At 41.8% G+C, this 462,759-nt stretch overlaps 5 protein-coding genes, 2 long non-coding RNA genes and 1 pseudogene across 21 annotated transcripts; 1 reads left to right on the plus strand and 7 right to left on the minus strand.

Moving 5' to 3' along the window:
* Positions 1 to 21,583: 21,583 nt before the first annotated feature.
* LOC122485187 lies at positions 21,584 to 40,550 on the minus strand. Its single transcript, XR_006297806.1, has 3 exons — positions 40,415 to 40,550; positions 37,371 to 37,494; positions 21,584 to 22,609 (listed from the first exon to the last, which is right to left on the minus strand). It is a non-coding gene; the product is annotated as an uncharacterized LOC122485187 (long non-coding RNA).
* Positions 40,551 to 77,584: 37,034 nt separating this feature from the next.
* Positions 77,585 to 95,113, minus strand: WSB1 (WD repeat and SOCS box containing 1). 2 transcript variants are annotated; one of them, XM_043583626.1, is made up of 9 exons: positions 94,331 to 95,113; positions 87,846 to 88,014; positions 86,638 to 86,906; positions 85,365 to 85,496; positions 83,641 to 83,741; positions 81,222 to 81,394; positions 80,578 to 80,691; positions 79,233 to 79,340; positions 77,585 to 78,762 (listed from the first exon to the last, which is right to left on the minus strand). In XM_043583626.1, exons 1-9 carry the CDS (start codon positions 94,368 to 94,370, stop codon positions 78,603 to 78,605), a joined length of 1,266 nt encoding a protein of 421 aa, XP_043439561.1. In that variant the 5' UTR covers positions 94,371 to 95,113; the 3' UTR covers positions 77,585 to 78,602. The 2 variants fall into 2 exon arrangements, with proteins under 2 accessions (XP_043439561.1, XP_043439562.1); XM_043583627.1 differs by lacking the exons at positions 77,585 to 78,762; positions 79,233 to 79,340; positions 80,578 to 80,691; positions 81,222 to 81,394 and adding an exon at positions 81,679 to 82,776.
* Positions 95,114 to 204,798: 109,685 nt separating this feature from the next.
* Positions 204,799 to 452,294, plus strand: NF1 (neurofibromin 1). Of its 14 annotated transcripts, none has more exons than XM_043583628.1 (60): positions 204,863 to 205,300; positions 257,556 to 257,699; positions 259,613 to 259,696; positions 262,984 to 263,174; positions 269,229 to 269,335; positions 277,017 to 277,084; positions 277,337 to 277,412; positions 278,117 to 278,274; positions 285,292 to 285,465; positions 285,950 to 286,072; positions 286,309 to 286,383; positions 288,194 to 288,223; positions 291,697 to 291,828; positions 298,552 to 298,686; positions 302,195 to 302,308; positions 307,039 to 307,118; positions 309,125 to 309,248; positions 310,619 to 310,780; positions 312,256 to 312,505; positions 313,046 to 313,119; positions 313,383 to 313,466; positions 320,521 to 320,961; positions 321,341 to 321,480; positions 321,766 to 321,888; positions 322,394 to 322,477; positions 323,017 to 323,133; positions 323,731 to 323,912; positions 324,028 to 324,239; positions 327,113 to 327,274; positions 327,412 to 327,515; positions 331,114 to 331,249; positions 341,846 to 341,908; positions 346,521 to 346,679; positions 347,287 to 347,384; positions 348,595 to 348,741; positions 350,949 to 351,095; positions 354,642 to 354,752; positions 407,772 to 408,204; positions 408,801 to 409,141; positions 411,484 to 411,686; positions 415,374 to 415,567; positions 416,520 to 416,660; positions 416,828 to 417,107; positions 417,574 to 417,788; positions 418,026 to 418,087; positions 418,231 to 418,345; positions 418,878 to 418,979; positions 420,714 to 420,854; positions 425,238 to 425,364; positions 426,921 to 427,052; positions 428,276 to 428,411; positions 430,129 to 430,286; positions 432,761 to 432,883; positions 433,274 to 433,404; positions 433,592 to 433,692; positions 435,201 to 435,343; positions 435,721 to 435,767; positions 436,982 to 437,198; positions 438,546 to 438,644; positions 448,613 to 452,294. In XM_043583628.1, the coding sequence occupies exons 1-60, from the start codon at positions 205,241 to 205,243 to the stop codon at positions 448,753 to 448,755; spliced, it is 8,655 nt and encodes a 2,884-aa protein (XP_043439563.1). In that variant the 5' UTR covers positions 204,863 to 205,240; the 3' UTR covers positions 448,756 to 452,294. The 14 variants fall into 14 exon arrangements, with proteins under 14 accessions (XP_043439566.1, XP_043439567.1, XP_043439575.1 ...); XM_043583630.1 differs by having other exon boundaries at positions 310,622 to 310,780; XM_043583631.1 differs by lacking the exon at positions 288,194 to 288,223 and having other exon boundaries at positions 204,799 to 205,300.
* Positions 252,045 to 252,791, minus strand: LOC122485194 (annotated as a pseudogene).
* LOC122485195 lies at positions 359,456 to 366,872 on the minus strand. The gene is made up of 2 exons (XR_006297808.1): positions 361,481 to 366,872; positions 359,456 to 360,533 (listed from the first exon to the last, which is right to left on the minus strand). It is a non-coding gene; the product is annotated as an uncharacterized LOC122485195 (long non-coding RNA).
* Positions 378,876 to 381,576, minus strand: OMG (oligodendrocyte myelin glycoprotein). The gene is made up of 2 exons (XM_043583644.1): positions 381,407 to 381,576; positions 378,876 to 380,572 (listed from the first exon to the last, which is right to left on the minus strand). The coding sequence occupies exons 1-2, from the start codon at positions 381,407 to 381,409 to the stop codon at positions 379,244 to 379,246; spliced, it is 1,332 nt and encodes a 443-aa protein (XP_043439579.1). The 5' UTR covers positions 381,410 to 381,576; the 3' UTR covers positions 378,876 to 379,243.
* EVI2B (ecotropic viral integration site 2B) lies at positions 389,517 to 397,745 on the minus strand. Its single transcript, XM_043583643.1, has 2 exons — positions 397,519 to 397,745; positions 389,517 to 391,274 (listed from the first exon to the last, which is right to left on the minus strand). The coding sequence occupies exon 2, from the start codon at positions 391,259 to 391,261 to the stop codon at positions 389,903 to 389,905; it is 1,359 nt and encodes a 452-aa protein (XP_043439578.1). The 5' UTR covers positions 391,262 to 391,274; positions 397,519 to 397,745; the 3' UTR covers positions 389,517 to 389,902.
* Positions 400,142 to 404,512, minus strand: EVI2A (ecotropic viral integration site 2A). Its single transcript, XM_043583645.1, has 2 exons — positions 404,280 to 404,512; positions 400,142 to 401,504 (listed from the first exon to the last, which is right to left on the minus strand). The coding sequence occupies exon 2, from the start codon at positions 401,487 to 401,489 to the stop codon at positions 400,785 to 400,787; it is 705 nt and encodes a 234-aa protein (XP_043439580.1). The 5' UTR covers positions 401,490 to 401,504; positions 404,280 to 404,512; the 3' UTR covers positions 400,142 to 400,784.
* Positions 452,295 to 462,759: the final 10,465 nt, after the last annotated feature.

Consider the following 462,759-nt stretch of genomic DNA (forward strand, 5'->3'; position numbering starts at 1 on the left):
CTCCGGCTCAGGTCATGAGCTCGCAGTTTGTGAGTTCAAGCCCTGTATCAGGCTGTCTGCTGGCAGCTCAGAGTGTGCTTTGGGTCCCCTGTCCCCCTGTCTCTCTGCTCCTCCCCTACTCATGCTCTCTCTCTCTCTCAAAAAAAAAAAGGTGGCAGGAAATGACTAGAAATTAAAGATAATGTAATATCCTTTCTGGGGTCAAAGCATTGAAAGATCATGGTGCCCATGCCCACTAAAATGAGACAAAATAAAAATAAGACCCCAAAACATAAAATCTGCACGTATGCTAAAATGAAAATGGCTTTTTTTTCTCCTAGATATTGTTTTCTTTTCTTTTTTTTTTTTAAATTTTTTTTTAACGTTTATTTATTTATTTTTGAGACAGAGAGAGACAGAGCATGAACGGGGAAGGGTCAGCGAGAGGGAGACACAGAATCTGAAACAGGCTCCGGGCTCTGAGCTGTCAGCACAGGGGCCCGATGCGGGGCTCGAACTCACGGAGTGCGAGATCGTGACCTGAGCCGAAGTCGGCGCTCAACCGACTGAGCCACCCAGGCGCCCGTCTTTTCTTTTTAATTTAAGTGAGAGAGAGAGAATGTGAGCAGGAGACAGGGACAGAGGGGAAAAGAGAGAGAGAGAGAACCTTAAGCAGGCTCCACACTCAGTGAGGAGCTCGATCCCACGACCCTGAGATCATGACCTGAGCCGAAATCAAGCGTCTGATGCTCAACTGACTGAGCCACCCAGGCGCCCCTCCTTAGATTTTTTAATTGCGCAATTCTAGATAAATTCCATGAAGCTGAGCTCTTCATTTTCCAATGCCCTTGCTGCGTCGCCTGCCTCCAGGTAATCCAGCACAAAGCTGATGCCAGGGTCAAAGATTCCAAGGACCCGAGTGCCACGAGATATCACCCACACCCGTGATAGAATTAAGGGTAATGATAATGCACTGCCTTTCTATTGCCCCATTGTTTTTGAAGAGCCTCAGGGTCCTTTCACCTAATATTAGCTTGCTTGAAGTCCACATCTTCCAGATGGGGTTGGTAGCTTCTTGGGTTTAAACCCAGAGAAATTAAGTGACTGTCAGGGGTCGCCCCCACAGTCACAGAATAACCAAAATGTATGTAGCCTCGGCTCTTGGACCTACCAAATCACAAGCCAAATGATCTTCAAATGACTCTTCGCCTAGCGACCACCCACTCACCTTTTACTCATACAGTCCTGCTCACAACTCAGGACTCAGGACTCCGGTGTGACCTCTTACCAGAAGGCCCCCCCCCCTCCCCTCCAGGCTGGCCCTGCTCACTTCCTCCAAGCTGCCGAAGTCCTGTGCCTGGCATCATAGGGCATCCCGGCCTCAAAACACTGTTTCCGCATCTGTTTCCGCATCTGCCTCCCGCCCTGGGCCGTGAGCAACCTGAGGGAAGCCATCTTTGCTCGTGACTCGGCCCTCCAAAAGGTTTGGGGTTCCTCACTGAACCAAATGAGCCCATTTAATTAGTATAAAGATATGTGTCGAGCTGGATATCATAGCCTGGGAGGACTTGTTTCATCAGAAATTGAGGCGGCGCTAACCTAGTCCCAGGCAGAAGACGGACTTGGAAAGGGTTCCTTTGCCACCTGCACCCACCCACCCTGGTAACTGTGGTCCCTGAAATACCACAGTTTGAGAAGAATCCATTGTCTTCGACTGATATTCCCCTAGATGGGTAGCTGGGTGGATAAGGGCCTAGAGGGAAGGGGGCTGCTGAGAGGTATAGTTCCCACAGTTATTTACATACTTTCAATACTCTCCCCATTCTATGGAGGCAAGCCCACACCTGTTCCCTATGGCCTTAGCATCCTGAGGAGACTTTAAGCCTCAACAGTATAAAATGAGGTCACATTTCTATCGAATAGCACAATTACAAGCACTTGAAACACTCACCCTCCTCAGTTTCTTTTTAATGTTTACTTGTTGGGAGAAAGAGGGAGAGAGAGAATCCCACACAGGCTCCACGCGGTCAGCACAGAGCCCGACATAGGGCTCAGTCTCACAAACGGTGAGATCCTGACCTGAGTGGAAATCAAGAGTCAGATGCTTAACTGACTGAGCCACCCTGGTGCCCCTGCACTTACTCTCCCTACAGTTATTCTCACAGTCTTCAGCCAGGCCCTGTCCCTAAGGGTGTCTAGGCCTCCCCTTTGGGAACTAAGCCTGTCGACAAAGCCACTGGGTCTGTGATGTATCTCCATCAGCCCCGGGTGCCAGGAGCGCAGACGACCTAGTGGAGACAGGCTCCAGACCTCCCCCCATCAATGCTCTCACCTCCTAGCTCAGACCAGTGGGTCAGGTTTAGCAATTCTTTACAAGGTTCAGAGATAAGGTGCAGATTTTTAGCTAACCTTTACGGAGCACTTACACACACACACACACACACACACACACACACACACACCAGTATGACATGAGAAAAGAAAAAATTTGACACATTTGGCTTCTTTAAAATTCAAAAGTTTTGAGCCCCCCCCCCCCCCCCCCCGCCAAAGACAGCATTAAGAAAAGACAAGCCCTAAACTGGGAGAAAATATTTGCATTTACTTTTACTCCCTTGCCCAAATCTGCTAGAACTACAGTAAAGGGATGTTTTTTTCCCCCTCCAGTAAAGAAGACAACAGCTATAAGATCTTGGAAGCTGGGAAGCTGATAGAGCAGTGGTAAGGGATTTAGGGAAGCTGAGAAGCAACCAGACAGAAAAAAAAAATGAGGCAATAATGAACTCCAGAGAAAACAAAATGGCTCAGGAAAGGAAACATAATCGTAATTTGCTACCATTCAGCTATGATCAGCATGTCACCACAGTCATAACAGTGTAAGTACTGACAGTTAATCTAAGGAAAATTAGAATATAGTGGGACTGGGAGGATGAAAAGAGCTGTCTTCGTGGTGGACAATGAGGGAAAGATACACGGCCAAGTCCTCATTTTGCACAGTGTAAAGTCAATAAATGATCCTAAAACTGAAAAATCATGCAGCAGCCACACAAGCTTGTTGTTTTAAGCTGTAGAGGAAAAAAAAATCCAAAAAATCAATTACAAAGGTAAAATATTTGCGACAGGGGACCCGGGCAATAGTTAGGAAACCTCAGTTTTTCATATTGACTCTTGTTTATTATTTGGGCAAATATGTTTATAGTCTGGGCAAACACGACTTTTCACAATTTAAAACTCTGCAGGGGTACCTGGGTGGCTCAGTCGGTTAAAGGTCCAACTCTTGATCTGGGCTCGGGTCATGATCTCATGGTTCATGGGTTTGAGCTCCGAGTTGGGCTCTGCACCGATAGCTTGGAACCTGCTTGGGATTCTCTCTCTCTCTCTCTCTCTCTCTTTCTCTCTCTCTTTCTGCCCCTCCTCAATTTGCTCTCTTTCTTTCTCAAAATAAATAAACTTAAAAAAAAAAACAAAAGACGCTAAATCAGAAATGTCTCTGCTTCCGTTTTTTGAGGCTAAAGTGTCCCTGAAGGACTTGTATCAGAACAAACGAATAGGCCCCCCAGAGATGACTTTAAGTCCCCTTCTGCAAAACAGGGACCCCGTCTGACCCTGCAGTTAGTTGACTTCTTCAGCAAGATTTCTGAGTTCTTAGGTGAGATGTGGCCACAGTTGTGGCCTGATATGCTGTGTGTCCCTGAGATTAGAACAAGAGGACACAGGTCATGTCTCCAAGGCTGTCTGCCTTTGCCCCATTCATTCATTCATTCGGTCAACAGATTTATATTAAGTATTTAGCACGTTTCACTCTCAGCACAGGGCTGGGCCCCCTGTGTGGAAAGGGACAGATGTGGTCCCTGCCCTCCTGGAGATAACGTTCTCGTGGGAGAAGACAGACAATAAATAAGGCAACAATAGAGCACCAGACACACTTAGATAGAGAGAAGTGCTTTGGAGAAAAGAATACACAAGGATTCGGGAGATTTACGTGGGCGTGAATTCAGACAGGACCGCCCAACAGGTGGTGTTTGATCTGAGCAGTGCGTGACAAGGGGCCACCCCGTGGAAAGTATGGGGATGGGGGGGGGGTGGGTAGCACACGCACAGCCTCTGAGGCAGGAACCAGCTGGGCACGCGGGGACTTCTTGGAGTCCAGAAGCGAGGGCATTGCGGGAGACTGGATTTTCGAGTGCAGTGGGCAGTGTGGGAGGAGGGCTGTGAGCAGGGGTGGGGAGCCCTCCCACAGCTTGGTCCCCACAGAGGCCAGCGTTCTTGAAACAGGAAAACAGAGTCCTAAGAGCAAGAATAGAAGGCGGGGGCAGTTGGAAGGTGACTGAGAGAGAGGAGATGGTCACTTTGAGGCACCGGCTATTCTAACAGACACCGGCCGGGCCGTCTACAAAAACAGAGCTCTGACCTACTGCCTGCAGCGACCAGCCCAAGAAGGGAAACCACAACCCCTGCAGCAATCAGCCCCAAATGGCCGGGACTTGATCAGCAACTGCCAGCTTCCCTCATTCTCACCCCTGCTTCCGATTTAGGACCAAACACTGAAAGCCAGATAGCCACCCCTCACCCGTCACACGGGATGCCCCACGTCTATCAGCCCCCGGCCAGCTTCCCCTGCCAACAGCTTCCCTTCTGGGCTCCCCCTTCCCTCTCGAAGCCGTCCCTCCGCCCCCGCCCCACCCCACCCCTCCACCCCCCCGCCCCACCCCCCGCCCCACCCCCCCCTCCACCCCCCCACCCTCCACCCCCCCCCCGCCCCCGCGCGCCCCCCCCCCCCCCCGCCCCCCGAGGTTCTGCCGAACACGTGGGCTGGCTCCCTGTGGAAAGCTCTGAATGTGTTTGTTCTTCACTCATTTCTGAACTTCAGACAAGGGGCAGCAAGGGTCACTGGAGACAAGGTACAATCCGAGGTGGATTTTGGAGACGAAACAGGCCCACGTGGCTGAGGAACCCGAAGGGGTGGAGGGCTCCCGGGAAGGAAAGAGGGAAGTCGAGGAGACTCCCTGGGCGGCTGGGGCACCATTTACCGAGATGAAGGCTGGAGGAGGAGCTGGAGAGTGAGGTTGGCTACAAGTCGGAAGTTGGGGTTTCGATGTGTTGAGTCCGAGATGCCCATCAGACGTTGGTGCCCGGAATTCTGCATCTGCGCCCGTGGCCCGAGGGGACCCAGCAAGAGGGAAGATGTGAGAAGGGGCCCCAGGAAGATGGTTTTTATAGCCAGGAGCGTGGATGAGATCACAGAGGGAGACAGGAAGAGACCAGAAGCAGGGCTGAGCCCCGGAGACTCCCATGGTCAGAGGTGGTTGGAGGACGGGGGTCCGTGGAGACCGGGAGGAGCTACCAGCGTGAACCCCAGAGTGAACCCCGCACTGCTCGTCACGGTGCTGGCGCCCTGGGCCACCTGCCGCCGCCTTCCCCCGGGGCCTCATCTCATCCCGCCGGCCTCCTTTGGACCAATGTATTTCTCCAGGTGCGCCTTCTTGCTCCGGACCTTTGCATGTGCTAGTTCGTCTCTAGGATCTCAAAAATAAGGTAGATTCATTATCAATAACTCAAACACAGTGGCCACGTACGACGTAGAAAGTAAAAGCTGCCCATCGATCCCGCGTTAATGAACTTTTGGGCTAAATCCTTCAGGATGTGTTTTCTGTTCAATCACTAGCGTCCTCTCTCTCGTACACACATACAGGCAATATCCCCACCACCCCCGAAAATGGGAAATGCTTGTTTAAAACGTGCTTTTTCGGGGTCCATGGGTGGCTCGGTGGGTTAAGTGTCTTGACTCTTGATTTCAGCTCGGGTCACGACCTCACGGTTTGTGAGTTCAAGCCCTGCATCGGGCTCCTGTGCTAACAGTTGGGAGCCTGCTTGGGATTCTCTCTCTCTCTCTCTCTCTCTCTCTCTCTCTCTCTCTCTCCCCCCTCCCTCTCTCCCTCTCTCTGCCCCTTCTCTCTCTCCCAAAATAAAGAAATTAAATAAATACACAAAACTTGTTTTTTCCTCTTAATACATCATGACTCTTCCCACATCAGCACCTAGAGAGATGGCTCATTCCTCAAAACAGGTGTTTAGATTTCATTGTATGGATTGATCACAATTTAACCATTTCCCACTGATGAAGCCTTGCCCCCTTTCTTTTTCGAAATTACAAGGTGACAACGCTCTACTTTGTGCATGCTGTGCAAACTCGTGCCCTTGGACAAATTCCTAGAAGTGAGACTGTGAGGTCAAAAGAGGTGAACACTGTTAATTTAATAGATGTTACCAAACTGCTGTCCAAAGAGCTCATGACAATTCTTGCCAATAAATGTGAATGAAATTCCTGTTTATTCACATTCTTGCCAAGACTGGGTATTGCCAATCATTTTAACTTGGTCAAGTCTGATAGAAAGATTATATTGTATTGTTGTTTAATTTGCATTTCCTAGAATATAAATAAGGTTTCTCATAGTTTATCATATTCTTTTGCCCATTTCTCTGTGGGTTTTTTGTCCTTTTGATTTGTAAGCCTTCTTGGTATAGTCCAAGAATCAGCCTCCTGTCTTATATAGATGTTACAAATATTCTGTATTGATTTGTTTTTCTTTGTTTATCTTTATTTTTGCTTAATAGAGGTTTAAGAATTTTATGTGGGGGTGCCTGAGTGGCTCAGTCACATGGGCATCTGACTCATGGTTTCAGGTCATGATCCCAGGGTCACGGATCGAGCCTGGAGTCAGGCTCCTCGCTGAGCGTTGAGCCTGCTTGGGATTCTCTCTCTTTCTTCCTCTGCCCCTCCCCCTCCTCTAAAAAAAAAAATAAAAGGAAGAACTTTATGTGATGACGTGTAGTAACTTCTTTTTTCATATATTGTGTGTTATGCTTTTAGCGGCCCCCAACAGTCCAAAATTATTTTCTAAAACCTCTTTTTTTCTAGAGCTTTCTTGGTTTTATTTACTTGCATGCAAACATCTTTGAAACATCTGGAATTATTTTGGTGTTGAGAAGCAGGGACCTGGTTTCTCTCAGTAAATATTTATTGAATGAATGTATGAGCAGGAGGGACATCCTTCAGCCCTAAGTAAAGTTGATGGCCTCCTAAGGGTTTAGATCAGATGGTTAATAAAGTTACTTATTCAACAAATGTTTCTAAACCATGCGCCCGTGTGGTGGCATGTGTGCGACTCTCGCAGTCCATGGAGGAAAGAGACATCCGCCTGATAGCACAGATGGATGTAAAACTTACAAAGGAGACATGCGCTCTTGGAGAGCATGTGATCAAGAAGGCTGCCCTAGCCTGGGAGGTCAAGGAAGGTGTCTCCGGTTAGGGAAGCTTCTTGGGACACTCTCGGGACCGGCACCCAAGGGCGGGTGAAAACAGCGGGACCGGACAGAGGGAGAAAACTACGTTGCAGCCTCAGCAAAGGTCTCAGCTGCCCCCAGGGAGCTCTGGGGTGGAGATGCCTCTTCAGAGGCGCTCTGAATGAAGACAAAGTATCTGAGTCTTCATTCCCCATTCCTCCTTTCCTCCAATGCGCTAGGCAGTGAACGAAGGCTGCCCCCAGGCAGCTCCCGGAGAGACCCCTCCGTGAGTGTTGGCCTCCAGCCCTCCCGGAGGCTGGCAGAATGAGGGCCTGGGTCCTGAAAAGAACTTATGGGTGACACACCACACCACCTACTCCAGAAGTCCTCCCTAAGAGGTGGAGGTGACGCTTGGGTACTGACGGATGAATAGGAGTTCGCCAGGCACAGAGAATGGGGGCTTCCTCCAGGGGACGCATGCTTTCTCCAGCACGGTGCCCTGCCACCAAAGAGGGGAGACCGATTAGACGGCTAGTGGGTGAACAGGTTCGTCAAATACATTCAAATCTAGACATGCACATACAAAAAATTAGGAAGACAGACAAGGCAAGACTAACAGCGCCAGCCAGCCCTCAGAGACAACTCCTATTAAGTTTTAACGTATATCTTCTCTGTCTTGCTCCTCTGCATAGTTTATTAAAATGCTAGGATTTTACTGTAGTTGTGATTTGATTTTCTGCTTTGTTTCCTACAAAGTTTTTCCTATGCCTTTACTCTTTCTAATCACAAAAGCAGTAGCTGCCAATGACACACAACTCAGAAAGCACAACTTTTAAAAAGAAAATCAAGAATGTCCAAGGTCTCTCCTCCCCAGCTTCACCCATCTGTTGATATCATCCAGATTCTTTGTTAAGCTGTATTTGTAGCTTGCTTCTTAAAGAATGAGCCTTTAAACCATCACTTATCTGTCTCCTTTGAGATCCCTAGGCCAAGAGTCAGGAGCCCAGGGTTCAGTTCCTGGTCAGTCATTAACAGTTGTTAAATCTCTCCTCTCCCCTCCCCTTCTCCCCTGCTGAATTGTGCCTAAGGGTTAAATCTTTCCAGTCTAGACTTAACTGTAATCAGCAAGGGTGGTGGCCAGCAGGCCCCAGGACTGAAGGTTGCGGGTGGGGGTGGGGTGGGAGAGAAGGCCATGAAAAGAGGCCTGGCCACCCTGGAAAGGTTTTGCAGAGCATCCTCTAGCCTGGGGAAGGGGCAAGGCCCCAGAGCTGTTTATGTTCCCTGGAGGTTCCCATTACCTCCTTGCAATTCCCCCAGTGTCCCAGGCTGTCTTTGGCCCAACCCAGTCCTCTGCCTGGGTCTCTTCCCTTCTCCTGATCCAGCTTGGTTAACTCTTACTGATCCTCCAGAATTCAGCTCCAGGACACCTCTTCCTGGGAGCCTTCCCGGTTTGCCCAGGAGGAATTGGACTCCCCTCTGGCCTCTCAGAACCTTGCACACTTCACAGCACTTACCACAGTTTGGGCACTTGTTTGGTGACCTCCCACCTAGGCTTCCCCCTAAATGGTGGGCTCTGTGAGGGCAGGGACCCAGCCTCACTCATCGTGTATCCCAGGTGCCAGGCTGCCTTCAAAGAAGTCAGTTCACAAGGCCTCTGAGAGGGAAGTCCCTGGGTGTCCCCAAATTATTCCTCATTGGCAGAGCAACTTCTTCTAGAACGGCAGGCTCCCTCACTTTGTCCTCAGAAAAGCACCCCAACCCCTTCTGGGTCCTTCCTTTCCTCGCTTCACCTGCTTCTGTTTCCCATTTCCTGGAGCAGGGCTTCAGAGAAGCAGAGGAAGGATTAGTTTTCTCTGAGTTGGGGGATGGCCTATATCTGTAGGGTGAAAGTCAAGGCCTCTTTCAAAGGATGGAGAAGCTGCATTAGACTCTGGGCTAGGCAGCTACCTCTCCCCCTGCCGTATCTTGGAAGGACTTCGAAAAATGAGTTTAGTTGGCAATGAAGGTGAGCCAGCCACAGTAACACCCAGACAGATGGCCGGAGGGGTGCTGTCCTCTCTCTTGTAAAAGCTTTGCATCCAAGACCAGCCTACAAGTGTAGTAGGGAGTGAGCTCCCCCTGCACCACCTCCCCCTGGGAAGGGTAACAGTCACACAGAGGTTGGGTGGACCCATGTTACGAATGCCTTTATGGGATCTCCAGAAAGAACTGGACCAGATATCCTTTGACAGTCCTCTAACTCACAGAGTTGATGATTCAGGTAGGAGGAGAGTCTGAAACAGAGGGAGGTTTAAAGAACACCAATCCTAAGGCGCCCCGGTGGCTCAGTTGGATGCGCCTCTGACCGTTGGTTTTGGCTCAGATCGTGATCTCACGGTAATGGAATTGAGCCCTCTCAGCTGGGAGCCTGCTTGGGATTCTCTCTCTCTCTCTCTCTCTCTCTCTCTCTCTCTGTGTGTCTCCTCTCTCTCTCTCTGCCCCTGCCCCACTTATGCGTGCTCACTCTCTCTCTCACTCTCTGTCTCAAAATGAATAAATAAACACACCAATCCCTTGGGTTCTAGGGGGTAAAATTAGGAGAAAACAGAGCAGAGATAAGAGGGACCTGACTGGGGCCCCAGTAAAGCCATGCAGAGTTGGGAGCAGAGGGGTCCCCTTCCACAACCTCTTGGTGAGGCCCAAGGATCCGGGGGGCAGGGCAGGGGGAGGGCACAGACACCAGCAGGCCACAGCTGGCGGGGGCGGGGACGGAGGCAGGGGCTCCCAAGGTAGAGTCCAGGGAAAACAGGCAAGGGCAGCGTGCACGCTGCATCCTAACGCTCTCTGCTCAATGACTGCAAACAACGGAGAGTCAATCAAGCTGGAAATTACAAACAAAACCTTGAAGTGCCGCTTCCTGGAAAGAGCTCCCACTTCCCACCAGAGTGCAGTCCTCGAACGATTGCATTTCCGTCGCTCTTGAATTAAGACCACAAACCTTAGTGTAGCTTTCAGGCCCCGCGTGATCTGGCCCGTGGCCACTCCCCGTTCTAAAGTTGCTCGGCTGAGGGCCCGGCTTCCTCCAGACCCCAGATGTTTTTAAATGACTATGTCACGGGCGCCTGGGTGGCGCAGTCGGTTAAGCGTCCGACTTCAGCCAGGTCACGATCTCGCGGCCCGTGAGTTCGAGCCCCGCGTCGGGCTCTGGGCTGATGGCTCAGAGCCTGGAGCCTGTTTCCGATTCTGTGTCTCCCTCTCTCTCTGCCCCTCCCCCGTTCATGCTCTGTCTCTCTCTGTCCCAAAAATAAATAAACGTTGAAAAAAAAATTAAAAAAAAAAAATGACTATGTCACTTAACATCTAAGTCCCCTGCTAGACTGTAAGCTCTGTGGAGGTAGGGGATGTGTCCGTCTTGTTCAGCACCATCCCCCCCGGCATCTAACCCAGAGCCTGGCATGGAAGAAAGGAAGGAAAGAAGGAACGGAGGGAAGGAAGAAGAAAAGTCCCTGAGAAACACAGCATTCTCAGCAATTGAAAAATGATGGAACACGAAACACGATTAATTAAATCAGGCACATAAACAGAGGGCCATATGTCAAGGTTCTATTTGTTCTACGACAGCGTAAAACCTGCACATCTTTCATCAGGATGGAAATAACAAACACAAAACCACACGCGCCATCTCCTAGTGAGACCTTCTGCTTTTTCCACTGGAGTCAGTCCCTCCCTGAATTCAGTCCAGACAGGAGGAGCAGGCGGTCCCCACCTACAGCCCAACTTGGTCTGGATCCAGGAGCCGGGACCCAGACGCCAAGCTGAAGGCCTGCAACCAAAGGCAAGATCAGGTATAGCTTCATCATTTCCTCCATGCCAAGTACGGGACTTGGCGGTTGACTTGTTTAGTCCTCAAAGTCTGTGAGGTAGGAACTGTTACCCTCCCTTTACAGGTGAGAAAACTGAGCTTCCAATGGGTTGAGGAATCTGATTAATGTCACACAGTTCTGGGGGTGCCTGGCTGTCTCAGTCGGTGGAGTATGTGACTCTTGATCTTGGGGGTTGTGAGTTCAAGCCCCACACTGGGCCAGGAGCCTACTTTAAAAATAAAAAATATTGTAAAAAAAAAAAAAATATATATATATATATATATCACACAGTTCTGTCCCTGGATCCACCTGACCCCAACAGCCACGCTCTTTTCTCCCTGTAGCTTCTCTGACCAAGAGGCAGAGGCACCGGCAGCGGCTGCGGGCGCAGTAACTAAGGCTTCAGAAGTCTAAGCTTCCATGGGCCACATTTGCTGGTTCGGTCTGCATTGTAGCCTCCCCCTTTCTGGAACGCAGCCCTCTTTCCAGCAGGAAGTTCCTTCTGTGTGCCGCTGGTGAGCTGGCCCTGCCCTTTCTTCGCCCAGCTTCCAAAGGTAGACATTCCCCAGTTAGAATATTCATTCCCACCTTCAGAACTACCGGTTCTGGAACACACACGTGATCCGACAGGGCCCGTCAGAGGTCCTTCCTGAGTCTGGGGGCTGAATCTACCGGGAAAGAGCGTCTTTTTCACGGAGGTGCCAAGTAAGGAGGAAAACAGAATTGGGGCTGCCCTGGGACATCTGTCTTGCCACATGAAGAGGGTCTGCTGAGGACTCCAACCAACAGAGGGAGGGAAGCAGAAAAGAGACGTGAGACAGAGAATGCCCTGAACACCTTGTTGGAGCTCTGGATCCAGCCACGCCTGGGCTGCCCTTGGAATTCCCAGATACATTCTTTTTCTCTTGAGCAGGTGCAAACTGGAGAAGAGTAGACACGCCAGGATGGAGAAGGTAAGAGGGTGGACCAGGAACCCAGCGAGGCCCGGAACCATCCAAACAGGACGGAAGAGTCTTCCAATCGAATGTGGCTCCCCCCTTGCCACCCATGTGACAAGCCTGCCATGTGACTCTGTACCCACGCTGTCCTTCTCTGATCTCGGGCATGCCATCTGCAGAGGGATGTACCAATGAGCAGAACCACACCAGAGACTGCTTGTTCCCGGGAAAACACAGAGAAATGGGAAATTTTCCAGTGAAATCAATACAAAGAGATCTTTCCTGGTCTGGAGAGGGAGGAGGGACCGAGCTTTTACCGCGTACCACGTGGGTGTCAGGCCTTAACCTGCTTCACTGCAAGCTAGCGGGGCGCCCGGGTGGTTCAGTCGGTTGAGCGTCCGACTCTTGATTTCGGCTCGGGTCATGATCTCACGGTTCGTGAGATTGTGCCCCGCATTGGGCTCTGTGCTGACAGCACAGAGAATGCTTGGGATTGTCTCCCCTCCTCTCTCTCTGCCCCTCCCCGGCTCTCGTGCTCTTTCTTAAAATAAATAAACTTAAAAAAAAAAAATGCAAGCTATTAAACTGAAGGTAGGGATTCTATGCTTAAGACTCAGTGCACATCACTCACTCAAATAGGAAGTATTTACGAATGAATGAAATATATTTCCCAGTTAATTCTCAGAGTGGACCAGGACGGCCATAAAAGACTGCCTTGAATGTACAGAGAATGGTGTTATCTTTAGGAACCAGATCCCCCACCCTGCTTGGTATATAGACCTGGACTGGACTGCTTTGAAAATTGTTTGTTTGTTTTAAATGTTTATTTATTTTTTAGAGAGAGAGCACGCGCATGAGTGGGCGAGGGGCAGAGAGGGGAAAAGAAAGAATCCCAAGCAGGCTCCACACTGTCAGTGCAGAGCCTGATGCAGGGCTTGAACTCACAAACTGTGGGATCATGACCTGAGCCCAAGTTGGATGCTTAACCGACTGAGCCACCCAGGCGCCCTGAAAATTGTTTGTTTTGGGGGAGAAGAATCTACAGCGTATATGCGTGTGTGAGTGTGTAAGCATGTGGGCGTGGCATGCATGTGGTGCAAACAATGTGTGTTTGTGTGTGTTTACTGTCTAGGAGAGTCCCCAGGGATCAGGCCCATATCTGCAGGTAGGAGGCTGAGGCCTATCTTCATTTCCTGTTGGTGACAAAGCCTTCAGGACTGGGTGGGGAGCGCTGAGTACTCCCTAGCCTATCGTACTGGGCCTTTCTCATACCATTCCAGAAAAAGGGAGCCTTCAGGCTTTGGTCACATATGGTTACAGACACCTGGATTCCCCTACCTTATCATGGGAGGAGTAGAGCTTTGTTTCTTTTTTTCTTCTTCTTCTTCTTCTTTTAATGTTTATTCATTTTTGAGAGACAGAGCGGTAGCAGAGAAGGGACAGAGAGAAAGGGAGACACAGAATCTGAATCAGGCTCCAGGCTCTGAGCTGTCAGCACAGAGCCTGACACGGGGCTCGAACCCACGAACCGCGAGATCATGACCTGAGCCGAAGTCAGACGCTTAACCAACTGAGTCACCCAGGCGCCCCCGAGTTTCGTTTCTTCAAGCAGCCAGGCAGCCCCTCCACTTGCCATCCTAGACAAGGGCACATCTATGGGTAGATAATGTAGATCCGGGGCAGAGAGAGGTTAGAGGTTCTACGTCTCTATCTGGGGAGGAGGGAAAAGGGCAGATGCCCAAGAGGATGACAGAGGCTAACAGCAGGGCTGGGGCTGGCACTCTGGCAAGGCTCCCCCTGGAGCGGTCATTGTCAGCGTCAGGGTTTAAATATGTTTCTCCAACCTGCAGTTCCCTCCCACTCTTGACAAGCCTCAGTAATGCTGAGTTGACCAGCCTAGTGGTTGCTGTGGGACAGTAAAGGGCAACCAGTGTCCATGGTTGGAACAGACCCCCAGGGGAGCTGATGGCCTTCCCCACACTGCCTCCTTCTTGAGGCCTGTGGGACAGCACAGCACCATTTCCAGGGACGCTAGCAGCCAAGTGAGAGAAGTCCGCGTGAAGGAGAAAGTGACCGTAGGGGGCCAGGTGTCGGTGCAGTCACAGCCTCCGGCATTGATGGATGGGAACCAGGCAGAGATCACGCCCCTTTCTCCCTAATACTGCAGGCAAACAAGCCTTGAAAGCTGGAGCCTAGATCCCGTAACATAAAACCACAGATGAGTCGATCATAAGCTATTTAGCATATTGATCAGGACTCCTTCGGTTGCGGGGGACCTGATTCCCATTACCCTTAGACAAAAAAGAAACATATTGGCTCATGTCACCAAGAAATTCAAGGGATTTAGGCATGGCTAGATCTGGTGGTGTCATGGGACCCTATATGTCTCCCCTCTCACGTCACCTTGCCTCTGCTTGACTCCATGCCCCAACAGGATCTTACTCAGTAGTAGAAAAAGGGCTTCCAGTGGCTCCAGGTTTACAGGGTCTGAAAAGCTGCCATTCCAGAGAGAGACTCTGTTTCTGAGTCCATGATAAAACTTTCAAAAGGTATAAACTCATGGTGTTCAATATGGAGAGGGTGTGTGTGTGTCCCCCAACCACAATGAACACACCGAGGGCATAGAGCTTGGTTTATAAATGCACTCTGCACAAAATGGACTTAGAATTCCATAGAGAAATGGCTGGTCCCAAGGCTGAGCCTGGGAAAGTACATGAGGAACCGAAAATATCTTCTTAAACCAGAAGGCGAGGAGGCACTTAAAGAATGATGGGGGCTTGTCAAAAGACCACAGACACAGGCTAGGAGGAGCTCTCACAAGCCAAAATTGGGGAAATTTTGAGCATCAGAATAAATGGTGAGAATAAGAGATTATAACCCATTGGAGAAAATAAGAAGCAATGAGTCCATGCCGATATAAACAGATAAGTAAACAACTTGATTTAAGGCTTAGTGATTTCGTGCTTAATGAGAGGTGGGATATTTACATTGTCACAAAAATACTTGTTAGTTACAAAGAAAGAAAGTGTGACTTCCCAGTGGACAATCCTGGCCGACACCACCTTAATCGAGTGACAATGAATATCACCAGTCACAGGACAAATCAAAATTGTACCACCTGGTAGGATGCCACAAAAGGAAAACAGCTGGGGGCGCCTGACTGGCTCAGCCAGTAGAGGATGCGACTCTTGATCTCAGGGTTGTGAGTTCGAGCCCCACCCTAGGTGTAGAGATTACTTAAAAATAAATTAAAATCTGGGGCGCCTGGGTGGCGCAGTCGGTTAAGCGTCCGACTTCAGCCAGGTCACGATCTTGCGGTCCGTGAGTTCTAGCCCCGCGTCAGGCTCTGGGCTGATGGCTCAGAGCCTGGAGCCTGCTTCCGATTCTGTGTCTCCCTCTCTCTCTGCCCCTCCCCCGTTCATGCTCTGTCTCTCTCTGTCCCAAAAATAAATAGAAAACGTTGAAAAAAAAAATTAAAATCTTAAAAAAAAAAAAAAGACAACAGCTGCTCTTCTGGAATTTTCCCACCAAAGATGCCTAATCTAATCCAAACATAAAGAAACATCAGGCAAGCCCTAATTGAGGAACATTCTACAAAACAAGTGGCCAGTAATCTCAAAGGGATCAAGGTTGTGATAGTCAAGGGAAGGCTAAAGAACTCTTCCGGACTGAAGGAGACCGAATAGTCATGGCAAGTAATTCAATGCGTGATGCAGTTGAAGGGCCTGACTATGCAATGGAAAACAGAGGTGTGAACAGGGGACTAATATGCTGACTACTAAGAGATACTAGCCCAGAAGACTCTCCCTGCTCCCTTTCCCACCCTGGATACATATAACTCTCCATGAACTTTGCTGGGGAGGAGGGAGGCATGTTGACGATGTAGTGAGGGTGTAGCTAAGCTAAGGGTCCCACGCATTTGACATCTGAGCACATCACTTGTTTTCCTTTGACAGCACACATACCTTCCCAATCACATAGGAAATTACATTCACATGCAATTTCATGTCAAGGCCACGTACTCCACGTGTTTAGGGCAGTGGAATTAGATCAGAGGAAGGTGCTCATCTTTTTTTAAACGTATTTATTTATTTAAAAATATTTTCTTTCAATGTTTACTTACTTTTGGGGGGGGGGGAGGGACGAAGAGGGAGACACAGAATCCAAAGCAGGCTCCAAGCTCCGAGTTGTCAGCACAGAGGCCGACGCGGGGCTCGAACTCACAAACCGCGAGATTGTGACCTGTGCCGAAGTCAGACGCTCAACCGACTGAGCCACCCAGGCGCCCAGGAAGGTGCTCATCTGATTTAAGGCAACGCACAGAATAAATGTGTGCCATGAAGTCTAAAGTGCAAATTCCCCGGGATGGAAAATGGCAAATCACTGTGAGCGGAGTAAATGAAAGCGAGTGGACAGACCAACGCCGCTTGGCCCTTCCAATGCTGATATTGGACCCATCTCGGTGTCTGATTTAGCTGGTCTGATCCCAGCTGGCCTCTTGTTACCTCCTCTTATCACCCTCTTCATCCTGAATCACTCACCCTGACCCACCTGACCTACTCCCCAGGTTCCACCCATGACACCAATACCCTCCAGATGGAAGGCTCCATGCTTCTCTCCACCTCCACCGGACCTAGGATTGTCCTCCCAATAGTCCTATTTCAGCATGTCCAACCTGACTCGGGCTCCAGGCTTTTGCTCCCAGTGCAGATCCCGAGAAGACATCTCATATCTAATCATGGAAACCCCAAAGTGGGGGGAGGACTCTACAGTGCAATACAGGTGCAAGGTGGCCATCTTTTACTAAATCTGTAATTTTGAGCAGGAGCCATGAACCCCTCTGCGAATCTGAGAAAAGCTATGGACTCTTTGCCCAGGTAAAAGCACATTCACGTAAGAATTGGGGGGGTTCCTGCATCTCGTGGAGCCCATCCACAGGAACTAGATGAAGTACATCTGCTTTAAGTAGGAAAGCATCCTATTTTTCAGAGCCTTTGTTATAGTCCTTGAAACATTCCAATGAGCTGGTGTTTTTCAACCTTAGGCTGATTGGGGGTGTATTCCCCCTTAATTACAGAGGAGTTTGTGTTGGGAGAAGACAGATGTAGTGGTAAATAAAGCTTAGGACTTGTCTGGGAGAATAAAGATAAAAAGAATAGCTCAAGTCTCGTGTTTTGTCAGAAGGAGAAGGAACACGGCGTCCTCACGCTCAAGGCTTGTTCTAAACATAGCTGGCTCCCGTGGTTCCAAAGTTGGCAAAATGAGCCCCCACCATCCTAATAAACACGTCGCGGTGCAGTGACTCACTGAGACGACAGCCGTGTGCGGGACGAGGCTGCTTCTGGTCGGCCACGCAAGGGACCATGGTGGGCTGGGACCCCCAACGCAGCAGGGCGTCCGTCCGATGCAGGGGCGAGGATGGCCTGGGGACCAGCTGCCCTGAAGAGTCAGGCTTGCCAGTGGTAGAGCCCAACTTCTCATCCCAGAGAGAAATGAAGACCCAGGGGTTAGGGATCGAGGGGAGGACACACAGCAAGGGAGGGAGCATCATCCTGGGGGCTTCCTCTGATGGCCCTTCACGCCCAGTGAGGGCATAGAAGGAGGCAAACAAGGAGGATGGCATTCCTAGATGCCAAGGGACTTCCCTGTGACCTCAGACTTCTGGACACTAACAGAAAGTGGCTTCTAGAAGGAGAGGCAGGCAGTACTCCTCTGCTCTGCCTGGCCCTGCCGTGGTCAAGCCGACCTGATCAGGCTGTGCTGGAGGTGTGTGGTCAGCTCAAGGTGGCCGCGCTCCTGGAGAGGGTGGCCACTTTGGAAGAGACAGATGGACTTGGGCTTCACAGACGGGCACAGTCACCATCTCCAAAGACCCAGTGGGCTGTCCAGTGTGTCCGACTCCTTCCGCAGAGGCCGAACACCCAGCCCCGGGCTCAGTGGGGTGGGAAGGGGCCCCTGGGGGCCAGCTGGGTGCTGAAGGGGTTCTTGTAGAGGTCAGAAGAGGGTTCACAGAGCAGCCAGGAGAAGTTGCATCTGGGAAGCAGAGCAGCCGAAGGGGCCACTCAGCAGCAGGTCTGACAAGTGACTGGAGGCTGGGACAGATGGCCCAGGCCAGGGAGGTGAGGGGCAGGCTGGGAGGCTGGGGATCCAATGGTGCGGGATATCGGACCCGTGTCAGGCAGGGATGTGCAAGCTTGCTCTGGGTGGGGAGTGGCCTCCTGGCACCCGGGGAGGTCAGAGGGCCCAATGAGGCGGGCTCTGCAGGGCAAGGTAGCAGAGGCATTAGTCACATTCCATGATGCCCTCGGGAGAGAACGAAGGCTAGCGGAAGGAGCTGGCAGAAGTCAGTCCAATATGAGGAAGGGCTTCTGCCAGCCACAGCCAGAGCTATTGAGCAATGAAATGGGAGGCGGTGAGCCCCTTGGCACTGGGACGCTTCTAACAGGTCGGCCTGGCGGGGAGAGTAGACGGCAGATTCAAGCGTCCAAGTCCCTTGCAGCTTTAACAGTCTTCAGCCTGGATTCTTCCAGAAGTCTTGTTGGGGGAGAAGAGCAGAACTTGATTTCTCCTTTCCCAAAGTGGGAAAGCGGAAGCCCAGACAGAACGCCGCACCCAAGGTCGCACAGGAAGGCGGCAGAACTGGGAGTGAAACCCTTATCTGCTCCTTCCCAAGCCCCAGACTGTCCCATCTGCTTTCCCAACTGGTGTCCCAGCCTGTGCTATTTTGGGCTGGCTCCCCTGCCAGGACAGAGGGTGCCCATGGGACCAGCACAGCACTGACAGCTGGCTCCCAAGCAAAGCTGGTAACCGAGCACCCCAGGGCCTGTTACCTGGGGCACTGAGTCTGTCCCTGTGCCACCAGGAGGGAACATAACTGTGCAGGGCATCACTCTGACCCTGGCTCTCTGGGCAAAGAAAATCACATTGACTTCCTCAAGTGGGGAAAAGTTGAAGAATCGCAAGTGAACTTTGTCCTCCAGTCCACCAGGGGGACCCAGTGGGCCTGGCTTAGATCTTTGTTTCCCAAGTAAGTTCCTTAGAACACTAGTTTTTCAAAAAGCAACTCGAGGAAAGACTTTTGTGCTTTGTTTGTGGTAATAGCTTTACTGAGGTAACACTTCTATATCGTACCATCCACACGCGTAAAGTGCACTGTACAATTCAATGGCTTTTAGTGTGTTCAGAGAGTTGTGTAACCATCACAACTGATTCTGGAACATTTTCATCACGTCTGGAAGAAAGGCTGAGCCCTTCGGCTCTAATTCCCTACTTCTCTTAGTCCTAGGCAACCGCGATTCTACTTTCTGTCCCTATAGATTTGCCTATTCTGGGCATTTCATATACGTAGATTCGTGAAATGTGTGCTGTTTTTGTGTCTGGCTTCCTCACAGCATAGTGTTTGCAAAGTTGAGCCATGTGGATAAATGTGTCATTCCTTTTTATGGCTGAATAAGAACCCAGTGTGTGGATGTGCCACATTTTGATTGTGTATTCATCCGTTGATGGACATTTGAGTTATTTCTACCTTTTGGCTATCACGATTGAGGAAAAATTTTGTATTCAAATCAACTCGGAGAATGATGCCAGCTCTGTCTCCCTCATGGAGACTCAGAACATCCCTTAGCATATTAAAGGCTCTGAGAAGTCCTGCGATAAATTTGCATTTACCTTTCCTTGACCTAGCGCTTCCCAGCCTTCCCTCACAGTTCTCTACACGGAGAAATCCCAGGGATTTTTTGCATCAGATGTACACTTGGTGAAACAGCGACCTGACTGAGAGCATCTGCCAGCTGGGAGTCTCAACTGAAAGGAGGCCACGAAAAGTGTTCCAGCCCCTTCCTGCAGCTGCCACTGCAGGCACTGGAAATGCTATGAATCTGAGAAATCCAGCAGATTGGGAGACCTTCCCAAGCCATGGCCAGTCCATTCATTTGCTCCTTTGGTCATTAAACATACGTAGTTTGAGCACCTATGGGGCTAGAGCAGAGGCTTTCGAAATTTGTGACGACGAGAAGGAATACATTTCACTTTATGATGCCGTGTTACACACACACACACACTCATGCAAGTATGCACACATACAGCTGAAAGCGTGTGAAGCAATGCTTTGCCTTCCTGTGTGCAATGCCTTCCATAAGTGACGATTCTATTCTACTTTATTCAAAAAATATACATTAGTCCTGAACCACTAAATTGATTTCATGACTCATTGATGGATCATAATCTGCGGTTTATTTTTTTTTAATTTTTTTTCTTAACGTTTTATTTATTTTTGAGACAGGGAGAGACAGAGCATGAACAGGGGAGGGTCAGAGAGAGGGGGAGACACAGAATCTGAAACGGGCTCCAGGCTCTGAGCTGTCAGCACAGAGCCCGACGCGGGGCTCGAACTCACGGACCGCGAGATCATGACCTGAGCCGAAGTCGGCCGCTCAACCGACGGAGCCACCCAGGCGCCCCTAATCTGCGGTTTAAAAGCCACTTAAGGTGACAGACTGGAAGGAATATTTGCAAAACATATCTGACAAAGAGCTGTGGATATACAGATCTGTTAGGGCTTAAAGAAAAGAAACCAAAAAAAAAAAAAAAAAGGAAGAAGAGGAAAAGAAAGAGGTGCCAGACCAAGAATCCAATAAAAAACGGGAAAGGGGCACCTGGCTGGCTCAGTCAGTAGAGTGCATGTGACTCTTGAGCTTAGGGTTGTAGGTTCGAGCCCCACGTTAGACACAGAGATTACTTAAAAAATAAAATCTTGTTTAAAAATGGGCAAAGGAGTTTAACAGGCACTCCCAAAAGAAGAGGGATGAACAGCCAATATGCACATGAGAAGGCAGTGAACATGAGTAGTCATCAGGAGGTGATATGCCATTGCACACCCACGAGAATGGTTAATGTGTAAAAGAAGTGACAATATCAAATGTCAGAGAGGATGCGGAGGAACAGCGTTCGTGTGCTGTTGGTGGGGATGTAAAATACTCCAGCCACTTTGGAAACAATATGACAGTGCCCTATAAAATTAAACACACACGCACCATATGCCGCAACCATTTCACGTCTAGGTATTTACCCAAGAGAAATTAGCACGTATGTCTACACAAAGACTAGTACAGTGATGTTCATAGCACCATTATGCATATTAGCCAAAAATGATAATGCAGGGGCGCCTGGGTGGCTCAGTCGGTGAAGCGTCCGATTCTTGACTTCGGCTCAGGTCATGATCTCATGGTTCATGAGTTCGGGCCCCACGTCGGGCTCCGTGCTGACAGCTCAGAGCCTGGAGCCTGCTTCGGATTCTGTGTCTTCCCCTCTCTCGACTCCTCCCTCTCTCTCTCAAACATAAATAAACACTAAAAAATTCCAAGAAAATAAGAAACGAACATGGTAATGTCAATGTCCACCGACAGATGAATGGATAAACCAGTTGTAGCACATTGGCATGAAGGAATACTGCTCAGCGATAAAAAGAATGAAATATTAACACATGCAACAATATATATAAATCTGTTACACATTATGCTGAGTATAGTAAGTCAAACATGAGAGATTACAAACAGTAATTTTATTTATATAAAATTATGGAAAAGACAAAGCGATAGTGACATAAGGCAAATCAGTGGCTGCCTGGGGCTAGGAGAGTGACTGCAAAGGGACTCAGGGGACCTTTAGGGTAACAGCCATGTGCCTATAACTGTACATAATTATCCACATCCATCAAGCTCTACACCTAGGATGAGTGAGTTTTATTACCTATAAATTACACTTCAATGAAACTATTTTGAAAACCTGGAAGACAGACTAGATAGGGGAGAGTTGGAAGGGGTGGGAGACGGAGGGGCAGAGGAGGGCTCCGTCGTGAGTCCACGGGCTAAGTAAGGGATGTGCACTGCACCAGAGAGTCATGCGGAGCTGTGCAGGGTTTCGAGCAGGTGGTGTCTTGATCCAATTTGTGTTTAAAGCCGTCACTCGGGCCACTCGGTGGAGAAAGGGTCTGGTGAGAGGAAATTAGGGCCGGAACTGAGGAGGGGTGGGGCTGCTCTGGGAGAGAGCCGTGTAAGTGGTAGGAGAGGCTCCAGAGACAGGTTAGAAGGTCTTGGGAGGGAGGCTGGGAAGCCGTGGGGGGCATCTGAATGCATCGGACACTTCTGCCTTAGCAACCAGGGGGACGGGGATGCCTGGGGAGAAAGAGGATGACATCGGGCTGTGACATCTGGCGTCTGAGGAAGTGTTGGGAGGTCAGGGCTTTTATTGGTCCAGGACTCAGAAGAGTGTTCGCTGAATGCAGTCTTGGGCGTCCTGGTTAAGTCCTGGGAGAGAAAGGGCAGCTGGGGGAGGGTGGGAAGGACGGAGAGTTGAAAGCGTGGTCTGGGAGAGTGAGTGGAGGGTGTTGGAAGGGTGAGTGGGAAGGGCTGGAGAGAATATGTCAGCGAGACCAGAGGAAGACAGAGGGGGTGTTAGATAGCGGTCAGAAAGGTCAGCTGCCACAGAGCAGAGCCGTCATGGTCACACGGTCGTGGTCACGGGGGAGGAAGCCTGAGATCGGACAGAAGAGCTGGGGCAGGAGCTCGCCTGCAAGAAAGAAGGGGTAGATGGTGAGGAGACGGCAAGGGAGCAGGGGAGGAAGTGAGAGGCAGGCAGCAGAGAGGGTGAGGAGTCCCAGCTCTGGTCTCTCGGTGCGGGCTCCCCTCCCAAACCTTCACGCTGCTGGGAGCAGCAGCAGCTTCTTCTTGGCAACCGGCTCGCCCTTACTCGTGCTTGGATTAACAGCAAATTCTAGTTTCCTTGCCGACTCATTTCCCACCCTTCAGGGAGTCTGGCAGGAGGCCCTGGCTCCTTCCCTGCCCCCTCCTTCCAGGCAAGAGTGAGCTGCAGAAGGTGTGCAGCAGGCTCAGGGAGGCAGCGCCCGGGAAGCAGAGGGAGACCTGGAAGCCGTCCCCACACCACTGCACAGACCTCCGGTGGCCGACCCCCGGAAGGTTTGGGGGGGCTGCCCAGTCAGTCTTGAGGCCCCAGGGGACACCTCTGCAGCCAACAGGAACTCCCAGCCCTGCAGCTGGAAGAACCGCCTGAGAAAAGGGGGAGCTAAGAAAAATGACTCTCTGTTAGCCTTGACTGCTTGCGTGGGGAGGGGCAGGGCCCAGCCCTGGGCCTCCGCCAGGCTCCCTGGAGGGTGGGAAAGGAGTTGGCCTGGAAATTGGAATCTACCATTATCCCAGACGCCAGTAAGGGCAAAACGGTTGCCAAGAAGAGGCTGCTTCTGCTCCAAGCATCAAGAAGGTTTGGAAGGGGAGCCCGCACCGAGAGACCAGAGCCGGGACTCTTCACCCTCTCTGCTGCTGTCTGGCGCTGTGACCTTGAACAACCTGCTTACCCAGTCAGGGCTTGGAAATTCCACCCACCGACTCCGGCAGACACACGTTCACTCATGCATTCATTCGTGTTCGTTCGTTCATTCATTGGCCCAACAGGCATTTCTCCACGTCAGCTCCCTTGGACAGAGATGTGCTCTGGGAAGAGTTAAGGCTTTGGAGCGAGAGACCTGAATTCAAATCTCCACCTGCCGCTTGCTAGCCAGGTGACTTTAGGCAAGCTATTTCATTGCTGTGTGCCTCAGTTTTCTCTTCTGCAAAATGGCGGTAAGGATGCCTACCTCAAGGAATCCCACTGTTTTCCCATCTCATGACCAGCCAAGTACCATCTTCACACGTATCTCTTCAAGTTCGAGACAGGGGAGTTAACACACATACATTAGACATTAAAAAAAAAAAGGGGGGGGGTGCGCCTGGGTGGCTCCGTCGGTTAAGCATCCGACTTCAGCTCAGGTCATGATCTCGCGGTGTGTGGGTTCGAGCCCCGCGTCGGGCTCTGTGCTGACAGCTCAGAGCCTGGAGCCTGTTTCAAATTCTGTGCCTACCTCTCTCTCTGACCCTCCCCCGTTCATGCTCTGTCTCTCTCCGTCTCAAAAATAAATAAAGGTTAAAAAAAAAAAAAAGAACACCAACCTCACAAGGTAGGTACAGGGTCAGGGGTCAGGTTAAACTAGACAAATAAGTCTTTAATAAACACTGAACACAGCAGCTATAGGTACACAGCAAGTGTCAGCCTGATGATGACGACGACGACAATGATGATGGGGACCGTGACAACAATGATGATGATGATCTGTGAAGCCCAAGCCTGAGCCTGAAGCATGGAAGGCGCTCAAGAAATTATAGTGATATGGTAGTTACCGTTACCGTGTGTCATTGTGTTCTTACGTTACTGTTATTGCGTCGTTGGGTTACTGACATTAACAATCATAACACAACAATATCATCATACATAAGGTGCTTAAGGGCTTCCTGAGGTAGCAGCTACTCAAGAAGGCTTTGCTTTTAATGCGTTTATTTCAGTGATGGCATCACCATGTGCCCAGCGCCTGACATCTGGTAGGTGCTCAATGCATGTGAGTTTCCTCCCCATCGGCGGAGACCTCAGAGCATCCGGACCCTGGTGAGGGGTCCCTGGTCATCTAGGATGGACTTGGGCACCCCCGGATATCCAGACCAGGGTGTGTGTGAATCTCAGGGTCCTGTGGAGGTCTCTACCCCGGGGCAGCTCAGGATCTGGATGTCTCTCACAGCTGCTATCGCTAGAGGAGATGGATCTTTCCAGAAAACCTCAGGTCTAGTTCCAGACCAACCACTGTCCTCTTACCCCCAACTCCACGTTTCTCAGCCTGGGAGCTGGCTAGACTCTGCTCTGCCTGCCCAATATTTATATTCCCAGCTATTTATAACCCAGCCTTAGTGCAGCCATGGTGGGGCTGAATGGACAGTGAGGAATCGGGCCTCCCATCATGTGGGCAGCCCCAGAGGCCCCCGGCACCCAGCAGAACATTTCATTTCCCAAACCATCTCTGTAGCTTTCTTTCTCCTCCCCTGGCTCTGGTCCAGCATCCCTGCGGCTTGGATGACATGGTTCAGTGAGAGGACATTTCACGTGTCCCGATAACTGGTTTGGAGTCGCCTGGGCCGTGGGGTCCTGGTCTGATTGTGGCCTCAAGGTGCTGTGCTTCTCTTCCAAAGCCTCCCCAGCACCAAGGAGGAAGGCGCCCCCTGACGGCTTGCTGTGATGTGGAGGAGTCCCAGATCTGCTACTTACTAGCTGTGTGTCCTTGAACAAGTTACTTAACCTCTCTGAGTCTCCATTTCCTACCCCGTACAATACAAAGAGAGTCCCACCGCAGAGTCCCCATCAGGGCCGAGAAAGTGTTTGAGGAGCTCCTGTAGCACAGTGCCTGGCACACAATCGCTGTGTCTCTCTCTTCCTTTTACCTCTCCCCAAACGCTGAACCCTGGATCACCCCCAGCCTGGAAACTCTGAATCCGCTCACTGCTCTTCACGCTTTTCCCGGGGTCTGCCATTGAAAAGGGGATCAACGTGAGGAACAGAGCCTTGGCCTCATCTCCGGCTGTCTGGGGGCTCCCTACCTACATTGTCTGAATCGGAGCTGGTCAAGGACAGTAGCACTTCCAGCCGGAGCCTGAGTGACCGCAGAAACTCAGGCCCGAGGGGAGGAGGGATGATGGACGGGGCAGAGTGTGGCTGCGTGAGGAACTCTGGAAGCTCACAGCAGAAAATGAGTTCTAAGCGGAGAGTTGGGGCCAGGCCCCATCCGAGGACCTCCTGGCCGCTCTGCTGAGATGCGGCCTCCGAGCGGCTTTGTGGCGGCGCTGAGACCTGGCATCGTGAACGCGGATGGGTCTCCCACATGGGGCTCGAGCAGCACCCAAGAGCCTGAGGCTCAGCTGAGGAGCCCAGAAATCCCTGAGGGGCACGGTGAACACAGCACCTGCCATTACCAATGGGGCCGGAACCTGAGAAATCCTGCTCACAGGGCCCGGTCATGGCTGGGTGGCCTGGGAGAGAAGCTTGGCCCAGGCTAAGGGCTAGTGTGTGTTAGGTTTTTCATCACACTTGAACAGGTGGACGCTGTGTGTGTGGCGATACAGGCATGGGTGTGGGGGTGGGGCGGGAAAGGGGGATGGGAGCAGGGGTACGGGACTTAAAATTTACTCCAGATCACTCTGAATCTCCTTAGAGACTCCCACTAGCCTGTGAGCTTTGGAAGGAAAGGACTGTGTCTAGCCTGTTCGATGCAGTCCCCCAGGGTCCAGTATACAGCCTGGGATGCTCACGAATGAGTGAAAGGACAAAGGAATGAATAAATGATGAGAGGCGAAGAGCCGGCCAGATCTGGGCAGAGGAACAAGGCTCAGGAGCCCTTGGCCAGTTGTCCCCACTCCTCCCCACCCCTGGCCAAGCCACACCTTGGGATAGTAGAGGCAGCTGGTGCAGGGCAAGGAGCTTCCCAGCCCTGCTGCCTACAAGCTGGGTGACCCCCGGCTCGTTTACCGTCTCTGAGCTTCGTGATCCTTAAGGCTGTCTGGGCAGAGAGGTTTTTTCAGGTAAGTGAGTCAGATGGGTAAAAGGGCGTAGCATGGCCAGCGCTCGCTGCACGGGCGTTTTCCTTGGCCAGGCAGGGGTGGGTGGGCAGAGACTCACCCTCCCACCGCAACACCCTGCCCTGCTTTCTCTTCCTGTCGCAAGGCAGCCCCAGCTCCCCAGGACGGGCCGGCAGCCGCTGAGCTGCCTGCCGCCTGCTGGCCCGCAGCCAGGCCCAGAGCAGAACCGAGGGCCGACCCCGCCCCCCCCCATCCCTGTCATCCCTGCAACAGCCACTTGCTTTCTTCCTGCCTCCCCAGCCCCCACTGCCACCCTCCCTCTGTCCCTACCCTCCTTCCTTCAGTGACTTCCCCGCCTCTCTCTGCCTTCCTTCCAGACACCGTTCCAGCCCACTGGAGAAGAACAGAACAGAAACAAACCTCCTCCTCATCCCTCTTCTATTGTGGCGGTGCTCATGGCCCCCTCCTCATGGGCTCCTGGACGCCTGTCCCCACCACCCCCACCCCCTTCGCTCACAAGGCTCAGCCGGTGAGGGGAATGGGCCTTTCACCTGAGTGAAAATACCACTGATTCAGGGAGCAGAGCTCGGGGGCTGGCCTGACCTCCCGGGCCTGCTCCGCATCTCAGGTAGGAGCTAACTCCTTCCGGGATTTGGCTGCCTTTTCCCACAAACATGGACCCACTCACCCATCTCTAGGCTCTGTGCCGCTCAGGCTGAGATGACCAGAGCCCGACCAGGGAGGTCAGCAGTGGCTTCTCAGTAGTACCCTGCGCCCAGGCACCTGTGGCACTCTCTCCAGAAAATACATCACAGAGCATCCCACTGGGGCCAACCCCCCTAACTTCAAAGCCGATGCCGAAAATGTGCAGACAAATAAACATACGAAGAGACAACAAACAAAATCCTCTTCTTCATTTAGATAGAGTTTGTGCGAAGGGCGGGTCAGAGACTCTGGAAGGCCCCAGCATCGTCGCTTGAACAATAAGAAGTTCGGGGATTCTGGGCTGGTGGCTAGGGGAAGGAGGACAGATCAGAATAGTACAAAATACAGGCAGGGGCTAGAGCTGGTGAGGCCTGGGTTTGAATGCCAGTTCTTCAATTTGCTAGCTGGGTGGCCGGGAGCTGGGGATGTTGCCTCTCTACGGTCTGGAGCGTTTTCTTCCAGTAGAATAAAGTGAGATCTTCCCGAGCTGACCCTCCCACAGAAAACAACTCTAGACAACACACACACACACCCTCAAAGTACTGGAGAATGAATAAAACCAAGTCGACACTGGAAGAAGGGAATGACAGGGAGGAAGTTACCCATTTTTTATGGCTTTGATCTCGAGAGCAGGCCGCACTTAGCACAGCACAGATTGAAAACCTGTCTCTCCGGCCTAAAGAAACAGAGGACAAATTCAGATCAACCACGGCCACTGGGAAGCAGAGGGGGCAACCCCAGAAAGAAGAGGTGCAAAGGGGGAGACCCCCAGATCCTGTGTATAACCGTGGCTCAAACCTCTGGCTGATCCCCAAACCACATATGCACGGGAGCAACTTCAGCGGGGGGAAAATGTAAACAAACAAACCCCAAACTGAGCTGAGATTTGGGCTGCCATCCAAGAGCAGAGTTTGAAGGTAATGGCCTAATAAAACAAAAATTCAACACATTTTGAGAATATTACAGAACCCAGAGTCCCTTCAAAGTGACATCAACGATGTCCAGGATATAGTCTGTTCCTCTAAAGTCATGCCCTCAGGCCTCAATGGAATTAAAGTAGAAATCGATACCAGGAAGATAGCTGGAAAATTCCAAAGTATTTGGAGATGAGACAACGCACTTCTAAGTAACACATAAATCAAAGAAGAAGCCTTGGGAGACATTTTTTTAATATTTTGAACTATATGAAAATGGCAGTTTTCATTTTGGCAATTGCCAAAACTGGCAATCAGAGGTTGAATCAGCCAGTGGCCAATTGCTTCGTCAATCACGACTACGTAATGAAGCCCCCATAAACCCCAAAGGGACAGCGTGTTGGTCCTCTTCTTTCTTTTCAGAAAGCTTGGGGAACCAGGACGCTTTCACGTGCGGTAACTGGGCCCCACGCTCCACAAGGACAGAAGCTCCTTTGTTCAGGACTTTGCCCCGTGTATCTCTTTATCCAGTATTCTTTGTCACCATCCTTTAATAAACTTGTAAATGAAACTGAGTGTTTCCCTGAGTTCCGTGAGTCACTCTAGCAAATGAGTCCATAGTGCAGGTGCCTGGGGCTTGTGACAGGTGTCTGAAGGGGTGAGGGGAGCCGTCGTGGCGGACCGAGTCCTTAAGCTGTGGAATCTGATGTCACCTCTAGGTACACCTTGTCCGAATTGCTTGGTGTTGTGTGTGGGGACCCGACCCCCAGGTACACATTAAAATCAGGTCAAAGAACTCTAAAAGAACCCCCCCCCCATACCAAATGTAGTGGATGTTAATTCAGCACGTGGAAGCTGAACAGACACTGTGTGGGGAGGAGACTGTTCATTCTCAGGGTGTGATGGAGGGCCGGCGGGGCCCCACGGAGAAGGCCCGGCTGCTCTAAGCACAGGGACAGAGGCCCAGACAGGATCCTGATTTGTGCTTGGTCACCAGACTGTCTTGTGCTTTTCCTGTCTGCTCCGTCTGCCTTCCAGCCTATAGGAGGGACAGCAGTGCAGGCAGAGGAGGGAGCCCAGGAGGGAGGCCAGCAGCTTCCGGGCCTGTCCCAACCACTTGCACTGAACCCTGGGCTGGTCATGGCATTGCTCTGCAAGGCGTTCTGGACCCCAGCTGCCACCGAATTGACCTCATCTATAAAGCAGCGACTCAATCTAGGGCCGAAAATCCCAGGCAAGGGCTGGAAGGACTGGAAGGGAGAGGAATTTTACTTACAAGAACAAAGCTAGAGGAAGACTCCCGGGGCAAAAAGCACAGCGTTTCCTTTTACAGAGCCGTGACCAAAGCCCCGTCTGTGGAGAGAACAGCCTTACCGCCTTATGATTTAAAAGAAAGGCCTCCGAGTAGGCACTCTGGGCTCCTTCCCGTGTCTAAGCCTATCCCTGGGGCAGGACGCCTTTGTAGAAAGAGCTCCTTGAAACCAAGCAGACTGGGATTCGAGCCGTGGCTCTGCCAGGTACCAAGAGTGTGGCCTCGGGCGTCACCTCACCCCTCTGTGTGCCTTGTGTCTACCTCTGCTGCAGAGAGGCTGGTGAGCAATTGTTGTACATCTCTCTCTCCCTCCGGCTTCCCCACCCCCTTCTTACAGCGACACCCTTGATCTTCACTTGGAAGGTGTATCCCTCCCCGGCTCGCAAGTCTGTGAGGTCGAGGAAAGACCCATACCTCATTTAGGTGGTACCTTAGGATGGGGCCTGGAGCAGTTGGTAGGAGCCTCCACCCCTGTGACATTGCCCTCCTCTGGTGGAGTGAGAAGCTCGGGAACAGACCAGTGACCTGAGCTGATCCTAGTGTGAATGGCTGGGCTTCTGCAAGACTGTCCGGAAAAGAGGTTTCTGCTCTCCCACTGGCCTCAGAGCTCTAGAGAGTGAACCTGCAGCCATATGGAGACTGGGAGTGGAGACCCAGGGCTGCTGGGGCGGCTCCATGGTGCCAGCCTCAAGGAGGGAAGAGCCGAGAGACAGGGGGCCTGGGAGACATCACTGCCTCAGGATCCAGCCATGCCTGAACTCTACCCATCTTGGACTTTCGGTCACAGAACCAGTACATTTCCTCTATTGCTCAAGCCTATTCGAGTTGGGGCCTGTGTCACCTGGAACAAAAATGTCCTAATCAACTCAGATTAATAATACTTGTTTCAGCAGGTTACAATAGGACTCAACAGAATTCTGTCCTTAGGTTATGAGCTTTTTGAGGACCGGCACTGTTTGATCCACATGCGTGTTCTCAGTGGCTGACCCATAGCAGGTGCTCAAATGTTTGTAGAATGAGTAAATGTGTTTAAATGCCCCTAAAGCTTATAAGATTGTTGTTACTTTATTTTGTTTTTAAGTTTTAAGTTAATTTAATTATCTTGAGAGAGAGACAGAGAGAGCTTGAGCAGGGAAGGGACAGAGAGAGGAGGGAGAGAGGATCCCAAGCAGGCTCCACACTGTTAGTGCAGAGCCCGATGCGGGGAATCGAACTCATGAACCATGAGATCGTGACCTGAGCAGAAATCAAGCGTCGTCGGGTACTTAACCGACTGAGCCATTTAGATGCCCCATCTTTTTTTTTTTTTTTTTTTTTTTTAGAGAGAGAGTGAGTAGGGGAGGAACAGAGAGAGAAAGGAGACAGAATGAGAATCTCAAGCAGGCTCCACATCCAGTGTGGATGGAGCCTGACACAGGGCTCGATCTCACTATCCTGGGGTCTTGACCTGAGTCGATATCAAGAGTTAGGCACTTCACTTAGGACATTTTTGACTGAGCCACACAGGTGCCCCAAAGATTCTTAACAAATATTAGCTCATATTATGATCCCATCAAAGTTAACCTTATCTTCTCTTGTTCCACATTGCCCTTCTAAATGTGGAAAATGAGTCAACAATCCCATGCCTGGGTGCCCCAATTCATTAAATGACGAAGTTAGCAGCATCTGTTGACTGCTTGGTACATTCCAGTGCTGGGCAGAAGTCCGGTGATTAACAAGAATGACCCATAAAGCTGCTCCCATATAGTCCCAGCCACTACACGTAGTGTATGATAGGGGCACCTCGGTGGCTCTGTCAGTTAAGCATCTGACTTCAGCTCAGGTCATGATCTCACGGTTCGTGAGTTCAAGCACCGCATTGGGCAGTCTGCTGTCAGCACAGAGCCCGCTTCGGATCCTCGGTCCCCCTCCCTCTGCCCCTCCCCCGCTCTCTCTCAACCATAAATAAATATTTGAAAATAAATAACTAGGGGTGACTGGGTAGCTCAGTCGGTTAAGCCTCTGACTTTGGCTCAGGCCATGATCTCGCGGTTCATGAGTTCAAGCCCTGTGTTGGGCTCTGTGCTCTGTGTCTCCCTCTCTTGCTCTGCCCCTCCCCCATTCCCTCCCTCCCTCCGTCTCTGAATAAACATTAAAAAACCTTTTTAGGGGCACCTGGGTGGCTCAGTCGGTTAAGCATCCGACTTCGGCTCAGGTCATGATCTCGCAGTCCATGAGTTCGAGCCCCACATCAGGTTCTGTGCTGACCGCTCAGAGCCTGGAGCCTGTTTCAGATTCTGTGTCTCCCTCTCTCTCTGACCCTCCCCCGTTCATGCTCTGTCTCTCTCTGTCTCAAAAATAAATAAACGTTAAAATAAATAAATAAATAAAATAAATAAAAAACCTTTTTAAAAAATAAATGATATAAGTAAGTAAATAAATAAATACAGAGTGTATGATAGGTGACTGTGGAGATGAACAGCAGTGCTGTGGGGACACAGAGCAGGAGCAGCTCACCCTGACCTAGACGGTTAGACAAGGTTCCTCTGAGGAAGTGCTTACAGGGGCCCAAGGCTGGGGAGTGGGGGTGGGGTGGGAGAGGGGGCAGGAAAAGGAAGCAGCCAGTGCAGGAGCATGGAGAGAGAGAGAGGAGTGTGCCCTGAGGAGGCCGGGAGGATGGAGGAGGAGGCCCTCTGAAGCCATGCTGAAGACTCTGGACACAGGCTTAGAGCAGAGCGTGACACATGCTCAGACTGGCACCGCTGGCCGCTCTCCGTGGCCGAAGCGTGAAGGATGGTGCTACCCACCCAGCGTTTGCGTCCCCACCCCCAAATTCATGTGGTGAAATCCTAACCCCCCCCCCCCAGGTGATGGTATCAGGAGGCGGGGCCTTACGGAGGTGATTTGGTCCAGGGCTGTGGGATCAGCGCCCTTAGAGAAGAGACCCCAGACAGCCTTTGCCTCTTTCACCACTGAGGACGCAGTGAGGATACGGTCCTCCGTGAACCGGGACGAAGGCCTCACCAGACCCAGAATCTGCCAGCGCCCCAGAAGTGTGAGAAGTACATTTCTGTTTAGAAGCTACCCAGTCCATCGTATTTCATCACAGCAGCCGGAGCCGACCGAGACAGATGGGGGGGGGGGGGGGGGGGCGGGGGGACAGGACACCAGACACGGGGCAGTGGTCCCCAGGGAGATGCCGGGGGCCTGAGCCCAAAGGAGAGGCAAAGGGATGGAGAGAAGTGGGCTGGATCCAGGGGTGTTTCAGAGAGCAAATAGTGATGAGGACGACGTTGGGAAAGAGGGAAAGGGAGAGATCACAGGGCAGCTGGGAGGACGATGTGGCTATTCCCTGGAAAGGTCTGGACAGGGAAAGGCAAGATGGGCAGTCACATCCTCCTCCTCCTTCCACCACTTAAGGAAAGCTCAGCTCAGGCCATGTTGTTCCCGGGCTTTCGGGGCAGGCAGAACAGCCGTGACCCCAGCAGGATGTCCGAGGGCAGCGCTGAAGTTGGGAGGAGGAGACTGACAGCAGCTGTCCCCCACGCAAGAACAGGAGGACAGAGGCACAGAGACACAGCGAGAGAGAAGGAGAGACACTGGGGGAAGTGGACTTTTAAAAGTGTTGCTGCAGGGGTGCCTGGGTGGCTCAGTCCGTTAAGCTTCCGACTCTTGGTGTCGGCTCAGGTCACAATCTCACGGTTCGTGAGATTGAGCCCCACGTCGGGCTCTGTGCTGACAGTGCGGAGCCTGCTTGGGATTCTCTCTCTCCGTCTCTCTGCCCCTCCCCTGCTCTCTCTCTCTCCCTCTCAAAATAAATAAATAAACATTAAAAAAAAAAAAAGTGTTGCTGGGTTATCATTTATTCTCCGTGCTGGTTTCCTAGGGCTGTACCAAATCACCACAGACTTAATGGCTTAAGACGATCAAAATTCATTCGCTCACAGTTCCGGGGGCCAGGAAGTCTGAAATCAGGATGTTGTCTCCACATGGCCTTCTCTTCTCCCTCTCCTCTGTGTATCTCTTATAAGGACACTTGTCATTGGATTTAGGGCCCACCTGGATAATCCAAAATGATCTGCTCTTTAGATGCTTAAAATTACAACTGCAAAGACCCTTCCTCCAAATCAGGTCACATTCATGGGGTCTGGGGCTTAGGAGGTGGACATATTTTTTGAGGGGGCCGGGGCGGGGGGTACCATGTAATCGACACATTCCCTTTTAGCATTTTCTTAAGGGATGACAGTGAAAATTTCAATCACTTAAGAAAAAATTGTTTAATGTTTATTTTTGAGAGAGAGAGAGAGAGAGACAGAGCTCGAGTGGGGGAGGGGCAGAGAGAGGGAGGGAGACACAGAATTGGAAGTAGGCTCCAGGCTCTGAGCCATCAGCACAGAGCCCAACTTGGGGCTTGAACCAATGAGCTGTGAGATCATGACCTGAGCCGAAGTTGGACGCTTAACCAAACTGAGCCACCCAGGCACGCTCACTTTGTAATTATTTTCGTTATAACAGCTTTATTGGGATATAATTCACATGCCATAAAATTCAACACATTCAAGTATGCAATTCGGCGGTTTTTAGTATATTCACAGAGTTATGCGGATGTCGCCACACTTTTAGAACATTTTTATCATCCCCCAAATGGTTTTTAGTACCCATTAGCTGTCACTGTCATTCCTGCCATCTCCCACAGCCCTAGGTAACCACTGTTCTATTTTCTGTCTCTGTAAGTTAGCCAATTCTGGACGTTTCATATAAATGGAAGCACATGTGTTCTTTTGTGACTGGTTTCTTTCACTTAAGTATAACGTTTGCAAGGTGCATCCATGTGATGGCATGTTTCAGTATTTCATTCAGTATTTCATAAGGACAAATGATATCCCACTGTATGGATATACCATATTTTGCTTATCCATTCAGCAGTTGATGGACATTTGAGTTGTTTCTACCTTTTGGCTATAATGAATAATATGGCTGTTATGAACGGCCATGTACAAGTATCTGGATGGTCCTATGGTTTCATTTCTCTTGAGTGTATATACCTAGAAATGGAATTGCTGGATCAAACAGTAACCCTGTGTTTCACTTTTTGAAGAACACCCACTTTGTTTCCCAAAGTGGCTGCACCATTTTACGTTCCCACTAGAAGTAGACGAGGGCTCCAATTTCTTCACATCCTTACCAACACTTATTATCTGTCTTTTCCATTATAGCCATCCTGGTGGGTGTGAAGCAATATCTCATTGTGGTTTTGATTTGCATTCCCCTGATGGCTAATGGTCTCCAACATCTTTTGATGTGCTTCTTGGCCGTTTGTATAGCTCCTTGGAGACATGTCTATTTAGATGCTACTTCCCATTCTTAACTGAGTTATTTGTCTTTTTATTATTGAGTTCCAAGAGTTCTTTATGTATTCTAGGTACAAGCCTGTTAACTGATAAATGATTTGCAGATGTTTTCTCCCGTTTGTGGGTCATTTTTTTTTTCTCTCATGATAGTGTCCTTTGAAAAACAAGTTTTTGATCGTGATGATGTCCAGGTTATCTACTGTTTCGTTTGATTGTGCTTTCATAGTCACATCTAACCAATGAGAAGTCCAAGGTCATGAATCTTTACCCCACGTTTTCTTCTAAGAGTTTTACAATTTTAGCTCTTATATCTATTTTATAAATGTATATTTATTTATTTATGTTTTTGAGAGAAATAGAAAGGGAGCACAAGCGAGGTAGGGACAGAGAGACGGAAACACAGAATCCGAAGCAGGCTCCAGGCCCTGAGCTGTCAGCACAGAGCCCAACGCAGGGCTTGAACCCACGAACTGTGAAGTCATCACCTGAGCCAAAGTCAGATGCTTAACCGACTGAGCCACCCAGGTGCCCCTCTAATTTTTTTAAGTAAGCTTTATGCAAATGTGGGGCTTAAACTTGTGACCCCGAGATCAAGAGTCGCATGCTCTACCGACTGAGCCAGCCAGGCGCTGTTTGATTATTTTTGATCCCTACGCAATGTTTTGAGAGTGATAACGCCTGGAAAAGGTCCACAGGTGGCAGCTGAGGAAGCTGTGGTCGTGAGAAGGTCTGTGTGGCCTTTGAAGAAGACCTTCCCCATGCCTTTCCTCCCCCTTCCCATTACTGGTGGTCCACACTCAATGGGATGCTGTCATCCGAGGGTGGGATGCTCCTCATGGAAGGGAGTCCTCCAACCCAGCTGAGAGGCCCGTTACAGATCTGCAGGGGTGGACACAAGCTATAGATCAAAACTGCAGGGAGAGAGTCGAGGACCAGAGAAGCCGGTTCTCCGGAATCCTCCCCAAACTGAGGGAGCTGGAGCAGACCACCAGTGAGACGGAACATGTGGTCAAAACAAAAGAATCCGCCCACCAGATTTATCTAGATGTGGGAAGACAGATAATGCCAAGCATGGGTGAGAATGTGAAGCAACTAGAACTCTCATACCCCGCTGGTGGGGGTGGAAACTGCCACAGCCACTTTGGAAGGTGGCAAGTTGCTGCTAAAATAGAGTACATGCCTCACCTACGACTCAGCTTTTCCCACACCCAGACAGAGGTGTGCACATGCTTTCCACGATGTGGACAAGGAATGCTCGCAAAAGCACTAGCCTGAAAAAGCCAAACCTGGAAACAACCCCAAAGTCCACCAACAGCATAATAAATGAATGGATAAATGAATAAATAAACTGTGGCACGTTATATCATGAAATTTTATACAGCAGTGAGGATGAATAAGCCACAACATGAATAAATCTCCGGAATGCAGCATTAAGGAAAAGAAGTCAGGTTCAAAGGGCATGTATTACATTATCATATTTATATAAATTAAAAGGCAGGAAAATTTTTTAAAAAATCCTTAATGTTCATTTTTGAGAGAGAGAGACAAAGAGATAGGGAGACAGAACATGAGCAGGAGAGGGGCAGAGAGAGAGGGAGACAGAAACCAAAGCAGGCTGCAGGCTCTGAGCTGTCACCACAGAGCCTGACGTGGGGCTTGAACTCACGAACGGTGAGATCATGGCCTGAGCCGAAGTCAGGTGCTTCACTGACTGGGCCACCCAGGTGCCCCAAAGGCAGGAAAATTTTTTTTTTAAAAAAAGCAGGAAAACTAATGGTGATAAGAACCAGAATAATGGTCACCCTTGGGGAGAGCAGTGACTAGAAGGGGGGCTATTTACATTTTCTTTTTTTTTTAAGTTTATTTTTTTATTTTGAGAGACAGAGCAGAGGAGGGGAAGTGACAGGGGGAAAGAGAGGATCCCAAGCAGGCTCTGCACTGTCAGCACAGAGTCCTGATGTGGGACTCAATCCCATAACCATGAGATGATGACCTGAGCCGAAATCAAGAGCCGGACGCTTAACCGACTGAGCCACCCAGGCCACCCCTGCATTTTCTTTCTTTATCTGGGTGCTCCTTGTAAGTCTTGGATGTGTTCACTTTGAAAATTCACCCAAACGTACACTGATTATTAGTCTTTTTTCTGGCATATTTGTTAAATCATAAAATTTACAGAAAAAAAAAAAAACACAGAAGGAACAGAAGCTGGATGTGACACAGTGGTCAGGGGTGGGGTGGGATGATTGTCATGTACGGCTGGCCCAGGGTCACGGTTCCTCTTTGATCGTTGTTGTTGGGGTTCTTTTGTTTTTAATTTTTGCAAGTTTTTTTTTTTTTCAACGTTTATTTATTTTTGGGACAGAGAGAGACAGAGCATGAATGGGGGATGGGCAGAGAGAGAGGGAGACACAGAATCGGAAACAGGCTCCAGGCTCCGAGCCATCAGCCCAAGCCCGACGCGGGGCTCGAACTCACAGACTGCGAGATCGTGACCTGGCTGAAGTCGGACGCTTAACCGACTGTGCCACCCAGGCGCCCCAGGGGTTCTTTTGTTTTTAATTTTTGTAAGTTTTTTTTTTTTTTTTAAGTAGGCTCGACACACAACATGGGACTCAAACTCACGAGGCTGAGATCAAGAGTTGCATGCTGTACTGACTGAGCCAGCCAGGTGTTCCCCGGGGTTCCTCTTACGAGTGGTCGACACACTCTCAGCAGACGGGGGCAGGTGCTCACAAGCGGCAGAGCCCTGGCACGCGGATGTGCGGAAGGTGGAGAGCAAATTAGTTAATGAATCTCTTCCTTCCTTCCTCCACTCCCTTCCTTCCTTCCTTCCTTCCTTCCTTCCTTCCTTCCTCCCTCCCTCCCTCCCCCCCTCCCTTCCTTCCTTCCCTTATTAAAGTTTCAGGACCCATTTATTGAATATTATTGAAAATTCACATCAGCCAAGCACGAAGTACACAAAGCTAAGTAATTTACAATCCCTGTCCTCTAGGAGCTCATGGTCCAGTGGGGAGAGCAGATCTAAAAAGAAATGAGTGTAGGGTGCCTGGGTGACTCAGTCTGTTAAGTGTCCGACTTTGGCTCAGGTCGTGATCTCAGCATTTGTAAGTTCAAGCCCGTATCAGGTTCTCTGCTGCCAGTGCACAGCCCACTTTGGATCCTCTGTCTCCTCTCTGCCCCTCCCCACTAACACTCACTGTCTCTCTCTCTTTCTCAAAAACAAATAAACATTTAAAAAAAATAAATAAAAGTAAAAAGAAGTCAGTGCAATCTAGAGGGAAAGAGGCCCTGAGAGGAATCCATACCGACAGTATGGCCAGATTAGGCTGGTTGGGGATCAGGACAGGAATGGGCGACAGTCAGGGAAATATTCTCAAAGGAGGTGACACAGGACCGAGGACCTTAAGCAGGTGCCAGTGTGGCAGGCTGCAGAAGGATGTCCTGGTAGACAGAACAGCCAGCTTGGCTCCCCTCCTCTTGGAACTAGATAGGATCAGGAGGTGGGAATGAAAATGAGGGGAGGGGGGCAGGTCAAGAAGCAAGGAGGGGGGGCCTGGAGGTGACTCCACGGTGTTGGAGGATACGGACGACTGTGCTCTTGACTGCTGGCTAGAGAGGAATCCAAAACGATCCCAGTAGCAAGAGGCTGAGATGATTTTCGGAGTTGTGGAGTCTCACCTGTGAAGTGCACAGATGGCCTTCTCCTCGGCGGTCCAGGCCAGCAGAGCAAATGTGCAAATCCGGCCGGGTGTGAGGCAGTACGGAGTGGTGGGGTCTGTGGACCTTGACTCTCCTCAACCGCTCACAGCTGTTCAGATTTTGTTCTTTTCTTTTTTTGCTTTTGATGTTTATTTGTTTTTACGCGAGAGAGAGACAAATGCACCTGGGGGAGGGGCAGAGAGAGAGGGAGACACAGAATCCGAAGCAGGCTCCAGGCTCTGAGCTGTCAGCACATTTCCTGACGCAGGGCTTGAACTCACGTACCTCGAGATCACGACCTGAGCCGAAGTCAGATGCTCAACTGACTGAGCCACCCAGGCGCCCCGGGATTTTGTTGTTTTCAACATGTGGTGCAGGCCCCACAGAACAATCTGGTCGCTGAGTCCCATCCAGCACTCGGCTGCCCGTTTGCAGCCTCTGGACAAACTTATCTCCAAGGCATTTCCAGTTACAGCGAGTGATTTCTGTAATCGAGGGTGTGAATGATGAGGGCATTGCTGAACATCTGTGGTCACACAAGGTGAAGTGTCCTCCGAGTTTCTTCCTTTCCTGACAGCATCTCTCAGTGCACAGGGCTACCCTGGGAGCCCTTCGCAGCTTTCCATGTCTGTCAGGGGCAGAACTTGGAGAAGTCGGTTTTTCACTGTGGAAAAATACTGGCAACCCTAACAGGTCTGGATCCAGGTTCTGGAAAATCCCGCGGCCAAGGGCCTTGGATGCACAGATGTCCTGTGACCAGGGCAGGAAGACTTTTGGAGTCTGCAGGACGAGGCGCCTTCTTCTCTGGGAAGACCTACTATGTGCCAAGTAATGGGCTGGTCCCTAAGCTCATGGCAGCCGCATAACGGTACCTTAGGATATTTATTTTGCTTAACCCTCTTTCAGAGGGATGCTGTGTTTTAGAGAAGTTAAGTGACTTGCCCAAGGCCTCACCATGGCAAGCAACAGAGCCACTGAAGCTAGAACTCCAAGCCACTGGAGAATGGTCTACGACAACCATACCCTTGAGGATGAGCCCGTGTCTGGTCCTAGATTCAGAGAGGGGAGGTGACCCCTTTCAGGCCATATAGCTAGCGGGTAGCATATTAATTGTTATTCACCCTCCATTTATTTATTTATGTATAACATTTTATTTATTTATCTTGAGAGAGAGAGTACAAGCAGGGGAGGGGCAGAGAGAGAGGGAGAGAGAGAGAAGCCGAGCAGGCTCCGTGCTGGCAGCGCTGAGCCCCACTCGGGGCTCAATCCCACGAACCATGTGATCATGACCTGAGCTAAAATCAAGAGTCGGACGCTTGCCCGGCTGAACCCCCCAGGTGCCCCCACCCTCCATTTATTTATTCTTTCAAAAATTGTCCTTGAGGGTCTGCTCTTTATTCAGGTACTTTCTGAGCACCTGCCAGCCACTGCTCTAGGCTCTGTGGACACAGCAGTGGACAAAACAGACAACGACCCAGGCCTCACTCGGTTCATGTTCCAAAGGGGGAAAGAGGTGGTGAACAGATAAACAACTAAGCTAGGGAATCGATGGGGAAATGGGAAGTCCTGCGAGAGAAAAGAAATGGGGGAAGACAGATGGGGTGTGTAGGGGGTGTTGCTGGGTTCAAGAGGGGGGTGAGGCAAGACCCCACCGACAAGGCGACGTTTGAGATAAAACCGGAGGAAGCGAGGAAGGGAGCCCTGGCCGTTTCTGAGGAAGTGTACTAGATGAAGGGAACAGCGGAGGCGCTAAGGTGGCATGGGTCTGACGTGTGGCGGAGGCCAGTGTGGCGGGAGCAGGAGGGTGAGGGGGAGAGGGGACAGGTGAGGTCGGTGAGGGCACGAAGGTGGGGGATCTGGGGGCCACATGATGCCGGGGCCTTGCAGGCCACTGTGCAGACTGGCTTTTACTCTGAGTCAGTGGGAGCCATTGCGGGGTTCTGAGCAGAGGAGTGATATGACCTTACCTGCTTCTCCTAGGATCACTCTGGTAGCCGGGTGGGGAGACAGACTTCACGGGGCAGGAGCCGGGCCACCGGTCGGGAGGCAATCACAGTGACCCAGGCAGGAGAGAATGGGGCGCAGGCCAGGGGGCAACGGCAGAGGTGGTGAGAAGTAGGCAGACTCCAGATCTGCTTGGAAGTAGATCCGGTGTTTTCGATACAGCAAATGAGGCAAGGGGAAGAGGAATGATAATATCAGAGTTTTGGACGGAGTTACTGGAAGGATGGGGTTGCCACTTCTGTCACGAGAAAAAGCATGCGAGGAGAAGGTTTGGGGAGATTCAGAAGTTCGGCGTTGGGCATGGTAGTTGGGGATGCCTCTTGGGTTTCCAAGTGGGGATCCTGAGGCAGTACCCTGCAGGGAGTATGGGGAGAAGTCAGGACATGGGAGCCTGTCCGTGAACTTAAAGAGCCCTCTGGCTGGCTGGGAAGGGATCACTGACACTGGATAGCCTGTGGGAGTCCTTGGCACTTAGGCGCTATCCGTTAAATGGCGGTGATTATTATGATGTGGCCTTGCGGCTCCAGGCTGACCGGGGCTTGGAAGGGGAAACCCCAGCACTTTCCACAGCTTTCCAGTTCCCCTTGGTGAAATCGAGTGACTAATATCTATTCCTACCACCCCTTCCGGGCCGTTGGAAGAACAGAAATAGGAGTTTTTGCACGCAAATGTCTTAAAAGATGCTTCCACAAAGGAAGGGTCTCCAGTGATGACAGCTGGGATGGACGGTTTGAGCTGGGACCTTCTCTTTCAATATCTTCAACCTCTTTGTGAAGGAGAACCATCTTTCATAGCCCCCAAACCTTGAATTCATGGGTGTGGCCAGGGGAAGTGGGGGCCAGAACTGGGAGGGGCAGACGTTGGCCAAGAAGTTTTCAGAAGAGTGGGAGGTATAGGAAGGGAAGGGCTTGACCTAGCTGCTCTCTCTGTATCTATGATGCGTCTATCTATTGACATATGTCTGTTTTAATCTACCTATATTTCTAGTGAATTAGTAAACATTTATGTAGCACTCGCTATTCAACTCTCCCAGCAACCCTGCAAAGCCGCTGTCATTGTCCTTCTGAGGTGAGAAAACTGTGGCTCACAGACTTTTCAAGGTCACAAAGTAAGCAAATAGTGGAGGAAGGATTCTGCGTTTTGGGAGATGCCAAAGGCCACTGCCTCCCACCATACTAGAAATCCAGGTGGGGCTCAGGGGTGGAAAGACTCAACTGGTCTGGACAGCTAAGCTGACATGTGACCCTCAGCATTCGTGGTTTGCAGTGCTCTCCCACATCTAGGAAAGTCTGCAGAACATGCCAGCTGGAATTTGAGAATCCCTTTCCCACTTTCCTCATAGACCGGGGGTGCCTGGCTGGCTAAGTCAGTAGAGCATATGACTCTTAATCTCAGGCTTGTGAGTTCAAGTTCCACACTGGGTGTAAAGATTACTTAAAAATAAAATCTTTAAAAAATAATAATAAAAGGGAATAGACTGGAACCAGGGAAGTTAAGGGAGTTGCCCAAGATCCCATTTGACCCATTCAACATTCAACATTCTTTTCAAGAATGATCTCATCTCTCCACAAAGGGCAAAGCCTGGCCCCTGGGCTGAAGGAAGCCAGAGAGAATGGATGCTCTTGAAGCTCCTATGCTATGTGCTAGGCATTGTGAACACATCATCTTGCAACAACTCTGAGAAGTAAATATTTTTATCTTCATTTTATAGCTGAAGAAATCGAGGTTCAGAGAAGAAAGATGATTGGCTGAGGACGTGGTGGAGGTGGGATTTGAACCCAGATATGGCTGACTCCTGACTCTGCTAGGTTCCCTCCACTGCAGTTCACTGTCTCATCAGGCACAGCCAGGCCACTGGGTGGAAGGCAGGGTTAGGTCAAAGCTATTCTGCCCCTCAGGAGGAAGTGCAGACTAGCTAGGAATAATTCATGGCAGACTCCATTTGCCATGAGCTTCTCCTCCCAAGGCATCATGGTGGCAGAACCAGGAATAGGTGGTCTCAGAGATGCCCTGTGCTTCGTTCACTATTTCTTTCTTTTCTTTCCTTTTCTTTTTCCTTTTCTTCCTCCTTTCCTTTCCTTTCCCTGTCTTTCTTTCTTTCTTTCTTCCTTCCTTCCTTCCTTCCTTCCTTCCTTCCTTCCTTCCTTCCTTTCTTTCTTTCTTTCTTTCTTTCTTTCTTTCTTTCTTTCTTTCTTTCTTTCTTTCTTTCTTTCAAGTTCCATGCCCAACATAGGGCTTGAACTCACAGCCCTGAGATCAAGAGTCACATGCTCTACCAAATGAGCCAGCCAGGTGCCCTTCTTTTTCACTATTTCTGCTTCAGAGCAGCAACCTTGAGGTCCATCTAGCTCAAGCTCTCATCCTATGGTGGACCCCCATTATGCTATCCCCTAGAGTGGTATTTGAGCCCCTGCTTACGCACCTCCACAGACAGCAAGCCCACTCCCCACAAAGGCAGCTCTGCCATGGCTACCATTCCAAGCTGTGTTGGCCCAGGTCCTCCAAGCCCCCATCAGTCTATTGACAGAAATACAGCCCCATATAACAGTAATTGGCTTTCTCTGGCTCTGTCCCCAGCATTCCTGCAGACATTCCTAGGGATGCCCTGAAGGTGTCTCACAGGTGCTCTACCTTTGGAGCTACGCTTCCCAGAATGAAACCACCTGCATTAAAAATGCTGAGTTTTGGGGCGCCTGGGTGGCGCAGTCGGTTAAGCGTCCGACTTCAGCCAGGTCACGATCTCGCGGTCCGTGAGTTCGAGCCCCACGTCGGGCTCTGGGCTGATGCCTCAGAGCCTGGAGCCTGTTTCCGATTCTGTGTCTCCCTCTCTCTCTGCCTCTCCCCCGTTCATGCTCTGTCTCTCTCTGTCCCAAAAATAAATAAACGTTGAAAAAAAAATTAAAAATGCTGAGTTTTTATTAAAAAAATGTATAACATTTATTTATTTTTCAAGGGAAACAAATGCAAAAATGAACTATTGGGACCTCATCAAAATAAAAAGCTTCTGCACAGCGAAGGAAACCATCAACAACACTAAAAGGCAACCGGAAGAATGGGAGAAGATATTTGCAAATGACATATCAGATAAAGGGTTAGTATCCAAAATCTATAAAGAACTTATCAAACTCAACACCCAAAAAACAAATAACCAACTGAAGAAATGGCCAAAAGACATGAATAGACACTTCTCCAAAGAAGACATCCAGATGGCCAACCGACACATGAAAAAATGCCCAACATCATGCATCACCAGAGAAATCCAAATCAAAACCACAGTGAGATACTACCTCACACCTGTCAGAATGGCTCACGTTAACAACTCAGGCAACAACAGATATTGGCGAGGATGCGGAGAAAGAGGATCTCTTTTGCACTGCTGGTGGGAATGCAAACTGGTGCAGCCACTCTGGAAAACAGGATGGAGGTTCTCAAAAAATTAAAAATAGAACTATCCTACGACTCAGCAAGTGCACTACTAGGTATTTATCCAAGGGATACAGGTGTGCTGTTTCGAAGGGACACATGCACCCCCATGTTTATAGCAGCACTATCGACAATAGCCACAGTATGGAAAGAGGCCAAATGTCCATCGATGGATGAATGGATAAAGAAGATGTGGTATATATATATATATACAATGGAGTATTACTCGACAATCAAAATGAATGAAATCTTGCCATTTGCAACAACATGGATGGAACTGGAGGGTATTATGCTAAGTGAAATTAGTCAGAGAAAGACAAAAATCCTATGACTTCACTCATATGAGGACTTTAAGACACAGAACAGATGAACATAAGGGAAGGGAAGCAAAAACAATATAAAAACAGGGAGGGGGACAAAACATATTTCTCTTAAATATGGAGAACAAACAGGGTTACTGGAGGGGTTGTGGGAGGGGGGATGGGTTAAATGGATAGGGGGCATTAGGGAATCTACTCCTGAAATCATTGTTGCACTATGTGCTAACTAATTTGGATGTAAATTAAAAAAATAAAATTAAATAAATAAACAAACATTAAAAAACATTAACAATTTTTGCAACTGGTGCTGACAAGTACAAAGGAAATTCTGAAAATTTATATTATGGATATCTTGCAGTGAAATCTCAAGAAGAACATAGAGATTAATAGGATTATTCTGCAAAGTGAAAACAGTCTGCATCTGAGGCATGTTATGTATTTTAATAAAACTATGCAGTGTATGAATGTAAAAAAAAATGTTTATTTATTTTTGAGAGAGAACGAGCAGGGGAGGGGCAGAGAGAGAGGCAGAGAGAATCTGAAGCAGACTCTGCACTGACAGCAGCAAGCCCAGTGTGGGGCTCAAACCCAAAAAGCATGAGATCATGACCTGAGCTGAAATCAGACACTCAATCAAGCCACCCAGGTGCTCCCCAACTGCTGACTTTTTAAAAAACCAATCCTCAGTGTCCATAGGAGGTATGCAGCCAACTTGTCAAGAAGCCACGGCTGATAAACCGTGCTGATGCTCCTTCTGGCATCTTCACAAAACTGTCCCCTCCTTTTTGCAGTACTCCTGGGACTCAGAGGTGGACACCAAGGATCCCCTCCCTAAATCATCCTTTTCCCCTTGCCCTGTCATCAAGCCTCTTTTATCTTCTTCAACTCTCTTTCCTTAGCATGACTTTTTCCCAGGGAGCCCTCTATGGCTTGTGCAAACAGACCCTCAAGAACCTTCCGCCTCCAGTCCTCCAGGCCTGTTCTGATAGACCTAAATCCTAGATTCAAATCAACCTCGGCAAAAATAATAATAGCTAACATTCTTTCATTGGACAAGTATTTACTGGGTTCCTACTTTGTTCCCAATAGCGTTCTAGGCTATAAGTTCTTATCACGCACTGGGCAGCATTATAAGGACCTTCCACATATGAGCTCATTTAATCCTACAATAGCTCCGGTGAGGAAACGCAGGCACCAAGAGGTAGGTAAGTTGCCGAGTAATAACCACAACCACCATTTATTGAGTCTTCTCTCTAGGTCAGATACCAGACCAGGCACGATGCATTCATTCCCCGGGGCCGCACAGAAGGAAGTGGAGAGGTCTGGGGTAGGCCAGGTGCGGTGTGAGCCCCAGCTCACTGGGCGGCCCTCATTTTGCTCCTTCCGTTTGTCCTAAAGGAAAGCACCCTTCGATGGCTGAAATGCCCAGACTGCAGTGAGTTTCCCTGCCTCCCTAGAACCTGGAGGGAAAGCAGAGGGGAGAGGACCGGGTCCAGAGGTGCCTGCACTGCGTGCAGAGGGGCAACCGGTGACAAGGTCAGTCAGCGAAGGGAATGGGGAGATCCGCCCCAAACAGTGGACTCCAATTGCTTCCCAGGAGGAGCCCAAGCTGCAGGGGGCGCCCGCGAGCCGATATCCCCCGCCCAGTTCTCGGCCACCCCTGGCCGCCGGGACCCGCCGCCCAACTCTCAGACGCCGGGAGCCAGAGCCCGGCTGGAGCGGAGGGAGGGGGTCTCCTGCAGGTTCCAGGGGTGACTATGTTTCGGGGCCCACAAATAATCAGAATCGGGAATATTTCTGCCTGCTTTGTACTGGAAACAGCAGTACACGACGTGGGGTGGCGAAGAGGATAAATGTAACACCTGCGGGTCTGTGGCAAACCCACGAGCCTGGGGCGGGGCGGACAGGGCTGGCTGCGCCGCCTTGGTCAAGACACACCCCTGCCCCAGGTCTCAGTTTCCCCATCCGTGACTGTCAGCGTGTAGCTCCCTCGAGCCGGGCAGGTGGTGGGGAAGAGCAGGGTCAGAGGCATTCCCCGGTCCCCTCCCTCGGCGCTGGTTCCGGACGGACACGGGTGGCGGGGATGGAGGAAATCGGCTCGCGGGCGCGGGGGGGAAAGCGTTGCGGGCTCTGGCGCCCCCTGCAGGTCGAGAAACGCCGCGCCGCCCGGAGCCCTCCGGGGAGGGCGGGCTCGGCTGCGCGCGCGCTTGTGTCACTGCGGGGGACGGAAATGACTCACCGCTCCTCCGGGCCAAGGGGCGGCCGGGGCGAGTGCTGAGACGCGGCCACAGGAACCCGGGACAATGGCGGGAAGCGAGAGGAATGTGGGCCTGGCTGCCGAAGCGCAGCCACTGGGTGCCCCAGACCCGGGCCCTGCGGAGGGGCGGAGCGAGGCGAGGCGAGGCGGTTGGGCGGGGCGGGGCGGGGCGGGGCGGGGCGGTCGGGCGGGGCGGGGCGGGGACGGTGCGGGGCGGCCCAACCTGTAGAACCGTCCCGGGTCCTCTTTCCAGCGCGCTACCCCGACGCCGCGGTGGCTCTCCGTTGCTCTCACTACAGGGCTCAAACTTGACTGGACGACAGAAATATCCCAGGGTTTGTTAAAACCCACATCCCGGGCCCCCACCCAGAGGTAGGTCAGAGCTGGGGCGACACCAACGTGCGTGTTGAACAAACTCCTAGGAGGTGCTGCGAGGCAGGGGTCCTGGGACCACTCCTTGAAGCAGCACCACGTTAGAATGAAACTCAAGCTACTCAGCTTAGAAAAAAGTTCAGGCTCCTGTTACGGGGTTGCCCCAGCCTCACCTCTTCCCCACTTCCTGCCCCCTCCACACATGTTGTAGCACAGCACGATTTAAAAATGAGCAAAGAACTTGAACATTTCTCCAAAGAAGCTATATGAATGGCCAATGAGCCCATAGAAAATGTGCCATCACCAATCATTAAAGAAATGCAAATCAGGGGCGCCTGGGTGGCTCAGTCGGTTGAGCGGCTGACTTCGGCTCAGGTCATGATCTCGAGGTCCGTGAGTTCGAGCCCCGCGTCGGGCTCTGTGCTGACAGCTCAGAGCCTGGAGCCTGTTTCGGATTCTGTGTCTCCCTCTCTCTCTGACCCTCCCCTGTTCATGCTCTGTCTCTCTCTGTCTCAAAAATAAATAAACGTTAAAAATTAAAAAAAAAAAAATGCAAATCAAAACCACAGAAACCAGCTTACCTATTAGAATGGCTACTGTCAAAAAAACAAAAACAAAAAACAGGGGCACATGGCTGGCTCAGGAGTAGGTGACTCTTGATCTCAGGGTCATGAGTTTGAGCCTCAAATTGGGTGTAGAGGTTACTTAAATAAATAAGTACTTAAAACAAAAAACAAGTGTTGATAAGGATGTGGAGAAAGTGCAACCCTTGTGCACCATTGGTGGGAATGTAAAAGAGTGGCTTTTGTAAAAAAAAAAACAACATGGCAGTCCCTCAAAATATTAAAAATAGAATTACCATATGATCCAGCAATATACCAGAAAGAATTGAAAGCAGAAACTCAGGGGCACCGAGGTGGCTCAGTCGGTTAAGTGTCTGACTCTTGATTTTAGCTTAGGTCATGGTCTTACTGTAGTGAGGTCTCTGTGCTGACCATGTAGAGCCTGTTTGGGATTCTCTCTCTGCCCCTCCACTTCTCTTCCTCTCTCTCTCTCTCTCTCTCTGTCTCTCTCTCTCAAAATCAATAAATTTTAAAAGTGAGGGGGGGCCTAGGTGGCTCATGTGGTTCAGCATCTGACTCTTGATTTTGGCTCAGATCATGATCTCACAGTTCATGGGATCAAGCCCCACGTCAGGCTCTGTATTGAGAGCACAGAACGTGCTTGGGATTCTCTCGCTCCCTCTCCCTCTGCCCCTCCCCGGCTCAAGCATGTGCTCTGTCAAAATAAATAAATATTTTAAAATTTAAAAAAAAAGCAGAAACTCAAAAAGATACTTGTATGCCTGTGTTCATAGCACCATTATTCACATCACCAAATAATGGAAGCAAATGTCTATCAACAGACGAATGGATAACAAAATGTGGGATATACATACAATGGAACATTATTCAGCCTTAAAAAGGAAGGAAATTCAGACATAGGCTACAACACGGATGAACCTTGAAAACATTGTGCTAAGGGAAATAAATCAGTCACCAAAGGACAAATACTGTACATTTGCACTTACGTGAGGAACCTAGAGTAGTAAACTCATCAAGACAGAAGATTTGCCAGGGTTGAAATAGGGAAGGGAGGCAGGGGAGTTATTATTCAATGGGTATAGAGTTTCAGTTTATTTTATTAAAAAAATTTTTTTTAAGTTTCTTCTTGAGAGGGAGAGACAATGTAAGTAAGTGGGGGAATGGCAGAGAGAGAGAGAGGGAGACACAGAATCTGAAGCAGGCTCCAGGTTCTGAGCTGTCAGCACAGAGCCCGATGCAGGGCTTGAGCCCACAAACTGTGAGATCGTGACCTGAGCTGAAGTCAGACGCTCAACCGACTGAGCCACCCGGGCGCCCCTGTTTGTTTCTTTTAATTCACACATTTATTATGCTAATGGACAGTGGGCTCCTTGAGGGTGGGACATCACTCAATTCTGTGCCCTCTGCACAAAAACAAGTAGGGTGAGTCCCCGGAAAGGTTTGGCCCATGAATGGATGGGGGATGAGAGTCAAAGAAAGGGTGAGTGGATGTGTAGATGGGTGGATGGATGAGTTACTAGATGTGTGAGTAGATGGATGAATGTCCCCAGGGTGTAAAGGGGCCCCTGCAGTCACCTGGGCTTTTTGCCATCGAGTAGGAGCCTGTCCTAAGAGGCTGTGCCCACCGACCTGGCCCAGCATGGTGAACAGCTCGGCAGTTTTCCAAATCTGGACATGAGTTTTGGGCATGAGCCCTAGGCCAGGGGTACTGCACATACCCTTTGGCAAATGTCATGGTGAAACTGCATGAGTCTGGAGACCTGAGTTCTTTTCCCAGTTCTGCACTCCTTCTGTGACCTTGGTCAAATGGCTTGCTCTTTCTGGGCCTCTATTTCCCGCCTACAAAGTAGGGAAAGGGCAAGGTGCTAAGGTTTGCCTGGCTCTAAATCTTTGTCCATTTGTTTTTCTTTAAACGATTTTTTTGTCTATTTTGAGAGAGAGAGAGACAGAGACAGCGTGAGTGGGGGAGGGGCAGAGAGTGAGAGGGACAGAGAGGATCCCAAGCAGGCTCTGCGCTGTCAGCACAGAGCCCTATGTGGGGCTCAAATTCATGAAACCATGAGATCAGGATCTGAGCTGAAACCAAGAGTCAGACGCTTAACCGACTGAACCACCCAGGCACCCCTTCTTTAATCAATTTTAACCAAAGTTAATGATGAAATATTTTGAGTCAAAAAAGGTGCGAGAAATACTATACCTACACAGATTTAACAAATGTTAACATTGTGCCACATTTGCTCCATGTTTCTTTAAAAAATAATAATAATAATAACAATTAGGGGCACGTGGGTGGCTCGGTCGGTTGAGTGTCCGACTTCAGCTCAGGTCATGATCTCGTAGTTTGTGAATTCGAGCCCCACGTTGGGCTCAGTGCTGACAGCTCAGAGCCTGGAGCCTGCTTGGGATTCTGTGTCTCCCTCTTTCTCTGCCCCTCCCCTGCTCATGCCCTGTCCCTCTCTCTGTCAAAAATAAACATTAAAAAAATTAAAAAAAAAAACAAATAGAAAAAACTGAGAAATCTAAAGCTTTTCCCCTCCTTCCCTGTTTAGATAACCACTACTCTCAAGTTACTATATGCTTCCTGTCTGCCCATATGTGCTTTTATTCCATGGCTATGTATCAAAATGTACAATATTATATTAATACTATGTGATTACAAAAATACTACACACATGTAATATATACTAATATGTGTTTATAAATGGTATCATACTGTGTAAATTTCTTTGAAATTTGCTTTTTCACTCATATACTAATATGTGTTTATAAATGGTATCATACTGTGTAAATTCCTTTGAAATTTGCTTTTTCACTCCTGTTTCTGAGATTCATCCATGTTGATACATTCTCATCCATCCTTTTATTATTTTTTTTTAACATTTATTTATTTTTGAGACAGGGAGAGACAGAGCATGAACAGGGGAGGGTCAGAGAGAGGGAGACACAGAATCTGAAGCAGGCTCCAGGCTCTGAGCTGTCAGCACAGAGCCCGACGCGGGGCTCGAACTCACGGACCGCGAGATCGTGACCTAAGCCGAAGTCGGCCGCTTAACCGACTGAGCCACCCAGGCACCCCCTTTTATTATTTTTTTAAATGTTTATTTTATTTATTTTGTGTGTGAGAGAGAGAGTATGAGAGGGTGAGAGACCGAGAGAAATGGAAAGAGGGAACCCCAAGCAGGTTCAGCGCTGTTAGCGCAGAGCCTGACACGGGACTTGATCTAATGAACCGTGAGATCATGACCAGAGCCGAAATCAAGAGTTGGACACTTAACCAACTGAGCCACCCAGGCATCCCAATCCATTTTTAAAAAAATATTTATTTATTTTTGAGAGAGAGAGACAGAGCGTGAGCAGGGGAGGGGCAGAGAAGAGGGAGACACAATCTGAAACAGGCTCCGGGCTCTGAGCTGTCAGCACAGAGCCCGACGCGGGCCAAACCCATGAGCCACAAGGTCATGACCTGAGCCGAAGTCAGACGCTCAACTGACTGAGCCACCCAGGTGCCCCTGGATCCATTGTTTTAAAATGCTATTTGTATAGTTTTGAATTGTACGAATAATCCTCAGTTTATTGATCCATTCTCTTACTGATAGACTGGTTGCTGCTTCCCTTTCTGTTATTATGCAGAGCACTGCAATGAAGCTTTTGGTACACGTCCCTAGTGCAAACATGTGGGGAGGTTTCCATGCAAATAGTCGCATATCTTCTGCTCTCACAAATCCCTCAGAAACACTTGGGACCATAGCATTTCCAATTTTAGAATGGTTCTGATCTTAAAAATGTAATATGCTGAACGATTCTATTTCTTGAGAAGACAAAATTCAAGTGGATGGAAAACAGATCAATGGCTGCCAGGGGCAGGGGTGACTGGGGGGGAGAGTGTGATTATAAAGGGGAGAAATCAGGGTTGTTTGGGGTTGTTCTGTATCTTGATTGTGGTGGTAGTTGCACAAATCTACACGTGTTAAAATTCTTAGAACTGTACAAAAAGGGGGTTGCCTGGGTGGCTTAGTCAGTAAAGTGTGCGACTCTTGATTTTGGCTCAGGTCATGATCTCGTGGTTCATGAGTTCAAGCCCCACATCGGGCTCAGCACTGACAGTGCTTGGGATTTTGCTTGGGATTCTACCTCTCTCCCTCTCTCTTTGCCCTTCCCATGCTCTCTCTTTCTCTCTAAGTAAATAAATAGAGTTAAAAACAAGGACTGTTGGGGCGCCTGGGTGGCTCAGTCGGTTAAGCGTCCGACTTCGGCTCAGGTCATGATCTCACTGCTCATGAGTTCGAGCCCTGCATCGGGCTCTCTGCTGACAGTTCGGAGCCTGGAGCCTGCTTCCGATTCTGTGTCTCCCTCTCTATGCCCCTCCCCTGCTCATGCTCTCTCTCTCTCTCTCTCTGTCTCTCAAATATAAAATAAAACATTAAAAAATAAAGGACTGTACAAAAAAGAGAGAAAAATCTATTCTAAATTTAAAACTATTTAAAAAATAAAAATGTTTCAATGTAATGTGGTGGATATATCACATATTACCTAAAACTCCCAGTGGGGCATCCCATAACCAAACAATAATGTTTCTTCAGCAAAATTCCCCTATGGACAATCACGTTACATGGAACTATGTACATGAAGATTATTACATGAAGACTATAAATAACTCAAATTAATTCAGTGTTTTCTTTTTTTTTTTATTGTGATAAAATACACGTAACAAAATTTACCATCTTACCCATTTTTAAGTGCACAGCTGGTTCATTGGTAGGAAATACAATCACAGTGTCATGCAGCCATCATTATCCTCCATCCAGAGAATGATTTTCATCTTCTAAAACTGCAGTTCTGTACCACATCCTGTCCCCCTCCCAGCCCCCGGAGAACACCATACAATTTCCATCTTTATGATTCTGACAGCCCTAAGTACCCCCATGTAAGTGGAATTATATACAATATTTGTCTCTTTGTCATTGGCTCACTTCACTTAGTACAATACCCTCAAGATTCATCCATGTTGCAGCACGTGTCCAAATTTCCTTCTTTTTCCAGGCCGAATAATATTCCATTGTGTGTGTGTGTGTGTGTGTGCACATCACATTTTCTTATCCACTCATCTGTGGACCCTTAGGTTGCTTCCATGTTTTAGCTGTTAGGAATAATGCTGTCATGTACGTAGGGGTACAAATTTCTCTTCGAGATCCTGCTTTCAATTCTAGATCAGGTTTTGTCCTGAAGTGCACTTAAGGCAAACTTAGGGGTGAAAAAACCTTGCAGTTTTCAGAGTTTTCTTGCATTTGGGCATTGAAGATAGGGAACTGTAGGCTTGTACCGATTCATATTCCCACCAGAAATATACGACTTCTCCTTTCCCCCATCTTCATCAACATGGTGTTATCAGGCTTTTTAATTTTGGCCAATCTGATCAGCCTGAAATGAGGTCTCATTATTTTTATTTGAATTCCCATGATTACTCGTGAGGTTGAGCATTTTTTTTTCTCTCTGGGTTTCCTCTTCTGTGAATTCCATGCTTCTCCTAAATTCTCCTTTTTTTATTGATTTATAGGGATTTAAAAATATATCCTGGATATGAACAAGTAGCAATGGATTGCAAATATCTTGCCTTTTCTCTTTTATGGTTCCTTTTGTCATAACAGAATGTAAAAAGATTGTCAAATTCATCAATATTGTCCTTCATGATGTGGGTGGGCCCTTTGTGTCTTATTTAAGAAACTCTTATTTGCTTAACTCTGTTAAGAAACTCTTAAACTTCATGTTCATGAACTTATTCTCTTGTAGTTTTTTTTTTTTTTTAAGTTTTAAAGTTTGGCTTTTTATATTTAATTTTTTTTTTAATTTGAGAGAGAGGGAGGAGCGTCTGGGTGGCTCAGTCGGTTAAGCGTCTGACTTTGGCTCAGGTCACGATCTCACGGTTTGTGAGTTCCAGCCTTACGTTGGGCTCTGTGCCGACAGCTCAGAGCCTGGAGCCTCTTCGGATTCTGTGTCTCCCTCTCTCTCTGTTCCTCCCCTGCTCACGCTCTGTCTCTCTCTGTCTCTTAAAAATAACTAAACATTAAAAAAGAATAATAATAAGTGAGAGAGAGAAGAGAGAGCCTGAGCAGGGGAGGGGGCAGTGGGAAGGGGAGAATTTTAAGCAGGCTCCAGGCTCAGCGCAGAGCCCGATGCAGGGCTTGATGTGATCACCCTGAGAGTACGACCTGAGCCGAAATCAAGAGTTGACCTGCTCAGCTGACTGAGCCAGCCAGGAGCCCCACCGGATATATTTTTTAAACTAAATATGGGGCGCCTGGCTGGCTCAGTTGGTAGAGCATGTGACTCTTGATCTCTGAGTTGCGAGTTCGATCCCCACCTTGGGTGTAGAGATCACTGAAAAATAAAGTCTTGCAAAAATAAAAAGAAAATATATCTGGACTCTTTGAGCGGAGTCTGAGGAAGGGATGTAATATTATATTTTGCATTTTAGCCACTTGTTCTAACATCGTGCTCCATCAGTCTCTTCTTTACCCACTGATTTGTAGTAACCACCCCTGCGGTGGCCCGAGTTCCCATCAGCCCACGACCTGTCTTTGCGTCCTCCCTCCACTCAGTTCCATGCTGCTTGTCCACCTTTGCTAATAATAAATCTTTATACAGGCAGGACAACATGCTCCCTCCTTATTCTTCTGCAATAGTGTCTTAACGACGCTTGACCCTTTAGTCCTTCCCTTTTTTGTTACAAAAGTTCAAGGAAAAGGTGTCCATTTCTATAGAAAAAAAAAAATGGGGGCGCCTGGGTGGCTCAGTCGGTTGAGCGTCCGACTTCGGCTCAGGTCACAATCTCGCGGTCCGTGAGTTCGAGCCCCGCGTCGGGCTCTGGGCTGACAGCTCAGAGCCTGGAGCCTGCTTCCGATTCTGTGTCTCCCTCTCTCTCTGCCCCTCCCCCGTTCATGCTCTCTTTCTGTCTCAAAAATAAATTAAAAAAAAAAAAGTTAAAAAAAATTAAAAAAAAAATGTTGGATTTTGGTTAGTGTTGTCCATGGGCCACAATTTCCGTTAGTAAGGAGTGAGGAGAACATTTTCTTCCTCAGAAGAGAGAGGGCAGTTACACCTCACTCATTCCGAGGTTATTTTTCAGCAACCTCCGATGTCTAGAAAACAAGAGAAAACAAGAAGAGGGCGAAAGGTCTCTGAGAAGCTCCAGACAACCCAGAGCCTATGCACTAAATCACACCCCTTCTCACAGGAAACCTCCTCGGGCCTCCCTCAGCACCTAGTTATTCACATTTACCTTGGTCCCCACTCTAAGAAACTTGATCATCTGGTTTCCTAGCCAGATTTGGAAAAGTCCAGAAGATAAGAGGCCAGCAGAGTGCGGCCACTGACTTCTGGAACCTTGGCGGCACTGCTGGGCGCTCAGGTCGTGATCTCACGGTTCATGAGTTCGAGCCCCGTGTCCGCGCTCTGTGCTGACAGCTCAGAGCCTGGAGCCTGTTTTGGATTCTGTCTCTCCCTCTCTCTCTCTCGGCCCCTCCCCGGTTTGCACGCTCTCTCTTTCTCAAAATAAATAAACATTAAAAAAAAAAAAAAAAGGCAGATCCGTTCCACGTTGTCAGTCATTCATTCAGGAGCCACCGTCACCTGGTGGCTTCCAGCTGTGGCCATTCCAGTTGGAGGTGAGAAGGGAAAGTGAAGAAACTCGAGTTCAGCAGTTCCTCTTAGGCAAGTGAGGTGGGATATGCACTGACTCCCTGCGGTCCTGTCCCACGGGGAGAGGTTGGCCCTGTGGCCCTACCGGGCTGCATAGGGACTGGGAGACAGAATCCTGAGGAGGCAGGCCACAGAGGGCCGTTGTAGAACTTTGACTCCCATGCTGAGTGAGACAGGGAGCCATTGGTGGGTTCGAACCCGGCAACGACTTGATCTGATCTGTGAAACCTCTCTCCAGCTGCCACGTGGAGAAAGCTGAGGTGAGGAGAGCGTGGGGTCAAGGGCAAAAGCAGGGAACTCGGTTTGGATAAGCCGCCCCTCGGGCGGAGCTGACCTCTCCCTCCCTTGCTCCGTTTCCACGACATTGCTCGCACGTTCGCACGTATCCCTTGTTCATCTATCGTCTTCCGGGTCAGCGTGTCCACAGTATCTGGCTCAGAACAGGTGCTCGCCGCGTCTGTTCCAAGCATGTGAGACGCACCTGAAATAACATGTAGAACCTGGCATGTTGGCTGGCGTCCTTTGACTGCAAGCAGAACAGACCAGTTCTGGCTGTCAAAAGGGAAGGGAAGAGAAGAGAAGGGAAGGAAATTTGGGAGGAGCCCAGCACCCACAGGAAGCCTGGAGCACCAGGCTTGGAAGAAGCACCGGAAACAGAAGAGAAGGTCCTCCGCAGTCAGGTTCCCCTGTGGAGCTCAAGAAGCCACCGGATCTGGGACCCCCCCAAGTCCTGGGAGGGGCTGACTTGGAAGGACTTCGGTCACGTGGTCAGGCTTTGGTCTCACTGGAGTGGAGGAAGAACTGTGGTCGAGAAAAAACCTCCAGATACCCCTTTGGCTTCCACGAGGGGAGGGTAAGTTGCCCTGATTCATTGTCTCCGCGAGGCCTCGCTCTTGAAGGCCAGATCATGGGAAAGGAAACCAGGGAGCTGTCAGGGGAAATGAATGCTGGGTGGCCAAGAGCCAGCAAATGTCCATTATGATTTCCTAGGGCTAGCAAAGCACAGAGGCACGACCTGTGACCTGTGGACTGCAAAGGAGAAGCATCTTCCTCACCTTGGCGTCCCTGTGGGCACCACAGGACCTAGCACTCACTAGGTGCTCACCTAATGCTCATCCAGTGACTGAACGACAGACTGACTGGCCACGGACCCCCAAGGGCTATCAGTGTCTCCTGAAACATCAATTTTATGAATAAAAGAGGACGGGATGAAATGGCAGCAGCTTCAATGAAAAGATCTGCCAAAAAGAAAAAAAGAAACGTCTCGGGAGAAATTATAGCCCTGTTCTTTCCAGCCCTTCCCAAAGGCCCTGTCAATCTAGCTCTGAGCAGGATTAATGTCTATTTAAAGCAATTGGCCCCGTGCAGCCTGGCCGATCGTGTTGGATGCAGTGGAGAGATTGGGCAGCAGGGGGTGGGCTGGTCTCCAAACCCTCTCGGAAGCCGAGGATCTGGCTCTGACATGGCATCGAGGAGTGAAACCCAGCAGCCTCAAGGGGAGAGCCAAGCTGTTGTGTGATGTGAAGTCAGTGTCTTCCAGGGAAATCCACCGGACCAGGCACCAAGAAGTGTCCCCACAGGTGCTCCTGGGCCTGGGACATCGCAGAAACGCCCTGAGATGCATTGCAGGGATGAGTGTTTGTGGAGGGGGGGGGGGGGTGAGGCGGGGGGCTGCACCCTGAGCCCTCAGCCCAGGTGCCTGCAACCAGAGCGGAAACACACTTTCAGCTTTTCCACGGAAGACTCTGTTCGAGGAAAGGATTCTACCGCGTAATAACAAGTCTAGTTCACTAACCCAGTGCACACCCATTTTACAAAGCGGCTTGACTTTGTGTGTGGGAAGGACACTTGTTAGTTATGTGACGTCATTAAGCCTTAGTTTCCTCATCCATAAAATGAGGGTAACATCAGGAGACTGTGGCGAGATAAAATGGGACAGGGCATGTGACTTGATACTATTTTGGTATACTCATCGACGTTCATTTCTCGCCCTGTATTTTTCATCCCCTTTCCCTCCTTCAGTGGTTTTGAGGGTTGAGGCAGGGTGGAGAGGAAGAGGGAGGGAAGCAGGAAAACCTTAGGGCTCTTTTGCCAACTACACTTCATTCAGTAGTAAGAAAAGTTTTTTTAATGAAAAATGTTTAAAAGGGACACCTGGGTGGCTCAGTCGGTTAAGCGTCTGACTTCGGCTCAGGTCATGATCTCGTGGTTCATGAGTCTGAGCCTTGCATCAAGCTCTGTGCTGACAGCTTGGAGCCTGGAGCCTGCTTTGGATTCTGTGTCCCCTCTCTCTCTGCCCTTCCCCGACTCACGCTGTTTATGTCTCTCTCTCTCTAAACAAATAAACTTAAAAAAAAAGAGAGAGCGCCTAGCCCTCAGGAGAACTGAGATGGTTTCTGGAGGTGATAAAGGGAGAAGAGGATGCATGCAAGGGTTCAAAGCACCTTGGCCAGAAGCAGGGGGGAGAGGAGACCCCTTTCCAAAAGCAGGAGCACAGTCCCCTGGCCTGAAGAAGAATGACAAAGGGCAAGAGACCTGTGGCTCTTAGGGAGGCAGCAGGAGTGGGGGGCTAATGGTTTGAGGATGCATCTAGGCTGGGCCAGTGACCATGAACAGGGAAACATCGGACCTAGGGGGGCCCTGCGGACCACGTAAGGGCAGCCTCAGAAGTGACTTGGGGATTGTTGTATGAGGACCACAGTGCCAGCCTCCCACCACACAGCATTGCATTAAGAGCTCGGAACCACAGAAACTCCTGGAACAGGTTGTATACTAACCCCCCCCCAGCCCCCCCCCCCCCCCCCCGGTCAACGCCAGCCTGATGGAAAGAGACTGGAAGTAAAAAATGAGGCATAGTTATAGAAGACAAAGAAGATTCTATTTCTTGCCTCCCCGAGGTGCCTGGGCACTGAGAGATGGAAGGCTGGGATCCGGAGGGGACTGCACACGCACTTTGTTCCTCCTCGGCTTTCCTCCCTGTCTCTGCATGGAATGCCGTCTCCTCCCCAGACCCCAGTTGCCTCCTCCGTTAAATCCAACTTTGGCTTCCTCTGCAGGGTGGAGCCACATTTTCTGACCGCTGGAAAACACTGGGGCTGTTTACTTCATCCTGTGGGTCCGTTAGACCCTTGCAGGAGCAGGGGAGAGGGCCGTGAGGAAAGAACGGTACAAGCTGGTCTTTCAAGGCTCCCCATGCCCCCACCCACCTCCAACCCAGCCCTCGAGAGGGTCATGTGGCCTGATCCCAAGACTTGGCGAGACAGCCACAGACATCTGCAAAGTGACAAAAGGGGAGGCGGAGCCTAAGAAGAAAACAGCATTCACACGTGGAAATGCCTGGAAATGTTTTCCAGACACATCATTCTTCTCTGGGCTGATTTTCAAGGCCAACAGGTCCTGGGGCCCAAGGCTCCTGGAGGTGACTCAAGTGGCCTGAGCAATACGCAGCCACTTCCTCTCTGGAACGTGTGTGTGAGCATGTGCACATATGTAGGATGTGTCTGGACACATGTATGTGAGTGAGTGTCGGCGTGCGTGGAAGCGTGGGTGTGTGTCCTTCCCAGGACGGGGCCTCTCCCTGGACCTCTGGAGCCGGGTAGGGCATTTAGCAATCCCCTAGACCCAACCGCTTCTTTCCAGGGATGTGGGGACCAAGGCTCAAGGGACGTGGCCTTGCCTGAGGGCACACCCTTCTTCCAGAGGTAAAGGAGGAAGTGGCCTGGGACTCTGACATGGTCTCACCTGCACTTCAGCACTGGCCCCTCTTGCTTCGTGGAGGTCACAGCCACTGGGCGAAGATGGAACAGTTGATGTGCCCTGTGCTGGCCCTCCCCTCAGGCAGGCCCCATGCTTTTGTAGTTTACCTAGATGACGTCATTGCGTTTACCTCTCACGGTCAACTTCCAAAGGGGCGTTTTAACCTGTACTTCACAGAGAAGCAAACCCGGGGCCAGATGTGTTTTACCTCCCACGGCCAATGCTCATTTTGTTTTTGAAATCTAATTGACATATCTTTTTTTTTTGAATGTTTATTTATTTTGAGAGAGAGAGTGTGCGCGTGTGCGAGTAGGGGATGGGCAGAGAGAGAGACAGAGAGAGAGAGAGACAGAGAGAGAGAGAGAGGGTGCGCAGCACCCGAGGCGGGGCTCAAACTCACGACGGTGAGATCGTGACCGGGGCCGAAATCAAGAGTCAGACACTTAGCCGACTGAGCCGCCCAGGAGCCCCCTGATGGACATCTCTGGGCACATACTATGTGCCAGACAGTTGTAAACACTTCACACGTGTTAGCTCATTTTGTCCTAATGGTGGCAGGTACTATGATTAGCACGTCAGAAAGGAGGGCCCTGAGGCACAGGGTTTAAGTAATTCACAAAGATAGGGGGAAAAAAAAAAAAAAAGCAAGGGGAGGAGTCAGGGAGGAGTCAGAAAGCCGACATTCACTGAGGGAGGGGAGAAGTGAGCAGGGAAGGGAGGAACGCCACTGAGGGCTCCATTAATAAGCCAGGTTAGCACAGTGGGCAGCTGGGTTCGTCCCCACCAGGGCCAGCTGAGAGGCTGCAGAGAACCCACATCGGGATTCAGCAGGGGAGTGAGAACGGTCCTCATTGGTTGGTCTCACCTAGGGTCTTGGCAAACCCTTGGCACTTCTCAGCTGCCCCTGCGTGGGCTTCACATCCAGGGAATATCCTGGGGGTAGAGATGCATGAAGCCACCCTCATGAGGTACTGTCCCCAGGTGGCTCCAGGTGGCCCAGGGGACACAGGCATGGCAGTATCTGTTACCTGGAATGAGGCCTACCACACACGTGCTCAACAAATGCTCAGTTTTCTTCCCTACTCTCTACAGATACTTCGTCCCCCACCCCCGCCAGACATTCCTGAAAACCAATAGAATCGGTTCCATTAAATGTCTGTCAAAATGTGATGTGCCTTTACCACACCATGGAATTTTCATATGTCAAAAACTCACAGGTTAGACAACTTGCTTTATCAGATCACTACCCAAGTGCTACTTCACAAAAATCAGTCGCTGTGAATGTTCATAGCAGCAGAACTCATGATAGTCAACCGGTGGAGGCAACCCAAATGTCCATCGGTGGATGAACGGATTCAAAATTGTGGTATATCCATACAGCGGGATATTATCCAGTCATAAAAAGGACCGAAGTATTTTTTTTAACTTTTTTTTTTAACGTTTCTTTATTTTTGAGACAGAGAGAGACAGAGCATGAACGGGGGAGGGTCAGAGAGAGGGAGACACAGAATCTGAAACAGGCTCCAGGCTCCGAGCTGTCAGCACAGAGCCCGACGCGGGGCTCGAACTCACGGACCGCGAGATCGTGACCTGAGCCGAAGTCGGATGCTCAACCGACTGAGCCACCCAGGCGCCCCAAAAGGACCGAAGTATTGATACATGCTATAGCATGGATGAACCTCAAAACATATCGCTAAATGAAAGAAGCCAGACACAAAAGGTCATATAATATATAATTCCACTTATATGACGTTCCCTGAATAGTTAAATCACAGAAAGCGTATGTGTCATTGCCAGGCTGTGGGGTAGGGTGGGGAGGAGGAACGAAGAGTGATTGCTTCATGGGTATGGGCTCTCCTTTGGGGGCAATGAAAATGCTTTGGGACTAGATAGAGCTGATGGTTGCCCAACATTGTGAAGATACTAAACACCAGTGAAATATTTTGCTTTAAGTGGTTAATTGCACATTATGCGAATTTCACTTCAATTTAAAACAGTATCTCACGGTCACATTGTCCATAAGGAATAGAGAGAAGAGTCAAAGGCAGGTCTCAGGTGAGCCGCACAGGAAACAGGAAAGCGACCTCCCCTGCCCAGAAAGTCCTGCCAAAGGGATTCCCAGTGTCAACCACAAATGAAGAGAGAACAATAAAGCGGCATTTTTTGTCTTTCAAATTGGGACGTGTTTTCACAAATAATACTCCACTTTGGCATGAGTATAGCAAAAAGGCATTCTCATACACTTCTGGTGGGATAAAAATGAGTCTAGGGGGCACCTGGGTGGTTCGGTCGGTTAAGCATCTGACTTTGGCCTAGGTCATGATCTCATGGTTCATGGGCTTGAGCCCCGCATCGGGCTCTGTGCTGTCAGCAGAGCCTGCTTCAGATCCTCTGTTTTCCTCTCTCTTTGCTCTTTCCCCTTTCACACACACACTCTCTCTCCCAAATTAAATAAACATTAAAGAAAAAAAAAAAGGGGCGCCTGGGTGGCGCAGTCGGTTAAGCATCCGACTTCAGCCAGGTCACGATCTCGCGGTCCGTGGGTTCGAGCCCCGTGTCAGGCTCTGGGCTGATGGCTCAGAGCCTGGAGCCTGTTTCCGATTCTGTGTCTCCCTCTCTCTTTGCCCCTCTCCCGTTCATGCTCTGTTTCTCTCTGTCCCAAAAATAAATAAAAGTTGAAAAAAAAAATTTTTTAAAAAAAAAAGAAAAAAAAAAGAAAAAAGAAGTCTTCCTTATTTAAAAAAAAAATGAGTCTAGCCATTTTGGAGGTAGGTTTGGCATTTTGTACTATAAGGCTTTACATGGTTCAAGCCTTTAAAAAATATTTTTTTTAATGTTTATTTATTTTAAAGAGGGACAGAGTGCAAGCAGGGGAGTGTCAGAGAGAGAGGGAGACACAGGCTCCAGGCTCTGAGCTGTCAGCACGGGGCCTGACGCGGGGCTTGAACCCACGAACAGTGAGATCATGACTAGGGCGGAAGTTGGCTGCTTGACCGACTGAGCCACCCAGGCGCCCCTGGTTCAAGTCTTTTTAAATGAAACATTTCCCTTCCAGTTTTTATGTGCAGGTGTTTTACCAAAGACTGCATTTTTTAGCTGGACCTTAAAGAAGGATGTGGATATGTCCTAAGTCCATGATCAGTGGTCTGATATTTTTTTTTAGAAGAAAAAGTCCCTACCCTTTGACTCAGTGTACCCTGTTAGGGTCCTGGCCAGAAACAGGCCCAAGCATTTAGTCTATAACTGAGGTGGAATTTCAAATCAGTGAGGGAATATTCTTATAAAGGAGAAAGGCTGAATGATGGAATTTGGACAGTTGGCTATTTGGAAAAAAAAACAAGTTTAGATCTTTACCTCATACTTTATGTCCAAATAAATTCCAGACGGGTTTAAAAACTACATGAAGAAGGAGAGGAAGGAGGAGGAGGATGAAGAAGACGAGGGGGGCTAGAGAAAAGAAAAATAGAGTTCTAGGAGAAAATTAGGAAAATCTATGTCTGGTACTCAAATGGGAACAGTCCTACAAGCAAAAAGCAAAAGGAAGAATATAATAAAACAACGAAAGCTTGGAAAACATAAAAATGTAAAGTGTACATGTTAAAAATCACCCAAAACGGGGCTGCCCGGCTGGCTCAGTCAGTAGAGCAGATGACTCTGGTGTTAGGGTCTGAGTTCAAGCCCCGTGTTGACCATGGAGCCTCCTTAATTAAAAAAAAAAAAAAATCACCAAAAACAAAATCAAGAGGTCATTTCTTTTTTTTTTTTTTTAATTTTTTTAAACGTTTTATTTATTTTTGAGACAGGGAGAGACAGAGCATGAACAGGGGAGGGTCAGAGAGAGGGAGACACAGAACCTGAAACAGGTTCCAGGCTCTGAGCGGTCAGCCCAGAGCCCGACGCGGGGCTCGAACTCACCGACCGCGAGATCATGACCTGAGCCGAAGTCGGCCGCTCAACTGACTGAGCCACCCAGGTGCCCCAAGAGGTCATTTCTAAGATTACAAGAATACTTGCAACACTCATGACAGACTAGACATTTTCAAGTGCTTCTAAAATTCAACAAGAGAGGGGCGCCTGGGTGGCTCAGTCGCTTAAACTTCAACTCCAGCTCAGGTCATGATGTCCAGTTGGGTTTGTGAGTTCCAGTCCCTCACAGGGCTCTGTGCTGACAGCTGGGAGCCCGGAGCCTGCTTCCGATTCTGTGTCTCCCTCTCTCTCTCTCTCTGCCCCTCTCGTGCTCTGTCTCCGTCTCTCTCAAAAATAAACATTAAAAAATTTTTGTTTTAATCCTTAAAAAGAAATCAAGAGAAAAAAAGCTAAAAGTAGGAAAACGGACACATAGGGGAAGGGTAGATGTTGGCATCTATTTTTAAAACGCAGCAGGCACGTGGTCGGGGGACTGCGGGGAGCAGGAACAGAAGGCAGGCTTTCCGCGGAAAGGGCAGTCCCTTTTTCCAGCCAGGGACAGTGGCCCGCTGGCCCCTGTGTGCGCCAGGCCTCCAGGGAGCAGGGGGCTGGGATGCCTGAGCTCGCCCTTTCCCCGGGGCGGGAGGAACAATTCCATCCTTTGTTGAGGCTGCACCCGGGGCGGGCCCCCGGGGAGGCGGTGCGTCCTCTCCCAGTTTTCCGGGGCGGACGCCGGCCTGCGGGCGCTGGGAGTTGGGCGCGGGGCCGCCTCCCGCGCGCTCCACCCGGGCTCCCGGCCGGGGCGCCGGCCACCGGGGGGCAGTGCTGCCCAGCGGACGGCCGGCCTGGGCCCGCGCAGGGAGCCCACAGAGGCCCCGTTCTTCTCCGAGGGGAGATGAGTCACAGCCCAGGCAAGTGTCCGGAAGGGCCTCAGATCCGGTGCGGCTGCGGACCCCGGGAGGGGGGCGGCGGGGGCGAGCGCCGGAGTCAGCCGGCTCTCTCCGGCTCCCGGGTTCCTGGGGCTTGGCAGGCCGCGCCCGCCGCGAAACTGGGTCAGGCCGGTGGCCTAGTTTGTGGTTTAGCAACAGTGGCCAGTGGCAGGAGGTGAGTAGGCAGGGCATCTCGATTTCCTCTCTGGCTCGTTCATGTGACAAACATCTCAAGAGCCCCAACTAAGTGCCGGGCAGGTCAGGGGACACTCTGACGGGCAGTTTCTAGTGAACTTCTGAAGCCCGGGCCATGTGAGTTCACAATGTGTAATCTCAGGACCCTGGAGGCTGGGCTTGCCTGGGCAGGTCCCCAAGTCACTGGGCTCCCTGTCACATATCAAACTCAGCTGCTCAAATTGGAAAGCCTCATCCTGGCATTAGATTCCCTTGGGATCTAACCCCACCGTCTCTGCACTCCACCACGTGTCCTCACTCTGGGGTCCCATACACCTGCCCCTCCTTCCAGCTCATCTGGGCCTGGGGCCTGTGTTTTTATCCCAGCTGGCAATGGCCACCTGCCTCCTGCTACCTCCAGCCCGCCCTGTCGTCTCTCTGCTTCTGACCCTGCCCTGGGATGTCCCAGGACTGCATTTCTTTTTCTCTCGTTAAGAAACAAAATTCAGGGGTGCGTGGGTGGCTGAGTTGGTTAAGCGTCTGACTCTGGATTCTGGCTCAGGTCACAGTCTCTCGGTTGGTGAGATGGAGCCCCAAGTCCAGCTCCGTGCTGGCAGCGTGGAAACTGGTTGGGATTTGCTCTCTCCCTCTCTGCCCCTCCCCTGCTTGTGCTTGCTCTCTCTCTTCAAAGAAATAAACATTAAAAAAAAGTTCAGCTGAGTAAATTTGAAAATCGAATTGGCCTTGTTAAATGAGTCATGAATCAGGCAGCACCCCCTCTAGCAAACAGAGGGGACCTCGGAGCAGTTGTACAAAATGGAAGGTTTTTATAGGGTGGAGCAAGAAAGTTATTAGTCAGAAAAGAAAGAAAAAGAAAGAAAGAAAGAAAGAAAGAAAGAAAGAAAGAGGAAAGAAAGGAAGGAAGAAAAGAAAGAAAGAAAGAAAGAAAGAAAGAAAGAAAGAAAAAAGAAAAAAAAGGAATGTTCCAGGTGAGGTCTCTTTCCCTTAGGGGGAAGGGTTGGGGGTCCTATAAGCAGCTGACCTCATCTTCCTTTAGAGGATGGGGAGCCCCTGTGGCAGACTCCTTGGCCCTGGTAGGAAAATTCTTGACTGACTGGTTACGACTGCATTTCTCAGGGAGGTTGAAACTGCAGTTAGATTCCGTATTAAGCCCTTGTTTGGGGACTCAGCCGAAGTGACACCATTTGGGGCCTGTGGTTTTTATTTTTTATTTTTTTAACACTTCCCAAAATTTTCACTTATTGCAAATAAAGAGGATTCTCTTGTCACCTGATCCTAAAATGTGAGCTCCTGGACCTCAGGGAAGCTAGAAGCCACCTGTAGAGACCAGGGCTGTGAGCTGGAGGTGGCGGGGGGGGGGGGGGGGGCAGGTTGGGGAGGCAGCTGGAGACCCCGAAAGGAAGGGCCTCTCTGGCCGAGGAGGAGGAAGCATCGGGGAAGGAAGAAGCAGCGAACTTGAGCAGCATAAAGACCTTATGTACCAGGAGGAAGGTCAGCGAGAGAGTCAAATGGAGGAGGGGCTGAGTCTCGAGGAAACCGGCTGTTTCTCCCCTCTTTTTCCTTCCTCTTTCCTGCAGCCCCCAGGTCCCCACTTGAGGTCGAGTCTGACACTGAAGTGACACGGCCACTGGTGCCGCTTACACTGAGTTTTGCTGACAATGGCGGCTCACCCCGCCCCCGCCCAGCCCCCCTCCCTGCTTCCGGACAGCTTCCAGAACATCAGAGTCCGCTCTGCCTGCGTTGCAGGTGGACATACTGAGGCTCAGAAGGGCTAAATCACTTGCCAGGAAACACTGCAGAGGGGTGGGGGGGAGGAGGTGGGGGAAGAGAGGGGCAGGTAACTCCAGGCCCCAAGCTTTCCACTCTGGAGGCCGGACCAAGTGGGAAGTAGGTGCCCTGGGCCTTTGCTGAATGACTGTTCATAGCTTTGAAGGTGTCCGTTTGTCTTTAGCCTTTTTTAAATTATTTTTTTAATGTTTGCTGTAGAATGTCCAAGCCATACAGAAGTGTATAAAATAGAAGCTCCATGAAAGTCTGATTCTCTTCCAGGTCACATCTTGCTGTTAACAGTTTGGTATAAATCCTTCCAAGCCTTTCCAAACAGACGACCAAATAAATAGATTTGAGCATACCACTCTAGAACTTACTCGGTTCTCTTGCTTTGTCCCTTTCTTAGAAGGCTCCTAATATCCCACCATATGGTTAACCTCTCCCTCTCAGATGGATGACTAGGGAGTTTTCTGGTTTTATCTTTACAGGTACACATCCCTGGTGCCCTGGGGCAACATCTCCGGGGGAGTAACTTTCTAAAAGTCAACTTGTGAGACAAGGGAAATTTGTGTGTCTGCTAGTTTCTTTAAAAGCTTGTGACTGGTCTGGGGCGCCTGGGTGGCTCAGTGCGTTGAGCATCCGACTTTGGCTCAGGTCATGATCTCATGGGGATCATGAGTTCGAGCGCCACGTCTGCCTCTCAGATGTCAGTGCAGAGACCCCTTCAAATCCTGTCTTCCTTTCTCTCTGCCCCTCTGCCTGATGGCGCTATCTCAAAAATAAATATAAAAAAAAAAAGCTGCTGATTTGGGGTACCTAGGTGGTTCATTCAGTCAGTTAAGCGTCCAACTCTTTAAAAAAAATTTTTTTACATTTTATTTTTTTCATAGAGGGAGACAGAGCACAAGCGGGGGAGGGGCAGAGAGAGAGGGAGACACAGAATCAGAAGCAGGCTGCAGGCTCTGAGCTGTCAGCACAGAGCCCAACGTGGGGCTCGAACTCACAAACCGCGAGATCATGACCTGAGCCAAAGTCTGATGCTTAACCGACTGAGCCACCCAGGCGCCCCATAGGGTCCAACTCTTGATGTCGGCTGGGGTCATGATCTCAAGGTTCATGGGATCAAGCCCCACATCTGGCTCCGCGCTGAGCATGGGTCCCGCTTGGGATTCTCTCTCTCCCTCTCCCTCTCCCTCTCTGTCCCTCCCTACCCACGCCCTCTCCAAATAAATAAAACATTAAAAAGAAAACATAAAATAAAAGCTTGTGATTGCAAGGGACTGTCAGGCCCTGGCAGGGCAGGCTGCATGGAGCCACCCCGTGAAGTTCCAGGTGTTGGCTTCCAGTGATCCCTCCCTCACCACCTGCTTCCCTGCTCCCTGGCCTGGCCCTCACCCCCAGCCAGGAAGCAGCTCAGTCTAAAGCTTCTAGAAGCCCTTGTGCACGAGTCTCTGGGGTGCTTCTCTCAACCCTGACCCATCCCCCCAACACACACACAGGGCACAACCTCCTTATTTGCCATCAACTGGGCTGATGCTGCCCAGTCAGCCATGGACTCCCAGAGTCTCCCTTTTGCAGCCTAGCAGCTCTGTGCACTAGCTTTGGTAACAAATCCTCCTTTCCCCTCCTTTTAAGGCAGTGACAAAGGCAGAGAAACTGTTTCTCTCCAAAAGCAAATCAGGCCGTCTCCACTACCTCAGAGCTGGGCCTAGATCTGCTTGTAGGGTGTCTGCTTGTCTTAATGTGGGGTCTGGGGTCCATTCTGGGGGTGTCTGGTGAGTGGTGTGGGCCAGTCGAGCAGTGGAGTTTCATGGCACCTGTCTACACACACAGCTCTGAGCCAGGCACTGGGGGGTGCCCAGTCTACCTTCTTTCCTTCAAGGAAACATTTAAAAAAAAATTTTTTTTTTTAATTTTTGAGAGACAGAGACAGAGCATGAGCAGGGGAGGGGGAGAGAGAGAGAGGGAGACACAGAATCTGAAGCAGACTCCAGGCTCTGAGCTGTCAGCACAGAGCCGGACGCAGGGCTCGAACCCACAAGCCGTGAGTGAGATCATGACCTGAGCCGAAGTCGGACATTCAACCGACTGAGCCACCCGGGCACCCCTCAAGGAAACAATTTTATATTAGGCAGCAGAAAGACTGTAACCAGCCCAGTCGAAATGCTGAAACCCCGGGACTCTGGCCTGCTTCACAGGCCTGCACAAATCCTCTGTCCTTTCCATACCCTAATAAGTCATCCACTTTTCACGAGCTTTTCCTTCATTCAGGGACTAGTTTGGAGATGGGAACCCACAGCAGCAGCAACTGCCTCTTTTACAAGCTATGTGCTGATGTGGTTTGGAGTGTTGGGGTTCGGAGCCAATGGCCAAGAAAGAATTCTTGAGATGTCTTTGGAGCAGAGAGAGAGGGGGTTTTCTTAAAGCATGGGGACAGGACCCATGGGCAGAAAGAGCTGCACTGGGGGCGCCTGGGTGGCCCAGTCAGTTAAGCATGTGACTTCTGTGAGTTAAGCCCCTCCCCCACCCACACTCTCTCCAAAAATGAATAAACGTTAAAAAAAATTAAAAAAAAAAAGAGCTGCACTGACTGGGGTTGTGAAGAGTGACTGATCATATATCTTCAAGTTGGGAGGGGGTTAAGAAATAGCGGAAGTCTCTAAGGTATTTTGGAAGCAAGGTTTCCAGGACCTTGAAGGGGCTAGCTGCTGTTAGGAAAAGGTCGTTTATTACTGTTTAGTAAAAACCCGGTCATGAGACCCTTCAGAGGTACATCAGGGGCCATAAGCTTGGAGGATGATTGTCAACATATATCTTTGCGGGGGGAGAGAGAAAGGAAGTTTCCAAAGGAATTTTTATATGTTAAAATAGATTTACAGGCTCCCGGGGGGTCACGATGATGTTAAGCTAAGATTTTCTTTTGCCCCTAGCATAGTGTCATCATCGAGGCAGGAGAGTTCTTGGAGGGACGTCACTCCACGTCTCTGTGTCTCTTAAGGACTTGACAGTGAGCTGTAAGTTATAAGGAAACTTATTTTCTTTTTCCTCTGCCTTTGTTGCTCCCATCAAGTGCCAAATCGTTTTTGGTAAGATAATACCCAGTGCTGAGGAGGCTGTGGGGAACTTGTTACACCGGCATGTGTGGCTGACTGTGGTTTAGATGGACTCTACACTTCAGGAAAGCAATCAGGCCAAGTGCACAAGAGCCACAAGGTGTAACTTTTGACCCACTAACCCATCTTTGGCATTACAAAAGCTTCCTCCTTCCGGGACCTTTTTTTTTTTTTTCTTTTTTTAATGTTTTTATTTATTTATTTTGAGAGAGAGAGAGGAAGCAGGGGAGGGGCAGAGAGAGAGAGGGAGACAGAGAATCCCAAGCAGGTTCCACACTCAGTGCAGAGATCCCATGAACCGTGAGATCATGACCTGAGCCGAAATCAAGAGTTGGACGCTTAAGCGACTGAGCCACCCAGGTGCCCTTGGGGAGCTATTTTTAATAGGAGAAAAGAGGGAGCAACCTTATTTAAATGTCTAACCAGCGAGAGCTTGTTCACTAGATGGAAAGCTCCTTGGATCCAGGGCCCTTTCCTTGGGCCTATGGGCTGCCAGAGGCTGCCGCCCAGAGTAGGCTAACTGTTTGCAAACCAGGGGGCCAAGAGATGCAGGGTGGTGTGGTGGTCAGAGAGCCAGCCTGCCTGATTCAAGGCCCATCTCTGCCACTAAGCCGTGTGGCCTTAAAAGTTGTATCACCTCCCTGTGCCTCAGTTTCTTCCAGTAAAACGAGGATGCTGACTAGAGCGGGACCAAGCGCATGGGATTATTATAAGCATAAAAGGGTAAACTATGTGAAGCAGAAGTGTGTAGAAATATCAGCTGTTACTATCACCGAACAAACCAAAACCTTCTGAAATGCCATGGGGCGATTATGAATGGTACCTAAAGGCACGTGTGACTGCTGATCTCTGGGTCGTGAGTTTTAGCCCCACATTAGGTGTAGAGACTGCTTCAATAAATATTAAAAAAAAAAAAGAAAAAGAAAAAAAAAAGGTAACTAATACTATGCAGCAAAGTGGAGAAGATATGAAGGATGGAATCACTCCTCTCTGTTCTCCCTGTCTCTTACCTTGCCCTCTCTAGTATGTTCTTTCTGAGCTGTCATGTAGCCGAAAAGCAAAACTAACCCTGTTCTGCGCAACAGCACACATTCCTTCCCTGCTTGTGTCCCTTCTACTGATAGCTCCCTTCTACGGATAGCTTTCAGCCCTCCTGATTGGAACAACTTCCCCTTGCATCCTAGCTAACAGAACAAATGCACAAAGGCAGGCATGAATGAATGAATGAGTGCATGAATGACAAGTGCTGGAGTAGAGGGAGGCCCCGGATGCCAAGGAAGCCAGGGTAGGCTGGCCACTGCCTGGGCAGAGGTGGGCAGGCCTGAGAGGCTGGTTATGCGTCCTGATGGGTGCACACCCAAGGGGCAGCTAAACAGTGTCCTCTGACACAATGCCTGCACACAGCCCAGGTCAGGGAGGTGGCCCTCGTACTGGTTCCGGCAAAAACCTCTGCCCACCCTGGGCTGCAGCCTCTGTGCCTTCCCCTCCGGTGGAAGGACCCTGCGCTGCAAGGCTTGCATTTTGGGGGCAGGAAGCGGGGCTCAGTTCCATCCAGTTCTCCGCCTCCCTATTCATCCTTCCCTGATCATCTGCCTGCTCACAGGAGGCTGTGTCTGTTTTTAAGGCCTTTGGCATCTATTTCAGAAATTAAACACTGAAACAATGGCTGATACACTAAAAAGTTTTTCTCTGGTTTGCCTCAAATTTGTTTGGGGTAGGGGATAATGATAAACACCCCTGTTGCTATAGAGATGTGCTCCCCTTAGGCAGAGTACTAACAGCTCCCTACTTTAGGCTAGGCCTTATGCTAAGTGGTTCTGGGGTTTGATCTCTCATTCATTCATTCATTTTGAGATGGCATGAACAGGGGAGGGGCGGAGAGAGAGGATCCCCAAGCAGGCTCCACGCTTTCAGCGCACAACCCCACGTGGTTATCGATCCCACGGTTCGTGAGATCATGACCTGAGTCAAGATCAAGAATCAGACGCTTAACTGCTTGAGCCACCCAGGTGCCCTGGCTTCATCTCATTTAATCCTGATAACCCTAGGCCTTACATACTAGGATGATGTCTAACTTCACAGGTGAGGAAGAGGAGTTTCTGGAGGTGAAAGGGACTTGTTCAAGATCACACAGCTACAAAGCAGAGTAAATCTTTTATGTTATTTAAAGTTTCATTTATTTAAATAATCTCTACACCCAACATGGGGCTTGAACTCATGACTCTGAGATCAAAAGTCGCACACTCCACCAACTGAGCCAGCCAGGTGCCTAAGTAGAGCAAAGATTTTAAACCAAGTATTTCTCGACTCTGAAGCTAACGGCCTTACAAGTGTGTAACTGGACTCTGCCTTGGCCTTGTCTGAGGATGTGTCTTTGGCCTCTCAGTATTTATTTAGTGCCTAGAAAACAAGCTAGAGTGACCCAGAAGAGCTCCAGAGAGGCACTCTACCTCTCTCTCTTTCCCTCTTTTCCTCCCTTTCATTTGCAAAGTAAGATATCAGAGATGGGATCGCCTCTGTTGTTTCTGGGGAAGGAATAGTATGCAGTTTTTTGTACTTTTCCATATGGCTTGACTTTAAAAAGCCATGAGCATTTATCTTTAAAAACAATAAAATCATGAAGACATTACTTTAAAAATACATGTGGAGATTTATATTTATTAAGCATGTGTTTACTTTTAATTATTTCTAAGATTTTATTTATTTGATATTTATTTTTGAGAGAGAGAGAGACACAGTGCAAGTGGGCAAGGGGCAGAGAGAGGGAGACACAGAATCCGCAGCAGGCTCCAGGCTCCGAGCTGTCAGCACAGAGCCCGACACGGGGCTCAAACTCATGAACTGTGAGATCAAGACCTAAGTCGAAGTTGGACACTTAACTGACTGAGCCACCCAGGCGGCCCTAAGATTTTATTTAAGTAATCTCTACACCAACATAGGGCTCAGACTCACAACTCTGAGATCAAGAGTTGCACACTCTACCGACAGAACCAGCCGGGCGCCCCAGGCATGTATTTACTTCTAGATCCTACTTTGCTCTGCCAGCCAGGAAGCTCCAAGTCGAACTCTGGTCAACTGCAGGCTGAGCAACTGTTTTGCTGGCCTGAATCCTGACTCCATCCTTTACTATCAGGTGGCTTTTTGGCAAGTTAGTTAAGCCCTCTATGCCTCAGTTTCCTCATCTATAAAATGGGGATAACAATACTTGGTTCATAGGGTTGTTGCGAGGATTATACAGCTTAAACACTTAGGACAGGGGCGCCTGGGTGGCTCAGTCGGTTGAGCGGCCGACTTCGGCTCAGGTCACGATCTTGCAGTCCGTGAGTTCGAGCCCCGCGTCGGGCTCTGGGCTGATGGCCCAGAGCCTGGAGCCTGCTTCCGATTTTGTGTCTCCCTCTCTCTCTGCCCCTCCCCCGTTCATGCTCTGTCTTCCTCTGTCTCAAAAATAAGTAAATGTTAAAAAAAAAAAACAGGACAGTGGCTACATCACAGTGTCTGTAAATGTTAGCCATTTTTCCATTGGAATAGATTTTCATTGGCTGGATTTTTACTGTCAAACCGTTTTTCAGGAAGGGCTCACAACTGTTAGACCCTTTCACCTGTGTCCTCTTACCTTGCACCCCGTTCATCTGTCGCCAATGTCTTCTTTTTTTTTTTTTTTTAAGGTTTATTCATTTTTCAGAGACAGAGACAAAGCGTGAGTGGGGAAGGGCAGAGAGAGGGAGACAGAATCTGAAACAGGCTCCAGGCTCTGAGCTGATGACAGCACAGAGCCCGACGCGGGGCTCGAACTCACAGACCGCGAGATCGTGACCTGAGCTGAAGTCGGACGCTTAACCGACTGAGCCACCCAGGCGCCCCTAATGTCTTCTACTCTTGACGTGATCAATAACATCCCATTGAACTCTTAAACTATAGATGCCACTGCTTATAATCTGTACCATGAGCGTGTACCACTTAAAAAAAATTGAAAGTGTTGATTCTAAAGTACATGCTAATTTCAGAGTTGTTCAAATGCGGAGGGATAAGAGTGTTAGCTTTTAATCCAGGGGTATGTTAGGGATGTTCTGGTCCTTTATTTCTGACTTGGCCCCTTCCTGCCTATGAACTGCCCCTACTCCTTTGATGGCATCTGTATCGGTTGACCTGGAGAAGTCTCCAGACTCTGGAGAAGTCTCTAGAGCCACTCTTGTGGCTGTTCCTGTTGGGTCTCCAGGCAAGTGAGTCTAACCCTGGTGCTCAGCTGGTGCAAGAGGTTCAAGCTTCCTCTAGGTTTGGCACCTGGTAACCAGACCTGGTGTTATCTCCCAAGCCAGTGGCTGTCGGGTCAGCTGACCTTGTCATCTCCAGTGACTGCTCTGCTGCTTCCTGTTTCGGCCTGTGCGTTCGATTGTTCACGTGGGTAATAAAAGTGATTCGTTTGAGAGAAGTTCCTAAGGAGAGCGGTGCGGAAGAAAAAAACTTGACCAACATCCAGTGTAATTTCCCCAGGCAGCACGCAAAAGGCAGAGCTCAGCAGTCATTTCCTGGTCTGTGTATGTTTCCATCTCCAAATGAAATTTGGAGTCATTCCTTGTAAGTTCATGTCTTCTGTGATTCAGGGAAAAGCGGGGCGTGTTGGGGAAAAGTTAGGCCTGACAGCATGCTGACCCCAGGGCTTGGAGGCACAGATAGGGACTAGCATAGGTGTCTATGTTGACCGAATGCCTTGCCTAAAGAAGAGTGCTCATCCACGGCCCTGGAGACAGAGGAAATAGAATTCAAATCCTGGATGTCATTTCTGAGTTGTATGGCCTTGACCAGTAAGTCGGTCTCTCTGAAACTCCACAGCTCTGTAATAATACTTGAGTTGCTGGAAAGTACCAGGAATAGCATTGAGCACTTGGCCAATGCTCAAGGAATGGTAGTAACAAATGCTGAATGCCTACTGGGTACCTGACACTGTACAGATACAAAATAAACACTACTTGTGTAGGGGAGGCATTATTACAGCATTTATAGATAGATAGATCTCGAAGCCCCAAAAGTTACAAGCTGTTAAGTGGCAGGGTCTGCAATCAACCTTGGGACTACTGCAGCCTCAGTCAACACTTCTGCAAAGTCCTCCGGGCAACAGGACCTGGGGTGAGAAACCAGGCCAATCTGCTGTATGAACACCCTCCTGATGGGCCAGATGGGGCCAAGCCTAGAAGGCTGGGTCTTTGCCAGGTGCTGAGCAGCGTGGCCCAGACATTCTGAAGGAGGTGCTCTCTCCACATCGCACAAGCTGGGTCAGTTGGCTCTGGGCCTCTCATCCAAATTCCCCAACACAGGGGTACTTCCATGCCTGCGACCCAAGGGCTAGTCTTTCATCTCTCCATGGTTCCAAGGAGCTGTCACTGTGACCCACAGGCCAGCCAGGGGCAGAGCCCCGAGGCTACAGGACCCCCTCAGAGGGAGGCATTTGCCTTCTTAATGAGGCGGCAACACCTAAGGAGCAGTGACAGGCAACAGGGCATAGGCCAAGGAAGTGGTGTAGAAATTAAGACTGATGATTTGAGAAAGAGGAAGGGGCAAGACCACTTTGTGCTGGGGCAGCATATCTGTGACCACCAAAAAGAGGCCATCGACGTAAGGGTCAGAGACTCAAATATCTGCAAGAATTGGAATGTCATGAAATTCAGTAAAACCAGTGAAACAGGCTCATGTCCCAAAGCAGGTGATGGTAGAGACACCCTGATGTGGGGCTGCGGGCGCTTGGAGCACAGGCCCACAGGGGTGTTTTTTCTTCCTCTTCTAAGCTCAACTGGTATCATTCAAGCCTGAAACCTAGAATTTCTGCCAAATTGTCTTAGGGGCCTTAGACGTCGGGGAGACAGTTGGGGAATACAAGGAAATGGATACCTGTGTGCTCTGGCAGTTTCCATCTGTTTAAGAAGCATGAAGGAAGTGGGGGGCCTGGGTGGCTCAGTTAGTTAAGTGTCCAACTCTTGGTTTCAGCTCAGGTGATGATCTCACGGTTTGTGGGATTGAGCCCATGTCAGGCTCTGCACTTGCAGCATGGAGCCTGCTTGGGATTCTCCCTCTCTCTATCTCTGCCCCTGCTCACACCATCTCTCTCAAAATAAATAAATAAACTTAAAAAAAAGCATTTAGGAAGTATTCCTGCTGGTCCTATAGAAAGCTTTAACTGTGCTTTCTTCAAGAATAAAGCATCGAATGATGGTATAAGACAGACCCAGTGCATCACATGACTTACTGGGTGAACTTCCCATTTTGCATTTGAGCCAATTAGGCTGAGTGCAAACATGTTTGTTTTTGTTTTTTAACATTCTACATATTTTTAAGTAATCTCTACACCCATTGTGGCTCAACCTCATGACCTCGAGATCAAAAGTCACATGCTCTTCTGAACTGAGCCAGCCAGGCGCCCCAAAGCTGAGTGCAAACTTAGGTCTTTATGGTTTCCATTTTATAGTAGCCTCACTCCTTGCTGTATTTCATAGCATTATCTCTTTCTCAGCTATCTTTTAATATTCATCCTTATTTTTCTGTAAGAACATTCCATTATTAATCAATTGGAAGATCTACACAAAACAATTTACTGGAGTCACCGCTTCACCTGTCTTCAGAGGACAGTCCTTGGTCATCACTGTATTACACGTTTTCCTAGCCAAAGTCTAGGGTTTATTTTCAGAACAGAAGAACGACTTCCCATGGTAGTACAGGTAAAGAAAGTTCCTAGCTTTCGATCATCTCTAAAAGAGAAACCACAAGCGTCATCAGAGTTGTAGGCTCTAATAGGGAGAATAATGCCAGAGTTGGTAAAAGTGGAATTAAAATTGACCTTCTTTCCTCAATCCCTCAATCTTTTTCTCCGACTCAACTATTAAACCCACAAAAATGCCAAATCACAACCACACAAAGCTACCCAGCTACCTGTAATATAAATAAATCAATTTACACCCTGCTCAAGCCAGCTTTTTGCTTTTGGCTAAAAGCAAGCTTTACAGAGCCAAGCACAGGATGAAATTGGCTACAAATCTTCACTTCTAAACATCTTATCATAAACAGAAGCTACAGTTATGATGACCATTTCTCTAGGTTGCATTTTATTGCTGACAGCTCTTCCAAGGGGATTTAAAAACAAAAAAAACCAGTATACTCCAAATGGATGCTTTACCTGATTTTGAAACTGACATACAATTAACTATATTTAACTGTATCGTAGATATTACTTGTATATTATAATCTATACATTCTATAGTTAAAATGCATTGTTAGGCCAGAACCTGGTCAGAATTTTATCACCCGCAAACCTTCATTCTGATGAATCTGATGGCTGGATTCACTCTCCGGTTTTTGGCTTGAGAGGCGATATTTGGCTTCTCAGTCTTTCTCATCCCTGTGCTGGCTGGCTGAGAGCCAAGTCCTCTGTACCCATCGGCCACTGCCTCAACCCAGAAGCATGCTCCTGCCGTAATGCTGTCTTGTTGCCCTTGAGGGCAGTACAAACCAACTGAATCCAACTTTACTTTGTCACAAGTAGGCAGAGGACATCAAGCATCATAAAGTCAAGATTTGCAGACCTAAGATCAAGTTACAGGTCTTCAAGTGTCGCTTTAAATCATTTGAAATTGTGAAAAGATAGCATGGCTGCTAACTGCGAGGCACCCCTGTGGGCACCAAGATAGGAAACCACATCTGAACATAAATGATCTCTTGCCAGTTCTCCGAATGGCACGCTTCTGGCAAATGGGAGAAAGCAGCATCATTCTGATAAAATAGCATCGCTAGAGTCCGACCCAACCACATCTTCCCTACCTTCCTTGGGTCACTCAGTCTGAAGCAGTATCATCCTATTATCTCAGTCTCCACAGATAAATGGAAAATTTAAGTCTGTTTCTACTTGACTTATATTCCGCAATCTTCCATTCACCCTGGTGCTGTGATTTTCACATAAAGAGGTAGTAAGCAATCCGGCCTTCTCAGAGAATGCATCTTCCAAAAATGCGATTTTTACTTGATCACATACGTTGGTTGGAGAGCAAATCATTTAATGTTGTGAAGAATAAGTAATGGTATCTTATCATTTTCAAATTATAAAGCAGACACATTCTGAAGTAAAAAATCACAACAGGTTTAAAGATAAGATGCTTCTGTGCTACTTTTTATAAGATAGGTGATTCTCAAGAAGCAACTTGGGCACATTTTCAACTGGCTTTCAAATTTATAACTTCCACCCTTCACAGAGCCAACTGGAAGAACTTTCAAATAATTTCTCGGTGCAAACAAGTCTTCGAGAGCACACGTGGCTAATAAAAGTTTTGCTTATTTCACCTCCTCAAAAGGCCCACATCACTAGACTTTCCTTTGGCTACTTGAACGAGATAGACTTACTATGAGGCTGTTGGTTCCCCCTAAAAGACTATAGTTTTCTTTTGCTCAATAGTGATTTTCCCTTGTTCTACAGCTTTTCTATATTATTTTTTAAATTGTATGTACACACATTATGTACTCTCTACCCCCAAAGTGGGGTTTGAACTCATGACCCTGAGAGATCAAGAGTCTCCCGCTTCACTGACTGAGCCAGCTGGGCGCCCCAAGCTTTTCTGTGCTTTTAAAGAAAGCATTAATAATCACAGCAGTTCTCCCAGAACACATCAACATAAAAGCTGCTGCGTCCACGAGGCATGAACTGGCACAGGGATGGTACCTGTACTATTTATTCATCAGCCTCCTTGCTTCATTTGCTGTGGTGCCTCATCAGTCTCACGACGGAGACAGACAAAAGCACTGAACCTTCCCACACACAGAAGAAACATTTGTGAGAGTGGTTTTTTTTTACAAGTCTTTAATTTAAAAAACTCAAAAATATATAATCAAGCATTTTACATAATGCATACATTCTTAATATCTGCAGGTACGATAAATAACAGAAGGCAAAAGCAGATATACTGTATTGCTTCTCTTTGGCAAATCACCAATATCACCCCTGCAGAAACATATGATACATGTAAAAAAACGAAAAAAAAAAAAAAACCAAAAAACAAACAAAAAAGCAATACCACGGTCTTAAAATTGTCCCTTAGTATAAACAACAAAATATTTAGCAATAATACAGTAGATGGACTTTTCAAATGGACTAAAATTTATAATACTTTACACCACGGGGTTAAAGTAGCAAGCTGCTTTCCAAAGTTAAGGCCCACAACAATAGTTATGGGGGCGAGGCCACGACAGGACACACACATCGTTTTCCTAGTTATAACCCTGGCTATGTCACATTCAAATTCTACCTCTTGGATAACGTTCCTAAGGAAAACAAAATCGTTTCCCTAGGGGTTTTACTTGTAGGTCGGAGGTCTGACCTCCACCCCCCAACCAAATTTGCAGTTTTTAATGAGGAAATTCAGCTTTCTTCAGCCAATATTTACCATCTAACTCAGTGGCCCAGAATTTAAAAAAAAAAAAAAAAAAAATCCTTCCACTTTACAGCTAAGATATACATTGTGGATCTACTGAAGCAATATATACATGTTGGAACTAAAAGTTAAAAAAGCAAAGGGTCCATTCAACACATAGCAGCTTATATCTAAATATATACATGTATGTATATGTTTTCACAGTTAAACTTTAAAAAAAAATTTACATTTGATATGTTTGGAAATACTTCTCCTATAGTCTATAAATAATATTTTAATATGATCAAATGACCAAAATGCACTACAAGAATGTATCAAATTAAATAAATCTTCTAAACCTTGAAAAACAGATACTTGAAGTCAGTCAAGCTTGAGGTTTGTGTCACGTGTGCTCAGTCAGTCCCTAGCACCAGGAAGACAGAGCCCTCTAAATGCGGTAGGAGAGAAACTCCAACACTTTGGAAGGAACTGGCAGCTCCTGGACTTCTTGGGTGGGCATCACTCTCCTGATTGACATACGACATAAATGTTGCAGGCTAGGGACTTGCCTTGGAGTGGCCCAAAAATACACACTTCCATCATGTGTCCTAAACAGAAACAAAAGAAATCATTAGCTCAGTCACACATGTACGTGTATTTAAACATCCTACAACTCCAACAACTATCATTCAAAGCTGTGTATGAGAGTCATAAGCTACACATTAAAACCTAACTTAAAAAAATTTGATGTTTTTGTTAATTTTTGACGGGGGGGCGGGGGGGGGGGGAGAGAATGAATGCAAGCAGGGTAGGGGCAGAAAGAAAGGGAAACATGGAACCTGAAGCAGGCTCGAACTCATGAACCATGAGAGCCGAAGTCAGACACTTAACAGACTGAGCCACCCAGGTGCCCCCATGTTAAAACCTAATTAAGAAGACCTAACCAATGATCCTCTATGACAAAGTAACAGTAGTACAAAGAGCCCTTCTGGAAGATTTAATGACAATAAAATACTGGCTGCTTTGACCAAAAGCCACCTTAAATTGCCTCTTAAAGAGAAGAGAAAATTCTATTTACCCAGCAGCTAAAACACTGCCATCAGTAGAAAAGGCACAGCAAAGACCATTGCTCAAAGGTGCAACTTGAACTGGATAATCTTCATCAATTCTCCAGAACCTCACCATTCTAGAAAGGAAATAAATTGTACAGTGAGTAACAGGAAATTTAAAGTAAAAGCAACTTCTATAATTCAGATAAAAATGGCACTCTGTTCCAAGTCACAAAATACACACAACATGCACATATCACATCACTGCAGCAAGCAATTACTGTAACTTGTTTTATCAAATATTTTCTAGCCTATACCAATTGGTAATTTGGACCAACTGACACTTAAGAGACTATAATGCATGGCTACCTCTCCTTCCCGGTATCCAGATCGAAAATGGTCACAACCGGAATCTTTCTCTTTACACTCAATTAATATCTGATCCGTTATACTCTCTTTCCAAGGCATTAAAAAAAGCCTTTTCACATAGGTAGAGTGTGTCTACAAACAGCAGAGACCGGACATTCAAAACCTGAACAAACAGAAAAAGTGACTGCTGGCCAAAAAAAAAAACAAAAAACAACCCAAAAAACTCTCCCTGTACATTTGCTAATGTTCTGGAAAGATGATAATGAGTCACTTTCTGAATTTCTGAAACTGCTTACTGCTGCATCCTTGCACACTGCATGATAAAAGCATGAGAAAACGGAATGGCTGTATCTAGTTTCTGCTTTGTACCAATCAGCAGTGCATCTCGCTCATGTGCCATCTCATCTTGTAGCCTCAACTGCAGTGGACACAAATGACCATTTTTACCATTTATTCCACTTTGAAAACGTCCTTCTGCTTCAACCTTTACAAGGTATTACTGAAAAAAAATCTCTGTGGGCTCATTAAAAATCTCCCCAGTTTGCTTACACTGGTTAACAAACAAGGCGCACAGGGAAGGCGTGCATTACCTTTAGTGAACCTGGATACGCTTCAGGCCAATATTCTTTTTTTCTTTTTTAATGTTTTATTTATTTTGAGAGAGAGAGAGAGAGAGAGAGAGAGAGAGAGAGAGAGAGAAGGGGGGATGGAGAAAGACAGAGAGAGAGACAGAATCCCAAACAGGCTCTATGCTGCCAGCACAGAGCCTGACGTGGGGCTTGATCTCATCAACTGAGAGATCAAGACCTGAGTTCAGGCCAATGTTCTTTAAGACAGACAACATCTCCCCAAGTCTTGTTTAGAGAAAGAGACATTAAAACCCACACTGCAGAAAGGCTTTTTTTTTTCTTTTAAGCTTTGAAAATGTTTTCATTAAGTAGAAAGATAAAAGGAAATCTTTAAAAGACAATAATAAATAGGTCAAATTGTAATTCACACACTTACTTATCATCAGCAAGGCTTGCAACATGCAGTCCATCATGACTAAAAGACACAGATCGTACCCATCGGTCATTTGCTCCTCCAGCAAATATTGGAGTAGGCGGGGGAAACAGGTGCCTGAGGTCAAATACATGTATTCAGTGGAAATGAGGGTCACTTCAAGAAGCAAAACTATCCAGGTACAGAGTATATCTGTCTTTGAATGTTTAAAGTGGCCTCAACGAACACAACTGAGGAGCCTGGGGAGAGCTGATAGATTCATATTAAATGAAAGGAACCTTAAAAGAATTACTAATCTCCTTTTTACAATGCGGTTTAAATCACTAAGATTAACTCCAACTTCAGTTTCAACTATTTTCCCTGACATGAAACTCTAAATATAATTACCACTTCTACAGAGTCATATGCTGTTACATGACAATAACACGATCTGTATCAAGACAGCCAAATTTATTTTTAGAATTTGTATCTACAGCTTTGCATTATTCAAGGACTTAAATAATAGTGCAACTTAAAAAATTATGGCAAAATGCAATTTTAGGTTCAACATGCTAGTGATTCCAATCATTCACGTAAGTAACTTCTTAAAAGCTATACGGACAGCCAGAGATGAATTACAGACTACAACTGATGCATGCTGCACCCACCCAAATTCCATCAGAATGTCTCCAGTATGTGGATCCCAGATATATACTCGAGTATCATAAGATGCAGTAGCCAGCAATGCTCCATCAGGAGAAAAGTCACAAGCTACAACATCATGGTGATGTCCTTCTAGTTTCCGTATCATGGTATATTTATCCATATTCCAAAGGAAAACCTGCAATAAAAAGGCAAATGTTATAGCTTCCTTCAGACACACAGAGGACAAAATGGCACAACTTAAACTACAACTGCTACGCTTAATTAACATTACATTAAATTAAACATTATAAATTATGAATAATTAAAAGAATATGCTCAGTGTCATAGTCAGATTAAAATCAGTCTTTAAGTTAATTAAAGTAGACATGCAAATTCTATTTCAAATGTTTCTGTTAAATGTTAATTTAAAAATAAGCCTAAACGTAAAAAAGGCAATGCAATTTAACCTTAACCACAAAGTTATACTGAAATCCATTTATTCCAAAAACTAATTAACTAAAATATACAGAAGTAAATAGGGTTAAGTACTACAAACCCCCTTCTTTTTTTTTTTTCCAGAAACTACCAAATTTTTAAAAAATATACAGACAGAAAATGTAATGTTAACAAATTGTTACTCCATTGGCATCTCCCTTTGAGATAATCACTTGTTTACAATAGGCTTGGGTCACCAACGTGAGCCTAGGAAGAGAAACAGATACTGCAAGCAAAGAGAATTTTCACAGCCAAATGAAATTTCTTTGGCAAACAACAAGGATGTTAAACCACATTATGAAATGAAAAAACTAATTTATGAAAATATTACAATTAACAACATGTCTGTGAATCAAGATTTGCCAATCTTATTTTTCCCAAACCGACCACAATCATTAGACATTTAAACTATAAAATTAAATTACTTTAGTACAAGTTTACATATACTTTTCAATTGTATAAGACCAGAACTTAGACTGTGCAGAATAGTTCTGAATAGGATTCGAACGTTTACTTCAGTCTAGTTACATTAAATGCGAGCTTGGAGGTTTAGAACGATCCTAGTAAGACAATCTCTCCTCTTGGAGTAAAGCAATCCTTTTTGCTACTTTTTTTTCTGCACAGACACAATACATTACTTCCAGAGAAAAATAAATACGAATTTTAAGTTGGATCAAAGACTTAAGGTATCTCTAACATCGCAAAGAATTCCAAAAAAATAGCACAGAGAAACCATCTGAACGCCAATGACATTACATTAAATTGGTTTCACATGTCAGACTCCCAATTCCTTGAAACCGGAAGATCAATTTACTTGGAGGAGTCAGTGGGTTTCACTGCGGGGGAAATTACTTTAAAAAAGAAAAAAAGAAAGAAAGAAAAGCAGAAAGTGGACATCGACCAGCACCTGTGTACGTACAGTACACCTTGCAGCCGAATGCAAGGTTACTTCATCCTACGGTAAAGGTCGCCCCCAGCCCGGTAGCCAGAGATGCCACTCTTTCTGCCCAGCTAACACCATTGTGCGCCTGTGTGCGAGTGGTGCCAGCATAACCTCAATCACACCAATATTGCTGCCACCACCTGTGACAGGGAAAGCAAGAAGCATATGGAAAACACACAGCCTAAAATAGCAATGTCAATATCTAGCTTTGTTCTTCTTATGATTTTTAAAGAACTGAATACTTTTTTTCTAAACTTCCAACATTTGCAACTATCATTTTAACATACTTCTTTGGCTAAATAAAATGCATTTATAACCAGCCTCCCACCCCCCATTAACTCAGTGTATTGTGAATATCACATGTATTTGGACTTCAACAATTTTCATAAACATCTGAAGCTAAATAAGATCTCCTGCACTATACTAAGTCAGAGCTGGTAGACAACTAAAAGAGAGTTCATCAATAAGCATACCCCTCTCAAGTCACTTCATACTTAATCTGTCTACAGGTATGCTATGCAAGATAGACATGTCAATTCATCTATAATTCAATCTAGACATATACGAGTGCTATTTTTATTATTAGATTTTTAAGTTACTTTTTTTCAGTTAAATGTCCAGGACCAGCTGGGACTCAAAACTTTTTAAACGGCAAACTGGACAAAAAAATAGAACAACAGAGAAGAAAATAATTAGCGGGAATGTCTTAACATTTGGACTAGATCTCTTCTATATCGCATAAGCTTTCCTAGATCTTAGAAAAAAATAAATTTGACATATCCCTTACTTTAAGAATATTATCTTTAACTAAAAGCAATCCAATTTCTCACTCCACAATCAGTAACTATATTTAATTTCCCTCATGCAAATTTTCCCCATCATGAAATAAAACATTTAAGATATTCATGACACCGAGCAGACTTAATAGGTTACTTAGATTTAAAGTGATTATGCACACATTATAATCCAATTCACAATGAATGTCCAAGAACTTTGATACATACTGCTTTACTGGCTCCCACTGAACACAGCATAGACGAGTCAGGAGAGAATGCACAGCTATACACCCAGTTCTGATGGCCCCTCAATACTTTCATCATGTTTCCTGAACAAAAGGAAATACTGGTGTTAACCCCAGAGTTCACTTCCAAAGAGTAGCATTTCAAAAATGGCAGAATCACAGAATCGCAAGCTTCTACAGTGGCAGTGATTTATCTGTAACAGGGGTTGGACACTACATCAGTTGCCTGTCTTTGTCAAGTTCTAGTGGAACACAATCATGCCCATTTGTTTATGTTGTACTACAACAGCAGACGGAACTACAGCAGAGATGGCATGGTCCACAAGCCCAAGAGATTTACCATCTGGCCCTTTAGGAAAAAGTCTCCTGACCCTTCATCTACGAAGACAGAATTCTTTTAGTCTAAGCCCCTTATTCTACAAATGAAAGAACTGCAACATTTCAAGGCTGAGACTTGAGAAACACCTTCAAAATACCTTTCATCCTTCTTCCTTTTTGATAACTACATTCCGCTCCAAAGCCCCTGTGCATTATACCTAAAGCACACAACTATGTCTACGTAGATTTTAACTCTTAATTTTACAAATACCAACTGAATGCCTACTGTATGTCAGCCACTGAGGATAGAGCTGTGAATAAGACAAAGTCCCTACTCTCTTGAGCTTACGGTTAGTTTACTGAGTCTATGTTCTTAAAACATATGCACACACTGAAAATGTATTGAGAAAGCAAGCAGTATTTAATATGCAAAACAAAATAAAAATTTAATTACTGTTACAACTGTTGAGAAATCTCTTCATCTCTCAACAGCTGAGCAGTCAGCAAATGATGAAATGCAGAGGAGGTCCGTCATGGTTTGGTAACATTAGCATATGATTTTTATCAGGCAATGGTTATTACCCATTAGCCGGAATGAGTCTCCAAACCTGAGGGTTTTGTCTCCTACTACATTTAAGTTGCAACACCTCTGAGCAAGACCTTGACCTCCAGCTTGAGGTTGGTAGAGCCCTAAAACATATTATTTAAGTATAAGGTGTTAGCCAAAACTGTAATCTCTTTCATTAGCAGCTAAAAAGGGGGAAGAAATGCTCATCTCTGGTCCTCTCAAATAAGAACTCTCCAACTCTGTAAGCACTGCAACTGACAAAGTTTCAGAAAAACTTGAGTAGTTAACACTAACATACCTTTTATTATATTGGAGAGCAAGTCTTTTACTTTTGATAATTTGTTACTTAACCTATCCAACTTACTATTATGCTTATTAGCATTTAGGTATTACAGATTCCAGTGTATAAATCATATTTTAATCTATACTTGATTTGATTACTAAATTATGTATCTGTAACTTCAAAATCTACTTAAATTTTTGCTAAGCAAATGAAGGAAGTTAATAACCTTCCCTAAGATGAAAGAAATAAACCAACACAGACCAGTTCATACAAAATCCTAAAACTGACCCAGATTGTGTCCTCAAATCGTTGATACAGATCTGTGTGGTTAGTTTCTGAATAATATGTTGTTCAGAGTAACTGCTGGCTCCTATTCTGGATTACATTTATGGTTTTGCTTGATCTACACAGAGAAAGGGACCAAATGATTAGAGAAAAGGAAACTTTGATCATATGCCACTTTGAAAGTCGAATGCCCTAGATGATCACCACCTCTCAAGAAACTCATTATGTTTCACAGGCTGGAAAAAAGACATACCATCATCTTTCAGGTCCCACACTCTCAGAGTTTTGTCTCTTGAAGCTGATACAAGGATCAAGCTCCCATCTGGAGCAAAAGTTAAATCTCTGACCACTTCAGTATGATCTACCAAGTTAAGGAGGAGTTTTCCTAAATGCAATGGAAAAGGGGAAAAAGACAATGTTAGTAATTTTATCAGCTTCTGTTTTTTTAAAATAGGGCTCTTCACCATTAAAAAAAAAAAAAAATCTAAAGTAGAAATCCTTGGCACCTCCTTAGTTTATCAAGTGTAAGGTGACTTATTAGCACTTTTACTATCACCTTTAAAGAGTCTCTATTTTTGTACTGTTTTAAAATGGATTATTTCCAGGAAAGCAAAGCCTAAATTTTTTAGGGAAGTTTAAAGGGAATTCCTGAAGTGTAAACAAGTTAATTTACTATCAGGAAAGCTTAATTATCATTTTTAATCTTTGTATAGTATGATTTTAAATATAAAGTCAAAATTTCCTTTTTCTTTTCCTTGGCTTTGGATTACTAACAGAATGTCAAGCTCCCCAGAAGATAAATGTTATCAAATAACCATCTAAATTTTCAAAGACAATCAGTGAAAAAATGTACTTGAAAGAGTTTTGTTTTCTATGAAAATCTATGTGCTTTCCTTAAGTTTTTTTTTCAAGAATCCAATCAAATTTACTGACTCATTATCCTCACTCAATATTGGCATCACTTGCTGTGTTCTACCGTATCGTTTTAATGCTCATTTAAAAAAAACCTTCAAATTTTTGAGTGCATACTATCAGTCAGAAACTGTGTTAGTCAGTTAACAATACGTTCACTTTTAATTGCCCAAAGAATTTAACTTCTCAACCTATCTAGTTAAACTTCAGATAAAATGTCACTAAAACCTTCCAAAGGTTAGACAATGATTGTTGAAACCAGATTTGCCTTGAAAGCCTCCAAGCTATCACTGAAAAAGTATATAAGAAAACACCCTGCTATTTGAGTCATAAACTAAATTACTAGTTTATAAATGATAATTAACTAAATGTTCCTTAGACATGCCCTTTTCTGCTGTAATATTCTCTGAAGAGTGATCAAGCAGTGAGAACTCTATTTTCTTAAATTAAAACCACGAGCTGAAGATGATATTCAGGCCAATTATAAAGACACACTCATAGCATCAATACTTGCTTTTCAGTAAGTTAAAATCCTCAAATCACATCTTCTAGTGCCTAGAGATGCCCTGCATCAAAAAACAATCAGGTTTGCTTTTAAAACTATGGCTCTGTACCTGTATATACATCCCATATTTTGATACGCCCATTGTTTAATCCTGTGGCAAGGAGTAGCTGATCTTGTCCAAATCTGAATCGATGCCATTCTATATTGACACAACGACTCTGTTTTTCTGGAACTGAAGATCCAAAAGCAAGACTCCAGACTATGTCACCACAGTCTATAATATGTTCACGAGGCTTATTTTTCTGAGCACCATCACTGTTTTGTCTTGACAATCTCAAACTGCTTGAATTGGTGATATTCTTGGTGCCATGCAAGAGACTGAGGGGAAAAAAAGGTCAGACTGAAATCTAGTTATTATTTACTCTGAACTTCTATAGATACTAAATACTGATAAATGTTTGCTAAAATAACTTCAGCATTATTTGTCACAGTGACACTGAATAACAATAGACTCCTATAGATGAGAAGGGGGAAAGCTGCTATTAGTCACAAGGGTGTGACCAAATAAAATCAGATCAAAAGAAATTCTCAGTTGCTAAAAAAGACTAAATTCAACAATAATCAATTTATAATTTATTTGTTTCGAAATTTTCCTCAAAACCACTATGTCTATTAGGACTCCTTTAGCTAACCTAAAACGAGTATAAACAAGCAAAACACAAAACAAAAACCTGATAATTATAAAACTGACACCAGAAAATTACCTTAAAAATAACCCATAATAATCAGTCGTTTCCCATACTTTCTAGACCTAAAGCAATATGTAACTATGACACTAATGAATATAACTATGAAGGTCAAGTAGACACAAAAAGCAGGGAGAGATTAAATTTAGTATATGATACATCTTAGAAAAACTTTTAACAAAAATACTGAAACTCAAATAAATCCAAGCAGAGGAATTTTAAGTACATAAGAAGTAATTACATGATCAATTACATGTACCACTGTTATCTAATAAAATGTGAAATCTGAAAAGTGTCATATAGCAAAGGTCACCTGCCCTAGCACAACACAAGGTATACACTACCAAGGAATCATGATTCTGCTTTTTAATACACATATTCTACCCTGTATAAGGTCAGATAATTCTTCCTACAAATTTTCCAATACATATATTCAGCTTATGATTAAGACACATTTATAATAGTCTACCAAGGAAAAACTTACGTTATCAATATCTTTTTATTACTCCACACACAGATAATAGTAAATCCTACCAAGAGATACAAAATACAAAAAAGGAAAGAGTCTTACAAGTTCTTAAGGCACTGGGACCACGGAACAAGCTTTACTGTACGATGTCCTTGTGACCAAGCAAAGTATGAACCATCTGGAGCAAAAGCAACAGTCCAATTTTCACGACCACATTTCTTGTCAAAAGGAGCCGCTGGAGCTAAAAGTTCACCTATAGTACGTGATCTCACTAAAAGAAAAAAACATATATATAGGATGTCACATATAACCAACAATGGAGACTGCCTCCATATTAATTTGAGACTCTCCACTCCGTGGAGCTTCTATGCAGACAAGGTATAAGGAGCTCTGCTTTCTACCATCTGAAGGGAGACCCTTGGTGTGAAGACCCGTTAATGATAACAACTACCTTCAAGTTTTGATAAAATGATTTTCCAACGTTTCCTCACCCAAAAGCTTTTTTAGAAAGCTTCAATAGGGGCGCCTGGGTGGCGCAGTCGGTTAAGCGGCCGACTTCAGCCAGGTCACGATCTCGCGGTCCGTGAGTTCGAGCCCCGCGTCGGGCTCTGGGCTGACGGCTCAGAGCCTGGAGCCTGTTTCCGATTCTGTGTCTCCCTCTCTCTCTGCCCCTCCCCCATTCATGCTCTGTCTCTCTCTGTCCCAAAAATAAATAAACGTTGAAAAAAAAAATTAAAAAAAAAAAAATAGAAAGCTTCAATAAAAAAACTGGTTAAGTGATAATAATGTAATATATCGGAGCTAACAATTACTAAGTCCTGACTTTTGCATTGCCTTAGGTTTTCAGCAAATTGCTAACATTTAAAATACAACAGACTAGGGGTGCCTGGGTGGCTCAGTTGGTTGAGCGTCTGACTCTTGATTTCGGCTCAGGTTGTGGGATTGAGTCCCACATTGGGCTCTACACTGAGCATGGAGCCTGCTTAGGATTCTGTTCTCTGTCTCTGTCTCCCTCTGTCCCTCTCCACTGCTATTGGGCATGCTCCTTTCTAAAATAACAAATAAAAATAAAAATAAAATGCAACAGACTAAACAAACTTACCCAAAAGTTTGTAGCTTTCAAAAATCACAAACCACTATAAAATACAGTATTACATCATTACTCAAAGGAAAGCTCTATTAAATGGTCTACTTAAATGTGAATATTCTTTTTTTTCAGGACCACATCACAAAGATCACACAAAAAACCTCCAGAACTAGAAGGGACTTAAAGGTTTAGTATAACCTCCCAACTAGTGCTTTAAAATGCTTTAAATTCGTGGGGCGCCTGGGTGGCTCAGTCGGTCGGACGTACGACTTCAGCTCATGTGATGATCTCACAGTTCATCAGTTTGGGCCTCACACTGGGCTCTGCGAGGAAAGCTCAGAGCCTGGAGCCTGCTTTAGATTTTGTGCCCCTCTCTCTCCCTCCTCCCCAACTTGTGCTTGAAAGAAAGAAAGAAAGAAAGAAAGAAAGAAAGAAAGAAAGAAAGAAAGAAAGAAAATGCATTACATTTGTGATTCTCAAATAGTGGTCCTCAAGCATATTACTAGTGGTCACAAACTGACCCCAAATTGGAATTAATTCTTTTGGTTTTCAAGGACAAATTTCATATATTTTAAGTTTAGTTAAGAGTATTTCAATTTAGCATTCGTAACAAAAACTGGCATATTACCAGAGTACACAGAGAATTTTTGTTCTGCATTTAACAAGAAGCATGATCAACAAGCTCTTCCTGTTCATGTGTGCATGCAAATTTGGCCAGAATTTCCTCAATTTGAGGAAAAGAATCTTTATCAGTGTATCACCAATGCTCTCTTGGATTGGTCTTGATTTCAAATTTTGCTACTCTCCCTTTTTAGGTATAAATTACTACCAGTTTTGTTTCCCTATTTTGTGATTGGTTGTCTGGTCAACACAGTGTATTTTTATGTTTTTGGTTTAAACTTCCCAGCAACTAAACTACATACATCCTTATAAAGGGGTGCCTGGGCGGCCCAGTAAGGTGAGTGTCTAACTCTTGATTTCAGCTCAGGTCATGATCTCACAGTTTGTGGGATGGAGCAATAGCACAGAGCCTGCTTGGGATTCTCTCTCTTCCTCTCAAAATAAATACACTTAGAAAGCAAAACAAAACAAAACAAAAAACCCTACTTCCACTTATTGCTAGAGCAGACTTACACATACAACCCCCTCAAATGTATTCATTCAGGTGTCACTTCACGTCTCAATGCGTGCTCTGCCAATAGCCAGTGGAGCACCTGGTATATGACAGGTGACCAGTAAATATTCATTGAATGAATATGAAAGCATATGTAGAAGTTACCATTCTTACTGATTTCAATGTTTCCTTGCCCAAGTCTTTGATATATTTACCCACGAACTATGGTTTAAAAAGTAAAACAAAACTGAGACCAAATTTTCTAAGATATTCATAAATATGAATGCCTAAAAAGGCTTATTCTATTTTTGTGCAGCCGACATTACCAAAAATTTCCCTTTTAATAACTCAAAAACCTTCCTCTTTGCTACTCATCCACTCAGTCCTGACTGTGACCTAAGAGAGTAAGTTTAATCCTCTCTCACATGATAGTCATATATTGAAGACAGCCATGACATCAGCAACTAAATCTTTTCACCAGGCTAAACTCCACAGGCCTTTCAATCATTCCTTAGATTACATGGTTTCAAGTCCCTTTCCCACCTTCACCTTCATCACTTTTCTGGATAAACTGCAGTTAGTTATGGTCCTCATAAAAGTGGCACCCAGAACTAAACACTATACTTTAGGTGTGGTTGACTCAAAGCAGCAGAACCCCCATCTACCCCTGCCTCGATTGTATCAATACAGCATAAGGTGACATTAATTTCACAGGCAGTTATATGACTTTCTTAATACAAAATCCACAAACCAGTGACCCTCATATGCCTGCACAATGATTTTTCTTTTCTCTTTTCTTTTCTTTTCTTTCTTCTTCTTCTTCTTCTTTTTTTTTTTTTGAAACATACAAGTGATATTTGAAAGGGCTTGCTGCTGCTTATATTCCTCCAAGCCCACAGTCATACTTGGACATCTCACCACAGTAGTTCATTGTGCCTGGCCCCTGAATTTGCAACTGCTGCCTAAATCCTTTTTTATAACTTAGGTTTCTGTTTAATCATACCTATCTTTAAAAAAATCCATAAATTTTAGGAGGAAAAATGAAAGTTCACAAATAAGGGAAGAAAATTTTATTTACTTTTTTTATTTAAAAAATTTTTTTCTCTATTTTTGAGAGAGAGACAGAGTGCAAGCAGGGGAGGGGCAGAGAGAGAGAAGGAAACACAGAATCCAAAGCAGGCTCCAGGCTCTGAGCTGTCAGCACAGAACCCAATATGGGGCCAGAACGCGTGAACTGCGAGATCATGACCGACTAAGCCACACAAGTGCCCCAAGAAACAAGTTTTAAAATTCAACTGGGGAAAAAAAAATTCAACCAAAAAATCCAAACATTATCGTAAAGAGAAAAGTCCCTGGCTAAATTCGATGAGTATACTCGTGTTAACTCAAACAATAGAGGACTGGCCCTTGCATTCGACTTCAAAAACATCTGGTTAATTAGACTATACCTCACCACTCCTTTGGCAAGCATAAGCAAGACTAACTTTCCCACAAAAGACTCATTTCTTTTTGTTTATATTTTAAGATCACTCTATTTTTCTTTTACCTTGCTGACAATCACAAAACTCCTCTTGTATAAAGGCTGGAAATTAACAACTAAAAAACTGGTTCAAATAACAAAGACCATGAAGTGATAAGTGAATTTATTCTTAAATATTCAGAAATTCAAGAAATGGGGTCACTATTTTTTTTTTAAGTTTATTTATTTAGAGAGCTTGTGAATATGTGCATGTGCGCAAGCAAGAGACAGAGAGAGGGAGAACGAGGATCCCAAGCAGGCCGTGCGCTGTCTGGAGAAGCCCAATGCGGGGATTCGATCCCACCAATCCTGAGATCATGACCTGAGCCGAAATCTAGAATGAGATGCTCAACCGACTGAGCTACCCAGGCGCCCCTGGGGTCACTATTTTAAAACTGCCAAATAAATAGCTGCCATAATGTCACGAGTATTATATGAATAATTACCTTGGTGTTTCCTTGCTTGTTAACAGGCATATTAAATGATCTTTGCATCGAATGATTCAAGCACTGGTTTAAATATTATCAAGTAGCACAAGGTTGTAATGAAGTGCTTTAAAAAGTGTTTTTAGGTTAAATCTTTATTATCTGCATCTGTTTAATGTTAGTATCCTAAGAAATCCATGATTTAATGACTTTATATAAGGGAAAAGCTGCCTGTCCCGGGAATTCAGCCATAAAATACAAGACTACATTATCTGCACAGTAGTAGTAACACACTGACACTGAGTCACTGCTGAACCAAGCGAACCAGATTTAGCTCCTTCTTCACATTCCTCCCTGCAATTTCAAAACCAGAAAGGGAGGATCTGTGGTAGTGCCTTGTGAAAGAGGGCAGTAGCTCCAGGCACTCGCTCCCTGTCACATCGCACTTCTTTAATCACTCAAGGAATCTTGCCTCTTCTTTCAGTACTTGAGAAACCAAAGAGCTATAATTAATACCCAAGAAAAAAGGGGAAAAGTTAAGTCCTTACTGATGGATACAGAGCTACATAGAGATAGGAGTGTTTGTATCCAAACGGTACTTCAAAAGAAAGAAACAAAGAAACAAAGAAACAAAAACTGGGTTTTTAAAAAAAGCTTAAGAAAAGGCCAAAGTTCTTTTAGATATTTGGCACTTAGCTAGTAATATTATATTATATCCAGGAAATAACACTGGGACCTAACTAAATATGCAAAAATTTTAAGTGAAAAGGCTGCTTAGTGGATGGTTCTTCTACCTTATGCACGAATGCTCAGAAGCTCTATCCATCCCTTAGGAGAGGACTGGAAAGTTTTCAATATAGTTCATCAAGATCAAGTAAAACACAGATAAATGAAAGATAAATCTGTGATATTATGGGGGGGGGGTGCAGCCCACTGGACTAAGAATAAGAACTTCTGAGTTCTCTGTTCCACTTCAGGACCTACTTAATAGACTTAAAGCACAGTTAAAATAAAAATGGGGCATGGATTTTGTTTCCTCTGTATATCTAAAATAGTTATTAAAACCAGAGTTAAAGTCCCCTCCTAACCTGCCATTCGACCTTATCTCTAAGAGAACAAAAGTCCAGAATTCTAAGATAGCAGTCTCTAGATGTAAAAATTCAACCCACACACAGGACAGAGGGGCCTTTTGGCTATTTCAGCTTCTCCCTTTCTCTAGAAATACCTCCTCCATCTATTTTAAGGCATCCATTTAGCCGAAGAACGGAGAAATGCAAAGGCTCTCTGCTAAGTAGCCACCTCCAATTTTCATCTACTTTATTTTTTATAATTTTTTCACTTATTTTTTTTTGAGTAATCTACAGACCCAACATGGGGGCTCCAACTCATGACCCCAAGATCAAGTCACATGCTCCACCCACTGAGCCAGCCAGGCGCCCCACCAATTTTCACTTCATTAACACTGTAAGTTCAGTTCAGTTTGTTTGTTTGTTTGTTTGTTTGTTTTTTTAAATAAAAACTGGACATATTTAAGGCGTATAACGTGACCTGGTACGTTCAGTGTTTACTAGGCATATCGATCAATGCACAGCACCAACTCCCCCCGTTAGTTGTTCCATTTTACCCCGAGAGAGAATTTAAACGTGAGGTGCTTTGAACCGAGCCGCCACACAACCTTCAGTGTCTACTGCGCAGACTTCAGTGCGGCAGGGCTGGTCTCCAGCCCCGTTTTGAGACAGCCTTTGCAGGCTGCTCTTTCATCCAACAGCTTTTCCTCGCTCACTCCACCCAACCATTCAGCTCCTCCCTGCTCCTCGGTGTAGGAAAGATAATTGAGTCTCCTCCCCTGAACCCGCCGCCTTTCTTAACGCCAGGCCATTTTTTTTTTTTTTTTTTAAACACTGCTTTTTCCAGGCTGATAGCACCTCTTCGGTCGCATTTCTCCTTTAAGTGTGGTTGGTACACATGAGGACCCCTCCCCTTCCATTACAGCTCAGAACACACAAGTTTACTTTTCCCGTCGTAAATTTCGAGTCCCCGAGACTCGCCCAGCACTCGCCTATCCTATCCACTCGACGCCCCAGTCGTCCAGCCTAGAGACAGGTTGATGGCAGTGCGGAGACCTCCTTAGAGGAAACTGGGTCCCCAGGGGTGGGTGCCGCCCCCGGCCACACGGTCACTAGGGCCCTCGGCGCCCAGGTTTCCCTGGACCCTAAGTTCTGCCCACTGCCTCCCGCCGACCATCAACGCTGACCCCATTTACCCCTCGGCGACACCCACCAGCGGGGCCGCTTCCTTCCTCTTCGCTCCAGGGCTTGGCCCCGGCTCACCCGACTTCCCTCAGACTCCGAGACTGTTCCTCCTCTAGGGACTCCCAGCCTCTCCACAACCCCCGCGGGCTCACCAGCACCCCTCACCCCCCCCCCCCGTCCCATTCCTCACCGATCTCTTTCTCGTTGACCCTCGGGGGAAAGCTGGCCATCTATGGGGCACCGTCTGATTCCGGGGGCGCGATGCGGACGCAACGACAGAGAAGGGATCCGCGAACGTTGAGGGGCGTGACGCGGGATCGGTCCCTCCCGGACCGGGGGACGGAGGGGAGGGGCGGGGGCGGTGGCGGCAGCCTCTGCCGACTGCCCCGGGAAAGCTCCGGAAGGCTTCGGACCAAACTACGGAGTCAAACACAGACAATAGACCCCGCTCCCTGCCTCAAGCCTACGGACCAAGACACGTCCTCCGACGCCGCCAACTGCAAACCAGACACTGGAGACAAAATGGCGGGCGGCGCGGGAGATAGCAGGGCGGCGCGGGCGGGGTCTCGTGACGTCGCCACCCGAGGTCCCGCCCCCCGACGCTCGGGACGTGACGGCCTGGTCTCGGCGCCCCGCCCTGTTTCTGTGAGGAGCCACCAGCCAGGACAGGAAGAGGGGAGAGGCTGAGGCGGAGCAGGGGCTGCATCCCCAGCCTAGGCGAGGCTGGATTGCCGAGGAGGAATTGTGCGTCCGGCTGGGTCTCGTTCCATCCCCACCCCCAGCCCCGGGACCGGAGCATTGTCTGTGTATCTAAGTTGAAGTACCTTGGAAAAGGCAAGCGGAGAAGTTTATCATACACGTTAGCCCGCCGCTTAAAGACGGCATGGAATTGGCGCGCCTGGCTGGCTCAGACCATGTGACTGGATCTCGGGGCCGATCTCAGGGCTGTGAGTTCAAGCCCCACGTCGGGTGTGGACCCTATTTAAAAAAAAAAAAAAGTGGAATTTACACTGACTGAACCGAAAAGAACAAAAAAGACGTTTAAGGTTTTAACCCGCTTCGGCCACCTCCCGAGTCCCCACGTGTTTGATGCAAAAAAAAAAAAAAAAAAAAAAAAAAAAAAAAAAAAAAAAGACGAGAATGAACATCATCGCTGCGCCCCAGCCTTGCGGGAGCCGTCGTCCCGACGCGGGCAGAGGGTGTTTGCCCCGGCCGAGGTCCCACCCCGCCCCGGGGTCTCCCTGCGCTGCCTTTGTGTTGGCGGGTCAGGCACCCCCGCGGCTTCACCGGGCGGGTGGTCGGCGCGGTCCCGGCCTCAGCGGAGACAGACCCCGCCCTGTCAGCTCACCCCGAGGTCTGGGCCTTCTGGAGGCTGCTAGCTATTCACACAGCAGGGCTGATGAAAGTGTCGGTCTGCCAGAGCCACGTTGGTTCCCGATCACAAATGACACAATCGCATTGTGCTGGGCCCTTCTCTGGACTCTCTCAACCTTGTTCCAACGGAGGACATCTAAGCCTGGGAATTTCAAATATGTGGCAGATACTGATGGGAGAGAGGAGCTGCCTTAGTCAAACTCTTTTGAGAAATGTCAAATGACAACAAAAGGCAAGACTACTTTTTCTTTGCGTGACAATTCTTCCAACAGTGAAATGTTGAATAGCAGGTAAAAGAAAGCACCCCCGCCCACACACACACTTTTCTTTTCGGTTAACCTGCTTATGGACGGCTTACCCTGTGCCAGGCACGGGGGGGGGGGGGGGGGGGCTCGTTGTTGAGTATTTAGAGTAGGACAAAAGAAAAAAATTATTAAAAAAATTTTTTTAATGTTTAGTTCTTTTTGAGAGAGAGAGAGAGAGTGCAAGTTGGGGAAGGGCAGAGAGAGAGAGGGAGATACAGAATCCAAAGCAGGCTCCAGGTTCTGAGCTGTCAACACAGAGCCCCACTGTGGGGCTTGGACCCATGAACTGTGAGATCATGACCTGAGCTGAAGTCAGATGCTCAACCCACTGAGCGTCCCAGGTGCCCCCAATGTAATTATACCTCTTAAGGGTGTGATTTTTCTACGTACTTGCTTAGGCTGACAGGGGGGTACATGAGTATAAAAGATGGGGAGCAATAATTATTATATTCTTTTGTTCAAAGAGAATAAATATAACCATGCAGATGTAAATCATTAGAATTTAGGAGTAGATTACACTATAAAATTTTGTGTCTTGCCTTTTTTTCTTTCCTATTCTAAATTATTTTCCTATATTGATAAACACACACACACACACACACACACACACACACACACACACACACAACTTTGTACCACATCATTGTAGGTAAACATAACTTCATTTGGAGTGGACTTTTCCCCTTCCTCCCCCAGAATACATACTATTTAATAGCATGGAAAGTTAATTCTTCCGTAATTAACTTTTCATTACTCATATGGACATTGTAGGTGTCTTTCCCTCGATGTCATGAATATGTCCAGTTCACAATTGTGGACTGTTTTTAGAGAATACGTACTCATCCCAGGTTAGAGTAATTCAAATGGCTGCAGCTATGTATCTACACTGGTCTCCAAAGTTACAGACAAACTTCTTAAATCAGCTTTAAATTGCGGAGGATTCCTACAGGATCTTATTTCAGAACCTGTATCTTGGTGAGACTAGAAGTATCCCCTTCCTACAACTAAAAGGAAGCAGTATTTACTTAAAGCAACAACCAAACATGACTAAGAGTTAAAAACAAACAAAAAAAAACACCCAAAAAACAGGGGCCCCTGGGTGGCCTAGTTGGTTAAGCTTCCAACTCTTGATTTCAGCTCAGGTCACGATCTCATGGTTCATGGGTTTGAGACCTGCGGCAGGCTCTGCATTGACAGCTCAGAATCTGTCTGGGGTTCTCTCTCTCCCTCTCTCTCTCTGCCTCCCTCCCCAACTCCCAGCTCTCACGTGCCTGCTGTCTCTCTCAAAATAAATAAATAAACTTAAAAAAAAAAAAACCAAGAACTGATAAATTGTCCAACAGGGGTTTGAAGCTTACCACCACCACCAGGAAAGGAAAAAACCAAAAAACCAACATCAAAATGCCAAATATTTTATTGTTCCCTAGTGTGGTTAAATGTCAGAGATGAAAAAGATTACCATAGTTTTTTGACTCTGTAATGGTCATGACCAAAAAAAAAAAAAAAAAAAAAGTTAATAGCAGTTTGGAAAGCCTGCATTGTTGAAGCAATGGGAGAGTTGCTCATTTGCTTGTTTGTTTTTGCTTTTTGGGCCTCTCAACTATTACTCCAGGCTAGGCCTGAGAATTCATCCAAGTTTATTCAGTGCTTGGGTGCTAGGTAAGGAGTTTCAAATCATGGGATTTGTGGAGTTGAATCTGGGATTCTAGACGGAGAATGTGGAATTTGCTCCGGATTTAGCTAGACAAGCATAATTTATACACATCAACATGTGCATCAATAAGCAGAATAGTAATAGATACATCTAAAAATGTGAAGCATGCTGGGAAAATGATCGGAGCCAGAGGAAAATCCTGCAGGCAACTGCTTTTGGCCGTGGTAGTCTTGCTGGGGACAAAATGTCTAATGGCATTCCCAGTTTTACCTTATCTTAGTTTTCACTCTTCCTTCTGATTTCACAGTGTAGTATGAGCAGAATGTTAGCAGCGAGTTTTCAAAGATGTATAATTTGATCTTAGTTTACAACTGTACCCAGAATGGCTCAAAGGTGTGGGAAATGGTACAGCCATATAGATGTTTCCACACCTGTGAGCCAGAATGCTCCTGGCAGCTTATAGGAAACTATTGTATTATATCTCAAAGAGTAAGCAGGAGGCCCCTTCTCTGGTGTTCTGCAGAGTTCCCTGCTCTTGTTGCTGAGCCAGCCCAGCTCCATCTGCTACTTTCTCTTCTTACCCCCAAACTCCGGGCACTTACACGCAGGCTGTGTCCTTTAGCTCAGTCCTCGACCTTCAGGCGAAATCTGTGTAAAATGGAATATTCCATGCCATGATGGAGATTTTCCTCCTATCAATCATTTTTCTCTTCCTCTGATAGAACTTTGCATTTTTATTTTTCTTTTTTTTTTTAATTTTTTTTTTCCAACGTTTATTTATTTTTGGGACAGAGAGAGACAGAGCATGAACGGGGGAGGGGCAGAGAGAGGGAGACACAGAATCCGAAACAGGCTCCAGGCTCCGAGCTGTCAGCACAGAGCCCGACGCGGGGCTCGAACTCACGGACCGCGAGATCGTGACCTGGCTGAAGTCGGACGCTTAACTGACTGCGCCACCCAGGCACCCCACATTTTTATTTTTCTAAGTGTTTCTGCCTGTGACCATTCCAGACATTAGGAGGGGAAGAAAAGTACCCGTCACCAACTGCACAAAATGCAAGGATTTCTCTTCCTTGTCCCCCTGTCTATTCTCTTGTTTCTTGTTGGGGAAATTCTTCCTGAGTCCTCCTATTTCCAGTTGCCTGGCTTTGGGGACAGCCAGATTTTTAGTCTGCTGTTTCTCCCGTCTGGTGGAGGGCAATGACATCAGTTGGAATTTGAGACTTTTTCCATGGACCCCAGAGAGTCCTGCGGAGAGCTCCCAGGCTGTCTCCACTGCAGCCTCTGGCCCCTGTCTGACTGTCTTGCCCTTGTGTGATGGATTTGAATGCAGGATCTTCCTACGGATGCCTTGACTTGCTGGTTAACAGGTCAGGGCTTTTTTAGGTCAAGGAACTTCTGGCTGATCTTCAACACACTGCCACGTCCCTGATTTTATTCTCTTCCACGTTGTTTTACTTTCCGAATTTGTTTTTTCCTTTCTGTGAAATGAAAACTCTTGATATAATGGAAATGTTTCATTTTCTTGACTTGGATTTATAGGTTCCTTAGGGCCATGACCTCTCTATATCTTAGAAATATTTTTAGGACTTGGCACATGGTTGATATTCAGTAAATGTTTGTTAAACGGAATGAAATCGTATCTTTCATCTACCTTCCTCATAGGGTGTTGGAGATTAATTTAGAAAGCAGGTGTTCCTGTGAATGTCTTTAGAAAAATGAAGGGAAATCCAATTAGAAAGTTTGCTAGTAGGAAAGTTCAAAGGTTGAGGTAATTTTAGATGGAAACCAATAAAAAAACCTATTGTGTGAATTTGCTTATTAGTTTTACATGAGATAATAAGTGTAATGAAGAGATTGCCCCCAATATGTAGTTAGGAATCTTTAAGACTGAGCATTTATTTTTTGTTTGTTTTGTTTTTGTTTTTTTAATATTTATTTATTTATTTATTTATTTATTTATTTATTTATTTATTTTGAGAGAGAGAGAGAAAGAGTACACACACATGTGAGCAGGGGAGACGCAGAGAAAGAGGGGGAGAGAGAGTCTCAAGCAGGCTCTGTGCTGTCAGTGCAGAGCCCAAAGTGGGACTCGACCCCACAAACTGAGCAATTATGACCTCAGCTGAAATCAAGAGTCAGACGATTAACTGACCTGAGCCACCCAGCTGCCCAAAGACTAAGCATTTAAACAAATTTTCAGGGGCACAGAATCATTTTCAGACTCCCAGCTTCAAGGTGTATTGGTGATGAAACCGATGTCCAATTGTACAAATGACTCTCTCACATTCGGACAACTAGGTGGTGGGAAAATGGGGATGAGACCCAGTTCTGCCCATAAGAACCCAGCTCTTCTTCCAGGCGCCTCGGTGACTCCGTTGGTTGAGTGGAGTCCGACTCCTGATTTCAGCTCAGGTCATGATCTCAGGGTTGTGAGATCAATCCTGGAGTTGGGCTCTGCATTGAGTGTGGAACCTGCTTGGGATTCTCTCTCTCCCTCTCCCTTTGCCCCTCCCCTGCTCTCGAGCACTCTCTCTCTTTCTCTCAAAAAATAAAAATAAGTAAACTTTAAAAAATCTAAAAGAGCCCAGCACTTTTTCTCTTGCACTGTAGCTCTTTTAGCAGGGTGTAGTTATTGGTATACATTCCATCTCCCCCAAAAGTTAATGGAAGACAGAGGTCCTATCTTTTTTTCATCTTGCTCTTTTTTTTTTTCAACATTTATTTATTTTTGGGACAGAGAGAGACAGAGCATGAACGGGGGAGGGTCAGAGAGAGAGGGAGACACAGAATCGGAAACAGGCTCCAGGCTCTGAGCCATCAGCCCAGAGCCCGACACGGGGCTCGAACTCCCGGACCGCGAGATCGTGACCTGGCTGAAGTCGGGTCACCCAGGTGCCCCTCATCTTGCTCTTTATAGAAGATAAAAGGTATAACACCTGGCAAATGTGGCTCCCAAATGGTAGGTGCTCCGTGAACTCCCTTCAAATTAAATTCTTACCTGGTGAAATGTGATTCTTCTTGGCCGCATGTTCATTCTTTATGTATCTTTATTTATCGTTAAATATTTGTTTATTGTCTGGTATGTACCGAATACCATGCTAATATTTAAATGAGAGTTAAAATGAAGATCTCCATTTAGATTGGAGTCTATATTAAAATGTTACTGTGAGGTGTTAAATATCTCAGAAAGGAAAGGAAGTGAATTCTCAGCTGGTCTATTTCCTTTTTATAGGTTCATTTGCATTTCATAGAATTTTAGTGCTAAAGGGAACTTAAGATTACTTAAGATCATGTTGTCAGGAAGTGACAAAGGACTAGAATGAATGTCATCGTCTCCCTCAAAATCCAATATTTTTTCTGTGACAAAGAATTCCTTTCTTTCTTTTGCATTTTGGTGGGTTTTCTTGTTTGTTTTGTTTTGTTTTTTGAGAGACAGTGCGGGGAGGGGGAGAGGGAAAGAGAGAATCTTAAGTAGGCTCCACACCCAGCTAGGAATGCAACACAGGGCTTGAACTCACGACCTTGAGATCAAGACCTCAGCGGATATCAAGAGTCAGATGCTTAGTGCTCACTTCAGCAGCACACACACTTCTCTACAGAGAAGATAGCAAAAAAAAAAAAAAAAAAAAGAGTCAGAAGCTTAAGCATTGAGCCACCCAGGCATCTCTCTGTCTTGCATTTTTGGAATAACATAAGCATTAGTTGCACTTATGAGTGTTAATAAAACGGAGATCCACATTTCTTCTGCATTAGATGTCAAAATGCCTGAAGGAGGGGTATGGAGTGAATAGAAAAGGAACACAGAGCAATGGATTCTTAGCCAAAAGAACTCAAAATGCTGTAATTATGCCCTGCAAATTAGAGGATATTAGAGCCACAAGGATCCTTAGAACCCGCTTAAGCAAGCCCTGCTAGTTTCCAGGTGAAGATGCTGAGGCCCAGAGAGGTTAAAGAGACTTCATCGAAGTCATGCAGTAATGTGCTACCAGAGGTAGTACTAGAATCCTGATATCCTAATTCCCAATCCACAAGGCCAGTATTTCCTAAATTTCAGTCATTTGCAAACTACATTTCAACTTGTCTGAATCCACCTACCATCTGTATTAGTACTTAATATTTTTGTCAATTTATTCTTTATAATTAAAATTTTTCTTGGGGAGCCTGGGTGGCTCAGTCGTTAAGCAACTGACTTCCGCTCAGATCATGATCTTGCGGTTCATGGGTTGGAGCCCCGCATCAGGCTCTGTGCTGACAGCTCAGGGCCTGGAGCCTGCTTTGGATTCTGTGTCTCCCTTTCTCTCTGTCTGTCCATCCCCTGCTCATGCTCTGTCTCTCTCTCTCTCTCTCTCTCTCTCTCTCTCAAAAATAAATAACAAAACATTGAACAAATTTTTAAAAATTCTAATATGAACTATGTTTTCATACTCCAATTTGTTTTAAAAAGAAAATTTGTTTATTGCCTAAACTTATAGTAATCTGGATGTCAAAGATCAATCTTTTCTTGAGGTAAAATTAAATATGCCTCATGGAGTTGTTCCTATGGAAATTGGATGGCCAAAGGAAGATTTGAGGATTGAGAACCAAAAACTAATTCAAATGCTTAATTATTCTAAGTGACACTATCACAAGATCCAAATAAATATGGAAGAGGGAGGAAAAGCTTTAGTTAAATTGAAAAAAAAAAAAAAGATGAACAGACAGGTCAGAGATTTTGGATGGCTACAATGCGTCTTTCCTTCCCATGGTATGACCTCCTCCCTAGGAGGCATTGCATTTGGAATATTAATACTTGTTGGTCTGATATTCTGTCTGTATGTCATTTGTAGAAGTCATTCATATGCCAGAAAAATAAGAAAATTTTGCTAGCCCAGATGTTCCAAATACCCTCCCTTTATTTGGGACCTCTGGATCAACCTCTGAACCTGTTGTGACTGCCATACTTGTGACATCGTCCCCTTTCAGCAGGAAGCAGTAAAGATCGGTCATTGTCCCGATTCCTAATGGCAATTAGGAGTCACGTGTTCAAAGAGGGGAATATGATAAGAAAAGATGGGATTCAGTAGGCAAAGAGGGAAAGGTTAAGACCTGAGATCTCTGGGTGGAAAAACACACACACATATTTTGGAACAATGCTGGGAGCCTCTGACCACAGCAAACCCCCTTGGGCGTAGACTCCTCTTAAGAAACAAATGTCTGTGCCTTGTGCCCAAAATAACCTATAAATGAAAATGGAATCAACTTAGAAGAGGAGGGATTGTGAGAATTGAGATGATTCATTTTCAGAAACACCAAATAAAAGCTATGCTGCCTCATTAAAATAGGTTTACAACCTATTGGAAATATGTACCACCACCACCCCCCCCCCCCCCCACACACACCATGGAGTCCCAAACCCTTAGACACTTCACTTCCTGGTTCTTCTTCCCCTCTCCGTTTCGTGGGCTTATCTTTCCTAGGCTTTGCAATGAGCATGTGCCAAAGAACTGAAGTCTCTGTGTCACCTCAAGGAAGGTACATTTGTACCATTCAGACTACTTTGGGGCCTTACATGGGTGTAGGTGACTTCTGGGTAAGGCTGTAACTTCTGTAGTACTCAGCCAATGAGGAATCAGGGGAGGGACCTACACGCCAGGAGATACATTGTCTGCTGTAACTGCCCTGAGTGTGCCTATCCATCAGACACCTGCTCTTGCAAGAACATTGATTAAAGCCTCACTTCACTGGGGGGGGGGGGGGGGGGGGGGAAAGAAAGAAATTTTATTTGCCATTATCATAAATGGAAAACCAGTATTGTTTGCTATAATTAGAAGATAAACATAAATATTAAAACTTTGGAAATATTTCTAAATTCTGCTTAATAACTCCTCTTGCTGAAGGTGCAGAACCTGAGGTTTATTCTCTTTTTATTTTCATTTCATATTTTCATTTTTTTTGTTATGCTTATTTATTTTTGAGAGAGACAGAATGGAACAGGGGAGGGTCAGAGAGAGAGGGAGACACAGAATCGAAGCAGGCTCTGAGCTGTCGGCACAGAGACCGACATGGGGCTTGAACTCACGAACCACAAGATCATGACCTGAGCTGAAGTTGGATGCTGAACCGACTGAGCCACCCAGGCACCCCTTTTTTTTTCTTATTTTTTTAAAGTTTATTTATTTAGTTTGAAAGGGAGAGAGTATGGGTGGGGAAGGGGCAGGGAGAGAGGGAGAATCCCAAGCAGGCTCCGCACTATTGGTACACAGCGTGATACTTACTGGGCTCCATCCCACAAACTGAGATTATTACCTGAACTGAATCAAGGAGCCAGAAGCTTAGCCGACTGAGCCATCCAGGTACCCCTATTCTCTTTTTAAAGAGAGGAATAAGCAAGTGTTAACGACCCAAGATGAGAATTATGTCTTGATATAATCAGAGACAATTAAAAGGGAATGACTTCCTCTCTATATATTTTGTCATTTTATTCCCACCTGAAATCATTTTGTGTACCACTGGCAATTCATAGCCATATTTTAGGAAACACCGCTATATTCCATAGTAGCATCTACTGAAAAATGTGTTTTGATTCTGCGCTTTCATCCCTGGGTAACATGGTATTTTATAAATGTTAACTGGCTCTTACCTAATCTATGTCTTAAGGGCACAGACTGTTATTTCTTCATCCCACAGAAGAATGTTCTGAGTTCCAAAGAGGTTTTGAGAATTATCCCAGCATAGGGATAAGTATGGCTGAGCCAGGGGCAGATAAGTTAGGAGCTTAAATTCCTAATAGGATTTGGCCACTTTCCTCCCTGTAATGTGATCTGGGAACGTAAGGGTTGTGCAACCCAGGTTTGCTCCAGCTGTCAGACAAAGGACTAAGAAAGTGGGGAGAAGGCTAACTTTCATCAAACTCTGGCCCTTGCCAGGTTAGCTCACTTAATCCTCCTGACAAATGCATCCCCATTTCACAGAGAAACAGTTTCAAAGGTGCTAAATAACTTGGCAAATTCACATACAATAGGAGGCAGAGCTAGGATTCAAACGTCTATCTCTGACGTCATGAGATTATAAATTTGGAGACCTGGGTTCTAGGCTGATTTCACCACCAAATTGAAGCATTATACTGATCGACAGATCAAAGGATCCTGAGTCATTATCATCTCTACTTCCTTTTGTCTGGTCATGGGCTTCCTTTAGATTTCTTGTCACCTCACAGAGGCACAAGTAGATTCATGTAGTAGGCCTCTCACTCCATCTCTCTTCTTTGCACAAGTACCTGCGGAAGTACCATTTGGCTCTTACTTTGTATTGTATCGTATGGTTACATTATTTGAGCAATGGCAAAATTTGAGAAATTGGTTTAAAAACTGAAATTCCGGGGGTGCCTGGGTGGCTCAGTCCAAATCTTTTTTTATTAAAAAAATTTTTTTAATGTTTATTTATTTTTGAGAGAGAGAGAGAGTGTGCATGCTAGTGGGGGAGGGGCAGAGAGAGAGAGAGAGAGAGGAGACACAGAATCCAAAGCAGGCTCCAAGCTGTCAGCACACAGCCCGATGCAGGGCTTGAACTCACCAACCACAAGACCATGACCTGAACCGAAGTCAGATGGTTAAGCAACTGAGCTACCCAGGCGCCCCAGCCCTTGTGTATTTCTTAGGGCTTCTCATGTTCTTTCCAGCTGGGAGTGCCCTCAGCCCGGTAGAGGACACAGCCGCATTGCTCAGTTTTGCTCCCTCGGGGCAGCAGCTCCTTCAGCAGCCTGGTGCCTTAGAGAGCAGCGGCATTTTCATTTTACATTTCAGCAGGTCATTCATAGACACTGCCTTGTTCAGCCCCCATCCTGCAGTTCTCACACTGTCCAAGCTGTGGTCTGCCACCTCCATGGCCACTGGGTCATATTTTTTAACGTATAAGTTTTGTAGAGCATCTGGGGAATACTTTCTAATACTTTTGTAGAGCATCTGGGGAATACTTTCTAATACTTTCTAAGGGGCTCTGTCTTTCAATTTTATTTATTGAAACATAGCTAAAAGTTAATGGACTCATATCACATGAGGAACCAGCGAGTTGACATATCCCTCTTAGTTCTCAATGGCTTGTCTGATCCAATCATTGATTTGGTTGAGATTTCTTTTTCTTTGTTTTTGGAAAGAGAGAGAGTGAGAGCATAGGGGAGGGATAGAAGGAGAGAAGGAGAGAGAATCTCAAGCAGGCTCCATGCCCAGCATGGAACCCAACACAGGGCTTCATCTCACAACCCTGGGATCATGAACTGAGCCAGAATTAAGAATTGGATGTTCAACTGACTGAGCCACCCAGGCACCTCTCAATCATTGATTTTGGATAATTGACCTATCATTCATTTCACCCCCAACACAACCTATGTACACACACATACACACCATACACACACACCTAATCATTTTCCTTTCTTTTCTTTTTTTTTTCTTTTCTTTCCTTTTTTTTTTTTGGTCAGTAAACATAAAGATAGTGGGTAGTAAAATTGCATTTAAGATGCGGGGGCTCTCCCTCATATCGATGTCTTATAATATTTTAAAACTGGTAATTAGTCTGCCGTTGGAGAGATTCCAGTTTTATTGATATGGAATTTGAAAGCACAAAAATTATTTTCAAGTTAAAAAATATTTTAATGTTTATTTATTTTGAGAGAGAGAAAGAGAGAGAGATGACAGAGCAGGAGCAGGGGATGGGCAGAGAGAGAAAGAGACACAGAATCCAAAGCAGGCTCCAGGCTCTGAGCTGTCTGCACAGAGCCCGACGCAGGGCCGAATTCATGAGCCGGGAGATCATGACCTAAGCTGAAGTCAGACGCCCAACTGATTGAGCCACCCAGGCGCCCCCGAAAGCACAAAAATTATTTCCAAGCCACAGAGCAAGGAATAATGGAAGTCCTTGAGTCAGCAACAGAGACAACAGTCAAAGTCTCTCATTGTTTGCCAAGCTCTTGACTTGCTCTCTTGGAAAAAGTGATTCCAAACCAAAAGTGGTTTCAAACAAACATCTCTAAAAGGGAGTGAAAGCTCAAGATACTCAGCCACAGAAAGGAATGAGATCTTGCCGTCTGCAACCACATGGATGGACCTAGAAGGTGTTATGCAAAGTGAAATAAGTCAGACGGAGAAAGACAAATACTGTAGGATTTCACTTATATGTGGAACCTAAAAAATAAACAAATGTATAAACAAACAATCAAAAAGCAGAAACAGTCCCATAGACAGAGAACAAACTGATGGTTGCCAGAAGGGAGGGTGGATACAGACAAAATAGGTGAAGGGGCATGAGAGATACAGACTTCCACTTATGGAATGAATGTCAACGGGATGAAAGGTACAGCATAGGGAATACAGTCAGTGCCAACATAACAGTGTTGTATGGTGACAGGTGGTAGTTACACTTGTGGTGAGCATAGCATAACATGTAGATTTGTTGAATCACTATGTTGTATACCTGAAACTAATGTAACATTGCATGTCAGCTATACTTAAAAAAAGAAAAAAGGGGAAAAAAGCTCAAGGTAAGTGAGAAGGAATTAACAGAGTATAGATAATGGGGCAACTGGGTGACTCAGTCAGTTGGGCGCCCGACTTCAGCTCAGGTCATGATCTCACATTTCTTGGTTTCAAGTCCCGCATAGGGCTCTGGGCTGACAGCTCAGAGCCTAGAGCTTGCTTTGGATTCTGTGTCTCCCTCTCTCTCTGCCCTTCCCCTGCTCACACTCTTCTCTCTCTCTCAAAAACAAATAAACATTAAGAGAGAGAGAGAGAGAGAGAGAGAGAGCGAGCCTCCTGGGTGGCTCAGTTGGTTGAGTGTCCGACTTCGGCTCAGGTTGTGATCTCACAGTTTGTGGGTTCGAGCCCTGCATCAGGCTCTGTGCTGACAGCTCAAAGCCTGGAGCCTGCGTCAGATTCTGTGTCTCCCTCTCCCTCTGCCCCTCCACTGCTCACACTTTGTCTTTTTCAAAAATAAATATTTTTAAAAATTAAAAAAAAGAGAGAGCATATATAGTTTCATAGAGGAACTTGTCTTTAGGCCCAGACAATTTCCAACCCAGGGTTCTAAAAGAATCTACAAATGTGATCATAAAGCCAGGGTAGAGACTCCTTGAGACGTCAGGAATAACAGGTGTTAACTGAATTTGTAATTGGTTGAGGAATTGTGCCCAAAGGGATTGACAAATGGAATGAAACCAAACTAGAGGAAACACTCTATGAGAGATTCCTTGAGGAATTAGAAATCAGGAAGATGAATGAATAGTCATCAGTCAGAAGGAAGTACCATCTGGAACGTACATCATTAGGTCTGGAGAAGTGGCAGAGGTGAGGGCAAAAGATCAGAACTTGAAGTCTGGGGGCTGCCTGGGTGGCTCAGTGGGTTGAGCATCCAACTTCAGCTCAGGTCATGATCTCACGGTGCAGGAGTTCGAGCCCCGCGTCGGGCTCTCTGCTGACAGCTCAGAGCCTGGAGCCTGCTTGGAATTCTGCGTCCCCTTCTCTTTCTACTTCTTCCCCCTCATGCTCTGTCTCTTTCTCTCTCTCTCTCTCAAAAATAAACAGTAAAAAAAAAAAAAAAAGAACTTGAAGTCTAGAATTTGTCTCTCTTGCTGACAATCTGCATGACTTAGGGTACAGAGCTTTCTGTGGCGGTCTTAGAGGTGCTTTGTGAATACAAGAGAAGATGTCTGTGAAATGCATTGTGTCTCTAAAAGGCAAAACTGTGTATGAAGGTAGGGGTAGTATTATATTTCTCATTTATCTCTCAGACTTCACTGAATTCATTAGATAGTTGCGTAGCTGAAATTACCAAATGATTTAAGGAATAAACTACAAATTATGGAGCAACAGGCAGTTCTAGAGTGGGTATGAGTGAATTGGGAAGATAACACCTAACTATTTCATTGCTTTGTAATAGGACTAGCAACACTGCGGGAATATATAATTTGTTTTCCTTCTGCCAAAATAGAACCACTCCCCCAGAACTTTCCCTTAGGTCTTTCTTGTTGTTTTCCTCCAAACCTTATCTTTTTTTTCCTTTTTGAAACCTCTCATCCGTCTACTTCTTTGGGGCAGGGCATTGTTTAAGGACTAACTACCTAACACTCTCTCGCCGTAGCCTTGCTTAAGTGAGTCAAAATATTCTCAAATCATATTGCTGTATAGGAACTTGGAAGGAAAATAACAAATGCTCACAGAAAGTAGGGGATGTAGAAGAACTGGACAGATTTGAAATCCAGATAGCTGAGTCACAGAAAAGAAATGAATGAGGCTAACATACAAATCAAGCCATGTGAGGAATCAGTTTTCCTTAAGTGAAAATCATGGTTTATGGCCATTCTATACCAGTCCCAGAACCCAAGACTCCTCCAGTCTGTGAAACATAGCCCTGAAAGGAGCTGCTTCAATGTGTTCTCTTGTTTCAATAACTTCTTAGGTTTGGATTCATTCAGGATATTACATACAGATAAGAGAAGACAGATGTAAGGAGGAGAGAGAAGCCCAAGAATATGTTGCTAAGATTTTCTTTTTTGTTGCAAGTGGCCCTTACTGATGGTAGAGCTCATTTTCTTATCTCTTTAAATTGTACTGTTTCATATTCCTCCCCAAACTTGACCTTCCTTTCAACTTGCATTGGAGTCCCTCCAGAACAAAATTCTATTGTCCAACTCAAAGGATAACTTTTCCTATTTCCTTTCTTCTTGCCTGCCCTATCATACATAGGTGGTATGGGTTTTGCTTTTTATTAAAACTTTCTTGTACCTGATATTTATTTTTATCAAAACAGTCCATGCAACTAGTTTAGGGAGGCAAATAATGCTTAAAAAAAAATAAGCTTATGCCAAAAGCAACAGCTTCTAGATGCCTCAGCAGGTTAAATTGAACTCTTCTGGCTTCTGACATTTATCTCCATATGTCTAAGAAGTATGTGTATAGTATCTCTTTTCATTTTGTCACTTGGCAATTTTTATAAGTTAGGCAATTGTGAATAGCTTAGAGATGTGAACAAGCTGTTCATCTGATCAAGTTTATTGTTCTTCAGAATTCAGGTATTGAGTTTGGTTAGCCTTCAAAGCACAACGTTGACATAACCAAACTATGATACATTATCCTGAATGGTAAAGTTTTTGGAAGAACAAACCCAAAGAAGATAAGGCATTTACCCAACTATAAAATCCATGTAATACAGTCAGGATTCAATCACAGATGCAGAACCCACTAGGAGGTGTGTGTTTGTGTGTGTGTGTGTGTGTGTGTGTGTGTGTGTGTGTGTGGTGTATATCATATCCTATATATCATATCTAATATTACACAGTTGTGGGAACTGGTTAAGCTGCCTCTGTAAGGCTACTGTCTTCATACCTAATCCTGGAGCTTGAAGACTTCAGAGAAGGCAGTCTGGAAGGGAAGATATGTGTAAAGTACAGAAAAGCAGCTATAAACTGGAACCTACAGCTATGATCTAGAACTTGGGAAGATAGACTTGAAACCATGTCAATTCTCACTGCCTCTTACCTTGATGGTATAGATCCTACAGGAGAGGCTGTCCTCCTTCATCATATATCTAGCCCGGGAGTTGGAAAAGCTGGAGAAGGATTTAGGGGAAGGTGGAGCAGTGGTAGGTCCCTTGCCAGTGAAGTAAGGCAATAGATAAGCAATGATATGAGCTACAAAATGGCTGCTGGTTCCCTTCCAAGCCCCACATCTGCATAAGAATGTTGTGGCCCACCTTAGGCGGAAACATGCAGGGAGGGAATTCTGGGAAATGTAGTTCAGTGCACATTATAAAGCAACCACAGTGGGCTCCATATCAATTTGGCACATGTATATATACATTTTTTTTTCTTCTGCAAAGAAATTTCATTCTGCCCCCTTGGCAAGAGAACAATAGAAAGCACCTAATGTTTCTGGGGCCATGTGCCCTTCAGGAAGAATTATTTGTAAGAGAAAAAAAGAATAATGGCATTTAATCCCTGGAAATTACCTAGAAGTCCATCATCAAGGATATTTGGCCAGCTCCTTTTTCTACTGCCCAAATATAACTGCTGGATAAACCAAGGTTTCTGAAATTGTGTTCCCCACAAAGCAACAAAACATGGCAGAGCTAGGCTTTTAAGTCAGAGCCCTTTCGTTTCCAATCATCTTATTTTAAAGAAAACAAACAAAAAGCGTACAAATGAGTCATCTCTGTAGTCTTGGCACTTACTTGAATTTTGTTTTTACCTTTCTTTAAAGTAGGTAGGCTCAAGTTTCTCTCTCATCATCGCAGTGGAATCTAAAAATTGCTTTTTATATTGTTCAACAAGCAAGAACAATGCAGGCTGTTCAGCAGAGGGTAAATTTTTAGTACTAAGGAAAGTGCTGTCATGGAGCCAAATATTTTAAGGTTTTTACATGAGCAAACCATTTCCATTTAGTATAACTCTTTTTTCATGGAGAGTTATATAAAAGGTCAGACACTATCTAAATTTTAGCCATAAATTATAAATATAAAAAATTATAATTTTTCCCCTAAGCTATCCATAGATGAAATTGATCGTTCTTGCCACTGTAATGACATGGCATATAAGCAACCGACCTAAAACAAACAAAAGAAAACATAACACCCACAACAACTGTTTCTCCCCAGCCTTCTCCATGTGGTAGTCATAAAAAGCTCCACTAAGAGAAAACTCTTCAGAAATAAATTATGCCTTTGTAAAACAGAACTTAGCTGAAGTTGATCACATCAAACAAAGAATAAGCAAAACTGTAACCTGTATAATGTTTATTTCGTTTTTGAGAGAAAGAGGGAGACAGAGAGTGAGGGGGGAGGAGCAGAGAAGACAGGATCGGAAGCAGGCTTCAGGTTCTGAGCTGTCAGCACAGAGCCCAATGCAGGGCTTGAACTCACGAACTGTGAGACCACAACCTGAGCTGAAGTCGGCATTTAACCAACTGAGCCACCCAGGCACCACAAAGCTGTAAACTGTATAAAGGAAATCCATCTAACTTATAAAATGGTTCTCTCCCAGTCTGGTACTTCGTATGAAAACTGGATAACAAAGAATTATAGTAATTGTGTCACAAAGGCAGAGACAGATGTTTAAATTTCAGGAAGTTTTAAAAATAGATTTCCAGTGTTTATGCTGTTGACAAACAGGATCTCACCAATCCTTTCTCTGGCTCCTAAGATGTGCCCCCATTTTTCTTGCCTTCCCGGTTTGTTTGGGTTGTTTTAGTGGGGGTGGGGGTGTTCTGGCAGGGCTCAGCCACATGGCTCAGTTTCTCGGTGAGTTCATCTTCCTGTGTTAATGTATTACTCGATCATTCTATGTCAGTGAACTCTGCTTCTGCAGACCCTTATCTCTGAGTCTTTCTACTTTTTGTAATGAATACCATTAGGGATTCATCAGTCCTGGGGGGCAGGGACAGATTCCTCACACCGTTTCTCTAACTGTCCTGTATAGGTTTTCTAGCCTCAGCAATACCTTCCTCTAGAACCGGTGTCTTCAGTGATGACTGTCTGGCTCAATCAATGGAGTGCATGACTCTTGATCTCGGGATTGTGAGTTCGAGCCCCATGTGGGCGTGTGGAGATTACTTAAAGAATAAAATCTTTAGGGGTACCTGGGTGGTTCAGTCGGTTAAGTGTCTGACTTTGGCTCAGGTCATGATCTCACAGTGTATGGATTCTAGTTTGCGTCGGGCTCTGTGCTGACAGCTCAGAGCCTGGAGCCTGCTTTGGATTCTGCATCTTCCTCTCTCTCTGCCCCTCCCCTGCTCATGCTCTGTCCCTCTCTTTCTCTCAAAAATAAATAAACATTAAAAAAAATTTTTTTTAAACAAAATAAAATCTTAAAACAAAAAAAGGAACCAGTGTCTTCGATTATCCATGTACTGTTCACCTTATGGAGCATGAGGAACGTTAACTGCATACCGATACTGGACTCCTAGATTTAAAGAGCTCACCCTTCTGGGGCACCTGGGGGGTTCAGTCGGTTAAGTGTCTGACTCTTGATTTCGGCTCAGGTCATGATCTCAGGGTTGTGGTATCGAGACCCACATCCAGCTTTGTGCTGAGTGTAGATTCTCTTAAGATTCTCTCTCTCTGTCTCTCTCTTTCTCTTTCTGCACCCCCCCCCACTCTCTCTCTCATTCTCTCTCTCTCTCTCTCCCTCCCTTTGCCCCTCCACCACTCTCTCATTCTCTCTCTCTCTCAAAAAAAAAAAAAAAGTAGTCCCATTTATTTGGGGATGGGAAGAGAAAAGAACAGCAGCAGGCGCTTATGGAAAACCTCCAAATTCTATGATAGCCAGAATTTCCATTCATCCCTACTTGGGGTGGGGGGGGGGGGGGGGGCGGGGAGAGGGGAGGCAAAAGAGTAGCAAAGACTTTTATGCATACGTTCCTGAGTTGTTTCATTGTACTCGCTAAAACCAACTCTGTTTAAAATTCTTATCCAGAATGCCATGAACCAGCACATTGTTTTCTTTTTAATATGTGGTACCTGCTTGCTTTCACATACACGGTGCGTTGTATGCCTGCTGTGTTTCATGATGACACAGGGACATGTTTCTCTTTAGACTTTCTAAGCTGACCTGTCTTTTCTTTTTTTTTTTTTAATTTTTTCTTTTAATGTTTATTTATTTTTGAGAGACAGAGCATTAGTGGGGGAGGAGCAGAGAGAGAGACACACACACAGAATCTGAAGCAGGCTCCAGGCTCTGAGCCGTCAGCACAGAGCCCGACGCGGGGCTCGAACTCACGAACCGTGAGATCATGACCTGAGCTGAAGTCGGACGCTTAACCGACTGAGCCACCCAGGCGCCCCTGACCTGTCTTCAAATGCAAGACGTGCTTCTTTAGAAGAGCATGCTGTGTAATTGCGTTTAAATATTTACACTGGCACCCTTAAAATGTGATACTGTCTTTAGGGGCTTTGTTAACAGAGGCTTAGAAAAACAAGGCAAGATGATAATAGTTCTCACTCCCTAGCGTTGCTCACTCCCTTGCTCTGATGAATGAAAGTTTCAATGTATGCAGCAAGGAGTAGTCACCAAGGTGAGCAAGACTGGGTGTCGATTTTCGTAAATTATTTGGCTTTAGACAGTTGGAGGAGGAGGCCACTTTTCCCAACTCCATTACTGCTTTACTCACCAACCAGCTGAGTCCCCAAGCCAAGAAACTGCTGGCTAGAGACTGCCTCTATTTGCTACAGTCTTCCCAGTGGACACTGTTAGCAGCTAGGAATGAAGGTTTTTTTTTTTTTAATTTGTATTAAAAAATTGTTTCTTCAATGTTTATTTATTTTAGAGAGGGGGGGGGCGCAGAGCACGAGTGGGGGTGGGGCAGAGAGAGAGGGAGACACAGAGTCTGAAGCAGGCTCCAGGCTCTCTGAGCTGTCAGAGTCAGATGCGGGGCTCAAATTCCCAAATCCTGAGATCATGACCTGAGCTGAAGTCAGACATTTAACCAACTGAGGCAAAAAGTATCCCTGAGGTTATCCTTATCCTTACCAACTGCCTCAAGTAGTGGCTAAAGGATAAGGCTAAAGAAATTAAAAAAAGGATGAAGCCACTAATTCGACACCCTCTCCTGAAAATTTAACAGCCCAGCTTCCTCAGCTGACAGCAGTTTAACCAGCAAGAGGATATTACTTTACAAAGTTGTTTGTGTTAGACCAGTGGGAATAGAAGTATCAGGTGATGCCTCTGTAGTTCTTTCTGAATGAGGAAATTAGTATTTTTCTTTTTGTTTCTTTCATGGCTCTGGTGAATCCTCAACATGTAATCCCAAGAGGTAAAGCCAGATAGGGCTGAAAGAAATGCTTCTGGGGTGCTTGGGTGGCTCAGTTAGTTAGGCATCTGACTCTTGGTCTCAGCTCAGGTCTTGATCTCAGGGTGGTGAGTTCAAGCCCTGTGCTGGTTTCTACTTAAGAAAACAAAAGAAAAGTTGGCTAACATTAACAACTCAGGCAACAACAGATGTTGGCAAGGATGCGGAGAAAGATCTCTTTTGCACTGCTGGTGGGAATGCAAGCTGTTGCAGCCACTCTGGAAAACAGTATGGAGGTTCCTCAAAAAACTAAAAATAGAACTACCCTACGACCCAGCAATTGCACTACTAGGCATTTATCCAAGGGATACAGGTGTGCTGTTTTGAAGGGACACATGCCCACCCCCCCATGTTTATAGCAGCACTATCAACAATAGCCAAAGTATGGAAAGAGCCCAAATGTCCATCGATGGATGAATGGATAAAGAAGATGTGGTGTGTATATATATATACACACAATGGAGTATTACTCAGCAATCAAAAAGAATGAAATCTTGCCATTTCCAACAATGTGGATGGAACTGGAGGGTATTATGCTAAGTGAAATTAGTCAGAGAAAGATAAAAATCATATGACTTCACTCATATGAGGACTTTAAGAGACAAAACAGATGAACATAAGGGAAGGGAAATAAAAATAATATAAAAACAGGGAGGGGGACAAAACAGAAGAGATTCATAAATATGGAGAACAAACTGAGGGTTACGGGAGGGGTTGTGGGAGGGGGGATGGGCTAAATGGGTAAGGGGCACTAAGGAATCTACTCCTGAAATCATTGTTGCACCATATGCTAACTAATTTGGATGTAAATTAAAAAAAATAAAAAATAAAACAAGTTTAAAAAAAAAAGGAGAAAAAAAAAAGATAGCTTCTCCGTGATCTCAATCAGAGTATCAGGAATCTTCCTAGTCCAGTGGGATCTCTTCTGGGTGTTCAGTTGGCCCTTTCTCTGCTTTGTGGTTTCAGTTTCAGCAGAATTCAAAATGGCTAATGGTAAAGCGGAGGAGAACCCTAGAAGGGCCAACGCAAAGGTGGATGCCTGTTGTGGAAGGTTGGCTAGCAGTTTCCAGGCCATGATGTTCACCGGTATCTGAAATTCCCTGATGACCAGCCTTGGGTGTGCAGAAACAGCTTCTGTCAAGCCAACCAGGAGTGGCTCAGCACAGAGACTCTTGAAGGGGCTGGAAACACATATCAAAACACTTCAGCTGAAAAAATGTGCTGTGCACAGAGAGTCAGGATTCTCATCAAGGCCATAACTGCCCATGGTGGTGTAATTTGACACAGATCTCTAACTGGGAAGAACAACAGGAAAACTGTCCAAAATATGCTTTGATTTCTTGTTACCTCATGATCAAGATGGTTCTTTTACTTACGTGTCTGGTACCCAGCTGGGATGGCTGGAACAGCTCGGGGCTGGGCAGTAGCACCATCTCCTTTGGGGGCCTAGCTTGGGCTTCCTCACCACATGGCTGTCTCAGGGGAGTTAAGTTGCTTACAGGGTGGCTGACTTTCCCTGGAGGGTGCCTTGCAAGAGAGCCAGGTGGAAATGCAAAGCTTCTTATACCTGTCCTTGAAAGTTTCAGAATTTCACTTCTGCCAAATTCTATTGTTCAAGAAGTCAGGAAGGCCAGCCCAGATTTAAGGGGAGGGGGAATTCGACAATACCTCTTGAAGGGGGAGGTCATGCCATCTTTGAAAAACCCAATCTGCCATACCTCAGAACTCTAAAATTTTCTAAGAACTTTTTTCTTTTCTTTTCTTTTCTTTTCTTTTCTCTTGTCTTTTCTTTTCTTTTCTCTCCTCTTATTCTCTTCTCTTCCTCTTCCCTTCCCTTCCTTTCTTTTCTCTTAAAAAAATTTTTTTTTAATGTTTATTTATTTCTGAGACAGAGAAAGACAGAGCATGAGTAGGGGAGGGGCAGAGAGAGAGGGAGACACAGAATCCAAAACAGGCTCCAGGCTCAGAGCTGTCAGCACAGAGCCCAACGCGGGGCTTGAACTCACAAACCATGAGATCGTGACCTGAGCTGAAGTCAGTCGCTCAACCAACTGAGCCACCCAGGCGCCCTTCCTTTCTCTTCTCTTAAGTGGAGCCCCAACTCAGGGCTTGAACTCAACAATAAGATCAAGAACTGAGTTGTGATCAAGAGTCAGATGCTTAACTGACTGAGCCACCTGTAACAACTTTCTAGTATTGGTAATTCTAGTGTGCTGTATTTTCGTAGGAAAAAAACCTAAATTTTGCTCTTGGTAAGTTTATTTGGCAAGTTGGAAATTTATTACTTTGCAAAGAACAAAATGTCTATATTTGAGTTTTAGCCATATTTAAGTGTTACAGTGATTTTGAAGAAGCTAGTGACTCCAAAGTAGTAGACTTTGATTAAGTTGACTTTTATTTTATTTGAAAGAGAGAGAGAGGGAGGGTGCAAGTGATCAAAGGACAGAGAGATTGGGAGAGAGAGAGAGAGAATCCCATGAGGGCAGAGAAGTGGGAGGGAGAGAGAGAAGCGGGGCTTGTGCTCGCCTGATGTAGGACTAGAACTCACGACTGTGCTATCATAACCTGAGCTGAAGTCAGATACTTAACCAACTGAGCCACGTAGGTGCCCTGATTGAGTTGATTTTTAAAACAAAACAAACACCTTTTGGATTTTCAATGTGACATAGACATTATAGTAATAAATGCTTTTCTACAGATTATTTTTATTCAAGAGGATAAATTCAATGAATGTAATAGTCAACATTTTATAAAGAGATGAAAACAGGATAAGTACAGATAAAACAATACCCAGAAAATCCCCTTCTTCTTTTCCTTCCTCTTCCTCTTCTTCTTTCTCCTCCTCCCCCCCTTCCTCCTCGTCCTCCTCCACCTTCTTCTTGCTCTTTTTCTTCTTCTTCCTCTTCTTCTTCCTCGTCTCCTTCTTCCAGAAAATCCTAATCTAAGACTAATTAGACACAACTGCAAGGTCTCAATGATAAGACCCAATGAATTCAACCTCCATTGTTGAACTTGGAGGAATCAGCCCAAGAGAAACCTAAGTCATTACAGCCAACCTCCTTCACATCATCTTTTGGGATCCAGTCAGCAGAATGGGACTTGCATCTAGAAATAAACCCAGTCACCAGCACAGAAAAAGTCCATGAGTAGGGGTGGACCAGTGGGAAAGAGGGGAAGACCTGCATAAGAGCACAGATAAAGAAGGTTTAGTCTGGAGGATAGTCATCATATTAGCAGAATCTCCGAGGAAGCAGGCAATGCAAGACAGTAGGACTCCTGGGTGGGACGTAATAGGGGAGGCATCAAGGAGTCTCCAGATAGCACAGACACCATGAAGGCCCAAGATTCAGGGGTAATGCTCAGATTGCCAAGAGAGACTAGACTTGCAAAAGCAAAGGACGTCTAGTTACTTGAAACAAAACAAGATTAATGCCAGTTACATATCAGTCATGTTCTCTCCTGTCTAAGGTTATGACCAGTCGTGGGAGCAGAGGTGGAGCTGAAGTGGAAATCAGCTGATCAGATGTGAGGGTCCCAGGAGGCCTGTCCAGGACAGGAACTAAGCATGTTTGGCCAGAAACAACACAGTGACTCCCAGGTGAGTGTGTCCCAGAATCACCTAACCGGGTTGTTTCAAAGTCATATTGTGGGCTCTACCCCTAGTGCCCCGGGGTCAGCATAGTGGGGTGTGCACCTCAGGATTCTGCATCTTTACAACCCTCCCAAGTGACTCCTTCAGGCCACATTTTCAGAACGACAGGAAGCACAATCCTTTCCACTTAGTTGCAGGCTCAGAGATGACGAGGGCAACTGCTTGAAGGTTTTAGCTCACAGATGGAACTTCTAGAATTTGAGAGGACTTCAGAGGCCCTTCGACATAATGGGGCTTCGTGAATAATTCGTCAGAAATGACCTGAGCTGAAGTCAGATAACCTGGGCCCCTGGGTGGCTCAGTCAGTTGGGCCTCCGACTTTGGCTCAAGTCATGATCTCGAAGTTTGTGAATTCAAGCCCCATGTCGGGCTCTGTGCTGACAGCTCAGAGCTGGGAGCCTGCTTCATATTCTGTGTCTCCTTCTCTGTCTGCCCCTCCCCCGCTCACACTGTCTCTCTCTCTCTCTCTCTCTCTCTCTATCTCTCTCTCTGAAAAATAAATAGCCATTTAAAAAAAGAAAAAAAACCGACCTTATCTCACAAATTTTGCATTTCCACATCTGCAGCAGGGCTATAACTGCCACATCAGAGGTTTGAAATGTAACTGGGAACATTTTGCATCATTTAAAAATGTGAAGCATTTGAGAAGTTTCCCAGCCTGATTTCAAAAGCCACACATTTGAAAATAAAAATGCTTTTTCCCCCTTAAACTAACTCTTGTTGATGGTAGAAAGTTAAAAATTTAGATAAGCAAAAATAATATTTTTAAACATCCATAGTCCCACTACCCAGAGATAACCACAATTAACCTCCTAGTGTATATATTTCCAGCCTTTGCCTAGACAAATATACTCGTAGATGGGCTTGTTTTTCTCCCCTTTGTTTTTTTTTTTTTAATTTTTTTTTAACGTTTATTTCTTTTTGAGACAGAGAGAGACAGAGCATGAACGGGGGAGGGTCAGAGAGAGAGGGAGACACAGAATCTGAAACAGGCTCCAGGCTCTGAGCTGTCAGCACAGAGCCCGATGTGGGGCTCAAACTCACGGACCGCGAGATCATGACCTGAGCCGAAGTCGGCCGCTCAACCAACTGAGCCACCCGGGCGCCCCTAATTTTTTAAATGTTTATTTAGTTTTGAGCGAGCGAGCGAGAGAGAGAGAGAGAGAGAGAGAGAGCATGCACATGAGCGAGTGGGGGAGGGGCAGACAGATGGAGACACAGAATCGGAAGCAGGCTCCAGGTTCTGAGCTGTCAGCACAGAGCCCGACGAGGGGCTCGAACTCACAAACCGTGAGATCATGACCTGAACCGAAGTCAGATTCTCAGGATGCTCAGGATGCTCAACCAACTGAGCCACCCAGGTGCCCCTCCCATAAATGGGATGATACTGTACACGCCTCAGTAGTGGTGGTTGTTTTTAAAGACTTTGTTTTAGGACCAGGCTCTGATGTCATTCTCTGTGCCTCCTAGACCCTCTGGTATTCCATTTCTACTTCCCTCAGCATTTCGGCTTTGTTCTTTTTTTTTTTTAAGCTTATTTATTGGGGTGCCTAGGTGGCTCAGTTGGTTAAATATCTGAGTCTTGATTTTGACTCAGGTCATGATCTCAGGGTTTGTGGCATTGAGTCTAGGGTTGGGCTCTGTGCTGACAACATGGGGCCTGCTTAGGATCCTCTCTCTCTCTTTCTCTCTCTCTCCCCCTCTGTTCCTCTCCTGCTCATGTTTATGCTCTCTCCCTCTCTCAAAATAAATAAATAAACTTAAAATGTAAGCTTCTTCTTAAAAAAAAAAAAAAAAAAAAAAAAAAGAATTGCCAGAAGGAAGTGTAAGTGAAGAGGGAAACTCCACAGCCCGAGGAGCAAAAATGCAGACACGCAGGCTTAGCATCCAGTGGGAAATAGACATAAGAGGGAGTTCACTGATTTGTGCTTTCAGTGCATATTTATTGACCACCTCTTGTGGCCCTGAAACTTATTCTAGGTACTGGCAATACAGCAGCAAATCTCTGCTGTCATGAAGTTTTCATTGTACTGGACAGAGATAGGAAATAAACGCGTGAGAAAGAGACACACGGAGATTCTAGATGGTGACACATTTAATGAAAAAATAAAACACGGTGAGGTGATAGAAAGTGGCTTCAGCAAGTGGCGGAGCAGGCCGCTTTAGACAGGTCACAAGAGGCTTAACGATAGAAGTAGGATTTGAGTCGATATAAGGAGGAGTCTAGGCAGCTGGACTAGCTTCCACAAAGGCTCTGGGGCAGGAGGGAGCTCAGGGTATTTGAGGAAGAGAAGGAAAGCCCATTGTGGATGGAGTGAAGCCAGCAAGGAGAGCTAAAGCAGGTGATATGGGAGAGCTCGGCAGGGGCCTGACCACACGGGGCTTATGGACCAGGGTGAGGGCTTCAGTTCCTGCTAGGGATGACAGGAAGACAGGAAGACATTGGAATATTAAGGGGAGGTTTCCATTGTTATTTTTACTTTTATTTTTTTTATTTGAGAGAGAGAGAGGGCGTGAGTGGGGGAGAGGGAAGGAGGGAGGGAGAGAGAGAGAGAGGGGGAGAGAGAGAGAGAATCTTAAGCAGGCTCCATGCTCAGTGTAGATCCCGCAACCCTGGGATCGTGAACTGAGCCGAATTCGAGAGTCAGATGCTCAACTGCCTGAGCCACCCAGGCACCCTGGGAGGTTTCCATTTTTAAAAGTTCCTGCTGGTTATTATTGTGAACATGGAGCGTAGGAGGGCATGAACGGCAGCAGGGAGGCTGATAGGAGATCACAGCAGTAAGTAGAGAAGTAACATTTTGGGATATGTGTGACAGTAGGAGCTGAAAAAAATAAAGAACAAGTTGGACAAGCATTTAGATGTGTAGACTGTGGACAAAGCGAGGTCACGTGACACAGAGGCTCGTGAACCAGCTTAAAACAACCCCGGGCAGCCCACGAGGCTTGAGGTACCCAAGGGATCCTGTTGCCCTCAGTGCCCAGAGGCCCACATGCTGTAGTGGGGGAACCCCTGCACAATTTTCTGTCTCCATTCATGTCACCTGAGCATCCAAACAATGGGCCTATGCCCTGATGTTTCAGACTTCTTAGGGGCAACAGCTCTTTCAGTATCTTCTAGAAGTCCCTCTCTCCCCAGCGCTCAGATCAACACTGCACTAAGCGGGTGGCTCAGTCAGTTAAGCATCCGACTCTTGATTTCTGCTCAGGTCATGATTTCACGGTTCGTGGGTTCGAGCCCCACATCAGGCTCTGCACTGCCTGAGGAGCCTGCTTGGGATCCTCTCTCTCGCTTGCTCTCTACTCCTCCCCTCCCCTGCTCACTCTCTCTCTCTCTCAAAATAAATAAACTGGAAAAAAAATAATAAACTCTCCGCTTCCAATACCCTGTCCTCTGGTAGGGGAGATGTTTGTGCAACAACTTTTATACTAATGGAGTTCCAGGGACAGACTCCTCTAGGTCCCCTACTCGAGCCTCCTCGCACTCCATGGCCAAACTTGTCTAACTAGCCCAGTGCTGCACACAGGTTCCAGCCAAGACGGCTTCAGCAGTGTTATTTTAAACCTCCCTAATTAATCTTCTCTAACATGTTAAAATATTAAGATCCTATTAGCAAAATTGATTTTGATAATCTAAACTTGAAATAAATACTTGGCTAGCAATACCTCTAATCTGAGTTTGCTGGATTTTTGAACGTTTTCCTCCGATTAAAAAAAAAAAAAAAACAGGGAAACAAACCAAAGAGTTAGAAATAAGGCACGCTATTATAATTTCTAGACTAAATTTGAGTGCTAAACCGAGTGTCCAAATACCAGATGTCAGTCGTCGGAAATATTCTCTTTTCCCACCGAAATTCAGTCTTCCCAATGTCTGAGCCAGTACTAATAGAAGATAGAAGAACTGTGCATCAATAGTGTCAGATTATTCAGGATTAGATTATGAGGAATTAATGTACCTGCTTGTCCAGTCAAGGGTCCATGGGTCCCTAGAATCAAAGGCTTATCCCTGGAGAAAACCTGAGCGTTGGTTTGAAGAAGAGCAGAGACTGAGGCTGCTCCCCTCAGCTTTTTCTCTTTCTCAGCCCCACCGCTATGTGCGGGTGGTTCGTGTGGGGTGTGTGTGTGTGTGTGTGTATGGGTGTGTGTGGTGTGTGTGTATGTGGTATGTGGGGTGTGTGTGTGGTGTGGGTGTGTGTGGTATGTATCTTCAAAGAGGAATCTGATGGCCCAGCTCAGATTTTCAAGCCATATTTTCAAGCCACAAGTCATAGGTCACTGACCAGGCCAGGAATTAGTTGCCTTTGGACCTGAGGTCTATCTCTGACCGTGTGGGTTATGGCTAGGGAACTCAGGGTCATACGGTATACCACGTGATCATTCAGAAGCGGCTAGATCTGGGAGCAGGAGTCCCCCAGAAGAGGATAGATGGGCAGACATGCTAAAATACCCTTTAGTATATCCTCCCCATCTGGGACTCAGGGATCCACTCATGACTGCTAGGTTAATGTGTTGCTACCCAAGTCTCCTTGGTAGCAATAAGACCCAGGACCCAGTCCCTTGGGGGCATCTAGCTGATCCTGAGTCGCCATTGTCCCACCACCAACTGAGCCAGCCAGGCGCCCCTGAATAGAGCTTATCAAAAAAATAAACTAAATATAAAATCAAAATAATTACTTTTCATATGTTTTCAAAATAATTTTACTTCTAAAATACTTAACACCGCCTATCACAATTAAAAGGCAATATAAATATATTTTTTAAAGACTTTATTTTTAAGTAACCTCTATACCCAACATGGGGCTTGAACTTACAACCCTGAGATCCAGAGTCACATGCTCTACTCACTGAGCCAGCCAGGCACCCTGGCAATGTAAATCTAGTAAATGAATATCAAACGTTAAATGGAAATTACTTAAGTAAAGCCAAAATGTTTGTTTTTGAAAATTCAACGTAATTTTGTTAACTATTTTTATTTTTTAAAAAATCTATGCATTTCTAGAATAACACCACGTAGTGCCTTTGAAAAGAAGCGATATTACACTTCATTCATATTCCATATACAGGTGTAGTTGAAGAGTTGAATTGTTTAGTATTGCAAAATCCTTCCCAGTCAGCATGCACAACTGTTTTGAGTGCTGTGCTATTTTGTTAATTTGTGGGTACCTCCAAGACCACAAATTAAAATGCAAAGAAGATGTAAGAAAATGGAATTCAGGGGCACCTGGGTGGCTCAGCTGGTTAAGCGTCTGACTTCGGCTCAGGTCATGATCTCATGGTTTGTGAGTTTGAGCCCCACGTCGGGTTCTGTGCTGACCGCTCAGAGCCTGGAGCCTGCTTCAGGTTCAGTGTCTCCCTCTCTCACTGTTCTTCCCCTGCCTGTGCTCTGTCTCTCAAAAATAAATAAACATTTAAAAAGTTAAAAAAAAAAAAAAAAAGGAAAATGGAGTTCAGCACTCCTGAGAAATGATAGCTCAATAGGCAGAAATCTTTTATATTCACACTGAGTCGTAGGAGGGAGGATTTGACAAATTAACAAGCTTCGTATCTCTCTTACCTAAATATTCTCCCTGCCCACCAGGATGCATCGTCTTTAATGCCAGCCCCTGCCCAGCTCACAGGCTGCAAGGCATTGTTCTCAGCCACCTTTTGTATTGAGAACAAAGGACGAACGCACAGGGGCTTAACCGGCATTGGTGGATGTTGAGAATTACAGATTGCTCTCTGCCATGCTGAGCACCAGATCCTGGGTGATCCAGGCACTGGTTATGTTCTTCAGGTGACTCATATTATCAGGGAAGTCTGGGGGGGGGGGGGGGGGGGATAAGGAAGGGCAACAATATCGTAGATATTGTTAGAATTGTTGGAATTCCTACAACGCAGTAGCTCAAACGACTGAAATTTGCAAAACTTATGGATGATTTTGCTAAAGAAATCATGCTTCAGGCTATTGTAAGATCACTTAATTGTTGTATGGACAGAACTGGTTTCACGTATATTTTCAAGTTTCAGTGTTAGCTTTAGATTTTAAAAATATGCTTATTTAGTAACATATTGGTATTATCAAGCATGATGACATTTACTTATTAATGTTCTAGAGTATGGCAAAACAAAATATTCTTGTTTATGCATTGGGATGGGGGAAACATAAAGATCTTACAGAGACCCACGTAGACCAGCTATGCTGCTCATCCCAGGGTGACACATTTCTTTTAAAAAAATTTTTTTAAACATTTTTAAAATTTATTTTTTTAAAGGTTTTATTTCAATTCCAGTTATTTATTTACTGAGTGAGAGAGAGAGAGAGAGAGAGAGAGAGAGAATGTGGGAGGGGCAGAGAGAGAGGGTGAGAGAGAGAAATCCCAAGCAGGGTCCGTGCTCTCAGCGCAGAGCCCGATACGGGGCTCAAACTCACGAAGCATGAGATCATGACCTGAGCTGAAATCAAGAGTCGGATGTTCAACCAACTGAGCCACCCAGGCGCCCTGACATTTCTCTTCTGATGGTCTTTTTGCTAGAGGTAGTTGGATTTTTTGTTATCTGATATACATACACAGACACAGACACACACATGCACACACTCCCTCTCTCCCTTCCTCCCTCCCTCTACCCTCAGTTTTCCAAATTATGCAATAACAGGAAGCAGAAATGACCAGAACTCACAATTCCAACTTTTGCTTAGCAAATTTACAGAAGGAAGTAAGAAAACAGGTGGGACCAGTCAAGGAACTGAGGCACACGAAGGTTAAGTGACTGTATTGGAAAGGACCATCAAGGGAAATACGAAGAAAGCTTTTCTAGATTAACCCCCAAACCACTGTGATGCCTGTGGCAGCATGGAATTCTGGAACTCTTCTTATGACTTAGTCCATATGTGTAACCACATGTGCCACTCCATTGCGGACTCTGCCTGATGTGTGGTTCTTGGCTTACCAACGGAAACCTCATCTCATCTAGATCTCTCTAGCAACGCCACTTCATTTGCATTTACTGGGAGCAGTCGATTATTCCCCCTGGATTTTGGTTACGAAACAGATGGAACTTTTCAAAGCTCAGAACAGCCACTCGGCACAGGGCTGACCCAAGGTCAGTGTTCTGGTTGCTGTGCATCCTCTCTGAAAGGTGTCTGCTATTTCTTCCACTCCTTAGATTATTTTGCTTATTAGAGTCTGGCGTTCCCAGGGGGATCTGAGGGCGAGTGAGAACAAAAGCAAACAAGATGGCCTGAAAAACATTCCCTGTGCTTTTGACCTTCGAGGGACCTGCTAGGAAATGGAAAGCCTTTTGCTCTGCTTCCTGAGACAACTGTAGCAAAAGGAATTTTCAGCTGGGTATTATTTTTGGGAAGCGTTCAGATTTCTCTGAGCTGATTTTTTTCCCCCCTAACAGAACAGGAGTAAAGAAATCCAAAGATTATCTTAACAAAAATAGAGGCAATGTTACTCTGTCTGTCTCCCTGTGTGCTGAAGCAATTAGGTTAGGATAGTGTACTTATGTGAGTAGGCCCTTTCTCTAGACATGTTCAGAACTCACAATGTTATGAAGATCTTTAATGCTATGATTTAAACCTAAAGACCTTTTCTGTAAGTTAGGAAAGAAAAAGAAGTAAGAAATGATTAGTACTTTTGGATAAGATAGCAACTCCGAATGCTAACATCGAATTCCACCCCACCTTGTGCCCCCAGTTCCTGAAAGAAGGGAATAAAACACAGTAATGAGCATCAATGCCACATTTCAGAAATGTTGAGGGGTGCCTGGGTGGCTCTGTCAGTTAAGGGGCCAACTTCAGCTCAGGTCATGATCTCACGGTTCGTGGGTTCAAGCCTCACATCAGGCTCTGTGCCGACAGTGTGGAGCCTGCTTGGGATTCTCTCTGTCTCTCTCCCCTCACCTCTCTCTTTTTTATAAATAAATAAATAAATAAATAAATAAATAAATAAATAAAGGAATGTTGAAGAATTTTTACTGGACTATAGCAAGTAGTCCATCTTGAAGGAAGAGGTCCAGGATATCCTGACGTGCCTTCTCCCCAGGAAGCAGAGTTCTAGAAGAATTATAGGAGATCCTGGATCCCACTAATATGTTCTTTTTTTTTTTAATGTTTATTTATTTTGAGAGGGATGGAGAGAGAGAGCGTGAGCAAGAAGGGGCAGAGAGAGAGGGGAGAGAGGGAGTCCCAAGCAGGCTCTGCACTGCCAGCACAGAACCCAACATAGGACTCAATCCCATGGAGTGTGAGATCGTGACCTGAGCCAAAACCAAGAGTCAGACGCTTAACCAACTGAGCCACCCAGGCGCCGCCCCACCCCCACCCCTACCCTCCACTCACTTAGGAAGAACATAAATGAAAGGTGAAAATAGACCTGGGTAATCACTACATTTGGAATCTCTTTTACCTTTAAAAAACAGTTGTACAGGAGGCCCATAGTTACAAGTGAGTCCCCTATGGGGAAGGGGAACCCTTTCTGAGAATAGGTACAGCAATAAAGGAGGCTATCCCAGGGACTTGGGGCCCCCCAGGCTAGTCTCATGGGCCTCAGAGAAAGCTGGCCCAGGTGCATCATCAAACACTTGGGGTCACAGTGTCTGCTCATGAGCTGATAACCCTGAGCCCTTCCTTTTTCCCTGAGGTTAAGGGTCAAAGAGGCCTTGAAATTAAGATAGGAGAAGAGCATCTTAGCATCTGGTAGACAGGAGGAGATGGTGACAGGATCCCAAGAGAGTCATCATTTACCTTGTTTCAGGGCCTAATAAGATGCTTGTCTCTCAATTTTCAAAGGTGGAAAGGCAGAAAAAAACCAACAACACAGGAAGCATTAAAATATTCTGTGACATGAAGAGAAGGGAACATAGCTCCCGAGGAAAACCTCTCTGTGGAATAAGAGTTGGGGAGGAAAAGAGGCCCCTGGGTGTCTCAGTCGGTTAAGCGTCCGATTTCGGCTCAGGTCATGATCTCACAGTTCATGAATTCGAGCCCCGTGTCAGGCTCTGTGACAGCTCAGAGCCTGGAACCTGCTTCACATTCTGGGTCTCCCTCTCTCTCTGCCCCTCCCCTGCTCACACTATGTCTCTCTCTCTCTCAAAAATAAATAAACATTGAAAACAAAGTAAAAAAAATAAATAAAACAAAACAAACAACAACACACACACAAAACCCTATTATATTAAGAACTAGAAGACTGCTTTTTTTAACTATCCCAAACTAGTATCTTCAAAAATGCTTAGAGTATTCCCACTAATATTAGGTCAAAACTATCACCATTACTACTTAACATTGGTCCTCAAATTCCAGTTATTGCAAAGCAAGAAAAAGAAGTAAAGCGGGACTATTAGAAAGGTGTTGAATTTATCATTTGCACATCATATGATCATTTACATAAAAAACAAGTAAAGAGGTCAGTTATAAGTATATAAAAATCAATAGCTTTGAAGGGCACTGGGGTGGCTCCGTCGGTTAAGTGTCCCAATCTTAATTTCACCTCAGGTCATGATCTCATGGTTTGTGGGCCCATATCAGGCTCCAGAGCCTGCTTGGGATTCTCTTTCTCCCTCTGTCTCTGCCCCTCCCCTCTTCTCAAGCACACGCATACTCTCTCTCAAAATAAATACACTTAAAAAAATTAACAGCTTCAAAATGTTAGTTTAAAAAACCCAGATTACGTAAAATGGGTGTTATATAAATGTATTATATTAATAATAGCAACAAAAACATAAACAGAAAATGTCAAACCTTTAATGAAAGAGTATGCTTTGGGGGGAGGACTGGATATTGTCAAGAGGCTGTTCGCCTTGAATACATTTATAAATTTAATATAATTCCAATCAGAGTGACAAGGGGATTTTTATTTCGGAACTTGACAAGATCTCTGGAAAAATAACCAAATAAAACACATTGACAGTCACCAAGAGCTGGGCTTGCGTGGCAGATCTTAAAATGTGTCCTAAAGCCTCAGTGACCCAGGCAGACTTGCCCGGGCAGCTCTGAAAGGTCAGACAGATTCTTGTGTGTGACACTCAACACACAAGTGCACACTAAGAAATCAACATGAGAAGGTGAAGGTGCTCATTTTTTTTTTTTCAACGTTTTTAATTTATTTTTGGGACAGAGAGAGACAGAGCATGGATGGGGGAGGGGCAGAGAGAGAGGGAGACACAGAATCGGAAACAGGCTCCAGGCTCCGAGCCATCAGCCCAGAGCCTGACGCGGGGCTCGAACTCATGGACCGCAAGATCGTGACCTGGCTGAAGTCGGACGCTTAACCGACTGCGCCACCCAGGCGCCCCAAAGGTGCTCATTTTTTAAATGAGCAGTTCACAGAAGAAAGATTGCAACTGGCCAATAAACAAATAGTTTTTGATGCAAAATAAAGCAGGATGTCTTTGTTACCTACCTAACTGGAAAACAGGAAAGACTGTTGGTGAGGATGACTGTTGGGGAGATGAACCTTCCTGGACACTGCTGGGGAAGTGACCATGCCTGCCTGGCATCCCTGCCTCGTCTTCCTTTTTTTAAGTGTATTTTATTTATTTTGAGAAAGAGAGAAAGAGAGAGAGCCCTTGAGTGAGTGGGGGGAGGGACAGAGAAGGGGAGAGAGAGAGAGAGAGAGATAGAGAGAGAATCCCAAGCAGGCTCTGCACTGTCAGCAGAGGACCCAATTCAGGGCTCCATCTCATGACCCGTGACACCATGACCTGAGTCGAAATAAAGAGTCTGATGCTTAGCTGACGGAACCACCCAGGCGCCCCCCTCTTCTTTTGATAAGGGTACTCTGATATTTCCATAAGGAACCACCAACTTTCTCCCATAGTCCACATGCTTTAGGTGGGGCTGATCTCACTCACCCCACCTCCACCCCAGGGATAAGCAAAAGACTCAGGTCAGTAAAGGACATAACTTTTGCTTTAAACATCAAGAAAGAAAGCTTCCTTTCCACTGTGGTTGCTAAGGTGGTGGATTGTAGTTCAAGTTTACCTGGAGACAGTACTGCTCAGAGACAGAGCAAGACAATGTCCAGGCAGCATAGTTTGAGCCCCTGGATCCAGTCATTCCTGAAACAAGATGTGCCTTCCTCACCCCCAAGGTCCTAGCCATGTGGGCCAATGCCTTCCTTTTGCTGTTGTTACTCAGTTAGGTTCCACTTAGCTTTTTGTCCTTGTAACACTCTAATACACCTATCGATCCCGCAATTCCCTTTCTAGGAAATGGGCTAGGGAAATAATCAGATGTATGTTCAAAGTTTAATGTCTAACAGTATTTTATCACAGAGTTACTTATAAAAGCAAAAAAGTAGAAACAACAGGACATTGATCAAATAAATTACAGTATATCTACAAGATAAAAGACACAACAATTAAAAATAATGATTTAGGAAGTTAGTTAAGGAAGTATTTTTAGGATATGTGCAGTCAGTAATTCTTTTCTTTGTGCTTATATGTTCATCTCCATTTTTTCTTAATGAGCAAATATTTCTATAATTAGGAGGGTAGAAACAAAAGTATGTATTTTTTTTATTTTATTTTTAATTTTTTAAAATTTACATCCAAGTTAGTTAGCATATAGTGCAACAATGATTTCAGGAGTAGATTCCTTAGTGCCCCTTACCCATTTAGCCCATCCCCTCTCCCACAACCCTTCCAGTAACCCTCAGTTTGTTCTCCATATTTATGAGTCTCTTATGTTTTGTCCCCCTCCCTGTTTTTATATTATTTTTGTTTCCCTTCCCTTAGGTTCATCTGTTTTTTCTCTTAAAGTCCTCATGTGAGTGAAGTCATAGGATGTCTTTCTCTGACTGACTAATTTCACTTAGCATAATACCCTCCAGTTCCATCCACGTAGTTGCAAGTGGCAAGATTTCATTCTTTTTGATTGCTGAGTAATACTCCATTGTATATATACACCACATCTTCTTTATCCATTCATCCATCAATGGACATTTGGGCTCTTTCCATACTTTGGCTATTGTTGATGGTGCTGCTATAAACATGGGGGTGCATGTGTCCCTTCGAAACAGCACACCTGTATCCCTTGGATAAATGCCTAGTAGTGCAATTGCTGGGTTGTAGGGTAGTTCTATTTTTAGTTTTTTGAGGAACCTCCATACTGTTTTCCATTGTGGCTGCACCAGCTTGCTTTCCCAAAAGTATGTATGTTTTTAAAAATCCATGATTAGAGAAAATTATACATACCACTGATTTATCCATCTTTTTTTTTCCCCGTCATCATATCTTTTACTTCTACTCAATCTCCCCTGGTGATTTTATGTTTTTAATTCTAAAATTTATTTATTTTTTTAAATGTTTATTTATTTATTTTTTAAATATTTTTTTCAACGTTTATTTATTTTTGGGACAGAGAGAGACAGAGCATGAACAGGGGGGGGGGGCAGAGAGAGAGGGAGACACAGAATTGGAAACAGGCTCCAGGCTCTGAGCCATCAGCCCAGAGCCTGACACGGGGCTCGAACTCACAGACCGCGAGATCGTGACCTGGCTGAAGTCGGACGCTTAACTGACTGCACCACCCAGGCGCCCCTAAATGTTTATTTTTGAGAGAGAGAGAGAGAGAGAGAGAGAGAGAGGGAGAGAGGAAGAGGCAGAGATAAGGAGACAGAGGATCTGAAGCAGGCTCCCCACTGTCAGCCCAGAGCTGAATGCGGGGTTCGAACTCACAAACCGTGAGATCATGACCTGAGCTGAAGTGAGACGCTTAACCAAAGGAACCACCCAGGCGCCCCTCCCTGGTGATTTTTTAACCCACCTTACCAGGTAATATCGTTCTGAAGAATGGGGACTGTTATTTCTATGTTCAATGCAGTTGCTAGCCCATTGTGGACATTTAACAAAATAACATGTAATTGTACCTGGCAAGTACTCCCTTCAGCAATTTTGTTGTGATATTAGCGTCAAAGTGGTGAAGCAAAACCCATCCAAGACATCCAAGAAAGCTCAGGCCTTCCACCTCCCTTACCTCTCTTACCGAACTTCCCCTTCCCAGTGAAGTGTTTATCTCGACCCAACACACCTGATTTTGTTTGTGTATATTCAGCCCCAGAGATTGGGTGGATGTGGACTGATAATGAGGGCAAGGTGTCCTCTACTCTTATCATTTTATTTATTTTTATCTCTATGAAAATCGGATGCTATACAATCCTGTTTTTTTTATCAGCAGCAACCTCAGTTGTGTCCAGAGGTTGTCGTCATGAGCATCCATGCCCAGTAAAGCCTGGGGGTCTCTCTTAGCAAAAGAACACTCTGAACTAGTTTCCTACAACCGTGCTATCCTCTATGGTAGCCACAAGCCACATATGGTACTTAAATTTAAATTAAGTAGGGGGTGCCTGGTTAGCGCGGTCAGTTAAGCAGTGGGCTTGATTTCAGCTCAGGTCATGATCCCAGGATCGAACCCCGCTTCAGGTTCTGTACTGGGCATGAAGCCTGCTTAAGATTCTCTCTCTTTCTTTCTCTCTGCCCCTCTCCCCTGCTTGCACTCTCTCTTTCTCTTTTAAACAAATAAATGAATAAATAAATTTAAATTAAGTAAAATAAAATAAAAATAAAAATTCAATCCCTCAGTCACACTAGCCACACTACCAGGGCTCCATAGCCACACCTAGCTGGGGATTCCATATGAGATGACTTAGACACAAAACATTTTAAGCATCCCAGGAAAATCCTGTGACAGTGTTGGTCTAGAAAATCCCTTATGCTCTCCCACCTAATGGAATTTAAAACAAAGGAAACTAGTGCTTAGGATACCATGTTAGCCATGAGCAGAGATTGTAAATATCCCTCTTCCGGGCAGGACAAGAGGGAAATTCCTTTGTGTTAAACTTTCTGTACTCAACTGACTTTGGAGGCTTAGGGATCTTTATCAGAATTTGTTTTAGAAGGAAGACAAGAATTAAAAAAAAATCTTCTAAGTCAGAGAGGATTTTTTTTTTTTTTTGCTAAGATTCTTTGCTCTTTTCCATTTTAATCCAGTCTATTTGGGGATCCCAAAAGTTGATTTGATGGATTAGCTTTCTGGAACAACAAGGGTCACACTATTTTCTCAGGCCCTCTGCCTACTGGTTACTTCTCCAGAGTGTCAACAAGCTCTTTTCTTGTTTATTGGATATTGTTTTTAACCACTGACAAAGATCAACAATTTAATAGGACTGCTGATGAAAGTTGTAAACCTCTATGGAGAGCAATTTGGTCTCTCTATATAAGTTACAAATGCACATGGCCTTTGACCCAGGAATTCCCCTTCATGAATTTATCCCACAGACATACTCATGCAGCAAAAATGACATCTGTGCCAGGTTATTCACTGCTGCACTATTTAGAAACTTTGGAACAACCTACATGCCCATGAATAGGGATCTGCTTAAATATGCTATGTCATTCATATAACAGAATACTGTGAACATACATACCATACAAAAGGGTGGAAAAGCTCTTTATGTGCTAGCTGGGAACCATTTCAAAGATCTATTGTTAGGTGAAGAATAACACGCCATTATTTGTGTTTTTGAAAAGGTATAGAGTAGAGGAAGGATGTACAGAATATTTACGTGTGTGGAGAAGAGTGCCAAAAGCACTTTGCCAAACCTGATAACTTTGACTGACTTCATGGTCTAGCAAGGCCCTGGGGCCTGAAGAATGACAGGATTTTAATGGGACATCCCCTCACAAATATGAGGTTCTGAAGGTCCACCCCTCTCCGAGAGAGGAGGGAAATGGGGAGCTGTAGGGGGTGAGGGGTGAGAAGGAAACTTTAAGGACATGTACTGAGGTACCATTTCAGTGTTGTATCATGTGGATCAATTGTCGATTAGAAAATATATTTAAAGGGGCGCGTGGGTGGCTCAGTTGGTTAAGCATCCAACTCTTGATTTTGACTCAGGTCATGATCTCATGATTGGTGAGATCGAGCCCTGAGTCAGGCTCTGTGCTGACAGCGTAGAGCCTGCTTGAGAATCTCTGTCTCTCTTTCTCTCTGCCCCTCCCCTGCATGCACGTGCTCTCTCTCTCTCTCTCTTCCAAAAAATAAGTGAACTTAAAAAATTAGGAAATATAATTTAAAATAGAAAAACATTGAGTTTTCCAAAAGACTCCCTCACCTTAAACCTTTCTTTCACAGTGTTTGTTAACTGATAAATTGGGAGTTAGAGGAATGGCTTTCACGTCTGGTAACATGACAGACTGGGTAACCCTACTGAGTCTCCCTCTGAGCACGGCTAATTATGACAGATGAGATATGAGACGTGTCTTCTTGAATGTATCTGTGATCTGGGAAGAAAGTAAACAATCCCTGGACAAGGACCAGAGAAGAGTGCCAAAGGCACTTTGCCAGACCTGATAACTTTGACTGACTTCATGGCCTAGCAAGGCCCTGGGGCCTGCAGAATGTCAAGATTTTAATGGGACATCCCCTCACAAATACGAGGTTCTGAAGGCCCACCCCTCAGGCAAGAGATAAATTTAAAATACCACTCCCCCCCACACACACACACAACAAATAAAATACAACAAAACAAAATAAAATAGGGGCGCCTGGGTGGCTCAGTCGGTTGAGTGTCCGACTTCGGCTCAGGTCATGATCTCACAGTCTGTGAGTTCGAGCCCTGCATCGGGCTCTGTGCTGATGGCTCAGAGCCTGGAGCCTGCTTCCGATTCTGTGTCTCCCTCTCTCTCTGCCCCTTCCCTGCTCATGCTCTGTCTCTCTCTGTCTCAAAAATAAATAAAAACATTAAGAAAAAAAAAATTTAAAAACAAAATAAAATAAAATACCACCCTCACCTCCAGCAGTCTACAAAGAAAGTAGCCTTTTTCTTTTTTAATGTTTATTTATTTGAGAGAGAGAGAGAGATACAATGCAGGTGAGGAGCAGAGAGAGGGGGGGAGACACAGTATCCAAAATGGGCTCTGCACTGACAGCAGCGAGCCCAACCTGGGGCTCCAACTCATGAACCATGAAATCATAACCTGAGCCGAAGTTGGATGCTCAACGGGCTGAGCCACCCAGGTGCCCCAAAAGTAGCCTATCTTAAATCTTGGCACGGAGAATGGGGGGAACTCCTTCTCTACCTCCATCCACAAGAAATCTTAAACCCAAGCTGGTTCCACACAGGCTGCAGCCTGAACTTCAGAACCTCAAGGTGAGGATGTACAGTGGTCCCTGGAAGATAATGTTCTCTAGTGCCTGACAGAATCAAGCACAGACCCTTTCTGGAAGAACCCACTTTTATCTTTGGACTCAAAGAATTTCTACAGAAAAGGGAGATGAAGGGGCTCCTGGGTGGCTCAGTTGGTTAAGCGTCTGACTTCGGCTCAGATCATGAGCTCGCAGTTTGTGAGTCTGAGCCCTGAGTTGGGCTCTGTGTTGATGGCTCAGAACCTGGAGCCTGCTTCAGATTCTGTGTCTCCCTCTCTGTCTGCCCCTCCCCTGCTGGCACTCTGTCTCTCTCTCTCTCTCTCTCTCTCAAAAATAAATAAACATTAAAAAAAATTTTTTTAACAAAAGGGAGATGAAAATTGAGAAGATTAGTAAACACTCAAGGAAACAAGGCATCACAAACAGGAGCTCACAGAACCCAAATGTAGAATCCGACTTGCAAAATCACCGGATATTGAAATGATCAGAGCTGGAACATTCGAGAATAAAAGAGAGACTTCAAATCTGAGTAAAGAGCGAAGGGTTTTAAAAAAGAACCAGGGTTGGGGTGCCTGGGTAGCTCAGTTGGTTGAGCATCAGACTTCGGCTCAGGTCATGATCTCGCGGTTGTGAGTTCAAGCCCCCATCAGGCTCTGTGCTGACAGCTCAGAGCCTAGAGCCTGCTTCAGATTCTGTGTCTCCCTCTCTTTCTCTCTGCTCCTCCCCAGCTCGCGTTCACACACACACTCTCTCTCTCTCTAAAAAACAAAACAAAACAAAAAACAAAAACAAAAAAACATGTAAAAAAGAATCAGGGAAGCCTGGGTGGCTCAGTTGGTTAAGTCTCCAACTTCGGCTCCGGTCATGTCATGGCTGGTGGGTTCGAGTTCCTGGTTGGGCTCTCTATTGTCAGCGCGGACCCAGTTCAGCTCTTTGATCCTTTGTCTCCCTCTCTCTGCCCTTCCCCCCTTGTGTGCTCTGTCTCTCTCTCTCTCTCTCTAAGCATTAAAAAAATTTTTTTTTCAGAGAGAACCAAAGAGAGCTCATAAAAGTAAAATATATTTACTTTATGTATGCGTGAATTCCAATGGAAGTTTGTTCTCACACAGCCAATGAAGCATGTGCTTGCCCACCAGAGCTCTGTGTGTGGCAAACACTATAAGCTGCCCACCCAACAGAACCCAGCTTTACCTGGGCATCAGCGGATCTTAGCTTCCTTCCGGGGAGCCACGCCTCCTCTCCAGCCCCAGGGCCTGAATCTTGATTGGTCAAACTCTAAACCAATCCCGGTTGTCTGTTCTTTTTGCCGGTGATTGATGGGCAAAGGGTTGTGAAGCCATTCTAGGCGTTAAGATACGAGGGGGAGTCGGCTGGGGGCTTTGGGAAAAGAAAGTAGCCTTCTCTGCCTCTGTAAAGAGATAAATGGAGAAACACAGCGCTTTTCTAACTCTAGCCATTGCTGTCTGCAGTGTGAAGCACGGAGCTACAGCAGCCATCTTAGGACCGTGTGGGGAGCTGGCCTAGGACAAACCAGTACTCTGAAGGTAAGGTGGCAAGAACCTGAGCCCTTAGTGACTCAATTTTGTTGGTCAATTAACTAACTGGAATCATCTGACCTCCAGAATTCTTGCTATACGAGATGATTCCTTTCACAGTTGTGTACTCCGCCGTTTTGAGTTGGGCTTTCAGTGATTTGCATCAGGAGGCTTCTCGAGGGACAGCCCACACTCTCACACTGCGACACACACCTGGGGCAGCAGATCAAACCCAAACAAGAGGAGCAGGGACTAAATTCACAACCAGTTGGCCGCTCCCCTGGATCTTCTAGAAAAACTGTGGTTGGCCTCTCCCCAACTTCCAGAGGACAAGGGTCCAGGGGCAGTGGGATGTGGTCTGGCACTTAGGAACTGAAGAAGAGTATCTGCTTTGCACCGAGAGTTCAGCTTTTGACGTCATTCGTGTAGTTACTCATTACAAGTGTGTAGACACTAGGTAGGATGTAAGGACAAACAGTGCTGTAGAACAAACAGGGTGCATCTTCTGGGGCCCCTCCCTTCCACGCTCACCAATCCCCTTGTTGGTGCCAACCCCACCCCTCTCCACAGGTACCGGTCCCTCTTGCAGACTCTTTGACAGGAGGTAGAATTCTGTACCATCTGAGAGTTTGTGTGTGGGCTGGATCAGGCCCAGCGTGGACCTTGCGCACTAAAAAATCAGAGTGAGCTCTTAAACAGCACCCTCCTGCTTTGGGGTGAACTCTATTCCCTAGCCTATTCCACACCCACTCGGAACCTAAAGAAGGGCTGGAGTCAGACTGTCCTACAGAAATCCATTGATTCATTCCAAGAGGAGCTCACCATGCCCTATTTAAACCTCTGTGGTTTTTTTAAAGTTTTTATTTAAATACCAGTTAGTAAACCTACAGTGTAATATTCGTTTCAGACGTACAATATAGTGATTCAACACTTCTATACATTACTCAGTGCTCGTCACAACAAGTGCACTCCTTAATCCCGCCACCAATTTCACCCATCCCCCCATCCACTTCCCTTCTGGTAACCATCAGTTTATAGTTAAGAGTTTGTTTCTTGGTTTGCCTCTCTCTCTGTCCCCCTCTCTTTTTTCCCCCTTCTTCATTTTAAACCTCTATGATGTTGCACATTCTATTTACTCTCCTTGCTCACCTGCCGAGCTCATACTCACTCTTCAAGGCCAGCTGAAATATCATTTCCTCCATGAAGCCACCATAATTCCCAGTCTCTCTTCACACCATTATCCGTCCTTGACAAAAGAGATCACCTCTTTCTCCACACTCCCAGCATGCTTTGGACACATCTTTGTTCACTTGGTATTGAAAATCATTTGCTTGTGTGTGTGTATTTCTCTCTCACACATTGCTACTCTAATATGAGTATACATATGACTGAGAAAACCGTAATTTCAAAAAGATTAAAATAAGCCCTTTATGGGGCGCCTGGGTGGCGCAGTTGGTTAAGCGTCCGACTTCAGCCAGGTCACGATCTCGCGGTCCGTGAGTTCGAGCCCCGCGTCAGGCTCTGGGCTGATGGCTTGGAGCCTGGAGCCTGTTTCCGATTCTGTGTCTCCCTCTCTCTCTGTCCCTCCCCCGTTCATGCTCTGTCTCTCTCTGTCCCAAAAATAAATAAAAAACGTTGAAAAAAAATAAAAAAAAAATAAGCCCTTTATGAGGATATATAACAAACTTCTACAATCAACAATAAAAATAACAAATACCCAATTAAAAATGTGCAAAGGACCTAAATCAACATTTCTCCAAAGGAGATATAAAAATGGCCAATTGCACATGAAAATATGCTCAATTATCATTAGTCATCAGCAAAACCACAATGAAATGCCACTTCATACTCACGAGGATGGAAAAAACTGATAATAACAAGTGTTGGTGAAGATGTGGAAGAACTGGAACCCTCACAAACAGCTGGTGGGAATGTAAAACAGGGTAGCCACTTGGAAAACAGTCTGGCATTCCTCCAAAAGTTAAACATAGAGTTACCACATGAATCAGCAATTCCACTCCTAGATACATACCTACTAGAAAGGCAAACATGTCTACACAAAAACCTGTACATGAATCTTCATAGCATCATTACTCATAATAGCCAAAAAGTAGAAACAGCCCAAATGTCCATCGACTAATGAATGGATCAACAAAATGTAGTATATCCATATGATGGAATATTATTTGGCAATAAAAAGGAATGAAATATTGATTCATGCCACACCATGGATGAACCTTGAAAACATTATGCTTGGGGCTCTTGGGTGGCTCAGTCAGTTGAGAATCCAACTCTTGATCTCAGCTCAGGTCATGATCTCATGGTTCATGGGTTTCAGCCCTGCATCAGGTTCTGTGTTGGCAGTGCAGAGCCTGCTTGGGATTCTGTCTCTCCCTCTCTCTGCCCCTCCCCCTCTCATGCTCTGTCTCTCGAAATAAATAAATAAAAACTTAAAAAAATAAAATAAACCCACCACATTATGCTTAATTGAAAGTGGCCGATCACATGAAACACTTATTGTAGGATTCCTTTTCTTTTCTTTCTTTTCTTTTCTTTTTGTTTCTTTTTGTTTCTTTTTTTTTTTTTTTTTTGGTATAGGATTCCAAATATCCAGAATAGTAAATCCATAGAGACAGGAAGTACATTAGTAGTTGCCTAGGACTGAAGAGGTGGGGGTGGGAACAGGACGGGGAGTGCTAACAGGCATAGTGTTTCTTTTTTGGGTGATGAAATTGTCCTAAAATTGATTGTAATGATGTTTGCACAACTCTTAAATATTGTAAAAACCATTGAACTGTACACTTTAAATGGGCATATGGGCGTATGTGCATGGTAAGTGAATTATATAATATCAATAAGGCTGTTTTATATATCACATATATACGTTAAAAACAAAGCAAAAAAACCTCCAAACAGAGCCAGCCTCCAGCCTTCTTCCTGTTTCCACAGCAGAGGTTTCTCTCCTGTTTGCCTTTAATCCATTTTATCTTCCTGTTGACTAGAATCCACCCAGCCAGCAAACTCATGTTTGCTCTGCGGTAACATCCCGAGGATGCACCAGGCCCAGGGCCTGACACTTCTCAGCAGTGCTTGCCAACTAGGTCAGTGTTAGGGAAGGCAAACAGCCCAGGCTGGCCCCGTGGCTATTTCAGAACATGACAACATGAGGGCGTGAGAAGCAGCCAGAGAGAGCCCCTCCACAGGCTTCCCCTGGATAGGACACAGGAGGCCTTTACTTCTGGTTGAGACTGCTTACTGACCCAGGAGGTAAAGCTGGATACCGAGGCCTGGGACTGGAAATAAGAAAGCACTTCTAGAGGACAGGGACCGACTCTGGGGAGTCATGACAGTGGAAAGGAAGGGAACAGAGGCTGAGCAAGCACTGTGCCATGAAGACTCCTAGCTGCCTTACACACTGATCGCGTTCAATCTTCCCAATGATGCTGTGAGGTGTGAGGGAGGGATTCTCATTACTCCTGTTTTACAAATGATGGGACTTAAGTTCAAAGAGGTGAAGTAACTTGCCTAAAGTTGCATAGCTAGAAGTGCTCGAGCTGGATTCTACTCTTTAAAAAAAAAAAAAAAAAAAGATTCATAATAGCCTAACTATCCCACAGTAGTGGACTGGTTAAATTCATTATGCTTCATTTATACAGTGGGACAGTATGCAGATACTAAAAGAATTAGGCATGCATTAAATACTGATATGGAATGATCACTGATGACTTTAAAAAAAATTTTTTTTAAGTTTATTTATTTATTTTGGGAGAGACCGAGAGAACGTGGCAAGTGGAATAGTCTTTCCTGACCCCTCAGCTTATGGAGATTGTATGGTTTTCCTTTTTTTTTTAAAAAAAAATTTTTTTTTTCAACGTTTATTTATTTTGGGGACAGAGAGAGACAGAGCATGAACAGGGGAGGGGCAGAGAGAGAGGGAGACACAGAATCGGAAACAGGCTCCAGGCTCCAAGCCATCAGCCCAGAGCCTGACGCGGGGCTCGAACTCACGGACCGCGAGATCGTGACCTGGCTGAAGTCGGACGCTTAACCGACTGCGCCACCCAGGCGCCCCTGGTTTTCCTTTTTAAAAAATTTTTTTAACGTTTATTTTTGAGAGAGAGAGAGAGAGAGACAGAGTGCGCGCGTGCGCATGAGTGGGGGAGGGGCAGAGAGAGAGGGAGACACAGAATCCAAAACAGGCTCCAGGGTCTGAGCTGTCAGCACAGAGTCTGACGTGGGGCTCGAACTCACTAACTGTGAGATCATGACCTGAGCTGAAGTCTGACCCTTAACTGACTGAGCCACCCAGGCGCCCCAATATATATTTTTTGAGGCGGGGGGACAGAGAGAGAGAGACAGGGAGACTCGGAATCTGAAGCAAGAACCAGGCTCCAAGGTGTCAGCACAGAGCCTGATGCAGGGCTGAAACCCATGACCGGTGAGATCATGACCTGAGCTGAAGCTGGAGGCTTAACTGACTGAGCCACCCAGGCGATCCAGTATGGTTTCCCTTTCTTGCTCCAGGTTGGTTCCTTTCTCCATAGGAAAGCAGATTATGTCAGCAATAGTCCAGTGCCTGCCTGTCTGGCACTCAAAGATAGTAGGTGCTTAATATGAGTTAGCCTTCCTTCCTCCTCCTCCCCACTTAAATGATCTCTCAACAAAGGTAGGGAGAAATGAGGCTTCCCTTCCTCCCGGAACATATGTAGACTTCGTTTCTCCTTGAGATTGCTCAATTTCCCTTCCTGTGTTTGCAGTTTCTCCAAGTATGTGACTTGCATTTGGCAACTCTTACCCTATGGCAATGGGAACAGTGGAGTTATGCCTCACCTACCACGTTATCCTGCCACAAAGTCAAACTGCACTCATTGGCCAGACCCACCTGCCCCCTATCTCTGCTGAGAGCTCTTCTCACCCTAGCCAGCTCTGGGACCTGTCCTGTCTTCTCTGGGCCCCAATCCCATTAGATGGAGGACATTTCTCTCTTTTTTTCCCCCCTCACCACCTAGCATTTGAACCCCTTTCTTATGTCTGGAGGACCCTTGACTTTACGGTCTTATTAGGAGGAGGCACCCACCTCTCACTAGAGAAATGGAAAATGCTACGCTAGAGTTACGTTCCTTATTCTCCTCTTTGCAACTAAGGCCAGGGCATGTGGTCTAGGCTTACCAGACAGAGGGGCCTGCACCAGACTTTGGTGGGTAGCTGGTGGTAGGGGGGCAAGCAAGGGACCCCAGAGCATGTCCACTGCTGGTGGTGAAGAACACAGCAGGTCTGGATTCCCAGCACAGCCTGGGCAGCAGAACTAGTTAAGACACACACAAGGGAAGTTCCTCCGTTTGGGGCTGTGTCCCTGGCAGCTCTGATCCCAGTCCTTGAGTCTCCTGGGAGCGCTCATCCCCTTTTTGAGACCTCTTCTCTTAATTTAGTCACTCAGTTTCTGTGGCTTATAGCAAGGAACTCGGACGGTTTTATAGTGACAGAGTCTCTGACCTGTCCCTCTGAGCCTGACTTTCTCATCAGTCCTCACTTTAAGCAAGAGAAAGGGGACACGGAGGCACATGGCTGGTTCCATTGGTTGAGCGGGCAACTCGTGATCTCGGGGCTGTGGGTTCAAGCCTCATGTTGGGTGTAGAGATTACTTAAAAATAAAATCTTAAAAAAGAGAGACAGAGAGGGGCGCCTGGGCGGCTCAGTCAGTTAAGCGTCCGACTTCAGCTCAGGTCATGATCTCATGGTCTGTGAGTTCGAGCCCCGAGTCAGGCTCTGTGCTGACAGCTCAGAGCCTGAAGCCTGTTTCGGATTCTGTGTCTCCCTCTCTCTCTGACCCTCCCCCATTCGTGCTCTGTCTCTCTCTGTCTCAAAAATAAATAAACGTTAAAAAAAAAATAAAAAAAAAAAAGAGAGAGAGAAAGTGGATGCAGAATGCATCTCAGGAAAGGTGTTCGTGTGCTCACACTGTCCTTTTGCAGCCCTCCACCCGGCGTTGTGTAAAATATACTTGACTCAGAGTAGCAACCCTGTGCGTTAGTCTTCATTTTGTCAAAGCCACCCCAGTGACCTGAGGCGCATGGGGGCGGAGCTCTCATTCCTTTGGCCTTTGCCTCTGAGCGTCAAGATGGCAGTTTCAGCCATTACAGCCATGCACGAAGAAGGAATGCGGCTGTCCAGCTTCGAGAGGGCTAAGGCTTTCCAGAAATCCCTGGTGGGCTGGTGCTTCTTCAACATTGGCCAGAACCATGCCCCAGAACCCCCAGCCGCAAGGGAGGTGAGATGCCATGTCTTCCACAGAGGAGGAAACCAAGGGAAGTCAAGGTTGGAAGGGCAATGGGTCCAACCTACCATGTCTGCACAGGTTCTGAGAGGGAAGCATGCAGCGCCGTAGGGGCGGAAGTGGACACATCTAACTCTATCAGGGGTGCTGGGGGTGATGGGAAAGTGCTTCCCAGGCTAAAGGCCCAGCTTAGCAGCGTTCTAGGCAGAGCCAACCACAGGAAGCGCAGGGCCCGTGCTCCGGAAATGAGGCCCCATCGGTCAGAAGGGGTCAGATGCTCACGAGTTCGGTCTTCCTCAGCTATTTGCTGAATCGTCTGGGGTGCTTTGGAAATAGATTTCAAGGCATTCTCAGATTTACCTAATCGGAACCTCCAGGTGATGCCTGTGAGTGTGAGACAGTTGGCTCCAGTCTCAACCAGGGGTTCTAGAAGCATAGGTGCCAAAGCTAAAGCTGCCCACAGGGGCCCCACCCTGACCACAGAAGCAGAACAGGAGTCTAGCAATTAGGGAGCTGCGTGCTGAGGGATGGTCCTGGGGGCACTGCTAACCCATCAGTTTCCTGGGGCCAGGAATGAAGGAGGACCAGTTCTGCATGGTAAAAACAAACCCTGGAGAAATAGCCACAGAGTCTTCTAGATTCTCTCTGGGTGTGACTGAGGCTGTACCTTCTCAGGCTTTTGGCTCTTCTCAAAGCCAGTCCAGCCAGGCCCGTGCCCTTCCCAGGGGACCAGAAGGAACTGGAGGAAAGATGAATCATCAGAACAGAAGGTCTCACTCTCCTAGTTGGTGCTCACCCGCCCCTCAGGGCTTCCGCTACTGCTCGGCCCCTACCTCTGCAAACCCTAACTCCCCACCTCCCCTACCATGGAGTTAGTCCAAGAAAGGTGCAGCTGTAAGTTGCTGGATTTGAGGGAGGGGAGGCAGGGAGAGGCACCCGTGGTGCTGGTATCTACCCTCTGCACTGGTTTAGAGCTAATGCAGGACAGCCTGCTCCCAGCATCACTGGTTTTGCAGGGCAAAGCTTCATTTCTCTCGAGTCGGACATATGTCCTAAATCAAATGGAGTGACCTCTAGGACTCCGGGCTGGCCCTGGCGTTGGTAGCTAGAGAAGACATAGAAAAAAACATTGCACCAATTTGTAATGTGTAGCACTGGCCCTCAAAATGTGAAGTTGGGGGGCACCTGGGTGGCTCAGTCAGTTAAGGGTCGGACTTCAGCTCAGGTCCTTGAGTTCCAGCCCTGCGTTGGGCTCTGTGCTGACAGCTCAGAGCCTAGAGCCTTCAGGTTCTGTGTCTCCCTCTCTCTCTGCCCCTCCCCAGCTCGCACTCTTTCTGTCTCTCTCTCAAAAATAAAATGTTAAAAAAATGTAAAAAGTTAATTAAATTAAATTAAAAATTTTAATTTAAATTAAAAATTAAAAAAAATAATTAAAAAAATTTTAATAAAAAAATGTGAAGTTGGGTGCATTTGTCTTGGGTCATCTTCCCATCTCCCCTTTCATTTTGTCAACATTTATTTGAGGTTTATTTGAGGACCTGCCCTCTGCCAGAGGCTGTGCTAGTCTGTCCTACCTCCTGCCCCCAGGAACAGAAACTTCCAGTCTGGAATAGACAGAGACTATTCATCATCCCTGTGATGATCCCTGACAGGGCTCATCATCCCTGTGATGAGCAGGGAGGTCCTGAGGCAGGATGGCCAGAGGAACCTCAAGGCTGCCCGTGCAACTGGAATAGGGTGAGCAAAGCAGAGAATTCTTTGTAAGAAAAGAGACCGAGAAGAAGTTTAAGAGTACCAGCTTTGCAGTCATGCATGCTTGGGACCCACTATTTCCTAGCTGTCTACATTTAGGCAAATGGCTTAATCTCCCTACTGCTCATTCTCCTTATCTATAAGATGGGAAAAAACAGTGCATTCACGGTGCTCTACATGCTTCCTTAGCAGCTATTATTAGGGTTATTATAAACACCCAAATACATGTTCAATATTCAGTATTACCACTTTCCTGGAGAGGTTTTCCAACAACATATGCTAGATTTTGTTCTTTTTTTTTTTCATTTTTTTTTTATTGTGGAAAAATATACATAACATCAAATTTATCATCTCAACTGTTTCTAGGTGTGCAGCTCAGCGGCGGTGAGCACAGTCCCATGTTATTGTGCAAACATCACCATGATTTATCTCCACGGCTTCTTACATCCTAGAAAACTGAGACTCTGTGTCCCTGACACTGTGACTCCAACATCCCCCTCCCCAGCCCCTGGCCACCACCCTTCTATTTTCTGTCTCTGTGAATTTGACTATCCTAAGTACATCAGATAACTGGAAGCAGGCGATATTTGTCTTCTTGTGACTGGCTTCTTTCACTTCGCACCGATGTCCTCTAGGTTGTGGCATATCCCTCCTTTTTAAGACCGAATAATGTGCCATGGTACGTATACGCCACATTTTTGTTTATCCATTTAACCAAAGATGGACCTGGGACTGTTCTACCTGTCGGCTGTTATGAATAGTGCTGCTAGGAACGTGGGTGAGCGAGGATCTCTTCGAGTTTCTGCTTTCGATTCTTCCAGGAACATCCCCACAAATGGGATTGCTGGATCATGTGGTAGTTCTATTTTTAATTTTTTGAGGAACCTTCATACTGTTTTCCACAAGGGATGCACCATTTTACATTCCCACCACAGTGCATAAGGGCTCCAATTTCTTCACATCTTCACCAACACTTGATCTTTTCTTTTTTCTTTTCTTTTCTTTTGTTTTTACTTTTGTTTTTTCTTTTCTTTTCTCTTTCCTTTCCTTTGCTCCCTTCCTCCCTTCTTCCTTCCTTCCTTCGTTTCTTCCTGCTTTGGTTGCTGTCCTGCTGGGTGTGATGTGTCTTTTTTTTTTTTAACATTTTTTGACATGTATAAAAACATTTTAAATTACATTGACATTTGGGGCACCTGGGTGGTTCAATTGGTTAAGCGTCGGACTTCAACTCAGGTCACGATCTCGCAGTTTGTGGGTTCAAGCCCCGCATCGGGCTCGCTGCTGTCAGCACAGAGCCTGCTTCAGATCGTCTGTAACCCCTCTCTCTGCCCTTCCTCTTCCCTCTCAAAAATAAAAATAAACATTCATGAATAAAATAAGTTAAAATAAATCAATTACATCAACAGCAACATGTCTCCTGTGCTGTTTGGAATATGTGGGCACGATATACCAACAACCACAAATTGTACTCACTGCTTCCCCCATTCCTCGAGGTGGGGGCTTGCTGTCATTATTCCAGAGCTCTGTTACAGGCACCATAAATAAGGGCGGAGGAGTAAAGAGCTTGGCTGGGTGTAGGCAAGGCCATCGCCAGAGTCCGAATTAGGATCCAGTCATTTTCAGGTGGAAGCAGAAAGTTTCTCTTTGAATCAACACTTCCTCCCACTTTCTTTTCATTTGAGTCAACAGAAACCCTAAGAGTTTAAACCCTTTCCAGGGAGTTTTGAGCATAAGGAAGCCATCTTGCTTTCAGTTTTTGGTTTTGAACACTGGGAGGTCCCTCAGCGACTGGCCTGGGTCCTCGGAATGGTCTCTGGAATGTGGGCAGATCGTCACAGGTCCTGCTTCTGCCCATCCCCGCTCACCCCCCTGTCCCTGCCAGCAGTAAGGCCATATCCACCCTGAAGGGTTCTGTTCAGTCACGCCCCTGTGCAGCCCTCCTCTGGCCTTGTCAGGAGCCCACCCCCTGGCCTGCCCCTGCTTGCTGCACACCTTATCAGATAAGCACAGCACAGCCTAGCTTCTTTCTTCTGCAGGACACACACGGGTCTCTCTGCTCTCCTGGGTCCCCATGCTAGTGGCTCTCCTCAACCTGGGTACAGGCCGTGCCTGGAGGAATTCGACAGAGCAGGGGCAAAAATAGTCATGGCAATCAGACAATAGAGTGCTGCATAAAAGAAAAGTTAAGTGCCACGTTAGATAAAAAATCAAGGCCTAGGGGCCATGGGTGGAATGCTGGGAGGGGCAGTTCACCACTGAGCAGGGAGTTGGAGACCCAGCAGGAGCCTTGGCTCTGCAGGTGAGGGTTGGGAGGAGGAGAAGGCCACGGACGATCCCCCAGCCCCCACCCCTGCTCCATAGGAAGGCAAGGTCTCTAACTGCTGCTGATGGCCTGGCCAGGGGTATCCAGCTGGGCATCCAACCACCTCGGCTGCACCTGTGAGGTGTCCGAGATGGGGATGGTGGTGCCAGTCAGCAGGCCAGGTGGCCAGTCGAGGCCTTACAGTTAAAGCACATAACAGGGACTTCGAACCTAGTCTGGGATAGTCAAGAAAAGGGCGTGGTGATTTTCTTCCGGGTTTGTTTGCCCTCAGAACACGGACTCCTCCCAAATAACAAATGACAACAATCCTGTCACCTACTGATCGCTTGGTGTGAAGCAGGTGCTCGGCTAAATTCTTTGCATGTACGATCTCATTTCATCTTCACATCAGTCTTTTGAGGTTTTCTCACTGTCTTCATTTTATAGATAAAGAAATGGAAGAGTTTATCTGTAGGGAGGTTAAGTAACTTTGCCAAGGTTCAAACGCAGGTCTGTCGTACTCAGAGCTCAAGCCTTTAACCACCAGACTCTGTCTATACTGTTTTATTTCAACAGCTGGGATGGGTTTGGCCTTTCTTTCATTCTCAGCTCCTCCGACTCAATCCATAGTTAATTAATTAATTAATTAAAGGTTTCATGCCCCGTATGGAGCCCAGTGCAGAGCTTGAACTCGCCACCGTGAAATCAAGACCTGAGCTGAGATCAAGAGCTGGACGCTTAACCCACGAAGCCACCAAGGCGCCCCCAACTCATCCATATTTAAACCAGTCACCTAGTTTCTGCCTTAAAAAACCATGCTCCTCGTATTTAAATATTTATTAGAAGCCTCTATCTCTGTGATGTCATATTTCCCAAATAATTTTTGCAATGAAACCAGAGAGAGAGAGAGAGAAATATTGGTTAAACCCCACTGTACAAAAAGTTTTCAAATTTTAACTATCTGAATGATGGATGTGTAACCTCATTGTGATAATCATGTCATGTATACATATATCAATTCATTAAGTTATATGTCTTAAACTTTCACACTATTATGTCAATTATATCTCAAGAAAGCTGGGGGGAAAAATCCCCAAAAACAACAACAACAAAAGAATTTTGCTGAGGTGAATATCTTTCAAAATCAGAAGGTCATTAAAGAGAGAGTTTTGATGAAATGGAATTTACTGTTTACATATACTCTTAGTATAACACTGCCCCTATCCCTTGGTATCACCTTCTGTTAGGTAAGTTACCTTTGCTCACCAGGCATTAGCCAGCGGGGAAATGGTCTGCATTTGACAAGGAAGCCCAATGCAGACATTGCATCTCTGCTTTAATCTTTCAGGAAAAATGTCTGCTTTTATGCCTGGCCTCACTATAAAAATCAGGTAAGTAACATGGAGAATAGGGGCTACCAAGAAACTACTCACACAGGCTAACTGGGATTACTGGAGACCACGGAGCTTTTGGTGACTTCTTCTGACCTCTGCTGGACACACATGGAATTGCATGGCCCTCACGTCCTTCAAAACAACCGGCCGAATTAGCGTTTTAGAGTTGAAGTTTACAGAGTGTCTCATCTAAATCTCTCACATCACAGATGAAGTAACTAAGGCCCCACGGATTTCTGAAACTCATTCAAGGCCACTCAGTGACACAGTGGCACATTGAGGACCAGCACCTAGAAATGTATTATCTCCCAATAAGACATGGATATGCATCCACTGATGAACTTCGCTGGGACAATGTCCTTTGGATTATCTGTAGAGAACCACCATTATTAAAATGGTAACCGCTGGGGCGCCTGGGTGGCTCAGTCAATTAAGCATCCAACTTCAGCTCAGGTCATGATCTCACGGTTTGTGAGTTCGAGCCCAGAGTCGGGCTCTGCGCTGACAGCTCAGAGCCTGGAGCTGCTTCAGATTCTGTGTCACCCTCTCTCTCTGCCCCTCCCCTGCTCATGCTCTGTCTCTCTCTCTCTCAAAAATAAATAATAAAAACATTAAAAAAAAAAAAAGAAATGGTGACAGCTGACACAGGCAATGTGGTTGATAACCAAGAATAAAAACTGGGATTATTTGAACAAGGACATAAGTATTTTTATGTCTCATATCCCATAATCTCATAATAATTATCGTCAGTCACTGTTAGATGATACATGTAGAGTAATAGCGAAGAGATTCAGAGAACTCATTTTCACAAAAGGCCTTTCTTTCTTAGTTGCAAATTCCTCTTCCTGGTTATGGTTTGTTAAAATTAGTTGGCATTTCCAGAGGCAATTTCAACTGACTATAGGAGAGAAGACGGCACACTGTTAACAGAATCGCTCCTTTTTCTTTTTTTAACTTTATTCATTTATTTTGAGAGAGAGAAGGGGGGGAGAGAGAGAGAGAGAGAGAGAGAGAGAGAGAGAGAGAGAGACCCAGTGGGGGAGGGGCCAAGAGAGTGGGGGACAGAGGATCCAAAGTGGGCTCAGTGGTGACCAGAGAGCCTGATGCGGGGCTTCATCTCATTCGCCAGGAGATCATGACCTGAGCCTCTGGGGAGTGCAATCCTTTCCCATTAGATATTAGAGCAGAAGTCACAGTGCAGGGAGTATTGAGAATGAGCTAAGGGGACAGGATTCTGGAGCTTTGAAACCCTTTGGCCAGAGCAGTGCTGATCAGTTTTAGGATTTCTTTGCTCCTGTAAGGAAGATTTTGTTTTTGCAAAGTTTTGAAAAAAATTTTTAAGGTTTATTTATTTGAGAGAGAGAGACAGAGCACAAGCCGGGGAGGGACAGAGAGAGAGAGGGAGACACAGAATCTGAAGCAGGCTCCAGGCTCTGAGCTGTCAGCACAGAGCCCCACACGAAATGGGGGTCATGACCTGAACTGGGGGTCATGACCTGAGCCGAAGTCAGACACTTAACTGACTGAGCCACCCTGTTTTTGCAAAGTTTTTTGTGACTGAAAAATTATTTTCAGGACACAAGCGTAGTCTCATTCCCTAATTTTACATAGGAGGAAACCGAGGCTCATGGAGGTGCAATGACTTACCACTAAGAAGCAGAGTCAAAAACAAAACGCAGGGACTTGGAGTGGTCAGGGGTCTTGGTTGTTAGCTACAGAAGCCAGTTCCGGATAACTCAAGCAAAGGCTCACAGGATCTGTCAGAATGGATGGGAACCTGAGGGTCAGACTTCAAAATAGCAGGAACCAAGAGTGTCTGGAGGGCCAAGAAGCTGAACAGAGTTCCCAGAAAGTCCAGAAATTGTCTCATAATCAGAGAAACCTATTCAAAATACCAATCATTGCCTCTCCTGGGCTGCAACCCGTGTGCCAACCTTCCACTCTCAGTCTTGCGTCACTTGTTCAAGATTCAAAGTCCCAGGAAAGAGTACCTGGTTGGCTGAACTGAAGTCACACGCTCATATCCTGGCTGAACTGGAGTCAGGAGAGATGGGTCTGGCTCCATGAACTCCCAAATGAGCACATCACCATGATTACCCACCTACAACAGGGGAAAGGGATAACATCCCAAGAGAAAATTGGGATACTGTTTAGGGGGAATGGATGTGGGCAGCCCATGGGGTAACCACAGGGAGCTCGAAGGAAGATAGAGCAGGTCCTGACCACATGGTCAAATTGCCCCAAACAGAAAGAGACACAGCAGGGGAGAAGGGTCCTTGTTGATGTCTAACCTACCTTTGTTCTTCAGAGGGTAAGTTCTTTTTGGCTGTTACGTTCTTGGTACAGTTGGGAAGATCCCGGACACTGTTCTCTGTATACTCCACCAACTTATCACCAATTTGAAACTAGTTATTTGATAATCCTGTACCCATTGTTGAACAAAGGCTCTTTCAGAATAGTATTTCTTAAAATGAAGGCCCGGGTCCAAGGTTAGGATAAAGAACAGGCCAGATCTTTAAGGAAGTTATGATGGTGTATCAATCACGACAGAAACAGACCCATCAGGATGTGTATAGACGGAGGGATTTATTTTAAGGAATTGGCTCATGTGATTGCAGAGGCTGGCAAGTTCAAAACCTGCAGGGTAGGTGGCAGGCTGGAGCCCAACATGGTCTGATGGCAGAATTCCCTCTTCTCCCAGGGAACTCGGTCTTTTTTCTATTAAGATCTTCAGCTGATTGAATGAGGCCCACCCACATCATGGAGGGTAATCTGATGTACTCAGAGTCTAATGATTTGAATGCTAATCTCATCTAAAAAATAACAAACAAAACCTTTACAGAAACATCTGGAATAATGTTTAGCCGAATACTTGGTACCATGACCGAGCCAAGTTGACACATGAAATTAACAGACAGTTCTCAGAAAAAGAGCTGGGAAGGTTTAATGACTTTACAGCCAGCTATAGCCACAAATTGACCCCGGACAGCCACTTTTCTCTGAGCTTGTTTCCTCCTCTGTAAGCATTTGAGTTGGGTGGTGTCTAGGAGTTTGGGGGTAAAATAGCAAGGTGAGAATAAGCCTCAAATTGATACCCTCCCAGATTCTTACGAGAAATTTCCAACAGAGTTTAAACTGGTGAGGTGGGCACCTGGCTGGCTCAGTCGGTAGAGCATGTGACCCTTGATGTCAGGGTCATGAGTTCAAACCCCATGTTACTTAATTAAAAAAAAATAAAATAAAATGGTGAGGACTTGCATCAGATTTGGAAGCCAGGTAGAGTGCACTCCCCATGGGTTTCCTACCTAGTATTTATTTCCTTCTTTCCACTTATTTCACTCAGGTTTCCATCTTCCCTCACATAGCCTGTGTACTTCTAAAAGAATTGACTTCATGCCCAGCACCAGATGTTGGCCTGCTTGGCCTCAGGGGATTTCCATCCCCTCTACCATTGATTGGTTCAGGAACTCAGTGTTAATTACACAACATTTCCCTGGACACAAATGGATTCACAAAAAAGTTAGTAACTAATTGGAACCAATACAGTGTAAGGAGAAGTCTGCTGGAAGCTTCTGAAAAAGTTCTATCTTCCTGCCTCAGAGATGCCTGCCAGAAGAAACCCTCTGTCTTCCTCTGGATATTGTCAGGAGAGGTTTAGAACTGTAGTGCTTGGGGTGCCTCCCTTGGCTCAGTCAGTAGAGTGTGTGACTCTTGATCTCGGGGTTGTGAGTTTGAGCCCCACGTTGGGTGTAGAGATTACTTGAAAGTAAAATCTTAAAAAAAAAAAAAAAAAGAATTGCGGTGGCCAACTGGCCACCAGAAGATGAATCCAGCTTAAGGGAAAGAGGAGCCCCAGAGAATCCCAAGAACCAAACAAAGTTGGAGACCTGGCTGTATCACATCTGAACACCTCCTAGCGATGGACTTTTCTAGTCACAGGAGCCGATAAATGTGCTCTTTATTTTTTAAGCAAGTTGAGTGGGGATTTGATTAGTCATAACAAACAGAAACCTGACAGACACACTATAAAAGCCACCATTGAAATGCTTCTGGAATTGGTGCTAGGCAAACTCTGACAGACTCCTTCTCCTCTCCTGATACGGAACAACAGCAGGAAGCCTGCACAGCAGGGCTTTCTCTCTGAGCGGACAGCTGCACCAGGCCGTGCGTGAGTCTAGTGGGCTTTCTCCCAAATCAGCAAACAGGGAGACATCTATACAAAGATGCTACAAATCAACAGAGCAGGGCCCTCCTGGAGAACCAAGGGGGATTCTCCGGTCTGAGGTAAATGTATGCAACCTCTTAGAAAGTGTATGAAGTGAATGCAATTTTTTAATCTGCTCAGCATCCCTCCCTCGCCTCCTTCCTTTGATAATTGGCTTCATCCAGTGGACACAGGTCTGGAAGTGAGACCCAGGCTTGACCCAGAAGTCTATCCCTGTAAAGATTCCCTGACACCAGAAGAGAGAAACTCTATTGCCTCTTTGGTTAGGGAGCTCAAAGGACACGAATTTGGTGTTGCTAGTGTTCATGTTTCGAACTGGGGGACAAAAATCCAACTGTAGTAGGAGAAAATGAAGCCAGAGAGATTAGAGAGGGAGAGAGAGAGAGAGAGAGAGAGAGAGAGAGAGAGAGAGAGAGAATGACCCAGCAGCATGAAGCCCTGATTCCAGTCTTCTCTCTGAGGTCCCTGGAGGCGTCCTACCTCCTGAGACTCCCTTCAGCCTGTCCTCTTCCCCAGCATCTTTCCAATAGTCTCCTCCTCCCTCAGGCTGCTTCCAGCTGGGGGTCTGTTTCTTGCTTGTGAAAAAACTCTGCTGTTCCTCTCCAGCCAAATCGAAGGGAACATTGGCCGATACAGAGCAAGAAGTCACAAGGAAGGATCCATCCAAAATCAGGCAATATTTTCATGGAAAAGGCAACTCTAATGCCAACTGGAGAGCTGCACAGAGGCAGAGCTGCTAGAACTTCCTGAAGAAGACAACCTTAAAAATTTCCCCCGGGGGCGCCTGGGTGGCTCAGTCGGTTGAGCGTCTGGCTTCGGCCCAGGTCACGATCTCACAGTTTGTGGGTTTGAGCCCCGCATCAGGCTCTGTGCTGACAGCTCAGGGCCTGGAGCCTGCTTGGAATTCTGGGTCTCCCTCTCTCTCTGCTCCTCCCCCGCTCATGCTCTGTCTCTCTCTCTCTCTCGTGCCTTCAAAAATAAATAAAAACATTTAAAAAATTTTTAAAAATATAAAAAAAAAGAATTTCCCCGACAAGGGCACCTGGGTGGCTCAATCCGTTAAGTCTGAGACTCTTGGTTTCGGCTCAGGTCATGATCTCACAGTTTGTGAGTTTGAGCCCTGCTTGGGATTCTCTCTCCCTCTTTCTCTGCCCCTCCCCTGCACTCTCTCTCTCTCCCTCTCTCTCTCTCTCTCTGTCTCTCAAAATAAATAAATAAATAATGTTAAAAAAAAAAAAAAAAGAGGGGCACCTGGGTGACTCAGCCAGTTAAGCATCTGACTTCGGCTCAGGTCATGATCTCACGGTTTGTGAGTTCGAGCCCCGCGTCGGGCTCTGTGCTGACAGTACAGAGCCTGGAGCCCAGAGCCAGCTTTGAGTTCTGTGTCTCCCTCTCTCTCTCTCTCTGCCCCTCCCCTGCTCACACTCTGTCTCTGTCTCTCTCAAAAATAAATAAACATTAAAAAAAATTAAAAAAGAATTTCCCCTAGAACTCAGAGGATAGATATGAAAGCTACACAATCAAGAGTGCTGTGGAGGACTTACCCAGGAGATCTGAGGTCGATGTACAGGCCAACAGCCCTTTCTTCAAAATGCTTGCAGTCAGATGTGCTTTAGAACTTAGAACTCAGAGCGTTTTACGGAGATGACTTGGTGTGTAAACCGGTAATACATGCCCCCCCCCCTTCTGCCCCCAGTTTGGTCTATGTCAGCACTTTGTAATAAAAATATCATGTTTCTGCTGTAAAACATTCAGGGAAATACAGACAACAAATAGTTCTGCATTATGTGGGGTCAGGGTTTACTGCCAAATAAGTGTTGCCAGTTCATGAGAGAACTTTTGGTTTTCAGAGATGTTAGGATTTTGGAATTGTGACTCAAGGGACCTGAGAGCACAGAACTCATAAAATTGAAATCATCAGGGGTGCCTGGGTGGCTCAGTCAGTTAAATGTCCGACTCTGGCTCAGGTCACAATCTCTCGGTTTGTGGTTCAAGCCCTGTGTGGGGCTCTCTGCTGACAGCTCAGAGCCTGGAGCCTGCTTCTCATTCTGTGTCTCCCCTCCTCCACTTGCACTCTGTCTCTGTCTCTCTCTCTCTCTCTCTCTCTCTCTCAAAAATAAATAAACATTAAAAAAATTAGAAAAAGAAAAAGAAAGCATCAAAGAATCAAGTTGGGGGGGCGAATAAAGAGCTGAAGATAGCAAAATTTTGAAGCTCAAATGTCATGGAGTGTCAGGTGAAATTAATTTAAACAAAACTTGGGGCACCTGTGTGGCTCAGTGGGTTGAGCATCCAACTCTTGATTTCAGCTCAGGTCATGATCCCAGGGTCTTGGGATCAAGGCCCACATCAGGCTCTGAAATGACTGTGGAGCCTGCTTGATATTCTCTCCCTGTCTCCCACTGCCCTACTCCCCCCCTCCCCCATTGTGCTCTCACTGGCTCGCTCTCTCTAAAATAAAATTTAAAAAAATACAGAAAGTTCTTTTTCTTTTTATTTAAATTTTTTTTAATGTTTATTTATTTTTAAGAGAGAGAGAGAGAGAGGGGGCGGGAGAGGGGCAGAGGGAAAGGGAGACACAGAATCTGAAGCAGGCTCCAGGCTCTGAGCTGTCAGCACAGAGCCTGATGTGGGGCTCAAACTCACGAACCGTGAGATCATGACCTGAGCCGAAGTCGGACGTTTAACCGATTGGGCCACCCAGGTGCCCCTCTGCTTATTTTTTTAAATACAGAAAAATCTAGTAATTCCCTGCACTGATGTCCTAAGTCTCCATACCAAACTTTATGCCCTACACACAGTAAATGTAATTTTCTTCATGTATGTTACATGTATGTTTCTACATGTATGTTTCATGTACGTTTTCTACATGTGTGTTACATGTAAACATAGTGTTCACATATGAGGCCGCAAAGAACAGCCCAATCACTTCTAAGAGATAAGCTGACCAAGCTCACCCAGCTGGCAGGTAACAACAGAGGTGGGAATTCAACCTGGAGCTGTACCTCTCTACTTTTTCCAATATCTCAATATTCTCCGAGGACAGCAAGGGAATAGTCATTAACTTCCAAGTACTGATCACAGAGAGAAGTATTGTAATTTGGTGACAAAAAACAATTGGCTGAATGCCTGCAACAGTGTAAATATTCCATAAATGTTAGTTCAGTGAATAAACGAGCTAATGAAAACATGAAACAAGGCTCACCAAGGAATTTTGTATTTTACACCAGATCTACTCAAAAGCCCTACTCTTTCTAGAACATGTCTGAGACACAGTTGGGGAAGGCCGCTGTTCCTTTACAATGCAAGTGATGTATCCAAGATGTTCTTAGGTACCATTAGAGGAGGCATTAAGACCAGGATGTACGTGGGACCGAATTGCAGTAAGACTTCCCCAGGGTGACAGGGATCAATGGGAGACAGGACCTAGAGAGTCCTAATGGTCTTCACTTACTCTTCCTCAAAACTTTTTAAGTTTCCCTCATGGTGACCCATCCCAGAGTAATGCACATTTAATTCAACTTCTAATGCAGGGAAATCAATAGCATTGTACCACAGACAGTTTATTACACATAATCTGAAGTTTAACACATAAATAAATAAGCAGTATACACAAACCATGGCACTTAAGAGTACAATTTGGGGGCTCCTCTTTTCCCACAAATCCAATTACTTCTTACATCTTATTAAATATTTCACATTAAAGAAGAATAAAAGAATTTAAAGATGTTTTTTAAAAATCTCGGCTGGAATCGCTTGGAAATTTTTCCTTTAAAATAAAAATTACGATGGCTTTGGCTTATTTTAAGCAATCTCTATGCCCAACGTGGAGCTTGAATTCACAACCAGGAGATCAAGTCACATGTGCTACTGACCGAGCCAGCCAGGCAGCCCTTGATGGCTTTTATTTTAATAATACTTTGTAAGTTGTTTTAACATACCTTACCTTATTTTGATCTTCCTCCTCATATCCTTGTGAGTTAGAGAGGACAAGAACACCCATTTAGCGGGTGAGTGAACTGAGGGATGAGAAGAGCCTTCCCATAAGAAATGGGAGTCCAATAGGCAGTCAAGGGTCATTTTAGGACCAAAAGGGACTTGGTTCTATTTGGATGGGACTGGTGGGGGTAGGAAGATGGAAGCAGTTTGACCCCGAATTGTGTCTACCACCGGAATTCGGACATGTCTAGACCCGGTAAGCTAGATTCACCAGAAGTCTATGTTTCTGTTGGTTGGTTTTATAGGTGTTTGGAGACTTCAGGTGAAGTGAGGGAGTTAATCGTATCCCTTAAATCATGGCCTATCAGCATCATCGTCAAGGAACTACTCTTATTTTTTCCATTATATTCTTTCCTTTCATACCTTATCCCTAGTCCATATAAAAAAAGTTCAAGGTAAAGTTATTCTCTAGTTACCAGGGCGAGGTGGGGACCAACATTGTTTCTGAGGTACTGGTAATGTTTTAGTTTTTTATCTGTGTTATGATTATATAGAATTACTCACTTTGCAAAAATTCATTGTGCTATATATTTATGATTGGTGTGGTTTTCTGTGTGAATGTTACATTTCAATAAAATTTTACTTAAAAAAAATTCCTGCTGGGGGCGCCTGGGTGGCTCAGTATTGTTCCATCTAGAGACATCTTTGATACTATACGAGAGACATCTATTGGTTTTATGTTTTAAAAATAATAGCATCAATTTTACGTGATTTCTTCAGAATGTTTCACATTTTGTCTTACTGAGAAAGCAATTTATGGTTTTAAAATTGCACAGGGAAAAGGATTGTCTTTTCGACAAACGGTGCTAGAACAATTAGACATCCATATCTCATAACATGTACAAAATTTAACTCAAATGTATCACAGACCTAAATGTAAAACCTAAAACACTAAAATTTCTAGAAGAAACACAGGAGAAACTATTTATGGCCTTGCATTAGGCAAAAATTTTTTAGTGACACCAAAACATTATGTATTAAAGGAGAAATTGATAAGTTGAGCTTCAGTAAAATTAAGAATTCAGTAAAATTAAGAATTTCAGTAAAATTAAGTAAAATCTTTATTTGAAAGACTTTGTCAAGAAATTAAAAACAGAAGCCAGAGACTGGGAGAAAATAGTTGCAAATCTTATATTTGATAAATGACTTGTTTCCAGAATATGTCCAGAAATTCCAAAACTCAGTAACAAGAAAATAAAGTCTTCTTAAAAAAATGGGCAAAATACTCGAACAGACACTAACACTGAAGAAGATATGTGAGTAGCCAATAAACACATAAAAAACACTCAATATCAGCGGCGCCTGGGTGGCTCAGTCGGGTAAGCATCCAACTTCGGCTCAGATCAGGATTCCATGGCTTGTGAGTTCGAGCCCTGCATCAGGCTCTGTGCTGATGGCTCAGAGCCTGGAGCCTGCTTTGGACTCTGTGTCTCATTCTCTCTCTGCCCCTCCCCTGCTTGTGTTCTGTCTCTCTATGTCTCTCAAAAATAAATAAAGGTAAAAAAAAATTTTTTTTAAAGACAATATCCGTAGTCATTAGGGAAATGAAAATTAGAACCACAATTATATACCTCTACATACCTTTTAGAATGGCTAAAATGAAAAAGATTGATCATAATAAGCCTTGGTGAAGCAGTAGAACAACTGAAACTTTCATATGTTGGTGGGAAGGTAAAATGGTAAAACCACTTTAGGAAAGAGTTTGACAGTTTCTTTTTTTTATTTATTTTTTTATGTTTTATTTTTTATATTTGAGAGAGAGATAGAGAGGGAGCAGGGAGGGGCAGAGAGATGGAGACACAATCTGAAACAGGCTCCAGGCTCCAAGCTGTCAGCACAGAGCCTGACATGGGGCTTGAACTCACGAGCAGTGAGACCACGACCAGACCTGTGGTTTGACAGTTTCTTAAGGGTCACACATGCACTGACCATATGACCCAGTCATTCAGTTTCTAGGTATGTATCCAAGAGAAGTGAATATCCCATCAACAAGTGAAGGGATTAAAAAAAAAAAAAATCAGAAACCCATACAATGGAATAGTACTCAGCAATAAAAAGAAATAAACTATTGATACATGTAACAGTGTGATTGGATCTTAACATTACAGAAAGATTACTGTGTGATTCTATTTATATAAAATTCTCAAAATGCAAATTCATCTGTAGTGATAAAAAGATTAGTAGTTGCCCTAGGGATTGGGACAAGGGTATAGAGAGGGATAAGAGAGAAGGATTATGAAAGAATACAAGGAGGGGTGCCTGGGTGGCTCAGCAGGCTAAGTGTCCATCTTTCGCTCAGGTCATGATCTCACGGTCTGTGAGTTCAAGCCCTGCATCAGGCTCTGTGCTGTCAGCTCAGAGCCTGGAGCCTGCTTCAGGTTCTGTGTCTCCCTGTCTCTCTGCCCCTCCCCCACTCATGCTCTGTTTGTCTCTCTCTCTCAAAAATAAATAAACATTAAAAAAAATTTAATTGGATGGAACAGGAGGGTATTATGCTAAGTGAAATTAGTCAGTCAGAGAAAGACAAAAATCCTACTACTTCACTCATATGAGGACTTTAAGAGACAAAACAGATGAACCTAAGGGAAGGGAAACAAAAACAATATAAAAACAGGGAGGGGGACAAAACAGAAGAGACTCATAAATACGGAGAACAAACTGAGGGTTACTGGAGGGATTGGGGGAGGGGGGATGGGCTAAATGGGGAAGGGGCATTAAGGAATCTACTCCTGAAATCATTGTTGCACTATATGCTAACTAATTTGGATGTAAATTTTAAAAAATGAAATTAAAAAAAAAGAATACAAGGAAACTTTTGGTGATGATATGTTTATTACCTTTTTGTGGTGGTGGTTTCACAGGTGTATACATATGTCAAAACTTATGAACTTGTGCACTCTAAAATGTACAGTCAATCGCGTATCAGTTATGCTTCAATAAAACAGTTTAGGGGTGCCAGAGTTGCTCAGTCAGTTAAGCGTCCAACTCTTGATTTTGGCTCAGGTCAGGATCTTACTGTTGTGAGTTCAAGCCCTGCATCGGGCTCTGCACTGACAGGGTGGGGCCAGCTTGGGAATCTCTCTCTCTGCCCTTCCCCCATTCAGTCTCTCTGTCTTTCTTAAAATAAATAAATAAACTTAAAAAATTGTTACAGTTTTCTTATTAATGTGTATTTATATCTGTAAGTTCCCATCCAATCATAGCTTTAGATGCCTTTAGACACAAAGTACTTTCATTTAGTTCTAAATATTTAAGAATTCCCCTTATGACTTTTCTTTTTATCTGAACAGTTATTTAGACGTGTTTTAGTTTACAATCATACGTGACTTTCTAAAAAATTATTTATTTTTATTTAAGTAATCTCTATACCCAACATGCGGCTTGAACTCACGACACCAAGAGTCACATGTTCTCCAGACTGAGCCAGCCACTCCCAATCATATGGGATTTTTTAAGCTAACTTTTGGAATTGATTTTTACATTGCAGTTGGAGAAAGTCTGCATGATTTTATTTTTTTTATTTTTGAGAGAGAGAGAGAGAGAGAGAGCATGTACTAGTGGGGAGGGGTGGGGAAAGAGGGAGAGGGAGAGAGAGAATCTTAAACAGGGTCCACACCTGGTGCAGAGCCCCATGCAGGGCTCAATCCCACAACCCTGGGATCATGACCTGAGCTGAAATCAAGAGTTGGTCGCTTAACCCATTGAGGCACCCAGGCGCCCGAGGAAGTCTGCATGATTTTAGTTCTTTGAAACTCACCGAGGTTTTATTTATTTATTTTTTTAACGTTTATTTATTTTTGAGACAGAGAGAGACAGAGCATGAACGGGGGAGGGGCAGAGAGAGAGGGAGACACAGAATCTGAAACAGGCTCCAGGCTCTGAGCTGTCAGCACAGAGCCCGACGTGGGGCTCAAACTCACGGACCGCGAGATCATGACTTGAGCCGAAGTCGGCCACTTAACTGACTGAGCCACCCAGGCGCCCCAAAGAGGTTTTCTTTGTAGTCTAGTTCAGGGCCAATTTTGGTGATTGTTTTACATGTACTTTCAAAGAAAAGAATATGTAGATAGGGATAAATGAGCAATTATATCTGTACTTACTAGATCAGGCTTGTTATTCATATCTTCTTTATTTTTCCATAGTATTATTTTGCTTGTTTGAGATATAGTTCCTGAAAGGGGTGTTTTAATACCTAGAAACGTCAATGTATCTTTTTCTCCCCACAATTCCTCCGGCTGTTAATTTTTTTAGCATGGAGCTATAATGTTGGGTGCATGTTCATGTCCATGTTTTTTCTGCTCCTTTTATGGCTTCTCTTTGTCTCTTGGGATGCTTTTTCTATTTTGTCAGCTATTGAACTTGTTTCCCTGGCTTCCTTTTGGAAGCCCTGCTTGTCTAGTGCATTTTTCTCATCTCTGTTTCTTTCCATTTTTTAAATCCTTTTGCTTTAATTTCTTCTCTTACAGTAGGTATAATGTGAGATTCTTTTTAAAAAACTCCCAGTCTTTCACCATGAAGTATGATGTTAGCCGTGGGTTTTTCATATACAGCCTTTCTAAACCTAGTTTGTTGAAGGTCTTTTCTCACAAATGGAGGTCGTACTTTGTCAAATGTTTTTGTGCATCTGTTGAAATGATCATATGGTTTTTATCCCTCCTCTTGTTAATGTGATGTATCACACTGATTAATTTGTGAATACCCAACCCCCCTTGCATTCCTGGAATTGTTAAATGATTTTAAAAATCCAATTTGTGGGGTACCTGGGTGGCTTAGCTGATTAAGCATCTGACTCTCGATTTCGGCTCAGGTCACGATCTCACAGTTGGTGAGTCTCTGCACCGATGGCACGGAATTTGCTTGGGATTCTCTCTCTCTCTCTCTCTGCCCCTCCCCAGTTCACATATGTGTGTGCTCTCTCTCTCTCAAAACAAATGAACAAACAAAAAAATCCAATTTGAGAATCTTTCTATTGGTGAATTTAACCCATTTACATAAATTCTAATCACCAGCATATTAGGACTATCTACTATTTAATTTCATGTTTTCTATTTCATACTTTAAAAAAATAGTCTTTTAAATGTTTATTTATTTTAAGAGAGAGAGGAGAGAGAGAGAAAGAGAGAGAGAGAGAGAGAGAGAGAGAGAGAGAGGCAGAGAATTCCAAGAAGGGTAGGGCTCAATCTCACCATGAGATCATGACCTGAGCCAAAATCAAGATTCAGAGGCTTAACTGACTGAGCCCCCCAGGCACGCCTATTTCATAATTTAATCTTGTTTCTTTTTTTACTCTTTTCCACCTTTCATTGGCTAGAACAGATTTTCTTCTGTTGTTTGGAAAAGTGATACATTCTATTTTTATTTTTCTGGGGTTTATTCCTCACACGTGTTACGTATACCCATCTCCAGTTAACTTCTTAAAAGTATCAATATCTATTTGTTTTCTCCCAAAGAGACATGTACCAGATGTGTTTCACTAGCTCTGGTCTTTTCTTTCTTTCTTTCTTTCTTTCTTTCTTTCTTTCTTTCTTTCTACCTTTGTTTATTTATTTATTTTTTTAAAAATTTTTTTTCAACGTTTATTTTTTTCTTTTTGGGACAGAGAGAGACAGAGCATGAACGGGGAAGGGGCAGAGAGAGAGGGAGACACAGAATCGGAAACAGGCTCCAGGCTCTGAGCCATCAGCCCAGAGCCTGACGCGGGGCTCGAACTCACGGACCGCGAAATTGTGACCTGGCTGAAGTCGGACGCTTAACCAACTGCGCCACCGTTTATTTATTTTTGAGAGAGAAAGAGAGAGCACAAGCAGGGGAGAAGCAGAGAGAGGGAGACATGAAGTTGAAGCAGGCTCTAACTAGCCTCTGAGCCATCAGTGCAGAGCCCGATGTGGAGCTTGAACTCGTGAACTATGAGATCATGATCTGAACTCAAGTCAGACACTTAACTGCCCGAGCCACCCAGGCACTCTTTCTTTTCTGCTATTAGTATTGCCTAGAGTTTGGGTTGTGGCTTATTATAATCTTTTTCTTTTTTTGTCATCATTTATTTACATAGCAAAGAAACTGGCTAACTTATTTCCACGCCATACATCTCAAAACATGCTCTGGCTTTATTTTTCTCCTTGCTGGAGACCTTCCTCCCACAAGGTCTTCAAAGCAGATGTTTCTGTGGGGAGTCTTCTGAGGGCCTCCTAGAGTACACGGCCCTGTCTTCAATTTGCTCCCACATTAAAAGATAGCTTAGCTGGATGTAAAATTCCAGGATCAAAATTCCTGTCTCTCAACACCTTGAAAACCTCTGTTTTGGGTTTTCGTGAGGATCCTATTGAAGATTCAGACATCAGCCTAATGGTTGTCCCATTAGAGATGATCTGCTTTTCTCTCTGGAGAACTTCTTGAAGACAAGCTCTCTGCTTTGTTCATAGCTTCATCTTTAATGCCCTGAGCAGTGCCTGGCCCAGTCCCGCAGTCAGCATTTTCTGATGAATGACTGTCATAGCATTCCGCCTCCGGGATTAGCACTGGTGGCAGCTGTGAGCTTACACTGCTGAGCAGGGTAGACAGGTGCAGTGTGATTTCAGAGGAAAGCCACACAGAAATCCAAACTAGTCTTCTTATGCTTATAATGACCTATTGACAGCATGGCCCCAGGGTTCAACTTAAGGGCAATATCATGTTCAAGAAGTAGAGAACGGGGGCGTGTGGGTGGCTCAGTTGGTTGGGCGGCCGACTTCGGCTCAGGTCACGATCTTGCAGTTTGTGGGCTCCAGCCCTGCACTGGGCTCTGTGCTGACAGCTCAGAGCCTGGAGCCTGCTTCGGATTCTGTGTCTCCCTCTCTCTCTGCCCTTCCCCCACTCGCACTTTGTCTCTCTCAAAAATAAATAAAAACATTAAAAAAAAAAAAAGAAGTAAAGGACACAACCAAGAATTAATTTAAAAGGAACTCTCTCTCTTTCTCTCTCTCTCTCTCTCTCTCCCTCCCTCCCTCCCTCCCTCCATGGGGACCTCTCTTCCTTGCAACTCTTTGCCCTAGGGCTCTTTCCTGCTTATTGTTTGTATTTGACCAAAGTGGACAGTGAGTAGGGGCTGGTGATGTGCATGAGAGAGGCGAGAAAATAGTCTGGCAGCTAGAGAATCTGAGAGGACTTCTGTAAAAAGCCTCTTGTTAATAATTTATATTCCTGAAATTCTATCCTGGCATTAGGTGTCTCCTGAGTCTTTCCTTCTAACTGGACTACACCTCCTTCCCAGCCTATTCAACCTCTACTCGCCTTTCAAGATAAGCTCAGACCTCCACAGGGCCTCAGATAACAATGAGGAACTCATGTATACATTATGCGTTATGAGTCCCCAGTTGCTCGGTAATAAGAGTATGTTCCATTTAGCCCAGGTGATCATGTCATATTTGGAAGGAAAGCATGATCTGACCCCCAACCAGTGCTGGCAGTTTTTCAATCCCGCATAATAGAATCAAACTCCAGACCAATTAGATCAGAATCCGTGGAGTTCGGGCTCAGGCAACAGGAATTTGTAAAAGCTTCCAGAAGCTGATGTTTGCGTACAGCCAGGATTGAACACCACTGCCCCAGCATCCCTGACCAGTGGATACCCAAGAGACAGCCCATGCACTATAATCTGACCCAAAAAGTAACGACTGGGTTTTTAGGCTTAAACCAAAGCTCAAAGCTTTTCCAGGTATGTGACCGTGGACAAGTACATTAATGTCTATATGCTATGTTTCCTTGTCTCTTTAATGGGAATTTGAAAATATGCCATTCGATCTAATTGCGGAGGACGGTTAGACGTACACGGACGTGCGGATTTCCACTAAATAAACTTTAAAACGCTTAGGAAATTGCTTAAACAATTTACGATCTATATGCTAATAGACGTATTGTTTCTGTGATGGAAATTAACATTTTATTTCTTTATTTTTTAAAAAGTAATCTCTATGCCAAATGTGGGGCCCAAATTCATGACCCAAAGATCAAGAGTCAGTCACACGCTATACCACTGAGCCGGCCAGGCACCCCTTCTGTGATAAAAGTTAAATTAATTTGTCCGGGTGCCTGGGTGGCTCAGTCAGTTAAGTGTCCGACTCTTGATTTCGGCTCAGAGCATGATCTCAGGGGCACGGGATCGAGCCCCTCATTGGGCTCGGCGATGAGCGTGGAGCCTGCTTACGATTCTCTCTCCCCCCCCCCGCCCCCGCTCCCCTCCTCGTGTGCTTTCTCTCTCTTTCAAAATAAACAAATAAATAAAAGCTAAGAAATTTTAAAAACCAGTGTGATTTGAAAGCCAAAATTAATTAACTGATTCATTGGAAATAATAAAAACGTTATCCTTTTAAGATGGTGGTGAGGCTTCCATGAGAGCTGGTAGTGACAGTCAGCAGGGTGCCTGGTGTTTTGCTAGTAGCCGGTGTGGTAGCCAGCCTCCAGGGGACCACAGTGATTATTACCACCTAGTATCCGTGCCTCTCTATAGTCTTCTCCCACATAGTTTTGGGTGTTGTTGTTGTTGTTGTTGTTGTTGTTTTATGATTTTATATACAAATTTTTTTTGATGATTATTCATTTTTGACAAAGAGAGACAGAGCACAAGCGGGAATGGGGCAGAAGGAGAGGAACACACAGAATCGGAAGCAGGCTCCAGGCTCTGAGCTGTCAGCACCGAGCCCGACGCGGGGCTCGAACTCACAAACCGCGAGATCGTGACCTGAGCCGGGGTCGGTTGCTTAACTGACTGAGCCACCCAGGTGCCCCATTTATGGTTTTCTTTTCTTTTTTTTTTTTTTAAATTTTTTTTCAACATTTATTTATTTTTGGGACAGAGAGAGACAGAGCATGAACGGGGGAGGGGCAGAGAGAGAGGGAGACACAGAATCGGAAACAGGCTCCAGCCTCTGAGCCATCAGCCCAGAGCCTGACGCGGGGCTCGAACTCACGAACTGCGAGATCGCGACCTGGCTGAAGTCGGACGCTTAACCGACTGCGCCACCCAGGCGCCCCTATGGTTTTCTTTTCAAGTAATCTCTACACCCAACGTGGGGCTCAAACTTACAACCCCGAGATCAAGAGTCACATGTTCCACCGACTGAGCCAGCCAGACTCCCCTCCACACAGTATAATAGAACTGACAGACTGTGACTTCTGAGGCTAGTTTGTAAAAGACATCGCAGCCTCCTCTTTGTTCTGTTTCTCAGATCACTTAGTCTGGTGGAAACCAGCTACCATGTCGTGGGGTCATTCAAATACTCTATGGAGAGGCCCATGTTGGGGGACCGAGGCCTCTTGCCAACAGCCATGTGAGTGTGCCATCTTGAAGCAGATCTTTTAGCCCCAGTTAAGTCTTCAGATGAGTGCAGCCCCAGCTGGGATCTAGACTCACGAGAGACCCCCAAGCCAGAACCATTCTAAACCAGTCTTGAATTCCCAGACCCACAAAAACTCTGTGCGATAATAAACATTTATTGCTGCTTAAGACTGCTAAGTTTTGAGGCGCCTGGGTGGCTCAGTCGGTTAAGCGTCTGTCTTCCGCTTGGGTCATGATCTCACGGTTTGTGAGTTCGAGCCCCGCATCGGGCTCTGTGAGTCTGGAGCCTGTTTGGATTCTGTGTCTCCATCTGTCTCTGCCCCTCCCCTACTCACTCGTGTGTGTGTGGGGGGGGGGGGGGTGGGTGTGTGCGCGCTTGCGCTTACTCTCTCTCTCTCTCACTCAAAAGTAAACAAACATTAAAAAAAATTTTTTTAAGTTAAAAAAAAGACTGCTAAGTTTTGGACTAACTTGCTATGCAGCAATACATGACTAAAAGACTCAGCAAAGCTATCATCATTATTATTATCAAGTACTTCCTAATTTTGTGCTGAAATCCACCTTCTTGTAATCTCCGCCCTTTTTTCCAGTTCCGTCTTTTCGAGCCACACAGAAAGAATATAATCTCTTCCTCCTGCCCTGTGTCAGTTTTCATGCCAACAATTTAAGTAATCAGACATTAGCCAAGGAACAGTCACTGTGCCAGGCACTAGGGTTGCAAAAATAAATAAAACGGGGACTCTGCTCAACCAATGTCGTTCCACGTGAGAGGTGCCGTGATGAAAGGACCTGACCCCCAGATGCAGAGGAAGGGGGTCCCTACGGAGGCATGGTTGGTTCTACTTAGAGAGGTGAGGGAAGGCTTCTCAGAGGCGGTGGCCGCAGAAGCCTGAGGGATGAATAGGAGTTCATCAGGCAGACAGGAGGAGAAGGCTTTCCAAGCAGAGGTTACAGGCAGTAGACCCCTCTCCGCATCCCTCCACCTAAGCCCTTTCCTCTCCAGGTCACTCATTTCTTCCTTGTGTGGGACTTGAGACACAGTTTTGAGTCCCTCCACTGCCCCACCCCCACTCCCACCCCCCGGTCTTAGTAAGGCCACTCAGGACACACCCTTTCCCCTCACGATGGGGCATCCAGACACAGCCAAACCTCCTCCAGGGTGGTCTGACCAGCGTGGAGTAGAGTTAGCCATCACCTTTTTTTTTTTTTTTTCTGGAAGCTCCAGTGTTTGCCCGAGGTTTTTTTTTTTTTTTTTTTTTTTTTGCACCCACATCCTTCAGCTGACTCACGCTGAGCCTCCAGGCGTCTGGGCTGCTAAATCATTTGTCACACGTGCTCCTGTTAAACCACATCTCCCCCAGCTTTGTGCGTTTGCCCTTGTTTTGTTTTTACAATGTTTCATGGGTGTTTTGCAGTTCGATCATCGCCATCTCCACAAACTGCTCAGCTCAGCTCCCGGTTGGCAGGGGCCACGCGGAGACGAGCTGTGCCACAAACAAAACCCACTTGAGCGCGCACACCGTGGAAACAGAAACCCTCTGTCATTCTAAGGCCATTGTGGTTAGGGGTGATTCAGATTTCCTGCGGCTCGGGCCAGCCTTCAAAGATCTCACCGGGGAGGAGTCTGTCTCGGATCTGAAGACGCCTTCTATGAAGCAAAGGCCCCGGCAGGCAGGCCGGCGCTGGGGAGGCTGCGATGCGGAGCAGGAGCTGAGCTCCACGGAAGGAAATTGGAAGGGGATGTTTGTCTGGTTCCCCATGGTTCCCACCTTCCCCTGGTCCGGGAGAATCGGGCCATTGTCTCAGCGGAACCCTTGGCTTGTTTATCTTCTTAGGCCCGGCTTGGTACAAGGTTTCACTTAGTTTTTCTTGCACCCAAAAAATGGCCACAGGAAGGGGCTGACCTGCTTTTGGCAAGCATCCAGCCCACGCTCTCCTTCTCCGTTTCTCTGCCTCTTTCCTCCATCACTGGCTTCTAACCGAAAATAAGAAGAGCAACCTTTTCCCTCTGGTCCCACCGAAGGCAGCGTTTAGCCATTCATTTCTTCAGCTGGTATTTAGTGAGTGCCACGTACGTGCCACACGTTGTTCTAGGTGCCACGGCCATCCTAATGTGGAAGACGGTCCCTGACTTGGAGAGATCGCGGTTCTGGGAGGCCTCTCAGCTGCGTTAGAGGCAGCACAAGAGGAGGTGGGAGCATATAGGAGGGGCATTTGGCCCAGCTCTGGGAGGGTGGGGATTAGAAAAGTCTTGTAGGAGAGGAGACAATTAAGCATGTTGTACGTGCCAGGCACCGGGTTAGAAATCTTTACGTCTATATTATTTTATTTTAATCCTCACAACAGCGCTGAGAGGTAGCCACTGTAATTTTCCAACTTCACAAACGAGGAAAGTGAGATTTAGAAAGGTCAATTTACTCGTGGTTTTACTGAGAATACATGGCAGAAATGAGATTTTAGTCTCGGGTTTCTGTGGCTCTGGAACCCATTCTTTTACCCAGGGCTGCTGTGAATGGTTGTGCATGTGGTACACTGCACAACTTTAGTGATGGCCCTGCTCTGATTGATGCATTGTGCATGGGAAGGATAGCCAGGCAGAATAAGCCTCCTTTACAGAAATATGAGAAAACAACCTATATTCTGGAATCGGGCTCACACAACACAGCTGTGTCAGGGGCTAAGAAATTCCCCGAAGATGGGGAGTTCCTTTGTACACCCCGTGACTGCTGATGGAACTGACTGCTAATGTCTCTGGAGGGATCCTAGGGTTTTGTACTTGGTGCAGAGACCCAATTCTTCCTCTCATTGAGCTGTGGAACTCTCAGGGGGATGTGACCTGAGTATGCATCATTCCCTTCTGAGCTGGTGGCCATGCAAACGTTCCTGTACATGAGATGCAAGTGATCCCAGGTCTCCAAACTGCTCAGGGTCCTACAGATAGTCAACCAGCTTCTTACGCTTGGGCACCAAAGAGAGCCCGATAAGCAAATCATTTCCATAGCCAAGCCACTCCTTTGTTGAAGTCGTTACAGTAGCCACGAGCAGTCCAAAGATCTGGGCACATCCAAGGTGAATGTGCTGGGCTCTCTGAAAGCATCGGATTCCTCCAATGCTCACACTTTGGGAAGCAGGCATGATCATCACGCTCCAGTTTGCTGATGAGGAAACTGGGGTTCAGAGGTGTTGGGTGATTTACCTGGGCTTATATGTGGATCGAGCAGCTCTGATTCTCACCAAATCTTGTGCTGCTACAGCCCGTAGGCTTCTAGCCTAACATCAGCCCTCAAAAGGTAGCCAGAAAAGGGCAGGAAACAACTTGGTTCCAAAACTGCTTGAGGGCTTTTATATGGTAGGGTCTCTCTCTACTTTTTTGTTTTTCACAGATTTTTCCAGAACTGGGGTTATCACTCTCAAAGCTCAGGAATCTCTTGTCGGTGGAGAGTCTGGTTTTAGACATGATGGCACCAGGGTCTTTTTTTAAAGAAAATCACTTGTTTACAAAAAATTTGGGGGACACCTGGGTGGCTCAGTCGGTTGAGCATCTGACTTCAAGCTCAGGGTCATGATCTCACAGTTTGTGGGTTTGAGCCCCGCGATGGGCTCTCTGCTGTCAGCACAGAGTCCTCTTCGGATCTTCTGTACCCCCCCACCATTCTCTGCACCTCCCCCACTCGCTCGCTCTCTCTCAAAAATAAATAAACATTAAAAAAATTATTTTATTTGGGGTGCCTGGGTGGCACAGTCGGTTAAGCGTCCGACTTCAGCCAGGTCACGATCTCGCGGTCCGGGAGTTCGAGCCCCGCGTCAGGCTCTGGGCTGATGGCTCAGAGCCTGGAGCCTGTTTCCGATTCTGTGTCTCCCTCTCTCTCTGCCCCTCCCCCGTTCGTGCTCTGTCTCTCTCTGTCCCAAAAATAAATAAACGTTGAACAACAACAAAAAAAAAATTAAAAAAAAATTATTTTATTTAACTATAGTTGACACACAAGGGCCTTTTCTTTCTATGCAACAGTCTCGTACTGAAGGAGAGTAGAATGCATTATTAAATGTTTTCCTGGGATTGACATGCTCCCCCCTCCTTGCCCCGGGTCTTGTTTTTTAATTTTTTTTAACGTTTATTTATTTTTGAGAGAGACAGAGTATGAGTGGGGGAGGGGCAGAGAGAAAGGAAGACAGAGAATCCAAAGCAGGCTCTAGGCTCAGAACTGTCAGCACAGAGCTTGACGTGGGGCTCGAACTTGTGAACCACGAGATCATGACCTGAGCTGAAGTTGGATGCTCAAAAAACTGAGCCACCCAGGCACCCCCTGGGGTATTTTTGATAAAATAATTTCCTATTTCTCTGTTGTCCTTTACTGACCAAATTAAGGAGGAGAGGGGTGCCTGGGTGGCTCGGTCAGTTGAGCATCTGACTCTTGATTTTGGCTCAGGTCATGATCCCAGGGTCATGGGATTGAGCCCTGCGTCAGGCACCATGTGGAGCATGGACCCTGCTTGAGATTCTCTCTCTTTCTCCCTTTGCCCCTCTCCTTCACTCTCTCTCTCTCTCGAAATAAAAACAAAATAAAATAAAAATAAATTAATTAATTAAGGGGGAGAGGGAAGTGGAACTCACAGGAAGGATGTGGGGCCAGTAAGAGAACATAAAAGCCACCATCCTAGGAGGGACAAGAACCAGGGAAGCTCTGGGGAAAGAAGTGGCAGGATCTGAAGGTTAGTACTTCAGGACATTGCTGTCAGGAGAGGTCAGCCCCTGCTCCTTTCTGCCCTTGTTCCCGTGCCCAAGGGACAGAGTATGGTTAGCCCAGCATACCTGCTAAGGTTACCTGCTATGGCTTGGCACAGGGAGAAGAAATCATCATGCCTGCTAATCCCACCAAGCCTTCAGGCAAAGAACAAGATCAAGGTGATGCTTCCTGGAGAAGGGGAATAGAAGCTGGGCTATCAGAAACCATTGCCGTCTGAGTGCCAGAATGTATCCATTATTAATTATTAATTATTATTTAATCATTATTAAATTTTATTTATTAAATTTATAAATTTTATTATTATTTAATTATTAATAATTAAGAATAATTATTATTAATTATTAGATTATTGTTACATAGTATTATTAATAATTATTAATGTATCCATTAATAATCTTTCCCCAGAAATGGAAGACTAAATAATTGGGAAGTCTTGGAGGTTTAAAAATTAACAACTTAGGGGCGCCTGGGTGGCTCAGTCAGCTAAGTGTCCAACTTTGGCTCAGGTCATGATCTCACGGTTCGTGAGTTCGAGCCCTGCGTCGGGCTCTGTGCTGACAGCTCAGAGCCTGGAGCCTGCTTTAGGTTCTGCGTCTCCCTCTCTCTGCCCCTTGCCTTGCTCACACCCTGTCCCTCTCTCTCAAAAATAGACATTGAAAAAAAGTCACTTCGGCCTCAAGAAAGAGACAAAGGAAGGAAAGAAACTTACTAAATGCAACGTAGTACCCTGAATGAGAAAAAGGACAGTAATGCGTGAATTGGTGAAATCTGAATAGAGTCTGCAGTTTAGTTAATATTCGTGTATCAGTGTCAATGTGTTGGTTTTGACACATATACCATGGTTATATCAGATTTTGGCATTAGGAGAAACTGGCAAATAATATATGGCAAATCTTTGCAACTTTTCTGTAAATCTAATAAAAAATTCAAAAAACCTTTTCAACAAAAATTAAATGATAAAATTTGTTATAAACAATATTTGGGGCCCTGGGGTGGCTCAGTCAAGCATCTGACTCATGGATTCAGCTCAGGTCATGATCTCGAAGTTCATGGGGTCAAGCCCCGCTTCCGGATCTGCGATGAGTCTGGAGTCTGCTTGGGATTCTCTCCCTCTCTCTCTCTGCCCCTCCCCCGCTTGTGCTTTCTCTCTCTCTGTAAAAATAAATAAATAAACTTTTAAAAAAACCAAAAACAACAATATTCAGTCGTGAGGGTTCCCAACACATAAGCTGATTTTATACAAGACACTCATTGTTTCATGAAATGAATAAGAAATGTATTACCTACTAGGAATCCCCCAGCTGGGTCATGTCCTCATCTGAGTGTCTAGCTCCTTCTGCAATGGGTGTGCAGTCAGTAGAATGGTCCCGCTCCCAATCCAATCTGCATATTGACTCAGAATCGATGAAATTAGAGATATCTACAGACGGAGCAATCAGACATCATGTGTCTCCTGAGATGGTGCAATAATACACAGTATACCGCGTCATGGAAGAAGACCTCTTGCCCCAAATGGTTAACCTGACTCTAGTTAAGCTTTCGGGTCCGATTTGGGGGGAATGTGGGAGGTGGAGGACACCATGAGGAAAGAAGCCAACCAGGCTTAGCTGGGGATCAGGAAAATCCCCAGCTGGCTGTGGGGGAGGGAAACGTCCTCAGTCTCTCCCTGTTCTGAGTCTGAGGCACATTGTTGCTTCTTCTGTATATTACATTGTCATGTCCCATATTAGAATGCTTCTTCTTGGGGCGCCTGGGTGGCTCAGTCGGTTAAGCGTCCAACTTCGGCTCAGGTCATGATCTCGCAGTCTGCGAGTTCGAGCCCCGTGTCAGGCTCTGTGCTGACAGCTTGCTCAGAGCCTGGAGTCTGCTTCAGATTCTGTCTCCCTTTCTCTCTACCCCTCCCCCGCTCACACTCTGTCTCTGTCTCTCTCAAAAATAAATAAGCATTAAAAAAAAAAAAAAAAAAAAGAATGCTTCTCAGGGCTTTTAATTTTATCTGCAGAGAGTTTTGTCTGGCTGGCCGGCTGTGTGCTCCAGAAATGTTTAATGAAAGAGTAGAAAAAGTCAAAGTCAGGAATAAGTAGCGGAGCGGAGGGCTGTCCTGTGTTAAGAGAGTTAAGAGCAGGGCCGGGATCAGGGCGGGGTATGTGAGGCGCTTGCTTCGAGGGCAGAGTTTAAGAGGATGCCAAAAACCTCAGTAATCAAGGAAATATTTGAATGCGATATTTTAAAAAAACAAAAATTAGCGGAAAAAAAAATCCATGATGCACAGAATATCAAAAGTTTAAATGAAAGTCCTGCACTGGCACAGCCCTGCATCCCTCACCCTAACCCAGCCCAATAAAACTTCATTTGCAAAAGCAGGCCACTGCCGACTTGATTTTTTGAAACTATTACGTTAAGACATTATGTTACTCGAATACTGAGTTTTCTGCTGCCATTTAACTGAGCTCACCTTAGCCCCAGCCCTGCTTAAGAGCACAGGACCTTTGATTGGATCCTGGTTCAGAAAAACTAGCATCCATCTATGACTTTTTGAGGATTAAACTGAAAAAAAAAATAGCATAAAATGATATTGGTAAATGTTGTTAATTTTTAGGTAATAAAATAATGGTGTTGTGGTTATGTAGAAGATGTCCTTATTTTTTGGAGGAGGCTTCAGCAAAACTATATATAATATAGATTAGACAAAATGTTAATAGTTGAATTCTGGTGGTGGGTACACGGTTATTCATGGTACTATTCTTGCAATTTTGTGTTGGAAAATTTTCACGGGAAGACGTTTTTGAAAAATCCCATACAAGCCAAGCTTTTATAATAACATAATAGATTGACGACCATCTAGAAGAGGCTGATTGCCACATATTGGGGAGTAGGGAACAAAGCAACTCACTTGCCCTGAGACTATCCCTATCTAGCTTTGAGGAGCCCAAGGTGCTGTGGCTAGTCTGTGGTATCTTCTGACCTTGAGTGTCTTTATAAGTTTGGCCACGTATGTCACAGAGAGCTGGGATAGCTGTCAGGTAGGTGTCTTATTATAGCCATTTTCAAGTTCTTCTGACTCCGTAAAAGATTTTGTATGGAAGAAAAGAGGGATGCCTGGGTGGCTCAGTCGGTTAAGCATCCGACTCTTGATTTCTGCTCAGGTCATGATCTCAATGGTTGTCAGATTGAGCCCCAAGTCTGGCTCTGCACTGAGCATGGAACCTGCTTGGGATTCTCTCTCCCTCTCCCTCTGCCCCTCTCTGGATGCCCCCCTGAGTGCTCTCTCATGAAAGGAAGGAAGGAAGGAAGAAAGAAGGAAAGAAAGAAGAAAGAAAGAAAAAGAAAGAAAGAAAGAAAGAAAGAAAGAAAGAAAAGAAGGAAGAAAGGAATAAAGAAAGAAGGAAAGGAAGGAAGGAAGGAAGGAAAGAAGAAGGAAAGAAAGAAAGAAAGAAAGAAAGAAAGAAAGAAGGAAAGGAAGGAAGAAAGGAAGAGAGAAAGAAAGAAAGAAAGAAAGAAAGAAAGAAAGAAAGAAAGAAAGAAAAAGAAAGAATCCAATGAAGATGTTGAGAACAGCCTTCGGAGCGGGGTAGCATACTTTTTCATCAAATAGGGCTGCTACTTGGCCCCTACTTCTATTTCTAAATCCACACAGGGAGGCCTCCAGCAACCATTGGGTTCCCTCTCCCTCCCCACCACCCCAGACCACTATAGCTTCAATTTGGAATCAAAACATTGAGCTCCTGCCGTCTCCACGCCCAGCTGGGCCCGCTGCACTCACATCACCCCTTTTGGTCTTCCCACAAAGGTAGTGTAAACACAGATCTGGCAGGTGAGCGTCAGGAAAATCAGGTGTACTGAAATTCCATAGAGGCAGGAAGTGTCCATGCTTGCTATGTTGCGATGACAGTTCACCTAACAGTAATCGAAAGGCAACTCTTGAGGCGTCTGGTTGGCTCAGTCAGTAGAGCATGTGACTCTTGATCTCAGGGTTGTGAGTTCAAGCCCCATGTTGGGCATGGAGACTACTTAAAAAAAAAAAAAAAAGACAGGGCACCTGGGTGGCTCAGTTGGTTGAGCTTCTGACTCTTGATTTCAGCTGAGGTCATGAAGTCACGTGAGCTTGAGCCCCGTGTTGGGCTCCACGCTAACAGTGTGTAGCCTGCTTGGGATTCTCTCTCTCTCTTTCTCTCCCTCTCTCTCTCTCTCTCTTTAAAAAAAAAAAGAAAATATCACCTAAAATCAAAGTGAGATTGAATCCCATGTAGAAACTATGCTAAATGGTAACTTGTGTCTGGGGTTTCTCTAATATCAGCATGGGGACTAAAATACAACATAAATTGTGATCCAGTCATTGTAAAAGGCCTGAAGTAATTCACCCACAGTACAGAGGACCATCAGTGTTTGTGACTGCCTAGCATCTCTATTTAGGAGAACTTCCCACTGTGTGAGTCAAAGCAAGCCTCACCTCCCCCTAGGGAAATAGAAAGGTCTAGAGACTAACCTCTTCCCAAGCACTCCCTTAGTTAGAACAAGGGCAAATGACTTTGGTTGGTCAGTCAAGATACCCTCATCCTGGATTTTAAATTGTAAGCAAATGAGGTAAGGATGAATGAAAAGTCAGAATCCATGTGTATTGAGAGGATGTGGTTGAAACATCCTGGTTGGCTTGCTCTTGCTAAGAGATCATCATCTGGTATTCTGCTCCAGAGCCCATGTCCCTATCTTAATTTTTGTTCTCCTGCTTCTTGTCAATTTTTTGTAGTGTTGTAATCTCTTTTCGGTTTACGATGACTGGAGTTGTTTTCTGATGCTCATGACCAAGAATTGACTGTGTACACATATTTGAAATGCAGTCCCAAGTCCAGTCCCAAATATTAAAGGGATACCAGGATGAGCACAGTGTGGGATGCATTGCACATGGTACATGAGAATACAGGTTGGGGCGCCTGAGTGGCTCAGTTGGTTAAGTGTCCAACTCTTGATTTCTGTTGAAATCAAGGTCATGATCCCAGGGTCATGACATCGAGCCCTGTGTCAGGCTCCACACTGACAGGGTGGAGCCTGCTTGGGATGCTTTTTCTCTTCTTTCTCTGTCCCTCACCCGGCTGTGTGCATGTGTGTACTCTCTTTCTCCCTCAAAATAAATAAACTTAAAAATAAACTTAAAAAAGAAGAAGAAGAAGAAGAAGAAGAAGAAGAAGAAGAAAGTATGACCCAGCAATTGCATACTAGGCATTTATCCAAGGGATTATGGGGGGGGGGGACACATGCACCCCCATGTTTATAGCAGCACTATCAACAATAGCTAAAGTATGGAAAGAGCCCAAATGTCCATCAGTGGATGAATGGATAAAGAAGATGTGGTATACACACACACACACACACACACACACACACACACACAGAATGGAGTATTACTCGGCAATCAAAAATAATGAAATCTTGCCATTTGCAACAATGTGGATGGAACTAGAGGGTATTATGCTAAGCGAAATTAGAGAAAGACAAATATATGACTTCACTCATATGAGGAATTTAAAGATACAAAACACATGAACATAAGGGAAGGGAAGCAAAAAATAATATAAAAACAGGGAGGGGGACAAAACATATTTCTCTTAAATATGGAGAACAAACAGAGGGTTACTGAGGGGTTGTGGGAGGGGGGATGGGCTAAATGGGTAAGGGGCATTAAGGATTCTACCCCTGAAATCACTGTTGCACTATATGCTGACTAACTTGGATGTAAATGTAAAAATAAATTAATAAATTAAAAAAAAAGAATACGGGTTAATGCAGTGAGACAGGTTTGTGTTCAAATTAACTCTCGGGGTGCCTGTGTGGCTCAGTCGGTTAAGCCTCCAAGTCTTGATTTTGGCTCATGTCATGATCTCACGGTGGTGAGATCAAGCCCCACGATGGGCTCTTTGCTGAGCGTGGTACCTGCTTAAGATTCTTTGTCTCCCTCTCTCTGCCCTTCTCCCACTAATGTGCTCATGTGCACGTACACAGTTTCTCTGTCTCAAGAAAAAAAAAAAAGAGGGGCGCCTGGGTGGCGCAGTCGGTTAAGCGTCCGACTTCAGCCAGGTCATGATCTCGCGGTCCGCGAGTTCGAGCCCCGCGTCGGGCTCTGGGCCGATGGCTCAGAGCCTGGAGCCTGTTTCCGATTCTGTGTCTCCCTCTCTCTATGCCCCTCCCCCGTTCATGCTCTGTCTCTCTCTGTCCCAAAAATAAATAAACGTTGAAAAAAAAAATTTAAAAAAAAAAAAAAAAAAGAAAAAAAAAAGAATCTTGAGCCTACCACATATTAGCTGGGTCATCTTTCCGCATGTTCCTTATCTTCCCTGGCCATCATTTCCTCATCTATAGAATGAGGATGCTGCTCACAAGGTTGTTATGAGGATTAAATTAGATACTGGCTCAGCTCAGTGCCTGGTATGGAAAGGTTCATGATAAATGTTGGCCATGATGCTGATGATAATGATTTTTTTTTTTTAATTTTGATGATGATGATTCTTAACGTTAAGGAATTTTGTAGCCTTGTGGGAGTGGCTCATAGTTACCAGTTCTTCCCAAACGTCCATGGTAGAGATCAGGGCCGGTAACATCAAAACAAAAGGTAATTGTGTACATGGGGTCTAGAAAATGGGCAGCCAAAGAATACGTACATCTGTCAGTCATTTAACCAACAAGGTTCACAGATACTTATTCAGGTATTTGTTGAGCTCCTATTATGTGCCATGACTTTCCCTAAGCCTGGCTGCTGTAGTATCTAATGAAGGGGAAACAAAGCTCTACTCATTAAGAGAGCAAGATCTGGCCAGGAGCCTGGAAGAAGTAAATTTCTCTCAAAACCATCCTCTTTCTTTCTTCCTCAGATGGGCTTCTGAAGGCTAACTGGTTTACTTTTCCAAGGACTTTAAGACAAGGAAGTAGATACCCTGTAAGTGTGGTTACTATGAATCATTTCCCACACTCTGGGCTTCCGTGAAAAATAAAGTTTCTAAACTTGCAAAGATGAAAACCAGATTCAAAAATGATATTTGACCCCACTGAGAAGCAGACAGCCTGTGAAACCCACCCCATGCAGATACACGTTACAACTCAAATATTTTTTGAGCACATCCTTTGTGCCAGACATTGGGCTAGGTACAGGGAATGCAACCGTGAATCAAGTAGGATGATGCTTCCTTGGGGCTCCTGGCTGGCTCACTTAGTAGAGCCTGTGACTCTTGATCTCGGGGTTGTGAGTTCGAGCCTCATGTTGGGTGCAGAGATCACTTAAAAATAAAATATTTAGGGGCACCTGGGTGGCTCAGTCGGTTGGGCATCCGACTTCGGCTCAGGTCATGATCTCACAGTTTGTGGGTTCAAGCCCCATGCCGGGCTCTGGGCTGACAGCTTGGAACCTGGAGCCTGCTTCAGATTCTGTATCTCCCTCTCTCTCTGCCCCTCCCCCACTTGTGTTCTGTGTCTCTCTCTCTCAAAAATAATAAATAAACATTAAAAAATTAAAAAATATAAAACCTTTAAAAAAAAAAAAGAATGGTGTTACTCTCTTGGTGCTTCCTCTATGGTGGGGAAGAGAGACAGTCACCAAAGAATTATATAAATAGTCATGCAATGACAAACTGTGATAAGTACCTGTAGGAAAGTTTTTAGAGTCTATGAGATCATGTAATGGGGGCACTGACTAAGTCTAAGGAGGTAGGGAAGATTTTCATGAGTAAGACCACATTTGAGCTGTGATGCTAAGAATGAGTAGTGGTTGACTGCGTGAGGAAGGGAGGAAGGAGCAGGTCAGGCAGGGAAAAGAATGTAGATAGATAAAGGGCCAAAGGAGGGAGGGAGCAAGCCCTGGGTACCTACCTCTTAAGATGTTATGAGAAATGTACAAGATAATACCTGTCAATAAATATTGACTGATTGGCCACATAATATTAATAAAAACTGGCATTCATTTAAGCCCTTATAATGTTCTAGGAACTTCTACAATGTATTAACAAGGTTAATGAACACTAGCAGCTATAGCATGGGATTCCCAAACCTGTGGCTTAACCCAACAAAGATTCGTTACTCCCTCACCTCACACTGGATTGGGCAGCTGTCCTGCGCGGTCTCCACCAAGCAGTGACTCAGGGATCCAGGCTCCTTCTAGCTTGTAGCTCCATCAGCCCCCAGGGCCTCCTTGAAATTCTCCCTTAGATCTTTTCTATACAAGTGCCCAACTCGGAAAAAAAGGGTGTGGATGGTTGTATGAGACATTTGGGGGCTTGTAAGGGGTGCCCATCACATCTACCCTCACTCACCTGGCCGAATCCTATCATGGATTGTTCTACTCATGTTGAAATGTTGAATAAGCTGGCGGCGGGGTGTGGAGGGAGATACTTGCATCTTTCAAAGGGAGTTAAAAGAAGGTTGAGAAACTGCACAAGGGTAGGGAGTAATTTACAAGGGCGTGAATTTATTTGGGGGAAAAAATAAAGGAATAGGCATGCTTCCTTCCCCACCTCCTTCCCCCAAGCTGACCACATTTCACATTTTCTAAACCTGATGGAAATTTCCTCTCCAATCTAGACTTTGGCCTAGATAGGGAGTGAGAAGACCAGGAGTGAGGAATTGATTGGCAAAGAGAGGAGGTTCTTCAATGCCAGAAAGTTGCTTAGAATGTAGGGGAGGAAAAGTCCTCAAAGACCAAATGGGGAGCTTTAGGCTGTGCCCGGATTTATGTTTAGGTGTTAGCAAGTGTTACTGGGAGGTTGGAGAGCCCAAATAAGCACCAGCAGATTCCAGAAGGGAGAGACAGGAGTGTGACATTACCCTGGACAAGGCTTGGAAGTTCCCAGTGGCGAGACTGGACAATGAATAACAAAAGCAGATGGGCTTATCGAGAGCTTCTGTTCACACAGACAGCAATACACATTTTACCTGCTTTTAATCATCACAAGATTCCTATGAAACGTGCACCACTGTTCATCCCATCTGCCGAAGGTCACACTGCTCGGAAGTGGCCAGGCTGGGATTTGAATGGTCCTTCCAGCCCCAGAGTCCAGGCTAGAGCCGGTGTGCCTGACCTGCATGAAGGCTTAATTAAATGCTGATATTTATGCAGTGGAAATACACACACACACACGCACACACAGCACAGTCAATTACTTCTCTTAACAGTCTGGGTATTAAATACTTTTTCCTTTACCTCTGCTGGGCTCCCAGTTGGAGAGAGAACCTTCACATCCTTAAGGACAATCTGCTTGTCTCACCTGGATGGCGTTAGCAAGAACGCTAACTCCTGGAAAGCTCTTCTTCACAGTCAAGGTGAGCCAAGTGAAAAGTTGGTTCCATTTTCCCCAGAGAGTGACAGTTCATTTCATTCCAGCAATAAACTGGCTTCCAGGGAGAAAGGACTGTTTAAAGGTCTGTGTCAATTACACAGCGATTATGAAATTCACGATATGACTAATCCAGGGGCTGAACCTATCATTATCTGATATAATCCAAGAACATACAGTTTAACAGGCTTTTTGCTTCCCATTAAAGAGAAGTCGGTTTGTGTCTGTGCTATCCTACAGACGACTTTGCTCACTTCTTAGATCTCTTCTCTCCACGAAAGGGAGTAAACATTTACCAAACAGTTTCTGAAGTAAACTCAGTGTCCTGGAAGTTACATGGGCTATTTTTCATGGATGGCTCCGTTTGGGAATTCCTGTGTGTTGCCTGATACAATTTGAAGTACCACAAAGGCCTTTGACCTTGAAGACTTCCCTTTGGGGATCTGCATATTCTTTCCTGTACTTAGTGTCTATGATTAGATTACAGGCCATCATAACCAGCTCACAACTTCCTGAAGCATTCCTCATTTATTTATTTTTGGACATTGTATAATTTCTTTTCCCTTAAGAGTACTCTATAGACGGTAACTAAAACCTATTGGTAAGAAGCACCTACAAACATACCAGTTTCTAAAATCAGAAGGCAAAAAATTATTGCCCCAATTCCGTCACTGACATTGTTTTTGGAGAGAAGTCTGAAAAATCTCTGAAAGCTCTGACCCCTTTCAGCAAAAACCGTTTGTGGTTCCTGAGCGTTGAGGGCCATGTTCTGTGTCCTCTGTCCGTGTTTCCCTGCCCAAAGCTGATTGGTCCAAAGACTGGCACCTGTTTCCAAAGCTGTCCTCTACCCTCTAGAGGCAGCCATTTAAATGCCCTGATACGAAAGGGCACTTTGGCCCAAAAGGAGTGCGTTCTGCCGGGTGGTGCCTGGCTGATTCAGTTTGACTGCTAAAGATACTAAGGTAATCAGAAAAAAGAGGAGATAGAGACAGTCAATGTAAAGGTGGAAGTCTAGAGTCTGGAGCACAAGGCACCTGCTGTTGAGAGGCCAGCACAATAACCAGGTATCCGTGTTGTATCCCAAATGCCCATTGGTTTTCCTGATTTCCTCTTCTCTCATTTCTCCATGTAACCTGATAGTAAGCCCCCAGTGACTGAGGAAGTACCCCAGAACTCTGTGTCTCACCACCTGTGGTGGGCTGAATACGCTCCCCCCCAAACCCCCACCCCAAGATGTCCATATCATAATCCCCCAAAACTGTGAAGTCACTAAACTTGTGGCAGTTTGTTACAGCGGCAATAGAAAATTTACGCATCACTTGACTGACTAGGCCAGTGTGCTCCATCCTTTTTTTTAAATGCTTATTTATTTTTGAGAGCAAGATAGAGCACGCGAGAGTTACGGGTGGGCAGAGAGAGAGAGGAAGATGCAAAATCGAAGCAGGCTCTGTGCTGACAGCAGCAAGCCTGATGTGGGGCTTGAACCCACAGACCATGAGATCCTAACCTGGGCTGAAGCTGGGCACTTAATGGGCCGAGCCACCCAGGCGCCACTGTGTGCTCTCTTCTTGAGGAAGATGGGAAGTAAGTAACTTAAGCCCTTGACAGTCCTGCCTATTAGCTGAGTATTGAGAGAAGTTCCCTGATCTGTTCTGAAGAGGTCATTTCATTTTGCCGGGAGAATAGAAGGGGAAATAGAGAAAATTAGGTAATTAAATAAAAATGACAAGAGAATTGTCATCGGGGCCACGGTCACTCAGAGAACCTGCCATAAGAACGGTATTTATAGAGAGAAAGAATTTGACGTTACGATTAAAAACCAACAAGAACAAAGACAGAAGAGAACCAGGTAAAGGCAACCCGTCTTCAGCCAGGCTGACACATTCACACAGTCATTTCTCATTAATTCAAAATCCGTCTGGAGCTAGGTCTCAATGCTCTTGTTAATTACTTCTTTCAAGGTATTTTCATCATTGTAATTGAGCACACCCCTGGGTGCCATCCTAGAAATGAGTACGTTAATGACCACATACAACACACTGAGCTAAGCGCTTACACACATTAACCGGCTTTCCAGCACACCTTTCAACTCTCCCATTATAATGTATAGAGAACGCTCTGCCGGGTAGGCTCACCTGTCATCCTCCATAAGGACCCAAATGACAATTCTCTTCTGTGTTTAATCAGTTGAATCAGTTTCTTCTGCCTGTTCCTCACAAAGGTCTTTCTGCTGCTGAAGAAAATGAAGCCTTTAGGAAAGAAAAACAAAACAAAACAAAACAAAACCCCACAAACCACACAGGTTTCCATTCATGTGGTATCTTTTAGGATGATTGCATTTGGAAGGCAAGCACAAGTTTCATACACATGCTGTTCTTTTTCCCCTTAGTGGCCTGATACACTTATAAAGAAATCTTTTTGACTGAGGTAATTAGGACCATTCTGACGGTTACAGTATCCATCATTTTGATAATTACTGTGTTGTCAGTTGCAGATAACAGAATTCGCTTAACTGGTTTGCACAGAACAGGATTAGAGCAGAGTATTAGGTAGTTTAGAGCTTTCCAGCAATGCCAGGGCAACAGGCAGTCAGGAGAATCCCAGGAGAATCCCAGGAGAATCCCCAGACTACCACACAGTCCGAATAATCCCAGGAGAAATACCCAATCAGAAGCAGGACTGTTGCCATGGAAACCCCATTGCTGTTACTCACCACCACTCACAAAACCTATGATGGTGGAGGCAGGACCCTGGCTCCTCTCCCAAAGCCTGTCCACCGTCATACTTGCAGAGATGGATCCAACCACAGGTAGCTGCCACTTCATTTGAATCATTCTCGTGGCTGGGGTACGTGTGCATCGGCCTGACGCGAGCTGGGTCGTATGCAGAACTCTAGCTCCCAGGGAGTCCAGGCCCTGTGAGTTTCAGATAGGGCTGGGGGTGTGCCTGGGTGGCTCAGTCCATTGAGCCCCCGACCCTTGATTTTGATTTTGGCTCCGGTGATGGTCTCATGGTCATGGGATCGAGTTGGGCTCTGCTCTGACATCACAGAGCCTGCTTGGGATTCTCTCTCTCTCTCTCTCTCTCTCTCTCTCTCTGCCCCTCCCCAAACCCCTTCTCTCAAATAAATAAATAAATAAATAAGGGTTGGCATGGATGTTGTGTGGGGCAATCTGTGGAATCTGTCACAACGACTGGATCTACTTCAGGTAATTCGTGTGACAGAATGGTGGTAATCATGAGGGTCGTGATGAGAATAATAGCTAGCATTTTTGGAGCGTGCTATTCCGCTACGAGCACCGTGCTGAATATTTTATGTGCATTTACGTGCACACTCCTCAAAGCAACACTCTGAGGTAGGTACTATTTATATCCTTGCATTGGAAGTGAAGGCGCTGACGCACAGAGTTAATTAACTTGCCCCAAGTCTCCTGGTTAAGTAGAGTCCGTCAAACTCAGGTCTGTCTGAAATCAAAGTCTGCGCTTTCAGTTAGTGTACTGATGATGCTTTACCATTATCTTTTTAGTCCATCAGCTTGACTAGCTAATCTGCATTTCCCAAGTTTCTAGAAGGCTTTTGCAAACACAGGGACTCTGATACCAGTGTAACTGGAAAAAAAAAAAAAGTTGAAATTCTGAACGTAAGATGCAAAGGAAGGGTACACCCAACCCACTCTGGGTTATATCACTTTCGTGTCAGATCTAAGGTGACTGGCCAGTGATAGGAGACGCACCAAACGGAAAGAGTGAGCTGAAAGAATTTACCTCTGAAGAGGGTGGAAAAAGCATTAGATTTCTATATCAGGTACAGCCTATGTAGGTTACTTTATCTGAAGCAGTGAGGGGTGGGGAGTGCGGACGAGGGGAACTTAAAAAGACTACCCTTGACTCTGGGCCAAAACTTAAATGATTTTCTTCTCTTCCTTGATTACGATTGCCAGAGCCAGCCAGACAGGACAGGACATGTAGTCGCACAAGGGTCCTGCTGCGTTTTGAGCTTGAGGCTGAGGACCAAGTGCAATTAACATTCCAAGGTGTGAAGGGTTTCCCCACCACAGGAGCCCCACAGCATCTTGCTGTGATTACGGAGGCTGAACTGTGGCTTTCTTAATATAAAGTGTACACATTAAAGATACACAGAAAACATCTTCAAAGTTGTAAGTCCAAACATTGCATAGAGTGTGGGACTATTGAATTATAGAATGGGGGGGGGTAGTTTCTTTTTCTTTTTCTTTTTTTTAATGTTTTCTTTCTTGAAATGTTTATTTATTTTTGAGAGACAGAGACAGAGCACAAGGAGGCGAGGGGCAGAGAGAGAGGGAGACATGGAATCTGAAGCAGGCTCCGGGCTCTGAGCTGTCAGCACAGAGCCTGATGAGGGGCTGGAACCCACAAACCATGAGATCATGACCTGAGCCAAAGTAGGATGCTTATCTGACTGAGCCACCCAGGCAATGCCTCTTTTTTTTTTTTTAATGTTTATTTTTTGAGAGAGAGAGGGAGTGTGTGCACATGCAAAAAGGGGAGGGGCAGAGGGAGGGAGAGAACCCCAAGCAGGTTGCTTACTGTCAGCTCTGAGCCCGACCCAGGGCTCAAGCTCACAAAGGGTTTGATCATGACCTGAGCTGAAACCAAGAGTAGGTTTCTTAACCAACTAAGCCACACAGGCACCCCTGGGGGATAGTGTCAAAGGGCATGGAATTCAGTGTGTTCCTTTTGTTTCTAAGTTCAAAAACCAAAAACCAAAACCCCCAAACTAAGACTCAAACCAATTCCACTACAGTCATGCTTTAATCCCATTCGAAACTGTGTCATCCTGTTGTATTGAGGCCCACAGGGAATAGGGCCCAGCAAACCCCTGGACCTCCTGGTATCTGGAGGAGACACGTTTGCTGCCCTGAACTGCCTTCCTTAAAGCGAAGGCATTTTCTCTTTTGCACACAGAACGGTATCTTCCAAAGTGGAGAGTGGAAATCGCTAGCGGCAGGGTGTACGTCAATGGACTTTAAAGGGCATATAAACAAATATTTTTTATTTTCATACTTATTAGTTTAAGCATATACTAAGAAAAATATATAACAGCAAATGTGAGATTCATGGATACTGCTTATAACAAGGCTGGGAGTTGTTTTAAGAGGAGGGAGTCACTGCAAGGAGCTACATTGACGAATCAATCAATCGATCAATCAATAAATCTGGCTGGCAAAACCAAAAGTTGTTCAGGTTGTCCTACAGTGATGGCGTGTGGGACACTGTCAAAGGGAACAATGGGGCTGGATTCAGCTGGGGAGACCTTGAACAAGTCGCTTCTCCCTGGCCAACTTCAGACTGTAAATAAGAGGAGATGTTGGACAGTGGAGGGGTGTCCTTATTCTAGGAGCCAAGCCTCCCATGGTGTATCAGGGGCTGGCTCAGGAAGGAGGGTGAGGCCAGCAGTCCAGGCTCCTGCTCTCCCCGACTCCCTACTCCACTTTCAGCCCGAGCAACTTTCATTGGTATTCCATATCCGGCTTTTAATAGAAAAATAGGAGGCACTGAGGGAAAAAAAGAAGGCAGATTATAAAATCTGGGGGCACCTGGGTGGCTCAGTTAGTTAAGCGTCCGACTTCGGCTCAGGGCATGATCTTGCGGTTTATGGGTTCGAGTCCCACGTCGGGCTCTGTGCTGACAGCTCAGAGACTGGAGCCTGCTTCGGATTCCGTGTCTCCCTGTCTCTCTGCCTCTCCTTGCTCGAGCTCTGTCTCCTCTCTCTCAAAAATGAATAAACATTAAAAAAAATTGCAAAATTTCTCTGGGCAGCTTTTGAAACACAGCTGGCCTGTTCAACCATCCCAAACGTTTTTCTAAAGGGGTATACAAAATCACCTGGAAATAAATATTTATTGTAGGGTCGGCTGGGTGGCTCAGTCGGTCAAGCGGCTGGCTCTTGGTTGCAGCTCAGGTCATGATCTTCTGGTTCGTGGGTTCGAGCCCCACACTGGGTTCTGCACTGATAGTGTGGAACCTGCTTGGGATTCTCTCTCTCTCCCTCTGTCTCTGTTCCTCCCCCACTCTCTCTCTCTAAAAATAAATAAATAAACTTAAAAATATTTATTGTAGCTTATATATTACTATCAGGTCACATTTACAATAAGTAGATTCTGAATAGAGCTATGTTGTGTACACATTTTAAAATGCTTTGAAGCCCTTTGAGCGTATACTGACGTTACAGAGCATAATTTTACATTTTACATATATTTTAAAAGATAGAAAAGTTTATAGTTGCTGTATCTATTCGTCTGATGCATTGCTGGTCATGTCAAAAATGCATTAGCTTCACAGTCCTGAGTCAAGAGCATAATTTCTAATTACTACACTATGTGAGAAAATATTATCTTACAAAATAAAATGCACAAGCTTTATGGTTGGAGAGTCTGGGTTCAAATATTGGTATTAACTTACTACTATTACCCTTTTCCTCTCTAAATCTCGCTCTCCTGACCTACAAGATAGAGAAAATAATAATAAAGTGACAGGTTATTGCCAGGCTGTCTGTAAACTACTCAGTCCGGTGCCTGGTAGCACATCATAAGTGAGATGATGATATTGATGGGGATGAAATGTCTTGCTTTCTATTTTCCCTTCTCTTTTTTAACTCTTTCCCATCCATATGACTCACACTTCTCCTCTCTGATCATTTATTTCATTATTCACTTTTTTAGAATTTTTATCATAATCACTTTATGTAATGATGGAGTGTTTGATAATTTATTTTTTTAGGTGTTTGTTTATTTTAATTTTTTTTTTTTTATGTTTGAGAGAGAGACAGTGTGAGAGCAGGGGAGGGGCAGAGAGAGACAGAATCTGAAGCAAGCTCCAGGCTCTGAGCTATAAGCACAGAGCCCGACAGGGGGCTCAAACCCACGAGCTGTGAGATCATGACCTGAGCCCAAGTCAGACCCTTAGTCAACTGAGCCACCCAGGAACCGCAATGATTATTTATTTTTGAGACAGAGAGAGAGAGAGCGAGCAGGGGAGGTGCAGAGAGAGACGGGAAGAGAGGATCTGAAGCAGGCTCTGCACTGAGAGCAGAGAGCCCGACACTCAACCAACTGAACCACCCAGACACCCCTTTGATAATTTATTTAACAAGTTAATGATACAAAATTTCATGTCCTCTACACTTAGTCACATGTCCATGTGACTGTGACAGGCAAGTAAAATGAGGGGGGTAAAGTAAACATTGAGACTGACTTTCCCAAGAAATTTACCTCAGTTCAATGATTGAACCCCTCTTATATGTCCAGTGCTGTGCTGGGGAATCATATGCCCTGATTTTAATAAGTTTTATTACTCTAAATTACTTTCTGACTTTACTTACTTTACATACTTCAAAATAGTCCCCATTTTTAGTTCTAAAATATAGCTACCCTACCTATGAGAACTTTGCTCTGCTTAGAAACACATGAGGATCATGAACTTGTTCTTACCACTTTGGGACTCTGTTATGTAGAAGTGAAGTCTTCCTCTATGGGAACCTTAAAAATAAGCCATCTACCTTGGAATGGCTACCTCAGCATTTAGCACAGTGTGTTATTAACGTTTCACGATAAAGGGTTTCGTTCCTTAATGCTGTGTTAGGGTAATATTGTTACACTGGTTCTTTTTCTTCCTCCTGGTGGTGTTTGTGGTACTTCCCAGAGCCTCTGATAAGCTGATATGCACTGTAATTTCCTAAAAGGAAGATGCAGTCACGTTGGCCAAACTTAACCACAGCACGTTTTCCTGAGGAGTATCTCTTGAATGAGAGAGTTCAGTGGAACATACTCCAAGATACGACGACCTGCTTTTATCCTGGGACTAACATGCTGGCAGTTATCGGGTCTCCCTGTTTCGTTACCTAGACAGTAGCATTTCCCACCAGTGTGGCTTCGTGCTGGTCAAGATGATTTTTACAAACCTAAAGGTTCTCCTCACAAGGAAACACCGTGTGTTTGTAACTAAATGACAGATGAGTGGTAACTAAGCCTACTGTGGTCATTATGTTGCAATATATACAGGTCCAGTGTTTATGCGGTATACCTGAAACTTACACAGAGCTCTGTGTTCGTTCCATCTCAGTAAAACTGGAGGAAAGGTGATTTGAAAAACATTTTTGGCAGAAGCCCAAAGAATCCCTGCTAGATGCCCTAAGCATCAAAGAGAAAAACTGACATGTGGTGAGGATTATAGACGGAAGTAACTCTTCTTGGGAGGCGTTACTTCTCTCCTAGCCCATGAGGACCAATTAATAACAATGAGGACTCTTTTCGCTTACCAGGCACTGTGCTATGCACTTCACCTAAATGAACTCAATTACTTCCATAGCGTAGGTGTAGATGTTATGAGTCCCATTTTTCAATAAAGAAAGAGCGTTAGAGAAAGTTAAGTAACTCGTTGGACGTGACCAGCAATTATCCGGAAGTTCTGGATTCAATTTGAAATCTCTGGCACTAAAACCCATGGCCTTAAACAATAAAAAGAATGAGGGGGAAACACGACTATTTATAAGTGGACGTTTGGATACCCATCTACCCCTGTAGGGCTCTAGCTGCCAGGAGTTTAAGTCAGGCCAGAGCCCCCAAGGTGTGTGACCCAAAGTGACCACATTAATTTCTCATACCTTAGGACAGTGATAAGACGCTGACACTTATGGGGTGTTTCCCGGGCGCCAGGTGCTGCTATGATCTTCACAAGCATTATTTCACTTAAATTTCCAAGTCCCAAACTGTGAGGCCTATGTATAATGATCCCATTTTACAGATGAGCATAGGTGCAGAGAAGCTAATTTGCTTGCCCATTGCCACACAGCTAGGAAACAGCAGACCTGGCCTTCAAACCCAGGTCTGCTCTGTGTTCAAGACACACGCTTAACCCACTTTCCTGTGCTGTTACCCCACCAGGTACTATATAAGACAAATTGAATAGTCTTGATTCAATATGTCCTTAAAAATCTACCATATCAGGGCACCTGGGTGACTCAGTCAGTTGAACGTCCAGCTCTTGATTTCAGCTCAGGTCATGATCTCATGGGTTCGTGGGACTGAGCCCTGTATCAGGCTCTCACAGCCCAGAGGCTGCTTGGGATTCTGTCTCTGCCCCTCCCCTGCTCATGTTCTCTCTTTCAAAATAAATAAATACACTTAAAAAAAAATTCTATCATAGCTCTGAATTAAAGCTGGAAGAACACTGAAAAATTAGTCCTCTTTTCAGATATCTCTGAGCTGTGAACATTTGATTTTTTTTTTCCCCCTAGGCAGCACTTAAATCTCAGTCCTATTTAGCGGGATTCCACTTTTGGGAGAGCTTGATAGGAGCCCCCTGGCATGTTTAGGAAGCTAGAAAAGGCCCGACTTTTCCTTTCCTGCCTCCTGGCTCAACCAATGGGATGTTCCAGCTGAGAACAGTGATCTTGGAGGGAATGATGATACAAAGACACAGGAACCTTTAGGGAGCACTTACAACAGTGCCTGTGGAGCGGACTGTCCCGTGGCCGTGGCCATGAGTAATGTTCCTGTGTCATGTCTTTGGCTAGGTTTCCTGCTGACTCATGTCCATTGGTTCTTTCCTGTTTTCTGGGGCCAGTCGCCCAACTTACCCACCTATTCTGTGACCCACCAATATCCTGCCAGTGCCCTCCCTTTCTGTTTAGGTAAACTGTACATGGCTCCTGATGTGTACAACCAAGAACCTGACATGTACACAATGATTCACACATTTGGAATTATATAGTTGGAGCCGAGGACGACTTTTGTCTTAGACTTCTACATCTGATAAAAAGGATCTTCTTTTCTGAGGTCCAAGGTTAAGGACATAGGTGTGGCTCTGTACTTGGGTAACAACCACCTTTTGTACTTTGGGGCTATGAGTAGTGGGTTCCAGTTTCTCAGCCAGGCCTCCAGGGCTTTGACCAGAATGGCCCCATGTGTGGCTCTGTTTCCTACTCTCCTAGACTGGGCCTGTACTGCAGCTGACCTGGCCCTCTGGCTGGTCTGTAGCCTTGTTTTTCATTTTCTGACCCAAATACTCACCTGCCTTCCAGAGGTCAGCCTTTTATCTTTCTTTCTTTCTTTCTTTCTTTCTTTCTTTCTTTCTTTCTCTCTTCTTTCACACATAGGGATAAATGGAAAGCTTGGTGTTAATGCATCTTGAGTTGTCCACTTATGAGCCCTTCTTCTAGTCACAGCCTTGTTCCCCACTGTTCCCAGCTCTGCTGAGGACCACAGTTTGCTCCATGGTCTGCTAACTCCAATGCCAGGCCTGCTTAAGTCCCCTCGATACGAGAAGAGTCCAGTCCTTCCTTCACAGGCCACTGGGGAGCCGGGAAGGGGCCCGTGTCTCCTTCTGTTTTGCCACTACCGGTGCAGATGGTGCAGATAGAAACAGTTCCCGGCCTGTTGGGGCAATTGGAAAAGGAATCGAAATTTCTCAGAGAAAAGGTTAAAGCTCTTGGGGAATTTGATTGTCTCAGAGTCACGAGGGAAAGGAGCGCAGGGTTAGGACTTCAAAGGGTGAGGGTGGAGGGTTCTCCTGAGGTCCAGCCCTGACTGTTCCACTCTCTCAAGCATCTTCTACTGTAAGACTCTTGGGAACCTTCTTCACTTCACTGGGAACCACTGGGAAGGACCTACTCCATCCCTGTCTCCAGACAATCCCTCAGTCCCACGGGGGAATCTCAGCAGGACTACCAACCTTGCTTGGATAGCTACTGTCCTACGCAGCTGATGGAGGCAGGAAGAGATGGGGGTGAGGGGTGGGGGTACAGCTCTGGTTCAGAATACCTTTCTGCTAGTCCCTTCGAGGTGAGCCGCATCAGACAGCGTCACTAACTCTGGAATTTGCTAGATCAGATGCAAGAATATTCCTCAAGTAGTGCTTAATTAAGGAGAAACTTCCTTCCTTATCACGGTGCTTCCCTTTTCCCTGGAAGTCCCTAAATCCCATTATAATGGAAAACAGGGTTTGTCCCTTTCTCATTTTGCCTATCAGAACAATGTTTTTTTACCTTAAAAAACAAAAACAAAACAAAAACCAGTTTAAAAAATTGAAGTACAGGGGTGCCTGGGGGGCTCAATCGGTTAAGCAGCCGACTTCGGCTCAGGTCATGATCTCACGGTCCGTGAGTTCGAGCCCCGCGTCAGGCTCTGTGCTGACAGCTCAGAGCCTGGAGCCTGTTTCGGATTCTGTGTCTCCCTCTCTCTGACCCTCCCCTGTTCATGCTCTGTCTCTCCCTGTCTCAAAAATAAATAAAACGTTAAAAAAAAATTTTTTTTAAATTGAAGTACAATTAACATTGTGTTAATACATAACTAACATAACATATAACATATCATGTTATGTTAGTTTCAGATGTACAGTATAATGATTCAATAATTCTATTCATTTCTCAGTGCCCATCAAGGTAAGTGTGCACTCTAAATCCCGTTTCTTTTTTATCCCCTCACCCACCGCCCCCTCTGGCAGCTACCAGTTTGTTATCTGCAATTAAGAGTCTGGTTTTTTGTTTGTTTCTTTTTTTTCTTTGTTCATTCGTTTTGTTTCTTAAAAAAAATTTTTTTTTGATGTTTACTTATTTTTGAGAGAGAGAGAGAGAGAGAGAGAGAGAGAGAGAGAGCGTGAACAGGGGAGGAGCAGAGAGAGAATGAGACACAGAATCCAAAGCAGGCTCCAGGCTCTGAACTGTCAGCACAGAGCCCGACGCGGGGCTCGAACTCACGGACCGCGAGATCGTGACCAGAGCTGAAGTCGTACACTTAATCGACTGAGCCACCCTGGCGCCCCCATTCATTTTGTTTCTTCAATTCCACATCTGAGTGAAATCATACGGTGTTTGTCTTTCTCTGAGTGACTTATTTCACTTAGCATTATACCCTTCAGTTCCATCCATGTCGTTGCAAATGGCAAGATTTCATTCTTTTTTATGGCCAAGTGTATTCCATTGTATACATACACCACGTCTTTATCCATTCATCTATCGATGGACACTTGGGCTGCTTCCATAGTTTAGCTATTGTAAATAATGCTGCAAGAATCACAGGGGCACACGTATCTTTTTGAATTAGTGATTTTCTATTCGTTGGGTAAATACCCAGTAGTGGAATTACTGGATCATACGATATTTCTATTTTTAATTTTTCGAGGACCACCCATACTGTTTTCCACAGTGGCTGCCCCAGTTTGCATTCCCATCAACAGTGCACGAGGGTTCCTTTTCCCCCACATCGTCACCAACATTTATTTTTTGTCTTTATTTTCGCCGTGCTGACAGGTGTAAAGTGATGTCTCATGGCTTCAATTTGCATTTCCCTGATGATGAGAGATGTTGAGCATCTTTTCATGCGTCTGTTGTCTTCTTTGGGAAGATGTTGATTCAGGTCCTCTGCCCACTTTTTAATTTGATTGCCTTTTTGGTGTTGAGTTGTGTAAGTTCTTTACATATTTTGGATACTAATCCCTTATAGGATATATCATTTGCAAATATCTTCTCCCATTCAGTAGGCTGCCTTTTTGTTTTGTTGATGCTTTCCTTCACTGTGCAGAAGCCAATAGTCTAAGTTTGCTCTGGTTTCCCTTACCTAAGGAGACATATCTAGAAAAATGTTTCTACAGTCAATGTCAAAGAGATTATAGCCTATGTTTTCTTCTAGGAGTTTTATGTCTTCAGATCTTTGATCCATTTTAAGTTCATTTTTGTGTATGGTATAAGAAAGTGATCCGGGGCGCCTGGGTGGCTCAGTCGGTTAAGCGTCCGACTTCAGCTCAGGTCACGATCTCACGGTCCGTGAGTTCGAGCCCCACGTCGGGCTCTGTGCTGACAGCTCAGAGCCTGGAGCCTGCTTCCGATTCTGTGTCTCCCTCTCTCTCTGCCCCTCCCCCGTTCATGCTCTGTCTCTCTCTGTCTCAAAAATAAATAAATGTTAAAAAAAAAAATTAAAAAAAAAAAGAAAGTGATCCAATTTCATTCTTTTGCATGGAGCTGTCGAGTTTTCCCAATACAATTTGTTGAATAAACTGTTTTTTCTCCATTGTATATTCTTGACTCCTTTCTCATACATGAATTGACAGTATAAGCATGGGTTTATTTCTAGACTTTTTATTTTGTTCTTTGTTCTTTTGATCTATGTGTCTATTTTCATGCCAGTACCATACTGTTTTGGTTACTACAACGTTTGTAGCATATCTTGACATTTGGGATTGTGATATCTCCAGCTTTGTCCTTTTTCAAGATTCCTTTGGCTATTTGAGGTCTTTTATGATTGCATACAAATTTTAGGATTATTTGTTCTAGTTCTGTGAAAAAATTTGTTGGTATTTTGACAGGAATTGCGTTAAATCTGTAGATTACTTTGCGTTGTATGGTCATTTTAACAATATTGGTTCTTCCAATCCATGAGTGTGGAATATCTTTCTATTAAAAAAAATTTTTTTTTATGTTTATTTCTTTTTGAAAGAGAGAGAGAAAATGAGTGGGCCTGGAGCAGAGAGAGGGTGACAGAGAATCCAAAGCAGACTCCGTGCTGTCAGTACAAAGCCCGACGTGGGGCTCAAACCCACGAACTGTGAAATCACGACCTGAGCTGAAGTCAGATACTCAACCAACTGAGCCACCCAGGTGTCCCTCTTTCCATTTATTTGTGTCATCTTCAATTTCTTTCATTAATGTTTTCTAGTTTTCAGAGTACGGGTCTTTTACTTCTTTGGTTAAGTTTATCCCTAGGTATTTTATTCTTTTTGGTGCAATTGTAAATGAGATTTTTTTCCCCCTCTTTCTGCTACTTCAGTATTAGTGTATAGAAATGCAACAGATTTATATATATTAATTTTGTACCCTGTGACTTTACTGAAATCGTTTGTCAGTTCTAGTAGTTTTTAGCAGACCCTTTAGGGGGTTCTATATAGAGAGATATAATTCAAGTATGATACAATTCACCCATGTAAAGTATACAATTCGATGGTTTTCAGTGTGTTCACAGAGTTGTGCATCCATTACAATACATTTCGGAACATTTCATCACCTAAAAATGAGACCCCACAGCCATTAGCAGTCACTCCTCATTTCTTTCCAACCCCCTCAGCCTTAAGCAGCCCCTAATTTACTTCATATCTCTATGGATTTGCCTTTATGGGCATTTAATATGAGCGGAATCACAATATGTGGCATTTTGTGACCGACTTCGTTCGCTTAGCATAATGTTTTCAAGGTTCAGCCACGGTGTAGCCCTATGGTGGTGCATCATTCCTTTCTTTATGACTGAATAATATTCTCTTGTGTGGCTACACCACGGTTTATTTATCCATTCATCAGCTTATGGATCTTTGAGTTGTTTCTTTTTGCCTAGTACGAATAATGCTGCCATGAGCACTTGTGTATAAATCTCGTGCGCGCATGTTTTTTCAGTTTCTCTCGGCTGTATACCTCGGTGTGGAATTGCGCACTCCTGTGATAGCTCTATGTTTAATCTTCTGAAAACCTGCCAAGATATTTTCCACAGTGGCTGCACTATCCTGCACTCCCACCAGCAGTGTATAGGGCTTTCAACTTCTCCACATCCTTGCCAACATTTTTATTGTGTTGTGCAGAACTATCTTTTGTATTATCGTAGTCATCCTGATAGGTATAAAGTGATAGTTCATTGTGGTTTTGATTTTCATTTCTCTGATGGCTTAAAAGATGGTGAGCGGTTCTTCTAGTGCCTAGCAGGCATTTGTGTATCTTCTTTGAGAAATGCCTATTCGGATTCTTTGCCCGTTAAAAACTTTTTAAAAACATTTATTTATAAGTAAGTAATATCTACACCCAACATGGGGCTCGAACTCAGGACCTCGAGATCAAGAGTCACATGATCTCGCTGTTCCCTCGTTCGAGCCCCACATCAGGCTCTGTGCTGACTCTCGGAGCCTGGAGGCTGTTTCAGAATCTGTGTCTCCCTCTCTGTCTTTCTGCCCCTCTCCCACTCATGCTCTGTCTCTGTCTCTGTCTCTGTCTCTCTTTCAAAAATAAATAAACATTAAAAATTACTATAAAATATTAATATTTTACATTTTATGATTTATTAAATCCATTGGTAATATTGCTAGCATTAGACATTTTAGCAAGAACAAAAAGTAATATATTTTAAATAAAATTAGGAATAGCTTGGAATGTGCCTAGAATTTTTTTTAATTTTTTTTAATGTTTATTTATTATTGAGAGACAGAGAGACACAGAGCATGAGCAGGGAAAGGGCCGAGAGATGGAGAGACACAGAATCTGAAGCAGGCTCCAGACTCTGAGCTGTCAGCACAGAGCCCGACGCGGGGCTCGAACTCACAAACCACGAGATCATGACCTGAGCCGAAGTTGGACGCCTAACCGACTGAACCGCCCAGGTGCCCCTGTGCCTCGAATTTTTAAGTAAATAAATAAATCTGTACTGGGTATGGGTGCTTCAAAGTTTTTACTGAATGTTCTTCCAAAAAGGTTTGGGTACCACTGGTCTAAACTATTACATTATAATGAAAAATTACGTTGTGAATTGCCGATAAGGAGCTATCATATAGAGCATTTCTCAAACTCGTCTGGCCGTGAAATGTTTGGAGACATGAGTGTTCCAAAGAATCTTTGGACAATGCTGGATGATGGTTGAGAGGGTGGACCCAGAGGCAGAGTTGAATTTGACCACCAGCCTCATCATGTACTAGCTAGATGACCTGAACATATTACTAAATCTTTTTGAGCCTCTGTTTCCTTACCTGTAATATGGGGCTATAATACCCACCTCATGTGTTTGAATGAACTTTAAAAATGATATTGCATATACGTGCATAGCATATGGCCTGACATTTGTGAGTATTTTTTTTTAATTAATTTTTTTTCAACGTTTTTATTTTATTTTTGGGACAGAGAGAGACAGAGCATGAACAGGGGAGGGGCAGAGAGAGAGGGAGACACAGAATCGGAAACAGGCTCCAGGCCCCGAGCCATCAGCCCAGAGCCCGACGCGGGGCTCGAACTCACGAACCGCGATATCGTGGCCTGGCTGAAGTCGGACGCTTAACCGACTGTGCCACCCAGGCGCCCCTGTGAGTATTTTTTGAAAAGCTTTTCGTATTCTGTCACCCGTGATAGTTAGAGACTTAGTTTTATCTTTCGTAACTATACTTCTTCAGCGCAAGGGTTGGATCTTCTATTACAAGCCCTGTGTAACACTTAGCTGCAAGAGACATTCATGAATGAATGAAGAAAGAAATAATAGAAGCAGAATTCTCTGAATCTCAAGTCTGGTGGACAACGTGTATCACTGAAGACAGAGGGGAAAACATTTCTTCCTCAGCTGCTTATAACTCACCTTTTAATGACTAAAAGAATGAGTCCTCATTCTCGGTGTTTGTTACCAAGGCAGTTGATAACAATTAGCCAGTAATTAATTGTTTCCAGCTGCTTTCCTTTGATTAATCATGCAAACAAATTTATTACAGTTCCCCTGTGGCGTGGTATGGCTAGGAGCTAGAAACCTAGCACACCTGAGATGAAGACAAGCTGCCCATGAGTGCTTTTTCAAAAAAAATTTTTTTTAAGTGTATTGATTTATTTTAGTAATCTCTATACCCAACATGGGACTTGAACTTGTGACCCCAAGATCAAGAGTTGCATGCTCTTCCAAACTGAGCCAGCCAGGTACCCCATTGTGAGTGCTTTTTTAAAAAAATTTTTTTAAAAATGTTTATTTATTTTTGAGAGAGAGAAAGACAGAGCATGAGTGGGGGAGGGTCAGAGAGAGAAGGAGACACAGAATCCGAAGCAGGCTCCCGGCTCCCAGCTGTCAGCACAGAGCCCGACACAGGGCTCAAACTCACAAACCACGAGATCATGACCAGAGCTGAAGTCAGGTGTTTAACTGACTGAGCCACCTAGGTGCCCCCTGTCATGAATGCTTTAGAGGTCAGGGGTGTGAGGTGAGGCCAAGGCAAGGTCAGCCATGAGATGATACAGTAGGCTTCCTCCACCCTCATTTTATTCAGGTACAATTGACAAATCTATAACATATTTTAAATGTACAATGTGTGATAATTATATATATACATATGTATATATATAGTGAAATGATTACTACAGTCAGGTTGATTAACACATCTATCACCTCACAGTTATTTATTTTTTTTTCTTTTCTGGTGAGAATGCTTAAGATCTACTCTTTTGGCAAATGTCAAGTATATAATACAAGATTATTAAGTAGGGGCACCACACTGTACATTAGAGCCCCAGAACTGATTCATCCTAAAACAGAGTTTATACCCTTTGACCGACGTCTCTCCACATTCCCCATTCCTCAGCCCTGGCAACCACCATCTATCTATTCTCTGTTCCTATGAGTTCAAATTGTTTTTAGTTTTATTATTTACTTCACGTATAAGTGATACCATGGAGTATTTGTCTTTTTCTGTCTGGCTCAAAGTGGGCTGAGACAAATTATTTCAGGCCCAGATAAAAAGTGTGAAGACAGGGGCACCCGGATGGCTCAGTTGGTTAAGCGTCCCATTCTTGATTTCCAATCAGGTCATGATCTCATGGTTCATGAGATTGAGCCCCCTATTAGGCTCTGAGCTGACAGCATGGAGCCTGCTTGGGATTCTCTCTCTGTCTCTCTCTCTGCCTCTCCCCAGCTCCCATGCATACATACTCTCTCAAAATAAATAAATAAACTTACAAAAAAAAAAAAAAAAAGAAAAGCAAATGACAAAAGCTTCAAGAATGCCAGCTGAGTAACCCCCCACCCCTCTTAAATCAGGAAAACAAGAGGGTTTTTTTTGAAACTCCATCCAGTATTTCCGCCTATATCTCATTGGCAGAATTGGGTCAACTGGCCATCTTCAGTAGAAAGAGTCTGGGAAGGTAAGGATTTTTGTTTATTTTTAAATGGTCACATTGTTCCCTTAGAACAAAATTGGAGGAGAAAGGAAAGAATGATGGCAATCTGTGCTGTATCTCTCTCCACCAAAGTGCTTCTCGAATTTTCTCTAATACGTGCAAACTCCCCTCTCTTTCCATTGCTGTTCTTTTTTTTTTTCTTTCAGGAGTCAGACTGAATCCTTTCTTTCTTTTTTTTTTATGTTTATTTATGTATTTTAAGAGACAGCGAAGGCCAGTGGGGGAGAGACAGAGAGAGAGAGACAGAGAATCCCAAGCAGGCTCCATGCTCAGCTCTGAGCCCGACTTGAGGCTTGATCTCATGACCATGAGATCATGACCTGAGCTGAAATCAAGAATCCAATGCTCTACTGACTGAGCCACCCAGGTGCCCCAGACTGAATCTTTTCTATTCCATCTTTTTGGCTCTTCCTCTCCCCACCTGGGAAATACCTACTGGATGCCAGGAGCCTATCCAAGCCCCTTGTAAGTATTATTTTGTTTAACTCTCGGGACAGCCCACGAAGCAGGTACTTTTATTATCGTCCCACTTAATAGATATGGATAATGAAGCTTACAGTGGGGAATTAACTTGCCAAGGTCACTAGCTAGGAAGGGGTGGGGCTGTCATTTGAACCCAGATGTCCTAGGTGGAAACTGACTCTGAGCTGGAAAGTTGGGCCCAAGTTCATTGGGAAACGCTTTCAAGGATTAACACCTGGGCAGGGAGCAAGAACTCAGGCTCGGCCAGAAGGAAAAGTCAAACTAAGACATAGTTGCAACAAAAGACTTGAGTCAATCCCACGAGGACCTTTGGAGCTGAGAAGGCCCTTCAGAGTAATCCCATCTTGAGGCATAAAGGCCAGGTCTTTAGACCCCTGCAGAAGGGGGCATCCCCTAGGACTGGAAGTGGGCTCTCTTGGGGAACAGGTGTGGCCTTAGGTGAGGTGGTTCTCTCCAAACTGATGGCAGTTTTTGCAGAGGGTCTCAGACAGCCATCAGCTATTAACACGCCCAGCAGCAGGGGTGAGGGTGGGATATGAGAGGTCAAGGCCTGAAGAGGACACCACGGTATCCACTCGTGTCCACTTGGACTTGGACTGTTCAGATCCACAATAGTGGGGAAAGTTCTTACAAGATTCCGGTTGTCTCTTTCCCTGAGGAAATGCACATGATTAAGGTTAGTAGAATGAATTATAGCCCTCAATTGATCATCTCCCTTCTCTACGCTTTCTCGATTCCCCTCACCCTAAGCTGGCATTTCTGCTACTCTCAATGGCTTTTGTGGTAGGGTGACCCAAACCCATACATCCCTGAGAGGGCCTGACCCCCTCATCACCATGCCCTTTTCAGATGTGGCTGCTGCACTTATTTATTTATTTATTGTTTATTTATTGGGGGGCAGAGAGAGAGAGAGAGAGAGAGCGGGAGAGAGGGAGAATCCCAAGCAGGTTCCAAGGTCAGTGTGGACCCCAACCCGGTGCTCGATCTCATGACCTCGAGATCACAACCTGAGCTGATACCAAGAGCTGGACGCCAACCCTGCATCTGGCTGTGTGCTGACAGCACAGAGCCTGCTTGGGATTCTCTCTCTCCCTAGCTCCTTCTTCCCCTCCCCCCCACTTGCTTTCTCTCTGTCTCGAAAATGAATAAATACACATTAAAAAAAATTCAATAATAAGAAAAAAGAATTAGGCACTCAACTGACTGAGCCACCCAGGTGCCACTTGTCCATTTACTATCCTGCTTGCACAAGGGAGAACCAAGAGATGCCCCTATGGATCCCCAAATATATTCTTCTCTGCTACCCATTATGTAATAGCTCTACCTGTTCCTGACGATCAGGGTCAATTATCCCTCATGAGATGATGACCCCCTTTCCTTGCCTGCTAGCGTCTTAGTACGAGCAACCCAAAGCGACTGGGAGGTGGCCATAGCTTCAAGTGTAGTGGGACGATCGCGGTGTTCCTGGTGGAAGTGTTCCTCCTTTGGGAACTAGGACTTCTAGACCTGCAGAGCCCAGAATTGTGGGGATGGGAAACACAAAATTCCCCTAGGGGGTCACTGGGGATATTGTCGACCGGGGCCACTCCTTCCATCTCTCAGCTCCCAGACCCATGAATTCTACCTGTTGGGGGACACAGTGCCCCATATTCGTCATTGACTAGGGTGTGTTTTTTGTCCTGAAGGATGTTGGTCCATCCTCTCTAAGCTGGGCCTCAGTTGTGCCTTAAATGGCTATTATATCATCCCATTGGGCGAGCAGTTTCTGGCTAGCATGGTATGTTATAGGACCAATAGATTTCATGGTCATGTACCCACTGCATACCTCTTTCACTTTAAGGAGGTTTATTGGTCCAATGCTATGTTATATAGCATCTTGTGTCAGTGGATCAAACCCTCTGTAGGCCCCTAGACAGTGGTGCTGGTTAAAACAACACAATTCTGTGAGTAGAAAATGCAAACCCATACCCAGAATGTTTCTATTCCAGTCTGGATGAATTACTGTTCCTTTGAGGCGAGAAGATGTCATTTTTGCCATCAACAGGCTGGTTGGTGTCCTGAGGGATGGTGCCATATTAGGGATTTAGTTTTGGTCTCTGTTGCTGGTAGGTTGGGCACTTGGTGGCACCAGTGACTAGACAGGCCTTAGTAAGTAGGGGCCCATGATGTTGGACTCATGCATAGTCTCTACCCTTGCCATGGGGCCCCTCTGGACATGCATTCTTGTCTCTGCACTCTCCTAGGGGATACAAATTTTGAAAAATTTAGAATCTTGCTAGATCACAGGGAGGCGGGGGGGTGGGGAGATTCAGAAGCTTCCACTTGGCCTTCTCCACTATGACAGCTCTTACCCCATAGGCCAAGGAACAAATGTGAGGCTTCTGCCAACCACCAAGTATGGCTTTTCTAATTATACATTCAGGGAGGACCAGAGGACTCATTTGTCTATATTCTTGCTGGGAACACAGTCTTCTTCAGTCATCAGGTTCTGGGTCTGAAACTGGCGAGGGACTGTGGCTTTTTATTGGGGCAGGTTCCCTCAGCAACCTCGTCATCCATCCTTGGGTTTTTAAATTTTTTTTTTTAACATTTATTTATTTTTGAGACAGAGAGAGACAGAGCATGAACGGGGGAGGGGCAGAGAGAGAGGGAGACACAGAATCGGAAGCAGGCTCCAGGCTCTGAACCATCAGCCCAGAGCCCGACGTGGGGCTCGAACTCACTGACCGCGAGATCGTGACCTGAGCTGAAGTTGGATGCCCAACCGACTGAGCCACCCAGGTGCCCCTGGGTTTTTAAAAGGTGTACACATTGAACCTTGAGGGATGCCTAGGCTGGTTTCCTCTTGGTACATGGTGTTCTGTTAACTACCTCCGTAACTCTCTGTGGGTCATGTCCCCTAGGCTGCCCCTCTAATTGTGCCACTCAATGATGCCGCTTAATCTTGCTTCTGTTGGTTAAGCGTGCCGCCTGGTCTCTATTTCTTCAAGATCCCATCAAGCCTACTGCTATCAGGGAGCCTAGCTCTGTGACAATATGGTCTTCCATTAGCCCTGGTCTTGAGGAGAGCCACCACTGAGCTGCTCAGTGATGCTGATGTCCCTTTCACTAGCACACTCCTTACTGCTTGTAATAAAGGGCAGACCATAGTCAGCTGGTGGGATGTACAGGGTATGTCCACTCTAGCGTGCCTGCGTCTCTGAGTTTTTGCTCCCTTCTTCTATTCCTGCTATGATGGCTCTGGCCTTTCTGTTTTACCTAGTGTGGGCCTTTGCTTTCCCTAAGCTTCCTGGAAACCTCCTGGTGACCTGTTTGCACTGTCTCCCAGGGACCTTGCTAGGATGTAAATACTGCAGTACAGGGACATACTCACTACATTCTCCTGCCCCTTCCTTTCTCCCCCCACCTCCCCCCAGTTTAATACCCTGGGGAGCCAATCCCATCATAGGCTCCTGGCTTCTGCAGGTATATACATGTTGGGTAGCCTTCTAGATCCTTCAGGATATAGTTCCTCTCCTCCTCTGGCAGGTCCCAGAGTCTGCACAGTGGGGTTATTTTGTGACTTGATTTCAGTTATGGTCTGGTAGATAGGAGGAGAGGTGCAGGTAGATCCTAAGGAGGATGTGTGTTGCCTTGTAAGGTAGATACTTTTTCATTCTCAAGTGGTGGTGGTGAGGGGGTGCTTCTGAAGAGTGGGGCACTTCTATAAACCCAGAGTGTGCAGGGTGATGTGGGGTTTGAAGGTTTTTAAGTGCATCAACCCACATGCCCCAAAGTGTCAGGATCCCACTTCTTTCTAACCATGCCGCTGACCTTGACCTAGAAGACTTTCCAGGGCTGAGAATTCAACCTGTTTGGAGTTCTACTATTTTTTTTTTTTTAAGTTTATTTATTTTGAGAGAGAGACAGAGAGAGTGAGCAGGGGAGGGGCAGAGAGGGAGAGAGAGAATCCCAAGCAGGCTCTGCACTGCCAGCGTGAAATCCCATGCGAGGCTTGAACTCACAAACAGTGAGATCATGACCTGAGCTGAAATCAAGAGTTGGACATTTAACCGACTGAGCCCCCCGGGCACCCCAGAGTTCTACTGTTCTTAGACTTAATTTGTGGGCCTGATCTTCAAGATTTTCTGCACCCCCCCACCCCCACTCCTCATTTATGTGTTGCTAAGGAGGCACTCTAGCCTTAGCCTTTAATTGGGGATTAACCACTCGCAACTTTTCATTGTCTTACTCCAACAATAGTTGTTCAATCTTACTGTTCTTAAATTTCTATTTTCCCCATATTAAAAAAAAAAAAGTGCCTGATAGATTACATCTACCCGTGCGTTCTTGCACTGGTATTATATCCCATCCATCCTATTCTATCCCATCCCATCCCCACTGCTGACAGTTTTAACAGTTGCAGAGCTACGGCATGCCAGGGCCTATCAAGGCCTTCACCTGGGGCCTTGCTGCCAGCTGGCCAGTGGATGATTCAGCTCCCCTGGCTCAGACCACACTCATGGGACTAATTGGTTTAGTTTGGATCCTCTGGAAAACCAACTCAGAAATGGAGATTTGCAAGCAGGAAATTTATTGGGTAATACCCTTGGGATCAACATTGCAAAGAACTAAAAGAGTAGGCCTGAGCAGAAAGAGAACTTGAACTAAATAAAGGCAGTCCCAAGCAAAGGCCTCACCTGACCCCCTGGGAGCTGATCACTTATGAGGGCTCTCGAGTGCTTCGGGGTGGTCCCACCCCCAGGCCTGTATCTTCCAGCCACTTGTGCAGTTTCTCCTGGAGCTCGTGTGACCAGAGTGAGGTAGCTCTCTTGCTAAGGGCAATTTCTGGAAAGGGATTCAGTTGAGAGCTGGCCACTAATGCTCCCTGCATCTGGGAAAATTGGTGGCTCAGCTGTGAGGTGCCCAGCACTCCTTGGGATCCTAGAACAGGGGAGCGGGGGGGAGTGTGTGGAGGGGTGGGAGATGGGTAGAATGTAGGGAATGCTCCTGGAACGAGACCCCTGAAGACAAAATTGGCAGAGACTGCCGTGTGACCAAAACAGAACAACTGAGATTTATTTTATTTGGATTAATTTTATTATTTTTTATTCGAGTAGAGTTGACAAGAGTGATGCATTTAAACCTATACCAAGTGCCAGTAGTCCTCTCGAACACTCTTGTGTTGGACCATGCAGAACTGGGATGTTAGGGCACAGTCTGATTCGCTTCTACTCTGAAGCCATATCCTTCCTAGCTCAGAGCCAGTCAAGCTGGTGCTCAAAATTCAGACAGCAGATGTAGTTTGTTTGGCTGCACAAGGTTTTAAAAAATGTGAAAAGGCTGCCACTATGTAAAAATTGGAAGAGTGTATATGTAAACTCAGATTTCCAGCTTCTATTGATCAAGGGGAAGATCGAGCAACCCTGGGTCAGTATTCTTGCATGGCGGCAGTAATTGAGTGACGGCTGCCCCTTTAACTGGGGGGATGTGCCCCTTAGTTCACCACAGTATGTATGCGTTACCTGTTTTGGCATTTTTGTGTAGAATCCCTGCTGTGGTATGCACTACCTGACATGGTGCATGGTCTATACAATAGGTGTTTGGGCGCTTCATATTGATTCAGCAGAATGGAATGAATTTAATTGGAGAGGAAGTCGGAGTGAAGCCTAGTGTTAACACTCCAAGTGTTATGAGAAGCTTGGCAGTCAGTGGGGGCAACAGGACAGGAAGTGCAGATTAGGATGAATTAGTGAATTAATGCTGGCTGGAGCCTGAGAAAAGCAAGAGCAGAGGGCCAAGGACTGAAGTTTGAGTGTTTTTTGCCTAGAGTTAGGGAGGAATGGGGAATCTGGGGAAGCACAGGAAAGAGAAGCACAAAGGGACCTCAGGAATGGAATGCTCCTGGAGCCAAGGGAGCCGAGGGTTTAGATATTTGCATCCAGGCTAGGGAAGGTGAAGGGAATAGGCAAAGAGCCATGGCAACAAGAAAGTAATTGGGAACTCTCAGAGGAAGCATGGGAAAAGGAGAGGAAGATTGCAGGTCTGGAAGTTTAGCAGTGAAGTACAGGCATTGGGATACTCTCTGGAGATATGAGTGAGAGCTTTTTGGGGGGTTTTAGTTGGGAAGGGCACAGATGGACATTCATTTAACATCCTTTTCTTTAACATTGTCACCATCATTTCTGACATCATCTAAAAGACATTAGTTGGTATTCATATGGCATCCTTAGAGAATGGACAACAGAGCCACCTAGACCCTTTCCTCTCATTCTAGTGGGATGAAGTATTAATTTAATATGTATTTTAGACAATCACCAGCCAGCAAAGGTTGGAAACTTCTCTCATGGATATCTCTGTGCATGGGATACTGGCTTAGAGAATTTTTTTTTTTTTGTAGTAAATGTAAAATACTAGTTTTGCTCTGCCTTATCACCTGATTAGTTATCATATCATGCGGCCTAAGTGGCTGATTAGTGTGTGCTCAGAATGTGGAAACTCATTTTAAGATTATCCTAAGTAAAGTGTATTGAGGAAGATAATCTCAAAAATAGCTCATTCCAAAATTCATGTCCGATATAGGCAGATCATTGTTTTGGATGTAATCCTCTCCCTGGAAAACCAATTTCACACGAAATCATTTTAACTGTGGTATTAAGGGTATAGGGAACCCCATTGTTTCTGGAGAAACACAGTCTGTCTCTACTGTCTTTGGAGTCAAACCACCTGGGTTTGCATGCTGACTCTGTCACCTACCAACTCTGAGACTTCAGGCAAATCTGTTACATGAGGGTAATACCTATTGGAAAGGTTCATTGAAAGATTTAAATGAGATGATGAATGTTGAATCGATAATGTATGGAAGCCCTTAGAGGATTTTTGAGGATGGTGCAACTTGAATCTGTATCAACCGTGCAAAAGTTTTATTAACTTGGATGCCTATCTGTTCAGCAGAGGAAGTCCGGACTGCATTCCAGAGTCTGAGCACTTTGACCGCCATCGCGTCTAGGAACTGGGATTTAACACAGACAGTTAAAAAAAAAAAAAATTGTATCTGTCTTGGCCTTATTTCCCCCGTTTCTCAGCAGTTTATACTAGCTAGCTACGAAGGACCTGGAAACCGGAGATTGTGTACTTTGTTTTTTTGTGAGAGCTTAAGGCAGAGAGGGACCCTCGCACAGCCCCCCAGATCAGCCGCAGAGATCTGCGCCCTGGGAGAAACGCTAGCTCCGCGGCCCCCTAACTTCCAACCCGGGGAGCAATCCAAACCCTGAGGCCGGCGGGGGAGGGGGAGCCTCTTGTGGCGGTGGGGATGCGAGCGGATGCTCCCGGGTCGGCACGGACCGTCGCCGGCCGAAACCAGAGCCAGAGTCTAGGTGAGCCCGGCGGCGAAGAGGGACGCGCGCCTCCGGGCCCGGAGGAGTTAGGTGACGTCACCTCCAGGAGGACTCGCTTTTTCATTAATGAAACCGGCCGGCACGGGCGCATGCGCGGCAGGCCGCCTTCCCTCTCGCTTCCCCCTCCCCTTTCCCAGCCGCGCTCTCAATCTCGAGCTCGCTCGCTCTCCCTCTCCCCGGGCCGTGGAAAGGATCCCACTTCCGGTGGGGTGTCATGGCGGCGTCTCGGACCGTGATGGCTGAGGGGAGACGGCGCTAGTGGGGAGAGCGACCAAGAGGCCCCCTCCCCTCCCCGGGTCCCCCTCCCCCGCCCCCCTTCCCCCTGCCTCCTCGCCAACGCCCCCTTCCCCTGTCCCCCTCCCGGCTCGGCGCAGGCCCCCCATCCCCACCCCCGTGGGAACGTTCGGAGCCCGCACTCCTCGGACCCTCTCCTCGCCTCTGCCTTCACCTCGGCCCCCGCTCCCCGCCCTCTTCCCGGCCCTGGGCGCCGGCCGGCCCGTCCCTCCGCCGCCCCCCGGCCGCGGGGAGGACATGGCCGCGCACAGGCCGGTGGAATGGGTCCAGGCCGTGGTCAGCCGCTTCGACGAGCAGGTAACGGGCCCTCGGCGGGCGGGAGGTGGGAGCGAAGTGGGGGTGGGGGCGGAGTGGGTGAGGGGAGGAAGGAGCAGCCGCCTCCCCCGCGGCTGCCTCGGGCTCTGGAGGAGAGGAAGGGGGGAACTAGAGGGGGTGGCCTAGGGGGGAGGTGCGGGGAAGGAGGGGACGGCTGGTGGCTCGGGCTCCCCTTCCCTCCTAAGTCGGGGGGTGGGGCCTCTTCCCTGACCACCCCTCGGACCCTCCATCCTCTTTATCCCAGCCCTTCCGCTTGCTAATGAGGATGAGTGACCCGGGGGCGCTTGCAGGGGCTCTCCATCTGGATTTAATCATTTCCCCCTCCCTTACTTTTGTTTGTTTGTTTGTTTGAACGGCGGTGGGTAACGTTTAGGGGTTTCCTCTTCCCTCAGTGGACCTCCGAACTGGGGGTGAGTCCCTGGAGGAACCCCCAGGCCTGTCTTGTGTACCCCCAATGGGAGAACGATAACATCCCGCCCCTCCCCCAGTTTCTTCAGCTTCCTCTCTTGGACGGGGAAGAGTAGAAGCAGGGAAAGCACAGGTTTTCTTACTTTCTGCTCCCTGGTCTCAGCCTGCCCTGCGAGCTCCAAGTGCACACTCAATGCACATCTTTTTGGTACCCCACTTGGGCGTCCCCCCATATCCTGATGAGACAAGAGTGCCATTTACATGTTGTAGTAGAAACCATGGTGCTCGTTCCCTTCTGCTTCTGAAATATTTTTCCCTTTTTTTTTTTTTCCTTCCTTGAGAATTGCAGTTTCACCCTTTATTTTGCCAGCGGTCTGAGAATGTGAATAGGGCTTTCTTGAGCGAGAAGCTTGGGGAGTAAGGGGAGCAGGGTGCCAGGAAAAGTGGGAAACCGCGTCTGAGCCCCTGACAACGGAGAGCAGGGACAGCTGGGATGTGGTCCTGGAGCCGATAATTCTGCTGGTGTTGTGTTGTTGTTTTTAACTCTCACCTCTTGGTTCACAAGAGAACTTTCATTGAGAATATTTGGGGTGGAAAAATAAAAGTTTCATAGCTTGGGGAGGTGCCTTTTTATTCCTTGAGCTGCACACGCTGGATCCTGAGGCTGATCAGAATGAAGGCACACGGAGCCTTTTGTCAGTGGGAATTAGTTTAACTTTGTGTTGCTGCGGTTAGTTGGGGATAGTTTAAAGGGATGCTTTTTTTGCAGCTGCAGTTCTGCCCTGGGCTTCCTGTGATGAGGGACATGGTAAGGTTGAATCAATCTATTTTGTTGACTGGATACAATCATAAAAGTGATTATGGGAGCTGAATGGAGGGGCAGGAGAGGGCTACACTTTTACTGGATCCACAAAGGTTTCCTTACAGGACTCCCAGTGTTGCTGACCTACCCGAAAGATGTTTGGGATAGGCAGCAGGATTGAGAAGGAAGTTGAAACTAGGTAGAATAGAATTACAAAGCTGTCAGGGGCTTGTAGCGTGTTGTTTCACCCATCCCTCTTCTGCTTCCAGACCCAAAAGCTTGTAAACCAACTGTACTACTGATCTATCTGAGGAAGTAAAATGTTACTGCGTACATTGCATGGTGTTATTGATAGAGCATTCGATTTAAAACTTGATAGAAGAGACTTTATGTAATCTTGAAAAAGGATTTTAAAGGCACACGGAAGAACCCCAAGTCTAAACCTTGGGGACAGCATAATATGGATGCAGGAATTTGAAGTGTTCACACTACCATTGTTGTTCTCCAATTTTTTTATTAGTTTTTCCCCCAATTTTTAAACTTTATTTCTTCACTTCTTACCTGTTGATCCCTAGGCTTATCTGCCACCTACAAAAAAAATATAGTTTTCTAAATTTATTACATTTTTTTTTTCAACGTTTATTTATTTTTGGGACAGAGAGAGACAGAGCATGAACGGGGGAGGGGCAGAGAGAGAGGGAGACACAGAATCGGAAACAGGCTCCAGGCTCCGAGCCATCAGCCCAGAGCCCGACGCGGGGCTCGAACTCACAGACGGCGAGATCGTGACCTGGCTGAAGTCGGACGCTTAACCGACTGCGCCACCCAGGCGCCCCTCTAGTTTTCTAAATTTAAAAGAACGATTCTTATTATATTCTCAGTAACACAAGTAAATATTTCCTTCTTTTTGTCTCCAGTGTTAAAAGACCTTAGGCTTTGTTGTTTGCGTTGTTATGAATATTGTGGAATCAAACTCGCCACCATCTGTTAAAAATTAAGGATGTAAGAGTTTTAAACGGAAGCATTTTTAATGTATTCCTTATGTTGTAATTAAGAGAAAGATACATAGGGCAAATTATTCCTCACATTCTTCTCTTAGGTTAAAGACCACTGACTTTGCCATACAGAAGTCTAAGGCTTTTCAATGTTTAACATAAGGTACTTACATACCTTAATTTACTATAGTAGTAATAAACGTTTAATTCAAATTAGAGATTACCTTGAGGTTGGAAAGTGAGAAAACCGAGGCACAGAGATATTAAATGACTTTCCAAGGTCACGGAGCAGACCTAATAACAAGAGCCTCAGTACGAAACGTATTGAATGCTGAACAGTCAGGGATACTATTTCTGAAAAGTATCTCATAGGATTTGTTTTAATAACCCCTTAAGTATAGTTAAGGGAGAAGAGTTCACATTTTTATTGAGGGGAGAAAAAGCCCCACGTGTAGGGAGAGGTATTTGTATAATTAGTCTCAGCTATTTCTAAAAGTTTTAAATTTGGGGTATATTGTCTGTACTTTGTTTCAGCGGGTCCAGAGGGATACAGGCTGCTCTTTATTACAGCTAAGACATGTGTATGTTGAGCCCGAGAGCGTATGCAAGTCTAAAGGTAGCAACTCTGTTTATGACTGAATTGATGGTTTGGTTGGACTTCTAATATTAGTGGTGATGTAAGCAGAAATGCATTACTAGCCACTGCCGATAACGTTTTGTACTCTGATGGGTATTGCTTGGCAACTTGATGCGGTAGACCCAGTTAAGAGAAGTGGCAGTGTTCCATCTTGACATTTTGAGCTTAAGCCCTTATTTCCAAGTGGGTAAAATGAAATTGCTGTAACCTGCTAGTATTGCACCTAAACCTAATATTTATGGCCTAAGTTGAATGATTCTTACCAATTTTAAAAGTAATTATGTCCTTGGTTAGGGAAATGGCAGTTGCAAAGGTGGATGGCCAGAAAGCGGAGTGAATGTATCAGTTATTTATTTATTTTTGTAAAGAATGATGAGTTTAAAAAAAAAAATTAATGTTTGTTTATTTGCTGAGAGAGTGGGAGACAGAGCGTGACTAGGGGAGGGAGAGAGAGAGAGGGAGACACAGAACCCAAAGCAGGCTCCAGGCTCTGAACTGTCGGCACAGAGCCTGACATGGGGCTCAAACTCACAGACTGTGAGATCATGACCTGAGCTGAGGTCGGACACTTAACTGACTGAGCCACCCAAGCGCCCCTGAGGTTTCTTTTTAAATGTTTATTCATTTTGAGAGAGACAGAGCTGTGCGCCCGGCACGCACACGTGTGTGCACGCGCCCTTGCAAACACAAGGAGGTGGGGGAGAGGGAGGGAGAATCCCAAGTAGACTCCACGCTGTCGGTGTGGAGCCAGACTAGGGCTCTGTCTCACAAACCTTGAGATCATGACCTGAGCTGAAATTAAAAGCCCTACGCTTAACTGACTGAGCCATCCAGGCGCAGCTGAATCAATGTTATCAGTTACATCTTCTGCTTTTCCTTAACCTGCCTTTATGGTGCTGAATAGTACGTTTCTAAATTGATACTGGTATATTTTAGGCGTGTAGCTCTAAATTGTGGCTTATTAGGTTACTATTAATGAATTAGAGAAAACTTTGTCACATGCCCCACCTAGCTCTCTGTGCCCCTCTGGTTCTGTAGGACTTTGTTTCTGAAGCGCCATAGAAGAAAACTGTGCTTATTTGAATTTTTTTTTTTTAACAAATTGAAAAAAAGGTATCCCCAAATGATTTGTTGTAAATATGTTCATTTAAGCACTCATGTATTCCATATCTGGTCAAGTAAAAACAGTATATGCCCCCTCACCCCCCATATTTAAGAACATATTAGAGAATAAACTCTGATTTTTGATTTGAAACAATGGCATATCAGTTACTGTAAATTGGATGCTAATTGGAATGTGCTTTGAATATGTCGTGTGAAACTCATGCAATATAAAATGATTGACAAATGTCTTTGAAGTTATACACCACATGTTAATTGGCTAAGTAGATTTGTAAAACTTTGAAGCTGTTTTGGATTAAAAAAAATCTCGTAGCTTTGTTTCTTAAAGCCTGGTCTGCCATTTTTATAAGGCCTTAAAGGTAGTTGAAAGTGAGTACTCTTTTGGTGAGGGGTATTTTGTGGTGAGGAAAAAATGCTTATTCTTTATTCTGGAATTCCTATTTAAAAAAAATTTCTTCCAACTGATCCTTAATTAGTTCTCTATGCTCCCTCACTACCCTTACCTTATTTAGTATACGATTTAATTTTTGTGTGAGTGCCTTCCTTTTCACCTTCAAACTTACTAAGATTTCTTTTCTCAAGCATTTACTTGGTCCTGTAGCTTTCTCTCAGTGGATCAGTTTTTTTTCTTCTTTTTGTTGCCAGATACCTGCTGCCTCTACTGTTTATCCACTCATTTCCTTTATAGCTGAAAACTAGCTTCTGCCTCTGCTTTCCTTCTGGATTGCTGCTTTCTTGAAAATGATTCCTTCTGGCAAAACATAGTGGTTTTTGCTCAATGGTAGTGCCGCTGTGGTGTTCTATTACCCCTGGAAACCAGTCTACTGGAATTCATAAGACACAGTACTGTCTTGTATGTCTGTATGTTTGCAGATCCTTATATACTGATGTGCTCATCAATCCTTGAACAGATTTGCTTTCCCTGTCAAACTATGCTGCCTGTCACTGAACTGGGATACCTAAATGGGGTCTGAGTTTTGTTCTGCTATTTACTTTGTCCTTATGCTAGCCATTAGATGTCTGTGGATCCTAGATTCTCCTCATCTGTCAGAAAAGAATCAACTAGAGAATCTCTAAGGTTCTCTATCTAGTTTAGATATTAGATGATTTTAATATTTTAACAGCATTTCCCTGTTGCCTTCACAGTCCATTGGGAGCTGACTCCACTTGATTTACCCGACTATTTCTCATTATGCCTCAGCATGCACCTGTGTCCCAGACAGGTTGGCTCAGTCTCTTCTGTATATATCATGCTTATTCCTGTCTCTCAGCCTTTTGTTGATGCCAGCCCCTGCCTGCATGCTTTCATTCCTCCTTTGTGCTTTTAAAATTCCTGTCCATCCCTCCCTGTGCAGCTCAAGCTTCATTTTTCCCATTAAGTTTTTTTTTGGATGAAACTCACTGCAGTCTCACTTCTTGGTGTACTTGTCACCTGGGGTTTCTCCCCTCAGGAGGGTTGGTTGAACACAGCTTAGTATTTGCTCTTCTCTTTTTGTCAAATAGAGTGTAAACTTTCTAAAAAGCAAGACGCCTCAGTTAGCATCCTCATATAGTCACCCCAGTGCCCAGCATGGTTGTGAGCATATAGCACATCATTGGTGGAATGTTTTTTTAATATGATTCCTGGTTGAAAGGTAGACTGGTTAAAAGTAGTGATGACTTTGGCTTTGTTTTAAATGTAAATAACCAAATTTATAATGTAGTGTTTATAAATAGCCTAGGTCTTATAAGTTAAATGATATTTTACCTATGAATAGGTTTTTTTTTTTTTTTTTGAAGAGAGCTTTAAGGAGGAACTGACACATATTTATATTTCCTCCCAGAGAGAGAACATGTTTTTTGAATCAAATTGCTTTAGATTTGATTAACTACCTTTGTGATCTTGGATTTGTCACTTTTAGTGGTAAGTCAGAAGGAAACTTTTTTGCAGTAGTCTGATAGGAAAATGATTGCAAAGAACTTTGAAAAATCTAGAAGTAATTCAATGTAGGATTTACACATGTTCTTTACAGCCTATTGACTATTGTGTTTTCACTAAATAAGGGAGATTGACTGGTCTCTGGATATTCCCCCAAAATGTACCTTGGCTGATATATATACCTTACTTTAGCATTCATTAACAAATAGTTACGGTACTGAGAGCATCTTTATGTATCATGGATCTCTGTAATTGATCTGTTTTCTTGCTTTATCATCTAATTTATAGCAAATGTATTATATGGCTTCTCAAGTTTAGCATGTTTAATATAAAAGTGTTACAAGGTGTTGTGTGAATTGGGCCAGCAATATTGTTTCATTTGATCTTAAAATAGTCCTACACTTTATTTTATTTGACATTTTGAACAGTAGGAAATTAGGTTCTTAAATCTGCTTCCTCTTCTTTTATTTCATTATTATTATTTTTTCATGTGTTTAGCATGGAGACTTTTGTCCTTGAAGGAAAGGTTAGTGATATATTACAATACTGTAGTGCCTTATTTTTAAATCTTTTTTCTTTGGATTGCTCGGGCTGCTATGGGGCGTTTTTGTTTTCATCTTCAAATTTGGTGTTTTGGGGTTCTATATAGACTCTTTATTGTTGCATTTTAACAACATGCTTTTAAGGGTGAGCAGTGTATTAATTAAGAACATGTGTTTTGCAGATGTGTTCCTTCAGCCTCAGTCTGTTCTTCATTGGGAGTTACGTGTGTGTATAAGACAAGGGACAGGAGGTATAAGAAGGCTCGTTTGTAAAAAAAAAAAGGGAGTTTAAGGAGGAGAATATTCCGTAGAAGAAGTAGAAGGAGAGGTTTGTGGTCAGCTTAAACTGTTAAAAGGCTTAGAATCAATACTGAAGTAGAATATGGGCATCTTAAGGTCTTTCTCTGCAGAGGATTGATTTGTATTTATAAAAGCATTGGCTTATTTGTAGGACATCTTTTAGAATAGCCCATTTTCTTGTGGGTGGAGAGGGAAAGATGAGACAAAGTTTGTTTTGACCTTGAAGAATAGAAAAGTTAAGGTGTTTTACTTTGTAGTGACTGTGAATTTAAGATTTCAGCAATCTGTAAAATTCTGTATCATACTGTGTGCCAGGGCCTTCAGTAAACCGAGCACTCTGAGAGGTCGTACTGAAGAAAATTTTAACATTCTAGAATATGAATAACTGGAATTGGTAGCGCCCTCATCAAAAAAAATATTTCTTTGAGAGATAGAGCATGAATGGGGAGGGGCGGAGAGAGAGGAGAGCGGGAATCCCAAGCAGGCTCCACACTGTCAGTGCAGAGCCTGATTTGGAGCTCAGTCTCATGAACCGTGAGATCACGATCTGAACGGAAATCACTTAATTGACTGAGCCACCCAGGTGTCCTGGTAGTGTCCTTATTAAAGTCTCTCCAGGGGCCTGCAGTAGACCTATTTGACCACCTCAGATATCAAATGCCAGTGATACATAGTTACAGTCTTCAGTTCTCTGACAGTGGCTTTTGAACCATTGACTTTCTCATCAAAAGAGCTTCTGTTGAGATAAGAAAGCCCCAAGCTAAAATGGCATCCCATTCTGTTATAATGAAGAATTGAAATTATCCTCTAAACCTACATATACTTTTTACTAGAAACGGCACTGATTACTTTGGAGTAGCAATAACTTGAGGTGCAAAGTTCCAGATTACATATTTTCTTTAAACCACAGATTGGCACTCTTTTGGTTTGGCTTAAGGTTGCCACTACAGTCTACAAGCTGTTGCCTGTTCCTCTTCGTATTTTAGAGCTTTGAGTTTTTTACCCTATTGATTTTCACAGAACTTAACTTTTCCTGATGAAATCCTTTGCCCCTTCATTTCACATCCCCCAAACAGGGTGATGTATCTAGTGCAAGAGGCATGGAGTTAATTGAATAAATAGCAAGAGTTTTAGACATTGACTTTAAAAGGTTTTTACCTAACTTACTTATTTTGAGAGAGAATGAGAGAGAGAGAGCACACGCTTTATTTTTTTAAGTTTACTTATTTTGAGAGTGAGAGAGAGCGAGTGCATGCACGCAGGGAGGGGGAGGGGCCGAGAGGAGAGACAGAATCCCAAGCAGGCTCTGCACCAGCAGCACGGAGCCTGATGTGGGGCTCTAACAAACCATGAGATGGTGACCTGAGCAGAGATCAAGAGTCAGGTGCTTAACCATCTGCGCCACCTCGGTGTCCCCTAACGTATGTTTTTAAGAGAGTGTGAAAATGGGAGGCGGGTGGGGCAGAGGAAGAGGGAGAGAGAGAACTTAAGCAGACTCTGTGCCCAGCGCGGAGCCGTACGCCAGGCTTGATCTTACGACTGTGAGATCATGACCTGAGCCTAAATCAAGAGTCAGGTGCTTAACCGACTGAGCCACCCGGGCGCCGCTTACCTAACTTATTTTTAATCATAGTTTTATACCCAGATAGTGACTTTGTGGGTAATTACTGCTCATAGCAATCTCAGGTGACCCTTTTCAGTTTAATTGTTGACGACTTTCCTTGGGTAGTCTCCATAGTAATTTGGGCATGAGAAAATGTACCATCTCAAATTTGTGATGGCACTACACTGTGGAGTGAGAAAAAGAGCTTTTGAGTGTAGCTTTCAAGATAACCTTGGACAAGTCACTTAACATCTCTGAACTTCAGTTTTCTGTTTTTATCATACAATGGGGATTATACCTTCCCTGCTCACATCATGGGCTTGTTTAGTATCTTAGGTGTGAATCTTTCACATGAAAGGAAACTATAAACAGTCATAAAAATGTGTTACTGTGATTATCATACTATGTGGTATTTTTCTATCCCTTCTTTATGCTTTGTTATTATTATAGTTTCATATTATTATTACCCTGCATGAGGAAAAATAAAACTAGAGGTGCAGAGCAATTGTTCACAATCATATGACATGTAATTAATTGAATTTAAACTAGAGTGTGGGTGTTAATCCTTAGAGCAGTAACTTTTCAATAAATAGAGCTTTACAAAAAAGGTCTAAATTTTTTGAACAGATAGCACAAATATGTAAAATGAGGAATGTATTCTTGCTTCTTCCAAGTTGAGTTATTAGAGTTTACCTTTTATGTTCATATGAGAGTAAGTGGAAACCTTCTAACTCACCTGGTCATATGTTAGAAATAGATAAAAATAGACATACATTTTAAACATTATATCCTTGATTTCATTATTTATCATTCTTCTTTTCACCTTACCAGAACTTCTTTGGCTGTTAGGAGAAGTTGTAACATTGTTCCCCTTTTATTTAGTTTTATAGCATTGTATCATACTCACTGAAGATTTTTAGATGAGGAGAGATGAATTCTGAAGGTGAGAGAATAGAATTTGCTAGAATACCAACAGGAACATACAGATTATGTATTTACTTCATTTTTTTTTTAATCTTACCATTTGTCCACTTTTGTAAAGTTGGTTTTCAAACTTGAAGAACATTGCATTTAGGATTTGATTAAATTTGAGGCAACTCTAAACTTCAGTAGCATTTGAGTGCTTTATTCTATTGGATTCCTGGGTATTTCTGTCTTTCTTTCTTTCTTTCTTTCTTTCTTTCTTTCTTTCTTTCTTTCTTTCTTTCTTTCTATATCTACTTTTTCAGCACCCCCCCCCCCCCCCCCCCCCAACTATCTTGTCTTTTGGAATATCTCTTCAACTTCTGTCAGCTCAGGGCTGGGAAAGTGTTTTGCTTTTATACTCCAGGCAGGTCTTCCTTTTGGGTAATGGACTGAAAGGGGGGGGGGGGGGGGGCGGGGGAGCATTTGTGTTTCCTGTTAATGTTTGTTCTTGGCCTCTGATAACTGAAGTTGCAAGTAGAGAATGGAAGAGGTAGTAGGTTTTGTTTTGGTCAAATGTTGGCAACAAAGATCAGTGAAGACCTGTGCTTTGGTTTCTACCCTGCCTCAACTGCCTTTGTGATATGTAAATCTAAATTCCAAGTTGTTTCATTATTTGTAAAACAGGAGAAATAGGATCTGACACTCTAAAACTTTTATAATTCTTAAAATGGATTGATTTTTGTTTCTTTTTTTTTCTTTAGAGCCAGCCTTCTAAAAAAAATAATTCCAGTCACTAACAGATTAGTCACAGATCCTTAGTTAGAAGGAATCTGAGATTATTATTATTAATATTATTATTTTTTTAAATTTTATTTTTTCAAATTTACATCCAAATTAGTATATAGTGCAGCAATGATTTCAGGAGTAGATTCCTTAGTGCCCCTTACCCATTTAGCCCATCTCCCCTCCCACACCCCCTCCAGTAACTCTGTTTGTTCTCCATATTTATGAGTCTCTTTTGTTTTGTCCCCCTCCCTGTTTTTATATTATTTTTGTTTCCCTTCTCTTATGTTCATATGTTTTGTCTCTTAAAGTCCTCGTATGAATGAAGTCATATGATTTTTGTCTTTCTCTGACTAGTTTCATTTAGCATAATACCCTCCAGTTCCATCCACATAGTTGCAAATGGCAAGATTTCATTCTTTTTGATTGCTGAGTAATATTCCATTATATGGATGGACATTTGGGCTCTTTCCATACTTTGGCTATTGTCGATAGTGCTGCTATAAACATTGGGGTGCATGTGTCCCTTTGAAACAGCACACCTGTATCCCGTGGATAAATGCCTAGTAGTGCAATTGCTGGGTTGTAGGGTAGTTCTATTTTTAGTTTTTTGAGGAACCTCCATACTGTTTTCCAGAGTGGCTGCACCAGCTTGCCTTCCCAAGGAATCTGAGATTATTTAAATCCACTTCTGCAATAGCCTTGTCAGATGATTGTCCAACCTCTATTTGGATATTTATTAAAAAAAAAATACAGTAGTAATTCGTGTTCATTGTAGAAATGCAGCAAATCACAAAAGAATGAATAAAAGTCTAAAATGCCACACTTCAGAAAGAACCGCAGTTAAAATTTTGGTACATAATTGAGTTTGCCTATTCTGAAATTAGAATGCTTGGGTTTGCATTCTTGGGCTCTGCTTTGCTACTGCTTCCTAGCTCCTGCCCAAGTTACTTAACTTCTTCAAGCTTCAGTTTCTTCACTTGTAACAAAGAGTCAATGAAAATACCTAATCCACAGAAGGTGGTTGTGAGGTTTAAATTAGGAAATAATGTGTCAAGCATGTGGCAGTTTCTTGCACTTGGAAGGAACTCAGTAAATGTTTGCTACTGTTACTATTGTTAGGTTGTTTGAATTGAATGAGATACATTGTTTTATAATCTCTTTTAACATACGGGCATACTGTGAACATTTGCCCATTTGATTGCATTTTCTTTTATGTTTGTAAAAATTAAGGTATTCTCGGGGCATCTGGGTGGCTCAGTCAGTTGGGTGTCCAACTTCGCTCAGGTCATGATCTTGCAGTTCGGGGGTTCGAGCCCTGCATCGGGCTCTGTGCTGACAGCTCAGAGCCTGGCGCCTGCTTCCAGTTCTGTGTCTCCCTCTCTTTGCCCCTTCCCCCTCCCGTGCTCACACTCTCTGTCTCTCTCTCTCTAAAAAAAAAAAAAAAAAAAAAAAAAAAAAAAAAATTAAGGTACTGTATGTAATTTTATTTTTTTCTTAATATTTAAAGAAATTTGAATTTTCTACACTGAACATGTTTATAATCAGTAACAAAGTGAGTACATATTTTATAAAATATAGGACTTCCAATTAAATGTGAATTTCAAATAAACATGAGTAATTCTTTTTAGTATAAGTATATTCCATCAACATTTGGCAAAGACTTATACTAAATGTTTATCCATTATATTTATGTGAAATTCACATTTTTAAATGTTTATTTTTGAAAGAGGGAGAGAGTGTGAGCAAGAGAGGGGCGCGCGCGCGCGCACACACACACACACACACACACACACACACACACACCTGAATTAGGCTCCAGGCTCTGAGTTGTTCTACAGGGCTCGAACTCAAAAACGGTGAGATCATGACCTGAGCCGAAGTTGGATGCTTAACTGACTGAGCCACCCAGGCGCTCCTGAAATTCACATTCAGCTGCACATCTTATTTGCTAAACCTGGCAACTCTAATCTAAGTGACTTTAATATCAAGGTGGATCACCTATCCAACATCTTAATCTCCAACCCTCCTTGATCTTAATTCTAGTGACGGTGACCATAACAGAGATAGGGTCTCCAAATTCAGCTGAGTCCTTAATACTGTCCTGTATTGCTAAGTATCCTTAAACTGCACCCATTCTCATTTACTCCCACAGTAATTCTTATCTTCTCTATAATCTCAGTCTCTGATTCTGCTACCTGAATTTAAGGTCTCTATTTTCTTCTATCTCCTATGGTACCTCATTCTATTACTTCCCTTTATTATATTCTTCAACTTCTCTCATTAAAGAACAAGCCATTAGATGAAATATTGGCTCAGAGCCTTGAAAAGAGAGTTTAAACATTTTAGTATGTGTGGCATACAAGACCCTACAAGATTCACAATCCACTTCAGGCTTCACTTTCTCTGACAGGCTTCCCCGGACTGCCCAGTCTGAATTAAGAGCTCTGCTTACATGCTCCCACTGTACTCTATGCATCTACCATAATATTTGCCATAATTTTCTTACTGTCCTTCTCCCTTATCAGACTTTAGACACCTTGAGACCACGAGTTATGTCTTGTCTTTATTACCTCAGCGTTTACCACAATGTGCACGCAAGTGGAGGAGGGGGCAGAGAGAGAGACAATCCCAAGCAGGCCCCAAGCTGTCAGTGCAGAACTGGACATGGGGCTCGATGACTGAGCCGAAATCCAGAGCCGGATGCTCAACTGACTGAGCACCCAGGCACCCCTTGACTGACTGACTGACTGACTGATTTATTTAAACATTTTTTAATGTTTATTTTTGAGAGAGAGAGAGAGACAGGCAGCGTGTGAGCGGGGAGGGGCAGAGAGAGAGGGAGACACAGAATCCAAAGCAGGCTCCAGGCACCGAGCCATCAGCACAGAGTCCGACGCAGGGCTTGAACCCACGAACTGTGAGATCATGACCTGAGTGAAAGTCAGATACTTAACCAACTGAGCCACCCAGGTGCCCCTTGATTTATTTATTTTGTAACTGGAAGTATGTCAATCCCCTTTACCTACTTTGCTCATCCCCCCACCCCTCTCCTCTCTGGCAATTACCAGTTTGTTCTTGGTTTCTGTTTTGTTTGTTCATTTGTTTGTTTGTTTTTAGATTCTACATACAAGTGAAATCATCTGGTATTTGTCTTTCTCAGTCTGACTTATTTTATTTAGCGTAATACCCTTTAGGTCCATCCACGTTGCATAAATGGTTCAGTGGTGGTCAGTACTCAGGCATGCCATTTTTCATCCGTTTTCTCAGTATTTTTGTATATGAGAGTGTTACATGAGATTTTTAAAAAAGTAAATGGCTTAAGAAAGGCTGAGCATCAGGTACACTATGTTTTTGCTACTCATCTGATTACCAGTGTAGTAAGCCTATTAAAGAATATTCATTGGCATAACCTCTAATGTTTGGAAGGGAGCGTGGACTGTGACGGGGACACATGGCTGCTTCCCCTGTTCCACAGGGCTCTGTGTGAATCAGAAATGTGAGATGAGATAATATATGTCAAGGTACTTTGTAAACTCACTTTATACAGGTAAAATTTCACTGTTATCAATGATCCTTCCTTCTGTAAGAGCTTAAAAGTCATCTGCATAATAATCAGTCTTCGAATCATCTGGTTGTTGACATTAGATTCAGTCCAGAGGCCTGAAATCACATTTTCACCTTTACCCACCCCTGTGTTTTGACAATTGAGGCAACATTTTCTCATTCCCAGTCTGGCACCTTTCTATTTTTCATGAGTTCTCAAAGTTCACTGACAGTGTTTCCCTTTTCGCGTTTCTAAATTTTCTTGTGTGATCTTGGATTCGGTCATGTAGACTTGAATTCAGATAAAACAGGTGGGTGGGGTCTTTATGCTTTAAGAGTTCTGATGGCTCTCAACAATGCTCTTTTTCAAATGTGAAAATCATTTCAAATCATTTTGTTTTCTGGTAGAACAATTAGAAGTAAAATGGAATGGCTGTGCTTTTTCTCCTTTTGGTATTATACTGTGTACTCTAACTAGTGGTTCTTCATCTTAATATATATTTAAAAAAAATTTTTTTTAACATTTATTTATTTTTGAGACAGAGAGAGACAGAGCATGAACGGGGGAGGGTCAGAGAGAGGGAGACACAGAATCCGAAACAGGCTCCAGGCTCTGAGCTGTCAGCACAGAGCCCGACGCGGGGCTCAAACTCACGGACCACGAGATCGGACCACGAGATCGTGACCTGAGCCAAAGTCGGCCGCTCAACCGACTGAGCCACCCAGGCGCCCCTCTTAATATATTTTTAAAAGCCGTCAAATGTTTTAACGTTTTTCTCTTTAAAATATTTAGTGACTGAACTTGTAACTTTTTATACTCTTCTCTCAATTTGTCAATCAGATGTAGCGTGTGTTCTTTCTTAAATGTCCTCTTGATATTGAACTCTGGGAGAGGGGAGAGGAGAGACAACTGGTACAGACACATTAGTTTATGTGGAAATGCCAGCATTATCAGATCACTTAAGACTCAGGTTAAAAGTGTAGATTTCCTGGCCCCACTGAACATCTGAGTTCTAGAGGTATGGACAATGGGTTGCAGTTAAAAAGATCTCCATTTTGATGTCAAAGCTGGGTTTGGTGACATCTGATGTCACAGCTGGGTTTATGAATCCCTGCTGTATGATATGTGGGGAGACTCCCATGCATGGGTGGTGTTTAGTAAGTAGGTCATAGTATAGTCCTCGATGGCAACACAAGTAGGAAAAAACTGGGTGAACTTTGAAGACCATATTATAAAAAATATTGGAGGGGTGCAGAAATAATGAAGCAGGTGAACTAAAATTCCAGAAGTGGAAGAATCCTGTGTAGGTGAGGAGAGGATTGATGACATTTGCATTTGCTGATTCTGGACACAGACCGGAGAAGAAGGATGAGCCAGAGGTGAACTGAGTCTTACTGAAGCTGCAACATAGCACTGATGGTCCACTTGCTGAATAGATTAAAATGATCAGCCTCTCTCGTCCGTTTTGTCTAGTAGAGTAAATGACAGACTCTCACTGGGAAGATATATTGTAGAATTTCTGAGGTTCTTTCACTTAAAATATCCAGCATACACTGAACAATTTCTAAAAAATTGAAAAGGTAGAAAACTGTGATTTATAATCAAGAAGAAAAATAAACTATAGTTGTAGATCCACTGGTAGTTCAAGTTAGCAGACAAGGACTTTGAAATAACTGTAATATGCTAAAAAAGTAGGCAAAATGGACAAATGGGTGAAAAGTTGGAGAATTTCTACAAAGAATTGGGATCCATAGAAAAGAATTAAATGGATATTCTAGGAGTCAAAACCTAACACTGGTTGCTAAAGGTGTTTCATTTACATGCTCATTGGAAAAACTTGGTGTACAGGACTCTAGGACCTTGCCTTACCCTTTGCCTGACTCTTCATTTTTCTAAACAAAACAAAACAAAACACACACAAAACAAAACAAAAAACCCAAACAAAAAAAAAGGGAAAACAGGTCATTTGAATATACACAATTTATGTATGTTAGTAGACTATGTCTGTCTTGTTCACTGCTGTATTCCTAGGGCTTAATTCAGCGCCTGACACATTAAAAACAGAACAAAAACGACAAAAACAAAAAGTTCATGGTATCTAAACTTAGTTATTTATTGGATGGATTTAATAGACAATATATAACCAAAGACAAGATTAAAGACCTTTTAGACAAGTCAATAGAAAATATCCAGTTTGAAGCACAGAAAGGAAAAAAATTGGAAAAAGTGGAACTGAACCTAAGACATAGGTGGAACAGTAGTAAAAGGCTGAGTAATGTATAACTGGAGACCCAGACTAGAGAAGAAAGATTAGCGTGGGAGCAGATATCTGCAGAAATAATGGTAAGACATTTTCCAAAACTGATGAAAGACATCAACCCAGAGATTCAAGTAGTTTAACAAACCCCAAGCAGGGTAAATACAAAGAAAAAGTACCCTTAAGCCTATCTTAATGGAACTATTGAAAAGTAGAGACAAAGAGAAATTCTTAAAATCTATGAGAAAGGACCAAAAGACACACCACTTTCAAAGGAACAGTAATATAACTGATAGCTAACTTTGAATACAACTGTGGAAACTGGGAAATAATGAAAAGACGTTTTTAGTGTCAGAAGAAAATACTGTCTCATGAAAATTCCATTCCTAGCAGAAATACCCTTCAGAAATGAAGGTGAAGTAAAGACGTTTTTAGACAAACAGCTGAGAGAATTAATCACCAGCAAACCTGCTCTGTAACAATTACTAAAGGAAGTTCTTTAGGCAGAAGAGAAATGGCTCAAGTGGAAGGGTTAACACTCTAGGAAATAATAAGGAGCACCCAAATGGGTGTTCATAGGAGTTAGGTATACACCCAATATGGATAAATACCAAACATACTGGCCCCCCTGTTTCCCTTAGAAACTTTATTGGAACTTTTTGGGGATTTTATTTTTTATTCTAGAATGATAGAATTTCTATAAGCTTTATTAAGGTACATTTGCTACACAATAAATTAACTGCACATATTTAAAATGTACAGTTTGATGAACACTGATATATGTACACGTTTGTAATAACATCACTGTAGTCAAGTTGACAAACGTTTACATCACCCACGCAGTTTTCTCCAACACCTGTAGTCCATTCCTACGTCCCATCCCTAGACAACCACTAGTTGTTTTGCCCAGTGGATATATCACAAATCGTTCATTCATTCATGTGTTGATGGATATTTGGGCTGCTCCAGTTTTAGCTATTACAAGTAAAGCTGTCTCGAAGGTCAATGTATGCAACCTTGTGTGGACATACTAGTACTTTCATGTCTCTTGAGTAAATGTGAAGGAGTAGAATGGTTGGGTCGTATGGTGGGTGGGGGTGTTTACCTTTTTCAGAAGCTGCCAATCTTTTTCTTCCCCAAAGCGGTCGTACCATTTACAGCAGTATGGGAGAGTTCTGGTTGCTCCCTATCCTGGCCAAGACTTACTTTCCTTAAAACAATTTTTTAATTACAGCCATCCTAGTAGGTGTGAAGTGGTATATCATGGTTTTGATTTGCATTTCGCTAATGACTGATGATGCTGAGCATCTTTCCCTGTGCTTATTTACCATCTGAATATTTTCTTTGATGAAGTGTATATTCAAATCTTTTGCCCATTGAAAAAAAATTTTTTATTGGGTTTTGAGAGTTTGTTAATATATGCTGAATACAAGTTCTTTATGAGGTATGTGATTTACAAATATTTTCTCCTTGTTTCTGGCTTGTTTTTGTTTGTTTTCTTCTGAAAGCATCTTTTGAGAGCATATGTGCTTTGCTGAAGTCCAATTTATCAATTTTTTTCTATACAAAAAAAAGATCATGTTATTGATGATATATCTAAGAAACTTTTGTCTAACTCAAGGTCACAAAGATTGTTCTCTTATGGTTCCTTCTGGAATTTTATTATTTTAGGTTTTACACTTAGGTCTATGACTCATTTTTAGTTAATTTTTGTACTTGGTATGATTTCATATGCCTATTGTTTTGTCAATCCACATAGTGTTCATTAATGAATCCTTATAGTAAAATTTGAAATCAGGTATGTAAATCCTTCAACTTTTTCTTTCTCAGGAATGTTTTAGCTAGATCCTTTGCATATCCGTGCACAGTTTAGGATTAGTTTGTCAATTTCTATTAAAAAAAAGCCTATTTTGATACAGATTGTGGTGAATCTATATATCAGTTTTGAGAGGATTTCATTTTAACAGTTTTAATTCAGTTTCTGATTATTGCTAATATATAGAAATACACTGATTTTTTGTTTGTTGATCTTTGTTTTTAGTGAGACCGTAGTGTTTAGTGTTTTGTTTTTTTAATTAAAAAAATTTTTAAATTATATTTATTTTCGAGAGGCAGGGTGAGACAGAGCATGAGTGGAGGAGGGGCAGATAGAAGAGATACAGAGTCCGAAGCAGGCTCCAGTTTCCCAGCAAGCATTCAGCACAGAGCCTGAAGCGGGGCTCGAACCCACAAACCCTGAGATCATGACCTGAGCCGAAGTCGGACACTCAACCGACTGAGCCACCCAGGCACCCCAGCGTTTTGTTTTTTTAAGGACAATTTTAATTGTATCTCACAAAAGTCAACATATTTGATAGTCTAGTTCTCTGCTTGACCTGTCGAAACTGTAATAAATGTAAGGGTTCTTTCTGTTGTTAGATTGTAAAGGAAGAATGCACCTGGGCAATGTTGACAGGAGCAAGATGTAAACAGGAAGAATAAAGTCTCTTGTCCATCCTCCAGTCTTACACTCTCTCTTTAGTGGCCCCTTGCAAGTGCAGAGCCTTAGCAAGGAGCCAGCTGGCAAAGGAGAAATGGAGTTAGCGTAGTAACCCCACCATCAGAAAACATAGTACAGAAGGGTAGATGTGAAGATGAGAGATCGCGCTTAGCAATGCGCACGGTCCACCCCTTTGGCTACTCAGTAGCTATACCTCCTTTTGTCAGATATTTGATCTTGTGTACAGAAAACACCCTGTGCTTTTGACAAAGAAGGTAGAAGTCTTCTTTGTACAAATGAATGCATCCTTACCTTTTCCCAAAATAAGGAACAAAGTCCCAGTATTTAGTGTATCCATTTCTGGGTGACATCCACACTATCCATTTTGAGGCTGTTTTAAATTATTTCTCAAATTCATAGTGCCATCTGTATATCCTGCTATGTACAGGCTAAATTGTAAAGTTAACCATTGCTAATGAAATTTGTGTAACATTGGGAAGAGAGAAGAAACTCATTTACACACTCATGCAAAATCCTTTATAGTAAGCAAAGAAGAACATACGTACAAATGTTGGAGACCTTGCTTGTGTTAACTAGTTGAGAGATTGTTGTTCATTTTTATAACTACTTTACTCTGCCTATTTGTTCCATGTTTCTTTTGCCCTTATTCAGGACCTTAGCAGGTGGATAACTCACACCTTCTTTAGGGAAGAATATAAGCCCTCAGAGGTCCTGCTTTATGTGTATTTCCATTAACTTTTACTATTGTACGTGTATAAGATATATTTCAGAGAATCCTCGGGGTTCCAGAGTTCTCCCTGTCCCCCTTGTGTAGCAGTAGTCCAGGATCTCTTAAGTAATCCAGATGAATTATACCAGCCATAGAATGACTACTTTGCCTGTTGATTTAATGCTGTGGTTCTCAACTGAGGGTAGTTTTGCCTCCCAGGGAACATATGGGAATGTCTGGAGGTACTTTTAATTCACGTGACTTTGGAGGGTGATATACTGGTGGGTAGAGGTCAGGGTGCTGCCAAGCTTCCTATAATGCATAGGACAGCTGCCAACAGCAAAGAATTATGCAGCCTAAAACGTCAGGAGTGCTGAGATTGAGAAATCTTGATTTAGTGGCACAGAGCCCGTGTGATCATGAAGCAGTTTCAAGTTCCAATTTAGTTGGAACCTAGTGGTGTCATTCCTTCCTTGGGAACCCAGGCCTTGAAACCGGCAGATCTCAAAGTTGTGGGCACTGGAAGCAAGAATTCTGCTAATGGGGTTTTTAGGGAAAATAGCGAGAGAAACCACTTCTACTTATACCTCTTGACCATCAGGTACATGTGTGCCAACTATGGGAAAGCAACATTGTATATTAGTTATTGCTTCAAAGCGTATAGTTGAGGATTTTGTCTTAAACCAGTGCTGTATAGTTGAGGATTTTGTCTTAAACCAGTGCTGTAACTGAGTCTTCAGCAGGCCATTCTATTAGTCTGTTAGACCAGCTACATCCAACTGATAGGGTATGTGTTAAGACCAGTGAATTAATTCCAAGGTCCACAAGTCCATCCCTGTACTATTTTTGCCGTGAAATGAGTTCCATGTTTTATTTTGCTTGAAGGGGAACTATTGGCTAAAATACCTAATTTCAGTTGCCTTGTGCTCCCTAAATTGTTGTTTGCTAATGGACCAAAGGACCATTTCCTCTATAATTTCATTTGCATATTCGTTTTCAGATAAATGGAAGATTAGTGTATTATGTAAAGTATTTATTTATTTATTTTATTTTTAAAAATTTACATCCAATTAGCATATAGTGCAACAATGATTTCAGGAGTAGATTCCTTAATGCCCCTTATCCATTTAGCCCATCCCCCCTCCCACACCCCTTCCAGTAACCCTGTTTGTTCTCCATATTTATGAGTCTCTTATACTTTGTCCCCCTCCCTGTTTTTATATTATTTTTGTTTCCCTTCCCTTATGTTCATCTGTTTTGTCTCTTAAAGTCCTCATATGAGTGAAGTCATAGGATTTTTGTCTTTCTCTAATTTCACTTAGCATAATGCCCTCCAGTTCCATCCACATAGTTGCAAATGGCAAGATTTCATTCTTTTTGATTGCCGAGTAATACTCCATTGTATATATATACACCACCTCTTCTTTATCCATTGATCCATTGATGGACATTTGGGCTCTTTCCATACTTTGGCTATTGTTGATGGTGCTGCTATAAACATGGGGGTGCCTGTGTCCCTTCAAAACAGCACACCTGTATCCCTTGGATAAATACCTAGTAGTGCAATTGCTGGCTGGTAGGGTAGTTCTATTTTTAGTTTTTTGAGGAACCTCCATACTATTTTCCAGAATGTCTGCACCAGCTTGCATTCCTATAAAGTATACATTTTGTAGTATCAGCAGATTTCCTCCCCTCTGGCTATAACAAAATCATTTTAGCATGGGAAGGAAATAGTTAAAAGTAGACTAGTGGGTCATCTCCATATGAAGTTAATAGGACTTAAGCCTGGAAGCTGATTTTCTGTTGGCTTTTTCTTCTTCATGATAATTCCAAGTTTATTTTGACCTGTATCTTTCTTTTTTTATGAATGAAGTTCTCTTTCATTCAGCCTGATAGTAAATGGCCATTGGTAGGTACATGACTAAATAGCTTAGGCTTCTGTCTTGAACTAAGTTGTAAACTAAGTACAGTGGCAGGTGCTTGAACTCTGTTATTTGAAAAGCCTCTTCCTTCCCTGGGATGAGTTTAGGATTGTTTTAAATGTCATGTTACAACCAGCATGTAGAATCTTTGCCATTCAGAAATTGTTTTCTCAGCTTCAGGAAGGAGGTGAAGCCTGGATTGGAATTTTCACTGCTGACTTTTCTTCTGCAACTTTTAGTTATTAAAATTTACAATTTAGATTATTTTGTCAGTATGTTTTTAAAAAGTTGAATTCCAGAGGTAAACATTATAAACATTTGGCTGTGCCCCTTTGGATTCTACTATTTAGGTGTCCATTTTAATTTTCAATATCAACTGCATTGTTTCTTCACATAATTGTAAAAAGGGAGATTCAGAAAGTTGGTTGATGACTTTTTAAAGAATTGTATTAGAAAATGTTTATAATTGAATATTATTTAAATATTAGCTAAAATGATGCCCTGGAGGCAGACTGGTTTGGTAGGTAAAAACCAAAACATGTTTTATTATTCCTTTTCTCTTTGTGTCTGTGTGCACACATGTGTGTGTAAGAAGCATTTGACAATAAGTTGTAGGCATCATGGTCCTATACTCTTAAATACTTTAGACTCAAGAGTAAAGAAGGACCTCTCTTAACTATAATTCTAGAAGTCAGGAAATGTAACATTAATAACAATACTGTTCTCTTTAATACACGGTCCATATTCAAAGTTTGTCACTAGCAATTTCCCAAATAATTTACATACTTTGAAAATCTATTTTTCTATTTTGTTTTATCAATTTCCTGTGTTTTGTTTTATTTTTTATTTTTCTAATGTTTATTTTTTAGAGAGAGAGCATGTGTGCGAGCTGGGGAGGGGCAAAGAGAGAGGGGACAGAGGATCTGAAGGGCTCTGAGCTGACAGCAGCAAGCCTGATGTGGATGTGGGGCTTGAACTCAGGAACTATGGGATCATGACCTGTGCTGAAGTCAGATGCTCAACTGACTGAGCCACTCAGGTGCTCCCCTGTGTTTTGTTTAATAGTGATTTTTGAAGGGATTCCTTTTTTTTCTCCTTTCTCCTTTGGGTTTCAGATGTGGGAATTAATATTCAATACTGTAAACTCTACATAAATTGCATACCATGTTTCTCATGCTTAGGCATGTGTAACCTGAGTCTGAGTTTGTGTGCTAGGCTCCAGCACTTAAGCATACTTTGGGCAGTCTTTTTGAAACAGGATTTTACTTAAATTGCTTTTGGAAAAGGATTTTAAAATTTAAACAAATATGGCTATATTATGGAATAGAACACAACATTTTGCATTTCTTTTTAAGATAGAACATGAGACTTCAAAGGAGTCATTTACCCCCAATAATTGGGGGTCAGAATCAGGCCAAATTTGCTTAATTTAGGGAAAGTGTCCCCCTTTAAAGATTAGGTTGATGAAGCCTAGGCACTTGGCTATTTTAAAAATATTTAATGTTTGAAGTTCTTGCATCAGTAGTTTTAGTGGAAGTCATCACAATTTTGAAATAAAAACGAAACAATAATTATGCTCATGTTAGTGAGAGGAATGATACTATATGAGGCATTTCATCAAAGTATCTCTGTCCAGCTCAATAATGGATGCCTTGAGTTTAGTGTAGATCACCCACTGTAGCTAGTTTTCTTTTTTATCCCTATTAAATTGGAAAATTATAACGTGATTATTGCTTGTCAGAAATAGCAGCAAGTGTTTGAATCTGTTTAATAGCTTTAGATATTTGTATTGAATGTGAACTGAAAAATTATGAAGAGATTTTTCACCAACAGATGCTCTTAATGCTTTGTCAGATGCTAAATTGATGTACATTATTAAGCAAGAGCTGGGAGATTGAATGTACCATCCTAGGAGACAGGGACAAGTAGCTTCCTATTTTGCTGTTGGATTGTGCTTGTTCCAGAAAGCTTTTTTTTTTTTTTTTTTTTTTAATACTTCTGTGGGTGTGTGTGTGTGTGTGTGTGTATGTTAGAGGAGGAATACTGTTCCTATGTTTTTCTTTTGGGGAGATATATATTTCTTTAATTACAAATCTTTCTGATTTGCAAAAGATAGCAGATACATTTGAAGCTCTCGGCACTCCTCCCTGATCCACTTCTCCCCTATCCAGTGTTTACTACTGTTCTGGAGTTGATTTGTACTCTTTCTGTATATGTATGTTTATTCTTTTTTTTTTTTTTTTTAATGTTTATTTTTGAGAGAGACAGAGACAGAATGAGAGTAGGTTAGGGGCAGAGAGAGGGAGACACAGAATCTGAAGCAGGGTCCAGGCTCTGAGCTGTCAGCACAGAGCCTGATGCGGGACTCGAACTCATGAGTTGTGAGATCATGACCTGAGCTGAAGTCGGACGCTCAACCGACTGAGTCACCCAGGCGCCCCTGTATGTGTATTCTTTCTCTTGTGTATGTATGTGTCTATAAAACTAATTACAGTTTAACATTTTTACATAAAAAGTATACTGTAAATATACTCCACACTTGCTGCTTAAACCTACATTTTTAGATTTGGTTCTGGTTTATGCATGTGCATTTAGTGGATTCAGTGTAACCGCATGTATATTTCATTGTATGAAGGTCAATTTATCTGTTTCTGATACAGAACAACACTTAGTTGGTTTCTAGGTTTTTTTTTTTTTTTTTTTTTTAACTGTTACAGTGCTTCAAGGAGCAGGAATTTGCATGTATTCTCTAGTTTTTATCTCTGACATAAAATGTATTGTGAAACATATATACAAGAATATATGAAACGTGTTTGTATAGTTTATAGTTTAAAAAGTAATACTATGACCATTTGTCAATCTAAATTCAGATGAAGAAGTACAGCATTACCAGTACCTTACAAACCCTTGAATGGCCCCAATCACATTCCTTTTCTTACCATTCCTTTACCACTATCCTGAATTATATTAAAAATTTTCCCTTGCTTTTCTTTATAGTATGTCTCCCTACAATGTCATTTTGTTTGCCTGTTTTTGATTTTTATTATTATATAGTGGAATAATACTGTAAATATTTTTCTGATTTCTTTTGTAAGCATATTTTTTCCATTGTTATCCATGGCATTGTATATAGTTCAGTTTTACTGCTATACAGTATTTTTTTATTTCAATATTTAGTTATCCATGGTATCAATGATGACATTCGCATTGTTTCTATTTTTTTTCTTTTTTTTTTTGCTATTATTAACAATGCTGCTTGTGACCATTCTTGTACATGCCTCTTGTACATGTGCAGGAATGTAGAGAATATATTTGAGAGAAGAATGAGGATATGGGAGCTTCTTTAGTTTTGCTAGATAATGCCAAATTGTTTTTTAAAGTGATCCAGAGGCACCTGGGTGGCTTAGTCAGTTAAGCGTCTGATGTCACCTCAGGTCATGATCTCCCAGTTCATGGGTTTGAGCCCCGCATTGGGCTCTGTGCTGACTCTTGGAGCCTGGAGCCTGGTTTGGATTCTCTCTCTCTCTCTTTCTCTCTCTCTCTCTCTCTCTCTCTGCCCCTTCCCTGCTCATGCTCTGTCTCTTTCTCTCTCTCTCTCAAAAATAAATAAAACGTTAAAAACAACAACAAATAAGGTGACCCAACCAGTTGACACTCCCACCAGCACTGTGTAAATGTTCCTGTTGCTCCGTATCCTCGACAGTGCTTGGTATTGTCTGTCTTTTTAATTTTTATCTATCTGGTGGGTAAGAAATGGTACAGTATTATAATTTGAATCTGTATTTCCTTGACTAGTGAGGTTCAGCTTTCTTTCCCTTTCCTTCCTTCCTTCCTTCCTTCCTTCCTTCCTTCCGTTTATTTATCCACTTTGAGAAAGAGAGAGAGATCGCGAGAACCAGTGGGGGAGGGGCAGAGAGAGAGGGTGACAGAGGATCCAAAGCAGCCTCCCTGCTGACAGCAGAGAGCTGATGTGGGGCTCAAACTTCTGAACCGTTTGATCATGACCTGAGCCGAAATCAAGAGTCAGACACTCAGCTGACTGAGCCACCTAGGCACCCCTCAGCTTTTTTTCATGTATCTGTGAAATATCTATCTATATTTTTGCTCTTTTTCTACTTGGGTTGACTTTTCCTGATTGATTTGCAGTAATTTTTATATGGTTTATATGTAATTCTTGATATTTACATGTTGTAAATATCTTTTCCAATTTATGATTGGATTTTTTTAATCCCTTTCATGTATCTTTTAATGATTGAGTTCTTAGTTTTAATATTGCTGAATTTTTCAGTCTTCTATGATTTGTGATTTTCATTTAAAAAATTTTTGGTGTGTATCATTCCTTGCCTTTCCTGATTTCATTAAGATATTCTCCTGTATTGGGGTGCCTGGTTGGCTCAGTGGGCTAAATATCTGACTCTTGATTTTTGCTCAGGTTGTGATCTCATAGTTCATGGGAGCAAGCTGTGTGTCAGGCTCTGTGCTGTCCGTGCAGAGTCTGCTTGGGATTCTCTTTCTCCCTCTCTCTTTGTCCTTCCATTGCTTGTGCACTCTCTCAAAAAAAAAATAAATAAACTTAAAAAAAAAAAAAGATACTCTCCTATATTATTTTTTAAAAGTTGTTTTTCACGGGTATGGTTTTTGTTTTGGTTTGGTTTAGTTTTCACTTTCACACTCAAGTGTGAATAATCCACATGGATTTATTTTTGTGTAAGAATCCACTTTAATTTTTTCCCGTATGATAACAAATAACTGTTCCATCTTATTTATTGAATAGTTCATTCTTTCCTTTGTGATCTACAGTACTTGCTCAGTTGAAAAATAAGTTTCGTTATATGCCTGGGCTTAGTTTCTTTCTTCTGCTATCTGTCCTGGTCTCAGTAACTCGCATGATTATTTATCCCAATTACTGTAGCTTTCAGTAAGTCTTGAATAATTAGCATGGCAAATCCTTCCCAGTTTTTTCTTTAAGAAAAGTCATGGTAGTGCTTTTCATCTTGGTTTTAGAATCAACTTATTGATTTTCATGAAAAATGGTGATGGGTTTTGAATGGTATTGCATTGAGTCTTTCAATCAAGTTGGGGAGGATTGACTGACATCATGATAGTGAGGATTCCTTTTAAAGAGTGTATCTCTGGGGGTGCCTGGGCCCAGTCATTTGAACATCTGACTCTTGATTTTGGCTTGGGTCATAATCCCAGGGTCATGGCATTGAGCCCCGTGTAAGGCTTTGTGCGGAGTGTGGAGCCTGCTCAAGATTCTCTCTCTCTCCCTCTCTCCCGCATGCACACAGTCTCTTCTCCCTCTCTAAAAAAAAATATATGTATGTGTATCTATCTATATAGGTACAGATATATCTATTTTATCTTTTAAAAATTCATTTCAATTACATTTTATAGTTTTTTCATTGTATAAAGAACCTGCACATCAAATGTCACAATTTTTCCTAGAATTGTTTTGATGCTCTTTGTATATGGTATTTTTTAAAAATAGCATTTCCTGGTTGTGCATAGAAATATAACTAACTTTTGTATTTTGTTTTTATTTCCAGTAACTTCATTTTTATTGATTTATCTCTAGATTTTTAAAAAAGTTTTCTGTAAGACTGTCAATCATCTGTGAATAGTTGCAGTTTTGTTCATTTTCAGTCTTTGTAACTTTTTTTCTTTTTTTCTGTGAACCCACTGAGGTTTTCCAGTGTTGAATAGAAGTGGTGGTAGTGGGCATCTGTGTCTTGGTTTTGATCTTAAAAAGAGAACTTTTATTATTTCACTGTTAAATATAATGTTTGTAAGATGAAAAAAATAAATGCTCTTACTAAATTAAGGAAGTTCTGGATTGCTAAGTTAAAAAAATTCTTGGTTGGGGTGCACCTGGGTGGCTCAGTCTGTTGAGCATCCAACTCTTGACTTTGGGTCTGGTCATGATCTCGCAGTTTGTGGAATCGAGCCCCACTTCGGGCTCCACGCTGAAAGCACGGAACCTGCTTGGGACTCTCTCTCTCTCTCTCTCTCTCTCTCCTTCTCTCTCTGCCCCTCCCCTGCTCATGCTCTCTCTCTTTCAATATAAATAAATAAACTTAAAAAATATTCTTGAATGGATGTTGAGTATTATCAGATGCTTATTTAGTCTTCATTGAGGTAATTGTGTAATTTTTCTTTCTTTAGTCTGTTTATACTGTTTGTCATTATTTTCTCATTTTCTGATTTCTAATCACGTTAACCTTGTTAACCTTGTTAACCTTGTTCCTGGGGCAGTTCTTGGTTGAAATGTATAATTTTTTAAAGAATTACTGAATTCATTTGCTGATGTGTTGTTTAGGATGTTTGCATCTATGTTTATGAATATGATTTGTATTTTTCCATTCTTATATAATCCGTGTCTGGTTTCCATATCAGGGTTATTCTAGCTGTATAAAATTAATTGGGGAACTTCCTTTTTGTGTTCTTTGTATGTTTATGTAGTATTGGAATTCTGTGTTGATTCACAATTTGACAGAATCCCCCAATAAAACCATCTGGACTTAGTACTTTCTTTGAGGGAAAATTGTAAACCAGTGATTTCAGTTTTTGAATTGTTGTCAGACTATTCTGATTCTCTTTTCTTAAATTAATTTTGATAAATTGTATTTTTCTAAGAATGTACATTTCAATTCAAAAGTTGTTTATGATATCTTTTTAGGATCTGTTTAATCTGCGGGAACTGAAATTATATTCTGTGGTTTTCTCCTAATGTTTATTTGTTCCTTTGCTTTTTTCTTGATTATTTTTTGTGTGTGTATTTCATTTGTATTTCGAAGACACGGTTCTTAGCTTTGTTAATTTTCTTGCCTGTTTTCTGTTAATTTTGCTCTTATCAGTTTTCTTCCTTGGGTTTGTTATGCTGTACTTTTTTCTTGACTTTTAAATTTTAATTGTGGTTAATTTTTTTTTTAAGTTTATTTATTTTGAGGGAGGGAGGGAGGGAGAGAGGGAGAGAATGAACGAACGAGTGGGGAAGCGGCAGAGAGAAAGGGGAAGAGAATCCCAAGAAAGCTCCATGCCATCAGTGCAGAGTCCGATGTGGGGCTCGAACCGATGAACGAACCATGAGATTGTGACCTGAGCTGAGATCAAGAGTTGGATGCTCAACCGACTGAGCCACCCGGATGCCCCATCCATCGCAACCATTTTTAAGTGTATAGTTGAGTTGTGTTAAGTACATTCCCATTGTGCATCCAATCTCCAGAACACTTTCATCTTGCATAACTGAAACTCTGTACCCATTAAATGACTTTTCCTTATTTCTTCCTCCCTTAGTCCTTGTCGACCAACATTTTACTTTCTGTGTCTCTGAATTTGATTATTCTAGGTACCTCATATAAGTGGAATCATACAGTATTTTTCTTTGTCTTTTTTTTAAAGTTTGTTTGAGAGAGAGTAAGAATGAGCAGAGGAGGGACAGAGAGAGAGGGAGAGAAAGAATCCCACGGAGGCTCTGCGTTGTCAGCGCGGAGCCCGATGTGGGGCTCCGAACTGTGAGATCATGACCTGAGCCAAAACCAAGAGTCAGATGCTTAACCAACTGAGCCCCCAGGTGCCCCCCAGTACCCCAGTGTTTTTTTTATGACTTCTTATTTCGCTTAGCATAATGTCTTCAAGGTTCATCCATGTTGTAACGTGTGAGAATTTCCTTCCTTTTTAGGGCTGAGTAATATTCCATTGTATGTATATACCACATTTTGCATATCTGTTCATCTGTTGGACACTTGGGTTGCTTTCACCTTTTGGCTATTGTGAATAATGTTACTATGAACATGGGTGTGCAGTGATATTTTTGATATCTTGCTTTCAGTTCTTTTGGGTATATATCCAGAGGTGGAATTGCTGGATCCTATCGTAATTCTGTTTTGTTGTTGTTGTTGATCACCTTTGTCAATTTTATTTTTAAGGTGAGATTTTAAAGAGAATAACACTCCATTGTCCTCTGGTCATGGTAATTGTATTTTTAATTTTTTGAGGAAACACCATACTGTTTTCCATGGTATTTGCACCATTTTACATTCCTGTGAATAGTGGTCAAGAGTTTAAATTTCTCCACATCCTCACCAATATGTTGTTTTCTGTTGCTATTATTTTCTTTGATAGTTGCTATCCTAATGGTTGTGAGGTAGTTTTATGACTTAAAAAAAAAAATGTTTATTTTGAGAAAGAGAAAGGGAATGCACATGTATGAGTGGGGGAGGGTCAGAGAGAGAGGTAGAGAGACTCCCACGTGGGCTCTGTGCTGGATCTCAAGAACTGTGAGATTGTGACCTGAGCTGAAATCAAGAGTCTGATGCTTAGCTGACTGAGCCACCCAGGCATCTGTGTTTTCTGACTTTCTAAGTTGGATATGAGCTCATTAATTTTGAATATTTCTTTATGAATTGAAGTTTACAAAGTTATAAATTTATTAAATGCTGCTTTAGTTGTATCTCACAAGTTTTCATAGTTAGCTTTTCAGTTATAGATATTTCCTGTTTTCCATTATGATTTCTCCTTTCAGCCAGAGTTTCTTGATTTTCAGAAGTTTTCCTATTTTTCTCTTGGTTATTTCTATTGTAATTGTATTGTGACCAGTGTATGGATTCTGTGATGCTAGTACTTTCAGATTTAAAATTATCTTTATGTGCTTGAGCGTTGTATTACTGCTATTGTATTTATTGCTTTGTAGCAAATTCCCCCAAATGTAGCAGTTTGGGACAACAAACATCATCTCAAGATTTCTGAGGGTCAGAAATCCAGTAGCAGCCTAGTTAGGGGTTTCTGGCTCAGAGCCTTTCGTGAGGTTCCGGGCAAACTTCTTGACTGGGGCTGTAGTAATCTGAAAGCTTGACTGAGGGTGGAAGATTGCTTCCAAGCTAGTCGTTTACACAGCTATTGGCAGGAGGCCTCAGTTCTTTGCTAGCTGTTAGCGAAAGGTCTCAGTTCCTTTCTGCGTGGGCCTCTCCACAGGGCTGCTTGTGACCTAGCACCTGGCATCCCCCAGAGTTAGTGATCGGAGGAGAGCAGAAGCCAGTCTTTTATGACCTCTCGAAGTGACATACCTTCATTTTTGCCATATTATATTCGTCACGTAGAATCACCCTGATACACATGGTGGGGGAGGATTACACAGGGCATGGACAGCAGAATTCAGGGATCATTAGGGACCAGTTTGGAATCCTACTATTCAAATATATAGCCCTATTTTTATTAAGATTCTGCGTGTTTTTGAACATAGTGTGTAGTCACTAGTTCTTGGGTATGATTTTTACATGTTATTTGATCAAGTTTATTAATTAAGCAGTTCAACTCTTCTGAATTCTGACTGATTTTTCTTTTGTCTGCTAGATCTTATTACTGAGAGATCTATATTAAAAAAAAATCCTTCACTGTATTGGTAGATTTATAACTTTTTCTTACAGATGTGTCAGTTTTGGGGTGTGTGTTATTAGGTGCATAGAGGTTTAAAATGATACCTTCCAGGTGATTTGGGTTTTATATCCTTATGTAGCGACTTATTTCCAGTGGGTTTTCCTAATGTTGCTTCATTATCTTTTGTTTTATATCTGCTTGGTAGATCATTTTTCTATTCTTTGATCATTAGTCTTTCTGTGTTCTTATGTTAGTCTGTTATAAACAGCACATATGTAACCAAAGTTTTTTTTTTCCTCCTAAGCGAAGAGTTAAGCCCATTTATTTTCATTGTTATTGCTCATATATTTGGATTCATTTCTGCCATGTTTCAATGTGCCTTTTATTTGTCCAACTTTTTTGGTGTTTTTCCCTTGAATCTCAAATTTTCTGGGTTCATTTTTCTCGTGGCTTGAAGCACATTTTTTAGAATTTCCTTTGAGGAAGGTCTGTTGTGATAATTGCTCTAATCCTCCTTTCTTCAAAAATGTATTTCCCCTTTATTCCTGAATGGCAGTTTTGCTAGATATATAGAATTCTAGGCATTGTTTTTCTTTCAATATCTTAACTATCTTTTTGAGCTCTACCATTGTTGACAGTTTAGATCCAGTATGTTATCACCTTAAAGGTGAGATTTCTTTTTTATATTTTAAATTAAAAATTTTTTAAATTTACCTCCAAATTAGTTAACATATAGTGCAACAATGATTTCAGGAGTAGATTCCTTAGTGCCCCTTACCCATTTAGCCCATCCCCCTCCCACAACCTCTCCCGTAACCTTCAGTTTGTTCTCCATATTTATGAGTCTCTTCTGTTTTGTCCCCCTCCCAGTTTTTATATTGTTTTTGTTTCCCTTCCCTTATGTTCATCTGTTTTGTCTCTTAAAGTCCTTATATGAGTGAAGTCATGATTTTTGTCTTTCTCTGACTGATTTCACTTAGCATAATGCCCTCCAGTTCCATCCACGTAGTTGCAAATGACAAAATTTCATTCTTTTTGATTGCCGAGTAATATTCCATTGTGTGTGTGTGTGTGTGTGTGTATATATATATATATATACACCACATTTTTTTTTCCCTTGGGTGGCGTCTTGGCTTTATTATTTTTTTTCAATATATGAAATTTATTGTCAAATTGGTTTCCATACAACACCCAGTGCTCATCCCAAAAAGTGCCCTCCTCAATACCCATCACCCACCCACCCCTCCTTCCCAACCCCCATCAACCCTCAGTTAGTTCTCAGTTTTTAAGAGTCTCTTATGCTTTGGCTCTCTCCCACTCTAACCTCTTTTTTTTTTTCTTCCCCTCCCCCATGGGTTCCTGTTAAGTTTCTCAGGATCCACATAAGAGTGAAAACATACGGTATCTGTCTTTCTCTGTATGGCTTATTTCACTTACCATCACACTCTCCAGTTCCATCCATGTTGCTACAAAGGGCCATATTTCATTCTTTCTCCTTGCCACATAGTACTCCATTGTGTATATAAACCACAATTTCTTTATCCATTCATCAGTTGATGAACATTTAGACTCTTTCCATAATTTGGCTATTGTTGAGAGTGCTGCTATAAACATTGGGGTACAAGTGCCCCTATGCATCAGTACTCCTGTATCCCTGTATACCACATCTTCTTTATGCATCCATCCATCAATGGACATTTGGGCTCTTTCCATACTGTGGCTATTGTTGATAGTGCTGCTATAAACATGGGGGTGCATGTGTCCCTTTGAAACAGCACACCTGTATCCCTTGGATAAATACCTAGTAGTGCAATTGCTGGGTCGTAGGGTAGTTCTATTTTTAGTTTTCTGAGGAACCTCCATACTGTTTTCCAGAGTGGCTGCACCAGGTTGCATTCCCAAAAGGTGAGATTTCTTATATTTCTTTGGTAATTTCTTCCTGCCATGTTCATTTCTTTATTCCTTCCTCTTTTTTTCACATGTTGGAATTGATTGATCATGTAATTTTTTATTTTTATTTTTTATTTTTTTTTTCAACGTTTATTTATTTTTGGGACAGAGAGAGACAGAGCATGAATGGGGGAGGGGCAGAGAGAGAGGGAGACACAGAATCGGAAACAGGCTCCAGGCTCTGAGCCATCAGCCCAGAGCCTGACGCAGGGCTCGAACTCACGGGCCGCGAGATCGTGACCTGGCTGAAGTCGGACGCTTAACCGACTGCGCCACCCAGGCGCCCCCGATCATGTAATTTTTAAAGCCTTTTCCTTCTCATAGTGTTTTCTTTTGTTCTTTTTCCTGGAGAGGGTCTGAACGTTATCTTCCAACTCTTTAGTGTTTTATTTTATCTATCTGTGCAGGGTTAATGCAGCAGGACTGAGAATGTTATCCTTAAAAAGGTCTCTTTGCAAGGATGACTTTTGTCTGGTATCTAGGAACTTGGAGTTTGGAATGGTTTCCACCATTTGTCAACTAGAATGACTCCTTGTGCCATTCTGTGTGCCCAAACTGTGCAAACATGATTTATGCTGAATACCTGCTTTCCATCTGGGTGTCTGGAACAAAGGTATGCTTTAGGCAGAGGGTGCCCCCAGTATAAATGCTGATCACTATCACTGTGTTTCTAATGAATTACGTGGTAGACAATACTTCATAGGTGCTGTCACAACTTGTTGCTGGAGGAATTTAGGATGTTCTATCTGACTCCACTGGAAGAAGACTATTAGAAGCTTGTGTATAGTTTCCTCTGACTTTGCACCTTTTCCTTTCGCTGATTTTGCTTTTTATCCTTTTGCTCTAATAAATCATAGCTGTGAATGTGACTATATGTTGAGTCCCATGAGTCTTTCTAGCAAACCACTGAACCTGGGGGTGGTGTTGGGGACTTGTGATACAGTCATATCTAACTTTCTAAACATTCTTTATTCTCATTTGCTCTCTCTTCCTTTCTAAAATAGCATCCTCTAAAATCGTTCCTACTGCCTTTTAGGATGTTAATAATGAACTTTTTTGTGTGTGTATGGGAAGTTTCTTATTTCCTGCATTGTCTTTTTTCTCAAAATTAATTTGTGTATGTTTACTTGGTTTCCTTTCTTTCATGTTAACGGGCCTTATGTGGTAAATCTAGGCTGTCTCTTCTCACTTTAAATATTTACTCTTAAATGTGAGAGAATTGGAAACTCATGAGCATGGGCTTTACTGTAGATTGAGTTGGTGGTGAGTAGCTTTATTTTTGGAAGCCCTCCAAATACAGGCCTTTTGTTGGGGCATTCAGTTTCTCCAGGAAAATACTGCCCTGTTGCTTACCTGCTTACCATATATGTCTGGTTCCAGGTTTCTGAGAGCTAGAGGGAGGGAAGAGATTGGTGGTTTATGGTGTGGGGATTTTCACTCAATTAGGAAGTAATAGGATTATTATGGAAATATTATTTTATGGTTCAAGTTTGTAAAATATAGATAAAGGAAATGGTTGGGTTTTTTTCCTCTGAAATCACTAAACTCTAGGGAGGGGCACCCTCCCTATAGTTCTTGGGCCATAGTTTGAGGCACACTGCATTAAGTAATAAAGAGGTGGTTGTTGGGGCACCTGGGTGGCTCAGTTGGTTAAGCGTCTGACTTCGGCTCGGGTCGGAGCCGAACTCAACGGCTCGTGGGTTCAAGCCCCCACATCAGGCTCTGTGCTGACATCTTGGAGCCTGGAGCCTGCTTTGGATTCTGTCTGTCTGTCTGTCTGTCTCTCTCTCTCTCTCTCTGCCTCTCCCCTGCTCATGCTCTCTTTCTCTCTCTCAAAAATAAACATTAATAACAAAATTTAAAAAGAGGTGGTTGTTAAAGGAGATAGGAAAAGTCAGTGTAACATACTAGTTTATTCTTTTATTTAGCAAGCATTTATTAATTGCCTTTTAAAACTTCTAACCCTGAGGGATAAAACAGGTTACAAGAAAGTTTCCTTCTCTACTCCCATGGAACTTGCCTTTTTGCATGAGGATGTATATTAAGGTCATCTGGTTATTTAATTACAGTTGTTTTCAGAACCGTATAGGAGTAGTCAAGGAGGTTCACAGAGCTTATGTGAGAGCGTATGCTTTATCATTATTTGTTTTCATGCTCAAATTGTTCCATATTTGGCCAGTGAGAATTCCTTCAGTCTGGCCTCTCTGTCCTTTTGACATATCTTCATCATTCTTTGAGCATTTCCTTTCTTTCTGGCATAACAGAATGTTCCAGGCTTCTTAGAACCTTCCTTGTGTTTCAGAGCTGGAATCAGCCATTTCTCTGAGGAGCTGTGGTTCTTTTTAAAGGAGATGGTGTTTAGAAACCAAGATCTGAGGGCTAGGTGCTCACATTATTATTGAGTTGTCGTTGTTTCTAAGTTTTCTCAGTGGAGTAAACTGGGAAAGGGAATAAATGTGTTCTTGTCCATCTCTCCGTATGTGTATATACTTCTATCAATAATTATTTCTGTTTGTGTCTATATTGAAAACTGTTCACACACCACTAATTTAGTTTAACACCAGAGGGTTCTTTAAACTTTTTTCCCTTTTTTTCTTTGTAAACATTTTGACAGTAGGAAACCTGGCTCTCATTGTTCTTAATATGTGTGCTATTTGATCAGTCCCCTTTTATGTAACTGATATCCCATCACTGTCATTCACCACTACCACTTGCTCTCGAGCACAGTAGACACTCTCCTCATTCTGCTTGAGCTGCAACACCCCTTGCTATCCTGAAATACCACCCCTACCCTGTGTGGATGCCCTTCCTACCTTGCACAGGCTCATATTTCCTGCCCTGTGCTGCTTCCCAGGGTGGATACCCTCCTCGCTCTGCTCAGACTCTGTGATAGAATATCCCCCTTCCCATCATGAAGAAGCCCAGTGCAGCCCAACACCCACTGCCGGGGCCCACTCTCTCGTCTCTTTGTCTCACTCAGGCTTTGACACCCAATTCTGGGCTATCCTCATTATGGGCACCCTCCGTATCCCATTTTGACCCTGACACCCTATATGGCCTGCTCTCCTGTATACATAGCCTTCTCACTTTGCTTGTATTCTAGTATCCTGTGCCTGGCTGCCCTGTGTATGGGAGTCTTTCTTTACTTGAGGCATGCCCTGGCACCCTTTACTGGGCTGCCTTCCACATCTGTACAGCCTCTTCACTCTGCTCATGCTACATTTCCTCCACACGGGCGCCTTACTCCGCCTACTCTGATTCCTGCATCCCCTCCCGCCCCAACACACGTAGGTGCTTACTTTGCTCTGCCCCTCCTCATGGCTTTTGCACTGAATTAGTGTACTGAAGGGAAGAGAGAGGAGGGGAAAATGAAGAGCCAGCATTTTTTATTGGAACAACGTGATCCAAGTTTATGTTTGACAGAAATAAATCTTGCCCTGCTGTGGTAGTAGATATCTGGAGAATCTGGAAAGGGCCTTTGGGAATCTGCTTTTTGGAGCTTCGTTAGTTGTTGGAGCTACTGGTATAAATAGGTTCTTTATTTGTGAATCAGGGACTTCTGTGTATGGAAAAACTTGGGTAATCCGTAAGTTCAGAATAGTAGGAAGGAAAGAAACTAAAAGCAAGAAGTGTTTAGGGGAGGATGATGTTGGAATTCACCTTTTGGGAAAACTGGTTTGGCTCCATGCTAATCTCCTTGCCCCTGAATGTCTTTATAGCATCCATATTAAAAACAACAACAGTTAACTATTTAGTCATCTGTTTTATGAGCTTGGTTTTGCATTTCAAAATGTTACCACAGTGTTTCCCTCACTTCTGTCCTTCATGTACTGTCATTTTAGCCATAAACTATGTCATTTACCTTGCTTCACGACTTTAAGTTGGCTTCCCTTTATCACTTAGTCTTGTCAAAGGTATGATATCTTTGTAATCATGGGTTTGATATAATAATAATTTTAAGTCACGTGTTAAGATGAATGTGAAACTTAACATTTTTAAAGTAATTAGGTGCCATATAAACTCATATTACATACCACTGGTGTTGTGTCTACTTTGGGAAATATGTTAGTATAACCAGAATAAATATTTATACATTTTCCTGATTGATGTTTGTTAGTTGGTATCCAGAGCCTTTGGGTCTTTTTTTCCTAATATATTTTTTTCTAGTTGCTTCTTTGCCCAGTGTGATATATTTTTCTTTGCTTTTTCTCTCATTTAATTGATGAACATTTATATTAAGTGAATTTTAACGTCACCCCAATTCCATCATGGTCTGAGAGGCCTTTTAGAAACTGGTTTAAATGTACACAGAGGCAAAAATTTTAGCCTGTGACCTTTTGAAGAATTTTCTGAGTGTAGCTAGAAACAGATTATCCATTGTTCACAGTGCTTTGCTTCATGTTTTGCCTTCTCTTGCTAAATCCTCTTATTTGTTGAAATCTTGTATCTTAAGTTGCTTACAGTTTGTTAATACAGATCATTATTAAAAGATGATTAGTTTTCTTCATGGAGTTTAGACCCTTTCCATTTCTGCCATAATATCCAAAGGTTTATTTAAGGTAACATGAAATGTTGAAAAAAATAGTTTAACTTCCTTTTTTCCCAATTGGGAAAGTAATACATGCCAATTGAAAATAAGAGAAACTAATAAAAGTGACAGAAAAGGAAAAAAATCATCTCATTTTTACCTCTAAATATAATTACCTTATGTTTTTTTTTTTTTATTGTGGTGTTCAAATTTTTGTTTGTTTTTGTTTAACCCACGCCAGGGATAGTCATTTTCTTCATATGTGTTCTAATGGTACTTAGCTTTATTTTGGAAAAATGTAGAGAGCCCCCCCACTCCCCAAATGGTCTAATTTTATTTCAAACTTTAAAAATTATTAGTGAAATGAATGTATTTTCATATATTTATTGACCACTCATCTTCTGTAAATGACTTCATATTTCAACAGTTTCTCCATTGAATAGTCTTATTAACATAGAATATAATCTTATACATTAGTTATGTAAACCTTTTGGCCTCTAGTTGTTGTACATTCTTTTACTTCCTGTTGGTTACTTGCATTTTTCTTTGTCATTAGTGTCTTTTTTTTTTTTTAATGCAAAATGTAAGCATTTTTATGTAGGCAAATGTATCAGTATTTTTTTTTTTTTATGGCTTTTGGTTTTTGTCTTGTTTAGAAAAATCTACACCGGTATTATGCAATTATTCTTCAGTATTTTTCCTAATAGTTTTAATGTTTTATGACTTTGTTTTCTTTACCATAGGTTCTTCATCATACGTTTACACACACACACAAGCACACACGTACTTTGAAATTTGGTATGAGTTATTTTTTGCAGATGTATAGCTCCTTGATCTGGTAATGGTTTATTGATGAATCCATTCTTTCACCACTGACTTGAAATATTATCTCTAAAAAAAAAATTTTTTTTAACATTTATTTATTTTTGAGAGACAGAGAGAGGCAGAGCATGAGCAGGGGAGGGAGAGAGAGACACACACACAGAATCTGAAGCAGGCTGCAGGCTCCGAGCTGTTTGTTAGCACAGAGCCCGACGCGGGGCTCAAACCCAAGAACTGTGTGACCATGATCCGAGCTGAAGTCAGATGTTCAACCGACTGAGCCACCCAGGCGCCCCTGAAATATTATCTTTATCAAGTGAAATTTCTGTGTACATATTAGTGGCTGTTCTATGGCTGTGATTAGTTATGTTTCTGGGGTTTTTTTTTTTTTTGCGTTTTTTCAGTATAGTGAGTTTGCTCTTTCTTTTTAATCTTTTATTTTTAATGTTTATTTTAAGAGTGAGAGAGCCTTTGCATGCGTGCGCACATGCAAGGAAAGGAGGGGCAGAGAGGGAGGGAGAAAGAGGATCTGAAGCAGGCTTTGCACTGACAGCAGAGAGCCAGATGTGGGGCTCAAACTCACAAACTGGATCATGACCTAATCATGATCTGAGCCGAGGTCAGATGCTTAATCGACTGAACCACCCAGGCGCCCCTAGGGAGTTTATTTTCATAATGTACTGGTTTTATTATTACTATCATTCCTCCCCCCGAGACAGTGCATTTGAGCTTGGGAGGGGAAGAGAGAGGCTGGCCGGGAGAGAATTTTAGGCAGGCTCCACGCCCAGCACGAGCCCAACCTGGGGCTTGATTTCACATCTGTGAGATCATGAGCTGAGCTGAGGTCAAGATGCTTACTGACTGAGCTACCCAGGTGCCCCTGGTTTTATTATTACAAGAGCTTAATAGAATGTTTAAGTGACCTGGCAATGTGGGTCTTCTCTTGTTCTTGTTTTTCAAAACTTTCTGTGGTATTCTCACAAATGTATTACTTCAAATGAACTTCAGAATCAGCTTACCCCAATTCCAAATCTATTATAACATCTTCTCACTCTTCAAAAAACATAAATCAGTTCGCGTTACTCCCTTGTTTACATCCCTTCAGTATCTTCTTCCCCCTCTTTTTGTTATCTATTGCTGCGTAACAAGCTGCTCCAAAGCTTTGTAGCTTAAAATGGTCTGTTTATTGTGCTCACAGTTTTGCTAGTCAGGAACTCATGACTGGTTCAGCTCTGTTCCACGTGGCATTTGTTGTCTGGGGTGGCCAGTGCTGGAGCATCCCTTCCAGTATGACCTCTTCAGTCACATGTGTGGCACCCCAGTCAGTACCTGGCTTCTATCTCCATGTGGCATTTCATTCGTCAGAATTTCTTCGTGTGGCCTGGGGCTTCTCCCAGCATGGTGGTCTCAGAGTAAGTACTTTTTACATGGCTGCTGCTTTCCAGGAGGCGGGAAAGAAAAACTGTCAGGCCAGTTAAGGGCTGTGCCTGGAACTGGCACAGTGTCCTTTCTGCCATATTTTATTGGTCAGAACAGTTATGAGACCTGCCTAGATGCAAGGAAATGGAAAAATAGACTCCACTTTTTGATGTGGGAGTGGCAAGATCTTACTGCATGTGGGGTGAGAGATATTGTGACCATATTTGGAAAATATAATATGCCACATTATCACACTAAAATTCAAAGCTCTTAAAATGGCCCATCAGGCTTTTCATCATCCGAATCATCCCTGCTTCTCTCTCTGACCTCATCCCCTATGTTTTCATCTTTTATTCCCTTTGGTTGAGCCACAATGGGCTCTTTGCTAGGCTTTGAATGTGTCATGCTTATACCAACATCAGATCCATTTTACCTGCCACTGCTGCTTTGAATGTTCTTCTTCAGAGCTTTGCTGGGTCTTCCCATTCTTACATCAGCCACATCTCTGCTCAAAGTCACATCTCCAGAGAGCTTTCCCTGACCACTTTATCTGCTAACCTCTTGGTCCCTTACTACCCCCTAGTCTGACTTTTTCCTCTACACAGATTTTAGTGCTGTTTTGGGGAGCTTGGGGGCCTGAATATACTTTTTAGCTCCCTGCCTTGCTTCTGAACAAGTTGAGAAATAAGAGAGTAAAGATGGAGGCCAAAATATATGTGAAATATATAAATATTAAAAGTAAATTTATCATCTAGAAGTATATATTGATGAAAAGAATACATAAACATATTATAAATATATATATATTTGTGTCTATGTACATGCATATATGTGTGTATATATGTACATACATATATATACATATACATGCATATACGTGTGTGTGTGTGTGTGTATTCCGCCCCCCCACCCCCCTATCATTATGAAGTTGGAGACCTAAGTGGGCCTAGTAACTAAATCTTAGAATTGGGCTGACTTACAACACCCAGTCCAAGGCAGGGTTGGTCACTCCCCTGTGCAGGGCTAGGTTCCTGATCAACTCCATGTTGACTGACATAGAAGAAAATACAGTTGTAGCAAGCCTGTTCCCATGTAAAGAAGGGTAGAACTGAGTTGTGCATGCCCAGGTATTTTCATTTTTACCAATCTGACTAAAGGGGGGATGGAAGGAAGAGAATAAAAGGAGTATCAAAGATGAATGCCAGATCTCAGATAGGAGAAACTGGGTGTATTGTGGTGCTATTCCTAAGATAGAAGACATGATAGGAAGATGACAAATTTTAGAAACACCGAGTTTGAAGTGCCTACAAGATACCCGTGTGGAGTTACCAAATAGGCATTTGGATAACACATTTGAAGATGCAGATTTGGTGTTAATTTTCTATCTTCTGTAAGAAGACTATTACAAGCATAGTGGCTTAAAACAACGCAAAATTATTATGTCATGGTTTCTGTGGGTCAGGAATCTGGGCAGTGGTTAACTGAGTTCTCTGCTCAGGTTCTCACCAAGCTGAAATCAGGGTGTCGCCTGTCAGCGCTGCCATCTCATCTGAGGCATGAGGTCCTCTTCCAGGCTCACTGGTTGTTGGTAGAATTTAGGTCCTTACAGTTGTAGGACTGAGGCTCGCAGCCCCTAGGGGCTGCTTGTTATTCCTTGCCATGAGACCGTTCCCACAGTGTGGTAGTTTGCTTCTTCAAGGACAACAGAAAGCATTTTTGCTGCTTCAGACCTTGTTCTTGGCCCGCCCGGTTAGGACAGGCTCAGCTGAGATAATTTCCCTTTTGATTACCTCAAAGTCAACTGATGAGGGATCCTAATTGCATCTGCAAAGTCCCTTTTGCCACAAAATGTAATAATCATGTAAGGGATATCACGTTGTATTTGAAAGTGCTTCTCTCTGTCAAGGGAGAGGATTGTACAGGGTGTGTACAGTCTGGGGCTGTTTTAGTCATCAGCAGTCATTGTGGTAGTCATCGGCAGGATAGCCCATGAATGCAGAGATTGCCCAAGGACGACTAACTTTGTTCAGAGAGAAGAGAAGAGCGATTAGAGGAGATTTTCGGAATTATTGGTACCTGAAGGATACATTTATTCATCTTCGTGTTCACAGCACTACATTGCTACCTGGCACATAGTACATGTTCAATAAGTATTTTGTTAGAATTCTTTGATCTCAGATTTTAAGAAATTAATGTATAATTTACATATGGTAACATTCACCCTTTTCAGAGTGCAGTCTGAGTTTTTTTGTTGTGGTGAAATACACATAAAGTTTACCATCTTAACCATTTTTAAGTATACAGTTCAGTGGTATTAAATACATTCACATTGCTGCACAACCATTACTCCATCCATCCCCACAACTCTTTTCATCTTGTACAACTGAAACTCTGTACCTGTTAAATAATCCATTCTCCCCTTTCTCCATCTTCCGGCAATCACCATTGTGCTTTCTTTTGCTTTTGAGTACACTAAGTAATTCATATAAGTGGCATCGGACAGTATTTTGTCTTTTTGTGATTGGCTTATTTATATATTTCTATAATGTCCTCAAGGTGTATCCATGTTGTGGCATATTGCAGAATACCCTCTCCCTTTTTTAAAAGGCTGAATAATGTTCCATTGTATGTATATACCAAATTTTCTTATCCCTTTATCCATCGATGGACACTTGGGTTGCTTCTGTGTTTTAGTTACTCTGAATAATGCTGCTATGAACATGAGTGTGCAAATATCCCTTTGAACCCTGCTTTCGATTTTCTTTTTGGATATATGCCCAGAAGTGGAATTGCTGGATCATGTGGTAATTGTATTTTAAATGTTTTAAAGGTATTTTCATAGCATTGGCTGTCCTATTTTACATGCTTAACCAACAGCACACAAGGGTTCCGTTTCTCCACATCCTCACCAACACTTATTGGTTTTCTGTTTTTTTTGGTAATAGCCATACAAATGGATGTGACTTGGTATCTTATTGTAGTTTTCCATTTGCGTTTTCCTAATGTTTAGCGATACTGAACATCTTTTCATGTGCTTATTGGACATTAATGTATCTTTGAGAAATATCTGTTCAAGTCCTGTGCCCATTTAAAAATTTTTGTTGTTGTTGTTGTTTAGTTTTAGGAGTTCTCTCTATATTCTGGATATTAATCTCCTCAGATATATGATTTGCAAATACTGTCTCCCATTCTGTGGCTTGCCTTTTTACTCTGTGGATATATCTATATCTATATCTATATCTATATCTATATCTATATCTATATCTATATCTATATATCTATATCTATATCTATATCTGTATCTATCTGTATCTATCTATATGTACAGATATAGATAGATATATTTTAATTTTTGTATTTTAGAGAGAGCAAGAGCGTGTGCGAGTTAGGGAGGGGCAGAGGGAGAGAGAGAGAATCCCAAGTGAGCTCCCAAGCCCTATGATCATGACCTGAGCCGAAACCCAGAGTTTTATGGTCGACTAACTGAGCCACCCAGGCAGGCACCCCTTGAGTTAGTTTTTGTATATGGTGTTAGGTAGGGGTCCAACTTCATTCCACTGCATGTGGATACCCAGTTTTCTCAGTGCCATTTGTTGAAAAGACTGTCCTTTCTACATTGAATGGTCTTGGCACCTTTGCCAAAAATTTATTGACCATGTATGTGAGGGAATTAAGACAGACGTACAGACCAGTGGAACAGAATAGACCAGTTCCATTGGTCTGTATGTGTGTCTTTTTTTTTTAAGTTTATTTATTTATTTTGAGAGACAGAGAGTGGGGGAAGGGCAGGGAGAGAGAGAGGGAGAGAGAGAGAATTCCAAGCAGGCTCCGCACTCCCCTAGGCAGGGCTCAAACTCACCAACTGTGAGATCATGACTTGAGCAGAAATTAAGAGTTACCTTTTTCAAGATTCTTTCAGCTATTCATAGTCCTTTGAAATTCCATATGAATTTTAGGATGGGTTCTTTTATTTCTCCAAATATGGCATTGGGTTTTGATAGGGACTCATCGAATCCGTAGATCACTTTGGGGTAGTATTGACATTTTAAGAATATTGTCTTTGAATCCATGAACATAGGATGTATTTCTATTTATACCGTTTTTAATTTCTTTCAGCAGTGTTTTGTAATTTTCAGTATACAAGTTTCACTGCCTTGGTTAGATTAATTCCCAAGTGTTTTATTCTTTCTGATTCTGTCATAAGTGGAATTGTTTGCTGCTTTCCTTTTTAGATTGTTCATTGCTACTGTCTAAAATGCAACTGATTTTTGTGTGTTAACTTTTTACCCTGCTACTTTGATGAATTCCTTTATCCATTCTCACAGATTTTTGTAGTGGAATCTTTAGAGGTTTTAACATAAAGGATCATGTCATCTGAGAACAGCTGACTTTCCAATTTGAATGGCTTTTATTTCTTTTTCTTGCCTAACTGCTCTGGCTAGAACTTCAGTACTAAGTTGAATACAAGTGGTGAGAATGGGCACCTGCCTTGTTCCTGTTTTTAGGAAAAAAAGCTTTCAGTCCCCATTGAGTACTATGTTTCCTCTGAGTTTTTCATATATGGATTTTATTATGCTGAGGTAGTTTCCTTCTATTCCTTCTCTTTGTTGAGTGTTTTTATCATGAGAGGGTGTTGAATTTTATCACATGCTTTTTCTGCAATTGAGATGAACATGTGGTCTTTTCCCTTCCTTTTATTGATGTAGATATTACATAGACTTTCGTATGTTGAACCATTCTCACATTCCAGTAATAAATCCCATTTAGTCTTGTGTATAATTCTTTTAATATGCTGCAGAATTTTTTAATAATTGTTGCGGATTTTTGCATCAGTATTTATGAGGGATATCAGTCTGTGATATTCTTGTGTCTTTGGCTTTGGTGTCAGGGTTATGCTGGCCTTATAGAATAAGTTAGGAAGTATTCTCTTCAATTTTTTGGAAAAGTTTAAGATGGATTAGTATTAGTTCCTCATTAAATATTTGGTAGAATTTACTAGTAAAATGATCAGGTCCAGAGCTTTGTTGAGAGAATTTTGATTGCTGATTTAATCTTCTCACTAGTTATAGGTCTATTCAGATTTTCTATTTCTTTGTGATTTAGCCCTGGTAGGTTTTGTGTTTCCAGGGATTTATTCATGTCATTTAGGTTTATTCAAAAATTTTTTGGCATACAGTTCATCGCACTCTCTAACATCATTTTTTAGGTCTGTAGTACTAGTAATAATGTACCCACTTTTATTTCTGATTTTAATAATTTGAGTCTTTTTCCTTTTTTCTTAGTCCATTTAGCCAAAAGTTTGTCAATTTTGTTGATACTTTCAAAGGACCAACTTTTGGTTTCATTTATTTTCCCTGCTTTTGTTATTCTTACTTTGTTTATCTCTGCTCTCATATTTATTATTACCTTTTTTCTTCCAGATTTGTATTTAATTTGTTCTTCTTTTTCTAGTTCCTTAGGTTAAGTTAGGCTGTCGAATTGGAATATTCTTGTTTTCTAACATAAATGTTTATAGCTATAAATTTCCCCATTAGCACTACTGTCACTGCATCCTGCAAGTTTTGGCATGTTGTATTTACACTTTCATATGTCAGTATTTTCTAATTTGTCTTGTGATTTCTCGAAACATTGGTTGCTTAAAAGTGTATTGTTTAAAATAATCCAATTAAAAATGGAGAGAAGACATGAACGGACACTTCTCCAAAGAAGACATACAGATGGCTAACAGACACATGAAGGGGTGCTCAACATTACTCACCATTAGGGAGGTGCAAATTAAAGCCACAATGAGCTGTCACCTCACACCTGTCAGAATGGCTAAAATCAGCAACACAAGAAACAAGTGTTCGTGTGGATGAGAGAAAGGAACCCTCGTGCACTGTTGGTGGAAATGCAAACTGGCACAGCCACTGTGGAAAACAGTGTGGAGGTTCCTCAAAAAGTTAAAAATAGAGTTACCATGTGATCTAGTAATTCCACTCCTGGGTATTTACCCAAAGAAAACAAAAACACTAATTCAGAAAGAAAACACTAATTCAAAAAACATGCATCGTATATTTTTTTCAGCATTATTTATAAAAGCCAAGATATGGAAGCAACCCAAGTGTCCATTGATAGCTGAATGGATAAAGAAGTGGCATACACACACAAATACACAGTGGAATATACTGAGCCTTAGAAATGAATGAAATCAGGGCACCTGGGGCAGCTCGATTGGTTAAGTGTCCAACTCTTGGTCTTGGCTCAAGTCATGATCTCACTGTTTGTGGGATCAAGCCCTGTGTTGAGCTTTGTGCTGACAGCGCGGGGCCTGCTTGGGATTCTCTCTCTGCTTCTCTCCCATGTACTCTCTCTCAAAAAAATAAAAAAATAAAAATTCTTTAAAAAAAAATGAATGAAATCTTGCCATTTGCAATAACATGGATGGATCTGGAGGGTATATAATGCTGAGTGAAATGAGTCAGTTAGAGAAAGACAGACACGATTTGATTTCACTCATATATGGAATTTAAGAAACAAAACACATGAAGAAAGAAAAAGAGACAAACCAAAGAACAGACTCTTAAACACAGAGAACAAACTAATGGTTACCAGAGGGAAGGTGTGTGGGGGGAATGGGTGAAATAGGTGAAGAGGATTAGGAGTACACTTACTATGATGAGCACGGAATAATGTATACAACTGTTGAATCACTATATGGTACACCTGAAACTAAAATAGTACTGTATGTTAGTTAATTATACTGAATTTTTTTAAAAAAGTATATTTAATTTTCACAATTTTGTGAAATTTTGTGAATTTTCCAGTTGTTGATTTCCAACTGCATTCCACTGTGGTCAGAGAAGATATGTTGTATGATATCTATCCTCTAAAAATCTATGGAGATGTCGAGTTGCTTGGGTGACTCAGTCGGTCAGGCATCCGACTCCAGCTCAGGTTATGATCTCATGGTTTGTGGTTTCGAGCCCCGAGTCTGTGCTGACAGCTCAGAGCCTGGACCCTGCTTTGGATTCTGTGTCTCCCTCTGTCTCTGCCCCTCCCCTGCTTGTGCTCTTTTTCTCTCTCAAAAATAAACATTAAAAAAAGCTTTTTTTAAAATAAAAAATAAAATCTATTGAGATGTAATTTTTTGGTCTACACGTGGTCATCCTGGAAAATGTCCCATATGTACTTGAGAAGAATGCATATTCCATTGTTTGGTAGAATGTTCTGTGTATGTATGTTGGGTCTAGTTGGCTTATTGTGTTGTTTAAGTCGTCTGTTTTCTTCTGTCTGGTTGGTTTCTCCATTATTTTGAGTGGTGTATTGAAGTCTCCAACTATTAGTGCAGAACTAATTTTTTCTTTAATTCTGTCATTTTTTGCTTCTTATATTCTGATGGTCTGTCATTAGGTGGGTAAATGTTTATAATTATTATATCTCCTTGCTGTACTGTTTGTCTCATATTTTATTTTTCAACGTTTATTTATTTTGGGACAGAGAGAGACAGAGCATGAACGGGCGAGGGGCAGAGAGAGAGGGAGACACAGAATCGGAAACAGGCTCTAGGCTCTGAGCCATCAGCCCAGAGCCCGACGCGGGGCTCGAACTCACGGACCGTGAGATCGTGACCTGGCTGAAGTCGGACGCTTAACCGACTGCGCCACCCAGGCGCCCCTCATATTTTTTTTTTATAGTTTTATGATTTTGTTAACACAAATACTACATGCACATAAGCTGTCTATTCATTTTCTTTGCTACTCAGCCTGGCATTGTGATTGGTGACTCTGATGGCCAGCTGGGCTGCTCTTTTGGCCTTGCAGTTCTTGGAGGAGACACTGTGAGCAATCTGTGTACAGTAAGATCTGTTGCACATCAGTAGCACTTCAAGCTCCTTGATGTTGTGAACTAGGAACTTCTGGAAGCCACTGGGCAGCATGTACTTTGTTTTCTATTTGCTCCTATAACCAAAGTTGGGCATCAAGATCTGGTTCTTGGATCTTCTCTACACCCTATTGTCAATGCCTGGTTTCCACCAGTTATGGTTAATTTTGACATATTGTTCTGCCTGGTGCCAGATGAAGTTCTTGGTCCTCTTTTTAATGATCTTGGACTTGACTAGAGGTTTGAGGGTGAACATGATGCCATATAGGAGATGGCTGCCACCTTCACAGGCAGTGCTGAAGAAGAGAGGGGAAGGTCCTCCATAACTTGTTTTGATTGAAAGTCTGTCTGATAATTTGTATAGCTACCCCCACTCTCTTTGTAAAAACTGAAAGATTTATACGATCCAAAGAGAAACCAGAGTACTCTCTTTGGTTACCATTTGCATGGAATATCTTTTTCCATCCTTTCACTTTCAACGTGTTTGTGTCCCTAGCTCTCGAGTCTCCCATAGGCAGCATGTAGTTGGGTCATGTGCTTTTATTTTTTTTAATTTTTTAAATTATTTTTTATTTTATTTTTTCTGACAATCTCTGTCTTCTGATTGGAGAGTTTAATCCATTTACACTTAAAATAATTACTGATAAGAAGGGATTTACTGCTATCATTGTGCTATTGGTTTCCTTATGCCCTATGGCTTTTTTTGTCTCTCATTTTCTGCATTACTGTTTTCATTTGTGTTTATTTTTTGTAGTGAAATGTTTAAATTCCTCTCTCATTTCCTTTTTGTGTATTCTACAGCTATTTTCTTTGTGGTTACCATGGGGATTACATTTAACATCCTAATGTTACAACACTCTCATTTGAATTTATACCAGCTTAATTCTGTGTTTTGACATTTAAATGGCACGTATTCATGTAACCATCACCATGGTCAAGATACAAGAAGTTTCATCACTCAGAAAATTTCCTCATACCCCCTTTGGCCAGCAGAGTAGATGGTGGCAAATCCTGAGGGGAACATCTGTTGTCTTATAGGGAAGAAGCCTTTGAATTGTCTTCAGACGGGTTTGTGGAGTGCCTCCTCTTAGTAAGCAGTGATGGGCTACTATTGTAGACTGGGGGTTCAGGGGAACCTGGAAATAACGAGATTTTTGAGGAGCACAGTTCACTTGTTTGCATTCATTTGTCAGAGTCTTATTCTTAACCCTCAGGACTCTGGTCTCGGCATAGCAGATGTGCCCTGTAGGGAATTTAACCTTCTTTGAAGCCCAGCAACTCTGATAATTAAGTGTTGGTTCTGGTCCTTAGGTTTCTCTGTCCTCCTGCTGTAAGAAAGGAGACCATCTTTATATGCTTCTGGAGAGACCTTTTGGCTTATATGCCTAGCTTCTAATTGGCAGTTAATCAGCTTTTTGTTATCTTTTTTATTTTTTCTTCCAGTGAGCAAAGGGTTTAGTAATACTCTTATAGTTTCATTGCTTTTGTAGTTACAATTTTTCCTTCACTGCCAGCTTTAAAATCCCATCTGAGCACCTGCAGCCAGCTGCCCTGGAAGCCTAGTGTAGGATGTTCATTAAGATCTTCCTTTGGGATCAACACCTGGGAGGAGGGAGGATTGGGCAGATGCAGAATTCATGGTGCAGTGTAGGTCTGGTGGTAGCTTTGTTCGTCTCCTTTCGGGAGCTCTGATGCTAGAATTGGTTCTTCTGAGTTGCCCAGAATTGGGCTGAGGTGCTTAGGCCTTTATATTGCCCTATCAGTTGGTCGTTGGATGTGGGCTGCCCAGGAAGGGTTTCCCTTAGGTAGGATCATTCTTTGCGGCTGAGGCAGTCCCTGAAGGACTGACTGAGCACTGCTAGCAGTTAAGGCAACAAGTCCTTCCCCGAAGGGGAGCTGGGCAGCACGTCAGCGTCTGCTACAATTCCTCTGTCTTCACTAAGAATGATGATATCATTACCTTGCTTCTCCTAGATTCGGGTTTCATTTGTTCCAGAATTTGTTTTAGTTTTTTTAGTGTCATTATGAACTCATGGATATAAATAACATATACTTAACAGACTTTATGTTGACTTACACATATAGAAGGATGTACAAATGTATGTAAATATACAGCTTAATAAATGTTGACAGTGTGAACACATCAGTGGAACTTGTATAGTGCTGGCAATCAATAGGTCCTTCTTTCCTCTGCATTTCCTTCTAGTCATTACCTGTTCTTTCCAAGGGTCTCTAGTATCCTGACTTGAATTTAGCATGTCGTTGAAATTTGTGTAACAAAGTCACACAGTAAGTGACATTTTGTTCTGACTTCTTTTCATTCGTAGATTTGTGAGACTAAGCTTACGGTTGTAAATCATTTATTTTTATTGCTATACAGTTTTTCTTTGAATATACTGCTTTTGAAAAAAACATTTCTGCTATTGATAGACACTTGGAGTGTTCTCAGTTTATGAAAGGGCTGTTTTAAACATTCGTACGTATCTTTCAGTGAACATATATACAAATACACCTAAGGTATAGGTATATACCTAGTGAAATTGCTAAATGTGTATATGTTCTGTTTCAGTAGATAATGCCAGACATTTTTCAAAACAATTATTGACTTACACTCCTACTAGTAATGTATAAGAATTCCAGTTGCTGGGATGCCTGGCCGGCTCAGTTGGTAGAGAATGCTACTTTTGATCTCAAGGTTGTGGGTTCAAGCCCCATGTTGGGTGTAGAGATTACTTAAATACATAAATAAACTTAAAAAAAAAAAAGAGTTCCAGTTGCTGCAGTTTGCCTGTTTATGTAGGATGTAACCCTCCAAAGCTTATGGTTGAAAGCTGGGTATATTTACTGGGTCCCCTCCACTAGCAGGTTCTGAAGTCTAATTTTTTGTCTTCCTGAGGCTGTGAGACTTTAAAATTCTGCTTTGCTTTTCAGAAGTTTTTGGCTTACCTTTTAACCCCTTTCCACCACTTAGGCATTTGAGGCCCCCTCATGTCTTCGGTTTTGTCACTTCAGACCTCATTGTCAACCCAAATCTCTGATGGCTCCTATTTGCCTCAACAGAGGTACCTTAGAACGTGACTTTCTGGCACGCTTTCATTCTCTATTGCAACCTTATTCTGTCTCTTATTTTTTCTCATAGTGACTTCACATGTGATTTGACCACATTCTTTCTATGTGAACTTAATTTTCCTGAATTGGTGAGAGGGAGCTGTGAGCCAGGAGAGCTTTTTATCTTCGTGGCTCTAGAGCTCTTCTGTTACTTTCATGAAATTAGATACATCATCTCATCCTTTTTGAGCTCCTTAGCTGTCTTCCTTTTTACCACCTTTATGTGGCCTTTTTTCCTTTGCCCCGTTGTCCCTATTGGAGTGAATCTCAGCAATTTCTTCTCAGTGTGGGCTTCGCCCTAAAAGGGGGTGCTTCTTCAGCTGGTTAGTTTAGAAGTGTGCTGCCCAGTGGTGTCCAGTGGCTAATTAAAGTTAAATTTAAGTAAATAGAAGTAAACATTTGATTCCTCATGTGCATTAGCCATGTAACATGTGCTCAGTAGTCACACGTGGCTATAGCTACTGTATTGAGCATTGTTGACATAGTATAATCTCACCACAGACAGTTCTGTTAGACAGTGGTGGCTTAAAGTGTGCTCTGTTCTCTTCAGGCATTAGTGTAGACCTTTCGCACTCATGTGCAAATTGCAATATGCAGAAAGCCCCCTGTGTTTCAGCTAACGTTCTTTTTTTTTTTTTTTTTGTCAGTTAATGTTCTTAAGTTGGCCTGTTGTACTTTTCATTGAGGATGGAATAGAATTTTGGTATTTTCCTCTTGTTGGACCCATTATACATTCAGCTTTCTTTTGCAGAGATACTAATACCACACCAGTTTTGTAGCTCTAAGTGGTTTGTTGCTTTTTGCTTGTTTTTTGGGGTTTGTGGGTACCTTGTCCCCTGCTTTATGGAGTTCACCTATTCAAATGCTAATTTCGTCTGGAAGCACCCTCAGAAACACACCCAGAAATGATGTTTAGCCAGATATCTGTACATCCTATGAGCCAGCCAAGTTAAGGTATAAAATTAACCATTACAGAGGGAGTTGGGGAGATTTACAAGTTACATTGCAGCCACTGCCTTCTTCTAAAAGCCCCCTTTCAGATTCAGCACGCTGCCCCCCACCAACCTTTAAAATTAACATTATGTAATTCTGTAGCTCCTGTTCTGCCCCTTCTAACCCTAAAAAGTCTTCCTCTCTTTTATTTAGTATTTATTATCAAGTTAGTCACTTGTTACTGACTAGGCAGACTTGCGCATGTCATTGGGTCTCTTTCCACCTTTAGTTGCACCATTTTAAAAATGAGAATGCTGGACGCAGGTTTGTTTTCTCAGAGGAACCTCACCGGTGTTCTCTTAGCGTTAGCAGGATCTAGTATTTAAACAGTAAATATATTCATGATACTTTCAATGGAAAATGCTACTTTTGTTTGATACTTTATTATTTTTTTTGATGTGTATTTTTGAGAGGGCTTGAATGGGGCGGGGGAGGGGTAGAGAGAGAGGGAGACATAGAATCGGAGGCAGGCTCCAGGCTCTGAGCTGTCAGCACAGAGCCTGACATGAAGGTTGAACTCCCGAACTGCCAGATCATGACCCGAGCTGAAGTTGAGTGCTTAACCGACTGAGCCACCCAGGTGCCCAGAAAATGCTACTTTTGATCGGAGTAGAGATGAACTTCTTGGCAATGTGACTTAACTCATTCTCAGATAAATGTAAATGTGGCGACCTTAAGAGATATTTTTTCCATGAGACTTAACTGTTTGTTGTTCTGTTACTCCCTCAACTGTGCACTTGAGGGTGATCATCTTACCTGAGTTTGTCTTACTGTGTTTATTCCTGGTTATTCAGTTCTCATTTCTGAACAGTCTGCACTTACTTCCCATTAATTGATTAGAGGTCTGGGGCATAGATTTTCTTGGTCTGTTGTTTTAAGAGTTCAGTGTTTAAGGGAAAGGATTGTATGCATTCTCTGAAATAATTTTTAGCTACAAGGAAATAGCTCTATTTCTGTGAGTCATCATCTCTCTTATGTAATGCTGGGTAAAGTTTTAATTTTGTAGGTAGAGATTTACAATTTCCAGACGGAAAGCTACAAAAATTGAAATTTCAAGAGAGTTGTAGATTTGCTAGAAATGCTAATCTATATTGAAAATTGGAGTTTGAGATACAAATGTAGGTAACCGTGACTGATAAGAATTTTCCTCAAACCTCATGATTTTCAGTGAGAAATAGTTCTTTTTAGTCCTTTTCATGTGTAAGCTAACATTTTCTTTTTCCCTTAGCTTCCAATAAAAACAGGACAGCAGAACACGCATACCAAAGTCAGTACTGAACACAACAAGGAATGTCTTATTAATATTTCCAAATACAAGTTTTCTTTGGTTATCAGCGGCCTCACCACTATCTTAAAGAATGTTAACAATATGGTGAGTATTTGGGCTATTGTTTTGTGGGGGAATTTGTTTTGGTTTGTTTTTGATTTAAAGATTTGGAGCAGCGTATTTTGAAGTATGGAAAGTCCTTTTCTGTGGACTCCGGATATAAACATTCACCATTGTATTTTGTGGGTGAGCACAGGTAACCTTTTAACTTTCATTTTAGTTTTTGATTCTTTCTCTTAGATCCTTCTCTTATTTGTGACCCTATCTTCTTTTCTATTTTTTTTTTTTTTTTTTTTTGGTGGGGGGGAATTAAGATTTCATATAGACTGTAGGTCATATACGAATTGATCATGGAGTAATCTTTTAAAATATTTTTTTTAGTTTCTTCTTTGAATATTTACTTATCAGGTTGCCCTAGTCCTAAGTAGATGATAAATATGACCTTGTAGTGATAAAATATGAGATTGCTTTTATGAAGATATTGTTTTATTTCCTTCCTCCTGTAACCTGTGACAAATTCTATAGTAGTTCAAGATCCCATTGTTTAAATGATTTTCCTCAAATAGTCATTTCATCAAGTAATTCCACTGTCACAAGCTCCCAGTTGCCTTTTTTCCTGTTTTATAAAATCGATTTACATTCCCTAGGCTACAAGTTATTCCAGTATATATTTCTCCTGTATCTCACAGGTGATCTGTCTTCTCTGTCAATTCCTATCTAAAACCTCCTTCATACTCAGTGCAAAACAACCGATCTGGGTGTTTCTTGATTAATTCTAAACTGCTTTTCCTGTCTTTAGCACTTATAACCACAATTTATATTGTTTGTATTGAGCATTGAGACTGACTTCTGGTTGTAGATTGTGAGACTCAGTCCCATTTTTATAGTCACATCATCTTTGGTGTGTGTTCTTTTTAAAAACTTGGTTAGACAATGCCCTAAACGTAGAAAACTGATAAACTGGAGGTGTGAGCAGTCATTTGCCATACAAAGAAATTTTTTCTTTATAGAAAAAATTAAGATTTTCTGAAGAAAGCAGAACCTCTTAGGAACACGTAAAGTGAATTACAGAAACACATTTAAGATTTTGTGGATCTCTTGTGTTGCAGTGTGTGGGGCATGGTGATAGGATGTTCCTTATATAAATATGTGGCTGTGTTCCCAGTTAGATGAAAATATTTGAATATTTGGAACCTTCTTTTCAAGAACAAAAACAAAAGCAGTATTGTGATATTGGCATTCATTTAGTGCTTACTGAATAAACTGACTTTTGGAAACCATAGTTTCTTGTTGGTAAATAGCATAGTATTAAATTTAAGGATAGTGAATGCCTAAAATTCACTGTAATTGGTATTATAGTATTTTGTTCCTGTAAGAATTTAGACTTTGATTATCTTGTGGCATCGAAGTTAAATGTTCAATTCAAGATTCTGGTTCAGATCTATATGTATTTCTAAATCCTATGTATTTTTAAAGTATAAGCAAAAGTTATTTTCTTTTACTGTTACAACACTAATGACAGACTGTAATAAATGCCAGCATTTTCATTTGCCTGGGAATATTCTTTCAGCATTAAGATAAAATAGAAATAATAGATTTAAATACAGTCTAATCTGGGAGGTAAAATGGAAAACATGATTTTTTTTTTTTTTTTAACGTTTATTTATTTTTGAGACAGAGAGAGACAGAGCATGAACGGGGGAGGGTCAGAGAGAGGGAGACACAGAATCTGAAACAGGCTCCAGGCTCCGAGCCATCAGCACAGAGCCCGATGCGGGGCTCGAACCCACGGACCGCGAGATCGTGACCTGAGCCGAAGTCGGCCGCTTCACCGACTGAGCCACCCAGGCACCCCTGATTTTTTTTTTCCTTAATCCTTCGTCCCTTTTCAGATATGTGCTGATTTGTAGTAGGGAATAGTAGCCAACTTTTAGTGTTGTGAATATCTTTTCTTTTAGAGAATATTTGGAGAAGCTGCTGAAAAAAATTTGTATCTCTCTCAGTTGATTATATTGGATACACTGGAAAAATGTCTTGCTGGGGTAAGTAAATCTAAAATAGGCAGATTTTGTGAATTCAGTTTTGAGAATGATCTGATGTACCAAAATGTATATGGACAAGAAAAGTCCTATGGATTTTTTTTGCCTAAGACATATGAATACGAATTTTGTTAACAAAGTTAACAGAGTGCAGACAAGTTTTCAGGAGAAACTTATTTTCTTATCTTTTGTAAATAGATACTAAGTTTATTTATAAAGTGTTAAGCTTGAGCCACATATCTGTTTCAGGTTTTTTAGAAGAGTTTATGAAAAAAGCCACCATTTGACTTACTTAATTTCTCCAGATATTGTTAGGCCTGTAGCATTGGTTAGCTGTGAAAAAATGTGACAGGAAGACCAGGAGTAATCTTGTCTCTTTCCCCGTTTTAGTATTTTATCTGATTTTAGGGTTTTACTTTTCAAATCTATATAAAAGGAGACTTTAAAAAATTGTAACTATTGCTGATAGATCCTACCTGAAGAACACTTGTTATATGTACATATGAACATACAAAGTAGATATGGGGAGGAGTAGTTGAGTACAAAACAGTTCTTTCTTCGGTTTCTTCTGAATAGTTACTTCATTATGTTTCAACCATGACTTAATTAGAATTTGTCAAGAATATTTTCGTTGTATAAAGCAAGGTGTTTCTGTACTTCAGCAGCCTTAATTCTTACCGGAACATGGTAGGAGCTACCTTCATTTTAAATGTCTGTTCACTAAATATTAGAGTTTAAATTATTATATTCTCTCTTCTTTGGCACGTCTTTTGCCTTTATTCAGAATTGCTTCTGTATTCTACATGCTACAGTTTTCTGTGGTAAACCTTGTTGGGAGGGACTTGGAGGTGAGGACTGATTGTGTGGTTGAGAAGAGAGGGAATGGTCAGCAGTGTTGGAGGAAGGGGTAGAGTATGGAGTTGGAAAAATAATTACATCCGTTCCGCTGTACATCCTGAGAAAAGAGACATGTTTTACACTATAGGCCACCAAACCTCAGCATAATGTTTTAAACTTTTGTTGACCCTTGACTGTATTCCAAAATTGTCAGACAGTGTTAATAGGTTTTCTACTTAAATCGAGGGTAAGCTAGTTCTGTTTTTAGCTTGGTGCTTTCTGTTAATTTGTGGTGTGCTGTGGTTCATTTGTAAAATGGAGTGAAAGAGCAGAAGCACTGTTAAATAGGATGATGTAATTGTGAAGATGGACAGTTTAAACTTACCCTGAATCAGTTCTCTGTATTCGTCTTGTTGCTTTGATTGTAAATACCAGTATGTGAGCCATATCCGTGTTTGAATGGAGGTCCCATAGCTCTTCTCTGTTAACATTTATAACTGAGAGGTAATGGTCAATGTATTTTGGAGGATGATTACTGCTATTATTGGCTCTTGTTTAATTGATACTCTTTGGAGATAGCCTAACTGAAACTCTAATAAATGGGCATGGTATAACTTATATAATACATAAAATATATGTTACTTTGCTCTGTTCTGTTGACAATGTATAAATTTTTTTCATTGAATTTACAATTAAAAAACAATGCCAATCATATCATCGAACAGTTGCGTTTTTCGGAATTGCCTTCAATAATTTTATAGTTGTCTGTTGATTTTCATTTTTAGATTGAAGTAAGTTGAGGTAGTTTAAGAAGAACAGCCTACAGGTGCATGTTTATCATATAAGTAGTTGAAATAACTGAATGAAAATGATCAAATATTTACCAAAATCATATGAGTAAAATTTTGTAGAATTTGAGGAATCTTTGTTCCTACACGTATGACCATTATTCAAAAGGTTGCATACTTCTGTAATTATTACTTGTTTATTAATTGGAGTTTCAACATTTCTCTTGTTTGATTGGCCTATAAGATATTGGCATCGCCACTTGAATTTTGCAGGGTTTTATGATGTCTCTTTATTTGCTGTCCATATTTTTCAGTGTGTTTACATCTGAAAACACTTGGATTACAATTACAGAATCAAGCATAGCACACAGTTGTCCAAAACTTTGCTCTTGGTCATCATGCTTGGTATATCAAAATTGTCATTCTTACATGAATATTAGCTGTTAGGCGATATGGAACAGTGTATCTGCAGGATAGCTTCTCTATTGGTTATTTTGTTAATTATAGACATTTCCTTTATAAAGTAGAGATCTTGGTGTTAACACCAAAATTATCAAGCTTGGTGTGTCATTAATATTGGGACCACCTGGCATTATGTGCTCCTGATTTGATACAATATGTACTTTGCTGAATTACCTGAATGTTTAATCTGAATCTAATCAGACTATTAGATTTAGGTCCCAGCTACAGAAAATACAGTAACTAGAAAGACAAGGCACACTACAAAGAAATAATCGAATCAACAATATGGAACATTTTGTAAGGCCCATTTTCTTAAATCAGTGTTATGGAAAGTAAAAATGAAGTATAAGGAGTGTGTGGTGGGGAGAGATTGTTTTAGAATAAAGAGAGTAAAGGAATCATGCTGCAATCATCTGAACCTTTTTTGGGTCCTGACTAAATTAAAAAGAAGCTATGAAAGACATTTTCGGGGCAGTTGGGGAAATTTGAATATAGATTGGGTATTAGCTGATACAAGGGGAATTGGTTTTTGTTTTTGTATTTTTGTTCTTTGATGTGATTGTATTGAAGTTATATTGGAGAATGTGCTTATTTTTGAGAGATGCTAAGGTACCTATGGACGAAGTGTTATAATGTTTGTAACTTACTTTGAAATGGCTCAACCAAAATAAAATTATTTGTAATAAGTACATATCTATGTGTTTTAGGCAGTCCTCTAAAAGGCAGGTGTGATTGCCCATCCAGGAATGTATTTGGATTTGAGACAGATGACACAATACACTCAAAAATGAATATGAATAAAGTTTTTTTTAGAACTCACAATAAACTTGGGATTCCCAGGAGTGGGAAGACTTATTATGTAGGGAATTGGTGAACAGGGAACAAACAGGACTGGTGGTGGTGGTGGTGTGGGGGATGATGCTGGGGAGGATGGATGGGAGCCTTTATTGTGACTCAGAGGTCAAAGATGGAACCATTTCCTTTATTAGACTAACTATAGGTGGATACAGCAAACACGATGAAGTATTAACAGTTGTTGAATCTAGGTGATGGATGTGTTATTGTATTGAACTACCGTATGAATATATCATTGTCCACTATTGTATGTCAAGTCTAATGTATGCTTGAAAATTTTCATAGCAGAGAATCTTTACATGTAAATTTAAGAAAGTTACAGAATTATGTGATTATTTCTATTTTTAGCAACCAAAGGACACAATGAGATTAGATGAAACGATGCTGGTCAAACAGTTGCTGCCAGAAATCTGCCATTTTCTTCACACCTGTCGTGAAGGAAACCAACATGCAGCTGAACTTCGGAATTCTGCATCTGGGGTTTTATTTTCTCTCAGCTGCAACAACTTCAATGCAGTGTTTAGTCGCATCTCTACCAGGTTAGTGTGTAAATCTACATAGGACTGTTGCAAGTAATAAAATTTTAGAAGTTTTCTTTTGCCTGCATAAAAACAAAAAGTTGACAGAAATGAATTTGACTTGGGCTTTTGTATAAATTTTATGCATTGATTTCTTTGAAAGTTTTATTGTGCAACATTGTGATATTGATGTGTACAATTGTGAGTACTGTTAGGAGGTTGAGAGTCCAAATTTTAGGATGATACATCACCCATAATTAGGTTTTTGTTTTTAACACTAGGTATGAGGTTTTGGTTGGCCTTTCTAACATTTTATTCCTTTAAATGGAATTAGCTAATCAGATAGAGTAACTGATAAGAGTAGTCAGAATTCCAATGACCTCCCAGCTCTGTTCTTTATCACAAGATTCTAAGTTACCAAATGAAAACAAAACCTAGCAATATGGAAGCACAAGGAAGTAAGTAATTTGCAAAGTAGACTTCTCCAGAAAGTGGACTGTGTTCTAAGTGTATGAATTGTAAAAGCTCCTTTTTTTTTTTTTTTTTTTTTTTTTTTTTAGTATTTACAACAAATGTGCTGTTTTATTCTCATAATATCTCTGAAATGTAGGTGATACTTCCCCCAGTTTACAGATAAGCAACTAATACCCAAAGAATTTATCAAGGCGGTATGTCAAACCACGGAGGACCCAAAATTTTTAAGTCAGACTGGTCAGAGTCTATTAGGTTCGTTATATTAGACTGCTACTCTAAACTTCCATTTTAACCATATTTTTACTGTTGTGCTTCAAGTTTATATGATAAATATTATTTAAGCTTTTACTGATAAAAATCACTATGTGATATGCTATAGATGGGAAGAAATTGGTGTATAGATGGTGCTCTATGGAATAGAATTATAACTGATGGTAGCAGGTAATTCTGGAACTTGCTTTCTTACAAATGATTTGCCTATCGTATACAAGTGCAGTCAAATGGGTCCTTAATTATGTTTATTCTTTGTTTACTGGTACATCTTTTATCCTTCGACTTGTCTGTGTTGTGTGAACAGCAGGCTTCCATTAGTCAGCTTTGGTCATTCTTCCGTTGTTTTCCAACAGGTGTGAATGAGAACATACATCATAATTAGAAAATTTGTGCTGTAGTGTTTTGAGGACTTGGCTAACTTCAAAATCTTGACATCTTTTTAATAAATACAACATTTTTATAGTCATGATGCTAGGCAATAATATTCTTCAGTCCCTCTTCAGAACTGGTGCAAAGAACATTAAAATTTTGTTCAGTGGTGTAATAAGATTGATAATATTAGGTAATGTTTATACAATAGAAAATTGTCTTCATGAAATTTTTTGAGTGATAACATTTTATATTCTGAGTAATATTAAACTAGATGAAGTAGCAAGGTAACTGACGCCTAGGGAATAGGTGGTGTGAAATTGTAAAAGACAAAAAACAAAACCCCTTCTTTGTTTAAATGATGACTGTACCAGCTTATTATTTGAAATAATCTTACATTGTAGGTAGAAAATTATCAAAAGAATAAAATGTTTTTAGCATATCCAAGTATGAGTTGCTTTATAAAGCACAGCAAATATGCCACCTTTTAAAAACCTGAGAAATTTTCTAGTCACCCAAAGGTTTCATTTTATAGGATTTTGCAGCATTAGCACATGTAAATATGTAACACATGTAAATATGCTTTTGTGTATTTTCCAAACCTAGTTCACAGTTTCCAGAAGAGAAGTTAAATGTCTCCAAAATAAGCCAGTTTCTTTAGCTTTCAGGGGGCAGACTGCTCAGAAATGGGATCTGTGAAATACATGTTTCAGACGATTGCGTTTGCTGTTTAATTTAGCTTGTGCCAGACATAGGAGATGATCTTGTTAGAAGACCACTCACCTAAAAGACCATTCTGATGGTTTAATTTAGATACAGATAGCTTATGACATTGCTGTCATAGGATTAGGTGGCTTAAAATACGCAAGTGACTAGAATGGCAGTTTCTTTCTGAAGATTGAGTTTATATGTCATATAAATTAAATGGACCAATATCATGAACATTTGTTTGACTATTCTGCCTGTCCACAGATGTTTCTCTTTTAGGCTTAACATTAGCTTTTGATATTTCTTTTTTCTTTTTTTTAATGTTTGTTTATTTATTTTGAGAGAGCGCGAAAGAGTGGAGGAGAGGAGAGGCAGAGACAGAATCCCCAGCAGGCTCCTCACTGTCAGTGCAGAGCGTGATGCAGGGCTTTTGATCATGACCTGAGCTGAAATTGAGTCTGAACCCTTAACCAACTGAGCTACCCAGGTGCCCCTAGCTTTTGATATTTCTGTCCTTTGATTTTTTTAGGGGAATATGGAATACAGATCTTAAGTTTATTATTCTGCTGAAGTATATACATGTTCTGTGGCTCATAATACTCTTTGATGTAGAAGATCAGCTGCTTTCTCCACAGAATTGTTGCACGCTCGTAATAGATCTAATTGTTTTGTAGTGGGAGGGTCCTGTGGAATATCTGATTTGACAAACCACCAGAAGCAGAAGACTCAGTGATTTTTTTTAAAGTTTATTTATTTAGAGAGAGAGAATGAGTGGGGAAGGAGTGGGTGGGGTGGGGGGGGACAGAGGATACAAAGCGGGCACTGTGCTCATAGCAGAGAGTCTGATGTGGGGCTCGAACTCACGAACTGTGAGATCATGACCTGAGCTGAAGTCAGATGCTTAACTGACCGAACACTGACACTCCTGGGAGTGTCCTAGTGATGGTTTTTGCATTTACATTTGTTTTTGCCAAGTACCCAGCTCTGGACTTATTTTTTTGGTTAATTTCTCATCCCTGGATTATATTGATAGTATAAATGTGGACCTCAAACCCTTATCAGGTAACAGCCCTGGGTGACTTTTTCCCCTACCCCAAACTTAGCCAGAGCAGATAGACATCTTGTGCTGGTAGATTTTTTTTTTTTCCCCTTCCACCCTTCCTTCATTCTTTGACTCTCTCTGTGCAACCCTCTTTTAAGGAAGTGCATAGTTCTTGCTAGTCTTTTGTTTTTTCCAGGACCCCAGTTCTACTCCCTGCACTATTAAGGTATAAGGTTTTGTATTCAGTCCCATGTAGATGTTAGACCAAAACCCCTAGGGTAAGGAGAGGAAAAAGCCTACCCACCTTTGTGCTTCCTTTGTTGCAAGATAAGACCATGTCTTCAAAATCATCTCTGGTTTTCATTTTCCTCTTCATTTCTGGACCTGGGTGGATGGGTGGTGGTTGGGGCGGGGGGGGGGGGTCGGGGGTTTGTTTTCATTAATTTCTATATATTTAATTTATATATTTTTTAATTTTTATGTTTATTTTTGAGAGCGAGAGAGACAGCATGAGTGGGAGAAGGGCAGAGAGAGAGGGAGACAGAATCTGAAGCAGGCTCCAGGCTCTGAGTTGTCAGCATAGAGCTCGATACGAGGCTGGAACCCATGAACCCTGGGTTAATGACCTGAGCCGAAATTGGACGCTTAACTAACTGAGCCACCAGGGGCCCCAATTTTAAATTTTTAAAATTTACTTGTTTTTGAGAGAGAGAGAGAGAGAACGAGAACATGAGTGGGGGAGGGGCAAAGAGCAAGGGAGACACCGAATCTGAAGTAGGCTCCAGACTCCAAGCTGTCAGCTTGAACTCCAGAACTGTGAGGTCATGACCTGAGCCAAAGTTGGATGCTTATCTGACTGAGATACCCAGGTGCCCCTCTTTTATTTCTATATACTTTAAATATCTTTTTGTTGTTACTCAGTTTATCTGGTCTTTCTGGATGCTTTAATGGTAAGTTTTCCATTTCACTTCTTTTGCTCAAACTACCCTTTGATTTCTGTGTTTCAGAAATGACAATTAAGCTTCAGAAAACACCCCCTTCCTATGGAAATACTGGGCTGTATAAAGAATTAAACTTTTCTTCCATTTTTCACAAATAACCACAAGAGTCAGCTTTTCAAAAGTTGGTGTTGCTGATTTATTAATTTGTGTTTCCTAAGGAATCCTATTCCATATTTCCTAGACTCTTTGCAGCAGCCGTGGAATTTTTAGCATGTAAATCAGTATTGAGGACCCTCTTATTCCCAGTGTGAACTGCTAAGCTTTTCTCACCCTGATGATATGAAGAGTGTTAGTGTAAGTGCTTGGAATAGTTTTAATGTTAGCTATGCATCTGCAGACTAAAGTGAGTGGAAGAGGAATTTGCGAAGGAAGGAATCGATTGATTTTATATTTAGCAACTGAAGGTTTAGTATGGTGAGTAATGCCAGTTTAAGATTGCATTAAAATGGTTACAATCCCAGTTAATATTATAAATAAGATTTTGTAGTATTTGTGCTTTTTCACCATCTCCCTGCAGTTACAAACATTAGTAATTCCATTTATCTGCTTACATTTTGATATCTATTAATTGAAATAATGAATATGCCTCATTAGGGAGCACAATTCAATAGATTAACAATGTCAACTTTTGAAAAGCTGACTTCTGTGGTGGTTAGTGAAAAATGGAGAAATTTTTATTAAGACTTAGGTGAATTTTTTATCAGTTAAAAATATCTATATTTGTTGAGTGTTAAATTTTTCTACATTTGTGATAACTTCATGTTTAAGGGAAATTTTGGGGATGTAGAAAGATTCTTGCCTTTATAGGAATAAGTTCGTGAAGGAGGGACATTAATCAAATAATCACATAAATACATACACAGATTGTGAAAATTGCAAGGACTAAAGGCTTACTCATTTTTTCAATACAAAGTAAATGTATCTTATAAATGTATATAAAATATCATTCATGTTTCTTTTTTAAAATTTTAATTTATTTTTTTTAAAATTTATATCCAAGGTAGTTAGCATATAGTGCAACAATGATTTCAGGAGTAGATTCCTTAATGCCCCTTCCCCATTTAGCCCATTCCCCCCTCCCACACCCCCCTCCAGTAACCCTCTATTTGCTCTCCGTATTTATGAGTCTCTTCTGTTTTGTCCCCCTCCCAGTTTTTATGTTATTTTTGTTTCCCTTCCCTTATGTTCATCTGTTCTGTCTCTTAAAGTCCTCATATGAGTGAAGTCATATGATACTTGTCTTTCTCTGACAAATTTCACTTAGCATAATACCCTCTAGTTCCAGCCACGTAGTTGTGAATGGCAAGATTTCATTATGATTGCTGAGTAATACTCTATTGTATGTATGTATGTATGTATATATATATGTGTGTGTGTGTGTATGTGTGTGTGTGTATATACATATATATATACACACATATATATACACATATATATATATACACATATATATGTATATACACACACACACCACATCTTCTTTATCCATTCATCCATCGATGGGCATTTGGGCTCTACATATTTCGTTATTGTTGATAGTACCATTCATGTTTCTGAAGTTTAGCTGATGTGATCAGAAGTTAATAAAATTTATTTTATAATTTAAAACTTGAATTAAAAAATTTTTTGTTAAAGAAAAATTTCAAAAATACACATAACACAGAGAATAGTATTTCAAATACCTAGGCATCTTTGCTTCACCAGTTATCCACATGCTATGATTTTTTTAAAAATAAAAATTATATGTATTTAAGGTATACAATGTGGTGATTTGGTTTCGTATATACACAGTGAAGCCTATGGTTTCTTTCATCATATCCCTTGAATTAATTATGTACCTTTAAATTTTATAAGAAATATTTAATGTTGGGGTGCCTGGGTGGCTCAATTGGTTGATGTCTGACTTCAGCTCAGGTCATGATCTCATGGCTTGTGGGTTTGAACCCCGCATCGGGTTCTGTGCTGACAGCTTAGAGCCTGGAGCCAGCTTCCAGTTCTGTCTCCCTCTCTCTCTGCCCTGTCCCTGCTCGCGCTCTGTCTCTCTCTCTCAAAAATAACTAAACATTAAAAAAAAAAATAACTATTTGTTGTCTTATTTTTGTATGTATATTTTCTCTTACAAATTTATCATTGGGGTGAGAAGAATCTGTTCAGTTCAGAATTTTAGACTTTCCTTAAGATAAATTATTTTTGGTTTTTACTTTTCAGGTTACAGGAATTGACTGTTTGTTCAGAAGACAATGTTGATGTTCATGATATAGAATTGTTACAGTATATCAATGTGGATTGTGCAAAATTAAAACGACTCCTAAAGGGTAAGTGTAGATGTATATCTGAAACTAAACACTGTCGGTGAAAAGCCAGTGTTTTGAATGTACAGGTTTTTTGTACTAACTGTGTTGAACTGGAACATCAAAGTGGATTTGATAATGCACATATCCTTGTGAAATGGACAATAATGCTTAATGGTTCAAAAATTTTTGAGCCTTTGAAAACAAAAAAAAATGAGTATCTTAATTCTTGGCAATGGAAAGTTTTGTTCAACCATAATTTTTGCTTTAACAAAGAGCATAAAGGTGCTGTTACTTAATTTTTCTAGAATTTCATTACTTAAGGATAGCCATAGGTTATCGAAATTACCTGTTTAGCTGTTATAGTGCTAAAAGCAGGTAGTTTAGCAGGATATCAGTGTCATTACAGAATGGAACCAGAAGATCGTGATCTTATGACAAAAGGAAGAATTGCGTCAGGAATCTCATTTCTGACATTTGTGTTTTCAGATCTTTTAATGACTTTCTGACTTTATAGCATTATCAAGTCTCTTATCTTTCCAGTGCCTTTTGCTTCCTTGTACATTTCAGTTATAGTCCCTGAGGATTACATCTGAAGTTATATCCATGGGGATATTACAATGCTTAATATGTGATTTTGCAGCTTTGGGCAATGCTTTGTGTGATTATGTTGATGAAAATAAACAGTCACAAGGAATTGAGAGAATTTTTGTGGGAAACCTGAAAGTTAATATAAATCAAATATCAATGAGCATTATTAATAAACTGAGTATAAATACCTAAATTCATTTCACACAAATTGTTTTTAGTTTTCTGTGATATTGAATCCTGTCTAATTTAAATGTGAAACTTTATAGTATATGATTCAACTTTTTAATTTTACTTTGTGTATTGTTTAAGGAATTATGAAAAATGTTTCTAGTGTCTGACATAAAAGAAGATTTAGTTATATTAACTTTGAAAACCTCAACAGTTCTGCAGTGTCATTATCAAAACACTTTGTTTGTAATTTTTTCTTTTTTTTTTTTTTTTTTGAGAGACAGCACAAGTTGGGGAGGGGCAGAGAGAGAGGGAGACACAGAATCTGAGGCAGGGTCCAGCACAGAGCCTGACGTGGGACTCCAACCCATGAACTGAGATCAAGACCTGAGCCAGAGTTGGGTACTCAAACCACTGAGCCACCTAGGCGCCCCAGTGATAGTTTTCTTGACATTTGTTTTAAACTCAGTAACTGGTTCACCAGAGATTTAAAAAGGCTATATCTATACAGATCAATACTGTAAGGCTCTGTTCTATCTCTCTTACCAATTTTAGATCATTACTGTTATAAAACCAAGCAACAATTAAATCGCTTTCAGTAACTTTAATAAAGAAAGAAAAATGGATCATTTTAGCTATTATGTTAAGTGGATAGCAGTTGTTTTAGACTATAATAAACCACAAATCAATTCACAGTTGAAATTTTAAGATCTTAGTATCTATCAGTAAGCATTAAGAAGTTAAGGGTGATAAAATTTAGAGATTTTCTTTCCATATAAAATTTCAGAAGTATATGTGGTTTTGTGGTTTTTTATAACTGTTTAGGGACATTTCAGAAATAAATCTAGGGGACAACTGGGTGGCTCAGTCGGTTAAGTATCCAACTTCGGCACAGGTCATGATCTCGTGGTTTGTGAGTTCAAGCCCCAAGTGGGGCTCTGTGCTGATAGCATGGAGCCTGCTTGGAGTTCGTTCTCTCTCCCTCTCCCCTCTCCCCTCTCCCCTCTCCCCTCCCCCCTCCCCCCTCCCCCCTCCCCTCCCCCCTCCCCCCTCCCCCCTCCCCCCTTCCCCCTCTCCCCTCTCCCCTCTCCCCTCTCTCTCCTCCCTTCTCCCCCTCCCTTCTCCCTCCTCCCTCTCCCTTCTCCCTCCTCCCCCTCCCTCCTCCCCCCTCCTCCCTCCCCCTCCCTCCTCCCCCCTTCTCCCTCCTCCCCCCTCCTCCCCCCTCCTCCCCCCTCCCCCCCCTCCCCCCTCCCCCCCCTTCTCCCTCTCCCTCTCTCCCTCTCCCCCTCTCCCTCTCTCCCTCTCCCTCTCTCTGTCCCTCCCCCACTTGTGTTGTGTGCACGTGCATTCTTTCTCTCAAATGAATAAACTTTATTTAAAAAAATTAAAAAAAAAAAGAAATCTAGATCTGGTTGTCCAGGAGTAGGTATTTGTTTAAAACCTCAGGTTTCATAGAGATGTTTAATCTGTAATCATTAATTTAAATGGTTCTCCATATTCAAATAAGAGAAACTAATTGTGTGAATAAATGAGTCTTTTTATTGTGGTAAGTCATCCCCATTGGAATACAGCCCCCTCGTGAACATAAATTTAGTGTTTAACTGATAAATGTGTAAACTATAAAAAAAAAAAAAAAAAAACCGATGTTAAATAGGCCAGCAAAAGATGGCTCTAGGTGACATGGTGAAAGGACTGGAAACTTCCTGTAATATGAATAGTAAAATTAGTAATGTGTTTTTTTTTTGTTGTTCTGTTTTTTTAGTGTTTATTTTTGAGAGAGAGAGAGAGAGTGCGAGCAGGGGAGGGGCAGAGAGAGATGGAGACACAGAATCCAAAACAGGCTACAGGCTACAGGCTCTGAGCTGTCAGCATGGAGCCTGACATGGGGCTCGAACCCATGAACCTTGAGATCATGACCAGAACCGAAGTCAGACACTTACTTAACTGACTGAGCCACGCAGGCGCCCCTAGTAATGTGTTTTAAATTCACTCCAACAGCATTTGTTGAGAAATTGTGTGCAAGAAACCATGCTAAGTGCTAGGTTTACAAAGATTAATAAAACATCTGTCTGTATGGAGCTCATGACCTGGTTTATGAGGGAAATACATTATCAAAGCATTTGCAAAGTAATGTGCCAAACACAAATAGGGTGCACATAACATGAGGGAAGAGGTATGTGTTTGGGGGTGGGAGCTGTTAAGAGGAAAAGCGCAAGATAGGGAGGTGTAAGAGTAGGCCAGATCGTATTAATAAAGGCATGGTGATGTTTATTCCATGTTCAGCACGGGCCACATATCATCCTATGCAGTTTCATGCCTTTTGTCATCAATGCTTACGGTGACCCTATGAAGCAGATAGTGTTATCATCCCCTATGTAGATGAGGAAATTGAGGCTTAAGTAACATTTCCAAGGTCAGACAGCTAGTGAGTGGCAGGGTTAGATTCATTTTACATCTGCTCATTTCTAGAGCCAAGTGTTACACCATTGTGCTTATGGATTATGTGACTTTATTTTAATGGCCATGGGAAATGATGGAAAAAAAGGTTTAAGGTGGGATCAAGCTTTTATTTTAGATATACCACTTTGCTTGAAATTTGCAGGATGCCTTGGTAGAATGTTGTATGAGCTTTTGGGACTTGGTCGTATGAGTGAGGAAGAAATGTGAGTGAGAAATGAAGGTAATGCAGGTCTGGATGGAATGGGATAGGGTGGGGATCGATTTGATAATGGTATTTGGGAAGTAGAGTACACAAAATACATAAAATATATCACCTGGCATTTGGTGATTAATTTAGATACATGGGGTTAAAGAGAAGTATCACCAAGTATTACAGAACAAGCTGATTAAAGCAAGAAAGGAGAGGAGAGGTTGATGGCAGCATGGAAGGTAGCCAGGAAAATGACAAATTTAGATTGACGTTTATTGACTTTGAGGTGTGGGTAGGCTGTCCAGTCAGAAACTTGTAGAACTAGAGTAATAAGACATATACAGGGGCACCTGGGTGGCTCAGTCGGTTAAGCGGCCGACTTCGGCTCAAGTCATGATCTCACAATTGGTGAGTTCGAGCCCCGTGTCGGGTTCTTTGCTGACTGTTCATAGCCTCGAGCCTGCTTCGGATTCTGTGTCGCCTTCTCTCTCTGCCCCTCCCCCATTTGTACTTTGACTCTCTCTGTCTCTCTCTCTCAAAATAAGTAAACATAAAAAAAAATTAAAAAAAGATATATACGTTGGAATTGAGAAGAGACTACTGTGTACAACACATTCAAGCTGTCGTAAAGGTAAGGTTAACGAACTTGGAAGGCAAAAAGGCTCAAGAGTACTGTGAAGTCTACTGCCATCATCTGGAAATCAGAGGAGAGCAAGAGCAAAGAAAGTTGGAGGGATGCATTTTAAAACTGACTTAGAGAGTAAGTCACTCTTTCGCAAGTCCAGAAAAATACGACATTTAAATTATATACACAGTTTTATTACTTGAAGACTCATCTCTATCTTAGAAATATACTTATGTAAATATGGTAAGTACCTGTGTCCCTTCATTAAAAGTCCATAAGGGGCAACAAAAACAAAAATAAACAAGAGAGACTACACCAGATTAAAAGCTTCTGTACAGCAAAGGAAACAGCAACAAAACGAAAAGGCAACCTACTGAATGGGAGAAAAATATTTGCAAATTGTATACTGGGAAAAGTTAATATACAAAATATGTAAAGAACTCATTCAACTCAATAACAAAAAAAATGTGATTAAAAAGTGGGCCAAGGACCTGAATAGATGTTTTTGTAAAGAAGAAGTATAGGTGGCTAACAGGTACATGAAAGGATGTTCAGCATCACTAGTATCAGGAAAATGCAAATCAAAACCACGCTGAGATATCTCCTCACATCTCTTAGAATGGCTTTTATCAGAACAACAAGAAATAGTAAGTGTTGGTGAGGATGTGAAGAGGAAATCCTTGTACACTGTGGGTGGGAAGGGAAGTCAGTGCAGCTGCCATGCAAAACAGTATGGAGGTGCCTCAGAAAGTTCAAGGTAGAACTACAATATGATCCAGCAGTTCTGCTTCTGGTTATTTATCCAAAGAAAATGAAAACATTGACTTGAGGACATACATGCACCCCATGTTCATTGCACTATTATCTTATACTAGGGAAGATAGATACAGAAACAAGTATCCATTGACTGATGAATTGATGAAGAGGATATATGTGTGTGTGTGTGTGTATATATATATATATATATATGTATATATTTAAAATGTACATACGTTTATATTTATATAAAATATTGTATATATAAATATGTAAAATATAAAATATACTTTTATATTTATATATAAAATATAAAAATGTTTACATGTTACACATATAATATATAAGGTGGAATATATATATTATATATATTGAAATTGAATGTTATTCAGCCATAAAAAAGAAGGAAATCTTACCATTTGTGACAACACGAATGGACCCTAAGGGAATTATGCTAAGAGAAAGACAAATACTGTACAGTCTCATTATATGTGGAATCTTTAAAAAAAAAAAAAAAAACCAAAAACAACCAAATTCATAGATACAGAGAACAGATTAAGATTGGTGGCTGCCAGAAGTAGGGGAAAGGGTGAGGGTGACGGGCAAAATGATTTAAGGTGGTCAAAAAGTATACAAACTTCCAGTTATAAAATACAAAGTCATGGGGATGTAATGTACAGCACGGTGACTGTAGTTAATTGCGTATTTGGAGGTTGCTAAGAGAGTAGATCTTAAAAGTTCTCATCACAAGAAAAAAATTGTGTAACTATGTATGGTGAGGGATGTTAACTAGACTTGTGACCATTTTACAGTATATACAAATACTGAATCATTATGTTGTATACCTAAAACTAGTATAATGTTGTTTGTCAATTATACCTCAATTAAAAAAAGTCCATAGGCAGAGTTCTCTGCCAAGGGACTGTTACCAGTAAAATAGTTTATAGAAGCCTCATCTTTTCCCTGTATAAATCTTTTTGTAGATGTGGACAATATATTGATGGAATAGAAAGTATCTAAGATAGTCATATGGAGAAATGTTTAGTCTTATTTTAAAAATGCAGGGGCGCCTGGGTGGCGCAGTCGGTTAAGCGTCCGACCTCAGCCAGGTCACGATCTCGCGGTCCGTGAGTTCGAGCCCCGCGTCAGGCTCTGGGCTGATGGCTCAGAGCCTGGAGCCTGTTTCCGATTCTGTGTCTCCCTCTCTCTCTGCCCCTCCCCCGTTCATGCTCTGTCTCTCTCTGTCCCAAAAATAAATAAACGTTGAAAAAAAAATTTTAAAAATGCAGTCTACTATTTTGAACAATCACTTGAGCAAAATAAAAACAAATATGTTAAATGATGAAAAGGATGTGCAAGTGACAGGTTGGCAGTATTTATCAAGAGTCTTAAAAAATATTCATCTCCTCAACCAGGCAGTTCTACTTCTAGATCTTATCCTAAAAAAAATTAATATGGAAAAGATTTGGACATAAAGTGTTTATTGGGGTGCCTGGGTGGCTCAGTCGGTTCGGTGCCTGACTTGGTTTCAGCTCAGGTCCATCCTGGGGTCGTGGACTTGGGCCCCTGTGACGGGCTCCTTGCTGGGTGTGGAGCCTGCTTAGGATTCTCTTTCTCCCTCTGCCCCTCTACCCTGCTCGTGCTCTCTCTCTCTCTCAAATTAAAAAAAAAAAAGTGTTATTAGTGTTATTTATAATAGTGAGATATTGGAAATATATTTTTTATTTTTAATTTTTTTCTTTTTTGAAAGAGAGCATGTGTGCAAGTGGGGAAGGAGCAGAGGGGGAGAGAGAATCCCAAGTAGTCTCCATGCTCAGCATGAGGCCTAACGTGGGCTCAATCCCATGACCCTGGGGTCATGACCAAGCCTCGAGTCAGACACTTAACCGACTGAGCTACCCAGGTGCCCCAGTATTGGAAATACCTTAAACATATAATTGGAAAACGTTTAAATAACTTTAACCATCGACTTAAATATCCTGAAAGACAGACTGTGGCTTTGAAACCCAATTCAATAATTTATTAAATCTGTAACCTCAGAAACACAATTTGCTCATCTGTAATATCTGAAAACGTTAAGATTTTGGAAGAATTAAGTGTATTAGATTGAAAATATCTGGCACGTTGTAACTGTTAAGTAATAGTTACTATCATACTTAGATTGTCAAATATATGTATGAGGAATTATTAACGATGCGGGAAAAATTTGGGATACTATGTGAAATGAAGAAAACAGGTTTGATTTAGCTTTTAGTGTTACATATGCACTCAAAAATGGATGGAAGAAAGTTTACCAGACTGTTAACTGTGATTCTGAATGGTAGAAGCATGGATGATATTTTAAATTCCCCTTAGATTGTTGTGTAGTTTTTGAATTTTCTACAATGACACGTGTTTTATACTTAATCAGTTATTGAAAACAAAAGAAAAAAGCAGTCTTTGAAATTCAAGGCATATTTGCTTTTCATTGAATTTTGTCTTCAGTGGACATAGCCAGTGACGTTTTTGGTTTATATTAATTGTCTTTATCTTCACATTGCTTACAAATAATACTGGAACATGGGGCACCTGGGTGTCTCAGTTGGTTAAGCGCCCGACTTCCGCTCAGGTCACGATCTCACAGTTTGTGGGCTTGAGCCCCACATCAGGCTCACTGCTGTCAGCACAGAGCTGGTTTCTGATCCTCTGTCCTCCCTCACCTCCCTCCATACCTCCCCCTCATGTGCATGTGCGCGCTCTCTCTCTCTCTCTCTCAGAAATAAATGAATACTAAAAACGAATAATACTGGAACAAAAGTTTGTATGTAAAAGGAGTGTTGGGTGTTTTTGTTTTTGTTTTTCTTTAGTAGCTCTGAATTGTATTTGTGTTAACTGATTAATTTTAGAGTTAATTAAAAAAAAATTTTTTTTTCCAGAAACAGCATTTAAATTTAAAGCCCTAAAGAAGGTTGCACAGTTAGCAGTTATAAATAGCCTGGAAAAAGTAAGTTCTGACCTCCTTGACATTAAAGTTTTGTTAAATTTTGGTTATAAATGTTGCTGTCTTTACTATTTTGAGTCAAAAGTCATGACTTCAGTGGTAGTTTCACGTTAATATTTAGGAGGAATGCATTGCAGTATGCTTATGAAGGAAATTAGAGTTTGTAATATAATTGAGGTTGTAGGACATTTTATTTACTGTACCATGAAAATATCCCCGCTTTCATATAAAAAACGTATGTTTTGTTATTTGTAGGCATTTTGGAACTGGGTAGAAAATTATCCAGATGAATTTACAAAGCTGTACCAGATTCCACAGACTGATATGGCTGGTAAGGATAAGAGTGACTTACTCATGTTTTAAACTCTTACTTATGAGGTAAAAACCTACCACTTTCAAGGTCATTTTTGTTAAGGTGCTTTTACATCTTGTCCCCTGATATCAAGTAGGAAATAGTATTTTTCTCTTATATTTCAAAATGACCTTCAATCCTTTCCCTTTCCTTTGAGCAAATAGCAAAACAAGTTTGGAATGAAGCCCTAATCTCTAATTAGAGTTGTGGATAGAATATTTGATGGCTCTTCTTTATAGAGAAAGCCCTTTTTTGTGCGCTGAGGCTTTATTTTGTATTTAGGGAGATGTGTATAAAGTGGTAACATCCTTCCCTAGAATTCTTGAGACACAGCTGTGAGGCAGAGAATACAGACTCCTGGAGAGCTTTGATGATTCCTTTTGGGAAGCTGTCCAGTCTTTGTTTCTTGCGTACATCGCACTTTGCGTAAGGCCCTGCGCGTTGAGACTAAACACAAGTTTGGCCATTTGACCTTTTCTAGGGTGGATCAAGATAGCTCTTTTAATACAGACAATGTAATATTTCTTGTCTGCTTCCCTGAATGAATTTAATTGTTTACATGAACTTCCAAGTTTATCTTTTAAAAATGTGGCATTTGGGTTTTTGGTTAGTGCTGGCTTTTAATTTAATGCCAGAGATTTTCTTCTCATCTAGTAATATCATTGAATTGTATTTCCCCATAGAGTGTGCAGAAAAACTGTTTGACCTGGTGGATGGTTTTGCCGAAAGCACCAAGCGTAAAGCAGCGGTTTGGCCACTGCAAATCATTCTCCTTATCTTGTGTCCAGAAATCATTCAGGATATCTCCAAGGATGTGGTTGATGAAAACAACATGAATAAGGTGAGCAGGGCAAAATCATTTCTATTATGTCCAGATGTCAACTAGCTTATTTTAACTAAGGTGTATGTATCGCTTTGGGCTTAGCATTCTGTAAGCACCGCGTTTCAGGGGACCCTTTCTAATTATGATCATTTTAGGTCTCTTTGTTCACTGGCCTTGACAGAGACATACTCATACCTAAATTTATTTGGAGGGAAAATAAATGATACCACTCAATTAAAAATTTAAAACAGTTCTTTAGTGGGGTGCCTGGGTGGCTAAGTTGGTTAAAATTCTGACTGTGGCTCAGGTCATGATCTCACAGTCTGTGAGTTTGAGCCTAGCATCAGGCTCTGTGCTGACAGCTCCCCGTCTCTCTGCCTCTCACCCGCTCCCTTTCTCTCTCTCTCTCTGACCCTTACCCGCTCACACTTTGTCTGTCTGTCTGTCTCTCTCTCTCTCTCTCTCTCTCTTTCTCAAAAGTAAATAAACATGAAACAAATAAAATAAAACAGTTCTTTAGTTCCATTTTTTTACCAGAGAAGACTGATACTTCTGTCAGTGTTAAACATAGTTTTTCTAATAATCATTGCACGGTTGCCCTGTTAGAGTTCATCGGTTTTGTGTTGTGTTATTTGCATGTACTTAGGTGTGTACCTACTTGGTGCTAATGAAATTGTCTAATAATTCATTTTAGATGTTTTCAAACAGTTTTCATAGCATTTTACGAGGAAGGTCGGATGCCACATATGCCATCTATGGTGAAATTGGTACTATAAGAACTGCTAATTTTAAGGGGCTCTTATAATTTTTAAAAAATAGAGCAGGGTGTTAATCTTATTTTATTTGTTTTGGTAATACATTTTTTGTTTTTTGCCACTTTGGGAGAAATACTCTTAGCTGAGTAAACATAAACTGGGCTCCCACATGACTTGCCTGTGGATGTAGATGTTCAGAATCAGCTGAATGATTCAATACTTTGTAGAAATACCAGGTAGGGAACTTATGCATTAGGTGGCTAAGTAAGCGAACTTCGGTAATCCTTTAGTCTTTGATGCTAATGGTACTCCACTTAGGTCTGTGTCCTCAGTTTTCCATTGGGAGGACACCATTTTTCATGCTAGGTTGTTTTGGAGCATGTCCGAAGAGTAGTTTTGGGGGATTTCTGTTTATTGGGAAAATAGAGGTAAAAAGCTACTATAAATTCAGTACTACTTTTAAGTGAATTTATATTTGAATAATCACAGCTACATCTTTGCAGATGTTTGCTTTATTTGTGTATCTTACATGACTTTCTCATTTTCTATTGTTTGTTCTTTATTGATTTGTAAGGTGTTTTTTTATTTTGAGAGAGAGAGAGAGAGGGCTCAGAGAGTGAGGGTCAGTGAGAGAGAGAGAGAGAGAGAAAGCGGGGCTCACCAGAAAGCAGGGCTTGTGTTCACCTGAAGCAGGGCTCGATCTCACCTGATGTGGGACTCGAACTCACAAACCATGAGATCATGACCTGAGCCAAAGTCAGATACTTAATGACTGAGCCACCCAGGCACCCTGTAAGTTGTGTGTTGTCTGTACACTTTTACTTAATTTCTCTTTTTAAACTTCGTTTATGGTTTTTTGTTTGTTTCATTTGGTTTTTGCTGTTTAGGTATTTAAAATTTGTCTGTAGTCATCTCTGTCTTTTTGTCTCTTGGCTTTTTTGGTCAGACTGCTCCTACCCAAGATTTTACTTATTCATTTTATTGAGATAAAATTCACATACCATAAATATACTCTTTTAAAGCCTACAATTCAGTAGTTTTTAGCATATACAAAAAGTTGTGCAACCATCACCACTAATACCAGAACATTTCTATCATCCCAGAAAGAAGCCTTATACCTGTTAGCAATCACTTCTTATTCCTCTCTCACCCTAGCTTCTGGCGACCACAAGTCTGCTGTCACTATGGGATTTGCCTATTCTGGAGATTTCATACAAATGGAATCATGTAATATGTGGCTTTTGTATCTGGAACATCTGAGATTTTTGAAATTGGCTTTTATATATTTCTTAGTACGTTTCTAGGTTAAAAAGTTTCGATTTTTAAAATCTTTCTGGATTAAAAAAAATGTATTATTTATTTTTTTAATGTATTCTCACTCTTTCCTGGGCATATTAGTTATGAGCTAACCAGTGTTAATGGTTGGTTGATACGTATCCTTCCATTCATATCTATTTGCTCATAAAAACATTCAAATGAAAATACACGTACATGCATAGACTGGTGATTATATTTTAAAATGAAATCACACACACACACTCTTAACAGCACTCTCTACAGCCAGTGTGGGGCTTGAACTCATGACCCTGAGACCAAGAGTCACATGCTCCACTGCCTGAGCCAGTCAGGAGCCCCAAAATGAAATCATTTTATACACATTCTGCAGCTTGCTTTATTTACCTTAGAGTGTATCTTGGCTCTTCCTCAAAATAGTTGATAGAGATCTAACACATTCCTTTAAGTGTTGGGTAATATTCTGTTACACTGATGAACCTCATTTACTCAACCATTTGACGGTGAATGGATGGATTCTTAGATTTTTTTCAGGTTTTTGACTTTACATTTAATCCTTAAGTAAGTATCTTTGTTCATATATTTTTGTTAACTGATGCTTTTAGTTCTATAGACTAGAATTCCAAAACGGGGATTTTGTGTCAAGGACATTTGAATTAAAAAAAAAATTTTTTTTTTAATGTTTTATTTATTTTTGAGACAGAGAGAGACAGAGCATGAACGGGGGAGGGTCAGAGAGAGAGGGAGACACAGAATCTGAAGCAGGCTCCAGGCTCTGAGCTGTCAGCCCAGAGCCCGACGCGGGGCTCGAACCCACGGACCGTGAAATCATGACCTGAGCCGAAGTCGGATGCTTAACCGACTGAGCCACTCTTGTGCCCCTTGAATTTAAAATTTTTAATAGTTATTTTTAGATTTACATTTCCCAATATTTATACCATGTCACATTTTCACCAATATGAATTAGAATGCCTGTTTTTCTGCATCCTCACCAGGACTACACGTTTTTCAGTCTTTAATGAGGTAAAAAAGAGCATCTCATTTTATTCATTGCGTTAGTGAGGTTCAGGATCATTTCTGTTTCTAGGTCATTTGCATGTTTTCTTTTGCATGTCTGTTGATTCCCCCTCCCCCCCCTTTTTTTTTTTATTAGTCTCTTATTAATTTATGAGACTGTCTATTAGTCTCTTACTGAATGATACATTTGATTTAGAAGAATGTTTTATTGTTCTAAATTGTTAGTTTTTTTGGAGATTTTAAAAAATTTAATTGTGGTTAGAAAATGGTGGTACGTATTTGCTTTAAAAGTGTCCTGTGGTCATCAGAGTAGAATGTGTATCATTTTTTAGGGTACAGAATTTAATGTAAATGTTTAAAACTGCACTTACAACTGATCTGTAGTTCTCGAGAACTGCTGTAGGGGCTTGAAAGTCCCCTGTGAATATGCTGGGGGAAATGCTTAGTTTAGCTGTCTGAGCTCCCCTAGCCCTCAAGTAGCAGTATGCTCTGTTAGCGTGGCAGAACTCCTCCTAATCGTTGGTAATCACGCCTAGGTCTTTATTATAAAGCAAGCAAAGAATAAACAACAAATAGAACCCTTAGCAGACTGGATTGGGCTTTTATTTACACATTGTTGACTGCAAACTATATGCAGAGTGGTTCTGTTTTTCAGTTGATAATTTTTGTTATTACTATTTTATTGTTTTTTTACTGTATCAGGGAAGGTAGTATAATGGCTCGCCACAATAGAACTTTATTATCCTTAGGAAGCGCTAATGAGCTGCTGATCTGAATAGCTCTGTGGGACGGCCCTCCTTTTTGTGGTTTCTTAGGACCTTGCACAGCAAAGACTGCCATCTTTAAAACATAGCTTCTATGGAAGTTGCTTCTGTTCTGCTAGCCAGAAGGGAAATCATCCTGAGGATTTTGATGGGCCAGGCCTGGAAACATCACACTTTCATTCACATTCCATTGGGTAGAACTCAGTCACATGGCCATATTTAACTGCAAGAGAGCCTGAGAAATACATTTATATCCCCAGGAACCAAGGAATGAAGGAATTAGGGAAGACAGAGGGAGTCAAGGATGGCTTAGACTGCTGTCTCCCTAGAATTCCCAGTTATTTCTTTATGGGTGAAGAGCTGCATTTAAAGAGTACCTGTCCACTAGGAGAATAATGTGGCTATATGTGCTGCGAGAAGGAGTGTGGAACCTTAGTTGAGCTTGAAATAAGAATAGAACTTAGAAAAGAGAAAGAGATACAGAGTTGTTCAGGCCAGGGTGATCAAGAAAATGGATTGTGTACAAATGTTAAAGATATGTTCAGAAAAGTTGCTTAGCCTTGAAGATGGAAAATTCATGCAGGCAGTGATAAGAAATGAGGATGAAAGGCAGATGTGAATAATCTGGAAGATACTGTGAGCCAGTTTGGGTTTAAACTTTATTCTTTAGGCAATGAGGAAAAGTCCAAAGTTTAGGGTTAAAGGTGAGATATGCAAAGTAGTGTTTTTGGCTGATAAAAGGAAAGTCCAAAGTGGGAGCTAGGTCAAAATAAATAGGAGTTTAGCTTTTAAAAATTTTATTTATATTCTGGTAAAATAACCCAAAATTTATCCTTTTAACTGTCTTTAAGTGTGCAATTCAGTGGCATCAAGTACACTCATAGTGTTTTGCAACCATCACCATTATCTATTCGTGAACTTTTTATGGTCCTCTTAGATTCTGTATGTTAAACAATAACTCCTCATCCCCTCCTCCTCATTAGTCCCTGGTAACCTCTATTCTACTTTTGGTCTCTTGGAATTGCCTATTCTAGGTACCTCATATAAGTGGAATCATACAATATTTGTCCTTTTACGTCTGACCTATGTCATTTAACATAATGTTTTGTAGCATTATCAGAATTTCATTAGTTATTATGGCTGAGTATTCGTGTGTGTGTGTGTGTGTGTGTATGTATGTATACCACATTTTGCTTATATCCTAGAAATTTCTTGTGTGCAGTGGTATTTCATTGTGATTTTGATTTACATTTTCTTAAGTTTTTAAAAAAGGTTTATGTAACTAATCTCTACACTCAATGTGGGGCTTGAACTCCTGACCCCAAGATTAATAGCTGGATGCTCTTCTGACTGAAGCAGCCAGGCCCCCTGATTTTCATCTTTCTAATGGACTAACCATGTTGAGCATCTTTTCATAAGCTTATTGGCCATTTGTATTTCTTTGGAGAAGGTGTCTATTAAAGTTCTTTGCCCATTTTTAAATTGAACTGTTTATTTTTTGTTGTTGAGCTGTTGGAGTTGTTTACATGTTGTAATCCCATATCAGATGTATGATTTGCACATGTTTTCTCCCATTCAGGTCATGATCTATGGTTTATGAGTTTGAGCCCTGCATCGGGCTCTGCACTGACAGCACAGAGCCTACTTGGGATTCGGTCTTTCCCTCTCTCTGGCCCTTCCCTGCTTGCACTCTCTCTCTCTCTTTCTCAAAATAAATAAATAAACTTAAAAAAAAGCAAACAAACAGTAGTGTTCTCACTTTTAATTCTGAGTTTTGGTAATTTAGGTCTTCAGTCTTTTTTCTTAATCAGTCTAGATAAAGGTCTCTCAAATTTCTTGAACCATTCAAAGAATCAACATTAAAAAAAAAAAAAAAGATTATTTCTTTAGAGAGGGGGAGAGAGAGAGAGTGAGCAGGGGAGGGGCAGATAGAGAGGAGAGAGAGAATTCCATGCGGGGCTTGAACTCACAAACCATGAGATCATGACCTGAGCTGAAATCAGGAGTCTGATGTTTAACTGACTGAGCCACCCAGATGCCCTGAGAGCTTTCTTCTTTTTAATGTGAGCATTTCCAACTATAAATTTTCCTCTTAGCACTGCTTCCACTGCATCCCATTTTTGGTGTGTTGTGTTTTCACTTTGATCTGTTTCAAGATGTTTTCTAATTTGTGTTTTTTTTCTTTGACCATTGGTGTTTAATTTTCATATATCTGTGAACTTTCCAGTTTTCTTTCTGCTGTTGATTTCTAGTTTCATTGTGATCAGAAAAAAATATTTCATATGATTTCAATCTCTTTAAATTTGTTAAAACCTTTCTTGTAGCCTAACATATGGTCTATCGAGGATATTGTTCATGTGAACTGGAGAAGAATATATATTCTGCTGTTTGATCAGTTTAGCTGTTGACATGTTATATTTGAGAATTCATGTAAGTGGAGATGTGAGGTTTTCATTTAGGAGAAAAGCAGAGGGAGAAATGTGTTGATGAGCTGCAAAGAGGGCTTGAGATCACAAGAATGGACAACTTTTTGTGAGGAACAGAATGTAGAGCAATATTGGTACATCCTTAGAAGGTTGAAGGTTGAATATTGTGTGGAGTTTCAGAAAAGGACCGACAGTTTGACATGGACCATGACTAAGGTAGTATAATATTTAGAAATATTTTGAAAGAGAATATGATCAGCTGAATTCAGGGTTGAGAAGTCAACTACCATGTTTGGGAAGGACTGTTTCTTAAGTCCTTTAATAATTCAACCAAGAGGGGCACCTGAGTGGCTCAGTCGCTTGAGCGTCCGACTTCGGCTCAGGTCATGATCTCACGGTTCGTGGGTTCGAGCCCCGCATCAGGCTCTGTGCTGACCGCTTGCTCAGAGCCTGGAGCCTGCTTCAGAGTTTGTCTCCTTCTCTCTCTGCCCCTCCCCCACTCACGCTTTGTCTCACTCTTTCTCAAAAATAAATAAATGTAAAAGAAAAAAATTTTTTAAATAATACAGCAAGAAAGTGAAGAACAGATTCTGATTCTGGGGATTTGAGAAACATGTCAGCGACGACAACTACCTAAATTTTGAAATAAAAAATTGGAAATATCAAGTATGTGGTTTTAGAATATGATTTTTAGAGGCTGATAGTTGGCTATTTTATGAGACAAATCTGAAATGTTAGAAACTTGGCATATCGTCTCGTTTCTGTATTTGAATTCTGTAGAAGTTGTTTCTGGACAGCCTACGGAAAGCACTTGCCGGCCATGGAGGAAGCAGGCAGCTGACGGAGAGTGCTGCAATAGCCTGTGTCAAACTGTGCAAAGCAAGTACTTATATCAACTGGGAAGACAACTCTGTCATTTTCCTCCTAGTCCAGTCCATGGTGGTTGATCTTAAGGTAATTTGCTTTTTACTTCTCTACCTCAAACTTTAAGAATACCTAAGGAAAAATAAACTTCCGGTATTAGTATTATTACGCTAGATAGTTGTCAGAGATCATCGCTGACACCGAAGTTCTGAATCTTCTTTGATGATACCTTCGTAGGACCTGCTTTTGTTGTTTTTGGGTTACTCAGACTAAATAAAGTGGCTTAGAATTTGACGAAAACACAGAATTAGCCAGTTTTCTTCAGTTATCACAAACATTCAGACTTGGTTTTACAATAACGTAGAAATGAGGGCCTGAAAGGAACCAAACATGGTGCAGCAAGAATTTTATCAGACCAGTGAACCACAACGTTAGTGTTTTCTACTTCTTCTGGCAACTGAATGTTATTGCCCTCTACGTGGATGCTGTGTTGATACTATTAAATACTAGTAAAAAAAAAAAAAATACTGCATGACTGTTTAAAGGCTTTTGTTTTCTCTCGGGATTTTTATAGAACCTGCTTTTTAATCCAAGTAAGCCATTCTCAAGAGGCAGTCAGCCCGCAGATGTGGATCTGATGATTGACTGCCTTGTCTCTTGCTTTCGTATAAGCCCTCACAACAACCAACACTTTAAGGTGAGAACATTGGTTTTTATCCAGTTATGCTTCCTGATGCTGTAGATCCTTTCTTTATAAATATGAAAAGACTATGAAGATGAATTGGTATTTCTCAATATCGTACATTAATATTAATTTTAAGACCTTAAGAATTTATTCTGTTTTTTAAAAACTTTGTTTCTTTTATGCTCATTTGTGCTACAGGATATTTTTCTCTTAGAAATAATATATGATTTTTTTTCTTTCCCCTGTAGATCTGCCTGGCTCAGAATTCCCCTTCTACATTTCACTATGTGCTGGTAAATTCACTCCATCGAATCATCACCAATGTAAGTCCAAAAGGTATTGCTAAATTACTTAAAATTTTTTTCTTCCTTTATTTCTTTACAAGAAAGACATTCTTGGTTTACAAAAGGTTTTGAACTTAGATATATCTCTCACAGGTGACTATATCTAGTAATTGATATACATTTGTATTTTTCATATTTAGTTTCGTATTCAATTTGGCCTTCCTTTATTGAGGAAGGTGGAGTTAATAGGACCCTTTGGAAAGATTGAACCTGAAATACTTAATTTGCATCAAAAGCCCTTGAGAACAGTGCCACTGAGAATATAATTGAACATTTTCATCCCCAAACTCTTTTTTTTTTTAAGTTTATTTATTTCCTTAGTTGTGTTGGGGGGTGGGGCAGAGAGAGAGCTGGGAGAGAATCCCAAGCAGGCTCCGCCCTGCCAGCGCAGAACCCAATGCTGGGCCCCAACCCACGAACCATGAGATCATGACCTGAGCCACAACCAAGAGCTTGACGCTCAACCGACTGAGCCCCCCAGGTGCCCGACATCCCCAAACTCTTTACATATTATTTTAATATTTCTAGCCTTTCCCCAGCATTTGATATGTTCTGACTTGTCACCTTACCATTTAAGTTAAAAGCAGTAACTAACAATATGTTGTGGGCCAGTATGGTACATTTAGAATGGTGAGATCATATTTGATTGTACATTTTAGTCTTCCTTAAATACGTGAAATACTAACACATTTAAATAGAGGTATTGACATGATACAAAAGCATATCAGACAAAATAAGCAAGTTCATTAAGAGATACTTGTGAAACTTTGGACTCTGATGTGGGTACATTAAGTGGAAGGATGATGAAACCTTATCAGATTTGGACCATGAAGTGAAAAAATGCTGTTTTTCTGATCATGAAAGTAATATTTTGAAGGTTCTCAAGTGTTATTTACCATAGCTCTACTTTTATCCATTTATGGATATTCATAGTTATGTGTAAATTGGCCACATTTTTTCTCCCTCAAAAAGAACGTTAATCACTGATAACTTAGGTATATTTGCCCTCTTTATAGGCAAATTCCACTTTAAGAGTGTATCGCTGACGAATTAAGAGTACCTCCCCACATTTATTTGCCTTGGATGCGTTGAGCTAAATGAAATTCTGCCCACTTTCTTTTCTTTTATCCATCCCTGCAGGGCAAGAATAACTGTCAATAGAGCTGACTAGTGACACATTTCATTTTCTCCATGGGTGCTAGCGTTCTGGGCAGGGCAATTCCTTGCTGTGCAGGACTATCTTGTGCATGGCCAGACACCTAGTATCCCTCATCCTCATTTCGCTGAATACCGTTGGGCCTCTTCCCTCCTCCCACCCCCAGACATTGTGGGTGACTGAAACGCCTTGAGGGAATGATAGGTTCCTCGCTTGAGGATCGTTGGATTAAATGTTAGGCGTAAATAACGTAAAATGCTATTTATCCCCGAAGGGAAACTTTAATGAATCTGATCGCAGATAAGGTATGTTTGTATTAAAAACTTACAAAATTTTTACTTTACTTTTGCCAGGGTAATGAGCAAGACATTGTATCCTTAATGTTTACTTTCAGGGTCATTTAAGAAAAAAAGAGATGACTTCCCCCCCTCAGGTTTATGTGTAATTCAGAATTAAAATATTATTATTTTTCTCCTTTGACTTATAATACTAAACACACTCCATTTGTTAGAGTGGATGGTTTTACATAAATGCTTACAACTTGATTTAATAAACCCAAGTGTATACTTTTTTGATTCTTTGTGGCTAGTTACTTTAATTGTGAAATATTTTTGTCTACAATCGAATACATAGAGCACTTTCAAGCATGGACTTGGCACTGCTGTAAGTGGCTGGGCTGCTCCTTTGTGGGTTTAAAGCATGCCTGGAGTGGTACTTCGTGCATGCCTCCATGTACACGGTGAAGTGGTCGTGCGTCCTTCTGTGCTCCGCTGGGTACTGCATGTGTGAGGGCGCGGTGTGTCTGTATCGGAGGTCACGTCTGTACGAAATGAAAAACCTGTATCGACTAACTCGACCTTTAACGAGTAACCTGCCAAAAGCATAAATTTGAGTCTATAAAGTATCTTTTAAAGGTATACTTTAGACAATGGGTACTTTATCTTATTATAGGATGTTTGATAAATTGTTTCTTGGTAGGGTTGGTGTTTTTGTTTTTGTTTTTTCTCCTTCCTGTGGTTTGAGGCGACTAGATACTGAATCTGAAGTACTTTCTGACTGAAAAGGACTATTTATAAAGTAAATATGCAAATTTATGGAATTGACTATTACAGAGTCTCACTGAAGACAGTTATGGAAATAACTTTGTCTTGAAATCACATGAAGTTTTTCTGAGATATTTGGACTCCTAATCTTAAATTTATTCATAGTATAAAATTTCCTTTTCAATGATTCTTGGTTCAATACACCTCATAAGTTCCTGCCTTCCATGGTTCTTTAGCCAAATTCACAGATTTTGTTTCCTATTATCACATTCTCGAGTAAGATAAAAGTTTTACTGATACGTTTTTGAGGGTTATGTAGAAGTGGTAATGGTTTGCAGTTGTTTGTTTTTTTTTTTTTTTTTTCCCTTCTGTGAAACATACTCCTACTCCGTTCACAAGTACAGTGTTTAGGTCTAAGATATTCTACTGTTTCTTCTTAAGAAATCTGCAAACCTGTTCACTATTTGAATTTTGTCATACCGTAAACATGTGTCGGCTTCAAATTTGGTACTTCTAGTACGGTCACTTTTTTATTAAGACACGCTGTAAGAGATGAATTACAGTTATAAGATCTGTGTTACATACTTAATCCTTACTGGCTTCCTTTGAGTTAAGTTAGGTGTGTTGTTATAATTGGGAAACTAAAGAAATAGTAATACACATATCTGACCCAGATATCTTAGCCATCAGCGGAACATGCTGTGGCTAGTATGGTACTTGGTATTCACTCTGTTTTGTCCCTTATGGCAGTTTGTTGTAGTTTCCTTATGGGTAGCTCCCATACCGAGAATGACAGGACCTCTTCCTACCAAGAGGCTGGATAAGTTCTCTCCAACACATTTGAAAATTTATTTAAGCAATCTCTTGAAGAATTGTCATAGTTTGCTCATACTATGTACTTGTAAAAGTATTGCCATTTGTTTGGCAATAAACGTAGTGCTTTCGAGAAAAAAAAAGAATGTCTACTTTCGTTGACTAGTTTCAGAACGGACACATTTAGTAACTGTGTAAAACACTATAATTTTTACCAACCACATGATGTCTAGTTTTTAGTGCGTATTTAATTTGAAAGTGTATCTTTAACTTTTATATTAAAATGAATAAATTTTTATATTATGAAAATCACTAAATCATAAGTTAAAATCACATTATTTTATAAGATGCACCTGGTACCATGGTACAATTTCAACAGCTTATTAAAGTAATGTAGTAGTTTGGATCAGGTGTTATATGGGATGCATTTCTCTTTAGTTAGTTTCTGACAGGATATTATGGGGTCAGGAGAGTTAGTAGGACCTTTATCTCATTGCATTTTGTGATTATTCAGCCTTTGTCTCTTTAAGCCGATTAATACAAGCTGTGTAAATTAGTAAATAAATGGAGATCAAGCTGTATTGATTGCTTGGGCAAGTCAAATGACTGAATTGACCAGAGTTTAAAGAATCCATTATATAACCAAACTAAAATGTGATCATTTGTTAGGTAGGAATGAGCTTATGTAGAGTGAGGGTTGAGGGAATAGCAGTATCAACCGTACTTTCCAAAGAGAGTAGTATTTCTTCCCTCACAGCTTTGGGGTCCCTTCCTAAATAGAGTTCAGTGTACAAGTTGTGTGTCGTAAGTTGATTGTATAATTCACTACCCAGTAAATAGAGTTTCGTAACCCATAGTTTTAGGTTAAAGTGATATAACTTGATGCTGCTGCCTAAAATACTCTGACGATTATGGGTGAAGAAATTAAAAGTTGAGAATTTAACGAGCTTAGTTCTGAGTGAGAAGGAACCTGGGATTAGGATATGAAGCTCTTAAATCCTCCGCCTGTGTTAATTCAGTCATTCTCTCACGTGTCTCCTCTGCAGTGGGAGTGTCATAAACTGGATGCCTGTGTAATAACCTATGTGTTAAGTGGTCCCGTATGGCTTGCATAATCTCCATATATAGTGAACATTCATTTTTGTCTTGACCAATAGACTTTATAGTTTTATTATAATTTTATTCATTTTAGTAATACAGTAATTCATTTTAGTTTTATTCATTTTATTTATTCATTTTAGTAATACATTTTATTCATTTTAGTTTTATTCATTTTAGTTTTATTTTTTTAATTCATTTTAGTAATACAGTAATTTTTTTTTTAAGTTTGTTTATTTGAGAGAGAGGGCATGCACAGGAGGGGCAGAGAGGGCGGGGGAGGAGAGATAATCCCAAGCAGGCTTCACGCTGTCAGTACAAGGAGCTGGATGTGGGGCTCAAACTCACGAACCTGTGAGATTATGACCTGAGCTGCAATCAAGAGTCGGATGCTTAACTGACTGAGCCACCCAGGCATCCCCATAATATAGTAATTAGTTTTAAAGTTACATTAGACACTATTCAAATAAAATAGTCACTAGAAACTAGAATCAGAGCTAAATGGGCGAAACTGACAGACAGATATTTACATAAAATAATTACATCTAAACAATATTTAGCTATGAGCAGTTTGTCCTTGTGGTAATCATTAGTCTTTTCATGTATTATACCATCATTGCATATCAATTTAAGGTTATAGGTTTACTAATAGCTTTATCTCATTTACTAATTTTATGTTGTACCAATCACTGTTGTTTGTAGGCATATAAGTGATGGTTTGCCGCATAGTCCTTCAACATTGTGTTGAACCACTAATCTTTCTTAAAACTTTGATAATAGCATTCTTATGTGGGAGAATATATACTATAAACGCATATGTTTCTGAAATGTGTAAAAGTTAAACTTAAAAAAAAAAAAGAAAAAGATTGGCTACAGAATTAGCTTTCTAAAGACTCTTTGTTTTTCAGATTCATTGGCTTATCAGTGAGAAACTATCTCATATGCCCATGCACATGAAGTGGCAGTTTGTCTCATGTTCATTATTATATTTTAAAATACATGTATGGTTCGGTGTTTGAATTAAAGATCTTATTTGAAGACTTTGGAAATCATGGTGTGTGTTTGCATGGTCCTAGAAAATTTTTCACGGAAGGCTAAAACCTAAGACTACAGTGTTAACCAGAGCATGTAACTCATGCAAATTTATACTTTTCTTCTCTTATGGTCTCTGTTTTTCTCTAGTCTGCGTTGGATTGGTGGCCTAAGATCGATGCTGTATATTGTCACTCAGTCGAGCTTCGAAACATGTTTGGTGAAACGCTTCATAAAGCAGTGCAGGGTTGTGGAGCACACCCAGCAATACGCATGGCACCGGTAAGAGGAATCGTGAATTTTGAATTCCCCCTTCTTCCTATTGCGTTTTCAGTGTCTCTATCCTATTCCTGTTTTTTTGATTATTTTAGAAAATCAAACGAGTCCTTCCTTTTCTGTAAGTATCGTGGTATGTTGCATCCTGCATTATTGTTGCAATGCTAGCTAATGGTGTTTGTTTTTCACGATTTCAGTGAGTCGAACTTGTTTTTCTTAGAGAAATTTTCCCACAAAATGCTGTTAAAAATCTTAATTTCTTTTTCTTTCGTTCTCCTTTTTTTTTTTCCCCTTACTTTCTTTTTGCTGTAACTTTTCTTATGAATCAAAATATTTTGGTTTGCTCTTCATCTTTGGGGATGAGTAGGGAAGCTGACTCCTGGGTTAGAGTGAATGTTTCTACACCGTTTTTGCCCACTGGATGCTGGACACAGCACATAGGAAATTAGAAATAAAATGAAACATTTTTATCTAAAATAAAATATTTCATATTTCAGCAAATGTGCTATCATTCAGCAAATGATAGGCACTTTGATACTGAAGTTCATGTTTAAACTTAGTAAAAAGAGTCTTTTCAAATGAGGTATTCTAACAGATTAGTATTCTTAAATGGAATTTTAAAACTCGTATGGAACCAATTGAAACAGACAGTTACAGGATCATAGAAGTCATTTCTTGGTATTTATGTATAGCAAGAGTATTCTACATGGCAACTCTTGACATTGATTGGTGGTGCTTTGTCTTCTGCTTCTTATTTTCTATTCTTATTGGCTGCTGTCGCTCACATGATCAGATGCCAACCAGTCACTGTTTTGCATGGCAGTGGGCTTCTGTGGCTGTAAGTATGATCCATTGTAACTACCTCAGAAAAGTCCTTGGTTTCTTTGACTTTTCTGTGTATAGTTACTGTTATAGTCACATCATGTCATTTCAAATGAAAACGTAGCATGTTTTTACCTATTGGTAAAACATTTTTTGGTAAAAATTGGTAAAAAATTTTTTCTGGTAAGTTAGCCATTTCACACTCATAATTTAAATAGCTTTCTCCTCTTTTCCCAAGTTTCCTTAGTCAATAAAATATTTTGGTTCAATACAATTGTAGTTCACTCTTATCCAGTTGTCAGTAGTTGTTTCTGAGGATTATTTATCTCAGATGTTCAAATAGAGACGTTTGCTATACTGAATACTTTAGGATTATTTAGTCTAAAAAATTATAGCCAAAGAACATGGAAATTATGTTTTATTCAATAAAATAAATAAAACACAAACTATATTTAGTTGACTTTTTGTGATGCCAAGTACTTAATTTTTTAAAAAATTGAAAATTTCAATCTAAGTTACTTGGAGGTAAACATAAATAATAGTTACTTAAATGTTAAATAACTAGACATCGTTTTACAAGTTGTCTTGGAAAATGACTTAAAATAATTGTTTAACAATTAATTCATTCTAGATATCCTATAGTAAATAGAACTTTGACTTTTTAAAGTTTCTAATTCTTCGGGCAGAAAATTAATGGCCTTCAATAGTAGAAACTGGTAGAAAGTTAATAGTCACTTCCACTTTAACTTCAGTATCCACTTTACCAGCCGTCTGCAATTTCACTTCCTGTGCATGAGGACTGAAAGAAAGTGAAACGAAATTAGTCCTTTGAACAAAGACAAAATTTGACTGGTAGTCTGAAAATGTTCCCTACATTTAGAAGTTATTTTACATCTTAGCCTTACTTACTAACTGATTCCAGGAGCAACATACTGTAGTACTGAAAGTTCATAAAAACCACAGCTAGACTTCTTTTGGTCCAAGGACACCTATGATAAGAATTGAGTTTTTATTTCCTATTATTCTCTGAAAGTGTCAGTATACATTTGATTTGTGAAATCATTCTTAAGCTGTTTACTTTCATATAATTATATATGAAATTTTGTGTGTATGTATGTGTATGAATATGTACTATATGTGTATATGAAATTATACATAGTGGCTGAAGGAGGGTTTTCTGCCTGATATTCTTACCGGGAAAATTAATTAACAAATCTAATCTGAAATAATTTTTTAGAATAATAAAATTTTATTATTGAGATGATCTTTAAGGTGAATCTTTTCCCTTTTAAACCTGGTGCCGTGAACAGTCCGACAGTAAATGCGGAAATTCTGAGCTCTCCCACAAGCTGCCGGGCATAGTGTTAACACCAGGGAAGCGTGATGAGCTAAAAAGACAAGGCACTTACCCTCACAGAGATGCCAGTCTTGTAGCTCTTGCTTGAGCACTTCTAATAAAGAGCTCACCACAGGTGGCCCTCAAGCCCGAAACATAGGAAATTTGTAATAAATGGTTTAAATGTGTGACATCAGGGTTTCTCAACCTTGGCACTGTTGGTATTTTTAAATGTTGTAGGAGACAGTTGTAGGGGACTATCCTGTGTTCTGTAGAATGTTTAGCAGCGTTTCTAGCCTCTTACCACTACATGCCAGTAACACCACCCTGCTGGCTGCTGGTCTTGAAAAGCAGAAGTGTCTCCAGAGATTTCCAGTTATCCCTCGGGAGACAAAACTGCCCCAGTTGAAAACCACTGTGTTAACATGATATGTTCAGTGCGTTGTCCTCATTTGCATTGCCCCAGATGTTGTGTCTGCTTCTTCCATAGGACAGCACTGCAGATATTTCAGTAAAGTTATCTTGAACTGCTAAGGTTTCTTTTTTTAAATATGATTTTAGAATTGGGAGGGGTTTAATTATTTCAGCTTTCTTTAAAAGCTTGTGGGGTGTGTGTGTGTGTGTGTGTGTGTGCGCGCGCGCGCGCGTGTGCGTGCACGTGTGCACGCATGCTGTTTGATCTGTTTTTACCGCTGAGGAAACTGAGGCACATAAAATGTTTAGTGAATGACAGATAGTCATGATTAGTGAATCATTGGCATTCTTTCCAATGCCTGTCCAGTTCTTTAGCTGTCTTACCTCATTAGTGCATTAGTTTGATCAAAGCAGGAGCTCCATCTGGCTTGTCCAGCACTGGGTTCCTGGCCCCCCAGAACGCTGTCTGGCACGTAGTAGGCATTTAGTGCATATGTGTTGAATGAGTGAAGTAATTTCTTTCCTGATTTGTTTTTAAACCTCTCCTCTTCTGCTTCTCTTCTGGAAAGGATTCAAGCTAACATTTTTTTTTTTCCCAATTAAAATGACATATGAAGATCCGGTTTTAGTGTTGCAGATGCGGTATAATTGAAGAATGCCATTAACCTGCTGTGTCTGCGTACCGTGTTTCTACTAATAATATAGTCTAAGATTACATTGTTTTCTTAGATTGAGCTCTTCATCACTTAAACTCTTTAGCCTTAACATATACACAATGGGCCATAGCTTCTCCATTTTATACTTTGCTAATATTTTTAAAAGTTTGAAATATTTTTCTTAGCACTAATCGTTTACTGTTTTAAAACTCGGGTAGCCTATTAATGATAGCTGTATGAGTTTTCACAAATATGTGTAATTACTGCACATTTTGCTTCTAAAGGAGATATGCTCTTACATGCCTATAATTGAGTCATAGTCTTAAATAAGGTAACAAATGGTTTGGGCCCTTAATAGACAGCTACATATTCTGATTAATGAATTTATTCCTGGGCGCGACTGCTTCTCTTCTTTGGCCAAAGTGCGTGTACTATGTTGGATTCTTACTAATATCTGCAGGATGGAAGGTCAATAAATTAATGGATGGATAATGTTTTTTTTTTTTTTTTACATTTCTGGTTAAAAATTATTTCTTCTTTAGCATGCTGTTCCGCCTTTTATAGAACCCCCTAATGTCCATTAATTAAAAGGTGTTTGAATTGAAAACTTTATTTAACCTTTTCAAGTCAGTGCTGGAACAAAATTTATTTGCTGATTCCTGAGATGAAGAAATGACATAATTAAACTATTATTTACTGTTAGAAAATGATTACCGAGTAAAAGATAATTATTAAATCTGTTAATTGTTCTCTGATCTGTGTTCCTGTGCACTTGGTTGTGTCAGGGAAGAACAGTTGCACTTAGTTACATCTTAGTAAATACTTGTTCCATGAGAGTTGATCACCTTGATCTAAGGTGTTAGCATGACTTAGAATGAAAGAATAAAGTTTAATGGAAACAAACGGTAAAAACAGAATTGATTAAATGCATTTGGTAAGATATTTGCTGTGGGAATATAAATATGCAAGCAAACAGTATTTCTGAGTTTTGCTATTTCCTTTCTATATTGATATTCTTGAGCATTGATGTGGATGTTAGGTAGTAGTTCTTCCCCTTTGAGGACCAGAACCCTTCAGTGTCCTCAGGCATACTAACAAATGCGTCTTACACTTAGACGTGGAGAATTGTGGCTGTGTGTTACAGATGTGCATCTCTGCTTTTTACCTTTGAAGGACAGCCTATTTACTTGGACATTTTTATTAAGTGTTCATAGCTGCCGAACATCCTGTTATCTGTATATTTGCGATTTTTCCTGAGAAGCCATACAGGCACCCAACAGGCATATGAAAACATGCTCAACGTCACTAAACATCAAGGAAGTGCAAATCAGAACCACAATGACATATCACCTCACACTAGTCAGACTGATTAGAAAAAAGACAAGAAATGACAGGTGTTGGCAAGGATGTGGAGAAAAGGGTACCCTTGTTCATTGTTGGTCACGATGTAAATTGGTTCAGCCTATGGAAAATGGTATGGAGGTTTTTCAGAAAATTAAAAATAGAGCTATCATACAGTCCAGTATCTCCACTCCTAGGTATTTATTTGTGAAGAAAGCAAGACACTGATTTGAAAAGACATGCACTGCTATGTTCGTAGTAACATTATTTGCCATAGCAAGATATGGAAGCAACCTAAGTGTCCATTGATAGAAGAGTGGGTAAGAAGATGTGGTTGTGTGTACACACACACACACACACACACACACACTCTGGAATATTACTCAGCCATAAAAAAGAATGAAATCTTGCCATTTGCAACAACATGGATGGACCTAGGGGGTATTATGCTAAGTGAAATAAGTCAGAGAAAGACAAATATCATATGATTTTAGTTGTATGTGGAATCTAAAAAAACAGACTGATAGGTACAGAGAACAAACTGATGGTTGGCAGATGGGAGGGCAGTGGAGTGATCAACGAAACAAGTGAAGGGGATTAAGAGATACTTTCAGTTAAAAAATAAATAAGACTTGCTGGAATACACAGCATAAGGAATATAATCAATAATATTGTAACCACTTTCTATGGTGGCAGATGGTAACTAGACTTACTGTGGTGACCGTTTTGTAATGTATATAAATGTTAAATCACTATGTTATACACCTAAAACGAGACATATTTTTAAACTAAAACTATTAATAAATAAAGGCATATGCGTCAAAACTAGATATTTTATGTCCTTTTAAAGAAAAGGGGGAAATGATTTATAACAATAGAAAGAGGTGGTTTTGTATCCAGAATATAATTGTTGGATTTTTCATTGAGTAACATGCATAATTATGGTATCAGCACAGCATCTACCGCAGTATCTCTGTAATTGAAGCACATGTTTCATGATTTATCTTTGTCAAAGGCTTCTTTCTTTGTTTTATCAATGTTCTTCAGGCAAAATACATGCATTCTGTAACTCAAGAGAGATGGAATGCCATTGAAGGAAAAAGCAGAACTTACCATTAAACTGTTAAGTACAGAGACCGACCATATAGCGTATTTCATCAATTCTAAGAAGCGCTTTAGTTTTTAACATCTCTGAAATTGGGAACACATCTTATTTGGTGTCTTAGAATTGACAGTGGTTTTTCATTTCTTGTGGTACATTAATAATGCATCTTAGTTAAATTAATGTCATAGATTCTCTGAAATATTTGTGTATATTTGTGTGAGATAAATGTTAAATGAATTGCTCAAAGTATGTATTTGTGAGAGCTATAGACTAAATATTTTATCCCTAATGTGTCTACAGTTTGGAGAATTGTTCTTCTACATAGGAGTCAACTTGATATTAAAGTATTTAGTATTTTAAGGAATTTTCATTTAAACTTTACTAAATACATTATATAAGAATAATATGAATGTTACAAAAATAGTTTCCATTTGTTTTTTATTTAAATTCAATTTTATTTTATTTTTATTTTTAAAATATAATTTATTGCCAAATTGGTTTCCATACGACACCCAATGCTCATCCCAAGTGCCCTCCTCAATGCCCATCACTCACTTTCCCCTCTCTCTTACCCCCCCATAAACCCTCAGTTTGTTCTCAGAAATTTTATTTTATTATAGAGAGAGAGAGTGAGAGAGCATGGGGGAGAGGGACAGAGGGCGAGAGAGCAAGAGAGAATCCTTCCAGAGGGCGAGAGAGGAAAAGAGAGAGAATCCTTAGCAGGCTTCTCGCTCAGCACAGAGCCCAATGTGGGGCTCGATCCTACAACCCTGGGTGGGATCATGACCTGAGCTGAAATCAAGAGTTGGTCACTTAACCAACTGAGCCACCCAGGCACTGTCCCAGTTTTCATTTGTTTTTTAAGCTTAATAATATTCACCTTATACTTACTCAGATGTTTCTACTCTTACCACACATACATCTGTGGTATAAAATGTCTGCTTTTTCAAAGCTTTTTAATAATAGATTTATTTTTAAAAAGTTAGATAGCTTTTTTCATTAACCTGATATCTGATTCTTACAAGGTGATGACATGTTTTTGTTTTTATTTGTAGAGTCTTACATTTAAAGAAAAAGTAACAAGCCTTAAATTTAAAGAAAAACCTACAGACCTGGAGACAAGAAGCTATAAGTATCTTCTCCTGTCCATGGTGAAACTCATTCATGCGGATCCAAAGCTCTTGCTTTGTGTAAGTATTTTATACGAGAGGTCTTGAAATTACTACAATAACTTAATTTGGTTTAAGTGAAATGCCAAGACCTTGGAGATCATTATTAGCTAAATAACACTCACTGACCCTTTCTGCTCATGCTTGAAACCTAAGACACCTTTAAGAAAACTAACTTAGAAGTTACATTTCTCTGATACCAATATAATTAGATCAGATTTCTTACCCTTTTCCTCAGTTTTCCTTGTCATTAAACTAGTATGTTTTTGTGAGATCTTCTTTCTTTACTCTGTTACCAGGTTTGTATTATTTAGACATTATGCTGGGGTGGTGGTGGAGGTAATGAAGCAACCATAATAAATCCGAGTGCTTTCTCGTGGTCGTAGTTGGTTTTTAAGTATCTAGTTGCTATTGCCAAACCCTTTAGGTTTTTTTATTTCCCTTTCTTCCTGTCATCAACCTATTATCACTGGCTTTGCCTGGAAATACTGTATTGGAAGGAGAAGGAGATGGGAATGGGTATGGTTAGCACTTAATTTTTACCCTAACTGCTTTTGCAGCCTCAGATGGCATTCCTGAGGGCAATACTGTGGTACACAGTAGGTGGGAACTAACAGGTAAATGAGTGATAGTTACGTGAAGTGGTTAAAAGCATGGGCTCTACAGACAGACTAGTTATGTGATTTGGGTGACTTAACCTCTCTTAGTTTTCTCATAATGATAATAATAGTACCTATCTCAGATTGTAAAGCTTGAGATAGTACACTCGTGCTTTTAGGAATAACATTTAATAAATGCATAATAAGCACTAAATAAATGTTAACTATTATTATTATTAATAAAATGCAGTTGACATCAATATTAATGTTATTAATGCCCCAAGTATGACAGTTATGTATTGTGAAGGTCATAGGATAACATGTTTAAGCTTTGTTGAAGTTTCTCCAGTCTCTGCAGAGCAGCATCCAGAAAAATTTCTTGCTGTTTTGTTTAGCAGCAGGTTTTATAAGTGCTAAGGTGCTTTCAAATTACTACATATAGGAGTTCATAATTTGATGTCCGTATTTTCAAGAGTTCTGTGAACCCCTTCAATGAAAAAAAAGTGTAATGAGTATTTTTTTCTGCAGAGAAATAAGAGGGGAGAGACACACACACAGAATTTCTAAAGGGATTAATAATGCCAAAGGAAGGCCTGTGATATTTTGAACTCTTTGAGAAGCCCACCCAAATTTGGGAGTCTAGTAGAATAAATTGTTAGAATTAGGCATGGAAAATTTCACAAAATCTTACCAAGGAGACAGTAAAGGTAATCAAATCCCCTTTCTCCTCATGTCTTTGTGTGTAGCACAAGTTATTTGTGGTAATATTTCATCATACATTTCACTTAATAGACGACCAGCTCTCTGCATGGCTATAATTCAGGGTAAAGAATGCACCAAAGTCACGACTGCCGTCAGTGTTAAGTATTCCATTATTCAGAGAACAAGAACTTGGTCTTTTCCAAGATTGGAATTTAGTAAGCAGAGTCCATTTAAAATTGAAATTATTCTCTTTGCTGCCATCTAGTGGTTAGGCAACTTTTCTCAGCGTAACCAAAGGTAAGTTAAAGTAGATTCACTGTATACTTAAGTATTTTCTATTTAAATCTTAGTAAATAGGAGAAATGTAGGAGTAACTTAAGTGATGTCAGTCATGGTATTTTTAAAGTAACACAATTTAATATCTTTCATCTCTACCCTAATCCCTATTACTCTCATGTTGTCTAGCCTCCTAATTGTCCAGCTAACATCCTCTCCTACCTCCCTCTAAACATTTCTCTGCACTAAAGGTCTGGTGATCTCTTTGAAAAGCAAATCTTATCATGCCTTTTGTCCAAGCTTAACATGTGTTAGTTGAAATTGCTCTTGGAATAAAGACCTTTTGGTCTCCAAAGAGACCTACAGGGGCATGCAGAGTCTGACTCCTACCTGCCCCTTCTGCCACATCTAGCATTATATTTTTCTTTCTCTTTTTTCTGTAGTCATGATGGTCTGTTCATTCCATCTTACCACATTCCTTCATACCTGCCCCTGCTGTTTCTTCTGCTTATGATACACTTCTCTTTCCTCTTTACAATAGTAATTCATGCTAATTTTGAGCTGTGATCACTGCCCTAAGGAAGCCTCCGTGAAATTGTGCCACATTTCTCTATCACGGTGCTCATAGCAGCTTGTAGCTTCGTAGTTCTTATCTCATTTGCAGTTTTACAGTTGTTGGTCTGGTTATTTTATTGATGTTTGTTTTTCCCACCAGATTACATGTTCCAAGAGGGTAGGAAACACTTTTTAAAAAATATTTATTTATTTATTTTGAGAAAGAGAGAGTGTGCATGCATGCACAGGGGAGGGGGGAGAGAGGGAGGGAGGGAGGGGGAGAGAGAGAGAGAGAGAGAGAGAGAGAGAGAGAGAGAGAGAGACACACACTCCCAAGCAGGCTCCATACTCAGTGCAGAGCCCAATGTGGGGCTCGATCTCACAAACCATGAGATCATGACCTGAGCTGAAATCAAGAGTTGGATGCTCAACTGACTGAGCCACCCAGGTGCCCCAGAAACACATCTTTTCAACTTGTTATGTCTTTGGTATTCAATAAATGTTACTGAGTTATTTGTGAACGAATATACATTTTATAAAGTAGGCTAACAGTTGTGAATTATACTCCGGGATGAGGGCTTACCTTAATCATTATGGCGGGAAAGAATCTAGTTAGCAAAATAAAATAGGGACACAGGTTGTATTGGTCTCACTTAAATGAGCCATATATTCGTGAAGTGTAAATAGATGCATCCAAGCTACAGGAAGCATTTTAGTCTCTTAAGGTAGACATGTGCATTTATGTACCCCGTGGATGTGCTTTGCTTAGTACCCAACATTTTTCCACAGTGAAACAGACTGCAGTGTGGGTATCTGGAGGTGTGGATTCCAGCCTTGGATGGCCTAGGGCGGTCCTTTCTACTAGACCGGACCTGTTCTTTGCCTTTGAGTGCAGTCATTTGTAAGATTAAAACCAGTAAGCTCCAAACCAGAGGTGTAGTATTTAGCCAGTGTAGTGTTGGTGAAAAAAATTACCTGCTCCTTATATATAAGGTATAATTTCTTAATTAAAAAGCTAATACTTAGTTTTTGTTTTCTTTTAATCAGAATTTTCTCTGGACATTATTCACATGAAGGAACAGTATAGACGTAGATTAAGCGACTCCTTAACAAAAGCAGTTCTGACTTTTAAAAAATTCCCCAATTGTTATTTTATCGAGATATACACATACCATGAAATTCACTATTTTAAAGTGTACAATTTGCTGGTTTTAGTACATTTACAAGCTTCTGCAGCATTACCACTAATTCTAGAACATTTCTAGAACGTTGTCATAACCCTAAAGAGAAGCTTAGTGTACCCATCAGCATTCACTCTCCATTCCCTTTTCTCTCTGGCCCCTGTTAGGTGATAGATACATTTTTTTAAATTGAAGCTTGCTTTTTTTTCCTTGCAGAATCCAAGGAAACAGGGGCCTGAAACCCAAGGCAGTACCGCGGAATTAATTACAGGGCTCGTCCAGCTGGTCCCTCAGTCACACATGCCAGAGATCGCACAGGAGGCAATGGAGGTAAGGGGAAATGAATTCTGGGCTCTTGAAGGAAAGCTTGTAAATGTATATGTTCTTCATGTTTCTTTGGTGTGTGGTTTCTACGATAGATGTCATTTCTGGACATCTGTCAGAGAGAGATGGCATTTCTAGAAGTGTGTTTGTGTCTGTATGCTGTTTTATGAACTCTGGAGAAGGAAAAGGTTTAATTGCTGTATATCTCATGTAGCAACAATGTTGTGCAAATTATGATGCTTAATTTAAACCCTCAGATTTTTCTAATTGCAGTTGACCTTTTGGAATTGTTTTAAAATATGTATTGAATTTTGAATTTGCATCTAATTCACATACCATAAAGTGTACTATTTTAAAGTGTGCAATTCAGTGTTTTTCAGTATATTCACAAGGTTGTGCAGCCATCACCACTAATCCTGAAACATTTTCGTTACTCCAAAATAAACCCTGCCACTCTGCATCCTCCTGTTACCCCAGTCACTGGCAACCACTAATCCCTTTGCTGTCTTCATAGATTTGCTTATTCTAGCCATTTCATATAAATAGACTCATGAAATATGCGGCTTTTTGAGTCTGGCTTCTTTCATTTAACATGTTTTCGGGGTTCCTCCATGGTATAGCCTGTGTCAATACTTCATTCTTTTTTATTGCCAAATAATATTCCAGTGTGTACACATAGGGCCTTCTGTTTATTCATTAGCTGATCACATTTGGTATTGTTTCTGCTTTTTGGCTATTATGAATAATGCTGCTATGAACATTTGTGTAAAAGGTTTTTTTGTGGATATATTGCCAGTGGAATTGGAGGGTCATATGGTAACTGTGTAACTTTTTGAGTGACCAAACTGTTTCCCAAAGCGACTGTATCCTTTTATATTCCCATTAGCAGTGTATGTGGGTTCTATTTCTACATCCTTGCCAATACTTGTTATTGTCTGTGTTTTGGATTATAGCCATCCTAGTGGGTGTGAACAGAGTTGACTTAAAAAAAAAATTGTTTTTATATTGATTGCTAAATATGGTTTTAATTTAAATCCATTTTATTGAGGTGTAATTTACATGTAATAAAATCATACAAGATTTAGAATATTTCTAGTTACCCTGGAAAGTTCTCATGTGTCTTATGATCCCACTCCCTGTGCCAAAGACCACTGGTCTGATTTCTGTCATAGATCAGTTTTGCCAGTTGTGGAAGTTCATCTCAATGAAATCTTAGACTGTATATTCCTTTTTGTCTGGCCTCTTTGACTCCCAAGTGTTTGAGATTTGTTCATGATATTACATGTGTTAGTTACTTCTTTTTTTTTTTTTAATTTAAAAAAATTTTTGTATTGTTGGTAGGTATTCCATTTGAGATGAAAGCAGTTTATTCACTTGTTAATGGCCAGTTAGGTGAACATACCCATCATTGAGAGTTATCTTGTGCATCTCAGTATTCCCTTCCTTCCTTCCTCCTCTTTTGTCCCTGTCTGCTCCCCTGCTTCCCTTGCAACCATTGATCTGCTTTCTGTTATAGGTTAATATGCATTTTATATACATGGAGTTATAAACTATATACTCTTTTTGTCTATCTTCTTTAACTCTGCATAGTCATCATAAATTCATCTGGGTTGCTGCATGTATCAATAGTCCCTTAAAAAAAAAAACACATTCCTTTTTATCACTATATAGTATTCCATTGTGTGGCCGTAGCATAATTTATTTATCCATTTACTTGTTGATATTTGTGTTGTTTCTAGTTTTTGGCTATTACAAATAAAACTTCTAGGAACATGTGTGTACAAACTTATGTGTAGGCATATGCTTTTATTTCTCTCTGGTGAATACCAAAGAGTGCAAAAATCTTACTCTGTGGTCTTTATGAGAGACACAGTGTAAGTATAAGGACACCAGAAGTTCGATAGTCCAAGGATAGGAAAATATGCTACACAAACAGAACTCAAGAAAGCTGGAGTAACATACAGAGTTTAAAGCAAGAAGCATTACTGGAGATAACATGGGACATCTCATGATTGCAAAGGTGTCCAATCTATCCAGAATATAAAACTATATGAATCTAAAAACAAAGCTTCAAAATATTTAAAAATATATGGAGTAAAAGTAGAGATAGACAAATCTAGTTTTAGTCGGATGCTTGAGCACACTTTTCTCAGAATCTAATAGAATAAACAAGTCAAGAAGATAGTAAGGACGGAAGACTTGAACAACATAATTATCAGATACGAACTGTGTGACATACATTGAATGTGACACTCAGTAAATGCACTTTCTTTTCAAGTATGCATGGAACATTCAATGTATCCTGAGCGTAAAGTGTAAGTCTCAACAAATTCTAAACAATTGAAATCATTCAGAGTTTTTTTGTGACTACAGTATAATTAACTTAGAAATCAATAATAAAAAGTTTTATGAAATATCAAATGACTGTGTGTTCATTCATACTCTGCTAGCAGGAATGTAAATTAGTACAACTGCCATTAAAAATTGTTTTGCAGTATCTACAAAGTACACATGTGATCTAGCAATTCTATATGCTTGCCAAAAGACACATACAAAAATATTAATGGCAATATAATTTGTAACAGCCATCCCCCCCCCAAAAACCGAGAAATACCTCAAATATATCTATATAGAACAGATAATTTTGGTTATATTCATTCCATTGATTACAACAATGAAAAAAGAATGGGCTACTATTGCTAAATGCTGAGCATGGACGAATCAGTATCACAAACATAATGTTCAGTGAGAACAGCCAAACACAAAAGGGAACATACTGTGTGATTCCCTTCACATAAATGACAAGCAGGCAAAGGTAGTCTGTGGCAGTAGAAGTCAGAACGGTGGCTCCCTTTGTTAAGGAGTAATGACTGAAGGGAACATGAAAAGGGCTTCTAGGCACTGACAGTGTTGGTCTAGGTAATGGTTACATGGAGTATATACATTTGTAAAACTTCTTTGAGCATATATACACTTAAGATTTCCTACTTTACCGTTTGTATTGTATGTTTTATGTTACCAAATATGTTTTAGCATTCGTCGTTTGACTCATTGCTGGTGTTTGTGTACGTTGCTGTCGGACCTACAAATGGGTACACGCTTGCATACTTCTTGGAAGGCTGTTTGACAGTATTTGGCAGAAGGTGTGCAGATACCTAATTTTTGTCCAAATAATTCCATTCCTGTAATGTTTTTGTTTCATCCTCTGAATACAAAAGGAAGAAGCTACACATACGTGTATGCTTATTGCTGTAGCTTATAATAGGGCGCTAGGAGAACTTAAACTATGTGCTAGGGAGAGAGCAGGTCAGTCCTCAGTGACACGATCGTAAATGGCTAAATATCCATTGAAACATGCCAATCACATGGCAACATGGAAAGATATTTAGGAAATGTCAGATGAGTACACTATGTTTACAGCTTTGTTAGAATACATGTAGGGAATAAAATGGAAGGGAACACGATAAGGGAAGCAATCATATTAAGCGGAAGAGGCTAACCCATTGTCTTTCATTACTTTAAAAAGTATTTCTTCAAACAAAAATATAGAGAATTGGCTACTTAAAGTGTCAGCAAACTATATTGTTTTTACACAATAGTAACAATTGGATGTTAATTTGTGTGGTTTTTTCTTGATATGAGAGGTATAAACTATAATTTTTGAAGATTCTCACAATGAATTGAAGTTTTCATTATATATCTAAAAGTAATTACAATAAAACAGGATAATATAGGTCTGGTCCTGGTATAATTTATGTTTTGGAGTTATAAAGTCATCTAAGGTTAGACATTTATGTATCCTTTCCTAATGTAAGGCAGGTTTTCGGTGCAGATACCAGCAGTTTACACATTTGATTTGCTATTTTGAGAGAAGAAATCAGTTTTCATAATTTGTTCTGAACAGCATCTTGTTGGAGTTTCAATAAAAGGCTTTCAAGGGGCTCAAGAATTACCAAATACACTGGCCAAGGACTGAGAAGAATACACGTAGCTCAGTGGGGTGCCTCTGGGGGATGCCACGTGGAACTGAAGTTGGGGCTGGTTCCAAGGAAGAGTCTAGGGTACACTTTGTACTACGATGGTTTTCATTACTTCATAATGGTGTTTTTGTATATTAGCTGTATATTTTACGTGACTTCTTTAATTCTTGTTAATGTTCTGTAAGCCAAATTCCAACTTCAATTCTGTGGTCTATAGGAGTATGTAAGAATGAATAACCTGCTCTGAAATGTGAAGTCTGTTTTGCTTCCCCTGCCCTTGTTCTTTGGAAAATAATTGATCTTTTCTGTTCCAAAAGAATTTGCGGTGAGCAGAATAACTTCTACTTTACCTTTCACCCTGGAAGTAAAATATTGTTGTGTGTAGTAATTTTGGTGAGCTCTCCTTACTTGGAGATTAACTTTTTGTTGTTCCACTGAGTTCTTTAACACTTATTGAAATGACTTAGTTTGTGTCTTAAAACAGTTTTTATATGTGTATATTGCTCCTCTGAATTCGTCCGTCATTTAACTGGGTCTCTATATGCCATTTAAAGTAAGAATGATAGAATAAAATGATTTTATTCTACATATATTATTCCCTAGAGATTTGGGTTCTTTAGTCTTTTTCTTTTGCCTTTTACTGTGTGTTGAGGCTGCAATTAAATAGCTCGATTTATTAGATTTGTAAAATAAATATTCCAGTGTTACATTTACCAAAAAACTTTTGAGTAATCCTCTCTGTTTTTTAAAATTCAGGCTCTGCTGGTTCTTCATCAGTTAGATAGCATTGATTTGTGGAATCCTGATGCTCCTGTGGAAACATTTTGGGAAATTAGGTATATGTACTTTAACTTTTTAATTCAAGTTAAAGTTTTATTTTGCATTTATTTTTTGTCTTTAGATATTAACTCTGTAGTACTTGGTCAGTTGTGAAACTTTATAGAGGTTTTATGATCTTGTATTTTATTTGTCTTGAATTATTAATTAGATTCTTGTTTTAACTGTAAGAATTGTTGTCACAGCAATTTAGAAAGTAAATTTTTTATATATTTTTTTATTTTTTAATGTTTATTTATTATTGAGGGACAGAGAGACACAGAGCATGAGCAGGGGAGGGGTAGAGAGAGGGGGAGACACAAAATATGAAGCAGGCTCCAGGCTCTGAGCCGTCAGCACAGAGCCCTTCGTGGGGCTCGAACTCACAAACTGCGAGATCACGACCTCAGCCAAAGTCAGTCACCTAACCAACTGAGCCACCCAGGTGCTCCAAGAAAGTAAAATTTAAAACATTGTGCTAAATATTATTACCCAGCCATAAGTACTGTTACTTAGTGTTTTCTCTTATGTTCCAGATTTCCATGTAGTTACAACTGTGTGTTAAATTGTTAGAAATATGAGCTTAGAGTGTTAAAATTATATGATGTTAATCATTTATTTCACTTTTTAAAACTATGATCTTTCATAAATTTTCCATAATACCAATGATTTTGATAAGTGAATTAATAATGAACATCTGTTTAGGGGCACTTGGGTGGCTCAGTCAGTTCACCATCTGACTTCAGCTCAGGTCCTGATGTCACTGCTAGTGAGTTCGAGCCCTGTGTTTTGGGCTCGGTGCTGACAGCTCAGATTCTGTGTCTCCCTCTCTCTGTGCCCCTCCCCTGCCCACGTTCTGTCTCTGTCTCTCAGTCTCTCTCTTAGTCTCTCTCTCTCTCTCAAAAATATTTTTAAAAAATAATGAACATCTGTTTAGAAGGTAAAAATATATACAGAATTTTATAATTTATTTCCTAGGTTGTATAAATTATTATCTTTTAAAGAGCACAAAGGCAACACATTGAGAAAAATGGAAATGTGTAATCCTTAGGTGTATTTTGTCATTATCTCATCATAGAAGTGGGTGCACTGTCTTCCCTGGCAGCTGAGTTAAATCCTAGACACAGAGCAGTGATCTTGAATAGTAATGTAATGTGAACCACATACCTAATTTAAAATTTTCTGGGTTGCCGCATTACAGAGTGTAAAGGAAAGGTATTACTAATTTTAGTAATATTTTTAAACCCAGCTTCTATTTCTAGAATATTATTCCAATATATAATCAATATAAAAGTTATTGAGATATCTTGCATTATTTTTTTCCATCAAGTCTTCAAAATTTGGTTGTGTTTCACACTTACAGCACATCTCAGTTTGGGCAAGTCACATTTCAAGTGCCCATTAGTCACATGTGGCTGGCTAGTGGCTACACTGTTGGACAATATGATGACTCTGGAGTGGGGATCAGCAAATTTTTTGTCTAAAAGGTCAGGTAGTGAATATCATAGGTTGGTGGACCAGATAGTCTCTGCTGAACTATTCAGTTTCACTGTCGGAGCACGAAAGCGAAAGCCATAGACAGTATGTAAATGAATAGGTGTGGCCACGTTCCACTGAGACTTTATTTATGGAAAGCAAATAATGGACCGGATTTGGTCTACAGGCAGTTGTTTGCAGATCCCTGCTCTAGAGCACTGGGTTTACATACAGCCTATGCTGTGCACGTAGGCTGTCATTTCTTCTGAGTCTTCTGCAAAGATGAGATGCGTAGATGAAACACTTGGGAGTTTGGGGATAGGAGGATTTAGAGTTGCTTGCTTTTTTTTTTTTTTTAACATAATTTGTAGACCTCTTCCCTTTGATTATCGTGCTATTAACATTTTGAGAATCAATTTCTTTAAAACAAAATCCTAGCTTCTGTATATTTATATCCATTATGAGAGAATGTCATTCTTATGTACTGATTATACCTCTGTTAGGTTATTTATCGATGATACTGAAAACCACAAACTTTATGCTATTGCAGCTCTCAAATGCTTTTTTACATCTGCAAGAAATTAACTAGCCATCAAATGCTTAGTAGCACAGAAATTCTCAAATGGTTGCGGGAAATTTTGATCTGCAGGAATAAATTTCTTCTTAAAAATAAGGTAAGCAAAGTGACATCTTTAAAATGGAAGCCTATTTTGGGGTAAATGGGAAGAGATTAAGAAAATGTATATTAGCCAAATTAAGTCCTACTTTAGCTTTTTCTGCCTACGGTGTCTTCAAAGGGAAATATGTGTGCAGAGGATAATGGCTGAGAAGTTAACATTTTAAAAATTGTTGAGTCTCTGTCCTTGAAGTTGCAATCTTGATAAATTCCAGCTGAGTTCAACAGGACTCTATGGGGCAGGCCGAGGAGGAGTGGGGGCTGCTATAACCAAATTAGATTGAGAAACATATTCTATCTTGTCTCAAGTTTGTGCATAAGACTTGAATCTTATGGTTTAGGCTAGTCCAGTTATCTGTCAAGAAACTTAAGGAAAGAGGTTAAGGGTCTTTAAGTTTATTTACATTTCTGCCGTGACAATTTCACCTCTTCAAATATCTGAGTCCTCTCCCTTACGGTTGAGTGAAAAGTCTTGATTCTGAACTGTTAAAGTATGGGGACAAGATTTTAGGGAGTTAGAGAAGAGCTTTGAATTTCTTTTATCATGAAGTTTCTGTAGTCAGTTAAATTTTTTTCTATTATGGTGTAATTTTTGGAGTTCTTGATTCAATGAATTTTTATCTTTTTCTAGAATAATAACTCCAAGATATCTTAAACATATTATACTCATGTTTTTCAGTGTACCATGTAGCTTGTTAAATTTCTTTGTTTAGAAATGGGCTAATGGTGATTTAGGTTTTATACATGAGGGTTATCTTAGTGTGTTAATATAGTGGGACTTGGCATTATCCCAAAGATAAGGAACAAGATTAGACTTCACGGTTTCATACCTTTGCCTATGGTATAATTCTCCAGAGTATAAGCATTAGTAATCCAGTAATAATCTGCAGTACTCTGGTCAGTAAAGTTGCAACAGGCTTGGCATATTTACCAGTGTTAATTACTGGTCCAAAGGAACTTAGTGTCAAAAGAGTCAACTTCCAATTATCCTGATATGGCACAGGGTAAAATCTTATGGGGAGAAAATTGTCGTCATTTGTAATTGACTGAGAAGTACCTTGTATTTTTCATATGGTAGATTTATGTTGTTGATGTTTAACTGTGCTCATGTTAGATCTAGAAATGTTAATTTGCATTTCTAGAACCTGTTGTTCCTGGTGATTTGAAGGGTGGAAGGCTGAGGAGCTTCAAAGACACTGAGCAAACATTATTCGTACTATTGGGTCTCTAGTGAATATTCTTCAAGGATTAGGAGTTGGGATGAGAAGTTTTCCGGGATAGTTGCAAACAGAAAGACAGCTCATAGTATGTATTTAGTTTTCTTGATTATCAGTGCTTCAGAAAGGCTTACTTATTTCTTCTTTTTAGCAGGCAGATAGAAGTTCCTGTCACTTTCTCTTCCTTTACGGGGTAGGATGTGATGTTCCTTCGAGTGGAGCTACCAGTCAGATGTCCATGGATCATGAAGAATTAATACGTACTTGTACGCCTGGAGCCTCTCTTCGGAAGGGAAAAGGAAACTCATCCATGGTAAGCAGCTTCTTTTGTAGTTTTCCTGTATTATTGTCATCTGTGCTGTATGTTTTTTCCTGAATGAACTTTGGTAAATTTCAACTAGATGATACAGTGTAGTAAAGAACTGCTTAGATTCTAGTTCGATCACTGATCTTTGTGGAACCTCAGGCAAGTTCCTAACAACCCTGTGACCCAGTTCATCAGCTTTAAAATGGGGATAACAACAATTTATGTCCCAGAAGTATTGGAAGGGTTAAATGAGATTGTGTGTAAACAGCACTTGATTGATTGACACTTATTGATAAGCTATAACTGAGAGCTACAATTATCATAAACCTCTACTGTACAAAGGACCATTCATATCCATTCATATCGCAGAAGTTTAAAAGTTGTACCACCTAACAAAAATACAAATTTACTGGAGATAAAGCATTTTGCTTGAAATAGATAAGTGTCTGTGTTTTTTGTGTTTGTGTGCATAATTCTTTTTAAAAATAAATCACAGTACAAGTGAAAATAGCAAATCGTGACAAAAGAATGTCTCTTCCAGACCAAACCTGTTTTGTTTTGTTTTTTACTCTTAAAAACCTAAAAACACGATTTGTGGCATTTAGGATGCAGCTACCAATCTAGAGAGTACATTTCTTTAATCCTTATCAGTGGAGATGAGTGTCTGCTTTTTCATGGGAAGGTCAGCAGCATGTATTCACAGCCTTGTTGTAGGATTAGGTTAACTTCCCTAATCTTTGCCATATATAGCCTGCAGGAATCTTGATTATACTGATATTCCACAGAAGATCTTGCTGGTCCACTTGACCGTTGGCATTTTACTGTTAGACTTGAAAATCTAGAAGTACAGACCAAAGCTCTTTTATCCCTAATTTTCAGTATAACCTTCTGTTGAGGAAAAACAACAAGTAAGCAGTATAGTGTTTACTGCAGTCTATGTTGACTGCAGAATTTACATTCATGTTGTAAATGAGGATTCCTTTTGGAACTCTGTAACCCAGAATCAAGTATATCTTCTACAGCAACATTCGGTTCTTGTCCGTGCCCTTATTTTAGTCCTTGTTGCAGCGGACTTACTTTATTTCTTACTACTGGTGGGTAGATAGAATTTCTTACTACTTCTTTTGTCATTTATAATTGAGTTGGAAGTGCATTGCATTTTTCATTCAGTAGATTTATGCCACGGGTACTTTACTTGTGTTTGCCTTAGACTTCATCTATATTTCTAGGATCTAAAGTAAGGATAATACCTATTCGATTTGAAATTGGACAAGTAGTAGCATTGTATTGGTCCAAATCATCTCATTTCTCATTCAGACAAGATGTTTAGGGGTTTGAAAATTCCTGTCATGGTTGCAGGGGAAAGTTTTTGCGTGTTCTTGAATGCACACATACATGGTACACAGTGTGTTGCATTGTTGGATTTGATAAATAAAATCACCTAAGTTGCAAACATAATGCCTCTCATCCCTGACTCCCAGGATAGTGCAGCAGGGTGCAGCGGCACACCGCCGATATGCCGACAGGCTCAGACCAAACTCGAAGTGGCCCTGTACATGTTTCTGTGGAGCCCTGACACTGAAGCTGTTCTGGTTGCCATGTCCTGTTTCCGCCACCTCTGTGAGGAGGCAGATATCCGGTGTGGGGTGGATGAAGTGTCGGTGCACAACTTCTTGCCCAACTATAACACATTCATGGAATTTGCCTCTGTCAGCAATATGATGTCAACAGGTAAGTGTGGATAATGTCCCCCCACCCCGCCACTCAGTTTGCCTCGAGTCACACGACATCTGATTGTGCCAGGAATGTAGGAACTACTTGGTAAGCTTAGAGAGTTAATTCAAGAAGCTCACCTGAAATCCTTTTCTACATAAGATAGGGTGAAAATAAATAGCATTTGGAACAAATTGTTAACTTCTCACTGAGCTTTTAATACGCAGTACAATTGTTTAAAAACTGGCAGTATAAATTACTGTCAGTTTCAGATTGTGTAATTTACTGTGGCTGAACTGTATATGGTGAAGTTTTAAACACACTGGCCTATGTTTTGAGTAAATATAGGTGGGAATAGCTTATTTTATGCTGTGGATATTGTAGAGTCCAAGTTAAATACCTTTCCTGTGAGGCTAGCAAAAGGAAGCATTCACCTTTATCATAGGAAGCATTCATTCCACTCCTCCTACTCTGCCTTGGGGGTTTGGCCCGCCAGGCTCTCCCATGGCATTCAGGGCTGTAAGTGCAATGAGTTGATGTGCTGTTGTCTTTGCTTAGGAAGAGCAGCACTTCAGAAAAGAGTGATGGCACTACTCAGGCGCATCGAGCACCCCACTGCAGGAAACACGGAGGTATGCTCTTTGCAACAGAAACAGCTCCCCAGGCCCCACCCTCGATCGGAGAAGCCGCATGGTGTGTGTGTGTGTGTGTGTGTGTGTGTGTGTGTGTGTGTGTGTGAGACAAGGAATGGCTTTTGAAGCAGATCTAATTTATATGTGCATATTACATGTGGGATATTCTACCTCTAGTATGCACCAAGTTTGAGACCTATCGCTGATTGATTTTTAGTCCTAAGTTTAAAATTGCTTTCAAGTGGTAATTGCTTTCATTTTAGGCTTGGGAAGATACACATGCAAAGTGGGAACAAGCCACAAAACTAATCCTCAACTATCCAAAAGCTAAAATGGAAGATGGCCAGGTGAGTTTGTGAAGTTGATTTTTGTCTTTTAATTGATCTGCTAAACGTGTGTCCTTCATTTCAGTAATCTTTGGAGTCACTCTTCGTATAACATATATATAGTTATTGTAAGACTTATTTAGTGTTGGTTCATCTAAAACTGCACTATTATGGGGGTGCGTGGTGGCTCAGTTAAGTGTCTGACCTCGGCTCAGGTCACGACGTCATGGCTTATGAGTTCAGCCCCGCGTCGGGCTCTGTGTGCTGACGGCTCAGAGCCTGGAGCCTGCTTCGGATTCTGTGTCTCCCTCTCTGTCTCTCTCTCTGTTGCTCCCCCACTTGCACTGTCTCTCTTTCTCTTTCTCTCTCTCTCTCTCTCTCTCTCTCCAAAATAAATAAACATTAAAACTGCACTATTATGGTAGCCACTAGCCACATGTGACTACTTACGTTTAAATGAAAATTTAAAGTAATTTAAATACAGTTAAAATTCAGTTTCTCAGTCTTACAGTAGCCACATTTCAAGGATTCATTAGCCAGATGTAGCAATTTGCTACTGTGTTGAACAGCACAGGTATAAAGTGTTTCCATCATTGCAGAAATATGGGGGAGCAGGAGCTAGAGATGATCTGTGGTAGAGACCCTTCCTTTACCCTCTTTCCTTCTCTTTTTCCATCAGAGTATTTCACAGAATTTTCAGGAAAGGGATGACAAAGTTAGATAAAATAAATTAAAATTGAAGCAATACATTTTACTATTTTGTTAGGTATTCTTTTTTTTCTTTAAGTTTATTTATTTTTGAAAGAGACAGAGACAGTGTGAGTGGGAGAGGGGCAAAGAGAGAGGAAGAGAGAGGATCCCAAACAGGCTCCGCACTGTCAGCACACAGCCCACACTTGGCATAATGTTTGTAAGGTTCGTTCATGTGAGTCCAAAGCTTTTTAAAAGAAGTTTAATATTCTGGGTTGGTTCTATCAGTCTATGACAAAAATATATTAGTGGCTCTTAAAATGTGTATATGGTACTCTAAGTTTGGACTTCTTTTTTTCCCCTTTTTCACATCATTTTTTTAATTGGAATATAACATACATAAAAAACATGTATAAATCAAAGCAACAGTTCAGAATATTAGGAGATGAACATGCCTGTGGAACCAGCACCCACAACAAGAAAAAAAAATCCTTACCAGCACATGGGAAGCCTTTGTTGTGCCCCACTTCCAATCACTAAACAACCCAAGAGTAACCATTATCCTGACTACTAAATACAATAGCTTTCCTGTTTTAAGCTTTCTGTAAATGGAGTGCTGGAGATGTGGTCTTTTATATCTGGCTTCTGTCACTCAACATTGTGAGAGTGACCTACCCTGCTCTGGGCCATTGTCATTCGTTCACTGTTACTGCTGTATGTTATTTCGTTCAGCAGACAGTTCACAATTTAATTTTGCTTTCTATTCTCTTTGAACACTGGATAGCTATGCAAAGACTATTGAGTTATTTTGACCAGTGCTGCTTTGAACATTCTTGAATGTGTCTTTTGGTAACTGTCTAGGTATATTTCTGTGAAGTACATACTTAACAGTGGAACCGCTGGGTAATAGGGTATGCAGATACACATATGGAGAATATAAATTGATACAACAAGTACTTAAAAAACACTTGTGGTTTCACAAGGGCTTTTAAAAGACAACATTTAAAATTTTTTTTAATGTTTACTTATTTTTGAGAGACAGAGATACAGAGCATGAGTGGGGAAGGGGCAGAGAGAGAGGGAGACACAGAATCCGAAGCAGGCTCCAGGCTCCGAGCTGTCAGCACAGAGCCCGACACGGGGCTTGAACCACAAACTGTCAGATCATGACCTGAGCCGAAGTCAGATGCTTAACTGACTGAGCCACCCAGGCTCCCCATACAATTAACATTTTTTAAAATAATGTTTATTTTTGAGAGACAGTGTGTGTGCGCAGGGGAGGAGCAGAAAGAGAGGAAGACAGAATCCCAAGCAGTTGCCACACTGTCAGCACAGAGCCCGGTGCAAGGCTCAAACCCACAAGGTCAGATCATGACCTGAGCTGAAATCAAGAGTCAGACTCTTAACCAGCTGAGGCACCCAGGCGCCCCAAGCAATTAACATTAAAAAAAAAAAAACTGCTATAGCACCTCTGTAAATGCTGAAACATTCAGCCATTAAAAGCATTCCTCTTACTGGAATTATTACTACATCGTATGTTAAATAACTGGAATTTAAATAAAAACTTGAAACAAAAATTAAAAAAAAATAAAAGCATTCCTTTTAAAGAGTATATGCATGGGGCATGTGGGTGGTTAAGTTGGTTAAGTGTCTAGCTCTTGATTTCAGCTCAGGTCATGCACGGTTCTTGGTATTGAGCCTTATGTGGGACTCTGCACTGACAGCTTGGAACCTACTTGGGATTCTCTCTTCTCACTCTCTCTCTGCCCCTCCCCTGCTCACACTCTCTTTCTCACAAAAAAACATAAGGGGCGCCTGGGTGGCTCAGTCCGTTGGGCATCCGACGTTGGCTCAGGTCATGATCTCGCTGTCTGTGAGTTCGAGCCCCGCGTTGGGCTCTGTGCTGACAGCTCAGAGCCTGGAGCCTGTTTCGGATTCTGTGTCTCCCTCTCTCTGACCCTCCCCCATTCATGCTCTGTCTCTTCTATCTCAAAAATAAATAAACGTTAAAAAAAAAATTTTTTTTAAAACATAAAAAAAAAAGATAAAGAGTATATGCCAGACCGATTCACTAACAGACATCTGTGGTTTCTTACACCTGTATGAATAATTTTTCTATCGTGATTGTCAAATTAGGGCTCTTTAAAGACCAAAAGCAGAAAATAAAACATTGTATATACTTTTTTCTAATTCAGTGAGGTAAAAAAAATATCTTAAAGTACTTAAATATTCAATAAAATTAGTTATATCAGGCCTTGGCAGAGGTAAGTTGAAAACATTATACATGTATATATAATACATAATATATTAACATAAATAGATATAAATATATATATAACATATAATTATACATATATGTATAATATATATAAATTACATGTATATATACATATATGTATATATATAAATTTGTTTATTCATTTTGAGAGAGAGAGAGTGAGCTCAGGTGCATTCATGAGAGCAGGGTAGGGACAGAGAGAGAGAGAGAGAGAGAGAAGAGAGAGAATCCCAAGCAGGCTCCGTGCCATCAGTGCAGAGCCTGACACGGGGCTCAATCTCATGAACTGTGAGATCATGACCTGAGCCGAAATCAAGAGTTGGACGCTTGACCGAGGAGCCACCCAGAGGCCCCTGCTGCAAACATTATATTAACATTACATATTCAATTAATAACTGAATTTACTATGCCAGAGAATGGAACGTTATCAAGGGAAACCTGAAATGTACTAGTGGAACAGAATTGAAATGTAAGAAACTTGTGGTAATCATTTGGACCCTATTAAATAAACAGTAGAATTCAAACTAGGAAAAAACACTAACCTAATTCTTAATGTGCTGCAGAAGTCAAGACACAAAAGATCCGCCCAGAGAGAACAATGCCACTATCAAAATTTTCATATTTCAGCTTAACTTTAACTTGACTTATTTAGCTTTTTCTTATATGTAGTATGATGTAGTTCAAGAACATTTAACTGTAACTTGAAAACAGAATACTCACTACGATGTTCCCAGAGGCAAGAAGGGAATAAGCATTATTGTTTCTGTTGGAGGGAATCTAACCAAGACTGCCAAAAAGTGCTGCGAAAAGCAAGGCTGAGTGATAAAATATGAACCTTGTGAGAGAAAAGTCTTTAAACCTATTATGAAAACTTCAGTTACTAAAACACAGGTTGATGATAGTACATTAAATTCACCATACCTAGTCGATAAGAACATACAGAATGAGCTTTGCCATGTAAAAAATTCCTCTTTACCTGTTCTTGCCTAAATTTTCAAGGCAGCCTTCAATGAATCTCATTCGAATCTGTCTATAAGCCAACATACCTAGGAACAGAGAAGTTTCTCTGTTTCATTTTTTAATCCTTCAGAAAGATTAATTGAATCATATCTTGAACTGTATCCCACAATAAAGTGTTTCCAAGCAAACATTACCCAAACTAATGCCCGTTAGAGCATTATGTTGAATTGATGTTTTTGAACTAACTGCAGGTCCTTGGGTCCTTGACTAAGATGTTAATGGTAAATAGATGCTAAATTGGGAAGGTGATGTTGGAGATAAGATGTTCTACATGTGAATTAATCTGAACTAACTGCTCTTCACACCCAGATGCTTCATCACAATCAGCCATATTCTGATTTTGCACTGATCTGGATGCTACTGCATCTGACGTCAGCCGCACTTAGCCTATCATCAGCAATATGCCCATCATGGTGGTAATAATGGTAGGGTGGTGGTGCTGTGGACCAATAAATGGCAGGCCATTAAAGGATCCATTCCCAGTAGCGCCCCCCCCCCCCCGCCAGAAAGTCCCCAGTGTGTGCAATACAAGATTCTTGAGATGCTTGTGCTATACGAATGGTGTTTATTTCCCCTGAAATACCATGCTCTGGATCTTGAGAGTGTGAACAGGCCTCTAGCATTTGTATTTGATTCTCTACTTATGGCATTACTTAGTGTTAAAAACCAGGTCCTTTCCTGTTCCGTTGCTTGTCCCACTTCTTTCTGATGGGCCTTGGGAATCCCCTAAGCAAATGCCTGCTTGACTTTCCAACTTTCTGTTCTGAGGATCTGTACCACAACTGCTTTTGGGAGGATTGTGACCACGATCGTCATCTTCATCATCTTCTTTAAAGGGTTTCATATGTGCAGTGTCTTCTGGCTGTACCTCCCTGCTAGGGCTCCCAGCTGACTGGCTTGCATGGCTAGAATTCATCTCATTGCTAGATCCATCACTATGCCCGCTACTGTTACCGGGGCCACTGCTTTCATCTTCACCGTTGTTGGCAGTTTCGTCAGAACTTCCCTGCACAGATTCCTCCGTGTCTGAAAGTCGCTGCTGCACATGTTTGGATCTACTAATAAGTTGTTCATCCATTTCAATGTCACTGCCTCCACTTTGATGGGTATCACTGTTATCAGTACTTTAAGGGCTGGCTGCAGGTGACCAAGGTGATAGAGCTGCTCTTCTGAGCTCTTCTTCCTCTTTCTTATTTAATTTAGTATTTAATAACGATGCAGAAGAACTCTATTTAGATACCTGAGCCTAGTACTTTATTTAATAATGCTTTGAAAGAAAAAAGGTTTCATCGACGTTGATGCCCAGTACAATGTTTGTTCACCACGAACACTTGGCTCAAGGAGTGAGACTGGATAAAAGAGATGTCTAAGTGGTAGTGGATCCACATTCTTGACAAATAAAGGAAATAAGTCACGTAGGTACTGATCACCGTGTTCAGCACTGCTGCAGCCCACATACGGTCAATATGCTGAGGACTCAGTCGCTCTTCTGCTAAAAACTTCAAACTCTCTTGGCACTGTTTGATAATCTCAGTATGTAAATTTGCTCCAAATCTATGTTCTACCACATTGTTGCTTATAAGCCAGTTTGTAAGTTCTTTTGCGACGGTCATTTCTGTGTCTGATACCAATGATTCTTTATTGTACAAGTCACCGAAGGTATGAAGTTGATTCATTATCTGACTCAGTCCAGCCAACCTCACAAAGTAGGTGACAGAAAATACCGAAGTGTAAGATCTAGGCTTTCTCTGTCAAAACATGCTGTCAAAGCAGAGATTTGTAGGCAATGACCCTGTCACCGTGCTACATGTTAAGTCACCATGTTGCAAGCTGCACTCTGTCTCTACTCTTGTTCAGAGAATTTGCATAAATACCTATAACGTAGGTCCTAAAAGGGATAATGTGCTGCACGACCGCAGGGATGGTAGTCATACTCTACTGTTAGCTCCAGCTGTAATAAATGCATGTGTCATAAGAAATGGTAGTTTCAGGAGTTCCTTATTCAAAGCGATCCATCATGGGAGAAAGGCCATTTTCCCCACAAAACAAACACACATAATGAAGCAATTGCAATGGTACTTCTACACCTTGTTTATCATAGAATGCCCCTAATGTGTTGCTTTCTTGGGTTGATATGTCCTCTGTAATAGGATGAGTATTAGCTTATAAGCAGTATATAAAGAGAATTGAATTTGAAAAACCTTTGCCACACATAGTAAGAGTTTTTCTTTCTCATCTGTACTCCATAAACTAACAGGATCAGAACTCTCTAAAGATGACTCCTCAGTCAGATTCTTGTAGGATTTGATTATTTTCTGTTGTTTCTTGTTTTTCTGCACTCCCTTCCTTACAGTCCCTTCCTTCCTGTTTAGTGGTTCTTTGGCTTGATTACTCTCATCTTGCCATGCAGAATCTGTTAATAGTAGCATAATGCGGGCGCCTGGGTGGCTCAGCTGGTTAAGCATTTCAATCTTGGTGTCGGCTCAGGTCATGATCTCACAGTTCGTGGGTTCGAGTCCCATGTCCAGCTCTGCGCTGATGGTATGGAGCCTGATTGGGATTCAGTCTCTTCCTCTCTCTCTGTCCTTCCCCTGTTTGCACTCTCTCTCTCTGCAAAAATAAATAAATTAACACTAAAAAAAAAAAAATAGTGGTACAGTGTTTGCAAAGCTGGTCCCAGAGTACTTGAACTTGGGCCATCACTAATAAGTGCACATACTACTTGGTTGAAAATTTCCAAATGCTTATATTCCTTGAAGCAGCATAGACATTACCTCTAGGTCCAGGGATTGATAGAAGCAAATAATTTGGTTGCATGTTCCTTTCTGAGCTGCAGTCCACAACCACCTTCTGGGTCTGATATTGCACATGTGTTTATCGCTACCTTAGTTCTGTACCTCAGTTCATTTGCCCTTGAGCAGTGAGATACCTTGATGTCATTAGAAATGGTTGGAGTGAAGACTTGCATTTTTTAAATGTAAACAATGTTCTTTTGTCATGGAAGAAATGTTGGATAAAAAGTAATTTGTCACGTCTCTCAACCCATTGAGGTTGGATTCATGCTTTCCGTAAAACTTTTGTGTTTAGGCTGCTGAAAGCCTTCACAAGACCATTGTTAAGAGGCGAATGTCTCATGTGAGTGGAGGAGGATCCATAGATTTGTCTGACACAGACTCCCTACAGGAATGGATCAACATGACTGGCTTCCTTTGCGCCCTTGGGGGAGTGTGCCTGCAGCAAAGAAGCAACTCTGGCTTGGCAACCTATAGCCCCCCTATGGGCCCAGTCAGTGAACGCAAGGGTTCCATGATTTCGGTGATGTCCTCGGAGGGAAATGCAGATACACCTGTCAGCAAATTTATGGATCGGCTGTTATCCTTAATGGTGTGTAACCATGAGAAAGTGGGACTTCAAATACGGACCAACGTTAAGGATCTGGTGGGTCTAGAATTGAGTCCTGCTCTTTATCCAATGCTATTTAACAAATTGAAGAATACCATCAGCAAGTTTTTTGACTCGCAAGGACAGGTAAAGTGTTCTGTGCTTGATTTTTCACCCTTTTCTTTGAATCGATTTGTTTGATAATGAAGCCTCTTTCTTTTTGATTATTTAATTCAATACTGGTATGAGCATCCACTCACAATTTTTAAAAAATGGGCGTAAAATTGCAGAAAGAAGAATCATCCAATATAGGGAGCAGTTTGGTTTTTAGGAACTCTAGTTGTGGGTGTGCCAGGGGTTAGAAATGTCTTGGGTAGGGGTATGGGTGCCTATGTGTGTCTGTGTGCCTATTTGGGTATATGCCCCCGGGTGCTTTCTGGCATGTATATGACAGTTAGGTCACGCAGTTTCATCTGTGATGTGTCTGCTCTGCGCTGATGCCAAGATGTTTTTGTTCTTTATGTAGGTTTTATTGACCGACACCAATACTCAGTTTGTGGAGCAAACCATAGCTATAATGAAGAACTTACTAGATAATCATACCGAAGGCAGCTCCGAACATCTGGGGCAAGCTAGCATTGAAACAATGATGTTAAATCTAGTCAGGTAAGTATTCTACTGAAATGTAGCAGAAACACATCAGCATTGGTGGTTGCTAGTGAAATAATTTGCTATTCTTTATTGCACTCAAAGTGGGGTGCAATAAGGTAAGCAATTAGGTAAGCAGAAGTTATGCGTGTGCTCCTATAAATAAAAATATTGCAGTTTTCATAGTCACATTTCATCATTTTACTTAGAGGGTAAAGCATTTAGAAAACTTTTCTTGTGTTTGTATCTGATATGTGTGTTTTTTTTTCTTTTTTCCCCCTGAATGTTTCTATGTCTAAATAGATACGTTCGAGTGCTTGGGAACATGGTCCATGCAATTCAAATAAAAACGAAACTGTGTCAGTTAGTCGAGGTAATGATGGCAAGGAGAGATGACCTCTCATTTTGTCAGGAGATGAAATTTAGGTGAGTTGTCAAAAGAGCAAAGTAGGGTCTTGTAAATCTTATGTTAAATGAAGTACAAAAAGCCTCAAAAACCAAAAAAACAAAACAAAAAAAACCCCAGCAGCTACTTGATTATCCTAGGAAAGGGGAGGGAGAAAATGGAAAAGCAACAATTTACCTTTTATTTTTCTCTCCCTGTATTTTCAAATCTCCCAGAGCTCTGTGCCCATGACAGTGCTCCCCTTGTCTAAAATCATACTGGAGCTAAGAATTTGATTCTGCTTCCAAACTGGTACGATAGCTAAAGGCTGACGTGGAGTGTTGATATTCACGTTGCCTGTTTGTGTGCCCTTCTTCTGCCTGTTGAGAGTTGGAGTAGCGGTATCTCTTCAATGAAACTGCCATGTCACCCGAGTGATTTGGCAAATATTTGCACTATAAAAAATATTTGTATGACTAAAGGTGTACGTGTGACTTAAAAAAAAAAAAATCGTTTGTTATTTTCCTTTTCTCTGCCTTTCTGTAGGAATAAGATGGTAGAATACCTGACAGACTGGGTCATGGGAACATCAAACCAAGCAGCAGATGATGATGTAAAATGTCTTACAAGGTAAAGAGAGAGAGAGAGAGAGAGAGATGGAGAGGGTGATTTTTAATTATTAGCAGGTTCACTCAGGGTGTTGATACTACATCATCACTGTTACCAATATATTTTATGTGTTTTTTGGATATCAGGGTTTTGCATATGAATTATTTAAATCTTTGCTTTCCATTTTTAACTGAATGATTTTCAGTAAAATCCAATGTGAGAAAGTGATGTTTGGAATTTCCTATATTTGCTCAGATGGTAAATACTTATGGTCACATGTCAGAAACTAATTGAACCCTGAAGTACATAATAATCATTCACATAAATTCCTTCGGTGAGGCTTGGTTTTATGAAAGTTATCATCACCTTCTCCCTAACTTAAAATGCTTTTGCATTCTGGGTGTGCATGTTAACTCAAATTATTTAGGTTGTCCTAATAAGTTTAATGAAATAGGTGGTTCCTGAATTCCTAAAGTTCCGTTAGGAAGGTGTTTATTTGCGGGAAGGTCGAGTGGAAGAACGTGAAACACTCATATGGTCCTTAAATTTTCTTTCTTCAGAGACTTGGACCAGGCGAGCATGGAAGCCGTTGTTTCACTCCTGGCTGGTCTTCCACTGCAGCCTGAGGAAGGAGATGGTGTGGAATTGATGGAAGCCAAGTCACAGTTATTTCTGAAGTAAATTTCAGTCATCAAAAACGCAAAGCAAAAAACAAAGCCCCACATACAACAAAACAAAAGTCTAACCAAAGTGGCAAATGATTGTATGTAGAAAGTGGACCTTATTACTTGGCTATTATGGCCACTGGCAGCTGCTTATAAAATATAACCCATGCATGAGGCAGTATTCCCTATGATAGGACTGGGTTAGGAAAGCAACTGTGTTTTGTGTTTTTAAAGAAAATGTCTGGTCATTGAATTATTGGCAGTAAAACCCAGATCACCTCATTAAGCCATTTCAAATGGCATTGTGTAAACTATTTGGATTACTAATTTTATATGGTAAACACTAGAAGTGTTCCCTGCATCGACCAGGAAAGATTGCATCTGTTCGGTGGCTATGTTATGAACTATGTGCTGGCTTTGTCAGGATAAAATCATACTCAGCATAGCACACTTCATGATGAGCCACACTGGCTGATTATCCCAGGACTGGAAAGAGGCAGATACCCAAGACCACTCGTGTGATGCACATGTGATAATTTCAGAAAATCAGGTTAGCTTTCTGATTGCTGTGGCCTTCACTGTGTAAGAGTCGATCTTTTTACTTCTCAGGTATTTCACATTGTTTATGAACCTTTTGAATGACTGTAGTGAAGTTGAAGATGAAAATGCACAAACAGGTGGCAGGAAACGTGGCATGTCCCGGAGGCTGGCATCACTGAGGCACTGTACAGTCCTTGCAATGTCCAACTTACTCAATGCTAATGTGGACAGTGGCCTCATGCACTCCATAGGTGAGATAAAATGAAAGCTTCGTAGAGAAATTGACAATCTAGAGAATTGGCACGTAAGACAAGCAAAATTACAACAGTCCATGTTAGTAAATTTGCATCTGTCTGTCCATATCAGGTTTAGGTTATCACAAAGATCTTCAGACAAGAGCTACATTTATGGAAGTTCTGACAAAAATCCTCCAGCAAGGCACAGAATTTGACACGCTTGCAGAAACGGTGCTGGCCGACCGGTTTGAGAGGCTGGTGGAGTTGGTCACAATGATGGGAGACCAGGGAGAGCTCCCAATAGCCATGGCTTTGGCCAACGTGGTCCCGTGTTCTCAGTGGGTGAGTTCTTTGAGGAAGTGCAAAACTGGGGCCTGGCACATAGCAGGTGCTTCCAAATTTATTCTTTCTAGGAATTTTTTTTTTTTTAATGTTTATTTTGGGGGAGAGAGAGAGAGCATGAGCAGGGGAGGGGCAGAGAGAGAGAGAGAGAGAGACAGACAGACAGACAGAGAATCCCAGGCAGACTCTGCTAATAGGGCAGAGCCTGGCGCGGGCCTCAGTTTCACAAACTGTGAAACCTTGACCTGAGCCGAGATCAAGAGTTGGATGCTTAACCGACTGAGCCACCCAGGTGCCCCTCATTCCAGGAATGTTTATTGCATGAATTGCTAAACCTTGAGAGCTGGAAGAAACTTCAGATATTATTCGAGTGGTTTTTCAGCTATGGGAAAGTAGTTGTGGCTTCTAGCCCTTGGGAGTGTTCTTACCTTAAGTATGAGGATCTTATTCATCATATACTTACAGTGAAACTCAAATTCCTTCCCTGTCCCACTGAAAAATTCAATTTAAACACTGATCAGAAGAAAATTAAAACCACTGACCTGGTCTGGCGTTTTCATGTATTACATGAGATGATTAGGGTTAAATCTCCTATTTAGTTGTCACTAATGCTAGAGCTAGAATTAAAGGCTTGTGTGTCCCGTTCACAAGTCTTCTGTAATGCACTGTACAATTTTCTAAAAAAAATGTAAGCACTATATTTGCATTAGAAATTGTTGCTTGTTTGAAACACTGGAGACATAATATGGCTATCTGGTCTCTTATTCATCTATGTATGTATGTATGTATGTATGTATTTTAGAGAGAAGAGATCAAGCACGTGTGCGCAGACGCACGAGTGGGGCAGGGGCAGAGGGAGAGAGAGTCTTAAGCAGGTGCTGTCCTCAGCATGGAGCCCGATGTGGGGCTCGATCCCACAACTCTGGGATCATGAGTGAGCTGAAATGAAGAGTCAGACACTCAGCTGATTGAGCCCCTGGGTCTCTGTTACTAAAAAATTTTCTTAAAACCATACTATTTTTAACAGTACACGCTAAAAATTTGAGAAGGGTTGTCCTTTTCCGTGCTAAAAATCGATTCCATTTATAGTGTACCAAAAACGATTTCAGTTTAGTAAATTATAACAAATCAGGTAATCTGTCATTGCCTATAGGTTTTTTTCTGTTTAAAAAGGCTGTAGGATCTTGTTCCTCATGCTTCAGTAAAGTTTAAACTCCTTACTCTGGCCTACAAGGCTCGACCCAACCTGGGCTCTGCCTCACCTCTGACCTCATCTCCTGCCACGTTCCTTCTTGTTCACCAGACTTAAAGATGTTAGGCTATTTCCACCTTCGAGAGTACCCTTACTGCCACCACAGCCGCCGCCACCTGGAATGCTTCTTCCCTGATCTCTTACACGGCCAACTTCTTCAAAAACCTTTTAAAGCTTAAAAAAAAAAAAAATTCTCTTTTGTAGATTTTAAATTCTGTTGCTTAATGTTTTCAGAATTTTGCAGGGAAGGGATTAGATGGAACAAAATGAGCACAGTACTCCAAAAACAGGTTTTGTGGCTGAATTGTCTCTCATAATTATACTTGGACTTTAAAATGGAGGAGAGGGGTGCCTGGGTGGCTCAGTTGGTTAAGTGTCCAACTCTTGATTTTAGCTCAAGTCATGATCTTGCCGTTTGTGGGATTGAGCCCCACGTCAGCACAGAACCGGCTTGGGATTCTCTCCCTCCCCCTTTCTCTGCCCCTCCCCTGTGTGTGTGCACTGCTCTCTTTCTCTCTCAAAATAAATTAAAAAATAATAAAATGGAGGAAAGAATTTTTATATCTAGTCACATATGTGGAATGTCACTATAGGGAGTAGAACAGACTATCTGGGTCTTCTTTGGCTTCTAGATTGTGTGGTTAGGATTGTCAAATTTTTTGCTTTAGTCAGCTACCAGATTTGACCAGGTAAAAGCATTAGAAGAGCTATGGGCCATGATCCTGGCCTTTGCTGTCACTGCTTGAAGGATGGGGCATCATTTTATGGCTACCCTTAGTCTATGTAAATCTCCTCGCCGCACTGTGTGGTTAAACAGTGATTTTACTATCACGTCGTTTTCCTGGAGTGTACCAAAAAATACCACGGGGAATTATGAGGGTAACCGTTCAGGAAGTATGTGGGAATTAGCTGTCCACCTTCGCTTTATACATAAATCTTGCTAATCTCTTTGTTCTGAATACACAGCCCACATCTTTTCCCTTACTTTCTGCAAATCCTATAGTTCTTCCATTTTTGTTGTTTCTCTGCTGAGCCCATGTTCAGTGTATACTGAATTTCCCTGACCATGTGAGCAGAGAGTGGAGCTCTTGTGGTCACCAAAGTCTCATTCCTGCTCACTGGTTTTCTACGAAAATGATTTGGGCATATCAAACTAAACTCTTTGCCATCATGTTCTGTTTCTACTCTCTTTAATTTTGTCATGTGATTTGAACTGAATCTTGGCTTTTTTTCTGTCTAGGCCTGGTAAAACCTAGGCCTCTCTTAATTTTCATCAGTTAATTCGTAAAATTAACAGCCGCTGGGGCACCTGGTTGGCTCAGTTGGAAGAGTGTGTGACTCTTGATCTTGGGGTTGTGAGTTTGAGCCCCACGCTGGATGTAGAGATTGCTTAAATAAGTAAATAAATAAATTGCTTTAAAAAAAAGGAATTCACATCTGCTATGGGCATAAAGAAATAGTCATCGTAGACAAATGGACACAGATAGATCTCAGGGAGAAATTAATTAGTCACCACTTAACTGGATTTAGCAGGTGGTTGGCAGTTTTGGATTTACCTTTCAGTTTCCAGCTAAAGACAAATGGGATTATTCATGCTAACTCAATTTTGTTTTGTTCTCAGGATGAACTAGCTCGAGTTCTAGTGACTCTGTTTGATTCTCGACATTTGCTCTACCAACTGCTCTGGAACATGTTTTCTAAGGAAGTAGAATTGGCAGACTCCATGCAGACTCTTTTCCGAGGAAACAGCTTAGCCAGTAAAATAATGACCTTCTGTTTCAAGGTTTATATCCATTTATTCTTTTGTGTGTGTGCCGAGGTATGGCAAATTGATTATGTGCAGAACGTACAGAGCAGAATGTCTTTAACGCAAGATATTTGGAGAAGGCGTAATAGATTCCTACTTGTGTATTTCTTTAGGTATATGGTGCTACCTACCTACAAAAACTCCTGGATCCGTTATTACGAATCGTGATCACATCCTCTGATTGGCAACACGTTAGCTTTGAAGTGGATCCTACCAGGTTTGTCATCCTCTCATCTACAACTTTTCTCGACTCTTTCACTGCCACCGTGTGGGACCAGACCCTCAGAGGGTTTCTCTCTCTGATTCTTAAAATGAGTCTTTAATTATAAAAGTTACGCACAAATACATTTTTCTTACAGGTATCTTTGGCTGCCATGTGTAGAGACAGAGACCGTTACTAGTTTAGTCTGTTCTTTGCTTTTTTTTTTCAGTGCATTTGCATGTACATAAATCAAGTTGTAGAAACTGTGTGGCTAACAGTGAGTGCTTAATATAAATGGAAACATGTTGTACACGTGGTTTTTTGCAACTTAATTTTTTTAACTTGGCTCTGTCTTTCTGTGTCAGTATAGAAAGATTAACCTCATTGTTTTTACCTGCCATATAATATTTGATAGATTGGCTATGTCATGATTTAGCCAATACCATATCTATCCTTTTTTTCCAACCAATTACAAAAAAGTTATTATTGAAATAGAATTGACATACAATGTTGTATTCGTTTCAGGTATCCAGTATTTTGGTTTGACAATTCTGTGTATTACTCAGTGCTCATCATGACAAGTATAGTCACCATCTGTCACCATACAACGTTCTTACAACATTATTGACCATATGTCCCCAATGTTGTACTTTTCATTTTCATCTCCATGACTTATTTATTTTATAACGGAAGTTTCTGCCTTTGAATCGCCTTCACCTGTATCACCCATGTCCTCTGGCAACCACCAGTTTGTTCTGTGTACTTAAAAGTGGTTTTCTTGTTCATTTGTTTTGTTTTTTAGATTCCACATATAAGTGAAATCATACAGTATTTGCCTTTGTCTGACTTATTTCACTTAGCATAATATATAGTTCCATTCATGTCACAAATAGCAAGAGTTTTTGTTTTGTTTTTTCTTTTGTGCTGGAGTAATAGGTGTGTGTGTAGGGGGACACATCATCTTTCTTTGTTCATCTATTGATGGACACTTGAGTTGCTTCCGTATCTTGGCTGTTGTAAATAATGCTGCAGTAAACATAGGGGTGCATGTACCTTTTCAAATTAGTGTTTTAACTTTCTTTGGGTAAATACCAAGTAGTGGAATTATTGGACCATATGGTATTTCTATTTTTAATTTTTTGAGGAACTTCCATACTGTTCTCCATCAATAGGTGCGCCTACCAACAGTGCACAAGGGTTTCCTTTTCTCCATGTCCTCATCTAATACTCGTTTTTGTTTTTGTTTTGATACTAGCCATTCTGACTGGTGTGAGGTGACACCACATTGTGGTTTTGATTTGCATTTAGCTGATGACTAGTGACGCTGCACGTTTTTTCATGTGTCTCTTGGCCACCTTTATGTGTTCTTCAGAAAAATGCCTATTCAGGTCCTCTGCCCATTTTTGAATCAGATTATTTGGGTTTTTTTGGGTGTTGAGTTGTGTGAGTTCCTTAAATATTTTGGATATTCACCCCTTATCAGATACATCGTTTGTGAATATCTTCTCTCATTTAGTAGGTTGCTATTTTATTGATGGTTTCCCTGCTGTGTAAAAGCTTTTTATTTTGGTGTAGTCCCAGTAGTTTATTTTTGCTTTTGTTTCCCTTGTCTGAGGAGACATATTCATAAATGTGTTGTTATGGGTGATGTCTGAGAGATTACTACCTATATTTTCTATAGGAATTTTATGATTTCAGGTCTCATGTTTAGGTGTTTAATCCATTTGGAGTTTGTTTTTATGTATGCTATAAGAAAGTGGGCCAGTTTCATTCTTTTGCACAAAGCTGTCCGGTTTCTGAACACCATTTATTGAAAAGACTGTCGTTTCCTCGTTTTCTGTTCTTGCCTACTTTGTCATAGATTAATTGGCAATATAGGCATGGGTTTATTTCTGGACTCTTTTTTGTGCCATTGATCTATGTGTCTGTTTTTGTCCCAGTACTATACTGTTTTGATTACTATAGCTTTGTAGTATATGTTGACATCTGGGATTGTGATACCTCTAGCTCTTTCTTCATTCTCAAGATTGCTTTGTCCCTGAAGTCATCTGTGGTTCCATACAGATTTTTAGGATTATTTGTTCCAGTTCAGTGAGAAACTATTGGTATTTTGATGGAGATTGCACTGAATCTGTAGATTGTTCTGGGTAGTATACACATTTTAATAATGTTAATTCTTCCAATCCAGGAGCATGGTATATCTTTCCTTTAGTTTGTGTTGTCTTCAGTTTCTTTCATCAGTGTCTTACGATTTTCAGAGTATAGGTCTTTCATCTCTCTGGTTAACTATTCTCCTAGGTATTTTATTCTTTTTGGTAGAGTTGTAGATGGTGATCCCATTGACTTTTGCCGTAACTTCTCAACGTTGTCTTTTTCATTTTTCAGGTTATTTGCTGTAGGAATTTTATGAAACCTAAATCTTTTTGTTACTTTCTTTCTTAGAACATTAACTGTTCCCTATTGACTACAAGATAAAGTACAGAGTTTTCTAACTACAGCTCATTATCACCTGTCATTCTTTCATGTGTTTTCTGTACATTAGCTCCAATATGCACATGTTGTATATTTTTTAAAGTGGCTTGACACATGGTTTGTTGGGGTTGGAGATGCCTGATAAATGATATCCCTCTACCCAGCCCAAATGTTTAATTTTTTTAAGGTTTCTTTATTTTTGCGAGGGAGAGACAGAGACAGAGTGTGAGTGGGGAAAGGGCAGAGAGAGAGAGAGGAGACACAGAATTGGAAGCAGTCTCCAGGCTCTGACCTGTCAGCACAAAACCCGACACGGGGCTTGAACTCAACAAACTACGAAATCATGATCTGAGCTGAAGTTGGACGCTTAACTGACTGAGCCACCCAGACGTCCCTTCCCTGCCCCACTTTTAAAACCAAAAGAATGGAAGGAGGAGGGCTGCGAAGGAAGCACTCAGGAATCAGTCATCACCTTTATTTTTGATAAAAATGTTTAGAGTGTGTGGCTTTTGATCCTGTGGGTGAATAGGCTTGCTGATATTTCACCTTGAATTAGACTCATCTACCTCATCCCTTGCATAGCTGGGTAACTACAGACATGTCTCACAGGGAAGCTTTTTACCACAGAAGTGGAGAGCAAACCAGAATAGATCTTGTCTGCAGGCAGACATATCCAGAACGGAGAGGATGGCACTGAGCAGAGTATATACTAAATCTGTGAGAATATAAGGGGATAAGAATTCTTATACACAGTTGTCAAAATTATCTTTTTATAGTTTTTTTATTCAAATCAAGATCCCAGCAAAGTTCAAACAATGCATTTGGCTGAAAGTCTCTTTTATTTTTTTAAATTTTTTTTTTCAACGTTTATTTATTTTTAGGACAGAGGGAGACAGAGCATGAACGGGGGAGGGGCAGAGAGAGAGGGAGACACAGAATCGGAAACAGGCTCCAGGCTCTGAGCCATCAGCCCAGAGCCCGACGCGGGGCTCGAACTCCCGGACCGCGAGATCGTGACCTGGCTGAAGTCGGAGGCTTAACCGACTGCACCACCCAGGCGCCCCTGAAAGTCTCTTTTAAAGGGCAGTTTCGTTTGTTTATTTTAAATGGATTTTACCTCCCCCCCCCCCCCACTTTATAGGTTAGAACAATCAGAGAGCCTTGAGGAAAACCAACGGAACCTTCTGCAGATGACTGAAAAGTTCTTCCATGCCATCATCAGTTCCTCCTCAGAATTCCCCCCTCAGCTTCGAAGTGTGTGCCACTGTTTATACCAGGTATGCTTAAGGTTAGAGAGTACCATTATTAAGCCAAAGCTGAAGTGAAAAGAATGCTTTACTAAAGAGGAATTTAGCTGCTGATAGTGGGTGGTTGAAAATACTGAGTCAGTTTGGATGAGTAATACACTAAGCCTTGTCGGAGTTGGCTTTGAAAAAAACTTAAATATTGCTTAGGAGACAGTTTGAAGTATTTTAAGGGGGTACTAAAAATAAGTTTCCTCACATTGGGAGCAAGTTTAAAATGCACAGAATCTCTTGGATATAACAGATATGGTTGAAATGAGATACATTATGGAATTTTCTTGGTTACCTTTTGCCTGAATTACTCATAAGGCCTTTTGAATGTGAGGCACGTCTACTCCTTGCTTTTTGTACTGTTGAAATGCTTGATCCATAATTTTGATTTCTTAAAATATGTTTGTGTCAGTTTTTCCTAGAACCAATTAATCTGATTATTTAACATAGAACACTACTTCTAAAATATATTGCAGCAACATTCAGATCAAATTATTAGACTTTCTAGCACTAGCACTGCAAGTAATGCTTCTGAGTTCAGATGTCTGCAGTCATCCCCTACTTGTTGAGGAAATTAGGTCTGTGTTCTTTTTATGGCTTTCACTGTGCTTTTGAATTGCATATGCAGGTTCAGGGACGATATAATAATTCCAGGGGAAATTAGTGCAAATCTGTGTTAGTCTGCTCAAACTATGATTCTGGAAGAAAAATTAGTGGGTCTGGAGTTTGGGACAGGGGTGGGTATAGGGGAAAGAATTTACACATTTACCAAAACCCATGTCTTTATGTCTTTTTCTTTGCAGAGTCATCCCCAGCCATTTGTTTTTTAGCACAGGGCTTCAGTTGCTTAGAGACATTAGCAAGATCAGTGAAATCACCATTTTAAAAAGCTGTTTCAGGCTGCTCTGTGTGAATTATTCCCCCATTGCTATTTATAAAGATGTTTTTGCTGTATCACTAAAAGAAAACTTATAACAGTTAACAAAATGGCAGTAGTCCTTTCCTATCAATAATTACTTTAAATATAAGTGGATTAAGTTTTCCCAATTGAAAGGCATAGAGTGGCTAAATGGATTAAAAAAAACAAGATCCTACAATATGTTGCCTACAAGAGGCTCATGTTAGCCTTAAAGACACACATAGACGGAGAGTGAAGGGATGGAAAAAGTCATTTCAAACAAATGGTAACCAGAAAAAAAAAAAACAGGAGTAGCTATACTTATTTTGGACCAAATAGACTTTAAACTAAAAATGGCAAAAAGAAACAAAAGTCAATATATAATGATAAAAAGGGGTCTATACATCAAGAAGATACAATAGTTATAAATATTTATGTGCCCAGCATTGGAGCACCTAAATGTATAAAGCAAAAGCTAACAGACCTAAAAGGAGAAATAAATAGTAATAAAGTAATTGTTGGGGATTTTAATACCCTACTCTCAACAATGGTTAGGTCATCCAGACAGAGAATAAGGAAACAGCAGATTCGAACAACACTTAAATCCCAAATGCACCTAACAGACATATATAGAACATGCTATCCAACAACAGCAGAATATACATTCTTCCAAAACACACATGGAACATTTTCTAGGATAGACCATCTGTTAGGTCACACAACAAGTCTTAGCAGATTCAAGAAGATTAAAATCATACCAAGTATCTTCTCTGACCACAATGGCATGAAGTTAGAAATCAATTACATGAGGAAAGCTGGAAAATGAGTGAACCCATGGAAATTAAACACTACCCTGAACAATTAATGGTTAAAAAAAGAAATTAAAAGAGAAATAAAAAGTTTCTTGAGATAAATGAAAATGGAAACACAACATACCAGAACATGTGCGATGTAGCAAAAGCAGTTCTAAGAGGAAAGTTCATACCAGTAAACACCTATGTTAAGAAGCAGGAAAGATCCCAAATAAGCAACCTAACTCTTTCTCTTAAGGAATTAGAAAAAGAATAAACTGAGCTCCAAGTTAGCAGAAGAAAGGAAATAAAGATTGTAGCAGAAATAAGTGAAATAGAAATAAATATAGAAAAACCTCAGAAAAGATGAGCCAGACTAAGAGTTGCTTCTTTGAAAAGATAAACAAAATTGACAAACCTTTAGCTAGACTAAGCAAGGAGAAGAGAGGAAGGACCAAATCAAGAAATTATAAATGAAAAAGGAGACCTCACAACCGATGCCACAGAAATTCAAAGGGTCATAAGAGACTACTGTGAACAAACTAGACAACAAACTGGACAACCTAGAAGAAATGGAAAGAGTCTTAGAAACATACAACTTATCAAGACTGAATTAGGAAGAAATAGAAACTCTGAATAGAATTCCTAAATTCTCCCAACAAAGAAAAGCCCAGGACCAGTTGGCTTCCCTGGTGAATTTTACTAGACATTTACAGAAGAATTAACAACCAGTCCTTCTCAAACTCTTAGCAAAAATTGAAAAGAGAGCACTCCAGACTCATTTTGTGAGGCATTACCCTGGTACCAAAACCAGAAAAGGACACTGCTGGGAAAGAAAACTATAGGTAAATATCATTGATGAGTATAGATACAGAAATTCTCAGTAAATTACTAGCAAACAATTCAGCATATTAAAATGTTCGCACCATGATGATGTGGGATTTATCCTTCGTTGCAAGGATAGTTCAGCATCTGCAAATCAGTGTGATGCATTACGTTAATTCAGTGGAAGAAAAGAATCATATGATCATCTCAATAAATGCAGAAAAAGGATTTGACAAAATTCCACATCCATTCATGATAAAAACTCTTAATAAGTTAGGCATAGAAGGAATGTATATCAACATAATAAAGGCCATAAATGACAACCACACAGCTAACATATTCAGTGGTGAAAGGTTGAAAGCATTTCTTCTAAGATGAGGAACAAGACAGAGGTATCCACTCTTACCACTCCTATTCAACATAGTACTAGCAGTGCTAGCTAGAGCAATCAGGCAAGAAAAATTAAAAGCCTCAGAATTGGAAAGGAAGAAGTAAAATTGTTTCTACTTGCAGATGATATATATAGGAAATCCCAAATACAACCAAAAAACAGAGCTAATCAGTGAACTAAGTAAAGTTGCAGTACACATAATTAACATACAAAAATCAGTAGCATTTCTGTACACTAACAAATTTATGGGAAAAAATAGATCCTATTTATGATGGCATCAAAACAATAAAATACTTAGGAATAAATTTAAGAATGTGAAAGATCTCTATTCTGGAAACTATAAGCCATTGATGAAAACAGATTTAAGATACAGATAAATGGGAAGGTATCTTGTGTTCATGGATTGGAAGAATTAATAGTTTAGATATGAATAGTACCAAAAGCCATCTGTAGATTCAGTGCAATCTCTATCAAGTTTTCAGTGACATTTTTATAGAAATAGAAAAAAAAAGCCCTTAAAATTCATATGGAAACACAAAACACCCTACCTCCCCCCCAAAAAGAACAAAGGAAGCACCACATTTCCTAATTTAAAGCTATAATCATCAAAATAGTAGGTACTGCATAAAAACAGATGGACTGACCAGTGGAACAGAATCAAGAGCCCAGAAATAAACCCAAGCATATAGAATCAACTAATTATAAAAGATAGTCTTTTCAATAAATGGTGCTGGGATAACCAAATATTCACATGTAAAAGAATGAAATTGGAACCATATCTTAAGTCCCTCACAAATTAACTTGAAATGGATTAAAGATTTAAATGTAAGACTTGAAACCATGAAACCGCTAGAAGAAAACATAGGAATAAAGGTTCTTGGCATGGGTCTTGGTAATATTTTTTGGATATGACACCTAAAGCACAGCAAACTCAAAAATAAACAAGTGGGACTACATCAAACTAGAAAGTTTCTGCACAGCAAAATAAACCATCCATAAAATGAAAAGACAACTATGGAGTGGAGAAAAAATATTCGCAAACCATGTATATAATGAGTGAATATTAAAATATATAAAGAACTTACACAATTGTCAATAGCAAAAAAAAAAAAAAGCAAATTTAAAAATGATTAGTAGGTAACTTGGAATAGACATATAGATATTTCTCTAAAGAAGTTACATGAAAGGCCAAAAAGTATATGGAAAGATGTTCAGCATCACTAGTCATTAGGGAAATGCCTGTTAAAAAAACCACAATGAGGTATCAACCCATGCCTGTTAGAGTGGCCATCATCAAAAAGACTAGAGATAACAAATGCTGGCATGGATGGAGAAAAAAGGGAACCCTGTGCACTGTTGGTGCACTTGTAAATTGTATAGCTACTGTGGAAAACAGTATGGAAAATCCTCCAAAAATTAAACATAGAACTGCCACATCGTCTAGCAATTCCACTTCTGGGACTATATCCAAAGGAAACAAAACACTAACTTGAAAAGGTATCTGCACCCCCATGTTCATCGCATTATTTATAGTAGCCAAGGCATGGAAACAACTCAAAAATCCATCAACAGATGAATGGTTTAAAAGAATTGTGGGTATATACAAAATGGAATATTATTGAGCCATACAAAATGAGGAAATCTTGGCATTCGTGACAATATACACGGCCCTTGAAGGCATTATGCTAAGTGAAATAAGTGAGAGACAAATATACTGTACCATCTCACCTATATGTGGAACCATGAAAAAAAAAAACACAGCTAAACTCATGGAAAAAGAGATCAGACTTGTGGTGGAGGTTGGAGGCAGAGGAAATTGGAGGAAAGTAGTCAAAAGGTACAAATTTCCAGTACTAAGGAAGTACTAGGGACATAACGTACAGCTTGATGACTATAGCTAACCCTGCTCTATGACACATAGGAAAGTTGTGAAGAGAGTAAATCCTGTGAGTTCTCATCACACTTTTTGTCTTTCTTTTTTTATTGTATCTGTATGAAAAGATGGATGCTATCTGAACCTATTGTGGTAATTATTTTTACAATATATGCAAATTATGCTGTAAGCCTTGAACTTCTTATACAGTGACATATGCCAGTAATGTCTCAACAAAGGTGGAAAAAAGCCAAAAAAAAAATCTTGTCATCATATACATAGATGATAAAGTATACCTCGCATTAAACTTTCTTAATTTATCATTACTCTTACTGCCTTTTTAAAATAGCTCAAGGAGGCTTAGGAGAACCCCACATAATTTTTTCAGCTACTTAAATCTGAGACTAGAAGGTAGTTTAGTTGTAATTTGAAACCTTATACAGTGAACAGTATCTTGAGTTGGGGCATTATTCAGTTTTTTCTTCAAATCTGATTCATTTTTTCTTGTTTATAAAACTAGGCAGACAAGAAATGGGGAGCATATATTTAAAATAGTATGTGTCAACTTCTTGGTCGGCCTTAGTAGTTTTCAGAGAACATTTCATTTTCTGAAGTGGCAGTGGCTTTGACTTGAGTTAAAAATGAATGGTTACCGACTACCTGATTACATGATTTTCCTAGATTTTAGTAAAATTCTTCATGTGGTTGGCATCCTAAAGGAAAAAAAAATTTTTGTGTCATCAGCAAATTTGGGAGTCCAATCTGAGACCATGATTCTGATAAGGTAAAAGGAACAGGGCTTGGCACTTTGTAACTACTTGGAAATATTTAATGAAGGAATAAATTCTCCTATCCATTCCACCCAAGTAGACAAGATTCTTGCCAGCTTTCATAGGAAGAGAGGAGGTAGTGAACATAAATCAGAAATAAGAGCAAAGTAATCATTTCTGGCTTATTAAAATACTATGTGTTGTACTTTTTAAGGCATGCCATAATTAAATATCCTGCATTATAACAGAGCTGAATTCTCATATTAAAATTTCACATAAAATTATTCTCTTTATGAATATTATTTAAATGTTGTGTCAGCGCACTGGTTGAAGTAAGTTTCAATAAGGTCGAAGCTTGTTGGAACGTAGAGTACTGTAGAGCAAAAGTGCGCTATTTTATTTATAAATAAGGTTTTGTTTTTTAATAAGTGATAACAGAATTTTAAAATTACTAATTAAAAAAAAAGCTTTGATCTCAAGTTATTCTTTCACTGAGTCTCCTACAAAATGTAGTTTTCCCTTCAGTTTGCTCTTTTATTCTTATTCATCTTTCCTCTGGCTTTTTCTTGCCCTTTTGACTTTGGCAGTGACATAATGGTACCTTTGTACTTCTGTGTTCTGCTGGGAAGGATAGTAGTCGATTGTTTCCTCTAGTAAACATGGCTCCTGCTTTGGGACTTGCTTGGAAAATTTTGAAAAGTGAGGATATTGATAGCTAATGAACTTCTCTGAGCATTACCTCTTTTTTCCTGAGTTCATATTTTTGACTGTTAAGCTTTTTTTGAATCCTGCTTTAACCAGGTTTCTTATTTTGTATGTCTCCTTACTTAGTGAACTGGGTTCCGATTACGTAAGAATAGTCAACTGTGAACATGTGTGAGACTTACAATTAAGACATTTTTCCATGTATTTATTTCCACTTGTCCCCCTAATAGTTTTGGAATACAGGTTTTCCCCGCTATCCCAAAGTAGAGTGTTCCTGTGAAACCTTTTGTAAGCCTAGGTGACATAAAGGGAAGAAGCACTTACCATTAATTTATATGGAAATTTTTTTTAGCGTTCTCAGACCCCCAAAATAGCCTACCGAATCATACCAAATAACACATAAAAGCTAAAATAACATGAACATATAGTAAAAACAAGAATAATATGATAAATACACAGCCTGTATGAAGTACAAATAATGTATGTACAGTGTGGTTTGGCTTTCCAAAATTGGGAAGACGGCACATCAGAGGGCTGACAGGTGGTGATGGTGGTGTGTTAGGCTGGGGTGCTGGAGGTTGGGGTCGTGGGAGGTACAGGAGTATGGAGTATAGGAGAAAGAGGAAGAGGGTCACCTGTTAACATCTCATCATTGTCTAAATCCATCAGTGCGAGCAGGTCACTAACGTCTACAACTTCTTCTATGTCTGCCTGCCTCGATGTCAAATGTCGAGGTTCATCGTCTGCCGTGGCTAATGTGGCTGGTGTGGAAGGCTTGAAATACGACAGTATGCTCAACTGCTCAGCCTCTTGCATTTTTCTATACTACAGTTATTTGTAGGCACTCAAAACGTTATGCAAACCTGCCCTAAACCTACGTGCCCTTTCAAAATTAAAGCCATACTTTTCTGCAGTCACTGCAGCACTGTCTGTTGTAGCAGAAATCTCACTCAAGTGCTTCCCGTTCAGTTCCTGGACAACTGCACTGTCCGGCCGTTCACTGCTGCGTTCGTGGTCGATCGGTGTTCTCTCCTCTTGGAGTTGCATCACCTCTTCATCTGTCACTTCTTGGTCATGGAATGCCGAAACCTTCAACATCATATTCAGTTTCCACAAACTGATCCTCCTTAGCCAAAGTCAATTGGTTTGGCCATATTAATTGTTGGTTTGAAGCCTTTAAAATTGTTCACTGCTTCAGGAGACCATCCACTAAGCACCATTTCTCACCCAGACTGTTAGCTTATCAAGAGGATCTCCAAGGTTGGCGAATGCCAGTTTTAAATGGTAGTCTTTCCAGATCCTTTGTAAAAATCCTTTGGAGTTGGCTTCTCTGTTGGTTCTTGCATATAGGAAGCTTTAATCGTGCCCGTTAGGCCTAGGACACATGGTTGTACCAACAACGTCATATTCAACAGGAAGAACACAACCGCAGTGTTACTGTCATACTCAGTAATGCCGGGTGGATGAGCAGCACAGTTTTCATCCATCAGAAGACACCTGTTATCACGATTGTTTTCTCTACAGTATTTTCAACAAAAGGACTAATGTATCCACTCATGCACTCAGAAAAAAATCACTTGGATATTCCAACCACTTGGATGTGATTTAAACACGAGAAGTGTATCCTTATCAGTGCCTTTAAGTGCCCTTGGATTTTCTGAATGGCATACTAGTAGAGGACTAAGGACAGCATCACCAGTGGTGTTAATAGTAGGCATTAAGGTAAACCTGTCCTTTGATGCCTTGTGTCCTTTAGCCTGCTTTTCTTCTATTGAAATACATGTTTTGCGTGGCAACTTTTTCCACTAATAAATTGCAGTTAAACACTTGTTTACGTGAATAACCACCTGCTATAATTATTTTCTTCAGTTCTTCTGGGAACTTTTCGGCAGCTTTAGTATCAGCCAAAACACTCTCTCCAATAACCTTTAAGCTATGAAGCTGCTCTTGCCTCAAAACCGATCAAACCACCCATGACTACCTTTCAATTCTGCTTTTGCAACACTTTGATCCTCATTGTCCAGTACTTTCTGTTTCAGCTTACTAAAAAAATGGATGTCTCCTGAAGTGTTAGATAACTTAATGGAACCCTTTGCTTTGTTCACCCATCAATCCACCCAAGCAGTAGACTTTCCATCGCATCCGGTACTGGATGCTGACTAAAAGAGACCACTTTGCTACTGGAAGAACCAATAGTAACTTCAGCAACTTTCAGAATTCTTTCTCTCCGTCAGTAAATAATATGAATGGTGGATACAGGCAAGTTGAGTGCACACGCAGTATCTTTTTCATTCACAATTGAAATGCTTAATCCCACCCAGTGTTATGGTAAGCATAACACCCTTATGAACTCTTAGGCTTTTCTGATACCTTAGGACACATCCCGCTAATGGATGCACAAAATGAGTTGAGATAAAGCACAGATGCTCCTAGACAAGTTCAAAGCTGTGGCGACTTGATACTGACAGTAGCGCCTGGGCAAGGAGCTTGGTGGTGGTCAGCTCGCTGCTTGGGGAGTGAGCTTCCTCTGTAATGGCTCGCTGAAAAACAGATGCTGGTTGTAATACTCGTTTTTTGCTTTTTTCCTCATAAAGGCAAAAATGCTCTTTGGATTCCTTTTAGTTAGCAAAAATAGGTACTAATGTAAGTCTTTTGTGAAAGCGAACTTTCAAAAAGCAGGGGATACCTATAATGAGAAAATAATTCCCAGAATGGATGTTCTCTTAAGTTATAGTGAGAGAATTCTGAGAAAGCCAAATATTATGATTCTAAGTAAATGTCATCTTTTCCCAGTAAATCTGCTTCTCTGAACAGAAGTAGTTTACAACAATTTTTTAACTTATTTTTGAGAGAGAGCAAGAGTGTGAGTGGGGAGGGGGCAGAGAGAGAGAGAGTGGGACACAGGATCCAAAGCAGGCTCTGTGCTGACAGCAGAGAGCCCAATGAAGGGTTCGAACCCATGAACCCCAAGATCATGACCTGAACCAAAGTTGGACGCCCAACCAACCGAGCCTCCCAGGCACCCCATGCCAGTTTTTTAAAGGCTATAAATGATAATTATACATCATAATTGAAAAAAAGTTACATAAAACTGTGTTTTGGTGATCTGTTTGGTTCTGATCTGTGTTTGGTGATCTGTCTGGTACTTTTGTATATAGTCTAAAGTTTGAACCAGAGCTCCGTGAGAGAAGGACTGTGTCTTTTTGTTCTACTGCTGTTTCCTGATGCCTAGAATGGTATCTGGCATGTTAGATGCACAATAACTACTTGGATGGATGGATGGAAGGATGGGTGAACAAATGTCAAATTAACTTTAAGGTTATGGTGTTGAATGCACTGAATTCCTAGAATAAAATGCCATGTATGGTGGATCTAATTTGGTTTTAAAGATATTTTTAAAAATTGTTGTGCCTCGTCTGATCTAACCAGGAGTCTTAATTTAAAAAGAACTCTTTGACTTAGAAGGAACTCTGAGAGGTGAAGCCAGTATGTCTGTGGGTTTTGTTTTTGTTTTGTTTTGTTTTTCTTTTTTGGTATTTTGTTTTTTGATACATTCTGATAGTCAAATATGTGAAAAATTTTAAGCGGCTTCTAAGTTTTATTCTATAATTTTCTCTGCAGTTTCTTCACTTTAATATTAATTAATGCTTATTTCTAGTTGAGCTGATAACATTCTTCTTCCAAACGTTGCAGAGCTTTTAACCTCCTCTGATTAGAACTTTTTCAGGAAGTAGCCTGCCAACAGAAAAATATGTGAAATTTTAAGAGCGACACATTTTTAATTGAGAATCTCTGAAGTGAATTTTCCCCTTATATATAGTCATGTAATGTTTATTTTTTAAATCATTAGGTCTAAATTAAATGCCAGCTATTGAAAAAAGAGCTTTAAGTCAATTGAAGGATACACAGAGAAGTATTTATCAAGAAAAAATTATGTAGACACATGGAAGTGTTTTTAGTGTGTGATCTACTTGTAATGAACATTTTACATGAAATTTATCAAAAGCTAGGAATGAACTGAAATGTAAATATGAAATGTCCTCAAATTTACTTGGGGAGAACTTTTCCGTGATTTATAGCCAGAAATAGTAGATATGATTGTCTCAACATTTCTTGCTGTTTATTTAGTGCTTTGGCTTGAAAATGTGATAAAAATTAAAATCCAGAAATAAAATTCATCCCTCGAAATTCAGTTGATTTCTAATTTTTTGTTGATTCCATTTGTGTTACATTTGATCATGTAATTTTATGTACAAGCCAACATTGTTTTTGTTGCTGTATGTAGTTGGTGCTGTGACTTGTTTGTGCTCATCTCTGTCCTGTAGGCAACTTGCCACTCCCTACTGAATAAAGCTACAGTAAAAGAAAAAAAGGAAAACAAAAAATCAGTAAGTTTGGAGAACTTTTTATTAGCTGTTTCTTTCAAAGCAAAACAAAAATCTTTTGCTGTTTGTTAAGAACATCTTCACTTCAGCCTATTTGACCTTCACTGTAAAATCATTCTACTAATTCTGGCACAAAATAGCTTTCATTTCAATTAACCCTGGAATTAAGTTACATTGAAACATTCTCTGTGTTCCTTTGGTTTGATTTATCCCAAAGGCGTTTTGGGGGCATTTGTTGCATTGGATATCTCTGGTCTAATTTTATTATTGTTATTTTAAAAATTATAAATGAATGCAAAAGAAACTTAATTTCAAGGCCTTAGGAAATGCTGACTCTCTTCATTCTTGCTTCTTGTTGCAGGTAATGTGAATGGTTTCTTTTCCTAGAGGTGAAAGTTTTTCTTCATTGTTAGAAATATACGGAGGGAAAGTGTCACTTTCTAAATCTTACCTGAAAGTTGCAGTTTCTTTTTGTTTTCTTTTTTACTTTTTATATTTTTATCTAGAGAGTCTGAGCCAGAATTTAGATATTTGTGCTTAGATTATAAAAATCCTAATGATAAACGTTTACCTTAGAGAAAGTCACGATTAGACTATTGGGACTGAGAATATAGTACTTTCGAAATAACGGAAAACTCATCGAGTCCATTTTGTATAGAAACACCTCATTGCAAAACACCTCATTTTGCAAACATGCCTGTTTCTATGAACTTGTCCTAATTAAAAGGAAGAAAATTACAGTAGTCATAATTTTATTTTCTTCCCATGAGTAGAATTTGGTCCAGATTCATTCATTTTAAACTTGTCATTGTCTGTCACTATGACTTACCAGGCCGAGCATTATCTTTGTTCATATAATCCAAATGATTTTAGAGAAAGATGTTAAAAAAAAACAAAAAAAAACCAAAAACGTTTAGGAGTCATGTAGGCGGTTTACGGACGAAGGTAAAATTTAGAATATTTATTTGGTTTCATCTTTGATTCCTTGTCTAAGCTTTAGAAATAATAGGCTTCTGTTTTAAATTCAGAACTAGATTAAAATTTAGACAACTATGCTTATGTACATTCACGATTTTGAGTATGTTAAGTAAGTTGGGTCAGCTGTGAGCAAATGGATTGGATGGCTTTCTTGCTTAATAAAAACATTCCTTTCTAATGCTTCTAATTCTCAGCATATGTGAGTTTAACATGTATACACCATCACTGTTGAAATTAATTTACCGTTTCTAACACCCGTTCAGTGTTTTACTAATGGCATTGTGTAGTGTATCACATAAATTAAAATTCTGGCTTTCTGTGTTTCTCTAGAGCATGTTTTCTAGCCTTCCTAACATTGCTTTATTTATTAAGATTTTGTCTAAAATTGTTCCTTGAAATGTTATTTTCTGCTAGTGTTATTTTCAGATTTTTTTTTAAGTTTCTGGGTAACACTGAGTTTTGGAATGTATCTCTCAGCACAGGTGATATGAGGTCCTCATGGAAACAGAGGGAAACTAATTGGTAATTTGAGGTATTTGGGAACACATTCTAAAGTATGAAGACAACATAGTCATCATAAATTTAAAATGTCAGTTTATGGAGTTGCTGGCTTATGAATCTAATGATCTTTTCTTTAAAAAGCAAGCTAACTCTTTTGGGGTATATGGATAATGGATCGGAATATGTAAAACATAGAGTGAAGGTTCTGGCTTCTGGTGTATTAGCTGCATAGTCATATTATAGATAAGTCCTCTTATTATGCTCAAACATATAATGTGTAACCAGATCTCCTTCTCGAAGTTCATTGTCTACCTAACTCCGGGAATTAAGCATGTTTGCGTAGTGATCCTCTTGCTGTGTAAAGTTTATGACTGCATTTATTTGTACCGTGTTGTTCAGATTTTACTCGAGGGAGTAAAGAGGACATTTGACTGGTAACTGGTTTCAGAGTATAGACTAGCCCAACTTTGCCCTTTTGTGCAGAATGTGTTTGGGATCTAAATTAGATTTTTGTAGCTTAAAAAATAAAACACTTGCATATGTATATTATGAGGTAAAATTACATTGATGTCCATTAGTGGTGAAAGAGAAAGAACTATTTTTATAAATTGTCTCATGAAACTTGTTATACAGCATTTTGTTTGATATTGAGTACATTTTGTAAGGTTTTAGTTCCAAAAATATACTGATACTGTCGTCATTGGGATGCATAATTATATGATACCAGAAACAATGTGTGTTTCTGAGGTGTGGGTACTTTGAGTTTTGACAAGAATTAACTTTGAAGATGTGGAGGAAAGTGAAAATGCAGTACTTTTCAGAAGTTTGACAGTATTCTCCCTTTTCATTATATTATGAGATTAATAGTATTAAGTATGAATCAGGTATAAGTGTGAGTCACGCTTTAAAACTTTTTTGTTCTAGACAAAACTAGTAAGTAGCTACTTTGAAAAATACGTGTACAAGTTACTGGTTTTTGAGAGATGTTTTCACAGCAGGTTAGTATTTTATAAATTAATTGGTTCTTTGGAAACCAAATTATGGCTTTCAATTTTTAAAAACTGTTTTAGGATTTTAACGGACTAATCTGAATATATGGCTGTTCCTTTCAAACAACCTGTTTACAATTAAATATAAAGCAGTTTTTAATCCTCTTCTTGCTAACTCTTTACAAGCTTTACAATTTTGTAGATTTGTTGTTAAGTTTCTTCTGTTTTAAGATTAAAATTTGGGAGTTCTAAAAGAACCACTCAGTAGCAACGGTGGTCCCTGAACATTGTGAAATTGTGTGAAGAATTTGGTCTGTGTGAATGTATGTAGTCATTTGTCTGTTCCTCTTCTCCGAAAGGTTAAATACTATCCTAGAATAGTAAAAGCACTTGAATTTTCTTCTTAATTCTATTTCTAAAACTGTATTTCGGCTAAGAATAACTCTCAAACAGTATTTGGGCTTTAAAGCTGTTCTAGTGAGGCTGCTGTATTTAGCCGTCTGCAGCAGCTTCCTTTGAGTGAAGCACAGCAAGGTTGTCCTTCACACAGTAGCACCCAGAGCGCTGTAACACAAGAAAGCCTCCTGAGCTACGTAGTGTAAATGAAGGTGAGAATATGTTAGTTACAACTCCGTGTTAGTGCCACTTGAGAGGGTGTTCTTGGGCTCGAAAACCTGAATCGTCTGAAATCTTATATTTACTAATTCCCTCAGGTACGGCAGAACACTATTTAGAGATTTGAGGCAGCGAATAAGAAGACATTGAAAATGTATATACCACACGAAGCACTAAAGGGAAGAGAATGAAATGAAATAATCCTTATTCTTCCCGGAGTTAATCTGGAGTCAGTGAGCTGTGTGAATTCATGGCAAGGAGTATTACTTTATTAAGGCATTGTAAAGTGAACTAGAGTTACGTGGGATTCTGCACAGAAAGCCCATTTTCTCATTTTCCCTCACTGTCCTCTGAAATGTAGGTTTATCCCTGGAATCTTAGCATGTCGACTGCAGTGCTGCGTGCGGCTTGGCTGTTGGGATCACCCCTGCTTTATGCAGCGGTTAGCTACACTGAGCAAGCGTAATTGTGGAGATTAAAGTGTTACACAAGTGTTCTTTCAAAATAAGTGTGTGTGTGTATTATCTGTAAAACATGTACATCTTAGAGTAGTATAATTTTCCTGTGTTAAAACAGTAACTGGAAAGAGATGGGCCCCGAGCCAGTTTTGTAACACTTTTTTCCCAATCTAATGTGCCTATTACTTTACCTTCAAGGTAGAGTGTTTTATAAAAAGAGAAAACCCCATCTTAAATATTGGGCTCACATTGTTTTCCAGTGTGAGCAACTATTTCTTGTTTCCTTCACTTTTTTTATTTGACAGAATTGCACATTGAGGTACACATAGGGGTTCTCTCTTCTGCTGGTGGGATCTGTTTTTCCTTTAGATCCCCAAGAATTCCTTTTCCTTCATGATTTAAATAATAGGTCCTTATCTTAAAAAGCATTCCGAGGAAGAAAGGAACTGGCAATGTTACTTGTAAGTGTTTTCTCTTGATAGGAATCTAAAAAAAACCTAACCTTTGTTTGTGTATGGCAAGCATTTTGTTCAAGACACGTGGTTGTACCAGGTACACAACAAAATGTAAGTATTTACTGTTAGATGTTAGATGTTTTGGGGTATGCTGTTGAAAACTTAGCTTTGCCTTGTAAGAGTTGACCGCACTCTCGTGTCTGTTCATCTTGGTAACATATGGTAATCTTTGTGTGAAAATTTGGTGTGCTTTTGTTACTTACCAAACTTGCAGTATAAACAACAAAATGATAAATGCAAGATCTTTTTTCAGGTCTCTCTCCACCACTCATTCATGAAGAGTTTCTCTTTCTTTCTTTCTTTCTTTCTTTCTTTCTTTCTTTCTTTCTTTCTTTCTTTCTTAGATACCTTTGTTGTGCTTCAAAAGGGGTGGAGGGCAAGAATTGAGGATAAGCTTTATTTACTGATGTTTGGGGAGTAGGAAAAAAATAGAAATGTGTTGTTTACAAGGCTTGATCCGTGCAGAGTTTTTGTGCCGAAGTCTGACCCTCGAGCTCTTTCTTCCCGTTTCCTTTTTAAATTCAAACCATATACTCAGTTCTCAACTCCTTATTTTTAGGTGGTTAGCCAGCGTTTCCCTCAGAACAGCATCGGTGCAGTGGGAAGTGCCATGTTCCTCAGATTTATCAATCCTGCCATTGTCTCACCGTATGAAGCAGGGATTTTAGATAAAAAGCCACCACCTAGAATTGAAAGGGGCTTGAAGTTAATGTCAAAGGTGAAGAATTATTTTGCTAATCTATTTTAAATTTCCCTTCCAACTAAATTATCAGTTTTTTGCATTTTCTGTACTCACACTTGAATTTATTTTTGAAATAGCCTGTGGTTTTCACTTATATGCTTTTGTTTTATTTTTAGTTGTTAAATTACAAAGGAATTCATTAGACTGATATCTGATGGACATTATTATCGTGGGAAAATATCTTAACAAATGTCTCCTAAAGATAGTTTTCTATATATTCATTCTGGAAATTCTAAAGTGGAGACTGAAATGGAGACTGTATGAGTTTTTATTAAAAAAAGACATTAAAAATTTTAATATGTATTTTTATATATGTAAATATGTGTATATGTGTGTATATATACACACACACACACACACATATATATATATACACACATATATACATACATGTGTATATATATATATATGTAGTAATTTGGGAAAGAATAGAAACAACACCTAATATTTATAGCATGAGGAATAATTTACTCAGCAATAGAAATTGTATTGATGAGAAAATTAGTTTTTTGTAAAGAATATGCGAACGTTATACACTTCATGCAATGAATGATCTGATTTATAACCGTGTTTTATTATTTAGATACTTCAGAGCATTGCCAATCATGTTCTCTTCACAAAAGAAGAGCATATGCGGCCTTTTAATGATTTTGTGAAAAGCAACTTTGATGCAGCGCGGAGGTAGGATTGCTCTATCTGATTTAAATATTGTCAGTTTCACTTAAGTGTGTGTACTTGGTCTACGTGGAGCTCCTGTGTAGGTTTTTTTCCTCTTCCCGCTCTAGGTCAAGAGCAGAGTTAATCTTATTTTCTTTTACTATAAGAGACAGTAGCGAAATAAATCCATATTCTTTATAATTTGATAGTGACTTCCATACTTGAAAACTAGCAGGGATTTTTGGCACATCTACTAAAATAAAAGATTTGAAGTTGCTATAATATGGGGGGGGGGGGAAGGAAAAGATTCCTTCTTGTAAAAACTAAAGCCAAAATGGCACATATTATGCTTAATAGTGTATAATGACAATATTTTGATGCTAGAATATTTTTGATACTTCGTTTTGGAAGTGTACCTGAACTAAAAAGTTACTCAAAGGAATAATGACAACTGTTGAAGTTTTATGATTTTAGAAAACTTGAGTTCTGTGAGGTGCCATAACTAACTAGTTCTTTCTCTTTATCTCTCTGAGTTGTGGGCTTATCTGTAAATAGGGGCAAAACTGTTTGTGTTCTGAGTTGATTTTAGAGAAACAAATGAGGTAGTGTATGAGAAAATGCTTTGTAAATGTAAGCTTACAGAATTCTACTTTTCATGTAGTGTGAAACTAATCGATCTCATAGTCTAAGCTGGACTCGGGCAGCTCTCTCTTGCAGTTTTTCATTGTCGTTCTTACCAGTTTCTGTCTAGTTGGCACTTAAAAGGTATATTGTTGGACTGCAAGCTCTGTTGAAGAGAAAAGTGAATGTCAGCATAGGATTCGTATTCCAGCAGATTGACTACCCATAGAAAGTTAAGAGAACAAAGGTTCTCATCCTGGCTCTGACCTAACCAGCTGTGTAACTTTGGGGAAGTCTTTTGTCTTGTCTTGGTCTCCATTTCCTTATCTATAAAGTACTGTACTGGCTTCGATCCAAAGTCTCATCTATCTAAATTTTGTTGTTGTCTGACTTCAGAACCTACCATGAAGCTGAAGCCCGGTATGGGAAATGGAAAACCAACTTCTCCTTGTCTCTTCCTGTGTTTAATGACAGTCACATGTGAATAATGCTTATAGTCCTCCATACTTGTAATGTCAGTTATTTTACAAAGTTACTTCAGATCAATTTGATTCAAACATAGATATGAGTGCATCTAGTTTTTAAAAATTCTAATGGCTTTGTATTTTTTAAGGTTTTTCCTTGATATAGCATCTGATTGTCCTACCAGTGATGCAGTAAATCATAGTCTCTCCTTCATCAGTGATGGCAATGTGCTTGCTTTACATCGTCTACTCTGGAACAATCAAGAGAAAATTGGCCAGTATCTTTCCAGTAACAGGTAAGATTTCGCAGCCATGGAGATTTTGAAAACTCTTAGTTTAAATTTATAAAAATTATTGGGCACGAATAATGCTTTTTTACTCTGCATCTGCTTAGAATAGGAATTAAGGTTTGGAAAGAGAAATGTAGAGCCCTAAACTCTTAAATAGGCAAGCGGTTGACTCGTATGAAATGATGAACAAGTCTACCTGGTGCTACAGACCTTTTTTTTTTTTTTTTTTTTTTTTTTTTTTTTAAGTGTTAAGCTAAAAAAAATCACAAATTAGCCCTTTGGATTTTTCTGGTTTGCAAAACATCAAACGTGTGCAACAAGATATAGGGGAGTTTACATTTACTACAAGTTCAAATGAGTATTGGTATCTGAATCTAAAGAGCAGCTAATTCTAGGGAATTGAATAATTAAAACATTGCCAGTGTTCTGATTCTATTTGTGATACTCTAAGTATTTGAAAATAAAGCTTTATGTAGAAAATACCCAATAATTGAAAAGTATTAACTTGGGTATTGGTTCATTAGCTGTTTTTAAAGCCTATTGTAGCCTGAATCACTTGCTGCCCTTTCAAGTTGTGTATGTGTAGAAACAGCCCAAATTCCCACGCATTCCTCTTACAAATGTAAAATGAGTCCAGAAAAATCTTAAATGCTAATAAAAATGGTTTGCTCATTCATGGGAATGCTAGAAGACCATGAAGCTAAGGCTAACTAATAAAGAGATGGCAGTTTAAAAGAGAGAGCATTTTAATCCTTCATGAAGGGTTACTGGGTTAAAGTGACACTGGCATGACCGAAGTGTGCTGGGACATAAGAGGATGAAGATGCTTTGTCTGTGTGACACGCAAATGAACTGTGAACTTTTAAATGCAGACATTCATTTCTCTTACATAATTCACATACATATTCGTGTAGCTTGATGCTACAGAGTTTTTAAAAATTCGGATATTTCAAAAAAAAAAAAAATTCCAAACATACAGAAGAGTATCGGCTGTAATATAACAGAGACCCATGTCTACCAACTAGCTTTAACATTAGTTTGCTATTTTACTTCAGATCTTTGTAACATTTTGTTTCTTGGGGGAAAAGCTATCACTTCTCTCTATGAAACTGACAAAATAAGGAAATTATAGGCATATATAACATAGCTTTGTGTGTTTTAAAAATTTGCAGAAATTGGGACGCCTGGGTGGCTCAGTCGGTTAAGTGTCCGACTTTGGCTCAGGTCATGATTGCACTGTTCATGGGTTCAAGCCCTGCATCGTGCTCTGTGCTTGAGAGCTCAGAGCCTGGAGCCTGCTTTGGATTCTGCGTCTCCCTCGCTCTCTGCTCCTCCCCCGCTCTCACTCTCTCATAAATAAACATGAAAAATTTTGCATAAATTATATAGCGAATAAGTCTCTTCACACAATATTCTGTTTGAGATTTACCATTAACTTATGTTAGTATTTTATTGAATGACTATATCAAAATTTATTTTCACATTTCCTAATTGATGGATATTTAGGCCTGTTTCCTGATTTTCACTGTTCTAAATAGTAATGTAATAAATATGCTTCATATTTGTCTCCTTGTGTATTACCTGAATGTGTGATTGCTGGGTTCTGTGGTACACACAGCCCTACCTTTTCTAGATACCGCTCCATTACTTTTCAAAGTGTACATGCTCATTTACACTTTGATCAGCACTGAGTGAGAGTACCTCTTTATACACATCCTCACCAAAGTTGACATTAGTAAACGCCATAATTTTTGCCGATTTGATGTTTGTGAAGTGGTATCTTGTTATTCTCGTGTAGTTTTAAATGCTTAACAGTTACTGAAAATCCGTATTTACCGTGGTTAAGCAGAGATCTGATACCAATGACAAATATGTCCAATTCATAAAGAGGAGTTTCTCAAGAAAGATTCTTTTCATCCTGTGAAAAAGTGGATTACAATGTTATTTTTACTTATTGCTTGTTTAATGGCAATGGATTAAGAATACTAGAAAAAATGAATTTTTATGTAAATTTTGTAGTTTGGGGAGTGGTCATATTTCTAAGATGTCTCCATGTATATTTACAACCTTCGAGGTCTTTTTGTTGCTGTTTTTACAAATCATTGGGAACCACCAGCTGACAGTAAGAAGTAAAGCAACCAGTGATAAGCTAAAGCAATGTGTACAGCTACATGTGAACCGCTGCTTTTTTCTAAGTAGTTTGCTGTTTCTAGGGATCACAAAGCTGTTGGAAGACGACCTTTTGATAAGATGGCAACACTTCTTGCGTACTTGGGTCCTCCAGAGCACAAACCTGTGGCCGATACACATTGGTCCAGCCTTAACCTTACCAGTTCAAAGTTTGAGGAATTTATGACTAGGTAAAGTACCACCATGAAATAATAATTGCTCTCTTTTGGTTGAGATGCAAGGTTTACCAGGAGACCACTTGTTGGATATACTTGTATTTCTGATGGAAGATTATTAGGAAAGATGTGCTTGATGATCACGTGGCCATATTTTGGGATCCCACTTGTTTCTTACCTTATCTCTTGTTGACATGTGCTTTGTTTTATAGTTGATTTTCCTCTAAAAATAATATCTTTTTGAGTGGTACTGTGTCATATTGCTTTGAGGTGTTTTTGCATTTAATACTTATAAGGGAGGGTAGATAATCATATTTTAGTTAAGGGAGATTGTGCAGCTCAGTGTGAGTAACTGATTTGCCCAAGTTCCCACACCTCAGTCATGGGTCCTTTGGTTTTAAGTTCTGAGCTCTTTCTTTCTGCCACACTGTAGCGTTTTTCAGAACCCTCCCCAAATTTGATGCTATTAACCTCTTTTAGATTGAGACTCCCCAAATTCAGTAAATTTCAGTATTGCTGTAAAATTTCCGTGGACATTTGTTTCGAATCTCATTTAGAGGGATTTAGTTTGTGAGGTAAAAGAGCCTCCTTGTTAGACATTCACTTTTATGACGTTCCAGCGAAGATGGTGTGCCGAGTCCTTTAGTCTTTAAGGTACCTTTCATAGTACTTTACACTTAGTCACTTAGTAAGTGCTTCAGTGACTGTGGGTGTTTTGTTCATAATATGTGCCAGAGACAGAAGTAAAAAAGCAGAAATTAAAATGCAGAAATTAACTCACATTAGAGATTGGCATATACTGTGCTTTGCAATGTAAGTGCTGGCTATTGATCATATTACAGATAGGCCATAGTTTTGTACACATGACTCCAGTTCTTTGATACCATTAAAAGAATGTGTGAATACAAAACAGTCTCCTTTCCAGCTTATTTTTTATCTTTAACTCTACTATCTTCTTTTCATTGTAACAAATGTTTATTCCTAAGTGATTAAAGAAATACTTTCCACACAAAGTTTTCATATTACGTAATTGAAAATTACACAGTACAAAAACATATAGCTTTTTTATTCACCACTTACTGAGAGCATCCTAGCCATTTTTCCACTTTTCTAAGAAAACCTATTTATTGCTCCTTCTCTGAAACCCTAGCTTCCCTTATAAAAGACAATCTTCCATGCTTTTGGAGACTAACCGATCTAACAGTGTCTGGTATATATATAGTGTTCAATAAATGTTAAGTGTTATTTTTGTTCTCCTCTCAGCTCCCGCTGATGCTCTTTGAGACCCGGGGTTTTTTTTTTTGTAAAAAAAAAAAAAAAAAAAAAATGAAGAAAGCTTCATTTTCTCAACTATAAAAATAAAAATTGTTAAGTTATTCAAAAGTCAGAAATCTAAAGAAAGTAAAAAATTCTCAGTTACTCTTCTTAGAGATATTCACCTTTTAGAGATAATTCAGTTAACATTTGACACACAGCCTCATAATCATTTGTACGTATGTGTACCTGTTACCCTTATCAAACGATATCTAGGTTGTTTCCATTAATACTAAACAAATGCTGAGCTGGTACTGGCAACATAATGAACTGAGATGATAGAACCTCTCTCCCCCACCCCTTCCAGGACGTAAGAGATACATGACGTACAGAAGTACTAGGTCAAAGTATTTTATACTATATTACCTAGTATTATACTATACTACTACACTATACTACTGTAACACCTAGTATTATATACTAGGTATTTGCTCTTTTAATGTTTATTTTGAGAGAGAGCACCAGCGTGAGTGGGGGAGGGGCAGAGAGAGAGCAAAAGCAAGAATCCCAAGCAGGCTCCATGCTCAGCACGGAGCCCGCCTGAAGGCTCAATCTCACAACCCTGAGGGGTGCTTGGGTACCTCAGTCAAGTGTCCGACTTCGACTCAGGTCATGATCTTGCCGTCTGTGAGTTCAAGCCCCAAGTCTGGCTCTGTTGCTGACAGTTTGGAGTCTGGAGCCTGCTTCAGGTTCTGTGTCTCCCTCTCTCTCTGCCCCTTTCCCTCCCCGCCCCCACTCAACAAATTAACATTAAAAAAAATTTTTTTTAACCTCATGACCCTGAAATCGTGACCTGAGCTGATATCAAGAGTCAGACACTTAACCGACTGAGCCACCCAGGTACCTCCAAAGGAAATGTATTTTTAAAATATTTTATTTTTAAAACACATAGCTGGAAGATAATTTCTGAGCACATTGCCAACATATGGTCAGTACAGATTGATAAAGAAGTGGAAAATATGAAAAAAGTTAAGAGATGCAGATGACAGAAGGAGAAGGTCCAAAATGAGTAATAGATGTTTCAGAAATGGAGCTTAGAGAGAACGGAGAAGAGGTAATATTTGAAGAGACAACAGATGACAACGTCCCAGGGTTGGTGAATGACCTGAAGCTTCAAATAATTACACACTGAATGTTTAACAGAATACATAAAAATCAAATCAGGCTTTTTCCGAAACATTTTAAAATACATATGGGGATCTAACATTCGACAAAAAATTCACCTAGCCATGGGCACGTGGGTTGCTTCCGTATCTTGGCTATTATAAATAATGCTGCAATAAATATAGAGTACATGTATCTTTTCAGATTAATGTTTTCATATTCTTTGGGTGAATACCCAGTGGAGTTATTGGATCCTATGGTAATTCTATCTTTAATTTTTTGAGGAACTTTCACACTGTTTTCCACAGACGCTGCGCCAACCTTCATTCCCACCAACAGTACATGAGGGTTCCTTTTTCTCCAGCATCCTCGCCAACACCTATTGTTTCCTGTGTTTTTGATTTTAGCCATAGAATGGACTTTTAATAAATGGTGTTGCTACAACTGAGTGAGTGACTGGAAAAAGGTGCTCCCATCATTCATGGGGATAAACTCCCACGAAGAAGAAAACATATGCAAAGGAAGGCCTTTTTAATCATTCAGAATTATAAACCCAAAAAGAAAAGGTTGATAAACTGAACTCTTGAAAGACAAATAAATAAAAACTCAACAGCTTCTAGAAAAAGAAAATACCATGATTAAAAACAATCCTACGGTAGGGACGCCTGGGTGGCTCAGTCAGTTGGGTGTCTGACTTCGGCTCAGGTCATGATTTTATGGCTCATGAGTTCGAGCCCCATGTCGGGCTCTGTGCTGACAGCTCAGAGCCTAGAGCCCTCTTCAGATTCTGTGTCTTCCTCTCTCTCTGCCCCTCCCCCACTTGCACACTGTCTCGCTCTGCCTCTCTCTCTCAAAAATAAGTAAACTATTAAAGGATTTTTTTAATTTAAAAACAATCCTATGGTTCATATTACTGCCCAGCGTAGTGCTAAGGACGACTTGTTATGTTTCAAAGAGTAACATCTTGAAATTTTGGGTACTTGTTGTCAAATTGCCCTTCAGGAAGTGTGTTGCTTTTAAATGTTTTGTCATTTAGTATATTTCATCACTGTTCTAATCATGGGTTTTTATAAATACTCAATGGACAATATAAAGCCTATGAGTTACCCTGTTGTTTGTTTGTTTGTTTGTTTTTCCTTTCAGGCATCAAGTACATGAAAAAGAAGAGTTCAAGGCTTTGAAAACATTAAGTATTTTCTACCAAGCTGGGACTTCCAAAGCTGGGAATCCTATATTTTATTATGTTGCACGGAGGTAAGAAATACTGTTTCAGTTTCTCTTATCAGAGTGTTTAAAATGGAGAGAGACAGCAAGTTTGATTTTTCCCGTTTGACTTCACTGGAATTGAAGACAAGTTTACCTGGAAGAATATAAATATAGCAGGGTAAATAACCAGCCTGTCCCAAAATGATACGTGGTATATTAGAAATTGCTTTTCAGGAGACCTATTTCCTATTGGCTTCTCTTTCTTACGTCAGTTTTTTTTTTATACTTCTTACAATGGATTAATTACCAAGAATAAAAAAAAATAGCAAAGAATCTTTTCTTTCTAGGTGTGTTCTGATTAAATAATATCTACAACATGACAAATAAAACTTTAAGAATCTGTTTCTAAGAACTTCCAATAATATGCTGTGTATGACAACATCAGGGTGATTTAACAAATAATTTAGAGAAGGTGTGGAAATTTCTATAAAGATGGCACAGGTGCCAGCTTGGAAAATTGATTGCATTTTTTTTCATGCTGTCTTCAGTCCAGGCTAGTGCCTAGAAAACCTTTCTGAAAATGCTGTGAGCTCCTTCTTCACAGTAGGTATGAAGCTTTGCGTTGCTTTCCCTGCTACTGTCTTCTCTTTCTTGCCTCATTCTACCTTTTGAGAACTTACCTGTGATACAAGTTGGCGAGTTTTACTTCTTCCTGTTCATATCATAAACTCGTGGTATTTGAACCGCAGAGACGGTGTGGTCTAACAGAGAGACCATTGGTTTTGGAATTTCAAGGACTATGTGTAATCTTAGTTTTGCTATTCAGTAGCTGTAGAAATTAATCTTCCTGAGTTTCCTGAATTTAACATACGTTGAAGAGTTCTGTCAGGAGACTGAATGGCCACGGATTGCGAGAGCTCGTCGGTATATAGGAAATGGCGGTTGAGAAATGGCGGGAGGGGACTGAGCAAAGGGATGCAGAAGGTGGGAAACTAATTTAGTCAAATAATTCAGATAGCATTAAGACCAGGAAGCCCCAAGAACTGGGTCTTATGGAATCAAGAGAGTATAGAAACTTGCATTTACCCTGTGCTCTCCTCTTGAACAACTCTGAGTAAGGTCTCTTCGTTTCCCTTGAAAGTCTTCTCTCCAGCTTTTCTATCAGTTCCTGTTTCTAAATCACCTAAGGTAATTTTCACTTTCTTTTGCAATTGAGATGAAGCATATTTGTGTTTCAACCACAACTTTTAATGCAGTCGGTATATTTTGACCCTCCCTATTTTGCTGAAGTAATTAAAAGTGAAACACTGGTGAGAGAGGCAAACAGGTGCGTGTCCTCCTCCCCCTTTAACTTCTAGTTAGTTTACAAGTAGCAAAGATTTCTGGGAAACCTCAGTGCAGACACCCTCTGTTGGATTGAATCAGTGGGATTTCCGGGAAACCTATGTAACATGGTGATTTGAGAGTGTTAAGGATTCTCAACTTTGTTGCTTAACTGGCCACATAATCTTAGACAAGTTACTTTTTTCTGAATCTGTTTCTTCATATGTTAAAAAAAAAGGTGAGGGGTAGAACTTATAAAAACTGTCGACTTGTCCCATAAAATATTTTGTGACTTAAAAGTTCTGTACAGAGTATGTTTGAGGTTTTCTTTTCTTTTCTTTTTTCTTTTTGTATTTTGGTAGCACTCTTCCAGTTTCAGATTTTGGGTACTTTCAGCTTTTTATTTAGACCTCCTAGAGCTCCTCTTGGCCTTCATTTTCACCTGGTGTGAAGTCTTAGCTCAAAGACAGTTGAGCACATGGTAGCTCAGAGCAGAGAGAAGCCTGTTTCCTCCACTGTACAAGTCCAGAAGATTGTAAAGGCCTTATCTCTACATAGCCAGCTGTGTCAAAGAGTGCTTGGGTTGGACTTCTCTTTTGATATTCTTGTGTTTCTATGGCTTGGACTGCAGTGTATTAATTAACGTCTTTTGACCTGTGGATTCCATTCACCTTACAAATACTCCAGGGACATTTCAGACTTGAAGTATGCAAAACTTCATTCCGTATATTCAATTCCACTTTTTCACACTGTATTTTTCAATAACATCATTCTTCGTTCCCATGCTAGAAACCCTGATCTTTTTAAATTCTTACCTCTTTCTTTTATCCTCCTCATTATCAGTCACCTAGTCTTGATTTTAACAGTGAGATCCTGACAAATCAATTAAGTTCTTTTAGTGTGACCTTTGTTATTGCAAAGAAGCCCTTCTTATTTTCTCAGGAAAAACATGAATTGCAGCAGAGCCTGCCCAGATGTAGACAGAACTGCCCAGGCTATCAGTTCTGGAACCAGTTTACACTCTGACTCCCTCTTGGCTTCCTAATCAACTCTGCTTCATGATTTTTCTCTTTCTGTATCCCTTCAGTTTTAGCCCCAGCCACTAATTCTTTCATTACCTCAGTACTGCATGCTTCAAATTCCAAAAAGAGAATGTGGTTCAGCTGAATAGTATCTGTTTGGCAAAACCTTTCATGCTAAGTGCTTGCTCCTAGCTCTAGTCATGTGATCAAAATAACCACCTACTGCTATTTTTTTTAGCAGGGGCTGTCCTTTGGTATGTGTTCTATTTTTTTTTTTTTAATTGGATCTTAATGGTTTATTTCTTTTAGGTGCCTTGAAAATGCCTTTTGGAACCATTTTTTGCCCCCACTGCCATTACAGACACTTGCTTATTAGCTCTTACCTGTGCTAATGCAGCATTATCCTCCAACCTCCTAATTCACGGGGAACTTCTTCCGGGTCATCTCCACATTGCTTCTGGAGGCAGTTGCCAGTACACATCTCATCTCATCGTTCTCGGGGTGTTAAATAGCACCATTGATTCCTCATATAAAGGAATCCACAGGTTCTGTTGTCAGGCATGCAAGGTGCTTCATAATTATTACCTAATTGAGTTCCTAATCTTTCCCTGCTAGTCCCTCCCATAGATTTATGCTCCTACCCTGTAGTAAAGTACCATAAATACAAGAACAATTGTTGCAGCCTTGTTTATAGTAGGAAAAAAAAAAAAAAGAAAAGAAAGAAAACACTGTAACTATGTTCCAAAGGGGAATTGTTGAATATATGTTGCTGCCTCTATATTATGGAATAATATACAATGTGTTGTTTTTTCTACTTGTTACAAGCGACGGAAATGAAATTCAAATTTGTGCAAACTAAAAAGGGTATCAATTGGCACATGCACCTGAGGAGATCAAGGGATGGCCTGGCTTCTTGCATGACCTCGTGCAGAGCTTTGAACAGGGTCATCTGGAGAACACTGTCTTCTCTCTCTCGACTCCACTTCCTTTGGGTCGATGTCATTCCCAGGAAGCTCTTCCCATGGTCAGCAATGGATTGCGTTCTCAGCTTAACTGAGGGAAAATGACCTATTTGCCAGTAGGTACAGCAAGGGTCCTGGTTTTACTGGCCTGGCTTGAGTCATGTGCCAATTCTTGAGGCAATCGCTGTGGCAGGGGGATGGGATATCTTGGTTGTCTGGGCCTGAATCATGTGCCCATCCCTGGAGCACAGTGGTGAAACTGTAGCCCTACTTGAATTACATGAGTTGAAAGGGAAAATTGGACTGCAGATACCAGGATGAGGAAAAATGGATTCTCATCAGGCGAGAGTAACAGAAGTGTTCCAGTGCAGCTTTAAAAAGACCCAGAAGGAGGACTGTGGCACTTGTCATACAGGGTGCCGAGTAAGATGTGTGCACAAGCATATACAGCTGGAGAAATGTGTGCAAATATGCACATTAAACTATTCATGTTGCTTATGACAGGGGAGTATGACTGGAGGAGGTCGAAGACCAGTTAGAATATTTATTATGTATCTCTCTGGGTTGTTACCAGGAGCATGGGTTATTTGGGGAGAATACTTAAAAATGTGAAACCTAAAAGTTTTACATGAATGTTAGAAATATTATACCTGGCAGTTGCTTTTTGGGTGGCACTAGTGCTAACATTTACTGAGTGCTTTCTCTGCATCAGGCGAATTGTGCCTATGGTAGAATTTTTCATGGAGCCCCGACACTAACCTTCTGAGGACTTGTTAAGAGCAGTGAAGGACATGTGTATAAATAAACTTGTCAAGAGAAGTGGCAAGTCACCCCCAAACCTAGCTGTCCGAATGACCTGGAGAATTAAAACAGGAAACATGTCCCGAGACCCTGTCCTGGGCTACCAGATCAGAATCCCTTGGGGAGAGCCTAATCTATGTATTCAGCAGGCACCCGGAGTGATTCATCTGTAATCCGTTTATGACTGAAGTTTGGGAATCCCACCGGGTCGTGTATTTCACTCATGGCAGCACAACTGCTAAGAATCAGCTGGTTTCAAACCTTAACAACTACACTATTAATGACATGGTTATTATCAGTGTTAAAATTATGTACTAGGTTTTGGGGTTAAATCAGCCCTTGTAGACCAGCATGAAACTTCCCAATAGTTTTGAGATATATTTCTATAGGGAAGAGTTCTGAATTCTAGGCATCTGATTTACAAATGACCTTTTCAAATACCAGGAAAATGTTTACTCAGAGCAAGATAGTCTTGTCATTGGACCAGCTGCATTATGCATTACAGTAGTTAGCAGAGTTGGGTCGCCTGGCTGGCTCAGTCGGAAGAGCATGCAACTCTTGATCCTCAAGGTCATGAGTTTGAGCCCTACCTCTGGGTGTAGAGATCCTTCAAATAAATTTTTAAAAAAAAACTTTTTTTTCCCAAAAAACAGAATTGGCACATTTTTTACCGTAACAACATATTACTGTTCCACATTCATGAAATAGGTGACACAGGTGTTTTGTGTAGTATCTTCTTGTAAGATTAGCACATGTCTATTTAATAAAAACTGATACAAAAATAGCACACACCACTCCTCATTCCCCATCCTCTGTCCCCTTCTCTCATACACAGAGGTGTACTTTGGTTAGACATCACCAACATAATTTCTTCTCTTACACTTTTAACGTAAAAATCTGAGTTTCGATTCAATTCTGCAGACATTTAAAAGGCAAACGTGGCATTTTGCTTGTTTTAGCATTTTTAAGGAAGAAAACCATTATATTAAGGTAATAAACTTACACAATTAAAATCTACAACCTAATTAAGCCAGGATAATGATAACTTCCTAACAAGTAAGTTGAAATAAATTTGATTTTCCTAGTGTGCTTGTTGTAATTCGGCAGATAGTAATGAACTGAGATAGGAATGCAGAAGTTCAAGTCCACTTCAGCCTGAGTGCACACAAAACAGTGAACATATTATATAGAAAAGAAAGTGAGTGCTGTCCATTGGATTCAGTTTCGTGCCACCACTTCCCATAGTCATCATGTTCATGGTTGTGGCTATCTTTGGGGTCACTGCTGTTTTCAGAGGTGTCTTGGCATTTGAAGTCATCTTTGTATCTGAGGTTCTTTGGAGATTTGAAGTTGTCTTGAGAGTCGAGATTGTGTTGGAATTCGAGATTGTCTTGGAATTCGAGGTTGTGTTGGAATTCAAGGTTATGTTGGAATTCGAGGTTGTGTTGGAATTCAAGGTTTTGTTGGAATTCGAGGTTGTGTTGGAATTCAAGGTTATGTTGGAATTCGAGGTTGTGTTGGAATTCGAGGTTGTCTTGGAATTCGAGGTTGTCTTGGAATTCGAGGTTGTCTTGGAATTTGGGATTGTCAGAGAATTCAGACTCATCGCGGGACTCGAGACTGTCATAGACCTTGAGGTCATTAAGGTTGTAGTGCTCCCCAAAGTGTTAGTGACAAACAGGAGGAACAGGCTGATGAGTGACAGCTTGAACACCATTTTCCTGTGTCAAAATAATTACAGAAATTTACTGACACTCAGAACAGAAATCTAAGAATTAGCTTTTTTAAAGAGGAACACCTGGGGGGACCCCGGTGGCTCAGTTGGTTGGGCATCCGAGTTTGGCTTAGGTCATGATCTCACGATTCATGAGTCCGAGTCCTGCGTCAAGCTCTGTGCTGACAGCTTGGAGCTCAGAGCCTGGAGCCTGCTTTGGATTCTGTGACTCCCTCTCTTTCTGCCCCTCCCCCACTTGCTCTGTGTCTCTGTAGCTCAAAAAATAAATGAATGTTAAAAAATTAAAAAAAAAAAAAAAAAAAAGAGGAAAACCTGAAGGAAATCTCATTCCAGCACTGGGGAAATGCTGATCTTGGGCTTCACAATTTCTTTTTTTTGGTTTTTTTTGAAGTTTATTAATTTATCTTTGAGAGAGAGAGAGAGGGAAAGAGAATCTCAAGCAGGCAATACACTGTCAGTGCAGAGTCTAATGTGGCGCTCGTACCCACAAACTGTATCATGATCTGAGCTGAAGTCTGGCGCTTAACTGACTGGCACCCCAACAATTTCATAGTTTTTAAGATAGGGAAAAAGTCAGAGTGATCAATACCAACTCCTTACAAATGGACTCAGACAAAGGGCATAACTTGCCTGAGAATGCACATCTAAAAATGTGTAGAACTAGAACTTGAGTCTGACTCTTAGTCCAGTCTTCTACAGACACACACCAAAAGTTTAATAATCAACCATTTTTAAAGTAAGGCTTATTTACTTTTATCTTACATTCGAACCTAATGGCTTGCCACATATGAGATAATGCAACTACCCCATGTTGGTCATGGTTAAATACTCTTTTTAACTTGAAGTGCAGACTTTAATTTTAGGAATCTAATATATCCTAAAAGTTACATTTGCCTCTACTATGTAATTCAGAAAATTTGAAGTTAATATTACCTTTTGATGTTTTTTTCTTCGAAGATTAAGAATTCAGGCTTTCTCCGGTGTCCCTTGGGGAATCTAACTTCTTACCGTATGCTGTTTAAATACAATCAGTGAGGAGGTCACATGTTCTGAACTTGACCTGGGATTTGCTCTTTGGAAATGTCCTATTGAGTATTTTCCAAACAGCTAGTATAAACAGCTGGACCTTGGCCGAGATCAAGGAATTCAAATAAAGTCTTTCTAAAATTCTACTTGTTTATTTAAGGAAGCCGGTGAACATATCTCTGTTATTCCTCTTATCTATGTGTTCATTAGTTTCTTCACTAGACTAACTAGAGGACTCTATTATTTTGCCTGCTGTGATTATCATGACTTTAAATCAAGTAAGTATATTAAGAGACAGATGTCTTAATTTTTCTTAAAACATCTTGCTTATATGTTTATAGGTTGATTCTGACCATGTTATTTTGAAGTTTTAAAAGTGATTCAGGAATATAGCGTTTCAGGCATTTAATAATACATAACCCATTAGAAAAGAAGTTAAACCTTATTAATATAAAACAAGCTTAGTAGGAAAAGAAAGAAAAGGATTGCATATGGAAGTGATACTGTCATACCGTGTTAACAAAGTTTTTGTTTTTGTTTTTTTTAATAATTTTTCTTTTTAAGTGGGCTCCATATCCAGTGGGGGGCTTCAGCTCACGACCCTGAGATCAAGAGTCACATGCTTTACTGATTGAGCCAGCTAGGCACCCCAACAAAGTTTTTTTTCTTTAATACATTAAACCCCCCACATTGAAGCACATTAAGTATATTCTTTAAAGGAATTTTGTCTTTTGATTATTTCTTTTCCTTGATAATTAGCATACAGGGAAGTTCAGTTGTATCGTGCTAACGTTTTCGTCACATTGGCCGGCGCTCTTTAAAATTGTGTTGACATACAAGGAAATTGCTACAAAAATGGCAGAAGTACAAGTCGGTACATGCTCCTCACATGTTTTACTTTGCTATAAAGATTTGTTTCTCCTGAATGAATAGAACCAGTGCTTGCTAAACCTTATTTATGTGGCACATGTAATAAAGAACCTCGCTAAACTGGAGATTAGTGTGATTAGACCTAAGAAGTCAACATAAAAAGCCTCTTAGCAACCAGAGTAAAAATTTATAAATCAGAGTCCTCATATAACACCGATAACTCCTTAGTGATGCTCCAAACACTTCCTCTCAACTTATTTAAAATTTAAAATTCAAAATTTTCCCTTTCCTATGTTTGAACCCAGATAGGTTCTTCTCATAGTCTGATTCTCAGGAAGTTGCATCATCACCTAGCCAAATGGCTTTCCTACCGTGGACTTTTCATGGTCCTCTTTGACTTACTAATCTTAAACTGTCTAGGCATCTTGATGAAAATTAGGTAAAATTTAAAACTCTGAACTGTCCACTCAGGTGCTCTTAATCAGAAGCCATTTGCCATTCATTATTCAGGTCTTTAAATACCTCCTGCCTCTTTTCGTTTGTTCAGTCTCCCCCCATCTGCCCAACAGACTTCTTCTCGTTCACAGTTCTGTTCTTCCTTCCAGGTCTAACTCGGATGGCAGTGCCTTTTCTCTGAGCCTTCCCTAATTCTATACTTCAGAATCAGTCATTTTAAGACTTCATACTTTTAGAGCATGGATCAGAGTCTGCTTGTTACTATAGATGTATCCTAACTCTCTCTTCCACCATATCCCGGCGTTCTCTTGGTCAGGATTACCTCTTCTCTATATTCCCTCTGCCTGCTAGCCCAGTGAGTGCTGGGACAGAACAGGATACAGTCAACACTGGAATTGATTGCAGTATCTCCTTTGTTTCTTTATGTCTGTGGGCTGATATCATTAATGATGTTTAGAATGATAGGAGCCATTTGGTCATTTGCAGTTTTCCTAAGTGTAATTTTGCCAGTCATGGGTCTGAGTTGAAGTCCCATCCCTATTTTCTTACTGCCGTTTGAGAGGTTTCTTCATTTGTATAATGATCACACTGCACGTTCGTAATCCCTTAGCTGTAATTCTGAAATGCAAAATCCTCTGGAAACCTGAAGGATTTTGTCAAAAAAAATTTGGTACCAAAACTTATTTGGCGGAAACGCCTAATCTGCCTTGGCGTGAGGCTTTTCATCATTGTTATTAGTACTCTATCTGTATTTGTCCCACTTAGTGTGGGTGTTAATGTTTCACTGAAGAAATCTCAGGTTGACTTGGGGTATGGTCTCAAATTCTACTGAAGTGTTATGTAATACACCATAAGGCTAGTGTTTCTCACTGTGTTTCTCCTGTTCCTTCCGGGCACATCACCACACTGCTCCATGAGTCTTTATGGTTAGGTGGTGCCACGTGTCTGTGTCTCAGTCAGGACAACGTAGGCTCCACTGATGTATGTCCCTTCCAGGCCTTCTCACCACTCGTCCATCTGGTGTCTTCTCTCAACACCTAGTAGCAACCAACGGTTCAGGAGGGGGTTCTACACATGGTGAACTACGGGATGACCCGATACCAGTGAGAAGTAAACTTTTGTTGTCTTAGCCAGGGTTGTGTTGGCATTGTGGCAGAAGTTAGTTCATGCTGACAAATACAGCTGGGTGCTGGGTAACTTGCCGTGGCCTCTCCAGATCCACTCCCTGTACGCCCCTGTCGTCCCCTGAGAGGCCGAGCTGTGTGTGGAGGATAGCATTGGGCGTCTTTGCTCACCTCCTTCTCTTTGACCTGTGGGGAAGAGTGTATTCTTTCAGCTCGCTTCCTACAAGGCCACGGTGGGCTGACTGCCTCCCTCTGTGAAGATCAAGGTTTTTGTCAGACGGACCTCTCTGTGTCTGGTTTCTGGCAACTGCTCCCTGCCTGACTCCTTCAGGTCTACTGTCCGACTGTCGAACAGTTTCCCTTATCTCTCTCTTAGGAAACCCTTCCCTCTCCTCTGTACACGTTCTCTCGTATCCCAGTTTGAGTGTGCCACCTGTTTCCCGCTGGAACCTAAACTACTACAAACAGTATATGCACTGTGTTGTCTTCCTCAAAATCTGAACGACTCTAAATGCTGAACTGTATCTTGTCCCAAGGTTTCAGATGAGGGATTGTGGATCAGTGCCACATTCATAAGTTTATTGTGAATATTGTGATAGTATTTGCGTGACATTCAGAACTGTGCCCAGCAAGTAGTAAGCATTGGGTAGATAGTAGCCAGAATTGATGTAAGAATAGCAACCGTGTTCTTAATTTTTACCTGGGAAATCCAGATTTCTCATATTTAGTGCTGGAGCTTTGGAACTAGCAAGGAATTATAAGAGCAGTATCTTCCCTTATATATTACCTTGAATTGACCTTTTTTTTTTTTAATGTTTCTGGAACTTTCTATCTTCACCTGTTGATTCTTTCAGAACTCTTAAATGGAGAAAAGGGATCTTATTTATAAAATCATCTCAATGCTCATAAATTTTATATAGCAACTTCTGGAGAATTTCAAGTTGCAATTTTAATATGTTACTCTAAGAAATAATTAGGTCCTGTTTTTTCTTCCGTAACTTTTCTCTTCCGTCTTTGGGTTTTTGTCTCATGAATAGGACACTTGAATGTTTTCTTGGGTGGCAGTTACACAAACACTCTGTTAGCAATGGAAGCACTCTTTGCTGTTTAGAACACCCTCTCTAAGTACTCTGCCATTATGTTTATTACACCTGTACGTCATGTCCCTTCAACTTTTAAAGTTTGGAAAGTTGGTGCCTGGATGGCTCAGTTGGTTAAGCGTCCGACTTCGGCTCAGGTCATGATCTCACGGTTCATGAGTTCAAGCCCCATGTTGAGCTCTGTGCTCTGTTACCTCCGAGCCTGGAGCCTGCTTCAAATTCTGCGTCTCCGCCTCTCTGCCTCTCTCCCCCTCATGCTCTGTCTCTCTGTCTCAAAAATAAATAAAACATTAAAAAATAATAATAAACTTTTGAAAGTAATATGTGTTTGCGTCCGAAAGCAATTAGGGTTTTCAGGATTAACATTTTTATCATGCCACTAGTGGGCTTTTACCTGTATTTAAAAGTAGAACATCTAGGGGCGCCTGGGTGGCTCAGTCGGTTAAGCCTCCGACTTCAGCCAGGTCATGATCTCGCGGTCCGTGAGTTCGAGCCCCGCGGCGGGCTCTGTGCTGACCGCTCAGAGCCTGGAGCCTGTTTCGGATTCTGTGTCTCCCTCTCTCTCTGACCCTCCCCCGTTCATGCTCAGTCTCTCTCTGTCTCAAAAATAAATAAACATTAAAAAAAAAATTTTTTTTTAAGTAGAACATCTAAAACCTATCAGAAGTGTGTAGTACAAGTGGCTTTCATTGTGGACAGTTACTCGTGAAGACACTATTTGTAAGCTTCCTGAGAAAGTGGATATGCAAATATGCAGAAACAGACTATTGTTATGTTAGACTTAAATGTGATACATTTTAGAATTGTACTTCACTTTTCTACAGTAAAGTACCAGCCGTTTCATTTTAGAAATCTAATATAGGAAAAGTAACACTTTTCCCCTTGTTGCAAAATACATGTTCCAAGAGCAAATGACTGTTTTGGAGCAAGTTTTTTTCCTACTTTTATAATACTGTAAGTCTGTTACCTCATTTTGGCTTGTTGGCATTTAATCTTATTTTTCGCTAATGGTGAAAACAAAGTGATTTAATTTCTGAGACAGACTATCCTCCTTTCTGTTTCCTTCTCTCGGGTAATAGTGTCTCCAACTGCCTTGAGCTTTAAATAGAAGCCTTAGCATCAGTCTTCACTTCTACCTGTTCTTAACCACAGGCATCTGATTAGTCAGTGAGTGTTTCTGATTCTGCTTCACAAAGTGTTTTATGCTTTATCTTCACACTCCATTTAGAGTTCAGTCGGTTGTCAAAGCTGGGGTTAGTGAACAAACATTTGTGGTAAAGGACCAAGTAGTAGGCTTTACAGGCCAAATAGTTTTTCGCTTTCTTTCTTGCTTTCTTTTTCTTTCCTTCTTTCTTTTTCTTTCTTTCTTTCTTTCTTTCTTTCTTTCTTTCTTTCTTTCTTTCTTTCTTTCTTTCTTTCTTTCTTTCTCTTCTTTCCTTCTTCCTTCCTTCCTCCTTTCCTTTCCTTTACCTTCCCTCCCCCTTCCCCTCCCCTCCTCCCTCTCTCTTTCTTTCTTTCTTTCTTTCTTTCTTTCTTTCTTTCTTTCTTTCTTTCTTTCTTTCTTGTGGGGGGGGGTTGTTTTGTTTTAAAATGCTCTTTAAAAATGTAAGGACCATTCTTAGCTTACAGGCCACAAGTGGCATGTGGGCAGTATACTGCCGGTGGACCATTGTTTGCTGTCTAGGCTATTACAACAACTTCCTAATTGGATTCTTTGTCAACCAGGATATTACCCCATCCCCTCCATTTTCCCCACTACTGCCAGAATGATGTCTCTAAAATACTACCATGTTACTTCCAGATAAAACCTTTTATGTGCTCCAGTTAGCCAAGTTTTCATATGTAAGACATTCATATACCACCTTTGGGATTTTTGCCATTTCTTCAAAACTTCTGTTATTTCCTCAATATTTTTATTGGCTTTTATTGGACTTTTTTTTTCTTAAAGGAAAATTTATATTATGCTATAAGTAAAGTCAGTATTGATTGCTCTAACTAGAAAACCACTAAGCAAAAGATAATGGTAAAAAGAAATACAGAAGTATTAAATGCCTATTTCATATGGTACCCCATTATATAGGTACCACACTTCAACAAAACCACTGACTTACAAGGCAAAGCCTTTGTTCCTTAGCATCTCATACAAGTCTCTTCATGATCTTTTATGCTGCTCATATTAGTTGCAAGGTTGCTGAACTAAAGCAGAAGGTTGAAAGTCATTTTGGTAAAAGGCTAGATGGTGGCCTTATTTTAGAAATCTGATGATACTGCCATCATCGATGTGGTTCCAAGTAAGCCTCTGGGATGTTCTCAGAAAAGGGTCTTCATGGTATATGGCTGAGGGTATCATCAGAGCAGTTGTCAAGAAGACTAGAGGAGCCAGTAAAGACACAAAATCTGCCTAGAAAGCTCAGAATGCCAAGTGAGCATTCTATACATTACCTTTACTATAGTGATCAAAAAAGTCTTCAAGCCATTTGTCTCAACTGGTCGTTTAAGTTTAATATTAGAGGACTAGCCATCACCATGTATGGTAACATTTGTAGAGGATGCTCCAAACTTTATATTAGATGCCTAGCCTTGTGCTTCCACAACACTAGCCATCTTACCGTTGGCTTTGGATGCCCTTCCTTTAATGTAGAGCAAACTCCTATTTTTGATTCAAGGCCCATCTTGGTAACCTAACTCTTATCCCTCTAGACATTTGTTTTTTTAATAATAACAGCTTTATTGAGATATAATTCATGTTGATCTTTTGGTTAATTTAAATGTGTTTCAGTTTGAAGAAAACAGTGTCTCTAAGTTCATACTTAATGTCCTGCAGCTTTTATTGTTTTTAACTTCGAGTCAGGGCAGAGACGTACAGCATTTCACCAGGTATGTGCTTTGTTAAAGCAAGGAAGACTTCTTGTAATTGTTGTAGAAAAGCCCTGAGGAATGAGGAAATATCAGAACTTATCAATAGATGAAATGATTTTTAAACATTTCTTTGCTTTATTTGCCATCAGTGTGAGGAAATACAGCCGAGTATCTGATGTCTAAGCAATAGAACTGGTAAATGGACTGGCTGTGTGCCAGTTACTCTTATATTACACAATGTCTTACACGCAGTGGTGGTTGCTGAGGCTTTGTTTGGCAAACGAGGGCCTTCCCAGTGGTTATTGTGGTGATGGCATCCTTGTTTTCCCTTACTGATGTTTTATTTATTTATTTATTTTTTCTTTCTGGACGAAAAGCCATTAAATCTTAGTTTATTTTCTGTTGAGGCAAGGATTTGACAGGCATTTCAAGTCATTCAGCCTTCCAGAAGCGTTTGGTTTATTTGTTTGGATGGTGACTATGGGCAACAAAATAGCAGAGTGAAAAACTGCATGTCCTGGTATGGAGTATTTCATCAGATTTATGTGATACTTGGCACCGAGATGCCTATATGAAATATCCAGATATCTGATTGTTTACTGCTAAATCTTATTCCCTATGGGATAAATAACCTTGTAAACTAGTTATTTGAAGTATAACTACATACATGGGGAATTATGTATCATTATGGGTTCAGTCATTTCCATTTCTGATGTTGGTAATTACCCATGAATCTCTGAAACAAGGGACAGCAGTAATCTTTGAAATATTTATGTAGCACCTACCAAGTGCTTTAATACACATGATTTATTGTATTCCTTAAAATACATATCCCATATGGGATACATGTTCTTAACTAGATTTTTACCTGAAGGCACATTTAATCACTTGCCCAAGGTAACAACGCAGGCTGTGGGTAACAAAACCTTATCTCATGCTCTGTTAAACCACAATGTGCTTTAAATACACTTAGAACTGTTTTGATCAGAAAACAACTATATAGTTTGCTGTTTTTACTGTGTGTGTGTGTGTGTGTGTGTGTGTTTAGTTTTTGTGCTTTCATCTCATCGATAACTTCCAACAGATTCATAATATCAAGCCACGGTTTATAGAAAAGATAAATGGGTATGTTGAGCATATGGCTCAACTAGTTCCTAAACGTGTTTAATGGAGTTGGGGCTTTGAGCCAAAAATGGCATTTTTTTTAAGTTAAGCTTCTTTAAAACCTCACTTTGCACAGCACTTTTTAAAGTGTGAAGCAAGCTAATCTGCTTAATACAGTAACAATGGAAGTGGCATTTGTTTCTCTTTCTTGGACTGATTTCCCTTGAGCCATCCACTGGTACTAAGTTGTTCACAGGTCTCAGAATTAACCTTTTTTCTTGGAATTATTCCATAGGTAACTCACACTGCCTAGAGCTAATTTCTTAGAAGTAGCCACCTAGCCAAATCTTCCTTCATTCTTAACTTTTCTTAGATCTCTCCTTTTTCTGGACTCTGAAGCTATTATTTTGACCTAGTGGAAGAAACGCAGACTGTAGAATAAGACTTGGAGGTTTACCTTGGTCTGTTCTAAGTAGGTCATTGTTAGCGCACCAGGTACAGCTTTGATCTGTATTAATTCATTGTCTCGTTTATAAATTCAGATCAAGATGGTCAAAAAACCCCACAAACTCCTAGGAGGCAGTGATCTCTACACAGAAATCGAAAGGAAGAATCCGGGTTTACTAGGGGAAGAAGAGGGAAGGTAGTGTACCAAAGAGGACACGCAGTATCTCTGAGAGCTCAGGAGAGCGCGCGGTGAACCAGAGGGACAGAAAGATACTTTGTTTGAACTATACAGCAACAGAACTGGTAAATTTAAGGATGCCACTCTAAAGGCAAGGGCCTGACCATAAGTAAGCCGTAGTAAGAGTTTAAATTTTATTCTGAGATACGGGAAATTTTTGAATGTTTTGGGGGTTTTGTTTGTTTAAGGAGAGAAAAGAGTCTGTCTGGTTACATTTGTTGGGGAACAATTCTGACAGCAGCTGACCATGTGGTGCTAAAGTAAGCTAATACAATGTGTAGGCATAGCTTGGAGATTCTGCGGGTTCAGTTCCAGACCATGGCAATAAAGCAAGTATCACAGTAAAGCGAATCAAATGAATTTTTGGGTTTCCCAGTGAATGTCGAAGTTACGTTTACCCTAGAATGTAGTCTGTTAAGTGTGCAATAGCATATTAGGCCTAAAATAACAATGTACATGCCTTAACTGAAGACACTTTATGCTAAAAATGCTAATTATCATTTGAGCTTTCAGTGAGTCATAATCTCTTCGTTGGTGGGTGGTCTTGCACAGTGTTGACGGCTGCTGACTGATCAGGGTGCCGGCTGCTGAAGCTGGGGTGGCCGTGGCAGTTTCTTAAAATAAGACAACAATGAAGTTTCACACATCGATCGACTCTTCCTTTCATGAATGATTTCTCCGTAGCACATGATGCTGTTCGATAGCATTTTATGCACGGTAGACCTTCTTTCAGAATTGGAGTCAGTCCTCTGAAACCCTGCTGCTGCTTTATCAACAAAGTGTATGGCATATTCTAGATCCTTTGTTGTCATTTCAGCAGTCTTCACAGCATCTTCGCCAGGAGCAGATTCCAACTGAAGAAACTGCTCCCTTTGTTCCACCGTAAGCAGCATCTCCATCCATTCAGCTTTTATCAGGAGATGGCAGCCGCTCAGTCCCATCTTCAGGCTCTGCTTCTAATCCTAAGTTTCTTGCTGTTTCCACCACATCTGCCATTAATTCTTCCACTGAAGAATCTGTTTCGGTGGAATTCTTCCACTTGAAATCCCTGAAGCCATCCATGAGGGTTGGAATCAACTTCTTCCAAACTCCTGTTTGTCTTGATATTTTGACCTCTTTCCAACGCAGGGCCTGAGCTCCAGAGCCTGAGATCAAAACCTGAGCTGAGATCAAGACTTAGACCCTTAACCGACTCGGTCAGGTGCCCCGAACCACAAATGTTTTTAATGGCTTCTAGAATGGTATCTCCTTTCCAGGAGGTTTTTGATGGACTTTGTCTAGATCCATCACAGGATCACTGTCTGGGACAGCTATAGCCTTATGAAATGTATTTGTTAAATAAGACTTGAAGGTCACAATTATTCCTTGATCCATTGGGCTTCAGAATGGATGTTGTGTTAGCAGACATGAAAACAACATTAATCTCATTGTCTGTCTCCACCACAGCTCTTGTGTGACCAGGTGCATTGCCAGCAAACAGTAATATCTTGAATCTTTTTTTCTGAGTAGCAGGTCTCAACAGTGGGCTTAAAATATTCGGTAAAACCGTGTTGTAAACAGATGTGCTGTTATTCAGGCTTCGTTTTTGCATTTGTAGAGCACAGGCAGAGTAGATTTAGCATCATTCTTAAGTGCCCTAGGATATTCAGAATTATAAATAAGCATTGGCTGTGGGGTGCCTGGGTGGCTTGGTCGGTTAAGTGTCTGACTTCGGCTCAGGTCATGATCTCACGGTCCGTGAGTTCGAGCCCCACGTCCGGCTCTGTGCTGACAGCTCAGAGCCTGGAGCCTGTTTCAGATTCTGTGTCTCCCTCTCTCTCTGCCCCTCCCCTGTTCATGTTCTGTCTCTCTCTGTCAAAAAAATAAATAAACGTTAAAAAAATTATAATAATAAGCATTGGCTTCAACTTAGTCTCCTGCTGTGTTAGCCCCTAACAAGAGGGTCAGCCTGTCTCTTGACTGACTTCTCTACAAAAAGTCCCAGATGGCATCTCCTTCCAAGAGAAGGCTGTTGCACTTACACTGAAAATCTGCTGTTTACTGCAGCCGCCTTTCAGGATGATCTTAGCTGGACCTTCTGGAGAACTTGCTGTAGCTTCTCCATGAGCACCTGCTTCACCTTGCATTTGTGTGTTACAGACATGGCTTCTTTCCTAAACCTCATGAAGTAACTTCTCTGCCAGCTTCAAAGGGAGCTCTGCAGCGTCTTTACCTCTCTCAACTATCATAGAACTGAAGAGGGGTTGGGTCTTGCTCTAGATTAGGCTTTAGCTTAAGGGAATGTTGTGGCTGGTTTGATCATCTCTCCAGACCACTAAAACTTTCTCCATATCAGTGACAAGGCCGTTTCACTTTCCTATCATTTGTGTGTTCGCTGCAGTAGCTTCAAGAACTTTTCCCTCGCATTCACAAAGGCCTGGCTTTCAGCCTGTCCTGGCTTTCGACATGCCTTCCTCACTAGCCTTGATTACCTCTAGCTTTTGTCTTACAGTGAATGACATGTGACGCTTCCTTTCACTTGAATGCTTAGAGGCCACTGCAGGGTCGTTAATTGCCCTAATACCAATATTGTTGTGTCTCTAGGAATTGGGAGGCCTAAGGAAAGGAAGTGGTCGTAGGGACACAATGCACACATTTACTTATTAATTCACGATCTTATGTGGATGCTGTTCTGGGCACCCCATAACAAATATAGTAGTAACATCAAAGATCACTGATCACAGGTCACCATAATAAACATAATTACGAAGAAAAAGTTTGAAATATTGGGAGGAATTACCAAAATGTGAGAGACGCGAAGTGGGCAAGTGCCGTAGGAGAAATGGCGCCAATAGGCTTGCTCAGTACAGGGTGGCCACAAACCTCCAATATGAGAAAACGCACTGTGTATGAAGGTGCAGTAAAGTGAAGCCCACTAAAATGAGGTGTGCCTGTGAATGTGCTTCCAAGAATGGTGATTATGTTTCTCTGTCTCTGGTCTTCATTTCATGATGCCCTCTCGTGTCTTGACCACCCCTTCCCATTCACAGTTCATTTTTCGTCTTCCCATTTTCTTGTTTTCCTCCTTGACCTAGATCTCTTGGACAGCTGTCTCAATAGTTCTTTTTTTAGATCTCTTGCATTTTTCAAGGACAAAGCAGTTAATAAAACGTACTTGGTATACAGTATTAGCATTTTGGTATAGATCTCTTTTTTGCTGTGTTTAATATACAGTTCTATATGTTTATATCCTATAATTTTTGCTTTCTAGTTTTTGCATTCTCCACATTTCAAACTTCAAAAACTCTTCATAAATATTCTCATTGGACACATAATATTCTGGTCAGTGGGATCATGATCTACTTACCTAATGTCCTAACGGTATTTAGCATTGTTTCCATTTTTCCTGCTGTTAGAAAGAATTGACCTAGAATTTACTAGGTTAAAGGTTAAAATATTTTAGGTTTTTGAACACTGTTGTGTTGGGAGGCCTGTAGCTGGTGTATTACATTAAGAATACGCAGGTTATACCATAATGGGTATTTACCCAAAGAAAATGAAAACACTGATTTGAAAAGATAGATGCACCCTTATGTTTTTCGCAGCGTTATTTACAAAGCCAGTATGGAAGCATCCCAAGTGCCCATTGATAGGTGAGTGGATAAAGAAGATGTGGTATATAAATACACACACACACACACACACACACCCCTACATACATTCATACACACAAAGGAATATCAGCCATAAAAAAGAATGACATCTTTGTGACAACATGGATGGACCTAGAAGGTATTAGGCTAAGTGAAATAAGCCAGGCAGAAAAAGATAAATACCATATGATCTCACTATGTGGAATCAAAAACAAAACAAAACAAAACAAACAAACAGACTTTTAAATACGGAAAACAAACTGGTGGTTGCCAAAGGGGAGGTGCATTAGGAGATGAGCAAAATAGATGAAGGAGAATAAGAGGTCTAAACTTTCCGTTATGAAAATAAATGAGTCATGGAGATGAAAAGGAAATAGGAAATACAGTTAATAATATTGTAGTAACACTGTACGGTGACTGCACTTATTATGGGGAGCATTGAGTAATGTATAGAATTGTTGAATCACTGTGTTGTATACTTCAAACTAACATAACATTGTGTTGTAAAAAGAGGAGGGATTTAAGGGAAAAAAAGGACTCTGTGGATTATGACCTGCACAAACCACACACATGGTGCTGGCAGGTAGCTCCCTAAGCACCTGAGCTTCCACTTTGGGGAAGTGAGAACCCTGGGGTGGTTTTGATTTGATTTGTTTTGGCACACTCACACAAAGGAAGTAAGGTCAAAAGATGTATTACTTAGGGATCCCAGAAGTGTTCAGGGGGCTGGGCGCAATGAGCTGGAGGAAGGCATGCTTCCGTCCCGGCTTACCGGCAAGCAGGAAACAGCACAGGGTAACAAGCACCTGTTACTTAGAAGGTGGTTGGGACGACAGTCACTAACTTTTCACGTGCCCAACTCTGAGTAGTTATTTAACAATGTGCACCAGGAAAAGCAAAGCAGGAACTGGTGGTGGAAATCCTAAGCTCGGGTCCTTATCCGGAGGGCCAGACTCTGCGTGTGTGCGGGGTTGTCCTACTGCCAGACGCCTAGGCAGCAGCTCAGGGTAGCTGTTTCCTCCTCACGGCTGCCAGTTGCCGTTCAAAGAAGTGGTGCCAACATGTGAATGTGGTTATTTCGTGATGGCTTCCCTGACCTTCATTTCTGTTTCTTAAAGATTGCTTGCTGAATTAATGATGAAAATGGTATCCCATTTTGTTTTCATTTTCAGTCATTATGTGGTAGTCCCTAGGTCCATATACTTTTCAGTCAGGATACTTCCTGTCTTTTAAGTGTTCTGCTTATGTCCTTTGCCCATTTACCCATTGGGAATCTAAATATTTTTCTTATCAATTTTGTAAGCTTTTGATGAACAATCTCCTTTATGGTATTCTCTTTGAATATGTTTATTCAGCTCATTACTTCCACATAAAGAAACTTGGGAGTTTTATATAGACAAATCCGTTGATAATTTCTTTGTGATTTTTTCCCCCCTTTCCTAATTAAAAAAAAGGTCTCCCAGAGATTTATAAATATGTTTAAATTCTTCTGCTGGTTTTAAGACTTCCTTTTTTTTTTTTTTTTTTTTTTAATGTTCTCATTTTTAGTTTGCTGTGTAGGTGTATCACGTGAAGTGAGTGTTGAAGTAGGCTGTTTTCCAGTTTCCCCAGTATTCTTAATACTGAGTCTGACCCTTGCCCTTTGATTTGTGATTTTTTTTTTCCTTCTAAAGTGAACAATGTTTGGGAATTTCCTATGCGGTAGGCACTGTTCTAAGCATGTTACATGAATTATCTCATTTTGCCCTCACTCCTCTCAACAACCCTGTGAGGACATGGAAGTCCTTAGAATTCTCTCTTCTGTGCACAGTACTCTGGCTGTGCTCGCATATCTGTGCTGTGGCTGTCTGCCTTTCTATTTTTATGTCCCTACTATTTTGTCTTAGAAGGGTTCTCCTCCAGAGAATGTGTAAGATACCTCTACTGTGTCTTCCTTTTTTCTGTTCTTGCCTATTTATTTTTCCAGGTGACTTGAAGTGTTTTATGTCATGTCTCAAAAAGAATCTCATTGGAATATATTTGTCAGAGTTGGTTTAATCCACGAATTATACCGGAAATAATCTCATTTTTGCGATACCACTCAAGGTGTGTCTCGTGTACTTAGCCTTGATTCCAGGTGCTGAATAAATGTCTGTTGAGTGAAAGAATAAATGAATGGAGAGCTCTTTGTGTATCGTCTTCATCAAGTTTCAGCTAATACCTCGCATTAATGCTTTTTTAGCTTTTCCCCCATTCGGTCCTGCACATTTCATGTGAATGTTATTTCAGGCATTGTATATTTGCTTTGTTGTTGCTGCAATGAACGGTATCTTTCTTCTGTAATTTTCTAACTATCTGTTGCCAACACACAAGAAAATCCTTCATGTTTCCATATGCTTTTTGTTATTTAAGGTTATTCTTTTGAAGGCATTCCTGAGGAATCCTTTGGATAGACCATTATTTCAGTTTATTAATAGTAATAATTTTGTTTCCTATTTCCATATAATTGTATCTGTTATTCCTGTTCTGGAATGTCCCAAATAATGTTGAAAAGATTGATGACAAAATAGGCATCGTTGTTCTGATTCTGATTTTAATAGAAATATAACTTGTCACTTTTAACTGTGATGCTGGCTGGTAGTTTGCCATGCATGCTCTCATTCTTTGTCTAGTTCTTAAAACACATTGCATAAGGAATCATGTTAAAAACGATTTGAGGTTGACTTTCATTTGACATCTTTGGTGTTGGTTAAAGGAATTTGCTGCTGCTTCGGAGCATTGTTATGGAAGGTTATTGAATAGCACATACTTGTGATCTTTTAATTTAGCCACAGAGGACATCTTCTTCTTCTGCTGTGACAGTGAGTGTTTCTCTTTCTTCTGCATCCCTATTCCACTCATACATCTGAACCTGAACTCTGGAGGGTGGAAAAGCAGCGACTGAAGCCAGCACACCCTTTCATTCTGTTGCTGTTAAGGTGTGGAGCTTGGGTATTCCTACCTGCATTTCTCAAAAGCATTGGGCTTGGGCATATCCATAATAATAATAACCCTAACAACAGCAGCAGCAACATTACTGCATATAGAATGTGGGGGGGGGAGCACGACAGTATGATAAGGCTGTCTGTGAATTATACCATTTGATCCTCAAGAAAAACACTATGAATAAGTTCTGCTAGTCCATTTTAGACATGAGGAAACCTTGACCCTGAGCAGCGGTAACATGGCCGGGATTGTACAGCTGAGAAGGGACAGAAGCAGGATTTAGGCCTAGAACTTTAGACACATGCTTCCCTGCTATTTTATCCCTTATTGCATTTACTTTGTATTTGTGCTCTTATTAGGATCCTCTTGACTGGTGAGAAACAAAAGTTACTTATAAAATAGAATTAAGCCCGAGGGGTGGATGAATGGATGGATATATATCTAATGAGCTTGAGAGGACTAATGTATTTTGAAATGTTTATGGAGCCAGTAATACAGGAGTTCTTGTCTTAGAGGCAAATAATGAGTCCTCCTCCATTAAAAATGATAAGAACACAATTTCCTTAGAAGGAAGTTTATCTAATTACTTTAAGGCTAGGTAATACTTCTTTCTAAGGATTTGAAATCTGTGTAGTTGACTTGTAAATTTACTCCGTTTTTTCCTTTGCGTTTTGCAGACAAGTCAGGAAGATTGGTGTAATCCATAGATGCTACTAATGCTGTAATCCATAATTTCACCTTCTTGTCACTTGTCCCTGTAGCACTTCTAAGACAGCATTGTATTTTTGGCACCCTCAGAGTAAAAGACATCTAAGAAACCTACTTGTTGGGAAGCTCACTCTATGTGTTTCAGAAACCTGACATAAGTGTTTGGTAGAGGAGGGTGTGTAAGTGACTCGTCTTTTTTTTTTTTTTTTTTTTAATGTTTATTTATTTTTGAGAGAGACAGAGAATGCAAGTGGGTTACGGGCAGAGAGACAGGCAGACACAGAATCAGAAGCAGGCTCCAAGCTCTGAGCTGTCAGCACGGAGCCTGATGCAGGGCTCGAGAACTCACGAGCCGTGAGATCATGACCTGAGCCGAAGTCGGACGCTCAACCGACTGAGCCACCCAGGCGCTCCGTAAGTGAGTAGTCTTTACCATCGCTGGCAAAGCGACTAGGTCAGTGACGAGGAGGAGTGGAAGCAGCTTGCCCATTTAGAAAGGTAATGAATTTTAAAATCATTTAGGGGACTTTTTCCAAATAACCCCCTTTCTTCATGGTGAGATTCCCTGACATGGTGAGTTGGGTTTGCTGGGGCAGGGGAATGTTTAAGAGCCACTGTACTAGTCAGCCTAGGAGAGAAATAAATAGCCTTATTGAAGCTTAACAGTAGTTTTCCCATAAGCCCGGGCCTTTAAAACCAAAAGAGTGCGTTAGAGGGTTATTCCTTTTCTGTCTCTCCAAATAGAAAGGTTCCCAAACCTGGAAAGAAGTCTTGTCTTATTTTAAAATTTCCTAGGAAGGAGCATCAGAGTTTCTTTCTGGACTCTTCCAACTCTAGGAATTGCTTGAAATAGAGCCTTCCTTATGTCTCACAATTTAAATCCCTCATTTGTGGCCTATTTCAGCTATGCTGTCTTGCATTTTAATCTAGCCTTGTTTCAGGGCTTCTTTTTCTGACTCGTGGCTATTACTTTTGTTCGTCTCTAATTCATAAGGTGGCTTTCTTTTTTGTATTTGTAGAAAATTCGCCATTTTCTTCTAGCTGTGCCCAGTGCAGTTTGATTTGGAGTGTGAACATCGGTCTTAGGCCCAGCCCTAGTCCTATATTGTGTGTTGTATTGGGTTCATCACCCAGTTGTGGCACCAGATGAATCCCGTCTTTTCTTCCCTTTCTCCTTGCCTGTTTCTTCCTTAGTAGTGCCCATGTTTGTTAGACCCCCAGGATTTTATCCCGAATCTATCCTTATTTTTAATTGAGGTAAATCAGATTCTGACATCCGACGTACAAAAGGTAAATTTCCCTCTCCTATACGTGGAAGACTTTTCATTTTGTAAATGTGTAAATTTTTCATTAGTAAATGGTCTGTTAAATATGCGCTAAAGCTGTCCCTTTACATATCTGTAAAGCCAGACTTTTTATGATATTTTTAATACTTTCCTTAAATGCAAAAAACAAAGCCGTTAAACTTTCCTGATTAAAATGCAAAGCCTAGTGTCTTCTAGCTTTTTGAAGAGCTTTTGTCCATTATATAATCTGTAAAGTAGCCAAGAGTTCCTCAGAAGCAGGACATCATTTAGATTTGAAACAATTATGGCTTGTGTGTAAAATAATGATGTGGCATAACCATTCATGGGGTAGCAACCACAGTTACACTTTAGTGGCAAAATGCTTGGATACCTCCAACATTTATTTCGTTTACCCCACAGACTTTACCAGAGTACCCTAGGACAAAAATGGTTCGGTCATTTCAATTACACTGAAAAGATTAAGTTGGTCTGACTAGAAAGCCAAATGACACAGTTATGAGCATAGACCTTTTATTTTTTTTTTTTCCCAGATGTTTGACAGTGTAAACATACATAAAATACATATTAAAGTTTAGATGCTTTACATTTTGTGCAGTAAATTGAAGCCTCAAAAAGAAAACATTTCATTAAAAAGAAAGAAACTCAGTCGTGTTACTTAAGACGGTAAAATAGCAGCGAGTACCGAGACATTGTGCACTTCTTTTCTTTAAGACAAGTTACTTCGTGTACATCAGAGTCAGAAATGTGAGACTGGCTTTCTCGAATGCTTATGTAGCTTGAATCACTGGTTAGATAGGGGCATATTTTCCCAACTGTACATCAGGGGGGAGCTCTTTCATTGGCTTCAAACGCTGCGGCCCCTCAGCCAGCCAGCATGACCACAGCATTGAGCATCAAGAGAAATGAAGCGTTGACTTTCCAAGCACTGGCCGCAGAAGGTAAGCGAGTCTTTACATTTGTGGTTGTCTCTTCCCTTCGGAAGTTAAGGGTTGTGCTTTGTTGAGGCATTTCAGAGAAATTACTTGGCATGCCACTAGTAATACTTAGGGTCATGGGTGTTGGGGACGATTTTGTTGAGCTAGTGAGGCTTGTGTTTGTAACAATTCCATCTTGGAGATGAATAGTTAGAGTTGCAGCTGCTGCTTCGTGTGAATTGATGGTTTCTAAGGATGTATCTTCGGGGTAGGGCACAAAAGCCTTGTCGGTGCTAGCAAAGGTGGTGTCTTTGCTTAGAGTGGCACCAAACGTTGTTTCCTTCGTTCGGTATTGTTTGGGGGTTTTGGTCACTTTGGACTGAGTTACCATACTCAGAGAGTTAATGGTGTCCACTGTCTGCATCCCACTTAGGGTGAACAAGCTTGAGGTAAATCCAGAAGGTGTGGGATATATGCTATGTTCCTTCAAAGATGATATTTGGCTAGAACAGGGAGTCCCTATCACATGGGCTTTTGTTTCCATCACCCACTTCAATAAGTAAGTGATGTTTTGTTTGTGGTCACATGACCACCTGTTATTGTGAAGGGTTATCTCCTGCAACTGAAAGAGTTGGTCAAAAGCTTGATCTGGAATGAATGTGAACTTATTATTGTGCAGGTAAAGATGTGTGAGATTTGTCAGGTTTATTAATGTTCCTGGAAGGATTTGTGTCAAGGAATTGTTAGACAGGTCCACGATATGTAGTTTGGAGGGCATGTTGGTTGGAACTGTCCACAGTTTGTTACTACTGAGGTTGAGAACCTCAAGACTTCTCAGTGTATTTTTAATGAGAACAACCTTTTCCAGCATATTCTTAGAAACATCCAGATATTTAAGGTTCCACTGATAAGCAGTATCAGATTTGTCAAGCAGTTTAATGTTGTTGTTAGCAGCAGACATGTTCCAGAGGGACCGGGGTAACTGAGCAGGCAGGCTTTCGAGCCTGTTGTTTGAAATATCCAGGGTCCTCAGATTGGTGTATTGGGTTAACTGGTTATGAAGATCGGTAAAATGGTTATAAGACAGATTTAAATGGATAATATTCTCTTGCAGTCCAGATGGTAATGTAGTCAAGTTTCTGCCTGAACAGTCCACATGCCTGTGCCTCTCTGTGCATATACATTGGAGAGGACAAATGCATAAAATACCAGGTGTCAGAAACAGAAGGATGAACAAGCTGGGAGACATTTTCAATATCTGATATTCCATCAAAGCCTGGAAACAAACAGATACACCCTTCTTTTAATATGCAAACACAATTAGGCATCTGCATGGGTCAGTTAGCATTAGGCAAAATTTTCAATAAACCTCGTTGTTGTTGAGTCCTTTTATAATTGTTCCAGTGATTAAACTAACAAAGCTCCCCTTCATTTATAGTCCAAATGCTTAATCCTTCAATTGGGGCTATGTGGTAGAGAGGGACTCTCTCCCCCTACTTGCTCCTGTATTTTCTCCCTTCTTTTTTCCCTTCCTTTACCAGTCTTTCTTATTTATCTTCCCAGAGCCTTAAAATTACAAAATGGCATTCTCTGCAAATAGAGAGTCAGAATCTTAAGCTGTTACTCTTTTTGAGAATATCCCTTCTTACTCAGATAGGAAAAAATGGCTGTCGTGCCTGGGGTTTGTTTTTTTTTTGTTTTTTTTTTTTAAATCTCTGCGGTAATGTAATAGTCAATATTGTGTATAGAGTAAGATTTGATTTAGATATTAAGACAGTACTTTGAAATTCATCTTTGTCTCTTTGGGATAAATATGTCCTAGCAAAACATTTCAAGGCACTTGAAAAATTCAGACGAATACCATAATTTAAACCTCCCATTTTATAGTGATTTTTTTATGTATAGTTCAGTGCCGATTCTAAAAGCAGCGTGTATATTTACAAAGTGAATGAATATTAAAAAGAAACCCCTCCACTGACACTGCAGCAAATTTCTGGTGCATGCACTTGCTTGCTACTGAATATATATTCAATCCTCACGTTGACTTTTTCTTTAATAAAAGGAAAAAAATTCCCAAGTCAGTCTTTTACTGATCTAAATAACAGCTTACCATAGTGTCGTCTTCAGCAGCAGCATCTCATTTTCTCCGGGAAACTTAAGCTTTAAAGGTCGCCTTGCTCTGGAGAGTGGGAGCCGCTTCTGGCTGTGGGCTGTGCTTGCCCGCTCAGCTGCGTTGTGCGGCTGTGAGCCCGAGCTCTGCAGCCACCTGATCAGTCCACAGAGGACTGCAGCGCTGTCATTGGTGCTGACTCAAATTTAGTGCAAGAGGTGCACACGCAACAAAATGGGCCCCCCAAGTTTGTTTTTTTTTTTTTTAATTTACAGCATGGAGCATGCCCATCTACCTCCCAGTCTGCCAGAGGATGTGGTGCCTCGTGCCCATTAGACCTGGCCCTCACTCATTTCTGTGTATTTGAGCTCAGGTTCCACATTCTGACATTGCCTCATGAAGAATGTGCGGTTCTCTTTTTAAAGCCTCTACTCCTTATTCTTTTTACACGTTGGAAAATGTTGAACACGAACTTGACCGTCCTTTTCTAAGCTGTTAATTTAACTATTTTTAACTCCTGCCTTTTCATGTTCTTCTAAAATGGTTCAGTTGTCCTGTCACTTTTTAAAATAACAGAATACAATCTATGTTTCATTTTCGTGTGCTCCCCCAACATGCTGATTATTATGTATAATCAGCTTTTCAGATTTATCAACCACTTCAATCTTCCTTTTTCGGAAGTACCGAAGTACTTACATATGGGGTTATTTTGTCATTATCTTTCTGGTACAAAGGATCATTTAGCCCAGACCACACATAAGCAAGACTACATTTTTAAATGAGCATCTCATGCTTTTAGTTAAATTCATATGGTCAGATAAACATGTTTTATTTTATGTCTTTTAGGTTAAGGATCTTTTTTCTCTATGCAACTCAACTTCGTTTAGTGAGTGGGTATATGTATTGTTCCGTCCAGAGACATCTTCGATACAACAGGAGTGACCGTGTATTCATTTGATTTTGTGTTTTAAAAATAATTGTATCAATTTTAGGTGATTTCTTCAGAATGTTTCACATTTTGCCTTACTGAGAAAGCAATTTATAGTTTTAAAATTGCATAGGGGAGCCTGGGTGGCTCAGTCAGTTGAGCGTCTGACTTCAGCTCAGGTCCTGATCTCAGGGTTTGTGAGTTTGAGCCCCATGTCGGGCTCTGTGCTGACCGCTCGGAGCCTGGAGCCCGCTTCAGATTCTGTGTCTCCCTCTCTCTCTGACCTCCCCTGTTTGTGCTCCGTCTGTTTTTCAAAAATAATAAACACTAAAAAAATTTTTTTAAAGAAATAAAATTGCACAAAATAACGTCAAAGGCAAAACTTTGGTCATGAGTTTTAGAAAATGTGACTAGATTTGTAGTAGCTTCTGCTTCACCCTTTAGTGGATTGATTGTATGAATAATCTGTAAAAGCTCAAATCTAATTCCCAGAATATCCACTTTACCTTAGAAAAGAAAGCAAATAAAGTTATGGGATTTTCATTAGCAAATTGTTACTATTTAAAAACCAATTCTTAGCATGTTACATGTAAAGAAGATCTCCTTATGCCTTGTTGTTAATCCTTTGTTTTTCTCTAAATTTGCCATTCCTTTGCCCCAGATTTTACCCCAAACAGAATTTATTATATTAAAATTTGAAGTTTATTTTCTTAGAAAAGAAACTATACTCTAAGAGTCACCTTTTGTATAAAATTCACGTTCCTCAAAAAATATCTATATTTTAAAAGTCTGCAGTGTTAGAGATTTATTATTGATTAGGTGCTTTATTCCCACTTTACTTGGAGAGTTCACCCTTGGACTCTTAATAAGATTCTTTCTATGGATTTCAGAAACCAGTCATCAATCTTAGTGCTTAAAAGTAATGTGTTAAAAATACTACGTTCAGCAATATTGTGGAAATAGAGAACGATTGTTTTGACATTTAGATTTCTTACATTTTAGCTCCTGTATATACTGTTATACTTCAAGGGATGAGACTGAGGGTCAGCTTACCAGACACCTAAATCTCTGTTACAATTTTAGGAAGTCTCATTACATCAGTGTGGAAATAGAATTACCCAGTCCCATTATACTTACCAGTACTTTTTTTTTCCTGAAACCAGGAACATGTTATTTCATTAACTTACGGACTCAAATGAATTTGGGTTTAGGCTTTATTGAGATTAGATTCTGCTGTATATACTAGAAAATTCCAATACGATGGTAGTGACAGTATTTCTCATTTCAAGTTTGGGGACATAACCAAATTGCTTCCTATTATTCAAAGATTATTATAAAATTTTCAAAAAGATAAAGGGGAAACATTTTTAATATATTTGAATTGTAACAATCTGCCCTTATGTTTTTGGAAGCTCTCATCAAGTAAAATAATACCATATATTACTATTACTCAAATAATTTTGTATAGCCTTAAGTGTTTGTTACAACGTATTTTAGATGCGATTTCAGACAAATTGCATTTTAGATAAGCCTGTCAAGTCAGGAGTTCCAGCTATTGAAGCAACTATTATATTCTAGAGACTAAGCGGTATATTCATTTAACATACTCTTTTGTGAAATGCCCTGTCCTAGGATATATTACCCCAACCTTGTGAAAGGTGTAACAGATTGCCCTGCCAGGGAACAACTGTCCCATGGTAATCAACAATTTAGAAGCCCACTCGGTCTGTCTGTCTGTCTGTTTTTTTTTTTCTTTTTTTACTGATTCCCATTTTATATTTTTATGAAGTTTTTAAATCTTGGTTCCAGTATAGGTAACATACAGTGTTCTATTCGTTTCAGGTGTACAGTATAGTGATTCAACAATTCTATACTTAGTGCTCATCACCATAAGAGTACAGTAGTTTGTCTTTATTTCTTAAAAAAAATTTTTTTTTATTCTTATGTATATTTTTAAGTTTATTTATTTTGAGAGAGACAGCGTGAGCAGGGGAGAGGCAGAGAGAGAGGGAGACAGCACAGAGCCTGATGCAGGGCTTGAACTCACAAACTGTGAGATGATGACGTGAGCGCAAACCCAAGAGTCGAATGCTTAACCAACTGAGCCACCCAGGCGCCCCTAAAAAAAATATTTTTTTACGTTTATTCATTTTGAGGGGGACAGAGAGAGAGGGAGAGAGAATCTCAAGCACTGACAGTACGGAGCCCAGTGCAGGGCTAATACAGAATGCAAAGTCCTGACCTGAGCTGAAACCAAGAGTTGGGCGCTTAACCAACTGAGCCACCCTAGCACCCCTGTCTGTCTGTCTTTCTTTTTTTCTTTCTTCCTTTTTTTGGGGGGTTTTTTGTTTGTTTGTTTATTTTTGAGAGAGTCAGGGCATGAGCGGGAGAAGGGCAGAGAAAGAGGGAAACACAGAATCCAAAACAGGCTCCAGGCTCCAAGCTGTCAGCACAGAGCCTGATAGGGGGCTTGAACCCATGAGCCGTGAGATCATGACCTGAACTGAAGTTTGACACTTAACTGACTGAGCCACCCAGGTGCCCCTTCATTTCTTCATTTCTTATACTCGTAATATCTGTCATGCTTATTTGAGAGTCAAAGTACTACATTTTCTGTTTTTAGTAACATAGTTGGCTATTCAGACTGAATTTTCTGCTGGAAACAAGAGTACTCAACAAAGTATTTAATGGCATGGATGAACTGACAAGATAGAAATGATCAGGTTAGAACCCATGTGGATCAGTTTCTTGTCCCACCTCCCCACCCCTTTTTTTCCCACCTCCCCACCCCTTTTTTTCCCATGCCACTGGCTTGTTGCCAGAACTCATTTATTCCTTCTGGATTTATGTTTGCTTCCTTGTAAACATTTAATTTGTTTCTCTGTCCACCATATTTCCTATAAATGGTTCCTAACAGCATTAACAAAATTGTTCATTCGTATCATCGTACAATAGTTTCAAATAATGCCCGTATTGCTAGAGACAGATTACACACTATTGAATAAAATTTAAGATTTCTTTGTAGTTCTTTTTGTTCTTAGAATATAATTCACTAAGGATGTATAGTCCATTCTGTTGTCTAATACAACTTGAAATAATGTTTTTTTCTCTGTTTATGTCACCAACTTTACATAAAGTTGGGTTCATTTGTTTCTATTTAGTTAATAGTTTTTAGGGACTGCTTAAGTCAAAACTATATAACAAGATATATTCAGAGAAATCTTGCTTCTGTGTCCCCTTCACCCTATTCTATTCTTCCTCCTATTGGTGGTGACTATTTGTATTAACTTTTGGTTTTATATTAACTGTCTGTCTTTTTTTTGCAAACATATTAAAATATGTATGTATTGTATGTTCTTATTCCCTTTGCTTGTATTAAGGGCTGTATACTAAATATGCTGTTATACATCTTATTCTTTTTTTCCTTAATATATCTTGAAGATCATTTCCCATCAGCAAATAGAGATCTTTCACATTCATTTCACAATGCTTAGTACTCTTTATGGGATTGTACTTACCATGGTTTATTCCAGCATCCCTATTATGAACATCTGTGTTGTTACCAGACTTTTGCTGTTACAGATAATGCCAGTGAATACCCTGGCACCTAAGTAACTTCATTTTTTGTCCGGTGAATCTTTGAAAAAGATTCCTAGAAGTAGGATTGCTTGGTGAAAAGGTAAATGCATTTGGAATTTGTCTGGATATCACCGCATTTTTCTGTGTAGTCCATACCATTCTGCAGCCCCCTCAACAGTGAATCACGGTGTCATTCTCTGTCACCTCACCATACACTTTGTTGTTGAACTGTTGGATTTATAGCAATCCGCTGGGATCAGTATCTCAGGGTAATTTTAAATACAGTGCTCTAATTTGAAGAAAGTTGTACATCTTTCTGTTTTCAGGAGCCATTAAAATTTTTTCTTCTGTGACTGTCTTTTACATTTTGGACATTTTTTTCTATGTTGTTGTGGGTCCTTCCTTCCCCCCAAATAGAATTTTTTTTTTTAATTCGGAAATATTAGCCCTTTGTCTTATGGTTGCAAATTTTTTCTAGTTTGCCTTTGACTTTATTACAGTGGAATTTGTTTTTTGTTTTTTGGCAGTTAAAAGTTTTTTATATAATTGGATTTTCCTTTTCTTTTTATTGCTTCTGGAGTTTGAGTCTCAGCTGGGAAGATTTTTTTCTTCCAGGTTATAAAGCAATTCTCATATTTTCTTCTATTACTTATATAATTTCATGTTTTATATTTATATCTCTGGTCTGTTTGGTGCTTATCCTAATGTATGGATCCAATTTTATCTTTTTCCAAATGTCTATCCAATTGTCCCCATATTTCTTCCACTGATTTGAGATTTGAGTCTATTTCTGGACTTTGCATTCCATTTGTCTAATCAGGTATAAGTATCACAGTGCATGATTATTATAATGTTTTAACCATAGGTGCCCAAATATTTTGCTACGTTACTTTTTGATTAGATCTAGGTAATAACAATTACAGCACACATCATTGTGTCCCCCACTGCCAACACCAAATGGAGTACATGTGTGATACATATATGTTGCAATGCATGACATAGGTGCTCTTTGGTCCTCTACTAGTGAAAAGAGTCCTGACCCAGGAGTCAGGGAACAAACTCAGCTTTTAGCACCGCTACTAAGCAAGTCACTACTCTTTCTGGCCTTTTTTCTCATCAGTTAACAAATAAAAGGAGTTGAACTGGATGGTCTTCAGGGTTGTTTCTGAGTCTGGTTAGTGCTGATCTGGTAAGAGCACCACTGCCGTATGGTAGTTCAGTCTACGTTTTATCCCCCTGGGCCTTGTCCTTTTCCCATTTTCATGAAACAAAATTTTTCTTCCACTCTGGATCCTGGCTCTTCCATCTTTTTTGTAGGTTTTTCTTTGTTCCAGCACTTTCTTCTCTCCTGGATGTCTTTTATTAGCTTGCATTTCTTTCTGCTGATTAAGCAAGGATTGCCACTGTTTGGCTGCTCGGCTTCCACTGACCTCAGTGGGGAAAATTACATGCAGTAAATGGGAATCCTTTTTCCCCCTGGCAGAGAATTTTTTTAAAAAGACAACACCCAAAACTAGCTGCTGACAGTAAGACTGTTCTTCAGTTGTACAGAGAACAGAAGGAAGAAAGCTGCATGTAGGGTTTGAAGAAATCAGATGGGACTATGACCAGGTCATCGGCTCCTGGTTTATCCGTAGGAGTTGGTGTTTCCCTGTATTTCCCAGCACCCATCCTTCAAGAGATCAGGAAAAGAGGTAATGAGAAAGAAGAACAGAAGTGTGGAAAGAGCCTCTTGAGTATCCATCTTACATGTGAAATGAGAAGGGTTATGATGATTTAAAGCACATCAAAGTCTTGACCAAATATAAAAACGTAGCTTATTTATCCTAAATAGAATTCAGGAAATTCATAGGAAATTCTTAAACTCCTGATTGCTGCTGAGTAGGATTAACCTTAAAAATGCTAAGTTTGAAAAACAACATGAAAGAAGCGTTTTCAAGTGGGAGACAAAGAACCAATGTAATATGGCAAGAGACATGCTTCAGGAATAAACGCCAGGAAAATAAGTCCAAGGAAGTGTTTCTGCAGATAAGGCTTTTTAATGGTCAGTAAGGGATGGTTTAAAAGATTTAAAGGGAAATATTGTATATAAAATTTCAGTGTCCAAAAAAGCCCGCTAGTTTTTTGTTTTTGTTTTTGTTTTTCTACTAACGTGGGAGCTTTGTTAGTTTCTTGAACACCAGTGCTACAAATAAGTACTGTATTTTGTTCTGAAAAACCCCACAGTTATGAGGAGTTCTTCACGGTTAAACTACTGACAAGACCACCACATTTTATTCTGAGTGATGGCTAGGGTAAGGAAGAAGACCACATGCTTGTTGGGCAAAGAAACACTTTTGTGGGCACAGGCCGGCACCCCCACAAGCCTAGCCCAGGAACGCTCACCGCCTGGACTCTGACAAAGATTAGGTCCACCCCTACTCTGGTAATTCAGTTTCATCACTTGTCAGGTAATGGAGAAAAGACGAAATTCTGCATAGGAAAGGTGGTTTAAGAGTTTAAATGTATAGTGTCAGAAAGTGTCCATTTAAGGAAAGTTGAGAATCATCCGTATTTGATGTAGTCTGTTTTTCTTGGAAAAATCATTCAAATTTGGAATGGAGCCATAGAAGTGTGGTTTTGTGTGTGTGGTTTTATTTTTTGTTTTCCTTTATAAGATTTCATTTTGTTTGGGTGCTAGAGCCATAGAACGAAGAAATTTTTACAGATGCTTAGTTTTAGGGGCGCCTGGGTGGCTCAGTCGGTTAAGTGTCCAGCTCTTGATTTCTACTCAGGTTATGATCTCACAGTTTGTGAGTTCAAGCCCTGCATCAGGCTCTGTGCTGACAGCGTGGAGCCTCCTTGGGATTCTGTCTCCCTGCTGCTGTCTCTGCCCCTACCCTGCTTGAATTCTCTCTTTCTCAAAATAAATAAATAAACTCAAAACAAATAAAATTTTAAAAAAGGATGTTAGCTTAAAAAACTGTGCTCCCCCAATGTCTGCAGTTTATGGTGCATGCTTATATTTTTTTCAGAGTAAACATCCCCAATCCAACCCCCACCCCCACAATTTGATGTTTTAACATACTTGCTTTACTATTTCCAGTGAGAGCTAAAAGGAAATTTTTGTATTCTCAAACATGCATTTTAGTTTCTCATCCCCACAAACTTGGAATATGTATTTAATACTTGAGGTGTTAATTTAAAATTTGGAGTTTCAGAGCACCCTGCTGGCTCAGTCAGCAGAGCATGCGATTCTTAATCTTGGGGTTATAGGTTTGAGCCCCACATTGTGTGTGGAGATTACTTAAAATCAATCTTAAAGGGGCGCCTGGGTGGCTCAGTCAGTTAAGCGTCCGACTCTCAATTTCAGCTCAGGCCATGATCTCACAGCTCGTGAGTTCGAGCCCCGCGTCAGGCTCTGTGCTGTGACAACCTGCTTCCAATTCCGTGTCTCCCTCTCTCTGTCTGCCCCTTTCCTGCTCGCGTTCTGTCTCTCAGAAAGAAATAACATTTAAAAAAAAATTTTAATTAAAAACTTTAAATAAAATTTGGAGTTTTGTTTAAAACTTGGAGTATGTATTTAATTTCTCATCCCCTCCCTCCCCATCTCAAACTTTGAAATGGAAAAACAAAGTGTTGTTTATTCAATGTAACTTTACACACAGCTATTCAGGAAAAAAGTATATATCCATTAGATGATATGAACTATATGTAGAGTGCTTATTTCCAAAGTGGCTAAGTTACTGACATACATACCATCCACATAGGTAAAATGTTCTCTACATTAAAGTTAGGTACAATAGCTAGTAAATAGATCACTGTTATGTCATTTTTTAAAAATAAGTTCCAGCCATGCACATGGGCTTTAGCAGATTTCAGGTAGTTCCTGAATAAAAATCAAAATTGGCTACCAGTTGCCTTTTAATATATTTCATCACATGAAGAGAAAAAAAAGATGGAGTTCTGTAGGAAGGATGGAAAATCAGCTAAAAAGCAAATTACAGTATTTATAACAGTTCTTCAGGTGGGGGTGGCAAGGATTCACTGTGGTCTTGACCAGAGTCAGGAGGAATAGAGAATTCCTGACCCTGGATCTCATTGTGGGAATCTTCCTGGTTTTTCATGAAATCTTCTGGTGCCGGGGGCAAGTGAAATGAGTCGGGAGGAGGTGGAAATGATTGTTCAAACTCAGAATTGTAACCTTCACAGACTTGATTGAGACAGTCCAGAGATGGTGGGAGATTGGTGGACTCATTTGGAAGAGGAGATATAATTGTCATTGTGGGTTTGTCGGATTGGTTACTCTCCTGTCCTTCCAAATCAAGAAGTGGGGAAGGTGGTGGATAATCTGCATCATCTGAAGAAGAAATAGCAGTGCCGATCGTTGATCCCCCAGCACTCTCCTCTGACGTACCATTTACCTGATCTTTTATTTTCTCTGTTTTGGCGTTGTTGGAATCTCCAATGTGTTCACTTGATTCAAACAACTTAATTTCTAAGTCATCTGCTATGAGTGTGTTTTTGCTTGGTTTCCAGGGCATAAGTGAAACAATTGATGTCCTTTTCACGGGTGCTTCATTTTCTCTAAAGTTATCCAAACAGATGTCGGGGGTTTCACCATCGGCAAATGGAGACCTACCTGCCCAATTCTGATCATTTGAAACTGGTTTTCTCAAGCATTTCCATAGCACAATCATGATTATAGCTACAAACATAGACGTCAGAATTACACCCACTAATGTGGCAGCTGTCAAATTAGAATTGGTTTCCCGTGGGATATTTGTGTTACTGGTAGTTTCTAGGATGAATCCTGGAGTCACCCTCTGTGAACTTTTGACACTTGGGGTTGGTGGTATAGATGGATTATGAACAGTTGGTAGTATTGGTTTTCCAGAAGACGTGTGGATAGATGATGGTTGTTGAGTGGAAGTGTAGAGAAATGGCGGCAGTTGTTTGGTAGAAGTATGGGCAGATGGTGGTAGTTGTCCGGCAGAGGTAAGCACAGGGAGTACTGTTTGTCGGGAGGAGGCGTTGGCCGTTGGTATTGGTGGTTGTCTGGTGATGTTAGAGGCAGGTGGTTGCCCAGCAGAAGTGTGCGCTGCCGGTTTTTCAGAAGGAGCATAGGCCCCTGGTATTGATTGTCCACCAGCAACTTTGGCAGTTGATATTGGTTGTGCAGAAGAAACATGGTTGAATTCTGTTGGTTGACTCCAAGGATTCCCTGTTGTGTTTTGAGAATTAGCTGAGACGTTGAGCCTTGATGATATAAATACAGGAGACTCTGTTGTAATTTCTTCTGTCGTTAAGAGAAATGTATCACTGAGGTGTCCACAAAACAAACTTAAGATGAAATATTTGGGATCCATTTCAGAATGTTTCCTTTTTATCAGTGGTTTTATAACGAAAGAAAGAAAGACAGGTGTTATTTGGTGTCTGGCACAAAGTAGGTAGGTATTTGAGAAGTATTTATCATTTCTAATTTAGACTTCATACATACACTGCAGTGTAAATACTCTTGAATACATCCTAAACTTAACCATAAAACACGTGGACCTCAGAGGCAAACGTCTCTCTTCGTTCTTTCATAAGATCTGTACTTGGCCCTGCTACCCCTTTAGCTTCATTACCTCATAATCCTTCATTTCACAGTCCTACTTCTTAAACACATAGGCTCTGTGTGCTGGTTCCATATGCTCTCTACTTTTCTCTTCCTTGCGACTAGAAATATACCAGTCCTGTTGCTTTGAAGGACACCGATAATCATCTATTACCTAATCCAACAGTCTTTTTCTTTCCTCCCTCTCTGAACCACTTTTGACACTATTGACTGTGCCTTCACTACTATTCAAGTAGCTCTTTGTGATAGTCTTCCTTTCATGTTAATCTCACTAGCTCCTGTTTTTCTCTTCTTAAATATGGGTACTTGGTATTCAGTCCTCACTCTTACCAGCTTTTCTCTGATCCTGAATCTATAAAATTTCAGCTCTCGCCTATATGCCATAACTCCCAAACCTGCACGTCCAGCCTAAATCTCCTTAATTCCGATTGCTTTCCGTGACTTCTTGGTGGACATCTCCATGTATATATCCTACTGCCAGCAAATTTAACATACTCAGATCAATCCATCTTCATCATCCTTATGTCAAAACTGACTCCTCTCTTCTCTATTTTCATTAATGGTATTGCCTTTGGTAAGTTTTTCATGCACAGAGTCTACTGTGTTCGTAGGCTCTGCAGCATCCTCAGAGTCTAGCACTATGTCATTAGGACATATGTCATTAGGAGCTCATACTCTTAAAGGAGTCCACTCAACTCAGAATCCTAAGTGATCTCTGAATCTGAGACCGTTCTGTCCAGTTGGTTAGTGTTGTCTTGCCGATGCTCTCATTTATTTATCGATGAACACTATCTTTGTGTCAGGCCTGTTCTAGGTTTGAGAGACACCCCCCCCCACACACACACACCCAAAATACAGTTTCTAGTGGTGGAAACAAGTAATAATTGTAATAATTGAATAAATTTTCTCATAAATGTATGCAAGAGAAGCACAGAGGAACTAACATAGCCTGGGAGGTCTTCAGGCAGGGTTTCTCAGAGAAGTAAAACTTGAACTGAATTTTGAAAGGTCTGTAAGAACGAACTAAGCAAATAAAATATTCCAGTCAAGGAAACAACATATGGACACGGGTAGAGAAGGCACATGTGTAAGTTTGGCAGGCAGGGCTTTTTGTGGGATGTGGTAGATGGTAAAACTTGAAGAGTTAAGTTCCAGGTCTACTTCCAGCATGTAACTCTCCATCTAACTATGAGAACTAGTCATTTCATCTCTCCTGCTCTCAGTTGCCTTATTTCTAAAGTGAGGAGTTACACTAAGACGGTGTTCAACACTAGGTGTGATATACCTGTTTTGTACATCATTAAACACAATGATAACTATTTGGTTGTTTCTTAACATTAGGGAAAGGAACATCTCAGGGTGTTAGATCCTGGTATATATGATTAGAAACTATATGTAGATTAGAAAGGGGTGTCTGGATGGCTCAGTTGGTTAAACGGCCGACTTCAGCTCAGGTCACGATCTCATGGCTCGAAGGCTCGTGAGTTCAAGCCCCACATCGGGCTTTGTGCCGACCGCTTAGAGCCTGGAGCCTGCTTCGGATTCTGTGTCTCCCTTCTCTCTGCCCCTTCCCCCATTCACACTCTGTCTCTCTCTCAAAAATAAACATTTTAAGAAATCATTAAAAAAAAAAAAAGAGTTTGCCCAGTGTTATGTCACTATTAGTGACAGAATGGCATTTGTACCCAGGACCATCTGATTCACAAGCATATGCTCTTTCTACTCGTCTAAACCACCTCAGGGTTTACATTTTGGCTCCTTTACAGCAAAGAGCCATGTATGTTAGGAGCTTAGTAAATACCTAACCTGTACTGGCTTCATGGCTCCTTTCCTTTTCAATTTTTCACTATCTATGAATACTTCTGCCAGAATGTAAGCAGAGAAGATGAAATCAAAGTTATTAAATTATGCTCTGTATCCATTTTGCAAAAGGCTTAATAGGGAAAGAAATGGAAACTTTTGGCATAAATATGGGGATCTGAATCATCTCTAGATGGTTATCCATGCACAGTTCCCACTTGCTGTTCTTAAGAGCGTCAACCCCTCAACAAGTTATTCTTCAGAGTTTCACTTTAGTTTTTTAAAAAATGCCATCCAAAGCAATGGAAAATATAGGCCATAAATTGGCTTCGGCCAAAAATGTTTCCTCTTTTGTGACTTCGCTTAAAATTTGTAAAAAACCCACATGGTTCCTCTTTTCAGTTAGCTGAAAAAGGCGTTAGAGAAGGAAAGACCTCAAACAGAAACATAATTATAAACCTATTTTAATTTGTAAGATCAATTTTGATAGGTTCATAGCTTCTTTGGTCTTCCTGTGGTCAATAGGAAGACCATAAAACTTTTGAGTATATGAGATTTTTTGCTTCTCATTTAAGGGTTCCAGCAATATCAAAACCAAATTCTATTTTTTACCTATCTTATCTCTTTTTCCCACTCTTCAGTTAGCTGTCTACCCTCCTAGCATCTGCTACATCAGAGTGTTAGAATCTGTTAGAATTCTGCAGCAAATCAACAGCCCAGAAAAGAAAGAGCAGGATTTAAAAGAGGAATAAATAGGGGGCCTAATGGTGAAGAAACTGACTTTTTCTAACTCAGAGAAGTGAGGCAGTTGTTACGACCACTGCAGAAAGAAAGTTCTTTAACATACGTAGTTTTTTTAAATATATAAACCATGTGTACCTGAAGTACCAACATTGCTTCTGTAGGGAGAGAGGCAGAAAGAAAGAACCATATGGGGCAGGGGAGTAAAAAGAAGATATCAGATATGATGAAATGAAAAAGGAGTGCAAAGAAATAAAAAAAAATAATAACACCAAGGAGAAAAATAAAGCAAAAATTAAAGGAAGCAGCAAACATATGGAAAAGGAGAAGGTCAATGGACTAGAGAAATTATTGAAAAGTTAATGAAAAGCTAAAGAAAAAGTAGTGGTTATGTAAACTCGCAAGAAATTAGGGTATTTGATTAAGGTGGGGAAAATTAGAAAGAAGTTGGGAGAGAAGATTGAAGTAGATGAAAGGCCCACGAAGTGCTGTGCTCTGTCACTAGCCTGTATCTGCGGACACAAGGAAGCAACCAAGGGCGGCCTTCCCAAATGGAGGACTTGACTCACCTGTCTTCTCAGACTCCCTTGTCTTTCATTTCAGGCTCTCCTATCTGTTCTAAGTATCCTGAAGACACTTGAAATTTTTTCCTGGCACTGTTCACAAGCATGCCTGCTCATTATTCTAAAGAACCCGTGCACGTAGCAAAGCATGTTTCTAAAAATCCCTTAGTCTGCTGCTCAAGCACATCCCGAATTTGTCCACCTTTGTATGCCAGTATCTTGCTCATTATTATAGGCTGACAACTTTGAGGTCAAAAATCTGTGATTTGGGTCCGTTGCTTTTCCCGAATATTTTAAAACGTTTTAAAAGAGGAAGGAAAACGACAGCTATATTTTAACTAAACTGTACAGGAAGTTACAGTGAAGTAGGAGTCCTCATATACTAGCCATGTTCTCATAAATATAATGGCATAAGGATATAAAGAGTATAGTTAGGGGCGCCTGGGTGGCTCAGTTGGTTAAGTGTCTGACTCCTGATTTCAGCTCAGGTCATGCATGATCTCACGGTTCATGAGATTGAGCCCCACGTTGGGCTCTGTGCTGACAGTGCAGAGCCTGCTTGGAATTCTCTCCCTCTCTCTCTGCCCCTCCCTTGCTCGTGTGTGTGTGTGTGTGTGTGTGTGTGTGTGTGTGTGTGAGAGAATAAATAAACTTTAGAAAAGAAAGTACAGTTAAAATTGATTCTGTTAAGTTGCATATGATAAGAAATAGGTCATTGTCATTTTTTTAAAATTTTTTTTAATTTTTTTTTTTTTTTTAAATTTTGGAGACAGAGAGTATGAGCAGGAGAGGGGCAGAGAGAGGGGGAGACAGAGAATCTGAAGCAGGCTCCAGGCGCTGAGCTGTCAGCACGGAGCCCGACATGGGGCTTGAACTCACGGAGTGTGAGATCATGACCTGAGCTGAAGTCGGACGCTCAACTGACTGAGCCACCCAGGCGCCCCAGGTCATTGTCATTTAAAGAGAATCATGGAGATTGGAGAACATATTCTAGGGAAAAAGTCAAGTATAGGTATAATAATACCTGAATTATTATGGCTTTGATATTATTACTGCTTTGATGTAATAAGTTACAAGATAGATTAAAATTTATTATTAGTGTATCTCCTGCTGGTTGTTATTAAATCATAAAAGGAAGAAAACACCAATTCTTTGTCTTGAGGAAGAGTGGCAAAAGAGATTAACCTTGAACTATAATAGGAAGTATTTGGTGACTTTTATCGATAATAATAGCTATCATTTACTGAGTATCCATTAAATGTTAGGTACTACCCTATTTTAATGAGCAAGGTAGTGTTCCCTTCATCTTATAGATAAAGAAACTGAGGCACAGAGATGTGGGGTAACTTGCCAGAGTGTCACAGCTGTAAATAGAGGCACTGTTAAAGAAATACCAGTTGTGTACCAGAGCCGTTTCCCTCTGTTCCCAGTCACTAGATATGCTGCAGTGTCTTTCATAGTAAAATTACGAAGCAGGAATGTTTTATGAAGGAAGGAGACGTGGGATCTCTGAGAACAGATATGTAAATAACTTTTGGAGGCTGTCTTGAGTAAATGGTAGGGAAAAAACTAGAAAACCATTCAGTCCTCTGACTCTATGAAAACAGTTGTGGGATTTTGAATGGTTAGCCTATAAGCTATCATATTTGAGGTAACTTCTAAAGATTGGACATCAGATTTATATTTAACAAATTTGAACTTTTTCAGAATTTATAATTTCCTTCCAAGTAGAGTTATACAGGAATTCGTTGAAAAACACAAGTACTGTTAAACTCACAAGTACCATCGAACTGACCCTTTGAAAATATAGACAAATCTTGTCTTAAAAAAAAAAAAAAAAGAGATAAAAATCTTTATTTTCTAACTTATGTAATAATTACTTAGAAAAAATCCAAAGTGGACTTCTATAAGGGAGAGTCATAAATATTTATGAAATGTTGAAATAGAGTATCACCCATTATGAATTTATTCTGTGATATTACAAGTCTATGTAAACTAAACTCTTTGCAATTTTTGTTTTGGAGGGTATTTACTTTGTAACTGCCCAGTTTACTCACAGAATAGGCATGTTTTATGCATGGTAGCAATTTTCTATTATTTATCCTGTGAGTGTTTTTTTCCTATATCTAATACTGGTTACTAAAGGCTCAGATGATAACGTGTGGCATAAATACGTAGATGATATGAATACATGTACACACATTTTGTCATAACAGTTTTGTCTTAGTGAGCTTTAAAAATGAGCCATAATGTTTTCCTTTAACTTAAATATAAAATTCTTACTTATTACTTAAATATAAATAAACAATTATTAAGTATCAAATTTTTACTTAAAATTCCATTTGTGTAAAAAATAAAGCATATGTAATAATGATAATTGAGTATCTCATCTAATCTCCTTTGCTTTCTTTTTAAATTAAGTGAAGGTGAAGATGACCGTTTTTACTGTGGAAACTAAAGAGGATAAAAAAATAATTTAAATCTATGGATTATGTTACATGTAGGAACATCTTATAAGAAGCAAGTTAGAATTTTTCACAGTTGGTATTTGGGGCTTGTAAAGTCACTCATATCCCATGGATTCTAGTTTTACTTCTAACCCTTAGCTTTATCCACTATGTTTATAGTTTATATCTTTTAATTACAGAACTAAGGCTAACTAACCATTGTGATTGAATAAACTTAAAAGGGCTTATATTATACAAACCTAACTGAACATTTTTCTCCAAGGCAAGCTCAACACTGAATTTTTTTAATACCATGCAATAAATTACAAAACCGTTATAGACATCTTTAGACTAGCAGAGTTTATGTTTAAAACACTAACACCATTTTAGTTTTAAAAATAAACTTTATATATAACAAAGATCAAACCAGATTGCCTGTGTGAAAATTTTCTTACCTCAGCTGTTAACTTCTTTTTGCAGAATGCTAAGTTCTTGTTCTAACTGGACATTTTGGTGATTTGGCTAAGGACGCAAAAGGGGGTGGTTCAATTCAGATTAAAAATGGTCCTGTAGCAAACTGAAATGGTTTCTGTAGAAGAAGAGGAAGTTGATGGATAGTTGGTTCAGGAAGTGCAATAAGCCACAAAATGACTAAGAAAGGCACTACTTTAAGAGAACTTATTTTGAAACACGATTTGCAGCTCTATGATTTGAATGCTTTTAATTAATATTGGTAAGTAAACATTTGAGACTCTCTAGTAATGTGATTATATAATTTAAATATTTTGAATAGAACTTTAGAGGCAACTCACACAGTCTAAGGAAAAACTACCTGTTGGGTTATTACCCACAGTGAGATTTCTTTTCATAAGAGGCAAATGGTGTGTTCTGTTTACTTGATCACCTTTTGCAAGTTGCTGTACTTCTGAGTCATCATTTCCTTCTCCGGAGGAATATGTCACTTACTGAGCTGTTGTGAAGATTAAATAAGCTAACGTGTATAAATGCCTCGCACACAGTAGGTAGCCAGTGAATGTTAAGCTTTCCTCCTACATAATTTAGACAAAGCCCGGGTAAACTTACAGTCAATTTTTTTTTTTTTTTTTGGACCAAATACGTAATGATGTTGGGAGTTCAAGAGCACAACTCTTTGATTATCCACAAAACAGGTACTTCTCAGTAGAAGGTAAAATAAATTGGGAATCATTATTTAAATAAATTAACCAAGCAAAATATATTGAAAAGAGAATGCGTCAGTCTGAATAAAAATTTTCTTTGGACAGGTCACCTTGTAACCTCTTTCCTCATCCAAAACAGGGAGATCATAATTCCTAACTTGTAAATCTGGTCCAGGATTAAATGTAAGGTGCCTAGGATAGCACCTGTTACAGTAGATACATTACGTTTTAACCCATGCCCTGCTTTTCCCTGGTCGCTGCAGAGGATCCCAGACTGTTAAGACCTCGTTCTTAATGTCAAGGTTACTTATAACTTGGTACAAAAAGAATAGTTTCTGTTTTTAAGGGGTCCTGTAAAGCAGAGTATAATCAAAACACTAAACTTCTGACTCACTATTTTAAAATCCCTGAATTAAGTGTGTGGACCATAATACCAAGGGGTGGAAACAAAAATGTCTTCGTTCAAAAATAACTTTTAAAATTTGAACTCAAAACATACCTTAATGTATCATGTTTAAACACTGTCAAGTTTGAAAAGGAGCCACTTTTGTTTGTTCACGAGCTGTCATTGGATAGCATCATTCTGAGAGTGTGTATTTAATTAGGGAGTTGATGAATTTTAGGTATTCCTGCAATAGAAGCTTTCTGTTTCGTCAGAAATTGTTTGACCTGTATGTTGAGTACAAAAGTAGTTACCTAGTTAATTCCTTGTTTTTAAAAAGGTGCTAATTTTTTTCAGTATCCTCTGACAAGTATATATGGCCCCTGATTCAAGGAGCTGTTTGTGTTACCACTATTCGTTCTAGTACACAGTCTCACATTATTAGTTTGTAGAAGATGGGAGCTCTGCTCAGTTTCATTTGCCAGTCTGGTCCTTTCTGCCCCTCAAAAGGTGACCTGATATCACCATGACTGGCATGAGTGTTCTCTTGCTTCCCCTTTTCCCTTTTTGACATTTAGTTTTATCTAGAGTAATATGGTTATAATTTTTTAACACATTGGTAACACGTTGATCATAAAACGGATACTTGGGGGTTTTTTCCCCTCTCATTTTAAGATGTAACCTAGATCTTTAGAGCCATGGTACCTGTAAGAAGTGAATTTGGCCAAGAGCAGTATCACCTAGGGAATTAATGCAAAAATTACCAGTGCCTGGAGGCCACCCCCGTTCCAACTGAATCAGAAAGAGAGGGTGGGAATTAGGTTTTGGCTAGTTTTAAAAGCTCTTCAGATGATTCTGATACACAGTCAAGATGAGAATCACTAACCTAAAAGGAAGAATAAGATTGTGATCGTACTTGGCAAAAATATACAAAATGTTTTCTTACATGGTTAGCGTATTGCCCAAAATAAATGCTCAGTAAGGGATGAGATTTTTTAAATTTAGCTTGGTCTTTAGTATGCCCTGATCAATTTTAGCAGTTAGTTGGAAAGTCTCTCAAACCAACTTTTGTAATACATTCAACTGAAGGTGGAAGTCTTCATTTGATTTAAGTGTAAGTCATTATTTTACTTGAACCCAGTTTCTTGAAAGGTTAAACAATTACCTAGAGCATCTCGTTTTCCAAATTAGAACAAACACCCCCCCCACACACACACACACCCCTTTCCTCTGCTCATGTCACATTAGATAATAAAAATAAATAAATAAAACTGATCATTTGTCAGGCCACTTGGCATCCTTGAAGTCAGAAAATTAATCGGCCTTTGGATATTTGCTATAAATAGTCCAGTAAGCAGTATTTATAGAATAGAGGTACATGGCACTTGAACAGTAAGATATGCTGTACGTTTACACTTGGCCTTCTTGGTGGCTCCAGTCTCCCCTGTTTCAGTTGGGCACCGTTTCTTATTGATCTTTATAGTGTGTTGTCTAAGATAATAAAATGAATACAAATAATATATGTAGTCAGTTTTATTCTAATGAGTCTTAACTTATGATACAAAATTAAAAGTTTTAATTAAATATTTGTAGTAGAAAAACACTTTCTTATGTGTGCCATACTTAAAGATGAAAACATCTAGCATAAAATTAGCTGTGTTGATATACGAGCTGGGACAGATTCCGTCTCATTCAGCAGAGGCACCGTTAAACTACAGTTCAACTCTGTGCATTAGGAATTTGGCTTCTGTTAGATGTTGAAGCATATACTTGCCTCTAAGGACACATTAAAACTCTTCAAAGTTTAATTACATTCAGACAAAGATCATCTAACTACTGCTGCTGAACAGGAAATATTTAATTGTTCCTTTCTACCTCCATTAATTAGTTCCTTTAACTCATCTTTAAAACCTTCTCCACGTTCTTGGGTGTTTTATTATTTGCTTCTTAAAATATTCAGTGTCAGAATGAAAGTGCACAGTTTAAGTATTTGAGAAGGTGAACTGACTTCTTCCCTTCTCGCCTGCTCGATTCTAAATTGCAAGGCTGCCATGTCAACAGATCTCAGACCAACTTGTGGCATTAAATACCAAACGGATTTCATTTTTACTTCATAAGCTTTCTCATTGCTACTTTGCACTTGTCTTCACTAAAGCTTCTGTTAGTTAGTGAGTTTTTCAGTTCCTCCTTCATCTTTTCTGTCCCTTGTAGCTGTGAGAGTTCCAGTAGATTGCATCATTAGGTTGGGCCCTGTGAGCTGTTGTGCTCTTTTCCAAGTGTCTGATTCAGCAGGCCATAGACCACTGCTTGCCAGAAAATCGCCGTTGGTTCTCGGCTGACGCTTGCCTACTTGTTTTGATCGTCTGAGGGATGAGACTTTGTTTGCCAGAACTACAGTCGAAAGAAATAGGAGGGTGCAGATAAGAAAAAGCACTGCAATTATAATTAAGCAAATTAGCATAGCCATTTTGTTGTTGTTTTCCTCACAGACCCCTTTTTTGAAAATGTCATGGGGACTTTTGCTTGTGTTTTTGATGCTCGGTACTGTTGGAGAGCTGTTCCTGACAACAGAAGGTGTATAAATTTCCAGTTCCGATTTAGGAGTTAGAGATAGGACAGGAGATGACGTGGCGATTTCAGTCATGTTTGTAGAATTACTCTTTTTATCTACTGCAGAAGTTGTAGGGTTTGTGTTCATGTTTTCATTTTGGTTTCTGCCCGTCTTATTTTGAATATCTGGATCCCAGACAGTAGTACTGTTAGCCCACAGATGGGTATAGTTTGCTTGTGTTCCAGGACACAAAGAAAAAGCTGTTGTCATCACAAAGGCAAGATGCAGGTAATGTCCTGCGTGTTCCATGTCCATGAGTATACTGGTAATCTGTTGGGACAGCAGATAATTTGTTAATTTGTGAAAGAATAATGGTTCCTGCTTTTCTTGATTGTAGTTAAAAGGTGGACAGCTGATATCTTACAAGTTAGCTACAAACTCATACCTAATATTTGCTGTCCTGTTTGAATTCCTTCTCAACTGACTTTTTCTATTAGGCTATGTGTAAAGAAACCATTTAATTTCTGTTATTCTTTTAAATGCTAGAAGTTGGCGTTATAAATACCTGTGAATCATTTTAAACTGAATACTGTGGTTTTGTATAGTTTTCTCCCCCTCAAGCATGCTGAACTTCAGCTTTGAGTCGACAACTTCTGCTTCTACTTTCCTGATTCCTCCTTCCTGCCCCCGCCCAGACCCCAACCATTTAAGGATCTTTCTTGCAGAAACTCCCCACACTCTAACAATTGTGTCACTCATCTTTATATGGGCCTTAAGCATTTTGCTTTAAGTAGGAAAAGAACATGCAAATGGCTTTTTGGGGTTTTGTTTTGGGGTTGAGAAAGGGGAAGTGTGGTAGCAACCAAAGGAAAAGGATTTCAAATAGGAATTCAACATGTTCTTTAAAAAAAAAAAAAATGGAATTCAAGATGTTCTTTTATCTTCCTGGGTGTTTATCTTGGAGCTTAGAATAAAACTGGTACTTAGAAATATACTCCTGGGTATTTGTGAAAGCAATTATATATGGTGTTGGTTCTCTCTTTTCACATCTGTATCCCCTGACTTCTTGTGGCTTTCTGAAGGCAAAGGCACGCCAGGTTTTTCAACCTAAAAATCTGGCATTACAGTGAAAATGAGGCAGATTTCTTATGAATAATATCGAAAGTTAAATTTATTGACTTTTTTCATCATCATTTATGCCCAGCATTTTTTCCATGAATATTTTGACACAATGTTTTAAAATACATGATACAGGGGCGCCTGGGTGGCTCAGTCGGTTAAGCATCCGACTTCAGCTCAGGTCATGATCTCACAGTCTGTGAGCTCGAGTCCCGCGTCGGGCTCTGTGCTGACAGCTCGGAGCCTGGAGCCTGCTTCAGATTCTGTGTCTCCCTCTCTCTGACCCTCCCCCGTTCATGCTCTGTCTTTCTCTGTCTCAAAAATAAATAAACATTTAACAAAAAAAATAAAAATAAAAAAAAATAAAAATAAATAAAATAAAATACATGATACAGTAAAATAGAGAACACCAGGATTGTGGGGATTTAGACTGAAGCGGGAAGACCAGGCAGATCTTGAGTCTCGACATATAAATAAAAAAGATGAACTTTAGTTGTGGCTTCAGGCTCCTTGGAAGGCAGTACAAAAAGGAGACAAGTCTGTTCCTAATTCTCATTATCCACCATATGATTGAAGATTTAAACAGAGCTGGCATATCTGTTCCAGGTACTGATGAACCAGTGGGAACGATCTATCACCATTATCAAATTATCTCTTTTATTATAATATTGTTTGAGCTGCTTTTTTTTTTTTGTAAGAGTATCTTATTGTTAGCATTTGTTTGAGATAACTGGAAGCAAAACCTACATTATTCTCCTGAGATCGACTCAGTGGAATTGCCTGTTTAAAAACTTTATTTTATAGATGTTCTTCTCAAACCTGAATGTGAATGGGAGCCTTTTTTTTTTTTTTTAAGGTGGATTCTGATTCTGTAGTTCTAAGAGGGACCTGAGATCCCGCATTTCTAGCCTCCTCCCAAGTAAAACAGATGTCACTACTAGCCATGCTTTTTTGAGTTTTGAGGTTTTATAATAAATAGTTGCTATGTGTCATTGGATAATATTTGGATGCTATTGATATACAGAAATCGAGAATAACAAATGTGATACGTTGTTATACTAACAAAAGTAGCTTACAATAAACAAAGGTAAATGGCAACTAACCAGTGCAGTAATATTTCCTAAAGGAAAATAAACCTTTATTATGTGTTCTAGAATTAAGATTACTTTTTGGATTATGGTCTTGAATGGACAGTTGAAGGGATTGTGCACTGACTTCTATAAAATAGTGTTCAGCTTCAGTTTTTAAAGTGAATGACACCAATCTTAGGATACTTTACGGTTCTTTCACAAAGAGAAATACTTTATTTGGGGTTAGCAAGTAATTTCCCTCCTTTCATCCTAGACTAGCCTTCTGCATGCAATGCTAAAATAATTTAAAGCGGGTTATTCCTACCACATTAGTTCATTAACAGTGTAGTACACATCATGGTATTCGTACTCATTTCAGCAGTGCTTACCACGGGGTAGATAATAGGCCCGCTGTGGATTGTCTTCGGCCAGATGTACTGTCATTCCCAGATAAACAAGCTGTTAACAAAATGAGACTTTCTCTTGCCCTTACAAATGCCTGAGAATAGAGAACTGTCTCTGTATCCCCAATCTATGCCATGGAAGCCAGGTTATGTTACCAAAAGTTCTCTTTATCTCTGGTCATTTTGAATAAAATTTATAATGCCTAAGCATTCATAATGAGAACTTTATTTTTTAAACTTTTTAAATAACAAGTAAAACTTTTCAATTCACTGTGGAGTCTGAACTCACATCCTTTCTAATCCTCATAAAAACTATGTTGATGATAAATCTTTCCATTTCTAACTTAAATGTTACTTAATAGTACAGAAAAGAACAGTATACATTTTCAATCACTTATGATTCTACTATATTAGTAAGATTCTTAGGCATTATTTGAAAGCACTTCCTTCAACACTAATCTGTACAACGTTATGAGTGAAAAGGCATAAGAAAAGCCATATATATGACCTACCTTACAAATTCTTGGTCAAAATTTGGTTATAACCTGATTTTAATAAGCCACTTCTTTTCTTGTCTTGAAGCACAGCTTCCAAGTAACTTAAAGCAGAATAGCCTTGGAGAATATGAACCTTAAAGTAAATCTGCAGTGAAAAAAAAAAAGGATATGTACAGCTAGCTTTCCACTTTTAAAACCAAACCACAGATGACACATTTCCTTTCTGCTGCAACTAAAGCACATGTCACAGGGGGGAAAAAAATCCAACTTGTCCAGTTGGCCACTGGCATGACAGGAGGCTTTGTACAAGTCCCCGCCTCCAGGGCAGGGAGGGTTTTCCGCCCCATGCCTTTTGACCTTATGTGCATTACATATGCCGGCTGTGTGCTTTTGAATGATATATTAGTATCATTCAGAAAGAGATGGAAGGGTATTTTTCCTGCAGCATTAAAATCTTCTCTAAAAATTTTATTTGTGTACCACAGGCTGATTTAATGACATGAGTTAGGAGACCTGGGGTATTGGTCAGATAATAGAAACAGTGATACACATAACCGACATCTCAGATTGAAGAGCTACAGCAAAGACTTGAGAAAATATCTAGTAAACTTAGATCATATGGGGCAGAATATACTTTTGTGTTGTTGAATGTATACACACAAAGTCTCAGCCTCTCTCTCTCTTTCTCCCCCCAACCCCCAAAGGTCCTGTCATCACTTCATATTCAGTATGTCTAAATGGACTTCATTTTCCCTCCAAAAGTGGCTGCCCCTCATGATCTCTTTTTTTTTTGTTGTCCACGATAGGAACATTCTTTGTGATCTCAGAGGGTTGATACACAGCAAGTCCTTTTAATTCAAGTCCTTTCAGTCCTGACCAGAACTTGGATCGTGTTGGCTCTTCCTTCATATTCTTGAATTGGTTTCTTTTTTTTTCTTTCTTTCTTTTTTTTTTTTTTTTTCTTTCTTTTTTTTTTTTTTTAACTGTCACCATAGCATTTAGATCCTTAGGAGGCCATACCTAGACTACTACCATAGCTTTTTTTTTTTTTTCCTTACCAGCCCCGACTTCTTCCTGTATCTTGTATACATCACTTCCTTTGATCATATCACTTCTTTAAGAATATAAAGTTGAATAACTCCTTAACACCTATAGCAGTGATTCAGAAATGTCTGTGTACGTAAATATCAGATGAGAAGTTTTTTTAAAAACAATGAAAATTTCTGGGCCCCGCTGTATACATTCCTATGTAGTAGGTCTGGGCTAGCACCAGGAAGCAGACTGCATTTGTAACAGGTGCCACGGTTGATTGTGATACTGGGCTCCACAGAACATAGTCTGAGAAATATTGGAGAAAACTCAAACCTCTTGAAAAATTTTGATCCCTTCACAACTTAACTCTTATATATTTTTCAAACTGTCTCTCTTTTTTGTGAAGTTAAGCTTTGCACTTCATTTGGTTTTGTGTTTTAGTTTTTATTGAAATTCCAGTTAACATACAATGTAATGTTAATTTCAGGTGATTCAACACTTACAACACCTGGTGCTCATCACCAATGCGCTCCTTAACCTCCATCACCTATTTAACCCACCTCCTTCCCCTCCCTCAAGTGACCATCAGTTTGTTCTCTGTAGTAAGAGTCTGTTTTCTGGCTTGCCTCTCTTTCTTTTTTCCCCTTACGATTGTTTGTCTTGTTTCTTAAATGCCACGTATGAGTGAAATCATATAGTATTTGTCTTTCTCTGACTGATTTATTTTACTAAGCGTAGTATACTCTAGCTCCATCCGCGTCATTGCAAATGACAAGATTTCATTCTTTTTTTATGGCTGAGTAATATTCTATTGTAATATGTACCACCTCTTCTTTATCCATTCACAGTTGATGAACATTTGGGCTCTTTCCATAATTTGGCTACTGTAGGTAATGATGCTGTAAACATTGAGTTAGTATTTCTGTATCCTTTGGGTAAATACCTAGTAGTGCAATTGTCCAGATTTATCTCTTAAAACGTCTGTACATGAATCCTTCATTCCAGCTAAAATAGTTGACTGTTGCCTCAGCACATCTAGTTATGTTTCTTTTCCTCTTTAGAGGCCTCTTTCAGGCCTCTCCATGAGGCCTGCCAATCCCTCCTCTTGTTGAATTCAAAGTTTCTCCTACCCACTGAAGCCTCAGCATCTTCTGTGTAGCTTTCACTGGCTACCCAGTTTGTGTTCATATCTCCCTCTTCTGAACTTTTTCTCTGCTATTTGTTTGATAAGTGATTACATACAACCTCATACCTTTCCTGTCATCTTGAAATATTTTATTTTGGGGCACCTGAGTGACTTAGTCATTCGAGCGTCCGACTCGATTCAGGTCATGATCTCAGGGTCTTGGAATCAAACCCTGTGTCGGGCTCTATGCCCTTGGCATGGAGCCAGCCTGAGATTCTCTCTCTGCCCCTCCCCCTGCGCGTGCATTCTCTCTCTCTCTCTCTCTCTCTCTCTCTCTCTCTCTCTCTCTCTCTTTCTCAAAAATAAATTATTTTAAAATCATTTAACTTATATTTTTATCTTATTTCCTCCCAACAAGATTTTTAAAAATCTCTGAGGTAAGGATGTTTATCGGGCCTAGTACTACCAGAGTCATCGAGTATAGAACTTTGGGCCAAGTTAACATCAGTTCCGACTTGAAGTTCTAGTACTGTGTTCTTCATGGCTTTCTGGTGGTCTTTACCTTGGCTGCTCTCACACTGATCAGCATTCTTTTGAGTTGTAAGCAACTTAGGACCTAATATGGGTTAATCAAAAAAAAGAATTTATTGGCTCACACAACTGAATAGTCCAGGGGATAAATTCGGTCCCAGGAGAGGCTTTATCTAGGACTCCAATGAAATGACTGGGGCCCTCTCTCTTCATCTCTCTGCTCCATTTCTTCAGTTTTCAGGCCGGCTTTTCTTTCATATGTCAAGATATGAGCTAACAACTCCCAGGGCAATGTGTTTCCTTGTTTATAAACACCAAGAAAGAAAAAGTCTCAATTCCTAACTAAAGCTAAAGTCTCTGAATTGGGCCTCTTTGGCCCTTATTGTCCTGATTTAAGTCATATGATCATTGCTGAACCACCGGTAGTCAAGGTGGGGTGAACGAATTGACCAAAGCCATTCACATGACTCCAGGGCTCCAGGGGGTCATTCCCACCCAGACTGTTCAGCTGGGAAATTCTGTGGGCCTCGAGGCAACCAATCAGTGTTCACTGCCTTCCTCTGTCTGTGGTGTGCGGGTTTGTTGCTCAAAAGGTTTTGAATTGGAGACTTGTCTCTTCCCGTTTTACTTCTACCTTCTCAATGTCTAAAGAATAACTGATTTTAGAAAATGGACTTAGACTTTATATAATTGTTTTATATTAGTTTTCTCTAGAAAGCTAAACAGAAAATTGAAAGAATGAAATAGATTAGTAGCATCTGTATATTTATCCGGAACCCTGTTAACCATCTGTGTCCCTTTTTTGTCATCTTCCTTAGGTTTAAAACTGGCCAAATCAATGGCGATTTGCTGATATACCACGTCTTGCTGACTTTAAAGCCATATTATGCAAAGCCATATGAAATTGTAGTGGACCTTACCCATACTGGGCCTAGCAATCGCTTTAAAACGGACTTTCTCTCCAAGTGGTTTGTTGTTTTTCCTGGCTTTGCTTATGACAATGTCTCTGCAGTCTATATCTATAACTGCAACTCCTGGGTCAGAGAGTATACCAAGTATCACGAACGGCTACTGACTGGCCTCAAAGGCAGCAAGAGGCTCATTTTCATCGACTGTCCTGGGAAACTGGCTGAGCACATAGAGCATGAACAACAGAAACTGCCTGCTGCCACACTGGCTTTAGAAGAGGACCTGAAGGTATTCCACAATGCTCTCAAGCTAGCTCACAAAGACACCAAGGTTTCTATTAAAGTAAGTTTCACTCCTTGTTAGGTAAATGATTTGTTACCTTTCTCGGCTAAGCAGGCTGTGCTGGCCTTCCTAGGTGTCCTCATAGTGGTGTATTAAATGTAAAGTAAGTCCAGGTGAAGGAAAAACCAAGCTCTCTATCTTCATGGGGGTCCTGTGGAAGATATGAGAGGTGTACGCTTAATTGTAGTCTAGGTCGGATTGGAAGCAGGAGAGTGTTGTAGAGAGTGCAGTTTGCCATGTATCAGTCAAGTGGTAGGAATGTGTGGAGGGTGGAAATTACCAGGTGAGAATTCTTCTGATGATTACGTGCTCTTTGCAGAGTGGGAAACGAATCAAGAGAAAATCCATAATTGTCGGTAGGATTCTTGACCTTTTTAGAAAAAATATATTTGTAAATGTTTCCAGTCTCTTTTGAGATCATTTATCATAATAACTATTGAGTCCATTTGAATATGTAACGGTGGTGACTCTTCCTTAAATGGCAAACATGGTATTTGTTTGGTCGGTTGGTTGGCTGGTTTTCAGAGCCTCTTACAACTCTATATAGCGGGATTTAATTCTTCTTCACTTCACCCTCTTACACCTTCACTTCCCAGGTTGGTTCTACTGCTGTTCAAGTAACCTCAGCAGAGCGAACGAAAGTCCTAGGACAGTCGGTCTTTCTAAATGATATCTATTATGCTTCGGAAATTGAAGAGATCTGCCTGGTGGATGAGAACCAGTTTACCTTAACCATTGCAAACCAGGGCACACCGCTCACCTTCATGCACCAGGAGTGCGAAGCCATCGTCCAGTCTATCATTCACATCCGGACACGCTGGGAGCTGTCGCAGCCCGACTCCATCCCCCAGCACACCAAGATTCGGCCAAAAGACGTCCCTGGGACACTACTCAATATTGCATTACTTAATTTAGGCAGTTCCGACCCTAGTTTACGGTAGGTTTTTGAAAAAACCCTCTTCAACTCTATTCAGGGTTTGTTGCTTTTAGAATGAGGCCACTTAATAAGCTTTTAAAACAGCCTTTACCTTAATACTCTAAATTGTAAGGTATGCTGTGTTGGTTAACCAGAGTGACCTCATCAGCTTGTGGGGTATTCACATGAACTGTGGAATTCTAAATAGGGTGATTCACACTAAAGCAGTATATGTTCTTTCTCCAGGAAACTTTGATCTGAAACAGACTGCATAGCAGTTTTATTGTTTTGGGTCCCCCTGCCCCCGCAAAAGCCTTTTTAAAAAGTTAGTCCTAAGTTTCTCCTTCTCTGAGTCTTCTAATTATGTTTTCCCCTGTTCAAAACTATATCACTGTTAAGTTTCCTCACAGTCAAATTAGATTATCATTGTTTGACAAAGAAGGGCTTAATGTTCAATAACTCAGACAGTAACATTGCATACTTTCCACCTATGTGACTTCAACAAAATTCCTGAAGTCTTAAGACTAATGCAGATGTCATCTGACAGAGTATAATTGGTTCTGTTTAGGCTTAATAATCTGAACGTGAATGAGGAAAGGGCATGGCTGGCTTGTGGGGTCAGTAGATTTGGTTTAAATCTAGATCTGCTACCATGTATGACTTTGGGCAAGATCCTAAAGTACTCTTAGCCCTAGTTTCCTCATTTTCAAAATAAAGGTAACAATGCCTTCCCTATATAGCTGCAAAGATTTAATAGTATATGCAGTAGTATATTTTAGCACCTACCAAACAGTTTCTGCTTGGTTAGTATTACTGCCTCCCAGTCCCCGCCCCCCACTTCCTCTCTCTGCCAGTGTCTCTTTGCACTCCTCCCTCCTTTCTCCCCTCTGCTTTTTATTTTAGGATAATTCTTTGTCCCAGGTTCCTTGGGACTGTGAAGATTTTTACAGGTATAAATTCTTAGCTCCAGAAAATCTTTCTAGGGTATAATAATATAGCCCAGTTTTATAAGTGGGCCTTTTAGGATTCCTGATTCTTAAATAAAGGAGGGTGGGGGGGGGGGGGGGGGGAATCAACATTTCTTTACCTGAACGGGGCCTCATGGAGTCCATGAACTCCCAGAAACTATACATAAAATTGTGTGTGTGCTTAGCTTTCATTATCTGCAAGGAACCTGTGACACCTACCCCCAGTTTGAGGAGGGCCCCATTCTTTATAGCTGTTGAAAATGTCCAAGAATAAAAGTCAATGTCAAATTAATGTAACTCCAAATTCCTAGGAGTTAGTAAGAGATACATAAACTTAGAAACAATATTAACATTCTCACTTTAGGAAAATAGAGCTACAAAGCCTGCCTTTAATTTCTAATTCAAAGTTCCTCATAGAAGAATGCTAACATCTTCTAACAGTTATCAGCTTGAATTGATCCTGTATTCTCGTCTGAAATAAAGTGAGCTGACAGCTTCTGCTTTTTGCTGAAGCAGGTCATTCCAGGGAAGAAACCTTTAGGCTGATTCAGATTTCAATGCCTTTTGCCCCCAGATGGTTGTTGCATAAATATAGTAGCATGATGAAAGTTCAGAGGTCAGGAAAACCTAAAATTTACAGGCCAAACTATTTCTCTTACCAGATGGGGGAGAAAAATGAAAATTTGAAAATCGAGTGTGAGTTTTTTGACCTGTCTCCTAAATTGCTTAAGTATATTTTCAGACATTTAGAAAAGAAGTTTTGTTTCTAATGGAACCTGGATATATAATTATTTGGTTGTTGTCAGTGGTTATGTGTAATGGAAGGAAAGATGGGGGGACTTCATTACATTACGTTTGTTTTTGACCCCCCAGTTTGTAGTATGTCTTGTAGGACACCCAGAAAGAAATTCAGTAGTGTTGGTTAAAGATTTTCACATTTTAATTGGATGAGGGGCCATCTCGTTTCTCTTCTCATGATCCCCATTATAAATGGATCTGATGGGAGGGGAGCCACAATTTGAGGTTTGGGCTTCACTGAAAATATGATGAGCCTCATTCTACTTCTTTCTGTTGATCCACCTTAGGACCATAAATCTCTCCTAGTTTAAATCCCAGGGAAATGTCTTTTAGGAAGGTCTTAAACTTACCTGTCGCGGGAACCTCACAGTGCTGTTCTGGTTATGTCAAGAACCTCCTTTAAAGGAAATCCATAAATGGTCAAGGGGTGTTTTGTGTTTACTGTAGAATCATAACATCTTGTCTCTAATGGATCATAAAGTTTAAAAATAGTTATTATGCTTTGTAATAGAATCATAAGTTGTGTGTCATGAAAAAAAAAATTGGAGCTATAAGAAAAAGTAAGTGTTAAACAACTTCATTTGTGTTTTCTCCTAGGTCAGCTGCCTATAATCTTCTCTGTGCCTTAACTTGTACCTTTAATTTAAAAATCGAGGGCCAGCTACTAGAGACGTCAGGTTTATGCATCCCTGCCAACAACACCCTCTTTATTGTCTCTATTAGTAAGACACTGGCGGCCAATGAGCCACATCTCACCTTAGAATTTTTGGAAGAGTGTATTTCTGGATTTAGCAAATCTAGTAAGTAATAATTTTCTTTAATACTAACAACGATTCTAAGAAGAGTCCAAGAAAATCCTTTCATTGCAGAATTTGCCAGTGAAATCATAATTGATTTTTATTTTCAGTTGTTTACCTCCTCTAATTTTTCATCTGCACCTGAGAGAACTCTGCAGGAACTTCCTGGTAGACAACATTGAGAAATCTGCCAAAATTCTGGCCACAAACACGTGATGGCAAGATTCTGATACCTTATATGTCTCCGAGCCACAAGCCACATACAAAGTAGTTTTTGCTCTGTTCCAGTTTAATTGGCTCTAGGATTTGTCTTCTTAGCTGATTATTCCAAATGAGTGAAGTGTCCATGTCATCCCCTTATTTATTTTTTTTTTTTTAACATTTATTTATTTTTGAGAGACAGACAGAGACAGAGCATGAGCAGGAGAGGGGCAGAGAAAGAGAGAGGAAGACACAGAATCCAAAACAGGCTCCAGGCTCTGGGCTGTCAACACAGAGCCCGACGTGGGGCTCGAACCCACGAATTGAGATCATGACCTGAGCCACCCAGGTGCCCCGTCATCCCCTTGATTTTAAAGAAAAAGTCATGTTCTCTTTTCTTGAGGTTGTCTTTGAACTGTGATTTTAGTGTTCAAGTACAGTGCCTGGAGAATGCAGTGGCACATAATACAGGGTCCAGAGTCAACTCCTGACTTGGCTTTTAACAAGTCCTAACAGGGGTGCCTGGGTGGCTCAGTCGGTTAAGTGTCCAACCTCAACTCAGGTCATGAGTCCGTGGGTTCGAGCCCCACGTCGGGTTCTGTGCTGACATCTCAGAGTCTGGAGCCTACTTCAGATTCTGTGTCTCCCTCTCTTTCTGCCCCTCCCCCCAACTCTCAAAAATAAAGATTTTTTTAAAAATTAAAAAAAAAGTTGTCTTATAAATTTAACATCCACTCTTTCCATTCATTCATTCTCATACCCTGTAGTAGTATAAATGTTGCTCTTCTTCCAGCTTATTTCCTGACATTTGCTTCCCTTTCTCTCTCCATAATACATAAACTTTTTTCTGCATTCAAACATATTTCTTGATTTCTCAGGTCATTGAAAACTTTGACAATTCCTCAAGACCAGATCACTATATATAGTTACTTAACAATAAGAGATATAGGAATATAACTCTAAAGAGACAATGTGTTAAGACTGACAAAACAAGAAAAGCATAAAGCTTTGTTAAGAAATATTAATATTAAAAAAAAAGATTCGTGTGAATGACCAGGCATGTTGTGTTCCTGGATTAAACAGTTGTTCCCAGATTGTTATAAATTCAGTGCAATCCCATCAAAATAGCTTCAGGATTTGAGGATTAAAAAGGAGGCAGAACTGAAAATGATTTTAAATTTCACCTAAAAGGACAAGAGTAGGTAAGAAAGTATAGAAAGAAAACTGAGAGACACTTGATGTTGCAGACATCTGGACACATACCAGTACAGTAATTCAAACAGAGGTGTTCAAGAGTCAGCAGTCAGATCAGTTTAAGAGAAACAGATTGATAAAGAAGCATCACAAACTGATGGGGGAAGATTAAATCATTTAAGCAATGAGATGGGGAAATGCATTAAATTGGGTCCATCTTCACCCTAAACCACAAGATACCAGAATAAGTTCTAGTTATATTTAAGATCTAAAAACTGGAACCATGGGGGCGCCTGGGTGGCTCAGTCGGTTAAGCACCCAACTCTTGATTTCAGTTCAGATCGTGATCTCATGGTTCGTGGGTTTGAGCCCCACATCAGGCTCTGTGCTGCCAGTGTAGAGCCTACCTGGGATTCCCTCCCTCCCTCTCCCTCCCTCCCTCTCTCTCTCTGTCTCTCTGTCTCTCTCTCTCTCTCTCTCTCTCTGTCTCTCTCTCTCTCTCTCTGTCTCTCTCTCGCCGTCTCCCTCTGTGCCTCCTCTGCTCGCGCGCGCGCTCTCTCTCCCCCAAAATAAATAAATAAACTTTAAAAATTATATAAAAAATAAAAACTGGAAGCATTAAAAAAGAAGAAAAATGTTTAATAGCTTTCTGGGTGATTAAGGACTTATGAAGGAAAAAAGTGGTAGGTGGAAACAAAGGAAATGGTGAACATAAATGACCACATAAAACTTCAAAACATCTCCATTTCCAAAACTGAAACACAAGTAAAAGATAATAAAAAAAACTAGGAAATAGGCTTGCAGCAAATATGAGAAAAGATTAACACCTTTAATCACAAGGAGTTCTTACAGATTAATGAGAAGTGGATCAACAGCAGTAGCATGCAGGTCATGCTAAAAAAGAGTGTATTTTAAGAAATTCACTAATAAAATCAAAGAAATACAAACTCAAAGAATAGAAAGATAACATTCAGTTATCAAACTGGCAAAGGATTTTGTTCACTTTATTTCAGTGTTGGCAGTCGATGGAATTGTGAACAGGGGCAGTGTTTTGAGAAAGCAGTTTGGACATAGATATCAAGGCTCTTAGGAATGTTCATACCTTTTGGCCTCATGATTCCATCTTTTAGAATTTATCCTCAGGAATTGATGTTCAGGTGTTTATTATAGCATTACTTTTTATTTACATTTTTAAAATTCAGGCATATCCTACCAGTCAAGTGCCCACATCTTAAGTGAACAGCTTGATGAATTTTTACATGTGAATACATCACAAAACCGTCTCCCAGAACAAGACCATTTCCAGCATCCAGAAGACTCCTCTCAGTCAGTACACCATCCCCTCACCAAGAGTAACCACTCTTAGGACCTCTATCGCCATGGATTTATTTTGCCTACTTTTGAACTTCACGTGATGTTATTTATAATAGCAAAATATGGGAACAATCTAAAGGTCAAACAATGAAGAACTAATTAAATTGTCAGATTTCCATATGATGGAGTAACATGAAACCGTTAAAAATATTTTGGTTCAGAATTTCAGTTTGGAAAGATGAAAATATTCTGGAGATGGAGACTGGAGATAGTTGCACAATGATGTACGTAAGGCCACTGACATGTGCACTTACCAATGGCAAATTTCATGCCGTGTATATTTTACCACAGTTAAAAAAAAGCATTTTGGGGACTCTAGATAAAGTTACATGGAGGAATTTTTGTATCTTTTTCTAAGTCTGAAGTTATTTCAAAATGGTTCAAAAAAATGTTTATGGAGAATTTTTAATGATGAGTAATAACCTCAGTATAACGTGTGGTGCAGAAGATATTCAAAACATACTGCACGTACAGCATAGCCCCCGTCTTTGTGGGAGACATGGGGTGGGTTTTCTGTGCATACGCACACGTAATGTACCTCATCTCTGCATAGCTTTGAAAGCCTGAGGAGAGAGAGATTAATCTCAGCTTCATTTTTGTGGGGATGCTTTCCTTTTCCCTAACTTTCTCGGATTGCCACATATTCCTTTTACAATTAGAGTAAAAATTTTAACTAGAAGGTATTAAGAGGGAGAAAAATAAGATAAACCTTTCCAAACATGGCTAGTTGGCTTCTAAGATTACTTTCTTCACGGCCTATTCTCCACGTCTCTGTCTTTAACATGGTGGCCAAATCTCTTTTCTCCAGGCTGTCTCCTAGGTAATGATCTTTACCTTTCACCCTCTTTCTCCCAACCCCTTATTTTTATTGTGGATGTCCTTTTCATTGGCCATCTATGCTAATGGTGTATTTTTTCCCAGGTATTGAATTGAAACACCTTTGTTTGGAATACATGACTCCATGGCTGTCAAACCTGGTCCGTTTTTGTAAGCACAATGATGATGCCAAACGACAAAGAGTTACCGCCATTCTCGATAAGCTGATAACAATGACCATAAATGAGAAACAGATGTACCCATCTATTCAAGCCAAAATATGGGGGAGCCTTGGGCAGGTATTGAGTTTGCTCAAATATTTAAATGTCTAGTACCTCCGTGATGCAGATATTAATCTAGTACCGCCTTTGTGCAAAACATTGTGCTAGGCATTAGGGATACAGCTGTGGAAAAGACAGTCCCCTCTTTCAAAAGGCATGCAGACACTCCCCTAATTCTTGATCTGGTTCAGAATTGTAGATGTCCAATGCATGTTTCAGAGCCAGAAAAAAACTAGTTATTTTGGTGCTCTTTTCCATGACATAACTATATAGGATTTAACTGTAAAACTCCAGTGTTGTTTCTAGTAAGTAGTGCTGTGTAACATATTCTAGTACCTGACATACCAGAGAGGTCAGTAGATATTTGTCAGTTGATGTTATTTGGGACACCTGCTTTCGTTTATAGTTCTCTCTCACAAGAACACCAGGAGTAAAGTACAGAATATACTGTAATGTTTTCCTTTTTATCTGACAAGAATTATGCCCATCATTTCTTCAACATTACCGCTTAAGGAAGTGATCCCTTACTCAAACAACGCGGCGAATCCTCCAAGTAATTTGAAATGACCTTGGAGCTGGTTTTAGAGCTCTGTAAAACATCTCAGCACTTGAAGTCATTTCCTATATACTAAAACAATTGTATTTTATATTAATCACACATGACTGTCTTAGGAGACAACAGAGGTGCTTTGCTAGTGGATGAAAATAATACACGTGGAAATTTAAAATTTTTGCATGCCAGTCTCTCCATCTCTGACGCAGTTGAGTGAATATCTTCATACTCCTTCGGATATGTAATGATAAATTACATTTATTGACAGGTCTCTAAATGAAACCTAGTGTTTTGGAGGCCTCAGGGAAAGTAGAAGTTTCATGCTGATTGGGCTGCTGCTTGCAGTATTTTTAAATTAAAAGTTAAGTTGGCACAACAGATGGCTGAAACATACATTATTTCTCCCTCTTCCACTAGATTACAGATCTCCTTGACGTTGTACTAGACAGTTTCATCAAAACCAGTGCGACAGGTGGCTTGGGATCAATAAAAGCCGAGGTGATGGCAGATACTGCCGTAGCTTTGGCTTCTGGAAATGTGAAATTGGTTTCCAGCAAGGTAATCAACTTTTCCTTTGCCTTCTGGACCATGGCATGATGTGTCTGTTTTTATTACCGGGAGGTTTTTTTGGTATGGTGACTAGTCATTTTAGAGTTAAACTGAAATTTTTTGTGATAAAACTTTTTTTTAGCCCTCGTGTTTCTTAAAATTCTGTTTCTTGACAGGTTATTGGAAGGATGTGCAAAATAATTGACAAGACGTGCTTGTCTCCAACTCCTACCTTAGAACAGCATCTCATGTGGGACGACATTGCCATCCTCGCACGCTACATGCTGATGCTGTCCTTCAACAATTCCCTTGACGTGGCAGCTCATCTCCCCTACCTCTTCCACGTTGTTACTTTCTTAGTAGCCACGGGGCCGCTCTCCCTTAGAGCTTCCACACACGGATTGGTCATTAATATCATTCACTCTCTGTGTACTTGTTCACAGCTGCATTTTAGTGGTGAGTTCCAGGAAAGTAACTTGTGTTTTGTAATTCCTTTCTCCACTTTATAGAGCCTGGTTGGCACAAATTATCCTAGTTGTGAGTACGGTGCCTTAACACTAGCTGCTTCTTGGAGCTTGTGATAGTGGCATGAAATACTATCAAAAAGAAAAAGAATAAATTAATTCCATTCCATTTCAAGCTATAGCCAAGATTGTGTGTGTGTATTTGTCAGGTAGAATCTTGCAGCTATCACAGAAGCTAAAGCCTGAGCACCAGTTGACGGTGTAGCATTACTAGCGTGAATTTGTAGAGAAATGGAGCTAAAGCAATGAGCATTGAGATAATGTATCTAGAGGGTTGGTTTAGGGAGCATGGTTATATAATTTTGATCTACTCACATTTTCCAAATTCAAAGTGAAATTTGCCACGTTAAAAAGTTAATATCTTTAAAGTCTTCACTTGTTCCTTTTTTCTTTTACAGAAGAGACCAAGCAAGTTTTGAGACTCAGTTTGACAGAGTTCTCATTACCCAAGTTTTACTTGCTGTTTGGCATTAGCAAAGTCAAGTCAGCTGCCGTCATTGCCTTCCGCTCCAGTTACCGGGACAGGTCGTTCTCTCCTGGCTCCTATGAGAGGGAGACTTTTGCTTTGACATCCTTGGAAACAGTCACAGAAGCTTTGTTGGAGATAATGGAGGTACACTAGGCAAAATGATAAGAAACTAAGGTTATTTTTTTAACCCGTTAGTACTGTAAAGAAGAAATACTAGTTTATTCTATTTTATGCTTAATGCTTAAATAAAACTCCCGTGGAATGTGTTTATTGGTAATATATATCTATACATCGCTTATTTAATGACATTATAATAAGCATTATTTAATGATTAGTATACATTTATGTGCGTGAATCCATTTAGAGTATCCTTTTTTTAAGGCATGTATGAGAGATATTCCAACATGCAAGTGGCTGGACCAGTGGACGGAACTAGCTCAAAGGTATGTCCCAAATAAATTTAACTCGTAGGAGTATGGGTATTGTTGAAAATGTCAACATTACTGCAGAGTCGATATTTTAATTAATTACCTAGTGTGTATAAACACAAAGGTTTTCATAGACTTTTTGGGTCTTTTAATTGCAGATTCGCATTCCAATATAATCCATCCCTGCAACCGAGAGCTCTTGTTGTCTTTGGCTGTATTAGCAAGCGAGTGTCTCACGGGCAGATAAAGCAGATTATCCGTATCCTTAGCAAGGTACGTCTCTGTCCCTCCTCCCAAATATCTGTGGGTCTCAAGTTGGAAAGCATATCTTGCATGTTTCTCAACGACATCTAAACTTGAAGTTAATAAAATATCTTGCATGTTGCTTGCTAAACCTTTAAACAATGGATTTGGTTATTTTCTTTATCATAATTCTTTGAAGTGAAGAAACCTTTTCTAAAGAAGACACCTTAAAAGAAAATATGTATTGTCTCTTTGGCTAAGAAGGTACTCTTAGTATTTTATCAGTTTTCAAAGCATTTAACTATATGGTAGAACTTGCCTTATATAAAAGTATTTAATTTGTAACAGTATAATAATGCACAAAATATTGTATTGGAATATAACATAGAAGTATTTAAAAATGAAAACCCAAATGATCTAGCTACCAAGAATACCACAGCATAGGGAATAATTCTAGCACTTACTAACCAAGGAATTATTCTGAACTGATTCTGAGATCCAGTTTAGGAGTTTATGTTTTATTTCAGTGAAAGTAAAATAAAAAATTCTGTTTCCCTAAAAGGCACTTGAAAGTTGCTTAAAAGGACCTGATACTTACAACAGTCAAGTTCTGATAGAAGCCACAGTAATAGCGCTAACCAAATTACAGCCGCTCCTCAATAAGGTAATTACTGTACAGAACGAGCCCATTTAGTTTGGGCATTGGTATTAAATGTTTCATTTTGTGTCAAAGAGTTCAGAAAATAAGTTGGGCTGAGAAGTTATAAAGAAGAGGAGGTAGTTAAAGCAGAACTTCCTGTCTTTAAGTGTAGTTGTTTGAAGAACTCACACTAGAGGAAGATAAGTATGCGGAGGATGTTCTCGGGTGCTTCTAAGTTTTCGTCTCATCAGTGCTAAAGGAAGACAGGTGTAGACTCTGAATTGTTTTGTCCAATAAGTGTTCATTGAGCACCTGCTACGTGCCAAGTACCATTTTAGGTTCTAGAGAGGTAGTACCTGAACCAAACTAATAAAATTCCCTACCCTCATGGAGCTTACATTCTGGGACGAGTGTGGGAGTTGGGGCATGAAATAGATAATAAAATAAGTACGATAATAGTTCACGATCATTACCGTGGAGAAATGTAAAGCTGGGTGAAGTGTACCTAATCACCAAAGGAGTTTGGGTGCTAAATGAAGTTGATGTTTAAAAGGAATGAAAGGATGCGGCCACTGATTTAGGATGGGCTGAGCTTATCTCAGCTTTGTGGCCTGGAGCAGGTCATTTAACATATCTGGACATCATATTTCCACATTGATAAAATGAATAGACTAGATGATGGTGGAGCATTATTTTCCAACTCTAAAGTTGTATAATTATATGAATTGAGTACAAAGATTTGAGGGAGGTTACAGAGAAATAAATACCTGTGTGCTCCTCCTATCGAGTTGTATCTACGAGCACATCTTCTAATCCTAAATTACACAAAATGGTTCGTTCGTCCTCATAAGTTAAAATGAGGCTCAGAAGGGCTAAGTGACTTCCCCAAGGTCACATACCTAATAAGACAGAACCACGATTCTCTTCCAAGGCTGTCTGACCCTGAAGTCTATGTATTTTCCCCTATACCACACTGCTAAATAAGGGTTCCCCCAAATCAATATCTTTAATTCATAACAGCAAGAGATACTATGCTGATAAGGGTGACAAGAAAATTAAAAGGGTAGAATCTAAAGTTAAAGAGATAGTGGGATTTAGTGTAGAGAAAGGGAGAAAGCCTTGCAGAGCAAACCATGCAGCAGGAGGGTCATACAAGAATGCTGGGACAGTGAAGGGATGGTGGGCAGAATATTCTAGTTGTATGGAGAAATTTTGCAGGAGAACAGAGAGAGGGAAGATTGTAAAGATTGGATAGAACTAATCTAACATCTAAGACCCTTCAGAAAGGAGTTTGGAAATGTCCCTATATGTTTTCAAGCAGATAAGTAATATGACAAAAGGAAGGCTTAGAAGGGTTCTTCTGGGGGCATTGTGCACCGCAGATTGGAGTAGGGGGAGACCAGAGGCAAAAAAGAATCCACATTTACAGTAAAGAAGGTTGGTGTAGAATAAAGTCATTAGCAATAAGCAAATACTAAAGAGACTACTTTGGAAGGATCAACAAGACTTGGTGACTGGAGTTTGGGATCAAAGAACAGGGAGAAACCAAAGTAGGTGTTAATGTTCTCAGCCTGGCTAACTGTGTCTTTAGCTATACACATGCAGTAGATGAAGAGCCTACCCGTATATTTACCTTCTTCAGAAGAGAAAACATGCATCATCTGGGCGTTAATGTGCTCTGTTTGATACTGCAGTGTGTTTTGAACGAGACTATTTTGTAGCTCATCTCACTAATCTGGAATGCGTGGCCTTTGCCAGGACTCCCCTCTGCACAAAGCCCTCTTTTGGGTAGCTGTGGCTGTGCTACAGCTCGATGAGGTCAACTTGTATTCAGCAGGCACCGCCCTTCTTGAACAAAACCTGCACACCTTAGACAGTCTGCGGATATTCAACGACAAGGTAAGCAAGCTTTCATTTGGCATCCCTAGAGTATGCACGTTAAGAATTCCTCTCTTTTTTATTGTTGTCCTTTTAAAATCAGAAGAGGTCCATAACTTCAATGTGAATTTCTTTAATACAACTTATTGTGAGTATAGCTTCTTAACAACTCATATAAAACTAAACTTTCCTATGTAAAAATAGCAGAAAACAGTATTCACCCAATACTGGTAAATAGAAGAGGGATGAAAAATACTGAGTAGTGGGGCACCTGGGTGGCTCGGTTGAGCATCTCCTGTCAGCTCAGGTCATGATTGGTTCATGGGTTCCAGCCCCTGGCAGTGCAGAGCTTGCTTGGGATTCTCTCTCCCTCTCTCTGCCCCTCCTTAGCTCGCACACACACTCTCTCCCCCTCTCTCTAATTAAATAAACTTAAAATATATATACATATATTGAGGGGGTCCCTGGGTCGCTCAGTCAGTTAAGCTTCTGACTCTTGAGTTTGGCTCAGGTCATGATCTCACAGTTCGTGGGTTCGAGCCCCACATAGGGCTCTGCACTGACAGTGCCGAGCCTGCTTGGGATTCTCTCTCCCTCTCTCTCTGCCCCTCCCCTGCACACACACTCACTCACTCACTCTCTCAAAAATACATGAACAAACTTTTTTTTTTTTTTTAATTTACATCCAAATTAGTTAGCATATAGTGCAACAATGATTTCAGGAGTAGATTCCTTAGTGCCCCTTACCCATTTAGCCCATCCCCCCTCCCACAACCTTCCAGTAACCCTCTGTTTGTTCTCCATATTTGAGTCTCTTCTGTTTTGTCCCCCTCCCTGTTTTTATATTGTTTTCATTTCCCTTCCCTTATGTTCATATGTTTTGTCTCTTAAAATCCTCATATGAGTGAAGTCATATGATTTTTGTCTTTCTCTGACTAATTTCACTTAGCATAATACCCTCCAGTTCTATCCATGTAGTTGCAAATGGCAAGATCTCATTCTTTTTGATTGCCGAGTAATAACTCCATTGTGTATATATACCACATCTTCTTTATCCATCCATCCATCGATGGACATTTGGGCTCTTTCCATACTTTGGCTATTGTTGATGGTGCTGCTATAAACATGTGTCCCTTCGAAACAGCACACCTGTATCCCGTGGATAAATGCCTAGTAGCACAATTGCTGGGTCATAGGGTAGTTCTATTTTTAGTTTTTTGAGGAACCTCCATACTGTTTTCCAGAGCGGCTGCACCAGCCTGCATTCCCACATAAACAAACATTTTTTAAAAATCTATTGAGTAGGGGTGCCTGGGTGGCTCAGTTGGTTGAGCGTCTGACTTCAGCTTGGGTCATGATCTCACAGTTCATGAGTTCAAGCCCTGCATCAGGCTCTCTGCTGTCAGCGCAGAACCCACTTCAGATCCTCTGCCTCCCGTCCTCTCTGCCTGTCCCCCACTTGCACTGTCTCTCTCAAAAATAAATAAACATTAAAAAAAAAATTGAGTAGTAATAGCTACTATGCTAGGCTGTGTGCTGTGCTGTACTTTGCACTGTACTACATAGGACCATCGTTATTTGTGATTTCATAACCCAAGATTAGCGTTCTCTACCTCCCATTTCACGGATGAAGAAATAATGTATACATAAGCTTATTTTTATTGAATAATGGTACTTAATGAAAAATAGGGTGGAGAGTCTAAAGGACACTTTGGGGTACTTAATTATACTAGTTTTTGGTTTTGCCTAATCCCACTTTGAAACATACCATTAGCGCCCTTCGTAATGTTTATCAACCTTGACTGTGGTTGGATTTTGGTTCACAGAGTATAGAGGAAGGCATATAACAGTATGAAATGATGTCCCATTTGTCTTTGGAGAAAAATGGGATAAGTCTAGGAAAAAGAAAGGGGAGGAATTTTTTTTTTAAAGATATGTACATGTTTATAACAAGAGATTTACTTGAAGTGAGCTGAACAAAGCTGTGAGTGGGAAAAACACAGAGAACAGGAGCATGGTTTGAAATGTGAAGATACTTGGGTTAAACACTGTTTCATCAGTCTGCTAGATGTGGTGTACACTTGGAACAGCCACCTTGAAGTTTATCCATCAAACCTCCATTTTACAAAACACGAAAGAAAAAAGTTAACTAGCTTGTCCATGTTCGTACATCTGATTGGGGACTAGAGCCCATCCTTCATGATCCCTGTTGCGCTTCTCTGGGGTTGTCTTGGGACCATGGTGCTCAGAGAGAGATAGCTAGCTGTTGGCTATTTGTACGGATAGAAAAATAGTTGTAAATGAAATGTCTGTCTAGGCATATCTGCCTTGGTATTTTCATTGCCACAACGGCCCATTAGCAGGAGCTAATATTGACTTCAGTGCCCCCAGGATACTAGGAATCAGAGTTAATAAAGCTTATTAGAAGTTGCCAGGAGGTGAGATGAATAAGGTCTGAGGATCTGCTGTATAACACGGTGACTATAGTTGATAACACTGTAGTGTATAATTGACACTTGCTAAGAGTAGAACTGAAAGTTCTACATTTAACGACTTAATGTTCTCATCAAAAGCGGGCTGTAAATAGTGACATGATGGGCATGTTCGTTAACTGGATGGGGTAAATTCTTTCACAGTGTAAACGTGTATCAAATCATCATGTTGTACACTTTAAACACCTTAGAATTTTGTCAGTAATACCTTAATAAAGCTAGAAAAAATAAATTGTACATATAGCAGTAATAGATAATCATACCTTATATAGTATTCTGCAACCTCCATTTTTATTTAACAACATAAAGTGAACATCTTTCTAAGCACACACACACACACACACACACACACACATTCACACGGACATGTTTCTGTGTGTGTGTGTGTGTGTAATTCTTTCCCATGGCTGCAGAATACAGTATGCATGAGCCACAATTTTTTCAACCATTTGCCCATTAATGAACATTTGTTTCTGTCGTTTCTTCTTTTCTGTTATAAACAGTGCTAATGTAAACACCTCTTGACATTTATTTTAAATACTCCTGTTTTCCTTTCTTTGAGATAGAAATCTAGATAACCTGAGCATGACCCTAAATACCTTCAGTTGTTGGCTTTTAAAAATTTCTGTTCAGGAAAGGGAAAGAAAAATAAGATAAAAACAGAGAGGGAGGCAAACTGTAAGAGACTCTTCAATGCAGAGAAAACGAACTGAGGGTTGCTGGAGGGGCATTGGGAGGGGGATGGATTAAATGGGTCATGGGCATTAAGGAAGGCACTTGTTGAGATGAGCACTGGGTGTTATATGTATATGATGAATCTCTAACTTCTACTCCTGAAATGATTATTACAGTATATGTTAAGTAACTTGGATTTAAATAAAAATTTTTTAAAGAGGAGAAAAATAATCTCTGTTCATGAGGGAATCACTGCGTTTTGGTTTTTTTTTTTTTTTTTTTTGGGTTTTTTGGGGTTTTTTTTTTCATTTTTTTTTTTTTTTTGAGAGAGAGAGCACTCGAGCAGGGGCGGGGCAGAGTGAGAGGAGGACGTAACATCTGAAGCTGGCTCTGCACTGACAGCAGAGAGTCTGATGCAGGGCTTAAACTCACAAACTAGGAGATCATTACCCGAGCTGAAGTCAGAAGCTTAACTGACTGAACTACCCAGGCACCCCTCCCTGGGCTTTTTTTAAAAATGCAGATTCCAGAGCATTACTCAGTGACCTTAAACCCTAATTATGTTGGGCAAGTTGCATAGTATTTTTAAGTTTCAGTTTCCTTGTTTTCCCACACTAGAATGTAAAATCCACCAAGGCGAGTAGTTTTTGTTTTGTTCACGGATTTATTTGCAGAGCCTAGAGCCATGCCTGGCACGTCAAAAACACATAATAAGTACTTGAGAAGTAAAAGAATGAGCCAATAACTCTGTACAATGGAGCTAATGTTGGCTGCATAGGAGTGCTTTAAGGTTTCAGTACAGTAATGCATCTAACATTGTCGCATACTGCGGGCACTCAGTAAATAGGAACTCTTTTTGTTGTCTTGAATTTTCAGTCATAGTACACAAAACACTACATCTGCTACAATTCAATGGATGGTCTTGTTTAAAACAACAATTCTAATTTTTAAAAGGTCACAATGTAAATTGATAACCATTTGTTTTGCATCATAAACCAAAGCTATTTCATCTTCTATCATCTTATTATTTATGTATGCTTGATTGTCTCACAGTAACTTATTTGTAGTATCTTGAATGTTCTATGTGTTCTGTAGTCATCTGAAAATAATTTCTCTCAACTCGAAAGGATTACTTATCTTGTCATAGCTGTTGAACACAATCAAAAACCAATAAGTGACCCTTTAAGGAAAGATCCTGTGTGAACCCCACCAACCATCTTCTGATTATCTTTAATAGAGTCCAGAGGAAGTATTTATGGCAATCCGGAACCCTCTGGAATGGCACTGCAAGCAGATGGATCATTTTGTTGGACTCAATTTCAACTCTAACTTTAACTTCGCGCTGGTTGGACACCTCTTAAAAGGTAGAGGCCTTGGGTCAGAATGTTTTTATGAAACGATATCAGGAAGCCTGAAGTAACTAAAATAATTCATAATTTTAAATAAGTTGAAATAATTTGGCTCATATGTCTTACTTTAACTGCAAATATATCTGTCTTCCTGAGCCATGTTTTGTTCAATATGTATTTTAATAGAGCCTAATTTCCACGTCAGTTACCAGATTTCCTTTAAAAGGCAAAAGAGTTGATTCCTACAATAACCCTAAATACCGGACTTCCTAATAGCTGTATTATTAGTCAATACTAAGTATCTTTTTGGTTATTGGAAATAAGACAGACTGCAAATCAATAAATGTAACTTGAGTAACTTATGTTAGAAAATGACAGCTTAGAGAGTTGATCACAGACTTTCCCCAACTTGTTTCTAACGTATTGATTAGTTGCATTGTTACGTACCACAGAACCTCACTTTTCTTGTACCCCACACTCCCCCCCCCGCCCCGCTTCAAATTTTTGTATTGCTTATAGCAGTGGTCTCAGCTATTCTTAGAGCCAACCCAATCACTGCCTGCCCTGGCTCCACTCCCCACTGCTGACTTCACTGTGTGTTAGCTTTGGTTTATTAACATGGAACGGCCATGGCCAGAGACTATGCCATTAATAGGAGCGGCGTATGGTGAGGAGTCAGAGGCAAGAGCAGTGAGACTTAGGATGAGGAACTAGCATGAACCAATGGTCTTAAGCAGCACTGGCTTTGGTCATAATTAGAGTTTTGTATCAATTTAAATGATTCTTACGCTGGAGGGATCATGGAGGTTCCCCCAGTTTTTGCCTGACATGTACATACACCCACTAATGTGAATGTAAACATTTGATTTCATCACCTTATGAAATTTCTGCAAAAATATTAATAGTTTTAATCACTAAGGTGAATAGGGATTGCTCAAAAGATATTACACTGACTCCAGGAATTCAAAAGAAGGGTTGCACTAGGCTGATAAAGTGCTTGCCTATTCTGTATTTCTAAAAATATACCAGGTGTTTTCAGTGTCCACATCCCCTGCTGTAAAATGGAGTAGCTTTCATGTTTAAAAGGTGTCCAGAGACCACGCTTACTCTCTGATCAACCCTGTTCTTTGGGTTCTGAGAGCATATGCAGCCTACGTCATTCTTTAAGAAAAAAAAAAATTTAAGCAATAGAACCCTATTTTCAAAAGATATCGTAAGATGATCCCCAATACATGTTTGTTTGTTTGTTTGTTTGTTTTTTGAAAAGTTCCTGCACTGCTTTAGGGAATGGAATATCTGAAACCACATCCATCTTTCCTAATTTTCCTCTCCCTGAGGTACCTTAGAGTTCCAGGGAACAGTATTCTTTTCTACACATATATGGTACTTAATCTTTTTGTAATTAAGTATTCACATTTGTATGTTTATCTTCCCAAACAGCTGTTCTCAGAAGGCAGGAGTTTTCCCTTATATTTCCTTTCCCTGTAGAGTTGCTAATCAAGAGAGTAAGAACTCAAGGAATACTTGTTGAAAGAATGGACTAACTTCCTGTTCGTTTTTATTTTTTGTAGGGTACAGGCATCCTTCACCTGCCATTGTTGCAAGAACGGTCAGAATTCTGCATACACTACTGACTCTGGTCAACAAACATAGAAACTGTGACAAATTTGAGGTGAACACACAGAGCGTGGCTTACTTGGCAGGTAAAAGCACGAAACAGACAAAATTAATCTTACCAAATCTATCTAAAAACATCTGTCAGTCCTTCAGCTGGTTGCTTGGCGGGGTAAAGAGTTCAGAGTCCAGTCCTGTGGTGGTGGTTAAAATTTTAAGTTTTGCCAAAACATTTTTCCTTATAAAAGAACTTGCATTGAAGTCTGAAATGCATTCCCTTTGTCATCTTTGGTTCAAGACACCGCATGGTTCCCTGTTTTCTGTCATAACATCTGAAGGCCTCAGCCTAGCATCCTTGGGCCCCTCAGCAGTTCTCCTGACTGTCGCTTTTCCCTACATTTCCTAAGTCCCAGTTTTTATTACCTTTCCAGATGGATGGGCTATTTTAAGCTCATCTACTTGCCACCCCCTTGGAATCGCCTTTCTGCCTCTTAAAAGTGCGTTCCTGGGGCGCCTGGGTGGCGCAGTCGGTTAAGCGTCCGACTTCAGCCAGGTCACGATCTCGCGGTCCGTGAGTTCGAGCCCCGCGTCGGGCTCTGGGCTGATGGCTCAGAGCCTGGAACCTGTTTCCGATTCTGTGTCTCCCTCTCTCTCTGCCCCTCCCCCGTTCATGCTCTGTCTCTCTCTGTCCCAAAAATAAATAAACGTTGAAAAAAAAAAAATTAAAAAAAAAAAGTGCGTTCCTAATGCCATTTGTTTTAGCCAGAATGTCTGCCCATCCCCACCATCCCATTAAATCTTCCCACTTGTTCTTACCCGGTGTGTGTTCCTCCACTCGGCAACACTTAGCACTCCCGTGTAATGCAGCTCTGGAACATAGCAAGTGCGGATTCCCAATTTAGGAGACGGCAGTTTGTGGCAGCTTTTTTGTTGGAATCATTTGACCTTGGGCAAATCATCTAATATCTCAGAGTATTTTCCTTATCTAAAAAATAGACCTTATAGTACCTGTCCTGCCCACTTCCTGTGTTTGTTGAGATCAAAAGTACATTAAAGCGCTTGACAAATATAAGGTACTTATTAAATCTCAGTATATTTCATACTTATGTAGTCTTTCAAAACAGACCATAAACTTTCAAGGTAAGAAAGTCTGTCCTAAGTGGTTTATATCCTTAAACTTCACACTCTCTAGGGTTCTTTCTCTGCTTGTCTGACAGCTGTTACCCTCTAAGAGGTTGTAAGAAATGTATCCTGTTTTTAGTCACACTTGAAATTTGTTAAATTTTCTCATCTTCCTTCTTTTTCCTTTCAGCCTTACTCACAGTGTCTGAGGAGGTTCGAAGTCGCTGTAGCCTAAAACATAGAAAGTCTCTTCTTCTTACTGATATTTCAATGGAAAATGTTGCTATGGATACATATCCCATCCATCATGGCGACCCCAGCTATAGGTAAGTAGACTTCTTCTCCCATAATTACATAATTATAATCAGGTTTCAATTTTCCATGCCAGTGGAGGCAGGCAGCAAGAATAATCAGGAAGGTAATATATAGGGGAATCTAAAGATATCTAGGAAGAGTATATAAATCAAAACTCCTGTTACACACATACCATGTTTAATGTGGATTAGTAGTAGGAAAGTTTCTCTTCTTCTAATCTAACTGTGCTCATGTTAACATTAGTTTGCCTCTGTTAAGCACAAACCAGTTGAGTAATGAAAAGAGATGATTTTGAAATTACCGAGTTGTAAGAAAGGGCCTAGGAAAAAACCAACATGAAATATAAGCAACATCACATTCTTAATGATAGAAAACTAAGCTATACAGATTTGTGCAAAGATACACATGCCGACAGATTTGTTGTATTTATTCCCATCACGCTAAACTTACTTAAAATTTTTCTGTGGTGTGGATTTAGTTGGTAGAATAATCACATTATGCCCACTGTTGTATGTGGTTTGGGGTAGTATATTTTGCACTATAACATGGAGAAATTACATGAAACTTTGGAGACTTTCTATATTTTCAATTAAAAGACATCTTTAAGTTTTAGGTACCATGTTGAATGTAGGAACGTAATTGTGTAGCTGTAGAGCTTCTGTCATTCAATTTATCACCATCCCACTTCTCGATTAAAAAGTCTTCCACAGTTTCCCACTGAGATTTTAGCAGTGTATGCAGAAGTTTTCCAGGCACACTTGGTTTTCGATAGTCTTATTCTTCAATCATTTCTCGGATTATATTTCTCTGACATATGCCCTTTTTGTCCTGAAAAGGAAAAAATGAGTTTGTTTGTGTTCCTTTGTCAAAGTATAGTTGCTTTTCTTGGTTTAAACCAAGAATACAATTGCCTGTTTAGACTTGATTTCCCCTGATTAAAAAATCAACATGGTACAGTTCTGCCAAGCATCAGTGAGTCCCTACTGTGTATAAGACATCGTGGCAAGAAAGTAGGAGAAGAGTGCTAATTTTTAAGAAAATTTCCCAAATAGATTCAAGAAACAAAGGAAGAAAGAGAATATTTCTTGGACATACACTAAGAGCTTGTACCCTAAAGCCTTTTATTTTATTTTTTTTAACATTTTATTTATTTTTGAGACAGGGAGAGACAGAGCATTAACAGGGGAGGGGCAGAGAGAGAGAGGGAGACACAGAATCTGAAGCAGGCTCCAGGCTCTGAGCTGTCAGCACAGAGCCCGATGCGGGGCTCGAACTCACGGACCGCGAGATCATGACCTGAGCCGAAGTCGGCCGCTTAACCGACTGAGCCACCCAGGCACCCCCCCTAAAGGCTTTTTTTTTTTTTTTTAATTTTTTTTTTTTCAACGTTTATTTATTTTTGGGACAGAGAGAGACAGAGCATGAACGGGCGAGGGGCAGAGAGAGAGGGAGACACAGAATCGGAAACAGGCTCCAGGCTCTGAGCCATCAGCCCAGAGCCCGACGCGGGGCTCGAACTCCCGGACCGCGAGATCGTGACCTGGCTGAAGTCGGACGCTTAACCGACTGCGCCACCCAGGCGCCTCCCCCCTAAAGCCTTTTAAAGTGCAGTTTTAAAATTAAGTGATTTCTGTCATTGGGAAATAGGACAGCCAATTGAGACGGGCAAACAGTGGTTGTCTTTGTCACCATGTTACCTAATTCTTCTCAATTGTTTAAATCTCTCAGGACGCTAAAGGAGAACCAGCCGTGGTCATCTCCCAAAGGTTCTGAGGGGTACCTTGCAGCCACCTATCCAGCCGTGGGCCAGACCAGTCCCCGGGCCAGGAAGTCCATGAGCTTGGACATGGGGCAGCCTTCTCAGGCCAACACGAAGAAGTTGCTGGGTTAGTTTATCTAAATTACATAGAGTTTGTTAAACTTTTTTTTTTTAATGGCCAGATACTTTCACTCTTGGAAGATTATTCAAAGCTGTTCAAAATTATCAAAATTTCCCATTTTGATATAGCAAAGTTTTTGATGCCAATTACAAGAGAGTTTGATAGATACGTCAGTTAAGCCATATCAATTAAACAGACAAATGAGAACAGGATCTTGAACCAGTTTTTTCTGATTCCTAGATGAAATACTGTGCTTATCCTCATTTTGTTCTGCCTTGGCCGGGCAGCAGGGAAATGGGAGTTGGGGAAACATGAGCCCGAGAAAGGAGGAGTCTGGCCGCACTCAGATGCAGGGCCTGTAACAATATATTTCCCCAAAAGTATCGCCTGAGGGCAGAATACATCAATATGCTATGAAGCTGTAATAATGCTGTTTGCCACCTTTTCTTTAAAAAGACAACAAAGTAAGATTTTTTTGATTACTGTATTTTTTATTACTATATGATTCTTTTTGAAAATGAAGATTGCTCAGTTACATCAGCATTTGTCGATGAGAGAGGTATACCTAAAATTCTGTGAAACCCTCTCCCTTTACAAAAACTGAAAGTAAATAATGAGAGAGCTCACTGACCTCATGCCACCACAGAGGAACTTTGTCTGAAGTTGGAATTGTTTCTAGAATACCTTGGGATCCATATTTCAGTGACCATGAATGGCTCAGTGGGTCTCAGTTATCCATACAAGCATATTTTTAAATATCTTTGGGTATTGGGAAAATGTTTCTGTTCATAAGGAAAACAGTGAACAAACAATGAAGTGTGAAATAAATGATCTGCTAGTGAGCCATGAAAGAAATAGAAACTGTGAAGGTTAATCACTGTCACTAGTCACATAGGGTTGTTACCTTTTGTTTGAGTTTCTTTCTGTTTATACTTTGTCACAAAAGAGTCTTCTAGGAGTTTCCTAGTTACTTCGTGTTTTGTAATTCTGGATTTTCATGCTAAGGAAGTTGTAAGTGCAAAACTAACTTTAGAGAAAACGTACTATTGAATTCAGTTAGCCCATGTGCTAGATGAAAAAGTTATGGTCTCTGCCTTGAAGAGCTCATAGCTTGGTAGCTAGGCTTATAATCCACTGATTACGAAAGCATCCCCAAGTGCCGCTAAGTAACATGTCTTGCTGAGGGGAAACTGAGGATCTGGGGAAATTAGGAAACACTGCAGAGAGGAAGTAACTTTGAACTTTTTGAACTTTTGGGTCTTGAAGATTTACTGTGCACTTGCCTGACACATACAGGGTGAGGAAGGCGAGTGTTCAAGAGAGGGGAGTGACGTGTGGGAGACTTTATATGCCGCGTTAAGAGATTTAGCCTTTTGTACCCAGCAGGGATCTTTAAGCATGGAAGGGTTGTTACCAAATTTTGTTTTTAGGCAAGTTTTTCTGGCTGTGATGTGGAGAAATAGTCAGAGATGTTTGGCAAAAGGACCACATAAGGGATTGATAGAGCATCCAAACAAGAGACAGTGTGGACCTACACTAAGGCAGGAGCAATGAGAGAATGGAGAAGAGGGGTCAGGTGTGTGGTGATGTCTGAAGTAGAACGGACGAGACTTAGTGCAAGTCTAAATAGTCCACTGTCACCACTTAAAATTTTTTTTTAAATGTTTATTTAGTTTTGAGAGAGAGAGAGACAGAGTGCAAGCAGGGGAGGGGTAGAGAGAGAGGGAGACACAGAATCCGAAGCAGGCCCCAGGCTCTGAGCTGTCGGCACAGAGCCCGATGTGGGGCTCGAACCCACAGACCACGAGATTGTGACCTGAGCCAAAGTCGGGCGCTTAACCGACTGAGCCACCCAGGCACCCCTCACCTTCATTACTTGAAATAAGAGAAAGGTATTTCATGTAGTGCGATACGTGACTTAGACTCAAAGCCAAGTGGAGACGGTGCTACTTGCCATTTTTGAAGCATGTCCCAGTATATCTATTATTCAGTGCTTTCAGGCATGCAAATGTTGTTTTCAAAACTGAAACGTTAAAATCAAACTTTGATCTTGCCCACATGTGGAAAATTTTCATGCTAATGACTAATTCTTGCCACGAGCAGAATTTCTTAAATTGAGAAAAGGCTGTTCAGACATAGTTGATCTTTGCAGCTGAACAGTGCATACCCCTATACTCATCACCAAACATTGTACTTGTTGGCAGAGTTGGTTACCTCCAGTGTGGTGAATGTAATCTCAGTTTAATTTGGACCAATGAGGTACATCCGGTCCTGACATGGAAAGCCGTGGGGCCAAAATTCCTTGACAAGATGGAAACTAAAGGAGCGAGACTCTGCCCCCAGGGATGTGTTTGAGCTTTCTTTGGGTCCTTAAATGAAAACTTAAACACTTGATGTCCAAACATTTTCTTTTCAGTATAAATCCTATTCACAGACACTGTGGTTAATGAACTGCCATATTCTGTAACTTTTGTTTATAGGAACAAGGAAAAGTTTTGATCACTTGATATCAGACACAAAGGCTCCTAAAAGGCAAGAAATGGAATCAGGGATCACAACACCCCCCAAAATGAGGAGAGTAGCAGAAACTGATTATGAAATGGGTGAGAAACAGAGTTAATAATTGATCTAGATCATTGAAAATAAGATGGGAGAGCCATATTTGCTTTCCAGCCATTTCTTAGAGTCTTTAGGATGAAATATAGACGCGTTTGCTCTTGTTCAGAAGATAAGCTATACAGTCCTTAAAATGAAAGTATTCCTGAAACCTGTATAAAAAGTAATCATATATATGATATACAGCATTGTAAACAGCTGGCCAGAACTTCTGTGTAGGTGAATATTAATTCTGTAAGATATTGATGTTGCTGTTTTAAGTACCTGCTGAAAAGCTATTGAATTATAGAAGTAACAGTAAAATGTTAGGTGAAGTGGTATCTGGTGTGAATGTTCGGTTAATACAGCTGATTGTGTTAATCCGTATCTCACTGCAGAAACTCAGCGGATTTCCTCATCACAACAACACCCGCATTTGCGTAAAGTTTCGGTGTCTGAATCAAATGTTCTCTTGGATGAAGAAGTACTTACTGATCCAAAGATCCAAGCGCTTCTTCTTACCGTTCTGGTAAAATTTTTGACCTTTCGCGGGGGGTGGGTTTTTTGCCCTCAAGTTTTTATTGCAGTCTATTCTTGGGAGGCCCTTAAATATTAAAAACATGAAAAGGAAGACGGTCTTCTGCCTCTCACCAGAACAGATAACAGTTCAGCCACAGAATAAAATGTGTTTTGTTGACTTTTTTGCACTTTGGCAGGCTACGCTGGTAAAATATACCACGGATGAGTTTGATCAGCGAATTCTTTATGAATACTTAGCGGAAGCCAGTGTTGTTTTCCCCAAGGTTTTTCCAGTCGTGTAAGTATCTCTTGTTTGTGTTTGACTTTTGTATCTATCTTGAAGTCATGCGTTTTATAAAAGCTCAGGCAAAGTATCATCCAATAATGTTCACCGGTTGTGGAGTGGGGGGGATACGAGACAGTGTGATAGAGATTTCAGCTTAGAGACAGTGGTTTAGTGGGGGCCAAGACTAGTTTTGGCCTATTAGTGAAAACTTTTTTTTTTTTTTATCTTGTTGATTTTCTGAAGGCTTCATCCTGATGAGCATTGTTCATTCCCTCATTTAGCAGCAAACTGTTAGATGCTGTATGTACCTGTTTTGGTTTCTTTTTTGGTAGAGCTTGTGTGTTTATCCACAGCTGAGTGAAAACAAAATTAACCTTCTATATAGGAGATGACTTTTATTCTCTCTGAAGAGCAAAGATCATATTAGCCTCAAAGTATTCAAATCTAGGGGCGCCTGGGTGGCTCAGTCGGTTAAGCATCTGACTTCGGCTCAGGTCATGATCTCGCAGTTCGTGGGTTCGAGCCCCGCATCGGGCTCTGTGCTGACAGCTCAGAGCCTGGAGCCTGTTTCATATTCTGTGTCTCCCTCTCTCTCTCTCTCTGAGCCACCCCTGTTCATGCTCTCTCTCTGTCTCAAAAATCAATAAACGTTAAAAAAAAAAATTAAAGGGGCGCCTGGGTGGCGCAGTCGGTTAAGCGTCCGACTTCAGCCAGGTCACGATCTCGCGGTCCGTGAGTTCGAGCCCCGCGTCGGGCTCTGGGCTGATGGCTCGGAGCCTGGAGCCTGTTTCCGATTCTGTGTCTCCCTCTCTCTCTGCCCCTCCCCCGTTCATGCTCTGTCTCTCTCTGTCCCAAAAATAAATAAACGTTGAAAAAAAAAAATTAAAAAAAAAAGTATTCAAATCTAAATAACCCAAAGAAACATGGGATATTCTATTCCTGATCTAGACTTTCTATGTAGTATAATTGTATCCTTACTTTTGTTGAATCTCATTTTAAAATGTCAGAATTTTATATAGTTGGCTCTTGGTTATTTCTATTAATGGAGTGTGGCCGGGTTAGACATAGTTAATTTCCTCTTAATTTTGAATAGATCATATGTTCCACCCCTCCAAATTAATTTTGCTTTCCTAAAGTGACTGATATTAAATTTAGTTTTAACTCCCTGGGTACATATCAACAGTCAGCAGAAAGAAATGGTCCTAAAACATGTCAAATGACAGAAGCCAACCTTGTCTTGAGCAAACAGTCACCATATATAATTAAACACGGTTGCATGGCAGTACTAGTTGGTTGCTTTTACCATATTTTTCTTGACGACTAAAAAGAACAAACCACGAAAATAAATTCATACGTTTATTGTAGAAAATTGGAAAAGCACCAGAAAGTAAAAAAAACACCCCTCTCCCTTCATCTTTATCACGTTGTTCTGGGGAATATATGATCTTTTCCAGTGTATATTACCATGTAAGTTTCCTTTAAAATGTTCCTGTGTTTTGTTTTTGTTTTTTTTTTTTTAGACACAATTTGTTGGACTCTAAGATCAACACCCTGTTGTCATTGTGCCAAGATCCAAATTTGTTAAATCCAATTCATGGAATTGTGCAGAGTGTGGTGTACCATGAGGAATCTCCACCACAGTACCAGACATCGTACCTGCAAAGTAAATGTCTCAGGAGGATGGTTGATGAACTTGCTAAAATGAGCGCTGTTACAGAATGCATGACTAAAGAATTCTTTATAAGGGATCGGCTTGTTCATACTTCTCTCTCCATATGCCGTTTTCTGATTCTTTTCATCGCGTGTTCAGTTGTTCAAGACAATACAAAGTTGTGATTTACAACTTTTTAAAATTGCAATATGGTTTTATACTGAGTTTAAGTGAGTTTTAATCTACCCTGACATTCATTGTAAAAAAAAAAAAAAAGGTTTCAAATGTGTGTAGGTTTTAAATGTCATCAACTGTACAACTTATTTAATTTCTGTTAAGAGTAAGAGAGTATCATGCTTGTTGTAAGAGTAACATTTGATTTGTTGCAGGTTTTGGTTTTAATGGCTTGTGGCGGTTTGCAGGACCCTTTTCAAAGGTAAGAAAATATTTTTTTCTCTACTGACAAAATGAAAGTTTTTATTCATATTAGTGTACCTGCTCTGAGAACATACAATACTCTGAAAACCAGAATGATGATTCACAATAAACACATTATTTTTCTAAAATGTTTTCCACCATAGACTCTTTCCAAGAGGCAGCACCTTTAATAGGTTTATATATTAGTTTTTACCAAAAAACAACTCAGTTCCACTTAGGCTTGACTTTTCAGAAGGGTGTGATGAACTTCTGCAAAGTTTTCTGCTCTCGGTCACTCATGTGTTTGATGATCGTAATGCATACACTTAAGTATCTTATAATCAGAAAGGAGCATTACCTGTGGCTAAAATCTACCTCGTGACCCAAAAGTAATATAATGTTATATTTCAACTCAATCTCCGTTCTTAAAAAAATTACATAATGAAAAAAAAAATTACCTCCTGAAAACATTTTTCCTTCCAACCTGTTGGATTAGATTCATTCTTCCCTGAATATATCCTTGTTTGTTTCTACTCATTTTTTTCTTTGATTGGCGTTAGTTGATATAGTGCTACATAAATGTGTTTTTGATGATTCTATGACTGGTTCCTCTAGATTGAGATTCCTTGAAGGCAGGACTTCTGTTTCTCCCCCCCTCCCCCCAATTCCTAGTGCAGTGTCCTAGTTTTATGAATTCAGTATTTCATTTTTATTTTGTTCAGTTATTACTGAATATCTTTTGATATGCCAACGTTGTGATTTTTAAAATGGGTCTGAGTTCCTAGAAGTAAGTATATCGTGCAGGAATGTGTGTAGTTGCACGCAGTTCTCTGCCCTTCCCAGTGTTCAGTTAGTCGAATATGTAAATGGCAGCTGGAATGATGATACTCTGTTCGTTTTCTCTGTTTTGGAAAACTGACTAGACATCATTCCTGATGGTTTTATTGTCTCAGGATCAATGCCGTCTTTGCTTCTGCATGGCTTTCAGTAATTACAGGTTCATTCGGAAGCTGTAGGTGTAAGCCAAATAAAATTCCCCACATTAAGTCCCATGGTAGTCTTGAAAGACGACACCAACCTCTCCCCGCCCCCTTTTAGCGCTGCAGAATACAAAAGAAGAAAAACAGTACATTAAGCCCAAGACAAAAATTGAGTTAATCTTTTGTGGCTTCAGAGGGGATTTACAGAAAAAAAGAATGGAGCTAAAATAATTTCCTATATTTTCCATTACAGCAAACCCAAATCCCAGACTATGCTGAGCTTATTGTTAAGTTTCTTGATGCCTTGATTGACACGTATTTGCCTGGAATTGATGAAGAAACCAGTGAGGAGTCCCTCCTGACACCCACTTCTCCTTATCCTCCTGCAGTGCAGAGCCAGCTTAGTATCACTGCTAACCTTAACCTTTCTAATTCCATGACCTCACTCGCAACTTCCCAGCATTCCCCAGGTTAGTAAATGTAATCTTTATATAAATTTGAGCAATACTATTAATATACCAACATCAGGACTTCCCTTGTTATCAGGTTATAGTATATTTATAGTACATTTTGCTCCTTTTGATCATGAGGTTCATCTTACATTTCTTCTTTACCTTAGAGTTGACTTGAATTTTGTTATTCTATAAAGCTTTCTACTTTCAAACAGTTATTCATAAGATAGTGAAATGTTTAGTGTTCACATAGTGTTCTAAGGTTGATAATTTTTTAGAATTTGGCCAGGAAGAGCAACCTCTGTTACCTTACCCTGTAAGTGAAGAGAATTAGAATTCCCTTCCTAGATATATTAGCCTTGCCCTAAGGGCTTCTATGTCTCTGGTACAGCATACCATATCCAAAAAATACACAAAGTACAGTAATACCCCCTCTCCCCGTTGCCAGCAACAACTCAACCATCCAGAGACCAACCTGAAAATCTATAAATTAACAACCAGAAAAAAGCCATCTCAAGAAAATAACATCTTCAAGCTCATAAGGTGTTCCTTTACCATGGAGTCACTCTTAGGTCCACATGGGAAAAATATGCCAATGCAAACACGCAGCCAAGAAGTGGGTACACTGAGAAGGAACAGCTAATAGCTTGAGCAGGGCTGAGGCACACAAGATGGCAGGGATGGCAAACTTTACCGACTCCTGGGCTCATCCAGTGTCCCAGTGAATGTTTTCATACACCTCTGGTCCACATCAAAGGTGTTACTCAGGGCAGAACTGATGCCACTGTATATGATGATGACAGTGGGTAGTGAGGGAAAGCTTCTGTGTAGTCATGTTTGCTATTCAGAATGATACCCTTCTGAAATGGTAAAAAATTTTTAAAAAAGGTTTTGCGTTTAAAGTTCCATTATCTGAAAATTCTACTTAGGAAGCAGCTCATTCTATAAGGAAAAGGTACTATACACTGTTCTTTTTTAGGTGTTAGCATGGATTTTCTTTTTAAAAGCCAAGTAATGTATTACTCCTATTTTGTGATGTTCAAGACACATAAGTAGAACCCCCAAGTTTATAATCCTAGTTTTGCCTGAATATTTAAACATGCATAATTTCGAAGGCCTGAAGAACTTGGCAAGTATAATGGCCAATTCGCATGATAAACCGTCTCATTAAATAACCTGTATCCATCTGTTAAGCTCTGGTCAACAACAAAGCTTTGATTAGCAGAGGAAACAAACCATTTGGTCCAGCATTTATTTATCAGTCACCTTACTGCATTTCTTTTTTCCTCCAAGAAATAAAAGAAATCTGGCCAACTTCCCTTCCGCATATAACCATGTTCCTTTGCCCTGTGTCCCTTATTCCAGAGGACAGTGTTTCTCCAAGTGTGATTCCTAGACCAGCATCAGCGTCATTTGGGAGCTCCCTAGAATGCAGGTGCTACAGTCCCACTGCAGACCTCCTACGTAAGAAAGTCCAAGAGTGGGGCCCCACCAGCAGTCTGCTTTAATAAACACCCTGGGTGATCCTTACATACACTGGAGTGTGAGAGGCACTGCCCTAGGGTATGCCTGTGATCTTGACCCATTGTCAGTGTTCCAACCATTAAAGCCAGGGAAAAACTTAAAATACACTTTCTTCTAGATATTCCAGCCACTGAATTCTTTCCCTCACCATCACCATCCCCTCCAAATCTTAGCATTTGGGAGCTAAGGAGAACTACAGAGATAATTTAGTTCTAGGCCCGCCAGGGTTGAGGGTGATGGGGTAATTAAGGTTTAGAAGAGTGAAGGTAATTGCTTTATCACGCAGTTCTTCTCCAGAACCAAGGCTAGTGCTCTACCGCATACATTGTCTTCCGTATCTGTGACGTATCCATCACCTTTCTTCCTTCCCTTCATCTCCCTTTTTCTTTCGTTTATGTGTCTATTTATTGCTGTCTCATTACTTCCACCTGCCTCACCCTAAGTCCACCGCTCCTTTTCTTCTGTAGGGCTGTTTTCTGGGTTCCTTGTTGTTTGTAATGTTAATGACAATCAGAAATGTGTAGACTCTGTCTATACTGTCCTCTTGTTTTTTTAAAGTTTGGTCTATTTCCATCAAACTTTTGGCTCTTGGGCTACTAAAGTGGTGTTAAACCTGTCAAAATGATTGTTTGTTTTTATATTAACTCTTTTTTGTTTTTTACGCCCGGACTAATTGTTAGGGAGATTTCTGCCCATCTTTGCCCACTAATGGAGACAGTAAAGTAATCAGATTGAGAATAAAGGTAACAGTACAGGTTCCCCTGCTAGTTGATTAATTGCTCATATCCTGTATTGGTTTAAAAAAAAAAAAAATAGCCCTACCCTGCAACCTCTTATTTAGAACTGTTTATAAAAATCAGAAAATAGTATGTATGGTTTTTGTTAGTTTTATACGTACTCTTAGCCAAAAGGCTGAGAAGCAATTTTTTGGTCACGGTTTTCAACCAGGAGTGTCACTCCCAGTAGTTCTTCAGACGGCTGCTTGAATGGACGGCCACACTCTGGAAACCTGCCACTATGCTCAAAGGACACTGAAGCTTTAAAAGCAATAGAATTAATTACGTAAAATCGTGGTGTTCAGCAATTCCTAGCTCTCAATTGCAAATCGTGTGTCCTTGGTTTACCAGATTCATTTACCGCATGTTTTTGGAGAAGGTGGTTGTCCTTTCAGTAGTGATGTCACTCTCCAATGAAACAAACCCATTTTTATCTTTCAATTGTGGGCTCATCTCTATGAAGGGATCCTGGTTTATCTATGTATATAATTGCTGCACTTTTGTCTTTTGCTCTTATGGAATTACCTCTGTAAGAGTTAATGCTTCATTTGTAATTAGGTATACTGCTTTGTATCTCTAGCTACATGTAATCTTAGATTCCTGTCCCCTCTGTTCTTTATGGAGTGGAATTTGCTGATATCAAAGGGCTGAAAGAGGTGATGAATCTTACCCAGATTCCTAACTCAGCCTAGCATTTCAACTTTGCTGTTTGGCTGTATAAAAAGCAAAATATTTCCCTCTCTCCACTCCCATTAGCCAAGTCCCAAGCGTAAGTATTTAAAGAAACTCGATGTCACCCCCTGAAATGGAACACAAATGTGGCTTGCCATCAAATTACCCAACATTAATCTGCGCCCAGTCTCCTGAGCTGTAAGCAGGTGAAGTCTCTGTTGCCCTATGTCAAAAAGCCACGGTTGCTGATTTGCATAGAGCCCAGCTCTTCGCTGCAAACTTTCCTTGTCGATCAAGGCACTGCTGTCTACATCTTTGTTCCTTAGCAGGGTCGGCCACTCGGCTGTATTTTCTTTTTGGTCACCAACCAGCCTTCTCTGCTGTCAAATCAGCTAGGTAAGAGATTCATAAACTCCCTCCCACTCCAAAACATTAAACCTCACTTAAATAAAAAAAACTTTGGGTGGTAATTCATCAACCACCAGCTTTTGAGGAAGGGATGGTCATTTACTTACACAAAGCAATTGCCTCTGAAAATGCATTCTTCTGGACAAATTATCATTAGCTCACTTGTCTATCCCCTTAGCACAAGGAGGATTATTTGATAAATCTATATTTTAAAATGTGTAAATGGCTGTTTTCTGACTCCCTCCCTAGTTGAAATTGAATTTGGCATCGGTGGTGCCATCGGTGGAGTTCAGTGCATGTAAAATTGTATTAACTGTGGACCTTTTAGCCAAATGGACATAAAACTTTCCCTCTTCAGATTTTCCCAAATGCCACTAAGAGAACCCTGAAGAGAATCCATGGAATTTACTCTCTCATATATAAGAATATTCCAAATTGATTTTTTAATCCACTATTAGGTCCAGGGTGGTAGAGTTGGACTTGAATGGAAGAACCAGGATTAGAGCTAGAAAATCAGGTCCATCCACTTAAAAATGTTGGGGCAGGCAGGGGGCGGGACGGGGGGTCGGAGGGAGGAGTACCCTCTGTCTTGCTTAAGGCCAAGCCATGAGTGGCTCCCGTAGATGCTGAGCAAAGAAGCCTTTTTAAAGCCGTAGTTCTGAGTGCTTTATAACCATTTCAAGTGCAGTCTCCTGGCATCTTCTGTGTACATTAAAGAGCAAGTGTATCAGAAATAAAATCCAGATGGAATTAGTACTCATTAAAAAGAAATTAAGCAGATCCACTTCCAGTGTATTAAAATTTAATTGATACTCTGCCAAGGTCTCCTAGTATTTTTCACACTGTAATTTAATTCAGTAAACATTTGAACATCCGTTTTGGAGGTGTACCCTAAGGCACTCTGGGACACGTAAAGATGAGAGAGACCCTGGTCACCAGCGGCATCACGGTTTTTGCCTATGGATCTCACTCAGTATTGGATTTTGAGCTAAATTTTTTACTTCCTTCTAACAAATTCTACACGTACACAGGTTCTTTGCTTTTAAGTGCAAAATTAATACTACAGTGTTCTGTGGAAAATAACCAAAACTCCAGATATTTGTCCTACAGAGATCCATGCAAGGAACTCTTTTAGACCTAAGGAAGCGGGGAAGCTAGTAGGACTTAATACCTGCCCTCAAATGGATTTCAGAATAAGAGGGGTAAAGTGCACACAGATAACTATTTTGATTTGGCCTCTTTCGTGGGACTTGCCATGTTGTACTTCATACTGTTTTCTGATGGATCAAAGGGACATTTGTTTGGAAGAATCACGTAACAGTCGTGACAAAACTTTTATAACGTATTTGTGACCTCAGATAATGTGAGGTGTTAATTGATTTTTTTTAACCCAAACAAGCATGGGATCTATTTTAAATGGTTTTTGCTAGAAAAAGGATCTTCCCCCCCCTTTGATTAGCTTATTTTACTCTTAGTATTGGAGCATGAATTTTTTAGAACAAAAGCCTGTTCGGTTGAGTGGGTTTTTTGTTTTGTTTTTAAATCACCCCTTCCACTTTATTTTGGGACTGTTTCCAAACCTGTAAGTTACTCACTTTCCTTCTGAAATGCAGACCTTCTGGGTGGAGCAACTGGGAATTACAAGCATTCTTTAGCCAGTAGCCCTGACAGTTGTATGCACGGTAACAGTGTGTCAAAACCATTTCTCTACACTTAGACTTAGCTCTGATCCCCTACCGTTCCTGATGTGTTTACCAGGTTTAAAATGTCTCCCTCTTAGAAGAAACTTAAAGGCCTCTCTCTAGGGACTACTTAAAATCTCTGAAACAATTTTAATGTTTTAGGGAACTGCATGTGGTATCCCTAGACCTTTATTTGGCATTCTCTTGATTATTTTTCCCTTCTTTTTCTGTGTTATTATTATCCTGTATTTCAGGGAGAAAAATAATTTAAGCTGAGCAGTTGCTTGCTGTGATTTCTAATTTCTCATTTAATTTTTTTAGTTTAATTCTTGATTTAAACTAAAATTATTATTCTAACGGAGGTGGTAAAAACATGTCTACCCGTAAAATTAGAAGTTCTAACATTTGTTTACAGAGTGTAATATTGAGGCGATTAATGGTCCGAGTTCAATAATTCAAAACTGATTTCTTCTGAAAACCAGGGAACATAATAATCATCCCATACCTACTCGTATTTCACCCTTTTAAAAAATCCTGTGGCCATCACTCACTTTTGTTTTTCCTTCCATTCCGTGTCTGTGAAGCTTCTCTGCCTTGCTCTAAATCGGCAGTTTTCATGCAGCTGTTTCCTCATCAAGGTACTCTATCCTTCCGTCAGCTTTGCACGAAATACCGCTTACCCCGCGCTCGTCCTGGGCACGTGGCATGAGACTTCACTCACCGATCCCTGTAAGCACAGTTTGGCTTAGCACCTGAGGCACTTGTAACACCACCGCTGTAAGGTCTGGTGCTTATTGGGCCTGCGGGGCCGTGCAGTCTGTCTCCGTGAGGAGCTGCTTATACCCGCCCTCCCCTGCGCCGCCCCCAGCACTGAACATGCGGTCCCAGCCCTGGGCCGACGCAGGCAGGGTCACCCCAGGGACAGTTAATAGGGAGAGCAGGGTAAGTCGTTTGAGGAAGAGTTTCTAGCTTAGAAGTACTTGTTTTCCCCCAATACCAATATAAACCCAATCCCAATATTTCCTTACAAATTAAAGCTGCCCGTGTACTCTAGCCCCATATTTAAAAAAAAGGAATGCGGCCTGTACTTAGTTCTAAGGGCTAAGAAGAAAAAAATGCGATGCACTTATGTTTAATTTATAAAAGCTGTCTCCTCTTCTTTTACTCTCCTATAACTATTACACAAAAAGGTTAGACCTAATACAAAAAGAAGTAATGGCAATTGAGGAAAAGTCCATAAAAATTTTTGTTAATTCTTAGAGTTACAAGTTTGTATATCTAGCTTAAAGTACAAATATTTCCAAACATGGACTTAACATGTCTCCACGAAAGTATTTACTATACCGTAAGAACAAGCTATTGTTACCTCTTCTTCTAAGGTTTGTGTTTTGTGCTTAATCCCATTGTCCTAAGTACACATCCTAGTATGCACGTTCCAGTGTAAAATTCGAGTCCTCTGCATTTGTTCTAATACTCCTTTTAGTACGTCACGTGGTCTTTTTTATTTCAGGTGTCAAGAGCGTCTTGATTTCTGTAGTGGTTATCTTATCTGTGTGCAAGAAGTCTTCACATGGATTATCTTGTCTGATTCTTCTAACAGCCCTTGGAAATAGGCAATTCTACTCTTACCCTTAATTGACAGATTAAGAACTAAAACCTAAAGTTAGGTTCTGATCCAGCCAAGACTCAAACCTGGGTCTTCTGACATGTTTGCTTCCTTGTCTGTAATAAATGAGCCCTCTGATGTGTTTGCCTTCTCATATATGTCTTAAGACTTTTCTGACAGGTTTGCCATATTACGTATGTAATCAACTAAGCAACGCGGGGTCAGGTAACCTACCAGAGCTCCTGTGCAGCTTGTGTGAGACTTGACTTCTTAGTCTTTTTGTTGTGTGACCTCTCACAAATTAACCCATTTTTCTTTGGCTTCTCAAGAACTAAAAGGGGTTCAGTCCTTTTATTATTTCATGAAAGTATAGGTTCCAGTTTGGGGAAAACATTTTGGTCTTTAAAAAAAAAAATAGGTGAATTTTAAAAATGGAGTGTTTTATTATATGTTAGGTTAGACCTATCCCTAGCTGTCAAAATATATAAACCATGATACCTGCCTTCAAGGAACTCATGTTCGAGCAGAGGAGATAGATTTATAACTTCAATAACTATTATGTCATGTAATCATTTTTCCTTCTTGATTTCCTAAAGTCTGGCCAATAACACCTTTTGTTTAGGATTTCATCTTTATCTGGAACCACCACAATTCATTGAAGCATAGTGCTTATTAATACACTGCTCTAGAGAATTTCCAGCTTCTTCTGTCCTGCATGTCTGTAACTGGCTGCGTGTTTGACCACAGCCCATATGGGGGTGCGGGGCGGGGGGGGGTGGGGGGAGGGACTGAAACTAGGAAATCAGGACCATGCAAGTTTTTACCTTTGTTTCATTCAGGTGGTGGCCTCTGGGTTTCTATCACCTCAGGCAGCTTTGCTCTTGTGCCCACTGAGAGTCAGAAGGGTAAGCCGTTGCTTAGGGGCCTAAGAGAGACCAGACTGCAAAGCCTCAGAGGGGCAACACCAGGGTCTGCTTCCTAATTTAAAGCATCACCTGTACTGGTCGAGGGTAGATCCTGTCTCCATTTGAGCAGTCTGGCTGGCCATCTGAGAGTTCTTCCTCTGGGATGCCAAGACCAGATCCCTCACCAGTGTCTAGAGAGGTTTCTAGATGTCATTGTAGAGAGCAAAAAGAAAGAATGCTGCCAAAATTCTCAAATGTGCAAACCGGAAACCAAAATGCCAGAACTGGGCACCACGACCTCTCTGTTTCGTTCTAACTTGGCTTCTCCGAGATGCTGCACCCTGGTATAAATGTAATGCATTTTTAATTGATTTTTTTCTTACATATGACCCTCCAAGATGTTTATATCAGCTTCTCCTTTAAAGTAAAACAGTTTTGCTGTGGAGTTAGGAAACAGTTATGCCACATTTACCTGTGTGTGGCTTGTAGAGTCGGGTCACCGAGTAGGAAGAAAACACACATACAATAACAAGAATTGAGATGAAAATTAATATGAGGGCAGAGGTAGGACATCAACCTCTAACATAGCCTGGAGGCTTTTGGCTGTGGGTGATGGGACAAAGTCAGTGATACTTTAACATTTTTAACCAAAAGGAACAGGTGCTCATTCGGGGGGGGGGGGGGGGGGGGGAAATGAGGAAATTCAGAAAAATAGGAGAAAAAAAATCACCCTTAATCCCACCACTCTAACATTTTACTGTGTTTTATACATATTATAAATGTTTAACATTTTGATACATCTCCCTCCCGTTTCTTTTCTTTACATAGTAAAGGTCTAAACGTTATAGCTTGCTTTCTATCCTTAACATTTAACAGGAAATAAATAAGCCTTTTAAATTTTTATTTAGAGGTCTGAAAGTTACTCGCTTGACAGAAAACAGAAGATCCTTAGTATTTCTTTGGAGAAACCTTCACCCTAGTGACTTAGTCTGTGACTACACCTTCTGTGATTTTCATTCTGGGAATATCAGTGAGCAGGCCCTTGTGCCTCCGCAGAAGCATTGCCCCCTCGCAGTGTAATGAACGAGTGCCTTCTCCCTGGAGTGAGCCCAGCCCAGCAGTGGCAAGGCTGTCTCAAAGGTGTGCACACGAGAGCAAGCCCCAGGCTGGCGGATTGCTGCCAGAGAGCCACGGGCCCTCCTCGTGGTTGCCCACGCTGAGCTCCTCCTGATGGCTGTCTCCCAGTTGTTTTCAGACTCTTCTCTTCTTAAATCCTCGTTTTGCCTGAATCTTAACTTTCTATGAAGGATAGGACCCCAGGTAAGGAACTGTGGACTTGAACTTGTAGGCCCCATGCAGATTTAAGGAAATGGAAGGTCATATGCACTGAATTCATGGCAATTTCGGATGGAAAAAGCTAAAAAAAAATTATTTTTGTCTTTTCCACTCCATATATGACACCACACCCTCGAGATCAGGGGTTGCACGCTTTTTGGCTCTGAATTACAGCGATCACATTTAAAACTGGTAGCATTCCCTTCAGCCCATATTTACTGAAGAAGATAGCAACTAGATCCTAAAGGAAAAGGAAAATGAATAATAAATAATCTTTGCTTTTTTGGGCATAGAGGAAATAAGATGTAGACACAACTGGTGGTGCAGGGAGACTGTAAGAGATACAAATGCCCTCTAGAAGCAAGGAGAGAGAGAGAGAGAGAGAGAGAGAGAGAAAGTAAGTTCTGGCAGGAGACTGCAGAAGGCATCAGGAAGGAAATGGAGAGGAGAAAAAAATGGGTTGGACGTATCTAATGGAGACAGGCGTGGCAATGGAAAGAGCCCGCACAAACACACACTGCAGAGCTCAGGGCACGCTAGAGATGATGAGCAGCCTTCTTTGCATTTTGTTATTATTTTTGTAAAAATCGCCTGAGGAAGATGCAAATAAACACGCAGACGAGGACAAAGCTCATCCAGAATTGTGTCACCCAGAGAAGCGTTCTGTGAACACCGTGGTGCGCTTTCTTCCATTCACCTTTCTGCACACATGGTTAGAACGGGACAGATTCCAGATGCTGGTTCCCTGTGCTCGGCTCCCAGGGAGGGGTGGGGGGCGCCGTCTGACTCTGCACTCAGACTTGCAGCCCGGGGCACGCTCTCATAAAGAAACACTAGCAAGTGTCCGCCTTCCTGTGGCAAGTTCGAGACAGCAAACCCCTGTTGAGCCTGTGCACGTCTGGCCTTACACTCTGAATGGAATTCAGGGCCAAATCTAAATGATATGTGGCTCCTAGAAGGTCATCACAAATTCGCTTCCTTTTCATGAGCCAATAAGTAGATGTCTGGATCTATGTCCGTCTTCTGTAACATGAAGCCTTCTTGGCTTGAAATGGTCCTGGGTCCAAAAGTGGGTATTTTTTCATCCTCAGATTTCATGTTTATTTTAAGAATCAAATGGTATGATAAGAATTAGGTAAAAATTACCTGAATTAACGCTACCCAGAAATAACGTATTCTGGCAGGTGTTTTCCCAGCTTTTTTTGTTTTTTTTTTTTTTCTACTTTTACTAAATCATGGTCATCTTTCTGTATCCGTAAATATCGACCAGTACTTTGCACTTTGATACAAATTGCCAACACGCCCTCCAGCTTTCTGCTGTCCCACCAAGTTATACCATAGGTGGGTATAATCAGTAATTATTTTGGTAAATTTTGCTGAAGCGTCACAGAAAAATACACAGATCAAATTTACAACCTAGTGAACTTTTAAGAAGTGAACACTTAAAAATCCAACATCCGGATCAAGAAACAGAACATTGCCAACACCCCCAAGAAACTACCCACATTCCCCCTTCCAGTCACTACTTCCCAGGGTCACCACTATTCTGTTACCTAATTTGTAATCTTTACTAATCTGATTAACTATGTTGTGTTTTGCTTCCGGTTACTTTTATGAAGTCACTGCTTGGACTGTTGATAAAATTCATCGTAGGGCCCAGTTTCTGGAGGTTAAATCTCCTCCGTGAAAGAAACGAATGGCATCTATTTTAGGTGCAGAACATGAAGTGATATGCCAGAGTTGAAAAGGTTAAAGCAAAGATTCTACAGGGGCACCTGGGTAGCTCAATTGGTTAAGTGTCCAACTCTTGATTTCCACTCAGATCATGATCTCACAGTTTGTGAGTTCGAGCCCCACGTCGGGCTCTGCGCTGACAGCATGGAGCCTGCTTGGGAGTCTCTCTCTCTTCCTCTCTCTCTCCCCCTCCCCCACCCCCTGCTCATACATACACTCTCTCTCTCAAAATAAGTATTTTAAAAAAGATTCTACAGTATAACCTTTGTCATATATTCTCAGTAAATATTTGAGTTCCTTTGAGACAGGCACTGCGATTTAAAAAAAAAAAAATCTTCCTTTCTTTGAAATGACAAATTTCAGTATCTTCTGCAACTGGAGAGTATATTCTGTGTTTAAACACCGGTAAGGCAATGTGGCTAGAAGCTGACCTCTGCTGGAAGCTTCTGGTATGATTTGGTGGTAGGAGCTCTCGTCTTCCCTGGTGGCTGCTAGCCTTTCGTTCAGCTCAAGCCCGCCTGCCTCTCTAGCTTTTCCTTGCAACTTGTCAGTTTGTTCTTTTTCTTTTCTTCCTTATGCTGTTTTTCTGCCGTGATAGCAAATTTTGCTTAACAAAATGTGAAGTTTTGTGTGTGGCAAGGTCTTTGTGAGTAAACATCCTAGCAGCTGTTACAATGAAATACGCGAAAGCAATTTGCCAGGTTGCAACCTCCTTTAGCCGTCATGAGATTCAGCCCCGGAGCCCAGCACCAGAGGAGGGAGAGTAACTGGCTGCTTCTCTTCTCTCCAGGGATCGACAAGGAGAACGTTGAACTCTCCCCCACCTCTGGCCACTGTAACAGTGGACGCACTCGCCATGGATCCGCAAGCCAGGTGCAGAAGCAAAGAAGCGCTGGCAGTTTCAAACGTAATAGCATTAAGAAGATCGTGTGAAGCTTTCTTCCTTTCCTTTTTCAAACAGACTTAACTTACACGGGCTCTTCACCAGTGACCCCTCACCACCGTGCTGTGACGCTGCACTTCATGTTCCACGAGGAGCCCGTCCGAGTCTGCCATGTTGCCAGATGATCAACTCTTGGAAGCATTGCCTAAATCTAATGCTGCTTTTTCTTTAACTTTTGTTGTTGTTGTCGTTCTCCTACTTTTGGTGTGTCTGGTGTGAGCAGGTGTTCGGAACAACTGCAAAGAAAGTGGGAGGTCAGGACGCTTGAACTGAGAACGTCCCACTTGTGAGAAAGGATGAACTCTTGATTACTGCTACCACTGGCCAGCTATGAAAGCCATTTGCACAGAGCTCTGCCTTCTATGTTTTCCCCTCCTTCGTCCTACAAAGTAAAGTGTTAGTCTCACTCACACACCTTTCGAGATAGGAGTTCATGGGACAAGTAGTACTATAACCCCGGTATGTTTCATCTGACTTTTAGCTGTGGACTTTTTTTTACCTTACAAAACCGAAGGAACCGTGGACGTCAAGCCTCAGTGACTTCACACCATAAAGCCACAGGCAAGGTACTTTGGGGGGTGGAGGGATTTAGAGTTTTGTAATGAGTTCTTAAGAAATACTAACACTCGAGTATTAGCAATAATCACAGGAAAGGAAGCATAACCACGCATATCTTAACGTTACCGAATTAAAGCGACGGGTTCTGAGGCCTTATCCAAACTCCGTCGTCCAAACTAGTTTATTTTTGTCTCCAGTTGATTATCTTTTAACCTTCAAGTATGCTGAAAGTTGTTGTTTCTGTTTTTGTAAGCCAAAACTATACTAAGTATAGTCATGATCTGTTCTCCCCCTCCTTCTCTTCTTTCCTAAATAATTCTGAGCAGGGTAATCCGTGAACAAAGTGTTGGAAATTGTTCCTTGAAGGTCATTTTCGTAAATGTTTGCATTAGCTCCATAGCAAAATGGAATGGTACGTGACTTCTAGAGTAGCTGATGCTTTTAATTTCGTCGGATGACTTTCCCAGAAACACAGAGTATGGTGTATATTATCAAAAGTTTCTTTGACGACGTGTATTTTAAGTGTCTCGTGATCTCACCCCCTCCCCTCCGAAAAAATCAGGAATCCTCTTAGCAAACCATTTGGGTTCTATATGATAGAACTGCATTTAACCACTGTGAAAGGACGGGCCGGCCTGCATTCGTGTGACAATAGGGGACCTTAACAGTTGCTGCTATACTGAACCGTATGGGTTATCCTGGTGTTGGAATTTCCCTGGTAATGCAGACCCAAGTTTTGGGTGGTACCTGCAGTATGCAAAATGATTTGACTTCAGTGAACACAGTCGTAGTGTCCGGATGTTCCAATTTAGAACTGAACCGTATTTATTACAAAAAGATAATATCCCCCTATTCCCAGGTTCCCTTTATCTGTTCCGATGTGATGGCTTTGGGAGGGGAAAGAAACGTAGGGGAGGGGAGCTTCCTGTAGTGCTATTCCATGAGCGGATTTCAGTAAATTAAATTCCACAGCTAAATCAAGACATAATGGTACATTGAAGTGTTCTGATTTTAATAATATAACACATTTCACATTTATCCACACAGTAACAATGTAATATGTTAATGTAAATAAAATTGCTTTTGATATTGAGAAATAACAAGAATTTAATTTTTTTAATTTGTTTACAGTCTCGGAAAAGTAAGAACCATCTGCCAAAATAAAAGGAGAAAACACTTTAGTTAATACTAAAGTTAATGGTTATTTTGACATAGAATTGTTGGAAAATATTGAAGACAGGTGCAATTAACTAAATTTGTGTTTTTATTGTAGAGGCTGCGTTAGAGTAGTGTTTATAGTAACAGAGCAACTAAGTCTATAAAGATGCTAAGACTAGAGCTGAGTTCAGAGGTAGATCCTTAACAACCCGATGCCACGCTGCTGTTAAGGTCGTGGTTCTCCCACGACCCCGTGCTCCTGGGAAGGTATCGCGACTCCTTGGATCCTGGAATAAAAGGCAGATGTGAGCCTTTAATCATTGTGGTTCCATGTTTTTCCTCTTGGTTGGTTCGGTGCGTGTTGGTGGGTGTTGTTACACTGTTCTGCTTCTCCCAATCAAAATAGAGAAACTGCCAAAGGTTTTCTGTTAAAAAATAGTGATGTTTCCATAACAAACTTTTCCAGGTATGGTATTTCTTAAATTTATTCATTATTTCCCTCTAGTGTAATGAATGGAATGAATTCACTTGAAGTACCTCACGAAATGATCAGCGTTGCACAAATCAAAATTGAGCCTTCTTTGAACTGCAAAAATACTTTTTTGATCAGTACATCCTGGAAATTTGAGAACGCCCTAAGGTTTAAAATTTACCTTGTTTAGAGAACTTCTGACTTTTGAGGAGAACCTAACTTTCCACGTAACTAAAATGAACATGAGCCTAAGCCTCACCAGTACTCGTCCCCTGAGAAATGAAACGCTCTCTCAGGCCTCCTACCACCATCTATCTACACAAGAAATCTGAGGTTCAGAGCAAGTTGCCCATTTTGCGTAATCCAATGTGAGTTCTACAAAGAACATCATAATTGGGGTTTGTGGATGTTTCCCCTGACTTGCTAAAGAGGCAAACGTGACTCAGCACGTCGCTGTGCAGAACCCACCTGTTTTATCACGGGCCCCATCCCAGGGGTGCGCCCTTATTCACCAACATCGCGACGCCGTTCCCTGGCTCTAGGGGAAAGCGGCGAGGCTCTGCCCTTCATCCACTCACCCCTCCCCTGCCCGTTACAGAATGCCAGCCCCGTGCAATCCTGATGGGTGGGGGGGGGGAGGGAGGAGGAGGGGCGCCAGGACCCCCAGGAGCAGTCAGCTGCCGCCCCCACAGGACTCCCTCCCTGCTTGGCGGGTTTTAGGCTTTTTCCGTTTTGTTTTGGCTTTCCGTTTGCTACACCCCTCCCAGCCCTCCAGGCATCATGAGGCATGTCTTATTCAATGTTATGCAATGGACTTCTAAAAAAAAAAATTCACTCTTCGTGTCAGCCACACAATTTTTTTTAAAGCAGTATATTCACCTGTAAATAGTTTGTGTAAAATTTGACAGAAAAGTATATTTACTACACTGTAAATACATGTGATGATATATTGTATTATTTTGCTTTTTTTGTAAAGCAGTTAGTTGCTGTACATGGATAACAAAAATTTGATTATTCTCGTGTTAGTATTGTTAACTTCTTCCTGCGACTGCGTTACATCATTTAAAGAAAATGCCGTGTATTGTAAACTTACATTGTATATGATAACTTCCTCTCCTTTCCATCTGGGCCTAAACTTTGGCAGTTCCCTTGTCTACAGCCTTGTGAACATTGTCCGCCAGCAGGAGAAATACTGCCCGGCAGTCAGAATGGATCATTGTAGGGGAAAATTGTAGAAATCCATTTCAGACCATTGTTGTTCCCACCCCGTTTTCCTCCCTGTGTATGTACTCCACACCCCCCACCCCCCCTTTTTTTAAGTAAAATGTAAATTCAATCTGCTCTAAGATGTGGGGAGTTGTTTAATTGCTTCACATGCCTCAGCTCTGTTTTCTCACTTCCCCCCCACTTCTCCCTGATCTTTTGAAACATCAAGGCCGGTTCCTTTCTTTTAAGGATGCCTTGGGTTCTCCTCCCTCCCACAGCATGGGACAGACCTTTCTATTTCCAGAACCTCTCTAAAGGAAAAGTAAAATAATTTTGGTGAACCGTGTAGGGGAGGAAGAGTTTTCCTCGCGCCTTTTAGGGTCCCTGGCTGCGTCTGAGAATTAAACTGACAAGGACAGCTTAACAGAAGAAAAGCACACAGCACAGGTTTACAGTATACGAGGCTTTATAAGAAAATGAAGACCCGAAGCAATTAGACCTGGGGGTGTTTATGCTTGTTCTGCTCGATGAAGAGGGCGGTCACGGAGGAACATGATAGTCAAAGAGTGTGAGGTAAGTGTAGTCAAGGGGAGGGTGGGGGACACTTAGCAAGGCCTGTTTGTTTCCATGGTCTTGTCTTTGGAGATAAGGATGCTCCTTTTTTCTGGGCCTAGGGAGAATGACTCTCACAGGAGGGGATCATGCCCTGTTTTCAGGGGGAAAGGGCAGGGGCAAGGTCAGAGTGAATGCCTCCGCCATTTTCTCAGACTCCCTGTGCCGTGTTTGGGGGTTGTGTGGCCTGACCCCCACCCAGTGCTTTTTCAGGACAGCTCAAGCTGAGGGGTGACTGTTCTCTGGGATGAGCCGTCTTGACTTCTTTTAAAATGAGCCGTTGGAAATGCCAAGACCCCCCTGAGATGGAGCAGTCAGAGGGCCTGTGTTGGGACCGTACACCTCTCCCCACCTTTTCAGCGTTCCCTCCGTGGACTCTTCTGTGACGCTACATGGGTAAACACTGGAAAACACTTTCCCTGGCTCAGCTGATGCCAGCTTTACTATTTACCCCATTAGGTGGGCTACTCCCGGGTGGAGAAAGAATCCAGCCTAAACCCTGTAGGCAGGACAGAGCTGATCCTTAGGAGGATGGCAGTGCCTGGCGTTAAATAAAGGACTAAAGCACCATGAAACAGATTCCCGCACGTGTGGGGCAAGGGCTGGTCTGTTTGTGGGGACGCAGAACAGGTGTACCTCACCTGAAGAGCTTGCTAATATTTCTTGGGCCCTCTGAGGCACAGGCAGACTCCAGGGATGGGGTTCTAGGAGGGACAAAGAGTTTAAAGCCTCTGAGGTGACTGTCCTGGGTGCCCAGGCATAACTCCGCTGTCTTTTCCCTGTGGCCTAAAGCGTGGTAGCCCAAACTAGGGATGCCTCTGGGGTAATAACCCTTTGGACCACACCTCTCTATCCCTGGACAATAAGTTCCTTGACACGGACCATATTGTTTATCTTTTGTGGGGCCCCGTGCCCTTTCTTGGCCTGTACAGACTTTTGCTTTCTAGGACACCCTCGGGGACTTGAGAAATGACCAAGAAGCGTGTCCGGGTGGAGATATGTCTAGTGAGCAGTTGAAAGTAGGGTTATAGGGGCGCCTGGGTGGCCCAGTCGGTTAAGTGTCTGACTTCAGCCCAGGTCATGATCTCACCACAGTTTGTGGGATTGAGCCTCGCGTCGGGCTCTGTGCTGACAGCTCAGGGCCTGGAGCCTGCTTCGGATTCTGTGTCTCCCTCTCTCTCTCTCTGCCCCTTCTCCGCTCATGCTATCTCTCCTCTCTCTCTCTCTCTCTCTCTCTCTCTCTCTCTCTCTCTCTCTCTGTCTGTCTCTCAAAATAAATAATGTTTAAAAAAAAAAAAAAAAGAGGGGCACCTGGGTGGCTCAGTCAGTTAAGCATCCGACTTCGGCTCAGGTCATGATCTCACAGTTCGTGGGTTCAAGCCCCGCATCGGGCTCTGTGCTGACAGCTCAGAGCCTGGAGTCCGCTTCAGATTCTGTGTCTCCCTCTCTCTCTCTCTCTGCCCCTTCTCCGCTCATGCTATCTCTCCTCTCTCTCCCTCTCTATCTCTATCTCTTTCTCAAATAAACATTTACAAAGATTTTTAACAAACATGCCTTAGCCCCAGAGCAGCAAAAACAGGGGTACTCTGTATCTCTGAGTCTGGCCCAAAGTCCAAGTACAGTCAGAAACTGACGGCAAGGGGTCCTCCCTTATTGATTGAGTGATCTATGCACTGAAAGCAGAAAAGAAATGGGTGATCTAGGCTTCGAGCAAAAACGCCACTACCGCCCCCTATACTTGTATCCGGAGACAAATGAAAAAAAAAAAAAAAAAAGGTTTGGTTTTGTTTTGATTAACAAAAGAGTCCATTTCTGAGTTTGCAGGCATTCGTTCCGCTCACGGAAGAAAGAAACATCGATTGGACCCCTTGTTTTCACAAATGAACTCCAGCATCAGCACCTCCTGGAAATGGCTCCGTTCAGGCACTGGTTTCTCTTGGTTCTGGAACAGCTGCTCGTTGGCAGGGTTGGGATGGAGCGCTCCTACACTCCGGCTAGGCTCTGAGCCTCAGTTACAGGCATCATGCGCGTTTGAGGCCCTCGGCAGATGGTTGCTGAAGGACACGTAAGGCTCTGTGTTCTCAGGGAACTGTAGAAATAGATGTAATAAGGAAAAAAAAAAAAAAAAAAAAAAAAAGACCCTCTTCCTAATAGCCATCCCAGTGCAAAATCCCTACCAAAATGGAGATGACCTGTGTCTCCTAATAAGGACCGACTGAAAACCGTAATCCAGGTTTTGAGATTTCACGTTTCAGTAAAATTTCCAAAATGTATTTTGTCCATTCATACCGTTAGAAGAAAGCACGAACCTTTTTAAAAAGTCTTTGTATGGGGCGCCTGGGTGGCGCAGTTGGTTAAGCGTCCGACTTCAGCCAGGTCACGATCTCGTGGTCCGTGAGTTCGAGCCCCGTGTCAGGCTCTGGGCTGATGGCTTGGAGCCTGGAGCCTGTTTCCGATTCTGTGTCTCCCTCTCTCTCTCTGCCCCTCCCCCATTCATGCTCTGTCTCTCTCTGTCCCAAAAATAAATTAAAAACGTTGAAAAAAAAATTTTTTTTAATAAATAAATAAATAAATAAATAAAAAGTCTTTGTATAATGAAAAAGCCATTTCAACCTCAAAAGAGTAGGGAGAGAGGGGATTCTTTAAGAGGAATTAATTTTGCTTCGTAAAAAGTCACTGTGTTGTCCTCCTCCCACAGCACTTCTCAGCAGGTGGGCATGTGACTGACCTGACCCGCAGGTCTGAAAGGAGAGCTGAGTAAATGGAGAGACAGACCACAGCCCTGGGTGGGAGAACTGAATAGTACAGTGTCAAGTCTTCCCAAGTTACTGATTTTTTTTTAACTCCTTTTTACATGAAGTTCATTTATTTATTTGAGAGGGGGAGAGGAGCAGAGAGAGCGGACCCCAAGTAGGCTCCACGCTGTCCGCACAGAGCCAGATGTGGGACTCAGTCTCAAACCTGAGATCATGACCTGAGCTGAAATCAAGAGTCAGATGCTCAACGGACTGAGCCACCCAGGCGCCCCTGCAAATTGCCGATTTAATGCACTTCCAATCCAGATCCAAACAAAATGACCCTAGGGTGTATCTTGGAGCATAAACAAGAAAGCATGGCTAAGAAAAAAGAAAAAAACATAGTTGGAAACTTCCCTTACTAGATAATGTAGACACTTTAAAATATTTCAAATTGATCATTTAATTAAACTAAATAGAATGGAACAGGCAAAAAGGTCCTAATTATGCTATAGTTTAAATGAAACAAAACACCAGTAACCTCCAAATTTCATTAAGCCACAAAGGCAGATTCCCCACCCTGCTACGTGTCCACCACTGGCTGGTAGGGGGCGCTGCTCACCCAGTTTCTATGGCTCCGAAGTGCCGCCTCCACAGCAAAGAGCTGGTCAGACAGCAGAGGGGGAGCTCGGGCACCGCTGCCCCAGTCTCCCCCTGGGACGATGTTAATGTTCCATAGCCACCCTGTCCAGTATGGTGGCCACAGCCACACGAGGCCGAAATGTGGCTATTGAAACTGACGAACTTACTTTTTATGTCATTTACATTAAATGTAGTTACATGGGGCTGGTGACTACCAGATTGGAGAGCCCAGCACCCAGGGAGGTCTCACATTAGCAATTATAGGCCTGAGGCCAGGCATGCAACCACTTCTGCTCACTGTCACTCCCAGACTTGTCACACAGCTCCACAAAATAAATCACAAGGGTCCCAAAAAGCTATTCTTCGTTGCCCAGAAGGATGGCTAGAAATGTTGGCCAAGAACGTAAATAACTCTCACAATAGGGAAGGACTTTGTAAGCCGAAAGCAGCGGAAGATATCCTAAAGATTATGCCAAAATGCCCCCATGTCCAAAGAACTCACCCAAAACTTAAAGGCCAACAGAGAAAAAACTGAATAAAAATAAAGGCCAACAGAGAAACTGTTCCTATTATAAAGAGTTCATTTGGGGCGCCTGGGTGGCACAGTCGGTTAAGCATCCGACTTCAGCCAGGTCACGATCTCATGGCCCGTGAGTTCGAGCCCCGCATCAGGCTCTGGGCTGATGGCTCAGAGCCTGGAGCCTGTTTCCGATTCTGTGTCTCCCTCTCTCTCTGCCCCTCCCCCGTTCATGCTCTGTCTCTCTCTGTCCCAAAAATAAATAAATGTTGAAAAAAAAATTAAAAAAAAAAGAGTTCGTTAAAATCAATTATTTTATTTTATTTTTTTATGTTTATTTACTTAGGGTGAGGTGGGGAGGGGTAGAAAGGGGGTGGGGGAGAGAGAGAGAGAGGGTGAGAGAGAATCCCAAGCAGGCTGCACACTGCCAGCAAGGAGCCCGATGTGGGGCTCAAACTCACAAACCAAGAGATCATGACCTGAGCTGAAGTCAGATGCTTAACCCACTGAGCCACCCAGGTGCCCCAAAATCAATTTTAAGAAAAGACCCATGTAGAAAAAAAAATGGGCAAAGGACATGAATGGCTAATTCACAGAAAGAAATACTGTACCAATTGCTAATCACTATACAATGAAAAAGTTCACACTCAGTAAAGAAAAAAATTCCAATAGATACAGTGAAATATTTTCATCTGTCAAATTAGCATAGATGTATCTAACTGATACTTGGTGCTGGTCAGGAGAGAGTGGGATGGACTCATGCACTTGACCTCATCTTCCTGTGTCACCAGCCTTAAGAACATCCGCACCGTTTGCCCCAGTAATACTGTAATCTGGTCATCTAGCCTAGAGAAAGAAGGGATCAGAGTGCTAAGACTTCCATTAAAGTATCATATATAATATCAAAACACCTGGAGACAACCAAAACGTTAGCCAAATTATCTACGTTTTTCCAGCACTTTCTGGAAGCTGACAAGGGCCTCCTTATATAGCCTTTAAAAACGGGTTTAAAGAACAATATTTAAATTTGAGAGAAAACTTCCAGTAGAATCAAGAGTTTGAAAACTGTGCATGAGGGCTGATCCTCAATTATGTTTATATATGTGCACATATATATTCATATGCATAGTTTATACGTAGAAGTCTAGGAAAGCAACACTGCCTCTTAGGAGTGATCTTACCTCCCCTGAACAGCAGAGGGCGGAGGAGAACCGGCCAATTCCCAGGGAGGCAGATGGATGGAGCACGGGGAGGGAGCCCTCTCTGCTCCTTTGCTGCTTTGTTTCTTGGGCTGCCTTTGCTGGAGGCCAGGATCCCTGCTGGAACCCCTTTTATTTATTTGTTTGTTTGTTTGTTTGTTTATTTAAGTTTATTTTGAGGGGGAGAAGGGCAGAGAGAAAAGGAGAAAGAGAATCCCAAGCAGGCTCCACACTGCCAGCACAGAGCCTGACGCTGAGCCTGATCCCACAAACCGTGAGATCATGATCTGAGCCAAAACCAAAAGTCGGACACTTAACCGACCGAGCCCCCTTGAAACATGGCGCCTGGCCGATCAGTCAGTGGAGCATGTGACTCTTGATCTCAGGGTTGTGAGTTCAAGCCCCATGGTGAGTGTGCGGTTTACCCAAAACAAACCATAAAAACACTGCACCTCAGTCTGTTCTCAAGAGGCCTCTGGAGGACTTCACGGCAAGGTGACCCTCCAGTGCCTCCTGTGCAGTGTCACTGTGGGTGGGGGGTCCCAGCAGGAAGACCTGACACTCCCTTGGCCTCTGTGTTCCTAAATCTCGGTGACCCTGGCTTGTCCAGCCCAGCTCCCAGCCCCCACGCCCCTCCCACGTGTGTATTCAGCAAAACTGGGACACCTTGGATTTCTGGCTGTTATTTTGGTTTTTAAGCTTCTCAAGCAGGGGTGGCAGAATTAGTAGCTGGGACTCTCGCCTACTGCCTGAGATTCTACATCAGTCATTCCAGGATCACCTGCCCCACCTGCTGCCCCCATGCTTCCGTGTGGGAAGAAGCATTGATGGGGGCCAGGAGGCCACCTGGGCCGTGGTCCTGTCTCTGCCACCAAAAAGCCTTGTGACCTTGGGCACTCACTTTCCTTCTTGAGACTTTGGGTTTGAATCAGACAAAGGGGTTGGCAGGAAGGTGTCTCCCATCCTGACAGTCTCTGGCTCTCTGATCATCAGGCCTTTGGGATAACCTTTCTCAGCCCTCCTCCTGAGCCCAGTTACCTTTCAGTAACAAATGGCCCCGCCTCACCCCCATGTCACCTTTATTCTATGACCCAGGCTGACAAGCGGCATCCATGCGGGACATTGCCAATCTCATGGCAGAGGACAAGGAGACACGGAGAACCCTGCTTTGGCTCATAAGTCTATCCCTAAGTGACAGTTCCTCCACATTTCACGGCCCAAAGTAAGTCCCACATGGCTACTTTCTGAGTTCCCTAGGGCAGAATGTATGATCCCCTGGAGGGGGAGGGGGTCCAGGGGGAAACTGCAACAATTAACAGCACAGTAATACCACCTGCCATTTACCCATTTACTAAGTCCTTGTTAATATCCCAGGTACCTTGTGACATGAGTCTCAACTCCAAGACAACGGTTAACTATTGAGCTGACCGATATGGGGGCGTCTGGGTGGCTCAGTCAGCTAAGCACCCGACTGCAGCTCAAGTCATGATCTCACGGTTCGTGAGTTTGAGCCCCACGTTGGGCTCCTCGCTGACAGTACGGAGCCTGCTTGGGATTCTCTCTCTCTTTCCTTATCTCTCTGCCTCTCCCCCACTCGTGCTTTTTCTCTCTCAAATAAATGAACCTAAAAAAAAAAAAAAAAAAGCACAACGTACAGCAAACAGTCTGTGTTCACACCAGTATTTTTCAAGAACGCTGGGGTGGGAAGGTTAAGATAGGGGATATTATTTTGTCTTTACTACTCTGTGGGGTAGATATCATTATGCCCATCTTACAGATAAGAGCATTGAGATTCAGTCGCTTGGTCAAGGACACATGGCTTATAAGTGGTCGAGCCAGGACGTGGACCTCAAGCCCTTGGAGTCTGAACCCCGCACTCTCAGCCTTTCCATTACATACCTCCCACAAAAATGGCAGAGGCCCAGGACGGGCCTGCCGGGCTCCCAACAGCACAGAGCATATGCCAGCCTACTGGGGGTAAGAGGAAGTCAGCCCGTGGCACCCACTGGCCCTGACCAGGCTGCGTTTCCTGGCCTGGCAGGACCAAGGAGCCTGTTTGTTCTAAGACCCGCGAGACTAACAGCAAAGGCCCCTGAGACACATTAGCTGTGGGTCAGACCCCCCAGCAGAGACACAAAGATGCTGTGATCCCACTTTGTTTGGGGGGGTGGGGGAGCAGTTCTTGCTCTGGGAGGACAGAGAGACCCCGGTGCTATCAGGAGATGAAACCAGAGGGGAGGAGCGGGCCTCACCAGGAGAGGGTACCTGGAGTCAACCCGCTGGGATTCGAACCCTCCCACGAGCTGCTGGAGACAACAGAGTTGGCTCACGGGAAGCCCGTGGCACAGTGCCGGGCGTGTTGTCGGTCTCCTAGCGTTGTTACAGGGGCCCGAGGAAGAAGGAAGTAGAGCCAAAGATCAGCTGGGACGCTCAGCAAGCATCACTGGAACCTCACAGAAACACCCTAGGAGAGTCTGCATGGGGTTCTGTGGGAGCAGAGCGGTGAGGGCAACTCAGGGAAGACTTCTCGGAGGAGGTGGTGCCTGAAGGATGGCTGTGGAGACGAGGGGAGGTAGGACATTCCAGGCAGGGGGGACAGGCAATTCGTAAGACAAGCCGGGTGTGTCGTCCATCGACGCTGGGTCGAGTCAGTGTCTCGGAGTCAAGGTCCATGCTCGATAAATGGGTAACAGTGTGGTGGATGGCTTTACTGTCCTGCCATCTTACAGAACAAAGGGCCCGCCGCTGGGATCGCACTGTAAAGGTCCTGCCTGTTTGCCGGTCACACTGAGGACTTGGGAGTTTTTCTTTTCTGCAGAAGGGGGCAGCAGAGGAGGCTGGCACAGGGGAACGTGCTGAGTCCCGGGGAAGCCGACTTCCGGTAGGTGAGACCCGTGGTTGGAGCCGGCTCCGCAGCCCTTGAGGCATCCAGGAGCGGCTACTGGGCTTTTAGGAGCCATTTCTGCACTGGTGAAAGGATCTGGAACTCACTCGGGCCGAATAAGCAAGGTTTTGCACCCTTCTGAGAATCTTGGAAGGAAGGTTAGCAATCAGTTAGCAATCCGAGGGTCAGAGAAGGTTCCGCGTGGGCACCCACGGGAGCGAAACCCCCAGCTTCCTGGGCAGCCCTCCCAACAAGGAAGGACAATGTCTTTGGATGCCCTGCTCACCTGGACGCGCCCCCGTCCTTGGCACCCCCCGGGCAGGGTGCTGCTGGCTTCCACGACCCTATGGGCACTCTGCGTCTGCTGGCCAAGCATATTTTAGGACAGGTGAAGAAAGCAAACGAGTTCACGCCACCTTCCTCCTCTCCAGAGCGATAATTATTCATGGTTAAATAAAACCCCACAGGTTGTGAGCAAGAAAAAAAAAAAACCAAAAAACTGTGAATCCTGCTCCGTTTCCACACAGCATGGATGATGAAGTCAGTGCCCCTACATGAAAACCAAAAATGCTTCCCCCTTTCAGATTGGTTCCCAACGTCCCCCTGCGGACACACGTACCGGACCACAGGCCGGTCACCAGCCCAGGCACCGCACAGGGCATGTTCCATTCACTTTCTCATTACGAACCCCTGGGGCCTCTGTGAGGCAGGAACTACCTTCCCCACTTTACAGACGGGAACACTGAGGCTCAGAGACGTGAAGTCGTGCAGAATCATGAGCTAAGAGAGCAGGACCTGGTGTTCAGCTCAGCTGTCTGGGATCCCAACTGGCTCTCGGTAATTTTTAATACCTTTCCACATGATATTCATACCTTGGCTAATGGCTGCACCACCCTGACCTCTGGTTGTGTGTTCACGCTGCCTCCTTTTCTGTTTCTGTCAGACCTCTCTCTAAGTGTGGCTGTATTTAGAGCCCACCCGGGGAACCCAGGATAATCTCCCCATCTCCAGATCCCTTCATCACATCCGCAAAGACTCTTGTTCCAATAAAGGTCACGTTCGCAGGTCCCAGGGATTGGGAGGTGGGTTTCATCAGGGGGCGTCTTCCAGACTACCACACACATTTCACCCTTCCTTCCTCAACTTACTCCCTCACAGACCCTGCCTGTGTGTGTTGATCATTGTGCCAGGAGCTGGGAGCTAGAAAACCAAGAAATGGCACGGGGAGTCCCCACCCTCAGGGACCTCTGTGTGACCTTTCACACCCACTTCCCAAGTGCTCTTGTGATAAATAACAGGAGAGACTCAAGGACATTCAAAATAGCAGGCACTCACCACCTGGGCACTGACATTTACATATACCGACCCACCTGACCCTCAGGACAGGGTGGCTTCGCTTGTCTGCACAGAATGCTGCAGGAGCAGAGCGGAGAGACAGTCAAGGTGAAAGAGAATGTAACCAGGGAAGGCTTCCTGCAGGAGGTGCCTGTGCCACTTCCAGGGCACCTTGGAAAGGCAGGCTGGAGGAAGTGGCTTGGGAGGAGGTGGGAATGAGGAGGTGCCCCAGGCAGAGGGAGGCAGGAGGGAGCTGGGATGCTCTGGGGCAGGGGTGAGGAGAGACAGGAGACCGGAGAGGCTGAAGCCTGTCGAGGCTTCTCCCTAGAGAATGGGTTGGAATCCCCACTGCTCCTTCCATATGTATTTCCCAGGTGTGCCTGTGAGGCCGGGCAGCTGTTGGAAATCGCCTGGGGACACAGGGGTCACCTGTGGAAGAGGAAGAGGCTCCTGGTCTTGCTCACTGCTCCCCCAAAGGACTCTCTTGCTTCCTGGCATGAGTATTCTCTCGGAGCTGCAGGGGCTGCACTTTGAGCTCTCGGACCAAAGACTTGGGAGCCCTGGGGCTCTGGTCCCAGGTCGGCCTCGAACGACCTGGGTCCTCCCAGTCCGGGCCCTCAGTGCAGGTCCCATGTGTCATGACTGCCCAGTTATCAGCAAGGACAGGGACTGTGGC

This window comes from Prionailurus bengalensis, chromosome E1 (assembly GCF_016509475.1).
Source record: "Prionailurus bengalensis isolate Pbe53 chromosome E1, Fcat_Pben_1.1_paternal_pri, whole genome shotgun sequence".
Taxonomy (NCBI): Eukaryota; Metazoa; Chordata; class Mammalia; order Carnivora; family Felidae; genus Prionailurus; species Prionailurus bengalensis.

Excerpts from the sequence above, each read along its gene's own strand:
- WSB1 (XM_043583626.1), bottom strand. The coding sequence starts at position 94,370 with ATGGCCAGCTTTCCCCCGAGGGTCAACGAGAAAGAGATCG. Across the intron at positions 83,742-85,364 it reads GTGGGACCTGAAAGATGATG|GAAACATGATGAAAGTATTG; the intron begins GTATGTCTTTTT and ends CCTTTTGTTCAG. Across the intron at positions 80,692-81,221 it reads GACATTCTGATGGAATTTGG|GCACCTGTTTCCCCCGCCTA; the intron begins GTGGGTGCAGCA and ends ATTTGACCTCAG.
- NF1 (XM_043583628.1), top strand. The coding sequence starts at position 205,241 with ATGGCCGCGCACAGGCCGGTGGAATGGGTCCAGGCCGTGGTCAGCCGC. Across the intron at positions 430,287-432,760 it reads CAACACGAAGAAGTTGCTGG|GAACAAGGAAAAGTTTTGAT; the intron begins GTTAGTTTATCT and ends TTTTGTTTATAG. Across the intron at positions 437,199-438,545 it reads AACTTCCCAGCATTCCCCAG|AGGACAGTGTTTCTCCAAGT; the intron begins GTTAGTAAATGT and ends CCCTTATTCCAG.
- EVI2B (XM_043583643.1), bottom strand. The coding sequence starts at position 391,261 with ATGGATCCCAAATATTTCATCTTAAGTTTGTTTTGTGGACACCTCAGT.
- EVI2A (XM_043583645.1), bottom strand. The coding sequence starts at position 401,489 with ATGGACATGGAACACGCAGGACATTACCTGCATCTTGCCTTTGTGATG.